The following is a 576,716-nucleotide window of genomic DNA, read 5'->3' on the forward strand; positions in this document are numbered from 1 at the left end:
TACGAAATAGAGCCTAAAACATAGTCATATGAAACTGTTCCTACAGAACTTTCCCAAATATCGAAAACGCTTTCGCAAAATAGTTATCCTTTGAACATAATCAACAAATTGCTCTATAAAAATAACCTCCAACAACATAGAATAGCTACTCAGTACGTTTTATCTGTTGTCATCCCCTATGATAGTTCAGTCTCCACCAAAATAGCTAGAATTTTAAAGCCTTACAACATCAGAGTTGTGATCAAACCTACTACAAACCATTAGACAATTTTTAAGATCACCTAAAGATAGCGTTCCATTTTTCAAATATGCAGGTGTTTTACCATCCACTTGTGGACTTTCCGACATTAGCCAAACTTCAAGAAGCCTGGAATTTAGACAGAAGGAACACGTTGGGGATGTTAATCACAACAGAGCGGATACCTCAAGCTTGGCACATCACTTCTCAACTTCTAACCACGCGATAGATGGGGAAAACAGCTCAATGCCATATATAGAGGATGGTTACAGATCCATATTCAAAGAAGCAGCAGTGGTCCTACGAACAGGAAACAACCTCAACCGAAATCAAGGAGCAGTATTAAAAAATATATGGAAAAATCTGATTAATTCATTAAGTTTAGCGTAACTACGCGTTACATAGTTTTTAGCGGTACCCTAAAAACTATGTAACGCGTGTTCACAATAATAACTGAAGCATCTCGCTACATGAACATTGTCACGCGAGCTGTTAAATTTGGTGTACTAACTGTTGTAAATGGTTCTGTATTAGTTCGTTTTTTGCATTTATTATTTTTTGTTCACCTTTTTAGTCTTGACAAAGCTGGACAGCAGGCTAGCGAAACTAGTAAGCGTTCTTGTACATATTTTTATTAAACAGATGGTCTTATATAAGAATAAGTTTTGTGCTTATTAAAAGTAATATAAAATACAAGCATGATAATACATGAAATAAAGAAAAAGTTCCGAAATCAAAGCATTTAATCAAATGTTTATTGAAATATTTAGCTCAGAAAAGTAGTAAAGCAAGAAAGGATATAGAAACAAAGAATTTCCAAATGGAAAAAAGAAGTGTCCTATTCAAATTCCTGAAATGTGTCCTAAGAGATGTATGTACGGTATCCCAGTGGTGTAGCTAGGGTTTTTGTCGCTCGGGGCGATCCCTGATTTTTGCGGCCCCTCTCAATACACACCAAAAGTACTACAAAAAGTCAAAACGACGTATAGGAAAATAAAATTTGAAGTAAAACATTAATTTCAACATTCTAAAATGTTGTTTTTTTTGCTTTTCTCTTAGCAAAATCGTCGGTGACATTGGCAAAGTCTATTTCATAGTAATATAGGTAATTCTTAATCAATTTTATTTAGAAAAACTCCTCTCACAATTAGCAACATGTACAGAAATTGGGAGGAAAATTCGCAGTAGTATTACAATACTTGTAAATGTGTTCTCGAGACTGTATTTTAGAATTAACTGCAAAAGTTCAAAAAGGGTTCAACATGCTGCCCAGGCGGACCGCCACCCTTCTCCCTGGCTACGCCTCTTCGATATCCTAGCATCACATAAATAGTTAGACCAGCTAACTTACCATCAACTAGACAAATTATTCACTTTGAAATATGAAACCCTAAACTAAAATTAAACTAAATTGAAAAAAAAAAAAAAACCATAGAGAACACAGTTCCTTAGTTTGAATTTGATTTGCTTCAGATTACTGCAGAAGAAACTGTATTGTGTTTTGTGACTAAAAATTGTGTTTGCTCTTTCCAATTTGCCTGTTTTCATGGATGACAAACGTATGAAGACCTGTCTCCTTATGAAACCAGGTAATTTACCCTCAACAGTCGTCCAGACACACTGATCATATCGAATTTAAAATATTCAGTAATTTTTAATCTTAATGCGAAAGGAATAATATATGGGAAAAACGTGGATGGGAATAAACACCAAAATAGTCTTTGACTTAGGAAGTTATATACAAAATGCCCAGGTAGTACGTTGCAGAAATAGATGAAATCTGGAAATAAATCTAGGCCAGAGGATGATTTTAAACTATACCTAAATATCCTCCCCTTCAAAGAAACATACTGTTATAATCTTCTCTTCATCTTATTATTATTATTATTCGGTGACCTCTCCAGGAAGTCCAAAGATTCATCGAGGGAGGGCACCTACTCACACCTGTCTTCATCACTTAATCCACCAACTATAACGAATCGCAACTATCATCATGTACATAAATGCCATCTACCGCCCACCACCACCAGTATTTTCACAGACATCCATGCCCACGGTAGGATTCGAACCAATAGCATTTTGGCTGGAGAGCAGATATGCTAACCAATTAGCAATCAACCCTTCTGACCTGTAGGATGGGCAGATTCCCTCTATTAGGTATCATGGCCTATTATCCGCCTTATCGTCCACATGGATAAAATCAAAAATATAAATTTTGTATTGATTTGCAAAAACAAACAAAGAAAATGCACTAACATCTTTTATATCCCGCAGGAAGTAGGTGGGAAAATTTTATTTCTATTTAACTGTTGGAGACAGAGCAGAGTGGGGAATTTTTTGATCTCCACTATAGCCAAATAGCGATCGCTGACCTAAAACTACCACTAATTATATGCTGCACCTGGTAAAGAGAGAGAAGGTTGACAAGAGCTACCATCTCATGGTCCCTAATCCAAACAGTATATTATTTATTGGAAATACAGTAGTGGGGATTCTATGGTCGATTTTCTTGAGTCAGTGATTAGATTTGAAAGACCGGCTTTCTTCGGGCGGCCTAGTGCTAAGTATGCACACACTGCTTCCACTGAGCTATATAGGCTCCTCTTGTATTCATATTATTCCTATAGGTTATATTAACTTCAATGGCCTTTCGAATCTACATAATTATTGACTTGGAAATATGTCGAGGCCCATTCAACGGTTAATACCACGTTATGCGAACCCTCTGCTGCATCCCATAACGGCAAATTATTTATACCTGTGGATGTTTGTGGAGCTTTTGCCTGTTTTTAGAGATGAAAGACCCGAATTTTCAGATAAACGGCCTTCAGTCCCAGAGGAGGTTGGCAAACTCAATATTTGTTCAGAAAGATCTAATAAAGGTTCTTCATCTCATACACTCCTGAGATTTGAAAGCTAGGCTTTTCAACCACATATACGGTATACAAATCAATGTTTGGGTATCCCTGTGAAAACGGCGTTTGCATCCCCTAGGTCACTCAAAGTGACGGCAGCGTTGGATAAAAGAAATGGCTACACCATGATAGTGCCGCATTTTACAAAGGCATTTGTTAGCAGGATGGCTGACAGACATATATGTGGAGTGGAATCTAGCAGAATGATTAATGGTATAGCTGGATATTCTGTACTAGAGCCACCACTCTTTAATTTGTATACCAAATATATAGGGAAATATTTAAGGGAAGTATTCAATTGTTTGCCAATGATGCAAAACTGGTGAGAGCAATAGTTGATAAAGGTAGTGTAGATGTCCTGCATAGGGTTGCCATAAGTCCAAAGAGGGACAGACTTATTGAATATGAAAGTCTTCCTCTCCTCTAAATGTATAAAATGAAAAAGCTAAATTTGAATATGTAATTCAAACCTTACAAAAAATTAAAAGATTGAATACATTGGTACCAGTATTAGTGATTTAATAATATTTGTATTTTAAATATATAAGTTGTCCTGCTTAGGTGTAATTCGGGAAGATGAACATTTTCTTAAAATTAGGGATGTCCCACCTAATTCGGGACATGTGGCAACCCTAGTCCTGCAGTGTGATTTCAGTAAATTGACATCATGGACAAAGGATAATGTTACAAAATGTAAAGTTATGGAATTTGGGTAGAAAAGATTACATATGGCATATCATATTGATGGCACCAGATAGCAGGAAATTGATGAGGCTAGGAACTTGGGAATGGTGGACACAAAATTTAATTTCAGATGACACATTGCAAAATTTGAAAAATGGCTCAAATGATTATTTGCATATTGAAAAAGTAAAGATAAGGAAGTTATCATTTTCATAAGGATATGATTCGCCCATATCTTGACTACTGTGCACAGATTTGGTCACCTGAGTTTCTTGGGGACTGCGTGGTGGTTCAGAAGTTTCAGAGATGAGAGATTAAGCTTGAGACAGGTGTGTGAAATGCTCCCAATGAGAATAGGTTGAAGGTTTTTGGGTTACAAAGATTACTTGTTAGGTGGAAAAGAGGGCACATGGTAGATATTATTATAAAATAAAAAATGATACACTAACACCTTTTATTCCCTTACAGGGAGTAGGCAAGGCATTTAAACCATATCTAGCTTTTGGTCACTGAGTGTGCAGTTCAATCTCCACTGGTAGCTAATCAGAGATAGCTTCCTTGTGTATATCACTAATTATGGGCAGCCACCGATGAAGAGACTGGCAAACAAATGATGCCCATCTCTTGGTACCTAACCCTAATACGACATGCTATGGTGTGAAATGTCGGTTCTATGGTCAACTTTCTTGAGTTGAAAACAGATGAATAAACTCGCGTTTCCAAAAGAAAAAACCCTCTTGCCCATGCCCAAGATTGACTAACTCAGGAACTGGTCAAAGAAAGGCTTATAAAAAGTTCCTCCAGTTGCTGACTAGACTTGAACTATAAGTCTATCTTCTTGCAGCCTAGCACAGAGGATGCAAGCACCACTTTTGCTGACTATACATGCCTTAAGATATTAATATTATACAGGTATCTCCATGAAGTCTGAAGACTCATTGCAGGAACACAATCTATCATACCTCTCTTTGAATCCATTAACAGACAAAGCACTCACAAGTGACTCTGGCAACCCATTCCAATCATTCATAACTCTTCAAGCAAAAAAAATCTATTCCTCACACCTCTACTAACCACATCTTTATTCAACTTCCAGAGATGATCCCTTGTTCTGGTTCCTCTAGACAATTGCTGAAAAATTTCTCCTGCATCTGTCCTATAAATTCCTTTAAGCAACTTTAATGTTTCTATCATATATATCCTCTTTTTCTCTTATCAACCAACTTCTACTCATTCAATTCAAACCTCATAGGGAACATTCCACAGGTGACTCACCTCTGAATCCTCTCCACATCCCCAAGAAACTCAGGGGCCCGGACTTGAGCAGAGTAGTCCAAATGTGGGCATATCAAGATCTTATAAAGAGGAATAACAACTCTTCATCTCTACTTGTGTTCTTCAATAGCCAAATAATGTTATGGGATACTTTACAAAACTGAGCAATATGTCCTCTAAACTTTAACTCTGTCTACCACCACACCTAAATCTCTACTTTATCGATTTTCTGTAGTACAGTGCCATCAATGTGACACATGGCTTGTAATCTATTTATCCTAAAATGCAGAACTTTATATTTCTCAACAATAAGTTGACACCCATTTAACTTTAGCCCATAATGACAGCCTATTTAAATTCTCTACAAGCTCTCCACATCACCTGATTAGCTATTACTCTACCTAATTTCTCATCATCAGCAAACAGCAATGGTCCCAGCACTGAACCTTGAGGCACACACAAGTCAACTGCTTTTGCATCAATTCTTCCCCTCCATATACCACTTATTGATATCTGTCCAGCAGCCACCCTCTTATCCACATAGCCAGTGTCATATTATTATTATTCAGGCCTCCATGGATTCAAAGGATTCATCATGGGAGGTCCCTACTAGGAAACACAGTCTATCATACAACTCCATGAACTCATTGATCATTCATACTCTCACCACTATCAGATGCATTCCACAGTTCAACCACCCTCCATGCAAAGAAAGCACTCCTCACCTTCTTGGTCACAGCTTCCTTTCATTACTTCCAGGGATGGCCCCTTGTCATTGCTCCTTCCCACTATTCCACCAAACAAAAGAACTCCCCAGTGTCAAGACTGTAACTGCTTCTTGACAGTTTAAAAGTCTCAATTATATCACCTCATCTTCTATTTACCAAACTTTGCAGTCCATCCACATACCCTCAGCCGATCCTCAAAACTAACATTGTACAGTCCTGAAACAATCTTTGCTATCTGCCTCTGTACCCTTTACACAGTTAATTTATCCCCTTAAAATCCAGGGGACCAAATTTGAGAACAAGTCTAAGTGTGGTCTGATCAGGGTCTTATACAATGGAACGATAACTCTTTTATCTCTGTAAGTCAGAATCCATCTCAGTATTGCAGCAATCCTCTGGGTTACCTTCATCACCTTTGTAATATGTTCCTTGAATTTCAGTTTTCTATCAGTCACCACCCCCAGATCTCGTCTCCCCTACTTCCTCTAGCACAACTGCTCCAATCGGGTATGCAGCCTCCTATCAATGATTCCTGAACTTCAAGACTTCACTGCATTGAACTGAAACCCACATTCATTTGCCCATTTGTCTAGTTTATTCAAATCCTTTTCCAGGGCTGACACATCTGCAGTTACTAATAGCCCTTCCTAGCTTTACATCATCTGCACGCAACTGAATATCGCCTTGCAATTTATTGACAATGTCACTGATTATCCACATTACCATACAGGTCCCAGAACTGAGCCCTGTGGGATCCCACCTTCTGCCTCCTTGACATTGTCCCACCAATCCTGAATCCAGTTGACTAACCTGATATCTAAACTAATGTACTGCAACTTAAATATCAGCTTATCATGGTGCACCCTGTCAAATGCCTTTGCAAAATCCAGAAAATGGCTCATCCTGCTAAACCATCTTTGTAGACTTCAAAAGAAACATTCTTGCATTTCAAAGATAACCATTTTTAAGTGTGAAGTTAATATTCATTGTGTTATGATTTCCTTTGTGTTGTGTTATAATAGGATTTGTGAAGGGGCGCTCTTGTTTTAGCAATATGCTAGCCTTTTATAATAAAGTTATAAAGCATTAGATGAGGGAAAGGCACGTACTGCCATGTTCCTAGACTTAGCAAAGGCATTTGACAGGGTGCCACATGATAAGCTGATATTCAAGTTGCAGCACATTGGTCTGGATGTCAGATTGATCAACTGGATCCAGGATTGGCTGTCCAATGTTAGATCTTGAATGATGGCTCTATCAAGAATAGAACCACTCCATTCAAGATTTAACAAGAGAACAATAACAAGCAAAAGCGCACTTGTACTCTTGGCAAAACAGACATAATATGTGAAGATGCAGATATTAACTTTGTTTAAAAAGGAATTAAAATATAAAAGAAGAGGTTGAATCTTAAATTAAAATGAAATCGAAGGAGGAAATAAATATTAAATTGTACTATGTTTAAGGTTATTGTCTAAAATAGATGGAATCTTAATTTGTCAAAAACATCAATGTTAAAATATGCCATGTAAAAGTCCTGTATCATCGTGCGAAAGAAAGTTCAAAGGTTGCAGTTTGACCACCAAAGCGATGAGTATGCATTCGTGGAAGGCGCAAGAAATTCGCTTTCCCCGAAAAAAGCGATGCGCGTACAGCAAGGAGGTGACGTCACTGGGTGACAGCAAATGGGATTCGTAGACAAGTTTGGAGCGCGGAAAGAGGGCACTATAATGAGGTTTAAAACGGATTCACATCATTGAGAGGAATCTTTTTTTTTTTGCTTTCTTTTACGTTTTTCTCCTGGTTCCTGTGGTGTTCCCCGGTCGCGTGTGCCCTTCCTGTGGGTCTCCTGCTCTAAGTTCGAGAGTGGATCAGCATGCCTGATATCCGACAAGATGTGTGAAGACGGCAAAAGCGGCAGTGTGTTTCCCGTTGCTGAGCGACACGAATCAAAGAAAATATAACAAAGAATAGACGGAAGGATCGAGAAAACATCTAACAAGGTGGTAATGCACATATATCTTCCCTTTTTATGTGTTATCTATTGGTGACGAAGGTGTAAAATGGACAGAGTTTTAGAAAGGAAGTGAGAGATTTTTGAGACAGTTTCCTGTGTTATGAAAAAATCGAATTGGACTGGTAGTCTACGTTCATAAGTTGCCTAGACCAAGTTTAATGTGTATGGGTTGTTAGTAGCAGTAATCTAGTCTAATACCGACATCCATGTTTGTGATATAGATGAACATAAGATTCTCATGAGTGTATTTGAATAGTCTGTTCGATTATTATTACCCTGCTTCTTGTATTTTAGTATTAACCTTGATTTGCTTGATTATATGTGTTGTTTAAATTGTAATGTTCTTAGATAAATAATAAATATGTTTTCCCATGTATACCTGAGTTTGTCTGAGTAAGAGATTGAGTTTTACCACTCACGAAAATATCGAACCTATGTTTAGAAGAAAAAAGGGGAATTTAAGATTGTCAAGGCCATGACTGTATACTGAGAACTCAATCTACCTAACTACTTAATCTATATAAGGTATTACTTGAATTCTGGGAAAGCCTCTTCAGATAAGAATTTCTATCCTAGAGTTCTGACTGGCGCAGCATAAATAAATAAATTTCGTCTGAGCTCGAAGAGAGAAACGGCCCCAGAAAGTCAGTTTAGAAGCCAGATCTCAGTAGGCACAAGGAGAACAATAGTTGTAAAATATTTAAGAAAACAACGACGTAACACCAATAGGCATCAGAGAGTTGTGTATGGTGGAGCAATATCAAAGAGGCAGAAGGTTACAAGTGGGGTTCCACAGGGCTCAGTACTAGGACCTATATTGTTTAACCTTTATATCAATGACATTGCCAGTGGATTGCAAGGGGATATTCAGTTGTTTGCAGATGATGCGAAGCTGGGAAGGGTTATTAGTAATAGTGCAGATGTGGTAGTCCTGCAAGAGGATTTGAATAAGCTAGATAGATGGGCAAATGAATGGGGGTATCAGTTTAATGCAGCAAAATGTAAGGTCTTGAGGTTTGGGATACTGCATACTCTATGGGAGGAGTTAAGGAGGAAGTGGAGGAAGTAGAGGAGACAAGAGATCTGGGGTTGATAATTAAAAGAAACCTGAAATTTAGGGGACATATTACAAAGGTAGTGAAAGTAACACAGAGGATTGCTGCAATAATGAAAAGGACACTGACCTGCAGAGATAAAAAGGGTTATCATTCCATTTTATAAAACTCTGATCAGACCATACTTTGACTATTGTTCTCAGATCTGGTCCCCAGGATTTGAAGGGGATAAATTACCTGTGGAAAGGGTACCGAGGAGGATAACAAAGATTGTTTCAGGACTGTACAATGTTAGTTATGAGGATCGGCTGAGGGAGTGTGGACTGCAGAGTTTGGTGGATGGAAGAAGGAGAGGTGATATGATTGAGACTTTTAAACTGTTGAGAGGTGGTTACAGGGTTGACACTGGCGAGTTCTTTCATACAGTTGAACAGCAGGAAGGAGTGATGACAAGAGGCCATCTCTGGAAGTTACATAAGGAAACTGTGAGAAAGAGGGTGAGGAGTGGTTTGGAATGGAATGCACTGCCTAATGGAGTGGTGGGAGCGAGAACGGTCAATGCGTTTAAGGAGTGGTATGATAGACTTGTGTTTCTTAGAAAGGACCTCCTACGATGAGTCTTTTGACTCCATGGAGGCCTGAATAATAATAATAATAATAAAGGCAGTAAAACACATACAATTAACATTTACAGACTGGTACTCTACATTTTATACTATTCTACACAATTATTGACACTGTCTTGGGATACTACAAATGAAGTTATTTGGTACCATTTAATTTAATTTCAACTGAAGGCAAGTTAGTCAATCTCATATGGTGGTAGCAAGGTTCTTCATCCTGGAGACAGGCAAACTGGCCAGTGAATGCACACAATTAACAAAATATATTTGTGTGTAGCAGTGTGAACATGGAGGATTAAGTATTATAGATGGTGGATAGTGCCCCTGCCCATGATGAGTCCTTAGAGGTGTTGCATAATAAACTAGTTTCCGTTAAACATTAGAGTTTTTCATCATGATTATGCTTCTTTCTTTATGGAAAATCCACATATCTCACTACATACTAGGATTTCTCAAGTATAATATACTGTTCAGCAGAAATGACAACATTTTATGCAAACTACCCTCTGAATTTTATTTTAAGTAAAGAAAATAAATAAATCAGGCTACCTCTAAGACAAATTTTATTTCTGTAATTTCATAAATACATTGTATACAATCAATTTTTTTTTTTTTTTTTTTTTTGAATATTTGTTTTTCACCGAAGTAATTCTGGAAGATTTTTGCAGACCTTCTTCCACTATTTTCTTATTATATATATATATTGTACAAGTGAGAGAAAATTATCATACATTTCTTATATAAATAAATTACAACATCTAGTTTCATGTATGATAAATATTTCCTCTACTAAAGATCAGCTTAGAGGCAATTATTGCATATTTATCTGGTTGGCCAGAGAAGAGGAGAACAGCATTGAAATCCATTTCTTTAAAATACCTTTTTTTTTTTTTAAAATGATATTTAAAATAAAAAATAAACATCAAAAGTATGTATAACATATTTTTATTGTTGATGAGTGGGGATTATAACATCCAAATCTATAACAGAATACAAAACCACATAAAATTGTCACAACTTAATTCACTTTAGTTCATCTAGAACTGATAGTAACCTGATTCTATCACAAGAAGGAAAAAAAAAAAAGAAGAAATCTGGCAGCATAAGTTATTCTAGTAAAAAGAAGTATTTGGCACAAAATACTACACAGATTATCATATACACAATAATGCGAAATGCATACATACATGACAAATAGTGGACTCAATGTTTTTTAGGATCCCGATCCATAGTCTGTGGATCCTTACCTAGTAAGCATCAAGTTATTTGACAACTAAGATCTATAAATATCACAATATGTAGTGGACGCCAAGGAAAAAGGTTTCCAAAACTGAAGTTTGGAGCCTATACTTTAAAACTTGAACTTTCAACTTTTAGTGTAGTTATGACACTCAGCAAGTATAAAGGTATATTTATTATTAAGCCACATTTTTCCAGGCATTTCAGGTTAGAAAAATTAGAAAACAGTATTTTTAACATATTATATAGAAAAAATAACTATTAAGGGGTGGGAAACCAAAACAAGCACTATGTTCTGCTATAACTAAGGCATCAGCTATCAGTATACTGATCATTACCAAAGATAAAATGAAAATATCTTTTCATTTTGCTTCTCCAAGAAATGATACCCTATTTCTCTTCCCTGATGCTTTAGTTTTTCAGACAAAATATTGAAAGTTTTTTTTTTCCCTTTCATACTTATCATTATAGTGTAATACCATAAGCCTTGGGTTTACGATTTAATATTAGACAAAAATTATCTTAAATTTTTTAAGATAATTTTTGGGAATATTTTAAATTTCCTTAAGGTGGTCTGAAATGTGCTAAGGATTTGGCAAGAAAATGAAGGAAAACTATTAAAGCAACAATTTTGTAATTATAAATAATTTTATACATATATATTGAAATAATATCTTTAATCAAATTAGGCAAACACAGCAAATGTGAATAAACTAAAAATGTTATATTGTAGTTTTAGGAACATATGAGATATTAGGATGTGTTTTAAGAAATGTGTAAAGGAAAAACTGTTTAGTTGTGCAGAAGAATCTTGAAAACAGAATGGTTCCAAAAGAGAATATAGTTCCACTGAATAAAGGTATTGCAAAAACAGAGCTGTCAAATTATATAAATGGTTCATGTTTCAGGAGTGGAGGGGAAGAGAGAGATTAGAGTTGGGACTGGAATATGAGACCAAGTTGATAAGAAAATCTCTATGGAGGACATCCAAATTTGTTAAGGAGCGGTTGTTCTGCAGGTTGTTTCACAGTAAGGTGACAATTATGAATGAGAAGACTGTGTGTGTGTGTGTGTGTGCGTGCGTATTAATGTTTACAGAGAGATGCTACACGACAATATTTAGCATTTCTCTGTAAACTGTTACAAACATGAGCTCAAAGTTCTGGACAAGCATCCTTGCCTTTATTGCATTCCCTTTCTAACTGGACCTGAGTAATAGATCTTCATTATCTGATAAAGCACCACTGCCATTACTTGTAGGTCTTGTTTGGTCTCTGGAGATTTTCTGACTTACCTTTATGTTTTCTTCTTTCATGGCATGAATGATGCTTCAAAAACACCCTGGCACCCTCTTCATTTCAAGGGTACAGAAGAAGTAAAGCAGTTTTGCAGACTCGCTGTCAAATAGTAAAACGAGAGCTAATAAACTGAACCAGGTAAGGCATATTCTCTTTGCCAATTACTCTGTAAGACCAAGCCTAGGAGTATGAGTAGGGTATAGAAAGGGAGTACTGTAAATGTTATTGTGGTCAAGAAGATTGGGGTGCTCAAGTATGCTGCCTTCATGTCCCTTCCATCCAACCTTTTTCAGATATCACAGAAAATAATGTAAGCAATTATGACTGAAGATAGATTAGGAAAAAATCTTCTACAAACACCAAAAAGACAACCAAAAAATTCTTCAGATTTACACAAATTCTTCACAAATATAGCTTAAAAAAGAAATAACATAAATGACAATCTACCCATAAAAGGTTGTAAACCTACACACATTATAGCACTATATGTGTATGAGCTAAGGTAAGATAATCTAAACTCCTGCCCTACAGACTAAACAAAAAACAGTACTCTCATACCATTTCACAGCTGCTGTATGAAGGATGCTGGTCAAAATTATCTGCTACCTATGGATATTCACAGAAACAGTAGTTTTTTTGTTTTTTTTAGCAAAGAAATAGGAAAATTAAAGAAACTGCATTTCTAAAATTGAAGTTTTAACTTTCATTAAAAATTCTGCAAGCTTGTTATAATATCCTTAAAACCTAATTTACTCTAAAAAACACACAACCCAAATTTTTCATTATGGTAATGTTTTTGCGTGTGCACACACAAACACATTATTATTATTATAAATTAAAGATGCCAAGAAATTATATTCTCGGTTCAATCCTTTATCCAAGCATAAGCAAATAAAAATTTGCACATGAAGTAACATCTACTTGTGTATGGAAATATGACCTCTGCATTACTTCAACCTTGGCATCACTTTTGGTCTGGCTTTCACTGATGAGAAATAGGCTTCAATAAAGGTTGAAGCCAGTCTGGATAGTAGCCTTTCCCATAATGCATGGCATTAAACATGTCCGTAATAATATGTGCATTGCATTATAGGATATTAAGGCAATTAATGTGAAATTATTAGCCTCTATATACAAGTAGCCCAGTCGTGATGTTACTTCATGTGCAAATTTTTATTTGCTTACACTTGGATAAAGGATTAAACCAAGAATACAATTTCTTGGCATCTTTAATTTATAGTATAACCAAGCGGAAAAACCTTCAATAATATTTTTGTTATTATACAGGTATCTCCATGGGGTAAGAAGACTCATTTTGGGAGATCTGTTATTCACATGATACCTATCATACCTCTCCTTAAACTCATTCATTGATGAAGCAACCACAACCACTTTAATAACTTAAATGCTTCTATTATGCCTCCTCTTTTTTGAGGAGGCATAATAGAAGCTAATTTTTGAAGCCTACAAACCATCAGTCTATTCTCATAGGGAGTATTCTACAGACCTGCCACAATCTTGCCTGTGGATCTTATCCACAACTTCTTCATCTGAACACAGATTTGTACTCATGGAATCCAGAATATGTAGAATGTTTTGTACACAGTAATCCAGATGTGGCCTTATTAAAGCCATATATAGGGAAACCTCTCTATCCCTGTTTGTTACTGTGTTCTTCAAAACATCAAAACAAGTAATCTGATGTGCTGTTTTGGTTACCTTCATAATATGTCCTCTAAATTTCAACTCCCTGTCCACAATTACACCGAACTCCCTGGCCTCATCATTTTTCTGCAGTTCAATACCATCAATATAGTACACAACTTCTGATCTCTTCCCAAAGTACATCACATTAAACTGGCAGCCATTTACCTTTGCCCATACTGCTAGTCTATTTAAGTCTTCCTGCAAGATTTCTGCATCAGCTTCATTCACCATTGCTCTTCCCAGTTTAGCATAATTTCTTACATCTTCATTGATCTCCTCATGCCTAAGGACTAGTGACCTTGGCAACAATGTTTTTCTATTTACTTCTATCTCTTGACATGACAGTTGCTTCTTCCAAGGAAAGTCTTGAGATCCTTTGGATTTGATCTATCCATCTTGCTCTTCCTTTCCTGCGTTTAACTCCTACTTTTCCTTGCATTATTTCCTTCTCGATGTTATCACCATCTCATCGTGATATATGACCAAAATACTGAAGTATCTTCTTGTTGACTATGTCATTCAATCTCTTTTTGATGTTTAACTGATTGAGAATACTGACATTGGTTCTTTTATCCATCCATGAGACATTCAATATGCTTCTCCAGCACCACATTTCAAAGCTGTCAAGTGTCTCTTTTTCTCTCTCTCTCTCTCTCTTATTAAGTGTCCACGATTCTGCACCACAGACAACAATTGAGAAACAGAGTATTCACTAGTTTATATTTGGTAGTGTTAGAAATATTTCTATCTTTCCATATCTTTTTTAGTTGTATCATGGCATTCCTTCCCATTGCAATTCTTTTTATTTCCATATGACAACTACCTTTATTATCTATCAGGGCTCCAAGATATATGAACTGTTCAACTTTTTCTAAGTTGATGTTACGAGTAGATGTTTCTTCTTTTCCTATCATCATATATGTAGTCTTATTTCTGTTAATTTTCCGGCTTGGTTGGCCAAGTGGTTAGTGTATCTGCTCTCCAGCCAAAAGGCTGCGGGTGAATCCTGCCGTGGGCATGGATGTTTGTGACTGTCTGTCACAAACATCCATGTGTTTGTGACAGACACATGGATGTCACAAACACATGGTACCTAGACTACCACCACTAGTGGTAGTCTACCGCCGACTACCACTAGTAGTGGTAGTCGGCGGTAGATGGCATTGGTGTTAGATGACGAAGGTCGGTGGAGTAGTGAGACGAAGAGCTGTAGAGTTGATGCCCTCCCTCAATGAGTCTTTGGGCTCCCTGGAGGTGTGATATAATAATAATAATAATGCACTCCCAATAAGTGACATCAGTTCTCTTTCATTACTGGCTATAAGCACCATATCATCTGCATATCTAAGGTTGTTTATCCTTGTATCTGCAATTGAGATACCACCTTTCCATCCATCAAGAGCTTTTCTCATTTTGAATTCACTATAGAAGTTGAACAGGTTGGGAGATAGGATACATTCCTGCCTAACCCCCTTTTTCTATCTTAAACCATTCTGAGTTCTTGTCATATAGTTGTTTTATTAGGTATATTGGAATTCCCATTTTGTTCAGACATTTCCAGAGTATTCCCCAATTGACACAGTCAAATGCCTTGGTATAGTCCACAAAGAGTGATACATTGGGATATTGAACTCATGGGTTTTTTTCTATTAGCTGCCTTATGTTTGCAATTTGGTCTCTGGCACCTCTACCAGACCTGAAACCAACCTGTTCATTTGGGATTTGTAGTTCAATGTAATTTTTCAGTGTTTCTTTAATCACATATAGCAGAATTCTGCTTGCATATGAAATCAATGCAATGGTCCTATAGTTGTTGCAATTATTAATATTTCTTTTCTTGTGTAATGGTATGAATATAGATCTCATCCAATCTTCTGGTTAGATGCCTGCTTCCCAAATTTTGTTCTATAGTCTAAAGATAATTTCAGTTCCATTAGGCCCCTGGGTTGTAAGTAGTTCACTTGGTATTTGATCGAACCCAATAAAATAAACAGTCTATGGATCTCAAATGAAACACTAGTTCAAATTGAAAAAAGAAGAAAAATCAAGGCAACTGGACTTTCTTGAGTTTTTTTCAAAGCCCATCAAATTTTGTCCTTTAAAATATTTGGCTCTTTTAGTATGAGTTTCTCTTGTCTTTCTTCAAATGAGATAGTAGTAGTATCTTTATAAAGATTTTCACAGTAGCTTTTCCATCTCTTGAGTACTTGAGTTTTAACTGATACATCATTCGTATCAGTTAAAATTCAGTTGTTTGAATCAGTATGCTAGAAGTATTTGGTTTAAAGTTTCTAGTGATGAGTTTGATTTTCTTGAATAGATCTTTGGTTTGATTTTTATTAGAATGTTCAATTTCTTCACACTGTTTTTGTAAAAACTTGTCTTTCTTGCAGAGTTTTTTGATACATTTTCATAATTCAGAATACTTTTGTCTGTTTCATTAGAAAGTCCAGTTGCCTTGATTTTTCTTCTTTTTTCAATTTGAAACCAGTGTTTCATTTGAGATCCAGGGATTGTTTATTTTTGTTCTTTTGGGAATTGTATATTCTTTGCTTTTGTTTTTCACCAAGTTCTTCTGGTATCGTTTCCTCTATACAGTTTCTTAATTCTGAAAGTCCATTTTCCACTGCAATATTATAATTACTATTAACTCTTGAGACCTCTATTCCTGAAGGATAGGTTAATTTATTCATAATGGACTTCCATCATTCATTGATTAGAATAAAGTCGATTTGGTTTCTGGTTCCATCACCAGGTGATCTCCAGGTATATAGTCTATGATTATGGTGTTTGAAGCATGTATTTGTTATATTCATCTCTCTTTCTAAACAGAAATTAATCAGCCTTTCTCACCTGCTATTTTGGTTGCCCAAGCCAAATCTCCAAGTACTTTTCTGTTATGATTGTCTATCCTCTTGTCAACTTTTGCATCGAAATCCCATTATGATTATATGTCTTTTTTAGGTATTGTTTCAATGCTTGCATTCAGTTCTCTGTAGAAGTTCTTCATCTGTATCAGCAGTTGGTGCATAAATTTGAAAAAATGTGATTGCTAATGGTTTACAGTCAATTCTTATTGAGATTATTCTGTCACTAATGGGGTTGTATTTAGTTATAGATCTGTGTAATGCCTTGCTAATAATTATTGCAACCTCATTCTTGCTGACTGAATCAGGGGCCCGGGAAGCAGATATGATTACCTATCTGTGAGTTAAAGTGACCTTTGCCTCTCCAAGGTTTCTGTGATACCCAGTAAATCAATGTTCCTTTCTTTCATTTCTTATATCATTGATATACAAATTAAACAACAGAGGACCAACTTCTGAGTCCTGTTGTGCACCACTGGTTACTTGCCTTCTCTTGGATCAATTCCTCTATAAACTACTCTATGATAACTGTCCATCAGCCACCTTCAAATCCAAATCATCATTTGGATTAGAGGGTAGCTATTTCCCTTATCCAATTCCATTCTCATTTGATTATAAAAAGTAAACAAATTACTAGGCAAGACCCACTCTTCACAAAACCATGTTGTCCCTTACAGAGTATCATAATCCAATCCAGCAGTCCTAAATTCTGTCCTTCATCAATTTCTCTAATACTTTAACCACCACTCCTGAGATGCTGATTGACTTAAAATTTGCTACATCTGTCTTGGCGCCTCCTTTATGCAATGGGACTATTTTGCTTCCTTTCCGCTTCTGAGGTTTAAATTAAACAGCTCGGTCAGAGGAGCTGATAATTCCCTTGCACATTCTCATAATATGAGATTAGATGGGCCGATATGCCATCTAATCTCATGGCTGTGTTTGTATTGAGGTTCTGCAATATTTTAAGTACCACTTCTTAAACCTCTATTCTCCTATCAGTCAATGTCACATTTGGCATTGCAATGTCACCATCCAGATGATACATCCCTGCAAAATGTGCACTCAGTAATTCAACTATTTGATTTTGTTCTGTTACTTCCCCACCATCAGTACTTTTTGAAGTCATCCTTCCATAGGCATTCCTCCTTTTACTTGCCACATAGCAAAATAACTCTGTAGGGTTTCTTTTTAGCCTCATCAGCTAGCTTTCTCTCATAATTATCCTTGGCCATTCTTATAATACCAGTCACCCTTCTTGCCTGTGCCTTATACTGCTCATGAGCATGTTGATCAACTTTTTCTGTATAATCCTGCCACAACCTTTTCTTTGTGTGGAATTCCTGCTTAATGAAGCTATTCATTCATCTAACTTCTACCTGATTTATCCTTCTGCCTCTAGATTATACAATCAGCTACTGCTTTCTTCAAACACCCCCCCCCCTGACCACCTCCCATGCACTATCAACATGTCTTCCCTCCAAATTCTTAAGCTATGGCTCTGCTGAAAACTGATTTCTCAGCTAGTCATAATCAACTGCTTTGTAATTCCACATATATCCCTTCTTAATAGAAAATTCTGCATGGCTGGCAATCGCTCAGGTCAAGACTACATGATCACCTTCTCCAAGAATAGGCAGTGTAGTTAGATTGGTTAGTGTTAAGTTCTCCAATGCAGTGATCAGTCCAGTACTCTTGAACCATGTTTATCTTCCATTACATGTTGCCTCAAGGAATTATCTCTCAGCAGCTGTATAAATTCCATTTCCTTCCCTGCCAGTGACCATTCCTCCTCTCAATCTATGTCCCCATAGTTGAAATCTTACATAATAATTAGTCAACCTGTACTCATCATGCTAATTTGCAAATGCATGTCATCTACATTCTCCCTTATACCCCCTGTATTATAGCAACAACCAATTACATATTTAGTTCTGTTGGCCTCCTGTTAGCTTCAAATGAACCACACTCTGAAACCCTGTCCTTGTGATGTTCTACTACTCTTTTTGGCTGTAATTCCTCTGCTATCATTAGCAAAACCCTTGCGACTATCCTGCTCCTTCTGTCCACTCTGAAGACACTATATCCCTTGTATTCTATTCATATGACCATATCATCCTCAGTCAACCAGGTTTCGCTAATGCCTATAACTTTTGGTCAAGTTGTGTTAACAAATGCATGCACCAAACTCCTCCAACTTATTTCGAATATATCTGACATTAGTATGCATAAACTGCGCTACCCCTTAATCCCCCCCCCACCCTTACACCTTGTGTTACTTAGCCCACTAAAGTTAACCTTAGGTTCTACATTTTGCATCATGTGATCACTCTCCACTTACTAACCTCTAGGATGCTTGGACCTACATCCTCCCCCTAAGCATTCTAGTTTTCTTGACTTTGTACTTCTGAAATTTCACTGAACATTGCATACTTAATTGGCATATTGGCAAACTTTCACTGAAGCCATGGCATATAGGCTTTGTGAAGGGTCAGTCATGCTTTAGTAATTTACTAACTTTTTATAATAGAGTAATAGATAAGTTGAATAAAGGAAATGGCTAAACAGTGACTCTGCTGGATTTTACAAAGGGATTTTAGAGTCTCTGTTACACAGATTAGGACAAATGGGGATGGATAAGAGAGTGGCTGCTGGACCGATATCACAAAGTGGTATATGCAGGGGCAGAATCAAGACAAAAACAGGTGACTAGTGGTGTATCACAGGTTAAGTGCTGGGACAACTACTATTTAATTTGTACATAAATGATATAGGAAATAACATGAAAGGAAATATTCAATTGCTTACTGATGATGCAAAATTAGATAGTTTTTAAATTATGTAGGTAGAAATAGCCTAGTTAATCAAGGTGATGTCAAAAGCTTCCAAGACAATTTAAATAGGGCTGTCAGTATGGGCAAAAGGTGGAGAAATGTAAAGTATGCACTTTGGGATAAATAGATTACAAACTGTGTACCACATTGATGGAACTGTACTCCAGGAAAAAGATGAAGCTAGAGATTAAGGGGGTGATAATAGATAGACAGTTAAAGTTTAGAGGACATATTGCTAAGGTTGCTAAAGTAACTCAAAAGATTACTTGAACACACCAAGCAGAGGCAGAAAGTTGTTATTCCACTTTATAAGGTTTCGATACATCCACATTGGATTGCTGTGTTCAGATCTGGGTTTCTTGGGGATGAGGAAGTGGTGAAGAAGATTCAGAGGCAAGTGACTAAGATGGTGAGTGGCCCATGGAATGTTAGTAACTTCAGTTATTCACGTCTAATGTGGGCTGCAGAAGTTGTTGATAGGAGAAAAAGAGGAGAGATATGATAGAAACATTTAAGTTGCTTAAAGGTTTTGTAGGATTGTTGTAGGGAAAATGTTTCAGCACTTTGCTAGGGGAGACAGATGTCATCCTTGGAAGTTGAATAAAGGTGTGGTTAATAGGAGAGTGAGGACAATATTTTTTGTTTGGCGAGATCTGAATGAGTGGAATAGGTTGAGAATGCTTTGTCTGTTAAGAAGTTCAAGGAGAGGTAAGATGGATTGTGTGGATAGTTTGGGTCTCCTGCAATGAGTCTTTCAGATTCTATCGAGGTACCCAAATAATAATAATAATAATAATAATAATAAAATAATACCACACTTGTGATTTGCTAAATCATTTGCACCAGCCATAATACACATCTCTTTCACCATAACTCTCTGCATCCTTAAAGCATAACTGACATGGAAGGAGTTAATAGCTTTTTCTTCCATCTTAAACCAAAATTCTGGTATCACTATATTGATGATATTTTCCCCATCTGGGAAGATGGTGTCAACAACCTCAATTTATTTTTAGGCCACCTAAACAAGTGCCATGAAAAAATCTCTCTTACCTTCGAACTGGAATCAGATGACTGCCTCCCTTTTTAGACCTGAAACTTACCAGATGAGCTGAGAGTATTAAAATCTCAATTTTTAGAAAGCCTACTCATACTGATATGATATCTTCTTGCTTCCTCCCATCACTATCCCCACAAAAATTTGGTATTATTTCCACCTTAGCTTACCGAGCCAAATTGTTACTTACAGAAGAAACAGAAATTGAAAATGAACTCCTTTTCTTAAAAAAACTTTTATTAATAATGGTTTCTCTCCTAAGAAAATTGACAAATCTCCCACCCCAGTCACTCAACTACTTCTGAAGATCCCTCTTCCCCAAGTGCCTTCATCTCTTTGCCTTACATCAGCTCTATTTCACCAAAACTGGCAAAGTTTCTCAAGAAGTTTAACTTCAAAACTTGCTTCACTACGCTTCCAAAACTTCATTCAATACTTAGCAAACCTAAAGAGAAACATCTTCCAACTCAGTTTACAGGAGTGTACAAGATTTTATGTGATTGTGGAAAGCCATACTATGGCCAGACTGCTCAATCCATCCTTCTACGTTTGGAAGAACACTGTAGAGATATCTCCTATAACAGGACTAGAGCCAGCGCTCTCTCTAGCCACGTTCTCTTTTCAGCTAACTCAGACGAAGGCTGCCAAAACATTGTGAACCGGACTCAAACTTCTAACATCCATGTGTGCTATGATGAACTCGAGAGAAAGATTGTCGAATCCAGGGAAATTTCTCTAAATTCCTCTCATATCAACAACAACCTGAGTTTCAATCTCTCTGATGCACACGTTGCCTCTGTTCAGTACTGGCGCACTCGTGACAGCGCGTAGTATACGTTTGTTTGGAACTCAAGCTCGCATTTTGTTTTCAAACACGCTACTGTCTTTTTGTACTTGTTCTGTTATTACAATTTTAAGTCTCTGTAATTCTTTATATACATCTTTGATTGTGATACCTGAAGATGTTGATCAATTCAACGAAACTAGTGTACTGGTAGTATCTTTTCAAATATATCATGTCATCTTTTTATCTCTCGGTATCAGTCATTAAAGCTTTTTCATATATATATATATATATATAAATATATAAACACATGCACACACAGATACATTCCCACTAAATATACACATGCGGGCACACACACACACATACATTCCTATTAAAAAAAACAACAACTAAGCATGTCATAATAGTAAAAGAATAAAAAGTTCTTTAAGGTACATAATTTAATATTATATAAAAATTTTAATAGTCACATCCACCAAAAAACTCATTACTTGCATATGTTAGATCATATTTTTTTATAAAAAATTGCACTGTAGAATTTCTTAATTATCATGTTTCTGTATCACAAATTCCAAAATTATTCAGGTACTTGTCGTTTATTTCATGATAATGAGAATGCAGTTCAGTAAATAACATTAAAAAAAAATATGCACTTGTTCAACATGGCAATTAACCTAATATTATTATTAGATCAGGTCATGCATCCGTGTTTTTTATTTTTTTTAAAGATAACCTTTCCGAACTCAAGGAGCTGCATCAACTCAATTGGAGTATATTTTATTATTCACCCCCCCCCTTCTTTCGTGGATTTTGGACCAAGTGGCCTCTTCCGGCTTCATGCCATTGTTTTCTTGGTCTTTCAATTTTTCTTCTTCTTTTTCCATTTATTTTATATTTGTATAGTATTTTTGGCAGTCTGCTATTGTCCACTCGAGTTAGATGTTCTAACCATTTTTGTTTATATTTATTTATATAGTAGCTAATTGGTTTAATATTCAGGGATTGTAAAATTACAACAAATGCATAATCTAGAATCCTCTCTCCCACTCTCACTTAAATAATTTTGTCAATTCTATGATTTATTTGCTATCTCTGTCACTCTACTGTGATTTTTCTGCCCATCTCTGAATTAAATTTTTTGCAACTAAACAACTCAAAAATAATGAGACTATTTGGTGTCTTCATAGTTTCAAGTAACCAGTTCTACCAACTATGATGAAGGATATATACATGTATTTAAGCAATTAATTAATCCATATTTCCATTTATCAACAAAAATATCAGAAATCCTTCCCAGATTCCCAAATTCTTGACCTTTTCTTCATTAAGTTCTAGAGGGTCATGCTATGATCCTACAAATGCCAGCTCCTCTAGAAATAACTTATCAAGTCCTTGGCACAAAAATGATATACACACAGCAATATGATCTTCATAATTGCCAGCCTGGTTGGCCGAGTGGTTAGCGTAACTGCTCTCCAGCCAAAAGGTTGCGGGTTTGAATCCTGCCGTGGGCATGGATGTTTGTGATTATATGTGAAAATGCTAGTGGTGGTGGGCTGTAGATGGCTTCGGTGTAGATGATGATGGCGGTGGTAGTTGCGGTTCGTTGTAGTTGGTTGATATGGAGAGTAGGTGCTCTCCCTCGATGAGTCTTTGGACTCCCTGGAGATGTCATGTAATAATAATAATAATAATTTCTACTCACTGTTTCCATTCTCTGGATATTTTTGTGTGTGTGTGTGTGTCTCTCTCTCTCTCACACCCAAAAGGTTGTAAACCTATACTGATCATGAGCAGGCTAAAATTTTTTAAATTTATTATAATTTTTTATATAAATATAAATAAAAAAAATAAAATAATTCCTCTCGGAGCATGTGAGGCCATTTAACCCTAACTTTTTGGAAACTAGTAGGGAAGCAATTTCCACCTTTAGCCAATCACAGACAACTGGCTAAAAACTAACAGTGATTTTAAATGGCATCATTCTATGGTTAAGTATTGAGTTGTAGGATTAAAAACTATATGTGCCTGTACGTGTGTAGAGGCTTAAGTGCTGTGAGGACATCATGTTGGAGGCTTAATGGATTTTTTACAACACTCAAAAAGAATTAAATTAGAATTTAATACTTCCTATATTTCGTCCTAGTCACTAGGACATCTACGGGGATTACAAAAACAATTAATGTAACATATACACAAATAACAAACAATACTAAGCCCAACCACGTGGGTGACACTAAAGTCCTATCTAAGTAGAGCGCCCTCTAAGGCAGTAGTAGGTGGCCTGGAATGTAAGGTGGGAACTCTGGTGATGAGTGTTTCCCAAATCTTCGGAAGCTTAATGCAACCGTATTTATTGAGATTTGGTTGGTTTTTGAGAGCTGCTGCTGCTTCTAAGAAAAGTCTCTCTTTCTTGAATTTGCTGTGGTGGAGCATGGTGGTTTTCTTCCATGATACCCTGTGGGTGGTGTCCAAAACATGGTCAGCCAAGCCTGAATGGCCATAGTTGTGTTTGAAGATGTAAGACTTGTGTTCCTCTAGACGGATGGATGCTGATCTGCCTGCCTGTCCAAAGTACGCCAGCTTACAGGAACAGGGTACTTTGTAAACTCCAGGCAGAGAGAGAGGAGGGAGCTGATCTTTCGTAGAACGGATAAGGGTAGCAAGTTTGTGGTGGGGCTTATATGCTGTGTGTAGGTTGTACTGTTTTAGTATCTTGGCTATTTTTTCGGATGTGCCACGGATGTAGGGTATGGTGATGGCATTTTTAAAATCTTGTTGACGAGAAGGACAGGGAATGGGGGAGGAGTTGATTATTTTTTTGATACTGTGATCGCTGTAGCCATTGGAGAGGAAAGTGCTGTGTATGTGGTTAAGCTCAGTAGTGAGGGCGGTTCCACCGGAACAAAGATCGTGGGCTCTCTTGGTAAGAGTTTTAATAATGCCATATTGTTGAGAGGGGTGGTGGTGGGAGAGTTTGTGAATGTATCTGCCTGTGTGTGTGGGTTTTCTGTATACGGTGAAGGTAAGTGTATCATTAGGCAGGCGTGTGACTAAGGTGTCTAGGAAGGGTAAATAATTGTTCTTTTCCTTTTCCATAGTGAACTGGATTCTTGGATGTAGACTATTGAGATGATGAGGAAGGAGTCTAACGTGTCTGGGCCATGAGGCCAAATAGAGAACACATCATCTACATATCTTAGCCAGATAGAAGGTTTGAGTGGGGCTGAGTCCATGGCTCGTTTTTCGAAATCTTCCATATAGAAATTGGCAAGGGAGGAACCCATGGCAGTTCCCTCTATCTGCTTGTAGATTTTGTTGTTCCAAGAGAAATACCCAGAGTTAATGGCAAAGGAAAAGAGATCTAAGATGTCAGAGGGAAAAACGTTTTCTAAGAGAGATAAGGTGTCAATTAAGGGAATATTGGTAAACAAAGAGGAGATATCAAAGCTTACCAATATGTCTGTCTTATTCAAGGTTAAATTTTCTGTGAGGGCTTTAAAGTGGGTCGAGTTTTTTATATAGGAAGGGGACCTTCCGGTGAGGGGAATCAGAGAGTTGGCCAGCTGTTTAGATAGTCTATAGCAAGGTGCATTGGTGGCATCTACTATAGGCCTGAGTGGGGAATTGAGTAAAAAAAAAAAATAGAGAACACATCATCTACATATCTTAGCCAGATATATGTGCCTGTGTCAGAAACTAACTTGGGAAGTGGTTGAAGAATGGCTTAGAAAATAGTTCTAGTCAGCAACTATAATTGAACTTAAAATGATCTTTCTTCAGGTGGTTATTGTTATGGATGCAAATGGGATTTCTGCAGGGCTATTTAGTCCTACTATTTTATATTTTTTACATCATTCAGAAACCCTTCTCTAGAGACAAAACATGGAATAGCGAGTCATTTCAGGCTTCCAATAAGCAGGGCACATTACCACCTGGCAAACAGTTTCTCTAATGTAGTTTACCTAAATAATTTTTGCTGGATGTTTTTGCATCCCTTATTCCACTCAAAATTCTGCACAGATTGCAAAGAATTTTTCTGTTGTCATACACTACTTCTGATATGTGCATAAACTTTAATACATTTCCTTTTTGACTGCTCGTATTTCTTTGGAATTTTGAGAATTTCTTCGATAAGCCTGTTCTTATTATATAATTGTCATACTATGATAATGACAAGGATGAAAGAAGCAGCACTGGGAACTAAGCTGTTTGCAAACATGAAGCCCTCTGCTGGGGGGGGGGGAGAAGAAAAGAAGTAAACTAGAAAATTCGAGGAAAAGCACTAAAAGATAAAGTTAAAATCTCCTGATCTTGACCTCTGGCTCAAAGTCTCTTTGATTCATTCTATCAAATTTATCTGCCATTTCTATCACTTTCCCAATGCCAACAACCATTCTCATCATCATCATCATTTTTTTTTTTTTTTATGATTTCTTTTCTGATTGTCTTCAATCCAACTTTTTTTAACAGCAAGTTCACCTCTTCTTTGTGCATATAGATTTTAATGTGCACAAACTTATGGATTTTTCTCTCCCAAATGCACAGATTGAGCAAGTAAAGATGCTGAGACATTTACTATCAATGTTAGTTTCTCTGTAGCTCAGTTGGTATAGATGAAGCCCTTTGGTTGGAAAGATCTGGGTTTAATTCCTGTCCATGATGCAAGGAAAGACCTCTGTTTAGTTGGAAAGACTTTTATCAGGTCTTTCCGACTAAAGGTGATTTAGCCAGTCTCATATGGAGGTAGAAGGTTTTTGGTCCAGAAACTTGGGTTTTTTCATTATTCAAAAACAGGCAAACCGGCCCCCATGAACACACACATATCTACAGTCACAAAATACTTAGTGGGCAAGGAAGGCAATGGGAAGCCACCTTGTTCCATAATCACTTTTCTGGTCAAGTAGCATACTGCTACCCTACCAACCAATAGGTTGAAAAGGACTACACACCACCAATATAAGTTTATTTTAACAGTATCGATTACAACACAGAATGATAAGAAAATAATTAATATTTATTAACTTATAATCCCCACAGGATAGAAGAAATAACTAAATGCTCCCCAAAAATCCCTCCATTGCTTATCACACAAAACTGTTACCATCCCATATATTCAAGGCACATCTGAAAAGATATCTGGAGTGCTTAATAAATATCAGCTATGCAGTTTGTGTTCCTAGGGAATTTAAAAGGACAAAAATCATTGCTGTGTTAAAACCTGGTAAGCCAGCAGACAGAAGTGAAAGCTATTGCCCCATAGCCCTTTTAAGTGCACCTACAAACTACTGGAAAGACTGATTTTGAATAGGATCAGTGGGAAATGGAATGCGTTCCAATAGAACAAGCGGGTTCAGAAGAGATCATAGCTGCACAGATCAGGTCTTTAGCTTAACAACTTACATTGAAGCAGGGTTTAAAAGGTGTCTGAAGACTACTGCAGTCTTTGTTGACTTGACAGTGGCCTACGATACTGTCTGGAGGGAGGCACTCATATACAAATTCCTTAAGGTCATCCCATGTAAAACACTGGGGCACTTCATAAACAAATTATTATAAGATCGATATTTCAGGGTAGCAAATGGGGGAAGTATCAGTAAACAGAAAGTGCTTAAAAATGGGCTACCACAGGGCTCAGTACTAACACCACTGCTTTTTAGTCTTTGCATCGCAGACATCACTGAAACAGTTAGCAGAAAGTTTGCTTATGCAGATGATTTAGCTTTGGTGATCAGTGACAAATCCATAGAAAGAACTGAAGAAATACTGATGAATGATATGTTGGCTTTATGGCAGTTCTATAAAAAATGGAGATTAACTCCAAATCCTGGTAAAACTGAATGTTCTTGTTTTCACCTTAATAATAGACTTGCAAATCAAAAACCAGAGATATATGTTGATGGGACATTAATCTCGTTTAATACTTGGGGATAACCTTGAATAGAATTCTGTCATATAAACAACATATGATTAATATCACTGCTAAAGTATGTACTAGAAATAATATAGTCCAGAAGCTCTGCGGTACTACATGGGGCTCAAGCTCCACAATCCTACGCTGCACCGTTTTGGGAATGGTTTACAGTGCAGCAGAGTATGGTGACCCTGTTTGGCTTAATAACCACCATGTCAACAAATTAGATGTTCAACTTAATTTCACTATGCGTTTAATAACAGGTTGTATCAGAAGCATACACTTACAATGGCTCCCCATTCTGAGCCATATTTCTTCTCCAGAATTGCAACAACAGGAAGCTTTGCATCATGAATATAAAAAAATCTTAAATAACCAAAACCTCCCAATGCATGAATTTATTCCAGATGCTTTATCTGATAGATTAAAATCCAGAAGACCTGCCATTGAGACCGCCTGTAATCTTCTCAGTCAGAATGTCAGCTTGATGAATATGTGTGATGCACTGCAGACTCAAGCAGTATCACCTGAAGTCTGTAGCTACATAAATATTCTTCAAAAACTATCTGGATTTGACCTGCCCAGGAATATATAGCAAACTGCTAATAGGATCAACAGGTCACGGTGTATGCGGAAACTTACTATCAAAGTGAGAAAAGATACCGAATCCCCACTATCTTTGTGGAGCCGAGACCCAAACCATCTGTCATATAGTTCAGGAATGTGAATTAACGGCATATCCAGGTGAACTAAAGGACATTTTTGACCTATCCCCAAAGGCAATCAATTGGATTAAAAATCTAAATGTAAAAATATGACTAAATTTTTGTTTGATGCTTGTCATATATTTAATGCCTGTATTTTATCTGTTTGTCTATGTTTTACTTTATATTTATAATTTTATATATTTGTATCTTATCCATATTCATATGTATTTCATGTTATTCCCTTTTAACCATGTGTATATGCCATACAATAAATAAATAAATCAGCTATGCGCTATATTTAAACCATATGTTTAAATCGACAACTCTCATCCATTCACCTAAGGATAAACTTTCTTCTTTATCACATCCAGGAGTTTATGAAGTGCCCTGTTCTTGTGACCTGACTTACTATGGACAGACAGGAAGAAGTGTTGAAGTCTGCCTTGGTGAACATAAAAAATACATTTGGCACTATTGTTATGATAAGTCAAGGTCTAACAGATCATGACTTGGATACCCCTTCACACAGGATCAAATGGAAAAAAACTAACATCATCAATCAGCTCAAACAATTTGCTCACATGCTAATCAAATACCTGATAACAATAACTACTCTCCAAACACCCTGGATCTCTTCCTTACTAGTGACCTTTCTAAGTACACTATGAATGTTATTTGTCCTCTATGTAATTCTAAATATAACCTAGTGATGTCTCTTCTCCCATGGAGCAATATACAAACAGCCACTCCTACCCACATGTTGTATGGCATAATAAAAATGGCTAGTGGCATTGGTATGGAAATATTTATTCTCCATCTCACTCTACATTCCCAGTCCCTATCTAAGCTTGATTCTCCAAAAGGTGAACAAACTGGTTCTCATCCAGAATGCCATCTTCCTTTTTTGCTCATACTAAAGTGTAGAACAGCTCAATAAAATGCATTAACTCATCTAAAACAGATTTTGAAAGAGCAAAATGCAAGAAACTTGCATCCTGTCCAAATGGCAGTAATGCCTTTTGGTTTCTTGCAAAAGATAGCTGAAACTTCTGGCCAACAGCACACTCTCACCCCTGTTACACTTGCCTAGTTCAATTGCATCATCAACAACAAAAAATGTCAACATACTGGCTTCTTATTTATCTTCTAATTTCTGTATAGCTGGCCTTGGCAAATATGCCCCCAACCACTTCATCCACTCAACACACTTTTCACCAGAAAGAGATTAAAAGAATCTTGTTCAAATTGAATACCAAAAAAGTCTCCTGCACTTTATTTCCTCTATTGTTTTAAAGGTGTGTGTGTGCATGCATTCAAGAGTTAAGTCCCTTTCTATGTCAACTTTTTATGCTTTCATATTTTACTGGTATCTATCCTGCAGACTGAAAACTACAACCTATTTCTAAGATTGATAAATCCATACCGATGCTAATAAAACATGGTTCTGGTCTGTGTTTCCAGAATAAGACTGGAAGACAAACATTTTCTTCCAGTCTTATTCTCCCCAATTTCTCTTACCTCAGGTACAGTAAGAGAAGAACCATTAATACTCAACTCCTATGCTACCTTAAAGGCACTCAACTAATAAATGACCAATATGGATTTCACCACTGTCAACCAACAGAGGATCTGATTACTTCCATCTCTGGACAAATATCATAGAAAAGTTGGGTGAGTCTTATGTGGTTGCTCCTAATATTTCCCAGATTTTTAACCAGGTCTGGCACATGGATCTTGTAAGCTCCCATCATGGCCTGTCAGATGACTTCTACAACTGGGTTGTCAGCATCATGAACAAACACATGATATGAGTGATGGTGGAGGGCTATTTATCATCTTACTATGCAACTAATGCTGTGGTTCCACAGAGCTCTATTCTCTTATCTGCTCTTCTTTCTGTATATCAACAAGCTAATCCAGCTGAATGCCACTGTCACCATCATCTGGAATGTGTTTGTGATGTTGCAGAAAGCATAACTGATGATAAAATACTTATAATTATCACAACAAAGCCTAAAGATTGAATTTGGCAGGCTGAATTCTAATGACCTTCTCTGTTTTCTTCTTCACATTTCCTTTACTTCTTTCTTCTTGGTAAGATATTTCTTCTCAAATATCTATTATATAGGAGTTACTGCACATGCAAGTCTGGTTGGACAAGTATATAGTATTTCTACTCTCCAACAACAGGCTGTGAATTCAATCTCACTATAGTCATGAATGTTTGTGAATGTCTTTAGGTAGACAATGATTTTCACCTTCTGATGTGAGACCATCACCTTTCTTAGTAGAGGCCTAAAGTGACATGAAAAAGTTCCATGTTTGGTCTCTAGAGCAAGATTTCTGAATTATGTAGTCCATTTATGATACTAAAGTAGAGGTTTACAACTTTTCATGAGTAGAATACCTTTAAAAAAACTGTTTTAATCTGTTATTTTCTTTTGTTTTTGTGTGTCAGGACAATAAGAAATTCGCTTATGTATTCAACAGAATATCTCTTAAAACAATTATTACTGATAGATTCCTCAGAAGGTAAATTTTTCCTGCATTTGTCTTTTGGTAATTTGTAATACTTCTTTCTAAATTTTCATCATAATCAACGTTTTATTCTGGTGTTGTGTAAATATCTCATTTACTTCTATCAGAAGTGGGATGATTGCATTTTGCATTATACCATTTGTAGTTTTTCAGTATTCATCATGATCTTTATTTTTTTAAAAATATAAGATGTGTGGAATGTGAATAATTTCTAATTAAAATACTCATTTTCATGAGAATGCCTCATGTTCATCTGAATTTCTCAACTTTCTCACTGATATGAAGAAATGTGAAATAACTTGGTACCATCCATCTCAGTTTTCTGTTACTATTTCCAGTATTTCATTAAGAAGACATGTCTAGTTATTCTGCAAAATCAAAAGCATCAGGAATGAGTGGATGAAGTCCACATACTTTAAACTACTTAACTAATGTTTCTAGTTTAGAGGTAAACTTGATTATTTCTTTCAAAAGAGAATGAAAATTATTCAAAACTTCTGAATGCTTTTGTGTACCAATTCCTTACAATTTCTCAAGATGCATTTTAATTGGTTAAAAGACTGACATAACTGTAAGATAGAACATTTTTGTGGCATTTGGACAGACTTCAGTTTTTAAGTAATTTATTGCATAAAGTACTTTGTATGTAAGATACCCATCAACAAACAGAATAAGAAATTTTCACACCCTCATTACAAAGATGCAGGTTGAAAAACCTAAGTGATGCTATTAGAAAAACAAAACAAAAAAACCTTTAGCTATTACTCATCTAGTATCATGTCCAAGTCGTTTCTTGCCAGCACATTTTCCCTTGGGGTCATTTTGTAAATATTGTCGGAAACATGATTTTCTGTCTGCTAAAAACAAAACCATTAACAATGATGGTCTCATTAGATCTCTGTTTTACAGAGCAGTGTCTGTTAGAACTGCTGGGCACATCTGAAATCCATTTCAGATGTGCCCAGCACATTTCCTTCTACATAGGTCATTCACTATTTCTTCTAGTATTTTATTCCTTAATATTCTCTTGCAGTTCATCAAACTCTTCCCAGTAACTAGCTTGATGAGTTCATTGACCTTTTTTACTATTGCAGAGTGATCCCCTCCTCCCAAAATAACATTTGCATAATTTATACACTGTTTCTACACCAAATATGATTATAATGTTGTAAAAGGGTCTTCTCCAATTACTTTTAAACATATTCTCCAGGATGGCTGTCTTTTATTTTTTGTAATAATACTTATGAAAAGTTGGTAACTAGCATTTGCCTGCTTGGTAAATTTACATGGTACTTTTTAACCTAGCTTTAGGCTTCCAATAAATGGGGTAGAGCTTTCATACTGAGTGATGAAACTGTCTGAATTGGATGAGCCTTGGTTTTGCTAATGAAAATTCTTCTCATCTCATATTTCCATTTAATGCATTGGGCTCAATGTCCTGTCAGGGTCAAGTAACTTTCTTGTATATAAACTTAACTGATGTCATGATAAGGAGATTGATCCTATCTACAGGCTGCAGTATTTCACAAAGTGTGTATACTCTGGCCAGTTTGACATGAGACCAGTTAACTTAACTTTAGTTGAATAGATCAGAAATATTCTTATATTTCTGATCTATTCAATCACAGATGGGATCTGAACCGAAGTCTTTCTAACGAAAGGACATTTGTCAATACTGAATGGTTCTATAGATGCTGTCACAGATACTGGAAATATTTTTTTTCTTCACTTTTTCTTTCAGGAAGCACTTTTCCTCGCAAGCTATCCATGCTAAAATGAAAATAATAAACATAATTTGGAAATGCCTTAAAATACATTAAAACTGAAAGTAATAAGTACTTTTTTTTTGTCATTTGAGAGAACCGTAATGGATCAAAAGTTTCCATATATTCCAGGTTTTTTAGTTTAATCTTTAGGTATGACTGTGATATACCAATATAACTTAGCTATGGCTCAAAGCAAAATCTCACCAGTTTGCATTTCTTGTAATTATAATTTCATTACCTTCGAGTGATAATTAGCAAGTTATGGAATCCTAAGTGGATCTAGGAAAAACTCCAAAAGTAACTGGTCACTCATATTACAGTTTAGTCATGTGACCTTTAAATGCACAGTTGGTTCAGAAAAATAAATTTAGGAAAAGTATATAAAAAACCCTAGTGATAAATATTTCAAACCTAACACATTCAATTTTAGACAATGCTCAAAATGCAATAACTGGTAATGGTGGACAATTACTGAATTTAGAGTTTAATTTACTGACCACCCTTTGTGTGGAACTGATGCAATAAAAGATGTAAATTACAATTAAATCATTAATCAGGTATTTTACCAATCTATCAAACATTCAGTGATGTTGGACTGCAAGAAAATAGCAGCTATAATGCCTTCAGGCAAGTTTCAAACTAAAAAAAAATTAACAAATGCCACTGCAAGGAAACACTCACAAGAAAGCAGAAACAAAAATTCTTGGTAGCAACTGTTAGTAACTTGAAGTACAGAACTGCAAATAGGAAATATATTATTATTATTATTTGACACCTCCAGGGAGTCCATAGACTCATCGAGGGAGGGCACTTGCTCTACAACTCTGTCTCGACCAACCTACTGCAACTACATCAACGCTATCTGCCGCCGATCACCACCACTAGTATTTCCACAGACAATCACAAATATCCATGCCCACGGCGGGATTCGAACCTGCAGCCTTTTGGCGGGCGAGCAGATACGCTAACCACTCAGCCATCCATGCTGGCTAAATACTTTCCACCTTTGTAATAGGTGAAGCGGGCTCTAAAAATAAGACGATCCCGAAAGATCGCCCAACTCAGCGTTGTTCCGCTCAGTGACAGGCTCACCCCATCACCGAGACGAATTTCTCAGCATTGGCTCTACCCAGTGACAGGCTCACCCCATCACCGAGACGAATTTCTCAGCATTGGCTCTACCCAGTGACAGGCTCACCCCACCACCAAGCAGACCCATAATCTCAGCTGGTAATTGCAATTTAAATACGCTAACCGATCCAACTAAATGTATAGTGCTTATAAGGACTGGCTTAAAGGGTCGAAGCGAGAATGCTTTTCATCTTTCCCATTATCTGTAGAGGACAGTGCAGGGATAAGGTGTTATTGAGCTATTAAAGCTCTGATCATGGCAGGAGGGTAACAGCAATAGCCGAGCCTCAGTTAGAACTTCATTGGCTACAGCATTGCTATCCATTACCCTCCCTGGGAACCCATTTTAGTCCACTGATATAGTTGTTATTCTTGCATTTACTTTATTATATAATAAGAGATTATATATTTATTATATAATAAGAGATAACCGCTTAATTAGCGATAGCCTTGGGCCATCTATCTCTGATTGGTACCAGTGGAGATTGAACTGCCCACTCAGTCTCCAAAAGTTAGACAGGGCTAAATGGCCTCGCCTACTCCCCGTATACGGGAATAAAAAGGCTTCAGCTGGGTTTTTTTTTTTTTTATAATAAGAGAATAAGAAATTAAATGCAAACAGGGGCCTTAGCATACTATTTGTATTCTCCATTGGCTAATCACCATAAGATAGTTAATTATTATATGGTTTATCCTTAAACATCAAGAGAAATTGCACAAGTTTCTTCAGACTTTCCATGGTGCATATTAAGGAGTTGGTGATACAGGAGTTTTGTTGTGGATCAAGAGCAGGAAAGTGTATAATGGTGATCGCTGGTTATTTGATGGGCTTGTAGCTTTGTGATACAAATATTTTATAGTGAGCACAGTATATAATTCAAAAAGGCTTGATAAAAAAATCAAGTTCTGATGAATGGAGTAAAGATCTTAATTTACTGAATGAGAAATAAAAGTAAATGCAGGAATTTCTCTGCTGAGTGTTCCAGGAAAGATTTATGCATTAATACTTGAGAAGAGCCTTAGTAAAAATTATTAAAGGTAAAATCTGGAAGAACAAGTGGCAGCCAAATGGGATTTGTCAGGCCCATATTTTTACTTTCGAACAAACAGTCCTGTATCCAAGTCCAGTCCTCTCAAAAATGCCTGAAATCCAGCATAAAAACTCGGCATATATTCAACAGCTCAACTTAAATCTCCAGCTTCTAATTCAGACTATACTACAGCCCTAAACAAGCGCAAAAAATTATCAACAAATCCAAAGCAGACTTCATAAGACCAAATGCAATAACTCTGTCTCCTACTTAACTGGCAGTCAAGCCTCCTAGTCCCTTGATAAGAATGCTGGGTGTAACTTTTGTTATTCCTTGTTTCCACTTCTCACACATTCTGATTGTACTATGGTGATTCATCCAAACATAAGGTATACCTCTTGGCATCAGTCTTTTTCTTCAACTCTTGTAGATATAAACAACTAAAGCAAATCAATGCTTAATATACCATGAACTGTGTTCAAAGCATATGTCTCCTGTATTTTCACCAGAAGACATCAGAAAAATTCCCTTTAGTCATGGTACTAATAATCTGGTCCAGATGGTATCCCTCCAATTATGTTAAAAACTTGTGTTCGAAATTTAACATCCATCCAGTATCACCTATACAAGCTGTCACATTCTTCTCACAATCTACCTAAAGAATGGAAGCAAGTCTTTATTCAGCCTGTCCCTAAATAGGGAAATAAAAGTCAGCTATCAAGCTCTTGTCCCAATGCCCTCACCTTCATACTCTCAAAAGTGATGAAGGTAATTGACAACCAGCTTCTTTACTACCTGGATGCTCATCAGTTAAATAGTGTTCACCAAGAAAGCTCTTCTTGCTAATCTTAACCAACTTTGAACACAGGCCATGGAAAGATTCTGAGATTCTCATGTGGTTGCACTTGATATTTCAAAGGCAATAGTATCTGTATCAAGATCTTCTTACCAAGCTACGGTCTTGTGGTTCCTCCCTCCTGCTCTTTGTAAGGGAACCGCTAGCATCTTCTCATTAGATTTCTTTATTCATGCTGGAATACCCCAGGGTTCTGTGCTCTCATCCACACTCCTACACATTAATGATCCTCTCTCTCTCTCTCTCTCTCACACACCACAAATCCTATCCACTGTTATGATGATTACAATACTTTTCATTCTTCTCCTCATTTAAGAAATCATGCAGTACTCACATGATTTGTGGTTTCAGATCTTTCATAACCAATATCTTAAACACTTATCTCTTCACCATTCTCTCTCTCTCTCTCTTTCTTATCTCTCTCTCCCAATAAGTTGATGTCCTTCAATCCAACTTTACTAGCAGTGAGGTTATCTTCCTCTACAATTTCAATGATCTTCTCTCTCTCTCTCTCTCTCTTCACAATACTAACTGGCTTTCCTTTTCCAACTGTACAGACCAAGCAGGTGCAAATTATTCATATGCCCACCAGAGTACCAGATAATCCCAATCTCTCCAAACACCCTGAACCTCTTCTTTAGCAGTGATCCCTCTAAATATACTTTGAAGGTTGTAACACCCTTAAGTAATTCAGACCACAATCTTGTGCCTATCTCTTCCCCCACCAAGCAACACCCACACAGCCATTCTCATCCAAGAGATATCTGGCAGTATAAGACTGCCAAGTAGGATGACCACTGAGATTTCTATGTCTCATTCTCCTGGTTGGATTATTGCTTTTGACCTTCCAACCCAAGCATATGCAATGAAGGCATCACTGAAGTAATCCTTCCCAGAATGGAAGAAAATATTCCCCAGTCAGCAAAGGTTGGTCGATTGGTAAAGCCTCTGCTACTAATAGCTCATGCAAAAAAGTTAAGCAAGTTTGAGCAAGGTTAGTATTTGGAAGGGGTCGTTCAATGCTGTTGGCACACTCTCCCTCGCTGAGTCTTTGGACTCCCTGGAGGTGTCACATAATAATAATAATAATAATAATAATAATAATAATAATAATAAATGGCCATCCCCTAAATAAGCCCTGGTTCTCCACTATATGTGTGCTTCTTCATTGATTCTTCATTTGTGCAGCCTTGGCTGCACAAATGAAGAACCAAGCATACTGTAACTGGTTGTCATCAAGAACTTTGCCTACTCTCACTGATTACACCAAAGCCTGAAATAGCTGCAAGAAAAATCAACAGCCAACTCCTATGCTATCTTGAAAGTATTTAACTAATAAACAATCACCAATATAGATTCTGCTGATGCTGTTTGATAGAAGATCTGCCCACCTATGTCACAACAGCTACAAATAAGCATCATGGAAAAGTTTGCAAATCCCAAATGGTTGCACTAGATATCTCCAAGGCTTGACCAAGTCTGGCACAAGGGTCTATTAAGCAAGCTTCCATCATCACTTGGTCTGTCAAGTGATTTCTATAACTGAGTCACAAGTTTTCTCACTGGACGCACAATGCATGTGATGGTTGATGGTTCTCTATCTTCTAACTATGCAGCTAATGATGGGGTCCCAGAAGGTTCTGGGATCTCACCCACCATTTCTGCTATTCATCAATGACCTGCTCCAGTTGACCACCATTCCAATACACAGTTTTTGCTAACAACAGTACACTGCATTCCTTCTCACTTGACAAACCTTGCATCAAACAAACCACCATAATTCACAGAGCAACAACCTCTGCAAGCCTAAATTCTGATCTCCAAACCATTCTTCTATGAGGATCGGATAACCTTGTCAATTTCAATGCCTGCAAAATACAGTTCTGCCTTTTTTCTATAAAAAAGAATCATATTATTCCACCCTTAACTTTGACAACAGCCAAATTTCTAAGCAAGATGAGATCTTTATTTGTGGGATTACCTTGACATCAAGACTCAGCATCCAAAAAAAAATTAGGATTCCTCTTTCATTCAAAGCATTACTTTATCCTTGAACAGCTATTAACCCTGTATAAATCACAAATCTGCCCATCTCCCTCTTCCTTCATTCCTACTGCTGCTGTATTTTGGAACAGTCATCTGTCTCGTGTGTTTCCTAAAGAATACAGTGCACAGGCCTTCACATCCAATGTGAACAAGTTCTTCATTTCCTAATTCTCTTCCCATACATGGTACTAACATACTACAGGTTGAACAGCTAATCTCTTGTGCATGAGTCGAACATAAAAAGTGGAGTGAAGATAAGCTGCTAGTGAATTTCAGTGATACCAAAACATGATTCTATCTTATTACTCAGGAACAAGATCTCATGCTTTGCAGAAGTCCAATCCCACATCCAAGGCATTTGTGCCCATGTGCAAGGCGGAAGTGGCAAGAAGTAGGGGTTTGAAGCGCCAATGCGTTAGCATGAATATATATATATATATATATATATATATGTATATTATATATATATATGTAAATGTATACTACATACATTTTTTTTTTTTTTTTTTTTTAAAGAGTTGGATGGTTACATCAAGCCCAGAAAACTTTCTAGTATCTTACCAAAGTTTTCTTTTGTCTAATCCTGCTACCACTTTTTTTTTTTTTTTTTTGCTTGGATTGTTACATCAAACCCTGCAGAGAGCCCTGAATATTGCTGGCTAACAGGTCTCTGGCAAACCCATTTCCATGAAGAGCGCCTGCTCTGATCACAAACTTACTATCGTGTCCAGGGTAGCTGATGTGTCGAGAACTGCAGTCCAGGATCTCAACAAGAAATATGCTACGAGGACTCTCAACATACTTCAGCTAAACATCGATGGCACTCAAAAAAAGATGGAAGAACTTAAGAACATTTTATACAAAAATAACATCCACATTGCATGCTTACAAGAAACGAAACTAAATGAAACCAAAATCTGAAGCTTCAAATCAAAGGCTATTCAACATTAAGGAAAGACAGACCGGATCGTTCTGACAGAGATCTAGCTATACTCCTATGGATCAAACACATCAAATATAAAGAAATTGTATCAACTACATACAGCAGTATATATAGTAAACACAGAGGCTCAAGCAGTCAAGATATTTCTACCAAATGCATTATTACAATAGTCAATGCATATCACCTAGATAACACAGATGTAAATACAGAATTACTTCAACAACTAAGTCAAACAACATCAGACACAAAGTTCCTTTTAGGAGATCTAAATGCCAAAAGCCTAACTTGGGGATCCCAAAAACTAGATCACAAAGGAGCACAAATAGAAGACATAATTGATGATCTAAACCTTGAGATCATAAACAACAGGCAAAATACATATCTGTCAAAAACAACAGGCACAGAATCAGCATTAGACATCACAGCAGTAGATTATGAAACTGCAAGTCTTACCCAGTGAAAAATACTAAAGTGCCATCAGTGATCACAAACTTATTATCACAACCATTAATTTGCAGCTAGACCAAAAACCATAGATAAAGAGAATCTTGGAACTTCAGAAAAGCAAATTGGCCTAAACACACACAACTATTAGGAACATACTGCACTGGCACACCCACTAATAAAGAACTTGAGAACTTGATCAGCAACTACTAGAACTAACAACATACAGAAAGCTGCAAAAAATTCAATTCCCAGAGGTTGCAGGAAAAACAACTGGGTTCCATTTTGAAAAGATTACAATATCAGTGCTATGATTACTGAAAGAGATATTATCAATGAACAGTTAAAAAAAAATAATACAGAACACAACAGAAAGAAGTTAATAGAATTAACTCAAAACATAGAAGATGAAATTTCTAACTGCAAACAAAAAAAAAGTGGGAAGAATTCTGCAATAGACTAGATGCAAGAAAAGACTCACAACACTGGAACATCATCAGATTATTAAACAACGCAACACTTCTGGATACTGATCACTCTTCAAACACAGTCTCCTCAGGAACCAATACAGCAACAACAAACAAACAGATGGCAAATTTATTAGCCAAACATTACTCTAATGCAAGCAAGCTGCAATACAACAAAGAAAACAAAAAGAGCAGGAAAATTGCAAAACAGCTGCTAATACAATCCAGAACCTATCCTTCTGAAGACATCTTTACTCAGGACCTCACAATCACAGAATTAGAAACAGCAATTAGTCAAATTGACCTTGACAAATCACCTGGAATTGATCTTATCTTTGGACATATGATTAAAACATGAGAAAAATAGCCAAAAACAGCCTTCTGAAGATATTTAACACCTCTTGGAATGGGGGTAAACCACCAAAAATCTGGAAAACATTAGTCATTATACCCTTACTAAAAACCCTAGTGACTGTAACAGTTACAGACCAATAGCTTTGACTAGCACTCTCTGTAAACTAAACGAAAATACATACCAGACTTATGAATTGGCTCTTAGAAAATAACAAGATCAACTTCTACCAAACTGCATACAGATCTCAACACAGCACAGAAGATCCATTATTTTATCTTTGCCAATCAGTCATAGATGGCTTTCAAGAAAAACCATCAAAGAAGACAACAGCAATATTCTTGGATCTCACAGCTGCCCATGATTGCATCTGGAGACAAAAGTTAATAAAAATTGCATACGATACTGGAATAAGGGGAAATGCATTAATTTGGATTTCAGATTTCATGAAAGGAAAAAAAATGAAAGTAAAAGTTAATGGAATATATTCCAACATGCATCGAACTTGGGGTGGAGTCCCACAAAGTTCTGTTTTAAGCCCACTCCTATTTCTCATCTATATGAACAATATCCATCCTCACATAATAAATGACACAAAAATAGCATGCTATGCAGATGATATAACAATCTGGCACACACAAGCAGTAATCCTGAACAATCTGAAAAAAATCCTAAATAATTCAATAAAAGGCTTAGAAAGATGGGCAAAGGAACTTCAACTACAGATAAACCCAGAAAAAACAAAACTGAGCATCTTCTCCACTGATAGAAAAAATAGACACAATTACAACTCTCAAATCAAAATATATAATACCAAAATAGAAAAAACAGTCTCCAAAACACTTAGGTCTAACCCTAGACACTAAACTGAGATTTACAACTCATATTACAAATATATCTAATAAGCTCTTAAAAAGCTTAACATCATCAAAAGGCTTTGTGGAACAAAACCGAAGACACTCAAAACTACATATACGGCACTCATACAACCCACTATGGAATATTCCTCATCAATCTGGGCTCCAACTTCTACTAGCTCAAAAGAAAAACTTGACAGAGTACAATCAAGAGCAGCAAAAATTATCATAGGTGCAGTCTCATCCACAAATAATTTAAAAGCTCAACAAGAGTATGGGCTTCACATACTAGAAGACAGAAGAAAACTCTCCACAGTTAAATTCACTAACAGAATCAGGAACCACCAACAGGATCACATCTCAACTCAGAATTTTCAATGCCTGGACAAGAAAATCTAGACTAAAGAGATCATCTATGTTACAATATGATCAAGAAATTAGAAAACAGATTAACTTAGAGCATCTATCCATTGAAATAAGCAAAGAGCCATTCTTTTCCACTATTCTACCAAAAAACACAATGATAAACTTAAATCTCCTCGAACCTTGTTTAAAAAAGGAATCACATCAAGAAAATAAAAGAAAAGGACTTGACACTATATATCACTTAAATAATCCAAACCATGTCATTGCCTACACTGATGGATCATCTGATAAAGCACCCAACCAAGGAGGTTCAGTTTTTTTTTTTTTTTTTTTTTAACTCTACCTGGAGGCGATGAAGTGCAAATCAAAACCACAACTGGAAAAATAGCTTCAAACTTCACTTGTGAATTAATAGCCATACAAATAGCTCTCAAATCCAGTAATAAACATTACAGAAGGAATAACCATCTACAGCAACTCAAAATCTGCACTTGAGGCATTAAAAAATGGAAAAATAAAACTCATACAGGAAATTCATGAACTATTAACCTTAAATTTGAAAAATAAGAACTGCACACTGTTACATCCTGAATGAAGCACTTTATTAAAGAAACAATTCATTCAGGATTTAACAAGTCAGAAAAATCAGCTGAGAGAAAAAACTTGTACTCGAACAGAAGAAATAAAGTACTAACTGTAAATAGAAATAGAATTACCTCCTTTTAGTAGAATTGTAATACCATGTAAAGAACTTCGTGTAATAAATTAGTATTATATGAAATGCATCATGTATACAATGAATGGGTAAATTAGATGTAAACATTAGTCCAAAGGTCACGGGCGGGCCTGAGGCATTAGCAATCTCAGAAAGCGATGCACATTCGTTTCCCGGAAGACGCTGCTATGATCTCGTGATGTGCTGAAGTTGCCACAGACAAAGAAAGTAGCGGGCGGGAAAAGATCGCAGAAAGTAGTAAGAGGACACTATCGCAGCTAGTAAAAGGGTGCTAAAAAGGGGAAAGTGAAGAGAGAATAAAAAGGGTTTGCACCCCTTTCTCAAGGCTTTTTTCGCCTGTTTTGCTGTATGATGATTTGATTTCCCTCAGTGGACCGGTGGTTCCTGATGGTGTTCCTTGGTGATAGTTCGATATCGGAGGGTGCGCCTTTCCCTTCGATGTCTGAATTTCTGCCGGTACTGAAGCGTGAGATGTTGGCACATGCTGCCTTCGCTAAAAATTCCGACAGAATACTATCGCGGACGTATATTATGAACCGGCAGCTAGAAACGAGGATGGCCCGAAACAGATCGAGAATAGACGAGGAAAAAAAACGCCAGGTGTAGAGCATAGCTTAATCTGATGACCATAGTGATCCACCACATGGGCACAGGCTTATGGAAGTACCGAAAGAGAATTCAAACAAAGAAGGACAGTTCAGACGGACCTGGAGATCCTGCCCCAAGAAATGGTAAAGTACAGATTTTGTTGAATAATTACCCAGTTGGAAAAAGGGAAAGATCATTGTAGTGTATTAATCGAGTATGGACAGTATTTGAGAACTTTAAGTGATTATTTAGCAGTGGCTGATATCCATAAGACAAATTGTTAGGAATGATTATAGATGAGTGTGACTAGCTTAATATGCAAGACTAAAATAGTAGGTAGAAAACTGAGTAGAAGTGTATAATGTGTATATTATGTGTGTTAAGTTTCTAACTCAAAAGATGGATTTATTGTTCATGTATTAGAGTATTAATCAGTTTGAAAAGGTTTGATTTAGCATGTCCTTCAGCTGATTGAAAGTGAGATTGGTCTAAGAGTATATTATGTCTTTAGATTCCAATAAATATGTTTTTCTTTTATACCTGAGTATTGCCTGTGATATGAACCAAAACTACCACTCATTAATCTGAACCATAGCAGGGGGGGGGGGGGTTTGAAAGAAAGGCATAACATGTTATAGAGGTTACGACTGCAAACCAGAATTTACTTAGCCACAGTAAAGCGTTTGATTTATGAATTTAAACACTAAATTTATTCACCTATGTGCACCAAAGGTCTGGAAAAGTCTCCCTGAATAAGAGTCCCCTCTATTCTAAGATATTGGCTGGCACAGCTTTAAAAAATAAATTTGTTAATATCTGAAGAGGAGACTGCCCCAGAAAGAAATTAGAGGATTCATTTCTTTTAGCAAGGAATAACCTTTAACAGTCAGGGTAAGCACATGAGTAAAATTAGGAATCGACTAGAGATAAAGAATTTGCTTTCCTTATAGAATGAACACGTAAGAAGTGATACAGATATTAGAGTCAGGGAAATTTTATGTCTTGTAGTTATAGAGAGGAATCAAAATTCATAAAAATAAAGGAAGAAATTAATTTAAGGAAGAGCAAATATTTAACAACACTGCATTGGAAACCAGCCCATGTAAATATTGAAGGCAACGAAAGAGCAGACAGACTAGCCAAAGAAGCAAGATACTTACCTCAAAAATTACGCCCACTATCACTAATTGATGCTAACTGTTGCAAAAATAAGATTGGTAAAACAAACTATCAAGAAGAAGAATGAAACCAGCAAAATTAATGAAAATAGAGAAATAACCACAATCATCACCAGACTAAGGACGGAACATTTTAAAGGCATGAAAATTGCCCATATTCATTCTTGTCCAGCAATTGCAGCTGCTCTACATAAAATTGACAATAACCCTAGAGAAAAGCTCTACCCCATCAAAGTTCAACAGATTGCCAAAGCAGTTCTACAGATCCACGGCCATATCTAGAAGCTCTTCAGTGGACTTGACAACAACAAGAAGATCTCATTTCATTCCCTGTTACTTCTGAAAACGTTCCAATTCCCAATAAAGATCAGTTTTCTCTTCTAAAACTGATATGACTTCCACATCTAGCTTATCTTGGCATAAACATATCATATGGACAGATTTTTGCCTTCAAAAAACTTGGCATTCTTTTTCATTCAAAATGCTACTTCTCTCCTGCTCAACTCCTAACTCTTTATAAATCTCAAATCTAAGCAACCTTAAGATATTGTTCCCACATTTGGAGTGATGGACCAAAACCATCATAAGAATTCTTGATTGTATACAGAAGAGAGCAATTTTCCTAACAAGTAACTCCTCTCTCAGAGATTCCCCTCTGCATTATGCCATTTATATATATAGTCACTTTCATGGGTGCTGCTCTATCAAATTGACCACTATCATTCTTCTGCTTTCTTCTAATCATCTAAGAATATGAGCAACCACTGGTCAGCATCTACACACAGTTCAACTCAAAACATATCAAACCAAGTTCTCATTATCTTTGTTCATCTCATCTATCCCTGTTCTTTGAAACAGCAACAACCTTCTGTCTACTGTTTTTCCCAATGAATACAATCTTCTAGCCTTTCAAGAAACTTTTTTTTTGACCTCTTGATGTTAAATTGGTAAAAGACTGGGTTGTATACTGTTATATAAATAATAATTATATGAATAAAATGATCTACATGGATTATATTATAAAGGAGCATGATATCAAACTCAATATCAAAATAGGTAATTAAGCTCAATTTTTGTGCTCTATGCAGATGATGATATCCTCTTAAATCTTCTAGAAGCCTTTAAAACTTCTCAAAGATTTTACCCAGGTTAGGAGCTAGAAAACATTAACTGCATTCACAATAGGAACCTAAAGAATGTGTAAAATATTGCCACTGAAACACAATTTCTAGTGAATACAGGAAATTCAACATGGAACTAGATAAGTTGGAAGTTTATTTTCCACTTAGTTAGACTATAATAAATTGAGTTTAATCCTTTATCCAAGTGTAAGCAAACAAAGTTTGCACCTGAAAATATCTTCAGGACTGAGGTAAGGTGGTGCAACACCAGGAAACTCCAAGCAAAGGTGGACCAAGCTCTTGTATGAATAGTGGCCCCCTCCCTTAATGCATAGCAGTATACCAGTCCGCAAGGAGATGTGCTTTGCATTATGGGAGATACTGAGACTAGGAGTGATGAGAGCTTGGTCCACCTTTGCTTGGTCCACCTCTGCCAAAAGCAAGGCAGAGTATGGGCAGTGTTAATGAGAAAATTAATACAGAACAGAAGAAATCAGTTGATGCATCATGTTAGAAATATATACAACAATATTTAAATCAATTTTAACTTATGGTTTAAGTTATTTTTTTTTTAAGTTTAAGCATATTAAAAATGAAGATAATTAGTAAAGTGCTTTACATTATTAATATTCAAGAACACATAAGCAGAACTACTCCAAGATAATATAGTCTCTTAAACTGAATAAATTATAAACAGGTTTTGAAGCAAAATATGGCTAAGAGAGCAAGAGGAAAAGCAAAATGGATGAATGAAGCTGGGACTTCAGTAGAGAATTAAAAAAAGTGAGGACTTATCAACTTAGATACCCAAGAATAAGAGACCAGTTTAAGTCTGAGATTTCTGTAGTTTTGAAAATGTGCATCTAACTTCTGTTAGATGCACATTAAGGATCACAATATGTGAGGAGTTAAAAACTACACTTTATTTAATGGAAATTCTACTAGTTTCATGAGTTGACTGGCTCATATGATCAGAAGATTATTAATCCATTATATTACTTTGGTTTCCAATGTTTTGTGTTTACATTCTCTAGTTTTTTTAAACTTCTAGTGTAGCATCTTTAATCTCTTGATGATGTGAGCCTATTGATTCACAAAACTAGTAGCTTTCATTAAATATAGTTTTTTATTTCTCACATAATGTGGTCCTTATGCTGCAAGTTAGATGTAAATAAGAGATGAATTTGGAAGACAACTGACACTAGGTTGTATACAAGATCACAGTATATTGTATATATCTTACAGGTACATGCCAGAAAAAAAACAGGCAATTTTTTTAAGCCATGACAAAAGTTGAACTAATCAAAGTACAAGATAAAGTTACCTACTTTGGCCAGTCTGGATGACTGAGTGAATAGCATCTCCATTCACCAACCAAATCCAATTGTGGGCATGGATGTTTGTGAATGTTTTTAGGTTGTAGATAAGTTTCATTACCTGGTAGAGACAGCTAGCCTGCTCCTTGAACAAGTTCAATATTTAGTCCTCTAGAATAAGTTTTCCAGATTATCTAAAACCCTTCCTGAGTAAGATTTACATAAAAAAATAGGAAACACTGCCTTATTTCTCTCTATATCATCAATGCTACAAGTCTAGAAAAAATTCTCCATAATTGGTTATGCCTTTTGGCATACCAGTTATAGAGAAGATGTATCCAGGGAGGCTACTAAAGAATTACCACTCATTCACAATTCTGCTTTTCAAAGATGCTTTACATGTAGTTTGATGCAGATCACAAAAAAAGAACACACACACACACACACACACACACACACACACACACACACACACACACACACACACACACACACACACACACACACACACACACACACACAGGAAAGACGTTTACTAATAATAAATCATCTCATATTTCAAACAGAAACTAACTCTCTACCATCACTGATACAATAAGCAAATTCAAAGCATACAATGTCTTTCATATTCATAGCAAGAACTAAGAGCTAGAAGGATTACATCCAACGACTATAAACATGAATAATGGAATATCATTATTTAAAAAAAAAAAAATACAGCTACTAAAATTAAAATATTAGAATTAAAATCTCCCACATTTTTTGGGTAAGGAGTGACATGGCAGTCATACCTTAATGCATCTTCTCAATTTAAATCAGGAATTAAATCTGCAAATGTAACTTGTAATAAGAATTTTGTAAAATTGAATTCATTCTGAAATTAAATGAGTTTAATCCACAGAAGTTAATTAGAGAGACAGGATTGTAGGTATATATGAAAATATGCTAAATCTTCTTGAGGATTAAAATCCCTATATTTTTGGTATATCCAAACTAATCACCAGAATTTAGAAAAAAGTATTATTTTAAACTTATGTTTATTTGTCAACAACTCTCTAATTTCTTACCAACCACTAAAGATAACTTGCACTGTGGCCTATCACTGGCCAGTAAAGTTAACTCAGTAAAGTTTACTGAGTTAACTAATTACTACAATTCAAAGGAAGTATAATCTTATGCTAGCATTCCCCCCATATCAACAAATGGTGTAAATCAGTAACGATAAAATCTCACTGTTATCTCCAAAGGTGTGTGTGTGTGTGTGTGTTTATCAAGTTCCTTGTAAATATCATTTTGGACAACCTAGATGTTCAATAGAGAAGAGACTTTAAGAACATTAATACCATATCTGCTGCAGAAAATATGATGTCTAGTTTCACTCAACATGGAAAAACAGGATAATTATGGTCTAACAAATGCAATACGCAGAAACCATTATAAATATGAATATTTATTTGAAAAAAAGCTCTGAGGCATTATTGAATTAATGAAGTTTAAATTGGATAAAGTTTTTATGTGATTCCCACCCACAAAAGTTTTAAATTAAAGCAACATTCAAGTACATTAGTACTTTAATGTTGTTTAGTACTTTCATGAACTATTTAATGTCTTTTTTTTATATTACTATTATTATTTTAAAAAATCCAGAAACCTTGTTATAGAGAACAAACATGGAACATTTTCAAGCCACTTCAAACCTCCAATAAGCATAGTGGTGGTAGTAATCTCATACTGGGTAATGAAATTCAATTTAAACAAAATTGGGAGAGATTTTATTTTTATTTTAAAGCATTATATCATCTTTCTAGCTTGTAATTCTTGCTGCGAATGTAAAATCCATTATTGTATGCAAATTCTAACCTTTGAATTTGCCTGTTGTATTAATCATAATGGACTGTTTCTGCCCCAAAAGTTTGATGAAACATGTGATGATTTGATATCATAAACTTCTTTCTTGTGTATACATGTTCTATTTCATTTCAAAGGTAAAAAATAACAAAAGATATATGTTCTTTCTAGATAATAGTGTTTTTCTAGAAGCAGAAAATCTACAGTGGAAAAAACATCAAATTAAGTCACTTGATTGTTAAGATATAGAAGTAATGAAAGTATGCTGCAGCCAGGGTTGTCCTTGCACTTTTTCTAAGGTAATAGAGTGTTTTGGGGGACCTTAAATTGGCCCTAATTTTTCAGGGCCCCCAGCTAGAGCTTTGTGCACCTGTGCATAAGTAAGACCCTGGCTGCAGCTGCATTTTAATTAAATACCTGTAAATTATGCATTTTGAAATGGAAGCGTGAAGAGATAATAATCATTAGGCTTTGAAGCCAATTTGATGAGTAGTTGAATCAAATAGCAGAAAAAAAAGAAAGCATAATCAACCGAGTGACTAAATTTTACTAAATGAGAAAACATGAAAACCAGCTTGTGAACACTCTCTTGAAATAGATGACTACAGCAGACTACAAACACAGAATTAAGCAGCCCACAAATCTCAGATAGGTCCTGAAGAAGACAACCATTGAAATGGAAATGCTTTGGAACCATGCTAATTATTGTGGATTAAAAGGAATTTTAGAGCAATAGTGAGAACAAAGCTCCAGAATCAGTTGCTGGTATCAACTCTATTCCCCCACCTCTCCCATTTTGCATAGCTAATAATTTGTGCAACTCTTTGCCATAAAATGAATCATCTGCTCTTTCTGCCACTATTTTAAATTCAGCTTTGCATCATCAAGGGAGAAGGGATTTATGCATCCTGCATAACAACATTGTTTTTACTAATGTAGAAATTTATGTGAATATAATAAATGCAAGTTATAGGATCTTTGCTTTTTACAGTTTATTTCAATTTCAACACAGCTTTACATGGAAACTGCCATCTGTTGAATTCAAAGGCAGAGCTATAGATAGGTCAACTAGTGTTTCTTTCCATGTATACAATACAAAATCAGATAAAAAGAATATCTCAAGTTCACATGATATGATCCTGAGATATAAAAAAAGTATTCTTATTTGTACTCTTATCTTGTGATAAGCCTTTGAAACTTCTTAAGTCAAATGAATACTCATATGATTGCTTTATAAGAACATATACAAAAATGTAAAGACGTTATAGGCTGTAACAGTTACAGCTTATCATTAAGATTATAACATTATTATCTTTAAACTTATAACGTGTAACAAGCTTACAGATAATAATCATTGATTAAAAATAGATTAAGTAAAAATGAACAACATGCAACATGTAATTCCACTACTTGATATGGCTGTACATCTCCTTCTTGTGTAACTGGGGGGGGGGGGGGGTCCGAAATGACTAGAAAAAAGCAACATTCTTGGACTGTCCAACCCTTATAGTATTAATGTACTAGGTGGATTCACATAAAGAAAAATGTGTATAATAAGAATCTCAACATTATTGGTAACATACCTGAATAGTTATGAATACTGAACCCTTTCATTCAGAAAACCCAAAACAAAATCTACTCAGCATTTGCTGACAGCAACAATCACACAAAATGCAATTACTAATAAATATATTGTTCACAGTTATTGTTACACATCCAGTAATTCACAGAGATAAAATTCTTCTTGCATGTACAAGGCCTAGATAAATGACAACCTCTTGTACCACATAATTGAATACATTATAGAGATTGCTACAGGTATAAAAGAATTCACACAGAAACAACTCTTGAACGCGTTACAAACAGCATGGGATATTCATGTTATATTAGTGCTTGAATCTCTTGGACTCTCATAATGATTTACATAGGTGTGAGCAAACACTGTCTAAGTATCATTTCTTGGAAATGACAAGGATAAACTTAATGTAAAAATTCTTGAATGAGGGACCATCCACATCTTAAGTGAATCATCCTCTGCAAATGGATAACTTAAAGGGCGAATGAAAGATTTGAAGATAGATTTTATATATCAATTTCAACAAGAGAGTGCAATGAGAACTTCAAGATATTTGCTGCATATATGTGCCTGTTCAGAATCTCTAGTCTTCATTTTTGTATTAACATCATACAGAGTCTACTGTAGTCAGAAAGAAGATTTTGCAATACTGACCAATAGCAGAATGATGGGTGATGATTCAGGAGAGCCTTATGATCATATGAGAATGTATATGAAACATACAGTATATGGTACAAATTGGTGGAATATTTGTCATGATGTGGTGTGTGTATGGGGAGTACTGGAGAGAACATCCTGAAGTGGCACTTGATGACTTACTCATGCACGCCTGTACCTCCATGTGATCACAAGTAGTCTATGATGGTAGTGACACTATCTCACAGGTGATGGAGTATTTGAGGAGAAGACCACAGAACTATCTCTCAAGGAAAAAAGATCCAGAATGGTTTACAGAGATGGTGAGTATACCAACACATATCATGACAAGTGCAATCCACTGCATGAATTATACTCTAGAGGTGTATAACACAACAGGAGTAATTGTCTACTATTTATCACTGGTCTGGGTGACCATGTGGTTAGTATACCTGCTCTCCACCCAAAAGGCTGCGAGTGTAAATTATGATAAGTACACAGAAGTTTGTGATTGTCTTTAGGAGAAGGATGAATTTCATCACCTGGTGTCAGACCATTTCTCTACTTACTGGGGTCTGAAGTGGTTTGAAAAAGTTTCATGTTTTGTTACTAAATCAGTATTTCTGGATTATGTAAAAAAATATACGTATAAAAATAAATAAAATCTCCCCCCCCCCACACACCTTAGCCTACTTATGTTCTACAGTACTAAGATTACGACTTTTATAGGCAGGAGTCACATAAAAAAACTCTTGCTTGAGAGATATATTGTGGGAAGCATAGTCCAGAATCAATTTGAATGAACTGTGATCTACTCTTTATCTATGGTATGCAGTGTAGAGGCTATTTTAAAGGCAGAGGTAGATCCAACTTGTTACTGACTACCATTATACATTTACACATGCATTTATATTTTTGGTGTCTAATAGCTGCAGCAGCAGTTCTACATGTGTGTCCTGAATTATACTAGACAAGAAATTATATTCTTGCTTTATACCTTTACACAAGTTTGTGCATTAAGTATCCTCATGACTAGGCTACTTGTAGAAGCTGTTTGACTTACCATCATATTGTCTTCATATCACATTCAAACAGCATGTCAATTTAGCAACTCTGATCTGCTCTTCTGTGAACAAACTATATTCTCCAGCCCATCCTGGAGTGTATGAAGTTCCCCATGACTGTGATTTGGCCTAGTGTGGACAGACAGGAGTATCTGTTAGCATCTGCCTTGGAGAACATAAGAAATACATTCACTATCATTATTATTGCAAGTCAGTTCTGACAGATCATGCGTTGGACACCACTTCATAAAGGAGTAGATGGAAGAAAACCAATATGCTATACAGAAGTTGTTTCTGATCAGATAGACTAAAGTCAGCAATGGTTACAAGGCATTTTCCTAACCTTAACAACTATGGCTGCATCAGGAGACAGTCATCTTAAGATCAACTTCTACACAATTGAAATAACTTCTTTTATACAACAATAGTAACCAAATTAGGACTTTAGATCTTTTGTCCATTACAATTTGAATTACTTCACTTGCTCATTGTTGCATGTAAACAAACAAAATACAAACCAGTTAATAACATTATTTTATAATTTAGTATTTTGTTTGGTATTGTAATATCGGAGATATTGAAAGCTAAATCAATGCAAAAGCTATATTTTCCATATGAGTATCAAAATGGTATATACACACCATATGATTCAAATACTCTGAAGTAGCAATAGTTCTAGAAAGGTTTTTCACTTGATTATGAAGTAAATGATAATAGACTAAAAATTATATTCTTGTTTCAATTCTTTACCCTAGTGTAAGCAAACAAAGTTTGCACATGAAGTAACTTCATGACTGTTTCATGAAAAATATGACTTGCATTAATTTATTAGCTCTCAGTATCTTAAAGGTCTAGCTCCCACTGATGTGACTTCTGTAGTGGTTGAAATCGGTCTGTGTAGTGACCTTCCCATAATGCACAGTAGTATACTCATTTAAAAAGGAAGTGTGCTGTGTAATATGGGTTACTAGAACAATTAGATGTGAAGTCATCTGCTTCTATATAGTAGTTTAGCTGTTAAAATACTTCATGCACAATGTTTGTTTGCTAACACTTGAGTAAAGAATTAAAACAAGAATATAATTTGTCAACTATTTACTTTGTCAGCAAGTGAAAAAAAAAACTTTCTATAACTATCTCTAATCTACAGTATTTCATTTTGCCATTTCTAAAATAGTAAAATGCAAAATTGATAGTGTTAATCTTTCCCTTCTCTCCCCCCAATTCATGGGGATATAATCCTTCATGAGAGAAGAGATTCGTTTTTCTCATGAGATATGATTCAATTTTATTGGCATTGACGTTAAAAAGTTATCAAATCTCCACTTGTAGTTTTGGAGAGCAGTTTTAACATTGTAGAGGTAGATATACTACAATTTTTTTTTCAAAGGTGCAGTGCAAAGTTTGTCAAATAAAAAAGAAGAGACCACAGTGCTACCATCAGAAGATGATCAATAAAGGTGATTTAATTACCATACCATGTACCCCAGCAATCTGAGAACTCAGACTTCAAGATGTATCTACTAAAAGTGGTAATGATTATTATTATTATTATCCAAGACCCCATGGAGTCAAAGACTCATCTGAGAAGTCCTTTTATCATACACACAGCTCATCATACCATGCTTTAAACACACTCAAATTCTCTGCAGACACCACACTCTCAGGCAAGGCATTCCAATCATTCACAACTCTGCATAAAAAAAAAACTGCTTCTCACTTCCCTACTCACATCCTCTTTATACAGTTTCCAGGAATGACCTCTGATTCTACCATTATCTCCACAATTTTTTGTAGAACCTCTCCAGCATTGATCCTATAACAACCCCTTACCAACTTGTAGGTCTCTATCATATCTCCCCTCTTCCTCCTGTCCATCAGACTCTGCAAGTTGCATCTTCTTAATCTTTCTTCATACTCTACATTCCAGAGGTTAGAAACTACCTCAGTTGCCTCTGGATCTTTTCCAACATCTCTTTGTCCTTCTGAAAACCAGGTGAGCAAATCTGGGCACAATAGTCCATGTGTGGCCTAATCAAAGCCTTATAAGATGGAACAAAAATCTCCCAACTTCTACAAGTCAGTGTCCTCTGCATCATTCCCAAAAGCCTTTGTGTTTTCTTCACAATTTTGGCTATGTGTCCCCTAAATTTCAGATCCTTACCACTATCACCCCAGATTGCTTATTTCCTCCACCTCCAACAATATATCCTCACCAAGCATAAATTCTGTATCCTATCTTTGTTTTCTAAAGTTTAAAACCTTACATTCTGCAACATTGAACTCACATCCAGATTCCGGTGCCCAATTACTCAATTTATTCAAGTCTTCTTGTAAGGCCACAACATCTTCTCTACTCTTCATGGTTCATCCCAACTTTGCATCATCTGCAAACAATTGAATATCTCCATCCAAATCTTCACCAATATCATTAATATACAAGTTAAACAGTAATGGCCCTAAAACAGACCCCCTGAGGCACACCACTAGTAACTTTCCTTTCCTGGATATCGCCCACCCCATACACAACTTGTTGATACCCATCAGATAGCCAGTCTCCAATCCAATGCGCCAATCTAATATCCAACCCCATCTGCTCTAGTTTGACTATCAACTTATCATGTGGTAATCTATCAAAAGCCTTTGTGAAATCTAAGTATATTACTGTGTACCTTCTCTTCTGTCCAAGGAAGCAGTCACCTTATTGTAATAAGTAAATAGATTACTAAAACATGACCTCCCTCTAGCAAATCCATGCTGTCCATTAAAGATAATACAATTGTTGTCAACCCAATTTTGGATCCTAGTTCTCACAAGCTTCTCCAACAACTTAACTACAACACCTGACACACAGATAGGCCTATAGTTTGATGCTCGAGTTCTATCACTTCCTTTATGAAGTGGCACAATCTTTCCCTCCTTAGAAACTTGACCCAGTGCAAGACTCATTAAAAAAAAAATGTCAAGGCCCAAGGAGCTTTTATCCATGAAAACCATGATACAAGGCCAATATGACAAATGACAAAACATAGGAAATGTACTCATCACAGATGGATTTTTTTTTTTATTATATTCAAATTTTCATAAAATAGAAAATTCAATAAAGTGAAAATTCTGAAATTTGGAACCATAAAAGTGTGTTGCAGTTTTACTACTCAGAGCTGATGCACTGTTTTGCATGTGGGTCCATGTGATGTAATGTTTAAGTGATCTTTGTCTGGATGCATCTTCCTAAAAACAACGATTCAATTGCATTTTACTGTGGACTTGTTGTAAGAGTACATGATTCCTTCAAATAATTTTAATGCAGGTGTATGATTTATGAAGAATGAACCAACTGAGGCCAAATTGGTTGCCAAAGGCAAATTTTTCTGGAAATGATACCTATTTAATTGCATTTTGCTGTGAACTTGTTGTATGTGATTCCTTCAAATAATTGTAATGCAATTATTTAATTTATGAAGAATGAACCAACTTAGGCCAAACTGGTTGCCAAAGGTAAATTTTTACTTTATGACAACCAGCTGAGAAGTCATGGGAATATGATACTGGTCTATGAAAATAAATATCCTTAAAATGCAAATTAGCAGTTAGAATGGAAGGATGTATAGGACAATTATTTTATGTTAAATCAGATGTAAGGCAGGATTGTATGTTATCTCCACTCTCATTTATAATATATATGGATCACATTATTAAGAAAAGCAATATTAAACATAATATTCAAACAGGAAATAGTAAACTTAATTCTTTGCAGATGAAATCATCTTGTATAATAAATTAAATTAAGATAAAAAATTAAATATGAAATTAGATAACAGAATAACTAAGAATGGTGGGATGCCAGATGAATAAATTTACAGAGAAATTTAAAGGACAAAAAAAAAAAAAAAATCACAAAAAGACCAAGCAGTATACAATGTTCAAACCAAATTTAACATATGAATCTGAGAGCTAGGTTAGAAATAACATAATTAATCAAATACTATGATTAATGACCAGAGATATAAAGTTCTGAAGGAAATCAGAGGAGTGAACAAATGGTGTTAACTACAGGTTATTATTAAAACTGAAGTCATCAGAAAAGAACTTGACATTATTAATGTGAAGTAAGAGAAGACTAATTTGGAAGAAAGTTGATTTCATTTTTATGAATAATGAAAATCTAATAATAAAATATTTAAAATGATTAATAATGAAAAATTAACTGAATACAATTTTCATAATATTTGGTACATCCCTTGAGGATATAAAATGGAAAATGATATTTTTTTGTTTGACTTATTTGAACAGATTATCATCATAATCTCTTATAAAAGAGGTATATCACTTTTATATTATTTTATAAATAAAACTATTATTAAATTTTAGGACCAGTCCTTATGTGCATACTAAAAGAAAAAAGCAAAAACAGTAAGTAGTACCACCATAGCATTCTACAATCACTGTAAAAATTACATAAATAAGACACCTACAACAGCAGCAGAACCAAGAAACAGTTGAATCATGGTCCCAGAATGCCTAGAACAGTTTTGCTCTTATATTAATAGCAGCATATCAATCATACAGTTTCTGGATAAATGCTATCAAGCTAATTAAGTTATTTCAGCTTTTCATCAGGAAACATCAGTCCATCTAATGGCAATGGTATGAATTCTATAAATTACCCAATTCCTGTTATGTCATAAGGAAAATGCAATGCTACAGAAGTGTTTAGGCAGATTATTATATATTTTAAGAAAGGGGGGAGGGGGGGAGACCAAGTACTTACTCAGAGAAAAACCAATCTGCAAACTACAGCCCAAGTACTTCGGTGCTGGAGATATTTACAAAAGCAAGCCATACTAATACATAATATGAAATTACTATCTCTACTTTGTATAGGTTGGCTTGTGTAATAATTGCATTCTCTATTAATTAATTCAATTTTATTATTTTTTTTTTAAAGAAGGGATGCATTTTATAGTTGCTAATTAAAATGCACTTGCTTTCCTCTCATTCTCAAAATAGACATGTCCAGAACACATTAAAAGAAAGGAATCACAGCCTGCATTATTGCTCCTATCATATATATCATTTTCTTTTTTGAAAATATGCTAATGATTTGTAATATTTTATGATTTAAAAAATCTGAATGAAAGTGAATGGTTAAGATAAAATAATTATAATAAAATTGACTGATAATGATTTCCTACACCAATGCTCAACTACTGCACATTACTAATATGTAAGCATCACAATAAGTCCACTAAAAAGTCTTCAAGACCTTTTAACTAAATTAAATAACCGTTAAAAAAAATGGAAACATCAGTTCATCTAATATTATATATATATATATATATATATAAAATAAGAGAGAAATTAGTCAAAACACTAACCTGCCAATAGATTTGTCAGTTAAATGTTTTGGCAATGTTCAAACCATATTATATTTTAATATGAAGCTATCATAAAATAACCTGAGATTATTATTATTATTATTCAAGAATGTGTGCAGTGAAGCTTGCACCTTCAATCAAAACAAAATATATAATGAAATCAATATAACAAAGCATGCTTATTTTGCTAATGAGCATCCCCGTGTTTGAATGCACTGGTTTTGACCTGTGATTTAACAAACAAAGTACTATTATGGCATAGATAATACATTTTAAAACACATACTGGGGGTGGACCTGGAATACTTCATGTTTCTATCTTCACAAACTTGAAACGTAACTGAGATAATACTATTACTGATAAATTGTTTAAAAGCATAAAAACTGAATGACCATAAAAGAATTAAAATATGAAGGTTAAAAATATATGGGCAGTGATTAAAACACCAGAAAAAGATAAATAATGTGGGGAGATGATTAAACCTCAAAAAGGATGAATGAAATAAAATGATGTTGCATAGAGGTCACTGAACCAGTCGATATAGTGGAGTTACTGAGCGTGCACTTTGCAAAAGTATATCATCCAGGTGGTGACATTGAAAAAATGAAGGAACCATTAGTTTATACAGGAATTGTGATGAATGAAGTGGAGGTGAATAGTCTATTACAGAACCTTAATGTGAATACATCTGTGGGATTGGATGGTATACTGGCACGGGTCTTGCGTGAAGCGGCTAAGGAATTATCAGTGCCCTTAACCATATTGTTTAATCTGAGTCTCGGGTCTGGTTTAGTCCCGAAGGCGTGGAAAGAGGGAAAAATAGTTTCACTGCATAAAGGAGGATCCAAGACTATGGCAAATTACCGACCGATCAGCATATCAGGAGTCGTTGTCAAGGTCTTGGAGAAAGTAGTCAAGGGAAAAATACAGGAATGGACAGATGAAAATGAGATACTGTACAGGGGACAGCATGGCTTTGTGAAGGGTAGATTATGCCTCAGTAACTTGCTCAAGTTTTATAACAAGGTGACGGCAGAACTGGATAAGGGAAATGGGTTTACAGTGATACTGCTGGACCTGGCAAAAGCGTTTGACAGGATACCACATGGAATTCTAATCCATAAACTACAACATGTGGGAATGGATATAGGTTTGGCGAGATGGATAGGTGGGTGGTTGACGGAGAGATATCAAAGAGTAGTTTATTCAGGAGTAGAGTCCAAAAGACGGCCTGTGACTAGTGGTGTGCTGCAGGGTTCTGTTCTTGGACCACTGCTGTTTAATTTGTTCATTAACGATATAGGGAAGGATCTAAGTGGAACAGTTCATTTGTTCGCTGATGATGCAAAGTTGGGGGGGGGCGATAGTGAATGCAGAAGATGTCAAAGTCTTGCAGGATGACTTAAGATTGGAGTTCTGGGCTAAGGAGAATGGATGTCAATTTAATGTGACAAAATGTAAGGTTATGCATTTTGGGGTGAAAAGATTAGCAGCAGTATACCACATTGGTGGAACTGTACTCCAAGAGATTGATGAGGCCAGGGACTTGGGAGTGTTGGTGGATATGGAGATGAAGTTTAGGGGGCACATTGCAAAATAGCTAAATCAGCTCATCAACTCACTTGGTTGTTGAAAAATACCTTGACGAGCAGAGGCAAGCAAGTTATTGTACCTCTGTACCGAGCCCTGATAAGACCTCATCTCGACTACTGTGCCCAGATTTGGTCACTTCGGTTCCTTCTTGATGGGGAGTAGGTGGAGAGGATCCAGAGGCGAGTGACTAAGATGATAGCAGGTCTATGGAATAAACCATATGAGAACAGGTTGAAAATTTGTGGGTTGCAGAAACTAGTTGATAGGCAGAAAAGGGGAGATATGATTGAGACATTCAAATTGCTAAAAGGATTCTACAGGATTAATTCAGAGGATATTTTTGAGATCAGGACTGGTGGTGGTGGGAGAACTAGGGGACACCTATGGAAGCTGGGCAAGAGTGTGGTTAGCAGGAGTATTAGAGCTGGGTTCTTTACTTTTAGAGTGGTAAATGAGTGGAATAAGCTGCCAGAGTCTGTTGTGGGTGAGAATGTCGAATAGTTGTGTGGGCATGATGTTTAGGGCCTCCCTCGATGAGTCTAAGGACTCCCTGGAGTAGCCCGAAAAAAAAAAAAAAATAATAATAATAATAATTATGGTGTATGAGCCATTTTGACATGGCATGATCTTCAGAAGTGCAAAGATGGGCAGTTGATGGAAAGAATGATAGATAAACAATTTTTTATTCCATCTATCATCCCTCATTCTTTCCTTTGGTTAGAGTGCTCTTCACCTTCTGAAGATGATGCTATGTTGAAATGGTTCATACACTGTAATTATGCAACATCATTTTATTTCATTCATCCTTTTTGAGATTTTATCATCTGTCCACATTATTCATCATTTTCTGGTATTTTAATCATTGCCCATGCATTTTTAATCTTCAGATTTTAATTCTTTACAGTCATCATGTTTAATTCTTTTGTAACCTATCCTTTTATGGTTGTTCAGTTTTTATGCTTTTAAACGATTTATTAATAATAGTATTATCTCAGTTAAGTAAGTTTATAAAGATGGAAACATAAAGAACTTAAAGTCCACCCCAAGGTATGTGTTTCAAAATGCATTATCTATGTCATAAAAGTTTTAATCACTAAACCAAAGGTCAAAGCCAGTATGTTCAAATGGGGGGGGGTACTTCTTAGCAAAATAAGGATGATATATTATACTGATTTGAAATTAGAGGAGCTACATGAAAAAATTTCAGAAATAATATAGTATATAATGAAAGATTAGTAAAGCAGATGTTCAAAACAATAATAGCTGGTAAAAGACCTAGAGGAAACTAGTAGTTGGACTGATATAGTTTAGGAATGCCTCAGAAGATAGAAATAATAGCTGATCACAATGAAGACTAACTCAGGAAGGAAACTGCTGATACAAAACTAATAAAGAAATGTTCACTGTGTTAACTATGGTATCCTTTATACTTGGTTAAGGGAATATGCTAGGAAATGATAATCATATTTCATTTTAGTGAATGATCAGTAAAACAAATGAAGTAATTCCATAATACCATATTAATCTAGTAAAATGTAAAATTATTATTTTAATGAAATAGTGAAACCTACTCTTAAACAAAATAAAATTATTATTATTATATTATTTTAATAATCATATATATGCTCTTTACTTAGCTAGGAAAATTTACCTCTGAAAGATAAGAAAGCTATAACTATCAATGTCTGTTTTGGCATTGATACCCTCTCAAATTCCTAAAGTTCTTTAAAAGAACTTTAGAAATTTTAGAGTGTTGTTTAAGTGAATCTAATATTAAAACTGCTTAAAAAATATAACAAATGTCTATCATAAGCCATAATAAATCAATGTTTGAAACATGATGATTTGAAAGGATATTTATTATCTTTAACAGTTTTCAGCCAAGATGACATGTTTTCATTAACATATATATATATATATATATATACCTCTTATGTAACTTGCAAATTTTTGGGATAAAATTTTTGTTGCTGAAATTTTGAGGAAAAATTTCAGCAATATAAATCATTAATAATCATACTGATAAATTAACTAATTTTGCCACATGTGATGGCAAAACAGAAAGCCAAATTATTAAGGTAATACATATATGTATGTAAGTATTACCATAATCTCTCTTGTTCTTTCTATCTATCTATATATATATATATATATATATATATATATATTGAATAATAAAAATCACCACAAACAGAGATAAAATATTGTACAGAATCAACATATTATGTTATGCAGTATTACTTTAAGATTAGAGAAGCATGATTGTCTTCATACTTAGATATGAGCAAAAAACTAAAAACTATTATGGAGTTTGAAATTTCCTGTACCTTTACATATTACAGTTGACTCTCGCTATAGCAAACTTGTAGGAACTACTGAAATAGTTTGTTATAGCAGATGGTTTGCTATAGCAAATTTTCTTTAGGATAGCATTTTGCCTAGCTTCAAGGTCTATGGGACTTTTTCCATAATTTGTTATAGTGAGTGAGTTTATTTTAATAGTATTTGATATAAATGAAAGCTGACCATATTTAAATTACATAATAAATAAACACTGGATTTACCATGAGAAGAAAAACACTGATCAACTTGAAGGCGTGTTATTATGTGAGAGTGATGTGAATGAAGGAATGTGACCAAAAGTATCCATTCAATTTCAGAGAAGATATTTTTAATCAAGCATAAAAACCAAGCCTGCTAACATTAATAGTATTCATATAAGTGGTCTTCTATTCTTTATGAGGTACCTGTTGATTATTGTGGACTGCTGATATTTTATCCATATTACAATATTCAAGAATAAGACTACTTTAGTATAAGAATGCCAACAGAAAAGTAGAGTTCTGATATTATTATGGTTTCTATTTTGAAGCAATTACAGAACAGAGATAGTTCATTTAGAATACTTGTAGAACAAAGACTGCACATTAATTAGGAATTCAGAAGCCTATACTGCAAAGGACAGCATAATTTACATTAAGGAAATTTACCACATTCTAGTTTCTGTAAAAAAAAAAAATTTTTAACACATTCTTATAATTTTTTTTAAATTTATAAGTACAGTCAAGTTAACTCTCGCTAAATCAAACACCAATCTAGAGAATACACTCACCATAACAAATTACCGAAAATTCTCAGCCAAAACCTTATAACAACAATGCTATTTTAACAGAATTTCACTATTCCTCTAGAACAAACTGTTCCTTTTGGTCTCTATATGTATGCTATGAAGAAAGTTCAACAAAATTCAAATGAATTAAATTACATAGCAAGAGGATTCATTGGTTCTGTTTTTATGAAATTAGATCGTTTTAAAAGAATATCTAAGGATCAAAGAAACCATACTTTGCTATGTAACATGCTAATAAATCCAAAGTAATAAGAGATAAGATTTTTTATATATTATAAATATACAATATAATACAGAAATAAAATATTAATATATTCTTCATAAAACAGAAAATGTAAGCTGCTCCAGACAAAAAATGAAAATGTCATCTGTGGGTACCGATGCCTTATATTCCTCAAAGTCTACAACACGGTGTTGGTGCAAGTTAAAAAAAAAATTAACTTAAAGTTGTTCCTTTGAAAGTCGGATAGGATAAATGGTAGATTATTGTGTGTGTGTATTAGAATGCCCATTTGTCCTGTGTTTAACAGGACAGTCTTATATTCACAAAATTTGTTCCAGCATCCTCACATGTTTCAGAACCTCGGTATGTCCCATTTTTCAATATTTAATTGAAAATCAACATATCAAGAACAACAAATCGACATTTTCATATTTTAACATGAAATGTTTTCATGTAACATTCATAAAACAAACAACTAGTAAGTCATATATGGATTTATTTCTGTTATCAAATTGTTAAGCTTTTTCTTTTTTTCTGATAGTTTTCCAACATCTTGGTAATGAAAGTATTCCTTTTGAGAAAACCATTGTTGAATTTATTTGAGACTGGTTCCATTGCTTCAGTAGAAAGAGTTTTTTTTCTTTAGTAAATTTACTATGGAGCAAAGAAAAAATTCGGCATATTGACATAGCAAAATTAACGATAATTATAAAAACACATTTCAAAGGAATAAAGTGACGATTTTCATGAATATAGGCATAAGGAAACACAATATTAAAAAAAAAAATCTAATACTGGTTTGAGTATTTTTTGGATTTTTTTGGGGTTATAGCCATTGGCTAAGAAAGTGTTGTGGATGTGGTTTAGTTCAGTAGTTAGGGCCTTGTCACCTGAGGAGACTAAACCACATCCACAACACTTTCTTAGCCAATGGCTATAACCCCCAAAAAATCCAAAAAATACTCAAACCAGTAAACCACAACCCCCCCCCCTCCACAATAAAGATTACACCAAATCTATCACCATCCCCTACATCCAGGGCACCTCTGAGAAAATAACCAATATCCTCAGAAAATATGACCTTATTTCCTGTTACAGACCATATAAAAAGTTGGCCTCCCTTAACCGCTCTACCAAAGACCAACCACTTCCCCTAGACCTACCTGGTGTATACCAGGTCCCTTGCAGCTGCAAAGTGTCCTATTTTGGCCAAACAGGCAGAACAACAAATATCAGGATTTCAGAACATAAAGACTACATCCGGTTTCACCAGTACAGCCGCTCTGGGCTGGCAGACCATGCCTTAGATACCCACCATAGAATTCGTTGGAAGAAAACAAAAATAATACACCGCAGCAAGTTTAAATACGAGAGATTATTCAAGGAATCTTCAGCAGCTCTAAAAAACGTTCCTAACCTCAACAAATTTGGGTGCATGAAACTACCCCAAATTTATGAGACTTACATTTTGTGAACTTCAGACCAACTGCCAAGCCAACCAAATTAGCCCACCAGAGGGCACCATTAGGACTTTAGGAACAATATTAGTTTCTTGCTTTCTTCCTCATTTGCTTTTGTTAGTGCCTGCATGCACATATCATATCTTTATGTTCCTGAAGATGGCATAATATAGAAGTTATTTATTAAAGTTATCTTTAATTACTATACTTTATATGCGTTGTTAATTCCGTAAACTAATTACCAGTTATGTATGACCAACGTATAAGCCTTGCTACTAGAATATACATACATAGGAAGTACTATCAAAAGAAACTGCCGGATACTCAGTGACAGATCGAACAATAGAGATCTGAATGTAAACTTTGGAGTAAAAATATGCGATTGAAATTTGGAGCAGCATGTTAACATCAAATTTGGTGTGAAAATCGGCAAAACTGCTACTGAAACATTGGAGCTGTTGAAAGTGGCATATGGTGTGGATGCTCTGAAAAAGGCAAGTGTCTTTGAGTGACATAAGAGATTCAAAGGTGGGCAAGATGTGAACAACAACTCCAAGTGGGCAGCCAAAAATGAAGGACGTAAATGTGAACAGAGTGCAAGATTTGGTACATTAAATGCACACTTAATCATCTGACAGATGATTAAGTGTGCATTTAATGGCTGATGAATTGGGTATGTGAAAGATTTCAGCGAAGTTTGTGCCTCGGATCTTGTCAGACAAACAGAAGCAGCAATGGTTTCAAGTTGCGACTGATATTTCTGCAAATGAGCATGTAATTATGGGTGATGAAACCTGGTGTTTCCGGTACGATCCCGAAACGAAACATCAGAGCATGCAGTGGAAAACCCCAAGTTCGCTACATCTGAAAAATTCAAGCATGTTACATTTGCTGTTCAAGACCATGCTAGTGTGTTTCTTTGATCACAAGGGGGGATAGTCCATTATAAATTCATTGAACAGGGTCAAACGGTCAACCAACAATGCTATTTAAAGCTGCTGAAAAGATTATGAGATTCTGTTCGGAGAAAAAGACTCAGAGACAGTGTTGAGTCAGCCTGCCATGTAGTGTTCAGTAGTGTGCACAAGAACTCACGTAACGCATGTTGTTCTTATCATGTGTTTGTGCCTTTTTGCATAAAACTGGAGAAATCTGCCACAGAGACCCTTGAATTACTTCGTAAGGCATATAAAAATGAAGCCATGAGCTGAACTCAGTGTTTTGAGGGGCACTTGCATTTTAAGAAGGGCAGAACTACCTTGGAGGACGAACATCCACCAGCACAACCCATGAAAATGTCAAAAATTCGACAGATCAACACATCACCATCAAGGAAGTTGCTGGCAGTTGGGATTTTGTATGGCACAGCTCAAGTGATCATCACAAAAGATTTGAACATGGATCACATCACTGCTAAGTTCATTCCCCATCTGTTGACTTCTGACCAGAAGGAGCACTGTGTGAACATCTGTCAAGACTTTTTGATAAAAGGCCACTGATGACCCAACATTCATCTTAAGGGTCATCACAGGGAACAAACTTGGGTTTACAGCTAAGACCCAGAGATAAAATAGCAATCATCACAGTGGAAGAGTCCACATTTCCCAAGACCAAAGAAGACAAGGCAAGTCAGGAGTGTGACAAAGAGCATATTGATCATCTTTTTCGACATTAAGGGGATTGTGCACCGAGAATTTGTCCCACCAAGTCAGATGGTCAATGAGAATTTTACTGCAATGGTATAAGGTGGTTGAGAGAAAGATGTTTGTTGCAAAAGATCAGAATTATGGAGAAACCATAACTGGTTCCTCCACCATGATAATGCTCCCTCCCACAATGCCCTTAATAACATAAGAGATTTTGGCAGCCAACAGCATGGTGGTCATCTCACATCCTCCTTACTCACCAGATTTAGCCCTTCGTGACTTCTTTTTGTTTCCAAAAGTGAAACTGAAGCTGAATGGGCAGTGGTTCTAAACTGTTAAGGAGATCCAAGACAAATCACAAGCAGTGCTTGTTGTGCTTCAACAAAAAAATTTCCAGGAAGTATTTGGAGTATGGCAAAAGCAGCAGGGTCGCTACATGAATTCGGAAGGGGACTACTTTGAAGGGTATTGAGTCCAAATTTAAATCGGGTAATTTGTAAAGATTTTATAAGTCTAGTCCAGTTTCTTTTTGATAGCATCTTGTGTGTGTGTGTGTGTGTGTGTAAGTTCCACTAGTGCATCAATTTCAACCATTTTTATTAATTAGTGGTTATTATAAAGTAGAAATGCACTCATTTGGCACAACAAAGTAAAGACAAATCAGATACTGCAAACTGAAATGCAACCAACTGTTATTTGAAACAGCTATTGTATCACTGTGTATTATTTATTATTATTCATATTAATAATTTTCCCCCATTATTTTTGCAACTAGATTTGTGGACAGGAGTAAAAAATCAGAACGATATCGCAATGAATAAATCAAAATAAATTTTAAACATGAAATTTCTTTAATAAGTTAACATTATTTGGCCAACTTCAATTCTGAAATTCTATCATATAAATGATGTAATGAGATTGATAAGCAAGTTGATTTTAACTTGTTTGGATAATAAAATGTGAAGCTTATTTAGATGGTTTGTAACACATGATTCAAATCACATTTATTTTAGTTATCAGACATTTTGCAGTCAGGTGGTTATTATTATTATTATTATGTGACACTTCCAGGGAGTCCAAAGACTCATCCAGGTAGAGTGTGCCAACAGCATCGAACAATTTACCCCTTCCAACTACTAACCACGCTCAAATTTTTCTGCGAGCCATTAGTAGTAGAGGCTCTACCAATCGACCAACCTTTGCTGGCTATTATGGTTTATATGGACTAAGAAAATTAACCATGCTTCTTAACATTTTGTCTCCTATTGCAAATCTCAATTATTTTTGGAAAGCAGCATGGAAATAATTACTTTTATCACTATAACGAATAAATTAAGAACATAAATCTCAAACTGAATGATTTTCAAAAATTTTACCCAATTTTCAACAATTTTCCTGATAAATTGAATCAATTTCTGTACATACCAAATATAGAGATGAAAAACGTGTTGACAGAAATGGCATTTTTATTATTATGCACCAGGTGGTTTGCACAATAATGACATGCAGTGTACATATTTAAAAGTAGTACAGAATTGACAATTATAGTTAATTGATAATTATAGTTCCAAGGTTACAACTCTTTTTCATATGTGGACAGCATTTTTAAAAACTTTGTCTAATTAAAACAAGTAAAAAATTAATACTTTACTAATAACAAGAAAAGCCTTACAGCAGTTCACGAAGTGGAAGGGGGTTGGAAAGTTTCAAAAGGTTGCAAATGTTTATTAATATGTGCAATAAATTTTAAAGAACACAATCTATTTATGCACATATGCTAGTTAGCTGGATATACTCCAATCATCATCTATATAGCCTGGAATGTATCTGTTCCAGAATATTTAGGCCAGGTAGATCTGTAGGTTATAGATACATAAGGATTGTGTGCATGCATACAATTCAACATGAAATGAGCCAACAGTGATTGACAGCCCATTATCATGTTGGCAACAGGATATACATTAAGAAATCCAGTTGACTTTCACTGCAGTAAACTCTTAGGAATCACCTGAATAATTGGTATAGTGGATAATGATCGTTTGCAATAATAATTTTTCGAATTTTACCACAGCATTCTACATATAGTGCCTTGGTTGGGACTCTCTGGTAGTTTGATATAGTGAGCAAGTTTATTACAATGGGGGTTTGCTACAATGAGATTCAGCTAAACTAAAGAAAATTTACTATAGCAAATGATTTCTTTCATTAATCTCTCTCTCTCTGAGTTTTTTTGAGAGTTAACTCTAAAGAGATCTTTTACTATTTTACACATGTTCGCTATGTCCCCTCATAAGTTCAGAGCAGCAAGTGAAGAGAATTATGACTCATTGCCCTTTTCAGCTAGTAATGTATAAAAAAAAAAGGGCTGGAGTCACTTTCTAGAGAAAGTGAATCCTGTGTCATGTGTACATTCAAACACATTCCTCATACACTGTAAATGCTGTTTTCATTGGCTTTGATTTTGATTTATTATTAATAATTCTTATTAAGAAATCAATAGAAGTAATTGCTGAATATTCATCTCTCAATCTGGTATGTATACAGAAATTTATCATCTCGTTTCATCAGTTTTTCTGAAATGTTCTGCTTCAGATATAAAAATAAATAAATACATAAAATTCGCATGCACACACACATTCTAATGATTCAATGCAGAAAGAACCTGCAAGCTTTCTGTTCTGATGTTAACTTTGCCTTTACCATTTAATTCATTCTTCGGGATTTCTGTCATATTTTGAAAAGGTGCTACATTTACAATACCTATTAGAAGTGATAACTCAGCTATTCACAAATGAACAGAATCAATGAAAGCAATTTTTTTGCATGCTTTGAGGCACTCCACATATTTTGAGGATACAATTTAACATGTAACTATTTTGTTACATACTGTGATGATGATGATGCAGATTTACTTAAGTGATTCTGCTGTTCCTTTCTAATTGTATCAAGTTCTTTCAGTGGCTTACATACAGTGGTAGTTGCATGAAGAGATGATGAAAAATAACCCAATCTATTAATCTCGCAATAACATGCATGGTCAATACAATCTGCTTCGTCACATTTCATTTCACTTTCATAATTTCTTTTAACAGAAGTGCCTACTTCTGTAAATGAGTCATCAGAACATGATTCTGTAGAACTACTACTGGAGTCAACAGGAGATAAATGCAAGATTGCATCATTTCCCTCATCTTCTAGTTCATCTTCTTTTCTAATATCACTAAAGCTCATCCTAACCTGGTCTTTGTTAACAGTTGTAGAGCATAACTTTTGCTGCACTGAAACTGAAGGAGGTATATCCAGTTCACTCTTTGATGGATGTGCAGCAACTCTCCTGGCACTATTTTCTCTTCCAGTTAAAGAGAATGTTATGGCAGATGCATTTTTGTTTTTTCTAACAAGTGGTCTTTTACCAGCCAAGAGATGATTCATTACTAAAGGAGACTGGTTTTTGCTTCCCAGATGGCTGGTAAATGCTCCTGAAAATAAAACATTCTAAAATTAAATGATGATAATAACATTAAAATAAATATCTACATAGAAAAGAAATAAAGTATAAAATAATTTGATTGAAACAGTAAGGTTTGTTAAAAAAAAAAAACTTGGTTTCATTATCTAATGATTATTGGGCCAAATTCTTGCAGCTTAAAAAAAAAAAAACTTAATTATAAATTATTATTATTATTATTATGGGCAACTCCAAGGAGTCCATAGACTCATCGAGGGAGGCCCTAACATCATGTCAAGAACAACTATTCGACATTCACACAGTATGTATCATACTTTTCCTTGAACTCATTCACAGTCATGGCACCCACAACAGACTCTGGCAACTTATTCCACTCATTCACCACTCTCCAAGTAAAAAACCTAGCTCTAACACCCTTGCTAACCACACTCTTGCCCAGCTTCCATGTATGGCCCCTGGTCCTCCCACCGCCAGTCCTGTTCTCAAAAATATCTTCTGAATTAATTTTATAGAAACCCTTCAGTAATTTGAATGTCTCAATCATATCACCCCTTTTCTGCCTGTCAACCAATTTCTGCAACCCACAAATCTGCAACCTGTTCATTCCATAGACCTGCTATCATCTTGGTCACTCATCTCTGGATCCTCTCCACCTCCTCTCCATCAAGAAGAAACCCTGGCACCCATATCTAGGCACAGTAGTCTAGATGGGGTCTCATCAAGGCTCTATACAGAGGAACAATAACCTGTTTGTCTTTGTTGTTAAAGTATTTTTCAGCAACCAAGTGATTTGATGAGCTGATTTAGCCACTTTTGAGATATGCCCCTTAAACTTCATCTCCCTATCCACCAACACTCCCAAGTCCCTGGCCTCATCAATCTTTTGGAGTACAGTTCCACCAATGTGGTATATTGCTGCTAATCTTTTCACCCCAAACTGCATAACCTTACATTTTGTCACATTAAATTGACATCCAAGTTACTGAGGCATGGTCTACCCTTCACAAAACTACACTGTTCCCCCCCCACCACACACACACACTATCCCATTTTCATTTATCCAATCCTGTATTTTCCTCTTGACTATTTTCTCCAAGACCTTGACAACAATTCCTGATATGCTGATCGGTCGGTAATTTACAACAGCAGTCTTGGAGCCTCCTTTATGCAGTGGAACTATTTTCCCCTCTTTCCATCCCGTTGGGACTAACCCAGACCTGAGACTCAAATTAAACAAAATGTTCAAAAAATGCTATATCTGGCTAATTCTATTCCTATCAGTACATTATTGTCTGTCAACCATGTCGAATTAAAGCAAACTTTAATAACAATTTATAGATTATAGATGAATTAATTATTTTTATTATTATTGACCATCATCCATTTAATAAAAAAAAAAACCATCATGTAAGGCCTATTTCATCCAAAATACTGCAGTACTGAACATTAAATTTATTAACTGTTTGGGAACTTCCTGCTCTTACTAAATGGATTTCATGAATCACAAATCTGTCACTCTCCATGCAGAACATCCAATCCTTACTCTTTTATTTATTTATAATGGTTTTATACACTTTTCAGCGACAGCCTCTTGTTCTTGTACTCTTCCTTCTCCACCCTAACATGCACCCCAGTCATTTGAAAAATCTTTCTGATATATGGAAAGCATATCTCAATATCTTATGTCACAATCATATCGTTCCTTTCCACCTATTCTCTAGGCTCTGCATAAATCGTCAATGTATCTTAATCTATTTGCATAGCTGATATTTCAGAGTTCTGTGGAATGTCAGGTATAGGACAGATATCATGATCAATTTCTTTCGGTCTATTCAGATTCTCTTGAAGGGCCAGTGCATCAGCATTTTGCCTTTCAGTCTTCCTAACTTAACTTTACAAGTGCTCTGATCAAAACTTAACTTTATTGTCCCTACTCATCAATGCCTTTCTTGCCAGTGCAGTCATCTTTGGCATCTTCACCAAAATATGTCTGCTGAATTTCAACTGTCCCAGGATCCTTTGCCACCTACAGGATCAATCAACCAATATAGCACACAGCCTCTCATTTCTGAATTTCAAAGTGCAAAACTTTGCAATTAGCTATACTGAGTTGGCACCCCCCATTCATCTGCATATTTCATCAGTCTAATCAGGTTCTCCTGAAGTATACTTGGGCATCTTTTATGAAAAATCTGCTAACTAAATCACCTCTTCTCACCGCCCATTAACTATTCATGATATCATTAACATATAAAGAGGAAACATTTCCAATGAAAGAATTGCATAGCTTTGTTGCTGAACCACTTTTCTTTCATATACAACTGTTTGATATCTATTAGATAGTCAATATCCTTTGCATTCCACTAACTAGTTATTCAAATTCATCTGATGCAAATTAAATACTCTTTATATGCAACAATCTGTTAATTGCCATTTCAAAATTCAGAAATACTGCTATACAAATATACTGTGATATACAAAATATACTGTCTACCCTAACCACAGCAATTTCTCTTATATCACACTGCAGAAATGCAAGTATTTGTTCTGGCAAACACTTTTATATGGCATGATCTTACTCTCTTTCCATTTCTTCACAACATTTCTGGGTGCAAGACCCTTCCATAAAACAACCATATCAGAGTGACCATTAATTCCTCAGTATAGTCTCTTATAATAAATTTTATTAAACTCATTGCTATACTAACATATAAATTATTCAATAAACAGTTCTATTATACCTTCTGCACTAGCCACTTTATCACCTCCACCTACCAGTCATTTTGTCATGATCATCATAACTGGTTTGATTTGATTATATTATGGCCAAAGCAATAAGACTATGAGACTGTTTTGGCTTGTATAGTTAGTTTCTTATCCTATTTGACTCCCCTCCCAAGCTATTTTTGTTGATATCTATTTCCTAATCTATATATCATTCATTTGTTCCATATTTTCCTATTTATACTTTGCTAATAATCTCTTCTTTTTTCACAGTTCTTACTTATTTTCCCTGGTCAATATTCCCTTTCAACCTGCTTATTCTTCCTTACTCCATGTAGAAAAATGTGCCACTGTTTTCTTCAGAATTTTCTTCATATCTCCCAAACACTACCGACCTCTTTCTACCTCCAAGTTTCCTTTTCAGAGTATTTCTCCAAGTTGGTCCCTAAGTTTAGCATAATCTCTTTTTCTGTAATGCAACACATCCCTTTTTGAAACATTTTATAACATTGATATAGTTTTAAGCTATATGAGTGTTATGAAAGGATATTCAGTAGCTATAACCTTAAAATAGTTATAAGGAGCAGGCCACATAAATTTCTTTATTATAATAAATCAGGAATAGTTGATCATGCGATGCAAATATTCCATGCTGTTGACTAGAAAAGTATACCATGACTCATAAATCCATATATTGACATTAAATAAGATTTAAGGAAGTTATACCTAATAAAACTAAATATCAATAGGGCTGTCTCAGGAATACAGGTGCCCCCATAGCTTGGTAGGCAAAGTTTTCACCTTTTGAAACTTTTTAATTTGTTTAATTAACTTTAGCAGAGATCCTGTAAATTCACCTTTTATGTGATTTTCATTAAAGGTTCTAATGGAAGTTGTTTTGAACTGTTGATTCACATCAGAGACCAGGAAGAAGCACCGGTAAAAACTGTTTCATTATCAGAGAACCTGAGGTTTAAAAATATGTGCTTTTCAAGTGAAACCTCAACTGGTATATAAATCATAACTATGAAGAAATAAAACTGAAAGGCTTCATGGTGGCATTAAAAACAATTAAAATATGGATTAATAAATAATACATTTTTGCTTATTATTCCTTTTAATACAATTCTGCCCAGAAAAAGAAGTCGGTAACTTACAGCACATTAAGTACTAAGAATAATGGGTTAAATAATCTGGGAATCTAACTCCAGATACCAAACAATTAAGCTATTATAAGCTTTCAATAAGTAGGAGAGTATTCATACATATTCAGTTACTTATGAAACACTTAAGTGTCTCATAAGTAACTGAAAGCTTACAAGAATACAACCTTCAGCATGGGTTGTCTTGATACTGCATTAATTAGAAGACAGGACAAAACCTTCACATCCATACAACAACAACAACAACAAAAAAAAAAAATATCCATCAATATCCAACTGGTCTCAACAAGCACATATAGTTAACTAATGAAAAGTAGCCTATTATTTTTGTAAATTGAATAATGCATTATTAAAGTCTGTCAAATAAAGAAATCAACATAATTCATTTTGGTAACATATAATGCTGATTTTTGGAGCCTGACTGTTGATGTGTAGATTCTTATTTGAATTGTCTCTGATTTGTTTAATAATATTTCTATACCTACACAATTCACAAGTATGTGTAAAAATTAATCAAACTATATTAAGAAAATTTCCTACAGAAAAATAATATTCCAACCTGTTAAGATGAGATGAGCTTGTTTTTGTCTTTCTTTTAGTTTGGCATACTGCTTCTTCAGGGCTGAAATATCTAGTGCCATCCGATCCATGTTAAAGTTAGAAGAGCAGGGAGAGGGCAGGTTCTTAGTTCCATTAGTACCAAATGAGCTAAATAAGAATCCAGGTGATGTAGGAGAAACAGCTGCACTGCTACCTAGAAAAAAATGTAGAAAGAAAAAAATAGTAAAATAGTTAATATTCACCAAAAGCAATACTAACAAAATTGATGAGCCTCTACATAGTCTTGCCATAAATACTGTTACAACTTTTGCACTGGTTCAGTTAGTGGCATTGTACACAGCCATCATTCGTGTGTTTATCAGTAGAGAGAGAGACATCTAGCTGTACAGGTTAACATGTAGCTGTAATAGCACTTCACAAGGTTGGAACACAGCCACCTGATATTTTCAACATGCTATGTGACTGCCAAACAACAGATCGACCATGCAGTGTTAGGATGCAACAGCTTGTGAGGGCTATGAAAGCATGCCTCTGTCATAATCCTGTGAGAACACAGAAAGTCATGTTGCAAGAGATGAATGTTTCAAAGAGAACAAGGTCACGTGTGCTAACTGATGACATAGGGGTGAAGACTATCATCGTTCTACTGGACATTTCCTAATACCATAAATTATGTGACAGAGGGTATAAAATCAAAGTCACTTCTCTGGCGATAGGTAAACACCAGAGAGATATCATCTTCACAGATGAGAAGATTTTCACCTTTGAAGAGTTGTTTAATTGCCAAAACAATTAGTTATATGCCTTGAAAGGTCACACAGCATGTGCCATAGTACCACCAAGGATTCAGAGGAGTCATCATTCCCATGTCAGTGAATGGCTTGGTGTGTGTGTGGGGGGGGGGTGTATACAGAGTCCCTATACAGTATACACTACACTTCTTTTCATCTTTCCTTTGCAATCATTTATTTTTGATTCATCTGCCACTGGAACCTTCCTTCTTACAAGTTCCTCGGGAGGGGGTATCCAAGTGGCATTTATGTGAGAAAGGGGACAAAACCTGTGACAAAGTGTCTCAAGACACTGTGCTGGAACCTGCGGTACAGCCCTTGAACTTGAACAACATCTTGTTTCACAGTAGAGTGTGGGCCTTCCAACAGGACTTAACTCCTGCATACAAAGCGAGAACCACACAACAGTGGTTAGGGTGAATGCACCCAACCACATATCACCATCTGATTGGCCTTTTGGGAGTCACGATCTGAATCTGTTGGACTTCGAATTGTGATGATCGGAGCTTGAGAGAGAGACAGAGTGCCTACAAGAAATGACACCTCAGCATTGCCAGCCTGAAGGTGGATTTGGAGTGAGCAGTGGCAGAGTTTCACACATATACACACATTATATGTGTGTATGAGGGTTTGAAAAGTTTGGTAAAAAAAATAAACACATTTTTTTTTTAAAAAAATTACCTTTATTTCTCAACATAGTCTCCATTGAGATCTACACATTTGGTCCAGCGAGGTTCCAATTTTTTCATTCCATCTAAAAAGTAGGATTTGTCAAATTGTGCAAAATAGTCATTGATGGCCTTGATGACATCCTCATTCAAAGAAAATTTTTTCCCACCGAGTCAAGTCTGGAGAATATGACGGATGTGGAACCAATTTAAACCTCAATTCATGCAATTTTGCCAATTGTGATGTCCGATGTGTGGGAGACGGTGCATTGTTTTGATGAAAGAGCACTTTTTTTTTGGTCAATCTTGGCTGTTTTTTCTTCAGTTCTTCTTTTAAACGGTCCAACAATGACGCATAATAGACTCCTGTTATTGACTTACCCTTTTACAAATAGTCTATCATGATAATTCCTTGAGAATCCCAAAAAACAATGGCCATCGTTTTGTCAGCTGGAAAAATGGTCTTCGCTTTTTTCGGTGCTCTCTCACCAAGCATTGTCCACTGTTTTGACTCTGCTTGGACTCAGGTGTGTAGTGGTGGACCTAAGTTTTGTCTACAGTCACGAATTGATGCAAAAAATCCTGCGAAATGCAACTAAACATCACCAAACACTGCGTTGAAATGTCTTTTCACATGCGGTTTTAAACGACAGTCAACAAATGCGGCACCCATCGCGCACACATCTTTTTCATGCAGGATATTATACGCCCATTCAGTTGAGATGCCTACAATCTCACGCACTTTCACTCAGTGGTCTTCCATAATGATACCATGGATTTTGTCAATCATTTCCTTCATAGTGATCTCTGTCGAACGTCCAGAATGCACTTCATCTTCGATGGACTTAAAAACACATTTAAACTCATTTATCCAAAAATAAATAGCCTTTAATGCTGGTGCAGAGTCCCCCATGTACTGCATCTAACTCAGCTTTGATCTGCATGGCTGTCCACTTTTTCAAATAAAAGTGTTTTATCACTGCATGAAACTTGTTTTTCTCCATTTTTATGAAAAATGCGAACACGGACATTTTAAATGTTTGCCAAATGAAAACTATGCGTCGCACATGGCTAAAATTTTGCCAGGGGTCATGAAAAAGATGATACGTGCTGACAGTGGTATGAACTGTGTATTGGAAATTTACCAAACGTTTCAAACAACCCTCATATGTGTGAATGTTTATGTGATGTTTAAGTTGTAATAGTATTTATGGCTAGAATAGGTATATAAGCAATATAAAATAGCTAACTTATATTTTTCAGTTGCTGATGTTATTTAAAATTCATGTAGAAGCAGCTAAGGCTATAAGGGGGAGAGAAAGGGTAAGTATATAGACACCCTGTCCCCTCTGTTAGCAGATGATCAGCTAATCCATCTTCAGCTGAAAATTCTTCCTCATAGTTTCTCATATCATAGTAAAGAAACTTGTCCTTATAATTATATGGAATACTTTTTCTTCTGACCACACTAAAGAGGTGCTAAAATGAACAAACCTTTGTGAGAACTAGAGACAGATATCTGCTCAGTTACTGATGTCAATATTGCTTAATTGCATTTAATCAAACTAAACTGAGTCCTCTTATTTAAAGTTATTTGTCCACTCCTGTTCACAAAATCATCATAAAATATGGTAACCTTACTTTCTCTCCCATTTCACCACTTTCTTCTTACTCTTCTATGACATACCACTTGATAGATACTTTTTAAATGTTGATTTTACATCAATTACCTTACTATCCCACACCGTTTCCAATTCAAGCTTCATTCACAATCCCAATTCAAAAGTTTCAATTCAAGCTCCATATACATGTTGCTATTCTAAAGGAAATTCACCACAGCAAACTATTCCTGCAGTCCACATGAGTTTGCAATAGTAAGAGTCTGCTGTATGTGGAACCACAGAGCAAATAATTATGAAAAACTTAGGAGACAGCTAGGGAAGCACCATAGTATAAGAAACTGCAAGGGAAGGATATTAGCAGTTAATGAGAATTGGACAAGGGGTATTTTAGTGAAGCATTATCAGACTGCACATCTACAGGCAGGAGGAATTAAATGGATGCAAAGACCATTAAGCAGGAGCAAAAAATGTTGTGGAGAGAATATGCAGGAAAAGATTATCACAATTCATGAGCAGTACAAAGCATATGCAAGATGGGTTACTAGCATGATAAGGAAGATAAACAATAAGATTATGAGACGAAATCAGCCAAGCAGGTGAAATAAAATCCCCCCCCCCCCAAAAAAAAGAATTCTTTACCATATAGGTGCATAAAAGAAGAATGAAGATGGTAGGATAACTTTAATAAAGCTGATAGTAAGGGAAATGACAGAAGCAGAAGGAACAGATGAATTACTGAGTGATCACTTTAGTGTGTGTGTTGTGTGTGTGGGCGGATAGATCATCCAAGTGGAGACACTGCAGTAACTACTGATGAGAACAAAGGGTGAGGAACTGAAGATATATAGGATATTACAAAATCTCAATGTGAATACTTTCGCGAGAATTGATGAGATATTGGCCTGTATTATGAGGCAGCACAAGAAAAATAGCAGTCTCTCTGATGAGGCTGTTTAAGTCTCAGCTCAGGCAGGTTCCCATGGGAGTGGAAGGAGGATAAAACATTCAATAATAAAGGAAGCTCCAAGATACATAGAAACTTATTAATACATATAAACATATATAGAACTCATACGTCTCAATCAAATCATCCCTCCCATCTCCTTCACCTCCTATCCATCAAGCTCCAGAGACCACATTCTCTCAACCTATCCTCATACTCAATATTCCAGAGTCCTGAGACAGTCTTATTTATTCATCTCTGCACTCCTTCCAATGTTTTCTTATCACCAATATGGCTGGGAGACCAGATCTGTACACAGAAATCCAAATGCACTAATTATAGGTCCAATTAGTGCCTTATACAGTAGAACTATTGTCTTCCTATCATTATATGCCAGCATTCTTCACATTACAGAAGCAGTTTTCTGGGTAACCCTTACTAGGTAATCCAGAAGCAAAGAGTCTCCATTAAGGAAACCTCATAATGATATTATTTATGGAAGTTACGGCATATACCATCTATTAACTAGAATAACTTTAGAATTTAGAAGCAGGCACCACATAAAGGTAGGTATGAATAAAGTTGAATGACAAAGGCAAATCTAAAGTCCTAAACAGTGCCCCTAGTGGTCTGGGATGGGTGTTCTTGGCTGTTGGGCTGAAGTTCTAAGGGCAAGCACTTCCCAGATTTGGGACAGTTTCTTAATACCAAGGCAGATTTTAGGAAGTCTTCCATATTTAAATTTGTTCTTGTGGAGTAAGGTGGCCTTTTTCCATGGTATCTTATGTTGGGTTTCCAAGGCATGACAGCAAACCCTGAGTGGCTGGCTGTAGCGGTGGAATCAGATGAAATGGTAAACCTCATCCATCTTCTTTGGCCAAACCACATAACTTTACAATTAGCAACATTGAAACGACATCCCTATTCTTCAGCCCAAAGCACCAAACTATTCAAATTTTCCTGTAACAATAACATCAGAATTCCTGACACTGCTCTTCCTAATTTATAATCATCAGTAAACAACTGAATATCTCCTTTGACATCCTTTGACTTCAGGACACTGCACATCATACACATTGTTGGCTCCTATCAGTCAACTGTCCTTATAAGCAAGGTACCAAATGACTATCCATCCCTATGCTGCTTTATTTCAACAGTAGTTTATCATGAAGTACTTGATCAAATGCTTTAGCAAATTCCAGATAAAAATCATAGTATAAGCATCTTCCTCTGTCCAATGCACTAGTCACTCTATTATAAAATGCAACCAAGTTACTAAAGATTTCCATTCTCATCAATCCAGGTTTGTATTATGTCTCTAACCAGTCTCTCTCTCTCTAACACTTTCACCACTACACTTGATATACACACTGGCCTATAGTTTGACACTATATTGACCCAGATTTTCCCTGTTGCCAAACTTCTGATGAACAACCAAGTCAAGGCACTGTCATCTCTTTCTCACATTCTTCTTCTTTTCTTCAAGGATTATGCATTTGCCTGTTCTGGCTTCACTGGTTTTATGGCATAAAATACATAAACTAAAGGAAATGCTAAATTGATGAAGTAAGATTATTAGATAATGATAATATTATTAATACTAAGTAAAGTGATGATAAGGCAATGTAATCCCACTGACTTCAAGTTCTGGAGTTAGCTTTTTGAATAAGGTAGTATTAACATAACCTATTTGTTTTTTGTGTGTAGTCAAAATGTTGGCGTTTGTTATTGTGGTTTTTATGCTTTATATGGTATGGATGTCATGCTCTGATGTACAAATTGTGTTGATACAACTTCAACAGTTCATGTTTTAGTGTTCTATAACTGCATGGAATGTTTTAGATTGTTTGGAAGTTTCTGTTAAGTAGTGTGGGTATGAGATGCTCTCTCATAACTGCACCATACGAGTTGTAGAGGGTTGTTATCTGTCATGTTATGAGATACATGTTTCTGTTGTTGTGCTATTGAAATGATTTCTTTAATATAGTGATTTAAATTTTTTTAGTCTCATGAGTGTGTGTTTTGCCATAAGGAATTCAGTTACTGACACGTGGATTAAGCCTCCAAAGCACCGTTGAACCAATTCTCCAGTGTATATTTTTGAAATTTGATAGGCGACTCTTTGCTGTATTTTGTCACTGGTCTGTCTTCTTCTGTCTCTCTTTCCCTTTGGTCTATATCTATCCACCTCTTTTGATAGCCAATAATCTTTCCATCCTAGATATCATTGAAATTTGATATTCTTTCCATTTTCCAAAGATGTTCTTTCCATTTCTCTCTATATTCCTTGATCTTTTCATTTATGTTAGAAATATCTAGTTTGAAATTCGGCCTGAAATGCTAAAAGCCTTAAATCGACATGGTGTTCTCTGGCTGACTCAAGTGTGTCAGGCTGCTTGGATATCTGGACAAGCACCAAAGCAGTGGCAGACAGGCATAATAACACCAGTCTTCAAGAAGGGAGACCAAAGAGATTGCAGCAACTATCATGGCATCTCTCTGCTAAGCCTGCTGGAGAAAGTATATGCTAGGTGCTTAGAAAGAAGGTGCAGGAGCATAGTTGAGTCAAAGTTCCAAGAAGAACAATGTGGCTTTCATCCTGGTAGAAGCACAACTGACTAAATCTTCACTTTAAGGCAAGTCTTTGAGAAATCTTGGGAATATGCCAAAAATGTCTACACATGTTTTGTGGACTTGGAGAAGGCATATAACTGGGTTCCTCAGGATAAGCTTTGGAAAGTAGTGTATGGAGTAGATGGCCAACTATTAGCTGCCATCAAGTCCCTGTATGAATGCCTGGAGTTTTCTGTCGGCGTAAACAGCACAAAGCCTGAACTTTTCACAGTCTCTGTTGGTCTCTGCCAAGGGTGTGTTCTGTCACCCCCTCCTTTTCATAATGTTTATAGACTGAATTGATAGGCACAGCCCAAGCAGTGAGTGTGTCAGAATTGGAAGATATAGCATTGGACGCCTACTTTTTGCAGATGACTTAGTTCTGCTTAGCTCTTCCACAGATGACTTCCAGAGGACTCTGAATAGGTTTGTAGCTGTTTGTGCAGAAGCCAGGATGAAAATCAGTGTGGCCAAAATGAAAACATTTGTGGTCTCGAGACAACCATTCCAGTGCACTCTACATGTGAGTAGAGTCCCACTGAGGCAAGTGGAGAAGTTTAAATACCTTGGCGCCATATTCACGAGTGATGGAAAGTGGGATGTAGAGCTAGATACTCAAATAGGCTCAGCAAGCAAAATATTGCGGGAGCTTGGCCGTTCAGTGGTATTGAAGCAGGAGTTAAACCAGAAGGCAAAGCTGGATGTCTTCAATAGTTTGTCCCCATCCTCACTTATGGTCATAAGAGCTGGGTAATGACCGAAAGAATGCAGACATGAATCCAAGCGGCTGAAATGAGGTTCCTTTAAGGGGTTGCAGGGCTGACAAGACTCGGCAGAGTCAGAAACTCTGCAATTTGGAAACCCTCAACCACTGCTTCTCCGTGTTGAGAGATCGCAGTTATGTTGGTACAGGCACCTGGTCAGAATGCCACAAGAGAGGCTCCCAAGCAGGCCCACTTTGCCCAGCCAGAGGGTGGGAGGCCAAGGACTCGCTGGATAGATTATATCCAAAATCTTGGGCGGACATGTCTGGGAGTCCCACAGAACACCTGAGCTTGGTGGTGGAGGATCGTGACCATTGGAAGTCCCTCTTGCAGTTACTACCCCCCACAACCCAATTAGGAAAGGTGGGCCTTGACGATGGATGGATGGATATCTAGTTTTTTTCTGATGTCTTCATTCTTATATGGTCCAATTTTGTGCATCCTTTAATTGTTCTTAAAAATATCATCTCTGCACAGCTTGTATTTTACTTTCATCCTTCTCTTTAGCTGTCTATGTTTCTGAACAATATAACAGTGATCATTACTTTATAAAATTTTAGCTGAGTTTCTCGTCTTGATTTTTTATTCAGTATAAAAATTAATTGTTCCACAGATTTTCTGAAATTTCTTTATTTTTTAATCTATATCTTTATCTTTTAGATATATTATTATACAGCCTAAATTATTATTTCTTTCTTCGTTGTTTAATTACCTTAATATTTTGTAGGTATTCTTAATATTCATACATAGAAGATAAGAATATTAAGAATACCTATATATATTGTCTTCCATGTATGTCGTGATCTAGATTCCTCTACTTTGAAATCCAAAGTCTGGCTTAGATACGTCGACAATGTTTTTGCAATCTGGTCCCATAGTTGCCAGACATTAGATACTTTCTTTGGCCATCCACCTAAACAAACAACACAAACAAAGTCTAGATACACTTGTCACATGTCTTCCTTCTGGCAGTCTTTCATTCACTGTTTACCAAAAGCTACACATATTGGCCAATACATACACATGAACACCTACCACCAGCCAACACAAAAACTAGGTGTCATTAACATACTAAACAACAGGACTTTGAAGATTTGCTTCAATAAACAAGCACTTAAAGATGAATTAAAAGTTATGAGCAATACCTTCCTGAAAAATGGCTACAGGCAAAAAATTCTTCACAAGACCTCAATTAAAAACAAAAATAAACGAGATTACAATAAAACTGTAACCATTCCATACATTAAAGGGATATTGAATAAAAATAAACAGAATACTACAGAAACACAACCTTAATATCACCTTTAAACCTCCTGCAAAATTAAAGAACTTACTCAACTTATCCAAGGATTCACTTCCTCTGCTGGCCCACCCTGGAGTATACCGTATTCATCGCACCTGTAATTTGCCCTATATAGGTGAAACAGTATGCACAATTCTGATCCAAAAAAAGGAACATAAATGGCACATTAAATTTAATAACTATTGTAAATCCGGTCTTTCTGATCATGCCCTGAACACTCTACATAGAATTGATTGAAAAAGCATCTGTTGTTTACATCACACCAAAACATGGTATGAACTTAAAATTAAGGAGGCCTGTGAAATTTTTATCAACAACCTTAATTTTAACAATAATCATGGTCTAAAAATCCCAAGAATATGGAAGGCACATATTCTACCCACATAACCTTTTTTTGTCTGAGTTAATTATAAATAGGACTGAAAGCACAAATAAATAATTAAACATACATTTAATCAATCCTGTATTTTGTCATCATCAGGGAAACAATATTAAAACTGTAAACACACAAACATGCACAAAACAATAAGTGGAAAAGATTAGACTGAAAGCCTATGGGGGTGAGAGGCTCTATGAGCACTGTTTGCTAGCCAAACATCTCTTCCTCCTTTTGAAAATCAGGTGACCAAATCATTACACAGCAATCTATATGTGGTCTGATCAAAGCCTTAGGATGCAATGGAATGATAACATCCTTACTACTATGTCACTGTTGTCCAAATCATTTGCCATATTCTGTTCTGCTACCATCACAATTTTAGCAAAATATCCCCAAAATTTCAGCTCCCTATCCACCACCATCCCTAAAATCTTTCATCTCCTACACATCCTCTTTAATGGTAGCTCTTGTTAGGAATTCCTTCTTTTACTGTTGTTTTTCATATTTTAATCATTTTAACTATATATATATATATACACAAACATACAGAGATACATATACAGCTGTTGCTGATAATAAAAAAATTATAAATACTGTGAAATAATAAAAAAATATACAAACTACATCCCTGTCTTATATCATCATCATCATTATTATTATTTAGGCCTCCTAGGAGTCAAACTCATCATGGGAGGTTCCTTCCTAGGAAAGACTCATCGAGGGACCTCCCACGATGAGTCTATCAAGACTCATCGTGGGAGGTCCCTCCTAGGAAACACAAAGCTTATCATACCACTCCTTAAACTCATTGCCCATTCTCGCTCTCACCACTCTATCAGGTAATGTATTCCGCAGTTCAACCACCCTCCATGCAAAGAAACCACTCCTCACCCTCTTGCTCACAGTTTCCTTTTGTAACTTCCAGGGATGGCCCCTTGTCATCACTCCTTCCCCGCTGTTCAAGCGAAAGAACCCCCAGTGTCAATCCTGTAACCACCTCTCAACAGTTTAAAAGTCTCAATCATATCGCCTGTCCTTCTTCTATCCACCAAACTCTGCAGTCCACATTCCCTCAGCTGCTCCTAATAACTGATATTGTACAGTCCTGAAACCATCTTTGTTATCCACCTTTGTACCCTTTCCACAGTTAATTTATCCCCTTCCAATCCTGGGGACTGAATCTGAGAACAATAGTCTAAGTGTGGTCTGATCAGGGTCTTATACAACGGAATGATAACTCTTTTATCACTGCAGGTTAGTGTCCTTCTCATTATTGCAGTAATCCTCTGTGTTAACTTCACCACTTTTGCAATATGTCTCCTGAATTTCAGGTTTCTATCAATCAACAACCCCAGATCTCTTGTCTCCCTTACTTCATCCAGTATAGCTCCTCCAATAAAGTATGCAGCATCCCATCGATGTGTCCCAAACCTCAAGACCTTACACTTTGCTGCATTAAACTGACACCCCCATTCATTTGCCCATCTGTCTAGCTTACTCAAATCCTCTTGCAGGACTACCACATCTGCACCATTACTAATAACCCTTCCCAGCTTCACATCATCCGCAAACAACTGAATATCCCCCTGCAATCCACTGACAATGTCATTGATATAAAGGTTAAACAATATAGGTCGCAGTACTGAGCCCTGTGGGACCCCACTTGTAACCCTCTGCCTCCTTGAAACTGCCCCACCATACACAACTTTCTGATACTTATCAGACAGCCAATCCTGAATCCCGTTGACCAACCTGACATCCAAACCTATGTGCTGCAACTTAAATATCAGCTTATCATGTGGCACCCTGTCATATGCCTTTGCTAAATCCAAGAAAATGACTGTATATGTCTTTCCCTCATCTACTGCTCTTGTAACTTTATTAAAAAGGCTAGCAAATTACTAAAACAAGAGTGCCCCTTCACAAATCCAAGTTGACTCTCGCAGATAACATTATCCTCATCTGTCCAATATTGTATACAGTCCCTAACTAATTTCTCCAAGATCTTAACAACTACTGATGACACACAAACTGGCCTATAATTAGACACTTCCAATCTGCTACCACCCTTATTCAATGGCAGTATCTTACCTTCCTTCCATTCCCTAGGCACCTTTCATTGAAAAGCCAGGTCAAACAAGCTGTCAGTTCTTTAGTACATTCTCACAAAACTTGTGGTGAAATACCACCTAATGCCACAGCTTTACTGACATCCAGAGTACTCAGTATTTGGAACATGCTCTCCTACTGCACCTCTAAACCTCGAACCTGTCCTATTCCTCTAGTATTCAAATTTACTCCTCTAGGATGAAATACACCAATAAAGTGTTCATTGAACAATTCCACTATGTCCTCTGCATCAGTCACTCTATTCCCATTTTTATTCCATAATCATTTCTCCTCCTACTGGCCACATAGCTAAAAAATTCCCTAGGATTTTCTTTGGATCTTAGGACCAATCTCTTCTGATATTCCAGTTTCGCCTTCCTCACCATACTAGTCACTCTACTGGCCTGTGTCTTATATTCTTCATGCATCTGCTCTTCACCTGTCTCTTTATATCTCCTCCATAGCCTCTTTTTCACATGCAGTTTCTGTTTAATATTATTTGTCATCCACTTTACACCAAATTGTGTCCTCTTCTTCACTCGTAGATACAGCTTACTATTGCTGCTAGCAAATATTCCTTCACAATTTCCCAAGCACTAATGATATCCCATCCTTCCAATTCCTCCCTCCATAAAACTTCCCCAAGTTGACGTCTTTGATATTATAATCACCTGCCTTATAATTCCCCGTACATTCCCTTTTCTTTGATACTCCTGCATGTCTATTCATCTTCCAAGTCAAAACCATATGGTCACTCTCTCCAACTGGTGGGAGAGATGTCATCTCAGTTATTATCAACTCTTTTGATGCTATGACCAAATCCAAAAAATCTTGAACCTCTTGTTCCCTCTATTACGTGTTGCCCAATATATTTGTCCCTCAAGAATTCTAGAAATTCCATTTCCTTATTGCTACATGCATCTTCCTCTCCCCAATTTATACTGCTGTAGTTAAAATCTCCCATAACAATAATTCTTCTTGCACTTGCCAAGCTCAGCTGTCTACACATCTCCTGGTCCCCACCCTCTATGCTCCTTGGTTTGTAGCAACCCCCAAAATCAGTTTCTGTTTCTTCTGTTAAATTAAATTATTTATAACTTTATATCTTTATGTAAACTTTTAACTAAATGTATACGTATCACTTGCACTAAATTTGATATTCTGGTTGTTTCATATATGCTATAATTTTTCTTTGTATATTATATATTAAGAAAAGCTTTTCATAATCTACAAATGTCAAATGTGCCTCCAAATTAAATTTTCTTCTTTTTTCAGTAATTTGTTTTAACACAAATATTATCTATACATGATCATGCTTATCTGAAAACCTCTGTTGTTCTGATAGTAAAATGTTTGCTCTATTTCTAACTTTTATTCAGAATTTTCCTACATATATTTTGTAACTTGTATTTAAAAAACCCTATTCCTCAATGGTTCCCACAGTCATTCCTATCTCTTTTCTTAAATATAAGAAATTTAAGAAAAGAGAGAGATCTCTTCTTTGTAATCTTTTGATGGAAATATTATCATTATACAGAAACCTCCATGGAGTCTTCTGATGCTGCATTAGGAGATCTGAACAATTATTGTAGGGGTCCGAAGCACAGTACGAACAATTATTCAGGTATTCATTATAAGGTTGAATGTAATAAAAACAGCACAAATAAATAATTAAATACACATTTAATCAACCCTATATTTCATCTCAGTCACTGAGACATCATCAGGGAAACAATATTAACATTTGAAAAACACACAAAAATACACAAAACAATAAGTAAAAAAGATTAGATAAAGCCTCAAGTCCTATGAGGAACATCCTTTATGGGCCTGAGAATTAAAGTTTTCCAAATCTTGGGAAGTTTAATACAACCATATTTATTAAGATTATGTTCGATTTTTTTAAATCTACTGCTGATTCTAAAAAAAAGTATTTGTATTTGTTGTGGTGAAGCACTTTTCTTCCATTTGATTCTGTGCAAGGTATCCAAGGCACGGTTAGCTAAATCTGACTGAATACTTATGGGGTGGCAGAGATGTTTACAAATCTTCCAGTTTGACCATCATATGATAAGTTGCAAGAACAAGGAACCTTATAAACACCTGGAATAGAGAGAGGAAGTAGAGGATCCTTGGTAGAGCAAATGAGGGCAGCATCAGATGAGGTTGGAATGAAGTGCAGAGATTGTACTTTTTTTAAAGTTCTAGCTATTTTTTCGGAAGTGTCCCAAATATATGGAACAATGATGACATTACTATATATATCCTTTATCTGAAGGGCACCTTGAAAAAATAGCTAGAACACTAAAAATGCACAATCTCTGTACTGCATTCAAATGTCATCTGAAGCTGGTTGCACTCATCTGCTCACCCAAGGATCTTCTACCTCTTCTCTCTGTTCACTGTGTTTATATGGTTCCTCATTCTTGCAACTTAACATATTATTTTATTATTATTATATGGGCACTTCCATGGAGTCCAAAGACTCATCACAGGGGTCCCAAACTATCCATATAATCTATCATACCTCTCCTTGAACCCATTAACAGGCAAAGGGCTCACAACTGACTCTTGCAACCCATTCCATTCATTCACAACTTTCCAAGCAAAAAAATCTAGTCCTCACACCCCTACTAACCACACCTTTACTCAACTTCCAGGAATGAGCTCTTATTCAGCTAAGTGCTGAAACATTTCCCTTGCATCAATCCCATAAAACCCTTTAAGTAACTTAAAAGTTTCTATCATATCCCATCTTTTATTTTTTTTTGCCTGAATTAACACCCATCCTGTATCACCATGTAAGTTGTCCTACTTCTCTGACATCCACCCAAAAAGATGGAAGCTAGCTTTTATCCAGCTAGTCCCTAAAATGGAAGATAAAAGTCAGCCATCAAACTATAGTCCCACTGCCCTCACTTCAGTACTCTGAAAGTGATGAAGACATCCACAACCAGTTTCTTCACTATTTGGAGACTCACCAATTAATTAGTAAATGCCTATACAGATTCCGTCATTCTACAGTAGACATCCTAGCCAACTTTACCCACCTCGGAACACAAGCCATGGAAACGTTTGGAGAAACTTATGATTGCTCTACACATTTCCAAGACATCTGACTGGGTCTGGTATAGAGATCTTCTTACCAAGCTACCATCTTATGGTTTCCATCCTACACTTTGTGACTGGAATTGTTTTTTTCCTCTCTAATAGTTTACTGTGCATCAAAATAAATGGTTTTCTCATCACATTTTTCTGTCAATGCTAGGGTATCCCAACGTTCTGTATTCTTGACATATTCTTCCTACTATATATATCAATGACCTTCTGTCTATAACTCCAAATCCTATCTACAGTTGTGCTAATGACATTACTCTCCTTCTTCATTTGATAAACATTGTAGTACTATGATTTTAAGAGTCGAGATCGTCCATAACCAATGTCTTAATACTGATCTCTCAGCATTCTGAAGTGGAACGAAATAGCATTGAAATTCTAGTGAATTTTGATACCATCAAAACACAGTTCTATCTTATTACACAACAAAGATTTTACTTTATTCCCTCATGCTTTTGATAGTGCGATCCTTTTGAATGCTGAGGTAAAAATAACTTACCTCATAAATCAGACAACTCAAATTTATTTAACTCAATGTTGACAATTTTCAGTCCTTTGAGTCTTCAATCTCTTTTCTGTGAGCACCTATTCTTATTCTAAAAATCAAATTTATTAAGTTACAAAATTAGTGGATTAACAAATTTAATGATGAAATATCAAGAACCCTCATCAGGGACAGTATGTTTTGGTAGGAAAAAAGTAGAAACAATGTATTAACCTGTTCTATATCAACCTGGATGCAAATTTTGCTTCTAACTAGGTCTTGGCCTTTAAATGCCATGACTTTGGTTTTGGAAGTGGATATTTTCATATTGTATATTTTTGCTATTGCATTTAATGAAAATTCTGCTCACTTACTTGAAGTAAATCTTTGTTATCTTCAATTAGGACCTAATCATTGGCAAATAAAATTGTGTCGATGTTAGTGCAATCATTTATTTGAATGTCAAAATTGGTTGTTTCCCTCCATACTCTTATATTATTCTTAAAATAGATAGAGGAGCAATGGTAGACTATATCCTTGTCAGACACCTGCATTTATGTTCTGCGATTCAGATTTTTATGAGGCTATCTTTATTTTAATTTGGTTGTTGTTATATATATATATATTGAAAATTGATTTAATTAACTGTTTAGGAATGTTGTAATCTCTTAAAATTTCCAGTAGTTTATTATGACTGACTTTATCAAAGGTCTTTTTATAATCAATGAATAACACATGGGTCTCTAAACTGAATTCTCTTCTTTTTTTTCTATCAAAAGCTTGAGAGTGAAAAAGGCATCAGTACAGGATCTGCCTTTATTGAAACCATTTTGTTCCTCTCCAAAAATATTTTCATAATATTTGTTTAATTTAGTCTTTATGAGGCTTGAGCATATTTTATATCCAGTATTTAAAAAGCTAATGCCTCTGTAGTTTTGACATTCATTAATATTGCCTTTTTTTCAAGATGGGGATGATCACAGCATTTTGCCAGTTTTCTGGTAATTGGCCATTTAGGATCTTATTCCTGAATTCTAAGTAGTTTGTATCTGAAGTTGTCTCCAGAACATTTGAAAAGTTTTAAAAAGTTAATACATTGAAATATCTAGGCTACCACTTATCGCATGAAAGACATGCAACATAAAATAACTGGTTGGCCGAGTGGTTAGCGTATCTGCTCTCCAGCCAAAAGGCTGCGGGGTTCAAATCCTGCCATTGGCATGGATGTTCGTGATTGTCTGTGAAAATATTAGTTGTGGTGGGTAGTAGATGGTGTTGGTGTAGTTGCGGTTTGTTATAGTTGGTGGATTGAGTGGCGGAGACAGAGATGTAGAGTGGGTGCCCTCCCTCGATGAGTCTTTGGACTCTCTAAAGGTGTCACGTAATAATAATTATATAGGAATAACAAAAACTATTAATCAGATATTCAATCCAAATTTAATAAACAAGAAAACAAGAATAATAATTCATAACTCAATAGCAAGATCTATCCTAACATATGTTCAGAAGCCAGGACTATAACTCAAGCAGATAGAAAAAGACTGATAAGCTCTGAAATGAGATTCATGCACAAAACAGCTGGATACAATAGACTTGACTTCAAAAGAAATAACGATATCTTAAAGAAACTTGAGCTGATACCTGTCTTAGCCTATAGAAAGAATGAGTAAAGGAAGACTCCCTAGAGAGAGACAGAGATATTGAAAAGATGGGAAGAGACCATAACAGGCCACTAGGCCTATTACTGGAAAGGAAGAAGTAGAAACAATAGTGAATCAATGTTTTCAAAGATAAAGTATTTTACTAATTTTAATACCACAGAAAATACAGCAAAAAAAACAAAACAACATCATGTTGACATTTTTTAGCAATACATAATCCTCGGTGGCGGAGGATTGTGACCATTGGAAGTTCCTCTTGCAGCTACTTCCCCCACAACCCAATTAGGAAAGGTGGACCTTGAAGATGAATGAATGATAATGCTAAAGAAGAGAATGTTCTACAGAAAAACTTGTAGTGTCAAAATATTAAAAGAATATTTGTTACAAATTAAAAGAATAGGAAGTAAGTTTAAATTACAATTCAATATTCTGCAGGTATTTTAACAGCTAAATTATTTATACAAAAATTAAGTGCATTTCCAAGTGCATGTTTCTGAAGGACAAAGAATTTGCAGTGGAGTTATGTAACATTTTTCTATTAATTTGGCAAAAAACTCTTAAAACTGTAGTAGTTTTATTTAAAAGGATGAGGTCATCTGCATAAAGAAAGCTTAATATCTCCTATCTGGACACCATTTCCATTAATAATCTGGTCCTAATAGATTATAAATAATAGCAATGACAGCATAAAACTTTTTCCAATAAAACTTCAATTCTCAAATGACAATAACTTATGTATGAGCTCAAGTTGGCAACCCTATCCTTAATTTCACAATAAACTGTTTATGAACCCAAACAATACCTCTGAAAATTATGAAAGGTGAACTTTTATCTCAAACTTTAATCTTTTTATGCAGTATCATTTTAGATATAATATTAGGGCATACTACCATACGTATAGAAGTATGCTCTAATAGAGGTACACAATTAAACAAATGAATTTTACCTTTTGAATGAGGCCTTGCATTTGAAATACACCAAGCTGCAACAACCAAGTCATCTGTTTCATCTTCATTTCCTCCTGAAAATATACTGAAACCAGTTTTCTTGGATGTGAGGGATGATCTGAAAGGTTGTATATTATAGGTATATCGGTCACGGAGTTCAGTCAGCTGAGGGAAGGGAAAAGGTGCTAAAGTGTAAATTTTCTGGCAAAAAAGAAAACAGATAAACATGTATTAAAAAAAAAAAATATATATTCTAGTCTTCGATTTCTACCACCATATACTCTTATTGTTATTTAATTCTTACACAAGTATCAGTACTTATGACAAAATATATGATTACATACACATCTATCTGTTTAAAAACATGCAGAATATTATATCATTGCCGGCCTGGTTGGCCGAGTGGTTAGCATATCAGCTCTCCAGCAAAAAGGCCTGAAGGTTCGAATCCTGTCATGGATATGATTGTTTGTGATTGTGGAAATACCGGTGGTGGTCAGTGGTAGATGGTGTTGGTGCAGTTGCAGTCAGTTGGCGATTGAATGGCAGAGACAGAGTTGTAGAGCAGGTGCCCTCCCTCGATGAGTCCTTGGACTCCTTGGAGGTGTCAAATAATAATAATAATAAAAATGTGGCAAGTCACTTTGGTAATGAGAAGTTTCAGCATGTAAAAAAAAAAAAAAAGCAAGTTTTTTGGGGGCTCTTAGTAAAAATTCTCAGATGATGAATTTCGATATTAATAAACTCAATTTTTTTTTGTTATTATATTGTCAGACCTGATTATAACTATTATTTTCAGGAAATTACAAATGTGTACTGGAAATTAATTACAATAACTTTAATTAAAACTTCCGATATTTCATCAATGTTACATTGCTCATAGTGACGAATTCATGGAGACACAACATGTCTTAGAATAATTACTTTACTTATCATTAGGAAAGTAACATTTGACGTTTCAACCTCTGTACTGAGATCATCATCAGGAAAAATACATATGTATATGATACAAGCTATATGACACTGCACTATACAAAAGTAAAATGAATCTAAATGCTTGTTAATCTTTTAACCTAGCCTGACCTCTTGTGGGGAAAAAAAAAAAAAAGTAAAATAAAAAATTAAAATACAAATAAATTAAAAACGGAGCTGCATTAAAATTTCTAAATTCCTCTCGCATTGTGATTTTCTTCTGGGCTTGTTCTGGTTGCTATAAGAGTTGCAGATGGGTCCTCCACATTCTTGGAATGATTAATCTATAATTTTTTTTCAGGTTTAGATAATGTTTTAGTATTTCACAAGCTTCTTTGAATTTTTTCTTAAACGAGGTTTTGGTGCAGTGTAAGGACTTGGTGCTTCTCCAGTCAATTCTGTGGCAGGTTTGGAGTGCATGGTCTGATAGGCCTGTTTTACCATAGTGGAGGGATTTAATGTGTCATCTGTGTTCATCTTTTCTGATTGGGATAGTGCGTCCTGTTTCCCCCATGTAAGGTAGGTTACAGGTACATTGGATTTTGTATACCACTTGGTTGGCCAGGTATGGAAGAGGATCTTTGGAAGAGCTAAGTAAATTTCTTAATTCTGTCAGGGTTTGAAGGTAGTTTTAATGTTGTTTTTATGTAATGTTCTGTCTATTTTTCCTGAAATGCCTCTGATATAGAGAATGGCTATGACATTCTTGTAATTTTCTTTTCTTTCTTTTTTTTTTTTTTTTTTTTGTTTTTAGTGGGGTTTTTATGGAGGATTTTGTGAATGTTTTTTTTATTGTAGTCATTTTTTACAAATGTTTGGTTAATGATTTCGAATTCTTGGTTCAGAGCTTGTTCATTAGAGCAAACTGTTAGGGATCTGTGTTTGAGGGTGCTTATGACTCCTAGTTTTTGTGTTGGATGGTGGTATAAATTTTTTTATGTGTGTATTGGCCAGTGTGTGTGTGTGTGTATGTGTGTAGGTTTGTGGTAGACTGTGAAAGAGAGACAGCCGAGGGAAGAAGTGTGATGAGCTAGTCTAGAAAAGAAAGAGAGTTGTTGTTTTTGATTTCAATGGTGAATTGGATATGTTTTGGAACCAAACTGGAACCAACAATACAAGGAGCAGCCAATCACTTATGAGCAAAGTCAGGAGCACCAACCACCAATGGACCATGGCCAAGTTATTAACAAATCTGGCTACAACCTTAATGTAGGAGAACTCGCACTTCTGGAAAAAGTCTCGAACTACGCCATTGCACCAAGGTCAGTTAACAAATTAGATTTCATTTATCATATTGAAAGAGATCAAAGAACCCTCCCCTCCAATTTAGCATACAAAATACAAATAGAAACATCATACATATTAAACTGTAGTAAACAACTAAGTTGCAACCTAACCAAAACAGAAAAATTGGTCATTAAATCCTTAAAAAATAACAAAGACATCATGATTACAAAAGCACATAAAGGTAATGCTACCGTTGTCCTCGATTGGACAGCATACCTAGAAAAAATGAACCATTTAGTATCCAACCACAACACGTACCAAATGGTGAATTATAACCCTACAAAGTGCATCAAAAAGAAAACTACAGAATTAATCATATCGGTGATCACGTGGCAAAAAGAAACAACCAAAAAAGTAATACCACATTATGCCTGCACTCCCAGAATTTATGGCCTGCCAAAAATATGCAAAACAAACAGACCACTACAACCGATAGGGATCAACAGTTCTAATTATCACTTAGCCAAGAAATTAGTGGCCACACCTAAGGAGTTGGTAGGTCACTCCCTCTCCTACATAAAAATTACATAACACTTTATAAACAAAATTAGAAACATCACACTCAACGACAAAGATTTATTAGTCAGCATTGATATAACTGCCCTTTTCACCAATGTCCCGATCAATGATACTATTATGCTCTTACAAAACATATTTTTGCCTGACATCACGGCCCTCTCTGCCCATGTACTCTGCTCTGGGTATTTCGTGTGGCAAAATAATTTTTACCTACAAAAAGAAGGTATGGCCATGGGTTCACCACTCCCCCCCCCCCCTTGCTAACTTTTACATGGAGGACTTTGAGCACTGGGTTCAGCCAGCCTAAAGTTTGGCTCAGATATGTTGATGACATATTCGCCATTTGGCTCCATGGTCATGAAACTTTAAATACATTCCTAAGCCACCTGAACAAACAACACAAAAGCATCCAATTCACCATCAAAATCGAAAACAAACAACTCTCTTCCTTTTCTAGATACACTCGTCACACGTCTTCCATCAGGCTATCTCTCCTTCACAGTCTATCGCAAACCTATACACACGGGCCAATACATACATAAAAATTCATACCACCATCCAACACAAAAACTAGGAGGCATAAGCACCCTCAAACACAGAGCCCTAACAATTTTCTCTAATGAACAAGCTCTGAACCAAGAATTCGAGATCATTAACCAAACATTTGTAAAAAATAGCTGCAATAAAAAAAAGATTTACAAAATCCTCCATAAAAATGCCACTAAAACCAAAAAAGATTACAAGAATGCCATACCATACCCTATATCAGAGGCATTTCAGAAAAAATAAACAGAACACTACATAAATACAACATTAAGACTGCCTTCAAACTCCTGACAAACTTAAGAAATTTACTTAGCTCTTCCAAAGATCCTCTTCCATACCTGGCACACCCAAGGGTATACAAAATCCAATGTACCTGTAACCTACCTTACATAGGGGAAACAGGATGCACTATCCCAATCAGAAAAGATGAACACAAACGACACATTAAATATCTCCACTATGGTAAAACGGGGCCTATTAGATTACGCAGTCCAAACATGCTTGAGAATTGACTGGAAAAGCTCCAAGTCCCTACACCGCACCAAAACCTGGTGAGGTGTAGGCTTGGAGCTTTTCCAAGAGAAAATTCAAAGAAGCTTGTGAAATGCTAAAACATTATCCAAACCTGAACAAAAATGATGGATTAATCATTCCAAGAATGTGGAGGACTCATCTGCAACTTTGTATAGCAACTAGAACAAGCCCAGAAGAAAATCACATTACGAGAGGAATTTAGAAATGTTTAATGTAGCTCCGTTTTTAATTTTTTCTTATTTTATTTATTTATTTTAATTTAATTTATTATTATTTTTTTTAATTTAATTAATTTATTCCCCCCCCCACACACACACAAGAGGTTAGGCTATGTTAAAAGATTAACAAGCATTTAGATTCATTTTACTTTTGTATAGTGCAGTGTCATATAGCTTGTATCTTATACATATGCATTTTTCCTGATGATGACCTTAATACAGAGGTTGAAATGTCGAATGTTTCTTTCCTAATGTTAAGTAAAGTAATTATTCTAACATGTGTGTTGTGTCTCCATAAATTCATCACTATGAAAACATATCTGTGTACTCTCATGTGATGAACAGAACAAGTGATACATATTCAAGCAGGGGAAGATATTAATGACACTGAACACAAACATGTTTGTTTGTTTGTGCACATGCTATGCTTTAATGAAAGTTCAAGAAATAGATTGGAATAATTAAAAAAAATTTTTTTTGTTTTTGTTTTTATACCAACGCCACACAAGAGGACTCAAAATCTATAACATGACAATATGCAGGAAATGATGTGTGAGAGAGAGAGGAATCTATTAATGCATTTCTTGAAGAGTTAGAGGTTTTATTCTCTTTGGGGAAGACTATTCCAAAGGACAGAGATATATGAATAAAGAAAGAGGATGAGAAGTTGGTTCAGTGAGTCTGGAGCTGAATAATAGCAGATGGATACACCAGCAGCTGCCCATGTTTGCACATCATTAGAGAGAAGCAGAGGAATAGTGCCAGCCATGGAGAAGTATCCATGGAAAAGTGACTGTAGGAAGTCACCAAGAGAAAGATCATCTCTTAAGCAAATAGCTTCTGGATAAAATTTAGTACTCTGAGGGATGTTTTTGGAACACTATCTCAAATTAGAGCAATATTCTAAGGTTGGGTGGATTTGGGATTTATAAAGTGTTATAAGTTTGGTAGAAGGGACAATGTTTAGGCAAAAAAAAAAAAAATATATATATATATATATATATATATATATTTAGAGGGTGAAGAAGCTATGGATGTGATATGTTTATGCAAGGATAGATGTGAAAGTTACATCTATCCCAAGAAGAGGAAACCGATCTTGGTTGGTGAGTGGAGTGTTATCAAAAGTTAAAGAGAGCAAGTCAATTGTCAGCAGTTTTAGAAGAAATAAAGCAGGATTGTGTTTTCATAGTATTAAAATTTCTTCATCTTACTTGAGAATGGCTAAAAGATTGGTGATTAAGGCACTAGCCATAGAAGCTCTTGAAACTTGAGTACTACAAGGTTTTTGTAAACGAGAAAGAGGAAATAAGGAGAGGAGGAGAGCCTTGGGTTACCTCAGAATTGTAAAAATCAAATGAGAGGGAACTTTCTATCATGACATGCAACACATGACCAGAGAAGAAGCTGGCAATCTACTCACACAAAGGGTAGCAGGGAGACCATATGATGTTAGCTTGGTTAGGAAGCCACAATACCAGACTTGATCAGATGGCTTGGAATTATCAATAGCAACATGCAAGATTCTCCAAATCTCTCCATGGCTTGTGTCCAAAGATTGATAAGGTTAGCAAGGAGGTCTAGTATAAATTAAAGATGCCAATAAATTATATTGTTGGTTTAATCCTTTATCCAAACGTAAGCAAACAAAGTTTGCACGTGAAGTAACTTCACAACTGAGTAACCCGTATATAGAGGCTAAATTTAGCCTCTATCTATGAGTATATAGGTTATACTATATAGTATAACCAAGTAGAAAAACTTTCAACCTTGTTGTTCATCTAACAGATTAATTTCCTTTGTTATTTTATTCTTTAGGATTCTTGTTAGTACTTTTAATGAGATATTTAATAAATTTATCCCTCTATAATTTTCTGGGTTTTTTTTATCTCCTTTTTTAAATATTGGCATCGTTATACTTTTTTTCCATTCTACAGGAATCTTTTTTGTATTTATTATTTGGTTGTATAGTATATTTAAACTTTGAATTATAATTTCCTTACAATTTTTTAATAATTCATTATTGATATTATCTAGACCCGGTGATTTCCTATTTTTCAATTTTTTAATTGAATTTTCAATTTCTGTTATTTCAATTTTTGTTTCTGTTGTATTTATTTCTTCTTCTTGATTTGTTTATTTACCTTGTTCTACTTTTATTTCAACTGTTTGGTTACAAAGGTTTTTAAAATAATTTTCTAATTCCTCTAATTTCTAATTCTGCTTCTTCCTTCTTTTGAGTATTAATAAATCTCCACATTTGTTTCTGTATACCATAGAAATCATGTTCAGGTTCTTTTGTACATGATTCCCAAAATTGATTTTTCCTTTCTATTTTCTTTTGATTAACTTTATTTCTTTATATTCGTTCCAATTATCTGTTGTTTTCATTTGTAGATATTTTTGATATTTTTCTTTCTTTATTAAACAATGGAGTCCATCTTCTTGATTCTGTTATTCTTTTTTTCCCCCTAATATTTCTGTTGTTATTTCAGTTAAATTTGTTTCAAAAATCTTCCAATTATTTTCTACATGTTTTTCGCTGCTTAATGGGTTATCTTGAAACTTTTGTTTTAATCTATTTTAATCTATCTGAGAAGGGCATATAATAAAAATTATGGAAAAGTAACTTGGAGAAGAGAACAACAGAAAAGCTATTCAAAATGCTACATTTATGTGGTGTAAATGGGACATTATACAGAGCAATACACAGTCTACAGTAAAGTTGTATACTGGCAGTTTGAAGTGAAGGAGTTATAGGAAGATGGTTTGATGTAAATCAAGTGTAAGACAAGGGGTGCACCTTATCTCCAATGTTATTCATCATGAATATGGATCACATTATAAAAGAAAGTGCACTAAACTTGATATGAAAATTGGAGACACTGATCTCAACTTTTTACTTCACACAGATAATGTTATACTCTTAAATTCAGTACAAGTCTGCAGGATTTCTTAACTAAACTGGATAACTCCTGTAATTAATTTACCATGAAAATCAGCAATAAAATGATACAGTATAAAAATAGGCAGGACACTTCTGAAAACATCAGCTACATTCTGAGCCAAAAACCTATAAAACAAGTAAAATTTTTCAACAATTTAAGCACAATTTTTAGTGAAGATGGAAAAGTGAATATGAAAAAGACAACAGAATAAAAAAGCTGGCATGATAAGGAGAGCTATGTATCTGAGAGCTATGTTAGAAATAAAACAGTTAATGAAAATAGAGACCAGAGATATGAGAGTTTAGAGAAAAATTAAGGGGTGGGGGAGAATGAACAGATAGTATCAGTGGCAGAATCATTATGATATCAGGAAGGGATCTGACATTGTTAGCATTCATGAATGTGTAACAAGTGCTAATCTCAGGTAGCATGGTTACTTAACAGAGAGGAAACATCAGATGTTTCTGATGTCAGGATGGCAAGAAAAACCTAGAAGAAGACCAAGATCTAGGTATTGAGAACTATTTTAGAAGATCAAAATATAATATTTGGCAATATCGAGAGAAATTTATTGATAGAAGTTATTAATGCAATCTCTTCAACAAGTACTATCATAGTATCCGCACTCCAGTTGAAGGTACATATCAGAAATTCGATGATGATATTCTGATATATGGATTATGCAGTACAATTGAAATTTGCCTTTAAATAAAAGTAGGTGATTTTAACATTTCTATATGCAATAACTAAGAAAATGCCATTTGTTCAGTAGAATGCAATAGCTGCGTTAAATCATTTCTAGGGTTTGAGCTCTAGAGGGCATGAGTGAGTGTGTGTGTGTGTGAGAGAGAGAGACAATTACATCATTTAAATCAAAGTTGCATATCCATGTGGCACTGTCATTGTCCAGAGAGATAGCACTGTACTGTAAACGAACTACCATGGAATTAAGAGCATAAAAAGATGTATAGTTACTACTCTGAAGACATATCTGGTTTTGCACAACCTTGTGATTTAGCATATGTTTTCTCTTAATGGGTGGTGTGCATTTAAAGTGACTTTGTTGAGGGTATTTTGGTGTACCTGCTCATTTGTTGTTGCATAAAGTTACAGCATATGTATACAGTCATACAATTTTTTATAAGTGTAGACTTATAAGAAATTGTACTCTTATAGAATTATACTCAATTTGGATTGTATGTGTTTTGGGCAAAGTAACATGAAAATGTGCAAAACAATCATTCATACTACTCAATAAACACATGGGCTGTATTTGATATAAAGCAAAATCAGGAGCAGACCTGGATCCCTATATATGCTGCAATAAGTGTGTGTCTTATTAAGAGGCTATTTAATTAAAGAGTCAACATTCATTAGTGCTGTTCAAATAGTAAGGAGAGAGCCCAGAGACTAAACAAGTACCAGTTCTATTTAATAATCACCTCATCATTTTCAATGAAACTTTAGAACAATAATTATTAAAAACGACACTTTTTGTGGTTATGAGACCATAAGTACTTTATTAATATAATCCCACCTACAAGTTTCGCTAGCGACTGTCTAGCTTTGTCAAGGCTGAACAGTACACAGAAAAAATATGAGAGAATACAGAAACGTTGCTAACTGTATTCTGTATTCTCTCATATTTTTGGTGTGTACTGTTCAGCCTTGACAAAGCTAGACACTTGCTAGTGAAACTAGTAGGCGGGATTATATTAATAAAGTACCGATGGTCTCATAACCACAAAAAGTCTAATTTTTAAGTATTTTATGACCAAATATGTATAATTTAAATAAAAAATAATTATTATTAGAAAAACTGAGTTTTTAATGTTGTTAAGTACAAATATTGAAATAACTGACAAGTTATGATGCTTAATATCGGTAAATTTCTAAGGATTCACCTACTGGTTTACACATCATGTTCACTAACCACAACATGAGATGATATACATCCACAGTGTTACACATAAAGGAAAATTTCTCTCAACTTTTAAAGCGTTATTCATTCACAGGATTCCTTTAACAGAAACCAGGGACTGATCCTGAAAGAATTCACAGAAATTTCTGATCAATCTTTTAATATTTCTGACTTTTGTGGGTGCTTAAGGGTCAAAGCTGTATAACTGAGAGGAGACCTCCACATAGCCTTTAAAGGAATGCAGAGAACCAGGGCTTCTGACCTAATGTCTAATCCTCACATTCTTGTGGTGTACCCTGATGGGTATCTACCTGGATACTGACCTAACAAGGATGGGCTGGCAATTTGGGATTTAGCTGACCAAATTGTATTCTTATTGGTTTAAACCAATATACAAAATGATGGTACAACAAAAATTTCATGCAGGATGGGGCGTCGCCCGGTTAAACAAGGCCCCCGTTGTTTTCGCCAGGGAACCAGGGCGAACAGGCGAAAAGTCAGCTACTGGAGCAAATCTGAAAATACACCTCAACTCAACTTCACCAGATCGGTAATATCAACATAAGAAGCCTGTATGGCAAAGAAATGGAGCTAGCTAAGGAATTAGATAAACACCAGATCGACATAATAGGAGTGACTGAAACAAAAAAGACAAAAACTGGTGAGATCTTTCTGAGCAATAAATACAAAATGTTATATTCAGGCAATGACAATCAAGGAAAAGAAGGAGTAGCCATAATATTCAACACAAAATATGAGGCTAATCTTCTTGAATGGCAGGCAGTCTCGAGTAGAGTGATGTGGGCAAATATGAGAATGGGGAACTGGACAATGAGACTTATTTGTGCCTATGGTCCCACAGAAGGTTCTACTAAGGTAGAAGTGGAGGAATATTTTTAGACTTTAGAGAAAGCAACTGACACAATGAAAAATGAAAAGTTGGTCCTTGTTGAGGATCTGAATAGCAGAGTAGGAAATGATTGTCAGACATACAAAAATATTTTGGAAAAATTTGGAGAAATGAGCAAAGGTAATAATAATGTCAAATACCTTTTGGATTTCTGCTCAGGACATGGAGTGGTTATTACTAACACCATGGTCCAACATAAAAATGTGCACAAATTCACATGGAGAGAAGAGGCAAGGAATAAGACAAGTCTCATTGACTATGTTATTGTTGATAGTGATATTTTCTCCCTGGTGCAGGACACCAGAGTGTACAGAGGATTTGAAATTGGAAGTGATCACTATTTAGTCTTGAGCAGGATAAAATTATTTATTATTATTATTATTATTACTTCAGGCTACTCCAGGGAGTCCTTAGACTCATCGAGGGAGGCCCTAAACATCATGTTCACACAACTGTTCAACATTCTCACAGTATCTATCATACCTTGCCTTGAACTCGCTCACTGTTATAGCACCCACAACAGACTCTGGCAGCTTATTCCACTCATTTACCAGTATAAAAGTAAAGAACCCAGCTCTAACACCCCTGCTAACCACGCTCTTGCCCAGCTTCCATGGGTGTCCCCTAGTTCTCCCACCACCAGTCCTGATCTCAAAAATATCTTCTGAATTAATCCTATAGAATCCTTTTAGCAATTTGAATGTCTCAATCATATCTCCCCTTTTCCGCTTATCAACTAGTTTCTGCAACCCACAAATCTTCAACCTGTTCTCATATGGTTCATTCCATAGACCTGCTATCATCTTAGTCACTCACCTCTGGATCCTCTACACCTCCTCCCCATCAAGAAGGAACCGAGGTGACCAAATCTGGGCACAGTAGTCAAGATGAGGTCTTATCAGGGCTCGGTACAGAAGTACAATAATTTGCTTGTCTCTGCTCGTCAAGGTATTTTTCAACAACCAAGTGAGTTGATGAGCTGATTTAGCTACTTTCGCCATGTGCCCCCTAAACTTCATCTCCCTATCCACCAACACTCCCAAGTCCCTGGCCTCATCAATCTCTTGGAGTACAGTTCCACCAATGTGGTATACTGCTGCTAATCTTTGCACTCCGAAATGCATAACCTTACATTTTGTCACATTAAATTGACATCCATTCTCCTTAGTCCAGAACTCCAATCTATCTAAGACATCTTGCAAGACTTTGACATCTTCTGCGTTCACTATCGCCCTACCCAACTTTGCATCATCAGCGAACAAATGAACTGTCCCACTTAGACCCTTCCCTATATTGTTAATGAACAGATTAAACAGCAGTGGTCCAAGAACAGAACCCTGTGGCTCACCACTAGTCACAGGCCGTCTTTTGGACTCTACTCCTGAATAAACTACTCTTTGATATCTCTCCATCAACCACCCAGCTATCCATCTCACCAACCCTATATCCATTCCCATATGTTGTAGTTTACGGATTAGAATTCCATGTGGTATCCTGTCAAACGCTTTTGCCAGGTCCAGCAGTATCACTGTAAACCCATTTCCCTTATCCAGTTCAGCTGTCACCTTGTTATAAAACTTGAGCAAGTTACTGAGGCATGATCTACCCTTCACAAAGCCATGCTGTCCTCTGTACAGTATCTCATTTTCATCAATCCATTCCTGTATTTTTCCCTTGGCTACTTTCTCCAAGACCTTGACAACGACTCCTGATATGCTGATCGGTCGGTAATTTGCAACCACAGTCTTGGATCCTCCTTTATGCAGTGAAACTATTTTCCCCTCTTTCCACGCCTTCGGGACTAAGCCAGACCCGATGATTCAGATTAAACAACATCGTCAAGGGCACTGATAATTCCTTAGCTGCTTCATGCAAGACCCGTGCCGGTATACCATCCAATCCCACAGATGTATTCACATTAAGGTTCTGTAATAGACTATTCACCTCCACTTCATTCATCACAATTCCCGTATAAACTAATGGTTCCTTCATTTTTTCAACGTCACCACCTGGATGATATACTTTTGCAAAGTGAGCGCTCAGTAACTCAACTATATCGACTGGTTCAGTGAACTCTTTACCATCATCATTCCTTAAAATCATTTTGCCATGTACAGTTTTTTTCTTGCTTGCAGCATATTGAAAGAACTGTTTGGGATTCTCTTTTGCTTGCATAGCTAGTTTCCTTTCATAATCGGCTTTTGCTGTTTTTACCACACTCGTTACCCTTCTGGCCTGCACTTTATACCGTTCGTGTGCCTGAAATTCCCTCCATAGTTGTTTCTTTTTTGCAGCTCAAGCTTAATGGTGTTATTCATCCATTTAACCCCTACTTGTTTCACTATTCGGACCTTAAGTATACAATCAGCCATAACCTCCTGTAAATGCTCATTGACCACTTCCCATGCTCTATCGACGTCCAGCCCTTGCAGTTGTACATGCCATGGCACTGATCCAAGCAATCTCCTAAGCTTGTCATACTTGCCACCATGGTAATTCCACATATACCCTGTCTTAATCGAAAATTCCACATATTTAGCACTTCCCAGACCAAGACCTTATGATCACTCTCACCAATAGGTGGCAACATGGTCATATTCATTACAGTCAAATTTTGAGATGCAATTACCAGGTCAAGCACTCTCACACCCCTAGTATTTTCAATTACATGCTGTTTCAGATAGTTATCCCTTAATAGTTGAATAAAATCCATTTCCTTCCTCACATGTGTCCTCTCCTCCTTCCAATCAATGTTACCATAGTTGAAATCCCCCATAATAATTACCCTCCTTCCACTCATTTCATCAATTTGTTTATGCATACCATCTCCACCATCTATTCTATCACCTGGTCTATAGCAGCACCCAACTGTATATTTTATTCTGCCAGTGTCAATCTCACACCAAATAGCCTCAAATGAGCTCCTTTCACTATCCTGCAATACTTCAATTCTCCTTGGCTGCAGTTCATCAGCTATCATCAATAACACCCCTCCCCCCATTTTATTCTCTCTGTCCCTCCTAAACATACTATAACCTACACATTCTATCCCACTAACTATATCATCTTCCGTCAGCCATGTTTCACTAATGCCAATAACCTGTGGCCAGGAAGAGCCAATCAAGGCCAAAAATTCTTCCTTCTTGTTCCTAATACTCCTGGCATTAGTATACATGAATTGCAGTGATCCCTTTGTCCCACCCCTATCTTGATGCGTTATTCTAAATGTCCCATTCCCATTTTTTGTCCTTAGTGCTGGCTCAGGTACATTATATACATTTTTAAACTCAACTGTATCACTGATGTCTGGATATCCACTCCCCTACCCCCTCCTTGGTAGTTCTAGTTTCCCTGGTTCTGCACATCCATTTTCACTTCATTCAGCAACACTTTTTCCAGTCTCCGCACACCAAGTCCATTCAAATGTAGCCATCCATCTTGTATAAGTCCTTTCGCCCATCAAACTCATTCCACACGTCCACGAATTCCACACCACACTGTCCGCATAACCTGCGCATAATGTCATTTGCGATTATGGCCCTCCTTCTAAACTCCTCTCTGTCATACCGCGGTAACAGACTCACCATTCTAACTCTGTCACTCTTTTCTTTCGCTACCTTTAACAATACTTTCAAGTCCTCTCTCATAAAAAATTTATCACCTTTCAATTCATTCGTACCCGCCACAATTATTAATTCTTTAACCCTCTGTTTTTGCACTCTAATACTCTTACTTACATCCTTAAATTTCGCACCCAGTAAGTACGATTTAGTTACACTCCCATCAAATTGAATTTCATTTTGAAAAGAATGACATGTAAGAAAGTTTTAAAGTGAATAAAAGTTGAGCAGCTCTCAGATGTGAACTGTAGACTAAAATACACAAAGATTATTGAAGAAAAAATAAAAGAGTTTGAGAATAGAAACAAAACTTTGGAGATTCAGTGGCAAGCCTTTAAGAAAACACTGATTAATTCAGGCAGAGTGGCAAGTGGTGAGGTTGTCTGCAAGGATAGAAAAACCAGAACTTTATGGTGGACACAGGAAGTTAAAGAGGCAGTGAAAGAAAAGAAGAAAGCATATCAAAAGTTCCTGGCAAATAGGTCAGCTCACAAACTGACTTATTTGGAGTTTGGTAACAACATAGAAAATAAATATCAAAAAGGTGGCAAAATATTATGGAGGTTGTTGAAGAAGCTTAAAAATGGAGGAAAGAGTGCTGTAAAAGGAATTAAAGATGATAAAGGTGACACGAAAACAGAAGAAAAGATATCCTTGTGATGACAGCACAGTGGTAAAAAACACTGACCAGGCATGCAGTCAGGAATACATATCCATACTTGAAGTAGAAAAAGCCATCAAAGGCTTGAAATGTGGAAAGGCAGCAGGAGTAGATGATATTCAACCAGAAATGCTGAAGTATGGTGGTATAAAAGTCTTACAGTGGCTGCACTACATAGTTCAGAAGGCCTGGACAGAGGGACAAATTCCCGATGATTGGAGTAGAGATTTATAGTATCCATATATAAAAAGAGAAATAAAATGAATGTGAGATTTATAGAGGTATTTCCCTGCTGAGTGTTCCTGGTAAGATTTTTGCAAGTATACTCGAGAAACGTTTGAGAAGGATTGTGAAAGAAAAGCTTGTTGAAGAACAAGCTGGATTCAGGCCAAATAGAGGCTCTCAGGATCAGATCTTCACTTTACGACAAATAGTTGAGAAAGCATGGGAATATAACAAAGATCTGTATTTAAGTTTTGTTGCCCTGGAAAAGGCATATGACAAGGTGCTAAGAGAGCTATTCAATATGTTACAGTTATATGGTGTCGATGGGGCATTATATCCAGCAATACTTAGTCTTTATTTGAGTTGTAAGTCAGCAGTTAGAATTGAAGGAAGTACAGGAAGGTGGTTTAATGTTAAATCTGGTGTGAGACAGGGATGTGCATTATCCACTCTGTTATTCATTATCTATATGGACCACATTATGAAGGAAAGTGATATTAAACCTGATATCAAAATTGGAGATGTTAATGTCAGCTCTTTGCTTTATGTGGACGATGTTATACTTCTAAATATATCCACTACAAGTCTGCAAGATTCCCTGACTAAATTGAATAACTGTTGTAATAGATATGGCATGAAGGTTAGCAATAAAAAGACAAAGACAATGAAAATAGGCAGAATCGTTGAAAATGTCAACTGCATTGTGAACGGAGAACCTGTGGAACAACTAAAACATTTCAGCTACTTAGGCATAATTTTTAGTGAAGATGGGAAATTAAATATGGAAATAGACAACAGAATCAACAAATCTGGTATGGTAGGAAGTCAATTGAATAAATTCATATGGAATAAGAGAGAAATTAGTCGGAACACTAAATTAGCTCTATACAAGATGGTGTTCAAACCAGTTTTAACTTATGGATCTGAGAGCTGGGTCAGAAGTGAAACACTTGTCCAAAGACTAGTGCCCGCAGATATGAAGTCTCGAGAAAGATTAGAGGCGTTAACAGATGGCATCAATCGCAATATCATATTAAAAATGAGGATGTTAGGAAAGAACTTGACATTGTCAGTATCCCGGAATGCATTAGCAGAGCTAATCTCAGGTGGTCACTTAAACAGAATGGGTGAGAAAAGATTAGCAAAACAAGTGTTCTCTGCCAGGTTGGCAGGAAAATGACCCAGAGGAAGACCAAGATATAGGTGGATTGATACGGTACAAAGTGCTTTAGACAATAGAAATATAAGATCTGATAATGTTGGAGTCTTGACAAGTAACAGACTGATTTGGAGGAAAATTGTAGATAGGAAGTTAGTAATGATGTAATTTTTTCATGTAGTACTACATATCCTGTACACCCCTTGAGGGTACATGTCAGGAATTTGATGATGATGATGATAGAAGATAAATCTAATAATCACTCGAAATCATTATGAGAGAACTAATAGCAAATGAAAAATTTGTAACAAAAAATTTGTTTTTCTATAATTATTGTTAATTTTTTTTTGTTGTTATTATTTTTTTGATATCTTTCTTACATTATGTAAACAATTATTTTAATATTTGTATTTTATTTAATGACATGAAAACCAAGTTTTCCCAATAAACACCTTTTCTGCAAAGCAATTTTTTTTTTTTTTTTTTTTTTTTTTTTTGGATATGGAAGACTGTAATACAAGAGTACATTATTATTAGTACTGTAGGCAGGGTAAGGGTTAGATAACTTGGAAACCCTGCTCTAGAGAATAAATAGTGAATTTTTCAAGCTCATTTAGACTTTGAATAAGCAGGGTTGGTGGTTTCACACCAGGAAATGAAAATCATTTACCATCTAAAGATGTCCAAACAAACATCTATGCTAATTATGGGATTCAAACCTGCAGTCCATTTGCTGGAAAGAGGATGCTATTCACTTGGCAAACCTGGTTTCCTGTGTAACAAAATACCCAAACTTGCCATCAGTCATGAAACCAATAGAACTAATACCTCATACTAGTATCCTATCAATTCTTAAATCAACAGTTCCTAAACCACCTGAAACATGAATTCAAATATAGTCTACGGTCTTCCACTATTCTATTCCCTCAACCATACAGCTGGTGGGGGTAGCTATATGCAACCATACTATACTATGGAGACGATTATGAGAAAGGTGGTTTCCCATTGCCTTCCTTGCCGTAGCATATTTTATGATAAAATATACTAAAATATACCAGGATAAAAAACCCTCCACCTCTGGATGAGAACAGTTAACCCACCTTTAGTCAAAAGAGACCAGATAAAGGTTCCTCACGTCACTGACGAGAATTGAACCCAGGTCTTTCTGACCAAAGGGATTCTTCTATACTGACTGAGCTATGGAGGCTCCATAGTCTTCCACTAGTCAGGTCATGCAAAATTTGGTGGTAATACACACAGTGATAGAGATCTGCAGGGGACAAACAAACACTGACACATAAACACACACATTATTATTAAATTGCAGATAAATCACATTTTTTAATAACAAGATTAGTTAATTATTCACATTTCACATCACTTGATGCTCTAAGATCACTCCTGAACCTCATGGGGTTTTGAGAGTGAAAGCCTTCTGCTAGAAGAAGTGGCAGGGGTGAAATTTCCCTCTCCACATAGAGTTAGTAGGACAATCATAAACATCAATGCCCACAGTGGGATTCAAACCTGCAATCTCTTAGCTGGAGAGCAGATATGCTAACCACTCAACCAACCAGGCCAGCAGTAACAACAATTAGGAAGGATTAATATTATTTATGGCATCTCCATGGAGTCCAGAGACTAATCTCAGGAGACACAAATCAACCATCATACCGCTCTTAGAATCAATTCACTGTCAGGGAACTAGCAACCAATTCTGGCAATCCATTTCACTCACCACTCTTGACGCAAAAATCTGGTCTGCATACCCCTACTAACCCTCTTACACAATTCCACAAATGATCCCTAGTTCTCTATTTGTCATATGTTGAAAAATTTCACTTCGATCAATTTTATAAAACCCTTTTAATACTTAAAAGTTTCTATCATTTCCCCTCTTTTCTGCCTACCAACTAAATTTTGTAACCCACAAACATTCAACCTATCCTCGTAGGAAGTATTCCAGACCTGTCACCATCTTGGTCACTTGTCTCTGAATCTTTTTGATCACCTCCTGGTCCCCAAGAAATCCAGGTGACCAAATTTGTGCGCAGTAGTCAAGATGTGGCCCAATCATAATCTTATAAAGAGGGATAATAACTTCCTTATCTTCACTCATTAAGTGTGTTTTTTTAACATTTAAGTAATTCACTGAGCTATTTTACCAACTTTTGCAATATGCCTTCTGAACTCTGTCCATCATTATCCGCTAGCCTCATTAATGTCCTGCAAACCAATACCATCAATATGATACATCATATGCAACCTTTTCAACCCAAATTGCATGACTTTACATTTTGCAACATTAAATTGACAATCATTATTCTTTGCTCACCATGCCAATTTATTTAAATCATCCTGCAGGATAGCTACATCACCTTAATCAACTATTGCTCTCCCCAGTTTTACATCATCAGCAAACAACCGAATATCCACTCTTAAAACTTTCCCTATGTCATTGATATACACATTAAGAGTAGTGTTCTTAGGCCACTAGTACTGAACCTTAGGGTTCAGTACTAGTGGCCCTAGTACTGAACTCTAAGGTATTCCACTAGTCACATTCTTTCTCCTAGACTCTACTCCACCATATACTACTCTTTGGTGTCTGTCCATCAGCCATCCCCCTATCTATACCTATCCACTCCAGTTTTTGTAATAGTTTTCCATGTGGTATTCTGTCAAATGCCTTGGCAAAGTCGAGCGGTATCATGGTATAGCTATTACCTTTATCCAATTCTACTGTCACTTTATTACAAAATGTGAATAAGTTACTAAGACAAGACCTACCCTTTACAAAAGCCATGATGCTCAGTTTAGAATATCACATCCCTATCCACCAACTGTTGTATTTTACCTTTCACCAACTTTTTCAATACTTTAACAATCACTCCTGATATATTATTATTGTTACGGGCAACTCCAGGGAGTCCTTAGACTCATCAAGGGAGGCCCCAAATCATCATCACAACTATTCGACATTCATACAGTATCTATCATACCTCGCCTTAAATTCATTCACTGTTACAGCATCCACCACAGACTCTGTCAGCCCATTCCACTCATTCACCACTCTAAAAGTAAAGAATCCAGCTCTAACACCCTTACTAACCACACTTTTGCCCAGTTCCCGTGGATGTCCCCTAGTCTTCCCACAACCAGCCCTGTTCTCAAAAATATCTTCTGAATTAATTTTATAGAAACCCTTCAGTAATTTGAATATCTCAATCATATCTCCCCTCCTTTGCCTATCAACCAATTTTTGCAACCCACAAATCCTCAACCTGTTCTCATAAGGTTCATTCCACAGACCTGCTATCATCTTGGTCACTCGCCTCTGGATCCTCTCAACCTCCTACCCATCAAGAAGAAACCTAGGTGACCAAATCTGGACACAGTAATCGAGATGGGGTATTATCAAGGATCGATACAGAGGAACAATAACCTGCTTGTCAACATATTCTTCAGCAACCAAGTGAATTGATGAGCTGATTTGGCCACTTTTGCAATGTGCCCCCTAAACTTCAACTCCTTATCCACCAACACTCCTAAATCTCGTGCCTCATCAATTTCCTGGAGTACAGTTCCACCAATGTAGTAAACTGCTGCTAATCTTTTCACCCCAAAATGTATAACTTTACATTTTGCCACATTAAATTGACATCCATTCTCCTTAGCCCAAACCTCCAATCTATCCAAATCATCCTGCAAAATTTTGACATCATCTGCATTCACTATTGCCCTACCCAACTTTGCATCATCCGCAAACAAATGAACTGTTCCTCTCAGATCCTTTCCTATATCATTAATGAAAAAATTAAACAGCAGTGGTCCAAGAACAGATCCTTGTGGCACTCCACTAGTCACAGGCCGTCTTGTGGACTCTACTCCTGAATAAACCACTCTCTGATATCTCTCCGTCAACCAACCTCCTATCCATCTCACCAACCCTATATCCATCCCCATATGCTGCAATTTACTGATTAGAATTCCATGTGGTATCCTGTCAAAGGCCTTAGCAAGGTCCAGTAGAATCACTGTAAACCCATTACCCTTATCCAGTTCAGCCGTCACTGTGTTATAATATGTGAGCAAGTTACTGAGGCATGACCTACCCTTCACAAAACCATGCTGTCCCCAATACAGTATCCCATTTTCATCTATCCAATCTTGTATTTTCCTCTTGACTATTTTCTCCAAGACCTTGATAACGATTCCTGTTATGCTGATTGGCCGGTAATTTTCAACAGCAGCCTTGGAACCAGGTTTATGCAGCGGAACTATTTTCTCCTCTTTCCACCCCCTTGGGACTGATCCAGACCCAAGGCTCAAATTAAACAAAATGGTCAGGGCATTGACAATTCTTTAGCCGCTTCACGTATGATATGAGCTGGTATACCATCCAATCCCACAGATGTATTGACTTTGAGGTTCTGTAATAGACTATTTACCTCTACTTCATTCATCTCAATTCCAGTATATGCTGTTGGTTCTTTCATTCCTGCAATGTCACCACCTGGATGATACACTCTTGCAAAGTGCTCGCTCAGTAATTCCACTATATCGACTGATTCGGTTACCTTCCTACCCTCAGCATTTTTTAAAATCATTCTGCCATGAATATTTTCCTTTTACTTGCAACATATTGAAAAAATTGTTTGGGATTCTCTTTAGCCTGCATAGCCAATTTTCTTTCGCAGTCTGCTTTTGCTTTTCTTACCACCCTTGTTACCATCCTGGCCTGAGCTTTATACTGTTCCTGCACCTGCTGGTGACCTTTCTCCTTAAATTCCCTCCACAATTGTTTCTTTCTTTGCAGCTCAAGCTTAATAGTGTTATTCATCCATTTAACCCCTACTTGATTTATTATTCAGACTTTTGGTATACAGTCAACCACTGCCTCCTGCAAACACTTCTTAACCACCTCCCATACACTATCAACATCCAGCCCTTGCAGTTTTACATGCCATGGCTCTGAGCCAAGCACACTCCTAAGCTTGTCATACTTAACAGCCCGGTAATTCCACATGTACCCTGTTTTAATTGTAAATTCCACTCCTTTAGCCACCTCCCAAGTCATGACCTTATGATCACTCTCACCAATTGGTGGCAACATGGTCATGTTCGTTACAGCCACATTCTCAGATGCAATTACTAGGTCACGCACTCTCTTCCCCCTAGTATTTTCCACTACATGCTGTCGCAGATAGATGTCCCTTAATAACCGCATAAAATCCAATTCCTTCCTCCCATGTGCCCTCTCCTCTTTCCAGTCAAATGTTACCATAATTGAAATCACCCATAATAATTACTCTCCTTCCACTCATTTCTTCTATTTGCCAATGCATACTATCCCCACCATCTATTCCATCACCTGGTCTATAGCAGCACCCAATTGTATATTTTGTTCTGCTAGACTCTATCTCACACCAAATAGCCTCAAATGTGCTCTTTTCTCTATCCTGCAGTTCAACTTCTATACTCCTTGGCTGCAACTCATCAGCTATCATCAATAACACTCCTCCCCCCTTTTTATTCTCCCTGTCACTCCTGAACACGCTATACCCGTCGTATTCAATCCCACTAGCTTTATCATCTTCTGTCAGCCATGTTTCACTAATACCAACAACCTGTGGCCTGGAAGTACCAACCAAGGCCAAACACTCTTCCTTCTTGTTCCTAATACTCCTGGCATTAGTGTACATGAATTGCAGAAGCCCATTAGTCCCATCCCTACTATATATATACTAGGGAGGATGAGCCCCCCCCCCCCCCCAGTATGTATGTATATATATATATATATATGATTTTTCTTATTATGCTCATTATAATCATTTCTGAGTAGCTCATTATATTAGTATAACCACAATTATTCACTGGAAAAGATTTATGGAATCCAGAAGTCTTTTACATTGATTGCTTTACACTTTCCATCATTTCAGAAGATTATTTTGTTATTTTTTCCATTATTATAGAAAAATGCTGTTTATGAATGTATGCTTGAAAGTGAAAGGGTGGGGGAAAATAGAAGTGAGATGAATTATCTCTTCAGTGAAGCTAAATCATTCCTCCTCCTCAATCATCACCTAAGAAGTGAGCTACCATCCAATTCATTTCAAGCCTTAATAAAGAAAACAGAAAATGCAATTTGAGAAAGCGGTAATGAAAGTAAGATTATCTGAACAGATAAAGAGAAAGTCTGAATGGCTGAAAAATTCATGTTACTCAGTCAATAAATAGTGCTGAAAACATCATATGATATGATTAAGAAAACAGAGCCAAGTGCAATAAAATGGATTGCAAGAATGGACCTCCTATGTTAAGTTTTAGATCTGCATATGGGTCCTAATTAATGACGATAAAAAGTATTCAAAATCAGTATTACTCACGAATGTGATTACAGAGATGTTAATAAATAATATATATATATATACCTTCAAAAGTTCATTAGCATCCATAAGCCCAAATTCAAGCATTTCTCTTGTTAGGACACCCATAATGCTGTAAAATTCATCTGCACTTTCCACTGTCATTACGCGGCTAAAAGTAAAGGCAAACATATAACTATAATTATGTACACAAACAAATTACTATAATAAATTAGGCTATCAAATAAGTTAGGTGAATTATTCATGTTCCATAAAAATGCAAAATTTAAATGTAATATGAGGAGTTTCCAAGAAAGTAAGGTAACATGTTTTTCCTTTGATAATTGTGAAAGGGAATGAGATAAAACACGGTGGACAGATAGACCTGTTAATAACATTCAAAAAAGACTGCTATTGTAGTGTGATGCTATTGTTGCCTCACAGCTAATTCCATTTGCAAGATGGTGACTACCATAATTCACTGTAAAAGTCACCATGCAAGTGTGGTCCAAACTGATGTCTGTGAAGCTATTCATTTTTCGCAAGCAAAACTAAGTGACATTCACCATGAACTGGTTGCTGTGTATGGCGAAAAGATGATGTCAAAGAAGCATTTTTTTTTTTTTTTTGTGCAATGAATTTAAAGCAGGCCATGGTGACAATGAAGATTGACATTGAGCGGGCAGGCTTTCCTCGAGCAAGACAGAAGCTAACATTTTGCACATTAAGGATATTGTTCTTGAAGACTGACGAGTGAAACTGCATAAAATTGCACAAGTGGTGAACATGAGTTCAATGTTTATGAAATTGTTCAGAATGTCTTTCTGAACAATTGACTTTCAAAAAGGTATGCTCCCACTAGGTGCATAAAATTGTCAGAGGAGCACAAGGCAACAAGCACAGGGATGTGTCTGGAGAATTTGTTGCAATACAGTGACAACTGCAAGGATTTTCTCGCTCTCCTAGTCACAGAGAGCAAACAAGACTCCATGATCTGGAAACATCCACAATTTCCTGTGTGCAAAAAATTCAAAACTGTTCCCAGTGTCTGAAAAGTAATGGCCACAGTGTTCTGGGATCACCAAGGCATTATGTTGGTGGACTTCTTGCCAAAGGGAGGAACATTCAATGCAGGTCTTTACTGTGCAACATTGGACAATTTGAAAGCCAACATTTGATGCAAAAAGACTATTCCACATACCACTCAGTGGTTGTGATGAAATCATGAATCATGAACACCCATTCCCCCCATCCAAGAAAAACCTTTCTAGAAAGCATTTCATTACGGATGAGGTGCGATGTTGGTTACTGGATGTGGATATGGACTTCTTTAGTAATGGTATTGATAAACTGATCAATCATTGGGACAAGTGCATCAATAAATTTGGAGACTGTGAAGAAGTAGTGTATGTTCACTTATTTCAAAATGTATAATTTCAATTTATTATTATTAAACATCCTCGATTAAAAAAAAAGGTGTTACCTTACTTTTCAGAAATTATTCATAATTCAAATGATAATAGAAATGAAGAATTTTCATTATTAATCACTGTCATTCTTTTTAATTTTTCCCAAAATTTAATGAAGAAACGCATAATGCAACATAACATATTCCAAATTTTACAAAGAACATAGTTAAAAAAAAATTATCCTTATCATCCATTCTATTGATGCAAATTTTATGAGTATATGACTACAATGACAAAAATATTGCCTTATATACATGTTGAACTTATTATATGATTAAAAAAAAAGACAATGTTAGATGTTTCTTTTATTTTATAACAGAAAGAAAAAAAATTATTAAAATATTAAAATCTAAAATTCTGGAAAACAGTGTCTGGATGCCTGAAGGATGGACCTTTGAATGTTGCTCTTTTTAGATAATTCTGTGCAGTTCTGAATGAAAAAATTGGACAAATCTAGTATTGACTGATACCTTGTTTAGTATTCTTTTCAGTAGTGAGTAATTCACTCTCCATTTTCAGAATTATAAAATCGTATGTGATATTTATGCTACTCTCTTTCCTGAAATGCAACTTTGCAAGATTGTATTTATTGTTTAGCTCTCCATAAGCATCTTTATCAGTAGTGGATTAGCAACAATAGCAATGGTTAAGTAATCAAGCCCCCCCCCCCCTTACTCTCCAGTTGTTGCTGCTGAGAGTGGACAAAAATCACAAGCAACCCTTAGCCTGAATGTCAAGGTCAATGGAAGTGTCACTCTCAGAGGGAGCAGCAAAACTGTTAACATACACAAAATGTCTTAAACTTTGCTCTTTAAAGACACTTTCTAGCAAACTTTCTCGGCTCATATACAACTTTCAGAACACAAACAATATAGGCAAAAATCGGAAAGAGTTTTGGGCTTCCAATTCTCTACACATATTAAATGAAAATGCTAATAATCCACACTTTGCAAACATCAGAGGAAGCAGTTTCATTGACTTAACAATAGCAAATAATGGTATTTTATTCCAGATCTCTGAGATAGGCCAGGAAACATGAAGTGTGGTGATGATTACGTGTATAGGCAACTTGGGTTAGTGAACAAGGGATAGGTGACATTATGTGTGATTTTAATTACATCACTACACATGCTTCTTTGGTGATAGGACACTTTAGGAATATGTTTTCTGGTATTTATCCACAAAAAAGATATCAAATAGAAACTATTTTTTATTTTCTTGCCTAGTTTCGTGAAAATTCTTTTATTTCACTTCATTGGGATAATTACATGAATAAACTAGGACACAAATAATAACAGTTAACAACTCTAGTGATATCTAAAAATATTTGAACATGATTAAACAATGGAAAGCATGCATTTGCAATTACACTGGCTGTTGGTTCATGGTTGATGTATATTACTGGCAGATACGAGTGTTGCGATGAATTAATGAAGACCAAATTTGATTTAAAATCATCCCTTGTGTTTTCTTGCACTGTAGAGGATATTTCATCATTTCAGCTGATTCTTTGAACTGTCTTGAGAAAAAACAACAATCCATGTGGAGCATTTGTTTGTTGCCATGCTAGCAAAGGTTGGTCGATTGGTAGAGTCTCTGCTACTAATGGCTCACACAAAAAGTTAAGCAAGTTTGAGCATGGTGAGTAGTTGGAAGGAAATCGATCATTCGATGCTGTTGGCACACTCTCCCTCGATGAGTCTTTGGACTTCCTGGAGGTCAAATAAAAATAATTACTTGATGTTTTGTTTCTGTTGTATGTACTGCCAGCACTGATTTATGTTTTCTTTCATTCTCAACATCTCTGAAGTGTTCTGATTGGCATACTTCTCCAGATCTGCCTGTCTGTCTTGTGTAATGTAAATCACAACTGCAACTGATCTTGTAGACACCTGGTTTTTTTTTGAGTGGTACATGTGGAGGTTGAGGTTTCGGGTGATTAGAAATCTTTTGTCATTTAATTTCTGATGAAAAAGGACAGTTGCCAGCTCTGGAACACAATGTCTGAGTAGAACTGGAAAGATGTCATTAGGACCAGAAGAATATTTTTAGTGACCAAGTTGTTTAGTACTTTTCTGATGTCTTTTTGCTGAAAAACCATAGCAGGTATATGGTGTTCAGCTTCTGGTATGGTAGGAGATAATTTGCCTTGGTCATTTATGCAGGAGTTAGAGGAGGAGAAGAGTAATGACATCCGGATGAGATTTCTCTTATCCAGATGGCACCACTGTTATTATTTCACCTTTTGGTAGAGGTACAGAAGAGCAGAAGTTGCATCTGATGGCCTTTGGAAGGAACCAAAAGGCACGGCTTCCATTTAGAAAGGAAGTGAGTTTTCTGCTATTGGCCTTTTATAAAGTCAGATTTGAATTGATGAATGGGCATTTTGCATCTAATGTGTGCTTCAGCATAGGCTAAGTATGAAGATGGGATTATTGTTGCAAGTTACCTGCTGTAAAACAGTTTTTTTTTTTTTTTTTTGTTGTTGTTTTTTCTTCTTCAAATGCTTTGATATGCTTTCTACTGAACTTGGGCTTGGAAAGGGATGAGAATCTTGGGTAGAATGAGAAATGAAGGTCTTCATACCAGCAAGGATAATTTTTGTGACATGCTCTGATTAGCTGTTTGGATCAGAAGAGCAGAAACAATAGTCAGGATAGTAGGAGTACTAGAGGTCATCCCATTTGGTACTTGTGTAGTACCTTACTGCCAGTCTAACACCAATCTGCTGGAAAATTCTGCATCATATATGAAGTTACTTCTGGAAAATACAATGGTAAAGGCAACACTGAAGATCCAAACCTGTATGAACTTTTACTTTGTTACAGTAAATGGTCTCACCCACTAAGAAAATATACATTAAGGAGAAGAAAAGAAACTAAGAATATAGCATATACACTGGTTGTTCTTTTATAGTCTATTACAACCTATTTTAATGAATGTTGTTTCAAATTACATTCCCTCTCTTCAAATAATTGAGAACGCCTTGACATAACCTATTCACTGTCATATTTTCAGGAATTACAACTCAACACCTCTCATCAAAAGACTACAGCAATTTATAGTGGTGGAAGGATAATCATAGATGACATAAAAAAATCAAAATGACCAACTAGCATTAAGAGAACAAACAAGAAATCTTATTCTAGATGGATGAGAAATTTGTTCGCTAAGAAAGCTCTATGAACGAACAGTCAGAAATAAGTATTTTTAAAGTCAACTATAAAAGCACTTAGAGAAGAACTAAACTTAACTTTGTGAGAAGAAGAATTGAGAAATGTCTTAAAAAAAAAAAAAAAAAAAAAAAAAAAAAAAAAAAAAAAAAAACCATCAACAACAAAGTTCTTACCAACTGTCAAAAGTAGATTCCAGGTGAAAGATGTTGTTTAATTTTGATGGTATATATCAGAAAACAGAATTATAAGAATAATTATTTATCGACTTATTGCTGATATTTCACTGGTGTTATAACCAGCATCTTCAGAGCACAGGAACACAGTTTGTCGCAGTACACGAGACTACAACAACATGGTATAACAAAGGGACTAGTTTAACAAAATTGTAGCAATAACACAAAGACTAAAGTCCTAATTAGGCGTATCTAAAAAAAAAAAAAAATTGTAGCAACAACACAAAGACTAAAGTCGTAAAAAAACAGTCAGAGAAAGCAGGTACTAATTATGTCTTAAGATGACTGTCTCCCAAATCTTATTCAAATTTATACAGCCTCGGAGCTGTATAAATTGTTGAGATTCGGAGTATGTTTTAAGGCTTCTTTTGCTTCTAAGAACAATCTTTCTGACTTGTAAAAGCTTCTGTGCAGTACTTTTGTTTTCTTCCAGTTGAATCATTGATCCTGAGATAACCATGCACACAGGATCAAATGGAAAAAAACAAAATCTCCCGAAGAGGGGAGACATCATCGAGAAGTATAAGTTGATAAAGAGTAATTACCAGATTAGCATGGATGAAATTTTTTCATAGAATATCTGGAAATGGGGAGAACGAGAGGCAATCCCTGGAAGCTGTATAAGGTGGGTGCGAGCAAGGGGGTGAGGAGTAGATTTTTTGCATGGAGAGTAGTGGGCGATTGGAATGCACTGCCTGAGAATGTGGTGAGTGCAGAGACAACGAATGCATTTAAGTCGAGGTACGATGAGCTGTGCATATGAGAGTGGGACCTCCCACGATGAGTCTTTTGACTTCATGGAGGTCTGTTGATAATAATAATAAAATACACACACCTTACAGATACTACACTTCATTTCATACACTTCATTGATTTAGTATGTTCTAAAACATGAACTTAACTAATGATACTTGTGACAAAAGGGCAGCATATGAAAATATCATGGCTTCTATTATTTTGAAATAATGTAAATCCAGAGTAAGATTCATTTAGCATATACATACATATATACACAGTGTATAGAGAACTTGTAGGGATTACAGGAATAGTTTAAACAGTGAATTTTTTAAAAGTACTAACTAGCTTCAGTAAGTACTTTCTGGTAGTTTGTTATAGTGAGTGAATATTTTTTATAATAGTGTTTGCTATATATAGATAGATAGAGAGAGACTGAATGAAATCAGGCATCAGTTGTGTATATACAGTTAAGTTTTCCTCTTTTTTATAGCTAAGCTATCATTTTTTTTTTTTAAATTTTTTAATCACAGTTATTACACATTTATCTGACTAAAGTTAATTATAATACAGATATTTTGGTAGATGTATTGTGAACCTTCTTTAGCCCGTGCGGTTAGCCTAGTGGCTTTGCGCTTTGCAACCATATGCCTGGGGAAGGAGTGTCCAGGTTTGATTCCTGTCAAAAATGTGAGGAACTTGAGGATCTTCCTCAGGCATAGCCAAGTTAGCTGGTCTTGGGCACAGGCAATAGGTTTTTTTCCGCAAGTTTATTTGGCATTTTTCATCCCGCAACCAGGTAAACTGGCCCCGTGAACATAAGCTTCTACAGCCAAAAATATACCCCCCCCCCACACACACATACAGCAGCAGACTAGGCGACAGGTCGGTTGGGAGTGGTACTAACAAGTAGTCACATCTAAGTAACATGCGGACCCTGCAAGGAAGTGGGAATAACACATAGTGAAAGAAGAATTGTGAACCTTCTTTAGTGTAGAATATTATATGAAAATTAATTAACATTCTACAAGAATATCTGAAGATCAAACACAATAATACATATCAAGGGAGCTTGATCCCTTTGTACAGGAATAGCCTTGAAGTTATTTCCATACAGCAGATGAATAACATTTTGTTTTGTGAATTTGAACTGTGAATAAGTTGCATATGGTCAGAAGACATTTTAACAAATTTAAAGAGAGCGACTGCACACGTGTGTGTGTGGGGGGGGGGAGAATTATGAAGAATAGGGTCCATGGTAATATCTCTAGAAAATTAGATGTTAAACAATAACAGGCTTTCAAAGTGGCTTTAGCACAATGGACTATACTGAAGTTGGTTGTACCACAGATCACAAACATCCATGCCCACGGTGGGATTCGAACACGCAGCCTTTTTTATTTTTGGTTACAAAAAAAAAAAAAAAGTGGAAGAGTCATATGTCAGGACCATCAAATCAGCATACACCAATACAACAGCAGTGATTCATTTCAACAGAAACTTTTTTTTTCTTCTTTTTTTTTTATACCATATTATTATTCGTGACACCTCCAAGGAGTCCGAAGACTCATCGCAGGAGGATACCTACAACTGTCTCAACCAGTACACCGAACCTCTACTACGAATCATCTCCATCAATGCCATCTACCGCCCGCCACAACTAGTATTTTTTGTCTGTAAATTGTGTGTGTTCTGAAGGGCCAATTTGTCCGTATGCGGGATGAAAAACCCGAGTTTCCGGGAGAAAAAACCCTACTACCCCCATATGAGATCAGCTAACTCACCTTCGATTGAAATTGTCCAGATAAAGATTTCTCCCGTTGCGACGAGAATCGAACTTAGGCCTATTCCAATCAAAGGGCGCAATGTACCATTGTTCTTCCAATTGTGCTATGGAGGCATATATAATGATATAATGGCCATCAAGCCCCTTTAATGGGGGAGTATGGCACCATCTCAATCCCCCCAAAAGTTATCCGAGCTCGGGACCGGCATAGCTGACAAATCAGGCCTATGGCTGGGACTCAAGTATTCCTGAATGTAATCCATGTGTGTTCACAGGGCTGGTTTGCCTGCTTGCAGGGGAAAAACCCCAGATAAACTGGGGAGAAAAACCCTGCTGTCCACACCCAAGACTTGGCTATGTCTGAGAAAGATCCTTAAGCTCCTCACGTCGGCAACGAGAATCAAATCCAGGACACTTCTTTCCCAGGCATATGTTCAAGAAGTGCATAGCCACTCGGCTAACTGCACGGACAGAAACATCTCTACTGTGGAAATACAAGACAATAGTGACACAATATCTCCAAAACTATTCACAGAGTGCCTAGAAGAAATATTCAAACTTCTTGATTGGGAAGAAAAAGGGCTGAAGATAAATAGAAGATATTTAAGTCATATATGTTTTGCAGATGAGATAGTTATCTTTAATTCAACTGCATATGAATTACAGACTTGTATCGATGAACTCCAAACAGCTAGCAAAACAGTAGGCCTAAAGATAATCCTAAAGAAAACTCAAGTTATATTCAATAGCTATGTTCAACCAGAAATAATAAAAATTGATAATGATGAAATTGAACAAGTAGATCATTACACATACTTAGGACATCAAGGATATCAATGGAACAAAATATCACGGATGAAATTAAAATATATATACAATGATTGGGTGGAAAGCATTTGGAAAATTACAGTCAATATTTAAAAGCCAATTACCATTATGCCTGAAAATAAAAGGTTTTTAACCAATGTATTCTTCCTATATTGATATATGACTGTGAAACATAGACACTAAATGCACAGGAAATTCAAAAATTAAGAACAACACAATTCAGCATGGAAGTATACTTGGTATCACAAGAGTAATACGTCAATAAGAAATCAAACCAAAGTCTCCAACATCATAGGAAGAGTGAAACATCTGAAGTACCAATGAGCTGGGCACATTTCTTGAAGATAAGATCAATGATGGACAAAAGAAATACTGGATTGAATTCCATGACAGGAAAAATGACTACGATGCTGACCCAAATTTATATTAAACTAAAGTTTTACTCTAACACGGTAGTTGTTTCCATAATTTTTCATAATGCAGTCAAATCACAGTGGATTGATGATATCATCAGAATTGCAGGAGAACATGGGGAAGGAAAGCCAATGAAGACAGTTTTGGAGTAATCTTGGAAAGGCCTTCGACCAGCAGTGGACTGACAATGGCTGCTGCAGATGATGATAGTCTATACATTAGTTGTAAGTCAGCAGTTAGAACTGAACAATGCACAAAAAGATAAAAAGATGGCTTGATGCAAAATCAGGTATATGGCAAGGATATATGCCATTCTCATTCATCATCCATATAGATATATCATGAAGGAAAGCAACATTAAACATGATATCAAAACTGGAGATATAAACTCAACAATTTATGCAGAAGCTATACCTTAAAATACATCTGTTCAAATCTTCAGTCCTGTTTCATAACTTTCTTGCCTGTTTTTACCTTTGTCTATTATTGCATTTTCTTGGAAAATATGTTACAGTAACTATTGCTTTGGTTAAGAGTTTTTATATAAAGGGAATACACAGGTGGTGTTAGATTGTGTCCATAATTCTCAGTCATTAGGAATTATGAACACAGTGAAGGATATAAGGCCAGTGCAATATGTCTGTTAATTACATATAGGTTTCTAGTCAGCTTGCCTGTTTTGTGGGATGCAAAATCAGAGTTTTTGTGAGGGAAAGAACCTTGCTCTTAAAAGCTCTTGTAAAGGTTTAATGCATTGAATATTTAGGCTTAGGTATTGGTTAAGTTCATCTTTAGGTTTAATGGACTTCTTTTTGGAATCAGCAGCAGCAGATTTAAAAAAGAAACCAAATCTGAATACATATAGTTGCATGTGAAACTTTTCAAGATACAGGAAACAAATTCTTTGAAACTACTTTTTCCTTTTAATTTGCTCTAAGTAGACCATAGTCAAGTCATAGCTTACAGGAATGATGTAGTTGTGAGAAGGTTGGATTGACATACATGTCAATTTCCCAAGTGACACTCTTTACAGCTGCCTTCTTGGTGTACAAGGGTTTAGCAGATGCTAGTACTATTGTGGTATATAGCCTCTTTGCCTCCTGATAAGTGACACATTGATCTCTTTTTCTTATTTATTTTATTAAAAAAAAAAATTTTCCCCTTCCACATTTGGCATGCTTGGAAGTATATTGAATTGGTTCACTCACATTTAGAGAATTTCAGTATTTTGCTCTTTAACAGCCTTTATTTTCATGATCTTTACTGCCACATCAGGTACACATGGCAGAGCCACAAAAGGTAGTTTGAGAATATCCATATTTCTGAATATTTGAGAACAACAATATAACCAAATTTCAAAGATGGCAGGTTCTTCTACTATACTGACATGCATAAAATTACACTGAAGTGAAAAATAGGCAAAATAGCCATAAAAATCGACATTTATGCAGCACAAAGGGTTCAGGATATAGAGCATTACTGGACAGATGAGATATCCTGCTTTGATGGATGTCCTTCTTAGGACTTTAGACATCTAGTCTAACATCTTTCACTTGTTTGTGCATTTTTGTGTGCATTAGTACAATTTTTATATTGTATCCTAAATGATGTCTCCATGACTGACAAAATATTGGAACTAGTAAAGTTGTGTTTAATTATTTCATTATGCATGCTATTTTCATTCCATTATGCCTAAAGATGAAGCTCCTTGAATCCTAAACAGGATTCTAATATAAACCTTTTTTGACTGAAGGCCAAATCTCATGACATCAATGGCAGAATCATATTAAAAATGAAAAATTAGAAACTTGGAATTATCAACATTCAAGAATATGTGTGCAGGTAATATGGTAACTTGAAACATCGCCATACTTGACCAAGAGGGCAAGAAAAGGGCCAGAAGAAGACAACAATCTAGGTGGAGTTATGCAATCGGGAGACTGAACTGTGCAACTCCTTGAGAGTTCATTATCAGGAAATGATGATAAGAAACACCTAATTTCAAACATGGCAGGTGCTTCTACTATACTGATATACATAAAATTACACTGAAGTTTAATTCTTTCACATCTTATTTACAAGCAGGCAAATATGTGTGAGCAATGTGTGAGTAAGTGCTTAAGGAGAAAGAAGTAATCTATTGATGTTTCTTAAAGTTTGGAGAGTTTGAGAGTCAGTGAATGTTTGGAAGTGCAAAACCAGTGAAACTAGAGATATTAGGGATAAAGCAATCAAGAATGTCTGGCAACTCCTGGGATGGAGTTACTAGACATTACTGCACACTAAGTATGAGTGCAGTAATAATGATCATGAAGACAACGAGTGCAGTTTCCCAGGTTTTGAATCTGAATGGGCAGGTATGACATTATGTAAGGGTAAGTGTGGGCTCAAGAGGATGTTGAAATGCATGTACACGAATGCTCAAAGTATCAGAAACAAAGGAAACGAGTTTTTAGTGCTGGTCAGCTCAACTTGGCAAAAAATTATTGGAATCAGCAAGCCTGGTTTTCAGAGAATGATGTAGTTACAGGGATAGAATGTAATGGATACTGAATTTTCAGAGAAGATAGAAGATATAGAAAAAACAGGAAGACCATAGATCTAATGGAAATGGTCGTCTGAGACTGTCTAGAGTGAAATAGAGGCCGATAGGACAAAATACATTGTTATAGACCTGAGCGGTCCAGAAGAAAATGGGAACAACATGCATCAGCAGATCAGCACAATGCATGAAGGCCAAGCAATTATCATGGGAGACTTCAACTATGGTGATATAGATTGGAAGGATGAAGGGACACATGGCAAGAAATGGAATTTATACAGTTACTAAGGGATAATTAGCTGAAACATCATGTGATGGAAGGGACCATCGGTTTGGGTGCTGGATCTGGTAATAGCATCAGAAAATCTATCTATAACTGCAGAAGTAACTCTACCTCCAATCAGGGAAACTGACTATGCAGTCCTGTCCTGGGAGATTGCTCAACATGTGGAAATTTCAGTCAAGAAAGGGTTTATGGCAATTATGATACACTTAGGAGGCAACATGGAGCAGTGCCATGGCATAAGAAACTATATGGAATGAATGTCATTAGTGCATGGGAAGTGGTCAAGGATTGTTTGAACAAGGTAGTATCAGAGCGCATACCCAGAGTCAGGAGGATAGACTGAGTAGGGAATAAGTGGATGACTAACAATATAAATCAGGAGCTGCAAAAAAAGAAGCAATATGGAAGGAATATAAACAATGAGGTGATCAGCATGCTCATGATCAGTATATAAAGCACAAGCAAGAAGGGTAACTTGTATGGTAAGGAAGGCTAAATCAGATTTCACAAGAAAATCAACTAAGCAGGCCAAAATAAATCCAAAAGTTTTTTCATTACGTAGCAAGTAAGAGAAAGAAAGATTATGGAAAGATAACTTTACTCGTTGTTGATGGTAGGAAAGTGACAGAAACGGAAGAAATAGTTCAGTTACTAAGTGATCACTTTGCAAGGATATATCATCAGGTGGTGACTTTGCAGTTACTGAGGATAGAGAATGATGTGAGAATTGAGGTAGATGAATTGGAGGTACTCAGTATATTGAAAAATATCAATGTGAATACAGCAATGGAACTGGGTGGTATGTCTGCTCATGTGCTACAAGAATGTGCAAGTGAACTGGTAGTGTCCCTGATGAAGTTATTTAATCTAAGTCTCAGCTCTGGCAAGGTCCCAAGGGAGTGGAAAGAGGTTAAGATAGTTCCATTACATAAAGGTGGCTCCAAGAGAAAAGTAGCAAATTACAGACCAATAAATTAAATAATAAAGAAACACGTAAAAACCACAGTGATACTTTCAATTAGTAAAAGAACAAATATTTCGTACTAAAATTAATAGTACATCTTCGGTGTCTGTTACAGTAACAGAAATGGAATACAAGCAAAATGTTTGGTGGATCACCTATTAAAATACAATTGTTACCACGTGCTAGGAAATAATAGAAAATAACAAATTTAATCTATTAAGATAAATGTTTTTTTACATAAGATAAAAGTCTCCCAGATCTGTGAGAGAGAAAGACAGTTAGTGTAAGATAGTTTCACAACTTTCTTTGAATAAGCGTTCATATTTGAATCTGCATCTATGGAGGAGAACTGCTTTATCCCAATGGACACTATAAGCAGAGTCAATACTGTGCTGCGCCAGACCAGACTTCAGAGGTTTGTTATAATCAATATAATATTGATGTTCTCTTATTCTTTTTTCCAAAGAACGGCCAGTTTGTCCAAAATAAGAGACATCGCATTCGCAAGGTATTTGGTAAACGCCAGCCAAAGATAGAGAAGACAGTTTATCCTTTGTAGAAGGTAATAAAGAAGAAATTTTGTTGATAGGAATATATGTTGGAATCAATTGATACTTTTTCAGAATTCTACCTATAGGTTCTGAGATTCCTGGAATGTACGGAATAGGAACTCTGCAGACTGCTGAAGAAACTGTGGATATTGGAACATAAGAGTCAAGTATCTGTTGGATTTGATTGAAGTTGTAATCATTTGATTCCATTAACTTTTTAACGATGGAAAGTTCTTGTTGTAAGATTATTGGGGAAGAGCAAACTTTATGTGCTTTATGAATTAGAGATTTAAGAATGCCAAATTTTTGAGACGTGTGGTGCACAGACTTTTTGTGAATGTATCTGCCAGTAAATGTGGGTTTTTGAAAGACGATAAGTACAGATCAATAAGTATCTCTAAAGTGGTGGGTAAAGTATTGGAAGAGATGATTAAAATCAAAATTGTGCTAGAATGGGTGCATAGGAATATGATACTCTACGGGGGGGGGAGCATGGCTTTGTCAAAGAGTGGTCCTGCATCAGTAATTTATTCATATTTTATAATAAGGTGACAGCAGAACTGGATAAAGGAAATGGCTACAATATAATATTATGATATGATGCTGTAGCCTGCCAAATGCAAAGGCATTTGACAGAATACAGCATGGAAAACTATTACATAAGTTAGAGGAATTGGAATGGATAGGGGTGGCTGATAGACAGAGGTTGGTATATGGTGGAGTGGAATCTAGGCAAATGAGGGTGACTAGTGGAGTGCCCCAGGGCTCTGTACTAGGACCACTACTCTTTAATTTGTATATTAATGATATAGCAGAAGATTTGAAGGGGACATTCAGTTGTTTGCCGATGATGCAAAACTAAGGAGAGCAATAATTGATACCTTACAAGATAATTTAAATAAATGGCAGTGTGGGCAAAGGAAAATAGTTGTCAATTCAATGTTGTAAAATGTAAAGTAATGTACTTTGGGATGAAAACATTACACACATCATATCACATTGATGGTACCAGTTTACAGGAAATTGATGACACTAGAAATCTGGATATTATGGTGAACAGAGATTTGAAATTCACAGGATATATTCCAAGAGTTAGCAAAATAGCTCAGAGGATCACTTGGATGCTGAAGAGCATGTTGACAATAAGGCTATAATTCGGCCACACGTTGACTACTGTGTACAGATTTGGTCACCTGCATTTCTTAGGGATTGGGAGGTTGTGGAGAGGATTCAGAGACGACTGTCCAAGCTGGTCTGTGGAATGTTCCCTATGAGGATAGACTGAGGATGTGTATGTATGTGGGTGGGTGGCAGAGTTTAGCTAATAGGCAGAGGAGAGGGGGATATGATAGAAAGTTACTAAAGGGATAATATAAGATTGACACAGAAGAAATTTTTCAATATATGGGGAAAACAAGGAGTCACACTTGGAAGTTGTCTGAAAATATGATCAGTAAAAGTGTTTGGACTAGTTTCGTTTCTTGGAGAACGGTTAATGAGTGGAATGGGTTGCCAGAGGTGATTGTTAGTGCTCCAACAATGAATAAGTTTGAGATGTATGATAGATATTCTGTTAATGAATAGTAGTCTCCTGTGATGACTCGTGTGACTCTATGGGGTGCCTATATGAATAATAATAACAATAAAAAATTGGAGATTGTAATCAGTGGGAAAAACAGCATAGCGATGACTCTTTCAAAGAACAAGGATGCAATGAAGGAAGATGACGAGAATATGCCTTGAATTGGACAGGGTGTAAGTATTAGACAGCGACTGCTCTATTTCTTAGATGATCAGAGGAAAGTAGGAGGAATAACAGCAGCCAGTTCAGCAGAGCAGTGCCCATGAAAGTACATATACAAAGGTGGTCTGAAATGTTCTCGGCCTAGACAATAGATGGCAACACTATCGGCACGATTTATTTTTTCTATGTTGGTACATCTGTCATATGCATGTGTGAAATTGCAAGTCATTCTATCAAGTAGTTTGCTTTATATAGCTGTCTAAAGCAAAAAGTGTTGTCTGTATCCCTTAAAATGGATAAAATTGAGTATTGTGTAGTTATAAAATTCTTTGCAAAAAGAAGATTTAACACCAAAAGAAATTCATTCAAAGTTCATAAAAGTTTATGGGCACTCTTCTTCTTCATTTTCAACAATTAAGAAATGGGCTGCCAAGTTGAAACATGGCCGTACCACCCTTGAAGATGATCCACGTGTAGGACGTCCAAAAAGTGTAACAACACCAGAAATCGTTGATCAAGTGCACAACATGGTATTGGATGACTGGTGAGTCAAAGTGCATGAAATTGCTGATACTATAGGCATTTCAAAAGAACATGTAAGATATATTTTGCATGAAGAATTGCATATGAAAAAGCTTTGCACTAAATGGGTAGTGTGCTTGCTCACAGCAGATCAAAAATGCACTCTCATGAAAACCTCTGAACAGTACTTGGAGCATTTTAACAAAAATAAAACTGATTTTGTGTATTGATTTATTGCTACGGATGAGACTTGGATTCACCATTACACACCAGAATCCAAACAGCAGTCAAAACAGTGGACAGAAGTCGATTGTTCAGCACCAAAGAAGACAAAGTCAGTTCCATCAGCAGGAAAGGTCATGGCATTAGTGTTTTGGGATGTTAAAGGCATTTTGTTTATTAATTATCTTGAAAAGGGTAAAACAATAACCGGGGAATATTATTCCGATCTCTGACTTCTATCTCTTCCTTGCTGGTCAGCGTTTTTCTTTGAATAAGGAGGTGATTGCAGCTGTAGAGGGGTATTTTGCAGATCTTACTGAGAACCACTACAGGGAGATGGGTTAATGGTGCTGGAGCATCACTAGAATAAATGTATTAGTCTTAAGGGAGATTATGTTGAAAAATAAAAATAATTTTGAAATTATAAATTCGTTTTTTCATTGTTAGGCCGAGAACTTTTGTAGATAGGTGCTTTCATTGGGAGGTGGGGCATTTTGAGTAGAGAAATTAGTGTGCATTCAATATATAACAGAAATGAAACAGAGATTACTAGGAAACAGCAACGTGTATATTCAACCATACAGCTTACACACCAAAAATACTCAACTTTCAGATAGTGACTCACATAATAAACAGAAGTCCCAACATACACAAACTTGAGCCTTACTATTCATTTCCTCACCACCATCCCCCAATCCTTGAGATGCATAATTTTAACATTCTCAGTGATACTAAACTGTGATAACTGTGATACCAAAATGATGGCATTGACTGAATAACTTATAAATGGAAAAGAACTTTTGCTCATTAGTGGCAGCACATCACAAATCAAAAAATTCCTACCACTTCAAAACTATCATATAATTATTATTATTATTATTATGTGACACCTTCAGGGAGTCCAAAGACTCATCGAGGGAGTGTGCCAACAGCATCGAACGATTGAACCCCTAACCATGCTCAAACATGCTTAACTTTTTGCGTGAGCCATTAGTAGCAGAGGCTCTACCAATCGACCAACCTTTGCTAGCTAATACGTAATTTCTACGTAATAATACGTAGAAATTTTTCTACTTGGTTATTTACTTCTTAACAGAAGTAAATTATGCAGCACAAGAAGTTCTATATTGTTTGACTTTGGTATCGTTCTGGGTCTGATGCTCATTGATGAGATCTCAATAAAGATCAAACTGATCTTAGTAGGGCCATTCCCAAAAATGCATAGTAATATACATAACTAAATGATGTGAGTTGTGCATTATAGGATTTACACATGGGTAAAGCACTAAAACAAGGATATAGTTTCTTGTGCAGTATACAAGGGGGGGGGGGGGTGTCTGAAAAGTTCTCGGCCTAACAATGAAAAAACAAATTCATAATTTCAAAATTATTTTTATTTTTCAACATAATCTCCCTTAAGACTAATATTTATTCCAGCAGTGCTCCAGCACCATTTTCCTGTCCCTGTAGTGGTTCTCAGTAAGATCTGCAAAATACCTCTCTACAACTGCAATCACTTGATTTGAAGAAAAACACTGACCAGTGAGGAAGAGTTTTAGCTTTGGGAAGAGATAGAAGTCAGAGGGAGCCAAAACTGGGGAATAGGGTGGATGTTCCAACAATTCATAGTGTAGATTCCTTAATTTTCCCATTGCCAAAACACTTTTGTGGGCAGGTGCATTGTCCTGATGAAAGATGATTTTTTTCTTTTGCAAACCAGGTCTTTATTATTTTTATTATATAACACCTCCAGGAGTCCAAAGACTCATCGAGGGAGGGCACCTGCTCTAGAACTCTCCATCACTTCACTACCTTCATAATCTACACCAGCACCATCTACCGCCGACCACCACCACTATTTTCACGGACAATCACAAACATCCATGCCCACGGTGGGATTCGAACCTGCAGCCTTTTGGCTAGAGAGCAAATATGCTAACCACTCGGCCAATCAGGCCGGCTAATTGATGCACAAAATTTTTACTCTTGTTAAAATGCTCCAAGCACTGTTCAGAGATTTTCATCTGAGCGTGTTGTTGATCTACTGTGAGCAAGCGCGGCACCTATCTTGAGAAAAGCTTTTTAATATGCAATTCTTTTCTCACGAATTTTTTCGTCTAGTCTGGTTAAAAGATCGGAATAATATTCCCCGGTTATTGTTTTACCCTTTTCAAGATAATTAATAAACAAAATGCCTTTAGCATCCCAAAACACCGATGCCATGACCTTTCCTACTGATGAAATCGACTTTGTCTACTTTTGACACTGAACAACCGGCTTCTGTCCACTGTTTTGACTGCGGTTTGGATTCTGGTCTGTAATAGTGAATCCAAGTCTCATCCATAGTAATAAATTGATGCAAAAAATCGGTTTTACTCTTGTTAAAATGCTCCAAGCACTGTTCAGAGATTTTCATCCGAGTGTGTTTTTGAACTGCTGTGAGCAAGCACGGCACCCATCTTGCACAAAGCTTTTTCATATGGAATTCTTCATGCAAAATATATCCTACAGATTCTTTTGAAATGCCTATATCAGTGGTGGGGAACGTCTGGCCCGTGGGCCGTATAAGGCCCGCGAAATCATTTGGCCTGGCCCTGCCAAGGCAACAACAGGTGAGACTTGAAATTCAATAAATCTAGGAGCTTTTTTCATAGCAACATAAATTTATATCAAGTGAATCATAATAATGACGTAAATTTTGAGGAAGAAGCAAGGAACATCCATTACGGAATAGGCAGGACACATATGAGTACATGACGGGACAGACACGTGAACGTTGGATATGTTCCAAATCCAAGATGCAGGATTAGAACAGCGATCAAAGCAAAATAATCACATTGCTTGCAACACACACACACTGGATAGTTATTAAAACTTAAGTGGTGTGACATCCTATAAATGGCGACTACAAAGAAAAGAAAAGTTAATGCAGAGTGTCGATCTTTCCAAGAGGGATAAATGATTATTTTTTTGTTGAAGTCAAAGGCAAACCTGTGTGCCTAGTTTGTGGCGATGTGTTAGCAGTAATAAAAAAAGCCAATCTGGAGCATCATTACAGCTCAAAACATGCTAAACGCAATGAATTGGGAGGCCAAATGCATCTGGATAAAATCAATGCTCTTCAGCAGAGTTTGAAATCACAACAAGCTGCTTTCACTAGGTCTCGTTGTGACAGAGACAACATTATTCAGACAAGTTATGTAGTGAGCGAGCTAATCGCAAAGAAGGTGAGGCCTTATGTAGAGGGATAGTTTGTGAAAGGGTGGATGGTGGCTGGTGCAGAGTTGTTAGCACCAGACAAAGTAAAATTGTTTCAGAGATTTAGTTTGTCTTGGAGAACCATCTCAGATCAGATTACTGACTTAGCACAAGATATTGAAAAAACATTGAAGGATTCTGCAAGAGATTTCCAATTTTTCTCTGTGGCTTGTGACGAGACAATGGACACAACAAATACTGCTCAAACTGGCTCATTCGTGGGATAACTGCAGAGTTTGACATGCGAGAGGAACTGCTGTCACTGGAAGCCATGCATGAAACTACAAGAGGTGAGGACTTGTTTTATCAATGAGAAAACTTGAGCTAACCTTTGAATATTTAAGTGGCGTTACTACACATGGAACTCCAGCCATGGTTGGTTCGCAAAAAGGATTAATTGCATTTGTCAAAAAAGAACTGAATCGTCTCAGTCTTGATTCAAGTGATTTAATTATATGCCAAGAAAGTCTCTGTGCACAGTCGTTGTGGCTCAACAATGTGATGTCAACAGTAGTGTCATCCATAAATTTTGTCAAAAGCAGAGGGTTTAACAGCTGCCAGTTTAAGGAGTTACTGAATGATCTTTAGTCTGAGTACGGTGAGCTTGTTTATCACTGTGAAGTGCAGTGGCTGAATTGCGTGAACATGCTCATGAGGTTTTACGAACTGCGGAATGAAGTCAAGCAGTTCATGGAGATGAAGGGGAAAACCTGTCAGGGAACTCAATGATAGCAAGTAGCTGTGTGAGCTAGCATTCATGGTGCACATTACCAAGTACCTCTCAGAGCTGAACGTCAAGCTGCAGGGGGGCCCTAACCAGCTTCTCCGCTCCCTGTTTTTAAACATGAAATCATTTGAAGCTAAATTAAGGCTGTAGAAAGTGCAACTCGAAAGGAATAACACGATGCATTTCCCCAATCTGGAAGGACAAAAGCCTTCTACAACACTTGAATATGCTGGTGAATGTGTGAAACTAATTGAGGCATTTAATGAAAGATTCAAGGACGTGAAAAGTAAACAAATGGAATTGAACATCTTTGCTACACTGATGTGAAATCGACTGATGTGCCTGATAACCTACAACACGAAATCATTCAGCTGCAAAGCGATGATGAGCTGAAAGCTAGGTACAGAAACCTCCCATTGCTTGAGTTCTATAAACGTTACATAAGCAATGATGAATTTCCCCTTTGCATGCATTGAAATATGCATCTGTGTTCAGAACAACTTACTGCTGCGAGCAGTTCTTTTCAAAACTTACCATTGCAAAGAGTCGACTGCACTCCAGACTGACTGATGCAAACCTGGAAAAGCAGTTGCGAGTAACAACATCATCAATACCAGCTAACAATACATGGCTCACCAAAGAGAAGCAGTTACAGCTATCACATTAGAGGTGAGTTAATTAACTGTTTGACCAAATATAGCAGGATAATTTTTAAGTTGATAATTTTGTATGGCATGTGAATGATGTTATAAATATCCAAATGGCCCTTGGCAGAAAAAAGGTTTACACCCCTGGGCTATGGTCTCAGCAATTTCATGCACTTTGACTCGCCAGTCATCCAATACCATATCGTGCACTTGATCAACAATTTCTGGTCTTGTTACACTTTTTGGACATCCTTCACGTGGATCATCTTAAAGGCTGGTACGGCCACGTTTAAACTCGGCAGCCCATTTCTTGGTTGTCGAAAATGGAGAAGAGTGCCCATAAACTTTTATGAACTTTAAATGAATTTCTTTTGGTGTTAAACTTTCTTTTACAACTGCATGATACTCCATTTTATCCATTTCAAGGGATACAGACAACACTTTTGCTTCAGATAGCTGTATAAAAGAAACTGCTTGATAGAATGACTTGCAATTTCACATGGATGCTTATGACAGATGTACCAACTTAGAAAAAAAAAATCTCTTGCTGATAGTGTTGCCATCTATGGTCGAGGCTGAGAACTTTCCAGACCACACAGCAAATTAATCTACTTCAACACAGTAACTTAATCTACTTTCTATTTCTAAATGAAAGATCTAGAAACCAAACATGTAAAGACATGCTTAAGTGTTAGCAGTTATTCATCTTAGTTTTGTCAGTATTAAATGCAATAATACAAAAAATAAATTAAATAACACATTTATTTTATTTTTTGCAGTCTATTATTTTGCTGGATTTGAAAATCAAGAAGTATGCTGTGCATCATGGGACCGGCTGGTTTAATGGTGCAAGGACAGCATAAGTCATACTGCACCACAGCAAAGAATACAGCAGTATATAGGACATATTTCTGTATGTATATATATATATATATATATATATATATATATATATATATATATATATATATATATATTATTTACTAAACAGTGAAAGATAAATTAGTAAATAATATGTACGTACAAAAAATTAAGTTAAACAGTGCAGTATCTACATATAAATAAAACTTATAATCAAATGTGTTTGTATAAATTAATTCTTTGTAAAATGTTAAAAATGTCATGAAATTTGTATGAGTCTGATAATATCTGCCTGAATGTATATGGACCGGCTAGATAGGTAAAAATTTCACTCCTCTCTCTCTCTCTCTCTCTCCCTTGTGTGAAGTGCTGGCACTCCACCAGAATATGATGAATGGTAAAATGTGTTGCATTTTTCACACATAGGAGAGTCATCAGGATCAGGACTTATATGGAACCTAGAAAGAACAATTACCTCTCTTCTGTTTCTACATGGACTAGACTGCCAATGCTTAATTTCAGGATTAATTTAATATCATGTAATTTGTTTTTAGTACTTCCTGCCATGATGATTGCCACTGGTCAATTAGCATTGATCTTATAAATTGTGTGTAGTCTATAATGGTACTGTCAAGCAGTACGTCAAAAATGTATAAGCAGATCTAGCAGCTGCAGCTGCAGTCTTATTTCCATATTTATTTGTACAACAGGTGTAACACCTCACAGAGCACAAGATGCAGATTATACACAGAGGAGGAGATAGTCTGTAAAGAATTCAATGAGCTGTATAAATTACACGCATTTTTTAGCAGTTTTCTTTTATATGCACAAGTGCAAGATGAATGGCATGTAATTCTGCTGCATAATTATTACAACAGAGATTTCTAATCTTGAACCATCAGTATAAATGGGCAAGAAATTAGAGTGTACTGTACATTAAACAATTGCATGTAGACAGATGGAGTATGAAACTTCTGTAGCTGATAAAGTGAGAAGTTGCAGGATGGAGTGCCATAAGGGGATGCTGTTATGCTTGGTGTAGACAATGTTGTCAATATTCATAACAAAACTTGCATAGCCTCTTTAACATGCATACGAAAAAGGACATATTGCAGTCTAACATATGATATTGAGCTTCTCAATGCAGAGAAAAGAGACTAGTCCATGTAGGATGCGCTGGAAGAGACTTTATTTTTAAGACATAATCAAGAGACAACTCTTTCTATCTAAGTGATAGAGCTGGTTCATTTGATTCCACATAAAGACTTAGGATAAGTAATGTGTGAAAAGTACCAGTAGCTATCCGTATACTCTTATGATGGACAAAATCCAACTATCGCATTATTCTGTCTTACAGAACCATACACTTTAGACCCATAATCCAACTTTGAACCTATAAGCACACGATAAAGACAAAGATAAAAATCAATTTGCATCCCATTCAGTAGAGCAGTGGTCTCCAAACTGTTTTGATCGCGAATCCCCAAGACAGAAAAAATAAATAGCGCATACCTCCAATTAATTGAGCAAAAAATCTATTGTAATAAGTATTATAAAGAGGAAATATGCCTTGTATCATCATATAATAATTAAAAACGCTAGATATTTTTACACATAATTTTTATTATTAACAGCTTACAAACATATTTATTACAATATTTAATGAACAATGGCCTTGCATTTCTTTCATAATTTCTTGAACTTCTGGTTTGATGGCTTCTGATACTGTGATACGAAGGTCTGGTTCCAAGTTTAATTTATTTCGATATTTGGTTTTAATACCTGTCATTGCAGAAAATGATACCTCACATAAATAAGTAGAACCAAACGGTAGGTGTGCATCATTTGCTGTGTTTACTAAATTGCTATACTCAGACTTCAGTCCTATCCACCAATTATGAAGAGATTTCTGTTGAAATTCATTTTTCAAAGTTGTGTTGTATCTAATGTCAATTAATTGCTCTTGAAAAATAATCGGAAGGTGGTCAATTTTTACATTTTCTGCAATTGAGTATAAAATCAATTGAAATTCTTTGGCAGGAAGATCTGTGAATAAGTTATTATTATTATTTTCGGGCTACTCCAGGGAGTCCTTAGACTCATCGGGGGAGGCCCTAAACATCATGTCCACACAACTATACGACATTCTCACAGTATCTATCATACCTTGCCTTGAACTCGCTCACTGTCATAGTAAAGTAAAGTTACAAAAATATGTCTCTAAACTTTTTAAATGTGCAGATATTAGACTTTTTGTGTGTTTTACATTTACATTATTTACTGTAACGAAATCAGATAAAGATGGAAACATTTCTAAACATCCCTTTTCAAATTTCTCTCTCTACAGCACCATTTTCTTTCGAAATGCAGTTATTTTCTCATTCATTGTTAAAATGTTACCTTTTCCTTGAAGAGACAAATTAAGCATGTTTACTTTTTCAAAAATATCAGCTACATACCATCATCATCATCAAATTCCTGCCATGTACCCTCAAGGGGTGTACAGGATATGACAGTACTACATGAAAAATTTACATCATTACTAACTTCCTATCTACAATTTTCCTCCAAATCAGTCTGTTACTTGTCAAGACTCCAACATTATCAGATCTTATATTTCTATCGTCTAAGGCACTTTGTACCGTATCAATCCACCTATATCTTGGTCTTCCTCTGGGTCGTTTTCCTGCCAACCTGGCAGAGAACACTTGTTTTGCTAATCTTTCCTCTCCCATTCTATTTAAGTGACCATACCACCTGAGATTAGCTCTGCTAATGCATTCCTGGATGCTGACAATGACAAGTTCTTTCCTAATATCCTCATTTTTAATATGATATTGCCATTGATGCCATCTCTTCACGCCTCTAATCTTTCTCAGGACTCTCATATCTGCGGTCTCTAGTCTTTGGTCAAGTGTTTTACTTCTGACCCACCTCTCGGATCCATAAGTTAAAACGGGTTTGAACACTGTCTTGTATACAGCTAATTTAGTGTTCCGACTAATTTCTCTCTTATTCCATATGAATTTATTCAATTGACTTCCCACCATACCAGCTTTGCTGATTCTGTTGTCGATTTCTATATTTAATTTACCATCTTCAGTAAAAATCATGCCTAAGTAACTGAAATGTTTTACTTGTTCCACAGGTTCTCCATTCACAACACAGTTGACATTTTCAATGATTCTGCCTATTTTCATTGTCTTTGTCTTTTTATTGCTGACCTTCATACCATATCTATTACAACAGCTATTCAATTTAGTCACAGAATTTTGCAGACTTGTAGCGGATTTATATAGAAGTATAACATCATCCGCATAAAGCAAAGGGCTGACATTAAAATCTCCAATTTTGATATCAGGTTTAATGCCACTTTCCTTCATAATGTGATCCATATAGATAATGAATAACAGAGGGGATAATGTACATCCTTGTCTCACACCAGATTTAACATTAAACCATCTTCCTGTACTTCCTTCAATTCTAACTGCTGACTTACAACTCAAATAAAGACTAAGTATTGCTTGATATAATGCCCCATCGACACCATATAACTGCAGCGTATTGAATAGCTTCTCTCTTGGCACCTTGTCATATGCCTTTTCCAAATCGACAAAACTTAAATACAGATCTTTGTTATATTCCCATGCTTTCTCGACTATTTGTCGTAAAGTGAAGATCTGATCCTGAGAGCCTCTATTTGGCCTGAATCCAGCTTGTTCTTCAAACTTTTCTTCCACAATTCTTCTCAACCGTTTCTCAAGTATACTTGCATAGATCTTGCTAGGAACACTCAATAGGGAAATACCTCTGTAATTCTCACATGCAGTTTTATTTCCGTTTTTATATATGGGTACTATGAGAGCTCAACTCCAATCATCGGGAATTCATCCCTCAGTCCAGGCTTTCTGAACTATGCAGTGCAGCCACTGTAAGACTTTTATACCACCATACTTCAGCATTTCTGGTCGAATATCATCTACTCCTGCTGCCTTTCCACATTTCAAGCCTTTGATGGCTTTTTCTACTTCAAGTATGGATATGTATTCCTGACTGCATGCCTGGTCAGTGTTTTTTATCACTGTGCTGTCATCACTGCTTGTTTCATTTAGCAGTTTTTCAAAGTAATTACTCCATACTTCAAGGATATCTTTTTCTCCTGTTTTCATGTCACCTTTATCATCTCTAACTCCTTTTACAGCACTCTTTCCTCCATTCCTAAGCTTCTTCAACAACCTCAAGAATATTTTGCCACCTTCTTGATATTTATTTTCTATATTCTTGCCAAAGTCCTCCCATGACTTTTGTTTAGCTAGTTTTACACATTGTTTAGCTTTCTTACATTTGTCTCTGTATTCTGTAAGAGTAAAAGCTGACTTATTTGCCAGGAACTTTTGATATGCTTTCTTCTTTTCCTTCACTGCCTCTTTAACTTCCTGTGTCCACCAGGGAGTTCTGATTTTTTTATCTTTGCACACAACCTCACCACATGCTTCTCTGGTAGAATCAATCAATGTTTTCTTCAGAGTTTGCCACTGAATCTCCAAGGTTTGATTCCTGTTCTCAAACTCTTTCATTTTCTTTTCAATAATCTTTCTGTATTTTAGTCTACAGTTCACATCTGAGAGCTGCTCAACTTTTATTCGCTTTAAAACTTTCTTACATGTTATTCTTTTCAATATGAAATTCAATTTTATCCTGCTTAAGACTAAATAGTGATCACTTCCAATTTCAAATCCTCTGTACACTCTGGTGTCCTGTACCAGGGAGAAAACATCACTATCAACAATAACATAGTCAATGAGACTTTTCTTATTCCTAGCCTCTTCTCTCCATGTGAATTTGTGCACATTTTTATGTTGGAACATGGTGTTAGTAATAACCAGTCCATGTCCTGAGCAGAAATCCAACAGGTATTTGCCATTATTATTAGCTTTGCTCTTTTCTCGAAATTTTCCCAAAATATTTTTATATGTCTAACAATCATTTCCTACTCTGCTATTTAGATCCCCAACAAGGACCAACTTTTCCTTTTTCATTGTGTCAGTTGCTTTTTCTAAAGCATCAAAAAATTCCTCCACTTCTACCTTAGTAGAACCTTCTGTGGGACCATAGGCACAAATAAGTCTCATTGTCCAGTTCCCCATTCTCATATTTGCCCACATTACTCTACTTGAGACTGACTGCCATTCAAGAAGATTAGCCTCATATTTTGTGTTGAATACTATGGCTACTCCTTCTTTTCCTTGATTGTCATTGCCTGAATATAACATTTTGTATTTATTGCTCAGAAAGATCTCACCAGTTTTGGTCTTTTTTGTTTCAGTCACCCCTATTATGTCGATCTGGTACTTATCTAATTCCTCAGCTAGCTCCATTTCTTTGCCATTCAGGCTTCTTACATTGATAGTACCGATCTTTAACACTGGTGATGTTGAGTTGGGGTTTGTTTTCAGATTTGTTCCAGTAGCTGACTTTTTGCTGTTCGCCCTGGTTCCCTGGCGAAAACAACGGGGGCCTTGTTTAACCGGGCGATGCCCCAGCCAGCATGAAATTTTGTCATGTTGTACCATCATTTTTTATTTTGGTTTAACCAATAAGAATACAATTTGGCCGGCTAAATCCCAAATTGCCAGCCCATCCTCGTTCGTTCAGTATCAAAGTAGATACCCAACAGGGTGCACCACGAGAAGGTGAGGATTGGACATTAGGTCAGAAGCCCTGGTCGGTTCTCCGCATTCCTTTAAAGGTTATGTGGAGGTCTCCTCTCAGTTATACAGCTTTGACCCTTAAGCACCCCAGCTACATACCATAGTATTAATAACCACTTATCGTCATTGAAAAGATCTGCAAATTTCTTATCTTTATCCAGTAGGAAAATGCGTAACTCATCTTTTAGTTCTATACCTCTCTTAAGCACTTTTCCTCGAGATAACCAACGAACCTCCGTGTGGTATAGAAGATTTTCGTGGATACTGCCCATCTCTTGACACACCGTAAATATTTTACTATTCAAAGGCCTCGTTTTTATAAAATTAACTATATTGATAACATCTTGCAGTATTCTGTGTATATCAGGCTGCATTTTTTTTGCCGCAATAGCTTGCCTGTGGATAATACAATGAATGAATTTGACATGTGGTGCTATTTCGGTTACTTTTCCTTTGAATCCTTTCTTTGTACCAATTAAAGCAGCTGTTCCATCGCTAGTTATGCTTAAACAGTTTTTTCACAAAATATTGTTTTTAACAAAGAAGTTATTTACTGTTGAGAAGATATCTTCCCCTGTACATCTTTCCTGAAGTGCCTCACAAAAAAGTAGTTCTTTGTGTAATTCATTATTAAATTAATATCTAGTAAATACCAATAACTGAGACATGTTGGCAACATCTGTGCTTTCATCAAGCTGTATAGTAAATTTCCCACATTGAGTCATTTGTTTTAATAGTTGCTTCTTTAAATTATCTGCAATGATTTCTATACATCTACCAATAGCATTTGCTGATAAGGGAATACATTTTAGTTTATCTGCATATTCTTTTCCATGGATTATTTCTACCATTTTTATGGCAGTTGATAGTACAAGTGTTTCCCCAATGGTGTGTGGCTTTTGGTCTTTTGCAATTAAGAATGCAACCTCAAGGGATGCCTCCAAATATTTATCGTTAATTTCAGTGAATTTTTTTAAGTTGTTGGATTGAGAATTACATGCCTTCAAACATCGTTCAAAGAATTGTAAAGATTTATGTTCATGTTCAGGATGTTCAGTTTTTAAGTGTCTTACTAATAATGATGGTTTCATACTTTCATTTCATAGCGTCTCATGACACAATACACAAGTAGGACGAGGTTCATTGTTGACTATCGTCGATGTAAATCCCCATTTCAAGTAGTCTTCTTGATAATTTCGCACTTTTTTGGGCAAGGTTTTGTTAAGTTTCAGATTAATGTTTTTATCACTTAATTTGACTGATAACGAACTTGTTTGAATAGAAGAATCAATCCTATCTTTTCCTTGTTGTTCGTCTGATGTAGAAGTACTATCATAGTTATCTTCAATTCGCGGTTTCTTTGGAGGAAATTTTTTTTAACCATTTATCCATTTCATGAGGGTTAATTTGTAAAATTTAAATAAAATTCATTTACTATTGATAATATCAAACACTTTTAAAAAATATAAGCAATTTTGATAATATTAATTCACTATTTCTAGTGTAAACATAAAATAAGCACAAAAAGACGTTGGAATTGCACAGAAACAATATATACTAAAAAATCGCTAAACTTACTACTAATAGTCAAATAATTAATACAACTGTGATGTCATCTGTAGATAGCAGGATAACTAAGCAATTTTCCTTCTCTAGTTGGGCTTGTCAACAGTAGGATGCTCTACAAACAATGGCAATGATAAGAAGTAAGAGATTTACTCCCTAGTTTTTAAAAACATGACAGATTTGCCATGGACGATTATGTGTGCCAAGTCGCCCAATGTGCGCTACTCGCAAATATAAGTTTACAGGATCTTTATAACCTCTTTGTCTATATTAGATATATGTTTAATTGATGAAAGAAAGTAATATTCTTTATCTTTAATTAATTACTTCATTTTTTCCTATCAATATAAAACTTTTTTTTGACGTACCCCCACATATCGACTCCCCCCCCGGGGATACGCATACCACACTTTGGAGACCACTGCAGTAAAGGACAGAGTGCAAAAGAGATTCAACGCTCTCTTGCACTTTTCTCCTAGTTGATAAATGTGCAAGGAATGCAAGTTTTCTGTAATAGATGAGATCCAATAATTTGGCTTCTGTTGCTACTGGAATAACAGTGGGTCCATTCTTAATTCAGGATCTTGGAAAAGAATGCATTTTCGACAGAAGTGTACTTAGACACTTTTACTGACTGAAAACCTAAACCCATCACTAAGAGCCAATCGAGAGACACGATCAATCGCTTGCTGAAGCTGCCTTTCAATTATCCTCATGTTACGAAAGTGACAGTAAACCATAAGTCATCAACATATAGAACAGTTTCCTCCCACTAAACAGTGGGAGGAAACTGTTCAGTGATTGAGAGCAAAAGTTTCACACTTAAAACAGTGCGCCTTGGGGGAAAATCCTTTTCTTGATGATGTGGACAAGACCGCGTATTTCCCACTTTGACTTGGAAAGCTTGACTGGAAAGGAAGCTTTTAATAAATGTGGGAAGGTGTCCTCTGAGATATAGGTTGTAGAGGTCTTTCAATATGCTGTAACTTCAGGCTATGTCATAAGCTTTTTCCATGTCAAAGAACACTGAATCCAGATGTTCTTGATTCAGGAATATGCAAGTTTCTCTTATAAAAGTTTCTAAACAGACGAAATGGTCTAAAGTTAAAAGTTAAAATGTCTAAGAACGTCACATTAGGTATTGGAGAGAAGATCATTGCTTTCTAAATACGAGAAGTCTGATATTAACCATTTTCTCTAACATCTTACAAAATGTACAAATGCAGCTTGCCTGTGTTGGATCCTTTCCTGATTTTGGGATAGCAATGACAACTGACTTATGTAAAGAATCTGGAAACTTTTCATCTGCAAGTATTCTCTTGTATATTAAGAGAAGGAGATCCATAGAAGATGCTGGAAGATATTTTATCATTTCATAATGGATTTCATCAGACCCTAATGCAATAGGGTGAGACAGTAAAAAGAGCTCTTTTTAGTTCCTTCTTGCCAAATGGTAGGTTGTATGGCTGAAGCCAATTAGTAAAAATTTAGCTGCTGTTTCTCTTGTTGCTCTTTCCAGTGGTGCACTCAGGATTTGATCTTGGAGGGGGGGCCAAGTACTCAAGATTTAATCCTTTTTTTGGGGGGGGGGGGGAGTTGAGTAGACGCTTTTGAGAATACACACTACGCATTGCATACGACCTATGACTGAGCATCTGCAGTGATCGCCAATACATGATACCCACGATCACTGGCCGGCTCGGTCAAACAAAACATATTGCCCAAGCAATACTTTGTTCACCTTGCGTTCACAACGGCCGTGATTCCTGAGAGTATCTCTCCTTATGTGACCGCTAATTCATAAGTAGTATAGAAATAGAAGACACGACACAACATAAATAAAAAAAATGTAAAAAAATAATTTTATTTTTTTATTTTTTCCTTTTTCTTTTTTTTTTTTGGGGGGGGGGGGGGGGGGGGGGCAGGGCCCCTTGGCCCCCTCCATATTAAAAATTCAGGAGGATATAAAGCTGTTGCTGAGATTCTGGCAAAATTTCCTCTCAAAACATCTGTAATAGCTTTGTGATTAGCAACAACCCATCCATTATGGTGTAAGGTACACAAACAGCGTATTCTGCATCCCTTTAATTTTCCAGATTTTATCCCATACAATTTTTGCACTGGTTGTTTGATTAATTTATAAGGTAAGTCAGATCCAAGATTGTTTAGGATTATGACGAGTCACATAACATGCTTGGCCCAAATACATTAAATAGCTATTAGGTTCGATGTGATAGAGTATCTACGAAATATATTCCATGTGTTGATCTTTTTTTTTGGTTGCTTGGCACTTAGGGTTCCACTAAGGATGGAGTGGAAATTGAGATGATGTTTTTGAATTGAGGCTGTTACTGCCGGGACAAAGCAGTCTGTTACATACTTTACTGCTTCACTGATAGGTGTTTTCACTGACTAAATCAGCATTAAATTTTGGAAGATGGGAAAAAGTATTCCAGTCAGCCTAGTGACATTTCCATATGAGCATCCAAGTAGGAGAACATGGTTCGTATGAAGACATTGTGTAAATAACGGGAAAATGATCACTTCTGTAGATGTGTTCTTCGACATCCCTTGTGAGTATTGGAAAAATGGAAGGGGAGCAGATCATAAGATCAATTGCAATGGGTAGGCATACGGAAGAAAGTAGTGAGTCCATTATTCAAAAGGGAAAGGTCATTATTATCACAGATTCATTCAATGGTACAACCTTGTCCATTTGTGTTGGCATTACTCCACAGAGTATTGTGCCCATTAAAGTCACCCATAAGAAGCATGGGCTCAGGCAGTTACAACATAAGGTTATCAAGATCGATTTCATTTAACTTAGCACCAGTGGTAAATAAACTGAACAGACTGTAATACGAAATCCCATGGATAGGCAAGTCACTACTGCTTCCAGAGCAGTATTAAGATAGACATGATGGAAAGGGGTATGACTGCCTACTAGGATAGCTACACCACCATGAGCAGGACCATGTCCAGTTTTCCTTAAAAATAACAATGAAATTCCTTAAGACTCACTTCATTTTAAATGTTTCCTGCAGAAACAGAAGGGCTTGTGTTTCTGCAGCAAAATCTTGATACCACTGATATTCTTGAAAAACCTATAACAGTTCCATCGCAAAAATTTTCCTATTGTTTTGGCTTTGTAGAATTATTATTTATTATTATTATTATTATTATTATTCAACACCTCCAGGGAGTCCAAGGACTCATCGAGAGGAGGGCACCTGCTCTACAACTCTGTCGCCACCATTCAACCACCAACTGACCACAACTACACCGATGCCATCTATCACCGACCACCACTGGTATTTCCACAGACAATCACAAACATCCATGCTCACAGTAGGATTCAAACCTGCAGCCTTTTGGCTGGAGAGCAGATACGTTATCCACTCGGACAACCAGGCCAGCACTTGCCAGTTTTTGAGAGGTTGATGGCTTACCTTTGGCAAGTTTATATTTATCAATTCATTTTGGGAGGTATGGATGGCCAGTGTCCATCTCTTCCTCTAGAAAAATATTCAATACTTCATTGGGTGTGTGAGGATCATTTTGTTTAATTTACTTTCAGTGGATACTGAAGTATCCATTTTTTCTGTGGGTGTCTGGTTTTTTTTTATCTTTAAGAGATATCCTTGGCATAATTTTATTGACAAGTGGATTCATATTGAATGGAACCATTTTTGGAGTTGTTTCTGGAATGAGACAATAGGTCATGCAATCAATGTGCTCAACAGAGAAGCATTTACGATCATAAAGTTCGAGTAGGTGAAATGATCAGGTGGTGGAATAAATATACGTGTTTGAGATGCTGTTGACATTTTCTTGGCTGCCACCTTCTCAGCATAAGAGAATCTCAGAACAAGTGTAGTGGTGGCTAACTTCCTTTTTGCATCCTGATATGAGATATTTTGTTCTGTTTTAATTTTTTGTATTTCTTTTTTTATTTTTCCACTTCTGACATGCACAAGAGTAAGCTGGGTGATCTTCCTGACACTTGACACATTTATCTTTCTTTGCAGACCAAGATTTGTTATCATGCTCTTTACTACCACATTGGACACAGGTGGTAGAGCTATAGCAGGCAGTTTGGGCATGCCCATATTTCTGACATTTAAAGCATCTTAGTGGATTAGGGATGTACAGTCTAATAGGACAGATGACATACTCTGCTCTTACAGAATGATGGAGGCTTAGGTGTATCAAAAGTAAGGATGTTCCTGGTCAGAACCGGTATGTTTACATAAGGTAGGGCAGAATTACTACTGGTAAGGAGGAAAAAGTGAGAGCACTGCATAAGATCTCTTCAGTGGCACTCAGGATTTAATCTTGGAGGAGGGCCGAGCACTCAAGATTTAATCTGGGGGGGGGGGGGGGAGCGAGTTGAGTAGACGATTTGAGAATACACACTACGCATTGCATACGAGCTATGACTGAGCATCTACAGTGATCGCCAATACATGATACCCGTGATTTCCTCTGGCTCGGCTCGGGCAAGGGAAGTAGCGCCCGAGCACTATTTCGTTCGCCTTGCATTCACAGCGGCCAGGATTCCCGACAGCTATAGGGTATTAGGGTATTCTCACCTTATGTGACAGCTAATTCATAAGTAGCATAGAAATGGAAGACATGACACAACATAAATTAAAAAAATAAATAAAAGAATTTTAATTAGGAAAAGATTTTTGGAAATTTTTCTAGTGTTTTTTTTTTCCCCTTTTTCTTTTTTTTTGGGGGGGGGGCAGGGCTCCTTTCCCCCCTCGCTGGGTGCACCAATGCATCTCTTAGTAACATAAGCCACAGTAACATAGAGAACAAGCTGTTGGGGATCAGAGACTCAGTGTCTTCAGCATTATTTGAGAAGTAGGGAAACAAGGTTGAATGGAAATGAAATGAGGCGAATGTTACCAGCAATGGAATCCTGATTTTTGCAGCAAGTCATCTGCAAAATCAGGATTCCATTTCTCAGTCAAGTGAGCATCATATTATAACTCGAAATAGTTCCATATATGTAGAATATGGTGACAGCTAATGGAATACTATTGTGTGAAAATGCTGAATTTAAGATGTTGCTACCTCCAGTAACAGACATACTACTTCCCGTATTTCATGAAGGCTGAGGTCATTGTCCTATGTTGGCTCCAGTCACCAGTTGCTTAACTTTTCCTACTAATGTTGGATTATTCAACACTCAGTCTTTCCTCAGAGTATCAGGATCTAGTGAAGATACACAAGCATTAGTTCCTTGTTCTATGTCATCTAAGTCATCTGCATTATTGTCATATTACACAGGACATAACCAACATCAAACTTGGTGACCTGTCATTTGGAGAGCCTCCCATATCATCTGTTGCTTGTTCTTCATATGATAATTGTAGTTCCATGATAAAGGATGAGAATACATTAGGAGTGCTTGCTGTACCTGGTTCAGGAAATCATCAGTTAGATACATGAGACCCTCAGTCACAGGTGCCACTAAAGGGCATCTGAAAGGAGCTTGATGTTGGCACAGAAAAGAAAGAATCACTGGCACTTGATTGCAAGTCAATTCTCATGTCTGCTATCTAAGTTGAGGAGGAACAATGCATCAGTTAACTGTCCATCAAATACTGATAATGATGCTTCTGATGCTCATAGTGGTGCTCAGAAAGGAGGTAGAGGGAATGCAGACTGAGCTCAGTGCATTGGACAGTAACCTTGAGATTACTTTAGCTGATGTAACCAGAACAGAATTAGGTGGGAGAATTTAGTGAATGAGAGAGAGCAATTGAGAGCACAAAAGTGACAAGAAATTGAGAGAATAAAAGAACAAGGGAGCAAGAGGAAATGAGAAGATACTGTGAGAGTGAGGGAGTAAGGAAAAGAGAGATGATGGAAATATGAAACTGGGAGCGTGACATAGAATAGTATAGAAAGGAATGACTGAGACATGCTAGTGTGGCTGGGAATGAAGCTATGAATGGTATAATATGTGGCAAGCCAATGATTAAGGGTATGGCAAACAGAATGCCTGAAGAGTGCTTGCCTGGTGAAACAACATAGAGGATGACTTTGGCAATAAAGAGAGCATAATGTGAAGGAGATGACAGTGATTTGGAACAAATGACTCAAGAAGTAGTGTTAATCGGGTGGCAAAGGATTTAAGAACAATGTCAGAGATCGTGAAGCAGAAAAATTTCAAAGAAAAAACGGTAGTGTACTTTCTTGTCTTTTGACAACTATGAGTTGAGAAGAAGAGCAGTAATAATGAGTGATATGACTGAATCTGAATCTGAGAAAAAGATATGATTATCTTTTTCTGTCAGCTTACAAGTATGGTTATGTTCTCCATGTCAGGGGACTAGCCTGACGATGGAATAGTTCAGTGGTAGGGCTGCTACCTTAAGGCTTCTGAACTCGCCTTCTTCCGAATTTAAACCCATAGGAGGAATAGGGTATATTGAAGGGGAAAGGGTAGTTTATAGAGAGGGAATAGTTGTAAGGCCAGAAATGAATAGACCCCATGGCCCTCGAGTACTCTAGCACAAGGGTCATAAAGTAAGAAGAGTTGGCTGATAAGGCCTTTTAGGAAAGATTAAAGTAAGTGGGTCTTCCTCAAAGTAGAAGAAGGAGAGGATATATCCAGCTAGGGGTTCATGGGAGTGCCGCTTCCCTTACAATCAAGATGATTGCCCCTTATGGCCCTGTTGGTCCACGAGTCCTTATTCAGTATATTCGGACCACCCCACCATATATATATATACACACACACGCACGCGCATGTACACACACACACACACACTTGGTGGGCTCCCCCATCCGCCACCCAGGGGACGCGCTCTCTAGGGGTTACAGGGTCCCCTGAGAGGAAAATTAATAGTATATTCCAAAAAAGGAATCGTGGAACTATTAAGTTTTAATGTGGAATAAGTATTGATAAATAAAAGGGATATATATTGCTATAAATCGTTTTAAAAGGAATATTGAAGGAAACACTAATTGAAAGATTTATAGTAGATTCCAAAAAAGGAATCATAGAACTGTAAGTTTTTTTTTTATTTGAATAGTTAAGACTGTCAATAAGCATTTTACGAATAAAAGAAGAATTTGCTATTTAAGTTCTAAAGGAATGTTCGAGAAATCTCTGATTAGGAAGTTTCATCTGTATTAAGAATGCCGGATCCGACTATTATTCTACTGAAGAAAAGAGACAGAATTAAGTTTGGAACAATTAATGTGTGCTACATGAGTGATGAAAAAGGATCCTGTGAAAATGAAGAATAGAGTCATATATCTTCGGAAAAGGGCCTTGATTGACAGAGAAAGAAACTGGCTATGAACATTTTGTAATTGTGCAAACAAAGTGTTTAGTCTAGTCTTAAGTGTAAGTTTATTTTTAAAAGGCCTTGGATCCAATTAATTTTGTAATTAGTTATGTAATATTTGTTTGAAGTGTATATATATTGTTTATATTAAATGTGTTTATTTTGTATTTTGGTCTTGAGTCAGTGATTATTTGGATTCTGAAAGAGTTAAGGTCATTGCACCAATTGGAGTGAACCCTTGTGCATATAATAATATATAGGTACACTCGGTAATAAATTAAAAATAATTGTTAGAAACAGAGATCATCTCTATGGTAGGATTAAATATTAAGATATAATATCTATGAATAATCTCCTCAATATAAAAATCCACCAATCATTAACAATGGCACAGTCGATGACAGGATTGGTTATGACTTAACTTTAATTTAGAATCCAGAAAGTAAATCTTGACTCAAGTAAATTGGCTACAGGAGATAGCAATATTAGTAGTGAAGTTTCTTCAGTTAAAGATGAGGAATTTTTTAGGTTAATTAATCCAACTTTAGTAATACCTTCTTTCTCAGGAGATAGTAGTGAAAGCGTAGAAACATTTTTTGGATATGCAGAAAAAATTAGAGATTTAGGAAAATGGTCAGATTTTCATTTGTTGATTATACTTCGGAATAAATTGTTGGGCAAAGCCAAAACATTCTTAAACACATCTCTTTTATTAAGAGACACTGACAGTTATGCAACTTTTAAAAGAGTGCCAATATCAGAATTTTCAAGTGTAAGAGAATTAGGGCCTAACATTTGGAAAATTCATCAGTGCATCCAAGGTAGTAGGGAGTCTGTTTCAGAATACTATCATAGACTTTGGAACATTGCTCATGAATTTAATGTTTCATCTGAAGAGAAATCCTCTTCGGAATGGTTGCTGTTTAATCAATTTAGACATGGCCTTAGAGATAATTTAAAAGAAACAGCATACAAGAAAAAGGTTAAAAATCTTGAACAGTGTTTTGAACTTGTTAAAGAAAAGGAAGAGAGATTTAGAGATATATTTCATTCCTCAAACAATAATCAGGTGAACTTTTCTCAGTATAATGAAACTCATTCTCTTAACACAAAAGTTATTCAAAAATTTAAAGGTACTAATAAAAAGAAACAGTCTAAGGAAACTTCTGTGAATTTCACTAAAGATATTCCAGAATCTGAGTCCAAGGTACAATTATATGATTTGGGAAAATTAGAGGAACTGAAAACATTTCATAGTGAAGAAATAGAAGGACAACAGAGACCAATAGTGCAAGGACAGGAACTTCTGTTTAAAATGATATCTGATTTAACAATATCCAAGAGTCTTACAGATAATCAATCTTTATCTTGTAAATCTAATGCTATTGACAGGAATAAAGCATCTCATAGGAGATATGTTCCAAAATGCTTTAGATGCAATAACCCCGGGTCATTTTGCTAAAGACTGTTATGTTAGAGATAAATCTTGTTTTCAAAATAAGAAATCAGAAAATAAAGAAAAATCTGGAAATAGTTATTACTCCAATATCATACTGGCAAGGACAGAAATGTCAAACTATTCACTAGACATGGGTAATGCTAAAGACAGCTCCAACCCTAAAAAAGAGTTTGATGTATCATTAGCTCCTTATGCTAATGGAGGTAATCCTTTGACAATTTTACAAGGATTTATTGAAGATGTGCCTTGTGAAATCTTACTTGACACAGGTGCACATATCTCACTCATTTCTTATAGCTTGTTTAACAAAACTAAATCTCTAATTCCAAATGATATTTCAGTTTTAAGTTATCCAATTAAATTAAAGGGAATATTTGAATCAGAAATTTCAGCTGATAAGCAAATAAATATTTTTATTTCAATTCCTTGTTTTCCATTGAAAGTTTATCATCCATTAATAGTTCTTCCAGAATCCTCAAATCCAAATGTACAAGTAATATTTCGAATTGATTTTCTGAAATGTCACGGTTTTGCATGTAATTTTGTTGATAATAAAGTGTCATTGTGTGGACTAGAATGCCCATTGTCACCTGATTTCCGTTTAGACAGGAAATTAGGTGACAATGGAAAATTAGAGCAGTCTCCTGAAGTTTTCCAAGATACTAATGATAATGATCAAGTGTTCAATATTGAGACTCTAAAGAATAAGGAACCTAGTTCACAAATTTGGGAAAAGGATAAGATTGTCCAAGCTCAGAAAGATGATCCCATACTCAAAACTATCTATAAAGCAGTATTGAAGGGTGAAACTCAGCTAGATACATTTTTGAACCTGGAAAACTTATATTTTGATAAAGATGGGTTACTCTTATCTAGACAAATGGAAGACTGAAAGTGAAAATATTGGCACCAACTCAAATGATTCCTTGGATCATGTACACTTTCCATGATTCAGACTTGGCAGGACACCAAGGATTTTCTAGAACTTGGGAAAGAATAAAGGATCGTTACATCTGGAAAGGTATGAAGAGTGATAGACACACATATGTCAAATCATGCCATAAGTGCCAAATAAGATCCCCTTTCAGAGGAAAAGCTCCATTACAACCATTTCCAATTCCAACTAGACCTTTTCAGGCTGTTGCTATTGATGTAGTAGGTCCACTACCAATTACTAAAAAAGGCAATAGGTATATTCTAGTAGTCATAGACATGCTAACTAGATTTCCTGAAGCAGTGTCAATGAAGGATCAAACTGCAAAGACTATTGCAAGAAAGTTTTTGAATATGATAATTTGTAGATATGGAACTCCTCAGACCTTACTTTCAGATCAAGGAGCAAATTTCACATTTGAACTGTTGTTATTATGTAAATTACTCAACGTTAGGAAGATTTTTACAACACCTTACCACCTACAGTGTAATGGTATGTGTGAAAGGATGAATAGAAATATAAAGCAAATACTTTCCAATCTGGCAAACACTAAAATGAATGATTGGGACACATATATTTCTCAAGCATTATTTGCATGTAGATCTGCTTTTCATTCTGCTATCAAAGAAAAACCATCTTTTGCTTTATATGGCTTTGATCCAATTTTTCCTAATGAACTTGTTTCAGTCATTCCTAATACAGGATATAATGACATAAATAAGTATCTGGAAACAGTAGTAGATAAATTTTCCACTACTCACAGATTAGTAGGTGAAATAAGTAGATTAAGTTCTCAGAAAACTAGGCAGTATATAAATCGTTTTAGAAAGTATAAGTCATTTGCACCAGGTGATTTAGTATTGTTAGATGATAAATCTAGTTTAATAAAATCTAGATGATAAATCTAGATAAATAAAAAAAAGAGTTGGGAAATTAGGAAGGAAAGCTTTAGGTCCATATAGAATTTTAGACAAATTTTCTCCTGTGAATTTTAGGATTCAAGATGTCAAAAATCCTAGTAAAATTTTAAATGTACACTCTGATAGGTTAAAAAGGTACTTTTTAGAGAGTAGAAATTTAGTTACATTAGGAGACAATATGAATAAAATATTGAAAAATGAGCATAGTTTTCCTAGTACTAATTGTAAAAAAGTAAAAAAGGGAATAGTTTTAAAGCTCATAATTCAAATATGCAGCAAAGGAGCAAATTTAATTTGGGTAAAACAAAATCTAATGCAGGAAATTTTCGAAATATCAGGGTACATAATTCAGATAATGTACAATGTAAGAGTGATGATGATCAATCTGACTCTAACATTGATGAAATAGTAGCAGAATATCATAGGTTAGTTAATATAGAGTTAAATAAGCCAGAGGAATATGAAAATATCTCTAATTTAGTTAATAAGGATAAAGAATCTCAACTTGTAGAATCTCAGACACCTGTAGAATTTGATTCTGATAGTGATGATTCTGTAGATTTAGGGCATAATTCAAATAATTTAAATGAAATATTTGAAAGGTATAGAAATGAAATTTGTAAGTATAGTAAATTAGAAGATGTAAATTCTGAATCATCTCTAGCATCAGATGATTCTGAAACTAGTGATTCCAAAAGTGTAAATAATGAAGAGCAAGAATCATGTTATTTTTTAAGATCTAGGAATAAGCATTAAAAGTTTTGTTTAGATATAGGTTAAATATTTAAAAAAAATTTTTTTTACAAAAAAAAAAAATTTTTTTTCAGTGAAAGATGAAACTGATGTAAAAATAATCAAAATTAAAATTCTGAATATTTTTACGTATTGTTTATGTTAGTATGTTTATTAGTTTTGTTTTCATAACACGCATTGTCGGCACTTGCGATGTGCCTGTTATGGAAATTGTTTTGTTAAAAGTGATATGTAAAGCAGTTAAAAATTTATGTACTTACCAGATTTGAATAATTGTGTTACTTCAAACAAATTTTATTGTAATTTAAAATTATCAAAAGTTGTGTTTTATGAGGACATTCTCTTATCGCTAACGGAGACAAAATGTCAGCCATTACACAGTACTTAGTTTCTCACTTGCCACGGAGTGCGCATGCTCGCCGAGAAGTTTGATGAGTGATTGACAGCTGACAAGAAAGCGTTCGGTATCTGAGTAACGGCTGTAAACAAGAGAGCGTTCGGAAGGAATTTAGAACACTGGCCGGCAGATATGTAGATTCTGAGGAACTTGAATTTTTTTTTTATGTGACAGTCGGGGGAAAATTAATAGTATATTCCGAAAAAGGAATCGTGGAACTATTAAGTTTTAATGTGGAATAAGTATTGATAAATGAAAGGGATATATTGCTATAAATCGTTTTAAAAGGAATATTGAAGGAAACACTAATTGAAAGATTTATAGTAGATTCCAAAAAAGGAATCGTAGAACTGTAAGTTTTTTTTTTTTTATTTGAATAGTTAAGACTGTCAATAAGCATTTAGCGAATAAAAGAAGAATTTGCTATTTACGTTCTAAAGGAATGTTCGAGAAAACTCTGATCAGGAAGTTTCACCTGTATTAAGGACGCCGGAACCGACTATTATTTCTACTGAAGAAAAGAGACAGAATTAAGTTTGGAACAATTAATGTGTGCTACATGAGTGATGAAAAAGGATCCTGTGAAAATGAAGAATAGAGTCATATATCTTCGGAAAAGGGCCTTGATTGACAGAGAAAGAAACTGGCTATGAACATTTTGTGATTGTGCAAACAAAGTGTTTAGTCTAGTCTTAAGCGTAAGTTTATTTTTAAAAGGCCGTGGATTATTTTTAAAAGGCCTTGGATTCAATTAATTTTGTAATTAGTTATGTAATATTTGTTTGAAGTGTATACATATTGTTTTTGTTATATTAAATGTATTTATTTTGTATTTTGGTCTTGAGTCAGTGATTATTTGGATTCTGAAAGAGTTAAGGTCATTGCCAATTGAAGCGAACCCTTGTGCATATAATAATATATAGGTACACTCGGTAATATATTAAAAATAATTGTTAGAAACAGAGATCATCTCATTGGTAGGATTAAATATTAAGATATAATATCTATGAATAATCTCCTCAATATAAAAATCCACCAATTATTAACACTACCAAACACTCCTATCTCAGTATCTCCCATAATGCAAAACACATCTCCTTGCGGATATGTATGTTATGCATTAAGGGAAGGGCCACTACCCAGACTAGTTTTGATCTTTACTGAGGTTTCTTCAGTGGGAGCCAGGCCCAAGTGGAGATACCAAGGCAGAAGCATTAGCAAGGTCATCTCCTCCTATAGGAGCTGCCAAACGGTGTGCCACCTTTTTATTAAATTACTCTGGATTTAGAGAAAGATGTTGAAAGTTTATTTTTCACTTGGTCAGACTAAAAGGTGGCACACCGTTTGGCAGCTCCTATAGGAGGAGATGACCTTGTTAATGCTTCTGCCTTGGTAGCTCCACTTGGGCCTGGCTCCCACTGAAGAGACCTCAATAAAAGTCTAAACTAGTCTGGGTAGTGGTCCTTCCCTTATTGCATAACATTATACATATCTGCAAGGAGATGTGTTTTGCTTTATGGGAGTTACCGAGATAGGAGTGTTGGTATCTTGCTCCACCTTTGCAAGGAGTTGCCTGGTGTTGTACCACTTTACCCCAGTCCTGAAGATACTTTCAGGCGCAAACTTTGTTTGCACACGCTTGGATAAAGGATTAAACTAAATTTATTATAGTCTGACCAAGTGAAAAATAAACTTCCAACATCTTTCTCTAAATCCAGAGTAATTTAATAAAAAGGTGGCACACCGTTTGGCAGCTCCTATAGGAGGAGATGACCTTGCTAATGCTTCTGCCTTGGTATCTCCACTTGGGCCCGGCTCCCACTGAAGAGACCTCAATAAAGGTCGAAACTAGTCTGGGTAGTGGCCCTTCCCTTAATGCATACCATTATACATATCTGCAAGGAGATGTGTTTTGTATTATGGGAGATTCTGAGATAGGAGTGTTGATAGCTTGCTCCACCTTTGCAAGGAGTTGCCCGGTGTTGTACCACTTTACTCCAGTCCTGAAGATACTTTCAGACGCAAACTTTGTTTGCACACACTTGGATAAAGGAATAAACTAAATTTATTATACGATAATTGAGGTTAATGAATCAGAGGTACTCAGGATATTGCAGAATCTCAATGCACATCATGGATATGGATGGGATATCAGCTAGTGTATTACGAGAATGTGCAAAAGGAATTGTCACTGCATCTTACTAAGTTGTTTAACTCAAATCTCAGCAATGGTAAGGTCCGAAGGGAGTGGAAGGACAGCAAAACAGTTCCTTTGAATAATGGTGGTTCTAAGACTGCGACAGAAAATTACACGGCAATGACTGTCTTAGGAGTCATGGTAAAAGTAAGCCAGAATTCAGGAATGGGTGGATAAGGTGGATAAGATAATGATATTAGTGGGGCAGCGTGGAATAAATTACTAAGGCATGACTAACCTTTAACAAGGATTTCTCATCTTAGTAATTTAACATTTTTATAACAGTGACAGCTGAGTTGCATAAAGGGAAAATGGATATGCAATGCTGCTGCTGTATTTTGCAAAGGAATTTGACAGGATACCTCGTGGAATATTGTTAATAGAACAAATGGGGATGGATAGGAAACTGTTAATATGGATACGAGAGTGGCTGATGTACAAATACCAAAAAAAAAAAACAGTACAGTATATGACAGAGAAGCAGAATTCATTAGAAATCAGGTGACTAGCGGTGTACTGCAAGGCCCTATGCTTGGATCACTGCTGTTTATTTTATACATGATGTAGAAAATAATTTGAAGGGAAATATTCAGTTGTTTTCTGATGATGCAAAATTGAATAGGGCAATAGTCAATGATGTAGAGAGGATCATTACAGGATGATTTAAATAAGCTGGCAGTATGGGCAAAAGATAATGGATATCAATTTAATGTGGAAATGTGTAAAGTTATGCATTTTAGGATTAAAAGATTACAAGCCGTGTACTACATTGATGGAAGTGTACTCCAGGAAACTGATGAAACCAGGGACTTGGAGGTTCTAGTAGATACAGAACTGAAGTTCAAAAGGCATACCCCTAAGGTATCCAAGGTGGTCTATATGATAACTTAGTTACTGAAAAACATGCTAACATGCAGAGATAAAGAAGTTATCATTCCTCTTTATACGGCTACATTGGATTACTCTGCTCAACTAGTGACCTGAATTTCTTGGGGATGAAAAATGGTGGAGAGGATTCAGGTGGAGTGACTCAGATGGTGAGTGGTCTGTAGAATGTCTCCTATGATGATACATTGAGTTTGTGGGTTACAAATGCTGGTTTATAAGCATATAAGAGGGGATATGATAAAAACATTTAAGTTATTTAAAGGATTTTATAGGATTAATGCAGGAGAAATAGTTCAGAAAATTGACTAACGATGGCAGAACACAAGGTCAGACATTATTGGAAATTGAATAAGAATGCGATTACAGGGTTGCGAGGGCTAGATTTTTTGGTTGGGATGTGGTGAGTGAGTTGAATGCATTGCAAGACTCAGTTGTGAGTGCTTCATCTCTCAATGAGTTCAAGGAGAGATGCGATAGGTATTGTGTGAATAGTTTGGACCTCCCAAGATGAGTCATTGGACTCCATGGAGGTACCTGTATAATAGTAATACATAAACATTGCTTGAAAAATTCACTCATCTGCATGTCTATGAAGAGTGAGAATTCTTAGTTGACAAGTAAAAAAAAATCAGAAGAGGATTTGATTGTCTGTTTTATTTACTTAATGTTGATTCTACTTGTTTCCTTGATTATCACTGATTATGTCATAATGGAATACAATCAGTGAAAAGATAGGATGGTGAATGCATTTAAGACATGGTATGATGAGCTATATATGGGTAACATGAGTGAGTTACATATATGTAACAGTCTTTTGACTCCATGTATGTCTGATAATGATGTAATGTTATATAATTTCCACAGTCTTACATTACATACATACAAGCAGCCTTAATCAGTTAAAATTTAACATTGTTCATAAGGACAACTGGCCAGCATCTAGCAAGAAGTTGAATTTCATGGATGGTGGAAAACTGGGAAACATTTAACCAAAGATTTACTGTCTGTCTCTCTCTCTCTTTGTGTGTGTGCGTGCGTGCATGTAAGAGGTCAGGCTGAGAATAAAGACAGAATTAAACCCAGCAGAAAGTCATAATTTATGAAGATAAACTTTTTGAAGCCAGTCTGGTTGGCGATGTGATTAGTGTATTCACTCTCTGGCCCAAAGGCTGTTTGAATCATGCCTAGGGCACTGATGTTTGTGACTGTCGTTCACCTTCATACATTCATTTCTATAAATATATATATCAGTGGCGTCACGTGTCCATTTCGGTCGGGTGTGATGTCATGTGGGGCACTACAAAATTCATGTGAATTTGACCGTGTTATTGCATTTTTATTGATATACGAAAGTTTTAAGAGTGCATTGCGCATCAGCGCTCATCCTAATTGGTTCAATGCAATTAATTGCAGGATAACTTTGAATACTTTAATTTATCAATTAATTGTAACCAAATCTGACTAGAGTGGAGGAACAATCTGTTTGTTTTAGGATTTATTAGAAAACAACAATGAAGGAGAAAGCTCCATTTGATTGTTATATTTGAATTACTCAAAGGCGAAAATATGTGAACCATCATTTATAAGACATGTGAGTATGGGAAATGAAAGAAAAGAATAGGTGAAAGAATAGAAATACTTTCATTAATGACAAACGAATTATTAACAATTAACATTTGTGATATGTGTGTCCTATAACTGTGCTTATCAAACTGTGGGCTGTGGACCCCGTGGGGGGCATTAGTTTTGTTGAGGGAGCCAGGAAATAATGAAAACAAATTTAAAATGTTTTAACACTAAATAGATTTTTTTTTATCTTAAAAGAAGCATATTTAATATTTATTATTGTATTTTTGTTGATTTTTATAATTTAACGGAATAGATCACACATTCGTGTTGGTTCACAAATTTTACTTTTTGCGTATTTTGGTGCTTAAGGGTCAAAGCTGTATAACTGAGAGGAGACCATCACATAGCCTTTAAAGGAATGCGGAGAACCGACCAGGGCATCTGACTTAATGTCCAATCCTCACCTTCTCATGGTGCACCCTGTTGGGTATCTACCTAGATACTGAACAAATGAGGATGGGCTGACAATTTGGGATTTAGCCGACCAAATTGTATTCATATTGGTTAAAACAAAATAAAAAATGATGGTACAACATGACAAAATTTCATGCAGGATGGGGCGTCGCCTGGTTAAACAAGGCCCCCGTTGTTTTCGCCAGGGAACCACGGCGAACAGCGAAAAGTCAGCTACTGGAACAAATCAGAAAACACACCCCAACTCAATATCACCAGAGTTAAAGATCGGTACTATCAACATAAGAAGCCTGAATGGCAAAGAAATGGAGCTAGCTGAGAAATTAGATAAATATCAGATCAACATAATAGGGGTGACTGAAACAAAAAAGACAAAAACTGCTGAAATCTTTCTGAGCAATAAATACAAAATGTTATATTCAGGCAATGACAATCAAGGAAAAGAAGGAGTAGCCATAGTATTCAACACAAAATACAAAGATAATCTTCTTGAATGGCAGTCAGTCTCAAGTAGAGTGATGTGGGCAAATATGAGAATGGGGAACTGGACAATGAGACTTATTTGTGCCCATGGTCCCACAGAAGGTTCTGCTAAGGTAGAAGTGGAGGAATTTTTTGAGGCTTTAGAAAAAGCAACTGACACAATGAAAAAGGAAAAGTTGGTCCTTGTTGAGGATCTGAATAGCAGAGTAGGAAATGATTGTCAGACATACAAAAATATTTTGGGAAAATTTGGAGAAAATAGCAAAGCTAATAATAATGGCAAATACCTGTTGGATTTCTGCTCAGGACATGGACTGGTTATTACTAACACCATGTTCCAACATAAACATGTGCACAAATTCTCATGGAGAGAAGAGGCAAGGAATAAGACAAGTCTCATTGACTATGTTATTGTTGATAGTCATGTTTTCCCCCTGGTGCAGGACACCAGAGTGTACAGAGGATTTGAAATTGGAAGCGATCACTATTTAGTCGTGAGCAGGATAAAATTGAATTTCATATTGAAAAGAATAACATGTAAGAAAGTTTTAAAGCGAATAAAAGATGAGCAGCTCTCAGATGTGAACTGTAGACTAACATATACAAAGATTATTGAAGAAAAAATGAAAGCATTTGAGAACAGGAACCAAACCTTGGAGATTCAGTGGCAAGCCTTGAAGAAAACCCTGATTGATTCAACCAGAGAGGCATGTGGTGAGGTTGTCTGCAAGGATAAAAAAATCAGGAATCCATGGTGGACCCAGGAAGTTAAAGAGGCAGTGAAGGAAAAGAAGAAATCATATCAAAAGTTCTTGGCAAATAAGTCAACTTTTGCTCTTAGAGAATACAAAGACAAATGTAAGAAAGCTAAACAGTGTGTAAAACTAGCTAAACAAAAGTCATGGGAGGACTTTGGCAAGAATATAGAAAATAAATATCAAGAAGGTGGCAAAATATTCTTGAGGTTGTTGAAGAAGCTTAGGAATGGAGGAAAGAGTGCTGTAAAAGGAGTTAGAGATGATAAAGGTGACATGAAAACAGGAGAAAAAGATATCCTTGAAGTATGGAGTAATTACTTCGAAAAATTGCTAAATTAAACAAGCAGTGATAGCACAATGGTAAAAAACATTCAACAGGCATAGTCAGGAATACATATCCATACTTGAAGTAGAAAAAGCCATCAAAGGTTTGAAATGTGGAAAGGCAGCAGGAGTAGATGATAGTCGACCAGAAATGCTGAAGTATGTTGGTATAAAAGTCTTATAGTGGCTGCACTGCATAGTTCAGAAAGCCTGAACAGAGAGACAAATTCCTGATGATTGGAGTAGAGCTCTAATAGTGCCCATGTATAAAAAGGGAAATAAAACTGAATGTGACAATTACAGAGGTGTTTCCCTGCTGAGTGTTCCTGGCAAGATCTATGCAAGTATACTTGAGAAACGGTTGAGAAGAATTGTGGAAGAAAAGCTTGGTGAAGAACAAGCTGGATTCAGGCCAAACAGAGGCTGTCAGGATCAGATCTTCACTTTACGACAAATAGTCGAGAAAGCATGGGAATATAACAAAGATCTGTATTTAAGTTTTATTGCCCTGGAAAGGGCATATGACAAGGTGCCAAGAGAGCTATTCAAAATGTTACAGTTATATGGTGTCAATGGGGCATTATATCAAACAATACTTAGTCTTTATTTGAGTTGCAAGTTAGCAGTTAGAATTGAAGGAAGTACAGGAAGATGGTTTAATGTTAAATCTGGTGTGAGACAAGGATGTACATTATCCCCTCTGTTATTCATTATCTATATGATCACATTATGAAGGAAAGTGGTATTAAACATGATATTAGAATTGGAGATGTTAATGTATGCTCTTTGCTTTATGCGGATGATGTTATACTTCTAAATAAATTCGCTACAAGTTTGCAAGATTCCCTGACTAAATTGAATAACTGTTGTAATAGATATGGTATGAAGGTCAGCAATAAAAAGACAAAGACAATGAAAATAGGTAGAATTGAAATCGTTGAAAATATCAACTGTGTTGTGAATGGAGAACCTGTGGAACAAGTAAAACATTTCAGCTATTTAGGCATGATTTTTAGTGAAGATGGTAAATTAAATATGGAAATAGACAACAGAATCAACAAAGCTGGTATGGTAGGAAGTCAATTGAATAAATTCATATGGAATAAGAGAGAGATTAGTCAGAACACTAAATTAGCTGTATACAAGACAGTGTTCAAACCAGTTTTAACTTATACAAATGGATTTGAGAGCTAGGTCAGAAGTAAAACACTTGACCAAAGACTCAAGACCGCAGATATGAGCGTCCTGAGAAAGATTAGAGGCATGAACAGATGGCATCAATGGCAAGATCATATTAAAAACAAGGATATTAGGAAAAAACTAGACATTGTCAGCATCCAGGAAAATGCGTTTGCAGAGCCAATCTCAGGTGGTATGGTCACTTAAACAGAATGGCGAGGAAAGATTAGCAAAACAAGTGTGTCTGCCAGGTTGGCAGGAAAACGACCCAGAGGAAGACCAAGATACAGGTAGATTGATATGGTACAAAGTGGCTTAGATGACAGAAATATAAGATCTGATAATGTTGGAGTCTTGACAAGTAACAGACTGATTTGGAGGAAAATTTTAGATAGGGAGTTGGTAATGATGTAAATTTTTCATGTAGTACTATCATATCCTGTACACCTCTTGAAGGATACATGTCAGGAATTTGATGATGATGATGATGATGATGAGTGTCATTTCAAAGGTATTGATAAGAAGCACAAAAAAGCTTACAAGTGCAAAATCTTGGGCTCATTTAAAATGGCCAAGTTTTTCGCAGTTTAAATTAATGTTTCATTGCTAGTGTACACAGGTGCGGGGATGCTCGGGTGATGGGGGCCGTGAAATATTTTAATTTTTTTAAAGGGACCTTTACATCCCTAAGTTTGGGAAGCACTGTCCTATAATTTGCTGAGTAGAATGAATAGGATGTGATTCTATGAAGTCTAAACATGATTAAGTGAAAAATGAATTAAAATAATTTTAAAAAGTTACGAGGAGAGGGAAAGAGATTTGCTTGCAAAGTATAAATACCTAATCAATAATAAACAGCTGCTAAATACATTTAGTAGTTTAGTTAAAAACTGTAGGGAGAAGCTAATCCAATGAAGTAATAATGTTGATCAGGTGATTCATTTAGGCTTGGCAGGAATACATGTGGTTTGATGGAGCAGTAAATCATCTAGTAAAATTTGTTGTGCATGTTACGTGTATTTCTCTGGTTTATGTATATTTCACTCCGTTTTCTAAGAATTTTCTTTTGTTTACTGAGACACAGTATAAATTTTATGCAATAATAGGATACATAATATCTGATCATTATCCACACTTTCGGGAATCCTACATTCATTAGGTATTTTTTTTAGTGTCAGCGGTTCTTCAGTCTTATCAAACTCACATATGCTGGTATTTTGTTATAGATCAACAACCTCTATAATACACAGAAGTGTATTCTTTCTCTTTTTTTTTTTCCATTTTTATTCAGGAACAGATAAATTTTTACTGTCTGCTTTCAAAGACTAGAATAAAAATATCCCTATATCATTAAAAAACTTTACAACCTCAACAAGTGCTATACTGCACAAGCAAGAAAAACATTAGCTTCGTTTATTACTAAATACAGTAAAACAGATATTTAACATCTGTGTATTATATTTAAGAACAATTAGTGTAAGACAACTCCAAGGACCCTTTAATGGAAAGCCACTCAGCTCCAGCAAGCTATGTTGCGTGCATGCGAACAGTACAGATATATTGTAGCCCTAAACATAACACCTAACTTGTCCTAACATCTGCTTTCAAATTTTCAGTTCCAGAAATATGTGTAGCAGCTGTTTGTAATACAGCCATTGAATAGAGAAAGCACTAGATTTATGAAAAGCAAAATGAATATATATATATATATATATATATATATATAAAACTTGAAATCAGCATGAATTGCATTTGAGATATTCGATATCATCCAGACACTTAACAAATGTTAATTTTAGAAATAAAACCACGGAAGTTGGACTAACATGTTATATAAACTTTGTGAAAGTGACCGCTAGATGCAGAAACGGCATACATAAGCTAAAAGCTAGTACCTCCCTGGGAATAAAGGAACGACAGACACCTAGGTGCAAACATGACAACCTGTTAATATAATTTTAAATATGGAAAGCATAAAGGTCAAATGAACAATATGCTTCACGCACGCCGTTTTCTGTGACAAAAATTCATTGGCAAATACTAGAGTGAGACATGGATAATTTGAATTTTGATACATTTTTTAAATACAGCCATATATAATGCACATAGAAATCGGAAAAAGTAATCACTGGGGAAATTATTATTTTTCCGGACTAAATCAAAGAAAGGTGAAATAACTCTTTTACTTACTTTATTTATACACAAGTTCCAATCTTCTGTTTTTCTTTAGGAATTGCGTTAGCACATCATAATAAAATGAAAGTTTTTCCTTCAGTTCCATCATCAATGTCTTTTCAATAGCGATTAAGCTTAGACCACACAGCCTTTCCTGTGTTTGTGTTCCTCTATAACACATATGTACTCTCTTCATAGCCGAAAAAGAACGCTCGACTGTAGCAGTAGAGATCGGAATTGACATGATAAGTTCTGCTAACTTATAAATTTCCTTGAATGCAACCTGAAGATGATTTTCTTGCATGAATTTTAACAGGTGATGCACTGGTTTCCTGGCAAATTCTTCAGAAGAAAATAGTACTTCCAGTTCATTTTTCAAGCGAATATAGTCAAAAACTGGGCCATAGAAATCCTTTAAGTTTTCTAAAATACTATCAGGAAATGTCTTCGCACACTGACCATATCTTTCACTACAAAGGAGTTGAAAAAATTCAAGTTTCGAAAGAGAAGAGTATCTTTTTTCCATCTCCAGGTACATGCTCTTCTCCGTCTCTTCCGGTCCTTTTCGTCTCTTAGGTCTCAACTCATCAACTGCATGCTTCTCCTTTGATACAGAAACCCAAATATCATCAAATGCATGTTTCCTGTCATTCCTAAGCTGCTTCATAGTGTCATGCACTTTTTTACAACAGTACAATATATCATAGGATGAAGTTTGCGGTATATTATTCAAGACATCAGTGTAGCCAAATAAAACAGAAAAAATTTCTAGCAACAAAATTGTTTGAAAATCTTGCAAGAAATCAAAAAAATCATGAGCTTTGATTACAGCATCCACGTCCCATTCTTCAAAAAATTCAATAAGTTGATTTCTGTGACATTTTACTGTGCTCATTAAACAGGAAGTAATGATCCATTTGGTTCGATGATTTAGAAAAATATGCCGCCAATGCACTGATAGTATGGAAAAACAATCTACATTCCTTGATCTTCGAGAGGCTTTGCTTCAGAACTAAATTTAAAACGTGAGCATAGCAATGTATAAATATTGCTAAAGGATATGCCTCAATAACTTTCCTCTGTAACCCATCAATATGGCCACTCATTACACCTGTGTAATGAGTGGCCATAAGTTTGCCCAACTAACTTGCCCTTGATATTAAATTCTTCAACTATATTTACATGTTTAAAAAGACCACTAGACATTCTATCATCACTTACGTCTGTAAATCCGATGAACCTTTCATGTATTTGCTCATTATGGACAAAATGGAAAACAATTGATAGTTGCGATTTTGACATGACATCAGATGTTTCATCCAAAATAATGGCCACAAACGTAGCAGTAGCAATTTCTTTTTTTATAGCATCTTTAATCACATCAGATATAGTGCTAATAATATCATTTTGTACTGTGGAAGAAGTTTCTTGAAATACAGTCGAATCCTTTAAATGACTGTCCACAAAAGGATCATATTCACGGAGCACATTTAAAAATTCTATATAATTTCCTCAATTAGATGAATCTTCAGATTCATCATGACCTCTGAAAGGAAGCCCTTGCTTAGCCATATAGCATACAGTATCAATTAATCTTTTTAAAATGTCTCTATTTTTTTTACCTGTTCATTATGACGGGTAACTTCAATCTTTCTTTGTTTGTTGATGACAGTGTCAATTCTTTGTTTTCCAAACATCTTGAGATTTAGACATGATTGAACATGTGATTGGGAGTGCTCATGTTTTTGCACTACTACTGTTAAATGGTTAAGGTCAGAATATCCATGCTTATTCCAAATGCCTCTCTCTCTGGAAAATAATAAACATGGCCAACAAAAAAAAAGAAGTCTTGACTGCACTTCACATCCAGTTAACCATTCTACTGTACTATATTATGAAACAGAGAAGTGCCTCATATACTCAGTTTTTGCATTTTGCATCATGTAAATTTGGAAGAGGAGGACGAGGTTTACCTCCTTCAACTACAGTCATACAATCCGCAAACGTTCTGGCAGAAAACAGGACATTCAATAGATTGTCAACACTGTTTTCCATTGCAAATATGGAGAAAAATTATAAATTAAAAACTTGTCTATACTATTATATATAAAAACTTACCTACCGTGTCAATTCACAATTCACACATGCCAAACAGAATGAAACTCAGTAAATAAAAACAGAAACTCATGACAAATGACAACGTTGAATTAGATTGGTTGACACAATAACCAATCACAGCCAGTGCTGAGTGAGCTAAAAATTTTAGCTCACCCAGTCCTGCCTTCTTAGCGGTTTTAAAATACTAGAACTCTAAGAATTTGACCTGCTGTGCCCTCTTTACATCTTTTCAAAGGGCTCAAAGGTGTATGTGTTTTGAAAGCGCGCGCGCACGCACACACGCACACACACACACACACACACACACACACAAACACGCAGGCTATTAACGCGAATGTGACACAGTGTTTACATTATGAAGCATTAATGCTTTATTACCCTCCTGAAGAGGGAAATAAAGCATTAGTATATTGTGTTTAATTTTAGGAATCACACGAAGTCTGCAAATAGGGGAATCTTTAACAGGAATAAATGCAAAAATATAATATCGGTGATACTGATATTTCATGGATGAGCACCACACACCTAGCACACCCGGAATATTCTCCCTGATATGTATGTATGTATTTTAAACAGATTAAATGACCATAAGCCGAGAGATAAAAAATAGAAACACTATTTTAATTTAAATAAACTGAACAACTGGTTTAATCATCTTAGAAGACTTCTTTGGGTATATAACATGAGGAAACTACCAACAAACATTGCAAGAGGAAAAAATCTATACATTAAAGCATTAACATATTAATGTTTGAAACTGTTCTGTGTATCTCTTCATTGTTGGTTGTGTGCACGCATTCAAGGTTTCGTGAACGGCAGTGTTGGATAGCAGTGCAATGACAGTCTGAGAGATTATAACTGAGGTTGGTGTTGAGATGTACTGGATGGAGGACAATTTCTTTAGATTCTACAATTCTTCTTTCCAGTTAATCATAGCATTGAAGGATATTTTCTTTCATGTTATGCACCAATCTTCTAAGATGAAACTGATGTGCAGTTTATCTAAATTAAAATAGTGTTTCTATTTTTTATCTCTCGGCTTATAGTCATTTAATCCGTTTCAAAAATATGTCTCTCAGCTGAGTAAATAAATTATCTGACACACACACTCTCTCCCCCCACCTCCCCCAATATGAAGTAAGTCGCCATTTGAGAAGTAGACCCAACTCTCCTGCAATGGCCTTCACCCAGCAGTAAGGTGAAGTTTCATCATCATTAAATTTCTTGAATGGCAGACAATTTCAAATGGAGTAAAGTGGGGAAATTTTAAAAGGGACCATATGCACAAATTGGAAAATTTACCTATGGCCACACAGAAGGTTCTAGAAGAGATAGAGCAGAGGGAATTTTGGAGTCATCAGAGAGATCACATAACTAAAAAGGCTAGATGAGGGGCTCATAATTAAAAGAAAAGGCTGGATCTTGTTAGAGATCTACACAGCAGAGTAGGAATAGAATACCAGATATGCAGAAATGTTTTATGAAAATTTTAAAAAAAAAAGAGCCAAGCTAATAATAATGACAACATTTACTGATTCTGTTCAGAACATGGGCTAGTAATTAGTAATAGCATGTTTCAGCATGAAGATGAATATAAATTCATGTCAAGAGAACACACAAGAAATAAGTATGCAATAGTTCAACAAAGATATGCAGGGAATTTGAAACATGTAATAATCACTATACAGTTTGGAACAAAATATTTTATATCCTGTTGAAAAAACAAACAGGTACAAAAATTTTAGAAAAGTAAATCAGTTTCAAAGGTAAACTGTAGCTTAAATATGCAAACATTATTAGAAATGAGTACATAAATAAAAGTTTGAACTTGTGTTTCTGTCAAATCAGACACTCGTTGCCAAAGACTATCAAATCAGGAATTTTGACTTACTCCAGCTCATGATTTCCATACCTCACTTTATAGCTTTCATTTGTTGACTTTATTGCTCTCCTAGTTAGGTCAAACCATGCTTTTTTTCTGCTGATTATCTCTCCAAAAGTTGATTTCATTCAATTTAACTACCCAAACTGGTTTCCCTTTTGTAACGTCACAGATCAAGCTGGAAGGGAAGCTACATCATTTCCAATCAGTCATGAACTAACAAACAGTTAAGCTACCAACAGAATAAAAGACAATTCTCATTATTCTACTAAATTCTGGACCTCATCTTATCCAGCTTTTCTTTCAAATATGGAATGCAAACATCTTACTCTGTTCTTGGCAACTCTGACCATAATCTTACTTGGATCTCCCTTTTAACTGTTGACAAGCAGGATGACCTCTATGCCTCTTTTCCATGGTCAGATCACTGTTTGCTCTCCAATCAATCTGCTATAAACTAATAACTAAAATAATCATTACTGAAATGAGGATCTTCAACTGCCACTCCAATGCAAACCCACAACTCTATCATAACCCTGGTTTTCTAAAAATTGTACTTCTGTGTTTCAGTGGTTCAATTCAAAATTACAACTTCTCAAGCTTACTATATAGTCAAAACAAGCATATATATAAAAAATAAAAATAATAATTTAAAAAAAATCCAAAACAGACTTCAACTGGCAGATGAGCATTCCAGTCCCTTCCTATGGTTGTTAAGAACTTCTGTCCTCCCTTGTTTCCATCTCTCTTACATCCTGGTGGTACCATGATAATATCACCCAAAGATAAGGCAGACCTCTTGCTATCAGATTTTCTCTCTAACTTTTGTACACACAATCAAGGCAAATCAACTCTTACAAACACCATGAGCTGTTCACAACATGCCCCCTCTATTCCTTCACCAGAAGGATATCAGAAAAATCCTGACTAGTGAAGGCATTAATAAATTTCTTGGTCCAGATGATATCTCTCCAGTTGTGCTCTAAGATTAACATCTATCTTGTACCTATATAAGGTGTCATATTGTTCATTTGGAATCTATCCAACAGCATGGAAGCAAGCCTTTATCCAGCCTGCACCTAAAAGAAGGGAGATAAAAGTCAGCCATCAAGCATCTGTCCCATTGCTCTTATCTCAATACTCTCAAAAGTAATGGAGAGGGTCATCAACATCTAACTTCTTCGCTATCTGGATACCAATCAGTTAATCACTATTTATCAATATGGATTCTACTATTCTTGTTCTATGGCAAACTTCCTCACTAACCTTACCCATCTTTGGACACTGGTCATGGAAAGATATGGAGAAACACATGTAATTACTCTTGATATCTCAAAGGCATTTGATTGTGTCTAGCACTGAGGCTTCTCAACAAGTCATTATCTTAAGGTCTGCCTCCTGCTCTTTGTGAATGGATTGCAAAATTCCTCTCTTTGCATCATGATGGAACACTTCCTCTCATGAGAATTCTTTATTATTATTATGTGACACCTCCAGGGAGTCCAAAGACTCATCAAGGGAAAGTGTGCCAACAGAATTGAATGATTGGACCCTTCTAACTACTAACTTAACTTTTTGCATGTGCCATTAGTAGCAGAGACTCTACCAATCGACCATAATTTCCTGATCAATAATTTCTCCAGAAATCTGGAGAAATTATTACAGAGTTGGTTTAAAACTTGGCCAAAGCATATTGAATTAAACTATAAATGTATATTTTTTTCTTCAGAACATTTTTTTATAAAATTTAATTCAGAACTGTTAAACTTTGATTCAGCATGCTTTTGTCGAATTTCAGAATGAAGAAATATTGAAAAATATGTGTAATGATACTGCACAATATCAGAATGTGTCCCAATGTGTTCCTATTCAGAGAATAAACAGGGTAGGGATGAAATGGATATGCAAGATATTAAGCAAGATATTCTTATGGAAAAAACCGATGTGGAAGGAATACAATGCACATAAGGATGGTTTCAAGATGATTATGAAAATTATAAGGTGCAGGTCTGAAGAGTTACATATAATGCACAGAAAGCAATGTCTCACTATGAAAAGAAACCGGATGCAAGCAGACAACCAAAAAATTCTATTGTTATGCAACAAGCAAAGAAAAAAAAATGCACAAGGAGGAATAATGCTGATGAATATGGATGGTATGCAGGGCTGCCACTCACATTTTTCGAAATTCCCCAGATTAGACCTCAAAAATTCCCCAGGAAGTAATAACTATGGCTCGGATTTTTAGGTCGTAAAAAAGTGCAAAATATGCATCCAAGTATACACTAAAAACATTTAAAACATCCGAAATATGCTCTTAAATATGCACTTAAATATGTTTATTAATTTATAATTCTACATGGTTTAATTAAAACATTACACAAATTAAAAACATAATATAAAATACAAAAAATTGACATTTAAATAGTTACCTACTAACTGACCAGAAATATGGCTTAAAAATTTGCTCATTTTTTTTTATTAATTCCCTCTTTCTCTTTTCCTGTAACAAAGTATACTTTCATTTTAAAAAAAAAAAAACGTATAAGTTTATATTATAATTGTATAATTTAATAATTAGACTTAATTCATTTTACCTTTTACCTCTTTAAATTTTACAATTTCTCCTCTTTTTTTTTATTAATTCTCTCTCTCTTTCTCTTTCCCTGTAACAAAGTATACTTTCATTTAAAAAAAATTATAAGTTCATATTAAGAATACATGCTTAACTTACTTTAATTGAGATTTCCTCCCTATTCTTTGCCAATATCTTATAGTAATTGATCACATTCCCTTTGCTGCTTTGCGGTATTAAGTCGAATTTTATATCTATTATGAACTGAGTGACTTTCCAACTCCTTGATTAATGTTTTCGGTGGCTCCCAAGAAGTACACGTTGCAATTTGTCTCGCTAAGCACTGCTTTGCTAGGATTCTGTCTCTCACAGTTTCTGTTTTTAATGAATTAGCTAATTTTGTTTTTATACAATTCACTTGTGAGAAAATTCGCTCAACGCATGCAGATGAATGCAGCAGAATAGTCAGATTTGTCATAAAATATGACAGTAAACCATATTTATTATTATTCATGCCATCTTTTATGTCAGTCAATGAATGCCAATATCTTTAGGAATTGGTAGATCTGATGCTATGAGACGATAACTTCTCCACTCATCATCTATTTGATTTAACCTAATATCATCAACAAGTGAGGCTAATTGAGCAACAAGAGGAATAATGGTAGATGGTGACTGGCTAGGGTCACTAGAAACTTTTGGGTCCAAGATTCGTAATTTTGCAACAATGCTGTCTTCTTCGAAGACAAATCTTTTCTTTATTAGCAAACTAAGTTAAGAACCTTTAAACAATCATTTTTAAATCTCAACAAAATAGAGTTATCTTCGAAAGGGTTTCTAATTAAGTGCGCCATTGCTTTACCACCGAAGTAAATATCATTGACATTTTTATAGTTGTTTTGGTTTCTTGGATCAATTTCCGATAATTTAGCTGTTCTTAAAATCTCATCTTTAATGAAGCAACTAAGTAAATTGAGATATTCTTTTGATACATTTAGGAATAGTTGGTGTAACTTAAAACGCTCTGATTGAAAATCTATATTAAGTGTATTGACTTTCTCAAGAATATACTGAAGGAAAAAAAGCATTGGTCTGGTTCCAAGGTCAGTAAGTGTATCATAATTTTTTTTCGGCATTGTCAATTTTATCTGTCTTTGATTCATTTTGAAAGTATAGAACTAATGCATCATACTGCTCTAAAATAGTTAATACCACTTTTTCCCTCGACAGCCACCTGGTTTGAGAAAGTTTGGGAATTTTATGTATAGCTATATCAGCAGCTTCTTGAATGAGTACAAAATCTCTTTGCCGCTTAGCACTGCAGGAGAAGTAGGAGGTTAAATCCTCTAGAAAAGCTTCTAAGTATGAGGGTAAAACACTGACTGCATGACTAGCACATAGAGCAAATGAATGACAAATGCAACCCATCACAAAAACAGATGGGACGTCATCTTTCAACAGTTTCTGAAATCCACTGTTAACATCCATAATGGAGGAACAGTTATTACCACCAAACCCAATGATATTGCTAAGGGGAATGCCATGATCCAGCAGAAGAGTTTTGACAGTACTGTAAAGACTTTTAGCACTTCCGTTCTCGACACATACTATGTCTAGTAACGCATCAGCTACATCTTTTTTATCTGTATCAAAATACCGTACAACAACAGCCAAGATTTGAGTGATGGAGATATCTGTACTCTCATCTATTATAATTGAAAATTTTTGATTCTTGCATATTTCGGTAAATAGAGACTTTTCATGGAATGATATTCCATCCTGAATACCATAAGAAAGTTTAGTTTTCTACATTGCCAACTTTCCAGCAATTTGGCTATCTGGAAATACGCGTTTAGACATCGTTACAAAATGATCAATATGAGAAAATGGGACGTTATGCTCAGAAAAGAAGCTAGCAATTATTAACTCACTCCTAGCTAATTGTTTATCCTCTGTTGACGCTTTCTTATTAAGAAATTAAGTAATAACAGCTGTCGACTTAGCAGACTGATAATTACTTTTATGTTTGACTGAATCTTTATGCTTCATTAGTACAGATTTGTTTGCGTTTTTAAGTGTAATATTACAACACTTACAGTACTGGTATCTTTGCTGTTCACTTCTTGCTGCAGCCAATCTTTTAATTCAGGATATTTTAAACCAATCTTCTTTAAATGCTTGATAATACCACTTCTGTTTTTTCTTTGATGGCTCCATATGGTTGGATTGGAAGTACCATAAATATGAAAATAAGTAAAAACATTGATAATTTAAACAATTTGTCAAACACTGTACAAGCACAAGGATCTATACGATAACACTGCAAAAGGTTGCGCTATATGTACACTAGATGTAAATGATGTAAATGATGTAAAACCTGTGTGATAAGAAAAGGAAAACAAAACCAGAACAGAGCAAACACAGTTTATTTATCAGATTTATCAAAAAAAATAAATTCGTGAATATAATAGTAAAATATGACAAAAATATTAAAATTCAAACTTTTCTTCAAATTTCCCAATATTTTAAGAGTTTTTTATTAAAAATTCCTAGATCCCTCGGTAGCGGCTAAATTCCCTAGATCTTGGGAAAAATCCCAAGGAGTGGCAGCCCTGATGGTATGTTGGTGAGAGATTAAGAGAATTTTTCAATCAATGAGTACCCGTTTTGCTAAGAGTTATCAAGCTGGTGTATGCAACATGGAGCTCAATACTATCCCTACACCAAATAGACACTCAGGTGTATGAGTGTCTATTATCTAGTATCTCCTTCTCATACACTCAGGTGTATGAGAAGGAGATACTAGAGCTGTTTCCTAGTTCTGATAGGATATCAGTATAGATGATAAAAGATTATTCAGCTGAAATGGCTATGCTTTTCACCTGGCTGTATGAGTTGCAGTGAAGGGAAGATTCCACAGGAGTAGAAAGAATGTATGATAATTCCATTGCACAAGGGTAGTGTAAAGACTGATGTGTCTAACTACTGACCTATCAGTATCTTTGGAGTAGTACTGGTATGAGATTTTGGAAATATTAAGAGCTCATGTACGAGGTGATACCCAGAAGTTAGGGGTATTTGAGAATAAAAAAAAAAAAAAAACTTATCCTAACTCCTATTGTTTTCACTGTCTCCTTCAAATAGTCATGTATACAGCATTAGGCACGTATACAGCAATATATACAGCATTAGGCACGTATACAGCAATTTTTCCATAATTTCATGCATCCTTGGAAGTCCTCAAGTGTGACTGTGTTGAGCAACTCATGTGATTCTGCCTGGATCACCTCAAACATCAAATGATGCCCTTTCCAGCTGGAATTTCATCTTGGGGAAGAGGAAAAAGTCGCAAGGGTGAGGTCAAGCAATTGGGGATGGGAGGAATGGCTGACGTGTTTTTGAACCCAGAAACTATCGGACAATGAGTGCTGTGTGGGTGGGCATGGTGAAGAACCCAGATGTTGCTTTTCCACTTATCTGGATGTTTGAGCTGAATGATTTCCCCTAGCCACTTCAAAACCTCACAGTAAAACTGGTCATTGATAGTTTGACCAGGAGAAAAGAATTCCTTGTGGACAATGTACCTTGGATGAAAAAAAAAAAAAACACTGACCTTGACATGCTTTCTTTTGGGGTACGATGAATTTGGCAACTTCCATTGTAACAATTGCTGCTTTGTCTGAAACAAAATTTGATGCCACTTTCTCATCACCCTTATTTAGCACACAGTGCTAAATAAGGGTGCTGAGAAAGAATTCTATGGAAAAAGAAGACAAGAATCTTATATCTTCGGAAAGAGGCCTTAACAAAGAAACTAACTATTTTTTTTGCCTTAACAAAGAAACTAACTATGAACATTTTGTCATTGTGTAAACAAGGTGTTTAGTCTAGTAAATGTGATTAAGTATGTGTTAAACAAACCAGTAATAGAATGAGTCAGAGAATTAATTTTGTAGTTAGTTGTGTAATTTTATTTGAAGTGTATATATTGTTTTTGTTTCATTAAATGTGTGTATTTTGTATTTGGTCTTGAATCAGTGATTTTTTGGATTCTGAAAGAAACAGTTAAAAGTCATTGCACCAATCAGAATTGAACCCTTGTGCATATAAATAAAAACACTCGGAAATTAGAAATAATCATTATAGAGAAAATCTCATAACAAATGAAGATTGATAATAAATAAATTAATAAATAATCCCCCTCTTTATAACAATTGGTAACAGAGATCAAAAATCTCTTTATAACAAAATGTAAAAACAGTCATAATTTAAAATTATGAATATTTTTACAAATTCTTTATGTTAGTACACTATTAGTTTTGGTTTCATAATATGTATTGTCGGCACTTGTGATGCCTATTTTTGTCTAACTCTTTAAAACGTTCCATTGGGTTTTACAATGGCTGTTTATTATCCCTTGAATAGATTAGTAGCTCATCCTGAAAATAGATGACTCCATTTGTCAACATATCTGATGAGACAGAATTCATTAAAGACTGGAATGACATGGCAAAATTTCTTGCACCTTGTGGTAATCTACATAGCTGATATTTTTGCCATCTAGTAGTAAATGCAAAGTATTTTCTATCTTCTTTCTTCAAAGGGATCTGAACGTATCCAGAATTTAAATCCCGTTTTGTAGAATATTGTGCTCCTTCCAAACATATCAATAATTCCTCAATTTTACACAGAGGGGGGGGGGGGGGAATCAATAGGCTTTGTAACTTTATTGATGGCTCTCAAGTCTAAAACAAACCTCAGGCTTCCATTTGGGTTTCCAGTTAAGATGAATGGACTATTCCACTGAGAATTTGAGTTCTCAATTATTCCTGCAATAGTTTCTGAAAATGTTCCATATATTTCAGTGGAGTCTGATATTGCCTAATGTAAATAGGAGATTGAGTACAAATCTGCACTGAGTGTTCTACTGCATTAGTGCAAGACATTGAAACAATATCCTCTGTGAAAACACCAGAGAAAAATTCAAATGCAGATTTAAAGAATTTCAGAATTCTATTCCTTTCTTCACTAGTTTTCATTAAATTCTGTACTAAGTTCTCTTTTATTTCCTCAATGTTTTCCCTCTCATCTTTCTTTAGAGTCTCAATATTAAACACGTGATCATTATCATCAGCATGTTTAAAAACTTCAGGAGACTGCTCTAATTTTCCTTTGTCATCTGATGTCCTGTCCAAACAGTATTCTAGTCCACACAAAGACACTGTACCATCAACAAAATTACATGCAAAAGCATGAAGTTTCAGAAAATCAATTCCAAATATTATTTGTACATTTGGATTAGAGGATTCTGGAAGAACTATTAATGGATGACAAACTTTCAAAGGAAAACAAGGAATTGAGATAAAAACATTTATTTGCTTATCAGCTGAAATTTCTGATTCAAAATTTTGATTCCCTTCAGTTTAACTGGAGGACTTAAAATTAAAATATCATTTGGAATTAGAGTTTTAATCTTATTAAACTATAAGAAATGAGTGAAATATGTGCACCAGTGTCAAGTAAGATTTCACATCTTCAATAAATCCTTGTAAACTGTCAAACGATTATCTCCATTAGCATAAGGAGCTAATGATACATCAAACCCTCTTTTAGGGTTGGAGCTGTCTTTAGCTTTACCCATGTCTAATGAGTAATTTGAAATTTCTGTCCTTGCCAGTATGATATTGGAATAATAATTATTTCCAGATTTTCTTTATTCTCAAATTTCTTATGTTGAAAACAAGATTTATCCCTAACATAACAGTCTTTAGCAAAATAACCAGGTTTATTACACCTAAAACATTTTGGAACATATCTCCGTTGAGATGTTTTATTCCTGTCAATACCATTAGATTTACAAAAGAAAGATCGATTATCTACAGGATTCTTGGATATTATTTAAATTAAGGAAATATTAAATCCCACATTATTTCAAAGTCGAATAAGAAACTCAAAGATAGGAATCAAAGAGTTTCATGCCGAATATAGTAAACTATAAAAGTTTCGGCAGATTGTAGCGTAAGCTAAAGCACGTAGTTTAACACTAGCGCAACTCGTTGCAAAGGTGGGTAAAGTTCTGATCACTATTCTTAGTATTACTCATAATGTAAAATATCTCCTAGGAGATGTATGATGTTATAAATTATGGTGGAAGGTCACTATGCAGACCGGTTTCAACCTTTATTGAGGTCTCATCAGTGAGTAGGTAGACCAGGTAATACTGATGTTATAGCGAAAAGAACTTATGTACTTGGCTACACGAGTTGTCAAAAAGGTGCACCCATAAATTACTTAAATAAAAGAGCCAATAGGATAGGCTCTTTTATTTAAGTAATTATTGTTTAATAATTATTTAAGTAATTACAGAAGTTCCTGTCCTTTTACTATTGGTCTCTGTTGTCTTTCTATTTCTTAACTAAGAAATGTTTTCAGTTCCTCTAATTTTCCCAAATCATGTGATTGTACCTCGGACTCAGATTCTGGAACATCATCAGTGAAATTCACAGAAATTTCTTTAGACTGTTTCTTTTTCTTAGCATCTTTTAATTTTTGAAACTTTCCTTCTCTCTCTTTATCTGTAGCCACAATGTTAGGAGAATGAGTTTCATTATACTGAAAAGAGTTCACCTGTTTATTATTTGTGGAATGAAATATGTCTCTAAGTCTCTCTTCCTTTTCCCTAATGAGTTGAAAACACTATTCAAGATTTTTAACCTTTTTCTTGTATATTGAAACTCATTCTCCTAACATTGTGGCTACAGATAAAGTGAGAGAAAGAAAGTTTCAAAAATTAAAAGGTGCTTAGGAAAAGAAACAGTCTAAAGAAATTTCTGTGAATTTCACTGATGATGTTCCAGAATCTGAGTTCAAGGTATAATCACATGATTTGGGAAAATTAGAGGAACTGAAAATATTTCTTAGTGAAGAAATAGAAAGACAACAAAGACCAATAGTAAAAGGACAGGAACTTCTGTTTAAGATTATAACTGATTTAACAATATCCAAGAATCCTACAGATAATCAATTCCAAAATGTTCATAGTCAGTTTCTTTGTAAAGGCCTCTTTCCGAAGATATAAGATTCTCTTCTTTTTTTTTCATAGAATCCTTTCTCATCACCCTTATTTAGCACACATTATTGCTCCTGACTCTGGAGTAAGATATTTTGAATTTACCGAAGTATAATAACTCTTACCTCATGCAGTTCAATTTTTGTTAATTTTTGTACCAGCAAAAAAAAAGTTTCTTCTACAGCTTTATCTAAGTTGCTAAATTCTGTCTCCTTTTCCAGTAGAAATGACAGATAGATACGGCGCCCATAAAACAGATGAAATTTTCAATCAGCGTTTCCTTGAACATTCCTATAGAATGTCAATCACAATATTTTCTAATATTTACCAATACTTATTTAGAGTCATAACTCCTCCACTTTAAAGGTTCACAATTCTACGATTCCTTTTTCGGAATCTTCTATTAATATTCCTCCCACTGTTATTACATGCAACTAAATAAACTTCATAGAAACAAAATTCCTCTGTCTGCGTTCTTAAACTTTCATTAGCTCTCTCTTGTTTATTCTCCATTACTTCAATACTGAACGCTCTCCTCTCTCTGTCAGCTGTCAATCCCCATCAAACTCCTCGGTGAGCATGCGCACTCCATTAAACTGGCAAGCAAGAAGTTATGTATAATGGCTGAAGTGTCATCTCCATTAGTGTTACGAGAATATCTTTACAAAACACAGCACTTAATAATTTTAAACCGCAATAAAATTTTTGAAAGTAACACAACTATCCAAATCCAGTAAGTACATAAATTTTTTTAAATGCTTCACATTTCATTTTGACAAAATAACATCAATAATGTGCACATCGCAAGTACTAACAATACGTATTATGAAGCCAAAACTAATAATGTACTAACATAAACAATTTGTAAAAATATTCGTAATTTTAAATTATGACTGTTTTTACAAAGCAATCTTATCATTGGTTGCCACCAAACGATCCAGTACTGCATGCTACAAAGCCACCGCTCCATCCCCAGAAGACTAAACTTTGTGTGTGTGTGTGTGTGTGTGTGTTGGACTGGAGCTGGTATTGTCCACTATGAGTTTCTCATTGCAGGCCAAACAATTATGGCTTAAATGTACTCGGTGTAACTCGACAATGTGCAGAATGCATTACTTCAGAAATAGCCAGGACTAGTTAATTGATAGAAAGTGCTACTCTTACAGCACAATGAAAAACCTCATACTGCAAAACTTACCTGTGAAAAGATTTGTGCTTTAGGATGGGATATACTCCCTCATCCTTCATATTCTACTGACATTTCTCCAAGTGATTATCATCTTTTTTTTAGCACTAGACAATCACATGCAAAATAGACAGTTCCAGAATAAAACAGAGATTGAAGCAGAGGATGCTAGGTTTATTACTTCTAAAGGCAAAATGTTTTATAAAAGTGAAACTTACAAACTTGTATCTTGTTGGGAAGGAGTTGTAAATTGTGAAGGTGCTTATTTTAATGAATAAAACATTTTATGAAAATTTCAGGAGTTGTTTTTTTTTTATTATGAAAAACTGTCCAAACTTTTTTTGATTACCTGATACAACCAGTTCATGTATACTATTCAAATTCCCTAAACTTTAGGAGAACACCTTGTGCGGAAATGGGTTGACAGAGAATCTATACTTTGCAATGAACAACATGGGTTTACTAAGGGAAGGTCATGCTTGAGTAACTTGCTAATATAAATGCTTATAATATTATGGGTGAATTAGACAAAGAGGAATGCATATGACATGATACATTTGGGCTTTACTAAGGCATTTGATATGATATCACATGAAATGGTATTGCATACATTGCAGGATATGGACTGAATTATAAACTATTAGCTGGGATAAGAGAATGGCTAGCTGACAGAAATAAAAGTGGTATACAGGGATCGACAAGATTTAAGTTCTAGTAGGCAGAACATGCCTAAGTGTCTCCTGGTTCGCAAAAAATTAGAAATTTTTTGTGGACTAGAACATGGTGAAAAAATATTGAAGTGTGTAAAACGTTTTCTTTGTCCTATTCAGTTTATTGACATTGTGAAAGAATAAAGATGTTTCATGTTAGCATGGGGAAACAACATAACTGAAACAAAAAAATTTAAAAAGCTTACAAACATCAGTGAAGGTTCACTACACAAAGTGCTGGATTCCCAATAGAAGATATGGTCTTGAAGGCTCAAGCAGAAAAATTTGCTGAACAATTTGGACATGATGATTTTGTATTTAACAATGGTTGGCTGGATAATTTGAATCATGTTTATTATTAATTAGAATTGTTTTTAATTATGTAAGAAGAAACTATGCTTAGTATTAAGTGTACAGTTTTACAATTATGGGCAAATAAATTGTGTTTATTATTAAGTGTATTGTAGTTTATACAAGCATATTCACAGAAATAATATCTAGGTAAGTAGCCGGCCTGGTTGGCTGAGTGGTTAGCGTATTAGCTCTCAATCCAAGAGGCTGCAGGTTCGAATCCTACCAAGGCATGGATGTTTGTGAATGTCCTACTAACCAATTACCATATGTAATTCTGTGTCTTGGTATAGTATGACCTTTGATGTCTTTATGCCACAAAAAATAAATAAATAAAAAATCTAGGTATGTAATCATATTTTTTTCTTTCTAATACTTGTTTTGTTTTTTTTAATCCGATTTTTTTTATCAAGTTATTGAGAATTTAAAAAAAATAGGAGGTTATTTTAACTCATCACTGATATAGTGAGAAACTTTTGTTGGACCCCTGATGCTCATTATAATCAAGTTCAACTGTAATTCAGCTTATGCACAAGTTTTAGCGAAGAAAGCAAATTTGGAAATAGACAAAATTAATAAACAAGGGTATTCATTATTTATTTATTTATATCAAACTACTTACTCTGCTAATCTGTCCCAAATAGCTAAAGCTGTTCTTAAGAGAATCTCATTACCTTCCAAAAATATAAGATCCCAGACTCTTAGCACAGTAGATTTAGGTAAGCAGTTGGAGAATAAAGTGAGGAACCACTGCATTGTGAATACATTAACAACTGGAGGCTCATAACTTGCACCTACCAAAAAGGAAACAAACTAATTATATTTAAGATATTTATATCTATTTTTGAATGAAAAATCACACAAGGAAGAAAAAAAAAAATGCTATTATCATGGTTTGCTTTATTTGGGGGAGAAGAGGGGTATTCTCATACAAAGGCTTTCATTTAAAAGATAACATATATCTGAAAATCACATCACGAAGTAAATAAGACAAAAAAAAAATAAATAAAATAAAATATTAAGAACTATAGTTGAATGGGTTATGTAAAGGAGATAGTGAGTTGTAGTGTAGAAGTGTGCCCTCTCAAGATGAGTTTTTAGACTCTCTGGAAGTGTCATGTAATAATAATAATAACTATAACCTCCAGCAGTTCAAGAAGAATATCAACAGATTACTCTGCTGCTAACCTCTGCTCACACACTGCATTTATTTGCTAATAAGCACTTCTGCCTTTTGTGTGTTAGTAAAAAAACAAACAAACATATATATCTATATATATCATCAGATAACGCCTTTCTGTTCCCGTATAGGGAGTAGGCGAGGCTGTTTTAGCCCTATCTAGCTTTTGGAGACTGAGTGGGCAGTTCAATCTCCACTGGTAGCCAATCAGAGATAGCTGGCCCAAGGCTATCACTAATTAATCAGAGAGCAGTGAGGAAGGCAGCTAGCAAGTGCCGCCATCTCGTGGTCCCTAACACAATATTTTTAATGTCTGAAAATAGTGTGGGTTTGATGGCCGATTTTCTGGAGTTTTTCAGGATAAAAAACCCGAGTTTCCAGGAGAAAAAACCCACTAGCCTGTGCCAGAGATCGACTAACTCAGAATCGGTCGAGAAAAGGCTTAGAAAAAGTTCCTCTAGTCGGCGACTAGATTCAAACGCCTTACGTCGTGTGGTCAAGTGTCATCAAGTGCAAACACCACTTCTACTGAGCTACACAGGCTCGTGTATGTATATACAGGGTGTTCGGGATAAATTTGACATATTTATAATTAATTATATTTTTCCGTAAGTTACATGTATTAACACACACTTCTCTTCATTTAAAAGTTTGGACCCTTCTTCATTCATATACAAGATGTCAGAAAGGATGGATAGCTGGAACCCACCTGAATCATGGAAGAGAATAACTTGTATCATGATGATTCGTGCCCGCCATCAAAATAAGGATATTACGACTGCTGCCCAATGCTCCCTGAATACAGTAAAAACAATCAGGCATGAACTAGAGACTTGCAATGGTGACTAAGAGGATGTAGCAAGAAGAAAGATCCCTAGCAGACGATCTGATTGCGTTCGTACAGCAGAATTCCTCGCAAATCTGCAGGAACAGGTGTTGAAGAACCCTGGCATTGGAATTCGGGCTTTGTTCGTGGAGTTGCTAACTGTAGTCAAGCCCTGGATAACAAGGGTAGCCAATGGTAGGCCGTATGTATGGCAGCAGGATTCGGCCCCTTGCCACACCTCTGGGAAAAGTCAAAAATGGTTGTCTGAAAATTTCTACGACTTCACCAGTCCAAATGTTTGGCCTCCAAACTCCCCAGACCTTAACCCCATGGATTATTTTGTATGGGGCGCAGTTGAAAAAGACACCAATCGCACTTCCAGTAATACAAAAGCCCAGTTAATGGATAAAATTAAAACAGTTTTTGCGGCCCTTCCCAGGGAGACTGTAGCATCAGCTTGTTCGAGGTTCCGAAGCAGAATTGAAGCTGTGATCGATGCTAATGGTGGTTATTTTGAGTAAATCTTGTTGATAGTATTGTAATTAACTCTGCCTGTAATGTTTTTTTTGTCAATTCATTAAATTTAATAGATACAAAGAAGATTTTCTTTTTCCTTACGAAACTGTCAAATTTATCCCGAACACCCTGTATATATATATATAAATATATATATATATATTTTTTTTTTTTTGAAGCAGATTAAATGACCAGAAGCTGAGAGAGAAAAATTGAAACTGTTTTATTTTAAATAAACCACACAACTAGTTTCATCTTTTTTAGAAGACTTCATCAGGTGCATAACATGAGCGAAATACCAACAAACATTGCGAGAGAATATACATCAAAACACTAACATATTAACATTTGTAGGCGTTCTCTGTGTCTCTTTATTGTTGGGCATGTGCATTATTTCAAGATCTTGTGATTGCCAAAGTTGGATAGCAGTGCAATGACAAGTCGAGCAATTATAACTGAAGTTAGTGTTCAGATGTATTGGATTCAAAAATTTGTCAGAAATTCTTGAAGTTCTGACAAATTCTTGAAAATTCAGCATTCAGGAATGTGTCAGAAAGCTAATCTAAGATGATATGGCCACTTAAATAGAATGGGTCAAGAAAGATTAATAAAACAGGCATTTGATGTGCCAAGATGGCAGGAAAGAGACTTAGAGGAAAACCGAGGTGTAAGTGAGTCGATTTAGTCAGAAGTGCCTTAGAAGCATGAAGTGTTAGATATGACAATATTAATAATAATACTGTAAACTTAATCGTGTAGTGCTGTCATAAGGAACCTGAAAGCTCCTTAGGGATACATATCAGGAAATTGATGATGATGATGATGGACCGATCTGGTTGGCCGAGTGGTTTGCATATCCGCTCTCTAGCCAAAAGGCTTCGGGTTTGAATTCCACCGTGGGCATGGATGTTTGTAATTGTCTCTGAAAATACTAGTGGTTGTGATGGGCAATAGATGGTGTTCGTGTAGTTGCGGTTCATTAATTGATGGATTGAGTGGCAGAGATAGAGTTGTAGAGTAGGTGCCCTCCACGAATGAGTCTTTGGACTCCTTAGAGGTGTCACATAATAATAATAATAAATGATGACCTCCCTTGAAAATTCCATAAAAAACTTCAAAAAATCATTTCAAAAATTACAGAAAAAAAGTAGGTATATGTAGGCAAAGATCTGTGAAATTTATACTGTAGGTGAAGAACTGTGTCTTTTATTGGGACATTAGTGAAACAGGGCCTTCAGAATACATCAAACATGACTAATAAATCTTCGTTGTTAAGTATGATGTTTTTTATTTTGTTTATGAAGTGTTGTGTATTTTTATTGAGGCTGGGGGAAGGATGACCCTTTAAGTCCTTGTGTTACTGCTACTTTCTTGGCTAAATGATGATTCCATCACTACGATCAATAGTTGAAGGAATCAACAGCCCTAATTATCATATACCTGGTTATAAGGACTACCTGTATTATATATATATATGTATTCGTTTTTTTTTTAAACTGACTAAAAATCTGAGAATTATAACAAATTGAGATTTATTTGATACGCAACATGTTTAGTTGGGATCGACTTCATCAGGCGTTAAGAACATAGAAAGCTATTAAAAGACACTGAAAAAAACATTGAGACACTCTAAAGCTATAAAATTATAAATCTATTAATTCAACTGTAAATTACAGTTATTATGAACTTGAGCTATAGTCCGTGTTAAAGTTCTATTGTTGTACACCAGTGCGTGTGTGGTTCTGCGAGATCTCCATTATCTGATAGTAGAGCTGAAAGAGTCAGGCAAATTATAGCTGAGACTATTGTTCATATGAAGAGGGTCCAAGGTAATTTCTTTTCACTCGACAATGCAGCATTCTCCTCATCGTGGCAAATGTGCAGGTTTGAAGTTGTTATCCAATTTACTTCATGTTGGCGGCTTTTGTTATTTGTGTTTATTGAAAACAGGACATGGCCTGATAGGGCAGTAGCCCTGGTTCTCTTGTAAGCAATGTCTCTCTAGTGTTCCTCGAGATGTAGGAGGAGAGATTTCTCCGTTTGGCTATAGTAAGGTTTTCCGCACTCACATGTGATTTTGTATACACCTGGGAATTGTAGAAGGTTGTGAGTCTGTTTGTAATTGCTGAAACTTGTCGAGTCAAAAGAAATTACCTTGGACCCTCTTCATATGAACAATAATCTCAGATATAATTTGCCTGACTCTTTCAGCTGTACTATCAGATAATGGAGATCTTGCGGAACCACACACGGACAGGTGTACAACAATAGAACTTTAACACAGACTATAGCTCAAGTTCATAATAACTGTAATTTACAGTCAAATTTATAGCTTTAGAGTGTCTCAATGTTTTTTTCAGTGTCTTTTAATAGCTTTCTATGTTCTTAACGCCTGATGAAGTCGATCCCGACGAAACATGTTGCGTATCAAATAAATCTCAATTTGTTATAATTCTCGGATTTTTAGTCAGTTTATATAAAAAATGAACATATCCCAACTCCGAGTTAATATTAGTAGTCATATATATATAAATATATATATATATATATGATATAACTGATTGACTCGGCTGAGAGATATATTTTTGAAACAGATTAAATGACCAAAAGCCAAGAGATAAAAATAGAAACACTATTTTATTTTAAATAAACTGCACGATTAGTTTTGTCTTCTTAGAAGACTTCATCGGGTGCACAACATGAGAGAAATACGAACAAACAATGCAAGAGCAAATTTATATCTATACATCAAAACATTAACGTATTAACATTTGAAAGTGTTCTGTGCATTCTTTTTATTGTTGGGTGTGTGAACGTATTTGAGATCTTGTGAATGCCAAAGTTGGATAGTTGCACAATGACCGTCTGAGAGATTATAACTGAGGTTAGTTTTGAGATGTACTGGATTGAGGATGATTTCTTTAGATTCTACAATTTTTCTTTCCAGTTTGTCATAGCATCGACAGATGTTTTCCAATTTGTTTCACATCACTCGGTGAGTGATAGAGTTTTTGTCATTAGTGGCAGCAGAACTGAGGATGTGGTTAGAGAACCATCTCTAGTTCAGCCATATGTGATGCCTCTTTTATGGGCTCAACAGTACCCTCTGCACACTAATACAAAAGCTCCCTCTAAGCACAACCTGGCAGTGTAGATGGCAGCGAGATTATGTGCCAGCTGATCAGAAGCCATTTAAAATGCATTATCATCCAGTTTGGTCCTATACACTAACTGGCAGCCAGCCTGCAGAACTGCTCTATTGCTATATTCACAAAGATGGAGGAGGTTCTGGATCTCTGTGGTATTTGGCATGCCCTTGATAGTATCACTTACACTGCTGCATGTTGACAGATTGGAGGGAGAGAAACTGGAATCCTTGCTCCAACAGCCACTTTAAATGCCCAATAAGTAAGGTAGTGACATTTCACGGGATGATGAAAGTCATCTACTGTCTGCCTAGCAATATTTAACTAGAACAATAAATTACAGATCATTTTGATAAATTGCACTCTAGGATCATATTTACTCTAGAAAAATGGAGAAAAATAACAAGCACCCTTCCTTCTCCCATCTTAATAATCTTAAACTAGGTGGCGAACTAATTTTCCTGTGCACAAGGAACTAAATTATACTGAATTTGAGTTTAGATAATTTTCAAACTGAGAATGATCTAAACTCAAATTCACAATGAGCTATCTGTTCTTTAGATATTCTCCTAGAAGGACTATCAACCATTATAAGTTCTGCAGAAAATGGGTACAACATGTTATTCCCCCACCCCGTACGTGAATTACAGCGATAATCTAAAAACCATGTTCTATAGAGCAAACATGGAACTTTTTCAAGACATTCCAGCAGGATGGAAGTCTCATTTTAGGAAATGAAATTCATCTACCACCTTACCTACATAATGTTGTTGCTTTCTTGATCCACAGAATCCTAATACCTAATATTAAGGGAACTAATGAATTATTGGCAATATTCTCAAAAAAATAAAATAAAATAATAACAATACAATTTTCATAAACTGAATACAGAACTGGCAAAAAAAATCTACAAAAAGAGAATAAAGTTTTCCATATTACTCATGCTTCATGCAGCAAACAATGTAAGCTACCATATAGAAATGCATAATCCTTTTCTTAAGCTACTGCTACTATGGTATCACACTACTTAAGAGTAATAAATGTGCCTCTTTAAGGAAAGGACAAGACAATCAGTCAAGACAACCGGTCATCAGATAACTAGACAAAGGATCATATGGAGAACCAGGGGGGGGGGGAAGCCAAAATTTTGCACAAAACAAAGTATTGTTGAAAGATCATTAATGAACTGATTCGAATGGGTGATGATGCGCAGAAGAAACTCGTCATGTCTCCATACAAGGATAGGACATAACTTGGTTATTAAATAGTGATACTGTGTTGATTTATTATTATTATTATTCAGGCCTCCATGGAGTCAAAAGACTCATCGTGGGAGGACGTTCTTAGGAAACACAAAGTCTATCATACCACTCCTTGACCATTCTTGCTCTTGCCACTCTCTCAGGCAATGCATTCCAAGGTTCAACCACTCCTCACAGCTTCCAGGGATGGTCTCTTGTCATCACTCCTTCTCGCTGTTCCGCCAAGTGAAAGAACTCCCCAATGTTCACCCTGTAATTGTCTCTCAACAGTTTAAAAGTCTCAATCATATCACCTCTCCTTCTTCTATCCACCAAACTCTGCAGTCCACATTCCCTCAGCTGATCCTCATTGTACAGTCCTGAAGCCATCTTTGTTATCTGCCTTTGTATCCTTTCCACAGTTAATTTATCCCCTTCAAATACTGGGGACCAAATCTGAGAACAATAGTCCAAGTGTGGTCTGATCAAGGTATTAAACAACGGAATGATAACTCTTTTATCTCTGCAGGTCAGCATCCTTCTCAGTATTGCAGCAATCCTCTGGGTTACCTTCACCACCTTTGCAATATGCTCCCTGAATTTCAGTTTTCTATCAATCATCACTCCCAGATCTCGTCTCCCCTACTTCCTCCAGTGCAGCTCCTCCAATGGAGTATGCAGCCTCCCATCGATGGATCCCAAACTTTAAGACTTTACATTTTGCTGCATTAAACCGACACCCCTATTCATTTGTCCATCTGTCTAGTTTTTTCAAATCCTTTTGCAGAGCTGCCACCACATATGCACTATTACTGATAACCTTTCCCAGTTTCACATCATCAGCAAACAATTGAATATCCCCTTGCAATCCCATTGACAATGTCATTAATATAAAAGTTGAACAATACAGGTCTCAGTACTGAGCCCTGTGGAACCCATCTTGTAACCTTCTGCTTACTTGATATTGCCCCATCATACACAACTCTCTGATACCTATCAGACAGCAAATCCTGAATCCAGTTGACTAACCCAACATTTAAACCCATGTACTGCAACTTAAATATCAACTTATCATGTGGCACCTTGTCAAATGCCTTTGCAAAATCTAAAAAAATAGCAGTATATGCCTTTCCCTCATCAACTGCTCTTGTCACTTTTTATAAAAGGTAATCACATTACTAAAGCAAGAGCACTCCTTAACAAACCCATGTTGATTCTCACAGATAACATTACCCTCATCTGCCCAACGCTGTATATAGTCCCTCACTAACTTTTCCAAGACCTTAACAACTGCTGATGACACACACAGACACTTCCAGCCTGCTACTGCCCTTATGCAATGCCACTATCTTATCTTCCTTCCATTCCTTGGGTACCTTTCCCACAGCCAGACTTTTATGAAGAGCTAGGTCAAACGGAGCTGTCAGTTCTTTAGCACATACTCTCAAAACCCCATGGTGAAATACCATCCAGTCCCACAGCTTTACTGACATCCAGAGTACTTCCAGAGTACTCAGTTCCAAATACTGAGTACTCTGGATGTCAGTAATCTGGGTGTCTCCTCTTGCACCTCTAAACCTGCCCAATCCCTCGTGTATTAAAACCTTCTTCTCCAGGATGGCATACTCCAATAAAGTGCTCATTGAACAACTCCACTATGTCCTCTGCATCATTCATCTATTACCATTTTTATCCCACAATGTTATTCTTCCACAATCATTTCTCCTCCTAGTGGCCACATAGCTAAAAAATTCCCTAGGATTTTCTTTGGATCTTAGTACCAATCTCTTCTCATATTCCAGTTTTGCCTTCCTCATCATACTAGTGACTCTCCTAGCCCGTCTTATATTCTTTGTGCATTTGCTCTCCACCCCTCTCCTTATATCTCTTCCATAATCTCTTTTTCACCTGCAGTTCCTGTTTGATATTGTTTGTCATCCACTTTACACCAAATTGTGTCCTCTTCTTCACTTGTGGAATTACAGCTTATTATTGCTAACAAATATTCCTTTACAATTTCCCAAGCACTAATGATATTCTAGCCTTCTAATTCCACCCCCCATGGAACTGCACCAAGTTGATATATAAGACTATTATAATCACCTGCCTTATGATTCCACATATGTTCCCTTTTCTTTGATGCTCCTGCATGTCTATTCATCTTCCAAGTCAAAATCACATGGCCACTCTCTCTAACTGGTGGGAGAGATGTCATCTCAGTTATTATCAGCTCTTCTGATGCTATTTATTAATTTATAATACAGTTTGAATTCCATGTGGAGTATTTGTTTGAGGTATGTGTGTTGCTATGACACCATTATCTGCATAATAACTATTATTATTATTCTTATTAAACAAGTCCATCAAAAAAGGTTTTGCAAACAGAATTCTCTCAATCTGTATTCATATCCCACATTCCAAACACAAGTTATCAACTTAGTCAGTCTTCTCTGCCTTCACCACAATGTCAGGCAATGCATTCCCTCACCAACCACTCTCCATGCAAAGAAGCTATTCCTTATGCACTCACTCACACCCTCCTTATACAGCTTCCTTGGATGTCCCCTTGCTCTACCTCTTTCTCCCATTCTGTGAAAAATTTCTTCGACATTAACTCTTTACCAACTTAAATGTCTCGATTGTATTCCCTCTCCTCCTCCTCCTCCTCCTATTCACAAGCATTTGCAAACTATATTCCCTCAATCTACCTTATTATCCCACATCATAAACACAAGTCCGTCTTCTCTGGATCCCGTTATTATCACAGAAACTAGGGAGACCAAATCTGTGCACAGAAATTCATATGAAGCCCAATCAAAGCCTTATATAATGGAACCAGAACGTCTTTATTTATGCATTTAAAGGACCTCTGCATTACTAACATAATCTGATGTGATGTCTTCACAACTTGTGCAATGCAACCTCTGAACTGCAGATCCTTGTCTACCACCACAACAAGGTCTCTTGTCTCCCCAACTTACTCCAAAATTTACCCACAAAGTATATATTTATACTTTGCATCCTATTGTTGCCTATCAAATTTCAGAACCTTTCATCTTGCAACACTGAACTGACAGTTCCATAATGTTGCCCACTTATACAATCTATTTAAGTTGTAAGGCCACAATATCGGCTTGATTCCTCATCTCCCCCCCCCCAGGTTGGCATAATCTGTATATATTAATTATATCTTCAAGATCATAAATATACAAATTAAATAAGAATGGTCCCAAAACAGACCCTGTGGTACACCACCAGTGACTTTACTCTTTCGAAATAGTGCTGCTCCTATTCATACACAACTTGCTGATACCTATTTGATAGCAATCACCTATCCAACCCACTAGTCTCCTATCCAATCCCATCTACTTTAAATGACCAACATGTGGTGTGGCAATCTAATTCAAAAGCCTTTGCAAAATCTAAGTATACCACTGTATATGTATCACCCTTGTTCAATACGTTCGTTACCTTGTTATAATACATGAGCAAGTTGGTAAAGCATGATCTTCCTTTAGCAAACCCATTCTGTCCATTAAAGAGAATTCTGCTGCTCTCAACTCCATCCTTCTGTATCCTATCTCACACCAACCTCTATAGCTCCAGATATACAGATCGGCCTATAATTGGTTGCCTTAGTCTTATCACCTTTGTGAAGTGGGACAATTTTACCTTCATTCCACTCCTTTGGGACTTGGATGTTGCAGGCTCCTGGAACATTCTCTTAAAACACATAGTGATATGTTATCAAATCCTATTATTACTTTATTGATATTTAACTTAACTAACTCCTCGCATACATGTTGCTTGCTTAACATTGTCTTCTTTCATTTCATTCTCTACACTTGAGCTTCTGATAAAATTGATGAATTCTGCTCACTGAATACCTTGACAATGTTCTCTGCAGCAGTTATCAATTTCCCACTTTCATTCATTAACATCATCTTACCATAATTATTTTTCATTCTACTTGCTGCATAACAGAAAAACTCACGAGGGTTTTTCTTAGCCTGATTTGCTAATTTCTGCTCTTTACCAACTGAGTCACTCTTCTCACCTGATTTTATAAAACTCTTTGTGCAACTGATTATTACCATTAATCATCTTGTGCTGCCTCCAAAGTGCCTTCTTCTTCTTCCCCATTTCATACTTAATCCACTCATTCATCCATCTTACACATTATTCAGCCTTTTGACCTTCAGAAAGATTCACACATTGCATTGATGCATTTCTATCAGTTCCTAAGCAACATTTATTTCCTTGCTTCTCAAATCCTCATTCTATGCTATAGCTTCCAAGCTGTCTTCTAAGCTTGTTATAATCACCAGCCTCATATTTCCACATATATCTTTTCCTTAAAGAAGTCATCATATGGCTAGCCACAATCCAGGTGATCACTTCATGATTACTCTCACCAACTGGAAGAAAGTGCAAAACCCCACTCATAATTACATCCTCTTATGAAATGATAAGATCTAAAACTCTCAATCCTCGCGTGCCCTCCTTTAAATACTGCCTGAGATAGTTGTCTCTCAAGAATTTGAAAAATTAATTTTCCTTATTCCAATCTATACCACCATATTTAAAACCATCCATAGTAATCACCCTTCCCTGGTACACTAAACCAAGTTGCTTATACATTTCTTTATCACCTCACTCCACATTCCCTGGCCTATAGCAATATCCAACTAAATATCTCTTACTGTCAACCTCTATCTCACACCACACTACCTCAAAACCACTGCCACCATTTCCATCTCTATCTTAAGTGGTCATAATTCCCCTGCTATCATCAGCAGCACTTCCCCTCCCTTGCACCGTACAATTCTGTACCATTCCATTTCTATACACATTAGGGCAGTATTTCTCAACCTACTTTCATGTGTGCCCATTTTTTAATATTAGTTTTTGTGCTCCCCCTCCCCATGCCTGCAATTCTTGTGTTGAGAGACTGACAAACCCATAAAAGTTATCAAAACAAAATAAAACAAAAAAAAACTAGGAATTAATTAAAATGTTTAAATACGTCATCAAATCTTTCGAAAAGTTGCATAGATCTGCCATCACTGCACACACTGTTAAATCGTATTGGTCTTTCGGAAACATTCGCAATTTCATAATGGGAAGTCTCAAATGCTCTGGAAATGTTTCTGCGAGTATAAGGCTTCAAATGGCAAAGCGGCAGTAACACTGCAAAGTGAGAATCGATGGTCAGCATGATTTTACTCTTATTCGCAATAACTGTGATACACGGTATTCAAAACAATCTTTTCTAGTGTAGAAAAATGCCTGCTTATGTCCAATTAAATTTTTAATTGGAAGCAAGCAGGCATCTGACGACTGTGGAGTGTCAACATCAACAAATTCGGGTTCACAGAATATCATCACTCAAAAAGTAAAATCAAGAAAGTATGCAACAGAATATTTAGATTTTGGTTTTACAAAAACTGAAGTAAATGAAGAAAGACCACTATGTATTACTTGTTTGAAAATTTTGGTGGCTGATAGCATGAAACCAAATAAACTTAAAAGACATTTGGAAACACTTCATAAGGATTATGCTAACAAACCTCGAGAGATCTTTGCTGCCAAACTGAAATGTTTCGTAGAGCAAAAATCTAGCATTAAAAAACTTTGTAAATGAAAAAGCTTTACTAGCTTCTTACAAAAGTTGCATATAAAATAGCTAGGCACAAAAAAGTTCCACACCAACAGAGAAGGCCTAATTCTACCAGCTGTGATTGATATTGTGGAAATATGCTTGGAGAAAGTGTTACTAAACAACTACAGTGCATACCTCTGTTTCTCGGCGAAGTGGTGATACATGTGAAGATATGCAGCAACAATTTTGTCAAAGCTTTGTGACCAATTATTCTCAATTCAGCTTGACGAGGCAACAGATACCAACAAGGATTGTCATTTAATTGCTTATATTCGATTTTGCAGTGGATTATCAGCAGTTGAAGAGTTATTGTTTTGTAAACCAATAGAAAAAAGAGCCAGCCACAGCACCTGAATTGTTCAAAATATTGGATGATTTTATATGCAAAGCAAACATACAGTGGAAAAATTGTGAAATTTGCACTGATGGTGCTCGAGTTATGTCTGGAAGATTTAAAAGTTTATAAACCCACATGAGGGAAATATCCCCGCAATGTATTTGAACACACTGCATTATTCATAGAGAAGCTCTTACAGCAAGGAAATGAGTCCAGGTCTAAACATTGTGTTAACAACAGTTATAACCGTGGTGACTTATATAAAAATGAGACCTTTAAAATCAAGACTGTTTTCTGTACTTCGCAAAGACGTGGCTGGAGTAGAACATTCGCGTTACAAGATGGTTATCACAGGGAAAATGTTTATGAATTAAAGAGACAAAATAGCAATCTTCTTGGAAAAGGAAAATCACGAAGAAGTAGAGAAGTTTACAGACCACTTATTTGTGATGAAATTGAGCTACTTGGTGCAGGTTTTTAAATATATTAAAAACCTGCAACTCCAAAGAAAAAATACACATATCTTAGAGATGATAAAGTCAAGAGCTTTTTTGTGCACTTTTGCCATTTACAACATCTTATCTTTGTGAAATCGGGTTTTCTGCGGTGGCTGCCTTAAAAACAAAATATAGATCTCAGCTAATATAGAAAGAGAACTAAGAGTGTATTACCATCATATGAAAAGCTTTATTCTGCAACACAGGCCCAAGGAAGCCATTAATTTTTAGATTCATTCTTACGAGGGTGGTCTGAAAAGTTCTCAGCCTAACAATGAAAATTTATAATTTCAAAATTATTTTTATTTTTCAACATAATTTCAACAAAAGCCGGCCTGGTTGGCCGAGTGGTTAGCATATCCGCTCTCTAGCCAAAAGGCTGTGGGTTCGAATCCCACCGTGGGCATGGATGTTCGTGATTGTCTGTGAAAGCACTAGTGGTGGTAGTAGTTAGCATTAGATGGCGTTGGTGTTAGATGGTGAAGTAGTGAGACGAAGAGTTGTAGAGTTGATGCCCTCCCTTAATGAGTCTTTGGACTCCCTGGAGGTGTGATATATTTTTTTTTTTTAACATTTTATTATTTCTCAGATACATTACATACATTATATGAAAACAATTATGCATAACAAATACTTTCTCGTACATAAAGTTTTTTTAAATAATAATAATAACTGTTTACAACATATATTATTATAATATTCATAATGATGATTATTACAGGTGTTTCTTTGCAATTTTACTCTCTACAATATCAATGGATATAATCACTCTATATTGCATACTTTTGTTACAGTTATTACATACATTTGATTACATATGATACTTACATTACATACATTTGTTTACATATAATACATACATACACTGGTTTACATGTGATACGTACATTACATGCATTTGGTTACATATGATACATCTTGGATGAGAACTAATTTCTCTGCTTTCATCCTCAAAGCTTATATGTGCACTTATCTGAGGATGAGACCAGTTGGTTATTATTTATTGTTTTTTTTTACCGTGTTGGGAAGCTACAAAATCTATGATTGAGAAATTTGTGTGCACGCGCACACACACAATAATTTGGAATGTATTGATGTGTCACTGAACTGGAGGCCTGAACGAACATGTTGTGTTTCATTAAAGTTTGTATGGTATTTTGGGTGCGTGTTTCTTGTTCATAGTATGTCCTTAGAGCTCTTTTCAGGCTATTGTAGTTTGTAAGGTTTCTGTATTCAAAAGGTAATTTATCATGTCTGGGATGTAGAAGTTTCGCGTTGTCTGAGGTCTTGTTATACGGTATGTATTTCTGATTGTCCTGTAGTTGGCATCGAAATAATGTTTTAGCAAAGCTGCGTAGTGAAATAAATGTTTTGCTGTCAGTATTTTGTTCTGACATTGCAATGTATATAAGGTCATTATTTTCTCTTTGTTCCCAAAAGATCAGTTTTATCATTTTGTACTGTAGCGACATTAATCTATTTAATTTGTAGGGGTGCACAGAAAGCATATGTTGTTATAGCGTATCTTAGTATATTTTGGCATAGTGCTTTGTATATTAGTGTTTTTAGGCATGTGGGAACTATATCTTTTAACCTGTAGAGTTTGCCACTTGTTGTTCGGAGTTTGTTGTATAGATGGTTTATGTGGCTATTCCAGTTCATATCTGCATCGAAGTAAATTTCGTATTGTTTCAACCTTAGTGATTGTAGTGGTTTTGCTGTTCTGTGTGTTTTTATGTTGGAAAGTGGATGTTGGATGGTTATATATTTGTTATCAACTGGTCAAGTCAGTGGATTTCTGAATATCGTTAATTTTGTCTTTTCTGAGTTTAGGTGTATGGAGTTTTTCGTGAGCCAGTCTATGATCAGATTTATGTCATGTTGCATATTTGTTTGGGCTATGCTTGCGTCATTATGGATGGATATTATTGCTGTATCGTCCGTGTATTGGAATATCTTACCTTTGAGTGGTAGCTGATTAATATCGTGCGTGTAAATGTTAAACAGAGTTGGGGAGAGTACAGCTCCCTGTGGTACTCCACAGGTTACTGGTAGCTCTCTGCTTCGGTTTGACCCGATACGAGTGATATGCTTTCTATTTTGAAGGTAGTTTGTAAACCACCTGTGAAGAGGCTCGTCTATTCCAACATGCCTCAGCTTTTCTAACAAGGTTTGATGTTAGAAATTTACGTCTGTAAAGTCTTCCAAGAGCAATGTTGTTCCCTTATTTTTCTGAAAACCATATTGTGTTTTGGGGATAATATGAAAGGTCTCTGTGTATGCTGTGAGTTTCTTCAGTATGATCCGCTCCATAATTTGATTGATAATTGGTAATGTTGCTATGGGTCTGTAATTGCTGATTAAATTTCTTTTTCCATCTTTGTATATGGGTGTGATTATGGCGATCTTTAGCATACTTGGTATCTGTCCTGTTTAAAATATTTTATTTATTCATTTTAGTAGGATAGGACTTAACCTAGTTGCATGTTGCTTTATATCTTTAGGTCTTATACCATCAATTCCTGAGCCTTTGTTTGGTTTGATTTGATGTATTGCAGAGAGAAGTTCTGCTTCTTTCATGGTTGGGAACTATAATGTCTGTTTTGATTGTGGTCCAAGTGAAGGGTCACGTTTTGTGATTGGGGGAATATTTCTGTGCACTACTTGGATGGAGTTTGCAAAGTATTGGTTAAAGTCATTTGCTAGTTGTTGGATAGGTTTTGCATCTTTCATGAAGCTGTGTTTTATGGTTTCGGAGGCAGTGGTGTTGAGAACACAATCTAGCTTCTCATTGATCAGATGCCAGGTTTGTTTCATGTTGTTTTGTGCAGAGGTTAATTTGTCTCTGTAGTAGCTTCTTTTTGCATTTCTGATTTATGTTGTAAGGTGATTCCTTGTTATCTTATATTCAGTTCTTAAAGCTGTGTTATTTGGATATCGCTTTAATTCTTTCCATAAAGTGTCCATTCTGTGTATTTCTAGGATTAAGTTTTGTGTTATCCATATAATAATAATAATCTCCCTTAAGACTAATATATTTATTCCAGCGATGCTCCAGCAGTATTATCCAGTCCCTGTAGTGATTTTCAGTAAGATCTGCAAAATACCCCTCTACAGCTGCAAATCACCTCTTGATTCAAAGAAAAACACTGACCAGCAAAGAAGAGTTTTAGTTTTGAGAGGAGACAGAAGTCAGAGAGAGCCAAATCTGGTGGATGTTCCAACAATTCATAGTGCAGATCCCTTAATTTTCCCATTGCCAAAACACTTTTGTGGGCAGGTGCTTTGTCCTGATGAAAGATGATTTTCTTCTTCTGCAGACTGGGTCTTTTCTCACAAATTTTTTCGTCTAGTCTGGTTAAAAAATCAGAATAATATTCCCTGGTTACTGTTTTACCCTTTTCAAGATAATTAATAAACAAAATGCCTTTAGCATCCCAAAACACTGATGCCATGACCTTTCCTGCTGATGGAACTGGCTTTTGTCTTCTTTGGCACAGAACAACCAGCTTCTGTCCACTGTTTTGACTTCTGTTTGGATTCTGGTATGTAATGGTGAATCCAAGTCCCATCCATAGTAATAAATCGACACACAAAATCAGTTTTATTATTGTTAAAAAGCTCTGAACACTGCTCAGGGATTTTCATGCAAGTGCATTTTGGATCTGCTGTGAGCAAGCCTGGCACCTATCTTGTGGAAAGCTTTTTCATGTGCAATTCTTCATGCAAAAGATATCCTACACGCTCTTGTGAAATGCCTATAGTCTCAGAAATTTCATGCACTTTGACTCGCCAATCATCCAATAATATATCGTGCACTTCATCAATGATTTCTGGTGTTGTTACACTTTTTGGATGTTCTTCACATGGATCATCTTCAAGGCTGGTACGGCCACGTTTAAACTCGGCAGTCCATTTCTTAATTGTCGAAAATGAAGGAGAAGAGTGCCCATAAACTTTTATGAACTTCAAATGAATTTCTTTTCAAAGAATTTTATAACCGCATGATACTCAATTTTATCCATTTCAAGGGATACAGGCAATACTTTTGCTTCAGACTGCTGCATAAAACACACTACTTGATAGAATGACTTGTAATTTCACATAGCTGCTGTTCAGATGTACCAACTTAAAAAAAAAAAAATAAAAAATAAAAATCTTGTCGATAGTGTCACCATGTATGGTGTCAAGCACAAGAACTTTTCAGACCAATCTCGTATTATTTAGTTTTAATTAGTTGCTCGGTATATTTTGCAATATTGATATGTTCCCGTAAGCGTAACTAGTTTATTCAATACAGTATTTTATACATTTTATTTTATTTTCAGAGTGTATTTTATGTTTTTGTCTCAATAAATAATTTCATTAAATGCTTTTGTTTCAATAAAGTAGTTTTTCTGTTTTTCCTTTGATTTCCACTTTCTTTGCACCACATTAGGTATTTTGTGCCCCCAAAAGGTGGGTCCCATAGGTTGAGAATCACTGCATCAGGGTATAGAAATGGAATGTACCATTCCTGTACACTGTACCATTCCATTTCTATACCCATTAAGATATCATTTTCATTCAGTCATGTATCACTTATTCCACCGATTTTGAGGCAAATCGGTGAAACAATTTCAAATCCCTTATTTCTGATACGCCTGTCAATGTAAATAAACACAGGAGTTCACTTTTAGGTCTATACCCAATCCTACTTAAGCCACTTGTTGGTTGTGATTTCCCCACTGCACCTTCCCTTGCTCAATCACCTGTATTAATGTTTAGTGATAATTAATCCATTCACATCCCAATCCATTCCATTTCTATACTGATCATCTCCATATACACATTCACTACTACTTCCAACGTCCACTCTCCCTGTGCCATGTTTCACTGTTCACCCAGGCTCCTCCTGTTCCTCTTGCATTCCCATTTTCTCTATATCTTTCACTTCTGATCTCTTGCTTGCATCACTCTCACACACACACACACACACACACACTGCACTTCCAACTAGCAGAAGTTTCTTCAGTCGACTCACTCAAAAACTAGTCAAATGCAATCCATCATGTCTGTATAATTCCATTCTTTTCTCAAATACATGCCATACATCCACAAACAGTACTTTCTTCGCTTCACACAGCTCTGCCAGCATACCATTAATCATTCTGGCTCTCCAATTCATCACACTGACAACTTTTCCCACTATACTAGTATCTTTCACTCTCCTCAATAACCTCCCGATATCTGCCATTACATTCTTCTTATGTCTACTTAAATCATTTGTTCCCACAACCACCACTAATTCTCTTGCTTGTTTCCTCTTTATATCCAAAGAATGAATTATTTTGTTCTTTCTCCATCCTGGATAGCAGACCTTATGAAATCTCTCATTAACCCATCCTCTAACAATGGAATTTCCATACATTGCTATTCTCAAATCATTCATCACCTCTGTTTTCTTTCATTCTATTCTTTTACACTTTTGCAATTGTTTCCACTAAATGCCTAAAATCACTCCGCATATTCCTCGTTTCATTTTGAATAACTCTTCAAATCTTACATTCTGGCAATTTCACGCTCTGACCTTCTTCCCATAGCCTTGCTAACTCGTTTTTTTTCTTTCTTCTTTCTTCCATTTCCTCATTCCTGCTTCTTTTGTATTCCATATCGCTTACTTTTGTTTCCTCACTCTAATGCTCTTATTATAAAATTATATTATTCTATTATACAAACAGAAAGTTTGCAAAAATACTACAGGGAAATTTTTGCCAATACACCACTGCTGTAATCAATTTTGAAATTTTTAAGATCCAAAACATTTGACTATGAAAGAATGATAGATTTTTGATATTCTTCCATTCTTTTTTTTTTAACCTTGTCTATCTCCTTGTAATATGACAAGGGTTAACTACACAGAAGTAAATTGACACTGAATTTTGACGTAAGCATTTTATTCTAATAAAATTATGTATGCAGTGTAGACACTTCTTATTCCATTCAAGGACAGCTAATTTACTAATAATTTATTAGTTGCAGTATGTTTAAGATTTATTCTTTTTTCTGATAAAGATAACAAGTTACTCACTTTATTAATAGAGAAGTAAGACTAGCTTCAAATGCTGATATTTTTCTTAAAATGGCATTTCTGAAGTTATAAATTTTCTTGTTGTATTCTCTTGAATTTAAATTGCTTTATCTGGGCTATCTTTTGAAGCCTATGGGAAGCATATATCAGAACAGATCTAATTATGGAAATATTCTGCTATTTTCAAGATCTTTGCCCGAAATCTTCTTCAATACTTTAACTTTTCTCTTCAAGAGTGATATTTTCATGGAGCAGGTTCTTTGCATGGAGAGTATTTGTGAGTGGAATGCATTGCCTGAGAGTGTTGTGAATGTAGACACACACTGACTGAGTTTGATGAGCTTAGTGTCTACGTGTGATCGTATGGATCTCCAGTGATGAGTCTTCTGACTCCATGGAGATACTCGCATAATAATATAATTATTATTATTATACAATATATTATTATATTATCCAAGCAAAAAATCTAGTTTGCACACCCTTATACAACTTCCAGGGGTGATTGACTCCTAGTTCTCTCTCTACTCCATTCCACATGCAATGAAAAATTTCTTTTGTGTCAATCTTATAGAACACTTTAATAACTTATAAGTTTCTATGATGCCCCTCCCCCCCCCTTCAACTAAACTTTGCAGTCTGCATCCACACCGCTTCAATCTATCCTCAAAGGGAGCATTCTACATATCTGTCAAAAGCTTGGTCACTAGTCTCTGGATCCTCTCCGCCACCTGATCCTCAAGAAACCTAGGTGACCAAATCTGCGAAAAGTAATCAACTTGTGCTTCTTGTGTAGAGGCTTAAGTGCTGTGAGGACATTATGTTGGACGTTTAATGGATTTTTTACAACACCCAAAAAGAATTAAAATAGAATTTAATACTTCCTATATTTCGTCCTAGTCACTAGGACATCTACGGGGATTACAAAAACAATTAATGTAACATGCACACAAAAACTTACAATACTAAGCCCAACCACGTGGGTGACACTAAAGTCCTATCTAGGTGGAGCGCCCTCTAAGGGCGGTAGTAGGTGGCCTGGAATGTAAGGTGGGACCACTGGTGATGAGTGTTTTCCAAATCTTCGGAAGCTTAATGCAACCGTATTTATTAAGATTTGGTTGGTTTCTGAGAGCTGCTGCTGCTGCTGCTGCTTCTAAGAAAAGTCTCTCTTTCTTGAATTTGCTGTGGTGGAGCATGGTGGTTTTCTTCCATGATACTCTGTGGGTGGTGTCCAAAACATGGTCAGCCAAGCTTGAATGGCCATAGTTGTGTTTAACGATGTACGACTTGTGTTCCTCCAGGCGGATGGATGCTGATCTGCCTGTCTGTCCAAAGTACGCAAGCTTACAAGAACAGGGTACTTTGTAAACTCCAGGCAGAGAGAGAGGAGGGAGCTGATCTTTCGTAGAACGGATAAGGGAAGCAAGTTTGCGGTAGGGCTTATATGCTGTGTGTAGGTTATACTTTTTTAGTATCTTGGCTATTTTTTCCGAAGTACCACGGATGTAGGGTATGGTGATGGCATTTTTAAAATCTTGTTGACGAGAGGGACGGGGAATGGAGGAGGAATTGATTATTTTTTTGATACTGTGTTTGCTGCAGCCATTGGAGAGGAAAGTTCTGTGTATGTGGTTAAGCTCAGTAATGAGGGCGATTCCACTGGAACAAAGATTGTGGGCTCTCTTGGTAAGAGTTTTAATGATGCCATATTGTTGCGAGGGGTGGCGATGGGAGAGTTTGTGAATGTATCTGCCTGTGCATGTGGGTTTTCTGTATACAGTGAAAGCAAGTGTATCATTAGGCAGGCGTGTGACTAAGGTGTCTAGGAAGGGTAAACAATTGTTCTTTTCCTTTTTCCATAGTAAACTGGATTCTTGGATGTAGGCTATTGAGATGACTGAGGAAGGAGTCTAACGTGTCTGGGCCATGAGGCCAAATAGAGAGCACATCATCTACATATCTTAGCCAGATAGAAGGTTTGAGTGGGGCTGAGTCTATGGCTCGTTTTTTGAAATCTTCCATATAGAAATTGGCAAGGGGGGGGGGGGGGGAACCCATGGCAGTTTCCTCTATCTGTTTGTAGATTTTGTTCTTCCAAGAGAAATACCCAGAGTTCATGGCAAAGGAAAAGAGATCTAAGATGTCAGAGGGAAAAACGTTTTCTAAGAGAGATAAAGTGTCAGTTAAGGGAATATTGGTAAACAAAGAGGCTGGCACGTTTATATATACGGAGTGCTTTTTTGGAATGGAAATTGATATTCATTTTTCACACCACCCACAGAGTATCATGGAAGAAAACCATCATGCTCCACCACAGCAAATTCAAGAAAGAGAGACTTTTCTTAGAAGCAGCAGCAGCTCTCAGAAACCAACCAAATCTTAATAAATACGGTTGCATTAAGCTTCCGAAGATTTGGGAAACACTCATCACCAGAGGTCCCACCTTACATTCCAGGCCACCTACTACCGCCCTTAGAGGGCGCTCCACCTAGATAGGACTTTAGTGTCACCCATGTGGTTGGGCTTAGTATTGTAAGTTTTTGTGTGCATGTTACATTAATTGTTTTTGTAATCCCCGTAGATGTCCTAGTGACTAGGACGAAATATAGGAAGTATTAAATTCTATTTTAATTCTTTTTGAGTGTTGTAAAAAATCCATTAAACCTCCAACATAATAATCAACTTGTGGCCAAATCACAGCCTTATAAAGAGGGATAATAAATTTTATTATCTTTACTTGTCAGTGTTTTTCAACATTCAAAATAATCCTTATGCCTTTTGAACATCAACTCAGTCCATCATTACCACCAAATCCTTACACTGCAATCCTACAATCCAGTACCATCAATGTGATACATGGTATGTAATCTTTTTAACCCAGAGTGCAAAAGTGCATAACCATATATTTTGCTACATTAAATTGACGACCTTTATTTTTGTCCATATCCCAATTTATTTAAATCATCCTGCAGGACATCAACATCACTTTTATCAACTTTGCCCTTCCCAGTTTTCCATCATCAGCAAACAACTGAGTAACCGCACCCCCTACATCATTAATATACAAATTAAAGAGGCCCTGGTACAGAGCCTTGCAGTGCTCCACTAGTAACCCTCATTCCTCTAAATTCCACCTACATCATATACTACTTTTTGGTGCTTGTCAGTACCCCCCCCTCCATCCATGCCACCAGCTTCATATCTGTTCCCATTAGCTCCAATGTGTGCAGAAGTCTTCTGTGTGGCATTTTGTCAAATGCCTTTGCAAAGTCCAGCAGTATCACAGTATACAGCTTTCTCTTATCTAATTTGGCTGTTACTATTATAAAATGTGAGATTATTACAAAGGCAGGATCCACATTTCACAAAGCTGAGCTGTCCACTGCAAAGTATCATATTCCTGGATTTTATCTTAACGAGCTTTTACAAATCTTTAATCAACACTCCTGAGATACTAACTGGTCTGTAATTAGACATTCTTTCTTGGGGACACCTTTATGTAACGGAATTATTTTATCCTTCTTCCACTCTCTTGGAACCTTGCCAGATTAAACAACTTCACAGAGGCACTGTCAATTTTCCTGCACATTCTCGTAGCACACGGGCCAACATATCATCCAGTCCTACTGCAATATTCCCATTGACAGTTTTAAATATGCTGAGCACCTCCAGTTCGTCTATCTCAATTCTCACATCGGCAACTGCAAAATCTTGAATTTGATGATACAATCTTGTAAAGTGATTGATCACTTAGTAACTCGACTATTTTTTCTGTTTCTGTTACCTTCCTATCATCATCAATCATTCAAGTTATCCTTCCATAATCATTCTTTCTCTTACTTGTTACATAGCAAAAAATCTCTTTTGGATTTATTTTGGCCTGCTTAACTAATTATTGCTTGTAATCTGATTTAGCCTTTCTAACCATACTAGTCACCACTCTTTGCCTGCAGTCTGTACTCATAATCAGCATACTCGTGAGCATGTTGATTATCTTTTTCTTTATATTCATTCCACAATGTTTTCTTTAAACATATATATACTCATCCTCTTAACCCAACTTAGTTTATCCTCCTGACCATGGGTATGCAGTGTGATACTGCTTCTTTTAAACAATCCCTGACTAACTTCCCACGCAATACTAACACTCTTTCTATATCTTAAGCTATGCCACTGATCCAAGCTGCCTCCTAAATCTATCATAATTACTAGCTTTGTCATTCAACATAAACTCTTTCCTGCCAGAGAATTCCACATGTTTTAGCAATCTCCAAGAACAAGACTGCATGGCCACTTCTGATCAGAGGTTAGAGTGTCTACCGAGGTTATGGATACATTTTCTGATTCTATTACCAGATCCAGCACTCTAAAACCCTTCTCTCTTCCATGATATGCTGTTTCGGGTAATTATCTCTTAGTAACTGTATAAATTCCATTTCAATCTTGCTATGCACTCTTTCCTCCATTCAATCAATGTCCTTATTATTGAAATATTCCCACAATAATTGTTTGGCACTCATTGGCATAATTTGCCAATGTATGGGATCCACATCTTTCTGTGGATTCTTGGTCTATAACAGCAACCAACACAATAGCCTCAAATGAACCATTTCCCCTCAGACCTAAAATCCTATTTAACTTATATTTTTGTTTGTTTATTTAGTTCTTCAGCTGTCACCCACAATATTCCACCTCCTGTCTCATTCCCTCTATCCTCCCTGAAGTTACAATCCTTCTTACATTCTATCCCTGTAACATTTTCTATCAATCAACTAAGTTTTGCCATTGTTGATAATTTTGGCCAAGTCAAGCTGACAAATGTCAAAAACTCTTCTCCTTTATTTCTGACACTTGTAACATTCATATACATGCATTTCAACAGTACTCCCCCCCCCCAACTGATCCTACAGTTACCCCGGCATAATGTCATTACAACCTATTCAATATTTGAATTCTGTGAAACTGCATTTAATATTGCATAACTGTTTCCAAATATGCACACTCATTTGTCCCAGCAGTGGATAAACCAACCACACTTAACTTCCCCCACCCCTTAATAATTCTACTTTCCTTGATTTTGCACTTCTAACTTTTCAATGAACAACGTACTCTCCAAACATCTAACTGCAACACCATTCAAATACATCCCACCAGGCATAAACATGTCCTTTCATCCATTAAATTCACTCTACACATCTATAAACTGTACACTGTTTCTCCTGAACAACCTTCTCAGCAATCATGGCCCTTCTTCTCAATTCATTTCTGTCATAACAAGGAAGCAGATTCACAATCTTTACTTTCCCACTCTTCTTTTGCACTTCTATCAACTACTCTCTCATATCTTCTCTGACTGCAGATTTCTCACCTTTCAAATCATCTGTGCCTGCCAAAACAATCACTTCTTTTCCTTCTCCACTCTGCAAATTAACAGTTTCACTCACATTCTCGATCTCTGCACCTGGAAAACATGCTTACATCATATTCTCATTAAATACACCTCTTATCATCAAATCTTCATACAATACTTTCTCCTTCCAGTTTTTCTTGTTCTTTCATACTCCTCCAATTTCCTTTTTCTTTCATTCTCCCACTTCCTGTGCTACATACTAATAATTTCTCAAGTCACTTGAACTCATGTTTTATTCTGTGAAGAACTCAAGAATGCACTGTTTCTTTCCCCAATGTCACCTCATCATCCTTTTTCATACTTTCATGGCTTCTTTCATACTCTCATTCATATTTCATCACTATCGTTCATTCCTTTGATTACATTCTCTACAACACTTTCACTATCCCATCCTACATCGTTCATATTAATATAAATATTATTTTCAGAAAATATTCCATGAACTCACTTGAAAAATAGGCAAAATAGCTATAAAAATTAATGTTAACATTAATTTTTATAGCTCACTTTTGACACAACTCACATTTTATGCACTCACTGACAAAACATGTGTGTTCGTTAGAGATCAGTGATAGGTCCAGTATGATTCCTAGTACTCAGGCTACTAGTTAAATTTCAATGCATAAACTGTAAACAAAAGATTTTTAAGTTTGAACTCCAAGATCTCTTGAGATGATTACTAATAGCAAATATATAAGTTTTTGATTTTTATGGGTTAATTTTGGCATTACTTGAATATGTTATTAATTTCTTCAATATCTCCTCATGCTGTGGTAAAATTATTGTGCAATGTCTATAAGCACCAAATCACTTACAATCCTTGGATGCTTTTTAGGATTTTTTATAAATCATCCAGATTAGTCACAAAAAGGTATAACTTGAAGTTCTTGATTAGTCTTCAGTTTTTTTTAAATGAATAGGAAAATGCATATGTAGATAATACTTTTCCATTTATTATAATTCTATATATCTTTTTGAAAAGTTCTTATCTCCAGATATTATCAAAGGTATTAATCAGGTCATTAAATGTAGATATGGAAGATTTTGTAAGCTTGGCTTGAAATACCACTTAAACATTTTAATTTAAGTATAATAATTGGTCAAACTGTTGAGTAATTTTTGCCTGAGAACAGATTAATAATTTGGCAAAATATTTTCTTTATTCAAACAGAACTTTTTTTTTGCGGTATTATTGTTTCTAGTACCTTTGCTGGAAATTATGTTAATGAGATCAGTCAACAAAATCCAAAAGAGTTGAACTTTATTAAGCTTTAGAACTGATATGATAGCAGTAGTTTTCTAGTTTTCAGGTAATCTACTTTATTAAAACTAGTATTCCTTATGTCATCATCATGTTTTGCAATGATTTAGGCATAGAGTGGCCTGTTCCAGCCTTAGAAGTCATCATTAAATCTCTTTAGAGGACATCCTGGTTTTCTTTTTCTTAATAGTTGGTAATTTAAGGCTTGTTTAGGTAATATTTCTGTTTTCATTCTTCCAACATGTTCCATCCATTTAGGTTTTCTTCCTTTCTTCATGGAGTTTCCTCAGTGAGAGGGTGCAGCACCATGTCCTTTCAGTTTTCTCTGTTAGTGGTTTTCCTTTTTTGTTTCTGCATAGCCATGTGATCCTGATCCTGTCCATGATCTTATATCTTCAAACCATGGCCTTTGTTTTTTACCTCTTGATCCTTTTCCCATAATTTTTCCTTCTAAAACTGTTGGTATCCTCTGTCCTGCTGAACCTCTCAGTACATGTCCTGCCAATTTCATCTTTCTCTGGATCATTTCCTGTCATAAAGATCTCTGTGTTCTCATTCTTTGTAGGACATCTGTATTTGTTGTGTAATCTGTCCATGAGATTTTCAGAGCTCTCCTATAGCACACATTTCAAAGGCCATTATCTGTTGTCTTACTCTCTTCTTGAATACCCAGGTCTCACTTCCATATGTGAAAACTGGCCACACTAATGTTGTTATCATTCTTTTGTCTCAAAACCTACAGAACTTCTGAGTAGATTTTTATTTTTCCAGAAGACATTTTTAGTTATGGCTGTTCTTATTTTTATTACTTTATTTTGCTTTCCATCTGCAGTAAAGTAGGTGCCTAAATATTTGTATTCTGTTGTATGTTCAATTTTCACATTGTTTATGAATATTTCTGGCTAGGATCTGTTTTCTTTTGAGATTTTCATAAATTTGTTCTTTTTCACATTTATATCTAATCAAAACTCTTTACCTTCTTCAATTAGCAGCTAGAGTAATTTGATTAATTTGTTTCTGTTTTCTGCTATTAGAATGGTATCATCAGCATATCTAAAATTGTTGCCTTTTATACCATTGATACTAATTCCTATTTTTTGTTTTTCAATCTTTTTCATCACTGTCTAACTATAGATATTAAATAAATTAAGTGAAAGGATACAACCTTGTCTGACTCCTCTTTTTATTTTCACTGCAAAAGACTCAGAGTTAAACAGCTGCATTTTCTTTGGCATAAATCATTTTTATAATCTTAAGTACATGATCTTCTATGTCTAATTTATCTAATACATTAAAATTCTATTATGTTTTTTTAGGTTGAAGGCCTTCTGAAAGTCTATGAAGCATATGTATATGTTCCTATTTCTTTCAAGCGATCTTTCTATTAGTATTTTTAGTTACAGGATAGCATTAATGGTTCTCATTTCTTCTTCTTTCTGAAGCCCTTCTGTTGTTCACTCAATTCACCGATTAAGGCTCTTTCAATTTTTTTGTTAACAATAGTTAAAATAATTTTAGATGCATGGGATATTAGGCTCATAGTTCTGTAATCCTCAAACTTTTGTGCATTATTTTTCTTTGAAATTGGTATGCAGATAGATGTTGTAAAAACTTCAGGTAATTGTACTGTTTTATAGATGTCCTGAATGGATTCCATCCACTAAATAGTTATTATATTATTATTATTATGTGACACCTCCAGGGAGTCCAAAGACTCATCGAGGGAGAGTATGCCAACACATTCAAACCCCTTCCAACTACTAACCGTGCTCAAACTTGCTTAACTTTTTGAATGAGCATTAGTAGTAGAGGCTCTACCAACTGACCAACCTTTGCTGGCCAGTCAAAGCTTTCAGCAGCTCAGCTGGGAAATTATCACGCCCAGGGGATTTATTACTAGGAAGATTCTTAATTATGTGTTGTATTTCCTTTCTTATCAGTAGAGTGGTATCTGTTACTACGTTTAACTTACAAGGATGGTCTGAAAAGTTCTCGGCCTACCATAAATGGCAACACTATCGGCAGGATGTTTTTTTTTCTTCTAAGTTGGTACATCTGTCACATAAACATCCATGTGAAAATGCGAGTCATTCTATCAAGTAGTTTGTTTTATACAGCTGTCTGAAGCAAAAGTGTTGCCCGTATCCCATGAAATGGTTAAAATTGAGTATCGTGCGGTTATAAAATTCTTTGTAAAAGAAGGTTTAATGCCAAAAGAAATTCATTCGAAGTTCATAAAAGTTTATGGACACTCTTCTCCTTCATTTTCGACAATTAAGAAATGAGCTACCGAGTATAAACATGGGCGTATGAGCCCTGAAGATGATCCACATGAAGGACGTCCAAAAAGTGTAACACCACCAGAAATCATTGATCAAGTGCACGATATGGTATTGGATGACTGACATGTCAAAGTGCTTGAAATTACTGAGACTATATGCATTTCAAAAGAACGAATAGGATATATTTAGCATGAAGAATTGCATATGAAAAAGCTTTGCACAAGATGGGTGCCATGCTTGCTCATAGCAGATCAAAAACGCACTTGCATGAAAATCTCTGAGCAATGCTCGGAGCATTTTAACAAGAATAAAACTGATTTTGTGCGTAGATTTATTACTATGGATGAGACTTTGATTCACCATTACACATCAGAATCCAAAGCAGTCAAAACAGTGGACAGAAGCTGGTTGTTCAGCACCAAAGAAGATAAAGTCAGTTCCATCAACAGGAAAGGTCATGGCATCAGTGTTTTGGGATGCTAAAGGCATTTTGTTTGTTTATTATTTTGTTAAAACAATAACCGGGGAATATTATCTCATGAGAAAAGACCAGGTTTGCAGAAGAAAAAAAAATCATCTTTCATCAGGACAATGCACCTGCTGACAAAAGTGTTTTGGCAATGGGAAAATTAGGGGATCTGCACTATGAATTGTTGGAACATCCACCATATTCCCCAGATTTGGCTCTCTCTGACTTCTATCTCTTCCCAAAACTAAAACTCTTTCTCGCTGGTCAGCATTTTTATTTGAATCAAGAGGTGATTGCAGCTGTAGAGGGGTATTTTGCAGATCTTACTGAGAACCACTACAGGGACTAGATAATAGTGCTGTTGCATTGCTGGAATAAGTGTATTAGTCTTAAGGGAGATCATGTTGAAAAATAAAATTAATTTCAAAATTATAAATTCATTTTTTCATCGTTAGACTGAGAACTTTTCAGACCACCCTCGTAAGGCACCATGAATCATCTATCATGTTACCATTATCATTATCATAGAGATCTGATAAGTATTCCACCCATCTTCCATTTATCTTTTCGTTATCAATGATTTTCAACGTGTCAACATTTCAAAGGCGTGTTTTGTTTCAACGTTTTCCTACACAGAATGAGAACACAGAGATGTTTATTACAGGAAATGATCCAGAGAAAGATGAGATTGGCAGGACATGTACTACGAGGTATAGCAGGCAAGAGAATACTAACAGTTTTAGAAGGAAAATTATGTGAAAAGGATCAAGAGGTAAAAAACAACGGACATGGTTTCAAGATCATGGACAGGATCACATGGCTATGCAGAAACAAAAAGGAAAACCACTAACAGAGAGAAATGCAAGGACATGGTGCTGTACCCTCTCACTGAGGAAGCTACATGAAGAAAGAAAGAAAACATAAATGGATGGAACATGTTGAAAATCCAAAACGATTTTCCTTATCAATGATTATTATGAAATGATTATTTATGTTTATATTTTTTTAATTTTTTCTATTACTGATTTCTGGTTTAATTATTTCATAATTTCTTTTGTGATCAAATATAGTATATTTTGCTGTTTTTCTCATAAACTTCATTTCAGCTGTTATTAATCTTCATTTGTCATTTTGTTTTATTGTCCAGATTTCATATCCGGTATTCCTTATGGGAAGTTGTTAATCTAGCCAGAAGATTTTTAATGAGATATCAGTGCAGTGTGTGGAAAAGTAGGAAGGTAAGGAGGTAAAAAAAAATGAAACCTGCAGATATGTTTCTTAAAAAGTTTGTAGTCTTTGAGGGAAAACCATGTGAGGAAGAATGTTCCAAAGAACAGAAGAAAACAGAATGAATGGAAGAGGATGACCAGAAGTTGGTTTGGTAGGACTGTAATGAGATGCTGACCAGCAACTGCTCAAATTCTTATAGACTTAAAGGAAAGTAAAGGAATGATGGCAGGCAGTTTACTGAAACAATGAAATGAAAAATATCTAGAAGCATAAGACAGTAACAAAAACATTATGGAAAGCTGAGTGAAGTTGGGGGAGAATCATTAATTAATCAGACTACCCTCTGCTGAATAATATCAAACATGTTTATGATGGTTTTTGTATGAGCCATAACCATATTTCTTGAAGGGTCAAGAAGCTAAAGATGTTATGCGTTTATGACAGAAAGGCACAAAAGTACAAGTGAGTCCAAGAAACATCCGCTTTTGCCTGGAGATCTGGATATTATTAGAGGTAAAGGGGAAAAGTGAAATAAAATGTTTCTTGGGAAAAAAAGGTTGTGGTAGCATTACAGCTCACAGAGTTGTCCTGGCCACACTGAAGTAAGGAGGATAGCCACAGCAAGGATATCCGTGCTTAAGACACTGGTTATGAAAGATGTCAAAAGCTTGGAATGTTCAGCATGACTAGATTCGTTAAATGATAAAAATAAGGAATGATGACATCAACAAAAATAAGGATAGGATTTGTTGGTTAGAGTAGGTCAATTATGTATAGGAGGAAGAGTGTGAAAAGTACACAGTCCCAGGATACTCTATTTGTTGGAAAACCTGTGGCAAAAGATATCATTTATGACAAAGCGAAAGCTGACAGAGAAAACTGCTGAACCATCTGCAAAGGGTGAAAGTTTGATTGTACTCTGATAAGTACAAGGAGTATCTTCTTCTTCTTCTTCTTGCTTTAAGCTGAAGCTTGAAGTTGTATCTACAATACTTCGATGCAGGCAGTCTGTCCATTGCTTTCTCTGTCTATCAACTGGTCTTTTTGTATTTGGTTTCCAGTCTCTTGAAAGTTTAATGATTCTTTTTGGGTACATCCTATTAACATGTTGGGCCGCGTGGTTAGCCTAGTGGCTTTATGCTTCGCAACCATATGCCTGGGGAAGGAGTGTCCTAGGTTCGATTCCCGTCGGAGACACGAGGAGCTGAAGGATCTTCCTCAGCCATAGCCAAGTTAGCCGGTCTTGGGCATGGACAGCAGGGTTTTTTCCGCCAGTTTATCTGGAGTTTTTCATCCCACAAGCAGGCAAACCGGCCCCGTGAACACACAGGGATACAGCCAAGAATGCTTCGAGGCATAGGAGTGACCACTGTATCCTCGTATTTCGGTTACGAAATCCAAGCATGCTTGGAAGGTTGTGGGCCTTCAAGGCCTGTTAAAGCCATTGGGATAGACAGATATTAACATGTTGTGTCCATTCTAATCTTCTCTTTTTTATCCATGCATTTATGGGTTGCAGTTAACATTCTTCATAAATCGTTTCATTTTTACTCTATCAAATTTTGTTTTTTTAACTATTTTTCTTAATATTTCCATTTCATGTGTTGTTTTTATCTGATATATTTTTGATGTTTCTATTGTTGTTTCACATGCATATGTCAATTACTGATTGGACTACTAATTTATATATTCTTACTTTTGCTTCTTTTGTTAATTTTTATTTTTCCATATAGATGAATTTAGACATCCTGATATTTTATTAGACTTTAGGGATTGTTCTTTTACTTCATCGTGTGTTATATTTTCACTGTTCACAGTTATTCCTAGGTATTTAAATTTCATTACTTGTTCCAGTATTTCTCCATTTAGTTCTAATTTACATCTGATTGGTACTTTTGCAATTATCATTTATTTCTCTGTTGATATTTGCATGTTAAAACTGCTGCAGAACTTTTGGGGTTTGAATAATTGCTTTTAAAGCTCATCTTCATTTTCTGCAAAGTAATGCTATGTCATTCACATATCCAACCAAATTTAAATTTTCTTTTTAAATTTTTTTTCCATTTAATTTCTGTTTCTTAAATCTGTTATTAGTTTGATAGGTAAGAGTATGCACTGGATGCAATTAAATGTCCTGGAAATTCAAGTACAATCATACAATTGTCAGCTTGGTTGGATGAGTAGATAGTGTATTTAGTCTCCAAACAACAAACTGTGACTTTGAATTCCACCCACAGTGATGAAATTCATCTTCTGCCTTTGTGAATGCCTTTTCAGCTAAAGACAGTCACAAAACATTGATGACCAGTGCATATCTTTAGGTGGTAGATGAATTTCATCACTGTGAGAGACCACTCTCTTGTTTAATGGAGGCCTGAAATGTTTGAATAAGTTCCATGTCTGGCACTGCAAGGTTTCTGGAGTATATAACACTTAGCCCACTGATGTTATTGCTATGTTATTACAGGCTAAGTCTTTCATGGGAGGGATTCATATAAAAATAAAAATACAAGTTTCTCCAAATCCTTCCATCGCTTGTGTCCAAAGGTGATTGATAATAGTTAGATCAGCTGTGTATCAAGGGCAATCTTCACATTTGCAGCAAAAAAGTATTCATAGAAATATGGAAAATTATAAACACAATATAAGATGAATGTTAATTGTGGATGTCATCCAGCCATACCACAGGATTTATTTATATAAGTTCTATCCAAAACCACTACATAATGAAATAACAGCAAACTAATATGAAACCATGATACTAAATTTTTAAAATTAAAGTTTCCTATGTAGTTCCGAAGTCCTGTCTATGTCAAGTGTCATCTCCATCCAGGAGGTTGGCTATTATGGATCTCAAATAAAGATCCATAATGTGGGGTAGAAAAATAAGATGATGAGGCTCTAATCTCTTCCATCTCACAGTTAGTATCCTATGTCTTAGATATGTGTGTTTACAGGGTCAGTTTACCTGTTTTAAGGGGTGAAAAACCCTCCATCTCTGTATGACACCAGCTAACTCACCATTTGATCGAAAACATCTGATAAAGGTTCCTCAAGTCATAGACAGGATTGAAACCACAGTGTTTTCAATCAAAGGGTTTGTTTTAAAGTAACTGAGCTACAGAGGCTCTATGAAGTGAGTAGAGATGTTTAATGAAGGGTGGACTCTAGTTGTATGGTAATTTATACATTCACATGCTCATGACAGGCACTAGAAAAACTGCATCATTGCCTACTTGCCCATGAGGTATGAGGAAACAAAATCATTACATATGATTTTGTTTCCTCATTCTTCACAGAGAACCAAAACTAGAATGGAAAATACCTTTTTTTGCTTACAGGTTATATAAGTAACTGATAATTAAGAGAAATTCTATTTTTGTTTGTATTTTTAAAAGGTACAAGTAATTATATTCCAATACACATTAATCAGATATGAACCATTTGCAAATGATTGGCATGTCTAAGAGAAAGAATAGACATGTTATAGTGACAAATAAGCATCCAATAATTTAAAGTTGTGATAGATGGTGCAATAAATCACTATCGTAATGAATGAACTGCATGTAATCCTATAAACTCTAGTTATGAATGTGTACATTTATGAAGGATTCGTTTGAGGGAAAAAAGGGGGGGAATTCACTTTTTAAAAAAAAATCTAACCAATAATAAATAGTTTTTGTAAATATCATTAGCTTAGTAATGACAGTAATAACTATAGAGACAAGCATATCCAACAAATTATAAAGTAGAATCATATAATTTGTCTGGGAATAGCATCAATGACATGAATGCTGATTGAGTATTTAAGGAGCAAATCAACACACATAATATGCTATTTTTGTTATGTGTGTATTTCATTTCTTATTTCTATTATTTCCCCTCCCCCTCAGATTAACATTCTTTTATTCAGTAACAGTGTTGTAATCAGCATACACTTTTCCACTGCAATATATACATAATGAATAATAAAAGAATATTACATATCTATAATTTTACAAGCTAGAAATATGCAGAAGGGGAATTTCTTTTATATTCACAATTATTACTTTTCAGAACACCAGTACATTATACGTTATTTTACAATGTTATTACTGCTTAGGAATAACTTAAGAATAGCATGTGAATAGATCCCCAATCTCAAAATGCACACAATACCACTACTTCACTGTACAGGTTGAAGCAAAACAAAGTAAGTTTTACTGTAGCAGGATATATAGTAAAATATCTTAAAAACTTATTTCAAAATGACAAACAAGTGGAATCTTTTTTAAGAATTTTTGCTGATCTCATGTTCATTCCTTCTACTCTTTAACTACAAGAAAGAAAAGACTTCAGTTTTAGGAGTTTATTTCAAGAAATCCAAGAAATAGCCTGGCCAGAGACTATTTGAAACTGAAATATACGAGAAATGCAATTTTACAAGAATCTGATTTTTTTTTTTAAATGATATTAAAAAAAAGTATCTGATTATTTTATGACAAGAACAATGACTACGGTTTTCTATACATTTATTTTGGATGCCTGTGCTACTCAAGTGAAACAAGAATGGAAATTGTATTTAATTAAACAGTAATATTCAGCACAGTATATAAAATAATTACAAGTTTGATGAACTGATTGACAATTCAGATATACCTGAAACCCCCCCCCCCCCAAAAAAAATAAAATCTGTATACATCCTTCTTTCCCTTTATGTAAGTAATGTTTCATTAATTAAAAAAAAAAAAATTGTAGAAAATATAAATCAAGCAGGTCACCATATTATAATAATGTTATTGTTAATTTCAAGCTAAGAAGCGGTTCTACATCTATAATGCAGTTCTCTTCTTTGTCTTAATATCTACAAGGTCCGAAAATTCATCTTCGCACAGATATGAACTTGTAAATGGAAAATTGAACATTAGAGCTTTATCTGTTAATTCAGGAAATTCATTTTGTATTTTGTAGCCAAAATGATGATAATGTATTCTGGTTGTATTTATTTTTTAGGAACTCCATCAGAAGCTAGTTTTAAAAGTTGTTGTTCTTCTATTGGCGACAGACCCTTTGGCATAGATTTGTTGATATTGTCCAATTCAGGGAAATACTTTTCTAGATTCATTTGTAAGCTTTGTAAATGCTCCATGTACATGCTTTTGCCATAAATTCCTACTATACTTGACTTCCTACCATAGCTTTGTTGATTCTGTTGTCCATTTCCATATTTATTTTACCATCTTCACTAAAAATCGTGCCTAAGAAGCCGAAATGTTTTGCTTGTTCTATAGGTTCTCCATTCACAATGCAGTTGACATTTTCAATGTTTCTGCCTATTTTCATTATCTTTGTCTTGTTATTGCTTGATCTGCATACCATATCTATTACAACAGCTATTCAATTTAGTCAGGGAATCTTGAAGACTTATAGCCAATTTATTTAGAAGTATAACATCGTCTGCATAAAGCAAAGAGCTGACATTAACATCTCCAATTTTGATATCACGCTTAATACCACTTTCCTTCATAATGTGATCCAGATAGATAATGAATAACAGAGGGGATAATGTACATCCTTGTCTCACACCAGATTTAACATTAAACCATCTTCGAGTACTTCCTTCAATTCTAACTGCTGACTTACAACTCAAATAAAGACTAAGAATTGCTTGATATAATGCCCCATTGACAACATATAACTGTAGCGTATTGCATAGCTTCTCTCTTGGTACCTTGTCATATGCCTTTTCCAGATCTACAAAACTTAAATACAGATCTTTGTTATATTCCCATGATTTCTCATCTATTTGTCGTAAAATGAAGATCTGATCCTGACAGTCCCTATTTGGCCTGAATCCAGCTTGTTCTTCACCAATCTTTTCTTCCACAATTTTTCTCAACTGTTTCTCAAGTATACTTGCATAAATCTTACTAGGAAACACTCAGCCAGGAAATACCTCTGTAATTCTCGCATTTAGTTTTATTTCCCATTTTTATATATGGGTACTATGAAAGCTCCACTCCAATCATCTGGAATTCGTCCGTCTGTCCAGGCCTTCTGAACTATGCAGTGCAGCCACTGTAAGACTTTTATACCTCCATACTTCAGCATTTCTGGTTTAATATCATCTATTCCTGCTGCCTTTCCACATTTCAAGCCATTGACGGCTACTTCAAGTATGGATATGTATTCTGGAATGTATGCCTGTTTATACATTCCAGAATACATATCCTGTGGATATGTATTCTGGAATGTATGCCTCTGGAATGTATGAGTGTTTTTTTTACCACAGTGTTATCACTGCTTGTTTCATTTAGCAATTTTTTGAAGTAATTAGTCCATATTTCAAGGATATCTTTTTCTCCAGTTTTCATTTCACCTTTATCATCTCTAATTCCTTGTACAACACTCTTTCCTTCATTTCTGAGCTTCTTCAACAACTTCCAGAATATCTTGCCACCCTCTTGATATTTATTTTCTATGTTCTTACCAAAGTCTTCCCATGACTTTTATTTAGCTAGTTTTACACAGTGTTTAGCTTTCTGACATTTGTCTCTGTATTCTCTAAGAGCACAAGCTGACTTATTTGCAGGAACTTTTGATATGCTTTCTTCTTTTTCTTCACTGCCTCTTTAACTTCCTATGTCCACCATGAACTTCTGATTTTTCTATCCTTGCAGACAACCTCACCACATGCCTCTATGGCTTAATCAATCAGGGTTTTCTTCAAGGCTTGCCACTGAATCTCCAAGGTTTGGTTCCTGTTCTCAAACGCTTTCATTTTTTCTTCAATAATCTTTGTGTATTTTAGTCTACAGTTCACATCTGAGAGCTGCTCAACTTTTATTCACTTTAAAACTTTCTTAAATGTTCTGCTTTTCAAAATGAAATTCAATTTTATCCTATTTGAAATTGGAAGTGATCACTATAAATAGTGATCACTTCCAATTTTAAATCCTCTGTACACTCTAGAGTCCTGCACCAGGGACCGACAATAACATAGTCAATGAGGCTTTTCTTATTCCTTGCCTCTTCTCTCCATGTGAATTTGTGCACATTTTTATGTTGGAACATTGTGTTAGTAATAACCAGTCCATGTCCTGAGCAGAAATCCAACAGGTATTTGCCATTATTATTAGCTTTGCTCTTTTCCCAAAATATTTTTGTATGGCTGACAATCATTTCCTACTCTGCTATTTAGATCCCCAACAAGGGCCAACTTTTCCTTTTTCATTGTGTCAGTTGCTTTGTCTAAAGTCTCAAAAAATTCCTTCACTTCTACCTTAGTGGAACCTTCTGTGATACCACAGGCACAATCAAGTCTCATTGTCCAGTTCCCCATTCTGATATCTGTCGACATCACTCTATTTGAGATTGCCTGCTATTCAAGAAGATTAGCCTCGTATACTATAGCTACTCCATTTCCTTGATTGTCATTGCCTGAATATAACATTTTGTATTTATTGCTCAGAAAGATCTCACCAGTTTTTCTTTTTTTGTTTCAGTCACCCCTATTATGTCAATCTGATACTTATCTAATTCCTCAGCTAGCTCCATTTCTTTGCCATTCAGGCTTCTTATGTTGATGGTACCGATCTTTAACTTTGGTGATGTTGAGTTAGGGTGTGTTTTCAGATTTGTTCCAGTAGCTGACTTTGCTGTTCGCACTGGTTCCCTGGCAAAAACAACGGGTGCCTTGTTTAATCGGGCAATGCCCCAGCCGGCAAGGAATTCTGTCATGTTGTACCATCATTTTGTATTTTGGTTTCAGCCAATAAGAATATAATTTGATCGGATAAATCCCAAATTGCCAGCCCATCCTCATTCGTTCAGTATCCAAGTAGATACCTAACAGGGTGCACCATGAGAAGGTGAGGAATGGATATTAGGTCAGAAGCCCTGGTCGGTTCTCTGCATTCCTTTAAAGGCTATGTAGAGGTCTCCTCTCAGTTATACAGCTTTGACCCTTAAGCATCCCCAAATTATTATTATTATTATATACTAAGTATATCTTCCAGGTATGCTAATTGACTGAACCATTTCTAATTATGTAAACATTTTTTATAATTCAAAAGTTTCATCAAGAAAAACTTGTAGTTCATTCCAAAGTTCAAATAAATGAGCAAGGACATTTACATGAGAAAACCAGTGAACATCGGTATGCAAAAGAAGTAATGTATGATTACTTCCCATTTCTTCGGAAAGTTGAGAGAAAAGTCTGGCATTTAGCGGATGGCCTTTAATATAATTTATGATTTTTTACAGCTTCATCCAGAACTTTTCTTAGGTCTGTAGACATCCTATGTGTGGCCAAAGCCTCCCTGTGTATGCAGCAGTGTGTCGACTTTGCATCTGGTGCAAGAGCTTGAATCCTCGAAACAAGCTCTTTTTTTTTTTAAGATCTGACCATGGATTTTGCTCCATTGGTGCTTATTTCAACACAATTTTCCCCATCAGCTTGTTTTGATGCATAAATGTATTTATATTGTTGAATATTTCTTCTCCTGTTATATGTTCTGGCAAGGGTTGGCAAAATAAAAGGCCATCATGGAGTTTTTGATTTTTTTCGTACCTAACGAATACTAGAAGATTTGCAAAATTTGTAATGTCGGTGTATTCATTGACCTGCAAGACATAATAATGACTCTTGCATATTGGATAACAATGTTTATTTTATATTTTCAGCCATTTCAGTGATTTTTCGATGAACAGTACTATTTGAAAGCAAATCCGATCAAAAGACCTTATTGCATTATTTCTAATCATAATTTCTGCTATTATTTTTGCTGCAGGCTTGACCGAAGTTTCACCAATAGTGTAACTTGGTGAAACTACTGACACGATTGACATCATTTTTTGAGATTCTTCTAAATTTTTCAGTTTATTTTGAAAAAATTCTACAGATTTGTCCTTGTATTCATCATGTTTCAATTCAAAATGGCAATTTAAATTAGATGGTTTCATGCTTTCATTTTTTTAGTTTCCCCACAAATGACACATAATAGAATAGGTTCCACTTCATTTCCCATCCATGAAAATCCACATTTCAAGTAATTCATATCGTACTGATGAAGTTTTTTCATCTTCTTCCTAGTTGGTTCTTTAGAGATGTCAGATGACACACCCTTATCAATTTCATTTGATCCAGATACAATATCTTGTTGCTTACAACTACTTGTACCTGCTATATTGCACTCTTTTGTGCATTTCATAAATCCAGTCTTTAACAAATGATCCATACTTAATAATTTGAAAGCTAAAAAAATTATATTTATTAAAGCATCATAACTTCCGTACATTATTAAAATAATTATATCACTGTAAAAGTAGTTACAAACCTATTAATCATTATTTTAACTAACAACAAATTTGTAATATGATCAAATAATGAAGCACATTGATTAATATCTGCTTAATTGTCTTAATTACATCTAATGATTCATATAATTACTTTTTTTATGTCACTATCATACACTCTTTGCGTTCTTGCAGGCTTGCATTGTACGTTCATATACGAAGCTGAACGAAGATTCAAGAGTGATTGCCAGTGAATTTGCAAACTATTCAAATGAAGCAGTTATCACAATTTGAGTAGGAGAATTCATACATAATATATAATTTACTAAGAAATATATATGTTTAAAAGAATTCTGTTTTCTTAATAATGATTCCATGCGTTAATGATGCATAGCCGAAAATTGCCATGTACTCGCTGAAGACCTTTCATGTACCCCCGGGGTACGTGCACCACACTTTCAGAAACACTGCTCTAAACCATTAAGAGATTTCATAAATATTAATTTCGCATGAAAATTCTACTGAAAAAACTTGAAACTGACATGCCATATATGTTCATTAATATTTAAAAATATGCCTGTTCAATGTATAAACATAAAACACAATAAAATTCCAAACAAAAAAACAAACAAAATTCCAACTATGCCATCCATGATTTCTGGATGGTGTAGTTGGCCAAGTGATTAGCATATCCACTCTCCAACTAATAGGCTGTGGGATCAAATCACTGTGGGCAGGGTTGTTTGTAATTATCTTTAGGTGGGAAATGAAATTCATCATCCAGCATGAGGCCAACACCCACTTATTGGAGACGTGAGTTGGTTTGAAAAAAATTCCATGTTGTCTCTAGAGTGGGAGTAGGATTTATGAACTATGTAAATAAATAAATAAATATATATATATATATATAAGTAAATACAGCTGATAATCATATATATATATATATATATATATATATATATATGATTATCAGCTGTATTTACTCAGTATGTAGATATGTTCATATTATTTACTGAATGAATTCCGAGAATTAGAAAAATAAATTAATTTAACACACAACATGTTTCGTCAGAATGCCGACTTCTTCAGGCATGAGAGCATTAAAGTAAATATAAAAAACACTGTAAAGAAACATTGTACCACTACAAAAACAGATCACCGTAACAAAATCTTAGCGTTATTAGAGTCAGATACATACTCAGAGTTAGAGAGAGACCCAACGAGAGAGAGAGAGAGAGAGAGAGAGATACATAACAGAACCAACAACCTTCTAAAAAAAAACCATGGAATTTCCAAGAAACATACACCTTTCTCTTCATTCTCTACATCCATTCATCCTCAGATTATACAGCCTTCCAAAGGTACATAAAGAAAATTGTCCACTAAGGCCAACTGTTGATAGTATTGACTCACCTACATGGTTATCAAAATATCTAGCATCCTCCTTAAAAGGTTTAGCAGGAAAATCTCCTTCTTACATTAAAAATTCAAAGGACTTCATCTCTAAAATTAAAAATATAAAGCTCAAGAATTCAGATATTATGGCAAGCTTTGATGTGGTGGCACTCTTTACAAATGTTCAAACTGAAGAGGTTCTCAATATTTTAAGTAACAAGATCTCAAAAAAGATGTTTGCTCTGCTGTCACATTATGTTAATTCAGGCTTAAGTGAAGAAAAAATTTATAAACAAAATAAGTGATTAGCAATGGGCAGTCCCCTGTCTCCAATACTAGCCAACATTTTTTTTGAGGATGTCAAAGAAAAAAGTCATCTCTACTGCTACACTTAAACCTAAAATCTGGCTTCCTTATTCCAAATAAGGAATGACATATTCCTTATTTGGGTATATGGTATAAATAACCTTCACATATTTTTAAATCACTTCAACAACTTCCACCAAGACATCAAGTTTACCATCGAAATTGAAGAAAATGGAACTCTGCCGTTTTTAGATATCAAACTTACCAAGATATCTGACTCCTTAAAAATCTCGATCTTCAGAAAACAACACATATGGATAGATACCTGCATGCACCCTCACACCACTATCCGCACAGAAGTTAGATATCATCTGCACTCTGGCTCATCGTACCAGGTCTGTATTGTCAGATGAGGAGGAGCTGAAAAATGAACTACAACATCTCAAAAGAACCATCACAAATAATGGCTACTCTTCAAAAACTATCAATAAACAACTATACCACAGTCCTTAAAACAACACAGAGACACAGGACAACCCCAAGGGTTATATTTCTTTTCTGTACATCAGCTCACTCTCCCAGAAACTAAGAAGAATTTTAAAAAATTTAATATAAAAACGTGCTTTTCCGCTCTTCCTAAACTCAGATCAATTCTAAGCCAACCAAAACATCTCACAACCATTTTCAGTTTCTAGGAGTATATAAAATCATGTGACTGTGGAAAGCCATATTATGGCCAAACTCAGAAGTCCATTCTCCTGCATCTCGAAGAACATCAGAGAGACATCGCTTATAGTAGAACCACAGCAAGCGCCCTCTCAAGCCATGTCCTGTTCTCGGTGAACACAAATAATGAAGGCCACCAACACAAAATAGACTGGAATACAACATCAAACATTCATATATGACACGATGAAGTAGAACGCCACATAGCTGAATCCAAAGAAATTATCCTAGACTCTTCTCACATAAACAGTAACCTTAGTTATAGTTTGCCAGACTTACATAGCTCTGCTATCAGATACTGGTGTACTCTTGAAGTCACATGCTTACAGATGCCTAACAATAGAACTTTAGTCCAGACTGTAGCTTCAATTCAAACTTAATTCCAGTTTATAGTCTGTGTTTGTAGTGGTACAATGTTTTTTTACAGTGTTTTTTATGTTTGCTTTTAATGTTCACATGCCTGAAGAAGTCGGCATTCTGACGAAACATGTTGTGTGTTAAATTAAATTAATTTGTTTTTCTAATTCTCAGAATTCAGTCAGTAAATAATATGAACGTGTATATATATATATATATATATATATATATACTGAAAAAAGAGAGCCAAAAGGCTTCACTTCGGTGATGCAAAATTATTCAAATTAAGTGGTGGATATTGAATCCAACATTATTTCAAAGCTGAATAGAGAAACTATAAAAGTTTCGGTGGATCCAAGCGTAAGCAAATCTTTCACGACAGGGGCAACTCGTAGTAAAGGCGGAGTAAGCTCTGATCAGTATCCTTAGTATTTCCCATAATGTAAAACATCTCCTGGCAGACAGGCATAATGTTATATATTATGGGGGGAGGGGGTCACTACCCAGACCGGTTTCGACCTTTGTTGAATGTTCAAGTACAGGTCAAATTCCAAAAACTCAGAATTGTTCCCCTCAGTAACAGGTTCACCCCGCCAGTGAGAAGAACTCTCAGAACCGGTTGGCTCTACACCGTGCCAGGCTCATCCTACCACTGAGCAGAGCTGCTCATTTGCTCATATCTCATCCGAGGGGTAACAGCAACAGCCGTGCCTCAGTTAACTTCATGGGCTAAAGCATTGCCATTCATTACCCCCCCCCCCACACACACACACATCCAGGACCTGGGTGACAGCAACAGGCCAAGCCTCGGCTCAAATGGGCTACAGCATTGCCATTCATCACCCAAGCTTACAACCGGTTTCGACCTTTGTTGAGGTCTCGTCAGTGGGAGCCAGACCCAGATGTAAATACTCAGGTTGAAGTGATGCAGAACTTATACCAAAAAAGGTGTCACACTACAAAAGGCACCTAAAAGGCTTCAATTCGGCGATGCAAAATTATTCAAATTAAGTGGATACTGAATCCAACATTATTTCAAAGCCGAATAGAGAAACTACAAGAATTTCGTGCCGAATATAGAAACTATAAAAGTTTGGAGGATCCAAGCATAAGCAAACCTTTCAGGACAGGGGCAACTCGTAGTATAGGTGGAGTAATCTGGGTCTGGCTCCCACTGACGAGACCTCAACAAGGGTCAAAGTGACCCCCCTCCCTCCCCATAATGTATAACATTATACATGTCTGCTAGGAGATGTGTTTTACATTATGGGAAATACTAAGGATAGTGATCAGAGCTTACTCTACCTTTACTATGAATTGTCCCTGTCATGAAAGGTTTGCTTACGCTTGGATCCACCGAAACGTTTATAGTTTCTATATTCAGCACGAAACACTTGTAGTTTCTCTATTCAGCTTTGAAATGATAGGAAAAAATCACTAGCACACCCATGGTACAAATGTAACATAGGTTTACAAAAACCTTTTATGGGTGGATGCCATATTAATTTTTTTTTTTTTTAAATAATCTAAATCATTCTAAATAATGACTTTGAGAATCATGATTTCTAAATTAGGGCATAGCCTCAAGGGGCTTACATAAAAAACATTTAAGGATAAGGTCCATCTTTTGTGTTTTATTTGTTTATTTTTTGATGACTCCCATCCAGCAAAGGTTTGTAAACCTATAGTACATTCATATCATGGGTAGGCTAAGGATTAATATTTATTAATTTTATGTTTTTTTTCACCATCAAATTCCTGATATATATATATATATATATATACCCTCTGGGGGTGGGGGGGGGGTGTACAGGATAATTAAAATAGCACTACATGAAAAAGTTACATCTTTACTAACTTCTAATCAACAATTTTCCTCCAAATTAATCTGTTAAATGTGAAGACTCCAACATTATCAGATCCATCTATATCTTGGTCTTCCTCTTTGGTTCTTTTTCCTGCCAACCTGGGAAAGAACTTGTTTTGTTAATCTTTCCTCTTCAATTCTGTAGTAACCACTAGTAACAAATAAATTCAGTATTCTGAGGGGGGAGGAATAATTAGGATAATTACCAGAACTAGTTCATTTTCTTCAGGTACCAGATAAATGTTTTCACTGCTTATCTGGTTGTGATGTTTACATGTGGAAAGCAATTGAATATGTGATTTAAAGTTGCTAGATTTAAATCAAACAAAATATGGATGCATCAGCAGACTTAATAAATTAAGTCATTTTATTTAAAATAAAGAGCCAATAGGCTTCATTTCGGCAATGTAAAACATTATTTAAATTAAAGGGATATCAAATCCCACATTTTTTAAAACCGAATAAGAAACTCAAAGATCGGAATCAAAGAGTTTCATGCTGAATATAGTGACTATAAATGTATCGGCGACTACTAGCGTAAGCTAAAGCACGTAGCACAAACTAGGGCAACTCATTGCAAAGGTGGAGAAAGTTCTGATTGCTATTCTTAGTATTTTCCATAATGTAAAACCCATCTCCTAGGAGATGGGTGATGTTATACATTAGGGTGGGAGGTTACTACCCAGACCGGTTTCGATCTTTATTGAGATCTCATCAGTGAGTAGCTAAATAAGTATTTTATTATTTTAAAATTTTAATTATTACCTGTAGTATTGTTAATAATATCCTGAAACTTTCTCTCCATTTTGTTATAATATCACCACAACTGTTATGCACTGCATAATTTTAGACATGAATTTTAACTTCATTGTGTTTCGTTATACTTTTTTTTTTCATAACTATTCTTAAACATAAAAGACCTTTTGCTTAACTGATATCATTTAAGAAATATCACCAAGGTGCAAAAGTAGTTTGTTTGCATGTACATACTGTGAAATCAATCACTGTTGCTGAATAATTCCAACCTTAACGGAAAAGTATTAAAAAGCCACGAACTACTATTTTTCTTTTTAGATACATTTTGCTAACTTCCTTTTTTTACTACTTATGATTCACTTGGTTGGTAAAAAGAAGGCTGCTAATATTGCTAGATCAATAACTGCTAACTCTGAGGTTCTTATGGTGTTTGTAGTAAGATAAGAGCAAATATTGTGAGTTGCTTTCTTCACCTTATGTCTCAGTCAAATAATAGGATGTTCCATTTTTAGTAAATCATCATTATGAAATTTCTGATATATATATATATATATATATACACACACCCTTGGTGGGGGGTAAAGGATATTATGATAGTACTACATGAACAGTTACACCATTACTAATTTCTAATTGACAATTTTCCTCCAAATTAATCTGTTATCTGTCAAGACTCCAACTTTATCAGATCTTATATCTCTTTCTGTGGGTACTTAAGGGTCAAGGCTGTATAAATGAGAGGACACTTCCACAATGCATTTACAGGAATGCAGAAAACCAACCAGGGCTTCTGACCCAATGTCCAATCCTCACCTTCTCGTGGTGCACCCTGTTAAGCAATTTGGGATTTAGCTGAACAAATTGTATTCTTTATTGAATGTATTTATGTATGTAGTGAAAAGGTAGGTTGTAAAATTTCCTATTAATTCAAAGACATTTACAAGGTTTTTTTAAATTGTATATTATTACTTAAATCAACATGATTTCTTCTTGTTAATTTAATTTAATTTTATTTTTACTGTCAGCAAAGCTGTCTACATAAATTACTGTATACCAAATATCTTTATTAATAAATTAAGAACAGCTGAATGATAAGAGAAACTGTGATGGGAGAACTTCTTGTTGGTGATGGTAGTAGTAGTGTTGTGGTTGGAGAATTGAGTAGTGGTGGAGAGGATGAGTTTAGAGAAGTAGAGTGGTGTGCCTTCCAAAGATGAGTCCTTGGACTCGTCCTTAATACTCCCTGGAGGTATCACGTAATAGTCATAATCCATAATTGAAAATTTCATTAGGAGTGGAAAACCAATAATTTTCCACTCCTAATTAATACTATTAATTATTTTATATAATAGAAGTATTAAAAAGACAACTATAAGATTATTAACAAATGATATTAATTTCTTAAAACAATTAATTTTGCAACTATTATAAGTTTTATAGATGATATTATGCGTCCTATAATTCTAAAATCAATAATGAACACAGTAGTCTAATTTTTTTTTTCATACAAATGGCTTTATCTCCATAGTGCTAAGAAATTGAAACGAATCTTGTTTATTTATTTTCATTTTTGCTTATAATCACTAAATGAATGAGCCCCTAAATACTGATAGATGTTTCTAGGGTTATATATTAATTAACAAAAGAAATTAATGATTCATTTATAAACATTTATAACATACTGATATCTTTAGAATCTGCCTGCAGACTATCCAAGTGACGAGACAAATTTCCAAGTCTCATTCTAAGCAGGTCTCGAAATACAGCCATATCAACTGATAAACCATGAAGATGATTAGCAAAATAGCTTTCTGGAAGGATGCCTTCTATAAGCAAAATCATCACCTAAAAAAAGTATCAACCATTAATGGAAAAAGAAAGGCATTTTTTCCAAATAACATCATGAATCCAAAAATTTTCATAAGATTTGTTTTAATCTACCAATTTATTAACAAAAACATATAAGAAGCATAATGTTTACATTTCTGATATATAAACTTACATTACTCATATTCAACAATTATCAGTGTAAAAACTTTTCTTACCAACGCATTTTGAAAATTATGGAGACAACTACCGTGTTTGAATAAAAACTTTAGTTTAATATAACTAAAATCTACAATTTGACGTTTCGACCTTTATGTCAAGGTCATCTTCTGGAGCATACAAATATACACAGGAACAAGCTATACTACAATCAAACTGGTTCGTTAAAGACATTGACCAACCGTTACGACAATTGTTGGCCTGACCTCTGGTGAAAAAAAAAAAAAATTGTACATCAACGCTAGAGTCCTATTATTTGTGTTGTCTACTATATACATATATTAACATCATTCCAGCCAGTTGGAGTGGAATGGTTTCTAATACTAGCGGATTGGCTAGAGTCCTGACTTATGTTGAATCTTTCATATTAGGTAGGCTGAATGTGTGCCATCCAGATCCTTGGAATTTTCATGCCATCTTTGTTATCGATATTTGGGTGGTTTATCAGGATTTCGCAGGATTCCTTAAATTTTCTTTCGTACCAGGTTTTTGTGCGGTGTAAGGAGGGTGCTTTTTCCAGTTGATTTGGTGTAAGGTGTTAAGTGCGTGGTCTGAGAGGCCTGCTTCACCATAATAGTTATATTTAATGTGTCTAATGTGTTCTTTCTTGCATATAGGGATTGTCCGTCTTGTTTCACCAATGTACGGTAAGTTACAGGTGCAGCAGATGCAATAGACTCCAGGATGTGCTAATGGGAGGAGAGGATCCTTAGAGGAGCTGAATATGGTTTTAAGTTTAGTGGGTGGTTTAAAGGTGGCATTGAGGTTATAATGTTGTAGGATTCTGTTGATTTTTTCATCCCATACATTAAAGGGTATGGGATGGCTATGGTTTTACTGTAATCTAGATTCGTTTTTGTTGTAGTTTTATAGAGTATTTTATTGACAGTATTTTTGTTATAGCCATTATTTATGAATGTGTCATTAATGATTTTTAGTTCTTGTTTCAGGGCTTGCTGAAACAAGAACTAAAAATCAGGTAAACAAATTGGATTTTATCTACCACATTGAAAGAGGCATCAGATCCCTACCTAACAATATAGCAGATAAAATACGACTAGAAACCAGTAATGTCCTAAATACCAAGAAAACCATACAGAACAACCTAACAAAAACAGAATTAGCAGCAATCAAATCATTAAAAGCCAAACAAAACATAATAATAACGAAAGCGGATAAAGGCAGTGCCACTGTTGTCCTTGACAGGTCAACATACATACTTCAAATGAACCAAATAGTAGCCGATAACAACACATATACAATGGTAAATTATAACCCAACAAAAAGTATAAAGGATAAAACAGAAAAACTACTAAAGTCCGTCACTTCTTGGCCACCAGACACCGTTAAAAAACTCAAACCCCACTACGCCTGTCCCCCCAGATTATATGGGGTTCCGAAAATACACAAACAAAATGTGCCCCTTCGACCAATCGTGGAAAGAATAGAAAGTCCCAATTACCACCTAGCCAAGAAATTAGCGGCAACACTCAAGGAGTTGGTAGGTCATTCCCCCTCCTACATAAAAAACACACAACACTTTATAAACAAAATCAAAAACATAACACTCGACAAAGACGACTTATTAGTCAGTTTTGAAGTTTCTGCCCTTTTCACTAATGTCCCCATCAATGACACAATTCTCCTACTACAGAACAAATTTCCGCACGACATTACGACCCTCTTTGCCCACGTACTAAAGTCCGGTTACTTCGTGTGGCAAAACAAATTCTACCTACAAAAAAAAAGTACAGCCATGGGCTCACCACTATCCCCCCCAATCGCTAACTTCTACATGGAAACCTTTGAACAAAGGGCTCTTGATTCCACCACGCTACGACCGACAGTCTGGCTCAGATACGTTGACGACGTGTTCGCGATCTGGCTGCACGGGCGACAAACGCTAAACACATTCCTCAGCCACCTAAACAAACAACACGGACGCATACAATTTACCATCGAAATCGAAAACCAAAATTCGCTCCCGTTCCTAGACACACTAGTTACACGTCTTCCTTCAGGCAGTCTATCCTTCACGGTCTACCGAAAACCGACACACACTAGCCAATACATACATGCGAATTCATACCACCACCACCCATCACAAAAATATGGAGTCATTAACACCCTTAAAAACAGAGCCACAACTATTTGCTCTAACCAGCAAGCCCTGAAACAAGAACTAAAAATCATTAGTGACACATTCATAAATAATGGCTATAACAAAAATACTGTCAATAAAATACTCTATAAAACTACAACAAAAATGAATCTAGATTACAGTAAAACCATAGCCATCCCATACATTAAAGGGTTATCAGAAAAAATCAACAGAATCCTACAAATTATAACCTCAATGCCACCTTTAAAACACCCACTAAACTTAAAACCATATTCAGCTCCTCTAAGGATCCTCTCCTCCCATTAGCACATCCTAGAGTCTATTGCATCTGCTGCACCTGTAACTTACTGTACATTGGTGAAACAGGACGGACAATCCCTATACGCAAGAAAGAACACATTAGACACATTAAATATAACCATTATGGTGAAGCAGGCCTCTCAGACCACGCACTTAACACCTTACACCAAATCAACTGGAAAAGCACCTGCTCCTTACACCACACAAAAACCTGGTACGAAAGAAAATTTAAGGAATCCTGCGAAATCCTGATAAACCACCCAAATATCGATAACAAAGATGGCATGAAAATTCCAAGGATCTGGATGGCACACATTCAGCCTACCTAATATGAAAGATTCAACATAAGTCAGGACTCTAGCCAATCCGCTAGTATTAGAAACCATTCCACTCCAACTGGCTGGAATGATGTTAATATATGTATATAGTAGACAACACAAATAATAGGACTCTAGCGTTGATGTACAATTTTTTTTTTTTTTTCACCAGAGGTCAAGCCAACAATTGTCGTAGCGGTTGGTCAATGTCTTTAACGAACCAGTTTGATTGTAGTATAGCTTGTTCCTGTGTATATTTGTATGCTCCAGAAGATGACCTTGACATAAAGGTCGAAACGTCTAATTGTAGATTTAAGTTATATTAAACTAAAGGTTTTATTCAAACACGGTAGTTGTCTCTATAATTTTCAAAATGCATTCGGATCACCGTGCAAGCCTAAAAGAAAGGAAAAGTTTTCTTACCAACAACTGGAAGTCATGTTGGAGGCTTAATGGATTTTTTACAACACTCAAAAAGAATTAAAATAGAATTTAATACTTCCTATATTTCGTCCTAGTCACTAGGACATCTACAGGGATTACAAAAACAATTAATGTAACATGCACACAAATATCATACAATACTAAGCCCAACCACATGGGTGACACTAAAGTCCTATCTAGGTCGAGCGCCCTCTAAGGGCGGTAGTAGGAGGCCTGGAATGTAAGGTGGGACCTCTAGTGATGAGTGTTTCTCAAATCTTCGGAAGCTTAATGCAACCGTATTTATTAAGATTTGGTTGGTTTCTGAGAGCTGCTGCTGCTTCTAAGAAAAGTCTCTCTTTCTTGAATTTGCTGTGGTGGAGCATGGTGGTTTTCTTCCATGATACCCTGTGGGTGGTGTCCAAAACATGGTCAGCCAAGCCTGAATGGCCATAGTTGTGTTTACAGATGTAAGGCTTGTGTTCCTCCAGGCAGATGGATGCTGATCTGCCTGTCTGTCCAAAGTATGCCAGCTTACAGGAATAGGGTACTTTGTAAACTCCAGGCAGAGAGAAAGAGGAGAGAGCTGATCTTTCGTAGAATGGATAAGGGTAGCAAGTTTGCGGAGGGGCTTATATGCTGTGTGTAGGTTGTACTTTTTTAGTATCTTCGCTATTTTTTCGGATGTGCCACGGATGTAGGGTATGGTGATGGCATTTTTAAAATCTTGTTGACGAGAAGGATGGGGAATGGGGGGAGGAACTGATTATTTTTTTGATACTGTGTTCGCTGTAGCCATTGGAGAGGAAAGTGCTGTGTATGTGGTTAAGCTCAGTAGTGAGGGTGGTTCCACTGGAACAAAGATTATTATCAGCATCCATATCAGAATATCAGCATCCATCAGAATATATCAGCATCCATCCACCTGGAGGAACACAAGTCTTACATCTGTAAACACAACTATGGCCATTCAGGCTTGGCTGACCATGTTTTGGACACCACCCACAGGGTATCATGGAAGAAAACCACCATGCTCCACCACAGCAAATTCAAGAAAGAGAGACTTTTCTTAGAAGCAGCAGCACCAGCTCTCAGAAACCAACCAAATCTTAATAAATACGGTTGCATTAAGCTTCCGAAAATTTGGGAAACACTCATCACCAGAGGTCCCACCTTACATTCCAGGCCACCTACTACCAACCTTAGAGGGCGCTCCCTCTAAGGGCGGTATAGAACTTTAGTCTTAGATAGGACTTTAGTGTCACCCATGTTGGGCTTAGTATTGTATGATATTTGTGTGCATGTTACATTAATTGTTTTTGTAATCCCCGTAGATGTCCTAGTGACTAGGACGAAATATAGGAAGTATTAAAGTCTATTTTAATTCTTTTTGAGTATTGTAAAAAATCCATTAAGCCTCGAACATGATGTCCTCACAGCACTTAAGCTTCTACACACGAACAACAACTGGAAGACTGCCATACATGCAGAATTTTCGGTTAAAAAAAAGGATATATGTGGAATTACAAAGCAGGTGCATAGAATTCAGTCAAGGGGGTGCTTGAAGAAAGCAGTATCAGAAGGTTAAATCAGGTAGAAATTACATGGACAAACAGCATCATTAAGCAGGAGTTGCAGAAAGAGAAAAGGCTGTTGATGGAGTATAAAGAAAAAAGTGATCAGCATACTCATGAGTAGAACAAGGTTCAGGCAAGAACAGTGAAATGTATGCTAACAAAGACAAAATTTAATTATGAGAGAAAGCTAGCTGATGAATCCAAAAGAATTCCTAAAGTGGTCTTTTGCTGTGGCAAGTAAAAGATGGAATAACTATGGAAAGATGACTTTAAGAAGTACTGATAGTAGGAGGGTAACAGAAGCAAACCAAATAGATGAGATACTGAGTAATCATTTTGCACGGTGTATTATCATCTACACTGTGATGCTACAATACCAGATGTGACATTAACTGATGGTTGAACAATTAGAGGTGCTTAGGATATTCCAGAACCTTAATGCAAACATGGTTATGGGATTAGAGGATCAGTTGGCCCATGTATTATGAGAATGTGCAAGGCAATTATTAGCTCCTCTGATCTAGCTGTTTAATTTAAGCCTCAGTACTTGGAAAGTGAAAATGGAGTGAAGAGCACAAAATAGTCCCACTGTGTAAAGGAGATAACAAATTATAGGCTAATAAGCAGCTCAGGAATGGTGGCTAAAGTATTTGAGAAAATGGAAAGAGACAGAATTCAGAACTAAGTGGAGAGGAATATGATACTTTATGAGCTACAACATGATTTTGTGAAGGGCATTAGTAATCTGCTTACTTTTTTTACAACAAAGTGATAATGCAGTTGGATAAAGGAAATAGCCACTCAGTGATACTGCTAGACTTTGTAAAGGCATCTAACAGGATTCCACATAAATCTGTTTCATAAATTGAAGAAAATGCGAATGCATGTGAATCTGGTGATTTGGATTAGAGGGTGGCTGATATACAGATATCAAAGAGTGGTTTATGGAGGAGTTGAGTACATGAGAAGACAGGTGACTAGTGGTGTACCACAGGGCTCAATACTTGGTCCTCTTGTTTACTTGGTACATCAGTGATATAGGAAATGATCTGATGGGAAATATTCAGTTGTTCGCTGATGATGCAAAACTGGGAAATAAATAAAGGTGATGTAGAGACAGGATGTCATAAATAGACTGGCAGTATGGGGAAAAGTAAATCTTTGCCAGTTTAAAGTGATGAAATGTAAGGTGATGCATTTTGGGAAGAAAAGATCACATGCTGTGTTCTATACTGATGGAAATGAACTGAAAGAAATCTGATGCTAGGGACTTGGGGATATGGACAGAAAGTTGAGAGGGCAAATGTGGTTGAAACAGCATATTAGAGTATGTGGTTGTTGAAAAAACAACCACATACTCACACATTGACAAGCAGGGATAGGGAAGTTATTATTCCCTTTTATAAGGCTTTAATAAGGACCACATCTCTGGTCACCTGGATTTCGTGGGGATGAAGGAATGGTGGAGAGGATCTAGAGGTGAGTGACAAAGATTGTGGCAGGTCTATGGAATGTTCCTTATGAGAAGAGATTGAGAGTCAGTGAGCATCAAAAACTAGCTGGTAGGCAAAAAAGAGAAGACCTGATAGTCACATATAAGTTATTAAAGGAGTAAAGGACTGACTGAAGACCTTTTTCTGTACATGGCAGGAAGGGAAAGAACAAAGGGTCACACACATGGTAACTGTGTAAAAGTGCAGTCAGCAAAGGTGTGTGTGTGTGTGTATTAGGACTAGATTTTTTGCTTGGAAGGTGGCAAATGAGTTGAATGGGTTGCCAGAGGTGGTTGCAAGTACTCTGTCAGTGAATGAGCTTAAGGTGAGGTATGACAGCATTGTGGGAATAGTGGGTATCCTGCAATGAGTCTTCTGCCTCCGTGCAGATATCTGTATAATGATAATAATAGTCTACTAATAAGTTTATTTATACATACAATATAAACAGATGTTGTTTTTGTTAAAAATTTTGGCCGAAGCAACTTTCCACAATTAACACATTGCACTAGCCACGATGACAGTGTGTTGTGTTAATTTGTGTGCATCTTGACTTTGTATGTTTTGTGGGATGAACAATGGGACAGAAAGAAAGAAAGAAGCTGGCCTGATTGGCCAAGTGATTAGCATATCCACTCTCCAGCCAAGAGGCTGCAGGTTCTAATCCTGCTTAGGGCATGAATGTTTGTGATTGCTCTACTAATCAATTACCATATGTACTGCTGTGATCTTTGTCCTGGTATAGTATGACCTTTGATGTCTTTGCACCATAAAAAATCAAATAAAAAAAACAGAAAGAAAGAAACTAAAAGATTTATTTTCACATTTAATAAAATTAAAAAAAAAATGAAATAAAGAATAATAAACACCTAATATTGTGTTTTATAACCAGGTAACAATTATTGATCTGCCTTTGAAACTTTAAAAGTTTCCATTTATGTTAATATAACCTTTAGCATGAGAGTTGCCTCATGATTGCACTACTTAAAAGAAAACAAATTTTGTGCAGAGTACCATATATTTGCTTTTTTATTAGCCCTTTTAAGTTTCAAACTCTTGGTTATTCACACAGAAATGTTATGAAGACAAAAGAACTTCTCAGTACCATGGAATTCATGTATGAATGTTGAATTTTTCCATAAGTAAACTTTCTGCTGATGCATAAACTATAATAAATATTAAAAGAAAAGATAAATAAATGTCCATTATTGCTTTATATCCAAATGGTGTTTGACTTTGAAATAATATATATAAATACAATATTTTTAATCAATTCATAATCATAATAGATTCCATTTTTATGTAAAGATATATAAAAATGTAAAAATATATGTAAAATTAATAAGATATAGAAAAAAAAAATTCCCTAGCCCAACCATGGTATTAATGTTTAGAACCTATAGTGAAAAAAAAAATATCATGTGAAAATAATAAAAAAAAAGGAACAATTTATGATGATGATGAACAGCCTACTTTTCTACCCACCACAGGGTGAAGGCCTCTCCCATTGCAGGAGGTTTGGGTCTACTACTCCCATGGTGACCCAGTCCACATTGGGAGAGTGTATTTATACTTGAGTGAATGAATGTATGAAGGTGGAAGACAATCACAAACATCCAACCTACGCAGAATTCGAACACGTAGCCTCTTTGGCTGGAGAGTAGATACTGTTAGAGAAGTGTTACTGTCATTTGATTTTTACCAATATCACATGCCACATGACAGTCTGTTTGTGTGTGTGTGGGTTCACGTGTGTGCTTACAGCAATGAACTACTTTTTTTTTGAGATACAAAGATGACATGAATAAGTGATTACTTTAACATAATTTTCTTTGATGCCTAGTTTGCATGAAATATTTGAAGCAAATTTCTTTGATGCCGATGGCATGAAATAAATCCCACAATGGTCTAAAGGTGGCACAAAATTATTCTCGCAATTTGTTCCATTGCCACGTCACCACCACTAAGGCAAAAGAAGACATTATTAACGTACTCATTACTCACCATACCTTCTTTTTAAATGCTGCGAACCAAATTCCTGAAATCAGTCTTCTTATGCATCTTTAGCTAGTTGAATCTTAGAGGTTCAAAAATATCAAAAAGATGTTATTCAATAACTAATGATTGGTCTTCGCAATGCAGAACAATTTATGCCTATAAGTAAATACTTCTTGATGAATGAACAGGCATAAAAATTAAATTTGCTAGTATACTAAAATATATGGTCTAAAACAGAATGAATTTTATTTATATGTTTAAAGGGTGGTGTTTTTTTTGCAAACAAAAATAAATTATGAAGTAAATTACACATCAAGTAATTCATGTTACTCTTTGACAGTATAATTGCAAACATCATATTAGGATTTCATAATCATTCATAAATTATGAATTTTAAATATTTTCATATTTAAAATTATGAAATTATAAATTTGTTAAGCCTATTGAAATTTTGCTGATTTAAACCACCATTCCTTGAAACCCAAAATGACTTTTTAGAAAGGTAGCCAACAATCAATGAGCTGAAGGTGGTCTTAAAATTATAGCTAACCATATCAGAGGAGTTTTCATTGCTGCTGCTGCTGTGTAAATTGAATTTCAGATTTGTAATGCCTTCATGTAGTATCACTATTTTCTTCCTTTGATCCTGTGTGAAGGGGTGGGAGAGGAGTGCCCAAAAATGGTCTACTGATTCAACTTGATATACCAATGGAAGAGTGTGTGTGTGTGTGTGGGCATACACGTGCGTGTGCACACACACACACTTATGTTCTGGTGGTTGACAGTTTTTCCTGTCTGTCCAATGGATGCTGGCTGTTTAAATGTGCTAACCTTTAGCCCACTCATAGCACTAAGATATTATACAACCTTTCAAGGATGGAATTCACACAAAAACATAACATTTTACGCACTTCTGAATGAACCAAATGACAGTTTTGTCCTTAGGTAATTTGATGTGTGGTGTGAAGATTATATTTATGCAGTACTTTGGCCAACTTTCCAGAAGTACTCAGGATATGCACTGCTTGGAAAGAAATCACCAGATGCAAGTGTCAGGAATAAACAGTCATGGTGCCCATCTTAATAAGATGCAAGACCTCCTTTTGCTGCAAGGACTGCAGCAACTCTACAAGGCATATTTTTCATGCATATGACAGTGAACAATGGAAATTTTGGACCATACATCCTGTAGGCAGGTAATATCCTGGACTGTTGCAGGACAGATGTCCCTTGAAATCACCAGACGCTGTCCAGTACAGAACAGATGTTCAATAGGATTGAGATCAGGACTCTGTGGAGGCCGGTCAAATGTAGTGATGTTCATGTTAACAAACCACGCAGTTACAGCAGCAGCCTTATGACGTGGTGCATTGTCTTGAAGAACAATGAAAGAGATGATAGTCAGTTCTGTAGAAATGCCACAAAGTAGAAAGAATTACATTGTCCAGAAGGTTCAGATACCATTTTAACTTCAGTATGCATGGGACCACAAACAGAGGTCCGAGGCTAAACCAAAAAGAAACAGGACTATACCATCACACCACCACATCCGAATTTCTCAGTTGGTGTTACACACACAGACACACTGGTAAGATATGTTCACTGGGCATCTGCCACACCCACCCATTTAGTGATGCATTTGTAAAATTCAAAGTAATGGCAAAACAACTTATGGTGTCTGAATTTTAAAGGATTAGACTTTCTAAATTAGTTTTGATATCAATTATGATTAATGCAGAAATTGTTGCATCTGTCAGGAGGATGAGGAGGCAATATAACTAACTACATGAAAAGTTCATAAGTGATGCTCTACTGAACTTACAGATGTAATGTGCATCTTAATTTTGGACATTCCAATACATCCAAGACAGTTTTGCATTGTAAGATTTTGGTATGCTAGTGATCTCTTTGGCCAAGAGGTAATCAATTCCTCCTCTTCTGAGATTTTTTGATGATAACTAATTTTTCTGGTATATTCTGATTTGTCCCCTTAGTAAATTTGTAAAACTATACATAAAAGGATGAAACATGAACTTAGATCATATAATACTAGGAAAATTAAAGAAACAATATAAAACAATAGTAATATGAAGGTCCTAAAATGAACATTATCAGTTGGAACAAAGGAAATAGCTGCTGTAAGAGGAAAAAATGGTGAACTTATAAAAAATAGAGATGCAATAATCAAAAGAATTCAGGAATTTTATACTGAACTCTATGAAGACAAAGACCGTGACATCCAAGAATCATCTATGGATAACTCGAGTGAGGAAGAACATGATGTCCTTGAGATCTTACAAGGCGAAGTGGAAATGGCACTGCGAGAAATGAAGAATGGAAAGGCCCCAGGAGAAGATGGAATTATGGCAGACTTCTTAAAACTGGGAGGAAGCCCTGTCATCAAATAGCTGACTAAACTCTTTAATAAATGCCTAAAACAGAGAAAAATTCCAAAAAATTGGAACAATTCACTTCTAATATTAATTTTTAAAAAGGACAATAAGGAAGAAATTAAAAACTACAGACCTATAAGCCTACTCCCCACCATATATAAAGTTTTCACAAAAATTATAAATAATAGAATAAAATCTAAACTAGAGGGAATGCAATCCTGTGAACAAGCTGGATTTAGAAAGAATTACAATACTTTGGACCATATTCACACATTAAGACAGCTCATTGAAAAATCAATTGAATACAATAAACCCTTATGTCTGGCTTATATAGACTATGAAAAAGCACTTGATTCAATTAAAACATCTGCAACACTAAAAGTACTTGAAACCCAGGGAACTGAGAAACCACATATTGAAACACTAAAACATATTTACAATAATGCAACTTCTGTAATTAAATTATATAAAAATAGTGAAAAGTTCCCAATACAAAAAGGCATCCGTCAAGGCGACACCATATCTCCCAAATTATTTACAGCTGCACTAAAAAGTCTTTAGAAGCCTTGATTGGGAAACAAAAGGAATAAACATAAATGGAGAAAGGCTGCATCATCTGAAATTTGCAGATGATATTGTCCTAATAGCAGATAATCTTGAAGATCTGGAAGAAAGGCTAAATCAGCTAAATGAAGCCTCCAGAGTAATTGAATTAAAAATAAATAGAGAAAAAACAAAAATAATGAATAAATATATTAACCATAGAACTGTTAAAGTTGAAAACCATGAAATAGAACAAGTTACTTCATATGTATATTTGGGACAATTGTTATCCATTGAGGAGTGCCAAAGAAAAGAGATTGAACGAAGAATTCACCTTGGATGGATGGCATATGGGAAAATGAGAGACATATTCAGAAGTGACATCCCTATGAGTCTAAAAAGGAAAGCTTTTGACCAATGCATACTTCCTGTCCTAACATATGGAGGAGAAACATGGACTTTAACAGAAGCCCTAACAAAAAGCTGAGAACAACAACATCGCATGGAAAGAAGTATGCTAAAAATAACATTAAGAGATAGGAAGACAAATACCTGGATAAGATCTCAAACAGGAGTGATGGATATTGTAAAATACATTAAACAGGCTAAGTGGAGATGTGTTGGCCATATTGCCAGATGCAGTGACAGGAGATGGACTAGAAAAACAACAGAGTAGAGACCAATGGATGGAGCAAGACAAAGAGGAAGACCGAGAAGAAGTTAGAGGGGTGAGATGGATGGGAGAGGCAGAAAACCGAGTGATCTAGAAAATCATGGGGTAGACCTTCGTCCAGCCGTGGACAGAACCAAAAGGTTGAAGAAGAAGAAGTAAATTTGTATGGTTGTATATGCATGGATGTTTTTGATGATCTAAACTTTTGTTTTATTTTCATAAATATGAGAATAAGACAAGAGTGTTGGCAACTTTAGAGGAAAAGACTTGGTCAACTTAATGTGAAGCCAATTCCTTCTATAAGTAGCTTAGTCATGAAGATATTATAAGTGCAAACTTTTGTTTGCTCATGCTGGAGTACAAAGAAGGATAACAACAAGAATATAATTTTTTTTTCAAGTATAATTTATGCACAAGGCTTAACTGTTGATTATCATTCCTGTTACTTTTTGATGATATTAACCACCATATTTATTTGTCTTAATAAACTGAATTTATTAAGTCTGCTGATATTTTGCTGGATTCAAAAAAACATCTAATTTATTTGAATCTAGTGGATTTGTGTCTCCATTCTCCAACGGACACATAGTGAAGTCAACTTCACTATGTGTCCTTGCCTGAAGTAGTTTGAAGAAAAAATAAATAAACCACATTTGCCCTCAAAATCATGGTTACTGAATTGGCTAATCTCAGATCACCCTTGGTCAACTTTTGTTACATATATATGCATAATTGTAACTCACTAAGCATCTAAGGCAATGCCAGGAGCAGCAAAAACCAGCAAAATTGTTCTCAACCATAAAAACACTTTTTTAAAGCATATTTTCTTGAATTTATGGGTGGCAAAATAGTGCTTGCCTAGGAGCAGCATATATAACCTAACAATAGTCCTGTGGATGGATTCACAATAAAAAAATATATCCCCAGATACACAAAAGCAGCTGTTAGAAAGAGAAACACAAAACACTATAACCAAGTACACAGTGGAAAGAATTCAGAACAGTAATGAAAACAAAAGAAAAAAAAAGTGAGAACTAAAGTTTTATTGAATGCCTTCCATCTGGGTTTGATAAATGAATGCAGCCACCATACATTGAGATTAAGGGAGCAGTTCATTAATTCCAAAAATAACCTTTCAGATTTGTAATTACTTTTATGTATAGTTCGCCCACCATTTATAGATCCCTTCTTGGCTTGGTGCCAAGAAGTCGATTCATGCTGAAGGGAAGAAAGAAATGAAGGATGTACGAATTGGTCGCCAACATGCGAAATCACATGCTTTCTTGTCTGTCGCTGTACTAGTATTAGCTTGATTTTTGTTGTTCCTTTTTTGCATTTTTTTTTTATTATTAATTTGTATGATGGATCCAGTACAGTCAACAAGTTCTATTGTTACACGTTTCAGTAGCTCTTGCAAAAGAATATTGAATAACGTGCTGACATTCTGCGAAAAAGAATCGTCAGAAGGCCGTCTTCTTGTTCCCCTTTCTCAAGTCATAAAATGTGCAAGTGCAATTGCGGGCGTATCGGGGTCAACTGTTAAAAGAATTCGTAGGGAATCAAAGGTGAAGGTAAGCCAAAATTTAAATCTCCTAAAAAAAGCGCCAGAGAAAGAAAACCATCGAAACCGTAGCTTTGAATGATTTTGATGTAGACGTTATAAGAACTATTTGCGATTTTTACGTGGTCGAGAAAAGAGTGCCAACTGTTCCGAAATTGATTCCTGTGCTTAAAGAAAAAATTAATTTTCTTTGGAAAAGAGAAACTTTAAGGAAAATACTTCATAAAATCGGATTTTGTTTTAAAAAGTCCCAGAATAAAAGGAAACTTATCATGGAAACTTATCAAGTGACATTGTTTTATGTAGAACGTAGTATTTGAGAGCAATAAGACATTTCAGGGAGGAGAAAAGACCGATTGTGTATCTAGATGAAACTTGGATTGATAGTAATTTAACTTATGGAAAATGTTGGCAGTCTAAAGAAGAATGTGGAGTGCTACAAACCGGAAATGCCTCGCGGCGCATAATAATTTTGTGTGCGGGTGGAGAAATGGGTTTTTTAGCGAATTCAAACTTACTATACAAAGCCAATTCAACTATTGGAGATTACCACGGGCAAATGAATTCTACGATCTTCGAAAAGTGGGCAGAAGAAAAACTGATTCCAAACCTTCCTAAAAATGCTGTTGTTATAATTGATAACGTTTCATATCACTCTATTCGATTAAACAAAGTTCCAAATTGGCCTAATAAGAAGCAAGTTCTTATGGATTGGCTCTCTGCGAATAACATTTCTCATTCCCCAGATATGCAAAAAATCGAATTGCTTAATTTGGTCAAAAGAAACTTGCCCACAACTAAACTATTTAAATTCGACACAATGCTCAAAGAGCATGGATTTCTAACTTTGAGGCTACCACCATATCATTGCGATATTAATGCTATTGAGTATGTTTGGGAAGAAGTGAAAAGTTTCATTCGCCATCGCAATGTAACTGGGGATATTGACATGTCGAAACTTTTTAAGCTTTCAGAACAGGCGATTAAAAGTATTACAGTTCAAAAGTGGAGAAAATATTGCTCTCATGTCACCTCATTGGAAAATATATATTGGGATAGAGACGGAATTATCGAAGAATTGTGCGAACCTTTGGTGATCAGTTTAAGTGAAAGTGATGGCGATTCGGACACCAATTCAGATGACTCTGAAGATTAAAAGAATTTGACAATGGTATTTTTTCCAACATTTTTTTTGCATGCTATTGAGAGTCACAACAAGTCATAAATAATTAATCAGTTTAGGACATTCAAGTGTCTCAGTTCTCTCGACTGTAAATTTAGAATATCTAAGTTCATTTGAAATAATTTCTGTTTTTCTGTATAATTATTTTTATTTTATAGAAAACTTTCTTAAAAATAAACTTAGTTACATTTTTGTTTTATGCTATACCTTTTTTAATTTTATTAACGCTCTACGTACATTTTTCCAACTGTTATACAAGCAAATTAGTTACACTTTAAAAACAGCAATGTTCATAAAAGAAAAGCTAAATTTTCCGACCTGTAATAATAAACAAACTCAGTTTGTTTATTATTACATCCCAGAAGACAGACTGATTACCCTATTATCAGAATGGATTCTCCTTTTTCTGACATGCGCAGAAGTGTCGAGGGACCTCTAATCAGTGGGCGAACTATAGTGTTGTTTTCTTCCATCCAACTCTGTACAATGTGTCTAATGCACAATGACAGTGCAGGTACTTCTAACCTTACTCTAGGCAGATGTTAATAGTTCTTTGTAACTCACCAAAACAGGCTAACTAACTGTATGCACTCTAGGATATGTAAAAGGAGAGAGCATTTATCCTTAGGAGAATGGATTATAATTAATTTTGACAATTATAGCTGCATTAATTTATCCAAAATTTGGGAGACTATAAGGACATTTTCAGTCAAAGGCTGCCTTTATCATTGCTTTTGGGGGGGGGGGGCTACCAGTCTAAACTATTTCTTCCACAATATACATTGTAGTTCATATTCTCATGAGTGATTTTGTGTTATGAGGGTGCTGATATGAATCTGTTGAAATAATAGCAGACAATAAATTTTTATTTGATACTCATATGCTGTTTTGAGAGTTAATACCATCAAAAAGTAACACGAATAAAAACCAACAATGAAAGTCTCATTAAGCATGTCTACAGATCAAGTGAATGTTAGTCCTCAGAGTCTAAAGTATGGCTATGATAACTGATTTATCATAGCTCTAAAGGAAAACACTGCAGCACAGGCTTCTAATCACATATTGACTGTGAAGCAATATTTATCTTGTTCCAAAAGTCTACTTTCAACTGTCACTTTTCAAAAGCTTATTTTTTCTTTCATAATAGTATTTTGAAATACCATTACGAAATTGTATGAAATACTATTATAATGATACAATATGAACTGTTGACAAATAACACAATTATCATGCCCAATCCTCACCTTGTTGTGGTGCACCCTATTAGGGATCTAACTGGATACTGAATGAACAAGAATGGGCTCGCAATTTGGGATTTAAACAACCAAATTGTATTCTTATTGGCTTAAACCACAATGTCAAATGATGGTACAACATGACAGAATTTCATGTCAGCTGGGGCTGTCACCCAGTTAAACAAGGTCCCATTGTTTTCATCAGGGAACCAGGGCGAACAGCAAAAAGTCAGCAACTGGAATAAATCCCAGAACATGTCCCAACACAACATCAATCTTATGTTGATAGTACCAATCTTGATTGGTACTATCAACATAAGAAGAATCAATGGAAAGGAAATGAAGTAGAAGAATTGGATAAATACCAGATCAATATAACAGGCACAACTGAAAGGGGTATGTTGAAGGAATAGGTATTACACCATGACCTGCCTGCAAACCTTGATGAACTAAGGGATAAAATTACACAATATGTCCCAGCCTTTGTCTCCAAGATGACAGAAAACCTTAGCATGTGCTAAGAAACATGTCTTGAAAAACAGAGTGCTCATTTTGAGCACGTAATCTACTGTTGTTAATCGACTAAGATTCCACCAATAGCTGTGGATATACATATCGGGTGTAAACATATATTTCTGTGCTAATAATCCATTTACTCCATTTATTTATCGTATGGGTTGTACACATGGTTAAAAGACAATAAGATATAATACACAAGTATAGATAAGATACACATATATGATTAAAAAAAAAGTCTACATTCAGGCAAATACAAATATGAAATTTATGACAAGCATCAGATAGAAGATTAGTCATATTTTAACATTTAGGTTTCTGATCCAGATGACTGCCTCTGGGGATAGGTCAAAGATATCCTTAAAGACACCTGGATATGCTGTCAGCTCGCATTCCTGTACTATATGGTAAATGGTTTAGGTCTCAGCTCCACAGGGACAGTGGGGATTTGGTATCTTACCCCACTTTGAAAGTAAGTCTCCACATACACCATGGCCTGTATGAATCCTGTTATGAATCCATATATTCCTGGGCAGGACAAATCCAGATGGTTTTTGGAAGATGTTTATGTGATTGCAAACTTCAGGTGATACTGCTTGGGACCACAGTACATCCCACCTACTCACCATACTGTCATTCTGGCTAAGAAGATTACGGACGATTTTTATGGCAGGTCTTCTGGATTTTAGTCTATTGGATAAAGCATCTGGAATAAATTCATGTATTGGGAGATTTTGGTTATTTAAAATTCTTTTATATTCACGAAGCAAGGCTTCCTGTCGTCGCAGTTCCGGAGGAGCAATATGGCTCAAAGTGGGCAGCCATTGTAAAGGTGTACTCCTAATGCAACCTGTTATTAAATGCAAAGTGGAGTTAAGTTGAGTATCTAGTTTATTGACATGGTAACTATTGAGCCAGACAGGAGCACCATACTCTGCTGCACTGTTAACTAGACCATAGCAGTGCACTGCAGAGTTGTGGCACTTGAGCCCCATATAGTACCACAAAGCTTCTGAACTATGTTATTTCTGGTGCGGACTTTAGCAGCAATATTAATCATATGCTGTTTATATGTCAGAGTTCTATCCAGAGTTATTCCCAGATATTTAGTTGTCGGATTAAACAAAATTAATGTTCCATCAGCATATATCTCTGGTTTTTGATTTACAAGACTATTGGTTCAGGTGAAAGCAAGAACATTCAGATTTACCAGAATTTGGTGTTAATCTCCATTTTTTATAGAACTGCCATAAAGCTGACAGATCATTTGTCCATATTTCTTCAGTTCTTTTGATAGACTCGTCGCTGATCGCCAAAGCTAGATCATCTGCATAAGCAAACTTCCTGCTGGCTGTTTCAGGAATATCTGCGATGTAAAGGCTAAAATGCAGTGGTGCGAGCACTGAGCCCTGAGGTAATCCATTCTTAAGCACTCTCTGTTTACTGATGCTTCCTCTGGTGACTACACTGAAATATCAATCACACAGTAAGTTGTTTAGGAGATGACCCAATATTTAACATGGGATGACCTTAAGAAATTTATATATGAGTCCCTCCCTCCAAACAAAATTTACTCCATAATATATATCGTTGTTGTTATTCAGTCCTGTTTTTTTTTTCTTTTTTGTGTCATACCATATTATATTAATACACACATTGAGTTTGAGACTGGAAACTTGCACAAAATGCTTTTCATGTGCACATGGTCCAGAAAAAGTGAAAGTGAGCAACTGATGGTAATCTAAAAATCCCAAGAATATGGATGGTACACACATTTGGCCAACATAGCTTGTTTCAAGTTCTCCAGCAAACCCTCACTTTAGGACTAAGTAATAATTTCAGCTCTTATTTCATATATATAGGCCACCATTACACTTTTTTTGGTCTAATTTATCTGTGGGTAATATCTAGCCTAACTTCTGTTAATTTATCTATTAGCAAATTCTAGTCAAACAGATAACTGGACTCTATCTTGGATGCAGTAGATTTATTTTATTCTTCTTTCACCTAAGGTCAGGCCAGTAGTGTTAATGGTTGACCAAATTAGTGTGACAAGCTAACCTAGCAAACTATGCATATCATAGTATAGCATGTTTTTTTGTATATATGTGAATACTCCAGATGATGACCTTGATGTGATGGTAAAAAAGTCAAGTGATTATTTTGGTTTGGATTAAACTGAAATTATCACTATAACATGGTAATTGTCTCTATAATTTATTAAAATGAATGCTGATCACCGTGTAACTACAAAAGAAAGCATTTGGTTAATTGCTTTGGTTGTATGTGGTAATGGGATAGTGTTTCTTGTTTAAAAAATTCCATGTACAGGTAGAATTTTACCTCCTAAAATGAGGTAAAATGAGTGGAAATTACAGTCATGCCTTTCTTCTGTTTATAGTTTATATATAAGATATAACTAATATTGCATGATGAAAAAACAGAATATTTGCTCTGGAACCCAAACATGATTTTTCTACTTCAAAATTTCAAGTTTTACATTATATAAGTGTTAGTCCACAATTCTGCATCAAGGAGAAATGCATGTTCATTCTGTTAACCGTATTTTTTCTTATTTTATTAAGTTCTATCTGTATACATGTGTAGAGGCTTAAGTGCTGTGAGGACATCATGTTGGAGGCTTAATGGATTTTTTACAACACTCAAAAAGAATTAAAATAGACTTTAATACTTCCTATATTTCGTCCTAATCACTAGGACATCTACGGGGATTACAAAAACAATTAATGTAACATATACACAAATAACAAACAATACTAAGCCCGACCACGTGGGTGACACTAAAGTCCTATCTAGGTAGAGCGCCCTCTAAGGGCAGTAGTAGGTGGCCTGGAATGTAAGGTGGGAACTCTGGTGATGAGTATTCCAGGCCACCTACTACTGCCCTTAGAGGGTGCTCTACCTAGATAGGACTTTAGTGTCACCCACGTGGTTGGGCTTAGTATTGTTTGTTATTTGTGTATATGTTACATTAATTGTTTTTGTAATCCCCGTAGATGTCCTAGTGACTAGGACGAAATATAGGAAGTATTAAAGTCTATTTTAATTCTTTTTGAGTGTTGTAAAAAATCCATTAAGCCTCCAACATGAAGATCTATCTGTATATCTCCTATCAATAAACAGAATATGGCTTGGTAAGTTCTTTAATCTATTCTGCCACCAATGATTCTGCTGAATGAGATTTCGCAGAAATTATATTTCAGGAAAGCAAGTCTGTTTTCAAAAATTGCAGAAAAATAGTTTTTTTCACTTACAGAATTCAAGGCAGTAATCAAAGTGAAGGTACTGGTCATGTTAGTGCTTTCTCAATGGAATATACTGAATTTAAATAGAAAATAATTCAAACATTTTGATGTATTTGTTTGTCTGTATGTCTGCAATTTTGTCAAAGCAACTATGACTTCTAGGATAGTGTACTATACCTACAACTGTGTTCTTTTGATCAGTTTTCTTATCTTGTGGAATGAAAACTTGAGTGTCTATTAGTAAAATTCCTGCTACCTATTCATGAAACTAGCAATGTAGCTTGAACTTCAATTAAAAAGTGTTTATATTGTTTTTTTGTTTTACTGGTGCAAGGACGTCTATGGTCAGTCTGTGTCAGAATACATGTAATAAATAAGCAGCATATATAGGTCGAAAATCTATATATAAAAACAAATGAAACATTTCTTAGAAGCATACAAGGTAATAAATAAGTAAAATAGCATAAACAGATAAACAATGTAAAAAACCAGATGTAAAAAATATAAAAATGTCTTAAAATTTATAAAACATTCATAAAAATGAGGTTTTCAAAAGCACATACACAAATTAAACTAACAAAAACTAATACATATAAAATTTATATGAGGTGGTAAACAATGATACTCTGTAAAAATTTAAAAAGGGGTGACACTTGAGTCTGATAAAATTTGCCTGAGTATTAGGGCTCAGACAGGATTATGAAAAAGACTAAAATAATCACTGTGCTCAGCAAAACAAGGGAAGTTGATTAAATGTGAATAATGAATAGTCTGGTACCACAGAACTCCTATGTACGCATGTCATCACCCCTCAATAGGAAGGAGTGTGAAAGATGATTATGATCTATGCAGAGTCAAGCAAGAACAACTTCCTCTTTTGGTCCCTACACAGACTAGACTGTCATAATTTAATTTCAGCTTAATTCAATGGCAGTTATCATGGTCTCTCTATTCCATGATAACTGCCATTGAGATAACATTTGTGTCTGATAATCTGCTAGTAGTTGGCATAGAATATGCTGGAATAGTGAAAGCTCAAGGAACAAGCTAACCTAGCTGCAGCATCTGCAGCCTTGTTTCCCTTAATCCCAATATAAGAATTGGCATCAAACAGAAGCATACATCCAAGTGTAGCTTCCCTAACTGAAAAAGAACAAGTTGGATTCAAGAGAGTACTAGATGTTTCTGTAGCTCGAACTTTCTTATTGCTTGTAAAGAATTCCGTGAATCTATACATATTATACATCTTTAGTAATGATGAAATCTTATGTATTTTAAAGAAAGCTCTATAAGCATATAGCTCAGCTGTGAAGTTGTTGTATTCAGTCAGACTGAGCAGATATTATGCTATCTAGGAAGACAGCAGAAGATCCAAGATCCATGTAGACAGGTACAAAATAAGAGTATTCAATTCTATGAGCTTTGAAGAGTTGCTGGTAGACAAAAGGGGAGTGTGGAAAATTTTGGTAGCCTGCAGAAAAAAAAAGCTACATCGTAGCATGTATGAATTGTTTGTGGAAGTGTGTTTAGTGGCTGATGATGTTCTTATTACTGTAAACAATATGAAAGATTTAAAAGAAATGATAGAAGATCTAACAACTAAATCACTAAAAAGTGGATTAGATATTAATTCTAAGAAAACCAAAATAATAACAAACCGAAAAGGATAGATGGAAGACACAACATTATTAAGATAAACAACAAAGAAATTGAAATAGTAGATGAGTATGTATACCTGGGAAAATTGTTAACAATGAAGAAACAAAGAGTCATGGAAGAAGTGAAAAGAGGAATAGGAATGGGATGGGCAGCTTTTGGAAAAATGAAGAGATTTTTAAACAGCAAAATAAAACTTGAGAACAGAGCAAGACTGGTCAACCAATGTGTATTACCTGTTATGACATACGGAGCAGAAATCTGGCCAATCAAAAAGGAAATAACAGATAAAATGCAAAAAAACAAAAAAGAAGAATGAAAAAATGTCTGCTAAATATAAGACTTGGAGATAAAATCAGAAATGAAGAAATAAGAGAAAAAACAAAATTTTTAGATATTGGAGAAAAAATATCTTTGAAAGAAACGGAAATGGGTGCGACACAACACAAGACTCAAGGACAATAGATGGACAAAAGTTTTACTGGAGTACTGGCCATATGAAGGTAAAAGATCAGCTGCAAGAGCTGAAAGATTGTCAGATGATATCAGAAAAACAATTGGAACTCTTTGGCATCAACAAGCTCAGGATAGAAACAGATGGAGAGAATTGGGAAAAACCTATATATATATATATATATATATATATATATATATATATATATATATATATATCTTTTAACCCTTTTTATAGCCACTTCTGGCTATAAAAAGGGTTAAAAGAAGAAGTGTTTAGTGGTATCTGGGCTATGTTGTCAAAACCCAATTATCTAGAGCCTTTATTTATAAACCAAAGGGTTGTATGGCAGTCTGATAAGTGCTGCAAAAATTCGTCCACCATGAGAAGAAAAAAAATAGTTGCCCACATGAGATGGTATAACAAGGATTTAATTTTTGTAGCATATAATACAGACAACTGTTGACATTGAAGCAACAAAGATGTTCTGTTCACCCAAAAATTGTTGGAATAAGTGAGACATGGTTAGATGAGGACGACATCCTGACAGAAATAGAGATGAAAGGGTACAAGGTGTTTCGTGAGGATAGAAGGGGTAAAAAGGGAGGGGAGAGTGCTATTGATGATAGAGAAAGAGTTATGTCCATACACAGTAGAGATGCAAGACGGAAATAGTTCTAGTGGTTTTGAGGCAGCACGGTGTGAGATAGAGGTGAATGGAATGAAATACTTGGTTGGATGTTGTTATAGACCAGGTAATGTGGATGGTAATGACTATGAAATGTATAATCAAATTAGCCAAGCAAATAAGAAAAGAGTGATCATTATGGGTGGTTTTAATTATGGCAACATAGACTGGAATGATGAGATAACAACTGGAAGTAAAGAAAATGAGTTTCTTGAATTTTTTTTGAAGGAATTATAAATGAGGTGTCAAATCACCCACCAATTGGTGAGAGTGACCATAAGGTGATTAACTGGGTGGTTGCCAGCAGTGTGAGGACCTCTGTAAGAAAAGGGTATATGTGGAACTACAAGGGGGGGGGGGTGACTATGAAGAGCTCAGGAGACAGCTTGCGGGTGTAGCATGGAATGAGGAGTAAGCTGGAAAAGAGATCAATGCAGCTTGGGGAATTTTCAAAAACTATCTAGTAGATGTAATGTCTAAATGTATTCCAAGGGTGAGAAGTTAAATAAGGTAGGTGTGAAATGGATGAATAAAGAGAAAAAGGGCATTATGGAGGCAGCATAAGAGAAGTGGAAATAACCAATCCCATGAGGACTACAAATACTAGGCAAGGTGGGCGACTTGGTTGGTGAGGGTAGTTAAAGTGAGGTATGAACAGTAGTTAACTAATGAAGCCAAAAAGAATCCTAAGGAGTTCTTTTAATATGTAGCCAGCAAAAGAAAGAAAGAAAGAATGATTATGGAAGGATGACAGTGACTGGAGAAAATGGTATAAAGACAGCAGTTGCAGAAGGTGTGGCGGAGATACTGAATGAGCAGTTCATAAAGGTCTTTCAATCTTGTTAATGTGACTTCATGAAGAGATTGAGAGCAGTTGATGATTGAGAGGAGAGACTGACTGTAAGTGAGCAAGTGGTGCATGGGAGTTGAGCAAACTAGATGTAAATCAGGCTGTGGGACTTGATTATCACCACATATTCTGAAGGAATGTGCCAGGGAGATGACACCAGCCTTGACATAGTTTTTTAATATGAGTCTTGCACTGGGTCAAGTTCCTAAGGAATGGAAGGAGGGCAAGATTGTGCCACTTCATAAAGGAAGTGATAGAACTCAAGAATCAAACTACAGGTCTATCTGTGTGTCATGTGTTGTAGTTAAATTGTTGGAGAAGCTTGTGAGAACTAGGATCCAGAATTGGGTTGACAACAATGGTATTATCTTTGATGGACAACATGGATTTGCTAGAGGGAGGTCATGTTTTAGTAATCTACTTACTTATTACGATAAGGTGACTGTTTCCTTGGACAGATAAGAAAGATACACAGTAATATACTTAGATTTCGCAAAGGCTTTTAATAGATTGCTGCATGATAAGTTAATAGTCAAACTAGAGCAGATGGGGGTTGGATATTACATTGGAGACTGGCTATCTGATAGGTATCAACAAGTTGTGTATGGGGGAAGCGATATCCAGGAAAAGGAAAGTCACTAGTGGTGTGCCTCATGGGTCTGTTTTAGGGACATTACTGTTTAACTTGTATATTAATAATATTGGTGAAGATTTGGATGGAGATATTCAGTTGTTTGCAGATGACGCAAAGTTGGGACGAACTGTGAAGAGTAGAGAAGATGTTGTGGCCTTACAAGAAGACTTGAATAAATTGAGTGATTGGGCAGGGGAATGGGGATGCGAGGTCAATGTTTCAAAATGTAAGGTGATAAAATTTGGAAAATAAAGATGGGATGCAGAATTTATGCTTGGTGAGGATATATTGTCGGAGGTAGAGGAAATAAGAGATGTGTGGGTGATGGTGGATAAGGATCTGAAATTTAGGGGACACATAGCCAAAATTGTGAAGACAACACAAAGGCTTCTGGGAATGATGCGGAGGACACTGACTTGTAGAAGTAGGGAGATTCTTGTTCCACTGTATAAGGCTTCGATTAGGCCACACATGAACTATTGTGCCCAGATTTGGTCACTGGCTTTCAGAAGAAAGGATAGATGTTGGAAAGGATCCAGAGGCAACTGACTAAGGTAGTTTCTAACTTCTGGAATGTCGAGTATGGGGAAAGATTGAGAAGATGCAACTTGCAGAGTCTGGTGGACAGGAGGAAGAGGGGAGATATGATAGAGACCTATAAGTTAGTAAGGGGTTGTTATAGGATCAATGCTGGAGAGGTTCTACAGAAAATAGTGGCAGATCAGGGGAGAACTAGAGGTCATCCCTGGAAATTGTATAAAGGTGTGAGTAGGGGAGTAAGAAGCAGGTTTTTTTCATGCAGAGTTATGAATGATTGGAATGCCTTGCCTGAGAGTTTGGTGTCTGCAGAGAATTTGAGTGCGTTTAAAGAATGGTATGATGAGCTGTGTATGATAAAAGGACCTCCCAGGTGAGTCTTTGACTCCATGGAGTCTTAGGTAACAATAATATGGTTCATTTGCCTTGACAGACAGACAAAGAATTGGTGAAGGACGAAACACACTGGTTGCAATTTTTATGGTTTGATAATGAACAGATTCTAGCCATCATAAAGTACTTTATGATAGCTAGAATCTCTGGGATGCACTTAAAACTGAATCGTGTGGTCGGGGGAGGGGACATATCAGTTCCCATTCAGACTTGGGAGATTCAGTAGAACAGAAAGTTCTTGATAAAAAGAGGGAGATTCCCTCTGAGACCAAAACTGTGTAGGTCTTTCAATATTCTAAATCTTCAAGCAGTAGCGTATGCTTTTCCATTATATCAAAGAAAACAAAACTAGATGCTTACATTTTAGGAATGCATGTGTGATGCATTCCTAAAATGTAAGCATAAACTAGTTAGCTTCAGATAAACTTGTTGATCAGTAGTTGAATATTTTCAGAAGACAGAGAATGTTCTGGAAAAAGGTTGTTTCTCTCCAGAAACCATAAAAGATAACAGTCAAACATTTTTTCCAGAATCTTGCTCAAGCAGCTATAATCACAGAAAAGAATGGAGCTATTTGAGGACTTTGGATCCTTCGTGGCTTAGGAAAGGCAATAATAATTGATTTTGCCTTTTATAATTTTTGATTAAAAGGTATCTGAAAATATATTCTCATAGAAAATTCTGTTCTAAAGGTGCAACAGTTGATCGATGTGACAGATGTTTTATCATAATAACGGATATTATCTAGCCCAAAAAGCAGTTGGATGGCACTTAAGAATCATAATGCAAAATGACGGTAGAACATGACAGAATTTCATGCCGGCTGGGGAATGCCTGGTTAAACAAGGCCCCATTGTTTTCTTCAGGGAACCAGGATGAAAAGAGGAAAGTCAGCTAATGGAACAAATCCTGAAACACATCCCAACTCATCATTAGCAGAGTTCAAGATTGGTACTATCAACATAAAAAGCATCAATGGAAAAGAAATAAAAAGCCAGCAGAAGAATTGAATAACTACCAGAACAACATAATTCATGTGATCAAAACAAAGAAGACAAAAACAGGTGAGACCTTTCTAAGAAAGAAATACAAAAATATAAAATTTTTGCTCAAGACATACTGAATTTCATATTCTTTTCAGAAGGGTGTGTAAGAAGTTTTGAAACAAATTAAAGTTGAGCAACTATTAGAGGCAAACTCAAATATACAACTGTTATTCAAGAAAAAATGAAAGAGTTTGAAAACAAGAACAAACCTTGGAGATTCAGCAAACCCTGAAGAAAACATGGACTGATTTAGCCAGAGAGGCATGTGGTGAGGTAATATGCAAGGACAGAAAAATCAGAGCTATTGAAAGTTCATGGCAAGTAAGCATGCTTGTGCTCTTAGAGAATATAGAGAAAAAAGTAAGAAAGTTAAAGATTGAATAAAACTGGCTAAACAAGTCTCATGAAGACTTTGGTAAGAACACTGAAGATAGATATTAGGAAGGTGACAAAATATTTTGGAGACTATTAAAAAAGCTTAGAAATAGAGGAAAGAGTACTCTAAAAGGAATTAGAGATGATAAATGTGACATGAAAACTGAAGATAAAGATATTTGGGAAGGATATGACATGCAACATACAGCTGTCTGCTGATGATATAAAGATAGGCAGGGTAATCAGGAATGTAGTTCATGTACATTACGTGCAAAATGATTTAAATAGGCTGAAATTGTCGTATGTGAAAATGGCTGTTAGTTCAGTTTTAGTCAAAACTCTGATGTAATTACCCATACTAATGTACTATAGGTTGATCAACCAACCTTTCGTGTATAGGATCAACATAAATAAAAAAAAAAAAATTTTAATAAAATTAAAAAAATTAGATATCCAATGTCATATTATATTGATGGATTATGCTTGAAGAAACTGATTGGGTTAGGAATATTGGAGTTTTAATAGACAGTAGAAACTGAAGCACAAGGACCATATAGCAAAGATTGCAAATACAACTAAGAGAATAATTGCATTGATATAATGAACCTTGACATGTCAAGGTTCATTTCATCTTTGATAAGACCTCACTCTTGAACTACTGTATGTTGGTCTGGTCTCCTGGGTTGGGATTATGGAATACTGATTATGACAGATTGAGAATTTGAGAACTGCAGACACTAGCAAACAGGGGAAAATGGTGACTGAAAGGTTCATACATTACTTCAGAAGATAGAATTTTCCATTTTATGGAAGGTGAGGAAAGAAAGTGAAGGCATCCTTGGAAGTTGAGAATGAATGCCATCAAGAAAGGAATAAGGACTAGATTTTTTCTCTAAGAGCAGTGCGTGATTGATTGCCATTGGATAGATTGCCATTGGATGTGATGTGTGCATGTAGGCATGATTGAATTCAAGAATAGGTATGACAGCTAGTGTGGATGGTATGGCCTCCCTTGATGAGTTTCTGACTCCATGGAGGTCTCCCTTAATAATAATAATTCTCAAGTTACCAAAATACCTGATGTTTTTCATTAGTGGCATGAAATGCTAAAGTTATTACAGACAATCTGACATTTGGAACATAAGCAAACAACAAAGACAGCCCAACATAACTTTATTTCTCTTTTTGTGTAACCATTTTATCTGGTCGCCAGCGTCCCTTGGCAATAATGAAGTGATGGAGAGGATTCAGAGGTGAGTGACAAAGATGTAACAGGTATGCAGAATGCTTCCTATGAGAACAGACTGAAGGTCTGTGGGTTCCAAATACTAGCTCATAGTGTAAGAGAGGAGATATGATAGAAGCATATAAGTTATTAAAGGGATTTTGTAGGCTTGTCACTTATGCTTTTTTTTTTTTGGTAGCGCAGGATGGGAGAGAATGAGGAGTCACCCCTAGAAACTGTGGAAGAATGTGGTTAACAAGGATGTTAGGAGAAAGTTTTTTGCTTGGACGGTAGTGAAAGAGTGGAATATATTGCCATAAGTAGTTGTAAGTGCTTTGTCTATATATGAGTTCACGGAGAGGTATGACAGGTATTGTGTGAATAATAGCCAGTGTATCAATATATGGTATCTCGTAATGAGTCTTCTGACACATGCATATATAATAATAATAATAATATGTCTGGAGCGATTACTTTGAAAGATTGCTAAATTAAACAACCAGTATCAGCATGGTGGTAGAAATCACTCAAACAGGAAAGCAGTTAGGAATACATATCCATACTTGAAGTAGAAAAAGCTATCAAAAACCTGAAATGTGGAAAGGCAGCTGGAGTAGATTGTCAATATTCAATCAAAAATGCTCAAATACAGAGATATTACACTTTTACGGTGGCCTTCTGAATTATGCAGTGCACTGCATAATTCAGAAGGCCTTCTCGATGATTGGAGTACAGCTCTGTATCCATCTATAAAAATGTAAATAAAACTGAATGTAAAAATTTGAGAAGAATTTCCCTCTTGAGTGTTCTTGGTAAGATTTATGCAAGCATAATTGAGAAGCAGCTAAGAAAAACTGTAGAAGTACTGCTATGGTATATGACAGACACAAGCTGAGATGAAAAGTTACAATTATGAATGATTCAATGCACAGGCTGTGCAGGAAGAATAGTGCAGAACTTGTGGATGTGTGGAGCAAGTTTTATAGACAGGAGCACTCATACTGGATAATAGGTTTATCATTATATATGCAAAAGAAAGACAATGTGGAAGAATAACTTTACTGAATGCAGATGGTACTCTAGTGTCAGAAGATAATCACATTATTCAATTAATGAGTGCTCACTCTCCTAAGATATATCAACCAAGTGTATGTAACATGGTGCACAGTGCTACTGCTACATTGGATGACGAGTTAGAAGAGGATGAAAATGAGGTTGAAGAGCTGTTGCATTACCTGAATAGGAATTTGTCAATAAGGACATATGTAATAGCAGCATGTTTACTAAAGGAACATTCAGTCAAATAGGCTAAGCCTTTCACATGTTTCACACTGTATAACTTGCGTCTCAACTCAGGAATTATGCCATGGAAGGAATGTATGATAGTTCCATTGTACAAGGGTGGTACAAAAAGTGATGTCTAACTACTGACCTATCAGTATCTGTGGTAGGGAAGATTTTAGAGAAGTTGGTAAGAACCTGCATAAAGAAATGGGTAGATAAACAAGTTATACTCTGCAATGAGCAGCATGGGTTTACTAAAGGAAGAACATATTTCATAACAATGTTATGGCCGAGTTAGATAAAGGGAATGGATACACTATGATAATGTTGGATTTTGCTAAGTCATTTCATAGGATATTACATGAAAGGCTGTTACATAAAATGGAGAATATGGGATTGGAATATAAACCCTTGACTTAATCTAGATTGGTGGATGGTTGACAGATAGACAGATATCAAAAAGTGTTATACAGTGGGTGTGAATCTGCCAGATTTAAAGTGCCGGTGGTGTACCTCAGGATTCATTCCTTGGGCCAATGCTGTTCAATCTATACGTTAATGACATTAGGAAGAGTCTAACAGGAGATGTGCAATTGTTTGCTGATGATGCAAAGATAGGCATGACAATCAGGGATGCTATTGATATCCAGCACTTACAAAATGATTTGAATAGGCTGGAAATTTGGGCAAATGAAAATGGCTCTCAGTTTAACGTTAGTAAGTGTAAAGTTATGCATTTTGGAGTGATGAAGTTTCCAGTGGCATATTATACTAGTGGGGTTATGCTACAAGAAACCGATGAGGCTGGGGATCTTAGCGGATAGGAATTTGAAGTTCAAAGGTCACACAGCAAAAGTTGCAAATACAACTCAGAGGATAACTGCAATGTTGAAAAGAACTTTGACATGTAAGGATAAGGAAGGCATTATGCCTCTTTATAAGGCCACACCTGGATTATTGTGTGCAGTTTTGATTTCCTGGGTTCCAAAGGGATAAAGAAGCTGTGGAAAGGGTGCAAAGAAGAGTTACAAAGATTAAACCTGGATTATGAGGACAGATTGTATGTTGATTACAGATTCTGGTTAACAGGAGAAAGAGGGGTGATATGATAGAGGTCTACCAACTTCTGAATGGGTATTATAGGATATCGTCTGATGAAATTTTTTGTTATATGGCAGGTGGGGAAGAGAACACAGAGCATCCATGGAAGTTAAGTTTGTTCGCAGCCAAGAAATGGATAAGAGTTAGGTTCTTCCTCTCACAGAGAAGTGAGCGAGTGGAATAGTTTGCCTTTAGGGATAGTGAGTAAATCTAATGTGAATGAATTTAAGAGAAGGTATGACAGTTGGTATGGGTGATTTACAACCTCCCTCAATGAGTCATTGACTCCCTGGAGGTCTCATATAATAATAGTAATAATAATAATAATAATAATAATAATAATATAAGATAGATGGTTTCCATTTAAATGGATTCCGAGGTAGGCATCTGGAGAAAGAATTGTTCAGTGAGAGTTCAGAAGTACACAATCAGGGAAATGAGAATGTTTGTGTGTGGGGGGGAGGGGTAAGTGTGGATCCAGGCAACCTAAATATGAATAAGTGGGAGAGGGATCATATGATGCTAAAGTATCCTCACCCAGATTCTTTATGCCAGTGGGATAATGAACACAAGATGTTAGGAAGGTTGTGGGATGAAGGGAGTACTGTGGTTTATATATACCAGGCCTGTACAACTTGACTGTCTTTGAGGGCCAAACCCAACTTGAACCACCTGACCAAGGGCCAGATCACTTTGGAAATCTTAGACTAGTCCACTGCAGCTAAACTTAAGTAAATTTGTTAGTAGGTCTAAGGTAAATACTAATTAATATGATTTTTAGTGGAACCTGTGGCATAGTAATTAAATAATAAAGTAACATGTAAAAACCACAGTGATATCTTTAATTAGTAAAAGGACAGATATTTCGTACAAAAATTAATAGTACATCTTCAGTGTCTGTAACAGTAATAGGAATGGAATACAAGCAAAACGTTCGGTGGATCACCTATTAAAATACAATTGTTACCGCGTGCTAGGAAATAATAGAAATAACAAATTTAATCTATTAAGATAAATTGTTTTTTACATAAGATAAGAGTCTCCCAGATCTTTGAGAGAGACATACAGTCATTTCTATTTAAATTCGGTCGGTGTAAGATAGTTTCACAACTTTCTTTGAATAAGTGTTCATATTTGAATCTGCATCTATGGAGGAGAACTGCTTTATCCCACTGGACACTATAAGCAGAGCAATACTGTGCTGCGCCAGACCAGACTTCAGAGGTTTGTCATAATCAATATAATATTGATGTTCTTTTATTCTTTTTTCCAAAGAACGGCCAGTTTGTCCAAAATAAGAGACATTGGATTCGCAAGGTATTTCGTAAACGCCAGACAAAGATAGAGAAGACAGTTTATCCTTTGTAGAAGGTAATAAAGAAGAAGTTTTGTTGATAGGAATATATGTTGGAATCAATTGATACTTTTTCAGAATTCTACCTATAGGTTCTGAGATTCCTGGAATGTACGGAATAGGAACTCTGAGGACTGTTGAAGAAACTGTAGGTGTTGGAACATAAGAGTCAAGTATCTGTTGGATTTGATTGGAGTTGCACTCATTTGATTCCATTAACTTTTTAATGATGGAAAGTTCTTGTAAGATTATTGGGGAAGAGCAACCTTTATGTGCTCTATGAATTAGAGATTTAAGAATGCCAAATTTTTGAGACGTGGTGCGCACACTTTTTGTTAATGTACCTGCCAGTAAATGTGGGTTTTCGAAAGACGCCTGGATAAGGTGCCAGAAGACGTTCTAGTAAGAAGGATGTCCAAAAATGGTAAAGCACCAGAGTTTTCTTTTTCCATAGTGAATTCGATGCGTGTGTAAAGGTTATTTATCCGTTGTAGAAAAGTGGAAAGTTCATCTTCAGTGTGTGGCCAAGCAGCAAAAACATCATCGACGTAATGGTACCAAAGAGATGGTTGAGGATGAATGGATGAGAACATAGTATCTTCGAATTGTTTCAAACAGTAGTTTGCCAAAGGTGGAGACAGAGGACTACCCATGGCAGTACCTTCAATTTGTTTTTCCTAAAATAACTTGAGTGGATGACATATTCGAATATCCTTACGATATCTGGAGGGTGATCTTCACATAAAGAATTGACTGTATCAGTTAATGGGATATTGGTGAACAGAGAAATGATGTCAAAACTGACTAATATTTCAGAATCTGTAACTTTTATATCCTTCATTTTTTCAAGAAAATCTGTTGAGTTTTTTATATAGGATCTGGAATGACCAGTGAGAGCATTGGTCAATTCTTTATATGAAGATTACCCTCCAGATATTGCAAGAATATTCGAATATGTCATTCACTCAGGTTATTTCAGTTGGAAAAACAAAATCTACAAACAAATTGAAGGTACTGCCATGGGTAGCCCTCTGTCTCCATCTTTGGCAAACTACTATTTGAAACAATTTGAAGATATTATGTTCTCATCCATTCATCCACAACCATCTCTTTGGTACCATTACATCGATGATGTTTTTGCTGTTTGGCCACACACCGAAGATGAACTTTCCACTTTTCTACAATGGATAAATAACCTTCACCCACACATCCAATTCACTATGGAAAAAGAAAACTCTGGTACTTTACCATTTTTGGACATCCTCCTTACCAGAACGTCTTCTGGTACCTTATCTAAAGGTGTCTTTCGAAAACCCACATTTAATGGTAGATAAATTCACAAAAAGTGTACGCACCACATGTCTCAAAAATCTGGCATTCTTAAATCTCTAATTCATAGAGCACATAAAGTTTAATCTTTCCCAATAATATTACAACAAGAACTTTCCATCATTAAAAAGTCATGGAATCAAATGAGTACAACTCCAATCAAATCCAACAGATACTTGACTCTTATGTTCCAACACCTGCAGTTTCTTCAACAGTCCGCTGTTGGATCGTGAATGAAGCCTGCCGTTACTAGACAGACTTTCATTCAGGATCCAACAAAAACAGTGACTAAATCAAAAGATACCTGTACTGCTGGTGCAAACTGTACTATAAATAAAAAGAAGGGGGGGGGGGGGGTAAAGTGTATCATGTAAATATTAAATGAGTGCATATCTGTTTATCCAAAGAGGGAAAAATACTGTAGGTTATGTTGTATGTCATATGTCAAGGAAAAAGGATATATGAATTTGTAGTGAGGCGACATATTTGACGACCAACCCAAGAATAGGCTGTGTGAAACAGTGCACTTCAGGGTGACTAAGGGCCCTGAGGTCATGACCTTGGCAAACTCATTAGTAATCCTTAAAGATGGTTCACGAAAAGAGACAAATGTGGACAATTCTCTGGGAGGAGCTTTCTCACGCATTCAAGTGCAACGTCATCAAAACGACCGTGATTGAAAGCTGCAGTATAATAGGAGTTGGTGGTTGGAAAAAAAAAAGGAAGAGAATAGAGGGAAGAATGTGAAGCAAGAAGGAGGAAAAAATAAAGGGGATGTGATTGAAGCACAGAGGGCAGGAAGCATCACCCATAGAACAAAGGGGGTGCCAGTGCGGACGGTCGGATGAAGTCCGAAGAAAACCTCTAAGTGCAGACCGACGAACCTCAACCATGATGTCCTTCTCGAAGGGTTCATAAGTCCTGGAGATGGATGGCGAAAAATTTCCACCGACAGCAAAGTTCCAGTGTGCCTTGATCCAAAAGGGAGAGTGCTCCACAAAGCGAGTAAAGTCCAACCAGGGTTTGCACGTGACTCACACGTGGTGAAGAAGTGTGACTATATGCTGAATCTGTATATCTGCAATGCTAATGTAAAACTTTGCTATATCTGAAATATGTTAAATGTTGAAGGGGGAAGCAGCTAGGACCTTTCATTAGCAAAGGAAGCTGAGACTATTTGTGGGTATTGGAACTTATAGAGACCTTGGACTGGTAGTCCGAAGATCCATGTCATGTGATCTTCACATTGTGCATATATGTGTCACTTTAGCGATCTATCCAGAGATCCATGTTCAGATAATTAATAGTATATGCTTATATCTATAACATTCTAAGAAAACAGCAATCTTGTCCTGTTTGAAATTGTTATGTATTAGCATGTAGAGCATTTAAAGTTTGAAATAACAATTAACTGATTGAATGATTTATGTTCTATGTGTCCTAATCTTGCTAAAATTAAACTTTGTGTTTCTTGTTAAATCCTGGTCAATGAATTGTGCTTGAGAACGACATTGCCACTCACCAACACACGAACTGTGATAAAAGGGGAAGAGTATCTAAATAAATTTAGTAAGGCTAGGAGAGGGTACGACTGCAAAATCCCTGAATCTGTATACCGTCCTACCTGACTTGGGTAAAGTAAGATAAACGTCGGATTCAGGAAGGGCCTGCGACATTCAAAGGGTGACGCTAACTGGCGCAGAACAAACAAATTTGTTAGAGTCCGTGATCCGAGGGAGCTTTAGATCCCAGGTCACAGGAAAGCACGGTAACAGGCCATATACAAGGCTCATAACAAATATTCCACGAAGTGGCGATGTAACACTACAGAGTTCCTATTCCGTACATTCCAGGAATCTCAGAACCTATAGGTAGAATTCTGAAAAAGTATCAATTGATTCCAACATATATTCCTATCAACAAAATTTCTTCTTTATTACCTTCTACAAAGGATAAACTGTCTTCTCTATCTTTGGCTGGCGTTTACAAATACCTTGTGACTGTGATGTCTGTTATTTTGGACAAACTGGCAGTTCTTTGGAATAAAGAATAAAAGAACATCAATATTATATTGATTATGACAAACCTCTGAAGTCTGGTCTGGCGCAGCACAGTATTGCTCTGCTTATAGTGTCCAGTGGGATAAAGCAGTTCTCCTCCATAGATGCAGATTCAAATATGAACACTTATTCAAAGAAAGTTGTGAAACTATCTTACACCGACCGAATTTAAATAGAAATGACTGTATGTCTCTCTCAAAGATCTGGGAGACTTTTATCTTATGTAAACAACCATTTATTTTAATAGATTAAATTTGTTATTTCTATTATTTCCTAGCACGCGGGTAACAATTGTATTTTAATAGGTGATCCACCGAACGTTTTGCTTGTATTCCATTCCTATTACTGTTACAGACACTGAAGATGTACTATTAATTTTAGTACGAAATATCTGTCCTTTTACTAATTAAAGATATCACTGGTTTTAACATGTTACTTTATTATTTACTAATTAATATGCATATTTAAATTTTTTAGACAGTTACAATTAAAATTATAATCAAAATTATTTACAAACATATATAGCTGCAAAATTTCTCAATAAAACCACTTAAACATAAACACAAAGTTTACTAATAATTTCACTGAGAATATCACACTTATCTCAGTGAAATATCAGTGACTGAATGTCACATCGTGACATTCAGAAATTCACAATATGACAAATTCACAATGACACATTGCATTGCTTTTTTGCCACTATTTTATTAAAGTTTGGTGTCATGTTTGAAGTGGCCGTTCTTAATATGGCCTCTAAATTGATATCACTTAAAAATGAACCCTGTTTGGTTTTGTTCACATTCATGATCGAAAATGTTTGTTCACAAGTATACGTGCTCTCAAATTATCCATCAAACTTAAATTTATCCTGATCCAGAATAGAATAAAACTCTTGTAAAGTACTCTCCCTATGCTTGACCCGATAGTTTTCAGAACACTGGAGATCAATAACTTCCATCTGGAGTTCAACAGGTAGATTTCCTGCTTTAACAGAAAATGGATCTCTTTTATGCGAACTTTGTCTTTATTACTCAATGGCATTCTTTTCTGAAACTCCTCACTTTTATCCTCACAATGATATGTGCTTATATTTTCCACCCACCTTTGAATGATATTCTCATGGAATATTCTGTGGACAAGTTAAAAAATGTGACATTTGCAAGTTGATTTTCAAACAAACTTAATTTCATTTTGAATGCCTTTATAAGAGACATTAACTGAAAAACAAACTTATTTTTTCCTTGAAGCTGTAAATTAAGGTATTCAAGTGATCCAAAATGTCACACAAAAAAAATAAATCTTGATTCTATTCTTCATTCATTATTTCTGGGAATTTTTCGTATCTTCTTGAGATTCCAAAAATTCAACTAATTCATTTTTTAGAGCGACAAAGCATGACAAAACTTTCCGTGGTTCAACCAACGTACATCGGTGTGGTATGGTAGATCCCCGTACTCGGCATCATTTCTTCTAGAAACGCCCGAAACATTCTTTGTTTCAAACCCCGAGTTCAAATATAGTTGACCAGAGCAAATACTGCTTTAATCAACTGCAAAACCTTTGAACATAACACCTGCTGATGAATTAGGCAGTGAAATGTTGTCAATGGTTTACCTGCATACTGTGCAATAAATGTTACAGCACCAACATTTTTTCCACAAAGAGATGGGCCCCATTAGTGCAAACTGCTACTAAGTTCTTGAAATTTAAGAATAATTTTTGGCTTACACACATCTTTACATTTTCTGCAATCTCCTTTCCTGTTGTTCTTCCTTTCATTGAACACAAATCAGCAAGCTCCTCTGTCACCTCAAAATTCTTATTAACGCCTCTTACATATATTAAAAGCGGTGCAGTATCTTTAACGTCAGTACTTTCATCCATAGCAAGCGAATAATAGACAAATTCACTAGCCGATTTTTTGCAAGTTATCTTTAAGATCCTCGGTAATATCAGCCACCCTGCGCTGAACAGTCATATGGGACAAACTGATATTTTCAAAATTATTTTCCTTATCAGGACACAATTCGGAAACGGCAATCATCAGACACTTTTTTTTATCAACTCTCCCTCAGTAAATGATTTGCCAGCACAAACTATTTCTTGTGATTTTTTAAGCTTAACTTTATGGCAACTTCATTTGCAGATATCACTTTGATAAAGGCTTGTTGCTCATTGCTAAGGACTTTCAATAACCTTGCTGCTTTTATTTGCTTTTCAGTTGCATCCAAACTTGCCAAGGTTAGGATGTTTCGATTCAAAATGACGTCTCAGATTGTACTCTTTTGGCACAGCGATAGATTTCCGGCAAACAATGCACAATATTTTGTCCTTAAACAACATAAAAAAATATTTATCTGCTCAGGGTTAAATGCTCGATGTTCCAAATCTATTTTATGCTTTTTACTTAAGCTCATTATGTTGAGATTGATAATATTAATTACAAAAAAACTAATGATGAAAAACTTGCAATAATGCAGGTTATGAATAACAGTTATGTAATGTATTGCTCCAGCTACAAACAACCACTACACTGCCAAAGCCAGTCAAGGTACGGCCAACTTTGTGTAATACGATTCGTTCTCATTCGTAGACATCAAGTAGTTATCACTGAGATGTAACTTTGAATTTCCCCACAGCGACACTAGTGCTAACAAAACTTCGAAGCAATTGTAATAATTTGTTGTTAAATATGACAGTAGGAATAACTCCAAATGCAATTTATTGTCGAGTTGAAAGAAACACAATTGTGATATTAATCACATGAAGTAAACATGCAGTCTTTGTAAAAATGAAAAAATTTAATTCAACGCTAGGAAAAAAAATTCTAATTTCATATTCCCCCATATGATTAAATAATTCAATCAGGCAGACGGGCCAAAATAAATAGCATTGTGGGCCGCATGTTGTGCAGGCCTGATATATACTAATGTCAGAAGTATTCGAAATAAGGGTGTAGAGTTTTTTGGCATTAGTGAGACTTGGTTGAGAGTGGATGATATAGTCATAGATGACATAGCATACAAGGTATAGTACTTTCAGAGAGAGAGAGAAGAGAGAGAACAGAATGGGAGGAGAGATTTTGCTAATGATAGCAGAATTGAAACAAAAAAAAAAAAGAGTAGAAGTACATCAGGAGGACAGGAAGAGGCTACCTGGTGTGAGATAAGCCAAAGGGATGAAATATACAGTTGATTGCTAGTATAGACCAAATGTATAAGGGAAAATGTTGATAAACAAGCACTGACAAATTATCATGAGTGAGGTCAAGAAATAAGTATAAGGACAACAATAAGAAGGAGAAATGTTCACAGGGAGGGAAGGAAACTGAATTAATATAACTACTAAGAGACAACATGTACTGAAGAGGACACAAATTTTGGGAGCACTAGATCTGGTTACAGCCTTGGAGAACTCAGCAGTTACCATTGTAGCAATTGCATCTGCATGAGGAGAGTGGTCTTGACCTGGTAGATTGACAGACATTAAGGATTTTCTGTTAAGTCATACATGTGGAATTACTAAACAGGTGATTATGACAAACTGAGGAGTCAGCTAAGAGCACTGTCAAGGCAGAAGAAATTGGAAAGGAGAGATATCAGCTGCACACAGGAGATGGTTAAGGGGTGTTTGAAGAAAGCAGTATGATCCAGGAGGATAAATTAGGAAGGAGTTATTAATAATACAGTTAATAACATTTCATAACAACATATATTAAGGTTTATTAACATATATTAACAATAATAACAATTCAGTTTTATGGTATAAACAACACGTTGGAGGTTTAATGGAATATTTTACAACACTAGGAAAGGATTTAAAACTAATTTTGAATGCTTCCAATATTTCATCTCAGTCACTGAGACACCTTCAGGGATTACAAATAACTCTTGTAACACACACAAAAAGACAACACAATACTAAATGAAACACATGGGTGACTCTGAAGTCCTATCTAGGTGGTGCGCCCTCTATGGGCATTTGTAAGTGGCCTAGGATGTAAAGTGGGAACTCTGACAATTATCGTTTCCCAAATTTTGGGAAGTTTTACGCATAAAATTTCCCAAATCCAGAGCATGGTCTGCCATACAGAGGAACGCGAATGTAATTTTTTGTGTTCTTTAAGGCATATGTTAACTAATCTACCAGTCTGTTCAAACTAGACTAAACTGCAAGCACAAGGAACTTTATACACTTCAGGAACTTAAATAAATTTCACCACAGAAAAAGAAAGTAACAATTGTCTCCTCTTTCCAGATACACTAGTGATGCAACTTTCTAATGGCTAATTATGCTTTTCCATTTGCAGAAACCCCGCTCACACAGGAAGGTATTTACACAAGTACACAAGCAATCATACCACCACTCTTCTCAACAGTAAGGCATCTTCAAAACATTTCAGGTCAGGGCTATTTCTTCAGATGACACAGCCCTTGAAACTGAGCTCAGGGACCTTTGCAACACCTTTTCAGACAATAGTTATTACCATCCATATAAAATAGATAAAATACTGCATACACTCTGTCCCATCCCTCCTGCAACCAATACACAGGATCACAACAAAACCATTCCCATCCCACATATTAAAGGTACATCAGAAAAAATAGTCAAAGTTCTCTGCAAATATTATCTCCATGCCACTTTCATTCTGCAAGCTACCTTCATCCATTTTCCTAAAAGGCAACTTCTTCTTGCATATACTAGTGTATAAAGTTCCTTGTGCTTGCAGTTTGGTCTACTTTGGACAGACTGAGAGATCTGTTGACATCTGCCTTGAAGAACACAAAAATTACATGTGCAATCATATGTATGGCAAGTCTGGATTAGCTGACCATACTCTGGATTCTCTCCTTCACATAGGATTAGATGGAGGAAAACATCAATACTACATAGAAGTCATTATACGTCTGCGAGACCATTCTCCCAACAACAACAAGTATGGTTCCATTAATCTGTCAAAGATAAGGAAAGCTGTCATATTGAGACCTGATAGCATGACTTCTCCAAATTAACTTATGGTTATCCAGTCCATAGAGCAGGGTGCTATGTAAGGACATTAGTTCAGCTTCAATTACAGCAATTTGAATTGTTTTCTACATTTATTTAGTTCAGTACTGTGTGCTTGTCACAGTTATAAATGTGCTCTGAAGATGCTGGGTAGAAAACCAGAGAATTACTAGTATTTTGAATAAATGTATTTTTTCCTCTTTTGGTGTTGTTTATACCATGAAACTCTATAATGAATAATCCATGGCACCTAAGCCTTTCCAAATGTACGAAGGAGTTAAATTAACAGCATCTTCAAGTGGGAGATGAAGAAAAAGGGTGATCAGCAAGTTCATGAGCAGTGCAAGGCACATACAAGAAGGATGACCAGTATGGTAAGGAATGCCAAAGCTAATGAGAGGAAGCTAGCTGATGAGACAAAAAAAAAAAAAAAAAAAATATATATATATATATATATATCCTAAAGAATTCTTTTGTTATAGCAGTAAAAGAAAGAGTAACTACAGAAGGGTTTCTTTAACAAGCATTGAGTTACTAACTGCTCATTTTGTAGGTGTGTGTACCATCAAGGTGGTGATATTCCAATACCACATGTAACATGTGATATTGATTGATGGGAGAACAGAGGTACTTAGTCAAGCTTACATGTTGGTTATGCACATTACTAAATCACTTAAGGAATTGACAATGTAGATAAGAATATAAATTAAATTACACTTTAATAAATATTTCCGATATTTCGGCAACGTCACGTTGCCATCTTCAAAAGGAACTTACAAAAAAGCACGTGCACGTACTTGACCTCCTGTTACACACCATACAGAAAATTAGCATACCTTATCTGCTCCACTAAAGACCAACCACTTCCCCTAGACCTACCTGGTGTATAACAGGTCCCTTGCAGCTGTAAACTGTCTTACTTTGGCCAAACAAGAAGGACAGCGAATATCAGAATTTCGGAACACAAGGACTACATCCGGTTTCACAAGTACAGCCACTCTGGTCTTGCAGACCATGCTCTGGATACATGCCACAGAATACGGTGGAAGAAAGCTACAGTAATACACCTTAGCAAATACAAATTCGAAAGACTCTTCATGGAATCAGCCTCAGCCCTAAGAAACTCTCCAAACCTCAACAAATTTGGTTGTATGAGACTTCCCCAAATTTGGGAGGCTTACATCAGCAGACCTTCAGCTCAATGGCCAAGAATACCTACTTAGCCTGCTAGGGGGCACCATCAGGACTTTTAGGAGAACAATAACTTCATTCTCAGTTACTGTGTTGTAGCACCTACGTGCATGTGCCTTTTTTTGTAAGTTCCTTTTGAAGATGGCAACGTGACAATGCCGAAATATCAGAAATATTTATTAAAGTGTAATTTAATTTATATTCTTATCTACGTTGTCAATTCCTTAAGTGACTTAGTAGAGTTACTTAGGATATTGCAGAACATTAATGCAAACACAGCCAGGGGATTAGGTGACGTATCAGTCCATATATTAGAAGAATATGAAAGGGAATCAGCACCTGCTGTGACTCAAAAGTTACAAATTACAGGCTTATCAGTATCTCAGAAATGGTGGTTAAGGTATTGGAGAAGTTGGTAAAAGAGAGAATTCAGGACTGTGCTCTGAAGCACAGGACAGGATTGGAAAGGAATATGACAATTTATAGGAAGAGAAAAACATGGTTTTGTGAAAGACAGGTCTTGCCTAAGCAATAAATAACCAGGTTTTAACTCATAGACATTTTCTTATTTATGCCAGATGTATTTCATTGACATGTTTTGCTGTCATATGTTTATATGTCTAACAGCATTTTCAGAAGGATGCTTAACATAAGTCAAAAAAGGCAATAAAATAAACATTTTCCAACAGCTGCTACATCAATAAAATGAAAATACTGGAATGATTGTTTAATCACGTGTATCATTAGGCATGTTACGTGCAGTTTCTATATTGTTGTGTAAGCTATGTTGGTTGGTTGGTTTGTAGTTTATTTGGCACAAAAACTACAAAGGTCATACTGTGCCATACTAAAGGTCACAACATTAGCATTTACAGAAAATTGTAAACAATATGTCTGTACAAGAATCTAGTTCCACAAAGCAGCATCTATAGATAAACAGAACTGCTGCAGAGGGCACAGCAACACACAAGGTCAGAGGTTATTACAGTAGTGCAAAAATAGTTAACAATATAAGTTAATACACAAAATACGAAACAATAAGCCAAGGAATGCAGTATCTACATATATGTAAAATTATAATAGATCCTTTATAGCAGTACAAAAATAAGCAAAATAGGATTATTATATAATATGCATGGATGAAAATTAAATTTAGCAATGTAGTATAAACTGAATTTAGCAATACATATAAACAGAATTACTAGAAGGTACACAAATAGACAAGGTGTCCTCCTACAGCACTACATGATTATTTGAAAAATATAGTAGTAAATAAGATGCATACACAAAATTTATGTTAAGCAATGCAGTATCTACATATAAACAAAATTACTGCAAAGATTTCAGCAGTACATAAATAGATAACTATAGGTTAACATATGTATATACAAAACAAGTCAAGGAAAGCGGTATGTACATCTAGTAAGATTACAACAAACATTATTATACTAATACTTAAAGAGTCAGAAAGGAATTATTATTATTATTATTATTATTATTATTATTATTAATACCTCCAAGGAGTCCGAAGACTCATCGCGGGAGGATACCTACAACTGTCTCAACCACTACACCGAACCTCTACTACGAATCATCTCCATCAACCGCCCACCACAACTAGTATTTTTTGTCTGTAAATTGCGTGTGTTCTGAAGGGCCGATTTGTCTGTATGCAGGATGAAAAACCCGAGTTTCCGGGAGAAAAAACCCTGCTACCTCCGTATGAGATCGGCTAACTCACCTTCGATTGAAATCGTCCAGATAAAGATCCCTCCCGTCGCGACGAGAATCGAACTTAGGCCTATTCCAATCAAAGGGCGCAATGTACCATCGTTCTTCCAATATTATACAGCATATATGCATAAAATTTAAGTTTGGCATTATTGTATTTACATATTAACAAAATTACAGCAGGGTGATACAAATATACAAGATCAAGGCCTACAGTAATACATAATTGGTCAGATTTAACCTAATGAATAATATGTATGTATAAAAATTAAGTTAAGCAAAAGAGTATTTACATATACACAAATTTATAGTCAAATGTGTTTGTACAAATTAATTCTTTCTAAAATTAAAAGCATCATGCAATTTGCCTGAATCTGCTAGCATTTCCCTGAGTGTATATGGCTTGGTTAGATAGGTGAAATTTTCATTCCTCTCTCGTGTAAATTTTTGACAATCTACCAGAATATGATGAATAGTGAGATGTGTGTTGCATTTTTCGCATATGGGAGGGTCATCAGCTCTCAGTAAATGAGAATGTGTAAGGTGACTGTGACCTATGTAGAGCCTAGCAAGAACAATCTCCTCCCTTCTCTTTGTACGTTGACTAGAATGCCAGTGTTTAATTTCAGGTTTAATGTTATATAATTTGTTTGTTGATGCTTCTTGCCATGTTAACTCCCACTGAGCAATTAGTTTTGATCTTATTAGCTGTCTGTAGCCTGTATATGGAACTGTCAAACAGTATGTGGAGAAGGTACGAGCTGATTTAGCAGCTGCATCTGCAGCTGCTAAATCAGCTCGTTTTTTGAGCTGTTTTAGTTTGAGCCTGAAGATATTTTCAGGCTCAAACTTTGTTTGCTCACAATTGGATAAAGGATTAAATTAAATTCATTATGGTTCCTGTGAAGACATTGTACAAGAACAGGAAAGTGATTACTTCCATATATGTTCTCTTCAACGTCCCACATGAGCAGTAGAAGAATGGAAGGGGAACAGATTGTAAGATCAATTGCCAAATATGAGCAGGTAGGCATAACTGAAGAAAGTATTGAGTTTATTATTTAGCAGGGAAAGGTTATTATTATCAAGAATTTTTTCAATGATTCGACCTCGTCTATTAGTGTTGGCACTACCCCATAGAGTATTGTAACCGTTAAAGTCACCCATCAAAAGTATGGGTTCAGGCAGTTGCGAGATAAGGTCATCAAGATCAATTTCATTTAACTCAGCATTTGGTGGTAAATAAATTAAATATATTGTAGTAAGAAATCCCACAGAGAAGCAAATCGCTACTGCTTCCAGAGAAGTATTAAGTTGGACCTGATGGAAAGGAATATGACTACCCACTAGGATAGCTACTCCTCCATGATCAGGACCATCTCCAGTTCTATGCTTATGTACAACAGTGAAATTCCTAAAGGTATGGGTCTTAAGTAAGTTTCCTGTAGACAGAAACAGAAAGGTTTGTGTTTCTGCAACAACATCTTGATATCATCAATATTCTGGCAGATCCCACGACAGTTCCATTGTCAAAATTTTTCTATTGTCTTGATTTTATTGACTTGTCTGGTTTTCGAGAGGTTGAGGGCTTACCTTTGTCAGATTTATATTTATTCATTGTTTTAGGGAAGAACGAATGGCCAGCGTCCCATCACTTCGTCTGGTAGAGTGTTCAAAACATCGAATGTGTTAGGGTCAGTTGGTATGCTTAGTTTGCTTTCAGTGGGTATCGAGGTATCCATTTTTTCTGTGCGAGTGTCTGGTGGTTTATCTTTGGGTGAGGTCTCCACCTTAATATTCTTGACAGGTGAGTTTTCATCGAAAATGATTTGTTGTCACTGGAGTAAAGCCATAGGTCTTGTGATTAATGCGATCAACAGAGAAGCACTTGCGATCGCAAAATTCAGGTATGGTGAAATTATCAAATGGTGGAATAGACATACATGTTTGAGTTGCTGTTGGCACTTTTTTATTTGTTACTTTTTTCAGTATAAGAGGATCGTAGAACAAGTGTAATGGTGGCCAGCTTTCTTTTTGCATCCTGATATGTTATGTTTTGTACTGTTTTAATTTTTCTATCTCTTTTTCATCTTTCCATTTCTGACATGCATGAGAGTATGCTGGATGATCTCCCTGACAGTTGACACATTTAGCTTTTTTTTTCACAGCAAGATTTATTATTATGTTCTTTACTACCACATCGGGCACACGTAGTAGAACCACAACAGGCAGTTTGGGCATGTCCGTATCTTTGACATATAAAGCATCTCGGTGGGTTAGGGATGAACATTCTAACAGGACAACTGAGATACCCTGCTTTTACAGATGTCGGAGGCTTAGGTGTATTAAAAGTAAGGATGATGTTCTTGGTTGAGACCAGGCGACCATCCCTGCGTATCAGGATGCGCCTCACACCCGTCACTCTTTGATCTTTAAGCCCTAAACATGTCTCCTCATCAGAAACATCAAGGAGATCCCATTCTGATATCACTCCTCTACTGCAATTGAGTGTTCTGTGAGGTGTTACTGCAATTTGTATTCCACCCATTGTCGTTGTTCTCAGTAATTTCTCAGAATGTTGTTTGCACATTGTTTCCACTAGGATCTCGCCACCAGAATGCAATTTCTTGACAGTTTTGGGAGTTCCTGCCAGTCCTTCTAAACCTTTTTGGATAAAGAAGGGTGACATTTTCCCAATTGGTTTTTCACCTGTTGCATGAATGATTAAAAAGGTTGGTATATTGATGTTAGTATCCAATATCTTTTGTTTCTTACTTCTGTTTCCATATGCTGTGTCTATATTATCCGTACTTGGTTGGGACTTTGTTAGGGTCCCTGAAACATTTGAGGATGAATAATTCATATTTAAGGAATTTTTAAGTCAGCACCAAAGCTCCCCACCATGGAGCCACACATGGACACTCACTACCTGGCAAGCAAAGACAGCGCTCAGTAGTGGAACGCCAGGGCTAACCTGGACGCTATACCGGCACTGCAGCAGGTCTAGGATCCCGTCCCCAGACCATGGGGTGAGAGACTTACTGCAACACCGTTGACCCTTGCAGGCAAGCCCACTAGCCGATTGATCCTGGTTGGGCCATCCAGGACCACCCATCTTGTCGAAGCAGGGGCCAAAGTAGTGCAAGACTACCAGGATCCCCCTTTCTGGATGTCCATGGGTTGCACCGCACGGCAAACATGGCAGCAGGGCATTGGATCCCAGTGATGGTGGTCTGGAAAAAGAATAGTGAAAAAGACTCAGGAGAAGTAGAGCAAAGAATACGGGAAGAAAAGCAAAGAAAAAGAGCAAGAATGAAAAGGGCCAGTACCATCACTGGGAGGTCCCCTCCACCATGAACAGGTGTCCCACATCAAGGGGTTTAAGCTATGTGATTGCCAGCATAGGAGGTCTTGAATGTTACATGTATTAATTAATGACTTCCAAATTTCACAAAGGATCATTCTTTAGTTTGTATTTAGTGTACTTTTTGAGCAAATGATATTGGAGGACTCCTTGAACAACCTGGTGAAGTAATTCTCTTCTAATTTACTGTGTACTGTTCTCTAAGGATGTCTCAAAGAACATTACATGCTTTTTTCTTCCCTTTTCTTTTCAATATCACTTATATTTTCTTTGTTGTAGATTTCAAAGCTTCTCTCAGTTTGACATATGTATATCTTTCCACAAGAACACAGAATCTGGAATACATCTCGATGTTTATAAAATTTAACCTTATCTTTAGGGGAACATAGAAAGCTTGATAAGGTGTTGAGTGGTCTGAAGGATGTTCTGATGTTGACTGTCTTTAATATTTGGGCTATTTTTCTTGATGAATTTTCAACGTATGGTATGGATACCATGCTTTATAATTAATTTCTGAGTTATCATGGGATGTTTCATCAGAAAAAGTTTCTTTAGTACCTTTTTTTTTTTTAGTAGTCATTTTGGAGGAACTGATTAAATAGGATTTGTAGTTCTTGTTTTCTCTTGATTTCGTATTTTCATCAAGCAGACTTGCAGAGCCCAACCTCAAAGAATATCACATGGTAAACCGGCAAGCATCCTCCATGCCCTACTTAGAAGAGAATTACTTCAACAGGTTGTTCAAGGAGTCCTCTGAGGTGATTCACTCAAAAAGCACACTAAATAGAAACTAAGAAATGATCTTTCATGGCATTTGTAAGTCATTAATTAATATGTGTAACATTCAAGACCTCTCCTATGGCAGCAATCACATACAGAGTTTACACAACAATGTAGAGACTGCATGTAACATGCCTAAAGATACTCATGATTAAACAATCATTCCAGTATTTTCAATTTACAGATATAGTGACTGTTGGAAAACTTTTTTTTTTACTTTCATTAAGCAAGCTCTAAAAGATACTGCTAGCCATATAGACAGTGAAACATGTCTATATGGCTAACAGCATGAGGAAATACATCTAGTATAAATAAAAAACATCTATGAGTTGAAACCTGGTTATTTATTATTCAAGCAAATCTATTCACAGTAATTCACATACAAACCTGCCTTAGTAATTTGCTTACTTTTTAATAATAAAGTGCCAACTAAGTTGGATAAAGGTAATGACAAATCACTGAAACCATTGGACTTTGTGAAGGCATCTGACAGGATTCCACATAGAAGTACACTGCATAAATTGAAGCAAATAAAGATGGATATGAAGGTAGTGATTTGATTAAGATGATAGTTAATGACAGATATGGGGAGGGGGGTAAGTTGAGTCAAAAAGAGATAGCAGGTGACTAGTAACTACTAAAGGGATCAGTGGTCCTCTGAGGTTTAATTTATACATCCATGATATAGGAAATGAGTTAAAGGGAAATACTGAGTTATTTCCTGATAATGCAAAAGCTCATCAATGAAGATGACAGAAAGATGATCCTACAGGATGACTTAAACAGACCTACAGTGTAGGCAATGGCTGCCAGTTTAGCATATCCAAGTGCAAGTTCATGCACTTTGAGAAGAGATCACAAGCTAGGTAATAAATTGACAGAAAAGCTGAACTGTAGGAAATCAATGAGGTCAGGGACTTGGGAGTTATTGTGAATAGGGATATGCATAACAGCTTGTTTTTGAATCTCAAAAACTAGCTGATATGCAAATAAGAAGGGACATGATAGAAACTTAAGTTATTAAAGGGGTATTATAGAGCTGGCACTGAAGACGTTTTTCAGTATGTGGCAGGAAAGGAGAGAAGAAGAGATTATCTCTCTCTGGAAATTGTATAAGAGTGCAATTAGCAAGGATGTCAGTAATATATTTTTGGTTTGGAAGACGATGAATGAGTGGGTTGCCAGAGAAAGCTTAAATTGATTAATTTCATCAGTTAATGAGTTCAAGGAGTGGTGTTGGATTCTGAATAAGGAGAATTGGAAATTATTAATACTTCATTCAGAGTCCAACATAATCTGCATTCCCTAAGCCAAATTTGCTCATCAGACTAATAATCTCTTATTAATAGTATGCTATTTATATGATTTCTTTCAAATTATGTTTATTAATATTAATTTGTTCAATTATTATTTTTATATGGAGTACAGTTGCAAAAATCATGTATTAAATGTCGCTTATTATTATGAGATTTATGTTACTGATACAGAGATAAAATTGGTAAAATGTGTAATCTTTTTATGTTATTAGTAAAATGTAATGTATCCAAGAAATTCTTCAAAATAAGACTTGATTGGTTGTTGTGAGAAATTATGTTATTTTTAGCGCGTGCCTTAACGTGAGTTACTGTACAGTATGCAAGAAACCAGTTCAGTATCAATAAAACCAGTTAGAACCAGATTTTGGTGGGAAAGGAGAGTAGAATGTCATAAGTAGTACATGAAAAAGAAGAAGAGAGTGGAAAGAAGAAAAAGAGAAATAACCTGGGGTTGAACGGAGTAGGAGGGACTGGGAACTGCTCTGTATTTTGACTTATCTTTCTTCGAGCTCTTATTCTTTTATGAATTCCTATCGCCTCGCAGAAGGATAGCATTGTATGAAAGGATAATAAGAATGAGTAAGAAATATTGAAAGTTAGGCAATTACAAGCAAGAAGATAAATTCTCCCGAGTTAATTAATCAGTTACTGAAACCCAGGATTCTATAATATTTGTGTGCTCTCAAAGTGAATGTATTTCAGAACCAAAGATTGTTTCTAGGATTCTCGATAATGAGGAAGCTATACTGTTTATACTGGTAAGGATATCTTTTCTATGCCTCATGTGAAGTAGCGAAGCTTGTTTCTGGAGAACATGATATAATTCAGTGAATAATTTTCACTATATTACACATTCAAGAATGAATGTGTAATATAGTGAAACATTTCCTCATAAACATAATATACGAAGTATCTCTGGATTAATAGTTCACATTTGAATGTGTGATATGGTGAAGCCTGTTACGTGAGAATGCTATGTAAAATTGAGAATGAACTTTCTGAGAACTATTGTGTTAGATTGATAAACTTTAAAGTTGCTGAAAGAATGTCTGATGACTTGTGCTTTATGGTTCTGAATAGTTAAACTGAGTCAATATTTAAAGTACATTGAATGATGGCTTTGTTTAGAATGAAATTGTGTTTGGAATCCTGATAATAAGAAGAGTGGAATTTATATGCATAAATTCTAATTGTAAATGATATACTCAACTGAGTAAATTACTAATGTCTTAATGAGAACTTGTTCATTTGTAATTGTATTATCCCTACTAGGAATCCTTGTTTTAATGTAAATTTATGTGTTAAAGCATTAAATATTTTTATTTGAGTTGAATCTTATGTTTGCCTGATTTCTTTCATTGCACCGCTCATTAAAATAGTTCGAATCTTAGCGGGAATCCTATATATAATAAAGAGAATTTCGGCCTGAATTAAGTTGATAACTATATGGTGCTAACTGATGGTTGATTTCACAACGTTGCTTATGCAAATTAGAACATAGAGTGGCACAGTTAAAAATAAATTTTCTCTGTGTTTGAATGTGAAATCAATCAACAGCTAGAATATACAATGAAGTAGAAAGTAGGATCTAACAGTGGTATGGCAGGTATAGTGTGAAGGTACAATGGTTAAAATTCACGATTAGTTTTTGACTCCATGGAGAAATAATATGTTTCAGTAAAGAAATACCGTGAGTAGACATATTACTTAAAAGTTTAATAACAGAATTAACTCATGTAAAATATTATTTATTAGTAGAATTTTCACCTGAGTATCACAGGCATCTTCAGTACATGTAAAAAAGCTAATTAAACAATAACTGACAATTCCAAAAGGCACCACCTAAGTAGCTAGTGTAAGATAACTAAAAAAGGTTATTAAATTTCCTAACTTATTAAAAAAAAAAATTTGTAGATAAATAAATAAATAATATATATATATATATATTTATTTATTTATTTATGTTGTGCCCATATACGAGAGGTTTGCTGGTCAACCTATAGTACGTTTGTACTGTATATGGGTAGTGGGTTGGGAAAGGAGAAACTTGTTTACATTTGATTTAAAAGCCTGTATGTTGTATTCCTTGGGAAATACATCAGGGGAAAGACTATTCATAGTACCGCAGTAGCAGGGATGAAGGAGGAAAAGAAACTTGTTCTGTGGGTTTAAAGGTGTACTGTGAAAGGATGTTGGGCGGCAGCTGGACATGTTCCAATATCTTTCAAGTTCCAGAGTGAATTTAATAGAACAATGGAAGGAGTTGATCTTTTTGAGATAATCATATAGGTCATCTTTGTTATTGTTCCATACGATTGTTCCACAACTCAGAGAGTTACATTAAAAACTCTGGACATTTTGTGGAAAAGCTAAAAAACATCAATATATCGGATAATGATCTTCTAGCCAGCTTAGATGTCACCTCTCTCTTTACAAACGTTCCTGTAGTGGAGGTCATTGACATCTTAAGTACCTTGTTCCCACAAGATATAACCTCATTGTTTGCTCACTGCCTAAACTCTAACTACTTTTCTTGAAAAAATAAGATCTATCAACAATTAGCCCACTCTCACCTTCATGTGCTGACCTCTTTATGGAAGACTCAGAAAACAAAATCCTATCCCAAATTATTCCAAAACCTAAAATTTGGTTCAGATATGTGGACGATATCTTCATCGTATGGAACAATAACAAAGATGACCTATATGATTATCTCAAAAAGATCAACTCCTTCCATCGTTCTATTAAATTCACTCTGGAACTTGAAAGAAAAAACCAATTACCATTTTTAGACATCTTAATCAAAAAACAAATTGATGGCAGTATAAATCTATCGGTGTACAGAAAACCAACCAATACAGGTCGCTACCTACATTTCATCTCCTCTCACCACATCTCGCATAAACTCAGCATTGTACACATGTTAAAGAAAAGAGCGATTCACATCACAACGGACAACGAGACCCTTCAAGATGAGTTAAAATTTACTTCCAACAATCTGTATTTAAACGGCTATCCAAGAAGACTAGTCAATAAAGTCCTTTTCTCTGAACCACCACAAAGAGAACAAGAAGATATTCAATATATAAAAACGATTGCAATTCCGTTTGTAAGTGGCATCTCCAACAAGCTCGCCAGCCTCCTCAAACAACACAAAATAAGAGTAACATTTAACCAATAGAATCTATTTGTAAACTACTAAGATCTCCAAAAGACAACCATCCTTTCTATAAATATGCTGGAGTTTATAATATTCCATGCGCTTGTTGCTCTAGTTACATCGGACAGACTTTGAGAAGCCTCGAAATCAGGCAAAAGGAACACACTGGTTATGTCAAAAACAACAGACAGGATATTTCTGGCCTATCGTCTCATTTATCTACAACTAACCATGTCATCGACAAAAGCTGTTCTCTTTACATAGAGGAAGATTACCAATCAAGAATTTTCAAAGAAGCAGCCATAGTCACCCTTTCTACTATCGACCTTAACAGAAATCAAGGCCTAATACTCCCAGAGATATGGAAAACCCAAATCAGAACTTTAAAAACAGAAGAAATGAACTTTAATACAAACTACAGAAAGTTCCTTAGCAACAGCTAACTAACCTTGCACACGCGATACGTGTTTCACTCACGTTCAATACTATTCTATTTGTAATTATTCTAGTCAGTTTTTACAGTTATTTTTGTCAGTTTTGCAGTTACGCATAATTGTGAGATTGTTTAAACTTATAAGTACCCTGAAGATGCCAACAGTTAAAGTGTGGCAAAACTAGTTGGTTCAGTTTAATAATAAAATTGATCAACACTTGATCTGTAACCAAATATTATTATTATACTAATTTATGATCAAGAAAATACCTTCATGATGAAGAGGAAATAATATATTGCAATTCTTTCTGTAATAGTTCCTCTGAAGAACAAAAGGAGTGGACCCAATGAACCAGTGTTTTAATAGTTCACGCCTTTTGAATGGGATGGTGATGAGATTCAGTATGGATAATGGCCTGTATGAGTCTCCTTCCTATAGACTGAGAAATGTAGATTACCATCTGGTTGGCAAAGAATTAAAAGATCTAAAAAGGCTAACTGCTTATTTACTTCTACTGCTAGGGTGAACTGGATCCTTGGATGAAGTGCATTTAATTTAGAGAGAAACTGTTATATGATTAGATGACAACACAGTGGTAAAAAACACTCAACAGGCATGCAGTCAGGAATACATATCCATACTTGAAGTAGAAAAAGCCATCAAAGGCTTAAAATGTGGAAAGGCAGCAGGAGTAGACGATATTCGACCAGAAATGCTGAAGTATGGTGGAATAAGAGTCTTACAGTGGCTGCACTGCATAGTTCAGAAAGCCTGGACAGAGGGACGAATTCCCGATGATTGGAGTAGAGCTCTCATAGTACCCATATATAAAAAGGGAAATAAAACTGAATGTGAGAATTACAGAGGTATTTCCCTACTGAGTGTTCCTGGCAAGATCTATGCAAGTATACTTGAGAAACGGTTGAGAAGAATTGTGAAAGAAAAGCTTGGTGAAGAACAAGCTGGATTCAGGCCAAACAGAGGCTGCCAGGATCAGATCTTCACTTTACGACAAATAGTCGAGAAAGCATGGGAATATAACAAAGATCTATATTTAAGTTTTGTCGATTTGGAAAAGGCATATGATAAGGTGCCAAGAGAGAAGCTATTCAATACACTGCAGTTATATTGTGTCAATGGGACATTATATCAAGCAATACTTAGTCTTTATTTGAGTTGTAAGTCAGCAGTTAAAATTGAAGGAAGTACAGGAAGATGATTTAATGTTAAATCTGGTGTGAGACAAGGATGTACGTTATCCCCTCTGTTATTCATTATCTATATGGATCACATTATGAAGGAAAGTGATATTAAACATGATATCAAAATTGGAGATGTTAATGTCAGCTCTAATGTTGCTTTATGTGGACTATGTTATATTTCTAAATAAATCTGCTACAAGTCTTCAAGATTCTCTGACTAAATTGAATAGTTGTTGTAATAGATATGGTATGAAGGTCAGCAATAAAAAGACAAAGACAATGAAAATTGGCAGAATCATTAAAAATGTCAACTGTGTTGTGAATGGAGAACCTGTGGAACAAGTAAAACATTTCAGCTACTTAGGCACGATTTTTACTGAAGATGGTAAATTAAATACAGAAATAGACAACAGAATCAGCAAAGCTGGTATGGTGGGAAGTCAATTGAATAAATTCATATGGAATAAGAGAGAAATTAGTCGGAACACTAAATTAGCTGTATACAAGACAGTGTTCAAACCAGTTTTAACTTATGGATCTGAGAGCTGGGTCAGAAGTAAAACACTTGACCAAAGACTAGAGACCGCAGATATGAGAGTCCTGAGAAAGATTATAGGTGTGAACAGATGGCATAAATGGCAATATCATATTAAAAATGGGGATATTTGGAAAGAACTTGATATTGTCAGCATTCAGGAATGCATTAGCAGAGCTAATCTCAGGTGGTATGGTCACCTAAACAGAATGGGCGAGGAAAGATTAGCAAAACAAGTGTTCTCTGCCAGGTTGGCAGCAAAACGACCCAGAGGAAGACCAAGATATAGGTGGATTGATACGGTCGGTACAAAGTGCCTTAGACGATAGAAATATAAGATCTGATGATGTTGGAGTCTTGACAAGTAACAGACTGATTTGGAGGAAAATTGTAGATAGGAAGTTAGTAATGATATAATTTTTTCATGTACTACTATCATATCCTGTACACCCCTTGTGGGTACATGGCAGGAATTTGATGATGATGATGATGATGATGAGAAATTGTTATAATTCATCAGAAGAGCCATTCCAGATAGCAAAAATGTCATCTACATAGCCATTCCAGAAAGCAAAAATGTCATCTACATATCTGAACCAGGTCTAGGAGAAATGTTGTCAAAAATACATTGTTCAAAGTGCTCCATAAAGAACTTGGCAATAGCAGGAGAAATAGGATTGCCCATTGCTGTTCTTTCAATTTGTTAATATAACTTGTTTTTAAAGGAAAAATAACCGGAATGTATTACAAAATCAAATATTTTAACAATGTCTGAAGGAAATTCTTGTTGCAGTAATTCAATGGCATCAAATAAAGGAACATTAGTAAATAATGAAGCAACATCTAGACTAATCATCATATCCGAAGCGTCCAAATGAAGATCCGAAATTTTATTTTTGAAATCCAAAGAATTTTTTATATAAATAGCAGTTCTTCTAGTTGAAGAAGTGGTAAATTTGATAAAAATTTTGACATTTTATAAGTGGGACAACCTATATAGTCTACAACTGATCTTAATGGAATGCCTGGTTTATGAACTTTTGGAAGACCATACAATCTAGGTGGACGACCGAAGGAGGTTTTAAGTTTATTCTTTTGATCTTCATCCCATATAGATACATTATCTATAAGATAATTAAGTCTATTTAATTGACTACTGGTAGGATCTGATGTGAGGAGCCTGTAAGTTGAATAGTTGCAAAGCAATAGAGACATTTTTCTCTCATAGTCTCTTCTATCTTGAATAACTACAGCCTTCCCTTTGTCAGCTTTCATAATAATTAAATTTTGAATGTGCAAAAATTCTTTTTAATGCCAAGCCTCCTCGTTCCTAATCTATCTTACTCTGAATTAAAAGCACTGAAATCACTGAAGAATAATAATAATTTAATTTTTATTATCATCATCATCATCATCAAATTCCTGCCATGTACCCTCAAGGGGTGTACAGGATATGACAGTACTACATGAAAAAATTACATCATTACCAACTTCCTATCTACAATTTTCCTCCAAATCAGTCTGTTACTTGTCAAGACTCCAACATTATCAGATCTTATGTTTCTATCGTCTAAGGCACTTTGTACCGTATCAATCCACCTATATCTTGGTCTTCCTCTGGGTCGTTTTCCTGCCAACCTGGCAGAGAACACTTGTTTTGCTAATCTTTCCTCTCCCATTCTATTTAAGTGACCATACCATCTGAGATTAGCTCTGCTAACGCATTCCTGGATGCTGACAATGTCAAGTTCTTTCCTAATATCCTCATTTTTAATATGATATTGCCATTGATGCCATCTGTTCACGCCTCTAATCTTTCTCAGGACTCTCATATCTGCGGTCTCTAGTCTTTGGTCAAGTGTTTTACTTCTGACCCAGCTCTCAGATCCATAAGTTAAAATTGGTTTGAACACAGTCTTGTATACAGCTAATTTAGTGTTCCGACTAATTTCTTTCTTATTCCATATGAATTTATTCAACTGACTTCCCACGATACCAGCTTTGCTGATTCTGTTGTCTATTTCTATATTTAGTTTACCATCTTCAGTAAAAATTGTGCCTAAGTAGCTGAAATGTTTTACTTGTTCCACAGGTTCTCCATTCACAACACAGTTGACATTTTCAATGATTCTGCCTATTTTCATTGTCTTTGTCTTTTTATTGCTGACCTTCATACCATATCTATTACAACAGCTATTCAATTTAGTCAGAGAATCTTGCAGACTTGTAGCGGATTTATTTAGAAGTATAACATCATCCGCATAAAGCAAAGAGCTGACATTAACATCTCCAATTTTGATATCAGGTTTAATACCACATTCCTTCATAATGTGATCCATATAGATAATGAATAACAGAGGGGATAATGTACATCCTTGTCTCACACCAGATTTAACATTAAACCATCTTCCTGTACTTCCTTCAATTCTAACTGCTGACTCACAACTCAAATAAAGACTAAGTATTGCTTGATATAATGCCCCATTGACACCATATAACTGCAGCGTATTGAATAGCTTCTGTCTTGGCACCTTGTCATATGCCTTTTCAAGGTCTACAAAACTTAAATACAGATCTTTGTTATATTCCCATGCTTTCTCGACTATTTGTCGTAAAGTGAAGATCTGATCCTGACAGCCTCTATTTGGCCTGAATCCAGCTTGTTCTTCACCAAGCTTTTCTTCCACAATTCTTCTCAACCGTTTCTCAAGTATACTTGCATAGATCTTGCCAGGAACACTCAGTAGGGAAATACCTCTGTAATTCTCACATTCAGTTTTATTTCCCTTTTTATATATGGGTACTATGAGAGCTCTACTCCAATCATCGGGAATTCGTCCCTCTGTCCAGGCTTTCTGAACTATGCAGTGCAGCCACTGTAAGACTCTTATACCACCATACTTCAGCATTTCTGGTCGAATATCATCTACTCCTGCTGCCTTTCCATATTTCAAGCCTTTGATGGCTTTTTCTACTTCAAGTATGGATATGTATTCCTGACTGCATGCCTGGTCAGTGTTTTTTATCACTGTGCTGTCATCACTGCTTGTTTCATTTAGCAGTTTTTCAAAGTAATTACTCCATACTTCAAGGATATCTTTTTCTCCTGTTTTCATTTCACCTTTATCATCTCTAATTCCTTTTACAGCACTCTTTCCTCCATTCCTAAGCTTCTTCAACAACCTCCAGAATATTTTGCCACCTTCTTGATATTTATTTTCTATATTCTTGCCAAAGTCCTCCCATGACTTTTGTTTAGCTAGTTTTACACACTGTTTAGCTTTCTTACATTTGTCTCTGTATTCTGTAAGAGTAAAAGCTGACTTATTTGCCAGGAACTTTTGATATGCTTTCTTCTTTTCCTTCACTGCCTCTTTAACTTCCTGTGTCCACCAGGGAGTTCTGATTTTTTTATCTTTGCACACAACCTCACCACATGCCTCTCTGGCAGAATCAATCAATGTTTCCTTCAGAGTTTGCCACTGAATCTCCAAGGTTTGATTCCTGTTCTCAAACTCTTTCATTTTCTTTTCAATAATATTTCTGTATTTTAGTCTACAGTTTACATCAGAGATCTGCTCAACTTTTATTCGCTTTAAAACTTTCTTACATGTTATTCTTTTCAATATGAAATTCAATTTTATCCTGCTCAAGACTAAATAGTGATCACTTCCAATTTCAAATCCTCTGTACACTCTGGTGTCCTGCACCAGGGAGAAAACATCACTATCAACAATAACATAGTCAATGAGACTTTTCTTATTCCTAGCCTCTTCTCTCCATGTGAATTTGTGCACATTTTTATGTTGGAACATGGTGTTAGTAATAACCAGTCCATGTCCTGAGCAGAAATCCAACAGATATTTGCCATTATTATTAGCTTTGCTCTTTTCTCCAAATTTTCCCAAAATATTTTTGTATGTCTCACAATCATTTCCTACTCTACTATTTAGATCCCCAACAAGGACCAACTTTTCCTTTTTCATTGTGTCAGTTGCTTTTTCTAAAGCCTCAAAAAATTCCTCCACTTCTACCTTAGTAGAACCTTCTGTGGGACCATAGGCACAAATAAGTCTCATTGTCCAGTTCCCCATTCTCATATTTGCCCACATTACTCTACTTGAGACTGACTGCCATTCAAGAAGATTAGCCTCGTATTTTGTGTTGAATACTATGGCTACTCCTTCTTTTCCTTGATTGTTATTGCCTGAATATAACATTTTGTATTTATTGCTCAGAAAGATCTCACCAGTTTTGGTCTTTTTTGTTTCAGTCACCCCTATTATGTCGATCTGGTACTTATCTAATTCCTCAGCTAGCTCCATTTCTTTGCCATTCAGGCTTCTTACGTTGATAGTACCGATCTTTAACTCTGGTGATGTTGAGTTGGGGTTTGTTTTCAGATTTGTTCCAGTAGCTGACTTTTCGCTGTTCGCCCTGGTTCCCTGGCGAAAACAACGGGGGCCTTGTTTAACCGGGCGACGCCCCAGCCGGCATGAAATTTTGTCATGTTGTACCATCATTTTTTATTTTGGTTTAACCAATAAGAATACAATTTGGTCGGCTAAATCCCAAATTGCCAGCCCATCCTCGTTCGTTCAGTATCAAAGTAGATACCCAACAGGGTGCACCACGAGAAGGTGAGGATTGGACATTAGGTCAGAAGCCCTGGTCGGTTCTCCGCATTCCTTTAAAGGCTATGTGGAGGTCTCCTCTCAGTTATACAGCTTTGACCCTTAAGCACCCCCAATAAAATAATTTTTATTATTATAATATTAAGTAAGAGAAATAATAATAATAAAATAACAATCAATTTTTGATATGCATCCACAGGAGATATAGTTACAGTGATATTACAGTGATATTACTATGAACAATTTTCTTCTAGACTAATATGTTATTTATTGGGTTTCCAACATTTCAGATCTTAGATAAATTGCCTTTTAAGGCACAGCTAATTATACTTTGGCCTTCTTCTGGTTCCTTTCCTGCCATCCTGGTGGTCAAACATTTGTTCTGCTAATATCTCCACTCTCATTCTGTTTAAACGGACATTCTGGAATGCTAATAATATCAAATTATTATCTAATATTTTCATCTTTAATATGATTCTGCTACTGATGCCATCAGTTCACTCTTCTAATTTTCCTCAAAAGTCTCATCTGTGGTCTCTAGTTTTCAAACAGATCTTTTATTTCTAACCCAACTCTGAGCTCTATAAGTTACAATTGGTTTAAACAATGTTCTCTATACTCATGCCTTGTTGTATTTTTCCAAATTTTCCCATATTCCACATAAATTTATTCGACTTTTTCTAATATCAATTTTCATATTTAATTTACTATCATCACTAAGCATTGAACGCCTAAAGAAAAAAAATTATTTTATTTGTTCTCTATGTTGACTGCTGAGAAAACAGTTAAATGTTCATGTTCCAGGCTATTTTTATAGTTTTTCTGCTTTTACTGCTGATTTTCATACCAAATTTGTTATAGCAGTTATTCAATTTAGGTGAATTCAAGAGTCTTGAAGATTCATAGTGGATTTATTTAGCAATATAGCATGATTTAATTAAAGTAAAGGAACAAGTTTAATATTACTAATTTTGGAATCACTTAATCATATGTGTTTCTTACTGTGATCCATAGATGATATCATTTACACTTGCCTGACAACCTGATTTTGCATCAGACCATATTCATTTATGTGCTATACTGTATAATGCTCTGTATAAGGTCCCATTTATACCATTTATTAGTGTTTTGAACAGATTTTCTATTGGCATCTTATGTGCTCTTTCCAAATTGACAAAATTTAAATACAGGTCATTGTTATATTCCCATTTCTCGACTACCTGTCTTGAAGTAAGAATCTGATCTTGATGGATGTACATTTGGCATGAATCTAGCTTGTTCTTCTCCAAGTTTCACTTCTACAATTTTGCCTCTTCTCCAGCATGCATGAATAAATTTTCCCTCAGTTCGTTAATGTATCCATAATTCTCATATTCAGTTTCATTTTTCCCTTTTTCTTATTAGGATTAGTACTATAAGAACTATTTTAATTATTCAAAATCTGAACTGAATTATGTGGCATAGTTACTCTGAAACCATCACATTTGTGGTTTGAATACCATGTATTCCAGACGACTATCTTTCCACATTCCAGACAACTTTTTCTACTTCCAATACGCAAATATATTCATAACAGTATTCTCCTTGATATTTTTTTCCAGTATTCTATCACTGTTTATCTTATTTAACGGTTTTGCAAATTACTCCTACCATACAGAATATCCTTCAACGTGTGGACAGACTTATGTGTTCGTCGAACATGTTGTTATTTATTTTAACGGTATAATAGAACACAGAAACTAAGTAAATAATTAATTTATTAACTTGATGCTGATATTTCGCTGGTATTATAACCAGCATCTTCGGAGCACAAAAACACTGTTTGTCACAATACGCGAGACTAAAACAACATGGTGTACTTAAACAAAATTGTAGCAGCAACACAAAGACTAGAGTCCTGATTTTGGCGCCCTCTATCTGAAAAAAAAAAAAAAAAAAAAACGCTATCATATATTACTAGAGTCCTAGAAAAGTGCTAGTTTTTTCTTAATATGACTGTCTCCCAGATCTTCGGCAAGTTAATACAGCCATATTTGTTGAGATTTGGGGTGTGTTTTAGGGCTTCTGTCGCCTCTAAGAACAATCTCTCTGATTTATATGGGTTTCTGTGTAGTACTTTTGTGTTTTTCCAGTTGATCCTGTGTGCAGGGGTATCCAGAGCATGGTCTGCTAGGCCCGACTTCCCATAATGATAATTCCGGACGTATCGTTTATGTTCGCTGATGTGGATATTCACAGTTCTTCCTGTTTGACCGTAGTAGGCTTGATTGCATGAGCAGGGTACTTGGTAGACTCCTGGATGTGATAAAGGAGGAATGCTGTCCTTGGGTGAGTGGATGAGGGTGGCTAATTTGCTACATGGTCTGAATGTAGTGCGTAGTTTATGTTTATTGAGAATTCTTGAGATCTTTTCGGATGTGCCTTTAATGTAAGGGATGGTGACTGTTTTGTTGTAGTTCTCTGTGGTGGATGGTGGGAGGGGTTTCTAAGGAGTGTTTAGTATTTTGTTTATTTTTTGTGGATTGTAGCCGTTGGCCAAGAAGGTGTGGCGTAAGTGAGTCAGTTCAGCAGTAAGCGCCTTGTCATTTGAACAGATTGCTCTCGCTCTATGGGTTAGCGTTTTTAATATGCCATATTGTTGAGAAGGATGATGGTGTGATTGTTTGTGTAAGTATCTGCCTGTATGTGTGGGTTTTCTGAAAACTGAAAATGATAAGGAACCATCTGGGAGAAGTGTGATGAGTGTATCCAGGAAGGGCAGACAGTTGTTGGCTTCCAGTTCCATAGTAAAGTGGATTTTTGGATGTTGGCTATTTAAATGTGCTAAGAATGTTTTCAATGTCTCAGGGCCATGTGGCAAAATAGCAAGCACATCATCAACATAGCGTAGCCAAAGTGTTGGTTTGAGAGTGGCTGTATTGATTGCTTGTTTTTCCAGGTGTTCTATGTAAAAGTTGGCTGGGGGGGGGGAGCCCATGGCTGTCCCATCAATTTGTTTGTATATTTTCCCTTTCCATGTGAAATATCCTGCATGTATTGTGAATTTGAATAGTTCAAATATATAAGCACAGTATAAATAGTCCCACATACAAACTGGCTAGACATTTAGCGAAGCTACTAGCCACTCTCACTAACAATTCTCTCTCCTTTGTCAAAAATTCAGCACACCTAAAAAGCATCTTACAACACCTCACCCTAAAAAGCTCAGACTTAATAGTAAGCTTTGACATCACTTCACTATTCACAAATGTACCACTAATAGAAACCCTCAATCTACTGAAGTCACACTTCCCCCCTGATATATTTGAACTATTCAAATTCACAATACATGCAGGATATTTCACATGGAAAGGGAAAATATACAAACAAATTGATGGGACAGCCATGGGCTCCCCCCCGCCCCAGCCAACTTTTACATAGAACACCTGGAAAAACAAGCAATCAATACAGCCACTCTCAAACCAACACTTTGGCTACGCTATGTTGATGATGTGCTTGCTATTTGGCCACATGGCCCTGAGACATTGAAAACATTTAAATAGCCAACATCCAAAAATCCACTTTACTATGGAACTGGAAGCCAACAACTGTCTGCCCTTCCTGGATATACTCATCACACTTCTCCCAGATGGTTCCTTATCATTTTCAGTTTTCAGAAAACCCACACATACAGGCAGATACTTACACAAACAATCACACCATCATCCTTCTCAACAATATGGCATATTAAAAACGCTAACCCATAGAGCGAGAGCAATCTGTTCAAATGACAAGGCTCTTACTGCTGAACTGACTCACTTATGCCACACCTTCTTGGCCAACGGCTACAATCCACAAAAAATAAACAAAATACTAAACACTCCTAAGAAACCCCTCCCACCATCCACCACAGAGAACTACAACAAAACAGTCACCATCCCATACATTAAAGGCACATCCAAAAAGATCTCAAGAATTCTCAATAAACATAAACTACGCACTACATTCAGACCATGTAGCAAATTAGCCACCCTCATCCGCTCACCCAAGGACAGCATTCCTCCTTTATCACATCCAGGAGTCTACCAAGTACCCTGCTCATGCAATCAAGCCTACTACGGTCAAACAGGAAGAACTGTGAATATCCGCATCAGCGAACATAAACGATACGTCCGGAATTATCATTATGGGAAGTCGGGCCTAGCAGACCATGCTCTGGATACCCCTGCACACAGGATCAACTGGAAAAACACAAAAGTACTACACAGAAACCCATATAAATCAGAGAGATTGTTCTTAGAGGCGACAGAAGCCCTAAAACACACCCAAATCTCAACAAATATGGCTGTATTAACTTGCCGAAGATCTGGGAGACAGTCATATTAAGAAAAAACTAGCACTTTTCTAGGACTCTAGTAATATATGATAGCGTTTTTTTTTTTTTTTTTTTTTTTTTTTTTCCAGATAGAGGGTGCCAAAATCAGGACTCTAGTCTTTGTGTTGCTGCTACAATTTTGTTTAAGTATGCCATGTTATTTTAGTCTCGCGTATTGTGACAAACAGTGTTTTTGTGCTCTGAAGATGCTGGTTATAATACCAGCGAAATATCAGCATCAAGTTAATAAATTAATTATTTACTTAGTTTCTGTGTTCTATTATACCGTTAAAATAAATAACAACAGAATATCCTTCAGTTTGTGTTTTTATCATCTGTGATTTCTTTTGTGCACTTCTAATTTTTTAAGGAGTCCCCAGAACTTTCTGCTAAATTCATGATATTTAATATTAAGTATATTAAGTATAACATGCAAGAAGAAAAAAAAGACAGTTTGCCATAGAGGATAGTTTTCTATCCTCTATGACAAACTGTCTTTTTTTTTACTTCAGGACAGTTTTACCATGATAAAACTATCCTTCATGATACTTAATATTAAGTATAATGTTTAAGGATAAGATAGTAGTTTCTTATAAGGGACAGTTTTCTACACAGAATTTACTTTAGAAAAACACTGTGACTATGAACTCTAGTTGGGACTTTATGGTACATTTATATATTAATTTACAAGTCAGTTATTTGTTCAAATGTTCTATGGTAATAACAGCACTTGCTATAGCAAGAGAAAACTACATTCTGAACTTCAATCAATCACAGAAGCTCCTTGACTAGTTGATTAGGAGTGTATTGGTACAATGACAGCAAAGGTCATATTGTGCTGAACCAAAGGTTAGAGCAGTGCTCATGGTAATAATATACAGTAATAAAGATACAAATTAGTAATTATCTACATATAAATAGAATTTACAATCAAATGTATTTATATCAATTAATTATTTTTAAAAAGTTAAATACTTCATGCAGTTTGTCTGAGTCTGATAAGATCTGCCTGAGAGTATAAGGCTCAGCTAGTGTAGTATAAAATTCATTTCTTTCTTTCTTGAGTGAAGTGGTGACACTCCACCAGAATTAACAAATGATGATACACATGTTGCATTGTTCACACACAGTAGGTCATCAGCCCTCGGTAAATACAAATGTGCAAGAGGACTGGCCTATGCAGAGCCTAGCAAGAACAATTTCCTCTCTTTTGTTTCTATGTTGGCTAGACTGCCATGATTAATTTCAGTTTAATCTCGTGCAATTTATTTGTCAGAGCTTCTTGCCATGATGACTGCCATTGATTAATTAACTTTGATCTTATAAATTGTTTGTATATAAGACTGACAAACAGTACCTGTAAAATTTATGATCTGATCTAGCAGCTCCATCTGCAGTCTCATTTGTCTTAATTCCAATGTAGCTGTGAATCCTGTACAGCTGAATATCAAAATTAAGGACCATCAATTTGCACAACAGTTGTAAAATCTCGTAAATCACTTGATGTGGATTATACAAAGGAGACTAGATAGTCTGAAAGAACTCAATGAACCTGTATAAATTATAACTTTTGGTAGCAATTTTCTTTTATTTTATATGCACAAGCAGGATCTGATTGGCTCTAATAAAGTCAGGAAATATAGTGGGACAGCCAACAGAGGTACCAGATCTTGAACCATCAGCACAGATGAAAAAACATCAAAATGGTCTGCTCTGTGTGCATTAAACAACTGCATATAGATGGATGAAGGATTGTGAGACTTTCTTAGTTGGCACAGTAGGAGGTTGTAGGATGGAGTGCAAATCTGCCATGGAGGTATCTTGTTATGTTCGGTGCAGGTAATGTTGTCAACATTCATCCCAATAACTTCCATAATTTCTTTAACACACATACCAAAAGAACGTATGGAATGTGATGTGTGTGATATTGAGCATATTGATGCACAGAAAATATACCAGTCCATGTAGGATGCTCCTGAAAGAGACTTTATTTTTTAGGGCATAGTTAGGAAACACCTGTTTCCATCTAAATGCCAGAGCCAGTTTATTTCCTTTTAAAAAAAAAAAAACTCTGAATTGCCGATGTATGAAAAATATCAGTATCTGTATACCCTGATGTTAGATAGGATTCAACAATCGCAGGCTACTCGGCATTGCAGAACCATAAGCTTCATACCCATAATCCAGCTTTGAACGAATAAGTGCAAGATAAAGATGAAGCAATGAAGATCGATCTGCACCCCATTTAGCAGTGGATAGAGTGCAAAGGAGATTCAATGCTCTCTTGCAATTTGCTCTTAACTGATAAATGTGTGCAAGGAATGTGAGCTTTCTGTCAAAGATGATTTTTAAGAACTTAGCTATTGGAATAATACTTTGTTCAAATCTTAACTCATGATCTGAATGAAGAGTGTGTTTTGGCTCAAGTGTACACACTTTTTTTTTTCTGCTGAAAATCTGAACCCATTACTAAGAGCCAATGAAGAGACACAACCAATTGAATGTTGAAGTTGTCTTTCAATTACCCTCATGTTACAAAAGTAAATAAACATGAAGTCACCAACTTTTAAAAGAGCATTGCCTGCAATGAGAGGAAGCTGTTCAGAGATTCAGTTAACTTTGACAGCAAAGAGTGTCACACTTAAGACAGAGCCTAGGGGAATTCTTGATTATATGGCCTAGATAGAGTAATTCCCACTCGGACTTGAAAGACTTGGTTAGACAGAAAGTTTGAGATAAATACAGGAAGGTGCCCTCCGAAATCTAAGGTTATACAGGGTCTTTTAATATGCCATATCTCCAAGCTGTGTCATAAGCTTTTTCCATGTCTAAGAACATTGAAAGATGTTCTCCTTTCAGGAATGCATTTCTTATGCATGTTTCTAAATACACCAAATGGTTCAAATTTGAATGATGTCTACAAAAGTCACATTGTACTGCAGAGAAGATTGCTACTTTCTAAATACTAGACAAGTTTGATGTTAACCATTTTCTCTAATATCTTATACAGATGGCTGATCATGGCAATAGGCCAGTAATTGTTTGCTTGTGTTGATCCTTTCCTGATCAAGTATTGTTGTGTAATAAGAGAAGCAGATCCACAGAAGATGACAGGAGATGTTTTATCATCTTATAATGAACTTTGGGACCAACTGCACTGGCATGAAACAGTAAAAGAGCTCTTCTTAGTTCCTCTTCAAGGAATACTTGACTATATGGCTCTAGAAAAGTTTAGCTTCTGTTTCTCTTGATGCTATTTCATATTAAAAATTCAAAACATTATAACACTGTTTCTAAGATTCTAGTAAAATTTTCTCCAAAAGTGTTGCTAATCCCAAACAGCTTTCAGATTGGCAACAACATATCCATTATGTTCCAAGGTAGACAAACAGTGTATTCTATATCTACCTTTCATTTTCCATATTTTATCCCACACAATTTTTGCACTTGTTGGCTTTAATAATTAATGACGTAAATTGGATCCAAGTTTGTTTCTGACTCTGACATCTCACATAACATGTTTTGGTATAAGCACATTTAAAGCTAACAGGTTTGCCCCCAGCTAACTTCTAGGAATATTTTGAAAACCAAGCATTTAATGCAGCTGCACTTAAACCAATAGTTTAGCTGGCAATGTTGAAGATATGTTTGCTATTTTGCCTCCAGACATACTGGATACATTTTTAGCACATCTTAATAGCTAACACACTAAAACACACTTCACCAAAGAAAAGAAAGTAACAATTGTCTCCACTTTCTAGATACACTATGGACACAACTTGGGCTGACTCATTCAAGTCAGCCCAAGAGAAATATGATCCTGAACATCTGGAGGATCAAGGAATGGAAACTATATTAGTAATTGTGAAAAATTTCAAAGCTTAGCCCCATTTGAATACTATATTGTTTATCAAATGAAGAGGAGAAGAGTAACATTATCAGCAAACTATGGATAGCAGGGTTTTGCTGATACTGTTGGGTAGATGCTAGTCATTAATGTATATGAAGAAATAAGGAAGGGTCATTCATCATCATTCATCATCAAATTCCTGACATGTACCCTCAAGGGGTGTACAGGATATGATAGTACTACATGAAAAATTTACATCATTACTAACTTCCTATCTACAATTTTCCTCCAAATCAGTCTGTTACTTGTCAAGACTCCAATATTATCATTATCAGATTTTATATTTCTATCGTCTAAGGCATATTGTACCATATAAATCCACCTATATCTTGGTCTTCCTCTGGGTTGTTTTCCTGCCAACCTGGCAGAGAACACTTGTTTTGCTAATCTTTCCTCGCCCATTCTGTTTAAGTGACATACCACCTGAGATTAGCTCTGCTAATGCATTCCTGGATGCTGACAATGTCAAGTTCTTTCCTAATATCCTCATTTTTAATAAGATATTGGCATTGAAGCCATCTGTTCACGCCTCTAATCTTTCTCAGGACTCTCATATCTGCGGTCTCTAGTCTTTGGTCAAGTTTTACTTCTGGCCCAGTTCTCAGATCCATAAGTTAAAACTGGTTTGAACACTGTATACCGCTAATTTAGTATTTTGACTAATTTCTCATTTATTCCATATAAATTTATTCAGTTGACTTCCTACCATACCAGCTTTGCTGATTTTGTTGTCTATTTCCATATTTAATTTACCATCTTCACTAAAAATTGTGCCTAAGTAGCTGAAATGTTTTACTTGTTCCACAGGTTCTCCGTTCACAATGCAGTTGACATTTTCAAAGATTCTAACTATTTACATTGTCTTTGTCTTTTAATTGCTGACCTTCATACTATATCTATTACAACAGTTATTCAATTTAGTCAGGGAATCTTGCAAACTTGTAGTGGATTTATTTAGAAATATAACATCGTCCGCATAAAGCAAAGAGCTGACATTAACATCTCCAATTCTGATATCATGTTTAATATCACTTTCTTTCTTTCATAATGTGATCCATATAGATAATGAATAACAGAGGGGATAATGGACATCCTTGTCTCACACCAGATTTAACATTAAACCATCCTCCTGTACTTCCTTCAATTCTAACTGCTGACTTACAACTCAAATAAAGACTAAGTATTGCTTGATATAATTTTCCATCGACACCATATAACCGTAGCATATTGAATAGCTTCTCTCTTGGCACCTTCTCATAAGCCTTTTCCAGATCGACAAAACTTAAATACAGATCATTTTGTATATTGGTTTAAGCCAATAAGAATACAATTTGTTCGGCTAAATCCCAAATTGCCAGCCCATCCTCGTTCGTTCAGTTTCCAAATAGATACCCAACAGGGTGCACCACGAGAAGGTGAGGATTGGACACTAGGTCAGAAGTCCTGGTCGGTTCTCCGCATTCCTTTAAAGGCTACGTGGAGGTTTCCTCTCAGTTATACAGCTTTGACCCTTAAGCACCCCCAGGAAGTTAGTAATGATGTAAATTTTTCATGTAGTAGTATCATATCCTGTACACCCTCTTGAGGGTATGTCAGGAATTTGATGATTAATACTTGTCTAGTGCATGACCTTCCTGGTCTAAATCCTGCCTATTCTTTTATCAGCACTACTTCTAGACTTAGTCTGTTCAAGATTAACCTCTCATATAGCTTCAGCATTGTGCATAGGAGAGCTATGGGCCTGTAGCTCTTTGGATCCTCAGCAGGTTTACCCAGTTTCAGGATAGGTATTACTTTCGTTTGCTTCGAAATGCTGGGTATTTTAGTAAATTTCCAACAAAAGTTGAAAAATTCTAACAACCACTCTGTTGCATTTTCTCCCAGATTCTTTAATATCTCATTTTTGATATCATCTATACTGGCAGCTTTTGCTGGTTTTAAGGCTTTTAGGGCATTTTCTAAGTTCTCTTTAGTAAATTATGCTTTGAAGAGATCATTTTCTGAATCCCTAACTTTTTTAATGTAATCTTTAGGTTCCTTCAGTACTCAGTTTACCATTCAGAGATAGCTGAATTACAAATTGCTTTTAATTTTTCTGCCCACAGTCGACTTCTCTTTTCAGACAGTGCTGCTATAAGTTCCTCACCTGCATCAATTGTTTCTGATGAAAATGGATCTTTATCATATAGGTCACAATATCTTTCAAATATTTCCATGTTGTGTTCTGTAAAACCTGGAATGTAACATGTTCTACAACCTCTTGGGATGTGCCTGGTAGCAGACTGTCTAATAGCTTTGATGAACTTTCCATAATTATCTGGTCTGGGTGAAATGTTGGACAAGTTTATGTCTAATTCTCTTGAGAACTGTTTCCAGTTAGCTTTTTTAAAATTAAAGTGTCTCTAAGTGAGATTTCCTTAGGTTGGACTGGTGGGAAAACTTCCAGCATTGTTGGCCTATGTTGTGAACTTGGGGTTGGTGCAAGTACCTGTTTAGTGCACAGATTAGCTATTCTATTACTAACCAATCCAAGGGCTGGGTTATATCCTCTTTTCCATCTTCCACTGTTAAATGATGATGGCTGTTTAGGATCATGTATAAGACTCATTTCATTACTTTTAGCCCACTGTTCAACCATCCTGATTTGTTTCACTATAATCCCACTGCATGCAATGACTATTAAAGTTGCTTATAATAATAGCAGATTTCCTTTGTGTCAAATACTGGGACATTTCAAAAGCAAAGGTTATACTAGGCAGTTTATATACTGAGAAAATACTGATGTTACCCAGAACTATTCCAAGGATTTCTATGCTATTTTGGTTTGTAGTTAGGCATCCTGTAACCTGGAGCTCCTGCCAAGTGAAAATAGCACTTCCATATTTTTCATGTGGTATTTCTTTTATAAGCTTCAATCCAGAAATTTTAGGTCTGGCTTGTTGAGGTGTCCTGCTGAGATCCACAATGGTTACTGGACATAAGAACTGCTTAATTTCTAGCCTGAGCTTCTGTAAACCATCTTATGCTGATTTCTGTCAATAACTCATTTTTACTAGTTCATGCAATGACAGTCAGGCAAACTATGTGTTGTGAATTCTCAGTGCAAATGCATATCCATCATCACTTGGTTAAATAGGTTGGAGATTTTATGTGATTTGACTAAATATACATATTTCATATAACTTAATTAAAATATGTAAGCAATACAGAAAAGTACATTACACAAAAAGTAAAACACATCCACCATTATCAACTATCAATAACTACAATAAATCTTACCTTGAGGGCACCATCTTGTTTCCATTCCATTACTTCTAGAATTATAGCTGCAAGCATATTGAAACCTTGACAATAGCCAACATTTTTGTTCCACCGAGCATATGCAAGCAGCACTTGCTTTAAGAGTGCTTGGTTTTTCTCTGCATTATCACCACTAAACATGCTGCATCCTGTTCTGTGAAGATCCTTAAAGAAAATTACATATTGTAAATTTCATTTTTTTCTGAATCAATTTATGAAAATATATGAAAATTTCAGTAATAACAGTAAACAGGTACAATCTTATAAGGATTATTCAAATCATTGCTATTAACTTCTTTTGTTAAACCGAAATTTACATGCAAGTCCATCAGGTTGTAAACCATTAGACAAAACTTAACAGTTTAGTAAGATTAAGAAATTACACTGAATGGCAAAAAGATCAAAACAAATATACAAAAACAAGTACATTTGGTAGATTTTTCAACCAGAGATTGCAAATGATCTTAATGCTGAATAAATCAAAAATAATATTTGGACTAATTTAAAGACTTCATAACTGTATCATAATAATATCAATTTACTGAACTAACTGAAAATTTTTCTTATCATGTCCACTTGTATTTTGCCTCTGAAACATAACTTACCAATATCCAGCAGGAGATAGCCAGTATGCAAATTCTGGTTTCCCTGGTAATGCTTCTTCAAGTACGGGCATTTCTTGATGAAAACATTCCTATACTCATCATAAGCAGTGTCAGAAAAAAGGTGAGAAGCAAGTGTCCATAAAATGAAGACCTGACATTTTCACTCTATGACCAGGAAAGTATTACTTAATTCTTAAAAACTGGAAAAGTATCAAGAAGAATGTAACATTTTCAGATTTTAAGCCACTAGACTCATTGCAGTAAGTCCTTGCTCATCTGGCTGCCAAGTAGTTAGCATTTGGGGGTAGTTTTAGAGAATGTTCTGCATGCCATAAAACTATCCTACCTTGAACATGTTCAATGTAACGCATTCATACACACTCTACAACACATTCTCCATGCAAAAATTCCTTCCATTCCTTTGCTTGCAACAACATTTAATTTCCAGGCATGACCTTGTATTCATCCACTAGTTCTTTATTATCTTATACAACATCTCACCCCCCCCTCACATTTACAGATAAGCTCCTCTCAACTGACTTGCACATCTAAATCACATCACTTCTGTTGCTCACCTCTAACCTCTGAAAACTGCATTCATCAAAACTATCCCCATATTCAACATCCTGCAGTCCTAATACAACCTTAGTTATTCATCCCCGGATAGACATACAAGAGACCAGATCTACACACAGTAGTGTAGACACAGTCTGATCAACATCCTATACGGTGACACACCTATATATTTTTATCTTAAGTTGTCAGCATTCCTTTTCAGTATGACAGGATACTTCTAGGCATTTTCATAACTGTTGCAATGTATCTCATAAACTTAGCCCTTTGTTCACTACCTCCATATTCTTTGCCCCCTCTATCTACTATAGGGTGGTTCTGGTAATATAGTATCTATTTCTATTTTCAAAATGCTAAACTTTACACTTGCAAACAATAAACTGATATCTCCCATCTGCCACAATAACAGCCAATTCAAATCTTTCTGAAACCATCAAATCTTCTTCCAGATTTGTATAATATCTTTCCTTACTTTGGACTATATTTTCAACATATAATTAAAACAATAACTCTAGAATACAACAATGTATTACACAACTTTTTACCTTCCTCTTTTCAGACACTGCTCAATCTATGCTCAACAATAAAAAGAACCTTCTATCGGTTAACTATTCTCACAGCTTTGATCTACTATCCAATCACCTTCCATTTTAATTCCATTTATCAGATGGTATTAAGTATCAAATGCCTTTGCATAAACCAAAACAATTGGTGCATAACGCATTGCCTTCATCTATACAGCTGTCACCTTATTATACAATATGACCAAATTATTAAAACAAGCCCATCTTTTAACAAACCCACACTGGTCTATGTAAAGAATTCTATTTTCATCAATCCAATCTGCTACACCACCCATAACTAATCTTTCTCCAACACCTTAAGCACTCTACCTCCTTAACACACACACACACACACACACACACACACACACACACACACACACACACACACACACACACACACACAAAAACTGATAGCTTAATACCAATATTCTGAATTCTCCTTTATGCAGTGATGCTATTTTCCCTTCCCCTATTACACTCTCACTGAACTCAAGTAAAGTACGCTATTTGTTCTTTCAAATATTGTACTTCAAGTGGCAACATCTCATCCAGTCCCATAACCATATTAACATGTAGTTAATTAAAATTTCCAATACTTCATATTCATCGACTTTCAGTTTCCTATGTTCTTCCACTGTCATTGTTAATACTATTCCAATTCATCCAACATAAAGCACATCAACAAAATATTTATAGACTATTTCTGCCATATCTTCTGCTATCATTCTAATACCATCTCCAGCAATCAAGTTCATTCTTCCAAAAATCACTTTTCTTGCTTGTGCTTCATATTCTCCAGGCAACTGCAGACTGTTTTTCTGTTTATATACCTCCTGCACAATAACTTCGTCTGCAGTTTGTACTTAATCTCATTATTTATCCACTTTGCAACTGCTTCTTTGGAAAAAAATTCCATGTTTGGTATCTAGAAAGTTTTCCAATTATCTAAACTTAGTCCACCCACAGTACTACTACTACTAATAGCAATGCACTATAGGCTAAAATACATGACAAGGCCATTCCTGGGAGTATATGCACAATATAGAGAAAGCCAGAAACTTATAATGTGATGATCAGTAAACTGATAGGAATTCTTTGTTAATTAATCATTGAAATAGTGGATCTAGGATATATATTAAACAATAAGAAAAGATCATTACTGGCCTGTTAAAAAGTACACAATCAAATTAAAGTCATTCTGAATGGGAAAATGTTTAGTAATTTAAATACAATTGCTAGCAGATGCAGAATTAGGCTTGAAGTATACCTAATTCTATTTCTAAAACTAAGTAACTTGAGTTCTCACCTTATTTACCAACAGGTAACATTATCTAGTGATGAATTTTTAACAGGTAACAGGATGAGAAAAAAAAAACTGGTCTGTTAAAAAAATAATAGAAAGTTAGATGTCTTTTTTTTTTTTTTAAATTACAATGTTCAATTCTACTAGTGCAATTCTTACTAGAGTGTAGAATGGCCTTGAAGTTGCCTAAAGTCCTATATTATTTTCAATGACACAATGGGAAAAAAAAATATACTCCAACTTACGGATATTTTTGTATTACCACTTATCCTGAAGATGTGTTGCTTGCTTCAGAGTTATGGCTCTTTAGCACCATGATGCTTTGTATAAGAGGTGAAAGGTTATTGTAAGGAGAAGAACATCCCTTTCAAAATTTTACTCCTAGTAGACAATGCTCCCTGTAACCCTCAAATATTAGATGATCTGCACCCTAAAGTTTAAGTGATATTCCTACCACCCATACTACTTAAGAAGAACCTTCAGCAAGTGTATTACAGCAACAGACATCAAAAAAGGCACTGGGCAAAAAGTCATCAGGAAATTCTGGAAGGGCTTTACAATCTGAGATGCATCAAGGCTATACAAGATGCATGGAATGATGTAAGATCTGTACACCAAAAGGGGACTGAAAAAAAATTATGTCCACAGTTGCTAGATGATTTCAAAAACTTAGAAAATCCTGAATCTGAAGTAATTAATAATACTATAGAGATGGCAAGGCAGTTAGAGCTAGAAGTGTGGCCACAATGTAGCTGAACTTATGGAGTTCCATTCTCAGCCTCTCAGCATTGAAGATCTTCTGGCACTTGAAGAGCAGAGACAAGAAGAAGATATGTCTGAGGAAGTATCCATCATTGAGCCTAAAGGCCTAACTTCAAAAATTCTTTGGAATTCTTATTTCTCTCATTTTGAAGCTGGCATGGCTCTTTTGGAAAAGCATGATCCAGATTCTGAAAGTAAATGCTAACATTGTAAGGGATTATGCCTATCATACAGAAATCGACAGAGCAAAGAAAAGATAATTTAGTTCACATACAACCTTAGACAAGTACTTCCATAAAAACACCAGCACCATCAACATCTACTGAAAATCAATCTCCACCATTAACCCAATCTCATCAAATATGTAAGATACATACACATGACACAATGTTATGCCCCGACCAACAACAGATGGCAATGCAGCATGCGAACTCATTCAATAAACCAGTTTTCATACCATTAGGGTTTTTATTTCAGTCATAACCATACTGTCCTCAAACTTCAACAATGCTTCGACTTACGGCACCCCTCTGGAACCAAAGGTAACATAACATAACTCCAGGGTATGACTGTATATATAGTCCTGAATTTTCTGCTATTACACTGTAGATAGAAAATGATTTGATAGAAGAAAAAAAATGGTATTATCATTGAATCATTATGAGAGGTAACCTTTATTTGCTAGGTGAAAACTTGTGAAGGCCACTAGTCATTTAAAAGTAATTTATCCTGGTGGTGGTGAGAATCCTGATAACCATTTTTAAGTAGAGAATTATTTATATTGTTATTTTGGAAGCTTGAATCTTGTTGCTATAGAAAGTGATAGCAGCAGTTCAGAACAAATGCTGACAGATGAGATATACAAGATCCAGAAGTAATCTGTTTAGGTTACAGTTGTCCAGTGTAGAAGTTGGATAACCTACTAATCACTTCTATGGCAGGGTTCAATGGAGTGGTCAGAAATGCCAGATCTGCCATGGTGTATGTGATATGTCTCTTGTGCTCTTCTTGCCTGATAAGGATTGTTCTTTCTGTGTTGCTGGTAGGGATTGTGACCAGCATAACTCATTTCACAAACATGTGGGCTAAGGGAAAAAGAGCTGAAAAATGTTTTAAATTTTAGGTGGTGGTTTGACCCTGGAGAAGCAATGTGATCTATGCACAACATTAATGGTAAAAGTTTGTCAAAATTAGTAATGAAAAGATTTATATCAATATTCTGAAAATTCTCCATTTATTATTATTTTTTATTTAAATATCAGTCCTATATATGAGGTGTGGCTATTAAATAACGAGACAAGGTGTGCTGTGAATCGTGTACTCATAGCAGTAGGATGCACTTGTACCATGAATGACCTTCAGGGTTCTAGAAGCAGTTGAGATAAGCATTGTTCGCTGTCGCTCGTAGTTAGTCTGTAGGCAGTTATAAAAGAAACACGTGTGAAGTTACTTTGCCGAAATAATGTCTAATGTTAAACTCAAGCAGAGTATTAATCTCAAATTCCTTGATTATCACATGTGAGGAGACATGGATTTTCCAGTACAATCTAGAAACAAAGAGATAATCGATGCACTGGAAAACTCCGTCACCAAGAATGAAAAAAGCAAGAAACGGCAAGTCAAAACTGAAGGCAATGCTGATCGGGTTTTTTTTTTTTTTTTTTTTTTTTTTTTTTTTTTTTTTTATATCAATGGCATGGTAATGGTTGAATGGGTACAGAGAGTCAGACAGTTAACCAACATTATTACCTTGAGGTTCTGGCCGAGCTGAGAGAACGAGTGAGGAAGAAGAGACCTGATCTGTGGAAGAACAATGCTTGGATTCTCCATCAGGACAGCGGTGCACTGTGGGCTGGAGCATTCACCTTACTCACCAGACTTAGCTCCATGTGACTTTTACCTTTTTTCAAAGTTGAAATCTGCATTGAAGGGAACTCATTTTCAGTCAGTGGATGAAGTACAGGAGAAAACGGCAGCGCTACTGAAGCGGATAACACCTGATGACTTGCAGACCTGTTTCCAACAATGGAAAATTCATATGCAATGGTGTATTTTGTAAGACATTAAGGTAGTCTCATAAGAAGGGAAGGGAAAAAAAAAACTGTCTAAAGGTCCTAGGTGTTTCAACTAACATAAGTATGCCAAAGAATGTGAGTCACATGGTTTACATTGATGCCATTTTAATGAAGTATTCTCTTTCTAGTTTAAAGTACATTAAGATTACAATTATGATTTAGGATTAAAAGAAATCATTGATGATGATGAACCAAGCAACAGCTATCTCACATAATTAGACTCAACTAATTTTTTTTCTAAAAGTCCTTTAGCATCTGGGATAGTTGTTGCTTGATTATAATCAATAATTTCTATTAGATGTTCTTTCACAAAAAATAGGCTGAACAGAAGTAATACCTGTTCTTTATAAAATCCTAAATATTGCACTTAAGTGGTAGATGAATTTTGTTGTCTAATATGCGACCACCATCATGTTTTATGGAAACTTGAAATTACTTGAAAAAAAGTATCATGTTTGTTCTCTGAAGAAAGTTTCTGGATTATCTAAACTTTAATGGATATTTAGGGGTTTAGCCTCTTCTGGTACTACATATGGGACCATAGCATAGATCATGTAGCAGTGTTTTCAGTATGAAGTTAAAAAAAATGAAACAAAATTTCAATCTTTTACTAGTGGATTTGCATAAACATAAGATAACTTTAAACATTTTGATGCTATCAGCTAACCTTTTATTTCCTTAAGGGAGTAGGTTAAGGCTGTTTTAGCACTATCTAACCTTTGGAGTTCATGTAGAAACTCAGATTTTGCTCAATTACAGAGTCCAGTAATGTCAAGAAATTGCTCACAGTTAAAATTTTGGCTGTTGATATATGATAATATAAAAAAAAGAAATGTCAGTGTGAATTTTTGTTGTCAGCATGCTTTGATGCACCAGTTACCAGTTCTCTTCTCTGGTGCATCAATCCAAAGATTGGTTAGTTATAGCAGCACATCATAACATCATGTCTTGTGACCTCCTTTTTATCTCTTCATAACTCTTAGAGCTGGTTAGCATCATTATGTTATTTACATGTGAAATTCTTGGTCTGCCCCATGACCTCTTTCCTTCTACAGCCCCCTCCATTATTTCTGTAATCAGTCCAGATGGTGTCCAATTAAGCCTCTTCTTCTCTTATCGATGTGATTCATTAGTGACTGCTCTTCATAAACTATATTTAGAACTTCATTACTTTTTCTTTCTGTCCAACTAATTTTCATCATCTTTCTCCAGCACCAATGTTCAAATGTCTCCATCTTTTTGATGTCTTGTTTTGTTAGCATCCAGGCCTCACAATCATATAATGCAATGCTCCATATGTGTTTTTATCAGCCTTTTTTTGAGCTGGATGCTAAGTCCTTTACTGGTAAAAACGTTTCTTCTATTGTAGAATGCCTTTTTTGGCCAAGATTTGTGCTTTAATATCTGATTAGTTTCTTCCATCTTCCATGATAAGACTTTCAAGATATTTAAAGGAGGATACCTGTTGTATTGAGTTATTTATTTATTTCCAGGTATTTTCATTGGATTTGTTTTACTTGTAATTAATTGTTTGGTTTCTTATAATTAATTTTTAGGCTATACTATGTGAAAATTTCCTCCATCTTTGTCAGGGTGGATTTTGGTTTATCTTTGTTATCAGTTATAACTGCTATGTCATCTGCAAACCATAGCAGCCATATTGAAATGGAATTAATTTCAATTCCATTTATATTAATTCCTGTTTCTATTAGTTCTTTCAATTTATTTATTACATATTCAATATAGAGATTAAACAGTATGGGTGAAATAGAGCAACCCTTTTACACCTCTACATATTCTTGCTATTGCGGTTTCTGGTTTATTGCTGGCTGTTTCTATTAGGGCTTCTTGGTGCTTGTAAAGATTAAATATGATCCTTTATCTCTCCAATCTACCTTTATTGTTTTTAGGAGGTGAAACATTTGGTTCCAGTCAATACTATTGAAGGCTTTCTCCAAGTCAAGAAAGACTATCAGAGTATTTTGATTTTTCTCAAATCTTCTTTTGATAACTGTTCTTAGAGCTAGGACTGCTTCTCTTGTTCCCTGAATCCAAACTGATCATTGCCAATATACTCTTCAGTCTTCTTTGTTAGTCTTTTTTTGTATAATTTTTAGTATTTTTGAAGCATGTGATATTAAGATTAGTGTTCGATGATTTTCACACTTGTTTGCATTATTTACTTTAGGAATGGGTATGATAGAAATTGTGAAGTTTTTGGGAATGATCCCCGTTTCATACATAATCCTTTACGATCTTGAAGAGGTATGACTTAGTTATGTTTCCTGAATATTTTATTAATTCTGAGGGGATGTTAAGAACGCCTGGCACTTTGTTAGTCGACAATTCATTTAGTGTCCATTCAAATTCATCTTTTAATATAGCTGGACCAATTTCTTCCACATCAAGTCTTGTTTCATCTTCTATAGCCTTGGCATCTAGGTCTTTTTCACTATATAGATCTTCTAAATACTCCTTCCATCTTTCCAAAATTTCTTCCTTATCTGTAAGTATGTTCCCCTGTTTATTTTTGATAATTATGCTTCTTGTTTTGTTTTGCTGGCTTATTCCTTTTATAATGTTATAAGCCTTATCGATTCTCCTGGTCTTTGTTATATCTTCTATTTCTTTAGATTTCTCTATATACCATTGTTCTTTTGCTTCTTTACACTTTCCATTTATCATATTTTTTATATGTTTACATTTGTCTTTGCTTTCTTCATTTACAGAGATTTTATGTTTTCTTCTTTCATCTATTAGGTCTAGAATGTCCTGGGTAATTCATGGCTTTTTTTATTTACTTGTTTCTTAATCCTATACAGTCATTGGCAGCCTTGATAATAGTATCCTTCAAGTGAGTCCATTTTTTCTCTGTGTTTTTCTTTTCGAAAAGCTCTTTCCAGCTTTAATACTTTCAACAGTTTGCTGTTTATAGTTTTCCTCTGTTTTCAGGTTATCTATGTTCCATTTGGGCCCTTTCCTTGGTTGTAAACAGCTTTTTAAATTTCAGACTGCATTTCAATAAAACCAAATTGTGGTCACTGTCAACATTAGCTCCCAGGTAATTTTTGCATGATTTTACTGCATTTTTAAATCTATTTCTCGTCATAACATAATCTATTTGGTACCTTCCTATATCCCATAGCATTTTCCAAGTATACCTTCTTTTTTTGGTACCTCATACTAGATATTAGTAATGATCAGATTGAATTGGTGGCAGAACTCCAAAAACTATCTCCTCTTTCATTTCGTTTGCACCAGTTACAGGCTGCTATATTTTTACTAACAATGTAGAATATGGGGGGGGGGAGAAGAACTGAATGGCTTGAATAGACAGAGCAGGCGAGTAATAATCACACTACATATGAACTTGCTCTCTTTGTTACAATGTATTCAGTCTAATCACTCAAACATGATGGCAGAGTCTCCTTCAAAGCATACATGTGGAATTCTGCAAATGCTGACTCCCAGTACAAGTTTATGCTAAACATTGCAATATGAAAGCATCGAACTTTGTATCAGTTTGATAGTCATCATAACAATGCAAACTGTTTCACTAAAAACAATCACTTGCACAAATCAGTCAGATGTCCTTGAACATATCAATCAGGCAATCATTAATGACATTCAGTGAGGTTAATAAATAGGTTAATAAATTAAGGAGATTCTTAAGAAAAAGATGATGTGGAAGGAATACCGTATAAAATAAGGATGATCTCAGCTATGAAAATTATAAGGTGCAAGCAAGAAAGGTAACAACACTATTGTACAGAAAGCTAAGTATGACTTATGAAAAGAGATTGGCTCTGCAAGCTAAAGACAACCCAAAAAAATTCCATCATTATGTTGCAAGTAAAAGAAAGAAAAAAATGAATGAGGAAGAATGCAGATGGTATGTGGGTGACAAATGTAGAAGAGATCATTCAACTAGTGAGTGTCCATTATGCTAAAAGATATCAACTTAATGTATGCAACACTGAACTTAATACTACCTCTACACTGGCAGAAGAAACTCGGGTGTATGAGGAGGAGGTACTAGATATTAGACAAACTGAATATGGCAATAGGAACTGATGGAATCTCAGCATGGATGCTAAAAGAATGTTCAGCTGAATTATACAACCAGGTCATCTATTTGACCTGGCTGTATAATTTGAGCTAGAGATCAGATCATGGTGTTTAGTAGATAGGCAATTGAAGTTCAGGGGGTCAAAAAGCAAAAACTGTAAATACAACTCAAAGGATAATTGCAATGCTGAAATGACTGACATGTAAGAATAAGGAAATCATTTTGTCTCTTTACAAGGCTTTGATATGACCTCATCTACACTACTGTGCACAGATCTGGTCTCCTGGTTTCCAAGGTGAAGCAGATACAGTGGACAGTGAGCAAAGGAGAGTGTTCTCAATCTCCTCATTATCTACATTGGAATGTAGATAATGAGGAGATGGAATGTAGATTGTGAGGAGACTGAGAATTTGTGAACTGCAGACAGGAGAAAGAGAAGTGATATGACAATGAACTACAAATTTCTGAAAGGATACCAGATAATTTTTTTTTATTTTATGGAGAGTGAGAAGAGGATGAGAGAGCATCCATGAAAGTTGAGAATCAATGCAGTCAAGAAAAGGGATGATAGCTAGATTTTTCTTACATAGAGCAGTACATGACTGGAATAGCAAGCCTTTGGAGGCTGTAAGTGAGGATTATTATCATCACTCTCAACTTCCAAGGACGCCCTCTCATCCATTCCCCACCTGCTATAAAATGAAAAATTCCACCTATTAATATTATGTATAAATCTTCCAAATGTTTGTAAATCTTAATCTCATAATCTACATTCCATACACACCTCTTTCTCCTGTTTGCTAGTGTCTGCAGTTTATAAATTTTCAATGTCTTCATAATCAGTATTCCATAATCCTGATATCATTTTTAACATACTCTCCACTGTGTCAAAATCATCATAAAAACCAGGAGATCAAACCTATGCACAATAGTCCAAGTGGGATCTTATCAAGGCCTTGTAAAGAAACAAAATGACTTCCTTATCTTTACATGCAAAGGTTTGTTTCAGCAAAATAATGATCCTCTGAGTTGTATTTTTTTTTTATGTTGAGCCCATACACGATAGGTTGGTTAGTCAATCTTCAGTACTGTGTATGAGTTAGTGGGTTGGGAAAGGAGAAACTTCTTTACATTTGATTTAAAAGCCTGTACATCACTGTATTCCTTGGGAAAACACATAAGAAGGAAGACTGTTCCACAATACAGCAGTAGAAGGGATGAAGGAGGAAGAGGAAAAAGAAACTTGTTCTGTGGGTTTGAGGGTGTACTTGTGAAGGGGCGTCGGGTAGCAGCTGCATGTGTTCCAATGAACTTAGTACTGAGTGGGGAAATTACTGATGCTATTTCAGATGTACATTTGCTATGGAAATATTTATAGAATACACATGCCACAGAAACCAAATGCACGTGTGAAAGTGGGAAAAGCGAATTCGTAAGAGATGGGGTATTAATCAATCTAATTGCCCTCTTCTGTAATAAGTCAATCATTTCAAGGAGAGCTCTTAGGGCTCCACTGAAATATGAGATCAGTATTCATACCTGGGTGGACGTAATAGCTGTTCAGAGATGAAGTAACATCTTGGGCAAAAGAGAAATCCTAGTTTTTCAGAAGCTGAGGAGGTAATGGTTGTAATGTGTTTATGCAATTCTAAGAAGAGAAATCTCCTCTTGTCTGGATATTTGAGTATTGCCAAATATATTACTGGGAGAATATGGTTCTTTTTTGTGAGAAATAAGGAGAACTGGGTTTTGCTAGCATTGATATTGATGAGGTTATCTGAACACCATTGGAGGATGGCTTGGAGATCAGAAGGCAGTGGTGTTGATGTTCTGTATGCTGAGGTGATTTGTGTAGAGCAGGGTTTCCCAAACTGTGTTTCACAAGAAGTTCTCCTGGAATTTGTCATTTTAGTTTTCTAAGCATTTTTCATGAATAAATATTTTATAGTGGAAATATTCTGAGGAGAATAATATTCGTGAATATGTCGAAAAGCTCAGCCCCAGAACACCTAATAATATCTGTGAATCGTTAATTTTCACACATCGAAACCTTTAACATTTGGGAAAGGGAATACCACTGTTTATGATGGATCATAAAAATTGCCTGCAAGTGGATTATAAGAATGGGCGGTGTATCCTCTGTTCTCAAAACTGAAGGAAATGACATCTGTGTAGCAAATGTCAGTGACCAAGTGGTATATTTTTAAATATGGAAATATTCATGAAGTATCGTTAATTTTCACACATCGAAATCTTTCAACAATTGGGAAAGAGAATACCGCTGTTTATGACCGATCATAAAAATTGCCTGCAAGCCAATTACAACACTGGGCTGCTTATCCTCTGTTCTCAAAACTGAACGAAATAACATCAGTGTTGCAAATGTTAGTGACCAATCAGCAAAGAAGTATAAAGAAAATTTTTCCACTAAAATTGAAGATCAAGCTAGTCTGTATCCGTTTCTCAAATCTAGTAATATTGAATACTTTCTTTGCAAGTTCGTATTGTAGGGTGAAAGTTTCGAAACCATAGTGCCATGATTTTTTAAAAGTAATAGGCTTGCAGATTTAAATTTTAATATGAAAGAGACAAGGGACTTTGTTTAATTTTGGTATTAAGAAATCTCTTATTGAAGGTGTTTGTGACGCAACACATAGTGAGTCATCCACCACCAGCCTACAAAGCGATCTCCAGGATGTACAAAAGGAGGGGAAAACTGGCACACTGGAGAAAAAGTCTGCATTCACTTGTAAGTACTTATAATAATATTATAAATTTTTGGCAATCAGAATGAGATATGCCAATGAAAATCAGCACAAATTAATTTAATGACGTTTATGTTTACTTGATGTTTAATTATTAATTAATGATCAATTATTAATTAATAATAAAAAATCAGCTAAATTAACAATTAATCATTAATTAATACATTACAAAATAACCAATATGTTCCATGAAAATTTCAGGATTTGTGAAGTGTTCCGTCATAGGAAAAGTTTGGGAAACGCTGGTGTAGAGTAAAAAGTTTATCAAGTGAAAGGGGATGTGTTGTCATCTGCAAAACTGTATTGGGTTGAAATTCAAACTGAAATAGGTCATTGATATATAACAGGAAGAGGATTGGTGAGAGAACAGAACCATGTGTAAACCCGGCATTAGGTGAATGGTGAGAGAATAAAGAACCATCTGCCATCACACTTAGTGTGTGTCCACACAGAAAGCTGGCAATTCAATTACAGAAGTCCTGGGACAGACCAAATGATGGGAGTTTGTTTAGTAAACCTTTGTACCAGGATGTACAAAAGGAGGGGAAAATTTGGAGATATCAAGTACAACTACTTGAGATTCACCAAACTTCTCCATGGCATTTGTTCAGAGATAGGTGACATATGCGAGTAGATCTCCCGTGGATTGGCTGTGATGGAATCCATACTGGTGGTTGTTTATTAGCTGGTTACCTTCGAGGAAGTGTAGGAGTTGGGAATTAATAGTTCACTCCATTGCCTCTGTGTTGAGGCCATCTTCAGAAGTATTTTTATGTTTATCCTGCTGTGTATGCACATGATTAAAACATTATGACCAGTATTTATAAGAATTCTGTTAATTGCAGACTCAGCAACTAACAGGCTCAACTAACTAACAGCAGATTGATCCTGTCTTCTTGTGAGAGTAAAAAACACAAGAAAAATTTTGAGCTGAATTGACACTTAAAAAATATCGTTAAATTAAACAATGAGGCCTAAATTAGTTTAAAGAACTATAGAACTATGCCTCCAGTGGTCACAGTCCTGATTAATGGTGAAATCTAGAGTTCTAACTCAGAGAATTTGTGAATAGTTTTGTGGATTGGTTTTTACAGTTTAAATAAACACATCATACTGCTGCCAGAAAACTCACAAAATCTGTTTCTATAAAAATTATATCACGCATGAAATACCTCTCAAAGAGACTGTGCATGATTTTCTTCAAGAAGTCATTACAATGCAATCCTCTAGTGAAATGGAGAGGTCAATCTTCAGGTTTATTATTATGTCTCAACTGTGATGGCAAACTGTTCCATCCCAACTCCCATTTTGATAAACTTATTATTATTATTACATGACACCTACAAGGAGTCCAAAGACTCATCAAGAGAAGGCACCTACTCTACAACTCTCCATTTCTTATGAAGACTAATAACATGTTAAGAGCGATAACTTAAATTCCAACATTTTAACCTTTGCATTCAGGTTATCATTTGGAGTACACACATACAGAGAGAGAGAAAACAAGTTGCATTACAATTCATCCAAGTAACACTAATTTGGTCAACCATTAACATACTGTTGAAAGTTTTTTCACTTGGTTATACTATAAATTAAAGATGCCAAGAAATTATATTCCTGGTTTCATCCATTATCCAAGTGTAAGCAAACAAAGTTTGCATGTGAAGTAATTTCATGACTGGGCAACTCGTATACAGAGGCTAAATGACCACATTCCTTGCTTAGTATTATCCCATAATGCAACAAACATATCCTTACAGACATGTATAATGTTATGCATTACAAGAAGGGCCACTACTCAGACCGGTTTTGACCTCAGTTGGAGCCAAACCCAGAAGTGATACCAAGGTTGAAGTAATGCAGAAGTCATATTTTGTTATACAAGTTGCCAAAAGGTACCATACTTTATTACTAAAATACTCTGGATTAGAGATAGGTGTTGAAAGTTTTTTCACTTGGTTATACTATAAATTAAGGATGCCAAGAAATTATATTCTAGATTTCACCTCTTATCCAAGTGTAAGCAAACAAAGTTTGAGCATGAAGTCACTTAATGACCTGGGTTACATGTATATAGAGGCTAATGACTTCACATCAACTGCCTTAGTACATAAAGTAACACACATATCTTTGCAGGCATGTATAATGCTATACATTATGGGAACAGCACATACTTTGGAAATGAAAACTATTTACTTTCATTCTCAACTTTGGGGACATGAAAGAGGTGTGATTTTCATTTGGAAAGCAATGCTGACCAAGGGTTTCAACGCATGGAGAAATCCATATTAATATAGTATAATAAATTGCCTTCCTGTGGAGGAGAGGGAAATCACAAACGATCCCATGTTTAAACAGAAGTGCAGAGCTGATATTTCAAAAATAGCAATTACATACAATAACTAGGTATATTTATACAAAAAGAATTAAGTTTAATAAGTTGAATAGCACCCAAGCAGCAGTGATCTGCTTTCCACCCAACTTCTTATTTTATGCTCATTCCAAAGCTAGTGATTATGAAAAGCTCAGAGACGGCTTGCAGCTGCCTCCTGGGCTTTTCATAATCACCAGTAGTACAACACAGGGTTCCAGAAATTCAACTGGAACAGAAATTCAAATTCAAGTGGATTTATCCACTAGCCACAAAAAATTTACTTGACCAAGATATTGGTCTACTTTGTATAAATTTTGTTATAGGTGATATTTTTTTAAAAAAACTAAATGTTATGATGACAAAACAAAGTAATATATTCTTTAATTTTCACCATACATAACTTAATTATACAGAAATGTGCTTTCCTTCAATGTGGGTTTAAAAATACCACAACACAGCTCATCACAACTCAGTTTGTGTTTCCTTTTGTTTATTATCCATAATGAAGGGTGAATGTATATTAATTATCCATAAACAATAATTTAATAGGAAAAAACAAATAATAAAATTCATGAAAACAAGAAAGTAGGTGGCACTCAATGGCCAGACTCAATTTCCATGATATGCTCAGTCACATGATCCAGTCTTTGCAAGATAATTGTATTTAATAAATAACAATATTAAAAAGGATTTTCATTATGTAACATTTTGAAACATTTAATTACAGTAAGCTAATTCATGCTGAGCTGTGAAAATGAGATTAAGACAATACTATATTACAACTGATCACTTACTTAAGGAGTAAAAGTATTGGAAAAATAAGATGCATAGATATACTACAGTATTTAATTAGGCTATGCCAATTTTAATTTTTGTGTTTATAATTATCAGTTTATTTTCTTAATGAGATTATATTGAAAAATGCACAATATTTTTTTTTTAAATAATAGATTATCTATTACATATGTTGTGATTACTGTATATACGTGTAAGGTTCATATTGATGAATACACTGATTTGATTAAAAAATTATTTCTTGGAAGTGATAAGTGTATTTTAATTTAAATGTATTCATGATATAAAACATTTACTTATTTTCTCTCACACTTTAAGTGTGTGAGATTTACTGTTTTCAAGTAAAATGGTGTAACTATAACATGAAGCGGTGGCTCATTTTTCTCGCTTCATGACTGAAATGAAAACTGCAAGTGAGAGAGAAAGTGAGAAAGTGTAGTAGAGCATGAGTGGAGTAAAAAAAAATACTATACTGCTATGAGAGAAATGGGGAGATTTTTGGAACTTTATAGTGAATATTTATGAAGTTTTTCTTTTTATATGAAAGAACATTTAAAAGTTATCAATTCTTGTGTCAACAATGGCAACAGGACAACTGCTGGAGGAAGAAGATAGGTTGGTTAAAAACTCAATGGAAGGTTGAGTTTTTAATGTTCATTCTTTCTATACAAATTAGACTTTCATATAGAAAGAAAAATAAAGTTCTAAACATTAAAAGGACAGAAGAAAGTGATGATGACAGGTTTACATTACAACTTTTAGAGAAACTGACAACTAAAATTGTAGGTGTTTTTGTGAGTCATTAAAAGAGAATTCTTTTAAAAAAAAAAAAAAAGAGATGTCAATGAATTCTTTAAATTCATTAGTATCCACCTGTGATCAAATAATTTGAGAGTGAATGAAATGATGGTTTGTAAAAAAAAGTGTAAATTATGCAAAGAAAATAATATATACTGAATGTATTTAGAACGAAGCTGAAAATTCACTGGCCACTTGTCTCTGATAACTTGCCTGTGGCAAGTGGGTGAACAAATTTCTGGAGCCTTGGTTAAGTCCTCACATGGCTAGTAACCACCCAGGTAATCAAATCACTTCATGGTCACTCTCACCAACCAGAGGAAGATTTGACTCCTTATTTATAATAACATCCTTTGATGATCTGATCAAATCCAAGGCATTAAATCCTTACATGCTGTCAGGACAACTACCTGATAGTTGTCTCCTCTCCACTCAACTATTTCCGTCTGTCTTGCACACTCATTCTCGCATTCTCTACACTCATGCTACCCACGTATTCATATCCACATATTCATTGTTTATTCATAAGCACCACTTTAATCATCCTTCCTTACTCTTCAGCTCTTCCACATTACTTCTTACATGCTCAGATCCATTCTCTGCACTCATTACTCTCCCTTCCAGCAGCAGTCTCTCCAGATAAATATTAGATCAATGATTCACACCAAAACCATTCAAATGAAGTACATCACTCATACAGTTCAATTAATTTTTCAAACTCATCCCACACATTCACAAACTGCATTCCTTTTTCTTCATACTACATTCCTTTTTCTACATTTGCACTACATTCCTTTTTCTACTAACATTCATAATCTCTGCTCTCCATCTCAATTTATCACTGTCATATCTGGGCAATACACTAACTACCTCTCCTACCACACTTATTTTTTTTATAAAATATGAAAAACAAATGAAAAGTTGAGAAAAAAGTGAAAGGCTGTCTCTAAGTATGTGTGTGTGTGTGTGTGTGTGTGTGTGTGTGTGTGTGTGTGTGTGTGTGAGATTGTCCTTCACATTCATACATTCATCCATACAAATATATATATATATACACACACACACTCTCCCCATATGGAGTGGGACACCATGGGAGAAATAGATGTAGCCCTCCACAATGGAAGAGGACTTCACCCAGCAGTGGGATAAGATACAGGCTGAATATCAACTTATAGTTACAATCAAAGTAGCATGAAGTTTAAAGTCATGAATGAAGTTGTGGATGAGTCTTGAGCCACACAAAAAGAATCAGGATGGCATTCCAGTCTCACTTTAGGCACATTAATAATTAAATAATTACTAAATTAAGCAATCAGATGCATGAAGTATTTCAGGTATCAGAGTGAAATATAAACAATTAGTTCAAGGAAGCAGTTAATTTAGATAGCAGTAATATTTATGCTTTTCCATGCACTACGTATCTTTGGTTCTGGACTATCTCATGTGATACCATGAAGACTGAATGTTCTATGAATTCATTGATATATAGAAGGTAAGTGAGTTGAATATAGTATGGTAATAGCAAGGGCTATACAAGAGTTACCCTCCTACAAAATATAGTAAGAAACAAACTGGGTAAAAAAAAATGGAAATAACACACAAAAAATTTTTAACAGCACACATTTATTCTGAAGTGTGCAAACCTCAATTAACAGTCAGAAGAGTGGAGCAAATAATAAATCATACAACTAATAAATAACCTGATGTGAATAATTAGATGAGTATCACTCATGCTTTTGTTTAATGGAAGAAACAGATGAAAAGGGATAACAACTAATTAAGTATTATTAAGCTAATATTTTAGCTTAAGCCACCAAGGTATCTTCTGAGGCATAAAGATAAGAATACACACATTCACATTGACACCTAGAAGAAGAAGAATAACAGAACGAGTACTATTCACAATCCTAAGTGGGTGTCCTCTATACGTCTGGTAAGGAGATCTAGAATGTTGAACCAAAGATTTCATAATAACAGTTCTCAAAATTTTTGGTTGTGTGAGGCAGCCATATTTATTTAAGGTGAAATGATAAATTCACAAAACAGTCTCTCCAATTTAAATCTACATCTATATAATAAAAAGTGTTTTTCCATTGAACATAATGGGCAGAGCTGACTGCTACTGAGCACCTCCCCAAGTGGCATACAGGGGAATGACTCCCCCAAATATGAAGGATAGCTGAGAAATAAGCAAAAGCAATTCTGACAAATAATCATTCATGGAGCAACAGAGGTAACTGCTAGTAGGGAGGGGGGAGGGGATAGCAACTCGGTCTCAACCAAAACCTCATATTATCCTATGACAGCAGCATGGCATGGGAAGTTCAGTGCTGCCATTTACTAGTTCCAGCAAAGCTAGAGAATGCTCTCTATAGGGGCAGCAACTGTTGAGCACCCTTCATCAGTCAGAAGAACAAATGTGTTGTCAATAACAGAAGGATCTGGCAGGCAGATGATTTGGCATATCCTAGTCAAGGATTGGTTATTGCTGCAACTGTAACAGAGGAGTGACAAGCTAGTTACAGTATCTGCATACTATATCCACTGTTATTCATCATCTCTTTGGATCACATTATGAAGGAAAGCAGCATTAGACATGATATCAAAATTGGAGATTCATCCCTAGTTATTTACTTTCCTTCATAATGTGATCCAAAGTTATACTTTTAAATAAATCCAGTACAGATTTGTAGTATTCCTTAACTAAAATGAATAACTGCTGTAAACCTATGGAAAATGTAAAGCATTTCAACTATATAGATACAATTTTTAGTGAAGCTGGTAAATTAAATATGGAAACAGACAACAGAATTAACAAAGTTACTATTACAGAGTCAAATGAATAAATTTATATGGAATAGGAGAGAAATTAGTCAGAACACTAAACTAGCAGTATACAAGACAGTGTTAAAGTCAAGTTAGAAGTAAAACAGTTGATCAAAGGCTGGATACCACACATAAGAGAGTTCTGAGAAAATTTATAAGCATAAACATCTGGAAAAATCATATTAAAAATGATCTTAGGAAGGAAGCTGATATTGTAAACATTCAGGAATGTGTGAACAGAGCTAGCTAATCTCAGATCACTTAAACAGAATGGGAGAGGAAAAATTAGCAAAGCGGGTGTTTGATGTCTGGAAAAAGACCCAGAGGAAGAACAAGATCTGGGTGAAATGATGCAGCTGGAAGTGCTAAAAGACCAAAATATAAGCTCTGAGAATATTGAAGTCCTGCTTTATTATGAGATTTTATATCAGATATAATAATAGAATCTGCAAGAATAATATCAGATCTTAGCTTTGCTCATGCATTCCTGAATGTGTGGGCAAAGCTAATCTCAGGTCACTTAAACAGAATGGGAGAGGAACGATTAGCAAAGCAGGAGTTCAATGCTAGAATGGCAGGAAAAAGACCCTGAAGCAGATCAAGATCTAGGTGTAATAAAAAAAAATAAGTGAAGTCCTGGCAGATAACTAATTTGGAAGAAAACTGTCAGGAAGTTAGTAATAATGTAAACTGTTCATCATTTGAGGATAACATGAGACATTTGATGATGATATCAATACTCAGACTCCCAATAGCACAAATGGCAGAAAAGTGGCAGTAAGATTATTCTATACATAACCTTGAAGAATTCTCAAGTGTTGTTAAGATGGCTGACTCACCCCACCTACACTGGGATTCACAAAAACAAAGTCATATACTGTGAAATGCTGAGTACATGACTGAGGTGTAGATGATGTAAAGGAGTAGTGTAGAAAGAGTTTGAAGGATTTCAGTCATATGGCAATAGAAAGAACAGTGACAACTACAGCAGACATCAATGGGCATGAAAAGGAATGCTCACTAAATGTTACCACTGAATTGTTTTTTTGTGCACTGTGTGGAAGTTCACCTGAGTGCACACTGCACACTTGAAAGAGTGCATAGCATAGCTAATTATTGCAAATTTATCAACATCTGTAGGATGCCAGTTTATTTTATTTATTATTACTATTTGTGTAGAATTCATGTAAGACGTGTTTTGGCATAGCACACTGCCAAAATAAGCAGCATTTTATATCAAATATTTCAAGTACTTTATGTATCATTCGAGTATATACCGAAAATGCACATATTAAAGGCATATTCTATAGCAGTTTATAGAATATCCCTTTTAAACCCATTTCTATAAATTGTACCCCCTTGTTTTTAAAATAGCTGTTTTTAAATAGTGACAGTTATTGTTCCATAACTAACGTTTTGCATTTTGTTTACTTTACTTGTTTTTCCACCATCACTGATTATTTTTCATGTACCTCTGAATGGCTCAGCACATACCCCCGGGGGTACATGCATCACCGGTTGGGAACCAATGTTCTATAGAATAAAAAAAAATGTTTAAATATAAAGAAAAAAAATGCAAAAATATTAAAATTACATTAAATTTCAAGTTAGCATTTTATAAAATATGATTAATCAGAAATACTGCTTTCAGCAACTTTATAAATTGGTAATGGCAAACTATCATATATGAAATAGACAAAAAAAAAACATATATACATATATACTTTCATAATCTGAGAGCCAAGATCATCACCATCTTCGTCAACCTCATCATCTTCATCATCTATCCATTCTACAAAACACTGCTGCTGTGTTTTTTTCCAATCAATATGTTTTGATTGAAGGTACCGATCAGCCAAGGTCAACCATAACTAGGAAAGCAGTAAATGAAAAAAATTTTTTTTAAAAAAAGAAGAAATACTAATGAAGATATCACATTAATCACATGAACAAAATTATTTCTTCTGAATTAAGTGGTCTAGTAACATAACCAGTTTTGCTTCAATTGTTCTGTTTGTTAAGATATGAATTGATTGGTGTTTCATTTCGTGGTTCATAATATCAACATATGATTACATACAGAAATAAGATCAAATACAACCATTGATGGTTCCAAATAATCACTGAAAGTTTACAGCTTGATTAATACCCTTTATGTCTGTAATTATATTTATTCAAAATAAGACAAAAAGTATTCCTGAATGGAAATTACATTTTATATAAGCGCTTCCAATACTCAGGAGGGTGACTTCACTATTCATTGCCAAATTGTATTTTGCTATAGTTGAAGGCTTTTATCAGGAGGTATATAGATGTATGTATGCATAGGCATGCATGCATGCACACACAATATTTAATAGACTAAAATTTACACAGGCCTACATGTCAAAATGTTTTTTTTTATTATAGTAAATTTTCTCACGTTGATCTAAAAAATTTGCTTCTTTCAGTCAAGATACTTAAAGAAGCACTCACCAATCTCGTCTAAAGTATGCATTCTTGTATATAACGGACTAATTCTGGCAAGTGGGGGGGGTCAGTTAAATCAAAGTTTATTATATAATAAAGTAGATTTTCTGAATGCATAAGCTGGCACGCGTTAAAACTGCCATATCAAGTCATGCTGCACGACAAAAAAAAAAAAACAATTACAGCGCGATTGGCATGATCACATGCTAATCATTTGCTGAACATTTTACGAGCAGTGACTCGTTTATGTCAGCTAAATTACTACGGTGCTTTTCCAACATATGATGGCCTATTTGCCAAAATTTGTTAAAAATAACAGGAAATTAATAACAAAAAATAACTTGTTAATTTAATTATAAGCAAATCTTGGTTAAAAGCATTTTAAAATTAACAGGGAATTAATTTTCAAATGTGACATACAGACCGGAAATTTTGTCTGTCAAATTAAGATTTGAATCTTAATTTGACGGACATCGAGGGTTTACTGTACTTTTATATGGTTACTAGCATCAGATCTCTATGGAGTCAGACTCATCACAGGAGGTACATATTATCACCCAAAAAGCTCATCAGACTATGCCTTATTCAATGTGTCTACATTCACAACACTCATTAATGCATTCCACTCAATAACCAAACACTCCCCCCACTTCTACAGTTTTGGGGGATGGCCTGTTGTTCTACCCATCTCTCTCTCATTCTATGAAAAATTTCTTCTGTTAAGAACCCCTGACCAACTTATATTTCTCAATCACATCCTCTCTCCTCCTCCTATTCATGAGGCTTTGCAAATTACATTCCCTAAATCTGTTTTCATATCTCACATTCCAAAGGTCATTTACCAACTTTGTGAATCTTCTCTGAACCATTCTAACATATCCTATTTACTAAGAAAACCAGGTGATCAAATCTGTGCACAATAATTCATATTAAACGTGATCAAGTCTTTGTTCACGCGGTTAGCCTAGTGGCTTTGCACTTCGCAACCATATGCCTGGGGAAGGAGTGTCCCAGGTTTGATTCCCGTCGAAGACATGAGGAACCTGATGATCTTCCTCAGGCATAGCCAAGTTAGTCTGTCTTGGGCACGGGCAGTAGGGTTTTTTCTGCCAGTTTATCTGCCATTTTTCATCCCACAAGCAGGCAAACCGGCCCTGTGAACATAAGCTTCTACAGCCAAAAATATATCTTTCCCCCCCCCCCCCAGTGGCAGACTAGGCGACAGGTCGGTTGGGAGTGGTACTAACAAGTAGTCGCATCTAAGTAACATGTGGACCCTGCATAGGAAGTGGGAATAACGCATAGATCAAGTCTTTATAAATGGAACTACAACTTCTTTATTTCTGCATGTCAAAGTCCTCTGCATCATTGCCATTATCCAATAACTTGTGCAATGCAGCCTCTAAACTTCAGGTCCTTGTCCACCACCACTCCCATATCTCTCATCTCTTCTACCTCCTTCAAAATTTCTTCACCAAGCAAAGTGTATACTTTGCATCCCATCACTGTTTACCAAATTTCAGAACCTTACACTTTGCAACACTGAACTGACAGTTCCACTCACCTGCCCACTCATAAAATCTATTCAAGTCCTCCTGTAAGTCCACAATATCTGTTCGATGTCCCTTTGTTCTTCCAATTTTGCATTATCTGCAAACAGCTGCATATCACCAGTTAAACTCAATCTCAATATCATTAATACACAAGTTGAACAACAATGATCCCAATACAGATCCCTGCAGCAGCACATCACTAGTGACTTTCCTCTTTCAGGATACTGCACCTTCACAACTTTCTAATACCTATCTGACAGCCAGTCACTAATTCAACTCACTAGTGTGTTATTCAATTCAATCCATTTCAATTTATTTGACAGATTGTCATGCATAACAGTCTATCAAAAGCTTTTACAAAATCTAAGTATACCATTATATATGCATCTCTCCTGTCCAATGCAAAAGATATACAAAAAAAAGTTTGTAAAACATGACTTCCCTTTAACAAACTCATGCTGATAATTACAGAAAACACTGCTGTTATCAACCCATTTCTGTATCCTAGTTCTCACTAATCTCTCCAATACCTCAACCACAACTCCAGATGTACAGATTGGCTTATAATTTGTAGCCACAGCCTTATCACTACATTTATGCAGTGGAACAATTTTATAACACCGGCGAAATATCAGCAATAAGTTAATAAATTAATTATTTACTTAGTTTCTGAGTTCTAATATATACTGTAAAAAAATAAACAACATGTTCGACGAACACATAAGTCTGTCCACACGTTTAAGGATTCTTCACGGAGATGATATCGTACTTAAGACACGATAATATGGTAAGTGGAAGTTAAAATTGATGCAGCAACTGAACAGGTTAGCCTTCTTAAAGAGGTGCCGAGACACCAATTTAATACCGAACTGTTTTAAAATCAAAAACAAGTTCCACTCGGCCAAAGCCCAACGTATCTATAAACGAGCGAGTGCAGCGTTATTACGTGAACAGATTAACGCCACTCGTCTGGAACTAGCAAAATCAAATTCAACCATCAACACGCTACGTGAATCACTTTATAATATTCTAAATACGGAACTTTGGGAGATCCTAGATAACATCACCGACGCAACGGCTAAAAAAGAATTCGACAGAGTCAAAAACTAGCACCAAAATAAGTTTGAAAATCTCCAACAACGGAACACCAGACAGCGACCGCAATTACAACAAGACCTCGTCGTCGTGAATCTATCGTCGCTCACTTTAAGCAAAGAAGCCACTAGTGCTTTAAGTCGAGGGCACAATTTTGCCGTGACTCCAAAACAAGTTCCAAAAGCCGAAATAATGGCGTCCATCGAACGAGGAATATACGACCTGCCTCCAACAATAGCTAACAACATACGTTTAGATGTGGCCAACATCTTAATCAAGTCCAAGCCTCCCAAAAATAACATCCCACATAAAGAATTCATTGCTATAAAAGAGCTACAGAACAACAACAAGATTATCATAACAAAAGCAGACAAAGGAAATGCAACCGTAGTGATGGACACAACAGAATATGATAACAAAATGCACACACTATTACAAGATCAGTCAACATACAAAATTATAGATCGCAATCCCACCAACACACAAAAGAATAAGGCACGAAAATTATTGAAAAAAGTCACCTCCTGGCCCAAAGACACAGTAAACAAACTCAAGCCCTTCCATGTTCAAACACCTAGGATCTATGGAGCACCAAAAATTTACAAACAAGGCACACCCTTATGCCCAATTGTGGACAGTATAAATAGTCCCACATACAAATTGGCTAGACATTTAGCGAAGCTACTAGCCACTCTCAGAAACAATTCTCCCTCCTTTGTCAAAAATTCGGCCCACCTAAAAAGCATCTTACAACACCTGACCCTAAAAAGCTCAGACTTAATAGTAAGCTTTGATATCACCTCACTATACACAAATGTACCATTTACAGAAATCCTCAATCTACTGAAGTCCCACTTCCCCCCTGATATATTTGAACTATTCAAATTCACAATACATGCAGGATATTTCACATGGAAAGGGAAAATATACAAACAAATAGATGGGACAGCCATGGGCTCCCCCCTTCCCCCCCTTAACCAACTTTTACATAGAACACCTGGAAAAACTAGCAATCAATACAGCCACTCTCAAACCAACACTTTGGCTACACTATGTTGACGATGTACTGGCTATTTGGCCACATGGCCCAGAGACACTGGAAACATTTTTAGCGCATTTAAATAGCCAACATCCAAAAATCCACTTTACTATGGAACTGGAAGCTAATAACTGTCTGCCCTTCCTGGATACACTTATCACACGTGTACTCTTCCAGAGGGTTCCTTATCATTTTCAGTTTTTAGAAAACCCACACATACAGGGAGATACTTACACAAACAATCACACCATCATCCTTCTCAACAATATGGCATTTTAAAAACACTTACCCATAGAGCGAGAGCAATCTGTTCCAATCTGGCTCACTTACGCCACACCTTCTTGGCCAATGGCTATAATCAACACAAGATAAACAAAATACTAAACGCTCCTAAGAAACCCCTCCCACCATCCACCACAGAGAACTACAACAAAACAATCACCATCCCATACATCAAAGGCACATCCGAAAAGATTTCAAGAATTCTCAATAAACATAAACTATGCACTACATTCAGACCATGTAGCAAATTAGCTACCCTTATCCACTCACCCAAGGACAGCATTCCCCCTTTATCACATCCAGGAGTCTACCAAGTACCCTGCTCATGTAATCAAGCCTACTACGGTCAAACAGGAAGAACTGTGAACATCCGCATCAACGAACACAAAAGATACGTCTGGAATTATCATTATGGCAAGTCGGGCCTAGCAGACCATGCTCTGGATACCCCTGCACACAGGATCAACTGGAAAAACACAAAAGTACTACACAGAAACCCATATAAATCAGAGTGATTGTTCTTAGAGGCAACAGAAGCCCTGAAACACACTCCAAATCTCAACAAATATGGCTGTATTAACTTGCCTAAGATCTGGGAGACAGTCATCCTAAGAAAAAACTAGTATGCTTTTTTTTTTTTTTTTCAGATAGAGGGCCCCAAAATATCAAGACTCTAGTCTTTGTGTTGCTGCTGCAATTTTGTTTAACCAGTCTGCTGATTACACCATGTTGTCATAGTCTCGCATATTGTAACAATACTGTGTTTTTGTGCTCTGAAGATGCTGGTTATAACACCAGCGAAATATCAGCAATAAGTTAATAAATTAATTATTTACTTAGTTTCTGTGTTCTAATATATACCGTAAAAAAAATAAACAACAAGAAAACACTGCTGTTATCAACCCATTTCTGTATCCTAGTTCTCACTAATCTCTCCAATACCTTAACCACAACTCCAGATATACAGATTGGCTTATAATTTGTAGCCACAGCCTTATCAACCCAATGCAGTGGAACAATTTTACTTTCTTTCCACTGACCAACCAGCATGTCAACTTGCTATGAGTTATCATTTTTTGTTGTTTATTTAATAAATCTGGTCACTCTACCTATCTTAAAGTTGAACTGAATTTATACAGTATTAATATACTACTCAACAAATAAACTTTCTAGAATTCCATGAACAATAAACGTCTTTCTATATACTTATATAGAAGATAAATAAACTTAAAGCATTGACTTTTCAGTTATAAAAACTACTACTACGTTCAATCACAGAAGAAGAAAAATTATGCTAAATATAAATATTTTTTTCTTAGCTTTTAAAGTTGATACAGGATTTCTTAATACATTTAATCCCTCACAAATAAGTTTGTAAAGTTAGAACAAGTCAAAATAAAAACCAGCAAACAATGAAAATCATAAATGATAATAGAGTTTTGTGAAATTTAAATTATTATATAATCTGGTATGGATATTTAGACATTGATCACCAATGTTGTTGTTTAGAGGAGAAAACAAGTCTAGAAATAATAATTAACTACCTTTATATTATTAGTCCAGTATTTTGCCTTTATCAGACCAATATCTTCATGAGCACAAAGATATGTACTCAATGTGTGCACAAAGGCACACCAAGTAGGCAAGCAAACAAAAATTACGTGTAAGACAGGAAAGATCCTACAGTCACAAAGTGCATTCTATGGCTGCAGTGATGGCATCTTGTACATCCTGTTGAAGGTCTCAAGGTTAATGTTATCACCAGATTTTGGTAAGGATGAGGTAATCTATTCTCCATCTATTTGATGGAGAATACTGTAGTGCTGCTTTTAATGATCTCATATTAGAAGAAATATAAAGGCAAAATATTTGATCTAATTCTTTCATAACTAATAGTAAATTAACATGTCTAAATTAAAATATTTAAATTAACATGTTCAATTAAAATTTAAATTAACACTGATCTGAACATCTGGAAAAGAAAACGAAATCATCCAACAGAGATTTACTGTAGTCATGAGGCTATAATAGGCCTAAATCACTGAAATGCATGATGATGATGAAATTAATGTTTCTTTAAGAGTCTGTAACTCAGCATTTAAGAATGATACTCTTTGGCTGGAAAAGTATAGATTGAAATACCCAGTGAGCAAAAAAAATGGCCTTTATAAGTTGGCCTGGTTGACTGAGTGGTTAGCATATCTATTCTCCAGCCAAAAGGCTGCAAGTTCAAATCCCACTGTGGGCGTGGATGTTTGTGATTGTCTGTGAAAATACTAGTGGTGATGACGGGCAGTAGATGGCATTGGTATAGATGATGATGGTAGTTGTGGTTCGTTATAGTTGGTGAATTGTGAGTGGAAGAGATGGAGAGTTGTAGAGTAGGTGCCTTCCCTCGATGAGTCTTTGGACTCCTTGGAGGTGTCACGTAACAATAATAATAATAGTTTTACAACTAAAGGCACATTTAAATGGCATCATACAAGAGGTGAAAGGGTTTTTATTTTTATTTATTTTTTTTTTTTTATTGCCCAGAAACTTGGGTTTCTCATCCTGGTTTGCAGGAGGAGAAACACCCAGCTTGTCACTCAGTTTGCACAAATCGGAGAACGTGCAAAATTGACAGAAGAGCAGATTAAGCAGACAGGATTAAATGCCCAGTCATAGCTTTAGTAAGAGTTTTTATGAAACTTTGCTAAAGACTATTGAGATTAACATACTGAGGAGAAGATGAGATTTTCCTTGTGAAATTTGTAAGTTTTTCAACTTCTTGATATGTAAAATAAATGCTAGATTTCAAGCAAATAAACTTAAATTCTTCCCAAAAATCAGCATGTTTGATGACACCAGCTGGAATTCTGAGCGAGTATCATGGTAGTTAACCTGACATACCCATCTCTCTTTACTGTAAAAATGTTATAACATTGCTGCTGTTGCATGTGCAAGATTATAATATATTAAGTCTATCTCTCTCTCTCTCTCTCTCTCTCTGTGGATTTATCATTATTATAACAGGGCAAGATTTCAATGATATAATATTAATGGACTTATCAATATAATAATAATTATTATTATATTAACATCTGACCTTCATGGAGCCAAAGGATTCATCATGGGATGTTCATACTCTCTCATGCAAAAATATCATCACTCCCATTCATAGTTTCTGCACTCATCACGCTCTCAGGCAATGCATTCCACTAACCAATCACTCTTCATGAAAAGAACCTGCTCCTTACTCCCCAGTTCACACCCACCTTATACAGCTTAAAAGGATGGCATCCTGTTCTACCCTTGTCTCCCCTCTACTCTATGAAAAATTTTGTCTACATTAATCTGGTAACAGCCCCTCATTTATGTTTATGTCTCAATCATATCCCCTTCTCCTTCTATTCACAAGGCTCTGCAACTTACATTTCCTCACTCTCTCCTCATATCTGACATTCCATCAACCTGACACTGACTTAGTAAACCTTCTCTGGATCCTCTACTACATACTCATCCCCCTGAAAACCAGGGACCAAATCTATTCACAGTAGTCTATGTGTGGTCTGATCAAAGCCTTATACAGAGTGCCCCATAAGTCATGAAGGGTTTAAACATTTAATAAATTTTTTTATTTATTAATTATTTTTATTCTTTTTTTGTTATAATGAAATAATGCAGAACCTGGAGATTTTTTTAATAATCAAAAGTCATTCACAATTTAAACCCCTTTGTGACTTATGGGTAGGCTGCCCATACATACAGTTTTGAATAGGACAGTACCATTTTTTTCATATTTCCCGGCCGTCCCGTAGTTTTAATAAAAAAGTCAATTTTATCCCATTTTAATAAAAACTAAATAAATATACTTTAATATTGGTCAATCATAAATTATTATTCATAACCTATAATCAGATTTTAATAAAACAAAAAAAAGCATTACAGTCAGTTTAGATCAAACAAAAAATACATGAAACTTTTTCCTATTGTTGTGTGGTACTTTTTCCCAAATTGTGGTGTTCAAGACAAAATTATACTTTGTTTCCTTACCTGGTGAAACATCCGACCTACAGTGTGCTATGTTGAAGGAAGTAAGTGACAAATTTGCCTTACAAAACAAAATTGTTGCTTTGGGTGTAGATAACACAAACACCAATTTTGGTGGTTGCAAAAGACTTGGCAGAAATAATGTGTGGCAAAAACTTGAAGTTGAACTGATGAGGCAGATTATCAGTATTGGTTACGGGGCACAGATTATACACAATTGTCTCCAGTGTGCTGTCAACTGTTTATCAATTGATATTAAATGTTTTGCAGTGAAAGTATACAAATACTTCAATATATATACACGCAGTCAGAACTGAAAAACTTTTGTGACTTTGCAGGAAACAATTACACTAAATTCTTAGAGCATGGAAATACAAAATTTCAGTCCTTGGGTCCATCAATTGATAGAATTTTAAGCATGTTTGATGGGCTTCATTCTTATTTTCTTTCTTAAAAAAAAATGTCCTGTTGTGTTTCGAAAATTGTTTGAAGATCCCTGTTTGAAATTGTGGTTGTCATTTGCAAGAGATCAAGTGTCTAAGTTCCAAACATACATTAGCTTATTTGAAAAAGATAATATTTTGCTACAGAAGTAGCCATGAACACTGAAAATCTTGTAAACAATTTAGACTCCAGAAAAAGTGAAGTGTTTGTAACTACTGATGTCAAAAAACAACTGAAAATGTTAGTAGATTCAGGAGAAATTAATGAGGCTATGTTTTTAGAGGTAGTTGAGAATTTTTATAAAACCAGCTTAAAATATGTCAACAAGTGGAAGTGCAGTTTAGGAAACACTGAGAAGTTCATGTGGGTACTTCTAAGGAAGACACCTGAATGGAAAGAAATACAGGACAACCTGAACAAGGAACTCATTGCACCCACAGGAACAGAAGAAACTCGTGTATTCGATCAGTGGACCCTAATAAAATCTATAATTGTGAGGCAGTTGGATAATGGAATAAAGAAAACATTCCTGTATCTGATGGGTACAGATTTTTCTGAAATGGGCGAAAAACGCCTAGACTTTCAAGACTTCTATAATATTGTAGTTTATTCTTTGTCTTCCAGGAAGCACAGCACCAGTTGAGAGAATATTTTCTGTTATGAACAGCATGTGGTCACAGGCGAAATCTAGATTAGGTGTTGAGACAATGAGGACTATGTTAGTTGTATGACAAAATTGTGTCATGGAGTGTGAGAAGTTTTATGATAAGGTATTGAAAGACCAAAATTTGCTGCATAAGATCACTTCATCGGAGAAATATTCATGATATGATGGTGTGAAATACAGTCCCCCTCTACGTCTACCTAAATTTTTGTATGGGTTCTGTCACTGAAGAATAATAGTAAGTTCAATATGTCATCATCATCATCATCATCAAATTCCTGCCATGTACCCTCAAGGGGTGTACAGGATATGACAGTACTACATGAAAAAATTACATCATTACTAACTTCCTATCTACAATTTTCCTCCAAATCAGTCTGTTACTTGTCAAGACTCCAACATTATCAGATCTTATATTTCTATCGTCTAAGGCACTTTGTACCGTATCAATCCACCTATATCTTGGTCTTCCTCTGGGTCGTTTTCCTGCCAACCTGGCAGAGAACACTTGTTTTGCTAATCTTTCCTCTCCCATTCTATTTAAGTGACCATACCATCTGAGATTAGCTCTGCTAACGCATTCCTGGATGCTGACAATGTCAAGTTCTTTCCTAATATCCTCATTTTTAATATGATATTGCCATTGATTCCATCTGTTCACGCCTCTAATCTTTCTCAGGACTCTCATATCTGCGGTCTCTAGTCTTTGGTCAAGTGTTTTACTTCTGACCCAGCTCTCAGATCCATAAGTTAAAATTGGTTTGAACACAGTCTTGTATACAGCTAATTTAGTGTTCCGACTAATTTCTTTCTTATTCCATATGAATTTATTCAATTGACTTCCCACGATACCAGCCCTGCTGATTCTGCCGTCCATTTCCATATTTAGTTTACCATCTTCAGTAAAAATTGTGCCTAAGTAGCTGAAATGTTTTACTTGTTCCACAGGTTCTCCATTCACAACACAGTTGACATTTTCAATGATTCTGCCTATTTTCATTGTCTTTGTCTTTTTATTGCTGACCTTCATACCATATCTATTACAACAGCTATTCAATTTAGTCAGAGAATCTTGCAGACTTGTAGCGGATTTATTTAGAAGTATAACATCATCCGCATAAAGCAAAGAGCTGACATTAACATCTCCAATTTTGATGTCAGGTTTAATACCACATTCCTTCATAATGTGATCCATATAGATAATGAATAACAGGGGGGATAATGTACATCCTTGTCTCACACCAGATTTAACATTAAACCATCTTTCTGTACTTCCTTCAATTCTAACTGCTGACTGACAACTCAAATAAAGACTAAGTATTGCTTGATATAATGCCCCATTGACACCATATAACTGCAGCGTATTGAATAGCTTCTCTCTTGGCACCTTGTCATATGCCTTTTCCAAATCGACAAAACTTAAATACAGATCTTTGTTCTATTCCCATGCTTTCTCGACTATTTGTCGTAAAGTGAAGATCTGATCCTGACAGCCTCTATTTGGCCTGAATCCAGCTTGTTCTTCACCAAGCTTTTCTTCCACAATTCTTCTCAACCGTTTCTCAAGTATACTTGCATAGATCTTGCCAGGAACACTCAGTAGGGAAATACCTCTGTAATTCTCACATTCAGTTTTATTTCCCTTTTTATATATGGGTACTATGAGAGCTCTACTCCAATCATTGGGAATTCGTCCCTCTGTCCAGGCTTTCTGAACTATGCAGTGCAGCCACTGTAAGATTCTTATACCACCATACTTCAGCATTTCTGGTCGAATATCATCTACTCCTGCTGCCTTTCCACATTTCAAGCCTTTGATGGCTTTTTCTACTTCAAGTATGGATATGTATTCCTGACTGCATGCCTGGTCAGTGTTTTTTATCACTGTGCTGTCATCACTGCTTGTTTCATTTAGCAGTTTTTCAAAGTAATTACTCCATATTTCAAGGATATCTTTTTCTCCTGTTTTCATTTCACCTTTATCATCTCTAATTCCTTTTACAGCACTCTTTCCTCCATTCCTAAGCTTCTTCAACAACCTCCAGAATATTTTGCCACCTTCTTGATATTTATTTTCTATATTCTTGCCAAAGTCCTCCCATGACTTTTGTTTAGCTAGTTTTACACACTGTTTAGCTTTCTTACATTTGTCTCTGTATTCTGTAAGAGTAACAGCTGCCTTATTTGCCAGGAACTTTTGATATGCTTTCTTCTTTTCCTTCACTGCCTCTTTAACTTCCTGTGTCCACCAGGGAGTTCTGATTTTTTTTATCCTTGCACACAACCTCACCACATGCCTCTCTGGCAGAATCAATCAATGTTTCCTTCAGAGTTTGCCACTGAATCTCCAAGGTTTGATTCCTGTTCTCAAACTCTTTCATTTTCTTTTCAATAATATTTCTGTATTTTAGTCTACAGTTCACATCTGAGAGCTGCTCAACTTTTATTCGCTTTAAAACTTTCTTACATGTTATTCTTTTCAATATGAAATTCAATTTTATCCTGCTCAAGACTAAATAGTGATCACTTCCAATTTCAAATCCTCTGTACACTCTGGTGTCCTGCACCAGGGAGAAAACATCACTATCAACAATAACATAGTCAATGAGACTTTTCTTATTCCTAGCCTCTTCTCTCCATGTGAATTTGTGCACATTTTTATGTTGGAACATGGTGTTAGTAATAACCAGTCCATGTCCTGAGCAGAAATCCAACAGATATTTGCCATTATTATTAGCTTTGCTCTTTTCTCCAAATTTTCCCAAAATATTTTTGTATGTCTCACAATCATTTCCTACTCTACTATTTAGATCCCCAACAAGGACCAACTTTTCCTTTTTCATTGTGTCAGTTGCTTTTTCTAAAGCCTCAAAAAATTCCTCCACTTCTACCTTAGTAGAACCTTCTGTGGGACCATAGGCACAAATAAGTCTCATTGTCCAGTTCCCCATTCTCATATTTGCCCACATTACTCTACTTGAGACTGACTGCCATTCAAGAAGATTAGCCTCGTATTTTGTGTTGAATACTATGGCTACTCCTTCTTTTCCTTGATTGTCATTGCCTGAATATAACATTTTGTATTTATTGCTCAGAAAGATCTCACCAGTTTTGGTCTTTTTTGTTTCAGTCACCCCTATTATGTCGATCTGGTACTTATCTAATTCCTCAGCTAGCTCCATTTCTTTGCCATTCAGGCTTCTTACATTGATAGTACCGATCTTTAACTCTGGTGATGTTGAGTTGGGGTTTGTTTTCAGATTTGTTCCAGTAGCTGACTTTTCGCTGTTCGCCCTGGTTCCCTGGCGAAAACAACGGGGGCCTTGTTTAACCGGGCGACGCCCCAGCCGGCATGAAATTTTGTCATGTTGTGCCATCATTTTTTATTTTGGTTTAACCAATAAGAATACAATTTGGTCGGCTAAATCCCAAATTGCCAGCCCATCCTCGTTCGTTCAGTATCAAAGTAGATACCCAACAGGGTGCACCACGAGAAGGTGAGGATTGGACATTAGGTCAGAAGCCCTGGTCGGTTCTCCGCATTCCTTTAAAGGCTATGTGGAGGTCTCCTCTCAGTTATACAGCTTTGACCCTTAAGCACCCCAGTTCAATATGTTTATGTAATAAAACTTTTTATTATCGTCTTACCTTTTCATGAATACAGAATGAATACATAACCCCCCCCCCCCGTCCCATTTTTCTCTCAAGGAAATATGGTCAGCGTACTTATGGGCCATCCCGAAGTTTGTGTTAATGGCAGTGTAAAATAGGTGATCCATAAGTCACAAAAGGGTTTAAAATGTGAATGACTTTTCTGATTATTAAAAAAATCTCCAGGTTGTGTATTTCATTATAACAAAAAAAAAAAAAAGAATAAAAATAATTAATAAATAAATAAACTTATTAAATGTTTAAAACCCTTCATGACTATGGGCCACCCTACAAGGAAACCATAACCTTTTTGCTTTGGCAAGTCAATATCCTCCTCATTATTGCAATAATCCATTGTGATGTTCTTACAATTTGAGCAATATGACCTCTAAACTTCAAATCTCTGTCATTCCCAGATCTCTCATCTTTTTCACCTTCAAAATGCTTTCATCTTGCCTATCAAATTTCAAGATCTTGCCATTCACAACATTAAACTGACAAGTTCACTCACTAGTCTATTGAGATCTGCTTGCAAGGCCACATCTACTCCACTTCTCATAGTTCTTCCCAACTTTGCATCACTGGCAAACAGCAGCATATCTCCAGATAAGTCATTCCCAATGTCATTAATATACAAGTTAAACAATAATAGTCACAAAACATATCCCTGCAAAACTCCACTAGTGACCTTCCTCTTTTGGAATATCACTCCTTCATACACAACCTGCTGATAATTGACAGCCAATTAGTTCTCTAACTTACTACTTTGTTATCTAATCCCATCTGTTTCAATTTAGCTACCAGCTTATAATGTGGTAGTCTATCAAAGGCCTTTGAAAAAGTCAAGTATACCACTGTATATGCATCTCCTTTATCCAGTGAATATGTCACCTTGTTTTACTATGTAAGCAGATTGCTAAAGCAGGACCTCTCCCTAAGAAACATTTCCTGATCATCATAAAGCATACTACTATTGCTGGCCTGGTTGGCTGAGTGGTTAGCGTGTCAACTCTCCAGGAAAAAAGCTGTGGGTTCAAATTCCGCCATGGGCATGGATGTTTGTGACTGCCTGTGAAAATATTAGTGGTGGTGCTGGTGGGTGGAGGTAGATGGCATTGGTGTAGTTGCGATTCGTTGTAATTAGTGGATCGGGTGGTGGAGACAGAGAGCTGTAGAGCAGGAGCCCTTCCTCAATGAGTCCTTGGACTCCCTGGAGGCCATCATCATCATCAAATTCCTGATATAACCCTAAAGGGGGTGTACAGGATAAGATACTACTACATGAAAAATTATATCATTATTAACTTCTTATCTACAATTTTCCTCCAAATCAGTCTGTTACTCCAACATTATCAGATCTTATATTCTTAACTTAAATAAAAGAGCCAATAGGCTTCACTTAATCTTATAATCTTATATTTCTATCGTCTAAGGCACTTTTTACTGTATCAATCCACCTATATCTTGGCCTTCCTCTGGGCCTTTTTCCTGCCAACTTGGAAGAGAACACTTGTTTTGATAATCTTTCCTCTCGCATTCTGTTTAAGTGACCATACTACCTGAGATTAGCTCTGCTAATGCATTCCTGGATGCTGAGAATGTCAAGCACTTTCCTAATATCCTCGTTTTTAATGTGATATTGCCATTGATGCCATTCATGCCCCTAATCCTTCTCAGGACTCTTATATCTGCAGTCTCTAGTCTTTGGTCAAGTGTTTTATTTCTAACCCAGCTCTCAGATCCATAAGTTAAAATTGACTTGAATACTGTCTTGTACAGCTAATTTAGTGTTCTGACTAATTTCTCTCTTATTCCATATAAATTTATTCACTTGACTTCCCACCATACCAGCTTTGTTGATTCTGTTGTCAATTTCCATATTTAATTTACCATCTTCATTAAAAATCATACCTAAGTTGCTGAAATGCTTTACTTGTTCTATAGGTTCTCCATTCACAATGCAGTTGATATTTACAATACTTCTACTTATTTTCAAAGTCTTTGTCTTTTTAATGCTGACCTTCATACTATATCTATTACAACAGTTATTCACTTTAGTCAGGGAATCTTGCAGACTTGTAGAGGATTTATTTAGAAGTATAACATCACCCACATAAAGCAAAGAGCTGAGATTAACATCCCCAATTTTGATATCAGGTTTAATACCACTTCCCTTCATAATGTGATCCATATAGATAAAGAATAACAGAGGGATAATGTACATCCTTGTCTGACACCAGATTTCACTCTAAACCACCTTCCTGTACTTCTTTCAATTCTAACTGTTGACTTACAATTCAAATAAAGACTAAGTATTGGTTGATATAATGCCCCATTGACACCATATAACTGTAGCATTTAGAATAGCTTTTCTCTTGGCACCTTGTCATATGCCTTTTGCAGATCTAGAAAAACTTAAATACAGATCTTTGTTATATTCTCATGATTTCTCAACTATCTGTCATAAAGTGAAGATCTGATCCTGACAGCCTCTATTTGGCCTGAATCCAGCTTGTTCTTCACCATGCTTCTCTTCCACAATCCTTCTCAACAGTTTCTCAATTATACTTGCATATATCTTACCAGGAACACTCAGTAGAGAAATACCTCTGTAAATATCACATTCAGTTTTATTTCCCTTTTTTATATATGGGTACTATGAGAGCTCTACTGCAATCATCTGGAATTTGTCACTCTGTCCAAGCCTTCTGAACTATGCAGTGAAGCCACTGTAAGACATTTAGACTTCCATACTTGAGCATTTCTGGTCGAATATTATCTACTCCTTTCTACATTTCAACTTTTGATGGCTTTTTCTACTTCAAGTATGGATACGTACTCCTGACTGCATGCTTGGTCATGTTTTTTACCACTGCGCTGTCAACACTGCTTGTTTCATTTAGCAATTTTTCGAAGTAATTACTCCATACTTCAAGGATATCTTTTTCTTCTGTTTTCATGTCACCCTTATCATGTCTAATTCCTTTTACAGCATTTATCTTTCCTCCATTTCTGAGTTTCTTTAACAAGCACCAGAATATCTTGCCGCCACCTTGATATTTATTTTCTATGTTCTTGAATATACCATGACTTTTGTTTCGCTAGTTTTACACAGTGTTTAGCTTTCTTACATTTGTTTCTGTATTCTCTAAGAGCACAAGCTGACTTCTTTGCCAGGAACTTTTCCTATGCCTTCTTCTTTTCTTTCACTGCCTCTTTAACTTCCTGTGTCCACCATGGAGTTCTCATTTTTTTATCCTCACACACAACCTAACCACATGCCTCTCTGACTGAATCAATCACTGTTTTCTTCAGGCCTTGCCACTGAATCTTCAAGGTTTGATTCCTGTTCTCAAACTCTTTCATTTTTTTCTTGAATAATGTTTGTGTATTTCAGTCTACAGTTCACACCTGAGAGCTGCTCAACTTTTAATCGCTTTAAAACTTTCTTATATGTTCTTCTTTTCAATATGAAATTCAATTTTATCCTGCTCAAGACTAAATGGTGATCACTTCCAATTTCAAATCCTCTGTACACTCATGTTCTGCACCAGGGAGAAAATATCACTATCAACAATAACATAGTCAATGAGACTTTCTTATTCCTTGCCTCTTCTCTCCATGTGAATTTGTGCACATTTTTATGCCGGAACATTGTGTTAGTAATAACCAGTCCATGGCCTGGGCAGAAATCCAACAGGTATTTGTCATTATTATTAGCTTTGCTCTTTTCTCCAAATTTTCCCAAAATATTTTTATATGTCTGACAATCATTTCCTACTCTGCTATTTAGATCTCCAACAAGGACCACACTTTTCCTTTTTCATTGTGTCAGTTGCTTTCTGTAAAGCCTCAAAAAATTCCTCAACTTCTACCTTAGTAGAGTTGGAGGAATTTGTGCCTATGGTCCCTTCTGTGGGACCATAGGCACAAATAACTAACTGTCCAGTTTTCCTTTCTCATTTTTACCCACATCACTACTTGAGACTGCCTGTCATTCAAGAAGATTAGCCTCATATTCGGTGTTGAATACTATGGCTACTCCTTCTTTTCCATGATTGTCATTGCCTTAATATAACCTTTTGTATTTATTGCTCAGAAAGATCTCACCAGTTTTTGCCTTTTTTTGTTTCAGTCAACCCTATCAGTCGATCTGGTACTTATCCAGTCCATCAGCTAGCTCCATTTCTTTGCCATTCAGGGTTCTTATGTTGATAGTACTGATCTTCGACTCTGGTGATGTTGAGTTGGGATGAGTTTTAGGATTTGTTCCAGTAGCTGACTTTTCAGTGTCACTGGCGAAAACAATGGGGGCCTTGTTTAACTGGGCGACGCCTCAGCTGGCATGAAATTCTGTCATGTTGTACCATCATTTTTTTTATTTTGGTTTAAGCCAATAAGAATACAATTATTTGGTCGGCTAAATCCCAAATTGCCAGCCCATCCTTGATCATTCAGTATCCGGCAGATACTTAACAGGGTGCACCAGGAGAAGGTGAGGATCGGACATTAGGTCAGAAGCCATGATCGGTTCTCCATGTTCCTTTAAAGGTTATGTGGAGGTCTCCTCTCAGTTATATAGCTTTAATCCTTAAGCATCCCCCCCTCCCCTCCCTGGAGGTGCCATGTAATAATGATAATTATTATTATCAACCCATTTCTGAATCCTAGTCCTCATCAACTTCTCTAACACCTTAACAATAACTCCAGGCACACAGATTAGCCTATAATTTGTAGCCTCAGCCTTATCCACCTGCTCTTATGAAGTGGAACAATTTTTCCAAACTTCCATTATTTTAGGATTCACCCTGTTGCAAAACTCATGTTAAGAAGGTGTGCCAAAGGTACCATTAATTCCCTAGTGCATAGATGGCAAACCTATGGCACGTTGGCAGAGGTGGCACGTCCGAGAATTTTGCTGGCATGTCAATGATTTACAGGTGATATCCTTTTATACGTTAAGGGGATAATAAATCCCTCATTATTTTCAAGCCGGATATGAAACTCGGAGATCGAAATCTAAGCATTTCGTGCCGAAGAATTATCGGCGAGTCCAAGCATAAGTCATCACTTGGGTAGTTCAACACTAGGGCAAACTCGTGTCAAAGGTGGAGCAAGCTTCGTCACTATCCTTAATATTTTTTAATATTTTAAAACGCAGCTCCTAAGAGATGTATTACTGTTTTACATTATGAGGAGAGGTCACTACCCAGACCAGTTTTGACCTTTATTGAGGTCTCATCAGTGAGTAGGTAGACCTGGAATACCAAGGTTTAAGTTAACTGAACTTACATATACCCCTACTAACGAATTGCCAGACCGGTGTACTCATATATTGTTATTACTACAATAAAGGGCCAAGAGGCTATTTTTCCGGCGGCGTAAATTAAGCTAAGAGGATAATAAATCCCTTGTTATTTTCAAGCCGGATACGAAACTCGGAGATCGAAATCTAAGAGTTTCATGCCGAAGAACTATCAGCGAGTCCAAGCGTAAGTCATCACTTGGGTAGTACAACACTAGGGCAACTCATGTCAAAGTACCATCTTTATCGTAATAATAGCAATATATGGGTACACCGGTCTGGTAATTCGTTAGTAGAGGTATACGTAAGTTTGGTTCACTTAAACCTTGGTATTCCAGGTCTACCTACTCACTGATGAGACCTCAATAAAGGTTGAAACCTGTCTGGGTAGTGAACTCTCCTCATAGTGTAAAACAGTAATACATCTCCTAGGAGCTGCGTTTTACATTATGAGAAAATATTAAGGATAGTGACGGAGCTTGCTCCACCTTTGACACGAGTTGCCCTAGTGTTGTACTACCCAAGTGATGACTTACGCTTGGACTCGCCGATAGTTCTTAGACATGAAACTCTTAGATTTCGATCTCCGAGTTTCGTATCCGGCTTGAAAATAATGAGGGATTTATTATCCCCTTAACTTAATTTATGCTGCCAGAAAAATAGTCTCTTGGCGCTTTATCATATCCTTTTATACGCTTATAAATTATTCATCCTTTTTTTAATTGTTACAATACGTACAAGTTAAATTTCGTTTTACACGAGACAGCAGCTATGAAGACAAGTGCATATGGTTGGTGAAATTGCAACCCAAAGACAAAGATCGTGCGAACCAAAGACGAAAGCAACTGACAATTCTTGAGTTGAAATGCTAATTCTCTTCAACTGAATTCCACAACATCTGAAACTGTCATAACAACATTCACTATATATTTCATAGTTTATTCACGAAGGGGTGTCGTTTATCGTTCCGATGGAACTTCTCATTACCAGCGGGCTCAACTTACACAAAGTTTCAACCCTTGGTTAAATTTTGTTGCTGGTTATTTGAGCTGGCAGACAAACTCACATGCATTATATGGCATGTTTCAATTCATGGTAGAATTTTATTTGAAGTCAGCCTTTATGATCTGTCATAATGACATTAAGAATTTTAAATGCAATAAAACAAACACTTATTTCATGTAATTGAAAAATTGGACAATAGTTTTTAGTTAGATACTGTGTTTCCGATGCAACATATGGTTTTTGCTTGAGTCTATATAGCATAGTTTCTGTGAGAGGGGACATGTGATTCATTAGTTAGCGCTGTTTTTATTCCAGCTGTCTGTAATTGCACTATTTGTGAGAAATATATTGCACAGACTGCAAAAGCCGCTGTACCTTATTCTGTACCAGGGATACAATAAAACTACTTGTTTTTCTTGCATCTGCAGTATAATGGCTGTTGGGGAGGGGTTGCTAACAGCGAGGAGTGAGTTACTATGGCTCGACATGACCATGTTCAAACATTAAATTATATATTTAGTTTAATCCTTTATCCAAGTGTAAGCAAACAAATTTTGCGCCTGACGTATCTTCATCACTGAGGCAACTCGTGGTAAAGGTGAACCAAGCTCTCATCACTCCTTGTCTTAGTATCTCCCATAATGCAAAGCACATCTCCTTGAGGAACTATATAATGCTATGCATTAAGGGAAGGGCCATTACCCAGACCGGTTTCGACATTTATTGAGATCTCTTCGATGGGAGCCAAACCCAGAGCTCATATCAAGGTTGAAGTAATGCAGAAGCCATATTTTCCTTTACTAGTTGCCAAAAGGTGTCACATTTCCAACATCTTTCTCTAATCCAGAGTTATTTAATAATAAGGCATGAAAATATGCCTTCTGCATTACTTCAACCTTGGTATCACCTCTGGGTCTAGCTCCCACTGAAGAGATCTCAATAAATGTCGAAACCGGTCTGGGTAGTGACCCCTAACATTATGCATAGCATTATACATGTCAGCAAGGAGATGTGCTTTGCATAATGGGATACTAAGGCAAGTGATGTGAAGTCAGTCTACCTTTGCCACGAGTTGTCTCAGTCCTGAAGATACTTCAGGCACAAACTTTGTTTGCTTACACTTGGATAAAGGATTAAATTAAATATGTGGGTGGTCTGAAAAGTTCTCGGCCTACCATAAATGGCAACACTATCGGCAGGATGTTTTTTTTTCTTCTAAGTTGGTACATCTGTCATATAAACATCCATGTGAAAATGAGAGTCATTCTATCAAGCAGTTTGTTTTATACAGCTGTCTGAAGCAAAAGTGTTGTCTGTATCCCTTGAAATGGATAAAATTGAGTATCGTACAGTTATAAAATTCTTTATAAAAGAAGGTTTAACGGCAAAAGAAATTCATTCGAAGTTCATAAAAGTTTATGGGCACTCTTCTTCTTCGTTTTCGACAATTAAGAAATGTGCTGCGGAGTTTAAACGTGGCCGTACTAGCCTTGAAGATAATCCACGTGAAGGACATCAAAAAGTGTAACAACACCAGAAATCATTGATCAAGTGCACAGTATGATATTAGATGACCCAGAGAGTCAAAGTGCATGAAATTACAGAGACTATAGGCATTTCAAAAGAACGCGTAGGATATATTTTGCATGAAGAATTGCAAATGAAAAAGCGTTGTGCAAGATGAGTGCCGTGTTTGCTCACAGCAGATCAAAAACGCAATCGCATTAAAATCTCTGAACAGTGCTTGGAGCGTTTTAACAAGAATAAAACTGATTTTGTGCTTCGATGTTTTATTATGGATGAGACTTGGATTCACCCTTACGCACCAGAATCCAAACAGCAGTCAAAACAGTGGACAGAAGCCGGTTGTTCAATGCCAAAGACAACAAAGTTGGTTCCATCAGCAGGAAAGGTCATGACATTGGTGTTTTGGGATGCTAAAGGCATTTTGTTTATTAATTATCTTGAAAAGGGTAACACAATAACAAAAACAAATTTCACATTTGACGTCCGTAGACGCCGTATGGTCAATGCCGTAACTCACATAGTTTTGACAATGATGTCTTCAGCAAGAATAAGTGGTAGGGTCGCAGATTCCCTTTCCATACAAAGTTTGTAAGACAATCACAAACATCTATGCCCACGGTGGGATTTGAACCCGCAGCCTCTTGGCTGAAGAGCGGACACACTAACCACTCAGCCAACGAGGCCAGCAAAATAACTGGAGAATATTAGTTCGATCTTTTAACCAGACTAGACGAAAAAAATTCGTGAGAAAAGACCGTGTTTGCAGAAGAAAAAAATCATCTTTCATCAGGACAAAACAAAGGTGTTTTGGCAATGGGAAAATTAAAGGATCTGCACTATGAATTGTTGGAGCATCCACCCTATTCCCCAGATCTGACTCCCTTTGATTTCTATCTCTTCTCAAAACTAAAACTCTTCCTCGCTAGTCAGTGGTTTTCTTTGATCAAGAGGTGATTGCAGCTGTAGAGGGGTATTTTGCAGATCTTACTGAGAACTACTACGGGATGGGATAATGGCGCTGGAGCATCGCTAGAATAAATGTATTAGTCTTCTGGAAGATTATGTTGAAAAATAAAAATAATTTCAAAATTATAAATTCGTTTTTTCATTGTTAGGCCGAGAGCTTTTCAGATGACATGTATATAATTTACAGTCTAACCAAGTGAATAAACTTCCAATATCTTTCTCTAATCCAGAGTAATTTAATAAAAAGTGTGACACCTTTTGGCAACTGGTATAGGAAAATATGACTTCTGCATTACTTCAATCTTAGTATCACCTCTGGCTCCCACTGAAGAGACCTGAAAAAACATCGAAACTGGTCTGGGTAGTGACCCTTCCCATTATGCATAGCATTATACATGTTCACAAGGAGATGTGTTTTGCATTATGGGATACTAAGGCAAGTGATGTGAAGTCAGTCCACCCTTGCAACGAGTTGCCACATTCCTAAAGATACTTCAGGCGCAAACTTTGTTTGCTTACACTCAGTGGCAACTCGTGGCTTGAAATCGTGGTGCTGCTGAAACTTTCGAAATATACATACACACTGTGAGTACAGTGTATACATGTTTGGATAAAATATCAAAATTATGGTAAAAATTTAAAAAAAAATTAAACATGAAACAATATTGTTTATTGTCGATAAAATTATACAGTTTGGTATAATTCAAAATTACTTAAAAATAAAATATATTCTTGTTTTGTTTCATGAAAAAATATTGTTTATTATCGATAAAATTATACAGTTTAGCATAATTCAAAATTAGTTAAAAATAGAATCCATTATCATAACTCCAATAATGTTCTAAAATAAAAACTATAACAAATGTTATGTCTTTAATTGTAATGTCCAAATATTTAAAGAGACAGAGTAAACACGATACGCACTCCGAACACTCAACTACTGGCGCAAACTGCATATAAACAACAGTGGAACTGCGCGACGGACAGTGCCGCATTACTCTAATAGCTCGCATCTCACTATGATGTGCATATGCTTGCGCGCATATCAATAACACTGTGGTAAATACAGTGCTGCTAGCGTCCTTCAACTTCCTAAGTGCTACAAGATGGATTTTTATTATTTTTTTATACAAAATAAGAGAATTGTATAGGATTGTTGATGATAAAATTAAATATTACAAGCAAATATAAATAAATTAATAAATATTATATATCGAAAAAAATTGAGGATGCTGCAGTTCTGCAGTGCCTATGCACGAGCCGCCCCTGCTTACACTTGAATAAAGAATTACACTAAATATAATTTATAGTTTAACCAAGTGAAAAAAGTTCCAATGTTCAAACATTTTTTGTGTGTGAGATATATGCAAAACATCATATTGGAGGCTTAATGGATTGTATACAGCACTCAGAAAGGATTAAAAAATTTTAGGAAGTTTAACGCTTCCTTAGATTTGGGAAACGCTTATCACCAGAGGTCCCGCTTTACATTCCAGGCCACCTACAACTGCCCTTAGAGGGCACTCCACCTAGATAGGACTTTGGTGTCACCCATGTGGTTGGGCTTAGTATTGTGTGTTATTTGTTTTTGATGTTACATTACATTAGTTTTTTTGTAATCCCTGAAGATGTCTCATTTACTGAGACGAAATATATCGGAAGTATTAAATTCTGTTTTAATCCTTTCTGAGTGCTGTATACAATCCATTAAGCCTCCAATATGATGTCCTCACAGCACTTAAGCCTCTACACACGGAACATATATGCAAAATGTTTTAATGTCTTTTTTCATGAAGTAAAATCAGGGGTGCGAGTTATATGCAAGGACAAGTTATATTCGAGTAAATACGGTAAGCATTTCGCCGGCAAGTTGACATCCTTCTGCTGCTTCCCCAGCTCAGCTGACTTCTACAGTGAGTTACAATGTATAAATAATTTTCTCAATACTTTTTTTTTTTCAAATCAACATCATTAAAATCAATTTAATAATAGAATAATCAATTATAAATAATTATTATAAAATATTATAAATAAATATGTATATTATAAATTTATAAATTAATTAAGTTAGATTAATTTTCTATTAATTTTCTCCTATTAAAAACTGCCTGGCATGTCAGTAACTCGATTTGTAAATATTTGGCACACACCGCCACGTCAGCAATTGGATTTGTAAAGTTTTAGCACATGCACATAAAAAGGTTTGCCACCACTGCCCTGGTGCATTCCTTCAAGACACACAGCAATATACTGTGAGTTCCTACTGCCTTATTAACATAAAGTTTACTTAATTCCTAATGTGCCTCCTGCTAATTCACCATCAGCCCTCCTCCACCATACCTTCTACACTTCCCACTTCTCATGTTGCCTTCAACAAGGATGAAATACACTGATAAACTGCTCACTAAATACTTCAACTATATCCACTGCATCAGTTACCAATCTGCCAGTGTCATCAACTAGCATCATTCTTCCATATTATTTTTTTTTCCCACTTGCCACATATTAAAAATAACTTGCTAGGATTTTTCTTAGGTTGACAGGCTAATTTCTTCCCATAGTGCAATTCTGCTGTCTTTACCAACACATTCCTGGCCTGCTCTTTGTAATCTTCATGTAACTGATTATTATCAACATTCATCTTGTGTTGCCTCTACAATGCTTTCTCCTTCTTCCTGATTTCAAGCTTCATTCATCCATTTTACTCCTATCTTATTTCACCTTTGGAATACACTCAGGTATTGCTGCTGTTAAATAGCTCTTGATGAATGCCCAAGCACCATCTGTCTCCTTTTCACTCAACTCATCTTTCATGCTATAGCTCCCAGCTGTCTCCTAAGCTTTTCATAATCATCAGCCTTGTAGTTCCACATATACCCTTTCTTCAAAGATCTCATATCACTGGCTACAACCCAGGTGATCACTTCGTTGTAACCCTCACCAAACAGGGGAAGATTAAACACTCCATTCACAATCACACCCTGTGATGATATAACCAGAAAACTCTTAACCATTGTGCATCCTCTGTTACATACTGCCTAAGACTATTGTCTCTTAAGAACTCAAGAAATTCATTCTCCTTATTCCATGAAGCTACTTCTCCATTCCACTCAATATTGCTGTAATTGAAATTACACATAATGATCACCCTTTGCTTGCTCACTAAGCCAAGTTATCTATACATTTCTTGGTCTCCATCCTCTACATTCCCTGGCCTGCAGCAGCACCTAACCAAATATCTCATTCTATCAATCTCCACCTTACACCCCACTGCTTCACAACCAATGCCACCCCCCCCCTCTTGTATGGACATAATTCCTCAGCTATCAACAGCAGCACTCCCCTTCCCTTCTTGCCATTACTATCCTCGTGTAAAACATCATATCTTTCCATTTCTATTCCTGTAGATATTCTTATCCAACCATGTTTCCCTTATTCCAACAATTTTCAGGCAAATAAACTCAATCAATGCAACAATTACATCTTCCTTATTTCTAATACTCCTGGCATTCACAAATAAGCCGTTAAATTGAATGATATAATCACGTAATCACAAGAAAGATATTTATTTAACCAAATATTTCGGTCTGGAAATAGCAGACCATCGTCGGTGGTATTACAAGAACAGTTTAAAAAATATACAAGCTAGAATACTAACAATAGATCGTTGAAATTAGAACATGCCGCGTGATGTTATATCACTAAGTATGAAACGAAATATTTTGAAGTAGAAACATGATTGAATTTGCTATTAAAAAAAAAAAAAAAAAAAAAAAAAAAAAAATTAATGAGTAATCTTGATTAGGCTTTCCCATATTTTTGATATAGATATGCAGTCATTACGATTCAGGTTGGGATGATGGAGCAAGGCCTCCACGCTTTCCTTGAACAAACGTTCGAACCTATAACGGGATCTATGTAAGAGGCGCGTTTTGGACCAAAGGATGCTGTGGTCAGTTTCAATCCTGTGTTGAGCCAAACCAGACTTTTCAGGTTTATTGTGAAGAATGGATGATTGATGTTCTTGGATTCTTTTTTCAAGAGAACGTCCAGTCTGTCCAAAGTAAGAGAGATCACAGTTGCAAGGAATTTGATAAACTCCAGGAAGAGATAAAGTTGAGCGTTTGTCTTTAGGAGAAGGAAAATGAGAAGACAATTTGTTAATTTCTCATTTTCCTTCTCCTAAAGACAAACGCTCAACTTTATCTCTTCCTGGAGTTTATCAAATTCCTTGCAACTGTGATCTCTCTTACTTTGGACAGACTGGACGTTCTCTTGAAAAAAGAATCCAAGAACATCAATCATCCATTCTTCACAATAAACCTGAAAAGTCTGGTTTGGCTCAACACGGGATTGAAACTGACCACAGCATCCTTTGGTCCAAAACGCGCCTCTTACATAGATCCCGTTATAGGTTCGAACGTTTGTTCAAGGAAAGCGTGGAGGCCTTGCTCCATCATCCCAACCTGAATCGTAATGACTGCATATCTATATCAAAAATCTGGGAAAGCCTAATCAAGATTACTCATTAATTTTTTTTTTTTTTTTTTTTTTTTTTTTTTTTTTTTTAATAGCAAATTCAATCATGTTTCTACTTCAAAATATTTCGTTTCATACTTAGTGATATAACATCACGCGGCATGTTCTAATTTCAACGATCTATTGTTAGTATTCTAGCTTGTATATTTTTTAAACTGTTCTTGTAATACCACCGACGATGGTCTGCTATTTCCAGACCGAAATATTTGATTAAATAAATATCTTTCTTGTGATTACGTGATTATATCATTCAGTCTTATGTCGCAAGTATCCTTAAAACAACAAGCCGTTAAATTGTGAATGAAGATATTTTATATATTATAATACTTCATTCATATTTAACTTATGACATGGTGGATTAAGCAAGACTTGTAAATATTATTTATTAGTCTCTTGCTTATAATATGTTATTCATATAATTGCTTTGAGTTTTGTTTGTTATTAATTAATTATATAATCTTAGGATATGTATTTGTAATAAAAAAGACTCTATATAAAAATTACATTCAATTTATTTATTTAATTCTGTAAAATTTGTTATAAGAAACTGTGTGTATATAAATTTAAATGTACCTTATGTGAACCGTGATATTTTTTTGTTATTTCTATAAGTAAAGGTAATTTTATGGAATTCTGCTGATGAGATTTGATTGGCTACTGACGGAGAAATGGAGTTTATTTTAGTTAGCTCGTGTGGAGAGCGTGAGCTACTGTGTATAAAGAGAAAAGCCAGTTGATATAAGCTGAACGGGTTATAACCGAATTTTGGCGGGAAAAGGAGAACGTAGTTGACTGGAAAGAAAAAGTAAAGAGAGAAGCCTTGGAGAGAGCATAGAGATCGGTAGCAAGTGGCAGAAGGGGAATTGATATATGCCGTAAATCGACTAGGAAAGGACCAGGAATTAATAGGCATTTTGAATTACTTCTATGGGAGTTCTGATACTGCGATAAATTCCAAATGTTTAGTGAAAGAATAGTGCAGAACTGAAGTTGATACATAGAAGAAAATAAGGCATTAGTAGATAACTTAAACCAAGTGCATTAAACAAGTGTGTATTTCTGTGTCTATAATTCAGTTATTATAATGGAAGATTTCTTTTGAATTGTGTTGCCATAAAGTAAAAGTCAACAAGAATTTCAAATAAATGTGCCTATGCGAATTCGATGTGTAGAAGCTGTAACCCGGTAAGAGTTGTCCTTTCTATAACCTGTGTGAAGCAATAACACTTAACTCCATTGGATATATTTTGACCTTAGCTGTGGTGTTATATTAATTAATGGTAGGATGTAAGATGTACTGAAGTACTTTTCCCTCGAAATGATAAGTGCTATGTTGTTCTATTAAGTGTTAGCTGACTGAGAGAGAATATAGAGAAGCCTGTCATAAGATTAGTTATTGTAACATTTGGAAAGTTAAACTTTTAAGAACTATTCTCAACTTGATTGACTGAGCATAAAGAACTGAAAAATGAATGATTGATAGTTAATGGATTGTAATTATTCTGAATACTTTAAATTGACCTAATATATTTATGATTTAATTCATCTAATTGGGTAGAGAGAACTATAAGAAAGAATTACTGATGCTTTAAGAATTAAGAAAATGTTGACACTTCTTAATTCTTAGGTTTGAGGATTATGGCTAATGTCAACATTAGCCATAATCCTCAAACCTAAATAAGAAGTTACTAATATCTGAATATGAATTTTTGTAATTATTCAATTTGATAACCTTTTGCAGATAGTTATACTTGAATGTATATGTTGTACTATTCCATATTAAATGTTTTCTTTTGTTGAGTTAAACTTGGTGTTTGCCCGATTTTCTTTCATTGTACCACTCATAAAATTAATCGGACCTTTGCAGAAGCCTTAAAAGCTATTAATAATCTCGGCCTGAAGATAAAGTGATAATATAAGTATAGTTGATGATTGATTCCTCTATATTATTTAGACTCTGAATATAGGGTGGCGCAGTATAATATAAATTTCTTTAATAAGTTTAATTTAATCCTTTATCCAAGTGTGAACAAACAAAGTTTGCGCCTGAAAGTATCTTCAGGACTGGGGTAAGGTAGTGCAACACCAGGCAACTCGTTGCAAAGGTGGAGGAAGCTCCCATCACTCCTATCTCAGTATCTCCCATAATGCAAGGCACATCTCCTTGCGGATATGTGTAATGCTATGCATTAAGGCAAGGACCACTACCCATACCGGTTTCGACCTTTATTGAGGTCTCGTCAGTGGGAGCCAGGCCCAGTAGTGGAGATACAAAGGCAGAAGCAATGAGAGGTCATCCTAACCTATAGAAGTTGCCAAAGGGTGTGCAATCTTATTATAAAATTACTCTGGATTCAGAGAAAGATGTTGAGAGTTTATTTTTCACTTGGTTAGACTATAATAAGTTTAGTTTAATCCTTTATCCAAGTGTGAGCAAACAAAGTTTGTGCCTGAAAGTATCTTCAGGACTGAGATAAGGTAGTGCAACACTAGGAAACTTGTTGCAAAGGTGGAGGAAGCTCCCATTACTCCTATCTCAGTATCTCCCATAATGCAAGGCACATCTCCTTGCGAATATGTGTAATGCCAGCCACCTTTGCAACGAGTTTCCTGGTGTTGCACTACCTTATCCCAGTCCTGAAGATACTTTCAGGTGCAAACTTTGTTTGCTCACACTTGGATAAAGGATTAAACTAAACTTATTATAGTCTAACCAAGTGAAAAATAAACTCTCAACATCTTTCTCTGAATCCGGAGTAATTTAATAATAAGATTGCACACCCTTTGGCAACTTCTATAGGTTAGGATGACCTCTCATTGCTTCTGCCTTTGTATCTCCACTACTGGGCCTGGCTCCCACTGACGAGACCTCAATAAAGGTCGAAACCGGTATGGGTAGTAGTCCTTGCCTTAATGCATAGCATTACACATATCCGCAAGGAGATGTGCCTTGCATTATGGGAGATACTGAGATAGGAGTGATGGGAGCTTCCTCCACCTTTGCAACGAGTTGCCTGGTGTTGCACTACCTTACCCCAGTCTTAAAGATACTTTCACGTGCAAACTTTGTTTGCTCACACTTGGATAAAGGATTAAACTAAACTTATTATAGTCTAACCAAGTGAAAAATAAACTCTCAACATAAATTTCTTTATATTCAGGTGAGCATCAATCAACAACTAACGAAGAAAAACAGAATTTAAAGAGGTAAAGATAAGACTAACAAACCAACAAAAATGGAACAGTCAGTTAGGTGGGATGTTCCAACAAAGCATAATAATTTATTTCTTGGTCTATAACCAGTCCTACCCATGCCGCCCCCTCACCTGTGACTTCTCCACACTTGTTATTTGCTCATCCTTACTCTTTTTCTCATGTGCCCCTCCCCAGACTCACTACCCCCCCCCCCGATGTATTCCAAGCTATTCCACTCTTATGCTGACCATCCCCATGAATGCATTCATTACTGCTTTCAGAATTCACTCTTCTTACACTGTCTTCCTGACCTCCCTGTTCAACTTGCATTTCTGTTCTCACAGTCTTGATTTCATTTACACTGGTCTCACCTAGTCCACTCTCCTGCTCATTTACATCATCTCTGACTTCCACTGATACCTTGTTTGCATCACTGATTGTATTTCCTTTTACCAGCGTCTTTCCCGTGACTTACTCCAAAACAATTAGATACTGTGCTCTTAAACAGTTTCATCTGTCCCTCAAATTCATCCCATACATTCACAACTGTACTCCTTTCTCTTCACACATTTCTGCTAACATTCCATTCAAGATCTGTACTCTCCACCACAACTCATCATTGTCATACCTGGGCAATATGCAAATTACTCTGCCAACTACACTGTTGTCTTTTATTCTCTTCAATAACCTCCTGATATCCATTCTTGCATTCTCGTTCCAACCACAATCACTAAATCCCTCACATGTTTACCTCTCATATCCAACACCTCAATCACCATTTCAGCAATCATTCCCAGTATTGTTCCATCAGACAGGCTCACTTCCACATTTATACTTTCTTTTCCTTCTTCAATCAGTCTGTATTCACAATCACATTTTCCACACTTATATTCTCAAGCTCACTCTTCTGGTCATCATTCTCACTCTTACACCCATCACTGCCTTTTGCTCTTCATCTGGTATTCTTCACTTCCTGTTCTAGACTTTCATTCAAATCACTGTAGTCCATTAATATATCACACTTTCTGCAGACCCTTATCCTTTCACTTCTTTTGCTATTTTCTCAACAAACATCTCATTGCACATACATACATATTACACTCCTAACAACAGTCCTGATAATAGGACAAGAATTGTAGTGAAATAATTAAGCTCTACATTTCATATAATGATATGTCATAAAAAATGTTTCAAAGAAAGTAACTAAAAAATTAAAACTGCTTTCAGTGCATATTAAAAAAACAAAAAAGGTAATTACCCGTTTTCGAAAATCAGAGGGAATTCCACCTTCAAGGCGTGCCACCATCTTCATAGCATCCTGCCATTGACTGAAAATAGCATCTCCACCAACAGGACCCATGCCAAATGAAAAGTCTGTTGAACTGCCTAAAAGAATTTACAAATTTTAACTTGATATAGTCTATTCAAATATTCTTTGAGAGTATAATAATAGACGGAGGCAAATTTTTTTACATGGGGCATATAAATTAACTTTTAAAGACTGTAAAGCAAAATCTGAATTACAGATAGTTGGGAATGCTAAGATTACATGTAATTGAAAAAACTATTACAGATATGTAAAATGCAGTAAGGATAATGGATATGAATTAAGAATAACCAACTCAGTTTTTAAATGATCCAACTATGGATGATGCATTCACACAGTACGGCATGTCTGTGTGAATGCTGGTTAGTTAGAAAAGAAACACTGCTTGAGAGGCAAGCTTTACCTAATGATGTAATACAAAAGAAGGAAACTGCTGATATCTTAAATCAGCTTGGAGGTAGGAATGATATCTCCTTTGGTGGCAAACAGGTGTATGTAAGGGTTAAACAATCCACTTGTGACCATCTTTAATGAAATACTGAAATTGGGAAATATATCTTCTAATTAGAAATTTAGAAGTTATTCTAATTCATAAGGGTGATTCATTACATAAAGTGAAGAATTAAACTTGTGTGTTATAGACAATGTACTTCAAAAATTAATTAGGAAGTGTATCTAGGACATTCTTGACAGGGATTATATATATTGATCAGGGCTGGTTTCATTTAGAGGAGATTAATTCGAATCTGTTTATTTTTATTTAGGCATGTGACCAAGGTAATGGCCATGATGTAATTTATTTGGATTATTATTATTATTATTATCATTATTATTACATGACAACTCCAAGGAGTCCAAAGATTCATCAAGGGTGGGCATCCACTCCACAACTCTCCATCTCCACCACTCAATCCACCAACTACAGCAAACAGCTGTAGTTGGTGGATTGCCCACCACCACTAGTATTTTCATACACAATCACAAACATCCATGCCCATGGCAGGATTCAAAACCTGTAGCCTTTTGGCTGGAGAGTGGATACGCTTGGCCAACCAGGCCGGCATCATCAAAGTCTTCAGATCATCCAAGTCTTTAATAGCATTCCATGTAAGAGCTACTGATTAAAATGTGACAAATACAACTATTGATAATTGCATAGTGATATGGGTAGGAAATTGATTATAAGATAAAAAGAAGTAATGAGAAGGGAGTCTTTTGCCTGGTGTTAGACCATTTCTCATTTAATAAATTCAGTAATGATTTTGTGCAAATATTAAGAGAAATTCTCTCTCTCTCTCTCTGCTGATAATGTGAAGCTGACAGGATAGGCAATTGTTCAGATGATCTAAGTTCTTTACAAGGTGAACTAAAAAGATGAGAAAAGCAGACAGGGAAGTAATGTTTAAATTTAATGCAAACAAATGCAAGTGTATGTGATTTGGTAAGAAAATCACATACACTGAATAGACAGGCTTTTTCTAAAATAATGTTAGATCTTTTAGAAAAAGCCTGTCTATTCAGTTCAAGATTTCATATTGGAAAGACAACTAGTAAAGGTCAGCAGATTTATGCTTAATTAAAAGAGCCTTCACTTGCATGAAAAAGGAAGTTATTATTGTCCCTTTATATAGGGTGTCTGGTCATGCCATTATTGGACTATGGCCCATATTAAAGTTTCTAAAGGATGTTACAAAAACAGAGTATTCAGAAAAGAATAATTAAGTGTGAAAGGATCGTATCAAGATAGTTATGAGAATTAGCTGGCCAGATGTAATTTGATTAATTTATATAACTGGAAATGGAGAGGAATCATAACTAAAGTTTATAAATTTATATATTAATTTATATTTAATTTTTAGAAAAATTTAGAAATATTAGAAATATTTCTAAACATTTCTAATTATCATTTCTAAATAATATTTAGAAATAAATTATACATAAAAGAAATACAGGTTTGTTGCATTTAGCTGAATCAGGCTTAAACTGGATGACATGATAAAAAGATAGTAAAGAGGATTAGAATAAATACACAAAGTTAATTTTTTACTGTCAGGGTAAAAAATTCATGAACTAGTCTTCTGCAATGGGTTATGGAAGCAGTGAATTTTAACTTTAAAAAAAAAAAAAAAATCAGTTATAGCTAAAGTATTAATTAAAATTTGTATATAAATATGATGAGAGAGAATAAAAGAGAGGGAGGATAAAAGTTAACGAGAGAATACAAAGCCAGTGTATATATATGTTAAAATACTAATAAATTTTATACCTGGTTTTAATCCTTTTCCCAAGTAAGCAAAACAAAGTTTTGCACATGAAATATATTCACATCAGAGCTACTTGTATATAGAGGCTAATACTAAGGCAAGTGATGTGAAGTCATTAGCTTCAATATATACAAGAAGCTCTGACATGAACATATTTCACACGCAAAACTTCATTTTGCTTACTTGGGAAAAGGATTAAAACCAAATATAAATTTCTTGGTATCTAACGTATATTACGTTAGATAGGGAGGATAAAAGTTAACGAGAGAATACAAAGCCAGTGTATATATATGTTAAAATACTAATAAATTTTATACCTGGTTTTAATCCTTTTCCCAAGTAAGCAAAACAAAGTTTTGCACATGAAATATATTCACATCAGAGCTACTTGTATATAGAGGCTAATACTAAGGCAAGTGATGTGAAGTCATTAGCTTCTATATACAAGAAGCTCTGACATGAACATATTTCACACGCAAAACTTCATTTTGCTTACTTGGGAAAAGGATTAAAACCAAATATAAATTTCTTGGTATCTAACGTATATTACGCCCAAGGTAAAAAACTTTCTACATATATATATATATATATATATATATATATATATATATATATAGGTGGTGAATTTCAAAGAACACGTTTGCTGTAATTAATCAACAGATGGTTTAATGCTGTTCTTTTCCCCAATCTCCACTTATCTCCTGGTGGAGAGCCAATGATGTTAATGAAGACAACAATAATTAAACTCATTGTTGAAAGTTTTTCCACTTGGTTATTCTATGAATTAAAGATACCAAGAAATTATATACTTGGTTTAATCCTTTATCCAAGTGTAAGCAAACAAAGTTTGTGCTTGAAGTATTTTCAGGACTGGGGCAACTCGTGGTAAAGGTGGTATGACTTCACATCACTTGCCTTAGTATCCCATAATGCAAAGCACATCTCCTTGCAGACAGGTATAATGCTATGCATTATGGGAAAGGTCACTACTCCAGGCCGGTTTCGACCTTTATTGAGGTCTCATCAGTGGGAGCCAGACCCAGAGGTGATACCAAGGTTGAAGTAATGCAGAAGACATATTTTCATATACGAGTTGCCAAAAGGTGTCACACCTTATTATTATAATATTCTGGATTAGAGATAGTTGCTGTTGAAAGTTTTTCCACTTCGTTATACTATGAGACCTCAATAAAGGTCGAAACTGGCCTGGAGTAATGACCTTTCCCATAATGCATAGCATTATACTTGTCTGCAAGGAGATGTGCTTTGCATTATGGGATACTAAGGCAAGTGATGTGAAGTCATACCACCTTTACCACGAGTTGCCTCAGTCCTGAAAATACTTCAGGCACAAACTTTGTTTGCTTACACTTTGATAAAGGATTAAACCAAGTATATAATTTCTTGGTATCTTTAATTTATAGTATAACCAAGTGAAAAAACTTTAAACAACTACTATCTCTAATCCAGAGTATTATAATAATAAGGTGTGACACCTTTTGGCAACTCATATATGAAAATATGACTTCTGCATTACTTCAACCTTGGTATCACCTCTGAGTCTAGCTCCCATAAGTTTTTGCCTTAGGGAGCTTTTGAGAAACTAGGGATTTGAATCTGTTGGGGTGGCCGGCATTAGGGCTCCCTTGGCTGATGCTTTTCCTGGAATATGAGCTATTCTACTTGGTGGTAGGGGAGCCTGTCACTGAATAGAGTCACCGCTGAGTTAAATGATCACTCAGGTTGCTCATTGTTGAGTGATCGCATGAGTTTTTGGAGAGGTAAACCGTTCTGGTAACAGGGAACTAGGTCTGGATAGTGACCCTTCCCATAATGCATAGTATTATATACATGTCTGCAAGAAGATGTGCTTTGCATTATGGGATACTAAGGCAAGTGATGTGAAGTCATATCACCTTTACCACGAGTTGTCCTAGTCCTAAAAATACTTCAGGGACAAACTTTGTTTACTTACACTTAGATAAAGGATTAAATCAAGTATATAATTTCTTGGTATCTTTAATTTATAATAATTAAACTCAATATAATTTTGTTTTAATAGATCAAAAGAATTTGAAACAAATGTAGGAGTGAGACAAGGCCTCAGCCCTCTTCTCTTCATCATAATAATGGATGAAATTTTAAAGCATGCCAAACAAAAAATTCCACTTAGGATACAGGAAACTGAAAGAAACCAGGATTTCACACATAGCTTATGCAGATGATGTAGTGATTCTAGCAAATACAGCCGAAGATCTGCAGTACAACATCAGCATTTGGTATGAAGAAACAAAGAAAAGGAATATGACCATAAATATAAATAAAACTAAAACAATGATCATATCTAGAAATCAACCAAAACACATAATAAAAATAGAGAACCATCAACTGGAACAAGTCCACACCTTCAAATACTTGGGATCATATATACAAGAAGATGGTAGAACTAGACACAGAAATTAACAGCAGGATAACTGGGGGAACAAAGCTATTCTATGCAATGAAAGGCCCACTCCTAGAAAGAAGTCACCCGAATACCAAAAATGGAAGTATACCGTTCAGTGTTTCTACCAACATTAACATACAGTTACGAGTCTTGGTGTTTAACAACAGGAAACATAAATAAACTACAAACAACTGAAATGAAATATCTTATGAAAGTGGCACAAAAAACAACACTAGAACGAATAAGAAATCAAACTATAAGAGACAGCCTTCAAGTTGCACCTCTGAACCAATTCATAACACAAACCCAAATGAGGTGGTTTGGGCATCTTAATCGAATGGAAGAAGGAAGAATAGCAAAAACTGTATACGAAAGTCAGAAAATAGGAAAAAGAAACATAGGCAGACCCAGGAAAGGTTGGCAAAAGGAAATTAAAAAAAAATTGGAAAAGAAGGGAATTAACTGGAAAGAAGCAAAACAACAAGCCTTGGACAAGACGACATGGAAATCTCTTTGGCAAAATCTCGACGCTTAAAAGCACAAGAGATCATAGACGAAGGGAAAAAAAACTGATTATAGTTATTTGGAAGTACATAATCCATGCCAACACATACATAAGAGTAAATAATGCCTTCTATTCTAGTTCAGTCCATAAGAGCATCACTTCCTAGTTTTGTTTTAACCCCCCTCCCAAAAAAAAGGTATCACAGTAGGCAACAGATCCTTGAAGATACCAAAAGTTATTATAATTAATTATTGCTATTATTTCAATTTCTCCACAACGCTGAGAACACGTCAAGGGAGATGTCTTGTAGGTCACACAATACCTAGCATATCTTTATTTAAAAACAAAGTCAGAAAATGCAAATAAGCCATTTTAATGATTAAAATGGCAGTTTAAAAAAAAAAAAAAAATCTGAAATTTGACAATCTGAAAATAAGCTATGATTGATGTTACAACCCTCCAACACTCAAAAATTCTGTACATCTACCAAATAAAAATGACTACCAAAATTAAAATAGGATGCCAGAAAAAAATCTTAATAAATATATTGTAGTTTTCCATTTAAAATAAAGAGTAACCAAATAACTCACTTTTCATCAACTGACATAATTGATGAAAGTGAGTTATTCGCAGAATACATAATTATCCAGCTAGAATTCAATTTGATGATTTCACATGGAATGATCCAATGGTCACATGCCATTCTTATTCCTGCAAAGTGATGGTGTTCTCTTCAACGATGCTATTATTCAATGTGACAAATTAACCAGCCACCTTAGTAATATGCACTTATAACTTTCTACTATTAATTAGCGATTCACATACTTCACTGATATTACAAATATAGTTAGTTAATTCGATAAATTACATACATACATACACATGCAGAGTGTTTCAAATTAATGTACCCATATTCAGAACAATCTTTAGAGAGAACCAGTAGATGAAATACCTTCAAACTTGGTAGAGATTTTTACAATAAAAAAAAAAAGTTGAAAGTGACTGATAGAGAAAATAAGGTGCTGTGAAAGAGTGAAAATTACATTAAGGTGAACCAGATTATTATTATTATTCCTGGCACCTCCAAGGAGTCCGAAGACATCGCGGGAGGACACCTACAACTGTCTCAACCACTACACCGAACCTCTACTACGAATCAACGCCACCTACCACCTACCTCCACCACAACTGGTATTCTATGTCTATAAATTGCGCGTGTTCTGATGATATGTGATTGCGAAATGATTCCAAGTCAATGACAAAAGAAGTCATATGATGATGTTTCGCTCATTTCATAAAATACTGTGATACAAAAAATATATCATACAGAGCTGACTCTACTGCAAGGAGATCAAGATGACTGATGGAGTTACGTTCAATGTGTTAGCTTTTATGCACTAGCAATAACTGATACTGCCACACAGCATCATCTACAGTGGAATGCAACTAATCTGTAGAAAGGTTTCACATGTCATATGAGATTTTGTCTTTCAAATCTGCCAGGCAAAGAACTTTGCCCCAATATATCATGCTCAAAAGCATAGTATATCAGGACAGCAATACTATTCTAATTGGTCTGCTCAACTGCAGTTGCAACATCTTCAGTCATTTGCAGAATTTCGGATTTATGCCCCCTTCCTGGTTGGAATTTCAAACCTGTCTCTTCAAATCAATGCATCGCACTCATCTGGTGTCAATGGACCTTTTTGTAAAGTCTTTAGGCGTCTGTACTCGCAAAGTACTGCTGCAGCATTTCACCCCCTCCGTTCCTATAGAAATAGGCAAAATGAGACCTATCACACAAAGTCAAATGACTATAGCGTCAGTCTCACTCCTTCTTTTATATCACCTTACACTCCCATGGTATACAAAATTCACTATATTTTCTCACTCACAGCAACATATTTGCCCTATTGGTCATTTTTTTTTCAAATTTTTATTTTTTAATGTCAAAATCTTCTTCCCCGTGATTTGGCTTTTGAAGGTATTTCATCTATTGGTTCTCTCTCTACAGATTGCTCTGATGGGTACTTTAATTTGAAATATTTTGTATGTGTGGTGGCCTGAAAAAACTGACACCAAGCTAGGTAAGGTACAAGTAATCAGTGAGACAACTGGGAGTAACCCCCCAGGTGTCCGGCTTCACTGATTACTTGCAGGCAATTAACCATTATTATAATCTCTCTGAGGAATATCAGTTCCAAGATGTACAACCTTGTACTTAACATTAAGCTGACAGTCACATTTATTTAACCAAAGAACCAGTTTGTTCAAAATGGAATGCAAAGATACTCACTTTCATCATCAGCAGCAAATAACTGTATATTACTATCAAGACCAACCCCCAACATTGTTAATATACATGTTAAACAATAATTGCCTAAGTACAGAACTCTGTGGTGCTTCACTCGTCATCTTCCTTCTTGGCACTGCCATACATTACTCTCTAATACCTGTCAGTCAGATACTCCACAGTACATGCCACAAGCCTATTCTTCTTAGTTTGTATTTTTCACTCATAAGTTTGTATAACCTGTCATGCGAAACACTGTCAAATTCCTTGGCAAAAGCCAAGAGTATTGTGATATAGCTATTCCCCTTATCCAACTCAGCAGCCTATCTAAAATGTGTGAACTGTTAAAGCAAGACCCATATTTCGCAAAGACAAGTAGTAGTTTAGAGCAACATTTCTCAAAATGTGAGCCTCGTGGTTTTCCTAGTAGCCAAGATAATTTTATTAATAAATACAGCATTTTCTTTTTATCTTAGTTTGTAAATTTTCAAAATACAGTTTAAAATATGTGTTAAAAATAATCTTAATTAAAAAAGTTCCATTACATAATGTTTTTTAACATCAATATAATAATCATAAAATTCCTAATATGTACCATCATAGCAGATGTATAGGATACTATATTGTTCTGTATTTCTATTATTTGCTTTGACTTTGTTTGCTCTTTACTTAAAACTTCTTGAACTATCATGAATGGTTGACTGCTTTAATTATCAACTGCTGCCATTTATTTATTACTACTATTCTTATGTTCTCAAGCTCTATAGTCTAAAAATTATTTTTGTTTTATGACTGCACCAGTTAGATTATGTATTGAGTGCGAGATTATAAGATTTTAAACTAAAGACAAAGCAGATATTGTTAGCATTCCCTGCTTATGTTAATCCTTACCATAAATTAGTCGTGGCTTAATTACTGATCACAAAAAATACTATCTTATGCAGGTTCGAAATTTTCAGGATAGTGCATTGACAAAATCAGTCCGATGTGTTGTTCACAAACCATTTAATTAAATTAAACAGGAATATTTACAGTTTGATTCACATTAACAAAAAGGCCAATGTAGCTCAGTGGAAGTGGCGCTTGCGTCCTCTGCGCTTGGTCACTCGAAATCAGACTTAAGTTCAAGTCTAGTAGCTGACTGGAGGAACTTTTTCTAAGCCTTTCTTCGACCGATTCCTGAGTTAGTCAATCTCTGGCACGGGCAAGCAGGTTTTTCCTCCCGGAAACTCAGTTTTTTATCCCGTAAACTCAAGAAAATCGACCGTAGTACCCACATTATTTCAGACAGTAACAGATCTTGTTAGGGTTAGGTACCAAGAGATGGCAGCACTTGTTTGCCAGCCTCTTCATCGGTGGCTGCTATAATTAGAGATAGACATGGGCCAGCTATCTCTGATTGGCTACCGGTGGAGATTGAACTGCCACTCAGTCTCCAAAAGCTAGACAGGATATAAAGACCTCGCCTACTTCCTATAAGGGGATAAAAGGCATTAGCTGATTTATTTTTATTTATTTTATTTCACATTAACATATATATACAATTGCATTACAATCTTTTGTTATTCTTCCTAATTCAAACTTAGTTCTAATTTTCTTCCTTTAAAACAAAATCACAATCTAGAATATCCTGCTAATCAAATATACATAAACTGACAATAAAGCATACCTTGAGTAAGCTTAATTCAATATCAATATACATTATCTTATTATACCCATAAACAGACACGCTGATATACATTCTTGTTCAGAATTATCACATATATAAGTACTTACAATTCTCATTCAGCATTGTCTTTTACATGAATCGTTTGTTCAGACGGAAGTGCTTCTTCTTGTCTTCATCTCCTTCTGCTGGCTTGTTCTTGATTTCCCACCAAATATTTTCTTTGTCCAAATCGTCGATTATTCTATGCCCTTCAGGACCATTAACATGGCAGCGATGTGCAGCTCTATCAATGATTGACAATACTTCTCATGGCAATGGACGCTTCTCTTTCGATTACCGACAATGGACTTCACGTGGTGGGAGACCCAGGTAAGAGAAGGTTTAGAACCCTAAGACAAAGTCCTTCCTCAACGTCTCGCCTTATATAGACCCAGACTTCCATTGCACGCATCTCTCGAAACTTCCATATATGGTCATCATGACATCATCATGCTTCGCACATCTTTTGAAAATGCTATATGACAATTCTTAGAATTCTTCACTATTCTTAGAATTAGACTTACTAATTAGACATGAGTTAACAGCGTTACATGATGAAGTCATGCACCACGTTATTTTAACAATGGCTCATGGTTAATTTATTACAAATATAAGATTATTACAGACAAAATTTGACATTTCTTTAAGTGCAATCTCTTTAGAAAAATATGTAAAAGTGAACATGATAAGTTACATATCATGAGAGATTTTACAATAGTATTATATGAAAAAGTTACATCATTACTACCTTCCCCTTCCTATCAACAATTTTCCTTCAAATTAATCTGTGATCTGTCAAGACTCCAATATTATCAGATCTTATATTTTTGCCTTCTAAGGCACTTTACTGTAGCAATCCACCTAGATCTTAGAAAAATGTAAAGAATTCAGACTCCATCTGGTAATGTGTTTCTTAGACTTCCCTAAAGTTTTTGATTGAGTTCAGCATGTGAAACTGTGGGAAGTAGTGAAAAGAATGTGTTTTTCTCAACACACTATCAGGTTGATAGCCAACTTCTACAGGGAGCAAGAAGCCATGGTAAGAACAGGTGTTGGATTAACTGATTGGCTTCAGGTTGGAGAGGAAGTTAGGTGAGGATGTTTGCTTATTCTTCACTTGTTTAGTATATATGCTGAAAACATCATGCATGAAGAATTGGATGAAAACTCAAGACAGGAATTAGGAGAGGTAGTAGATTGATCAGTAATCTGAGGTATGTGGATGATACCATACTCCTCTGTAATGACAAGGAAGAACTAGAACACTTGATAAAGTTAACAACATCAGTAATAACAGAGGACTTCAACTCAATCCTAGCAAGACAAAGATTATGGTTCTTTAAAGGAAATACAAACAGGGAAGCTACTGAGAAACAAGTGTACCTTAATGGAGAAAGAATTGAGGAAGTCCGAGTACCTGGCATCCATTATTACTGTGAAGAATTGCTGTTCAGAAGACGTCAGAAGAAGATCAGGAATGGCTAAAACAACAGTCAGGGATTTGTCTAAAATCTGGAAGGATGGATCTATCTCCATGGGAACAAAGTTGAGGATTTTGGATGCAGTTGTTTTTCCAATAGCGACTTATGGATGTGAGACTTGGAACCTAAAGAAGGCAGATAAGAAAAAGATAGCTACTTGTTACAGAAGGCTGCTAAGGATATCATATACAGTAGTTCCTTGACTTACGTTGGGGTTCCGTTCCATCTGGCAGGCCATAAGTTGGTTGGACGTAAGTTGATACATTAAATCAACAGAGTTATACGGGTTATGGACTTAACCGTAATAAGTATCCTGTCATTTTAATTTTTAAACCTTATTATAAAACTGTACTATGCATTACTATAAAACAGGAGAATAATCACCCAAATCTTTCTCCACAATCACATCCTCATTACCTTCCCTATGTGAAGGACCAGGCTGCGGCTCTTAGTGTAACCTTTGTTTTTTTTGATGAAAATGTCCAATGTGCTTTCTTATTCCTCTTCTTCTTTTCATCATAAATTTATTTATAGTAAGCAAATGTCATGTACTTTTGTTTCTACTAATAGGTAGCATTCAACATTAGGGTCAATGTCGTCAGCCATTTTGAGAACATCACTAACTTCAGAGAACATTTCTGCAAGACCCTTCACTGTAAATTGTTTAACTACCTCTTCTTGTTTCTCTCTTCTCTCTTCCTTTTCTTGTTCTTCCCCTTCTGCAACACATTGTTCCTCCAGTTCGACTAATTCTTCGTTGGTCAGCTCTTCAGGGGCACCTTCTACGAGTTGAACTATGTAGTCTTCATTCATTTCGAGATTCAGATTGTTTGCTAGGCCCACTATTTCTCACTCAATTTACAAAGCTCTTCATTTTTTTCAAATCATCCAAAATCATGCACAAACCTTTTTAATGTCTTTTTCCATATGCCACTCATACATTGAGAGGTCACTTCATCCCAAGCAACAGCAATATTTTTAATAGCATGAGAAATATTAATGCTTTCCAAAATTGTATGAGTCTGATCATATCCTTCAGTGGCAGACATGGCTTGTGAAAAAGTTCTCCATAGATAATAAGCCTTAAACACTGCAAGAACTCCCTGATCCATCGGTTGGATCAATGAAACAGTTTGGAATTTATCTAGAATTAATAAAATTTTAAATTCTACATTTTCTTTCACACAACAGTTTTCCATTTCACTCGCATAACAGTTGATTAAAGCATCCGTAAAAAAATGTTTGAGTCATCTACAACTTCTTATTGCTCCGATAATGAACTGGAAGTGTATACTTCCTAATGTTTTTGAAATTTCTGGATTCTCACTGTGCCATATCACAAATGGTTTCAGTTTATATCCAACCACATTACCCCCTAATAGAATTGTAATACGGTCTTTAAGAGCTTTGAATCCAGGCATAGATTTAAGCTTTTTGTGGATGAATGTCCACTCGGGCATTGTTTTTCCGAAACAAGGAAGTCTCATCCATATTAAATATTTGCTGTGGCAAATAATTTTTCTCCGTAATAATTTTATCCAATTTCTCCACAAAGTCCTTGACAGCATTCTCATCGGCACTTGCAGATTCACCATACATTTTCACATTACGCAGTGCAAAATGCTGCTTGAATCTCATGAACCAACCAGAAGAAGCGTTGAAGTGCTTCTTCCGGTTGTCAGTTATGGTCATAGTGCTACGGGATATGCACTTTTGGTTCAGGTCCTCTATCCATGATGCAAGTAGCTTTTCCATATCATTGATAGGACCTTGTCATTGCTTTGTCACTATCGTCGATTTAATGAAAGCAGATCTTTTCACAGTCTCTACGATTTTATCCTTATTTTTCAAAATGGTCCTCACTGTAGAATGAGACCATCCAAGGTCATGTGCAATCATACTGACAGGCTTACTTCATGTTTCTTCTTCATAACCCGCAACTTCGTTTCAAGATCAATTCCTTGCCTCTTTTTCTGTGATTCTTCATTAGGTTTTTTGATTGGGCATGTAGGGGCCATGTTGCACAAAATATCACGAAATATTTAATGATAAATACACAAATAACCTATTTCTCAAACACAAAATCAACAGAGGAACTGTTGAAGACATGTGCCAACTGCCAAGGAATGTTGCTACTGAATGCACTGTTGCCACTGGCAAAGAACACTTTGCCAGTGGCAACAGCATCTGAGGTCTTGCTAACCTTCCCTTCCCACCTGAGATTAGCTCTGCTAATACATTCTTGAATGCTAACAAATGTCAAGTTGTTTTCTAATATCTTCATTTTTAATGTGATTAATTATTGCCATCTGTTCACTTCCTAATCCATTTTGGAACTATCATATCTGTAGTCTCCAGTGTTTGATTAAGTGTTTTATTTCTAAACCTAGCTCTCAGATCCATAAGTTAAGATTACTCTGAACAATGACTTGTATACAACTAGCTCAGTGTTTTGATTCTTATTCCATATAAATTTATTCAGTTGACTTTTCCTACCACACCAGCTTTGCTAATTCTCATGTCTATTTCCACATTTAATTTGCCATCTTCACTACAAATTGTGCGTAAATAGCTGAAATGGCTTTACTTGTTCTATAGGTTCTCCCTTCATGATGCAGTTGGCATTTTCAATGTTTCTGTCTCTTTTTATTGTCTTTGTTGCAGCAGTTATTTGGTTTAGTCAGGGAATATGCAGACTTGTACTGGAGTTACTTAGTAATATAACATCATCGGCATAAAGTAAAGAGCTGAGATTGGACCACTAGAGGGTGGTTCTTTTTTTGAATTGTTGATTATTTGAGTAATAATCAGCAATATTTCTTGAATTTTAACATTGTACTACTTATTTTTTGAGAGCAAAGTGCGTCTGTGTGATTTATTATTTATTAAACAGAACACAATGGTGGTACTCATGAGGGCAACCATGTGGGCATTGACTGATGCAACTAGGGGAGCGTGAAAATTAAGTGATTAACGAAATATGCCTTTTGAAATTGATTTGATGTCGTGAGTGTAATATGAATGCATGGCAGAGTGTAAGAGATGTGTTTGTGGAGAGAATGGATTGGAGACAAGGTAAGGTATGGATTTGTAGGAATGCAATATAATATTAGATCACGAGGCAATGAATGTGAAACACTGAAAAGATAACAGATGACATAAATGAAACAAAAGCTATGAAACTGAGGGAATGAAAGAATGCAAGAATGTAGAAGCAAAAGTTAGCAAAAACAAGAATGTACGAGTATGGTCTGAAAAGTTCTCAGCCTAACAATGAAAAAATAAATTTATAATTTCAAAATTATTTTTATTTTTTCACCATAATTTCCTTTAAGACTAATACATTTATTCTAGCAATGCTCCAGCGCCATTATCCCGTCCCTGTAGTGGTTCTCAGTAAGATCTGCAAAATACCCCTCACAGCTGCAATCACCTCTTGATTCAAAGAAAAATGCTGACCAGGGAGGAATATTTTTAGTTTTGGGAAGAGATAGAAGTCAGAGGGAGCCAAATCTGGGGAATAGGGTGGGTGTTCCAACAATTCATAGTCAATTTTTCCATTGCCACAGCACTTTTGTGGACAGGTGCTTTGTCCTGATGAAAGATGACTTTTTTTTTCTACAAACTGGGTCTTCTCTCATGAATTTTTTCATCTAGTCTCGTTAAAAGATAGGAATAATATTTTCCAGTTATTGGTTTACCCTTTTCAAGATAATTAATAAACGAAATGCCTTTAGCATCCCAAAACACCGATATCATGACCTTTCCTGCTGATGGAACCGACTTTGACTTGTTTGGTGCTGAACAACCGGCTTCTGTCCACTGTCTTGACTGCTGTTTGGATTCTGGTGTGTAATGGTGAATCCAAGTCTCATCCATAGTAATAAATCGATGCACAAAATCAGTTTTATTCTTGTTAAAATGCTCCAAGCACTGTTCAGAGATTTTCATGTGAATGCATTTTTGATCTCCTGTGAGCAAGCACGGCATCCATCTTGCACAAAGCTTTTTCAAATGCAATTCTTCATGCAAAATATTTGTACACGTTCTTTTGAAATGCCTATAATCTCAGCAATTTCACGCACTTTGACTCGCCGGTCATCCAGTACCATATTGTGCACTTGATCAATGATTTCTGGTGTTACACTTTTTGGACATCCTTCACGTGGATCATCTTCAAGGCTGTTTCGGCCACGTTTAAACTCGGCAGCCCATTTCAATTGTCGAAAATGAAGGAGAACAGTACCCATAAATTTTTGTGAACTTCAAATGAATTTCTTTTGGTGTTAAACCTTCTTTCACAAAGAATTTTATAACTGCACAATACTCAATTTATCCATTTCAAGGGATACAGACAACGCTTTTGCTTCAGACAGCTGTATAAAACAAACCACTTAACAGAATGACTTGCAATTTCACATGAATGCTTATGACAGATGTAGCAACTTAGAAAAAAAAAAAAATCTCTTGCCGATAATGTTGTTATCTATGGTCGAGGCTGAGAACTTTTCAGACCAACCTCGCAGAAGCTAAAGTTACTGAAAGCAAGAATGAAGAAGCAAAAGTTAGTGATAAGAATTCGAAAGAAAGTATGAATGATGAATCGGAAGTACGGTGTGGGCAGAATGAGAGGTTGTGAGGCTAAGGGAGTGACAGAGAGTGACTTTGTCAGACAGCAAGATTTGATGAAACAGTTGTTGAAAATGACAAATGAAAGAGGAATATACTGAGTGATATGAGACATTTAGTTGAAACTTGTGAAATTGTGCAAAAGAACAGTATAAAAGAAAACAGAGTAAAAGAGATGACAGGTAACTCCAAGATAGCAGTGTATGTAGATTCCATAATTAGAGAATTAGATAATGAGAAAATTCATAAAGTCTGCTCTTCAGCAGGGAGAATGAACAGGATAATTCTGGCATTGGACATGAGGAAGAGAATTAGTGGTGGTAATGGGGACAAATGAATTGATTGAACATAAGTAATATATAAGGGCGAATACAGGAGATGGTTGAGAAGAGTGAAAGAAAACGGTGTAGTGGGAAAAGTTGTCAGTGTGTTGATGAGGTATGACAATGATGAGTTGAGATGGAAAACTGGAATCGTGAATGGTATGCGAGCGGAACTGTGTGAGGAGAAAGGAGTAGAGTTTGTGGATGTATGGCGGGTGTTTTAGAGAAGAATGGAATTATACAGGCATGATGGATTGCATTTAAATAGCTTTGGAGTGAGTGTACTGAAGAAAGTGTTGCTAGATGGAAATACAGTGTGTGCTGCATGCTAGAGAACAAAAGTAAGAGATGTAGTGAAAAAGCAGGAGAGTGGTATTGAAGAGACAGGGGTGTTTGGCAGTGGAAACAATGGTAGTGTGAGAGAACAGAAATGCAAGAGAAACAGGGGGGGGAGCCTGGGTGGAAAAGGAGACATGGAATAGAAACAGTGGATGTTGAAAGTAGCAGTGAATGTGAATGGGGATGGAGTATATTGCGATGTGGGTGCAAATGTTGAGACAGAGCAGATATGTATGGTAAGTGGTGAATGATAAAGGTGAATGAGCAAAGGCAAGTGTGGTGGGCAAATCACAACCAACAAGGGATGGGGGAGTGTTGTTGATGATAGCAGGGGATTTATAAGTCCACAGAAAGTAGACATAAAAAGTGGCATTGGTTATGAGGTAGTGTGTAATGTGGAAGTTGACAGGAAGACATATTAAGTTGGATGTTGCTATAAGCCCGGGAATGTGGAGGGTGGTGATGAAGAAATGTATAAATAACTTGGATTAGTGAACAAAGGAAGGGTAATTATTATGGGTAATTTTAATTATGGCAGTATAGATTGGAATAAAGAAATTGCATTTGGGAATAAAGAAAATTAATTTCTTAAGTTCTTGAGAGATAACTATCTCAGGCAGCATGTAAAGAAGGGCATGCGAGGATCGAGAGTTTACAGATCTGATCATATCATCAGAGAATGTAATGATGAGTGGTATTTCACACTTTACTCCAGTCGGAAAGTGATCACATGGGTTGTAGCTAGCCATATGCAGACATCTGTGAGAAAAGAATATATATGAAATTATAAGGCTGGTGATTATGACAAGCTTAGGAGAAAGCTTGGAGCTAGCATGGAATGTGAATGTATTCTGAAGGCTAAAAGGCTGAATAAGGTACATGAAAAATGATGAATGCAGGGACAAAGCATGAAATCTGCAAGAAGAAGAAGGTACTTTGGAGGTAGTACAGGATAAATAATGGTAATAATCAGTTACATGAAGAGTATAAAGAACAAGCCAGGAGAGTGACTCAGTTAGTAAGTAAAAAAGGAAAACAAAAGTATGAGTAGAAATTGGAAAAACAGGTGAAGGAAAACCCTAGAGAGTTTTTTTAGATATATGACAAGTAGAAGGAAGAATGATCGTAGTAAGATGATGTTAATGGCTGAAAATGGTAGAATGGCAACTGATGCCGAAGACATTATTGAGGTATTCAGTGATCCATTTATAAGGTTGTTTCATCCTGATCAGGGTGGAATCATGAGGAACTTAAGTGTAGAGGAGAGGGTGGCTTAATTGTGAGTGAGCAAGAGGTATTTGAGGAAATAAATAACCTTGATGTCAATGAGATTTGATGACATATCACAATGCATCTTAAGGGAATGAAATAAGGGAACTGGCAGTAGCATTAGCATGCTTGTTTAATAAGTCTTACAACAGCACAGGTTTAAAGGGAGTGCAAAGAGGGTAAATTGTTCCATTGCATAAGGGTAGTGGTAAGACTGTGGATTCAAATTATAGACCAATCTACATATCTGGAGTTGTGGTAAAGGTACTATAGAGATTGAGAAGTAGGATACAGAAATGGGTTGATAACAGCAGTATTCTCAGTGGTTGTCAGCATGGGTGGGTTTAAGGGGGATATCAAGTTTTGCTAACTTACTTATGTACTATAACAAGGTGACAAATATTTTTGACAGAGCAAATGCATACACAGTGGTATATTTGGATAAATTAAATATACCAAGAAATTATATACTTTGTTTAATCCTTTATCCAAGTGTAAGCAAACTAAACTTTTCTATTAATGATACTGGGATGGGTGATATGCAGCTGTTTACAGATGATGCAAAATTGGGGAGAGCAATATTATGGTCTTGCAGGAGGACTTAAATAGATTGCATGAATGGGCAGGTAAGTGGAACTATCAGTTCAATGTTGCAAATGCTAGTATAACAAGTGAAAAAAAAACTTCTAACATTTATACTTGGATTTTGCAAAAGCTTTTGACAGGCTCTCACACAGGGCCATCGCCAGATTAGATCGTGTCCTGAGGCAAACAATTAAATATCGCCCCTGGTGGATTATAAGACAAAAATATAAGAAAATCTCCAAATGCTATTTTGTTTTTATTACAAGAGAAACATTAATGCAAAACAATTACATAATAATATTAATTAAATGTTTGCTGTAAGGAGATATTGCACAATAAAATTTTTTTTAAGCTCTTCTAAATTTAAATTATAAGCTATGTCTGCCTCTGTTGATATAGTTGCTAGACCAACCAATCTTTCTTGGGTCATTGCTGTTCGCAAATAATTTTTAGTCAGTTTAAGCTTGGAAAAAAAGTTTTCCGCACTTGTTATGCTAACAAGAATTGTTAACACTGTCCTTAGCACAGTGGTTACGTTTATATATCTACAAGATTTTGGTTATATATGATAAAATTTGCTGAGGACCACTTTTCTCTTGTATTATTGTTGAGAGAATTTTTAATTCTTCAATAAATCTATTGCATCTACATCAGGTGTAAAATATCTTGTTGTTGTAATACGGTGCCTACCACAACATGGCTGAACGAGCACACTTATTAAGCAGCGCATTGAGGCAGGCTGTCTCTATGACACACCTTGTCGACGGTACTGCTCTCACATGAGAAACTAATAAAGAAATTGAAATAGATGGGATTAGATATAATATGTCAGTAGGGTGACCAACTTTTGAACATGAAAATAAGGGAGATTGGGTCACGACAAATTTTAGCGAAATTTTTGGGACGTGAAGCCTACATTAATTGATAGGATGGTTTATATTTAAAATATACAAATAGAAATTTAAATTATAGCACATCAAAATATTTAATATAATTTTAAACATTTATACTTACTTACAATTAAAATATCCATACTTCTTAGATTAAACTTATTTATATTTATCAACAGATGCTGCCGCAGCTTTGATTTTCTTGTCTCCTTGTGCAAACTGCAAAAACTCTTTACAATCATAATCAAAATTTATCACTACCATTAGTTCTAATTTAATTAATTCCTAGCTACTGCACACTTCTTGAAGCCAGAACATTTTTCACAATTGCTTCTGCCTTTGTTCGACCGCATGAAATCTTCTTGGCCAAATTCGAGTCATAGAAAATGTCCCTTGATAGCTATTCGTGCAGTCCATGCTATAACTGATGTTGTGTTTTACAGTGTGAAAAACAAATGCTAGCTCACCTGCCATGTTCTTTAAGTTCTTACTTGTGTTACCGAAAAAGAGGTTCAAATTCGAAGAAGTCTTCACATCTTTCTCTCTCCATTTATGTCCTTCAGTGCTAGAATGTTGCTTGCAGTCATTATTACCTCCATTATATCCATTGGCGATACTGAAGTCACGTTTACATAATATACAATTAGCTTTGTGAACGTTGGATGGCAACGGGTTTTAGCCATGAGTACTATTCTTCCCATTTCTTCAGATAAGCACACAAATATTTACATTTCTTTTTTGGTTGCCTTTTTACATTATTACTTTCCGTTTCACCATCACTATCCATTCACGAAAATATACTATGGCACTCGATGTTCAAGAATACTGAAAATACTTTGAGAATGAATGCAGACACAACGGCTGGTAAGAACGCAAGATAGGAAATAGATAAACAAAATCCGGAAGTGTATATCGAAAATCACTACCAACAATTTGATTATTCAGAATGGGTATCGATTATTAAATTGGCGCCAAAGGTTACAAGATCAACGCAATGATATAACATCTTTGCCGGAACACCCATGTATATTCGTTGGCCAGAACAGAATTGTATCAATTAGAATTTTCCAAATTATTGATATTAGTGTCAAATTGTATTTGGCGGTTATAATATACATTGAAAAATTAACGACAATGATTGATTATGAAAAATACGGGAGTATTTGCAGATTATTACGGGAGCCGGGATGATCCATAAATAAGTCTTACATCCAGATCAAAAAAAATTAGCTAAAATATGGGAGAGTTGGTCACCCTATATGTCAGATATCACTGATATGTTTTATCTGTGATATTTCTGATACCTATGTCAGATAGGTATCAGAAAGTTGTATATGGAGTGCAGTATCCTAAGAGGAAGGTCACTAGTGGTGTACCACAGAAGTCAGTTTTGGGACCATTGTTGTTTAATTTGTATATTAATGATACTGGGATGGATTTAACTAGTGATATGTAGCTGTTTGCAGATGATGCAAAATTGGGGAGAGCAATGTTATGGCCTTGCAGGAGGACTTGAATAGATTGAGAGAATGGGCAGGTAAGTGGAACTGTCAGTTCAACGTTGCAAAATATATATGTATGGTGGGGAAACTTTAAAGGAGGTAGGGGAGATGAGAGATCTGGAAGTGGTGGTGGTGGACAAGGACCTGAAATTCAGGGACCACGTTGCACAAGTTGTGAAGACATTGCATCGGATAACAGCAATGATGCAGAGGACCCTGACATGCAGAAATAAAGAGGTTATGATGTCATTATATAAGGCCTTGATCAAGCCTCATACGGATTATTGTACACAGATCTGGTTGCTGGATTTTTGACGAGGATATGCTGGAAAGGGTCCAGAGAAGATTCATAAAGGTTGTCAGTGGTCTTTGTGGAATTTGGAGTATGAGGACAGATTAAGAGAATGTACATTGCAAAGCCTCGTGAATAGTAGGAAGAATGGGGAAGGGGGGTATGATTGAGACACATAAGCTAGTCAGGGGTTGTTATGAGGTTGAAATGGAAGAGATTTTTCATAGAATGAGAGAGGGAGTAGAACAAGTTGCCATTGCTGAAAACTGCATAAAGAGGATGTCAGCAGAGGAGTGAGGAGAATTTGGTGAGTGAGCAGTGGTTGGTGAGTGGAATGCATTGCTTGAGTGTGTTGTGAATGTAGACACATTGAATCATTTTAAAGCAGGGCTGGATGAGCAATGTGTGCAATAGCATGTACCTCCCATGATGAGTTTCTGATTCCATGGAGGTCAGATGTTAATAATAATAATTAACATCTATTGATACAATTTTGCTATCAGGTTTAATACCACTTTTCTTCATAATGCACCTGATTTGACATCAATACATCTTTCTGTACCGTCTTCAAGTCTAACTGCTGACTTAAATCTCATACAAAGACTGTATTGCTCAATATAATATCTCATTTTCACCACATAACTATAGTGTTTTGAACAGCTTTTCTTTTGTCATATGCCTTTTCCTTATCCACAAAACTTATAGACCTGGTTTAATTCCCATGATTTCTCACCTATTTGACTTAAAGTGAAAATCTGATCCTGACTCTGAACCTAGCTTGTACATCTCCAAGCTTCCCTTCCACAATTTTTCTTAGCTTTTTCTCAAGTATACTTGCTTGGACCTTCCCAAGAACACTCAAGTTGGGAAATTGCTCTGTGATTCTCATATTCAGTTTTGTTTTACTTTTAGAGATAGGTACTATCTCTAAAATGAGAACTTTAATCCAATCATCTGGAATTTGACTCTCTGACCAGGCCTTCTGAATTATGTAGTGTAGGCACTGTTAAACTTTTTTATCTCAGTATTTCAGCATTCATTTCTGGTTGAATATCATCTACTCCAGTTGCATTTCCATGTTTCAAGTTTTTGATGGCTTTTTCAACTTCAAGTATTGATATGTATTTCCTGATTGCATTCCTGTGGAGTGTTTCTTACTACTGTCCTGTCATGCCACTGCTTGTTTCAATTAGCAACTTTTCAAACTTGACACATCTAGAATACATCTAGAGTACAGGTGTACAGTGGTACAAAAAATCAGCCACTTGTCACTATGGTATTCTGAGAAATGTACCACAAAATCCTGTCCTAAATTTCCACTGAAATATACTAAGGATGTGTATGTTATGACATGAGATGGTGCTGGATGGTTCCAGCACCATGATATGATGCTGGAACCAAAAAAAAGACTAGATGGAGAAATTGAAAGAGCACAAGAAAGGGACTTCCCCTGACATGTTGGATGCCTTAAGACCCCCGGGCCTGAAGGCATCCAACATGCAACTGGGGAAGAACAGATGACTTCCACAAGTAGAATCAGTTGTTATGATGTGTCCAGGTCAAACCTGGAAGGGAGCTTGGTCGTGGGTGTTGCTGGTTGGAAAAGGGAGGCTCCCTGTTTCACAAGAACACACAACATTGGAACCTGGAATGTTAGAAGTATGAACCAGGTAAGCTGGAAATAATAAAGATGGAAATGGAGCACAAGAAGCTGGAATATTGGGAATAAGTGAACTTAGATGGACAGATACAGAACTTAGATATGGCCATTTTCAGTCAGGGGACTATGGTGTATTACTCAGGACATGAGACGAGTCGTAAAAATGGAGTATCTTTCTTACTCAGGAAAAAGATGGCCAGATATGTATTAGGCTATAATCCAGTGAGTGACACAATCATTTCTCTCAGAGTCGGTGGACATCCAATGAATATGACCATCATACAGGTTTATGCACCCACTAGAGGCACCAAAAGAAGACACAGAAGAATTTTATGGCGAGTTACAAGAAGGTTTAGGTTTTCGTAACACCGTAGGGAAGAGACTAGTTGAGTTTTGTGCAGAGAATTCTTTGTTTGTTACTAGCATCTGCTTTAAACAACACAAACAGAGATTGTACACATCGATATCACCTGATGGACAATACAGAAATCAAATCAACTATATACTTGGACAAAGAAGATGGAGAAGTGCAATTCAGTCTGCCAAGACTTTTCCAGGTGCAGACTGTGGAACAGACCATGAGTTATTAGTGACTATGATACGTGAAATTACGGAAACTGAAAACAACACAAATGTCAATCAGATATGATCTTGGAAACATACTGGTTGAATATAATATTAGTATATAGAACAGATTCAACATGCTCAATTTGTGTGAAAGAGAACCAGATGAACTATGGGAAGAAATTAAAGATATAATTAAAACAGAAGCAAAGAAGAATATTCCAACAATTTGTAAGAAGAAGTCCAAATGGCTGTGAGAAGATGCCATCAAAACTGCTCAGGAAAGGAGGAAAATGAAGGTCACAGGAAATCTGCAGGAAGTACAGCATTTGAATGCAGAGTTTCAACAACAAGCCAGAAGAAACAAGGAAAATACTTTAACCAGGAATACCAACAAATAGAAGACCAAAACAAGAAAGGAAAAACAAGAGATCTTTTCAAAAAGATCAGGGAACTGACAGGGAAGTTCAGTGCAAAGGTGACAATATTGAAAAGTAATCACAAAGGATATCTTACAAAAGCAGCAGACATCAAAGAAAGGTGGAAAGAACATACAGAAGTCCTTTACAGAAAAGACTCCAAAATTACTGAAAAATTTGAAGAGCAGGTTATACACAGGAGCCATTACCACTGGAGAGTGAAGTGAGATGGGCACTGCAACAGCTAATCAGTAAGAAAGCACCAGGAAGGGATGGAATACCTATTGAGCTGCCCAAAGCCCTAGGAGAAGAGGCAGTTAAAATTTTAACAGCTCTATGTCAATGAATTTGGATCACAACTACATGGTCTAGGGCAGGGGTGGGCAACCTTTTTAAGTGTGCATGCCAAAATCGCCAAACCGTTGATGCAAAAATTTTCTCACATGCTAACCAAAATTGGGGAACATATTATTATTTGGTGTCTTAAGTATTGGGAGAACCTTTTCAAACAATCAAACATCATACTAAAGCAGTAAAATCAACGAATATTGTAAGAGTGATTATTGTCTCTAAGTGTCTAAGAGTGATTATATATCTAATAAATTAAACATTAATTGACAAATACTCCCAATACATATTTTAATGACTTACAATTTAATTAATTAAATTTAATTTTTAATTAATGTTAATTAAAAATCCTGCTAAACCCTGTCCACTTAAACAACAATTTGAGTTATAACATCCCAGATAGCCATGCTGCAGTTATTCAATATTGGTGTTCACGTGAGCCTGCACGAACACTTGCAATAAACAATGGCACGCCTGTTAGAACAACTTGAAAAAATACGTTTTTTATGTATCAATTATGTGTATCAATTTTTACCTGCAATTTCCAGTTTTTTTAGATACTTCAATGTTTATTATTATTCTCATTAAAATCTTTAAGTTACCTCGGTTTTTTAAGTCATTAAATCTATGTTTTAAAATGTATCACAACCACAGAGTAAAAGCCTATGATCACTCTCACTCACTCACTCACTCACACACACACACACACACACACACTTTAGAAAGTCGATAAATTCTTTACGAAACATGAAAAAATACATAAAATGATGGTAAAGGAATCAGGCCACATCTGACTGCCAAGGTGTATGATGCAACAACTGAGCGGGACAAAACTTGTCAGTATATCGCAGAGATAGATGGCTTGGAAATAGGACGTTTGTTTCATTTTCTTGTTACTTATTATTACTAAAGCAGTTGATAGTGTTTGTTTCTTTATTGCATTTTATTTAGTATCACTCTACTTAATAAAATTGTATTCTATTAAGTTAAAATATACAACTCAGTGAAGATGATGGATATCTATTTATTTATTTAATTATTTTTTAAGGTGAGCCTGGGTTGCATGCCAGAAAAAAGTCATTGGCATGCCATGTTTGGCATGTGTGCCAAGAGTTCCCACCCTTGGCTTAAGGAATGAAAAAAAAAAATCAGTTTATACGCCTTTATTGAAGAAAGGCGATGCAAGAGAGAGTGCGAAAATTACAGAACTATAGCACTGATTTCTCAAAGAAGTAAAGTCTTACTTCAGCTCATTCAGAAAAGACTGGAACCATTCATGAAGGGAGAAATGCCAGACGAACAGGCAGGATTTCGAAAAGGCAGAGGAACAAGAGATCAAATCGCCAATGTGAGATGGATAATTTGAAAGAGCACAGGAATATCAAAAGAATGTCTACCTTTGTTTCCTTGACTATAGTAAGGCTTTTGCCTTAAGAATAATGGGAGTACCAGAGCATTTCATTATCTTTCTGAGGAATCTTTATTGTGAACAAGAAGCTACTTTCTAAACAGATCTTGGAAAAACTGAGTATTTCACGATAGGTAAAAGGGTGCAACAAGGATGTATCTTATCTCCGTACCTGTTTAACTTGTACAGCGAATACATTTTAAGAATGGCAGGGCTGGAGGACTCTTGAGTTGGAATTATTATTGGTGGAAGAAATATTAATAATTTGAGGTATGAAGATGATACTACCTTGCTAGCAGAATGCAAATAAGATTTGGAGGAACTTATTATGAAAGTTAAAGAAGAAAGTGCTAAATATGGCCTGAAACTTAACCTCAAAAAGACAAAAGTTATGGCAACATGTGAACTTAATGATTTTGAAGTAGATGGGGAGAAAATGGAAGTAGTAACAATTTTTTGCTCCTGGGATCATGAATTGATAAAGATGGGTATTGTACTGAAGAAGTTAGAAGATTATTACTCAGGAGAAAAGCAATGACAAATTTAAGCAAAATCTTTAAAGATATCAGCCTCGCAACAAAAATCAGAATCGTGAAAGCTATGATAGTATTCCCTGTGGTACTGTATGGATCTGAAAGTTGGACCCTGAGAAAGAGTGAAAGAAGGAAGATAGATGCATTTGAATTATGGGTTTGGAGATGCTCACTAAGAATAAATATCATGGACTGCAAAGCAAACCAATATATCAGTGATAGACAGAATAAAGCCAGATTGCTCCCTCTAAGCTATGATCATCAAGCAAAAATTATCATACTTTGGACATATTATGCGAGCAAATGACAGTCTGGAGAAGATGATGATGCTTGCTAAAGTTGATGAAAGCAGGAGAAAAGGAAGACCAAGTATTAGATGGGTGGATGGAGTTAAAAAAAGCAACTGGAATGCGACTGGAAATTCTGAAAGATATGGCCAGGGACAGATCTCAATGGAGAATGTATGTTCTTAGAATCACCAGGAGTGGAAAACGACTCAATGGAACATAACAACAACAAAATGTTATGACAACTACTCCACAATTTTGCTCTTAAGGATAGCATATAAAGGCTCACCTCTGGTGGTAAAATATGATCTGCTGATAAAGGGTGGAGTATGGGGCTAGTACATCACTGATATATATGACAAGTGGATCACAGACAGAAAAGTTTGAGGAACACTGCACTAGAGCAGATTTCCAAAACTTAAGCTTGGTACCAGTTTTTTGCAGTCCACCAAACATATGTACATGGGTGTGATTTACTGAATTCAATAACCAGATTTCTAACAGTAAAAAGTATATTTTTTCCATGGTATTTGTTAAGCAACAAGCCAAGATTAAATGTTCTCTCTCCCTTTTCTGCTGGTAGTCTCCTCTGAAGAAAAAGTATGCAAGATGAAGGAAATTCCCTTTCCTTCATCTTGCATAATTTCTCTTTTCAGTCTATATTCCCATAATTGAAATCACCTATAATGATATTCCTACTGCTCTATGCAGTTCACAGTCCTTTTCAGATGAGCCTATCCAGTAGCAATATCCAACTATGTATTTTGTTCTGTTAGCCTCACACCAAATAGCCTCGAGCACATTGCCTATGTTACTCATACTACTATCACTGCCATTAAAGATCTGTATTCTGGGTGGATTTATTCCCTCTGCAACTATTAGACAACCTCTTCATCCACCCTTTCCTGACTGATCACATTTTATTCCTGTAAAGAATATAATGTGATAGGTTAGTCAGCTCTTCTTTTAGCCAGATCTCACTAACGGCAATATTATTGGCATTAATTAGTGAGACTAGACTAACAGAAGAGCTTCTGGCATTAGTGGAATATGCTAACTTTTCAGTATCTTTTACTGCTTAAGAGCATCTCCAGAGAAATAAGGGAGAAGAGCATGCCTGCATGAGTTATTCATCAAATAACTCATGAAGAATTATGAAAATTACATGAAAATGTACATGTGAGGAAAAGGTAAACAGGACGAGATATTTAGCAGGGTGATGCTATAGATCTGGGAATGTAGAGACAGAGGAGGATTAGAATTGTGTTGTTTTCTGGCAAAAACAATTAAGGCTATGAGGCCAGTGTATTATGTCTGTTAGTTTGCTTATTCTCTGGAAAGAATGCGGTGCAAACTTGACTTGTTTGTCTGTTTGCTTACTTGGGAAATGGAGTAAAACCAGGTTTAAAATAGCTTGGTATCTTTTAACGTTTATTATACCCAAGGTAAAATACTTTCTATATTTATATCTCCTCCTGAGATTTTTATTTAATAAGGTTAAAACACCTTCTGAATTTCCTGGTGGGAAAAAACCTTGCCACCTTCATAAGAGATTAGTTAACTTGCATTCAGCTGAAAAGTCCTTATATACCTCTTTGCATTCTAGATGGGATTTGAGTCCATATCTTCCCAATCAAATAGCATTGTCATTACTGGCTGCACTACAGAAGCTTGCAGAAATGGAGAGTTGAAAACATTAAGGTCAACTGACTTAATGAATCGGAAGAGGATGAATTATTGCAACAGAGCCAGGAAAGAAGAATCAACCAACAGAAATAAAGATAGTAAAACTTGGGGAATTTGAAGGATAAAAGAGTTTAAAGATAACAAAGCAAAGGATGTGATTGTGAACAAGTTTATCAATTTACCCAGGTCAGTGAAAAGTGATCAGGTAGCTTAACAGCAAAATGAATAGAAAGAGAGGTCTTATGTAGTAAAAAATATATATATGGAATTATAAGATAGGAGTTGAGGATCATGAGAAACTTAGAGAACAATCTTTTTGGTAATACTGTAGAATCCGCTTATTGTGATCACAGATAATATTATCAATCGATTATTGTTATCAAAATCAGTCTGTCCTAAACACACCATTTAAAATTAATTAAAAATAATCAGTCTATTATAATCAAAGTTTCAATTATTGTTATCAAAATCCTCGAATGTTTAGTCGTTTGCTTCTCAGAATTCTAAGAAATAAGGGTTAATTAGGAGAAAATTTGACAAAGAACATTTGTCGAAATCTGACTTTTTTGTTAATCTTTCTTTAATCTTATTCTTCCATAAATCTTATATCTTCCAGGCAAATGCAGGTGGGTAATCTCAATCTTTTTTTAATCTTCTGTAAATCTTAAATCTTCCAGGCAAATGCAGGAGGGGTATAAATACAGTAATTGTGATTTTTTGAGTTTATATTTTCATGCTCTTTTTTCAGTAAGTGAATTACACTTTAAGTGTGCATTAAAACAGCCTTTATTGCAGAAGCAAGTAAAAAACGTAAAGATTTATCTTTTCAAGAAATGCAAAGAATATTGAGTGCTATGATAAGTTGCTCAAAATGAGTGAGAGTAGTGCGACTGTATATTTAAAAATTTCACAACCACTCTTGTGTAAGATCTTAAAAAAACAGATCAAACATTGAAACTTCAGCTCTTACTAATGAGAACATGGATCAGAAGAGAGCCCGATCTGGTAAGGATATTCAGGCTGAATCAGCATTAAAAATTTGGTTTAGTAATGTTCGGGAAAAGAATGCTTCGATTAATGGACCTTTGATGCATCAAAAAGCAGAACTTGCAAAAACGATGGGCAAAGAAAATTTCACTGCAACTGATTGAGGGTTTAACAAGTAGAAAAAGTGAGAGAATATTGTGTACAAGCGTATTCATGGTGAAGAAAAAAGTGCTGATTTTTTATTGGCTGATGCGTGGATCAAGACTGATTCGCCAAAACTAATTGCTGATTATTCTCCCGAGGATATTTACAATCAGAAGAAACAGGATTCTATTTTCGAGCAATGCCTGAGCATACTTATTTGTTTAAAAATGAAAGTACTAAAGGATTTAAATCTTCAAAAGAGCAAGTGATAGTTCTTTGTTGTGCTAACATGAAAGGTGAGAAACGAGAGCTCCTAGTGATCAAAAAAAGTAAAAATCCTCGGTGTTTTCTTCTTCTTCTTTCACTCTGCCTTATCCCATGTTAAACGAGGTCGGCGCACCAATCTTTAACCTTCCTCTTCCAAGTTCTCCGGTCCAGAGCATCCTTCGGACTCCATCCTTTCTCCCTAAGATCCTCTGTCATCTTATCCCTCCACCTGAGCTTGGGCCTGCCTCTTTTCCTCCTTCCCTCCAACTCCATATACTCCACTCGTTTACCAACATACTCCTCACCCTTCCTCTCAACATGTCCAAACCACCTCAGCTTACTTTCTTGTATCTTCTTGCCAATTGGTCCCACCTTAACCATCCCTCTGATGTAGTCATTCCTTATCCTGTCCTTCTTTGTCACACTGCTCATCCATCTCAACATCCGCATCTCCGCTACTTCCATCTTCCTCTCCTGTGCCTTGGTAATAGGCCACATCTCCGCACCATGGAGCATCGCCGGCCTCACCACCATCTTATAGAGCTTTACTTTCCTCTTACAACTCACTCTCTTGTCGCACAGGACCCCACTCATCTTCCTCCAATTCATCAACCGCATGTTATTCGGTGCTGTATTTCCTCATCCAGGTCACCATTCCTCTTGACAACTGACCCAAGGTACTTGAATTTCTTCCCTGAAATTAGCCTTTCACCCTGGAGTCGTATGACGGTATCGTCGTCACTCCCCGTTGACATATATTCAGTCTTCACCCGGTTAATTCTCATGCCGCTCTCCTCCAATGCCTTTCTCCACTCTTCCAGGGTATTTTCAAGCTTCTCTCGGGATGATTCGCATAGAACAATGTCATCGGCAAACAGCATGCTCCATGGTGCCTCCTTCTTGACATCCTCCACTAGTACATCCATGACCAGGTCAAAGAGGTAGGGGCTCAGAGCTGACCCTTGGTGTAGCCCTACGACAATAGGGAACCCTTCTGTCATGCCGACACTAGACCTGACCTGAGTTTCTGTTCCCTCATACATCTCCTTCACCAACCTCACGTACTTCTCCGACACCCCCTTCTTCCTCATACACCTCCATACCTCCTGCCTGGCCACTCTGTCGTATGCCTTTTCCAGGTCTATAAACACCATGTGCAGATCCACTTGCATCTCTCTATATTTCTCCATCAATCGCCTTAGCACAAATATTGCATCCGTTGTCCCTCTTCCTGGCATAAATCCAAACTGCTCCTCACCAATTTTCGTTTCCTGCCGTAACCTTGCTTCAATTACTCTTTCCCATATTTTTAATGTGTGTGACATCAGCTTGATTCCTCTATGTTGCCACAGTCTTGAACATCTCCTCTTCCTTTGTAGATTGGGACGAGAATACTTTTCCTCCATTCCTCTGGTATCTTTTCCTGTTGGGCTATTTTACACATCAGATCCCATAACATATCCATGCCCTCACTGCCCAAACTTTTCCACACTTCCCCAGGTATCTGGTCTGCTCCCACAGCCTTTCCATTCTTCATTTTTCTCAGTACCCAAACCACTTCCTCTCTACTTATGTCTTGCACCGGTCTCTCATTTACCTCTCCATCCTCGCACCTCTCTCTTGGATTCTCCTCATTTAGTAGTTTTCGGAAATATTCTTTCCATCTTCCTCTGATTTTGTCCTCATCTTGTAATACTACTCCTGAGGCATCCTTTATCTGCTTGACTGGTGTTATGTCTTTCGAGGCCTTATCTCTAGCTTTCGCTATTCTCAACAACTGAGCTTCGCCACCATTTCTCTCCAGTTCTTCATAAACCTCATCAACTGCCCTCACTTTCACCCTTGCCACAGCTCTCTTTGCATTTTTCTTTGCTAATCTATATGCCTCCTTGTCGGCTCTAGTTCCAGTCATGTCCCATTTTTTCTTTGCCTCTTTCTTTTCCTTGATCTCCAACTGCACCTCCTCATTCCACCACCATGCCTCCTTATCCTCAGGTGGTCCCTTTCCTGATGTTATACCAAGCACCTCTTCTCCAATTTTTCTAATATTCCGACTATTAACGTCCCACCATTCTTCCACATCCTCGGGTAACTTCATTTCTTTCAATACCTCTTCTTTAAACTTATTCCTTGGTCCTTCCTCTTCCAATTTCCACCACTTTATTCTCCTCTGTACCCACCACTTCCGTCTATTCTTCTTTTTCCCTTTTATATCACAGTCTACCACAACCAACCTGTGCTGTGCTGCTACACTTTCTCCATTAATCACTTTACAGTTTTTCACCTCCTTCAGATGTTTCCTCCAGCACATAATATAGTCAATCTGACTATATTATATTATATTATATTTTAAAGGTGTCGAAAGTTTGCCTGGTGACTACTGTTCTAGTGCAAATGCTCGAATGACTAATGACATTTTCAACAATTGGTTAGTTAAGTGGGATCTTAAATTAAAGCAAAAAATTGTATTGTTAGTAGACAACTGCACTGTACACACAAACAATTTATCTTTAAAGAACAAAGTAATTTTCTTGCTTTCGAACACTACATCATTAATTCAACCATGTGACCAAGGCATCATACGAGCTTTTAAAGCTTATTATCGCAGGGAAGTTCATGCGCGAATTATAGCTGAACTTGATTATATAAAAGACCAATCTGATGCAATTGCAAAAATGATTTCCCTTCTTGGTGCATTGCATTTGGTAGTAATGTCATTTTTCAAATTCAAATGAAATTTTTGATAAAACCCCAGACGGTATGTCAAAAGAAGAATTTGAAAACTGGTTGGATACTAATAACAACATTGAAGTGGTGGTTACAATGACAGTGTCGGAAATATGTCAAGCTGCTTCCGATGAGAAATTTAACTAATAGAAGAAAGTGAACCTAATACAAGTATAGAAGAACAAATTTTAGAAGTTTCTCCAACCAATATCCAGATGCAAGAAGCACTACAAATACTTCATCGTGGTGTGCAACATAGAACAACATACTTCGAAAGGCATGAGTATGAACAATTTATGCATGAACTACTATATTCAAAGACACAACAGACAACATAAGTTTTTCAAATAAATTTTATGTTGTTGCTTATTGAAAAGTTGTTTATAACAATAAATTGAAATAAATTATGCAATTTTTTTATATCCTTTGCTTAATGTTATCAGCCGGTTATTGTTATCGAAAAACGACTCTCCTAAAGTACTCACAATAAGCGGCATCTACTGTATATCAAATGGAAGAATAAGAGGGAGAACGAAAATTAAAAAATAAATAGTAGTGAAGAAATGTATTTCCAGAGTTTGATGGATAAATAGAATAAAAACATAATGGATGAATAAGGAAATTAGCAGGTGCTAAAGAGAAAGAAACAGCTACGGAAAAAAAGTATAAAAGGTACTGTACAAAGAATATAAAATGCAGTCAGAAAGTGATAGGCCTATTAAGGAAAATGAAATATGATTTGAGAAGAAATTAACAAGGACTGAAGGTAGTCTTAATGGAATTTTTACTTATGACTAGTAGGGGAAGGGATGGTTATACATTTCTTAGGATGAGCTGATTGTCAAGTAACTTGCAAAGAAAATTATCATCATCACACTTCCACTGAGTCAAAAGACTCATAGCAGGGGGTCACAAAGTATAACAGAAGCTAGTCTTTTACAATATGCAATAAAAATTATTTTGAAGAGAAGATATGAATTGGAAGTCAGTAAAGTGGAGGCATTTGGGATATTCTGTAATCTAGTGTTAATAAGGTTGGATAGAATTTCATCATGTTTATTAAGAGAATGTTTTAGAAATGCAGTTAGCAACCTGCAGCTCATCTCGAGTTATCTAACTTGATTGGAAAATGTTTTTGCAACCGATTTTAGTGTGTTAGAAAATAACATGTAATTACATCAAAATTACTCGTGGCTGTCTGACCTGTTGATAAACTATAAAAGCCAACATACTTTTTTATATGCCTATCATACATATATAAAACAGGTAGGGTAAGCATTAAATACATCAGAAATCTTGCTCTAAAGACCAAATATAGAACTTTTTTCAAGGCATTTTAGGCTTCCATTAAGCTGGGGATGGTCATATGACCATGTCATGTGCATGGTCATTACAAATGACCATGCACATAGTAGGATTTGAACCTACAAAATACTGATGGAAAAGGAGATGATATTCACTCAACCAACCAGTTTGGCATTTACCAGTGTATTTAATTATTTTTAAAGGATTTCTTTTTTTTTTCACTGAACAAACAAAGTTATTTGTTAGGAAACTGACTGACATTAAACTTGTAACTCATATTTTTTACTTACTTTTAATAGTAATACAAAGTTGGAGAGGAAAGCAGAGTTATTAAAGATGAATGGGTCTGATTTGAATTGTAGCTAAAACAACTAAGGAGGCAATTGGAGGCAGATGTAAATGTCTGTGCACTGCTGTGCTTTCTTTTGGACAACAAAATTTGAGTTTCTGGGATGAAAAAACTCTGCCATCTTCATATGAGGATATGAAGATGATTAACTCACCTTCAAAGAAAACAGTTTTTATGAAGATTCCTCGAATAATAGATCAGTGTTTTTTTTTGTTTGTTTTTTAATTGAGAGTAAAGGTAAAGCAGTTTGCTTTAGCTGTCAAAAAGACATAATAAGGAGTCAGCATATAAGGTTTTACATTCACTCTCCTATTTATGTTTGCCTGAACTTGGTAAAAAATAAAACTGGCACTTTACAAACCTCTTCAGTCAATTCATTAAAAATACATTTATAATAAATGTAATGCAGTGATAGAAATAATTGCAAAAACACAGAACGCCCATTGTCAATTTAGAATTTGTAAAGTGATGTTTGTTAGTTACAGTTGAACAGATGCCTAAATGAGGGAAAAAAAAAAAAAAATTAAAGGCATCAGCCTCTGAACTCAAAACTGTGCAAGCATAATGTGATGATGTGAGAACAATATAAGGTTGATGAATTTGGGATTTACAGTATTAGACATTGAGCAGAAGACAAGTAATATTTAGAGAAAAAAAAAGAATACCAATTTTGGGGGGCTGAAGAGAATTGTGTTTTGGTAGCATTAAAATTTACTAAATTATCTTCATCCCACTTGAGAATGGCCAAAAGTTCAAATTAAAGTGCCAAGAAATTATATTCTTGTTTAATCCTTTCTCCAAGTGTAAGCAAACAAAGTTTGCGAGTGAAGTATTTTCACGACTAGGATACTTGTATAGAGAGGCTAATGACTTCACATTAATTGCCTTAGTATCCCATAAAGCAAAGCAAACATCTTATCGGGTGTGTATAATACTAAGCATTAGTGGAAGAACTACTACACAGATTAGTTTCAACCTTTATTGAAATTTCCCTTCATTTTAGAAATTATGGACTTTACAACCGTGTTATAAATAACTCTTTTAATTTCCTGATGTTTTGATCTTGATATTAAGATCATCATCTGGAGCATATATAAATATATAGGTTGGTTTATAGTTTATTTGTCACAAAAACTACAAAGGTCATACTGTGCCATACTAAAGGTCACAACATTAGCATTTACAGAAAATTGTAAACAATATGTCTGTACAAGAATCTAGTTCCACAAAGCAGCATCTATAGATAAACAGAACTGCTGCAGAGGGCACAGCAACACACAAGGTCAGAGGTTATTACAGTAGTGCAAAAATAGTTAACAATATAAGTTAATACACAAAATACGAAACAATAAGCCAAGGAATGCAGTATCTACATATATGTAAAATTATAATAGATCCTTTATAGCAGTACAAAAATAAGCAAAATAGGATTATTATATAATATGCATGGATGAAAATTAAATTTAGCAATGTAGTATAAACTGAATTTAGCAATACATATAAACAGAATTACTAGAAGGTACACAAATAGACAAGGTGTCCTCCTACAGCACTACATGATTATTTGAAAAATATAGTAGTAAATAAGATGCATACACAAAATTTATGTTAAGCAATGCAGTATCTACATAAAAACAAAATTACTGCAAAGATTTCAGCAGTACATAAATAGATAACTATAGGTTAACATATATGTATATACAAAACAAGTCAAGGAAAGCGGTATCTACATCTAGTAAGATTACAACAAACATTATTATACTAATACTTAAAGAGTCAGAAAGGAATTATTATACAGCATATATGCATAAAATTTAAGTTTGGCATTATTGTATTTACATATTAACAAAATTACAGCAGGGTGATACAAATATACAAGATCAAGGCCTACAGTAATACATAATTGGTCAGATTTAACCTAATGAATAATATGTATGTATAAAAATTAAGTTAAGCAAAAGAGTATTTACATATAAACAAATTTATAGTCAAATGTGTTTGTACAAATTAATTCTTTCTAAAATTAAAAGCATCATGCAATTTGCCTGAATCTGCTAGCATTTCCCTGAGTGTATATGGCTTGGTTAGATAGGTGAAATTTTCATTCCTCTCTCGTGTAAATTTTTGACAATCTACCAGAATATGATGAATAGTGAGATGTGTGTTGCATTTTTCGCATATGGGAGGGTCATCAGCTCTCAGTAAATGAGAATGTGTAAGGTGACTGTGACCTATGTGGAGCCTAGCAAGAACAATCTCCTCCCTTCTCTTTGTACGTTGACTAGAATGCCAGTGTTTAATTTCAGGTTTAATGTTATATAATTTGTTTGTTGATGCTTCTTGCCATGTTAACTCCCACTGAGCAATTAGTTTTGATCTTATTAGCTGTCTGTAGCCTGTATATGGAACTGTCAAACAGTATGTGGAGAAGGTACGAGCTGATTTAGCAGCTGCATCTGCAGCCTCATTTCCTTTAATTCCAATGTGGCTGGGAATCCAGTAGAACTGAACATCAAAATTAAGGATTTTCATTTTGTGAAACAGGTGTAGCACCTCATAAAGTACTGGATGTGGATTATACGTAGGAGAGGGATAGCCTGTAAAAAGCTCAATGAGTCTGTATAAATTATACACATTTGATAGCAGTTTTCTTTTATATGAACAAGTGCAAGCTGAATAGCACGTAACTCTGCTGTATAATTACTGCAGTCTGGTGGGATCTGATTTGAGATAATGTCAGGAAACACAGCAGCACAGCCAACAGAGGTGTTAGTTCTTGAACCATTAGTATAGATGGTTAAGAAATCAGTGTGTGCTGCTCTGTGTGCATTAAATAATTGCAGGTAAATGGATGATGCTGCATAGGATTTCTGTAGCTGACAAAGTGAGAGGTTGCGGGATGGTGTGCAAACCTGCCATGGAGGAATGCTGTTATGTTTAGTGTAGCTAATGTTATCAACATTTATACTAAGAGCTTGCACAGTTTCTTTAATACGCATACCAAAAGGATGTATAGCAGTTTGATGTGTGTGATATTGAGTTTCCCAATGCAGAGAGAAGATACTATTCCATGTAGGGTGATCTGGGAGAGATTTTATTTTTAGGGCGAAATAAAGAGACAACTGTTTCCGTCAAAATGATAGAGCCAGTTCATTTGCTTCAACACAGAGACTTTGAGTGGGTGAGGTGCGAAAGGCACCAGTAACTATCCGTATACCCTGATGATGGATGGAATCCAACCATCGTAGGTTACTCTGTCTTGCCGAACCATAGACTTGGGACCCATAATCCAGCTTTGAACGTATAAGTGCACGATAAAGATGGAGCAATGAAGCTCAATCAGCACCTGACTCGGTAGAGGATAGAGTGCGAAGGAGGTTCAAAGTTCTTTTGCACTTTTCTCTTAGTTGACGAATGTGTGCTAGAAATGTGAGTTTTCTGTCAAAGATGAGTCCTAAAAACTTGGTTTCTGTAGCTACTGGAATAACAATATGTCCCATTCTTAGTTCAGGATCTGAGTGATGGGTGCATTTTCAACAGAAGTGTACAAAGACACTTTTTTCTGTTGAAAACCTAAACCCATTATTACGAGCCCACAGAGAGAGAGACATGATCAATTGCTTGCTGAAGTTGTCTTTCAATTACCCTCATGTTACGTGAGTGACAGTAAATTGTGAAGTCATCAACATATAGAGCATTGTCTGAGGAAGCTGTTCAATGATTGAGTTAATTTTAATAGCAAAAAGAGTTACACTTAAGACAGAGCCTTGGGGAACACCTTGTTCTTGATGATATGGTTGAGACAGCGTACTTCCCACTCTGACTTGGAAAGTTCGCCGGGACAGAAAGTTTTTAATAAATACAGGGAGGTGTCCTTTGAGACCTAGGTTATAGAGGTCTTTTAATATGCCATATCTCCAGGCTGTGTCATAGGCTTTTTCCATGTCAAAAAAAACTGAGACAAGATGTTCTCGCTTCAGAAATGCATCTCTTATACAAGTTTCTAAATGAACCAAATGGTCTAAAGTTGATTGATGTCTACGGAAACCACATTGTGTACCGGAGATATGATTGTTGCTTTCTAAATACCAGAGAAGTCTGGCATTAACCATTTTCTCTAAGTATCTTACAACGACAGCTGGTCAGAGCAATGGGACGATATTTATTTGCTTGTGTTGGATCTTTTCCTGGTTTTGGGATAGCAATGACAATTGACTTATGCCAAGAATTTGGAAACTCTTCCTCTGCAAGTATTCTATTGTATAATAAGAGAAGAAAATCCATAGAAGATGATGGTAAATGTTTTATCATTTCATAATGGATGTCATCAGGTCCTACTGCACTAGGGTGAGATTGTAGGAGAGCTCTTTTTTAGTTCCTCCTTGACAAATGACTGAAGAATGTTGGAAGAAAAATTAAGCCTTTGTTTCTCTTGCTACTCTTTCAGTATTAAAAATTCCGGAGAATATGAAGCTGTTGCCGAGATTTTAGCAAACGTTTCTCCCAAAGTATTTGCAACAGCTTTGGGATCAGCAAGAACACTTCCATTATAGTCTAAGGTGGACAAACAGTGTGTACTATATCTGTCTTTCATTTTCAGGAATTTATCCCATACAATTTTTAGACTGGTCATTTGATTAATTGATGTAGTAAATTGGATCCATGATCATTTCTGACTCTGACGTCTTACATAACGTGCTTTGGCTCGAACACGCTTGAAAGTTATTAAATTTGATGTGGTGGGGTATCTACGAAATATGCTCCATACTCTGTGTTGATCTTTTTTTGGCTGCCTGACATTCTGGGTTCCACCAAGGCTTTGGATAGACTGGAAATCGAGATGATGTTTTTGGAATGGAGGTTGTTGCTGCCTGGACAATGCATTCTGTTATATATTTTACAGCTTCACTGATAGGTGTTTGACTGATGGCATCAACATTAAATTTTGCAAAATGAGAGAAAGTGTTCCAGTCAGCCTGGTCCATTTTCCATATAGGTATCCATGTGGATGAATATAGTTCCTGTGAAACTTTCAACATCTTTCTCTAAATCCAGAGTAATTTAATAATAAGGTAGCATACCTTTTGGCAACTCCTATAGGTAAAGATGACCTCTCCATTGCTTCTGCCTTGGTATCTCCACCTCTGGGCCTGGCTCCCACTGATGAGACCACGATAAAGGTCAAAACTGGTCTGGGTAGTGGCCCTTTCCTTAATGAACAACATTATACATATCCGGAATGAGATGTGTTTTGCATTATGGGAGATACTGAGATAGGAGTGATGATAGTTTGATTCACCTTTGCTCTGAGTTGCCAGTTGTTGCACAACCTTTCCTCAGTCCTGAAGATATTTTCAGGCTCAAACTTTGTTTGCTCACAATTGGATAAAGGATTAAATTAAATTCATTATGGTTCCTGTGAAGACATTGTACAAGAACAGGAAAGTGATTACTTCCATATATGTTCTCTTCAACGTCCCACATGAGCAGTAGAAGAATGGAAGGGGAACAGATTGTAAGATCAATTGCCAAATATGAGCAGGTAGGCATAACTGAAGAAAGTATTGAGTTTATTATTTAGCAGGGAAAGGTTATTATTATCAAGAATTTTTTCAATGATTCGACCTCGTCTATTAGTGTTGGCACTACCCCATAGAGTATTGTAATCGTTAAAGTCACCCATCAAAAGTATGGGTTCAGGCAGTTGCGAGATAAGGTCATCAAGATCGATTTCATTTAACTCAGCATTTGGTGGTAAATAAATTAAATATACTGTAGTAAGAAATCCCACAGAGAAGCAAATCGCTTCTGCTTCCAGAGAAGTATTAAGTTGGACCTGATGGAAAGGAATATGACTACCCACTAGGATAGCTACTCCTCCATGATCAGGACCATCTCCAGTTCTATGCTTATGTACAACAGTGAAATTCCTAAAGGTATGGGTCTTAAGTAAGTTTCCTGTAGACAGAAACAGAAAGGTTTGTGTTTCTGCAACAACATCTTGATATCATCAATATTCTGGCAGATCCCACGACAGTTCCATTGTCAAAATTTTTCTATTGTCTTGATTTTATTGACTTGTCTGGTTTTCGAGAGGTTGAGGGCTTACCTTTGTCAGATTTATATTTATTCATTGTTTTAGGGAAGAACGAATGGCCAGCGTCCCATCACTTCGTCTGGTAGAGTGTTCAAAACATCGAATGTGTTAGGGTCAGTTGGTATGCTTAGTTTGCTTTCAGTGGGTATCGAGGTATCCATTTTTTCTGTGCGAGTGTCTGGTGGTTTATCTTTGGGTGAGGTCTCCACCTTAATATTCTTGACAGGTGAGTTTTCATCGAAAATGATTTGTTGTCACTGGAGTAAAGCCATAGGTCTTGTGATTAATGCGATCAACAGAGAAGCACTTGCGATCGCAAAGTTCAGGTATGGTGAAATTATCAAATGGTGGAATAGACATACATGTTTGAGTTGCTGTTGGCACTTTTTTATTTGTTACTTTTTTCAGTATAAGAGGATCGTAGAACAAGTGTAATGGTGGCCAGCTTTCTTTTTGCATCCTGATATGTTATGTTTTGTACTGTTTTAATTTTTCTATCTCTTTTTCATCTTTCCATTTCTGACATGCATGAGAGTATGCTGGATGATCTCCCTGACAGTTGACACATTTAGCTTTTTTTTTCACAGCAAGATTTATTATTATGTTCTTTACTACCACATCGGGCACACGTAGTAGAACCACAACAGGCAGTTTGGGCATGTCCGTATCTTTGACATATAAAGCATCTCGGTGGGTTAGGGATGAACATTCTAACAGGACAACTGAGATACCCTGCTTTTACAGATGTCGGAGGCTTAGGTGTATTAAAAGTAAGGATGATGTTCTTGGTTGAGACCAGGCGACCATCCCTGCGTATCAGGATGCGCCTCACACCCGTCACTCTTTGATCTTTAAGCTCTAAACATGTCTCCTCATCAGAAACATCAAGGAGATCCCATTCTGATATCACTCCTCTACTGCAATTGAGTGTTCTGTGAGGTGTTACTGCAATTTGTATTCCACCCATTGTCGTTGTTCTCAGTAATTTCTCAGAATGTTGTTTGCACATTGTTTCCACTAGGATCTCGCCACCAGAATGCAATTTCTTGACAGTTTTGGGAGTTCCTGCCAGTCCTTCTAAACCTTTTTGGATAAAGAAGGGTGACATTTTCCCAATTGGTTTTTCACCTGTTGCATGAATGATTAAAAAGGTTGGTATATTGATGTTAGTATCCAATATCTTTTGTTTCTTACTTCTGTTTCCATATGCTGTGTCTATATTATCCGTACTTGGTTGGGACTTTGTTAGGGTCCCTGAAACATTTGAGGATGAATAATTCATATTTAAGGAATTTTTAAGTCAGCACCAAAGCTCCCCACCATGGAGCCACACATGGACACTCACTACCTGGCAAGCAAAGACAGCGCTCAGGAGTGGAACGCCAGGGCTAACCTGGACGCTATACCGGCACTGCAGCAGGTCTAGGATCCCGTCCCCAGACCATGGGGTGAGAGACTTACTGCAACACCGTTGACCCTTGCAGGCAAGCCCACTAGCCGATTGATCCTGGTTGGGCCATCCAGGACCACCCATCTTGTCGAAGCAGGGGCCAAAGTAGTGCAAGACTACCAGGATCCCCCTTTCTGGATGTCCACGGGTTGCACCGCACGGCAAACATGGCGGCAGGGCATTGGATCCCAGTGATGGTGGTCTGGAAAAAGAATAGTGAAAAAGATTCAGGAGAAGTAGAGCAAAGAATATGGGAAGAAAAACAAAGAAAAAGAGGAAGAATGAAAAGGGCCAGTACCATCACTGGGAGGTCCCCTCCACTACGTACAGGTGCCCCACATGGATGGGAATATACAAGACAAGCTGAGTTACATTACATACAGTAAGCTAGAGAAACAATGATTAGATCACAGGTTATTCTACTGGTATGACCTCTAGTGAAAGAAAAAAAAAATACAGATAAAATTAAAAATTAATTAATTATATAGAAACTACATCAAAGCTAAAAGTGGGATAAAAATAGGAATAGTGACTGATGCAGCAGACATAGTAGAATTGCTCAATGAACACTTTATTGAAGTATTTCATCCTGGAGGAGTCAGTTTTAATGCTAGAGGGATAGGGCAGGTTCAAGGATTAGAGGCAGGAGGAGAGTGTGTTTCAAATATTGAGCACTCTGGATGTCAGTAAAGCTGTGCGACTGAATGGCATTTCACCAAGAGTTTCGAGAGAATGTGCTAGGGAACTGACAGTGCCTTTGACCTGGCTTTTCAATGAAAGTCTGGCTGCTGGAAAGGTGCCCATGGAATGGAAGGAAGGTAAGATAGTGCCATTGCATAAGGGCGGTAACAGACTGGAAGTGTCTAATTATAGACCGGTTTGTGTGTCATCAAGAGTTAGTAAGATCTTGGAGAAAGTGGTGAAGGACCATATACAGCATTGGGCAGATGAGGGTAATGTTATCTGTGAGAGTCAACATGGATTTGTGAAGGGGTGCTCTTGTTTTAGCAATATGCTAGCCTTTTATGATAAAGTTACAAGAGCATTAGATGAGGGGAAAGGCATATATTGCCATTTTCTTAGACTTAGCGAAGGCATTCGACAGGGTGCCACATGATAAGCTGATATTTAAGTTGCAGCACATAGGTCTGGATGTCAGATTGGTCAACTGGATTCAGGATTGGCTGTCCGATAGGTATCAGAGAGTTGTGAATGGTGGGGCAGTTTCAAGGAGGCAGAGGGTTACAAGTGGGTCCCACAGGGCTCAGTACTGGGACACCTATATTGTTTAACCTTTATATCAGTGACATCGTCAGTGGATTGTAAGGGGATATTCAGTTGTTTATGGATGATGCGAAGCTGGAAAAGATTATTAGTAATAGTACAGATGTGGTAGCCCTGCAAAAGGATTTGAATAAGCTAGATAGATAGGCAAATGAATGGGGGTGTCGGTTTAATGCACCAAAATGTAAGGTCTTGAGGTTTGGGAAACATCGATGGGATGCTGCATACTCTGTGGGAGTAGTTATACTGGAGGAAGTAGGGGAGACAAGAGATCTGGGGTTGATGATTGATAGAAACCTGAAATTTAGGGGACATATTGCAAAGGTGGTGAAGGTAACACAGAGGATTGCTGCAATAATGAGAAGGACACTGACTTGCAGAGATAAAAGGGTTATCATTCCGTTGTATAAGACTCTGATCAGACCACACTTAGACTATTGTTCTCAGATTTGGTCCTCAGGATTTGAAGGGGATAAATTAACTGTGGAAAGGGTACAAAGGCAGATAACAAAGATGGTTTCAGGACTGCACAATGATAGTTATGAGGATCGGCTGAGGGAATGTGGACTGCAGAGTTTGGTGGATAGAAGAAGGAGAGGTGATATAATTGAGACTTTTAAACTGTTGAGAGGTGGTTACATGGTTGACACTGGGGAGTTCTTTCGCTTGGTTGAACAGCGGGAAGGAGTGATGACAAGAGGCCATCCCTAGAAGTTACAAAAGGAAACTGTGAGCAAGAGGATGAGGAGTTGATCAGGCAATGCATTCCAGGTTGAACATGGAATGCATTGCCTGATGGAGTGATGAGAGTGAGAACGGTCAATGAGTTCAAGGAGTGGTATGATAGACTTTGAAACTCGACCGGGTGCAAGACTCATATTAAAAAAATATGTGAAGGCAGATGCCCTCCCTGGCACATTCCTTATATGTGGTGATATATTATCAAGTCCAACAGCCTTATTAACATGAAGTTTGCTAAATTCCCCATATACCTCTTGCTCTTACAGTCAGTCTCTCCTCCCCATCATCAACTGCTCTTAAACTCTCTATAATGTTACATTCACAAGAATGAAAGACCTTTATGAACTGCTCATTAAGTATCTCCACTATATCTCCCATAGTCAGTTGTCCTTATACCATTTTCTCGAATCAATGCCATCCTTCCATAATCATTCTTCATTAGCTAGCATACTTCACTTTTGCTATCCTTACCAAACAAGTCACCCTCCTCGCATGGTCATTGTAATCCTCATGGAATTGGCTATTACCACTTCTCTTATGCTACCTCCATAATGCCTTTTTTCCTCTGTATCACATGCTTAATCTCTTCATTCATCCATTTCACACCTACCTTATTTAGCCTTCTGACCCTAGGAATATATTTAGACATTGCTTCTACTAGATAGTTCTTAAATATCCTCAAAGCTGCATTGATATCTTTTCCAGCTAACTCCTCATTCTATGCTGCAAGCTGTCTCCTGAGCTCCTCATAGTTGTATGGCAGGAAGGAAATGGAATTTACACACCTAAAGAGATAATTACTTCAGGCAACATATGATGGAGGGAACTTGGGATATTAGGGTATTAGACCTGGTCATAGGATCAGTAGAGCTCATCATAACCAAGGTGACCACATTGCCTTCAATTGACAAAAATGACCATAGAGTCGTGAATTGGGAGATTGTAAAACATGAGGAATGTTCTATCAAGAAGGGATATATGTGGAACTATGAGGAAGGCGATTATGACAAGCTTAGGAGGAAGCTTGGACCTCTGCCATGGCATAAAACCCTGCAAGGGAAGGATGCTAGTGGTGTATGGGAGATAGTTAAGGGACATCTAGAGGATGAAATATTAAATTGTATACCTAAGGTAAAGAGAGTTAATCAGGTAGGAGTTAGATGGATGAGTAATATCATAAACTATAGGCTGCAGAAGAAGAAAATGCTGTGTAGGGTACATGGCCCTCACAAGGATGGGGCTGACAGGCATCTAGCCTGGGGGGCCCAGAATTAAGGGGCTCGTTTTGTCGGGTCGGCCAGTTAAGTGAGACTAACAAAAGATAAAAAGAAACTTTATAAAATAAGAATGAATATGTGCAGAGAGGGACTACTAGCTTTTGCAATCGTTTCCAGCACATTATCCATTTTTTCAGACTTATAGTTACTCTTCTGAACTTCCCATTTGAAAGGATTTACTTTAGTTTTTGGTTTTCGTTTGCCTGTCTCGCTTTCTATGTATGCCGTCATTTCAATGCCGATACTGTGCTGACGTTACCGGCACGCTACTCTGCCATGCCTACAGTGCGTATGCTACGGATGCTGAGAGAATTATTATTTTATTCGTAAAAGAGAAAGCTTTATTTGATAGTTTTAGTTGGTTAAGTTGATCTCAAGAAACTGAAAATTTTCTGCAAAATTCTTTATTTGAGAAGAATTTGTCTTATTTGATTAAAATTTTGCTAGTTAGTAAGTAAAAGAAAATATAAAGCTTTTTTAGTTATGATTTTTTTTGTATGAAACAAACTTAATTATTAATAGTAATACTGCTATTTTTGACCACACGAACTATAGGAGAGAATAAATGACTACTATTTGGGTTTTTTTGGTCAAATTTATTTTAAAACTGATTTATTTTATAACTAGTTGATATAACTTTGTTTTAAAATAAATTTGACCAAAAACAAAACTCAAATAGTAGTCATTTATTCTTTCCTATAACTTAATTATTATTTCTTTTCAGATCATACAAATTTGAAATATTAAAAATATTTAAATAAATTGCTCTCGAGCAAGCAAAGACGTTCTGTTAAAATAAATAAAATCCCAATGTCTGATTTAAAGTACAAACATAAGTCTGGAGCTCAGAAGAGGAAACTTAAATCCGAGAGAGAATCGAAAGCATTGCGAGGTCGTCAATTCATAACCAATTTTTTCAAATCTGAAAATGAAAAGGACATATTTCCCAGTGCTGATCATAGTGAAGGTGGTGATAATGTCTGTGACATTGAAATCCAAACAGAATATTAATGTCAAATTGAAACTCATAAGGCAGTCAAAAGTCAAGCGACTGTTACATGTGAACCTCTTGCAACTGAAGAAAAGGCCGCAAGTGAAAAATCTGCAGGAGTGACTATGGAAGAATATGATACAGTTGATGCTTCAGTTGCAGGCCCTGTCGAAAAATCTGATATAAAATATGAATGACCCTAGTACTTGGCCCAGAGTAATCTCAAACAACATGTGTCAAGAGATAGTACGAACTATCAGCTTCAAGAATTCCAGAAGATTTATAAGGAATTGCCAAGAGATCTTAATGGTAGGAAATTTCAAGATTCTTTGCTCTATATGAAAACGAAAGAACAAGAGAACATTTTCCAAGAGAATGGTTATGTTATGAATGGATTTGAATCATCAAATGGACAAAACAAGTCAATCAGGATAAGAGGAACACTGCATACCTGGTTTAGGAACTATCTCTTAAACAGAACACAAGTAACAAAAATAGGCTCATGTTATAGACAGGGAATACAATTAAAACATGGTGTCTCTCAAGGAGCCATATCATCACCTACTCTATTCAACATATACATTAACGATGTTCATAACCTGGCCACACAAAGTCAAATATTTCAGTATGCAGATGACACCGAGCTACTAGCAATTCACACAGACATCAACACGACTCTCACAAAAGCACAACAAGACCTAAATGAAAAATCACAACATACTTCTACCAAAACTCAATTGTAATCAACGGCACCAAGACACAGATGTTAATACATAATCCAAGAATCACACGCCCTGCATCACTATCGCTACACTTTCACAAGTACCACTGCATTAACAATAAAAATACCTGCTAATGTCCCGAAATCAAACCCATAACAAATGCAAAATTCCTTGGCCTCTACATAGATTGCCATCTTAAATGGACAAAAAATATAGATTACCTACACAATAAACTCTGCATCATCGCAGCAAAACTCTTCCAAGTAAAAGACATGATTCCATCTAACATACTCCTATATCACGGTATCTGTGAATCTCTACTCAGGTATGGTATAACAGTCTATGCACACACATCAAACAGCCATCTAACAAAATTAGAAATATTACAAAGGAAAATCGTGTCAACAGTGATTTGGAGACCTTATACACAACAGCCAAATATCCGAAAAGCTTATAGCAACACAATCCTGAGCATTAAAAATCTGAAACGTTACATAATGTTACTAAGAAATTACTTCAACACCACCTATCGTGTGTTGAACATATAACACAACCACAACAACAAGTTAATATACCATTAACATTAATATACATATCACAAATCCCCAGCATCCAAAGCCTACATTCCATCCATATACAGTACCAAATTATTGTAATGTATATGTCAATAATGTGTATAATAATAAATGATGATACTGATATGAAAAAAAATTTTTTGTATTTATATTTAAAGAAAAAAAATATTAAAAAGAAATAAGGTACTTTAAACTGCATGCGGAATTTTGTACAGAGCAGAAAATGTAATACAGTATGTCTTAATTGTACATATGTAAATACTCTGTATGATGATAATAGAAAAAAAATTATCAAAAAAATATTATTATATAGAGTAATTATATCCTTTGTTATTATATATAGAGAGCATAAAAAAATGCAAAAAAATACCTGTAATAATCATCATTGTTAATATTATAATAATATATGTTGTATACAATTATTATTAAGTATTATTTAAAAAACATTATGTATATGCAAGTATCTGTTGTACACAATTGTGTTCATGTAATGTATGCAATTTATCTGAGAAATAATAAAAAAATAAAGAAATTAAAAAAAAAAAATTTATCATTCGAAGCTAACCCTAGCTTCATAGTAGGGGGATCAGACTGCCTCATTCAACTAATCCTCATAATCATAGACTGTAAATTATTGTAATATACCATATATAATAATAAATGATGATACTGATATGAAAAAAAAAAAAATGTGTATATTTAAAGAAATAATATTAAAAAGAAATAAGGTACTTTTAAACTGGGTGCAGAATTTTGTACAGAGCAGAAAATGTAATGTCTTAATTGTATATACGTAAATACTCTGTATGATGATAATAGAAAAAAAGTATTAAATAGAGAAATAATATCTATTGTTATTGCATATATAGAGTAAAACATGCAAAAAAAAAAAAAAAACCTGTCATAATCATCATTGTTAATATTATATAACATAAGTTGTGTAAACAATTATTATTATTATTATTATTTTAAAAAAATATTACATACGTGCAAGTATCTGTTATGCACAATTGTGTTCATGTAATGTATTATAAATATTATATATATATATAAAATTATTATTGTATGTATGTATGTAATTTATCTGAGAAATAATAAAATGTTAAAAAAAAAAAACAAGACACCGCCAGGGAGTCCATAAGACTCCCTGGAGGTGTCACACATCCATTACCACCATGCTTATATGGTGTACCAAAAGTTCATAAAGTCAGAGTTCTGCTCTGCCCGATCGTGGAAGGTAGAAACTCTCCAACATACCAACTAGCCAAACACCTAGCGGGTCTGTTGAAACAGAAGATAAAGAAATCGGTCTCATTTATAAAGAATTCTAAGCATTTCGCTGAAAGATTAAAAAAGTTTCAACATATCAAATACAGATATACTTGCAAGTCTAGACGTAGTGTCTTTATTCACGAACGTACCAGTTGAAGAAATGATTAAGATCATAGATCTTTTTCCAAATGACACTGCTCAGCTTTTCTGCCATTGTCTAAAATCAAACTATTTTAAAGTAAATAACATAGAGTTGGAAAATAACAATCAATTACCTTTTTTGGACGTACTAATAAAAAACAAGAGAATGGACAAATCAAGCTCACAATCTACTGCAAACCTACAGACACTGGATGTTATCTTCACTTTAAATCTACTCACCATTATGCACAAAACTTAGCATTATACATATGCTTAAAAACAGATCAACAAATATCATCATAGAAGAAAAAGATCTGCTTGATGAGCTCTCACTTATATCTAAAACTCTAGTCAAAAATGGTTACCCAAAAAATATTATCCAAAAGATTCTCAATAGAAACAGCCCACAGCGACAACCTCAAGTGACGCAGTATACATCGTCCATCATCATACCTTATGCCGGCTCAGTTTCAACAAAAATAGCAAAAATCATGAAGTCTTTCAACATCAGGGTTGCCTTCAAATCTATTTTAACTACATGACACATGTTAAGATCTCCTAAGGATAGCATCGCCTTCTACAAGTATGCAGGTGTGTATAACATCCCATGTTCCTGTGGACTGAATTATATAGGCCAAACATCACGAAGCCTAGAAATCCAAAAAAAAGAACATATAAGAGATGTCAACAACAGAGCAGACACCTCAGGATTGGCCCATCATTTCTCGATTTCGAACCACTCCATCGATTGGGACAACAGCTTCATGCCGTACATTGAAGAAGATTTCAGGTGTAGAACCTTTAAAGAAGCTGCAGTGGTACTCCGGACAGGAGACAATCTCAACAGAAATCAAGGTATGATATTAAAAGACATTTGGAAAAGCTTAATAAATTCACTATGTATAGCAGAACTCAATTTTGCAAAAAACTATAAAGTGCAATCTACAAACAATGACTAATTCTCCATGCACTTAATGTCAAGCGTCATTTCAATTTTAATTAATTTTACTGTCGTTACTGCATTCCTTTTTAGCATTTAATGTTAGTGTACCCATTTCTTGTCCTGAAGAAGCCAGACAGACTTAAGCTGGTGAAACGTGTAGACGATTGTATACATATTTATAAAGAATCATGATCCAATAAAATTCAAAGAAAATGTCTCTTACTTGGTATAAAAGGACCAGAATATTAACAGTTAAAAAGTCCATAGACTCATTTAGGGAGGGCACCTACTCTACAACTCTCTGTCACCACCACTCAATTCACCAACTACAACAAACTGCAACTACACCAACGCTATCTGCAGCCCACCACCACTAGTAATTTCACAGATAATCACAAACATCTATGCCCACAGCCTTTTGGCTGGAGAGCGAATACGTTAACCACTCGATCAACCAGGCCAGCATTTTAGCTGTTACCTTGATCCAATGCAGTTGTCACTTTATTATTATGAAAAGTAGTTACTGAGGCATGATGGCTTATCCTTAATAACACCATGCTGCAATCCCATCCATATAGGATCCTACTACTGTTGATGTTATTGTTGATAGTGACATCTGTGTGCTTATTCAGGATACAAGAATATACAAGAGATATGAAATAGGTGGTAATCACCATGTAGTTTTGAACAGTATGAAAATGAATCTTCTTCAGCTTCATTCCCACTCATCAGTTGATCTGCTGTAGTAGGTCACTGCAGCAGATCAACTTCCTCCACTCAGTTCTGCCCAAGGACATTTTCTCTTCTAGTCTGAGGTCTTAGAGGCCCCTGCCCTCAAGTTGTCCAGCCATTGTTGTTTAGGTCTCCCCTTACTTCTTTTGCCTGGTGGCTTCACCAGCACTCTTCTTCCCACATAGCTTTTATCTCACTGCATAACTTAACCAAACCATCTCAGCCTTAATTCCCTCATCTTTCCAGATACTTGGGTTACCTTCATTGCTCCCCTGATCAGTGCGTTTTTGATCTTGTCTAATCTTGTTACACCACATGCATGCAGAAGTCTCGACATTCTCAGCAAGTCTCAGCATTCTCATTTCAGCTATGTCCATTCTCTTCTCTCATTTCTTGGTCATTTGCTAGTTCTCACTGCTGTTTCAACTTGCTAGACACTTTTGTATCACACAAAGTACCTGAAACCTTTTTTCTGGTTTATCCATCCTGATTGGATCCACCTATTGAGTTCTGAATCCATCACTTTGGACTCATGATCCTAGATATGTATACCTAGACACTTGTGGCATGCTTATGCCCTTCAATATTACACTTCCTGCTGCTTCACTACACTACACTACATGTGCTCTGTCTTATTTCTACTGATCCTAAAACCACCGTCTTCCAAAGCTTTCCTCCATCGTTCAAGTCTTTCTTCTTTCTTAGATCTTCCTGCTCAGACTTCGTGCAAATCACCACATCACATGCAAACATAATTGTCCAGGGTGATACAGTTCTTACTGTCTCTGTCAACACATCCAAGAGCATAACAAATAAGAAGGGACTCAAAGCTGACCCCCGATGAAACCCAATTTTTACTAGGAATGTCTCGGCGGTGCCTGCTCCACATTTCACCTTGTTTTTTATTTGTACAAGATGTATATGCTTCTCTTCCTCATGCTTCTCCATATCTTTTTTCTTGGGACTTTATCAAAGTACCTTTCTCTGAACTGTCTTTAGAGCAAAGGTGGCATCAACTGTTCCCCAACCAGGCACAAACCCAAAGCGCTCTTTGCTAATTGACATGGTCTCACAATCTCTTTTCAATTACTCTTTCCCATACTTTCATAGTGTGACTCATGAGTTTAATTCCTCTGTAGCTGATATTAGACTGGATATCACCTTTGTTCTTATATACTAGAAACAATATACTCTCCATTCCTTCGTCATTTTCTCATTTTCAATGATTCTGTTAAAGGCATCCATTAACAGAGTTATGCCCAATTCACTTATATATTTTCATACTTCTACGGGGATGTTATCAGGTCCAACTGCCTTCCTGTTTTTCACAGTGCTTCTTCCACTTCCATTCCTGTTATATTAGGAATTGGCCCCATGACCAGATCTCCATCCTTTTGTATATCTATTTCATTCATTAATTCCTCAAAATACTCTTTCCATCTATCTAACATATCTATTTCTTCAAACAGAAGGTTACCATTCTCTCTCTTAATCTTCTGGCTTGGTATATATCTTTACTTTTTTCACTCCTTTTGTCTGGCTATCCTGAGGACCTTTTTTCCATTCCCCAAACAGTTTAACATAGGCTTCAGCTTTAGATCTTGCTACAGACCAATTAATATATCAGGAGTGGTTGCTAAAGTATTGGAAAAGTTGGTGAAAGGTAAAATACAACAGTGGGTGGATAGGGATGCGATACTCCAGTGGCGCACCCAGAGGGAGGGGAGTGGGAAAGGGGCCCGGGCACCCCCCAAAGAAAAGGAAAAAACACTAGAAAATTTTCCAAAAATCTTTTCCTAATTAAAATTCATTTTTTTTATTTATGTTGTGTGCTACTTATGAATTAGCGATCATTGCAGATGCTCAGTTATAGGTCATATGCAATGTGTAGCATGTATTTGCAAAACGTCTACTCAACTCGCCCCCCCCCCCCCCCCCAAAGGTTAAATCCTGAGCACTCGGCCCCTCCAAGATTAAATCCTGAGTGCGCCACTGCGATACTCTATAGTGGGCAGCATGGCTTTGTAAAGGATAGGTCCTGTATTAGTAACTTATTCACATTTTATAATAAAGTGACAGCAGAATTGGATCAAGGTAATGGCTACACCATGATACTACTCAATCTTTGCCAAGGCATCTGACAGAATACCACATGGAAAAGAATTACAAAAACTGGAGAGGATGGGAATGGATATGAGGCTAGTAGTATGGATAGGGGTATGACTGATGGACAGACACCAGAGAATAGTATATAGCAGAGTGGCATCTAGGTGGTCCTAGTGAAGTACCTCAGGGTTCAGTACTAGGACCACTACTCTTGAATTTGTATATCAATGACACAGGGAAAGATTCAAGAGGGCATATTCAGTTATTTGCTGATGATGCAAAACTGGGGAGGGCAATAGCTGATAAAGCTGATGTAGATATCCTGCAGGATGATTTAAATAAATTGGCATTGTGGACAAAGAATAATGATTGTCAATTGAATGTTGCAAAATGCACTTTATGCACTTCAGGTTGAACATGGTGTATCATCATATTGATGGTATTGGCTTGCAGGAAATTGCAATATTGCAAAAGTTGGTAAAATAGCTCAACAAATTACTTGGATGTTGAAAAACATGCTGGCAAGTAAAGATAAGGAAGTTATTATCCCTCTTTATAAGGCTATCATTTGGACACATCTTGACTACTGCACACAGATTTGGTCACCTGGGTTTCTTGGGGACCAGAAGGTGGTCAAAAAGATTCAGAAACGAGTGACAAAGATTTTGGTCTGTGGAATGCTCCCTATGAGGATAGGTTGAAAGTTTTGGGTTACAAAGTTTAGTTGATAAGCAGAAATAGAAGGAACATAATAGAAACTTTAAATATTAAAGGGTTTTTTTTAAAATTGATGCAAGTGAAATTTTTCAAGATATGTCAGAAAACTAGGGATGGACCATTCGTGGAAGTGGTGTAAGAGTATAGTTAGTAGGGGTGTATGGACCAGATTTTTTGCATGGATAGTGTTGACTGAGTGGAATGGATTGCCAGAATTGGTTGCGAGTTCCCTGACAGCAAATGGCTTCAAGGAGAGGTATGATAGGATATGTGTGTATGATGGTGATTTGGGTCTCTTAAAATGAGTCTTCGGACTCCATGGAAATGCTGCAAATAATAATAATAATATTCTATTCTCATCACCTACTCTATCCCACTTCTGCTTGGCCCTTTTCTTTTTCCTAACAGACTTTTTTACCTCATCATTCCACCATTTCCTTGTCTAGCTTAACATTTCCTGTTGTGTGGTCCAACAACCCTTTCCCAATATTACGGATGTGTTCCAGTTTGTTTTCCCATTTTCCACTCCCAATGGTTCATTTTCCAAAATTATTGCTTGTACCTTCTTGATGAAGTCTTCTCTAAGATCATTTTCTCCCAACTTCCACCATCTTGTTTGGATGATTCCTTTTGTTTGTTTCTGTTTTATCCCTTTTATTTCCACTTGGCAGAGTAGAAGTCTGTGCTGCTCTGCCACTGTAAGGCAGTGGTAGAAGTCTGTGCTGCTCTGCCACTGCTTTACAATCATTTACTTCCTTTATATATTCTCTTCTACAGGGTATATAGTCCACCTGAGATTCCCTCCACACTGCTGCATGTGTAACTGTGGTTTGGTGGTTTGCTGCAGAAGGTGTTCATTGCTATATTTAGCAAGATTCCCTGCCACTGCAAAATGAGCAATCCTATTACCTTCATTGTTCCTTTCACTGACTCCATGTCTCCCCACCTTCATCACTTTTTCCAACATGACCATTAAGGTCAACACATGCAAAGATCCATTCCTTACTTTGTAATCTGCTTATTATAGATTCTAGGTCTCTCCAAAGATAATCCTTTTCATCTTCTTCACAGCCAGCATGAAGTGCATATATGCTCACTAAAGTCAGAATTTCACCACCAAGGTTTATATGCACCACAATTATTCTGTCTGATATTCTATTCACTTCTAACACATTTTCTTTAAGTTCCTGAATGAGCATGAAAAACAGTATGAAAATGAATATCATACTGAATAGAAAAATATGTAAGAAAATTTTTAAAAAGAAAAGCAGTTTTCAGAGGTACACATATACAAATACTATTGGGAAAAAATGAGAGTTTCCAAACAACCATGGAGATCCATTGGTAAACTTTTAAAATACTAACTGATTCAGTCAGTCAAATAAGTAGTGAAAATGTTTGCAAGAATAGAAAAATCCAACTTCATGGCAGTCTCAAGAAATCAAAAAGACAAACAAAAAAAGAAAAGCATATTGAAATTTCTTAGCAAAGTAAGTTAGCAGATGAGAAAATAAAGAAAATTAACCTTATATGGAAAAGTAGTTTAATAGAAGTCAAAAGAAAACTTAGGCATGAATACAGGAAATAAATATTACAAAGGAGGCAAAACATTCCAGAGACTGATGAAAATACTTCAAAATAGTGGCTAGAGTATGCTAAGAGGAATGAGAGATGATAAAAATACTGAAGATATTCTTGATGCTCAGAGCAATTACTTTTGAAAGCCTGTTAAATGACAGAACTGTAGCAGAATATATTCAAGAGGAATACAAAGAAGAAGAGTACATATCAATAATTGAGGAAGATAAGGCCATCAGATATCTGCAATGTGGAAAAAGCAGCTTGAGTTTATGTGACTTCTGCTCATGAAAGGTTTTAAACCAACAGCACATTGGTATCATGTGTGGGATAAGAATTTCTTTTCTATTTTTTTATTAATTTTATATATTTTCAATTTTATATATTATCAATTTTTTTATATAATCCAGAAACTGTGCTCTAGAGACTAAACAGAATTTTCAAGCCACTTCAGGCCTCCAATAAGCAGGGAAATAGTCTCACATCAGGGCATGAAATTCATCTCCCTCCTATACCTACACTGTGATCTGAACCCATAGCCTGTTGGTTGGATAGCAGCTATACTAACTCCTCAGCCAACCAGGCTGGAATGTCCATCATACAACTCCTTTAACTCATCCACCATTTGTCCTTTCATCACCCTTTCAAGCAATGTATTCCATACTCCTACCACTCTCCATGCAAAAAACTTACTTCTTCTTATCCTTTTACTCATTGCTTCCATTTGCAACTTCCAAGGATGGTCCCTTGTCCTCTTTCATCCTATTACATGAAAAATCTCCCCTGTGTTAATCAGATGGTAACCCATCAAATTAAATGTGTTTTGAAGCTTAAGAGCTTCAAGGTATGTGAATGTCAGCTGAAAGCAGAATATGTTTGGAGAGAGAGAAAGAAAACTGCAGAGCAAGGAGGTGGAAAACATGAATTTTGATTTGAGGAGTGTGAATGAATAGATTAATAGGCTGGAGATGTTGGCTAGTGTGAGGAGATGTGAGAGAAGGGCATAAGAAAACAGGGGAGGGAGAGAGGGAGGTCAGGGAGAGAGAGGAAGATAAGAGAATGGGAGAAACAGGGGATGAGAGGAAGCAAGGAATAGAGAGATGAGAGGAAGGAGGGAAAGTAGGAAAGAGAATGAAAGCAGAAAGAGTCAAGGATGCCAGTGAGAGAAAAATGAATGAATCTGTTCGGAGTATCATGTATGGAGATTCAATGAGTTGGGATGTGCAGAGAAGAGTGCCAGAGGAGTACTTGTCAGTTGGAACAATAAAGTGTGGCAATAAAGAGAAGTGAAAATATAGAGGAGATGAAAGTAATGGTTGGTACAAATGACTCGAGAGATAACATTAATCATGTAATGAGAGATCTGGGATTGATGTCAGGGATAGTGAGATAGAAATGTGTCAGGGAAGATAGTGTGTTGCTCCAGTACAATGAGGAGTGGAGGAGAAGGGCAGTGATAACAATGAGATAGAAAGAATACGTAGGAAGAGAGGTCCAGAATATGTGGATGCATGGCATACATTTCAGGATAGAAGACAGCTGTCTTCTATCCTGAAAGAAACGGATTACATTTCAATGCAGAAGGATACAGGCACTGAGAGAGACTGTTCACTGAACAAGTGAGTATGCCAGGGGGAGGGAAACTAAAACTGCAAGAGTGGAATGTAGCAGGGATGCCTGAAGTGAGGAGACAGGAGAGTATAATGGAGAATAATAATAGCTGAAAGAATGCTGGCAATACACTGGTTTTTCTGTATACAAATGATAGGTGCATTAGGAATAAAGGGAATAAGTTTGTGGCATTGACTGACTCAGTCTCCCAGAAATGACATTAAAGACAAACAAAATACAAAATACAGATAGACAAAATACTATCAGCAATGGTTTAACTAAAGCTTTACATAAAGATTATTGGGAAGCAGATTCAAATGTGAGGAACTTTCCTAAGAAACTTCAGGGATCAGATATTAGATCTAAATGCTATTAAAGTAGAAATTAAAGGAGATAACTCTGCAATAAGAAGGGAATTGGAAAAATTATTTTTGAAGTCATCGCTGGAGTACAGCTTTGCATGCATTCAGGATTTAAAAAATAAAGCTGAATGCAATGAAAAACTAATCAAGGAGTTGTCTAATAAAAACACAGAACTAACAAATGAAAATAAATGACTGAAAGTACAAATAAATGAATTGAAATGGGAAGTCAGTGAAATTCAGCAGTACTCCAGGTTGAACAATACTGAAATAAACAGTTTACCAAACGCTCGTAACGAAAATATGCATGCTATAACTGAAAAATTAGTGAATCTACTTAGAGCTGAAAAGGAAGACATCGTGCACACCCACAGAATACCCACCAACAAGAAAACAGACATCAACCCAATTGTTATCCATATAGTGAACAAAAATGTTAAAAGTAAATGGATTGTGGAGGCAAGAAAACTCGACAAGATTTACAGCCCAACAGTTTGATGAACAGTTTAAGCCCATCTATATAAACAAACACTTGACCAAACTTAAGCAACTGCTTTACAAGCAAAACAAAAGATAGCAAGTGGTGCAGTAAAGTATGTGTGGGATGAGATGTAAATTGTTCATGAGAAAGGATGAGAACACAAAAGTGATATGGATAACAACACCCAATGACATCGATGAACACAATCAAAGAAGGCAGTAAATTCTAAATGCTACCGGTGAATAACGGAAAGATGCCGACTCAAATGGACTAAACAGAGCACATGAATAACCTAGATCTTAGTTCGACTCAACTATAAAAAAAACTGTATAATCTAGCCTCTGTAAAAAGGTTTTTTTATGATACTATTTCAAATCCGCTTAAGAATGTCAACTTAACACTTAGATGTATGCTAAGTGAAGTATAGATTAAACAACTTGAAATTGATATTCTCTCATTAATTACAATGCTTATTATGACTACTATGATTATATCATTCAGGTGGATTAATTCTGTATGCTAGGAAAAATATTTTTCATTTTCATAAACTGTAAAAACATATGTCCAGTGTTGAAACTGTGAATGATTTATGACACAGTAATGAATATACTCATATGAAAGAAAAAGCTAAGCTATTTTTGACAATGGAGTGGACCCTTTTTTAAACAACTTGGCTTAAACAGTTGAATTTAATATGGATTAAAAAGAAGAATATTAATTAATATACATGTATCTTGAAGGTAAGGATTGTTAAAACTTGACTAAAGACTTCATTGGAGCTGAGATGGTATGAAATTTAAAGTGGTGGGTACAGAATAGTGACAAGTGCAAAAAAATACATGAAGATAGATAGAAGAAGATAGAAAATACATGAAGAATTTTAAAAAATAATGACGAAAAAGTCTGTGTAGCTCAGTGGCTGTGCCGTTTGCACACCACGGTGCTTGACCGCACTTAAAAAATACAACATCAGGACGTTTTTCACTACATTACCTAAAATTCATTCTCTTATAAGCCATCCGAAGCCTATTCATCACAACCTAAAATATTCAGGTGTATACAAATTATGGTGCGATTGTAATATTCCTTACTTTGGAAAGACTAACAAATCTATTGAACTACGTATAAAAGAACATAAGAGAGACATCTCCTATAAAAGATCACATGCATTGGCGCTATCCAGTCATGTTCTTTTCTCAAACAATCCTCATGATGATCTACAAAGTCACTCAGTTTGCTGGGATAAATCCGAAAACATTTTTCACTGCAGTGATGAGTTTGAAAGGAAAATCGTGGAATCCAGGGAAATCCTCCTTAATCCTGAACATTTGAATAACAATTTAAGTTACAACATCCCTGATATCCATACTGTAGTTGTTCAATACTAAAGTTCTCGAGAACTTATAAGCACGCACGCAACTGACAATGGCGCGTTGGATAGAACAACTTGAAAAATACAACTTTTTTTATGTCAATTACGTATTGCATTTTTGCCTGTAATTCTCGGTTTTTTGTAACTTCAATTTTTATTATTGTGTTCTACTTTTAGTGGATACCTGATGAAAGCTGCAAAAGGCTGAAACTAGTTGTATCATGCTCATTAAAACTTAATATTTTATCTCGGTTTAAAGTCATTAAATATCTATTTTTAAAATGTACCATAACAACCGAGTAGAAGCTCAGGAATACACACACATCGGAGTTCATATTTACTCGGTTAATAATTAATGTTATGAATATTAATATGGCTTATGGTTTAATCTCATGATTAAACCTTATTCTTTTTTAATCTCGGTGTTATAGCCATTTAAACCATATTAATATTCATACACACACACACACATATATAGACATTCGTATTTACTATATACTGTGCATACGATGGGCTAGCTGATATATTTCTAACAGAGCTAAATAATGTCTGAAAGACCTTAAAACAGGAGAATATTATACTAGTGGGAGATATAAATTTGGATTTATACAAGAATAATAGCCAAATTGAAGAATATAAAAATTTATTATCTTCACATGGGTTTCTTGCATACATACAATAGATGGCAATATGACAGAAGCGAACAACTCAAAATGGCATATGAGGTGTCCTCTGCAATGTATTTCAGCAAAATAACAAATCATCACTCTTTATTATTATTAACATGTGATCTCTAAGGAGTCAGAGACTCATCGTAGGAGATACACACTATCTCACACAAAGTTCATTCAACCCTATCTTAAACTGATTCAATGTGTCCACATTCACAACACACTCAGGCAATGCATTCCATTTACCAACCACTCTCCATGTAATGAACCTTCTCTTCACTCCTCCACTCACACCCTCCTTATACAGTTTCCAGGAATGACCTCTTGTTCTGCCCCCCCCCCTCCCATTTTATGAAAAATCTCTTCCATGTTAACCTAACAACAACCCCAGATTAACTTCTGTCTCAATCAGATTCCACCCCCCCTTCCTCCTATTCACGAGGCTTTGCAATTTACATTCTCTCAATCATCCTCGTACTCCACATTCCAAATACCACTGATCACCTTTGTGAATCTTCTCTGGGCCCTTTCTAACATATTCTTGTCACCATGAAAACCCAGTGATCATATCTGTGCACAATAATCCATATGAGATCTGACCAAAGCCTTATACAATACCATCATAACTTCTTTATTTCTGCATGTCAGGATCCTCCACATCACTGCCATTATCCAATGTGACATCTTCACAACTTGTGCAAGGTGGCCCCTGAATTTCAGGTCCTTGTCCACCACCATTCCCAGATCTCTCATCTCCTCTTCCTCTACCTCCAAAGTATACACCAAGTGTATACTTTGCATCCCATTGTTGCTTACAAAATTTCAAAACCATACACTTTGCAACAATGAACTGATAGTTACACTTACCTGCCCATTCATAAATCTATTCAAGTCCTTCTGTAAGGCCATAACATCTGCTTGACTCTGCACTACTCTCCTCAATTTTGCATCATCTGCAAACAGCTGCATATCACCAGTCAAACCCATCCCAATATCAATAATATATAAACTGAACAACAATGGTCTCAAAACTGACCCTTGTGGCACACCACTAGTGACCTTCCTCTTTCAGAATACTGCACTTCCATATACAATTTCTGATACCTATCTGATAGCCAGTCACCGATCCAACTCAGAAGTCTGTTATACAATCCCATTCATAATTTCAGTTTATTTAACAGCTTGTCGTGTGGTAGTCTATCAAAAGGTTTAGCAAAATCTAAGTATACCGTATATGCATCTCCCTTGTCCAAGACATTTGTCAGCTTGTTATTGTATTTAAGTAACTTGGAAAAACATTATCTCCCTTTAACAAACTCATGCTGACAACCACAGAGAATACTTTGTTATGAACCCATTTCTGTATCCTACTTCTCGCCAATCTCTCTAGTACCTTCACAACTCCAGATATATAGATTGGCCTAGAATTTCTAGCTACAGCATTATCAAAATCTTTAAGCAGTGGAATAATTTCGCCTTCTTTCCACTCCTTTGGAACTTGTACTGTTGTAAGACTCTTATTAAACAGGTAAGCTAACTGCCGATTCCCTGGAACATTCATTTAAGACATGTGGTGATATGTCATCAAATTCTATCCTTATTGATATCAAGTTTATTTATTTCCTCATATACCTCCTGCTCACCCACAATTAAGCATTCTCTCCTATGTCCTCTACACTTAAGTTTCTCATGATCCTTATAAGGAAGAAACACCCTTATCAATTGATCACAGAATACCCCAACAATGTCTTTTACCATTCAACCATTAACATCATCTTACCATAATCATTCTTCCTTCTACTTGCCACATATCTAAAAAAAAAAAAAAAAAAACTCTGTAGGGTGTTTCTTCATCTGATTTGCTAATTTCTGCTCATGGTGCACTTTTATTGTCCTTCCTTCCTGAGTCACTCTCCTCGCTTGCTCTTTATACTCTTCATGTAACTGATTATTACCATTATTCATCTTGCATTGCCTCCAAAGTATCTTCTTCTTCCAGATTGAATGCTTAATCCCCTCATTCATCCATTTTACATCTATCTTATTCAGCCTTTTGACCTCTGGAATAAATTCAAACATTAATGCTGTTATGTATTTCTTTGTCCGTTCCCAACCAGCATTTATTTCCTTGCTGCTCAACTCCTCATTCCATGCTACAGCTCCAAGCTGTCTCCTAAACTTGTCATAATCACCAGCCTTGTACTTCCACATATATCCTTTCCTCAGAAGTCTGCATATGACTAGCCACAATCCAGATAATCACATTTCATGATACTGGAGGGAAGTGGAAAACCCGACTCATAATTACATCCTCTGATGAAATGATAAGATCTAAAACTCTTGATCTTTGCATGCCCTCCTTTACATACTACCTGAGATAGTTGTCTCTCAAGAACTTGAGAAATTAATTTTCCTTATTCCTAAATGATATCTCTTCATTCGAATCTATACCATCACAATTAAAATCATCCATAACAATCACCCTTCCTTTGTTCACTAACCGAAGTTGTTTATACGTTTCTTCATCACCACCTTACACATTCCCTGGCCTATAGCAACATCCAACTAAATGTCTTCCTGTCAACCTCCACCTCACAACCTCATAATCGTTGCACTATTTCCACTATACTGTTGAATCTATCATTACCCAATAGTGTTGATATAAACTGTGCAGTTAGTCATGAAAAATTCAAAATTGGCAATAAGAATTACATAAAAAATTATAAACTGCCCCAAAATGATCAATGTGAATCAGGTATATCAAGAATTTATCAAATGATTAAATATGCAGAGACAGAAAATCACAAAAGAATTACTGTTAAATATCATAAAAGAATTACTGTTAAAAATTATCTTCACATACTTGATAACAGATGAACTATAAAGACCAAAGAAACACTATATTATAAGAAGAAAGAATCCTTACATGACTATAAAAATTTTGCTAAATGCTTAAAGGAAAAAATAAAGTATGCAAAAGAACATTTTCTCTTAATGAAATCTCTTTCTTGTATGAACGATAAAAGTAAAGACTAGATAGGTTGGTTAACATGATAATTGGTAACACAAAGCAGAAAACATGTGAATTCTTAGAGGGCTATGATGTCAGCACTGTACTTAATGAAATGAATAACCACTTTACAAACTATATAGCAGTTGTGATTTTGACCCTATAGACAGGATGAAGTACATGAGTCACCTTCCATGGATTAAGAATTCAATGTATCTATATGCAAATGAGGATGATGTAAAGAGTGTAGTAATCAGATCAAAAAAGGTGATATGATCATATAATGTCAAAAACCTAAATATTGTAATTAAACATAAGTTAAAGTTCTTGACACATTATTAATAAATCTTTTGAACATGGGAAATTTATAGAACATTATAAATTTATTGAATAAAAATTACTTTGGTTCTTCTGTGATTTAAAGGAGGTAACAGAAATGAAATAAAAAATTACAGACCAATATCTATATTATCTACAGTCTCAAAGGTTGTTGAAATCCCAGTAAAAAAAACAATTAAATAGCTACCTAAATCCCATATCCTTTTACACACAGGTTCAAATCCAGATTCAATAGGAAAAAGCAGTACTGAAGTTCCATAAAACAGTTCACAGTGGGATATATAAAGGAATCATCACAGAAGCCATTTTTCTTGATATATCTAAAGCATTAGACTGTGTGCATCATGACTTACTACTTCTGAAAAGTCTAAACACAGCATCAGAGGAGTTACTAATGATTGGCTCAAATCCTATTTGAATAATATACCAGCTATGGCACCTTCAATAGCACAACAAAAATAATAAAATATGGAGTCTTACAAGGTTCGGTATAGGACTCACCCTATTTTCATCCTAGGTCTCTACATTACTGTTTAAGTACAACTTTTTTGGCAAAATGATATTGTTTGCTAATGACACAGCATTAATATACATTGAAACTACCCTTGAAGATAGAGAAAACTGTTTCAATAATGAAATACTGTGAGTTGGCATACTGAAAAGAATTATAACACCAGAGGAAAACTCATGTAAAAAACTTTATTTGCACAGCAATTTCACCTAAGTATCATAGGAATCGTCACTACAAGATCACAAAATGGCAATTAAAAATCAGCAGGCAGACAATCCTAAAAAGTGCCACGAGTAGAAAATGTAAGATAACTATAAAAGGTCAGTAATTTCCTAACTTATTAAAAAAAATATATATATATTTAGATAAAATAAAGTTAGGAACGATTAGCTGATTTAAAAAGTACTATCTTTCACAAAGGGGATAGACACAGACCATCGGATCTGTTTTTCAAGTTAGGACAGTGTAGTAAAGTATCACATGAAACATGTGAAACTTTACTTTTGGAAGATAGTACTTTTTAAATCAGCTAATCTTTCCTAACTTTATTTTGTCTATATATAGTATGCCCACACTTTGTAGAGCTTTGCTTGGCTTGGTGCCAAGAATAGTCGATTCATGCTGAAGGGGGAGAAAGAAATGAAGGACGTACGAATTGGTCACCAACACTAAGTAAGCAGATTACTACAACAATCTGCTTACTTTCATACAAATACAAAACAGAATAATCAGAGTTATAGCTATTACTGACTTCACATATTCAACCAATGACCTGTTTGCCATTCACAATATTTTGTTGCTTTATAGATAAAATTTTCCAACTATTATACAAGCAAAATAGTTACCATTTTAAAAACTATAATGATCATAAAAGAGAAGTTAATTTCCCGACATGTAATAATAAACAACTCATCCCAGAAGACGGATTGATTATGCTATTATCAGAATGGATTCTTCTTTTTGTGACATGCACAGAAGTGTCAAAGGGTCTCGAATCTGTGGGCATACTATATATATATATACTGTATATATTAATAAGTTAGGAAATTATTGACCTTTTATAGCTACTTAGACTGTGCTTTTTTAGAATTATCTGTTAATGTTTAATTACTATTCTGTGATGACGGTGCTTTTTAGAATTATCTGTTAATGTTTAATTACTATTCTGTGATGACGGTGCTTTTTAGAATTATGTGTTAATGTTTAATTACTATTCTGTGATGACGATGCCTATGATACTTAGGCAAAAATTCTACACTAATAAAGTTTTTTAAGTGAGTTTTCCTTCGATCTAGAAAATCGGATCTACCATGATGTGTTGAAACTAAACAAATGGTTTAGCAATAATGGCCTTAATATTAATACCAATAAAATACCATAAAATGTCATGAAATGAAATGTAGTGATAACCAAAATTGTAACGGTAGCTTAGTCAAAAAAAACAAAATAAGTCAAGTATTTAAGCTTCCATATCGATGGCAATCTGAAATGGAATTCCCATATCTCATTTTTAACAAAAAAGTTGAGGTTCATAATTAACAGAATATATTATGTTAAAAAAAAAAAATGCATGCAGCATTTTTGGGTAAATTCTTCACTGCAATATGGTATCACCAGTTGGGGTGGAGATTACTACAACAATCTGCTTACTTTCATACAAATACAAAACAGAATAATCAGAGTTATAGCTATTACTGACTTCACATATTCAACCAATGACCTGTTTGCCATTCACAATATTTTGCCATTACAGAAACTATCTTTATTATTGTATATTATATATAAAAAATAACATATTGTAAATTTTTCTGTATATGCTTTGGCAGGAACTTGTTGGTAGTTCTCAAGACAAACCAAGAAACAATTTTCATAAATCCTATGAATACCTAGCAACAAGCAGCTACAATAAACTGCTGCTAAATGAAATGAAATAGTAACCTCAGAATATGCTTTTAGAAAAAAACTGAGAGACTACCTCATGGGATTAAAAAATGTAGACTTTTATATTACAAGAGATCACTGTAACTTTATTGTCATTAAGAGAGATCTCCAGGGATTCAGGGACTCATTGAGGGAAGCCACATAATACATGCACCACCTATCATACTTGTTCTTGAATTGATTCACACTGCTTGCACACACACAACATTCAATGGCAATCTATTCCAATTACGCACTACTCTATGAAGGAAAAATTACCCCTTTAGTGGAATTTGTTCTCAGCTTCCAAGGATGCCCTCTTGTCCTCCCCCCCCCTCCATAAAATGAAAACTTCCATCATCTGAAATCCTGTGTGACCCTTCCAGAATGTAAGTCTTAATTATATCATCCCCTTTTCTCCTGTTTGCTAGTGTCTGCAGTCTACACTTATATATTATGTCTAATTATGATTGCAATATATTATGATTAAGTATATACTACATTACATTTTGTAGTGGCTGTATCCTAAATTTAATTTTCCTAGTAACCAATATGGCTATGGCCTTATTTACACAAACTGTCAAGTTCCTTATATTTCCTTTTCCTGCTTATTGTCATCGACATCAGTCTCTAAATTACTGTCAAGCAGTAATATTATATTTATAATATATATAGTATTACTTGTATCCATGCTAATTTATCCCTTGTATTGCTGTAACAAGCATCACTATTGTATTATGTTATCATTTGTACCACTTCTTAAATTAATCTTAATAAATTTCAATTTCAAAAAAAAAAAAAAAAAAAAAAAAAATATATATATATATATATATATATATATGTGTGTGTGTGTGTGTGTGTGTGTGTGTGTGTGTGTAGAAAGTTTTTTACCTTGGGTGTACTATATGTTAAAGATACCAAGCAATTTTATAAACTTGGTTTTAATCCTTTTTCCCAAGTAAGCAAACAGACAAGTAAGTCAAGTTTGTGCCTAAACAATAAAATACCATAAAACGTTTTCTCAACATTTAACATATATATATATTAAATTTCAATTTAGCATAGTGGTGGAGTTTGATGGAAAATCGCTAATGGCTTTGAAATTATATAGCATGAGCAGATTATTATATGGCAGACTAAGGAATGTATATGGTGATGAGCAGGAAATGTTTAGGCAAAATTAGTTTGGCAAGTGCAAAGCAAGTGATTATTATGGTAGCAATATGAACTGTGCAGAGAAGGCAGCATGTGGTAAGGGAACATGAGGATCAAGAGTTGTGGATTTGGTCATGGTATCAGAGAATCTGATTGTGAATGATATGTCATATTTGCTCCCAGATGGTGAGACTGACCACATAGTCCTGACTTAGAGGATTAAGAGACATGTACAAGTATCAAAGAAGGAATTTATGTGGCAACTATTACAGACTTCGAAACCAACTTGCAGCAGAACAATGGATGAAAGAATTTGAAGGAAGAGAGGAAAATAGTGCATGGGAGATATTTAAGAAACAATTGTTGACAGCAATGGCAGATTGTATACCTCAAATGAAGATGATAAAATGATTTAGAGTCAAATGAATGAATTTGAGAAATTAAACAGAAGTTGCAGACATATAACGAGAGAGGTGGAGAACAGCTGCTTGAGGAATACAAGGCTCAAGTTAGGAACATAACTAGTATTGTATGGAAAGAAAAATTAGAATACAAGAGGAGATAAGTGCTGCAATCCAAGAATAATCCCAAGAGAAATTTTCATTATATGGCAAGCAGGAGGATAAACGACTGTGGATGGGATTACCTTTCTGGTAATCCCATCCACAATAAGGTGATCACCTTATCGGAGTGTTCCCCCCTGGTACAGCAGGTTTTATTCCTAGAGGAGTGGTGAAGTGCTAAAAAGGACTAAACAGGATGTATTCTGAATACTGAGTATACACTTGGAGTGCTCTTTTTCTAGTAATCTGGTTACCTTTTACAACAGAGTAACAAGAGCAGAAGATGGAATAAGGCATACACTGTCATTTTTCAGATTTTGCAAAGCATTTGACAGGGTTCCTCATGATAAGTTGTTGTTTTTTTAAGTGCTAACATGCAGATTTGGATATCAGGTTAATAGACTGGATTAGCTAACCTGGATTTTTGATAAATATCAGAATTAAATATGGGGGAGGGGAGTACTACCAAGGAGTAGAAAGATTATAAGTGGAGTTCCACAGAGCTCAGTACTGGGACCATTACTGTTCAATCTTTATGTCAATGATATTGTCACAGGACTACAGGGAGATATTGTTGTTTGCAGATGATGTGAAGCTGGGAGGGTTATTAGTAACAGTGCTGATATTTTGTTTTTTCAAGAGGATTTGAATAAGCTGGAAAGGTAGAAAAATGAGTGCAGATGTCAGTTAAAGTAACTGAATTTGGGATCCACAGATGAAATGCTTCATACCCACTGGGTGATGCACACAGAAATTTGAAGTTCAGAGGACATATCACAAAGGTTATGAATACATCTCAGAGAACTGCTGCAATATCGAGGAAGGACCCTGACCACGAGAAATAAAAGGGTACTTCTGTTCTCAGATCTGGTGACAACCATTGCAATATCCTCTGAACTTCAAATGTCTATCTACAATTCCATAAGATCCCCTGCATAAGAGCTCTACTTCCACATAACTCCATCAAGAGAGTATGAAGCATCCCATCTGCAGATCACAAATTTCAAAACCTTACATTTAGTTCCATTAATTTAAATGTTCTTGAAGAAGCAAAACATTGGCACAATAATCCTCCCAAATCATCATTTGCAAAACCAGTGAATATTTCCCTGCAGCTTGTGACATAAAGATTGGGCAGAAATTGTCTCAATAGTGTACTCTGTGAAACTCCACTTGCAACCTTCCTACTTCCTGATACTATACCCCCCCATAAAACTTTATGATATCTATCATAAAGCCAGTTACTAATCCAATCCACTAACCTGGCATCTAAACCTATGTATTACAACTAAAAAAATCAACTTGTCATATGGCACCTTGTCAAATGCCTTTGCAAAATCCAAAAACATGATAGGTGTATGCCTTACCCTCATCCACTACTTATTAATCTATTGTTAAAGGTAACTGGATTACTTACTAGAAAAAGAGCATCGCTTAAAAAATCTATGCAAGCTTGCATAAATAATATTGTCCTCCCTCATCCACCCAATTCTGAATAAGAGTTCATACCAACTTCTCCAAAATTTTAACTTATTTATTTCATATCCAAACACAAGTGGCATACTAAGTAAGTAGTACAACATTATTTACAACAAATTAGGATAGATTCAGTGGCGGCCGGTGAAAATTTTAAGCGGGGGTGCTGCATATAAAAAAAAAAACGAATTTACCTTACCCCAGTCCTGAAAGTATCTTCAGGACTGGGGTAAGGTAGTACAACACCGGAAAACTCGCTGCAAAGGTGGAACAAGCTTACATCACTCCTATCTCAGTATCTCCCATAATGCAAAACACATCTTGTGTGAGCAAACAATTTTCTCACACTTGGATAAAGGATTAAACTAAATTTATTATAGTCTAATCAAGTGAAAAATAAACTTTCAACATCTTTCTCTAAATCCAGAGTAATTTAATAAAAAAAGATGGCACACCTTTTGGCAACTCCTATAGGTAGAGATGACCTTGCTATTTCTTCTGTCCCACTGAAGAGACCTCAATAGAGGTCGAAAATAGTGGTAGTGGCCCTTCCCTTAATGCATAACATTATACATATCCACAAGGAGATGTGTTTTGCATTATGGGAGATACTGAGATAGGAGTAATGTAAACTTGCTCCACCTTTGCTACAAGTTTCCCGGTGTTGTACTACCTTACCGCAGTTCTGAAGATACTTTCAGGTGCAAACTTTATTTGCTCACACTTGGATAAAGGATTAAACTAAATTTATTATGGTCTAACCAAGTGAAAAATAAACTTTCTATACTAACTGAGTTACAGAGGCTAGTGATCATTAAACACCTCAACTAAGTTATCTGCTTTGGTCACCCAATGACCATCTCCATCCAGTTAGACAATCAGTCTACAATCATTTTCCTCCTATCACTTTGCGAAAACACTTACTGGGATTCTCCTTAAATTGCAGCATGAGTCTCCTTTAGTATTCTAGTTTTTCTATCCTTACTATATACTAATAACCTCCCTGACTGGGACCCTGAGCCTTATACTCCTCATGCAACTGTTCTTCATCTCTCTCTATATGACTTCCTGTTTAATTTCTGTGGTCATCCAAGTACTTGATATAGACCAGAAATATTCAAATATGGAAATTCAAATTCATAAAAGTTTTACAAGTGCATAATTCAGAAGACTTGGTTAAAGGTCAATTTCAGATGACCAGAGTAGATCTCTCATAGGACCCATCTATAGAAAGAAACAATGTGAAAATTACAAAGTAATATTCCTACTGAGTTTTTCAGGTAAAATGTATGAAAGCATAAGGAGAAAAACTAAGAAAATTTGAGGAAAAGACACCTGAGGAAGAGCAGGCTCAGTTCGAGCCAAAGAGTAGTTATCAGGATCAAATTTTCACTGTAAAATCAACAGCTGAGAAATCAAGGGAATATAAACAAGCATCAGTATTTAAGTATTTCATATGTCGAAAAGTGGTTCAAAACACTATAATTATATGGAGTAAATGGAACATTACACAGGCCAACTACTATGTTTAAGCTGTAATCAACAGTTAAAACTGAAGGAGGTGCAGGAAGATGATCTGATCTTGAATCAGGTGCAAAACAAGAGTACACACTCTTCCATTCTTACTTACCTATACATATCACATTATGAAGGAAACTAACATTAAACTTGATATCAAAGGAGATATTCAACTCATCTGTTTACTACATGAAGTAAATATTGTATACTCCTAAATTAAACAGTACAAGTCTTCACCCTATGAAATAAATGTTGTAATAAATTTGGTAGGAAAATCAACAATAAAAAAAATTAAAAAACTATGAAAACAGACAGCAACATGGAAAACAACTACTTTCTCAATGGAGAGGCTACAGAACATATAAAATATTTCAATCATATGGGCAAAGGCACAATTTTTAGTGAAGATAGCAAATTAAATATGGAAATACACAACAGATTAATCAAAGCTACTATGGTGTGAAACAAAGTGAATACATTTATGTGGGATAAGAGAAAAATGAGCCAAACACTATGAGACAATGTTTGCATCAATTTTAATTTATGAATCTGAGAGCCAGATTAAAAGTAAAACGACTGATCAAAGATGAGAGACCATGCACAAGTTTTGAGAAAAATTAAGAGCATGAATAGATGTCACCAATGCAGAATTATACCAAAACTTGAAGATATAAGGAAGAAAGGAACTGGACATTATCACCATTCAACAATATATAAGCAGAGCTAATCTCAGGTGGTATGGTCATTTAAACAGTGGGAAAGGAATGGTTGGCAAAACAGGTGTTTGATGCCAAGATGACAGAAAAACGACTTAGAGGAAGACAAATTTCTAGGTGAACTGATGCAGTTAAATGTCCCAGAAGAATCAAAACATAAGATCTAACAATACTGAAGTGATGATAAATAACAGATTAATTTGAAGGAAACCGCTGAGGAGTTTATAATAACATCAACTCAATCATATGGCATTATCATGGTATCTTGTACAATCCTTGGAAGTAGATATCAGGAATTGGATGATCCTTTACTTTTTTCTATTGGATAATACCCATTTAATTATAAAACATTTAAAATAAATAATATTGAAGGAGACTGACCTCTACAGATTTCCATATTTAATGAGTTCAGATCTCAATAGAGGCCAAGTAATCATCCTCATTTTTGTATATAGTCTAATGGGATATAAAAGAAGTTTGAAAGATAATTAAGATTTCAAGACTAGTTATCAACAGCTTTTTTTTTCAAAATTGGTTATTATTTTTGATAATCATTGTGCCTTTTCTTGTCAATTTTCCTCACATATTTATTTTACTAATCTTTCATCTCCCATTTAAGTAACCAAAGCATCCTAGATTAGCTCTGCTTATCTAGGATGTCAGTTTCTTTTCCATTATCTTCATTTTTAATATGATTTTACCATTTGTTAACTTTATTTTCTTTAACTGTTTTATATCCAAACTGATATTAACATATGGACTGGAGAGTTAGGTTAGAAATAACACAATTAATCCAAGTCATAAGGGAGAAAGTACAATTGTGACTCTATTCAACTGGCTATCATCATATCAGCCTTAGTTACTCTATTTATCTATTTTGAACTTTGCTAAAAACTGTGCCTGAACAGTTAAAACATGTAATCTTTTCTTATAAGTTCACTGTTAAGAATGATGTTTTCTGCTCTTTGCCTCTTTTCATAGTTTTAGTCCTTTTATCACTTATTTTCCTATCAAGTTCATGTCACCAAAACTCTTGAAGAAGACTTTTAGCAGATTTATTTAAGAGAAGAAACAATGAAATGGCTAGAACTGGTTAAAGACCTAATAACGAGTTAATGTTTATGAATGCCAGGAATTCAGAAATAAAGGAAGCATTTACCTCATTTCTGGCAGATCAACTCTTCAATGGTACAGACTGAGTTGCTCTGCCAGAAAAATGTTTGCACAAGTGAAACATGATTGGATGAGAATAACATAATAATAGGAATAGAGAAAAAGGATTATGATATTTTTTTTGTGATGACAGGAAGGACAAAAAGGAAGGATGGTAAACTATTAATGAAATCAGGAAAAATGCAATGCAAAGAAGTGGCATGGCTTTGAGGCAGTATGGTGTCAAGTGATATTTAGCTAATAGGAGATTTAATGTTAGCTATGGGCCAGCTATTCAACAAGAAGATGAAGGAGCTATGGAAAACATGGAAACAGAACCAGAGATCCTCAAAAGTGAAGTTGAACAAAGCAATCAAAAAATTAAGGAAAAACAAAGCCCCAGGTCATGATTCAATACCAGCTAAAATGTTGAAAAACCTTGGAGAGAATGCAGTCAACTGGATACATGATTTATGCAACAAAATCTGGAAGACTAGAAGATGGCCAAATGACTGGACCAATTCCACCATTATCCCAATCTACAAAAAAGGCAATCACAACAACTGTGAAAACTACCGCACCATTGCCCTTATCTCAGGAAGATTTTACTACACATTATTAAGGAGAGATTACAAAGTTTTATAGACCATCAGATCTCAGAAGAACAAACAGGATTCAGAAAAGGTCAAGGGATTCGAGATCATATATCTAAAATCAGACAAATAATTGAAAAAACAAGGGAATTCAACTTAAGCCTTTATCTATGCTTTATAGATTACTCCAAGGCCTTTGACTGCATGAGGTGGGATATCATGCAAGAATCAGGAATACCAAACCATCTAATAACCCTCATAAAGAACTTATATCAAGGAAATTAAGCAACAGTAAGAATTGAAAACTCACTTTCCCCTGCATTCCAATTTGAAAAAGGATCAAGACAAGGATGCATACTCTCACCATTACTATTCAACCTTTATAGCAAAACTATAACGAAAAGATCTCTAGAAAAGTGGAATGGAGGCATCAAATTAGGTGGCTGAGCAATCACTAACCTACGATATGCAGATGACACAGTGAACAGGAATTAAAATCCATTCCTAAATCAATTAGAATGGGAAAGCCTAAGCCATGGTTTACGAATAAATCAAGATAAAACCAAAATAATGATTTTAAACAAAGCAGAAGAGATAGATATAGAAGGAATTGAAATTGTCGACCATTTCAACTACCTTGGAGTGATGATAACAAAAAAAGATGGATGTAAAAAAGAGATAAGAAGAAGAATAATAGCACTAGCTAAAAATGTGATGGCTGATTTAACCAAGATCTGGAAAGACAAGCACATCTCCAAAAAGACGAAAATTAAGCTTGTAGAAACTTTAGTTTTTTTGGTCTTTCTCTATGCTTCTGAGTCTTGGACTATGACAAAAGAAGAATTGAGACATTCGAGCTCCAGTGCTGGAGAAGATTGTTAAGAATGTCTTGGACAGAAAAGCGAAGAAACAAAAGTATCCTAGAAGAAATGAATATCCACACAAGACTGATACACATAATTGAAAAAAGAATACTGCAATATTTTGGACACATATGTATAAGGGAAGGCAACTGCCTGGAAAAAGTAATCATCCAGGGTAAACCGCGTGGGAAAAGAAAAAGAGGAAAACCCCCCAAGAGGTGGATTGACCAAATATCAAGAATCACTGGACTTAAACTAGAACAAACAATAAGAGAAGCACAGGAGAGAAAGAAATGGAGAGCATCATCAGGAAGGTCACGAGTCCTCAGACATGAGGAGATCCGAGAGAGAGAGAGATGGGCCTGAAAATGTTGAGGGTGGTGAAAATGCAATACATAAGAAAAGTGACAGCCAACAAAAAGAAGGGCAGTAATGGGTGATAAAGTATTTGAACATAGATTGGAAAGAAGAGATAGCATCTAAGAGCAAGAAGAAACAAAGGAGAAACAAATTTGGAGAAACTCATGTTGGTGCCCTCAACATTTCAAAGGTATTTGATTGGGTTTGGTACAGTGGCCTACTTAATAAACTGCCATCCTATGATCTGCCTTCCACACACTGCAACTGGATCACCAACTTTCTCATTGGTCACTCACTACGTGTCATGGCAGACAGTTTCCTCTCCGATTTCCTCACCAATGCAGGAGTACCCCAGGGTTCTGTTCTTTCACCCACTCACTACATGTCATGGAAGATGGTTTCCTCTCTTCAGATTTCTCCATCAATGCAGGAGTACCCCAGGGTTCTGTTCTTTCACCTACTCTATTCCTCTTGTATAAATGACCTGCTCTCACAGCTCTCACTCAGTCCTGTCTGATCTCTCACAAGAAAGAGCTTGCATCACACCCCCCCCATTACCTTCAATAATACTGAGATATCCGAACGCAATCAGATTTTTCTTCTTAAACTGACCTATACCTCTGACTTTTCCTGGTACAAACACATTTCAACTACAGCTTCTGCAGCTGCTGAAAAAACTTAAGTGTACTTTTTGCACAAGACACCACTTCACATCTTCACAGCTGGTAATTCTACATAAAGCCTAGTTCAACTCTGCCATAAAATATTGCTCCTATGTTTGGGGGAGGGCATGAAAATCCTCTCTCTCTCTCTAAGATTGCTCGATTCTGTCCAAAAGAGGGCAATCCAGCTGATTAAGGATCTCACTCTCATAGATGTTGTTCCTGCATGTGTCTCTTCTACAGATACTTTCATGGATAGTGCTCTGCTGAATTGGCCACTATTATTCTTGCAAAATTATTAAAACAAGAGCCACTGCTAATCAACATCCTTTTATAGTCTATCTTGAAACTCACCAAACTTACTTCACTGCCTCATCTTTCATTCCATTTACTTCTGTCCATTGGAACGGTCTTCCTCATTCTGCCTTCCCCAAAGATTACGATCCTCAGTTGATCAAGCAAAATGTGAACAGATTCCTCCTTTCGTCTATTCCTCTTGCCCACATATGGCACCAATGTGCTATAGGTCTCGTGGCCTTCATGTGTGCGGATCAGATACAAGGTTGGTCTGAAAAGTTCTCAGCCTCAATCATAGATGGCAACACTATCGGCAAGATTTTTTTTTTCTAAGTCGGTACATCTGTCATAAGAACCATGTGAATTGCAAGTCATTCTATCAAATAGTTTGTTTTATACAGCTGTCTGAAGAGTTTTGTCTGTATCCCTTGAAAGGAATAAAAGTGAGTATCGTGCGGTTATAAAATTCTTTGTAAAAGAAGGTTTAACGCCAAAAGAAATTCATTTGAAGTTCATAAAAGTTTATGGGCACTCTTCTCCTTCGTTTTCAACAATTAAGAAATGTCAAGTTTAAATGTGGCCGTACCAGCCTTGAAGATGATCCACATGAAGGACGTCCAAAAAGTGTGACAACGCCAGAAATCACTGATCAAGTGTATGGTATTGGATGACCGGCGAGTCAAAGTGCATGAAATTGTTGAGACTATAGGTATTTCAAAAGAACGTGTAAGAATATTTTGCATGAAGAATTGCATATGAAAAAGCTTTCGCAAGATGGGTGCCGTGCTTGCTCACAACAGATCAAAAACTCACTCGCAAAAAATGGGAAAATTAAGGGATCTGCACTACGAAACAACCTATTCCCCAGATTTGGCTCCTTCTGACTTGTATCTCTTCTAAAACTAAAACTCTTCTTCCTTGGTCAGCATTTTTCTTTGAATCAAGAGGTGATTGCAGCTGTAGAGGGGTATTTTACAGATCTTACTGAGAACCACTACAGGGACGGAATAATGGAGCTGGAGCATCGCTGAAATAAACGTATTAGTCTTAAGAGAGATTATGTTGAAAAATAAAAATAATTTTGAAATACAAATTCGTTTTTTCATTATTAGTCCGAGAACATTTCAGACCACCCTTGTATATAAAGGTGGCCATAATTAAAGAGGTGGTGTTCAGAGCCCTATAGCAAAAAATGTATTTTACGAAATTCAACCAAACTTGGTGTAAGTAACCTCTGGAACATGGGGTTTTTATTTACAGAAGATAAAAAAATAGTACAAAAATTCTGCTGCCAGGGGATTTGGCATTATAAGTGCATGGTTTGGGATTAATTAAACAGTGATGGCCAGAAGAAGAGACACAACAAATCAATTTTTGTGTTCATATAACCAGATGTGGTTCAACATGCCCTCCTTTCAGATGTTCTAAGAAGTGTATTCTGTGAATGACATTTTCTACAGTGGAATGCAACAGATCTGCATTGATTTGCCTCACATGCTGAGTTATTCTGTCTTTCAAGGTTGCTAAATCAGGAACATGTCCTTCATGCCAGCCTGGTTGGCTGAGTAGTTAGAGTATCCACTCTCCAGCCAAAAGGCTGTGGGTTCGAATCCCACTGTGGGCAAGGATGTTTGGGATTTTCTGTAAAAATACTAGTGGATGTTTGTAATTGTCAGTGAAAATACCAGTGATGGTTGTGGTGTAATAATATTAGTTGTTGTTCTATACTTATATTGTAATATCTTTATTCTCTTACATCTCTATTCTTTAGCTTTATCTTTATAATTAGCAGTGTGCACTTTTCCTCTCGTGACCTTTCTCACTTGCTCTACTGTGTACTATGTTTTTCCACCTTCCGCATTTACTACTCGTATGCCTAAGAACACTGAAAATTTATTTATTGAGACTGCGCCATCAGTATATCGGCATAAGACTAAATAAAACGTCTGGTAGATCTCTCTCTCTTACGAGTGAAATTTCCGTAAACAAAGTTTATATTAACAGTCATGGTTCTTAAGTAATAAAACTGCGCTTTTAATGCCTTAGTTGTTTCCCTGCTCACACGTCCAATTTAGTTAGGAACAGTGCAGTTGTAAAATAAAGGATCAGGTAGCACTCTTTTAACAAATAATTAAAACACATTTATTTACATATATACATGAATTAAACAATAGGGAGATTGCTTTCTCTATCCATTTATAAAATCTTTAGCATGAAATTAGAATTCTTTTACTTCAACATTAAATAATCTCTTTAACTCAAAAACTTATGTACTCTCTGCTTACAATTCCAACATATTAAAATTCTAGTATACTCGCAAAGAGGTTAGCTAACTCTCTGTTAAGTTAATTATACAAATTTTTATATCAACTTCCAACAAGCCAATTGATTCTCTTAAAGACACTTCTTATTACTATTGAACAATCTATTAAAAGTCTATCTACAACCTACTATGAGAGGGAAAATACAAAAAGTTTGAACTTACAAAAGACTCTGCATCACACATTCAGTCAAAAGTCTTTCAATACAGTCTTATGGCATTTCTTTCGTCTCAGATCTCAAGTTTCCTTCAGGAATGTCAGCATTCAGCAGTATCTCATCGGGAAAATAGTGGGCTGCGACCGACAAAAGGTTGTTCTCCCACGATGAAAAAGAAAATCTTCCGAGCGAAGTTGCTTTGGGTAATTTACATTGCCTTATTTCCTCTGCTTGGGCTTGCCGTAAGGCCTGGACGACTGGCTTTTCTATCTGCCATTTCCAATAGCTCTAACTACCGCCTCCAATGACCGTAATTGCCGCCAACCGATTCTCTTATGGATGACTGGAAGCCCTCCCTGCTCAGCTCTGTCCCTTTTTATTATGCCTACTCTCAGACCTTGCACAAAGGGTTGTAACCCCCCCTAAGAATTTGGCATGACTCTTTTCATTTTCTTTTAAGTTCAACCACTCTTTGTTCTCGTCCGTGCATCCTTTTGATTGTCGGTTGCCGGCCAGCGGAAAGTTGTTTGAACCTTTTAGACTGACTATGGAGGTGTTTATGCATAGAGCTTGTAAGCACTTTCTCATACATAAAAGTCATAAACAACCTTTCTTATGCCCTCATAGAGAGCTATTACACAACGTGCCGGCGGCAAAACATTGCCTCTGTTTTTAACACTCTAAACTATTCTTGTTAAAGGAATATATACAGTTAATTTCCAAAGGGTTATTTACAATAATATCTAGTAAAATATACAGAGACAAGATTATTTTTACAATATTCTCATGGGATTTGACCTCTGTAAAAAATTGATGTAAAGCACTTTGGCATTTTTAAGCTACATCGAGTTTTTTACAAATCCCTTCATGAAAAATTTTTTCTTTAATCTGTCTCTGTATCGCATCTCATTCTTTCTCTGGGTCGGACAATACTCAGATTTGTCTTTTAATTTTGAGCAGGGAACATCATCAGCCTAACCTGTGGGCTCTTCTTCGCGCGACTGGTGCTGTGACTCATGTTTGTCACTATCCCTCAGGTATTTTACCCCCTTATGATACCTTGCTCTCCTAATTCTCCTGTTGTCTGGGCGGTGATTTTTAATACTGCTTCTCTCTACAATGTTTACTTCTACTAACTTTTGATTACCCTCCCTTAATTCTTTTTTCGTTACACTTTGATCATTAACTAATTTTACGCTTGAGATTTGGTAAGTCTCAGATTGACTGTTACTTTCAGATGTTAAAGCTACTGAAGGATCAGTATGATTATTTCAAGACATTTCATCACCTCTTTCAGTCAGCCCTGCATTTCTTTCATTCTGCTTTCTTATTTCACGAGATTTCTCGACTCTACTTTTAAATTTACGGTTCCCTTTACAAGACAGTTTAATACCCATTAGGAATAATTCATTTCTAGAGAAGTCGCATGAGAACTTGTATCTCTCTAGAAAGTTAGTTCCTAGGATAATCTGTGCTCTTGTGTGAGGCATCCTGGGAAGGACCAACAACTCTTGCCAAACACACAAATTAAATTCTCACAAGTATATTTTTACCCTAACCTTCTTGGTTACATAAAACACAGAAGATGAAAGTCTCGATAAACCGATTAGGCTCTTTAGCTAAGTAATGCCTCTCCATATCTTGGATTTTATTCCTTAAAAAAAAATCTTCAGTTATAATAGAGACGTGGGAAGCAGTATCAAATAATACGTCACAATACGATCCTTGTACCTTCTCCTCTATGATCATTTTAGATTTCCATGGGTGTTCTCGATTTCTGTTCTCTCCTCTCCATGGTTTGTTTGCATAATTATGATGAGGGTGCCCAAAATTTGACTCATATCTCATATTTCTGTTGGAGGGTCTTTTATTTTTAAAGCATTTGCAAGCTATGTGCCCAATCTTATTGCAACTAAAACATCCGGGAGGTTTCCTCCTGTCTTTTCTTTCATTATTCCTTTCAGTGCACTCTTGTTCAGAGCCCAGCCGTTCCTTGGAGGTTTTGGCTTTGAACTCCCCTAACTGTTTTAGAATGGAGTCAAGTTTATCTAACAAGGGCTGCTGTAGTCTTTCTACTAAATAATAAAATAGACCACAATCTGTTGTGGTCTATTTTATTATTTTCTCTGGCCTTATTTTCCTCTTTTTCTTCGTTCTGTTGGTCTTTACTTTTTTCTTTAGGATTCCCTATATTTTTTTCTTTCTTAATCTCACTCTTTGGATATGACACCTCTTCAATGTTGTGTATCTGGCTGGCACTAGATGTGGGATGCAGATTGCCTAACCTTTCTTCTTTTTCTTTTATGGCCTGATAGCATTCTTCTATGGTATTTATTTTCGTTTTGTATGCTGTCTCTTTATATTCTTCTCTAACTCCTAATCTGAATTGGTTGAAGACAGCCCAATCAAAGTGACTCTTTTCCTCACTGGACACGCTCAAGCTATTAGCTAAGGTGAGCAGCCTATTATAATAGTCTGTGACAGATTCTTTCTTTTCTTGTCTGCATTTTTGCAGCCTCCACAGGTTCGGACCCACGCTTTTGACTTTGGAAAACTGGGATATCAGGGTATCCTTGAATTTATTGTATTCCAAAGTGTCTCTCGGTATCGGAGAGGAATACAAGAAATTCTTGGCCCTGCCAATCAGTTTATTCCTTAGTATTATTAGAAGCTGGAGGTCTGACCGGTTTCCAACGTTCCTAATGACATTCCGATGCTCTTCTACAAACTTGAAGAAAAACAACACATCATTGTGGTCTTCTCCAGAGAATTGAGGGATAATGAGGTGAGGATTTACAGTTCTTAAAAATTCTATATCCCCCATCTTGTTAGTACTAGTGGCTTCTGAATTACCGCTGTTCACATTCATGGTGCTTAAAAAAAATTTCTTACACTATATATATGAGCTGGTATCAAAAAGTTTCGAGACTAGCTCTGTTTATGAGAAATTACTTTATTTATCTAAGTTTACACACTATCACCTTCAAAACAGTCCTCTTGCATATCAATACAGCGCTCCCAGCATTCTTGCCACTTCTGGAATGTGTCCTGGAAGTCTTATTTTCAAAGCATGTCAAACACCTTCTGTGATTCAGGCTGGATCTCCGCAATGGTGTCAAAACGGTGACCTTTGAGCTGGATCTTCATCTTCGGGAAGAGGGCAAAGTCTGCAGGAGCCAAATCTGGCGAGTAGGGTGGGTGCGGAAGTGAGATCATGTTGTTTCTGGTGAGAAACTCATGTGTGAGAAGAGCTCGGTGACAGGGTGCATTGTCATTGTGGAGCATCCAGTTTTTCACCGCCACAGACCTGGTTGCTTTAACTGAATGTCCTCCCTCGGATGTCTTAAAACCTGGCAGTAGAACTCGCTATTGATGGTCTGGCCCCTGAGTACGAATTCTCAATGCACGATGCCGTGAATGAAAAAGACCATGAGCATGCAGTTGGTTGAGCTGCTGACCTCCCTCGCCTTTTTCGGTCATGGAGATGATGGGCTCTTCCACTGTGAAGACTGCTGCTTCGTCTCAGGGTCGTACCCGTACGCCCAAGTTTCATCACCGGTAATGATCCTTGAATTTCACGTTTTCTCAAACGTGAATTTCATGTTCACACTTTGTTCTAACTTGCTGTCCATGATGAAATCGCAGATGTGGTAACGCAGGTGGTCAGAATAGCATCAGTTGCACAGCTCTCGATGTACACAGGATGATGTCTTTTGGCACACTGACTTATGAAGGTAGGTGCTACCTGTGACTGTGCGTGCAGCCTTGTGCTGCCATCTGTTGGCGTGTTATAAACCTGGTCTCGAAACATTTTGATACCACCTCGTATTACACTTTTTGTTTAATTGCCTGTTCTTTATTTGCAAAACTGTTCCAATCCACTATTTCTTATTTTAAATACTGTGGATTTATCCTGTCAACTGTGCCATTGTAAATGGAGGCTATTTATTGCTACCGTTATTATTATTTTTATATATAATTTCCTTTCTTACTCTACTTCCTCTATCTTACTAGCAGTACATGGCATTAGTGCACACTGCATTAGTGCAGATGATGTGGTTCTTTGTAGTTGGTGGATTGAATGGTGGAGATGGAGAGTTGTAGAGTAGGTGCCCTCCTTCGATGAGCCTTTGGACTCCTTAAAGGTGTCACGTAATAATAATAATAATAATCCATGCATCTCAGATGGCCCCACAACCAAAAGTTACAGGGATTGAAATCAGGTGAACGAGCTGGCCATGCTATGGGAAATGCACGACTAATCACTTTGTGTTCTATGAGGTGTCTTCATAACATTCACTGTACCAGAAATCCAATTTGAGGTAGTGCTCCATTCTGCATGAATAAGGTAGAGTCAAAGCATCTTCGCTGCTGCAGTTGTGTAACAAAAAAGTTGTGTAGCATCTCTTGATATCTAAGAGCAGAGAGAGTACAAGTCACTGGTTCTATCAGGTGAAGTTGTTCAGAAAAGTATGGACCAATAATAAATGATGCAATGAAACCACGCCACACTGTGACTTTCAATGAGTGTAAAGGGGTCTGATGGAACACGACGGTTATTCATAGTCCAAATGTGGCAACTGTGTGAGTTAATACCGTTCAGATAAAAATGTGCCTCATCACTACAAAAGAGCTAACACAGCCATGCATCATTCACCTTCATTCAAGCTAAGAACGTCAGGGCAAACTGCAGTCAAGTTTCTGCATCACCATGAAACAAAGCTCAAGTATGGGAGATCTTATAAGGGAAAAACCTCAGCATTTGACACAGGATTTTCCACACAGTTGAGTACGGCACGTCCAGTTGCCTCGATATTGCCCAAGCACTGCTAGACCCATGTGCATTATTCACTTCCACGACAGCAGTTGCAACTTCATCACCTTATTAAGAAATAATCCATCTGCACCCTCATCCTGGCCTCACTGCTAAAGATTTGCTATTGTCAAATCATAAAACCATTTCCTAGATTTATTATTGTCATTGAAGTTTTACTCCTATCCTTCAAATGCTGGTATTCTCGAAGCATGGCATTAGCATTACCACATTGTTGATAATAAAGCTTGGCTAGCGATGCACATTCCAGTAAGGTGTTCCAGTAAGCATGTGATATTTGCATTATCTCACTGTTTATACTGACAAATGTTGCCTGGTGGCAGATTTTGTAGTATTTTTTATCTTCTGTAAATCAAAACCCCATGTTCCAGAGTGTAGTTTGGTTGAATTTTGCCCAATACTATTTTCGCTACAGGGCTCTGAACACCTTCTCTTCAATTATAGCCACCCTCTCTCTCTCTCTCTCTCTGTGTGTGTGTGTGTGTGTGTGCATGCGTGTGTGTGCATGCGTGCGCGCGTATACACAGGGTGGCCATATATATATATATACATATAAGGAAAATGAATTTCAAGGTTCTGAGAGACTTTAGACAATGTTATAGTGAATAAGATATCAAAGCTGCCTTAAGTTGGCAAGAGTGACAGTGAGGTGACTGCCTTGATGGTAGCTGACCAGATTTCTGTGATCAAAGGATACATGTGGAATAAGGCCAGTGATTATGTAAAACTAATGGAAAAGCTGGATCAACAGCATAGAATGAGAAATTAGGTGGAAAAGGAGATCAAGAACTATTTAACCAACCAACTGGCCACATGGATCAAAACTATCAAAAATATATGCTTCGTATTCATATCATTTATCATATAATAACCAATGGTTATATTGACTTCAATGGACACTTCACATTCATGTAATTATGGATGTATATGCATGACTAGGTCAGTACAGTGGTTAAATTACAACATATGAATGTGTTCGAAATTTAGGAAATTAAATAATGTAGATTTTATAAAGTGCATAAATAGAAAGATTAGGTATGCACTCTAGAAGAAGAAAGGATGGAGGCAGTATAAAGTGGGAAGTAATATGGAGATTCATCTCATGAAATGGATAGCAAGGCATGAAAATCAATATTCACATGATTTTCATTACTTTTTTTTAGTATACTAAGAGCAACTGAACTTGACCATTAGATGTCCCCCGAGAAACTTGTAACAACCCAATTTCTTAGAGTGTTACAAGAGTGTAAAGAACCAGGCTTGGAAATTTAAATCATCTCACTGTCACTCAGGTAGTTTCCTTAAAAAGGTGGACAAATCTCAAGGACTGTTTCTTTATAAGGTTACATGTTATAATAGCATAATGCATTTAACCAACCAAAGAAAATTTTCTAATTTGTGTTAAGTCAAATTTGTGTTAATCAAAATATAAGTAGATTACTCTTACATTATGATTGGTGAGTGGAATGCCCTGAAAGAATGTACTGTGATCTGAAAAGTGTGAATGAACTTAAAGTATGACAGATACATTGTTGATTAATCTCAAACATTTATGGAGCCAATTGGTCCAATAAAAGTCTATTAATAAATAAATAAGTCTGTTAAGAATAATAAGTGAAAGAAGTTTAGAAGTAAATAAAGAAGTTAATATCTGTTATATAGATTTTGAAAAGCTTTTGACTTTGTAAAATGGGATAAGATGATGGAAGTAATGGAAAAGATTGATATAGATTGGAAAGATAGAAGAATAATTATTTCACTATATATGGGACAAACTGCTATGGTAAGAGATATATATGGTACAACAGAACCAGTACCATTGGACAAGGCTGTTCTTTGTCACCAATTTTGTTCAATATGTATTCTGAAGCAATGTTAAAAGAAACGTTGGAGAATGCAGAAGGAACAAAAACAGGAAGTAGACAGATATTCGCAATAAGATATGCATATGACAAGGCATTATTATCAAACACTGAGGAAGGATTACAATATCTGCTGAACAGATTACTGGAATCCTGTATCAATTATGGAATGAAAATTAACATAAGCAAAACAAAAGTAATGAAAATAATAAGAAAAGAGACGACTATGGATGTAAGAATAAATGGAGAAAAACTGAATCAAGGACATTTAAATATCTAGGAAGTGTGATTAGCAGTGATGGAAGATGTACAAGTGACATAAAAGCAAGAATAGCAATGGGAAGAGATGCCTTTAATAGAAAATGGAATTTATTCAGAAGTAAAATGGATAAAAATTTAAAGAAAAGACTAATAAAATGTTATGTGTGGAGTGTTGTCTTATGTGCAGCTGAAACCTGGACATCGAGGAAAAAAGAAATTAAAATTTTGGAAAGCTTCGAGATGCGGATTTGGAAAAGAATGGAAAAAATAAAATGGACAGATAAAATAAATAATGAAGAGGTCTTAAAAAGAGTAGAGGAAGAAAGGAATCTGTTTAAAAGGATAAAAAGAAAAAAGGGAAATTGGATTAGACATATCCTGAGAGGAAATGGAATAATCAGAAATGCCACTGAAGGAAAAAGACCTGGAAAGAGTGAGAAAAACAATGCTAGATAACATGCTGAATGGAGACAGATAAACAACCTTGAAAGAGAAGGCTCAGAACAGAAGAAAGTGGAAGGAAAGTTTTTGCTACTTAAAGAAGAACCTGCTTAATTGCAGAATACTTAAGAAGAATAAATCTGGGTTAGTTGAATAGTTAGTGTATTCATGCTCCAGGCAAAAGGATGTGGGTTTGAATCCTGCCATAAGAACAGATGTTTTGATTGTCCCTACCACTTCTTCTAGTAAAAGAATTCACTCCTAAAACTGTATGAGGGATGGAGGTGACCATACAGCATCCAGTGACATTAAATGTGAATAACAAACGAATAAATCTAGCATCTCCAGTTGGTCAAATTAATATGCATCATCTGCTATTTGAGTAAAAATGGCAAACTCCAAGCTTATCCTTAACCCATCTACAGCATTAATAAATGTTATAGATCCATGATCTTTCCATGACGAGATTTTGACAAAGTCAAAGATTTATTATCCCATGATGAGTCTCTGACTCCATGGAAGCTGGATGTTAATAATGATAATCATAAAAAGTATATACAGTTAAACAACATTATCAAATTGGTTAAAATTCAGAATAGAATGCAGAGACTTTTTATGGTTACAAATAGGAAGGTAATTAATCTAAAGATGCATACAGTTACATGCATCTTTAGGGTCAGTCTGTCCTATATGATGTTCGTCAAGATGATAATAATAATAATAATAATACAAAAAGAGGAAAGAAATCCCATTTGTTGAATATGATATTGCATGGGAAGGGGCTCCTCATACCTCCAAAAATTAAAGTATGGAAAGACAGGATTAGACATTTCTCAGTTACCGAGAAAACTGCCAGGAAAGTGGTTCTTGAATTTTGAGAATGACATCAGAATGTGATTCTGTAAATGATGGTTAACAAAAGTTTTGAATTCTTTCAGGTTGAGACTTTAAAACCATAAACTAAACTTCCAAGATGAGGTCATGAATGCCTTGGAAAAATGTACAGAATAATAATTTGTCAAATTATTGCAATTTTTAATAATAATTTTTAATAATAATAATAATACAAAAAGAGGAAAGAAATCCCATTTGTTGAATATGATATTGCATGGGAAGGGGCTCCTCATACCTCCAAAAATTAAAGTATGGAAAGACAGGATTAGACATTTCTCAGTTACCGAGAAAACTGCCAGGAAAGTGGTTCTTGAATTTTGAGAATGACATCAGAATGTGATTCTGTAAATGATGGTTAACAAAAGTTTTGAATTCTTTCAGGTTGAGACTTTAAAACCATAAACTAAACTTCCAAGATGAGGTCATGGATGCCTTGGAAAAATGTACAGAATAATAATTTGTCAAATTATTGCAATTTTTATTTCAACACAATTTAAATCACACTTAAAATAATATGGCCTTGTGTGTATGTGGGTGAGAGCGTTTCACTTTCTTAACTGTGTATTATTTTGCTGATTTGAAACTACTGCAATTGAGGTTAGATTCTTGGTAACAACTATTTGCCTTGGAAGAAATGCATCTGAATATATATTATTTCCAGAGAAATACTTTATCCTGTCTTCTTCCTTTAAAAAAATAAAAATAAACAAAGAAAGAAAGCAATTTAAAATTTTAAAACAGATAATGTTACTTGTGGTTAGACACAACTTAATGTAACGAATCCTGAAATGAGGTCCTGTGATGATCTTTTAACATTCATGAGAAGAAAAACGTTATCTTTAAGCCAGGTTACTTAGAAAGAATACAACACTGATCAAATGCTATGAAATATATTAATACGGATTATAATAATTACCTCTGCTGGAATTACCGGCGCTGACATTATTCGAAGACCTAATTCCTAAATTTTTCAGTGCCGAATTTAAAAACTTACTCATACTTCATGATGTATCATGCAATTAATATATTTCGCCTAACATCCATCTGTCAGATTTCAACACTTTATTTTTATCTTGTGGGTTGTTTCGACATATTTCGAGCTACTTCGTTTGCAACAACGAATGCGATACAGCTGCTACAAACATATCATGGTTTACTTCACATCAAACAAACTTGCAGACGATGGTTTGTACCTCGATACCGTATAAGAACGATTACTAGTAAAATTATATATATATATATATATATATATATATATATATATATATATATATATATATATATATATATATATATATATATATATATATATATATATATATATTTATTTATTTATTTATTTATTTATTTATCAAAAAGTTTAAAAAGTTTAGGTACGTCGAATTCTCAGCTGCAAAATCTTATTAATTAAATGAAACAGCATAAAAGAGTTGGTTGTTGTTGTCGAGTCCGTTGAAGAGCTTCTAGATATGACCGTGGATCTGTACAACTGCTTTGGTAATGTGTTGAACTTTGATGGAGTAGAGGTTTTCTCTAGGATTATTATCAATTTTCTGTAGAACACCAGCTGGACAGAAAAAATATGAACAAGTGTTAGTTCAACTCCTGGACAGTTTTTACATGTTTCATAGCTCCTACTATCCAGGAGTTGAACTAACACTTGTCCATATTTATTCTTCTGAATTTTCATGCTTTTAAAATGTTCTGTCCTTAGTCTGGTGATGACTGTGGTTATTTTTCTATTTTCATTCATTTCACTGATTTCATTCTTCTTCTTGATAGTTTGTTTTACCAATCTTATTTTGGCTACAGCATTAGCATCAGTTATTGATAGTTGGTGTAGTTTTTGTGGTAAGTATCTAGCTTCTTTGGCTAGTCTGTCTGCTCTTTCATTGCCTTCAATATTTACATGGGCTGGTATCCATTGCAGTGTGCAGTTTTTATTTTTCAAATTTAAGGTAGTTAGTAGTTCATGAATTTCCTGTGTGAGATTTGTTTTTCCAATTTTTAATGCCTCAAGTGCAGATTTTGAGTCACTGTAGATGGTTATTCCTTCTGTAATGTTTAGCACTGGATTTGAGAGATAGAATTTGAGAGCTGTTTGTATGGCTGTTAGTTCACAAGTGAAGTTTGGAGCTATTTTTCAAGCTGTGGTTTTGATTTGCATTTCCTCGCCTCCAGGTAGAGTTAGAAAAACCCCTGACCCTCCTTGGTTGAGTGCTTCATCAGATGATCCATCAGTGTAGGCAATGACATGGTTTGGATTGTTTAGTGGTGTATAGTGTCAAGTTCTTTTCTTTTATTTTCTTGCTGTAAATCCTTTTTTGAACAAGGTTCGAGGAGATTTAAGTTTATCATTGAGTTTTTTGGTAGAATAGTGGAAAAAGAATGGCTCTTTGCTTATTTCAATGGATAGGTGCTTTAAGTCAATCTGTTTTCTAATTTCGTGATCATATTGTAATGTAGATGATCTCTTTAATCTAGATTTTCTTGTCCAGGCATCGGAAGTCCTGCAAGAGATGTGATCCTGTTGGTGGTTCCTGATTCTATTAGTGAATTTAACTGCGGAGAGTTTGCTTCTGTCGTCTAGTATGTGAAGTCCACACTCTTGTTGAGCTTTTAAATTATTTGTAGATGAGACTGCACCTATGATAATTTTTGCTGCTCTTGATTGTACTCTGTCATGAGTGTTGTATATGTAGTTTTGAGTGTCTTCGGTTTTCCACCCCACTTTGTTCCACAAAGTCTTTTGATGATATTTAACTTTTTAAGAGCTTTATTCGATATATTTGTAATATGAGTTGTAAATCTCAGTTCAGTATCTAGGGTTAGGCCTATATATTTTGGAGACTGTTTTTTTTTCCCTATTTTGTTATTATATATTTTGATTTGGGGATTGTAATTGTGTCTATTTTTTCTATCAGTGGAGAAGATGCTCAGTTTTGTTTTTCTGGGTTTATCTGTAGTTTAAGTTCCTTTGCCCATCTTCCTAAGCCTTTTATTGAATTGTTTAGGACTTTTTCAGATTGTTCAGGATTACTGCTTGTATTCCAGATTGCTATATCATCTGCATAGCATGCTATTTTTGTGTCATTTATTATCTGAGGATGGATATTGTTCATATAGATAAGAAAAGTAGGAGTGGGTTTAAAATAGAACCTTGTGGGACTCCAGCCCAAGTTCTATGTATGTTGGAATAAATTCCATTAACTCTTACTTTCATTTTTCTTCCTTTCATGAAATCTGAAATCCAAAATAATGCATTTCCCCTTTATTCCTTATGCAATTTTTATTAATTTTTGTCTCCAGACACGATCGTAGGTAGCTGTGAGATCCAAAAATATTGCTGTTGTCTTCTTTGGTGGTTTTTCTTGAAAGCTATCTATGACTGATTGGCAAAGATAGAATAATTGATCTTCTGTACTGTGTTGAGACCTGTATACAGTTTGGTAAAAGTTGATCTTGTTTTTTTCGAAGAGCCAATTCATAAGTCTAGCATGTATTATTCTTTCGTTTAGTTTATAGAGAGTGCTAGACTAAGACTAGAGAGTGTAAAGCTATTGGTCTGCAGCTTTTACAGCAGGGGTCGCAAACTGGCGGTCCCGCGTGCCGGATACGGCCGGCGAACTTAATGAATTCTTTTATAAAAATGAATGCTTCTAACATCCTGCGGGGATTAAAACAGAAAAAAATTCAAACTTCTAAATGTTTTATGACAGCTTTAAACAAAAGTAAAACTTATTACTACAATGCTTTGTACTATGTTTCTATCATCAAATGTTGGCAACAGTAAATGGAAGCTATTTATCATGCAGCCATTTTAAGCCACGTGATACCATGTCAATAAGTTACAGGTTATCATTTAATATGATAGTGTGTTAATAAAAAGTTACCTCAATAACTTCTATTTTTTTGCCCATAACAATATCTGAATTTATAGATAAAAAAATAAAAATTGATCAAGGCAGAACTTTTCAAGGAAAAATGGGAGAAGGCATATTTCTTTGTGGAAGTAAAAAATATTCCAACATGTTTGATTTGTAGACAAAGTGTCACCTTGGTGAAAGAATATAACCTAAAACGCCATTATGAAACAAACCATAAGAACAGTGATAAATATACAAAAAAGATGCGTGATGACAAACTTAAAGGTTTAAAAAATGAACTGAAGTTTCAACAGAGGATATTTTCGAATGTTATCACAAAAAGTGATGCTGCAGCCAAATGTAGTTACGTCATAAGTGAAAAATTGCTCGGGGGTTCGAAACCTTTTACTGATGGAGAATTTATTAAAAATTGTATTATAAGTGCAGTCGAAATCATATGTCCGGGAAAAAAGCAAGCTTTTCAAAGTATAAGCCTATCAGGAAATACAGTTGCGGAGCGTAATGAAGATATAACAGAGAACTTCCAAGATATATTGCGTGAAAAAATGAAGAGTTTTTGTAGGGTTTCCCATTGCAGTTGGCGAATGTACAGACATTATTAATACTTCCCAGTTAGCAATATTTATTCGTGGCGTTGATGACAATATGAATGTGACTGTAGAACTATTGGATATAGTGCCTATATCAGGAGCAATGACAGAAAATGACTTTTAAATGACTGAAAACTTATATTTGTGTATTGTAAAAAGTCATGAAATGCTCACGCGGACTGGCCAAAATTAGAAAGTGTGACTACAGATGCTATGGTTGGTGTTAACGTCGGACTTGTTACAAAACTTCAAATGAAAAAGGAAATGTTGTGCAAGAACAAACTTAAATGGTTTCATTGCATAATACACCAGGAGTCACTTTGTGCTAAAAAAACTAAAGATGGAATATGTCATGAGTGTAGTAATTAAAACAGTAAACTGGATACGCTCTCACTCCTAGAATCATCCACAATTCAATGCTTTGTTGGATGAAATGGATTCACAATACATCAGTTTGTTATATTATACAGAAGTTAGGTGGCTTAGTGGTGGCGTCGTTGTAAATAGATTTTCTTAAAAGAAATTGACATGTTTATTTGATCCAAAGGAAAATTGATTCCTCAGCTTACCGATGAAGAGGTGCAAAGATTTGGCCTGTTTAGTTGACATAACAAGCCACTTAAACACTTTGAATACTGCTCTGTAAGGACGTGAACAGTTGATATGTCATATGTATGATTCGATTAAGTAATTTCTAGCAAAACTCTATCTTTGGCAAACCCAGTTGGAAAAGAATAATTTAGCCCACTTTCCTAGACTTAAATCGATTTATAGAAATAATAATGATGCTGAAAAGTACATTCCTCAAATTGAAAAACTGAAAATTGAATTTGAAAAAAAGATTTTCTGATATCAACCAGTTTAAAAATGAATTATTATTATTCAGTTCACTCTTTTTAATTAATATTGAAAAAACGTTGACGAAGAATTACAAATGAAAGTAATTGAACTCCACTGCAATACTGAACTAAAAAATAAATACGGCGAAGTTGGCATACCAATTTTTATAAATACCTCGGTAGTAAATATCCCAAATACTCGTATAACATTTATTGCGCAAAAATGTTGCCAATCTTTAGAAGCACCTATGTATATGAACAATTATTTTTAATTATGAAACTTAATAAGTCAAAGTTCCGCTCACGGATAAAAGGATTAAAGATCCGCTCACGGATCAGTATCAAAATCAAATTAAAAAAAAGGACTCGTAGATAAAAAAATCTTTATTTTTGTAAGTCAAAATTATGTATTTAAATAATTTTCTTAAAGTATGAATAAAATGTAATTGAACTCATGTTTTCTAAACTTGTTATATTTTTAAAATTTAAATGGTGCAATTGTTAAGTCGTAGAGGCCCGGCAACAAAAGGGCCTTTCTTTTTTTAGTTTATATTTTGGTTCACAGAATAATATTGAATAAGGCCCGCGTCAGTTATACATATTATTGACTGAACTTTTGTTGCGTTTGAGTTTGAGACCACTGTTTTAGAGTCACTAGGGTTTTTGTTAGGTTTCAGTAAGGGTATAATGACTGATGTTTTCCAGATTTTTGGTAGTTGACCTGCATTCCAGGAAGTGTTAAATATCTTCAGAAGGCTATTTTCCGCATGTTTTTAATCATATGTCCAAAGATAAGATCAATTCTGGCCGGGCGGACGGAGTAATTAGCGTATCCGCTCTCCAGTCAAAATGCTGCGGGTTTGAACCCTGCAGTGTGCATTGATGTTTGTGATTATCTGTTGTGAAAAACAGTAGTGCTGGTGGTGGAGAGTAGATGGCGTTGGCAGAGATGATAAGGTTGAGTGGTGGAGATGGAGAGCTGTAGAGTAGGAGCCCTCCCTCGATGAGTCTTGCATTCCCTGTAGGTGTCAAATAATATATAATAATAATAATAATAATAATAATAATAATATTCCGGGTGATTTGTAAGGGTCAATTTTACTAATTGCTGTTTTATACGGGAATAAAAAGGCGTTAGCTGATTTTTTTTTTTTTTTTTTTTTTTTAATTCTGTTATTGCGAGATCCTGATTAAAGATGTCTTCAGAAGGATAGCTTCTGGATTGTATTGTACAGGGTGGCCATAAATTAACTTTCCCTCTTTGGAGGTATCTGTAGTAAAACTAATACACGGAATGAGTCCACATTTTATATTGAGACTTACTTAGGCATGGGGAGATGAATTCCGCGAAAAAAATATTTAGTACCAAAAGTCGCCGATAGGGGATTTTGGCGTTGGCAAGGCCGAAAGCAGTCAAATATTTGCAGTACACGCAAGTAAAAAAGATTATGCAAATTTTACTGTACGTAAATTACAGTAGCGCCACCAATTCCACTTAAAAAGGGATTGGGAACGTTCAGGTGGTTATTCGAATGACTGACGACTTGTGTTCAATATGCGTCCTACCGTGCCTTAGCGTGCTTTACTTCTTAAGTTGTTTAACCTTAAACAGTACAATGCCGTAGTGGCCCTTCGGGAATTTAGAAGCCTTTATAATCTGCATACTGGTCCTATGTCAGCTGTAGCACTGAGAGCTATGATTAAGAAGTTTGAAGAAACTGAATCACTAGAAGTTAGACTTGACAAAGGACGGAAAGCAGTGCAAGAAGAGACAGTAACAGTGCAAGAAGAGACGTTGCTACTGCGGTGTTCGACGACATAGGGACCAGTACTAGTCCAAGCACTCGTGCCATAGCTCGCAAACATGATATGGCTTATGGTACAGTCTGGAAAATCTTACAGAAAATGCTTCACTTCTATCGGTATAAGTTCAGTCGTCTGCAAGCACTAACTATCGCAGATTATGATAAGCGCATCACCTTCGCGCTGACGTTTCTGTCCTGCATGGAGATCGACAATGATTGGCCTTGGAGAATATTGTTGGGGTGATGATGCTAATTTTTATCTGAATGGGTTGGTCACAATAGCAGAATTTGGGCATCTAAACATCCCCAAGCGATCCAGCAAGTACCACTGCATTCTCCAAAAGTAACCGTGTGGTGTGGCTTCACAGCAGATTTCATAATAGGACCATACGTTTTTGAGAGTATTATCCCTACAGGTCCTGTAACCTGCTTCATTACTGAAGAGATTTATCGACGAATGCTGGAAATTTTTGTCATTCCTGCATTGCAGCAAAGACAATGTTTGGACTCCATAATTTTTATGCAGGATGGAGCACTGCCACACATTGAACGTTCAGTACAGCACCTATTACGCCAGGATTTCAGTAATGAGAGGGTTATCAGTCAGTGCTTTACGAAGGCATGGCCGCCTCGATCCACGGACATCACTCCACGTGAATTTTGGCTGTGGGGGCATTTGAAATCCATTGTATATGTTGGTGGCGTTCCCAACTTGCATGACTTGAAAGAGAACATAAAACGGGCATGAACATCTAATCCGACTCCTTACGATCAGCTGTAGAGCAGTCGCACACCGGATGCAATTTGTTGTACACAAGAAAGGTCAGCACATTGAAAATCGTGTATGTTGACCACGGAACCCTGATTCTGATGAATAAAACATTATTTCCTGTGAGTTCAATCACTACATTAATTTCTGTGTCTCTCGCAAGTTGTTGTTTAGTTTAATTATTATTATTATTATTGTAACGCGCCACATATCGAGCTGGAATGAGTGATGCGGCTGTCGCTTACACTGTCGAAATGTTATTATTCCATTTTATCTGCCTTTAATGTAATTATCTGCTTGTTTTTGTCTCCGCCAGCGCCAAAATTTCCCCTGTCGGCGACTTTTGGTACTAAATCTTTTTTTGCAGAAATCATCTCCCATGCCTACAAAAGTCTCGATGTAAAATTTGGTCTCATTCCGTTTATTGGTTTTAGCTACAGATGCCTCCAAATAGGGAAAGTTATTTATGGCCACCCTGTATATTAATATAAAATCATGCCATGATTATTATTACTATTGAACTGTGTTGTATTACTGCATTTTATAGTGAATTGTATGCATCCTCAAGGACTCACTTTAGTGAGTATGGGCATGGCAAACCCAAGGTACCTGATGCCTTACTTCATGTAATATACATCTGTTATATTATCTGTAAACTGGTCCCTTCCCATCTTTTTTGCTTTTTTCTTATCTTCTTGCTCCTCCCTTGCCCAATGTTATTAGAGTATTCGAGTGCTAGGGATGAATCTTTCCTATTTTGCTATGTCATTTCGTCTTATGCAGCCACCGAAGAGGGTAAGCTAGCCTCAATAGGTGCCAGTCCCAACCCCGGATAAATGGCAAGGGTTGACGTCACGAAGGGTATCCGGTTGTAAAACTTCACTGCCAGCTCTAGCTGTGATCTAATGAGTCGAAAAGAAAGTGATACATGGGCTAGGCCGCTAGGGCATACCCCATAGGCGACACGACGCACAACAACATCGCCCTATAGCTGCGAGAAGTGGAGGAGGGCTACCGCATCAAGGGCTGATGCGGTTAAAGGAGTAAGCCCAGCAGGTAGAGAGAATGTTGCGAGTGGGAACATTGAATGTTGGAAGGAAAGAGAGATAGCAAATATGACGAGGAAGAGGGACATTTTATGTGTGCAGGAGAGTAGGTGGAAGGGGGGGAAAGGCAAAGGAAATGAGTTCTGGAATGTGCTAGATGAAGAAATGAGAGGAACTGAAAGAAAACAAGATGGTGAATTGTCGGAGGAGACTTCAACGGATACATTAGGAAGGCAGAATAGGAACTGTGAAAAGGTGCACAGCGGCCATGGTGTAGGAATGATGAACCAGGGAAGGAGAGAGAATTGTGGACTTTGCAGTAGCGTTTGATCTGGCAATTGTGAACTCGTGTTCTACAAGAGGGAACAACATTTGATAACATTTAAAAGTGGTAACAACAGTTAATTTATTATCCCCTTAAATTAATATACGCCGACGGAAAAAAATAGCCTCTTGGCTCTTTATTATAGTGGTAACAACAGTTTACAAATTGACTGCATATTGACTAGAAGAAAACCTCTTAAGTAAGAGACAAATTGTAAGGTAATCCCAACAGAACAAGTGGCGCAGCAACACTGGCTGCTGTGCGCAGACTTTAAAATAAGATCAAAGATAAGAACCTTTGGAAGCCATGAGATGAAGACAATTAAGTGGTTTCGCTTATGAGATGAGTGTGAGGAATCGTTTTAGAGAGAGGGTGTTAGAGAGGATTTCGGATGGACAATAAAGTGTACTAGATTGGTGGAGACATAATTTAAAAGCAATTCTGAGCTATGCAATCGAGGTACTTGGCAAAACATCTGGAAAGATTACAAAGCAGAAGGAGGGTTGGTGGTGGAATAATAATGTACAGGAAGCAGTGATGGTTAAGAGGAAGGCAAAGCAGAAGTGGAATGAGTGAAGAGTGGAAGAGGACAGAGATGCGTACGGAGAGAGAAAGCAAGAAGCCAAGACAGCTGTGGCACAGGCGAAGGCCATGGCATATCAAGATCTTTATGATTAATTAGAAACAAAAGAAGGAAAGAGAAAAATTTACCGACTAGCAAAATATAGAAGTAAGGCATAAAAGGACATCTTACATGTGAGGCAGATCAAATACTCTGCAGGAAGAGTATTACGGAGGGATGTGGATATAAGAAACAGATGGAGAATATACTTTGAACGACTTGTAAATGAGGAAAATGCAAGGATTCATGCAGAATATGGGCGGCCTTCTGAGGGTATGCTGCAGAACATCTGTAGAGTGGTAGTGAAGGAGCAAAGAAGAGGATGAAGAATGGAAAATCGGTGGGCCCTGACAGGATCCCAGTGGAGGCATGGAAGGCACTGGGGGAAGAGGGAATTGACCTGCTGTGGCGCCTGTTCATGAAAGTTTGCCAACAGGAAAATATACCCGAGGAATAGAGGGAAAGTACACTTATCCACATCTACAAGGGTAAAGGGGATGCACAAGATAGTAAGAATTAGATAAGAATAAAGTTCATGTTCCACACAATGAAAATCCTAGAAAGTGTTGTGGATGAAAGATTGAGGAAGGAGGTGGGGATTTCAAAGGAGCAATTTGGCTTCATGCCTGGTCGATCAATGACAGATGCTGTCTTTGATTTTATGGCAGATGATGGAAAGGTTTCGAGAAAAACAACGGGTATTAAGGGGAGCTGCATCTGGTGTTTATTGATCTGGAGAAAGGGTACGATACAGTGCCAAGATAATAAGTATGGAGGTGTCTGAGGGAGAATAAAGTACTGGACAAATATGTCAGGTTGATGCAGAAGATGTACAGAAATGTGAAGACAAGAGTTCGCACCTGCCTGGGAGAGGCAGAAAGTTTTCAAGTGATAGTTGGTTTGCATCAAGGGTCAGGATTAAGTCCATTCCTGTTTAATATTGGGATGGAGTTGGTGATGGAGGAGGTGACAGAAGACGTGTCTTAGACAATGTTGTATGCAGACGACATCTTGCTGTGTGCAGAGTCAAGAGAAGAAGTGGAAGTTAAACTGGAAAGATGGAGGAAAGTACTGGAAGAGAGAGGTATGAGACTGAGCAGACGTAGGACAAAGTATATGTGTTGCAAAGTGGACAGCGGCCAGGAGACAGATCTGGAGTTGCAAGGAAATGTCATCAGGAAGGTTAGGGACTTTAGATACTTAGGATGAACAGTGGAAGAGGCTGAGAAGGAAGTGGGATGCAGGATACAAGCGGGATGGAGGAACTGAAGAGAGATGGCTGGAGTGCTATGAGATAAGAAGATGCTGATCAATCTGAAAAGCAAAATGGATAGGACAGTTGTCAGACCAGCTATGACATAAGCTATGGAAACTATGGCCCTGAGGAAAAATAACATCAGCATGATGGAGGTAGGAGAGATGAGAATGCTTAGGTGGATGTGATGTGACTAGAAAGGTCGTCTGAGAAATGACTATGTTAGAGGGATGGTGAAAGTTACGAACTTAGGAGCGAAGATGCAGGAGGCAAGGTTGAGATAGTTTGGTCATGTGATGAGGAAAGAGGACGAATATGTGTTAAGAAAGGTCATGCAGATGGATGTGCAGGGGAGGGTGAAGTGTGGACCGACAAAGAAGAGATGGAGGGAGCTGGTGTGAAGAGGACTTGAAGATGAAGAACTTGGTTATGGCTACAGCCCAAGACAGGAGGATGTGGAGGAGACTCACCAACAGCGACCCCACTTAAGTGGTGAAGGCTGCAGAAGAAGAAGATAGTGAATTGTATGCACATTCATGCCAATCCATATGTAAATACGATGGGTAAATATTTAGTTATTTAAAAAAGTTATAAAAGACCTGTGTAGCTCAGTGGAAGTGGCGCTTGCATCCTCTGCGCTTGGCCGCTCGAAGTTAGACCTAAGTTCTAGTCTAGTCGCTGACTGGAGGAACTTTTTTCTAAGCCTATCTTTAATCGGTTCCCGAGTTAGTCGATTTCTGAATGGGCAAGCGGGTTTTTTGTCCCATAAGCACAAGAAAATCGACCGTAGTACCCACATTATTTCAGACAGTGACATATCTTGTTAGGGTTAGGTCCAAGCGATGGCAGCACTTGTTCGCCAGCCTCTTCATCGGGGGATGCTATAATTTGTGATAGACATGGGCCAGCTATCTCTGATTGGCTACCGGTGGAGATTGAACTGCCCACTCAGTCTCCAAAAGCTAGATAGGGTATAAAGGCCTATATACTTCCTATTAGGGAATAAAACGCATTAGCTGATTTTCTTTTTAAAGTTATAATTATATTTATAAAGAATTAAGTACTCTACATTTGGTACTGAGTCTTTGTACTGTACAGAAAATATGTCTCAGTGTACATATATGAATGTAAAATGCAGTTGAATAAAATGGAATTTACAGAACTGTAACTGTAAATTACAGTTACAGTGACATATTAGTTTTTATTACATAAAAACGCTATAAATTTCATTGTTAAATATATGAAATATGAGTAAAAAATATTATTAAAAGATTTTAATGAAATGTAAAGTACAAATCGAACCATATATGCAGCACTAAATGCTGAACTCAGTAAAAGAATATGTTGGAATGTCACTCAAAATGATTACAGTATATATATGTAAATATTTTAGAGATCAATAAAATTATTATTATTATTATTATTATTATTATTATTATTATTATTATTATTATTACACAACACATAGGATCTTCGACAATGCAATAGGAGATATTAATATATATACCCTTGACCACGCTTCTTCAATCACTAACACATACCTTGATATACTAAGTCAGTACAACATAAACCCTACTATTAACTCCCCAACAAGAGAAGTAACTCTATTCACGTTTTTATACATTTAAAGTGGTTGATGGTGCGTGGGAGATTCTCAAGGAGTATTTGAAGAAAGCTGTATCAGACTGTATTCCCAGAGTCAGAAGGAGAAATCAAGTAGGAGTAAAATGGATGACTAATACTATTAAACAAGAGTTGCAGATAAAGAAAAGGTTGTGGAAGACATATAAAGAAAAAGGTGATGAGCGTTCCAATGAGCAATATAAGGTACAGGCAAAGAGAGTAACCTGTATGGTAAGGAAAGCCAAAGCTAATTATGAGAGGAAGCTAGCTGATGAATCCAAAAGAAACCCTAAAGAGTTCTTTCGCTATGTGGCTAGTAAAAGGAAGAATATCCATGGAAAGATTACTTTAAAAAGTGTTGATGGTAAGGAAATTACTGAAGCTAATCAAATAGTTGAGTTGCTTAGTGATCATTTCGCAAAAGTGTACCATCTTCGTAGTGATAGTGCAGTGTCAGATGTGCCATTGACTGATGAGAGTATAGAGATAGATGAAATTGAGGTGCTTAATATATTAAAGAACCTTAATGCTAACATTGCCATTGGGTTAGATGGCATATAAGCCCATGTGTTACGAGAATGTGCAAGAGAATTAGCAACTCCTCTAACCAGGATGTTTAATTTAAGCCTCAGTTCTGGTAAAGTGCCAATAGAGTGGAAAGAGGGGAAAATAGTTCCATTGCACAAGGGAGGCTCTAAGACTGATGTTGCAATTTATAGACCAATCAATATATCTGGAGTGGTGGTTAAGATTTTGGAGAAATTAGTTAAAATTAGAATTCAGGACTGGGTGGACAGCAATATGATACTTTATAAGGGGCAACATGGTTTTGTGAAAGGTAGGTCTTGCCTAAGTAATTTGCTTACGTTCTATAATAAAGTAACAAGTGGAGTTGGATAAAGGAAATCCTTACTCGGTGATACTGCTTGACTTTGCAAAGGCTTTTGACAGGATTTCACATGGAACTCTGTTACATAAATTAGAGCAAATGGGTTTGGATCCGAAGATGGTGATTTGGATTAAAGGGTGGCTGGTGGACAGATATCAAAGAGTGGTTTACGGAGGAGCTGAGTCCAGGAAAAGGCAAGTGACTAGTGGTGTACCTCAGGGCTCAGATCTTGGTCCTCTATTGTTTAATTTGTACATCAATGATATTGGAAATACCTTGAATGGAAATATCCACTTGTTTGCTGATGATGCAAAATTGGGAAGAGCGATAATCAATTCAAATGATGTGGAAATTTTACAGGATGACTTAAATAGGCTGACGCTATGGACTGAGGTAAATGGCTGTCAGTTCAACGTGGCTAAGTGTAAGGTGATGCACTTTGGGAGGATGACATCGCATGTTGTTTACTATATTAACGGAACTGAACTGCAGGAAGTTGATGAGACAAAAGACTTGGGAGTTATTGTGGACAGAGAACTTAAGTTTAAAGGGCATATTGCTAAGATTTCCAAAACATCACATCAAATTACATGGTTGTTGAGGAACACACTAACAAGCAGGGATCGGGAAGTTATTATTCCACTCTATAAGGCATTAATAAGGCCGCATTTGGACTATTGTGCACAGATCTGGTCGCCAGGATTTCTTGGTGATGCGGAAGTGGTAGAGAGGATTCAGAGGCGGGTTACAAAGATTGTTGCAGGTCTGTGGGATGTTCCCTATGAGGATAGATTGATGATCTGTGGGCTCCAAAAACTAGCTGATAGACGTAGGAGAGGAGATATGATAGAGGTATTTAAATTGTTAAAGGGATTTTACAGGATTGATACTGATGATATTCTTAAGACCAATGGGATGTGAGAGAACGAGGGGGCCATCCCTGGAGATTGTGTAAGAGTGTGGTTATCAAGGGTGTTAGGACTAGATTTTTTACTTGGAGGGTTGTGAATGGGTGGAATGCTTTGCCAGAACTGGTTGTGAATGCTTCAACTGTGAATGAATTTAAGGAGAGGTATGACAGGTATTGTGTAAATAATGGTTAGTGTGTCAATGTCGGGTCTCCCGCGATGAGTCTTTTGACTCCATGGAGACACCGTTAAAATAATAATAATAATAATAATAATAATAATAATAATAATAATAATAATAATAATAATAATAATAACTCATGTTTTTAATTTGAAAGTGATGCTATTTAATTTTACTAGTCACAGTGAAGATAGGGACGTTTAAATCATCAAAAGCGGTTAAGTAATATCCAAATTTTGTGTGCTGAAAATCATAGAGTGAACTGCTGTTACCAACAAACAAAGATCAAAGCCCGTTGCCATTTTAAATCTCGGTGACCTTCGACTTCCCTTTAGCGTCTGTAGTGCGACTTTTAAAATGGCAAAGGCCTTTGATCTTTGTTCTTTGATCGTTTAATGCAATAAGCTATTAAAAGACGAAGGGGACGGGCCGCATTGTTCTGGATGTGGGAGAAGACAACACTATCAAAACTGTGGGGTCTCAGAAAGCACAAGAAAGCAAAAGGAGCCGCGAAACAGACCGAATGGCGCTGTCTACGCCTTGAGAAAATGAAAAACAAAGAACATACACCAAAGAAAAGCAACGACGTAAGTCCCTTCAAATCAAAGTAAGTCCCTTCCTGATCCTAAAATTACACACACTTTAGATTCATTCAAATTTATGGTAAAAGATTTGCTGAACACACACATGGAACAAATTTGTTCTGGAACTAGCAGACGCATTCAACCATGCCTTCGCAAACAATATTTGAGGAGTATGAACACTATATACAGAACAATAACATGACAGTTGAAGAAATGTTAGGTATCGTGCGAGAAATAAAGACAAAATTAACGGTAAGGATAGAAACGCAAGAAACACTCGACCGCGAAAATGAAGAATTGCGGAAAGAGATAAACACACTCGAGTGTTAATTGGAGCACATGCTAAAAAAAAGAAAGAATAAAAAGAACTTCATATTGGGGGAATACCAAAAGAAAAGACAGGAGATTTGAGCAACATAGTGCAACTGATCGGCAGCAAAATCGGATTTCAAGTTGCATCCACAGACATCGCCTCTGTTAACCGAGGCCTACAAAAAACAAAGAGACCTCCACCAATCATCGCTCGGTTTACCAGCAGAGGTCTGAGAGACCGAATTCTTGCAGTAAGCAAGAAAACAAGGCTGACAACATCGAGCGTAACTGACAAGAAACTCCCAACACCAATCTGTATAACCGAACACTGGACTCCATACTTTAAAAATCTTTTATACCAAACAAATAAGACAAATACAGAGGAAAAACTACAAGTTACTGTGGACTAAGGACTAAGGACTAAGGACTCACAGTAATTTATGAAAAAGAATGAAAACACTCAATTTTATATAATTGCAAGAGTATCCGACCTGCACAGCCTACCAATATAAAACACTAACTCTCCACATCCTTAAGAACAAGATTTAAAATCACCTTAAAAATTATATAATGGAGATCTCAAATATAGGCGAACAAATCCAATCAGACGACATAAACTTCAAGGTCTTTGACTCATTGCAGAAATGGTTAGACAATATGTCCACCAATACTGACATCACTATCATACACACAAACAATAGAAGTATAAAGAAACACTGGCTTACATTGATAACACTGCTCAACTACACCTTGACAAACACAGATGCACAGTGTTTGTCTCAACTACTGTCACTACTCATCAACTACCGAGAGAATTTCCAATAAAATACAGAAATTTCCAATAAAATTTATGCATACAACATTAATAATTACGAAACCTACAACTTAAGTAGCCAAAACACAAGAGGAGGTGGCATTGTGGCATTTATCAAAGAAAAATACAATGCGACTGAAAAACAAACTCATTTCGAACATGCGGAAACACTAATTTTCGAAATCGCAGATAGCGACAAACACAAATACAAAATAAACATAATATACAGTCCCCCATTCAATAATCCACTCAGCTTTCTGCGTGAGTTAAAGAATGGCTAAGCGACATCGAACCCCCGTACAACACATAGGCTCATCCTAATAGTAGGCATTAATATAAATTCTCCTGACCACGCTTCTTCAACCACTAACACACATCTTGATATACAAAGTTAGTACAACATAAACCCTACCATAAACTCCCCATCGAGAGAAGCAATACTCAACATTTCACTTTTATACCAAGCAAATAAGACAAATACAGAGAAAAACTACAAGTTACTGTGGACTAAGGAGTCACAGAAATTTATGAAAAAGAATGAAAACACTCAATTTTATATATACATCATCTGTAATCGTCAAAATGGCCGATCACCACTTTGTTGCAACTTCGTTTTATTACGTTATCTACCCCCCCCTCCCACCACCACAAAAGTCGACAAAACTTTAAAAGAGCATTGTCGACAACCTTGCAAAAATTACAGACTGGAATTGCCTATTTAAAATAAAAGATCCTGTAACATTATATGTGAATTTCCAACTAAAGTTCACAGAAATATGCAAAAAAGCAACAAAGCCTATACAAAAGGAGGTGACAAACAGACAGTAATCCATGGATAAATGGCGACGTACTAAATATATTACAGTAAAATAAAATCTATTGAAAAAACTAAAAAAGTCATCCAGTAACAAACATTTGAAACCCAGTCACACATTTAGAAACATTATTCAAAAACACAAGAAATCAACTAACAACAAAAATTCGTAAAGCAGAAAGACACTACTACTTCCAAAAATTAATGGAATATAACGAAAACATAAAGCAAACATGGGCTGCAGAAAACTTCAGCACAAGATTTTATTGCAAAATTTTGGTTCAGGATACAAATCAAGAGGAACTAGCAGACTCATTCAACCATGCCTTCGCAAACAATATCACACAACTCAAAAATCACAATCTACCAACGATCAACAAAAAATTACCGGGACAAAGTCAACAACAAACTATGTATTTTCTACCAGTAACAAAACAGGAACTGAAAGAAGCACTTTTACAGCTAAAACCAAAGAGCACTCCTGAAATAGACAAAATAAGACTCACAGACCTTTTATCACATTTTGAACAAATAAATCCAATACTTTTGAGACTCGTGAACATAAAATTTGACACTGGCATTATTCCACAACAACTAAAAACTGCAATAATCATGCCAATTTACAAACATGGTATAAGATACTCAGAACTACAGACCAATAGCTACCCTACCAGTCATTTCAAAAATTCTAGAAAAAATAACACACACCAGACGACAGAACTATTTACAGAAGTACAGCATCGTCTCACAAAACCAATACGGCTTTCAGAAAAGAAAACAAAAATCACCATCACTTCATTAGAAGACATTGCCGACGCAATAAACAAAGCTTTCGATAAATACAAGTACCCTCTCCTTATACTGCTTGACTTAACCAAAGCATTTGATACACTTGAACATGACATACTACGCACCAAACTATACTCATCATCATCCTGTGTAGTTCATTGGATATGGCGTTTGCAGCGCTTGACCGCACGAAGGAAGGCTTTGTTTCGAATCTAGTCAGCGACTATATTCTAAATTATTGTGTTAGGGTTATGGACCAGGAGATGGCAGAACTTGTCAAGCCATCTCTCTTCACTGTGCGTTGCTTAATTAGTGATAGCCTTGGGCCAACTATCTCTGATTGGGTACCAGTGGAGATTGAACTGCCCACTCAGTCTCCAAAAGTTAGTTAGGGCTAAAAAGGCCTCGCCTATTCCCTATAAGGGAATAAAAAGGCGTTAGCTGTTTTTATTATTATTATTATTGAGAAGCTGGGCAAGTTAATGTAAGTGACGTTTGCACTCCACTGCGATTCACTGCACGAAGGAAGACTTGGGTTCAAATCTAGTCGCCGACTAGAAGAACATTTTCCAAGCTTTTTTTCGACAAGTTCAGCAATATTTCGATCTCTGGCACAGTCAAGGGAGGTTTTTTTCCCAGAAACTCGGGGTTTTAAGTAAACTGAAGAAAATTACACTCTCCATCGAAACCAACGCTATTTCCAGACATTCAGAAATTTTGTTAGGGTTAGTGTCGATAATATAAAATAAATACAATAAAAATCAGGCTTTCACTGATTTTTTTTTATAAATCAGCTGATGCTTTTTTGTTCCCACATAGGGAGTAGACGAGGACGTTTTATCCCTATCTAACTTTTGACTTAGTGGACAGTTCAATCTCCACTCGTAGCCAATCAGAGATAGCTGGCCCAAGGCTATCACTTATTAATTGGTACGCTTATTATTATTATTTTATTCACATAATTGACACACAGTCAAAACAAGATATCATATAAATAAAAATTTGACTGGTGATTCAGAACAATTCAGATTCTACCCAAGAATCTAAGAATAGTCTCTCAGGTATCGTCGTAAAATATGGACTGTTCCAAGTAATGCTGTTTTTTGTAGGTCATATGGGGGTCATTTCTTTGATTTTTAATTGCTGTAAATAGTTGAACAGCTTCTTCGAAGTTGCACCAAATGCACCGATAATTATTGGAATGACTTTGGTGTGTTTAAGCCACAGTCGGCCAACTTCGATTGACAGATCTCGATATTTAGTAATTTTTTCCAGTTCTTTGTTGTTGATGTTGTTATCACTGGGTACTGCAATATCGATAATCCAAACCTATCGATGTTCGATAATTGTGATGTCAGGTCTATTGTGTTCCAAATGCCAATCAGTTTGTATTCTAAAGTCCCAGAGAATTTTTGCTGTTTCGTTTTCCAATACAGTCTCAATTTTATGCTGCCACCAGTTATCAGAAGTAGGAAAGCCATAATTTTTGCATACATGCCAATGAACTACTTCGGCCACTTGATGATGGCGGTATTTATAGTCAGTTTGTGCTATTTTGCTGCAGGCACTGATTAGATGTTCTACAATCTCAACTTTCTGATCGCATAATCTGCATTTGCTGTTATTATTCATGTTGAAAATTTTTGCTTTGATTGTATTAGTTTGTAATGTCTGCTCTTGAGCTGCTAGAATAAATCCTTCTGTTTCTTTTTTAATGTATGCGTGTTGTAGTCATTACCATGTCTTGTTCACGTCAATTTTGTTCTCAGTATCTCGAAGAAATTGGCCACGCAAGGGTTATTTTTCCAGCGCACATATCGGTTATTTTGTTGTTTCTTTTTGTAATCGGATTTGTTTCCTGTTGCTTTTAGAAGGCCCTCTTGTGTAATTGCTTGAAGCATTGGCTGGGAGCTATTGTCGGTGTAATTTCTTGAATCAATTTCTTCTTCTTCCACAGTGTGTCTCATTTTCAGCAGATCCGGTCCACCTATTCTCCTCGGTAGGTACAACCGGTCAACATCACTTCGTGGATGTAATGCATGATGCATAGGCATTAGTTTTCTAGTTTTGCGTCCAGGTCTTGTTTTGTCCAATTTATTATGCCAGCTGTGTATCGGATCACTGGTATAACCCATTGATCCGATACCAAGAATTGATTGTTCTAACTATGTTTAATCCATTTAGTTTTGTTTTCATAATATTTCTAACTCTTTTGATGTATTCTGATGCTACCTGTTGTTTAACTTTCGAGTGGAGAATATCATTGGCTTCTAATATTCCTAGGTATTTATAGTGTTCGTCAGCTGAAATTGCATTTATATATTTCTCTTGATCAAAATTAAAATTGCTAGTGTCATTAATTTTTCCTCTTTTAATAGATAAAATTGTGCATTTATTGTGCATTTAATAGATAAAATTGTGCTAAACCCAATTCCATTTTGATGTCTGACTGAAAATACGAACTATGTTCAAAAGAGTCTATTTGCTGGGCCGATTTTCCATATAGCTTCAGGTCATCCATATACAACAGATGGGAAATTTTAATATTACATTTAGGAATTTCATATCCAAGTTTTGTTTTCTTCAGAAACATAGATAAAGGTATCAAAGAAATGTTTAAGAGCAATGGTGACAAGGAATCACTTTGGAAAATTCCACGTTTAACGCTGATATCTCCAAATCGTTCATTATTCACTATTAATATTGTTTTCCATGATTTCATAGCAGTAGCCAGAAACGAACATATGTTTTTGCTAATTCCAAATATTCTTAGTGATTTTACCATCATCCAAGAGTGTGGGAGGGAATCGAATGCTTTCTTGTAATCCATCCATGCCATGTTTAAGTTAGTTTTTCGTCTTTTTGAGTTTCTGAGAATCATTCTATTAATAAGGATCTGGTCCTTTGTTCCTCTAGATTTTTGAAAATTGCCTTTTTGTTCAATCGGATAAATCTGATTATCCGATAAGTAACGGTATGTAGAATTTGCTATGATTGCAGTGAACAGCTTAAGCATAGTTGGTAGGCATGTTATTAGACGATAGTTACTTGGGTCTACATCCTTATCCTTATCTTTCATGAAGAGAAAAGTGCGTCCAGATATCATCCAGTCTTCCACTGAGCCAGACTGTAAAAAATAATTAAATTGTTCTGCCATTCGATCATGTAGACTGGTTAGATGTTTTAACCAAAATCCATGTAGTTCGTCTTTGTCAGGTGCACTCCAGTTTTTTAATTTTCTAGCTTGAGAACTGCCAATTTCTTTAGTAATAATGACATTTTGCATTTGTGTTTGCTTCATTTCTGATTCTATTTCCTTAATCCATGAAGCATCTTTATTGTGTTCATTAGGATTATCCCAGATTGACTTCCAAAATTTGAGTTTTTCTTCTTTTCCTGGTGAATGATGGTTTGCATTTCTATTTCTCTGGAGAGACTGGATGAACTGACCTTGGTTCTGTTGAAATTTCATATTTTGTACATATTGGTTTAATATTGCTTCATATCTTAAAATTTTCTGTGAAGTCGTTGTAATTCTTTGTTTTAGCTCTTCGGTAACTTCAGCAATTGTTTTGTTGGCCAAATTATTTGTTTTAATTAGTTTGTTTTTGATGTTATTATTTTTCAACCGTCCTTCTTTAAAACTCTTTAAGTTGCTTAGATCAGCTCGAAGCCTGTTGACCTTTCGTTCTATCCGGATTTTCCATAGTGCAGATTATTTCATCCTCGGCTTTTGCTCTTTCGGTTTGCAACCAAGCTTCACTGAAATGATATAGGCTGTGCTGTACAGAAGCTGATTTGTTTCCTTTATACTATTGGTTTTGATGGTTTCAATTACAGCATTTGCGTCTAAGAGGAGCTGTTTTAGCTTAGATTGTTGTAAAGCTTTTAATGGTGGTAGTCTTATACGGTCATTTATGGAGTTCATATGTTCCAATATCCCTGACTTCATTTTACACTGCCCTTCTGTCAAAACGTTCTGAGGTATGTCGTCAGCTTGATGTTTACTGAGTTGAATTCCAAAGTTTGATATAGCTACTTCCTGATGATTTTCTGTTACTGCAGTTGTTGGTTTATTACGTAACTCTTGCAGCTCAAGTTCAGGAAATTGGTCCATAAGTCTTTGTTCTGTTGTTGCAGATTTGGGAATTTTTGTTTCCAAATTAAATGCGTACGATTCCAGAAACGTCGTTTTTCTGGTGTTGATCTGTAAAAACATTTCATAATGTCTCTGTTTTCTTCTACTTTCCATTTTTTACATTTGGTTTCTTCAGTCGCTTTTCAGCTTCCTGCCCTGATTGCCCAGCAAGGAGAGCTGGGTCTTGTAGCCCACTTGTCGCCTGATGCCCAGGATCCCCAACATCTGATGCAGTCCTTGATGATCTGGGCGTCGACTGATCCGGTATGGATCTCTTCTTCCTTTTCACCTTTAAGATGGGGGTTATTATTATTATTATTATTATTATTATTATTATTATTATTATTATTATTATTATTATTATTATTATTATTATTATATGTGCACATTCATGGAATCCGAAGACAAACTGCGGGAAACCTAACCTATGCACACAATCTATCATACCTCTTATTGAACCCATTAACAGACGAAGCACTCAAAACTGATTCTGGCAACCTATTTACTCATTCACCACTCTCCAAGCAAAAAATCTAGTCTTCACGCCCAGTGGTGAGCTATAAGACGCTCGCGCTAGCCCTTTGTTAAATTTTTGTCATATTTGCGAGCCCCTTGTTCTTCTTGTTTACTCTTTTATTTTTTCAAAAACAAACAAAAAAAAAAAAAAAATTTTCGAAATATATTAAGCGACAAACTGATATGGAAACCTAACAAAAATTGGTCCATTCAGCAGTGTATAGATTTTTTGGAATTATTGTTTCAACTCCTCTACAACGAATGCGACCAAGTTTTGAAAATAAAATGACGAATAACATTTCTGGCTAGATGGGTGAAGCAAAATTGCTTTTCGTATTCCCCTTTGTCTACAATGAAACAACTTTGAATGGAGTGTTTATTAGCTATATGCTCGCCCAATGAGAGCAGTGAAATTAGTTGTGTTCAGCTAAACTGAAAATTAAATTGGGCGTTTTATATTTGTAGCTTTCCGCTTCATTATATTCCGAATCTTCCTTGATCAACGGGTTTGGGTGGTTCTAAGCTAGATCTAGCAGAAGGGAAGAGATGTAAGGGATGTTGACTTCTCTATGGATCTGGAAGTTTCTAATAAACCAAGGGGCATCTGGAATCATCCCCAAGCACTTGTTCTGTAATCTCTGTATTTTAAAAATATTTGTATTCGCGGTGTGGCTCCATGCAGGGGATGTGTAAGTGATGGCCGGTCGTTTTGTTTGTGTATCCAGTTTGCTTTTTCTCTTGATCACAGGATAGAGCTGTGCTATGACTTTAAATGTCTTCGAGGTAATGTGTCTTATACGATTGCTGAATAGGGGTTTTCTATCAAGAATCACTCCGAGATATTTGACTTCAGTTTGCCATGGAATTTTAACTCCCAAAAAACGAATGTCCTCCATACTATGGATTTTCTTTCTTGTAAACATTACGGCTGAGCTCTTCTATGGGTTGTCTTGGATCCTCCAGTCTGTCAGCCACATCTGTAGTATATGTATACTGGTTTGAAGGCTTCTAGTTGCAAGTTTGAAAATAAAATACGCACATGCACTATCTTTATTATATCTCCCTTCTCCCTTCTGGTAGCCAATCAAATGTTCGTAAAACTGTTATCATTTGGTTGTTCCACTGGACATTATTCGGCGTTCGTCAGTACACTGATATATAACCAAATGTTTGTGTTTAAAAATTAAAAAAATAATAAATTTAGCAACTGTATATTTAGCAAATTTTATTTTTATAATTGTAAAATTATTTTTACCTGTGAAACATGAAAAGAGTCAAATTTATTAATTTTTTGGGGAAAGAAAAAACTAATGAAAAGTGATTCTGCTGATTCTACTGCAGTTGAAAATGAAGTCAAAAATATAGTTGAAGAAAATACACACATTGATTCAATGAATATGCAAAAAGCTGGAGGAGAAAAAGAAAATCATTTACCTGATTGCTGGAATGAGAAGCAATGAAATTGGTTGAAAAACAGCAAACTCTTCAAACGCTTAAACCAATCCATGTTCAGATGCTACCCATATCTTGAATACATGCTCTCTTTTGCCTTCAAGCACACTGCAGACATCAACATATTCCAGACCTCTTTTTTTGATTATCCTTGCAATCAAAGCATTCATTATTATCGCTCTTCTACTTAACGCATAATTATCAAAAGGATCAGCACACATACTATCTTCCCTTTGACACTTTTCTTTTTCATAACCCGATTAATACTACCGCTCTGCTCATTTGTGTCCACCATCACTATCATCTTCTCTGCATCTTGTCCTCTCTTTATCGCTAAAGTTACTCTCTCTCTCTCTCTCCCTGTTGTTCAACCAGAGAAGCACGCCTCAAGCATTCTACTCTCCATACGCTTTATCATTGAATCACCATATATTATACCACTTATGACTTCATTTATGCCCAAACAAGCATCTATCACACCCGCCTTTTCTACACTCTGCTGCGTAATTTTCCCAGGTTCATGACTTTTCTTCATAACTAATTTTTCTTACTCCCACATTCTCACAACATTTCATTCCCCTCGACCTCTTGTACTTCCATTCTCTTCATTACTCCCTCATTCACCAAACTATTTATCTTACCCAATCACGTTCTAGTTACATCAGCTAAAGTAATCTCAATGGTCCTAATTACCTCCCAATTTACTGAGCATTTACAATCTTGCAGGAGATGAAGTTCAGACATTTTAGGACTGGAAAAGAACAGTAAGCGCTTCTTGCAGAAATCTCGATCTTTAATAAAAGTTAGAGCATCAGCAAAATCAGTACTTGTTGAACAGTTTAATGGTACAGCATTTCTCTGCAACCTAGAAAGCAGAACAGACACCAAAACGGAATTGCGATCAAGTATCAATGAGTCCTCTTCTCTGTGCCAAAATCGAAATCGTTCAAGATGCCCTTCAATTGCTGCTTATTGAGTATATTAGTGCTGCTTATTGAAGTGACGCTAACTGGAAAAAGGTACAGCAGGCAATCCATATATATTATCATTTATCTTAGAACCAGCACCATGTGAAAAACAAGCAACAGGTGATGCTGAAGAATTTCTACCAAATGATAAGGCACCAAGCTTGATGTCAGTTATATCCTGTATAATATTACATAATGCAGATGCTCTGGATGGCATAGAACAATGAACCAAAGATTGTACATCTGCACTAGAACCTGGTGCTCCGAAAGACTGTCTTGAATAATCCAACTTTGGTAGAAAAGGATAAGCGACTGGTGATTATTAGTAGTAAGTTATCTTACCCAATCGTGTTCTAGTAGTAACTAGATTACGATTGGGTAAGATAAATAATTTGGTGATTTGATTAGAGCTAACATAGAAACATGACAAGAGCTCTCATGGGATATCAAAATTGTGTCTGTTACTACGTATTGCGTCGTCGTAAATTTCGTATTACCACACAGTAGTGGTATATCACTTTTTTGAAATATAAATTTCAAAGTCGTTGACTTTTTGACGAAATGGACAAACATCTCTTCCACCAATACCAACTTCACCATCATGCACACAAACATAAGAAGTATAAACACTGGCTTACATTGATACCACTGCTGAACTCACCTTGACAAACATATAAGTACTAATCCTGACAGAATATGCAATAAATGACAGAAACTTTTGCATACAACATCAATAACTACCGGTCCTTCAACTTATGTAGACCAACAAAAGAGGAGGCGGCATCACGGAATTTATCAAAGGAAAATACAGTGTGACTGAAACACAAACTCGTTTCGAACATGCAGAAACACTAATTTTGAAAATGACAAATAACCACAAACCTAGCGATAAATACACGATACTGTCATATGGTGGTGGTAGTTTTATCTCTCAGTCGTTTCCAACCGTAGGTAACTTTGTAGGCATTGCCCACAAAGTGTTTTCTTGGTGAGATTTTTTACAGGGTAGTTCACAGCTTTTTCCGACCACCGAATTTAATCCGGGCTTGGGACAGGCATATGGCTGGGACGTATTCATGACTGTAATGCATGTGGGTTCACGGGGCCGGTTTATCTGTTCTGGTGGACGAAAAATCCGAGTTTCCTGTTGAAATACCCCAACCTCCGTATGAGAACGACGAACTCACCTTTAGTCGAAAGAGTCCAAATAAAGGTTCCTCACGTCACTGACGGGAATCGAACCCGGGTCTTTGTGACCAAAGGGCTTCGCCTATACCAACTAAGCTACGGAGGCCCAACGTTATATATAGACCTACAAATAATAATCTACTGATCTTTAGCAGCATGGCGAAATGGCATTGAATTCCGTACATACAACTGATCGGCGCATTCTAATAGGAGATATTAACATAAATACTCTTGACCATGCCTCTTAAACCACTAACTGATACCTTTATATATTAAGACAATACAACATAAACTCTGCCATAAACTCAACAATTCGCTAACACCATCATGCATTCACCACATCAATTACGGGCTCCCATTCACATATATTCCTCATCAGTAATTAACGTCAAAATCGCCGATCACTACTTTGTCTCAGCTACGTTTCATTAAGCCACCTCCTTTCCCTCCCAACATCGCAAATCTCGTCAAAACTCGATCATAATATTGAGCATTATCGTCAGCCTTCTAAAAATACAGATTGGAATTGCCTACACAAAATAATCGACCCTGTAACTTTATATGAGCAATTCCAGCTAATGTTGACATAAATGTACAAAAAGCAATGACGCCTAGACAAATGAGGCCACAAACTGACAATAACCCATGAATGAATGAATGGCAACATTCTAAATAGTAATACTGTAAAAAAAATCTATGGAAAATACCAAAAAAAAGTCACCCAGTAACACTCATAAACAAACATATAAAAACACAAAACACAAATTCGTAGGGCAAAAAGACACTACTACTTTCAAAAAATTTGGGGAATATAATGAAAATATGAAGCAAGCCTAGGCTACACTTAGCAAATTACTAACTTGAAAAAATAAAACTTCACCGCAAGGCTTTTTCTTAAAAAGCTTCGGTTAGGATATGAACTAAGAGAAATTAGCAGACTTATTCAACTACTCCTTCACAAACTATATCACTTAACCCAAAAAAAGATTATTTACCAGCGATCAACAAAAAATTACCAACACAAAAGCCAACAGCAAACCATTTTCCACCCGTAACAAAACAGGAACTGGAGGAATCGCCCTTACAGCTAAAACCAAAGACCACTCCAGGAATAGACAAAATAAGATTCACAGATCTTTTATCAAACTTGGAACAAATAAATCCTATACGTCTCAGACTCGTGAACATAATATTCGACATTGGTATTATTCCGCAACAAATAAAACCTCCAATAATCACGCCAATTTACAAACATGGCAAAAGAAATGATACACAGAATTACAGAGCAAGAGCTAACATACCAGTCGTTAAAAAAATAACACACAACGTATCTAACATAATTTGCTTTGAACCTCATTTACAGACATTGCAGTCACAACAAATTCTGGCAGCTTATTCCGCTTCTTCACCACCCTTCAATTAAAAGACCTTGCTCTAACACCCTTGCTCAGTTTCCATGGATGGCCCCTAGTTCTCCTACCACCAGAACTGTTCTGAAAAATTTCCTCGGAATTAGTCTTGTAAAAACCATTCAATAATTTGAATGACTCAATCATATCACCCCTTCCTTACTTATTAACCAGTTTCTCTAACTCAAATCTTCAGCCTGTTCTCATAATCTTCATTCCATAGACCAGCTATCATCTTGGTCACTTGCCTCTGGATCCTCTCAAACATTTCCTCATCAAGAAGAAATCCTGGAGCCCAGATCTGGGCACAGTAGTCAAGCTGGGTGTCTTATCAACGCTTGATAAAGAGGAACAATAACTTGCTTGTCTCTGCTTGTCAAAGTATTCTTTAGTAACCAAGTGATCTGATCAGCTGATTTATCCAGTTTTGCTATGTTCCCATAAACTTCAACTCAGTATCCACCAACACTTCCAAATCTATGACTTCGTCAATCTCGTGGATTACAGTTCTTCCACAAATGTGGTATACTTCTGCTAATGTTTTCAACCCAGGCTGCAAAACCTTACACTTTGCCACATTATATTGACATCCATTCTCCTTAGCCCAGTCTTGCAAATCTATCCTAATTATCTTTCAAAATTTTGACATCATATGTATTCCTATTGTCTAACCAACTTTTAGACAATCATCAGAAAATAAATGAACAGCTCTTCTCACATCCTTTCCTATATCCTTAATGAAAAAATTAAATAGCAGCAGTCCAAGAACAGAACCGTGAGACACACACCACTAGTCACATGCCTTCTTTTGGACTCTACTCCTGAACAGTGGTGGCTCGTGGCTTGAAATCATGGGAGAGCTGCAACTTTCGAAATATACATACACACTGTAAGTACAGTATATACATATTTGGATAAAATATCAAAATTATGGTAAAAATTACAAAAAAAAATTAAACATGAAAAAATATTGTTTATTATCGATTAAATTATACACTTTGGTATAATTCAAAAATAAAATAAAATTCTTGTTTTGTTTCTGAATAAATATTGTTTATTATCGATAAAATTATACAGTTTAGTATAATTCAAAATTACTTGAAAATAAAATCCATTCCATTAATTGTAATTAAAGGAATTGATTTACAATTTTTGGAGGTTACAATTAAATCCTTTAATTTTAAAAAAAAAAATCAACTAATGCCTTTTTTATTCCCGTATACGGGGAGTAGGCGAGGCCATTTAGCCCTATCTAACTTTTGGAGACTGAGTGGGCAGTTCAATCTCCACTGGTACCAATCAGAGATAGATGGCCCAAGGCTATCACTAATTATGTGGTACACAGTGAAGAGAGACGGCTCGAATGTGCCGCCATCTCGTGGTCCCTAACCGTAACACAATATATTTAATGTCTGAAATTTAATGTGGGTTCTACGGTCGATTTTCTTGAGTTTACGGGACGAAAAACCCGAGTTTCCGGGAGGAAAAACCCGCATGCCCATGCCAGACATCGACTAACTCGGGAACCGGGCGAAAAAAGGCTTAGAAAAATTTCCTCTAGTCGCCGACTAGACTCGAAACCAAGTCTTCCTTCGTGCGGCCAAGTGCGGTGGTGTGTAAACGCCACAACCACTGAGCTACACAGGCTCCAATCCTTTAATTGTAATGTCCAAATATTTAAAGAGACGGAGTAAACACGATAAGCACTACGAACACTCTACTACTGCCACATACCTTTAGTTTGTGTTGCTAATTTCCTTTCATAATCCGCTTTTGCTTTTCTTACCACACTAGTTACTCTGGCCTGTGTTTTGTACTGTTCCTCTGCCTGCAGGTCACCTTTCTCCTTAAATTCCCTCCACAATTGTTTCTTTTCTTTTCTTTTCTTTTCTTTTCTTTTTTTTTTTTTCAGTTCAAGCTTAATGGTGTTATTCATCCATTTTATTCCCACTTGATTTACACTCCGGATTCTAGGTATGCAGTCAGCCATTACCATATTCAAAAGCTTCTTTACCACTTCCCATGCACTATCGTCATCCAGCCCTTGCAGTTTTACATGCCATGGCACCGAAGCAATCTCCAAAGCTTGTCATGCTTACCAGCACGGTAATTCCACATGTGCCCTGTTTTAATTGAAAATTCCACACATTTACCTACCTCCCAGTTCAAGACCTTATAATCACTCTCACCACTTGGTGGCACCATGGTCATATTCATTACAGTCAAATTCTCAGATGCAATTACTAGGTCGTGCACTCTGGAACCCCTAGTATATTCTATTACATGATGTACCAGGTAGTTATCCCTCAGTAACTGCACAAAATCCATTTCCTTCTTACTATGTGTCCTCTCCTCCTTCCAATCATGTTACCATAGTTGAGATCCCCTATAATAATTACCTGTCTCCACTCATTGAGCCTATTTGCCTATGCATACTATCTCCATCATCTATCCCATTGCCTGCTCTATAGCAGCATCCAACTGTATATTTTGTTGTGTTTTCTTCAATCTCACACCAGATAGCCTTAAATGTGCTATTTTCACTGTCCTGCAGTTTTACTTCTATTTTCTTTGACTGCAGTTCATCAGCTATCATCAATAACACTCCTCCCCATTCTTTTCTCTCTGTCTTTCCTGAACACACTATACCCTTCACATTCTATCCCACTAACTATATGATTTTCTGTTAGCCATGTCTCACTAATGCCAATAACCTGGGGTCAGGAAGAGCCAAACATGGCCAAAAATTCCTCCTTCTTGTTCCTAATACTCCTGGCATTAGTACATATAAAGTGCAAAAAAACCCTAGTCCTCCCACCCCTATCTTGACACCTTATACTAACTATCCCATTCTGGTTTGTAGGCCTTTGCACTAACTCAGACATATTATACACATTCTCAAGCTCAGCTGCCTCACTGATGTCTGCACATCCAGTCAACAGCTCCCCCCTCTAAAAGCCCTAGTTTCCCTGATTCTGCACATCCATTTTCACTTCATTCAGTATCACTTTTTTCAGTCTCCGCACACCAAATCCATTCAGATGCAAACCCATCCTCCTTGTATAAGTCCTTTCGCTCGTAAAACTCACTCTACACATCCACAAACTCCACACTACTCCTCCTGCCTAACTTGCGCATAGAGTCATTCGCAATTATGGTCCTCCGTCTCAACTGTACTCTACTCTGTCATATCGCAGCAATAGACACACTATCTTAACTCTCTCACTCTTTTCTTTTGCTACCTCTAGTAATTCTTTCAAGTCCTCTTGCATAGCAAATTTTTCACCTTTTACATTATTCCTTCCTGCCACCACTATCATTTCTTTCGCCCTATGCTTTTGTGCTCTAATAACCTCACTTAGATCATTAATTTTCTCATCCGGAAAGCACCATTTTGTCAAACTCTCATCTATTGCACCTTTTACTACTGAATTACCGTACAACACTTGCTTCTTAATTTTTCATTCACTCCCGATTATGTTCTCATTTGTTTTTCTTATCACGTACTTGCCTATTTTTGTTAGCTGATCCACTCGGTAGACATTTTTTCTAATCTCTCCAGCACCCGCTTCACCCTATGTATCACTCAGCGCTACTTATCTGAAAAAACCATTAGTATTATTATTACTAATAATACAGTAATATTATTATTACCAACAACAATACTACAAATAAGATATATTGCAGTGTTATTATTACTACTACTACTAATAATAATACAATAATAATTTACTATGGTAGTTCGCAGTTAGGTGTGAAAATGTAGTATTAGTATTATTGCTTAAATTATTCATTATATGTATATAGTTTCTATGAGACATAAAGTCTAAAAACATAATTATTGCATGCGTAGTTCAGTGGAGGTGGTGGTGCATCCACAGCATTAGGTCGTTCGAAGAAAACCAAAGTACATTTCTAGTCACCAAGTAGAGGAACTTTTTTTAATCCTTTCTTCTGTTGGTTCCCGAGTTAATACGTTCATTGCCAATCACGCGATATCGCGCGATGCGAGTTCTCACCAAACGGTCGATCACGGGTTATCGCGTGGACGTCGCTAACTAAATAAAAAAAATAAAAAAAATTTGGCCACCACACGAAATTCCAATTTAAAGCTTGCCAATGAAAGTGTTAAACAAATATTGCTCGGGCAAGTGGATTCTTGCTCCCCAAGAACTTAGATATTTCCTCCCATAAACTCAAGAAAACAGACCGTAGAATCCACATTATTTTGGACACTAAATATGTTTTATTAAATGTGTTAGGATTAGGAACTATGAAATGCATGACTTGTTTGCCATCTCTTCATTGGATGCTATGAAAATCATTGATTTTCATTTACCAGCTATCTCTCATTAGCTACTGGGGAGACTCAAACCTCCACTCAGTCACGAAAAGTTAGATGGGAACAAAGCGTTAACGCTTTGTTATTATTGTTATATAAGCAACTCCATAAAGTCCACAGACTCATCGATGGAGACCGTAAATGTTAGGACACACACTGTCCAACATTCCTGCAAATGTAATAGTTGTGGGAATCTATCTTTGGACTGCCTAACAAATCATTAAAAAAATCAGCAAACGCCTATTTGTTCCTGTATAGGGAGTAGGAAGGGCCTTTACCCTATCTAACTTTTGGAAACTGAGTGGGCAGTTCAATCTCCACTGGTAGCCAAACAGAGATAGCTGGCCCAAGGCTATCACTGATTCATCTACATTTGTACGCAGTGAAGGTGGGGACAAGCTAGTGCCGTCATCTCGTGGTCCCTATCCCTATCACAATATTTTTAATGTCTGAAAATTGTGTGGGTTCAACGTCGATTTTATTGAGTTTACGGGACGAAAAACCTGAGTTTCCAGGAGAAGAAACCTGCTAGCCCGTGCCCGAGATCGACTAACTCGGAAACCGGTCAAAAAAAGGCTTAGAAAAATTTCCTATAGTCGGCGAATAGATTTGAACTACCAAACCCTTTCTTCGTGCGGTTAATCGTCATAGAGCGCAAACGCCACTTCTACTGAGCTACACAGACTGTCTAACAAGACGCTGCAATTTAATCCATTTCCACTGAGCTATTGTGGGAAGGTGATTTCATCTGCTGCACTATAATGTCTGAAGACAGACTTAAGTTCAAATCTAGACGCCAATGGCAGGAACTTTTTCTAACTCTTTCTTCGACTTATTGCCGAGTAAGTAGATCTCTGGAAGTGGAAAGTGCATTTTTTCCGCTGAAACCTCTGGTTTTCATCCCGTGAAGAAAATCGACTGTAGAACCACACAATTTCAGACAATAACATATCGTGATAGGGATTGATATAGAGAGATGTCAACACTTGTTTGCCAGTCTCTTTATCGGTTGCTGCTTATGATTATTGATAGTCTTGAGTCAGCTATCCCTAATTGACTAATGGTGGATATTAAACTGTCCAATGAGTCTCCAAAATCTAGATATAGTTAAAAGTCTTCTTCTATTTCCTAGACGGAAACAATAGGCGTTAAGCCGAAGCGGATATTTTGAAGTTATTCACAGTCATGGTACTCAAAAGAGACTCTGGCAACTTATTCCAGTCGTTCACCACACTCCAAGCAAAATATACAATACATCTTTGCTCAATTTTTAATGATATCCACTAATTCTCCGACAAAACCCATTCTGAAATATTTTCTCTGTGTAAATGCTACAAAAATACCTTCAGTAATTTTTTGTTTCTATCATATTACTCCTTTTCCTCCAACCTCCATTTCAATCAATTTTTCTAATTCACAAATCTTCCAGCTATACTCAAGGTGTACTACACAGACTTGCCACCATTCTAATCTCTTGCCTCTGGATCCTCTTAACCTCTATCTGATCATCCTCAAGATATCCATTTGGCCAAATATATGAACAGTAATCAAGATAGAGTTTTACAATGACCCTAAAAAGATATATAAAAACCTGCTTATTTGTGCTCATCAGAGGATTCTTCAGAAACCAAGTAATCCAATGAGCTATTTTAGCCAATCATACAATGTATCCTCTAAACAATTCATCTACTTATCCATTAACATCCCCAAATCCCTGGCTTCATCAATTTCCTGGAGTATACCTTCAACAATATGCTACACAGCTCATAATCTTTTAACCCCTAAATACATAATCTTATATTTTGTCACCTTAAACTGACATATGTTTTAAAATAAAGAGCCAAAGGATTCATTTCGGAGATGCAAAATTAAGAAAATAGACCGTAGTACATACATTATTTCAGACAGTAACATATCTTGTTAGGATTAGGTACCAAGAGATGGCAGCACTTGTTTGCCAGCCTCTTCATTGGTGGCTGCTATAATTAGTGATAGACATGGGCCAGCTATCTCTGAATTGCTACCGGTGGAGATTGAACTGCCCACTCAGACTCCAAAAGCTAGGTAGGGTTAAAAGGCCTCGCCTTCTCCCTATAAGGGAATTAAAGGCGTTAGCTGATTTATTTATTTAAGTGGATATTAAATCCAACATAATTTCAAAGCCGAATACAGAAACTATAAAAATTTCGCGCAGAAACTCTAAATGTTTCGTGCTTGCTACGAGTTGCCGTAGCACATACTACGAGTTGCACCACACTACGAATTGCCCTAGCCGAACTTAATAGGAAAAGCACGAACGCTAAAAGCGTTCATATATTGCCTTCTATTGGTCCATTTTGAGAGGTTTCACTAGTCTGACAGCTGTTTTAAACTCATTGGTTTTCGTCAGAGACTAGGCAGAAACCTAAGAGAGCAAAAACTCTCAGTACTAGGGATCTTGAAGCGCCAGAGAGGTGTATTTTCCATAAGGAACTCTCGTTCGGCGTAAAGTATCTGATCATTCTCAAGATATCCATTTAGCCAAATATATTAACAGTAATCAAGATAGAGTTTTACAATGACCCTAAAAAATAAAGAGCCAACTAAAATAAAGAGCCAACGGCTTCATTTCGGCGATGCCAATTTCGGTGATGATATATGTTCTCCTCTGCCAATACAACCAGTCAAATTAAAGCATGCTGCAAAATTTTAACATATTCTTTATTGAACATTGTTCTATCTAATTTTGCATAAGCAACAAACAATGGAGTAGCTCCTTTGAAATCATTTTCTCTATCGTTAATGCACAAATTATATAAGAGTAGCCTAAGAACAAAATTCAGATTCAGACCCCTGCAGCACGCACACCACAGGCTTCCTACCAAATTCTACTCCTGAATAATCTACTGTATATGTATCTCTCTATCATCACCCACTTAACCGCTTCACAAACTTTATATATCCAACCCTATGTACTGCAATTTATTGATTAAGACTTCCCTGTGGTATTCTGTCAAAAGCCTTTGTAGTCCAGCAGTACCACAGTAAATCCATTACCTTTATCCAGCTCAACTCTCATGGTTACTAAGATATGACCTAACATTGACAAAATCATGTTTTCCCTCACCCCATTTTGTATCCCGTTCCTGTCTACCCATTCCTGTACTCTGCTCTTAACCAACTTCTCCTATACATTGAGCACTACACCTGGGATGATGATGATGATGATGATGATTATAGGTCGGTAATTTGCTTCTTCAGTCTTGGAGCCTCCTTAATGCAATGGAACTTTTTTTCAACTTTTGATCCCCTTGGCACTCAGTCTCCAAAGTTAGATAGGTCTAAAACGGCCTAGCCCTCTCCCTATACAGGAATAAAAGGCGTTAGCTGATTTTTTAAAAAAGAGCCTGTGTAGCTCAGGGATACTGCGTTTGCACACCACGGCGGTTGACTGCATGAAGGAATACTTGCTTTCGAATCTAATCGGCGACTAGAGGAAATTTTTCTAATCCTTTTTTCGACCGGTTCCCAAGTTATTCGATCTCTGGCAAGGGAAAGCTGGTTTCTTCTCTCAGAAACTGGGGTTTTTCATCCGACGGTAGAACCCACATTATGGCACTGACCCTGAGCTGCGTCTCAGATTAAACAAGGTGGTCAAAGGTCACAACATATTAGCCTTGAGGCCAAAGTTGAGGAGAGATGCATAAACAAGCAGCTTTTACAAAAGATATGGGTACAATAGATCAGATCCTTTGCCTTAGACCAGTGTTTCTCAAAGTGTGGTACGCGGACCCCCGGGGGTCCGCGAAAGGTCTTCAGGGGGTCCGTGGCAATTTTCGGCTGTGCATCATTAACGCATGGAATAAAATTTAAGTTTGAGATCGTAAAACGTTCCGATTGTGTCACTGAATAAGTTACAGAGACATCTGCATGCTGTGTAATATGTTTCTCGACAAATAATGCAATTAGAGACAACTGGGTAAAAACGGAACTAATGAATCGCTTGATCCCCCCCCCACATAAAATGCTGTATAGTAGACAATCAAAACCATATGGTGCACCGGCAACACATGGTTTTGTTTGAGTGAACGTGTTAAAACTAAGCAATATATAGCGAATGTGTTTCAGATATTATATAAGGAATTCGGTTGAACAGAATTAGCATTTCAACTGAACTGTCGGCTTGCCTTTGTCATTTAGTAGCGCGATCTTTTGTTAATACCGCAGCAATCATATGAACGTCTTCATAGTTGCTTTATCTCTACTAGCCTTCGCTGTCTGGTTCGAGTTCTGCTTTCACTAGCCATTTGTTGAAGGACTGTTCGTTAAATACAGTAATTTTTTTTTAGCTTTCAAATTCTTAAGTACGGATCACTGGTTAAAGTCTGGATTTTTAAAATGCGCAAAAGAGAGGAACATAGTAGATACAAGTAGCTGTCAGCAACAAGAAAATGTTGATATTGTATCTGGATCAAGTGAAATTGATAAGTGTGTGTCGTCTGGCATCTCTAAAGAACCAACTAGGAAGAAGATGAGAAAACTTCGTAAGTACGATATAAATTACTTGAAATATGGATTTTCATGGATGGGAAATGAAGAGGAACCAATTTCATTATGTGTAATTTGCGGTGAAATTTTAAAAAATGAAAGCATGAAACCATGTAATTTAAATCGCCATTTTGAATAGAAACATAATGAATGCAAGGACAAACCTGTCGAAATTTTACAAAATAAACTAAAAAATTTAAAAGAATCTCAAAAAGTGATGTCGATCGTGTCAGGAGGTAAAAACATGAAGGCTTTAGAAGCTTCATATCGTGTGTTGCTATTAATAGCAAAAAGTGGTGCAGCAGAAACAACTGGTGAAACTTTGGTCAAGCCTGCAGCAAAAATAATAGCGGAAATTATGATTGGAGATAATGCAAAAAGATCTTTTGATAGGATTTGTCTTTCAAATAGTACCGTTCATCGAAGAATCGCTGAAATGGCTGAAAATATAAAACAAACATTGTTATCCGATATACGTAAGAGTCGTTATTATGCGTTGCAGGTAGATGAATCCACCGACATTACAAATTTCGCAAATCTTCTAGTGTTCGTTAGGTACGAAAAAAAATGAAAAAATTCATGACGACCTTTTATATTGCCAACCCTTGCTAGAACATACAACAGGAGAAGAAATATTTAACAGCATAAATACCTTTATGCATCAAAACAAGCTTGATTGGAAAAGTTGTGTTGGAATAAGCACGGACGGGGCGAAATCCATGGTCGGATCTAAAAAAGGGCTTGTTTCAAGGATTCAAGCTGTTACACCAAATGCAAAGTTGACACACTGCTGCATACACAGGGAGGCTTTGGCTACACATATGATGTCTACAGACCTAAGAGAAGTTCTTGATGTAGCTGTAAAAATCATAAATTATATTAAACGCCGTCCTCTAAATGCCAAACTTTTCTCTCAACTTTGCAAAGAAATGGGATGCAACTATACGCAACTTCTTTTCCATACCGATGTTGGTTGGCTTTTTTGTGGAAAAGTTCTTACTCATTTATTTGAACTTCGGAATGAACTACAAGTTTTTCTTGATGAAAAGTTTGAATTGAAAAAGTATTTACATAATTGGAACTGGCTCAATCAATTAGCATACCTGGCAGATATATTTACTGTATTAAATAGTCTTAATTTATCTTTACAAGGCAAGGAAATTTCTATATTTCATGTCCAAGATAAAGTGAACGCCACGTTGGCAAAAATGAAGTTATGGAAAAAGCGGGTTGGTAATGGAGAATTTGACGCGTTTCCATCGCGTCATGAATTGCGCGCAAGTTCAGTTGAACAAATTGATGATGATGTGAAAATTACATGTAGCATTTAAAAAGCTTACAAATGAATCTAGAAAAGTATTTCCCTGAATTGGACATTAATATTGAGTGGATAAGATACCCTTTCAATAAAAACAAATTAATGGCAATGGGTCTATCGTCAATAGAAGAAGAAAAACTTTTAGAACTAGCTTCTGATGGTTTCTTAAAAAATAAATACAGGGAGAATACATTATCATCATTTTGGCTACAAATACAGAATGAATTTCCTGAATTAACAGATAAAGCTCTAAGGTTCATTTTTCTATTTCCAAGTTCATATCTGTGCGAAGTTGGATTTTCAGCCCTTGTAGATATTAATACGAAGAAGAGGAATTGCATTATAGATGTCAAACCGCATCTGAGATTGAAATTAACAACTATAGAGCCAAATTTTGCTGAAATTTTATCTCACCATAAGCAATTTCACTCCTCTCATTGATGATAAATTATTTCAAGTAAGTAAAACTTTATAGTAACTTTATAAAGTTTGTTCTATAAAAATAAAAAAAAAATCAGCTAACGCCTTTTTATTCCCGTATTTACGGGAGTAGGCGAGGCCATTTAGCCCTATCTAACTTTTGGAGACTGAGTGGGCAGTTCAATCTCCACTGGTACCCAATCAGAGACAGATGGCCCAAGGCTATCACTAATTAAGCGGTACGCAGTGAAGAGAGACGGCTCAAATGTGCCGCCATCTCGTGGTCTCTAACCCTAACACAATATATTTAATGTCTGAAATAATGTGGGTTCTACGGTCGATTTTCTTGAGTTTACAGGACGAAAAACCGAGTTTCCGGGAGGAAAAACCTGCTTGCCCGTGCCAGAGATCGACTAACTCGGGAACCGGTCGAAAAAAGGCTTAGAAAAATTTCCTCTAGTCGCCTACTAGACTCGAAACCAAGACTTCCTTCGTGCGGCTTAGCGCGGTGGTGTGCAAACGCCACATCCACTGAGCTACACAGGCAAGTTTGTTCTATTAAAAATAAATCATATTTTTTGTTTACATGAACATATAAATTCAAATAAAATAGATATTTAATTTTTTAATAATTTAAATTAATTTATTAATTTTAATTAATTTATTCGTTTTAATTATTTTTTTAATTTATTTATTTAATTTTGAGTTAATTAATTAGGGGTACTTGGTAATAATGAAAATTTAAGAAGGGATCCGCGGATATCTGAAGTTTGAGAAACACTGCCTTAGACAGATCATCGAACAGTATGAAGAATTTAGGCTTCCTATGGTAATAGGTTTCACAGACTTCTCTAAAGCTGTTGACTGTGATCAAAAAGTGCAACTGTGAGAAGTAATGAAAATAATGGGTTTTCCTGAACACACTATCAGGCTCATAGATAACTTGTATAAGGTGCAAGAAGCCACGGTAAGCACTGGTGTTGGTTTAACTAATTGTTTAACTAATCTAAAAAGTAAAACTGTGAGAAGTAATGAAAATAATGGGTTTTCCTGAACACACTCTCAGGCTGATAGCTAACTTGTACAAGCTGCAAGAAGCCACGGTAAGGACTGGTGTTGGTTTAACTAATTGGTTTCAGGTTGGAAAGGGAAGCAGACAAGGATGCCTACTTTCTGCTCATTTGCTTAGTACCTACGCTGAGGAAATCATGCTCGTAGCATTGGATGAGCTTCAGACAATATTGATCAGTAACCTGAGGTACACTGCTGTTGCATTACTCTTTTGTGATGACAAGCATGAAACAGGAGAAATTCTTGACTAATTTAACAATATCAATAAGAACAGAGGAAGTTGGCGCAATCAAAGATTATGGTTCTCAAAGGAAATAAAAACAGGGAAGCTTTGAGAAACAATCGTACCTTAATAGGGAAAGAATTGAGAAAGTCAGCAAGTTCGATTAACTGCAATCCATTATTAATATGAAAATTTGCTGTTCAAAAGATGTCAGAAGAAGATTAGGAATAGCTAAAACAATAGTCAAACACGTGTCTAAAATCTGGAAGGAAGATCAATATCCATAAGAACAAAGTTTGGGATTTTGGAAGCAGTTATTTTTCCAACAGTGACTTATTTATGTGAGACTTGGAACCTAACGAAGACTGATAGGAAAAGGATGGCTCTTTTGAGATGTTGTTACAGAAGGCTGAGGATATCATATACTGAAAGGCAGACAAATAGATGGGTGCTAGAAAATATTTGCAGAACCTTAAGGCACCTTAAAGATATTGACTGGTGAAATACTTAGGGCACATTGAAAGGATGGTAGGAGAACTTCTAAAACAGTAATATAAGGTAAAGTTCCTGGGAAAAAAGAGATGGGGTGGACCGTCAATTAGTTGGAATGGATGGTGTGTCTGGAGCGATTGTTCTTCATAGAGCTGAAGACCCCAGAAAGGCATGCACCACGACCAAATAGTGAGGGCTGGTGTGTCACCAAGCATATGCGTCACTATACAATATCTGCTGATGTCCATTAAATGGATGTATGGACGGTCAGAAATACTGCCAATTTCCAAGCACATTTTTCTAAAACTCGAGATGGTATGCCATCAAATCCCATAGCAGTATTCACATCAAGTTTCTGTACTATGCTATTCACCTCCATTTTATCTACTTCTATTTTTCATATAATTCCTTGTCTCTTTGTTGCTGCAATGTATCTACATGGATGATATTCTCTTACGAAGTATTCATTTACTAAATTAACTATTCGTCTGCTTCATTTACTCCATCAAATCGGTATTCATTGAAATTATTCTTCTACGACTTGCAGCATATTGAATGAACTCTTTGGAATGATTTTGTCCCATACTGCTAATATTTTCTCATACTCTGATTTTTCGTTTCTTACCATACTACCATGTCCAATACTTTTCATTGTTCATATGCCTGCTGGTCACCATTCTCCTTAAATCTCTGATATTTTGTAGTAATTCTTTATTATGCTATTCATGAATCTAACTCCCACTTGTTTCTTCTTCCAACTTCTATAGTCTACTATTACTTCTCTCAAGCACTCTTTTACCACACCTCCATGCACTATCAATATTCAGCTATTGTAGTTTCTCATGCCATGGTATTGTTTCAAGCCATCTCCTAATTTTGTTTAACTTATCGGCCTTTTATTTCCATATAACCCCCCTCTTAACTGATAATTCCACATTTCACCTTCTCCATGTTCAAGACAACATGACCACTCTCTTCAGTTGATGGCACTGTGGTCATGTTGGTTACAGTCAAATTCTCTGATGCAGTTACTAAATGTAGCACCCTCAAACTGTTTCTGCCTCAGCTAATTATACTTTAGTAATTGCATAAATTCTATTTCTTTCCTCCTATGTGTTTATTCTTCCTTCCAATCTATATTCCCATAAATGAAGTCCTCATAATAATTACCCACCCTCCATTCATTAAGCTAATTTGCCGATGCATACTTTCTACATTATATTTCACATTCGCCGGTATATATCAGCAATCAACTTTATATTTTGTCCTCCTGCCCTCTATATTACACCAGATGCCCTGAAATTAACTATTTTCTCTGACCATCCGTTAAATTCCTACTCTCTTTGGTTGCAATTCATCAGTCATCCTCAACAATACCCCTCATCCCATTATTTTCTCTCTATCCTTCCTGAATATGCAATATCCTTCACATACTAATGCCAATGGCCAAGATAATCTAACCAATGCCAAACACTCCTTTTTCCTTGTTCTGAATGCTCCTGGCATTAGTGTACATAAAGTGCAATCATCCCTTAGGCCCGACTCTAAACTTATGTTTTATACCAACAATTCCATTCCGGTTTGTTACCAGCAATAATAATAACTTAGGCATTTTTGTTGAGTATAAAAATATACAAAACTGCTCTAATGTTATCGGTGTACTCTCTAAACAGCTTCCCCGCTAAAAGCTCCAGTTTTCCTAATTTTGCACATCCAATCGCATTTCATTCAACATCACTTTTTTCCATATTCTGAACACTAAATCCAACCAAATGCAAACCATCTATCTTGTATAATTCCTTTCATCTGTCAAACTCACTCCAAATATATCTCCAAACTCAACATCATTCCTCTTAAATAACCTACGCATTTACTCATTCGCTGTCATTGTTCTCCATCTCAACTCAACTCTATCATACAGTAGCAACAGACTCAACTATCTTAACTCTCTAACTCTTTTCTTTTGGTACTTTCAGTAACACTATCTTGTCCCGCTTCATATCTCGCTTGTCGCCTTTCAAATCATTCTTTCCAGCCAAAATAATTGCTTTCATTTTAGCATTTTGCATCCTAAAATCCTCGTTAACATAGTTTACTTTGCTCCCGAGAAGCACGATATCGTCACTCTCTCGAAATGCATTCCTAGCTCGCCTCCAAGTGGTTCACCCTGGATAATGCTAAATGACTAGAGCGACTGTTGGCAGCTAGAATTATCTTAACGATCTCCTGACTATAGACATGAAATCACAATCGATACAATCACCAAACGGTTCTTTTCATGACCACAAGAAAAGAAATCTGGGTGCTAATTTCCGGACTTGCCAACTCAACATTGAAGGAATCAGCTTTGCTAAAAGTCTTATATCTCTCCAAAATCCTTCGAGAAAATGATATAAACATAGCTGTCATTCAAGAGACACAAATAAACAATGAACAACAATTGAAATCTAGAGGAAGAAGTCAGACTTAAGTTCAAGTCAAGTCGCTGACTGGAGGAACTTTTTCTAAGCGTTTCTTCGACCGATTCCCGAGTTAGTCGATCTCTGGCACGAGCAAGCGGGTTTTATCCTCCGTGAAACTCGCGTTTTTATCTGATAAACTCAAGAAAATCGACCGCAGTACCCACATTATTTCAGACAGTAACATATCTTGTTAGGGTTAAGTACCAAGAGATGGCAGCACTTGTTTGCCAGATGGAACCCCCAGTGAAATTCCAAGGATTCCATACTCGATCCATATTCTCTCTAACCATGACCCGAAATTCCATACTAAAACCATTATCCATAAGCCACCACTGAAAACGAACAAAAACAAGACACTCACGCAAATCTGCCACCTATGAAACACAGGAAGTCACACCTCCCCACTACTATAACTTCCTTTCCCACTTCAACTCAATGATGTCACTTATTTACACCTAACAAAGGACTTACTCATTTAACCTAACAAAGGACTTACTTATTAACACTTATTTAGAAATGACATCACTACAGCTGATAACGACACACACCGATAGGAATTGACGTCTTTTCCCCCCATTTACCCTACCCCTATTTGGTTTAAAGTGTCCGACCAATCATGGCACGAATCCTTATCTTGATCTGCTTCATACTGTCCAACCAATAATGGCACTGTTTCTGCGTCACCCACCCCAACATTTACCCTACCCCTATTTGGTTCAGAATGTCCCAACAGTGACGTCACGTTTCCACTGTCATTTTCCCCACAATTTACCCTACCCCTATTTGGTTCATGACCCCACTACTATTGACCAAGGTATTTTGTATGTGTTACAGGTTTGATTTCGGGACATTGGCAGATTTTTTTGTTGTTAATGCAGCGGTATGTGTGACAGCGTATTATTAACATCTGTGTTTTAGTGCCGTTGATTATAATTGCATTTTGGTAGAAGTATGTTATGATTTCATTTATGTCTTGTTGTGCTTTGAAGAGAGCCGTGTTGATGTCTGTGTGGATTGCTAGTACTGCAGTGCCATCTGCGTACTGAAATATTTGACTTCTTATGATCAGGGTATGAACATCGTTAATGTATAGTATATGTTGAACAGAGTGGGTGATAAAATAATAATAAAAAAAAATCAGCTAACGCCTTTTATAATAATAAATAAATAAAAGAGTGATATTAGGAAACAAAGAATCTATGTGTAGAATTAAAATTTACACGCAAATTATAATTCTAAAATTAAAATTTTAAAATTATAATCTAAATCAACACCACGCTTTGATAATTTTAACTGTGACAGACAGTTATCAAGCAATTAAGCAAGAAGTTTGACTATATCTGAAATACGTTTCATTGGATTTTATTTATGAGTCTTATATTGGAAAACTGAAGAGTAAATAACATTACTGGAACAAGAAGTGCTTTAAGAGAACGAAATACCATAGTACGTGTCCATGTAGTATTAGAAATATTTTGACTCTTGATATAAATGAAATTTATGATTAGAATGAAAGGTTTAATGGGTAGGGGGGAAAAAAATACGAGCCAGCCAGGATTCGAACCTGGAATCTTCTGATCCGTAGTCAGACGCGTTATCCGTTGCGCCACTGGCCCACGTTGTAGCATTTCTTATAATGCTTTAAAGAGAGTATTGGTTAATAATGGTATTTTTTTTAAGTATATATTTTTTCTTTGTGTTCGAATATTGGTCATTGTAATAAATAAAAATCCTTCAATTTTATCTCTATGAAAATAACTTACAAAAAAATGGAAAAGGAAAGGTCGATAATCACATGGTAATTTCGAAGAGTTCTGATAAATGATAGAGGATTATTCAAATTAGAGTACCCAGAAAATCTTATTGAAATACCATTTTTTTTAAAATGAGAATCACGGAAATAATATCTAGGAACAAATTCATTTAATGGGAATTCATTTTAGGGGTTAAATAACGATAAGAATAATATGATCACTATTATTAATCCATATTTTTCGGAATAAAGTTTAGTAGGCTTACTATCTGTATAGTATTAGAATAATTTTACCTTACAAGGAAAGTACTTAAACCAACACGACGCTTTTATAATTTCAACTGTAACAGACTGTTATCAAGCAATTAAGCAGGAAGTTTGACTGTATCTGAAACACGTTTTGTTGGATACTTGAACAAACTGTTAGAAATATGGATGTCTTACAGCTCCTTCCGTGCATTATATTATAGTAAAATGGTTACATTGATCGAGTTCATTCGCCTCGAAATTGGCCAAATAAGTTGTTGTTGTTATTATTATTATTATTCCTGACACCTCCAAGGAGTCTGAAGACTCATCTCGTTGGAAGACAAACTGGGATTGAACAGCATACTGACAGTTATAGAAATTGTTTTGGGATGGGGGAGGGGTTTCGGGAAAATAGACTGCTTAATCAATTGACAGAACTGGCCAATATTATTGATGTAGGCCAGCCTGGATTTGTGAAAGGGCGCTCTTGTTTTAATAATATGGTTACCTTTTACAATGGAGTAACAAGAGCAATGAATGAGAGTAAGGCATATATTGTCATTTATTTAGATTTTGCAAAAGCATTTGACAAATTGGTTTTAAAGTTGCAACATATAGGTTAGTAGATTGGTAACTGGCTTTCTGATAATATCAGAGAGTTGTATATAAGGGAACAGTATCAGAGAGTAAGAAAATTGCAAGTGGAGTTCCACAGGGCACAATCTTTATGTCAATGAAATTGTCATGGAATTAGAGTGAGATATTCAATTGTTTGCAGATAATATGAAGCTTGGGAGGATTATTAGTAACACTGCTGATGTTTTGGCTCATCAGGAGGATTTAAATAAGCTGGAAGGGTGGTCAAATGAATGGGAATATCAGTTTGATGCAACTAAATATAAGGTGTTTGGAAATTTGAGATCTGTGGATGGGATGCTTCATACTCACTTGGTCGAGTTATATTGGAAGAAGTGGAGGAAGCAAGGGTTTTTTTTTTTTTTTTTTGCATGATTGTAGATAGAAATTTGAAGTTTAGAGGAAATATTGCAAAGGTTGTGAATACATCTTCAAGAATTGCTGCAGTATTGAGAAGAACATTGACCATGAGAGATATTGGGTGGTGGTCCCATTATATTATTATTACATGGCACCTACATGGAATCCAAAGACTCATTGAGGGAGGACACCTACTCTACAGCAGTGGTTCCCAAACTTATGGATGTAAAGGCTTGGAAGATTTGGAAAAATTTAATTTGGAAAACCCTTGGAAAAATTTAAATATTTCATGGCCCCCATCGGGAAAAAAAATTGTAATACAAACATATATTATTATAATATTTATTGTATTTATATTCAATACAAAACATACACAGCGAATATTGCAAAAATCAAGTGCAAATATTGCATTTTTAGCATCTTATATACACATTTGACATGCCACATTTAGTCTTAAAACATTTTAAATTTGTTTTCATTATTTCACGGCCCCCTCAACAAAACTAAAGGCCCCAAGGGGGCCGCAGCCCACAGTTTGGGAAGAGCTGCTCTACAGCTCTCCTTCTCCACCACTTAATCCACCAACTACAGCAAACCACAAATATAGAACTTTGATCAGACCATATCTGTATTTCTATACTTAAATCTGGTCATTAGGATTTGAATGAATTAACCTTGAAGCGGGTGAAAAGACTAACAAAAATGATATCAGGACTGTGTAATGTTGATTATGAGGAAAGACTGAGGGCATGCAGACTGCAGAGTTGGGTGGATAGAAGACAAAGGGGAGGGGATATGATTGAGACATTTAAGCTGTTGAAGGGTTATGACCGGATTAACACTGAAGAAATTTTTCATATAGTAGAATGAGAGAAAGGGACATTCCTGATAATTACAAAAGGAAGTAGTGAGCAAAAGGGTAAGAAGTAAGTTTTTTTTGCATGGAGTGTGATAGTAGCATGGAATGCATTGCCTGAAAGAATAGTGAAAGTACAAATTGTGTATGGTTTAAGGCATAGTGCAATAGACTTTGTATTGACTAGTGTTGACCTCCCACAATGAGTCATGTGATGTCATGGAGCTCAAGAAAATAATAATAATAGATAGGGAAGAAAGAGTGCTATGGTGATGGCAGCAGAGGAGTTATTCTCATTGAAAGTACAGATACAAGAAGAAAACTGTTTTGAGGCAGTATAGTGTGATGTCGAGATAGAAAGGATGAAATATTTAATTTGCTGTTGTATAAACCCATTAATGTGGGGATAATGAGAAGGAAATGTGTAGGCAAATTAGCATATAAGAAAAAAAGGGTGATCAGCATTTGTGGTTTAAATTATGGTAGTGTAGATCAGGATAAAGAGTTGGATAAAAGAATGAATTTCCAAGTTTTTGAGATGTAGCTACCTTAGGCCAGTGGCACACTCAGGATTTAATCTTGGAAGGGGCCGAGCACTCAAGATTTAATCTTGGGGGGGGGGGGGGTTGAGTAGACGATTTGAGAATATACACTACGAATTGCATACGGGCTATGACTGAGCATCTGCAGTGATCGCCAATACATGATACCCATGATCTCCTCTGGCCCGGCTCAGGCAAACGAAGTAGCTCCCAAGCACCATTTTGTTCGCCTTGCATTCACAGTGGCCAGGATTCCTGAGCGCTATAGGGTATTCCCACCTTATTTGACCACTAATTCATAAGTAGCATAGAAATAGAAGACACCACACAACATAAATTTTTTAAAAAAAATTGAATTTTAATTAGGAAAAGATTTTTGGAAATTTTTCTAGTGTTCTTTTCCTTTTTCTTTTTTCAGGGGGGCCGGGGCCCCTTGGCTCCCTCCCTGGGTACACCAATACCTTAGGCTGTACTGAGAGGTGACATTCAAGGATCAATGGTCTTGGATTTGATTACCTCAATAGAAGATGTTATTATTGTTTTAATTCTTCCCAAGCATAAGTTATTTTCCAAGGAGCCATACCTGTAGTCTCTCTCATTAGCATCTTCAACACTTAACAGAATTAACTGTTTATTTTTAGTCATTGTGTCTGCGCAGTTAGCCTAGTGGCTGTGCGCTTCACAACCATATGCCTGGGGAAGGAATGTCCTGGGTTCGATTCCTGTCGCCGACATGAGGAGCTTAAGGATCTTCCTCAGCCATATGCAAGTTAGCTGGGGCATAGACAGCAGGGTTTTTTTCCCCCAGTTTATCTGGGGTTTTTCATCCTGCAAGCAGACAAACCGGCCCTGTGAACATGCACAGATCTACAGCCATAAATACTTAATCCCCCATGAGGGGGGGGCTCAACTCGCCCCAATAGGGACACGGAAGAAAAAAGGGAGAAAACTTCATATAAATAAATAAATAAATAAATTTTTGTTATTGCATCAGAGGATGTTATTGTGCAATTGGTACAGACAAACAGAAAAGTGACCATCAGCACAGGAGTTTTACCTGTTCAAGGTGGTTTGTTGCCATAGGAGCATAATAAATCTAAAAATGAGTTATTTCTAACTTTCCTTAATTTCTGAATACTACTGGAATTCATGTTGTATGCAAATTCCATTCATATAGAAATAATGGGATGGGCAAAGAATTTGTTGCACAAATTGAATTGATTTTCTCTAAAGTCATTCTATAAATGAAACATGGCTAGCTGAGAATGATGCTAATGGGAATTGAAAGAGGGTATGTTTTCTATGAGCATAGGATTGAGAAAGGCAACAAGGGTTAAAAATTAACTGCTGTGTTTGTTTACAAATGCCATAAGTATCAGAAATAAGGGGGATGAAGCAGTTTCAGTGATTGAGTTTATTTGCCCCAGATTCATTGGAATAAGTGAAACATGGTTGAATGAAGATGATATCATAATGGGAATAGAAATGGAAGGATACAGCATTTTTCGCAAGGATAGAAAGGGCAAGAAGGGATGGGAAGTGCTGCTGATGATAGCAGGGGAATTAAGTCCACATAATTATTATTATTATTATTATTATTATTATTATTATTATTATTATTACCCAAGACCTCATGGAGTCAAATAAAGGTAGATAAGAAAGGAGGAAATAGTTGCAATGGTTATGAGGCAGTGTGGTGTAATGTGGAAGTTGAGCGGAAGACGTTTAGTTGGATGTTGCTATAGGCCTGGGAGTGTGGAGGGTGGTGATGAAGAAATGTATAAAAAACTTTGATTAGTGAACAAAGGAAGGATAATTATTATGGGTGATTTTAATTATGGCAGTATAGATTGGAATGAAGAGATAGCATTTGGGAATAAGGAAAATGAATTTCTCGAGTTCTTGAGAGATAACTATCTCAGGTAGCACGTAAAGAAGGGCACGTGATGATTGAGAGTTCTAGATCTGATCATTTCATCAGAGGATGTAATTGCGAGAGGGATTTCGCACTTTCCTCCAGTTGGTGAAAGTGATCATGAAGTAATCACCTGTGGCTAGTCATAATCAGACTTTTGTGATGAAAGGATATATGTGGAATTATAAGATTATGACAAGCTGAGGGGACAGCTATAACGTGGAATGAGGAGTTGAGCAGTATAGAAATAAATGCTGCAAGGAACTAACAAAGAAATACATAACAGCATCAGTGTGTGAATGTATTCTGAAGGTTAAAAGGATGAATATGTAAAATGAATGAATGCAGAGCTTAAGGAAGAAATCTGAAAAAAGAAAGTACTTTGGAGGAAGTACAAGATGAATAATTATAATAATCAGTCACATGAAGAGTATAAAGAACAAGCCAGGAGAGTGACTCAGTTAGTAAGGAAAACAAAAGGAGAGTATGAGCAGAAATTGGAAAATCAGGCAAAGAAAACCCCTAGAGTTTTTTAAATATATGCCCATCCCTCGATGAGTCCTTGGACTCCCTGGAGGTGTTATGTAATAATAATAATATATGAGGTGTGCCAATTTAATTCCCAGAATGCATCTGTAAAAAACCTACATTCGGAACATCAGTGTTTACTGTCACCTTCAAAGTAGTCCCTTTGCGCATTTTTACACTGGTTGAGATGGTATTCCCATTTTTGGAAACAGGCCTGGAACTCTTTCCAGAATACTCTTGAGTTCCTTTCTGATATCAGTGATGTCAGAAAATCTTCGATCTTTTAGTGCAGTCTTTAATTTTGGAAACAGCCAGAAATCACAAGGAGCTAAGTTGGGTGAATGAGCAGGATGACCTAATTCGGTAATTGATTTTTTGGCCAGAAACTCTCTCTCACAATGAGCTCACTATGGCTTGGCGGATTGTTGTGATGGGTGATTCACTCGTCGGGCCACAATTCAGGACTTTTTCTCTGAACAGAATCTCGTAATCTTTTCAGTAACTCTAAATAGCATTATTGGTGGACCATTTGCCCTGTTCAATGAATTCATAATGGATTATCCCATTGTGGTCAAAGAAACACACCAGCATGGTCTTGAACTGCAAACGTCACACGCATGCTTTTTTCGGAAGTGGTGAACTCGGGATTTTCCACTACATGCGTTGGTGTTTTGTTTCAGGATCGTACTGGAAGCAGGTTTCATCACCCATAATCACTCTTGGAAACGTGCTTATTTGCAGAAATATCAGTTGCAACTTGAAGCTGCTGCTGCTTCTGTTCGTCTATCAAGATCCGAGGCACAAACTCCACAGAAATCTTTTGCATACCCAATTCTTCTGTTAAAATTACCCTGACTGTTTCTCAATTCATTTGCAATTCATCAGCCATTAATTGCACACTTAATCGTCTGTCAGGTCATACCAGATCTTGCACTCTGTTCACTTTTGCGTCCATCATTTTTGTTTTTGGCTGCCCACTTCTGGGGTTGTTGATCACATCGTCTCACCCACCTTCAAATCCCTTATGCTACTCAAAGACACTTGAACATTTTCAGAGCATTCACATCATATACTACTTTCAACAGCTCCAACGTTTCAGTAACAGTTTTGCCAATTTTCAAACAAAATTTGATATTAAAACACTGCTCCATTTCAATCACACATTTTTATGCCAAAGTTTACATGCAGACCTCTATTGTTTTTGCAACAGCTAACTATCAACTTGAGGTTTATGCATGCATTAATTAAAACATGCACAAAGATGATTACTCATGTGACTCCAACCAAATCACTACATGGGCGACGCTATGCGGCCATTCCAGGAATTAAATTGTCACATCTTGTATGGCAAGTAGAAGGAAGAACGATCATGGTAAGATGAAGTTAATGGATGAAAATGGTAGAATGGTAAATGCTGCAGAAGACATTGTTGAGGTATTCAGTGATCAATTTATAAGGATGTTTCTTCCTGATCAGGGTGGAATCATGAGGAAATTAAGTGTAGAGGACAGGAGAGGATGACTTAATTGTCAGTGAGCAGGAGGTATTCAAGGAAATAAATAAACTTGATGTCAATAATGCAATAGGATTTGATGACATATCACCATGCATTTTAAGGGAATGTTCCAGGGAATTGGCAGTAGCATTGACATGCCTGTTTAATAAAAGTCTTGCAACAGCACAGGTTCCAAGGGAGTGGGAGGAGGGTAAAATTGTTCCACTGTAAAGGTTGTGATAAGACTGTAGCTTCAAATTATAGGCCAATATATATATCTGGAGTTGTGGTGAAGGTATACTGGAGAGATTGGTGAGACGTAGGATACAGAATTGGGTTGATAACGGCATCATTCTCTGTGGTTATCAGCATTAAGGGACGATCATGTTTCACTAACTTACTTATGTACTATAACAAGGTGACAAATACCTTGGACAGGGGAAATGCATATACAGTGGTGTACTTAGATTTTGCAAAGGCTTTTGATAGATTGCCACACAACAAGCTCTTAAATAAATTGAAACAGATGGGATTGGATAACAGACTTCTGAGTTGGATCAGTGACTGCCTGTCAGATAGGTAGCAGAAAGTTGTATATGAGAGTGCAGTGTCCCAAAAGAGGAGGGTCACCAGGGTCTGTATTGGGGCCATTGTTTTTCAGTTTGATATTGGGATGGGTTTAACGGGTGATATACAGCTGTTTGCAGATGATGAAAAATTGGGGAGAGCAATGCAGAGTCATTCAGGTGTTATGGCCTTGCAGGAGGACTTGAATAGATTGCATGAATGGGTAAGTAAGTGGAGAACTGTCAGTTAGGTGTTGCAAAGTTGAAGCTTTTGGTAAAATTTGGTAAGCAAAGATGGGATACAAAATTTAAAAGGAGGTAGAGGAGATGAAAGATCTGGGAGTGATGGTGGATAAGGACCTGAAATTCAGGGGTCACGTAGGATAATGACAGTGATGCAGAGGACACACAGAAATAAAGAGGTTAGGATTCCTATATATATGGCATCATATATGAAGACAGATTGAAAGAATGTAAATTGCAAAATCTTGTGAATAGGATGGGATATGATTGAGACATATATGTCAGGGGTTGACATGGAAGAAATTTTTTATAGAATGGGAGAGGCAGTGAGGGGGGGGAGTGGAACAGGAGGCCATTGGAATCTGTATAAGGAAAGTGTGTGTAGAGGAGTGAAGAGAAGGTTCTTTGCATGGAGATCATATGTTAGTTAGGGATTGTTATTAGGAGACATATATGTTAGTCAGAGGTTGTTATCAGGGTTGACATGGAAGAAATTTTTCATAGAATGGGAGAGGCATTGGGGGGGGGAGGTGGAACAGGAGGCGATTGGAAACTGTATAAGGAGAATGTGCACAGAAGAGAAGGTTCTTTGCATGGAGAGTGGTTGGTGAGTGGAATGCATTGCCTGAGTGGGTTGTGAATGTAGACACATTGAATCAGTTTAAGGCATGGTTGGATGAGCTTTGTAAGTGATAGTGTGCATCTCCCATGATGAGTCTGACTTCATGGACATCAGATGTTAATAATAATTATAATGATATCATCTTCATCTTCCTTGTACATCCTAGCAACCCCATCCTATCCTCTTGCTGATCTCCATTATTTTTTCGGCTATCATCAGCAGTACTCCATCTCCTATCCCCTCCGCACACATACACATTCTATTTTCTCTGTCCTCTTTAAAAATAATATACACCTTATATTCTATCCCTATAACTACATTATCTTGCATTAACTACGTCTCTTGTGCCTATAACTTTTAGCCAAATGAATAGAAAAGAAGAGAGAGAATGGATAAGTAAGATAGAAAAATGTATAAATATCAGAATAGATGGGAAAGGATATAGTGTAGGAGATTAGAAGCATTATTTTTTTGGCTATCATCAGCAGTACTCCATCTCCTATTCCCTCCGCACACACACACACATTCTATTTTCTCTGTCCTCTTTAAAAATAATATACACCTTATATTCTATCTCAATAACTACATTATCCTTTCCCATATATCAGAATAGATGGGAAAGGATATAGTGTAGGAGATTAGAAGCATGAGTGAATGTGAGCTCGGGGAAGATTTAATGGAAAAATGGGATAGCCTATGGAGGAATGGCAGTCAGTTAAGTCTGGAATAAACAGACTAAGTTGTAATGGGGAGAAAGGATGAGATATAGTGAGGTTGCTGCCAAGAAGTGGCATAGGTTGGCATATACAATATCCCATAAAATGTGATTTAATAACCAGGAATAAGAGCAAGGAATTGACAGTAGTGATCGATCCTTTCATTCATTGAAATGAAATTGTGATGTCACTCATTATATTCAAATTATGAAGTCAGCTATTGTTTGGGATAAAAACTTTGATAATAAAATTCTACATTTCAGCCTTTATATTAAGATAACATTCAGAAATGTATACATCTATATACACGCTACTACATTACAGCAACATACCATAGTATGTTGCTAGTTGCTACATCCAAACTTTTTAACATGTCTGTTCTGATCTCTTATGGTAATTAAAAATAAATAGATAAAAAAAGGAAAAAATTAGATAAAATTAAATTAATAAGAAAAATAGCTAACTTTTTTTTTTTTACAAAAGAAAATAAAGAAAAATTAGTAATATTAATAATTAATTACATCAGCCAAACAGAATTTTCTTATTTATGACATCTGGTTCTTGCATCCTACTTTCATACTTTATATTACTGTATTCATTCATTGATTTGACCTATGGTATTTAGCCTAGGATTATATATATATATGAGGGAGGGGACTAAAAAGTTCTGATAAACACCTAGAGCAAAAATGACTGGTTTGTGCAACAAGGAAAAAACTTTTTTTCTCAGAGCACTGCAAATGCTGCAGCAGTGTTGTAACAAGTGTATAACACTTCATGGGGAATATGTAGAATAATGTGTAAGTTACATGGTTCTACCTCAATTCTTTCATGGTGATTATCACAACTTCTCATCCTCCCCCCCATATATATTGTCTCTTTGAAGTTACTTTTCCTTTAAAGTTGCTATTATCTGATGTTAGTTCTTCTTTTTTCATTGTGGAGATCAGTGTCACCTGTAGCGAGATAGTGTAGGAAATCTTTGATGTGCATTGTTGTTAACATTGTATATATCATCGTGGGAGGTCATTATTAGTCACAACAAAGTCTATCATCCACTCATCTCATCCACCGTTTGCACTTTCACCACTGTCTGAGATAATGCATTCCATGCCCCTACCACTCTCCATGCACAAAACATCCTTATTACCTTTTTTACTACTACTTCCTTTTGCAACTTCCATATGTCCACACATATGGAAGTTGCACAATAGTCCACACATGGACTGTTGTGCCCAGATTTGGTCACCTGGTTTTCAGAAGGATGAAGAGATGTTGGAAAGGATCCAAGGTATGTCGAGTAGAGTATGAGGAAAGATTGAGAAGATGTAATTTGCAGAGTCTGGTGGACAGGAGGAAGAGGAGAAATATGATAGAGACCTACAAATTGGTAAGGGGTTGTTATAGGATCAGTGCTGGAGAAATTCTACAGAAAATAGTGGGAGATCGGGGGAGAACCAGAGGTCATCCCTGGAAACTGTATAAAGAGGGAGTGAGAGGCAGGTTTTTTTCATGCAGAGTTGTAAATGATTGGAATGCCTTGCCTGAGAGTGTGGTGTCTGCATTCAAGGCATGGTATGATGAGCTGTGTGTGTGATAAAAGGACCTCCAGATGAGTCTTTGACTCCATGAGGTCTTGGGGTAATAATAATAGTGTATTATCTCTCTAATAATTACATGAATATACTAAAATTTAGGCAACAATGCAACTTTTTCTTGCAAATGGTTCAGTAAAAATTATAATTACTCATAATATCATTATCATTTGCAGAATTTCTCATTGACATGAGTAAAAAGCATGTATTATTACCATTAATAATAATCATAGTAATACTTTACACTTAATAGCTCACAATTACACAAGTTAAACAATATTACTTATATTGCAGTTTACATAATAATTTATTTTTTAAATTTAAATATATAACTGAAGTATTACTATCACATTTTCTGTTTACTACAAGTATTCATTACAGAATGTTAAGTAAATAATGTTAGATAAATACTACTATTGGGATGTAATGTCTCAACTGCATCCTCGAAGCTTTGTAATTAGCTTATCTGAGGATGACACTGGTTATATATATATTATTGATTTGGTTGCTGTGTTGGAAGTAGGCAGGTGTTTGGGAGGTCAAATGAAAGACTGAAAGGTCTGATCAAAGTGAAATTGCCGATATATCCTGTGTTTTGCCTTAATGGTTCACATTCTTTTTTATTGTGGGCTTCTTTTTGAGCTAATTAGGAGGCTTTTTTTTTCTTTCACAGTGGCAGTCTTTCTATGTCTTCTGGGCTTTTAATTTGTATCGGCTTTGAAGTTTGTGACTTCCTTATGAATATCTTGGCATCTCTGGTCCACAAAAATTGGTAATTTTTTTCTATTTTTGCTTTTCTTGCTTGGTACAACAGATTCTGGTTGAATGGTGTTAAATATTCAGATAGAAAGATTGGTGTATTTTCTTGCTGTGCGTTCAAGTCCTTGGCAACTGATTTTTTCTGCCTGCTGGCTTTTATGAGACTGTCTCTTGTGGACTTGCTCGTAAGACGAATTATGACTGGTGCAGTTCGTGGCAAGCCTTGGTTTTGCTTTTCCTAGGAATCCGATTTATGATCTGAATGTCATTAAGCTGTAGGGGGATATCAATTGCATAGCCTAATTTTAAAACCACGTCTCTGAGGTTTTCTGTAGGTGCAGTTTCAGGAAGACCGTTTATGACAAGATCTTCTTTATGTTGTTGCTGATTTAAAAGTTTGTATTGTAGTTTTAGAGAATGAAGTTCTTGACAGAGTTTGGATGTCTCTTTCATCAAATTGTGTTGCCTGTCATTTAGTGCGTTAATGCTCATTTTAATGTCTTTTACTGTTTGCAATTTGCAACACTTCTATCACTGCTAAATTATTATGTTTTACCAAATCTTCATATTCGTTAGATGTTTTTGTTATTTGTTCGTTCTTATTAAAGCGTTCTTGCACAAGGTCTATTAAGCTGGCTTTTATGGTCTCTAGAACGTTTCCTATTAGTATATTTAAAGAGTTGAAATTATAGGACTCACCTGCATTTTTTTATCTGTTCAGGTCATCGTCTGATTTTGCCTCCGGTATAATCAGCTGCAACGTAGATGGTTGCTTTAGGTGCGTTTCTTTGTTCTTCCTACAGAGTACGCACTTCCATTCCTCTCGTGTTACATCGGATTTGTATTTATGTTGCCCAGTTGTTTCTGAAAAGCCGGCACATTTTAAGTGTAGAATCCTACTACATTTCGTACAAGTTATATTATTTCCGTCGGACGATAAATCCTCCCGCCATTTGATACACTTCATAACTCACCTTTCTTCCCTTAGGCAGCTATGGCATGATTGGAAAGATGGCAACATCCTTTGTTCTTCGCTCGTTGTTGACCACAGTCCTCTCTTTTCACTTTTCAACACTTCAAAATTTGGTTTCTTCTTAGCCGATCTCGTTGAATTTTATATCACTATCTTCGGCATGATAATAATAATAATAATAATGTCCTTGTTCCTCTTCTTCCATTTGTCTGCTATATGAGAAATCTCCCCAGTTGTTGAAAGTTTTCTGCCTTTAGATATAAATTAAATTAAAACTGCTAAATAATTATATTCTTGTTCAAACCTTTATCCTAGTATAAGCAAACAAACTTTGCATGTGAAGTATCTTCATGACCAGGCTACTTGTATATAGCAGCTAATGACTTCTCATTAACTGCTGTAGTATAACCATGTGAAAAAAAAAAAAAAAAAATTCAACAGTTAGCTCTCACTTTTTCACTACTTATACATGCTGTGCCCGTTAAGTAATGAGATTGATTTTTTACAGGACAGCCCTTTGAATAAAAGTAACAAACGTGCTTATAGTTTTGGCTGCTAAAGTGTGTTGTAATCGCAAATGCAACTTTCGAGTCGGGTGATGCAGCAGTTTTTGTGTGGCAAGCATTGAAGTAAAAGTGTGTGAGTGGAGCATGTCAGAAGTTGTGTCATGGAGCAGAGAGCTGTGATAAAATTTTACTGTAAATTATGAAAAAAATTGCTACAGAAGTGTACCAAGACCTAAAAAAAGTTTACAGCGAATGACTGTCTGAGCCATGCATAGGTGTTCCACTGGTTTTCAATGTATAAAGAGGGGAGGGAGTCCATGGAGTGTCAAGACAATGCCGCTTTTTTTTTTTTCATGGATAATTTTATTGCTGGAATTATCTGCCACGAATTTGTTCCTGAGGACACCACACTGAACAGTTAGTATTATTTAGGAATAACGAAACATCTATAAGCCCACTTGTGACGTGTCAGGAAAGAACTGTTCCACAACACCAGTTGTTTTTTGTTGCATGACAACGTGCCAGCGCACTGTGTACTGCCTGTGAAGGTTTCTGGCTTCGAAGTTGATCTGTGATCGAATACCCCCCCCCCCTTTCTCCTCATTTGCCATTTGGCTCCTGCAGACTTTTTTCTCTTCCCAAAGACGAAGTGTGCCTTGAAAGGGGAGCTTCAGAGACATTGAGGACATCCAATGCGGTGTGACCCAGACAATGAAGGAGGTTGCCATTCAGGATTTCCTGAATGGCAACCTCCTTCAAACGCCTGTATGACTGATGTAAACATTGTGTGGAGTTGGAGGGAGATTATTTTGAATATGTGTAATTGAAAATTCCAAATATAGTTCTTTGTTTTCATATAATAATTGTTGTCTCATTACTTAATGGGCATACTGTGTATATGGGAGATATATTACTTCTGCATTACTTCAACTTTGATATCTCTTCTGGGTCCTGCTCCTACTGATGAGATCTCTGTAAAGGTCAAAACTGAATATACAAGTAGTCTAGTTGTGAAGACTTTGTTTGCTTACACTTGGATAAAGGTTTAAACATGAATATACAAGGTGTCCCAAAAGTCGCCATACATAGGAAAAATTAACAAACTCATATTATATTTTATATTTTTAATATTTTTTATATTTATTTTTTTAAATATTTTTTATACTTTCAGATACCCTAAAAGAATGCCATTGTCAAAAGAATGCCGGCCTGGTTGGCCGAGAGGTTAGCGTATCCGCTCTCCAGCCAAAAGGCTGCGGCTTTGAATCCCACCGTAGGCATGGATGTTTGTGATTGTCTGTGAAAATAGCACTGGTGTTGGTTGGTGGAGGATGGTGTTGGTGTCGATGATGAAAGTAGTAGTGGAGCCATAGAGTTGTGGAATAGGTGCCCTCCCTTGATGAGTTTTTGGACTCCTTGGAAGTGTGATGTAATAATAATAATAATAAAATACTGGAGTATTACTGCACTAGTAACAAAAAAAAAAGTATTGAAATAATCCTCATGGTTGGTTTAGGGAGCTGTCGCAAGGTGGCAGTGGACTTTAACAGGAAACATAACAAGCACATCACACACAACGCTGATGCCAAACTTAATGAGAAGTTCAAAAAAACTGGACGTGTTGCAGATCAACAGAGAAGCAGACGTCCACGGACATACACTGGTGAAGGCACAACTGTCGAGGTATTGGCAGCATTTGCAGGGAGTCTGCAAAAAAGCATATGATGATTATCTGCAGAAACCGATATCAGCAGATCGAGTATCCAGTGCATTATGAAAAATGAAAAATGGCATCCATACAAAATGCAAATGTTACACCATCTTAGTGAAGACGACTCAGATAAGAGGCTTGTGATAAGTGAATGGGCTCTATCACTCTATCACTTGTGATAAGTGATAGCAACCGAAACTGGATGAGTCATTCAAAAATGCAAGGTGCTGGAAAAGTAATTTTGGGGCAACATCACTTTTCACATATCACTTGGTGCGGGATATGGAGCAACAGAATTGTTGGACCTTTTCTTTGACACAAATCTTACTGCAGACTTTATTTAAACATGCTACAGGATAACATAATGCCATCTCTCTTAAACAAAGACGGAGAGTTTCCATTTTATTTACAACATGATGGGGTACCACCTCATTATGGTATCAGCGTACGGTGATGGTTGGATCAACAGTTTCCACATTTGTGGATTGGTCACTGCAGCCCCATGAAATGGCCTGCAAGATCTCCTGATCTTTCTCCACTTGACTTTTACTAGTGGGGCCAGTTAAAAGACATGGTGTACAAGGAAAAGATTGGAAACATGGGGACGCATTTAAAGGAACGCATTTGAAATGCAATTACTTGCATAACAACAGATATCTTGCAACATGTTCACCATGAGTGGGAGAGAAGACTTTGTGTGTGTGCAGAAAGAGGTGACCAATACGTAGAGAATATTTTGTAAATAAAGGTACATTTAGCTACAATTTCCCATTTTCCCTATGTATGGCGACACAGTAATTTCACCCTGTAATGTTTTTTTTGGGACATCCTGTAATTTCTTGCCATCTTTAATTTAAATCTCCCAAGTGTTAATCCTATAATAACCCTTCAACAAGTATCTCAATATCATAAATGTCTAAATTTTTTTATAATTTTTTAAAATCTAATTTTATAGTTTTTAAAATCTATAATAACATTATTATTAATTTTTTCTTTACCATAAGAGGTCAGGCTAGGCAAGTTAAGTAGTGTTGGATTTAGCTTACTATGGTATGTCGTTGGTTGCTGTAATGTAGTAGTAGTAGTATGTGTATATTATTATTATTATTATTATTATTACAGGCGACTCCAAGGAGTCGACAGACTCATCGAGGCGCTAACATCATGTCAAGAACAACACACATTATTCGACAGTCACACAGTATCTATCAGACCTCGCCTTGAACTCATTCACAGTCATGGCACCCACAACAGACTCTGGCAGCTTATTCCACTCATTCACCACTCTCCAAGTAAAAAACCTAGCTCTAACACCCTTGCTAACCACACTCTTGCCCAGCTTCCATGTATGGCCCCTAGTCCTCCCACCACCAGTCCTATTCTCAAAAATACCTTCTGAATTAATCTTATAGAAACCCTTCAGTAATTTGAATGTCTCAATCCTATCACTCCTTTTCCACCTATCAACCAATTTCTGCAACCCACAAATCTTCAATCTGTTTTCATAAGGTTCATTCCATAGACCTGCTATCATCTTGGTCACTCGTCTCTGGATCCTCTCCACCTCCTCCCCATCAAGAAGAAACGCTGGTGCCCATATCTGGGCACAGTAGTCTAGATGGGGTCTTATCAAGGCTCGATACAGAGGAACAATAACCTGTTTGTCTCTGCTTGTTAAAGTATTTTTCAGCAACCAATTGATTTGATGAGCTGATTTAGCCACTTTTGTGATGTGCCCCCTAAACTTCAACTTCCTATCCACCAACACTCCCAAATCCCTGGTCTCGTCAATCTCCTGGAGTACGGTTCCACCAATGTGATATACTGCTGCTAATCTTTTCACCCCAAAATGCATAACCTTACACTTTGCCACATTAAATTGACATCCATTCTCCTTAGCCCAGTCCTCCAAATTATCCAAATCATCTTGCAAAATTTTGACATCCTGTGCGCTCACTATTGCTTTACCCAACTTTGCATCATCAGCAAACAAATGAACACTTCCTCTGAGATCCTTTCCTATATCATTAATGAACAAATTGATAAGTAGTGGTCCAAGAACAGAACCCTGCGGCATATCACTAGTTACAGGCCGTCTTTTGGACTCTACTCCTGAATAAACCACTCTCTGATATCTCTCCATCGACCACCCTCCTATCCATCTCACCATCCCCATATGCTGCAGTTTACTGATTAGAATTCCATGTGGTATCCTGTCAAAGGCCTTAGCAAAGTCCAGTAGAATCACTGTAAACCCATTACCCTTATCCAGTTCAGCCGTCACTGTGTTATAAAACGTGAGCAAGTTACTGAGGCATGATCTACCCTTCACAAAACCATGCTGTCCTCCATACAGTATCCCATTATCATCTATCCATTCCTGTATTTTCCTCTTGACTACTTTCTCCACGACCTTGACAACGATTCCTGATTAATCTGGGGAAGGAGTGTCCTAGGTTCGATTACCACTAGTCACTAAGCTAACTGTGCAGACTAGGATGCATTACAGTAGTATATTTATTAGATTTTGTAAAGGCTTTTGATAAATTATCACATGACAAACTACTAGTTAAATTGGAACAGACGGGTTGATTAATGCATTGGATTGGAGATTGGCTCTTTGCTAGGTATCAGCAGATTGTGTATTGAGGGTTGATTAATGCATTGGATTGGAGATTGGCTCTCTGCTAGGTATCAGCAGATTGTGTATTGAGGGTTGATTAATGCATTGGATTGGAGATTGGCTATCTGCTTGGTATCAGCAGATTGTGTATTGAGGGCGTGATATCCCAAAAGAGGAAAGTCACTTGTGGTGTGCACTAGGGGTCTGTTTTTGGGCCATTACTGTATAATTTGTATGAAAATTACATTGGAAGGGACTTAAATTGTGATATGCAGTTGTGCAGATGATGCAAAGTTGGGGAGAGTTATGAGAAGTAGAGCAGATATTATAGCTTTGCAAGAGGACTTGAATAGACTGTCGTAATGGGTGACTGTGTGGGGATGTCAGTTTATTGTAGCAAAGTGTAAGGTTTTAAATTTTGGGAAGCAAAAATGGGTTGCAGAGTATAGGATTGGTGGGGATATCTTATAGGAGGTGGAGGAGATGTAAGATCTCAGGGACGAGGGTGGATAGGGAATTTTAAGCAATACAAATTTCATGAAATTTTGCTAAAATTATGAGGACAACACAGTGGATTATGAGAATGATGCACAGAACTGACATATAGAAGTAAAGATGTTATGATTCCATTATAAAGAGCTTTGATCTGGCCACATATGTGCACAGATTTGTTCACCTGGCTTTCAAAAGGATGATGAGTTGTTGGAGAGGATTCAGAGATGATTGACTAAGTTGGTTTTTGGAATGTGGACTATGAGGACAGATTGAGAGAATGCAAATTGAGCCTAATGGATAGAAGCATGAGGGGGGGGGGAACATAATTGAGACATATAAGTTGGTTAGGAGTAATTACCAGATTAATGTGGATGAGATTTTTCATTGAATGTCTGGAGCCATCCCTGGAAGCTGAATAAGGAGGGTGTAAGCACGGGGGAGGGGAGGAGTAGATTTTTGTATGGAGAATGGTGGATGATTGGAATGCATTGCTTGAAAGTGTGGTGAGTGCAGAGACAGTGAATGCATTTAAGTCAAGATATGATGATCTGTATATGTGAGAGTGGAACCTCCTACGATGAGTCTCTGGATTCCATGGAGGTCTGATAATAATAATAATAAAGACACCAACACACAGTGCTAGAACTATCTGTTCCAATGAGACTGCTCTTATTACTAATCTCCAACAAATAGAAAATACCCTCTACCTTCTCTAACACACAGGAACCATAAGAACACTATTATTATTCCATAATTCAGGTAATATCTGAAAAGATATCCAGAGTGCTTAATAAATACCAGCTCTGGACCAGATTTAAACCATATATCAAACTGGCAGCTCCCATCTGTTCACCTAAAGACATGCTCTCTCCTTATTCACATCCAGGAACATATGAAGTGCCCTATATTTGTGATCTAGCTTACTATGGACAAACAGGAAGATCTGTTGATATCCACCTTGGAGAACATTAAAAAATATGTTCAATGCCATCAATATGGCAAGTTGAGACTAACAGACCATGTCTGCTGCTAGTCTCGACCAGCATACATGCAGCTAGACAGCTGACTAGCAGCACTAATCCAACTTCACTACTTGTATATGGAAATATGACTAATGCGTTATTTCAGCCTTGTATCACTTCTTGGTCTGGCTCCCATTGATGACACCTCAATAAAGGTCAAAACTGGTCTAGGTAGTGGCCCTTCTCATAATGCACAGCATTATACATGTCTGTAAGGATATATGTGCATTGCACTAAGGCAATTGATGCAAAGTCATTAGCCTCTCTGTATAAGTAGCCCAGTTGTGAATTTACTTCACGTGCAAACTTTATTTGCTTAAAACTTGGATAAAGGATGAAACCAAGAATATAATTTCTTGGCATCTTTAATTTATTATTATTATTACCCAAGACCTCGTGGAGTCAAAGACTTATCTGGGAGGTCCTTTTATCACACACACAGCTCATCATACTGTGCTTTGAACACATTCAGACTCCCTGCAGACACCACACTCTCAGGCAAGGCATTCCAATCATTTACAACTCTGCACAAAAAAAAACTTGCCTCTCACACCTTCTTTATACAGTTTCCAGGGATGACCTCTGGTTCTCTCCCGATCTCCCACTATTTTCTGTAGAACTTCTCCAGCATTGATCCTATAACAACCCCTTACCAACTTGTAGGTCTCTATCATATCTCCCCTCTTCCTCCTGTCCACCAGACTCTGCAAATTGCATCTCCTCATACTCGACATTCCAGAGGTCAGAAACTACCTTAGTCTTGCCTTTGGACTCTTTCCAACTTCTCTTCATCCTTCAGAAAACCAGGTGACCAAATCTGGGCACAATAGTCCATGTGTGGCCTAATCAAAGCCTTAGACAACGGAACAAGAATCTCCCTACTTCTACACGTCAGTGTCCTCCGCATCATTCCCAGAAGCCTTTGTGTTGTCTTCACAATTTTGGCTATGTGTCTCCTAAATTTCAGATCCTTATCCACTATCACCCTTTATTACCAATTTATCCTCACCAAGCATAAATTCTGCATCCAATCTTTGTTTTCCATTGAACTCACATCCCCATTTCTACTATAAATGTAGTTTAATTTATAGTAGAACCAAGTGGAAAAAAACTTTACACCTGTACATCCCTTACATATTAGGAATTTGATGATGATTTTATTTTATTTATTTGTATGAGGTTTCCCCTTCTTTCTCCCCCCATCCCTTTAGGGGGAAAAGGTTTGAGCCCCCCTCCTAATGAGGGATTAATATATGTATCTTATGACTGTAAGTCCATGTGTGTGTGTGTGTTCACAGGGCCAGTTTGCCTGTTCTGTGGGATGAAAAACCCAAGCTTCTGGGTTAAAAACCCTCTACCTCTGTATGAGATCAGCTAACTCACCTTTAGTCAAAAGAGACCAGATAAAGGTTCCTCACGTCGTGGACGGGGAATATCAAACCTAGATCTTTCCTAACAAAGGGCTTCATTTATACCAATTGAGCTATGGAGGCTCTAATGATGATGGTGATGACTTTCTTTATTCAATTATGTGTTCTAAGGGGAAAGGTAAAAATAAGTCTATGTGATATTAAATTTAAATGATACCTCTTTTCTAAAGCTGTTGGATGTAAAGCAATGTGTCTTATTTACTTATAGCACACAACTGTAAGAACTGATAGAATTCAGTTTTATTCAGGGAGTTTCTTGCTGTTATTTCTTTGTGGATCAAGCAGGATATAACACTTTGATTTATTTGCATTTCTCATTTTATTTCTGCATTATTTTAATAAACTGTTTTCAATATCTTTGATTCCTCTACATATGTGTCTGTATATGTACCTTTAACTGCTTGAGAAGTGTTACTGCTTTAGTTATTGTTCTATTGGAGAAAGTAAAAGAATAACTTCCTTATTAGAGATGGTATACATGTATCATATTATTATTATTATCCTGACCTCCATGGAAGTCACAATACTCATCATGTGAGGTCCACCTTAAACAAGACAAACTCTATCATACCACCTCTTAAACTCATCCACTGTTTTGCACTTTCACCATGCTCTTAGGCAACACATTCTACGATCTTACCACTCTCCATACAAAAACTTACTTCTTTTTGCAACTTCTGGGAATGGTGGACTTGTTCTTGCTTCTTGTTCTACTATATGAAAAATCTCCCCAGCATCAATCCTGTAAACTTCTTTTACCAGGCTTAAAAGACTATCATATCCCACCCTCTCTTTTTTTTCATCTTCTATAAATCAAATTCTGTAGTTTGCATGCCTTTAATCTGTCTTCATAACCAGCATTGTAGAGTCTATCATTTTCATTATCTGCCTCTGCACCCCCCCCCTCTGATGTTATTTCCATCCCCTTCAAATGCAGGCAACCAGATCTGAGCATATTAATCTAGATGTGGTGTGTTCACAGATTTATATAATGGAATCAACACCTTTTATCTGTGCTGGTTAATGTCCTTCTCAACATTGCAGCAATTCTCTGGGCTGTCTTCACACTCTTTGCAATATGTTAAGTCCTCTAAACTTCAAATGTCAAGATCCCTTGCTTCTTCCACTTCCATTATAACTCCACCAAGTGATCATGAATCACCCATCTGTAGATCCAAATTTCAAAACCATATGTTTAGTTGCAAACTAAATCTCCATTCATTCGCCCAGTTTTCCAGCTTATTCAAATCCTCTTGAAAGGCAAAAACACCAGTTCTATTACTAATAACCCTCACAAGCTTCACATCATCTGAAAACAACTGAATATCCCCCTGTAATCCAATAACAATATTATTAACATAAAGATTGATGAAATACTACCCCTCCATATACAACTCTCTGATGTCCATCAGAAAGCTAGTTACCAATCCATCCACTAACCTAACATTCAAATCCATTTTTAAAACTTAAATACCACTTGTCATGTGGCACCTTGCTAAATGCCTTTGCATAATCCTTATCCTCATCCACTGCTCTTGTTCCTCTTTTATAAAAGGCAACCTAATTACTAAAACAAGAGTGCCCTTAACAAATCCATGTTAGTCTGCAATGAATTATGGGGATGTTGCAGAGAATGCTGACATGTAAGGCATAAGGATGTTATAATTCCATTGTACAAGACTTTGTTCAGACTGCATATAGATTACTGTGCACAGATTTGGTTACCTGATTTTCAAAAGGATGATGAGTTCAGAGATGATTGATTAAGTTGGTTTCTGGTCTCTGGAATGTGTAAAGAAATTGTTCCACTTCCAAGGACAGAATGAGAGAATGCAAATTGTAAAACCTTGTGGACAGAAGGAAGGGGGGGGGGGACATGATCGAGACATAAGACTGCTGCAGAAGACATAGTTGAGGTATTCAGTGATCAATTGGTAAGGATGTATGTAAGGAATATAAGGAGAGTATGGCTTAATTGTGAGTGAGCAGGAGGTATTTGAGGAAATAAATAACCTTGATGTCAATAAGGTGATAGGATTTGATAACATGTCACCATGCATCTTAACGGAATGTTCCAGGGGATTGGCATGCTTGTTTAATAAGAGTCTTACAACAGCACAGATTCCAAGGGAGTGGAAAGAAGGTGAAATTGTTCCACTTCCTAAAGGTTTGATAATGTTGTAGCTAGAAATTATAGGCCAATCTATATATCTGGAGTTGTGGTGAAGGTACTAGAGAGATTGGTGAGAAGTAGGATAGAAATGGGTGGAGAACAGAAGTATTCTCTGTGGTTATCAGAATGGATTTGTTAAAGGGAGATCATGTTTAACTTACTTACTCATGTACTATAACAAGGTGACAAATACCTTCGACAGGAGAGATGCATATACAGTGGTATACTTGGATTTTGCAAAAGCTTTTGATAGGTTCCCACACGACAAGCTATTAAATAAATTGAAACTAATGGAATTAGATAATAGACTTCTGAGTTGGATCAGTGACTGGCTATCAGATAGGTATCAGAAAGTTGTATATGGGGGTGTGGTATCCCATAAGAGGAAGGTCACTAGTGGTGTAGCAAAGGGGTCAGTTTTGGGACCACTGTTGTTCAATTTGTATATTAATAATATTGGGATAATCCATATGAGGCCTTGATCAGCCTCATATGGATTACTGTGCAGAGATCTGGTCTCCAGGTTTTCATGGTGATTAGGATATGTTGGAAAGGGTCAAGAGAAGATTCACAAAGGTTGTCAGTGGTCTTTGGAATGTGGAGTACAAGGAGAGATTGAGAGAATGTAAATTGCAAATTCTCGTGAAGAGGGGGGGGGGGATATGGTTGAGACATATAAGCTAGTCAGGGGTTATCAGGGTGACATGAAAGAGATTTTTCATAGAAGGATAGAGGTAGAACAAGAGGTTTTCACTGGAAACTGTATAGTGGGTGTGAACAGAGAAGTGAGGAGCAGGTTCTTTGCATGGAGAGTGGTTGGTGAGTGGAATGCATTGCCTGAGTGTGTGTTGTAAATGGAGACACATTGAATCGTTTTAAGGCACGGCTGGATGAGCATTGTGTGCAATAGTGTGCACCTCCCATGATGAATTGCTAACTCCATGGAGGTCAGATGTTAATAATAATAATAACTTGGTGAGAGATAATTACCAGATTAATGTGGATGAGATTTTTTCATAAAATATCTGGAGACAGGAGAGAACAAAAGGCCATCCTTGGAATCTGTATAAGGAGGATGTGAGCACTAGGGGGTGAGGAGTAGATTTTTTGCATGGAAAGCGAAGGATGATTGGAATGCATTGCCTGAAAATGTAGTGAGTGCAGAGACAGTGAATGCATTTAAGTCAAGGTATGATGAGCCGTGCATATGAGAGTGGGACCTCCCACAATGAGTCTCTTGATGCCATGGAGATCTGATGATGATGATAATAAATGATATTGCCCTCATCTGCCCAATTATGTATACAAATTCTTAACTGATTTTTCCAAAATCTTAACAACCACAGAAAAAATAAAAACTGGTATATGGTCTGATATCTTCATTCTACCAGTAATTTTTATTTTTAATTCTTCATGTTACAGTACCCTATGCTAGGGCAATAACTAGCACCTATCAGTGGCATGTACTACATATAGTGTGCACATCATTGATGTATACTTTACAATTATATGTTGAAGCCTAACCAACCCCCAGGTATCCTGTGCATCATTTGCTGATACATCATGCAGCCAATGTTCCTTGAAGGGTTCAGAAGGAAAGTATTTTGATGTTTTAGGTACTCCTGACTTTATTTCAGAATAAACTGCAAAAGTTCAAAAAGGTTCAAAGTGCCACCCCTCCACCATTCAGTTTCCCTTCCCTATCCTGCTGAAATATGCTATACCTTTCAATTTCTATCCTTGTCAGAACATCCTCCTCAGTTAACCAAGTTTTGCTGATACCAACAATCTCCAGATTTCCCTATATATACCCACAGTGTCCTAGCTTTGTACTTTCAATCACCTTCTTCACCTATACAAAAGTGATTTTCTCTCACTAATTCCAAATTCCATCTACAGTTTTGTTGATGGAATGCACTTCATTATGTTCCACAAACAATGCCTTAAGATCTTGCCATTTTTCAGTAGGACAAGGATAACCTTGTAAACTTCAATACTACCAAAACAGTTCTTCTTTCCCAACAGTTCTTCTATCACACTCATTACCTTTCATTATACCTGATCCCTAGGTAAGATAAGATTTTCTTCTTGGGCTGATATACACTTCTGTCCTTTCCAAACAACATGATATTTGTATACTACTTAAAATAAAAAGTGTCCTTTTCTGCTAAAAAAACGAATTCTCTCCTGTATAGCTTCTTACCACACCAGAAATTCTTGAAATTATCCAGAAAAAAGCAAAATAAAGTTAAGTGATGATCTCTCTCTCTTTTGCACACATGTGCAGACTCCCCTCAACACTTCCTCACAGATATTCGTTTATTTGCATCATCATTTCTATGGGTATTTTTATGGACATTTTTTGTAAAACAGGATGCTTTCTTACTCCTTCACCTACTTTCTATTCCTGTTCAATCTACAGCAACAGATAGCCAGTATGTGTAGAAAGGCTTATGTGTTCGTCATACATGTTGATTAATTTTGACGGTATATATATTAGAACACAGAATGATAAGTAAATAATTATTTATTGACTCATTGCTGAAATATCAGTAATATTTCAGGTTGTTACGTCAATTTCAGGTTGTTACACCATGTAGTTGTAGTTTCACATACTGTGACCAACTGTATTTTATGCTCTGAAGATGCTGGTTATAACACCAGTGAAATATCAGCAATAAGTCAATAAATAATTATTTTATTATTATTATTATTATCCAGGCTTCCATGAAGTCAAAAGACTCGTCGTGGGAGGTACTTTCTAAGAAACACAAAGTCTATCAAGACTCATCGAGGGGAGGTCCCCCCCCCCCCCAAGAAACACAAAGTCTATCATACCACTCCTTAAACTCATTGACCGTTCTCGCTCTCACCACTCCATCAGGAAATGCATTCAATGGTTCAATCATCTTCCATGCAAAGAAACCACTCCTCACCCTCTTGCTCACGGTTTCCTTTCGTAACTTCCAGGGATGGCCTCTTGTCATCACTCCTTCCCGCTGTTCAACCAAGTGAAGGAATTCCCCAGTGTCAACTCTGTAACCACCTTTCAACAGTTTAAAAGTCTCAATCATATCACCTCTCCTTCTATCCACCAAACTCTGCAGTCCCTCTACATTCCCTCAGCCGATCCTCATAACTAACATTGTACAGTCCTGAAACCATCTTTGTTATCTGCCTCTGTACCCTTTCCACAGTTAATTTATCCCCTTCAAATCCTGGGGACCAATCTGAGAACAATAGTCTAAGTGTGGTCTGATCAGAGTCTTATACAACGGAATGATAACCCTTTTATCTCTGCAGGTCAGTGTCCTTCTCATTATTGCAGCAATCCTCTGTGTTGCCTTCACCACCTTTGCAATATGTCCCTTAAATTTCAGGTTTCTATCAATCATCAACCCCAGATCTCTTGTCTCCCCTACTTCCTCCAGTATAACTACTCCCACAGAGTATGCAGCATCCCATCGATGTTTCCCAAACCTCAAGACCTTACATTTTGGTGCATTAAACCGACACCCCCATTCATTTGCCTATCTATCTAGCTTATTCAAATCCTTTTGCAGGGCTACTACATCTGCACTATTACTAATAATCTTTCCCAGCTTTGCATCATCCACAAACAACTGAATATTCCCTTACAATGTCACTGATATAAAAGTTAAACAATATAGGTCCCAGTACTGAGCCCTGTGGGACCCCACTTGTAACTCTCTGCCTCCTTGAAACTGCCCCACCATACACAACTTTCTGATACCTATCGGACAGCCAATCCTGAATCCAGTTGACCAATCTTACATCCTGACCCATGTGCTGCAACTTAAATATCAGCTTATCATGTGACACCCTGTCAAATGCCTTCGCTAAGTCTAAGAAAATGGCAGTATATGCCTTTCCCCTCATCTAATGCTCTTGTAACTTTATTATAAAAGGCTAGCATATTGCTAAAACAAGAACACCCCTTCACAAATCCATGTTAATTCTCACAGATAACATTACCCTCATCTGCCCAATGTTGTATACGGTCCCTCACTACCTTCTCCAAGATTTTAACAACTACTGATGACACACAAACTGGCCTATAATTAGACACTTCCAGTCTGTTACCGCCCTTATGCAATGGCACTATCTTACCTTTCTTCCATTCCATGGGCACCTTTCCTGCAGCCAGACTTTCATTGAAAAGCCAGGTCAAAGGCACTGTCAGTTCCCTAGCACATTCTCTCAAAACTCGTGGTGAAATACCATCCAGTTCTACAGCTTTACTGACATCCAGAGTACTCAGTATTTGAAACACACTCTCCCCCTGTACCTCTAAACCTCGAACCTGCCCTATCCCTCTAGTATTAAAACTGACTGCTCTAGGATGAAATACTCCAATAAAGTGTTCATTGAACAATTCCACTATGTCCTCTGCATCAGTCACTCTATTCCCATTTTTATCCCACAATATCATTCTTCCACAGTCATTTCTCCTCTTACTGGCCACATAGCTAAAAACTTCCCTAGGATTTTCTTTGGATCTTAGGGCCAATCTCCTCTCATATTCCGGTTTTGCCTTCCTTACCATACTAGTCACTCTTCTAGCATGTGTCTTACTTCATGCATCTTCTCTTCACCTGTCTCCTTATATCTCTTCCCTAGACTCTTTTTCGCATGCAATTGCTGTTTAATATTGTTTGTCATCCACTTTACTCCAAATTGTGTCCTCTTCTTAACTCGTGGTATACAACTTACTATTGCTACTAACAAATATTCTTTCACAATTTATTTATTTACTTATCATTCTGTGTTCTAATATATACCATCAAAATTAATCAACAGATAGCCAGTATCTATTCACATTTCAACTTTAAACCTACTTAAATCACTTTTCATCTTCCACTTTCATTCTATATACCTGTCCTCTGGAATGGTCTTCATTTATCTTCATTTGTCGTCAGCTGTCTCTTAGGACTACAACCCACAACTATTCAAGAAAGACATCAATAGATTATTTTTTCTTAAATTACTTGCCCATACATAACAATTATGTTCTGCAGGTTTTCCAACCTCTCACATACAGAGTACATAAATAAATAATAATAAAAAAGAACATATATACACATAAGTTGGTGAGTTTATACAGAATAGGAGGCCATCCCTGGAATCCATATAAAGAGGGTATGAACAGATTAGGTTTCTTGCTTGGAGAGTGGCAAATTAGAGGAATGCATTTTCAATGAGTGTGGTATGTGTACAGATGGGAGTTTAAGGTGCAGTATGAAGAAATCTTGGGTTAGATACTAGGCATCTAACCCAATGTTCATCATACATTAACTCCTTGTAGGTTTAATAACAATATTGTATAATCACATTTGTTATCCTTATAATTATATTTAAAAATATGAGAGAATGTCTAACTTTCTATAAAGTAACATGGCGACTGCACTTTTTTATGTACTTTGGGCACTGACCTTACAACAAATCACCATTATTTACTACAGAGGAAAGCATAGCCCCCCTCCCCCAACACACACAGGGTGCACATATTGCCTCTCAGCAGTGCTTAAGTCACCATTTAGACATATTTCAATCTTATTAATTTCTACATGGGATCCCAAACTTATTGTGAGAGACTCATGCTAACCACCATTCACACAATGCCTGCCATACCTCTCCTTAAATTCAGTACCGTCGACAGGGTGTAGCATAGAGGCATCCTGCCTCATGGCGCTGCTTAATTAAGGGTGCTCATTCAGCCATATTGCGGAAGGCACCGTATTAGGGCAACAAGATATTTTACAACATCTGATGTAGATGCAATAGATTTATTTGAAGAATTAAAAATTCTCCCAAAAATAATATAATAAAAAAGTTATATATATATATATATATATATATATATATAACCAAAATCTTTTAGAAATTTATCCCAATGTAACCACTGCCCTAAAGATATTGTTAACAATTCTTGTTAGCATAACAAGTGCAGAAAGAAGTTTTTCCAATCTTGAACTAATTAAAAATTATTTGCGAACAGTAAGAGTTCATTAGAACTCTACCTGTGTAGCTCAGTAGAAGTGGCGTTTGCACTCTACGGCACTTGACCGCACAAAAAAAGACATAAGTTCAAGTCTAGTCGCCGACTGGAGGAACATTTTCTAAGCCTTTTTTGATTGGTTCCCGGGTTAGTCGATCTATGGCAGGGGCAAGCTGGTTTTTCGTCTCATAAACTCAAGAAAATCGGCTGTCAAATTCACACCATTTTCAGACATTAAATATTTTGTTAGGGACCATGGATGACGGTGCTTGTTAGCAGCATTCTTCACTGCATGCCGATTAATTAGTGAGAGCCTTGGGTCAGCTATCTCTTATTGGCTACCAGTGGAGATTGAACTGCCAACTCAGTCTCCAAAAGTTAGATAGGGCTAAATCAGCCTTGCCTACTCCCTATACGGGAACAAAAAGGCATTAGCTGATTTTTTTTTTTTTTTTTGCAAACAGCAATGACATAAGAAAGATTGGTTGGTCTACCAACTATACCGATAGCTTATAATTTAAATTAAGAAGAGCTTATAAACAGTTTTATTGTGCGATATCCCCATAGAGCAAACATTTACCTAATTATGTAATTGTTTTGCATTAATATTTCTCTTGTAATAAAAACAAAATAGCAATTGGAGATTTTCTTATATTTTTGTCTTATAATCCATCAGGAGTGATTGTTTACCTCAGGGCACGATCTAATCTGGCGACAGCTCTGCTTAAATTCATTCATTGAAGTGCACTCACAATCATCTCTGGCAATTCATTCCACTCACTCATCACTCTCTGAACAAAAAATCCAGTCCTCATCCTTGCTGACCACTTTTAATTAGCTTTTATGGATGACCCCTTGTTGTTTTTTTTCTCCTATCATGTATTGAAAAATTTCTTGTATACCCATTTAAAAATAAAAAATTAACTTTATGAAATCTATCATATCTCTTCTTTTTCACCTATCAACCAATTTTCTATTCCTAAATTTCAGTCTATCCTCATAGTGGGTAGCATTCCACAACTTGTCACCATCTTGATCATCTGACTCTTCTCCGCCACTTTCTCTAAGAAATACAGAGCGACTGAATCCGAGCACAGCAGCCTGCATGTGATCATATCAGAGCCCTTATAAAGAGGGATAATAATCTCCTTATTCCTACTGGTGTTTTTCAACATCCAAGTAATCCTTTTGCCCAACACTGAGCTCCCTGTTCACTGTCACCCCAAAATCCACAGCCTAATCAGTTTTTAGGTCCATGAATGTAATACATTGCTTGTATTTTTTTTTTTTTTTTCATTCCAATGTGCAGAACTTTATATTGACACATAGAGCTGGTAACCTTTATTCTTTACATACATTATCTGTTTATTTAAATCATCCTGCAGGATTTCTGCATTACCTTCATTAACTATTTAGTATCATAGGCAAATAACTGGATGTTCCCCTTCAAATCATCTACACATACCATTAGTAGACAAATTCAACAACAGAGAATAAAGTACAGAGCCCTAACAATCACTGATCACCTGACTTCTCCTTAAGCTGTAGAGTAAGTGCCTTCTCTCAATGAGTCTTTGGACTCCTTGGAGTGTCACGTAATAATAATAATAATAATTCTGCTCCATCATATACTACTCTTTGATGTCTATCTAGCAGCCATCCCTCTAATTCACATTACCAGCTTCGTATTTATCTATATGAAGCAAAATGAATATATTCATATTCATTTGCTTTCCTTTACATAATAATTTCCATGGTTACCCTGTTAAATACCTTTGCAAAGTCTAAATGGTATAAGTGTAATCATTTCCTCTGTCCACCTCAACTATCACTTTATTCTAGAAGATAAGTAAATTTCTAAGAAAAGACCTACCTCCTTCATGTAAAACTGTGTTTACCCCCCCCCCCTCATAGAGTACCATATTCTTATCCACCTATTACTGAACAGTGACCTTAAATAACTTTTCCTTAATGACCACTCCAGAGAGGTCTATAATTTGCAACCTATTTTGAGGCCTATGTTTTGTAATGTAGCCATCTTGTCTCCTCCCACTGCTCTTGAGCCTGTCTTAGTACTTGGAAACAGCCTAGTCAGTACTATTAATTTTCTTGCACCTCCCCACAGCTATATTTGCATCAGCATTTTATAATATTCTAAGTAGCTTCAGTTCATCTGCTTCTATTCATCTACCAGTCCCCATTACAGCACTCAATGCATTATCTCCACTCAAATGACATACATCCTTGTAAAGTGATCACTCAGTACTTCAGTTAGTACTGCTGCCAGCTTCTTTTTGTCTTCCTTACCACACTGGTACCCTTCTTGCTTGTGCTTTGCATGTTCATGAGTTCATATTCCTTTTCTGTAGCTCCTGCTTAATGATGCTACTCTTTCATTTAACTCTCCCCTGATTTATGCTCCCAATTATAGGATCTCCTCAGTAGGCCAGTCCCTATAACATATATTAAGTTAAATGGTAGAAATTGTCTCTTAGCACACCAAAAACAAATGACATATTTCCATATTCTAACTATATTCTGCATTTGAGATTATGAAAATGTTATATTTTGCACAGTACTATTATTCCTTATCAACCTCTGGCTCCATAGCTTGATTAGTATTTTATAAGTTCTTTTTTTTATCATCATCATCATCAAATTCCTACCATGTACCCTCAAGGGGTGTACAGGATATGATAGTACTACATGAAAAAAATTACATCATTACTAACTTCCTATCTACAATTTTCCTCCAAATCAGTCTGTTACTTGTCAAAACTCCAACATTATCAGATCTTATATTTCTATCATCTAAGGCACTTTATACCGTATTAATCCACCTATATCTTGGTCTTCCTCTGGGTCGTTTTGCTGCCAACCTGGCAGAGAACACTTGTTTTACTAATCTTTCCTCACCCATTCTGTTTAAGTGACCATACCACCTGAGATTAGCTCTGCTAACGCATTCCTGAATGCTGACAATGTCAAGGTCTTTCCTAATATCCTCATTTTTAATATGATGTTGCCATTGATGCCATCTGTTCATGCCTATAATCTTTCTCAGGACTCTCATATCTGTGGTCTCTAGTCTTTGGTCAAGTGTTTTACTTCTGACCCAGCTCTCAGATCCATAACTTAAAACTGGTTTGAACACTGTCTTGTATACAGCTAATTTAGTGTTCCGACTAATTTCTCTCTTTTCCATATGAATTTATTCAATTGACTTCCTACCATACCAGCTTTGCTGATTCTGTTGTCTATTTCTATATTTAATTTACCATCTTCAGTAAAAATCATGCCCAAGTAGCTGAAATGTTTTACTTGTTCCACAAGTTCTCCATTCACAACACAGTTGACATTTTCAATGATTCTGCCTATTTTCATTGTCTTTGTCTTTTTATTGCTGACCTTCATACCATATCTATTACAACAGCTATTCAATTTAGTCAGAGAATCTTGCAGACTTGTAGCGGATTTATTTAGAAGTATGACATCATCTGCATAAAGCAAAGAGCTGACATTAACATCTCCAATTTCGATATCATTTTTAATACCACTTTCCTTCGTAATGTGATCCATATAGATAATGAATAACAGAGGGGATAATGTACATCCTTGTCTCACACCAGATTTAACATTAAACCATCTTCCTGTACTTCCTTCAATTCTAGCTGCTGACTTACAACTCAAATAAAGACTAAGTATTGCTTGATATAATGCCCCATTGACACCATATAACTGCAGCATATTGAACAGCTTCTCTCTTGGCACCTTGTCATATGCCTTCTCCAAATCGACAAAACTTAAATACAGATCTTTGTTATATTTCCATGCTTTTGAGACTATTTGTCGTAAAGTGAAGATCTGATCCCGACAGCCTCTATTTGGCTTGAATCCAGCTTGTTCTTCACCAAGCTTTTCTTCCACAATTCTTCTCAACCGTTTTTCAAGTATACTTGCATAGATCTTGCCAGGAACACTTAGTAGGGAAATACCTCTGTAATTCTCACATTCAGTTTTATTTCCCTTTTTATATATGGGTACGATGAGAGCTCTACTCCAATCATCGGGAATTCGTCCCTCTGTCCAGGCTTTCTGAACTATGCAGTGCAACCACTGTAAGACTCTTATACCCACCATACTTCAGCATTTCTGGTCGAATATCATCTACTCCTGTTGCCTTTCCACATTTCAAGCCTTTGATGGCTTTTTCTACTACAAGTATGGATATGTATTCCTGACTGCATGCCTGGTCAGTGTTTTTTACCACTGTGCTGTCATCACTGCTTATTTCATTTAGCAGGTTTTCAAAGTAATTACTCCATACTTCAAGGATATCTTTTTCTCCTGTTTTCATGTCACCTTTATCATCTCTAACTCCTTTTACAGCACTCTTTCCTCAATTCCTAAGCTTCTTCAACAACCTCCAGAATATTTTGCCACCTTCTTATTTATTTTCTATATTCTTGCCAAAGTCCTCCCATGACTTTTGTTTAGCTAGTTTTACACACTGTTTAGCTTTCTTACATCTGTCTCTGTATTCTGTAAGAGTAAAAGCTGACTTATTTGCCAGGAACTTTTGATATGCTTTCTTCTTTTCCTTCACTGCCTCTTTAACTTCCTGTGTCCACCAGGGAGTTCTGATTTTTTTATCCTTGCACACAACCTCACCACACTCCTCTCTGGCAGAATCAATGTTTTCTTCAGAGTTTGCCACTGAATCTCCAAGGTTTGATTCCTGTTCTCAAACTCTTTCATTTTCTTTTCAATAATCTTTCTGTATTTTAGTCTACAGTTCACATCTGAGAGCTGCTCAACTTTTATTCACTTTAAAACTTTCTTACATGTTATTCTTTTCAATATGAAATTCAATTTTATCCTGCTCAAGACTAAATAGTGATCACTTCCAATTTCAAATCCTCTGTACACTCTGGTGTCCTGCACCAGGGAGAAAACATCACTATCAACGATAACATAGTCAATGAGAATTTTCTTATTCCTAGCCTCTTCTCTCCATGTGAATTTGTGCACATTTTTATGTTGGAACATGGTGTTAGTAATAACCAGTCCATGTCCTGAGCAGAAATCCAACAGATATTTGCCATTATTATTAGCTTTGCTATTTTCTCCAAATTTTCTCAAAATATTTTTGTATGTCTCACAATCATTTCCTACTCTGCTATTTAGATCCCCAACAAGGACGAACTTTTCCTTTTTCATTGTGTCAGTTGCTTTTTCTAAAGCGTCAAAAAATTCCTCTACTTCTACCTTAGTAGAACCTTCTGTGGGACCATAGGCACAAATAAGTCTCATTGTCCAGTTCCCCATTCTCATATTTGCCCACATTACTCTACTTGAGACTGACTGCCATTCAAGAAGATTAGCCTCGTATTTTGTGTTGAATACTATGTCTACTCCTTCTTTTCCTTGATTGTCATTGCCTGAATATAACATTTTGTATTTATTGCTCAGAAAGATCTCACCAGTTTTGGTCTGTTTTGTTTCAGTCACCCCTATTATGTCGATCTGGTACTTATCTAATTCCTCAGCTAGCTCCATTTCTTTGCCATTCAGGCTTCTTACGTTGATAGTACCGATCTTTAACTCTGGTGATGTTGAGTTGGGGTTTGTTTTCAGATTTGTTTCAGTAGCTGACTTTTCGCTGTTCGCCCTAGTTCCCTGGCGAAAACAACGGGGGCCTTGTTTAACCGGGTGACGCCCCAGCCGGCATGAAATTTTGTCATGTTGTACCATCATTTTTTATTTTGGTTTAACCAATAAGAATACAATTTGGTCAGCTAAATCCCAAATTGCCAGCCCATCCTCGTTCGTTCAGTATCAAAGTAGATACTCAACAGGGTGCACCACGAGAAGGTGAGGATTGGACATTAGGTCAGAAGCCCTGGTCGGTTCTCCGCATTCCTTTAAAGGCTAAAGTATTCATATTTGGTCATGAAGTGTTAAAATATAAGACTTATTGTTTATGTGACCATAGGTTTTTTTAATTACTATATATGTTCATATAATAACACCTACCAGTTTCGCTAGCAACTGTCTAGCTTTCTCAAGGCTTGAATGGTAAACACAAAAAAATGATAAATGCACAAAGTATAAAGAATACAAAACCGTTAGTAACTATAAGGTAGCTAAGTTGATACGTTCGCATGACAATATCAGCATGTATTGCGAATCTTTAGTCCGTGTCCTGAACACGCGTTGCATGAGCATGCGTTATATGATTGTTGGCATACTGTAGTTCGTTCAAACTGAGTGAATTGATTAAATTTTTCCAAGTCCCATTCAATATGGCACCTTGATTTCTGTTTAGGTTGCTGCCTGTTTGTAGGACTACTGTTGTTTCTTTGAATAATCGGTGTCTGAAATCATTATCTATGTAGGGCATAGAACTATTTTCCCAGTCTATAGAATGGTTAGAAATTGAAAAGTGATGTGCTAAACCGGAGGTGATCATCCTGTTATGATTGACATCTCCAACATGTTCTTTCTGTCTGATTTCGAGGTTTCTTGAAGTTTGTCTAATGTAGGAGAGACCACATACATGGAATATTATACACACCTGGATATTTGTAAAATGGAACACTATCCTTAGGAGATCTTAACACCTGTCTAATGCTAGTAGTTGGTTTAAATACAACTCTGATGTTATGAGCTTTTAACAATCTCGCTATATTGGTGGAAACCAAACCCATAAAGGCGATGACGATTGTTGAAACCTGCTGGGAGGCTGTTTCTTGTTGTCGGTGGTCATCTTTATACAGGAATTTGTTGATAATGTTTAGAGGATATCCATTTTGAGATAATGTTGTAACAATTTGAGACAGTTCTGTCTGAACCTTGTCTTCATCTGAGACAAATTTGCAGACTCTATTTCCCAACATGTGGATGATGCTATGTTTACGTGACCTATAATGGTTTGAAGAATAATATAGATATCATCCAGTATCTGTAGGCTTTTTGTAAATGGACAGTTTGAAATTGTTATTTTGTCTCTCTTTACCAGTATGTCTAAGAAGTGTAGTAGTTTGTTATTTTCCACTTCTAGGGTAAATTTGATTTTGTTGTTGAGTTCTATCAACAAACGTATATAGGTTTTCTATGCTTTCTTGCCATATGATGAAGATATCATCTACATATCTCCATCATATTGACAGTTTAGGAGTAATATTGGTGAAGATTTCATTTTCAAATTTCTCCATGAAAAGGTCTGCACATGGTGGTGAGAGAGGGCTGCCCATGGCTAGGCCTTAAAAAAAACCAATGGTCACATAAACTATAATAAGTCTTATATTTTAATAGAACTATATTTATGTGCTGGAACAGGATGTTATTTTGTAGAGGATAACATGAACATGTGGGATTTAGATGTTCCCTTGACTGCCTTTTCAAGATCCCTGAAAAGGTTCTTGAAAGTTGGAGAATATAATTGAGAATATTTAGAAAAAAAAAAAAAAAAAAAAGGGAATTTTTTTTTTTTTTCACATACAAAAAGATTTGTATGTGAAATACAAATTAACTGGCTATCAGCACACCATGTTTCCATGACCGTACTATCTGTACTATTAAAGACTGACTACTGACCTACAAGCCCAGATGTTGTCTTCTCCCCCCCCCCCCCTCACTCAAACACTGTCAAGACAAATTTATGAAAACTTGTCACCAAGCTTGAGGGTTTTAAAGACATTATTTGAAATTCATTTTCCTATTTCAACATACAAGCTCAATATTACAGAGATAACATTCAGTGAGGTATTAAACATTCCTTTGCAATTTCTGTTTCAAAAAAAGATGAGAGAATATGAAGGAAAAGGGAGAAGTTAAACTGTGAATGCCAATATGGACCAATCTATACATAAAAATTAAAGATGTCAAGAAAGTACATTCTTGGTTTAATCCTTTATTCAAAATAATAATAATATAAAACAAAATAATATATATATGAGGAGTGCTTAAGGGTCAAAACTATATAACTGAGAGGAGACCTCCACATAGCCTTCAAAGGAATGCAGAGAACCGACCAGGGCTTCTCACCTAATGTCTAATCCTCACCTTCCTGTGGTGCCCCCTGTTAGGTATCTATCTGGATACTGAACGGCCAAGGATGGGCTGGAAATTTGGGATTTAGGAGACCAAATTGTATTCTTATTCTTAAACCAAAATTTCAAATGATGGTACAACATAACTGAATATCATGCAGGCTGGGGCATCGCCCGGTTAAACAAGGTCCTGTCGTTTTTGCCAGGAAACCAGGGCAAACAGCGAAAAGTCAGCTAATGGAACAATTCCTAAAACTTACCCTAACTCAACATCACCAGATTTCAAGATTGGTACTATCAACATAAGAAGCCTGAATGGCAAAAAAATGGAGCCAGCTGAGGAATTGGATAAGTACCAGATCGACATAATAGGGGTGACTGAAACAAAAAAAAAGGCAAAAACTGGTGAGATCTTTCTGAGCAATAAATACAAAATGTTATATTCAGGCAATGACAATCAAGGAAAAGAAGGAGTAGCCATAGTATTCAACACTGAATACAAGGCTAATCTTCTTGAATGGCAGGCAGTCTCAAGTAGAGTGATGTGGGCAAATATGAGATTGGGGAATTGGACAATGAGTCTTATTTGTGCCTATGGTCCCACAGAAGGTTCTACTAGAAGTGGAGGAATTTTTTGAGGCTTTAGAGAACTGACACAATGAAAAAGGAAAAGTTCGTCCTTGTTGGGGATCTAAATAGAGAGCAGGAAATGATTGTCAGACATATAAAAATATTTTGAGAAAATTTGGAGAAAAGAGCAAAGCTAATAATAATGGTAAATACCTGTTGGATTTCTGCTCAGGCCATGGACTGGTTATTACTAACACAATGTTCCAACATAAAAATGTGCACAAATTCACAGGGAGAGAAGAGGCAAGGCATAAGAAAAGTCTCATTGACTATGTTATTGTTGATAGTGATGTTTTCCCACTGTACATTCTGGTGTCCTGCACCAGAGGATTTGAATTGGAAGTGATCACCATTTAGTCTTGAGCAGGATAAAATTGTATTTCATATTGAAAAGAAGAACATGTAAAGTTGAGCAGCTCTCAGATGTGAACTGTAGACTAAAATATACAAATATTATTCGAGAAAAAATGAAAGAATTTGAGAGCAGGAACCAAACCTTGGAGATTCATTGGCAAGACCCCCTGAAGAAAACACTGATTGATTCAGCCAGAGAGATATGTGGTGAGGTTGTGTGCAAGGATAAAAAAAAAAAATCAGAACTCCATGGTGGACACAGGAAGTTAAAGAGGCAGTGAAGGAAAAGAAGAAAGCATATCAAAAGTTCCTGGCAAATAAGTCAGCTTGTGCTCTTAGAGAATACAGAGACAAAAGTAAGAAAGCTAAACACTGTACAAGACAGGCTAAACAAAAGTCATGGGAGGATTTTGGCAAAGAACATAGAAAATAAATATCAAGGTGGGTGCAAGATATTCTGGAGGTTGTTGAAGAAACTCAGAAATGGAGGAAAGAGTGATGTAAAAGGAATTAGAGATGATAAAGGTGACATGAAAACAGGAGAAAAGATATCCTTGAAGTATGGAGTAATTACTTTGAAAACCTGCTAAATGAAACAAGCGGTGATGACAACACAGTGGTAAAAAACACCGACCAGGCATGCAATCAGGAATACATATCCATACATGAAGTAGAAAAAACTATCAAAAGTCTGAAATGTGGAAAGGCAGCTGGAGTAGATGATATTCAACTAGAAATGCTCAAGTATGGAGGTATAAAAGTCGTACAGTGGCTGCACTGCATAGTTCGGAAGGTCTGGACAAAGGGACGAATTCCAGATGATTGGAGTACAGCTCTCATAGTACCCATATATAAAAAGGGAAATAAAACTGAATGTGAGAATTAGAGGCATTTTAGTGAGTGTTCCTGGTAAGATATATGCATGTATACTTGAGAAACATTTGAGAAGGATTGTTGAAGAGAAGCTTGGTGAAGAACAAGCTGGATTCATGCCAAATAGAGGTTGTCAAGATCAGATTTTCACTTTACGACAGATAGTTGAGAAATCATGGGAATATAACATAACAAAGATCTGTATTTAAGTTTTGTAGATCTGGAAAAGGCATGACAAGGTGCCAAGCTGGGGCGAATGCTGGTCTTGAAATTCATGTTTGCTCTTATCATTCAGGGAGAGAGAGAGAGAGAGAGAGAGGTGCGATTGAAGTCTGATTAGCAGAATAATGAATTACTGACCATTTAAAACTATATATTTAAAAATTTATGTACATTTAATCATACAAATAGAATATCATTTGTAAAATAAATGTTGTATAGTTTTCAATTTAGTTACTCAAATACAAATTCTACCCTACGGTTCTTCTTTATGAACTGGTCAATAACATCGTCATAAGAAGTTGGTTGTAACTTAATTTTCTTACAAGCAACATGCACACTTGTAAAGGCCGGCTGAAGCTCACTAGCTAGAGCTATGTTGACTGTGTATGGCCTGCGTTTAAGCAACAGATTGAGACGACGTGAAATGGCTATACACAGTCATGAAAGCGCAGTGCTGCTGCGAGGACCTGGAAGCTCCTACAACCGTGCAACCAAGGTAACTTTGACTAGACGAGTAAGCATCAGCCTTCGATACACAATGCAAAGCTCAATTATTGCTGCACAAGCTTAAGTCTTCTGTCTACAAAAATAAAAGCCTAAATGGAATGCTTATAAATGCATGCATTTATTAACACATAAATATTACTTCTTTCTCAATTACTGAGCTTGCGTAGCAAGCATGGAGAATTCGCCCCTGATGCCAAGAGAGAAGCTATTCCAAACACTACAGTTATATGGTGTTAATGGAACATTATATCAAGCAATACTTAGTCTTTACTTGAGTTGTACGTCAACAGTTAGAACTGAAGGAAGTACAGGAAGGTGGTTTAATGTTAAATCTACTGTCAGACAAGAATGTACATTATCTGCTCTCTTATTCATTTTCTATATGGAGGAATATCCATATAGAAAACGGATATTCCTATATCCATTTTCTATATGGATATTCCATATAGAAAGGAAAGTGGTATTAAACCTGATATTAAAATTGGAGGTGTTAATCTCAGCTCTTTCCTTTATGCAGATGACGTTATACTTCTAAATAAATCTGCTACAAGTCTGCAAGATTCCCTGACTAAATTGAATAACTGTTGTATACATATGTTATGAAGGTCAGCATTAAAAAGACAAAGACAATGAAAATAGGCAGAAACATTGAAAATATTAACTGCATTGTGAATGGAAAACTTAGAGAACAGGTAAAACATTTCAGCTACTTAGGCATGATTTTTAGTGAAGATGGTAAGTTAAATATGGAAATAGACAACAGAATCAACAAAGCTGGTACGGTAGGAATTCAACTGAATAAATTTATATGGAATAAGAGAGAAATTAGCCAAAACACTAAATTAGCTGTATACAAGACAGTGTTTAAACCAATTTTAACTTATGGATCTGAGAGATGGGTTAGAAGTAAAACACTTGACCAAAGACTAGAGACTGCAGATATGAGAGTCCTGAGAAAGATTAGGGGCATGAACAGATGGCATCAATGGCAATATCAACTAAAAACGAGGATATTAAGAAAGAACATGATATTGTTAGCATCCAGGAATGCGTTAGCAGAGCTAATCTCAGATGGTATGGTCACTTAAGCAGAATGGGAGAAGAAACATTAGCAAAACAAGTGTTCTCTGCCAGGTTGGCAGGAAAAAGACCCAGAGGAAGACCAAGATATAGGTGGATTGATACAGTAAAAAGTGCCTTAGAAGACAGAAAAATAAGACCTGATAATATTGGAGTCTTGACATTTAACCGACTGATTTGGAGGAAAATTGTAGATAGGAAGTTAGTAATGATGTAAATTTTTCATGTAGTACTATCATATCCTGTACACCCCTTGATTTGATCATCGTCATCATGTGTATCAATGATTTAGGCCTAGCATGGCCTGTTCCAGCCTTAGAAGTCATCGTTGAATCGTTTAAGAGGACATCCTGGTTTTCTTTTTCCTGAAGACTTGTACTTTAAGGCTTGTTTTGGTAATCTTTCTGTTTTCATTCTTTGAACGTGTTCCATCCATTTATGTTTATATTTTTTAATTTTTTCTATTACTGGTTTTTGGTTTAATTCTTTCATAATTTCTTCATTTCTTTTGTGATCAAATAGGGTATACTTTGTAGTTTTTCTCATAAACTTCATTTCTGTTGTTAATTTTTGTTTGTCTTTTTGTTTTGTTGTCCAGATTTCGCTTCCATACATTAAGACTGGTAGGGCTAATGTATTGTATACTTTTAGTCTGGTTTGTTTTTGAACTAGGTTTGGTTTAAATATAGAGTTAATTACACCTGTTATTTTTAAATATTTTGCAATTTTTATGTTTATATCTTTTCATTTTCATATGTGATCATACATCCTAGGTAGTTAAATGAATTCACCTGTTCTAGGATCTTGTTATCTATTACTATTTTAGTTCTTGCTGGATCTTGTCCTTTAAAGGCCATAGTTTTTGATTTTTCTGTTGATATTATCATACCATAATCTTCAGATATCTCATTTAGATCTAAAATAGCTTACTGTAAGTTATCTTCAGAATTTTTAATTATTATTTGGTCATCGGCAAAGAGGAGTGCGTTTAAGTTTACTGTAGGAGAAAGTTTAATTCCTTGATGTAAATTTTTATTCCATTTTATTATTTCATTTAAGTAGATATTAAAAAGTTGCTGAGAGGGGCATCCCTGTCGGTCATATACGATAGCTCGTGATTTAATCTTATTTGTATTTGATTATTTTCATATATACTTGTGATAGCTTTTAGGATATTATTTGGTATTTGTCTTTCTTTTAATATGTTAAATAATATGTTTCTTTTAACTCTGTCAAATGCTTTTTCACAGTCAATAAATGCAATATGTGTTTCTAAATTGTATTCTCTTCTTTTCTCTATTATTAATTTTAGGCAGAAGGCCGGGTCTATACATGATCGTCCTTTTCTAAATCCATTCTGTACTTCGAAAATAAAGTTTTCGGAATATTTAATTAGTTTGCTATTTAAGATTCTGCTATATATTTTGTAACAGGAATTTAGTATACTGATACCTCTATAGTTTTTAGGGTCATCTCTATTACCTTTTTTTAAAGATAGGAATCACAATTGCTTTTTTTCCCATTCTATTGGGGGGATACCAGTTTAGTAAATTTTATTTAAAAATAAGTCTTTCTTTGAATCTTGTTCCTGCGTATTTATATAGTTCTGAACTTAGCTTATCTTCTCCAGGTGATTTTCCGTTTCTTGTTTCTTTCAGGCTGATTTCTAATTCTTCTTTAGTTATTTCCTTTTCATTAATTGTTTGGTAGTTGTCTTTTTTAAAATATTTGTCTGTCCACAGTTCTGTGTAGTAATTTAGATATTCTTCTAATTTCAATTCAGTGTTTAATTTTATGTTTTCTTTGGCATCTGCATTTAAGTGTTTTAAAATCTTATATACATTGGGTCTTATTTTATATAAATCATGTTCTAAATTAGAAACAAATTTGTTCCATGATTCTCTATGTCTTTTTCTGACTTCTCTTTTAGCTATGGCTCTTATTCTTTTATATTCTATTTCATCTTCTAATCTTTTACTGCTTAACCATTTGTGATAGGCTTCTTTTTTCTTTTTGATTGTATCATCCCAGATCTTCAGTTTTTTCCTTTTATTGAATTTTTTGGTCTTTCCTAAGCTTTCATTTGCTGCTGCATTTAGTATCATTTTTATATTAAGCCATTCTATTTCTATTTCTTCATTTTGTTTTATTTTATCTAGATATTGGTTAATTCTTTGTTCATATGGCCAGTGTACATTTGTGTCATTCAATAGTCTAGTTTTATAAAAAAAATGTTTCAATTTTTCTTTCTGTTCGTTACTTGTAGCTTTAGGTGGTAATCTTAATTTTATTTTAACAAGGAAGTGGTCACTGCTTATTTCATATCCTCTGTGAACTCTGACATCTAATGAAAATTTTGATGTCTTTTCATTTAATATGAAGTAATCTAATATTGATTTCCATCGTCTTGCTGCCCAAGTATATTTATGTATGTCTTTATGTTTATAGAAGGAATTCATTATTTTTAGGTTATTTTAAACTACAAAGTCAATCAATTTTTTATCATTCCTGTTTAGAGTATATTCTCCATGTATTCCTATATTATTATTAATTTTAGTGTTTCCAATTCTTGCATTTAAGTCTCCTGCTAAAATTACATAATCATTTTTATTTATTTTATTATATGTTTTATAGCTGATTAAAAAAAGCAGTATTATCCTTAAGTATAAAGAGCTAATAAGCTTCATTTCGGCAATGAAAACATTACTTAAATTAAGGGGATATTAAATCCCGCATAGTTTTAAAACCGAATAAGAAACTCAAGGATCGGAATCAGAGAGTTTCTTGCCGATTATAGTAAACTATAAAGTATCGGCGACACTAGCGTTAGCCAATGCAAGTGATCCTAGTACGTAGTATTATACCGGGCAACTCGTTGCAAAGGTGGAGGAAGAAGTTCAGATCGCTATTCTTAGGTATTTTCCATAATGTAAAAACACATTTCCTAGGAAATGTATGCTGTTATTACATTATGGAGGGAGGTCACTACCCAGACCGGTTTCAGCCTTTTTTGAGGCTTCATCAGTGAGTAGCTAGACCTAATACCAAAGTGTATAGCGAAAAGAACTTATGTACTCTGCGAACGAGTTTTCCAAACAGGTGCAACCATTAAGTTACTCAAGTATAAAGAGCTAATAACTTCATAGTTTACTATGAAGTAGATACTTTTTATAGTTTACTATAATCGGCAAGAAACTCTCTGATTCCGATCCTTGAGTTTCTTATTCGGTTTTAAAACTATGCGGGATTTAATATCCCCTTAATTTAAGCAGTATTATCCTGTTCTCTTCCTTCTTCTGGGGCATATAAACCAATTATTGTTAAATAGCCTCTATCTATTTTTATTCGCTTCTATTATTCTTTCATTCCATAATTTATAATTTTAACTGTTTTGAAAGGGAGTTATGAATCCAAATCATGACTCCTGCTTGTGCTCTTTGATCTCTGTTGACTCCACTGTATATCACATTAAAATTTTTGGTTCTCATAGCTCCTTTTAATTTCTTTTTTGTTTTGGTCTAATTCTAATTCTTTATATGCTATTCCTCTTACATTCCAGTTTGCTATTTGTATTATATTTTTTCGTTTCCATTTTTGTTTTACCTTTTCCATTCCAGGGTCGTTTCCCATAGATTCAATCCGATTATCTTTTTCTGTCAGCTTACAAGTAGGATTATGTTCTCCATGTCAGGGGACTAGCCTGACGATGGAATAGTTCAGTGCATTAGGAATGCATTGGCAGAGCTAATCTCAGATGGTATAGTAACTTAAGCAGAATGGGAGAAGAAAGATTAACAAAACAAGTGTTCTCTGCCAGGTTGGCAGGAAAAAGACCCAGAGGAAGACCAAGATGTAGGTGGATTGATACAGTAAAAAGTGCCTTAGAAGACAGAAAAATAAGACCTGATAATATTAGAGTCTTGACATTTAACAGACTGATTTGGAGGAAAATTATAGATACGAAGTTAGTAATGATGTAAATTTTTCATGTAGTACTATCATATCCTGTACACCCCTTGATTTGATGATGATGATATATATATGAGGAGGATTTTTGGGAGAATCTTGCATTGTGTATATGCTTGACTAGAGCAGTGAATAATGACTTACTGCTTGATAACTTTTCCTCTCTCATATAAAACCTCAAACACATGTTGATAATAGTGGTACACATTAGTTGGGCAAAGAAGAAAAAACTAAGGAATGTAGGATTCACCATTACTATCACAGATGGGCTTATAGATGAACTGCTTCCTGGATTTCTTCTGGCTTTCTACACTAATGGAATTAATTGGTTTTTTGGTTGCCATGATTATATCAGTATGCAAACTATCATGTTATGTTGTTTATTGAACAAAGATTTCAAGCATTTGTCTATGTGAGAGACAGAAAAAAGGAAAAAAAAGGGTCAAAAAATATTAACCGTAATTCCAATGTAATTATAGCTAGAACTTATTTATGAAGAAGAGCACTTTACTTTTATAACTTGATCTACCTTTAAACAAATCAGTTAAAGCATATAAACTGAATTGTAGTCATAAATGCTTGTAACCTTTGTTTGGAAGAAAATGATATGCAAACCAGCAAAATAACTTCACTCTGTATCATACTGTTTTCTGCACACTTGAAGAATGTGATTTCAAAATGTTGCATTAAATAGTATTCAATATCTGTTAATGGAGAATTAAAGCATGTTCATATAATGGAAATGAATGTAGATTTGATTTCAACAAGACAAACCAGACAAATTAAACATATCACTACAACACTTTTAATGTTTTTCTTTCTTTCTTTTTTTTTTTTTTTTTTAAATGGCAATACATGACCTACTACAAAACACATCTAATCTATATTCTAGTCACAGTCCAGGCCAGATGAAAGAGTTAGCATCCAGAAAAATGTTCTTGTGGGGCTTTGGCTCCACGAAAATAATTAAGCAAAAACTTCACCTGTAACATTCCTACAACTACAATATCAGAGAAAGGTATGAATTATAGTACACTTGAGAACATATAATTACATTACCACAGAATGAAGTGTTGGCTATCAAAGGAAAACTTTTAGCACACCAAAATGATACTAAAGCAGGTTATACTCTTCACCCTAAGTGTCACTGAGAATTTTAATTTTTAAAATACTTTAACAATACTTTGACATGTTTGACTAACATCACTGGCACTAAAACCTCAATTCAACTCTCCTCCTAAGTAAATTATTAAAATACAGATACACATCCTAAGAAGTTAAGAGGGAAAAAAAAATAAAACAATAAACAAAGTATACTTCTAAGATTCTTGATACAATCTGTCAATCACTAATTATTAAATGCAATTTATGTTACATTTTCATCACATAACCTATTTTCATGCGTTAAACACATTTATATTCAATATAACAAACTGAAAACAAGAGGGCATTTTAATAACAGATATAATAAATGGCTCAGTCCAAATTATTCTTGATTTACTCTTATATCTTTTAAGATTTTAAGTACTGTAATGTAAAGCTCAGTACATACTTCAATATTATAAAAAGATACATCATATCACAAATACTAGGCATGTAATATGAAATGCAAATAAACTACAAATAGAAAATCAGCAGGGAGTTTATAAATAATGTAGTATAAATGTGTGGGAAGCTGAAATGCTAGTAGAATATATCCATAAAACATAGGAAGCATATTAAGATTTCGAAATAATACTAAAGGCAATTTTATAATAAGCATATATTATTATTATATGCATTTTTGAGTTACCATTCAAGTAATTTCAAATACCATCTAATTGCTATCAGATAAATGTAATGAGATAGTCCTAGATATTATTATTTCCAAGTCTGTACAAAGTCATAGGACTCACCATATTAACAATAAACTTCTTAGAAAGTCTATGTATCTTCTCTTACCAGTTCTAAATTTATACTTAAGAATAAAGTTTGGAATATCTACAAAAAAAATGCCACAATTTCTAATCACAGGCTAAAAATCTTTAGGCTCAAAATTAAATTAAAATTAAAAGGGAGTTCTTAGCCACTGTGGAATTTGGTTGGCCATAAAACTATAAATATAGCTAAATATGCCAATCAGATTTAACTATTAATTCAGTGAAAATTAAGCATAAGATTATAGGTTATGTTAAAGCCAAAAAATATCAAGTAAGCAAAAAAATGCATCGAAAGTTCTCCATTGAAAAAATAAGCTCAAATATAATTCAATTAAATGTAATATTGCAAAGCTATTTTTGTAAAGTTTCTATATGCCAGAAGAAACGAAACTTTATTCATACTGTAAAGATCATATATGTGAATATTGTTTGGATTATTCATTATTGCTCCCTGCAAATCATTCCAAACACACGCACACCTATATACATAATAGGTTATGACAGAATGGAGCAACAGGTTGGAGAGATATCAGACCTCCATGGAGTGAAAGACTCATCATGATCATAAGTGGTCTGATAATATTATCATAATATATAATAATATAATTCCTTCAATATAAAAAATTTGCAACACAAAAATAATATTCAGCCATTGATATAAACAAATTATCTTGGTAAACTGGGAAATCGATATGTTAGTAGCTGGTAAATTTTCATTAAGTAATCAGAGGGTACCAGTTCATAGTATTTCACTTGAAAATGAGTAGCCACATATCATGTGAATTATTGTATTAAATATAATCTTTGGTAAGTCAGTGTGAACTAATTTTAAGTCTGAAGTATATCTAGTGGTGTGCTTTCAATACTAGTGAAGTTTATTTTCCCTATTCAACAAATACTTTTTATAATTAATATTCATAATTATCATTATTTTTATCTTATTTTTAATTCAAGTCAAATTAGTACCATTCTGAATCATAAAACAGTGTGCACTACTCAAATATGATACAAAATATAAGAAACTACTGTATGGTTCTAGATGGCAGTAACAAACATTCGATTATCGTGATATATTTAAGTAAACTGACAAACCAAAGTTTGGGTGTACTGTACAGAATAATAAATATATTGTTTCTGATTAAAATACTGACAAAATTCATAATTTGCTCTGCATAAAAGTCAGGGAAAGGTCATTATGAAATTTATAATTCAGGTTTTTACTAGTAACATATCTCACAAAAAAAAAAAATAATAAATAAAATAAAAAGGAAATAAAATTAAAAAAAAAAACTTTCTATAAGGAAATAACACTGCAAAGAGAGAATCCTTCAAACTGCTTTATCTGAAATGACAGAGAATAATATTCATTTTCTACAAATTTATTCATTACTAAGTCTAACGTATTTATCAACTTTGGACTTTTTTTTTTTTTCAGACTATGATTTACATTTGTAAGTGATTAAAAAAAAAAAAAAAGAAGGAAAGTTACTGGGAGAAGGGCCAGCAGCATCTAAGCATGGCTAACTTGCCTGGGGAAAAAAAAAAGTTAGAAAATTCCTTCCATCACAAGAAAAATTTAAATCGAATGATTTTTTTTCTCCCCATTTTCATAAGGGAGGTATAGCAAGTCACTCTATCATTGAAGCAACCAACAAAATGGGAAAAGTTAACATCAGCTAGCCAGTCAAAATTAACAGCGTGAGAACCAGAAATGAAACATTTATCTTTATTAATTTTACTATAAGAGAATCAAGGTTAACTCTATATGTGAAAGTTTCAAAATATACAGTGATTATATATAATTTTAATAGCATATTTGCTAATTAACACACTGCTATTATATGTTTTTGACATTTAAAATGATTTTATATTCACTGTAATTGAAAACTGACATGTTTTTCAAACACAGAAATCTGTTAAAGAAAATTAACTTACCATTTAAAAATAAACAACAAACTGTTCAATGGGAAAATGTGCTGAATATTCAATATGCAAATGAAGCAGAAAAGTAAATCAAAAGACATGCACCTCCACTGACTAAATGGCACAATATTAACTGTGATATATTTAATGCAATGAGTGTTTATTTGCATATGAGTTTTAGTTATATAGATATTTTTAATTCACATTACAAAAATAACTGCAATTATTTTTGTAATGTGGACTTTTAGCATGTTTTTTAATATAAGAATAACTACTAGAAAAGCTTATATAGAAATGTGATTCCAGGTTCACAAAACTACTCATGACTATTTGCTGAATAAATACCAACTAAAATATAGAGCAGTGATTTCTGAAATCCCTGCTCTACATTTTAGTTGGTATTTAAAAGTTATTAGTTAAATATATCAACCATAGAAAAATGGTTCATATATTTAACTTAACAATATTAGGTTATTCAGAGAAATATACTATCCCACAGAAAAAAAGGATGAAAAAACAATCATTTATCAACGTATCAGCAATCAGTGGCATATCACTTAATTTTCAGTTAAATGGATTAGGATATTTAGAATTACAGTAAGGCATAGAGAAGTGTATCAAGCCTGTCAATTATATTTGTTCAGATGTTGAATTATCTGTTTTGTGAAAAAGAAAAAACTCTACCACCTTATCCATGAGGACAGATGACTCGGCTTTGGTTGAAAGGATCCAGAAAAAAGGTTTGCTGCATTCTTGCTGAATCCAGCAAAATGCCAAAATTGAGAAATATTACATTTAACTAGAATTCTGGAAATATTAACCACAAGCTTTTTTTATCATGAAAATACCAATGTTAATGAAAAGAGACTGCAAACAAAATAGAATTTGGACACTAAATATTAAAATTGATTATAGTCCATAAATGACTTTCAGCTGAAAGTAATACATATAATTAAAGACGCCTATCAAAAGACAAAACATTCCTACAATTCACATACATAAATAGAAAAAGGAAAACAGATAAGCATAATTAACCTGAATAAGTAAAAAATGTAAGGCCTAGATAACTTCATTAAAAGTAAATTCATGTTCATATCTCTGAACCATATATCTAAATAAGGAGATTATAATAAAATATCATCAAAACTCAAATGCAAAGAGGGAGGCATTGGTTGTTGCAAAGCAACTAAAGTTGAGCCTAGTATGTCTGCTTTAACAGACATACTGGGTTCAACTTTAGTTTGCCAGTACTGGCCAGACAGCATATCTGGCCAATATGCAGGCTTGATAAATGTGAGTTTCCAGGTAGGGGAAAACCCTTCCACCTCTGTATGAGATGTGGCTTATCTTGAATCAAAAATTCCTTACAAAATGTTGATGTTCCAGACAGGGTATTCAAACCAGTCTTTCGAATTTGAAGAGTCATACCATTTTTGCAACCAAGCAACCAAACTTCAAGTAGGATGAAGTTTATCATCAGAAACCAGAATTTTCACTAACAGATAATAAAATTAACTAATGAACTCCAGTAGGCTAGCCACAAACAAAAAGTCAGATGACAAAAAAATATTAAATACCTACATTTATAACATGTTCTCTTTCCAACCATGAAGGTTTGAGAAGAGAAGAAGTGATGGACGGAGATATTATTACTACTACTAAGAAATCTAGATAGCCTGCAGATTCATTGCAGTAGGTGAATCTAGACTTCTCAAAATAAATACTGAAACTAGCTCTGAATGCATTTCAACTATCAGCTACAGGTACTCAATTTAGATGAATGTATACTTCTGACTACCCATCAGACGAAACTGAAAATTCTACATAAATTTCTAAATCTGTCTCTGGTAGTATATTCCAGTCTATACAAATCGATTAAATATTTCATGTGTCTGAATCACAGACATATGATAGTGTAGTAACACATTTATTTGAGGTGAAGGAAAACATGCTGCACGAGACCAGTGAGGTCAAAACTTTCTGGTATGTCAAAACTACAAAAATAGAAAATTATTTTCAGCTGGCAAGCCATTATAAATATCATTGGGGTAGAGCAGTTAGCAATCATACAAGATGGTGTAGACTCATCGTAAGGTCTAGACTCATTATATAAAAGCGTGTAAAAGCATGTATATGTTTTAAATGTAAAATAATGATCTATCCATTTTGCTAATTGAGTATCAAAATTAAAAATGATTGTTAGATTGGATACAAATTAAAAATGTAAATAAGAAAACTGATCAGTACAAAAAAGTCCTCTAGAGGAATATATTAACTGATTAATACAGCACACACACACACTCAGATTGTCATTTAAAATCAGATTCTGAGAATACAGCATTTTGTTGCCAAATCATTATATATGCTGAGAAATACTAACCATGACTACTAACCAGAAATACATCCATGACATATTATTGCACCCTCCATAGAATCAGCATGCCAATAAATATCTCTTGCATGCTATAGAGTCCATCATCATTATCATAATATTATCTTTGATTACAACATAAACAGCATGACAAGGGAACATAAAGGAAACTGTGCAGAGAATCAATAAGGAAAGAGGTATAAGTGGCTTCCTGGCTTGGCCGAGTGGTTAGCGTACCCGCTCTCCAGCCAAAAGGTTGCAGGTTCGAATCCCGCCGTGGGCATGGATGTTTGTGATTGTCTGTGAAAGTACTAGTGGTAGTAGGTGGCGTTAGATGATGAAGGTTGGTGGAGTAGTGAGATGAAGAGTTGTAGAGTAGATACTCTCCTTGATAAGTCTTTGGACTCCCTGGAGGTGTGATGTAATAATAATAATGCATTTAATACTCTCCTTGATAAGTCTTTGGACTCCCTGGAGGTGTGATGTAATAATAATAATGCATTTAACAGGTGCCTTTCCAAATGTTTTGTGTGCAAGGTATATTTTGAATTTGTATTATAGATGCAATGAATTGCATATGATGAATAAGAATCATGAAAGTGTCTTCCCAACCCACAAAATAAAAGGCATCACATTGTGAGTATATGTTTTTGGCCACTAACTTAATTTCAGAATAAGATTACACTTGATTTTTTTTGGACCAATAAATTTAATTAGATAATTAAACTGCAGAGCATGCACACACAACAATAACTAATGAAACACATGCTCCATGTGTATGATGTTACGCATCTTTTTAATTTTATTATATTTTATACGTTTGTTCTATGTACTAGTGACTTTAAGTTGTCGTTACCGTTTGCATGTCCTGAAGAAGCCAAACAGCCCAGTTGGTGAAACTTGTTGGCATAATTTATTGGTCAAAAAAAACCCCAGTGTAATCTTATTCTAAAATTAAAAGGCATCACAATTTAAAAGCATGTAAAACTTTTTTCTTTTTTTTTTGCTCCATATATCATATATTACCAAGGAGTTAAATAATGAATACCAGCCTGTTGTTTTAAATTTAAAAGTTAGAAATAGTGTCCAAACTTTATGGTGGTGAGAAATTGAAATTGTATACTGAGAGAATGGGCTGATACATCAAATTTGTAAAGCTTGAAAGGTTAAATGCACTTTTTTGAGATTGGATCTACTGAGATAAGTCTGAAGGACCCTTGATAATAATAATAAAATTCTTAGAAATAAATTTGTGAAATTAATTTATTTCACAAGCATTCAGCTCTGTAGCACAATCACAAAGATGACATGACATGTCCTCTAAATAGAAAAACCAAGATTCAATTCCAATCTGAGACATGAGAAACCTTTTTAAAGGCTTTTCAACTGAATGAGTTGGAACTGCTTCAATGCTGTTGCTGGAAACTGCTTTTCTCTCCTCAAAAGCAGAGAAGAGCTGGTCAGAGAACACAATTAACAAACAATGTACTAACCTCATAATTTTAGTTGCTTAGGCAGTAATTCCAACCAATATCAAAAAAAATTTAAAGTAAAATCAATACAACTCTCAATCTGATGATATTAGTTTTAAGATTCCACATATATATGGCGACTGAAGGTAAAAAGAATGTAACATAATGCAACATGGAAGGAATGCTATCAGAATTCCACTTCCCACTATTTCAGTGGGATTCTAAGTGCTGCTGTTGTTTGAATAAAATGAATAATAAAGAGAATTTCTGAAACTTTCATAAAATGTAGAAACAATTTTAACAAAAAGAAACCTGACTAAACTTAATGCTAAAAAAAAAAATAAATAAATAAAAGTATATCTCCATTAATTAAAGGAGTCTGATTTGTAACAATCATTTTACTAGTGCTAGGGAGAATGGATGTGAATACAAAATTAACAAACAATCTTTGATTTGTAAAATTTTGAATAATATGTTAAAAAAAAAAATTAAAACTTCTAAAAATGAAATGTGCATTACAAACAATGCATAATTAATTCATTTCAGATCAGTACTTTAAGTTACAATATTCTACAGCAGAAATGAACTACCTGTTATATTCACTTCCTCCATATTGATGCATAAGTGTACATGACAATATCTAGTTAAATTGTCATGTCATGACTGACAAACATTTGAAGCTAATTTTCATACTTTAAAAAAAAAATATATATATATATATATATGCTATATTACAATTTTTATGAACTAAAGCTTGTAAATATGCATTTATATTTTTAAATATAGAACAAAACAAAGAAATCTTTGTTTTTCTTCTATATTTAAAATATATGGGGTGAGGGGACTGAAAAGTTCTGATAAACACCTAAAACAAAAATGACTAGTTTGTGCAACAAGAGAGACTTTTCTCAGAGGATTGCAAATGATGATGCAACAGCACTGTAACATATGTATAACACTTTGCAGGAAATATATAGAATAATGTATAAGTTAAATGGTTCCACCTCAATTCCTTCATGATGATTATAAAAACTTTTCGGCACACCCTTGTATGATATATAAACTATAATACACTTTTTGAACAAAAAGTGATAAAGATATTCTTATCCTCTCTCTCTCTCTGTGTGTGTGTGTGATAAAAATGAATCTACAGGAATATATCAATGCAGCACTATTCACAACTTATTGAGATGCAATCTTCTGCATATTAGTTTATGTTAAGCAAAGCAAGAGGTCTGTAACAATAAATTATAAAAGAAATGGATGCATGTTGCAATAAATACTGTGCTCAATAAAGTCACCTATCTAGTTGTACCAAAAAAAAAGTCCCAGACAATTTCAAAATTTTTTTATATCTCACATGTTAAATTAATTTAAACATTTTGGTTACATACAATCTTAAACGACAGGAGTGGATGAAAATATCTTATTACAGCTTGAAATGTTTGAATTAAACATTGGCGAATGATGGGTCTAGTGATTCCATGGAGGTTACTGTAGTAATAATAATTACTCAAATTTTGATAAAACTCGGACAAAACACTAACAACTGAAGAGATGACTGGAATTATAATTAATAATACTTTTAATGATATTTGTAATACTTAATTTTTTAAAAACCAATTTTCAAAGAAATACATTTATGTAGTATTTTAAGCTCTTGAATAACTACACTGCTTCCAACAAAGCCATCATTCTTCATTGATATATGCAACAGGTGTTATGACTTTTTCATAAAATAGAAAAAAAAAAAAAAAAGAAGTGGTTTTTAATATTTCAGTGACAGCAGCAATTTTGAAATAAAACTTGTAAAATTCCATATTTAATTTGTATTTTTAATTCCATCTTCAAGTCCATACTATCTGTGCAACCTGTAATTTAAACGTAGTGAAACATTAAAAATGTTTCACTACGTTTAAATAAAAAGTCCGATTTAGGATGACCTGCAACGAGTTCACGAAACACCATTATAAGTATTCTTTACTGGAACACTTAAAAATATGCTTCATCCATTGATTAAACTTTTACCAAAGTAATATAATAAATTTAGTTTAATCCTTTATCCAAGTGTGACCAAACAAAGTTTGCACCTGAAAGTATCTTCAGGACTGGGGAAAATTGGTACAACACTGGGCAATTCGTTGCAAAGGTGGAGCAAGCTAACATCACTCCTATCTCAGTATCTCCCATAATGCAAAACACATCTCCTTGCAGATATGTATAATGTTATGCATTAAGGGAAGGGCCACTACCCAGACTAGTTCTGACCTTTATTCAGTGGGAGCCAGGCCCTAATGGAGATACCAGGCAGAAGCATTAGCAAGGTCATCTCTATCTATAGGATTTGCCAAACAGTGTGTCACCTTTTTATTAAATTACTCTGGATTTAGAAAAAGATGTTGAAAGTTTATTTTTCACTTGGTTAGACTATAATAAATTTAGTTTAATCCTTTATCCAAGTGTGAGCAAACAAAGTTTGCGCCTGAAAGTATCTTCAGCACTGGGGTAAGTTGGTACAACACCGGGCAACTCATTGCAAAGGTGGAGCAAGTTAACGAGTTTCCCGGTGTTGTACCACCTTACCCCAGTGCTGAAGATACTTTCAGGCACAAACTTTGTTTGCTCACACTTGGATAAAGGATTAAACTAAATTTATTATAGTCTAACCAAGTGAAAAATAAACTTTCAACAACTTTTTCTAAATACAGAGTAATTTAATAAAAAAGTGGCACACCGTTTGGCAACGCCTATAGGTAGAGATGACCTTGCTAATGCTTCTACCTGGTATCTCCACTTGCTGGCTCCCACTGAAGAGACCTCAATAAAGGTCGAAACTAGTCTGGGTAGTGGCGCTTCCCTTAATGCATAAAATATTATACATATCCACAAGGAGATGTGTTTTGCATTATGGGAGATACTGAGATAGGAGTGATGTTAACTTGCTCCACCTTTGCAATGAGTTGCCCGGTGTATTTATTATAGTCTAACCAAGTGAGAAATAAACTTTTACCAAAGTAAGTTATAACTAATTTCAAACAAAGTTTTATTTCCCTACCAACTACATGCACAATATAACGTATATAGCATATAACAATTTATAGAATAATGTTATTACTATCTAATGGAAGAGGTTATTACACTCTAAAATTTTTAAAGTATTTAAAAGGGTGAAATGGCACATTTTTTTGCCATAAAATTTTTAATGTAATTATCTTTCTCAGCAGCATGATTCAGAGTAAGTAACCAATCACAACATGGCATGTGAATATCAAAATATCTCAGCAAACTAATATCAACTAGTTTTTGAAGCAAACCAGTTTCAAAAAGGGATAAGAATAAAAGGGAAACAGAGGATAAAAACAAGCTGCTATTCCTAGAAACTGTATAAAGCCATCATGAGAGAAAGAATAATGATAAATGATTACATGAAGAGTGACAGAACATTTCCAGAGTACCTCCCATGAAGCTAGACTCCAAAGAAGTCTAATAAAATCAATGCCACTCTTATGTAAATAACTAAAAAAATGCCTTCCATTTCCATTCATACCCATTCGAATCCTGATAAAAAGAAATTTACAATACTATAACTGTGATCAGAATTTATGAAAGAAAAGCAAGGGATGGATGGATTAGCAATAGTTTCCTGACTATGAATTCAGGATAAGACTTCACAATTATTTTTGTACACAAGCCAAGGATGATCTTTGACAAGGGACAAAAGGAATAGTACTGAATCCACTGCAATCTTGTTAATCGAAGTTTGGAATCTTATGCTTTAAATGTTGCATTTCAATGTAACAATCTTCATTATTAATCTCTTACCTCATTAATTTATAACTGGAAAAAAAAAGAAAAAGTAAATAATACACAGCAAATTTCTATTTAACATGCAGTAAATACATATATGGTTATGCATTTTCCAGTTTGTACTATTAACACATCTCTTCCAGTCAGTCACTTGACAGTTAAGTAAATGCTGCATGAAAACTATCATGCAAGTTACTGAAACTAGGTACTTTATGCCACAATGTAAAGTATTTAATTCAAGTATTGCGAATTAATTTCTCTGTATTAATTCAGTTATTCTAGTAAAAATTTACTACTTTTCAAAATTATATAATCAACATTAGATATATAACAATATATTTTTGCGAGAGCTAATTCAATTTACAGATCTAAATTTATCCAATCTACCCAAACATAAAACATTTAATAGTGGTATTTTTGATGCAAACTAGATTCAAATTCCCACAAAACTGTCTGGCAGAAACTGCCTAATAAGTTCAGATCAATGAAAAGTAATTCCAGTTATTATTATTACTTTTATCTAAATTGTTCCAAAGATACAACAGGTCTACTCTGTAGAATGATGAACAATACATGCCACTCCTAAAATTATCAAAGAACCAGATGAAAACTTTATAAAAGCCACAAATTTTAATGGAAGGGAAAATTTTTAGATAAGCAATGGGATGCAACATTAAATTTTAAAAGGTATTCAATAAGTTTTTTTTTCACTATTTAATAGTAACACCACAGAATGGAGTATTAAATTAAAACATAAAAAATATGTTGATTTGCTATAAAATAGCCTCTCTGTTGATTTATAATAACATATATTAGTAGACCACTATGGAAGAATAAACGGCCTGGCTGTAGAAGGGCCAGAAAACAAAACTTCTATTCTCTATTCCCTTACTTTACACAGCCTTTTATGCAATTTTCAGAAATAAGTCTCACTTCTCCCCCAGCTAAGGTAAGTGAATATAAAATGAGATTTTTTTTTTTTTTTTTTTTTTTGAATAAATGAAATGCAAATGTCGATCAATGAAATGTATATATTACTCACATGATTATTCAACGCTGTAAATTATTTCATAGAATTGATACTGAAATTCTACTATCATTAACAAATTACATATGATATTCAGATCATCATAATTAGTAAAAACTGTTTATTCCAATTAATAGAATTGTTTTGACTTTGGAATACAAATTCCTATTTAATTTTGTACCAATACTAGCATCCAAAAAACTAACCGAAAGCATTAGTATATAAGATACTGATACCTGTGAACTGTTTCGTTTGAAATGAAAATTCGAATCAAAAATAAGGAAAAAATATACATTACTGAATTATGAAATCCAACATTACAACAAAGCACATCTTAAGGGGATAAAATAATAATATGTAAGTGAAATAGTGCTAACTGTTGATGACAGAGAAGAATTAGAAAGAAGGCTTCAGGCTTGTGTAATCAAAGTGTTGCTTACACAAGCCTGAAGTTTAAACATACTAATGAATAGAATTATGGATGCATAAGATTAGATGTATCATATACCTTGGTTCCATTATACGTAGCCACTTAAATTATTTTCAAAAGGAAGTGATTAAATGAATAAAAACAAAAATAGCACAAATAAAAGGAAGTTAAGTCAACAGAGTAATATTACATAACAATATAAAACTAAAAGAAAAGTTATACAAAATGGTAATTAGGCATACTTTTATGACGGATTAAATGGAATTGTTGAATTATAGGTAAAGCAACTAAATAAGACCAATATACTTTATTGACTGTTAATTTGCAAGTATCTTCTGGCAATCTGTTTGTTTTTCAGGATGAAAAACTGTTTACATGAGATCAGCTAATTCATTCATCAATTAAATAGCCCTTTATAAAAGGTCCCTAGCATCCTAGACAGGATTCAAATCCAAATTTTTTCCAACAAAGAAAGACCTTTCCTTAGGTAAACACTAAATAGTGAATCTAATGGAGATCATATTCTCATCTTGTGTGTATGATCTCCATTAGATCATACACACATTAGTGACAAAAAGAAAATGAATATGTTAGAAGAGATCTGGAAGTTGTATCTAAAGAGAAACTGAGAAAAAGTAAAATAAGAATAAACAGATATATCAGAAGCCCTCATTATGCTGAGAATGTAATACAGTGAGAAAAGGAAAAAGCCAAAGGATGAAATGCAGAGATGGAATGACAATGGAGAACATAACAGAATGCAGTGTTTCAGTGGATCTAATCAATGGTAAAGCAAGCTCCCAAAAATGAGAGAGAAACTGAAAAATGAAACCTAGTAATATGAAATATATATAGAGGAAAAAAATAAGATTTTGAAAGAAACTCATATTACCTTTGCGCAAGGAAGATCCAGTGATCATGATAATTTGGATTTATCCCACAGAGATGAATAACAAATAAGGCAGCCAATATTTTATGTGTACATCTGAATTATCTCTGCAATATTGTTTCTATTGCAGAGATAATTCAGATGTTTCTAAATGAAGTCATTTTTAGATATACCAGTTATTCTAGTGAATTCATTCACTCCTAATTACAGACCTTAACATCAGCTTTGGATATGGATTTAAAAAGGAGCTTTATATTTTTCAAGTAGTAACTGCTTTGTACCAGTTACTAGTATTTAATTACTAGAATGTGCAAGAAATGGCTATTAAGATAAAACATTTTGAGCTCACAACATTTCTTTGGATGAAAAACAGACACACCATTTCTGCTTTAAAATATAAAACAATGTTATGATTCAAAATCGATTATCTGATTCTACTAGTCTTCTAAATTATATGCTTTTGATTTATGATGTTAATTTAGAAGAGAACAAGCTATCAAATTAATTCAATTAAAACCAAAAATAACAGATTTGGTCACTGGAATTTTTATGAGGATGGAGAAATCCCATCTCTGAAAGTTGCATAAATATAGGGAAGGTGATGTAGTAGTTTTTTTTTTTTGCTGAAGAATAACTGCAGGGTGGAATGTGTTGCCAAAAGGTTGGGTGAAAACTATAAAGGAATTTAAGATGTTTTAAGGCACACTGTTACAAGTTAATTAGACCTCTCTCAATGAGTCATTTAACTTCATGAAGTGATGATAAAAATATTTTTCTATTTGAAAGAAATTAGTATATCAAAAATGGTCAATATCCAAAATTGCTCCAGTATGTAATTTTTGTGCTACTTATTAAACAAATATTATTTTCCCAAATTTTAACTACTTAAATCTAATGTGCGATACAGGAACGTTAACGATAAATGCTAACCTGTTTTTCTGTGCAAATGTTCAAACAAGCTACTGTAGAATGCTCACAAGACATCACTGTTAATAATTTATTATACAATTAAAATATATTATCAAAAGTATAATAAATTATGCATACTTAAATGGAGATATTGCCATACACAGACACACTCAGGACTAACAAAAATTAGAAATTATTTCATAAAAAAAATAAATAAATAAATAAATAAGGTGAATACCAAGTTGCTTCTAAATCTAATGACATTACTGCCTACTTGTATCTAGAGTTGTGACCCAGAATTCAATATTTTGTTCACTCCATGTGCAAAACATATGAAATGCTACCGTTCAATCATTCCTCCATGGCTGATTTTGCTGTGCATTACTTATCTGGGAAGGAGATCCAAGTTCAAATGATTCCTATGATTAGAGAAGTCCTGATCAGAATTTTTCAGGCAAGGATAAGTTAAGAGAAAGAATCACCTCCATTTCAAGTGTCTTAGAGATGGAAAAGTTTTTCCCTAAAGAAGTCTATGAGATATGTTATCTCAAGAGATAACAAACCTTATCTCTTGAAGATGATGTCAAATCAATAAATTTCTCAACATAAAGTTATCTAAGCGTTAACTTAGTCATAAATCTCTTAGCACTGTATAATACAAAATACCTTAAGATGAAAAAGATGATGCAATTCAAATCTGAAATAATTCCATATACTACTTTCTAGTTATACAAACAGGAAATTTATACAATGGCAATCAGAATTTCAAATGAAAAAAAAAAAAAAAAAATTTAAACCTCCAACAAGTGAGAAGTTTATAAAGGATGGCTAAAAAGCATGTACATGTGAGAGGGAAAGCTGATAAAAGAAAACAAACAAGTATGGTAAGAACCAAACAATTTAGCAGTATCCATAATAAAAATTTAGAATAATACCCAAGTATTAAAATTCCAAACATTGTATATCCAAAAACAATGACAAATAAAGCTAATTAAATATTTCACTATTCACAAATGTTTTTGTTGCATCACAAACTGCATCAAACACTGCTATATTCACCTTTAAAATCTTTCAGTCGTAATTGTGAAAAATTAACAATTTTAAAAGTACAAAAACAAAGTCAATCATCTTCTGGATCCTTCAGTGGCGCACAACTTTGATACTAAATGTATGGAAAAAAAGGAATGCAATCTTAATAAAAAGAAAGTTATGCTACAAGAGCATTATCAACATGAAATGAAGAAAAATATTTAAATTTACTGAAGTCTAAAGGAAAAAATGAGTAAAATGTTAAAACGAAAGGAACAGGCATATATTTGCCTATCTTTCTACTTATGCCAAATAAACTAGAGAGGAAAAAAATTAACAGACTAAGAAATGAGATAAAAATGTAGTGATTTATGGATTTTCATTAAAAATGAATTTTATTCCATTAAAGAATGTTGACTATTCCTGGCATTAAAAAAAATTTTGATGACAGGCCAAGTCAAATTAGCTTTACTACTCTTCTTGATGTAGCTAATTTGACTGCTAATTTGTAATAGCATTCAGAAAACTTTCGAAACATAAAATGTTAAAATTAATAAATGTGAAATATGGAATAAGTTTTTATTACTAAACATACAATATTTAGTCCAGCATGCTCAATATTAAGAACCTACTTTACACAAAATCACATTAATGAAATGCTTTTAAACATGCACACAACTTTTAACCTCATTTTAAATATAAAATTTAATATCTAAATCCAATACCACTTAAATTTAAGTGGTAGCTTAGATAGACTGCAAGAAATTAAAAAGTTTCCCTATTTTTTGTATTAAATTAGTCTCCAATGGATGATTAATTTGCAAATTATTACATGAATTATGTATGCAATAGTGTGTGATGAAGGGTGCAAGGAGTAGATGTTTTACATGGAGAACTATGGCGAATGCATTATGAGAATATGTTGTGAATGCTGGGAGTATTATGGATTTTACAGTTCAATATGAAAAATGTCGTTGGATGAGTGAACTGCCCATGATGAGTCTGCTGACTCCATGAAAATTGGTGTGATGATAATAAAACTTCTCGAGTCAGTATCAAATGAAAATAAAAAATATCATTTCTGCTGCTAAGGCAATATTCTTCACATATACTGTTAATTTTATGCATACATCCCCCCTCCATCTAATTTAGGTTAAGTATCAGTTCCATTCAATATATGACAATTTTCAGGGATATCTATATCTGAAAGTTAAAATACAATCTTATATGCATTATACATCCATGACAGAGGAACTGTTAATGATGAAAATTAAACCACAAAAGCCAAAAAGGTAACTTCAGTCAACTAATAGTAAAGTCTCAACCATTGCATCATATTTATTTAGAAATCCATTCATAAATATATACAGAAAGTATATTCTTTTTATATTTTTAAATATACCTATGCCTATGTAAACTAAGTGCTGTCAATGATAACATATTTCCAATTGCAGTTTCTGCTGCATATTTATGTTTATTATGGCTTTTATATGCTTTTTGACAGATGCTATATATAAAATAGAACAAAAATCTGTATCATGCAGAAAGTGTTAAAGCTTTGGCAATATTGTGAGTTTTCACCATTTGGCTGAGGCAAAAAATATATATATACTAATATATAATTGGATTTAACAGACTGAAAAATTAAAATACTTTTTATGGCTTATATGCAAGTTTATTACTTTTAAAATCTGGAATCATTTTAAATTCAAAAACTTCACTTTGTATTTTGTCATACACTTATTATATAAAGTATTTATTATTAAATAATACATGGTTGCTATGTGAGAATAAGCATAAAGTTAAGGTTTTTAAGGATTTTATGATCCATAAATAAGTTGCACCAAGAGCATTAATAATGCAAGTATCAGGAGATAGAATCGAGTTGCATTGTCCCCTCTTTAAAATGTTGTGTCTAGGTTTTATCAATATATTAATTTTGTCCCTATAATAAATATATCCATTATTCTTTAGTATCTACATTTATTTGCTAGCATTTTTTTTTTCTTTGAATAATAAACAATTACACACCTGGGTCATTTTCTGAAATGTTAATAATATTCTCTTGTATTTTTAGTAGGTAATTCACTTCAATTCTCAATATCAGTAAAAATTAGTCACAATGTTTTAATTGAAATATTCTCTCTTAGAGGGAAAGGGGGAAATAAATGTTGCCTGAAATGAAAGAACTTGGTTTATCACTTGTAAAACATTTATTGCATGTAATAATATATAAAAAAATTATGCGCAAAATCTATACAAAATTCTTGTTTTGCTTGTGTGGTCGCAACAGTGAGGTGGGGGGGGGAGGAGAAATGCTAACAACATTTTGTATGGATGGCATATAGTGTGATGATAGGAACAACGTACCACCAGCTCATAAAGGGGTACTCTTGCCAATTAGCTTCCCATGATACTGATAGAACCAATATTACTAAAACTGGAACAGAAACCATATTTAGATGATCTCCACTGCCTAATGCGAGACCAACATCTCACTTAATTAAGTCTGAAGTGGCTTAAACTATCATTCTTGGTCTCTATACAAGAATCCTACTATAAGTATAGTGTGTGTGTGTGTGTGTAGATATAGGTGAACAAATGATTAATCTAGAACTCTACTATAATGGGGTTAATCCTTAGTACTATAGGTTTATAATTTCATACAATTGACTGTCATAAATGTACAAAATGGACTGCGATTACTTTTGAAAATAGGAAAGTAGTATTTTAATATGAAATAAAAATTGAATTTTTAAAAAATACTGAAAAACAGACTGCATACAAATATACTGTAGATAATATTTATATATATAGATCAAATAATTTTGAATTAGTCTAAAATTAATATTTTAAAAACAGCTTTGTAGATCATATTTTCTTTTAGTTATGAAAAAAAAAAAAAATTCAACACTACAACTTTCTTAAATATGCGCAGAAAATTTTACTCCTAAAAATATCTGAAAGAAACTGAAATCAATGTGTTCAAATTATAATTAATGAAACTTCAAACTATAAATACAAGTTTATGACTTATAACTCAATGCTACTTTCCAGTGTGCGTGCTAATAAATTATTTTACACTTTAATTATTTGCAAACAATTCACATCAAACTTTCTATGAATGTTTTGAATGTGTTTCTTTTTTCGCCCTCCAACATAATAGAAAATGCTTTATTTAATATTAGCACACTTATTTAATATTGTTCTTCCCACAATGATCTACATGCCACTATAGAAAATTAAAAACCAGAAAATCAATTTTAAAAAGACTCAAAATAGGCAGAGATCAGATTTTAAGGCAACCAGAAACATTGAATTTCGCACTAATCTGCAAACAAATGAGGTTTGCTAATGGAAAAAAAAAGTAGTTATACTTTTTAACTACTATTTTGTAAGCTAAGCAATGTTTTTTGTACATAAACAAGTAGTACAGAAACACAGTTAAAATAAATAATTTTTAATTGATTTCTTTTCTAATAAATTATATCTGTACAAATGCCCTGTTGTTTACAGTATATACAAATAGATGTGTGTGTATATAAACTATACATGGTGTTTTATTTTCTGTTTTTACAATTTCAAAAAAAACTGCATCATACTACAGTGAGTGATATAAAAATCATATCTGAAAACACAAACATGAGGCAATTAGATATCTTATTAACAAATATTTCATTTGTCATTTCTTAATCTTCGTTCAGAATTACATATTTTTGAAAAAACTTAATTCGCAAATGACAGGATATCTTGTTCTTGATTATGACTCACACATCAGACAGGTGGCATACATTAAGTAAATATTTTTACAGAAATGTAAATATTTTGGTAAGATAGGGGAGGAAAAAACCCTCAGAGATAACAGAAAAATGTATATTAATGAAGATTTTTCTTTCCATAATAGTGGCATTAAATATTACACTACACCATGTTTTCAAAATGAAATCTTTCCATAAAATTAAATCCACTGTATCTAAAAATATCTCACTTTATACAGTCAATAAAACATTGAAATTTCCATGGTCTTAGAAAATGTAAAAAATTCTCATTTTAAACTTTTAGAGTCATTCATAATTATTTGTATTAGAAGCTTCAAATTTTTGGAATGTATTACACAAAAATAATAAATGGGTGAAGAGTATCAAACCAGCAAATAAAAATATAGTATAGTTCTGTGCCCAAGTAGGTGTGCTTTACACTGAAACTGACAAGACAGGATTACTCAGACTACCAAAAAAATAAAATAAAATAACAAAAAATTCAGGTAGTGCTCTTTTCTTTTTAGTTCAGTTTTCGTAGTGGGATATTTCCCCAATCAGAAATGCTGAATATGTAAATATATGATGCTTGTGTGTGTGTGTATGTGTATATATTTATATATATATATACACACCCACCCACACACACACATATATACACACAGACACACTATGATTTAAAAATGTGAGAAAGTGAATTCTGCAAAAAAAAAAAAAAAAAATGACATTAAAAACATGAGAGGTAGCCAAATATGATCTAGCACAAGCAACACGATGAGAATTCTAAGCACTAGGGTAATGTAAGTAGCCCAACAAGTGATTTTCTAAACAATTCTTTACAAGAAAGCACGCACGGAATCAAGTATGTGTGTATGTGGCATGGCATTTATCATGCATTGATCTAACTCTTTCCCTGTGTTACACCTGTCTGCAACACTTATAAACTTATGAACCTTTTACAACCACTACTACTAAGTGATCATCTTTAGACGATTCTCCAGTTAAATTTGGTGCAATGCGTCTCAATAATTCTAGAGCAAATGAACAAGGAGGGAAAGCATACAGAACACCTCCTTCCTTTCCGTCTTTTTTTGTGACACCAGGAGGCAATGACACAACACCTGCTGCCTCTTTCTGTTTGAGATAAGACACCAAGTTTCTCAGAGGCCGCTGCTGAACAGAGTTACACTGATCATCTGTTGTCTGAGCAGAACCAGGAAAGGTCAATAACATACAATAGCCATGAGTGCCAATTGCAGTGATTTTGCGAGAAACATCTTCTAATTTTGATGGATCAAGACGCAAACGCTGTGTTATACGTAGCATGGGAACTTCAGTACCAAGATCTTTCATTAAATTATCAACTAAAGAAGGATCACCACTACATACATGCATCCGTGTATGAAAAGCACTATTTTTCAATATCAAACCACCATGCCATGCCACAGGACAACATTTTGCTAAGTCTTGAAGATTGGTCACACTTTCTGCCACAGTAACACCACTTTCTTGCAACATGCTTTTCTTCTTGTCCTCACTTAATGCACCATCTGATTTTCTCGTCCTGCCTGAAATACCACTTTCATCATCTTTAACATCATCGTGATCAATATTTTTATTAGAATTCCTTGCATCATTTCTTAGTGAAGATTCACTATTTAAAGCACCACTTTCTTTGGATGATTTTCGGTTGGCACTATCTTCACCACGACTCCTTCGAGGAGAGGATGCCTCTTTGCCACCAGACGTCCTATCTAGGTCACTTCTATCAGGGGTGCGTGAGTGACGTGCATGTTTGTAAGACACACCACTATCATCACCACCACCACCACCACCACGTCCTGTCCTAACATCAGGCCCATCATCATCTGGAGTTCTTGGCCTTTTACGTCGTTCACTACCACTATCACTTCTGTTTCCACGTGTATGCTCATCCCACCAAGGCTGGTGGTTATGACTCCATCCACGATAATCACCAACACGATCATCATGTTCTAAGGATGGCCACTGATCACGGTTTTGATTCCTTGGTGGGCGGTCATAATGAGAGTCATATGGCTGATTGTTGTGGAAGCTGTTTCTTGGCCACTGGTTGTCAAGACCATAATAGTCTGCTTGTGCTGCAAGATCACTGTGAGCAACGCTTCTACGTGAAGGACCATATGGGTCCTCTTCTTGATATCCTAAGCCTCTTGATGGAGACTGATAATAGCTGTATGGCCCTGGATCAGCAAAATCTACCCTTAACCTTTTATCTTGTCCACCCAAAGGAAAGCCCCTCATCTCCTGGCATGCAGCTTGTGCTGCATCAATACTATCGTATTGAATATACGCATGATTTTCGCCTTTTACGAAGTCAATTTTACGGATAGCTCCAAAGCGATCAAATTCTCTCTCTAGATGAGAAAGGGAAGTCCAAGGACCTAATCCTCCCACCCATATACGCGTAGTAGGAGTGGCTTTACCATAGCCAATTTTGCACTGAAATTTGCCAATATACTGTCCTGACATTTCTACCTTTGCTCTGTGAGCCATATCAAGATTCAAAAATTTAATAAAGGCATATGCATTACCCTGACCAGGAGGAGGGCGTTTCACATCAATGTCCTCTACAACACCATAGCGTTCAAAGATTCTACGAAGTTCTGCTTCTGAAATTGTAACTTCGAGATTTCCCACAAAAAGGGTTCGTGTTGCTTTTTCATCTTCTTCTGGAGGCACATGGTGCAAATAATTGGGAAATTTTTCTTTCTTTGATTCTTCGCGACGATGTGGATGATGATGAAAGTCACAGTGCAGATCTCTACGTAATGGTTCACGATGTGGAGGAAATGGTGCAAGATTATTTCTTTCAAGACTATTTTGACGTCCACCCACTGGGCGTCTGCCCATACTACTTGTGCTTGCTGATGAATGAGCAGGTGACACACCTCGAACACCAGCATGTGGAATATAATCGGGACTCATGCTTTTGTTTCGACGACCAGACACACCCCTTTCAAACACAGGTTCAACTTGAGCTGGTTTATCAAATAAAACAAGTCGTGGTTTCGCACGACGGGCATCGCGAGCATCGTCAAAGTTTCGAAAGTAAACATATGCAAGTCGTTCATTTGAATCATGGCACACTTTCACACTCACATCACCAAACCTGCTAAATTCCCTTAACAGAGCATCACGAATTGCTGCATCAGACACTTTATGATTAAAATTTGTAACACATAAAATCTTGTATGAGTACGGAGTACCACGATCACATTTCACATTTCTAGAAAAATTATCGTACACATCACGACTCATAACACTACCACTGCGGCCAACTGTCATACCTCTTTCCGATGAGGGATCTCTTGTGCGCCCACGTCGTTGTTCGCTGGGAGATTTGTTTGACCCTCGCCTGTCCCTTCTATCTGGAGTACCTCTTTCGCGGGGACTGTCATCGTAACGAGACACAGAAGAATGAGAGCGTTTACCTTTCACCGGCGAATCTCTATCTTGCTGTCTTTTCATTCTTCAGCGGTGCTTAATTATAATAACCAACACTTAAACAACATTCGTAACTACCAGATTACTAGTAAATTAGTAAATACCTTAACTATACAGCACTCGAAGAAAACAAAAATTACAACAGCATTGTACTTCAGCTTCTCCCAGAGTGGGGAAGTTAAGCCACATTACATTGTTGTAAATGTATTCATGTGCCTATCTACAATATTAAAATAAAACTGGATAAAAATGTTCATCAAAATAAGAAATAATCACATAATTCACCGTGGATTAAATTTTTATTAAAAATCGATGATTTTGCGGAAATTGCTAGAATGTGCTTGAACTACTTTTTTTATCGCAAGCGAAAACTATTCAAAGAGTACGACGTACTAAAGCACACGATAAAGCAGGCATGGCCGCTGCAGCGATCTATGGTGTTTTCAGGTTTTTCATAGTAGCTTTAAATTTACTCGATATCCCGAATGTGTTGCATTGTATTTCTCGTCTGTAAGCGTACCTTTTTGTGATGATTATACGTCATTTTTTGCACATCTCTGTAAAGAAATTTACAAAATTGAAAGTATTTGTGTTCTTTCAAAAGAAGAAAAATATTTTTGCCGTGTAGAATTATATTTTTATCACGAAGTTCATAAACAAATACCATACTCTCAAATATAAACAGTGGCCATTGTGTGTTGTTATTCAAAAGTTACTTGTTTGTCATCAAACTTTCAAGTATAAAGTTAATTCCTGATTACCAGAATTCAAGTCACGTTTGTTTCCTAAATGTGATTTGAATTCTGGAATATATGTTGGCATAATCTGTATATCTGCTAATTATAAGATAATTCACTACTGAAATTAATTTTTAGGAGTTCTTTATTTGTATTTATCGCCTATACAAATGAATAAATAAATATCGCGGTTTGCAAATATTGTCTTCTTATATCTGAGGATCAGTATCAATATAATTTCCAAAATAAAACCGACCGGCTTAATAAAAATATAAATTATTATCTCTCTTCTGAAATAAAAAAAAAAATCGATTTAATATAATAAAAATGTGATTTATTGTATCAGTTCGGAATTTAAAATATAATCAAAACTATGTTTCCTATGGAAGATAAATTTCATTTCACAGCCTGAGGAGGAATTTCCAAAATAAGCATGAAGAAAATAAATAAAAAGCAAGAAATTCAAAAAAAAAAAAAAAAAAAAAAAATCACGAAACACGTGAAATATTATTATTATTATTATTTCGGGCAACTCCAAGGAGTCGACAGACTCATCGAGGGACGCCCTAACGTCATGTCAAGAACAACTATTCGACATTCACAGAGTATCTATCATACCTCGCCTTGAACTCATTCACAGCCATAGCACCCACAACAGATATATTATGTATCATAAAATTATTCAGCAAAAGAAGACTAAAGATAAATATATAATTTTGCACTCGCTGCAAAAATGGATCAATCTTATAAATATTGATTTATATACGAATTGAAACTCTGCACAAATTATCATATTTGAAGTTGTTTATTAAAAAAAAAATCAGCTAACGCCTTTTTTATTCCCGTATACGAGGAGTAGGCGAGGCCATTTAGCCCTATCTAACTTTTGGAGACTGAGTGGGCAGTTCAATCTCCACTGGTACCAATCAGAGATAGATGGCCCAAGGCTATCACTAATTTAGCGGTACTCAGTGAAGAGAGACGGCTCAAATGTGCCGCCATCTCGTGGTTCCTAACCCTAACACAATATATTTAATGTCTGAAATAATGTGGGTTCTACGGTCGATTTTCTTGAGTTTACAGGACGAAAAACCCGAGTTTTCGGGAGGAAAAACCTGCTTGCCCGTGCCAGAGATCGACTAACTCGGGAACCGATCGAAAAAAGGCTTAGAAAAATTTCCTCTAGTCGCCGACTAGACTCAAAACCAAGTCTTCCTTCGTGCAGCCAAGCGCCGTGGTTGGCAAACGCCACATCCACTGAGCTACACGGGCTATTCCTGACACCTCCAAGAAGTCCGAACACTCATTATGGGAGGACACCTACAACTGTCTCAACCACTACACCGAACCTCTACTACGAATCATCTCCATCTACCGCCCAACTTCTCCACAACTGGTATTTTTTTGTCTGTAAATTGCGTGTGTTCTGAAAGGCCGATTTCTCTGTATGCGGGATGAAAAACCCGAATTTCCGAGAGTAAAACCCTGCTATGATTTATGCTCATGTTTGGTATTGCTATTGGTATTTATGTTTGGTAATGCTTAAAATTCAGTTCTATGAACTCTCTCTCTCTCTCTCTTCTCTCTCTCTGATTATGTGATCGAATGCTAAACATGAAAATGTAGCTCGGTGCAGTATCTTTCAATACAGCATATTATCATAACTTCAGCATGGAACAATAACTGTGTAATTGTGTTTGATATTTCACCAGCTGTAATGATCAGAAAACTACTGACAGAGAATAACGCTGAGAAACTTGCAAGCAAAGAGTATTTTTAAATATCAAGCAAATCGTCACTACGGGATTCCACCAGATATAGGCATATGTCTGAAGAATGTTGATGACTTTTTATGTTAAATAATTCAATCAAGTGCCAGGTTGGCAGAGTGGTCAAATATTCGCTCTCCAGCCGATAGAGTACTGGTTTCATTTCTTCTGTTGGCATGGACAAATCCAGTATAAAACTACCTAAGAAATTCGGTGGTTCACGACAGAAAGAATTTCCAAAATAAGCGTGAAAGAAAATAAAAAGCAAGAACTTTCTGGAAATTACTGCAAGTCTGAAGTAGCTTGAAAAAAGTTCCATATTTGCTTTATAGTATGGTTTCTGGACTAGGTAAAAAATAAATAAGAATGTATAAAATTAATTTAAAAAATCCTCAGCTACACAAAGTACGAATATACTATAGGTTTACAATATTTCGTGTGTGAAACTTACATGCGAAAAATCGAAAACTGTTATTTACATTTCAAAATATAAATGCAAGGCCTGTGTAACTCAGTGGAAGTGGCGCTTGCGTCCTCTGCGCTTGGCTGCTCGAAGTTAGACCTAGGTTCTAGTCTGGTCGCCGACTGGAAGAACTTTTTCTAAGCCTATCTACGACCGGTTCCCGAGTTAGTCGATCTCTGGCACGGGCAAGCGGGTTTTTCCTCCCGGAAACTCGGGTTTTTCGTCCCGTAAACACAAGAAAATCGACTGTAGTACCCACATTATTTCAGACAGTGACATATCTTGTTAGGGTTAGGTCCAAGAGATGGCAGCACTTGTTTGCCAGCCTCTTCATCGGTGGTTGCTATAATTAGTGATAGACATGATCCAGCTATCTCTGATTGGCTACTGGTGGAGATTGAACTGCCCACTCAGTCTCCAAAAGCTAGATAGGGTATAAAGGCCTCGCCTATTCCCTATTAGGGAATAAAAGGCATTAGTTGATTTTTTTAATATAAATGCATTAAAGTTATGAAAATATTTCCATATTATATACAACTGATATAAAGAGAATTACGCGAAGGAGGTGACATGACATCATCATAGACACCTTGCTAAATTTATTCCAGGATGTATGGAATACAGAGACTTGGCCTTCTGATTGGCAGACTTCTGTCTTTCTACCTATTCCTAAAATTGGAAACAGCAATAAATGTAGCAACTACAGAACAATAAGCCTTATTAGTCATCCAAGCAAAACCCTGTTAAAAATACTATTGTCAAGAATTGAAAAAAAATAGAAAGCAGACTATCAGATGAACAAACGGATTTTCGGAAGTCCAATCGACCAAAAAAATACAATCAACCATATTTTTACAATACACATACTAGGCGAAAAATACATAGAACATAACAAAATAATCTGTCACAAGTTTTTAGACCTTCAAAAAGCTTTTGACTCAATATGGCATGAGACATTATGGAAAATTTTAGAACATTATGATATTGACAACAAAATCATTAGGATTATTAAATCTCTTTATTCCTCATCTGATATGAGAATTGAAATTAAAAATTACAGCAGTGAACTGTTCCGGGCAGAACGTGGGGTAAGACTGGTAAGATGTATCTTGTCCCTTCTTCATTTTAATTGTTTTCTGGAATATGCCATAGATGAAGCTTTTCATGAATATGACACTGGAATAGTAGTTGGTGGACTAACAATAAATAACTTACGTTTTGCAGACGATATCGATCTTCTTGCAGAAAGTGAACAAGAATTACAAGAGATAACCAGCAGCGTTTTCGGAACATTAAAAAATATGGATTATACATAAACCTACAAAAAACAAAAACAATTATAACCTCAAAATCACATACTGAATTCTTAAAGATACAAATTGGCAATAAACCAATTGAGAATGTAAACAAGGTCACTTATCTAGGAAGCACGTTGTGTCAAGATGGTCGTTCAAAAACCGACATTAAATACAGAATTGCTAAGGCAACCATGGCCCTACAGAAGTTAAAACCAATGTGAGGAGATAACAAAATAGATCCCAACCAGACTAAGACTATCCTATTGTATGGTTGTGAGGCCTGGACTTTATTGAGGGAAGATGAAAGGAGGCTCCTACCTGAAATGAAAACTTACAGAAGACTTTTAAGAATTTCCCATACCGCTCACGAAACCAACGAAAATGTCCGAAAACTGATTGAGTCAATAGACGGGAGCAGGGCCGGCTTTACCGACGGTGCAAGACGTGCATTTGCAAGGGGCGACAAGTTTTTTTGGGGGGGAAAAGTTGGCATAAACTATATGAAAAATAAGGGAGAAAAGGGACGGCAAAATATGCTACCGCACCGGGCGACTACAAAAAATAAGGGAGAAGGGGTGGCAAAATATGCTACTGCACAAAATTCCTAGGGACGGCCCTGGACGGGAGAAGAAGGGAAAATATTCTGACAGTCATCAGAAGAAGACAGATGAAATGGTTCGGGCATGTGGAGAGGGCTAATGGCATTCCAAACCAAATACTAGAAGGAATCGTTCCGGGACAAAGGGTTAGGGGCAGGCCTCGATTAAAATGGATTGATAACATCAAAAAATGGACAAATTCCTCCCTTTCTCAACTGACATCAAGAACAAGAGACCGAGATGATTGGAGGAGGCTAACAAAGAATATTACTTACAGCCATGAATGACTCAGCAGTCCATTTAGGACTACGGGAGAGAAGATATAAAGAGTGAGAGTACTAGTATTGTATAGTGTGTATTGCTTAGATATGATGAAGCATGGATGATAAATGAAATAATAATTATTATTAACATGTGACTTCCATGAAGTCAGAGACTTATCATGGGAGGCATACAGTCACATACAAAACTCATTCAACCGTACGTTAAACTGATTCAACGTATCTACATTCACAACACAATCAGGCATTGCATTCCACTCACCAACCACTCTCCATGCAAATATCCTTCTCCTCACTCCTCTGCTCACACCTTCCTTATACAGTTTCCAGGGATGGCCTCTGCTTCTACCCCCTTTCCCATTCAGGGACGTGCCGGCACAGTGTGCAATATCTGCAACGCACACAGGCGTCAGGATAGTAAAGGCGCCGAAGATTTCAGGCGAGAAGGAAATACTTTAAAAAAATATTATTCATTTATTATATCAAAATAAATTACATGTTTGTTTTAATTAAATTTTAATTATATTTTATAGATTTATCTTTAACAAATGATTTAATCACTTATTTTTTATTATTCCTTAAGATCTTATTTTATTTTGATCCTAGTTCTAACAAGTAGTTTAGCGTAAACAAGTAAAAACTTGAACTTGAGTGAGTTTACTGTTTACATGATGACGCGCGTTTGAATTTGTTTAATCTTGTTCAAACTCGCATTTGCTCTAAACATATATAAGAAAATCTGCCGAGTTTTTAACTTTATTCTATATTCTGCTGTTACAGTGTACGTACTGTATCGTATCACTACTCGAAAAAGGTATCAGTTGTAAGTTTTTGTAATTAGACATAGGATAGTAAAGTGCAGTGCATCAGTAATAACAAGAACAAGAAGTAAATTTGAATTTGAACTAAGATCTAAGGTAAGTTATTCATTCTTTTCTCGTACATTTAACGTAATATATTTGTATAAATCTCCAACTTGCTTTTCATGCATGAATGATCTAAATTAATTTTTAAATGATTATATGAAACTTTCAAAGAAATTGTAGAAAGCTCAAAATTAATTGCAGCAAAATTTTACGCAAAATATATATTTTGTCGTAGAAGACCGCTAAGGCGACGTAAAAAGACAACACAATTTGACTACGAACATGAAAATATAGTAGATCCTGAAATTTCATTTAAAGTAAATTTTTTTTCTCTGCATAATAGATCAAACATTAGAATCTTTGCAGGAAAGATTTACTTTATTAAAAGAACATATGAATTCATTTCAGTTTTTGTATTTGTTAAGTACTTCACAAAATAAAGCATGTTTATTATATTGTTGTAAAAAGTTATGACAAAAATTAACACATGAGAATCATTCAGACATTGACGCAAACGATTTTACCGAAGAAATTTTACACTGTCAACCATTTATTTATAATTTTAAAAACGATATATATTAGATAATTCAGTATGTTTATTTCAAACGACTTAATCACAGTTTATCCAAACTTTACAATTGCTCTTCGGATTCTTTTGTCATTACCGGTATCTGTAGCATCTGCAGAACGATCCACAATGGCACAAGACAGACTTTCAAATCTTGCCATTATATCAATAGAGTCAGATATTTTGGATCAACTTGATATTGTTCGAGAATTTTCATTAATGAAAACTAGGAAAGTTCAATTAACTAAGTGATTTTTCTTTCTGTTTAAATATTTCTTTACTCAATAATGTTTAATATGTTCCTATTTTATATACTTGTAAGTTTATCTGTTTCTTATTTATACCTAAACAAAATACATATGGCAAAATGTTTTCTTGCCAAATGAAATATAGTTAGTTTAATTTTGCACCAAAAAAATTTAATATTTTTGTTTTTATAAAACTGTAAGTTTATCTGTTAATTTAGGTAAAACTACATAAGGTGCAATTCGCAAATGATTTTCTTGCTAAGTAACATAAATTACTTCATTTTTTTCCAAATTATTCTTGTTGTTTTTGTTTTTGTACCCTCCATGTATGTTTATTGTTTTTTATACATTTTTTTTTTAATGTAATTTCTGCTTTTTGTTCAATAAACATCATCATCATCAAATTCCTGACATGTACCCTCAAGGGTTGTACAGAATATGATAGTACTACATGAAAAATTTACATCAATACTAACTTCCTATCTACAATTTTCCTCCAAATCAGTCTATTACTTGTCAAGACTCCAATATTATCATTACCAGCTCTTATATTTCTATCGTCTAAGCCACATTGTACCCTATCAATCCACCTATATCTTGGTCTTCCTCTGGGTCGTTTTGCTGTACCTGGCAGAGAACACTTGTTTTGCTAATCTTTCACGCCCATTAAGTGACCATACCACCTGAGATTAGCTCTGCTATCGCATTCCTAGATGCCGACAATGTCAAGTTCTTTCCTAATATCCTCGTTTTCAATATGATATTGCCATTGATGCCATACGTTCATGCCTCTAATCTTTCTCATGACTCTCATATCTGTAGTCTCTAGTCTTTGGTCAAGTGTTTTACTTCTGACCCAGCTCAGATCCATAAGTTAAATCTGGTTTGAACACTGTCTTGTATACAGCTAATTTAGTGTTCTGACTAATTTCTCTCTTATTCCATATGAATTTATTCAATTGACTTCTTACAATACCAGCTTTGTTGATTCTGTTGTCTATTTCTATATTTAATTTACCATCTTCACTAAAAATCGTGCCTAAGTAGCTGAAATGTTTTACTTGTTCCACAGGTTCCCCTTTCACAACACAGTTGAAAGGGTCAGCGTTAAAAGGACAACTTTGTCCTTTTAACGCTAACCTTCATACCATACCTATTACAACAAGTTTTAAAAGAGGTATACCGTGAGTAGACATATCGATACAAAATTAATAACGTAAAAAACTCACGTACAAAGATTTTTTAATAGTATAATTTTCGCCTGTGTGTCACAGATGCTTGTGACATATTCCGTACATATTAAGCTCAAATTAAACTATACGTGACAATTCCAAAAAGCGCAATCTAAGTAGCTGGAGAAAGATAAATAAAAAGGTCAATAAATTTCCTAAAAAAAAAAAAATCAATACAATAAAAAGTTAGGAAAGATTAGCTGATTTGAAAAGTACTATCTCCCATAAAGGGGATAGATGTAAGCCGTCGGATCTGTTTAAGTTAGGAGAATGAAGTAGAGTTTCACATGTTTCTTTATAAAGGCATTCCATGAGGAACTGACTTTTATGAAGAACTCGTCTTTCTCCAATGAACTCTATGTCTAGTGAAGATTGCATGTTCTGCAAGACCAGACATTTCAGTTTTAAAGTATTCAATATAAGATTGGTGTTCTTCTAGCCTAATAGAGGCAGATCTTCCCGTTTGTCCGAAATAAGATAATCCACAAGAGCACAGAATCTGGTAGACACCTGGATGATTAAGATGTGGAAGCTTGTCCTTAGGAGAAGTGAGAAAGGTGGAGATTTTTCTAAACGGTCGAAAGGCAACAAAAATATTCAGTGGTTTTAAAACTTTTGCTATACGTTCACTGATGCCTTGTACATAAGGGATAGTAATGCGCGTTATTTCCTCTGTGTTTGAAGAGGAACACATATTAAAACTACTTAAAGTTCTTTTAATGAAGCACTTCTTATAACCATTAGATAGCAAGGAAGGAGTAATATATTGTAGTTCTTTCTGCAAAAGATCGTCTGAAGAACAAAAGGAGTGTGCCCGATGAACCAGTGTTTTAATAGTTCCTACCTTTTGACTGGGATGGTGATGAGATTCCACATGGATATAATGGCCTGTATGAGCTTCTTTCTATAAACTGAGAAATGTAGGTTACCATCTGGTTGGCAAAGAATTAGAAGATCAAAAAAGGCTAACTGCTTATTTTATTCTACTTCTGTGGTAAACTTGATCCTAGGATGAAGTGCGTTTAACTTAGTGAGAAATTATTGAAGTTCATCTGAAGAGCCATTCCATACAGCAAAAATGTCATTGACATATCTGAACCAATGAGTAGGTCTGGGAGAAATGTTGTCAAAGATACGTTGTTCAAAATGTTCCATAAAGAAATTTGTATGAACAAATTGAAGGAACAGCATTGGGCAATTCCCTTTCTCCTGCTATCTCCAATTTCTTTATGGAACATTTTCTATCGGCTTGGATTCGGCGATAGTTCTTCGGCATGAAACTCTTAGATCGTAGTTTTCGATCTCAGAGTTTCGCATACTGGCTGTATAATAATAAGGGATTTTTACCCCCTTAATTTAATTAACTTCCCCAGAAAAAAAAAAAGCCGTTTGTCTTTTTATCTTAAAGTGAGAGTTTTTCAAAAATCACACCATTCAATTGCTTCAGTGGCCAGATAACACTCCTGACATTAACCCAACAGAAAATTTGTGAGTCATAGTGAAAAAGAGACTTGGAAAATAAAATTGTGATACAAAGGATAATTTAATATAATCTAAATTAAAAGTAGTTTTGAGAATGCAGAAATAAAAAAAATGTGTTCCAAGTTGGTATATCCATGACTAAGTGAATTCAAGAACTTATTGGGAACAGAGAAGCACATATAAATTATTAGGTAAAATTGCAGCTTAATTTTTGTACTTATTTTTTAACGAAATTAAAATTTATCTTTAAAATGTGAATGTTAGAATTAAAGTTACCTATGTAGCTCAGTGGATGTGGCATTTGCACACTACGGTGCTTGACCACACGAAGGAAGAATTAGATTCAAATGTAGTCGGTGACTAGAGGAAATTTTTCTAAGCCTTTTTTCAACTGGTACCCGAGTTAGTCGATCACAGGAAAGCGAGTTTTTTCTCCCGGAACCTCGGGTTTTTCGTCCCATAAAGATTATGCGATGGCAGTGAAAACCGACCGTAGAGCCCACCCTATTTCAGACATTAAAAATATTGTGTTAGGGTCAGGGACCACGTAATGGCATTTGTTGAACCGTCTCCTCACTGCGGGCTGCTTAAATTAGTGATAGCCTTGGGTTAGTTATCTTTGATTGGCAACCAGTAGAGACTGAACTACCCACTCAGTCTTTAATAGTTAGATATCTCTATAATGGCCTCGCCAACTCCCTATACGGGAACAAACGGCATTTGCAGAATAATAACGCTCCAGATTTTCCATCTGTCATAATTAAAATCCTTCCCGGAAAGTATAAATGACTTGAATTCTATTACGAATAAACATCTCAATAATTATGCCTGTTGCTGTTTGTTTCTAGAAACAGAAATCTTTGACAGATGTTGAGCATGGGAATGTCATTATCTCAAGAAGAAGAAGAAGTGGGTAAAATTAATGGGTTTTGTTGAAAAATAATATTTTGGTGAAACTGCCAAGATAATTCCTTATGCAGGCTGCTGCATGGGGAAGAAGGCCTGGGAAAAAAGCACAAATGATACTAAAATAAACGTCCCGGAGGATTTTCCGTATCACAATATCAGTTAAATTCCGCTAGCTATTGCGGATTGAAATGTCTGATGCTTGACAGTTTATGACCATTCTTGGCTTAACTGGCTCGCAAAGTTCACGAATCTTCAACAGTCGCTCGTACGAGCCAGCTCCTGCTCCAAGAATGGCCCAGGATGACTATTAGTGAAGGCTTGAAGGAAGGAGGAAAGCTGCTTCTTTATATGTCTTCATAAAATTTAGAGCTAATGGAGCTCTGCCTACTCCCTTTGTAAAATTAAAAGCGTTAGAATATGCACTTCATCAAAGGTGGAAACCTTAACTTTTATTATCCGAAATGCAGCTATCCTCTTCCCTTTATCTTTAATCACCAGTAGTTGAATTCATGGTTACCGGTGATTTGACTTTATGTGTGAAGAATGTATGTTAGTATCCCTTACGAGTTTATAACTTTAAATTTTATTAATATCTGTAATAAAGCGAGTTTTTTTTTGTTTTTGTTTTTTGAGATTATATGCTTGAATAATGGAGGAAGAGTTCTTCTTCAAATATCTACTAACTCTGGAACTGCTGAAAAGAAAGAGAAGAGCATAGGTGATCTGGTAAGAACAAAAAACAATTGAAGCTAAACGAACTTTCTTTCAGTCATCAAATGTTATAAATGTGTTACCAGGCGGTTACACAGGGGCTAGAATAGGTTTCGAATTGTTTCGAGTTGAAATGTTGAGTATTTTCTTGTATAATGAGACCCATGGAGTATCCATAACTAAAGAATAACATATACTACAGTAAAAATAAATTTATTATGTAAATTTTTCCTGAATGTTTCAGATCGTTATATCCATAATACATCAGCCAATTATCCATCTCATAAATATGGCATCATAAAATCCTTAGTCAAACAAACACAAGATTTGTTCTTCTGAAGAATCTCTAAAACTAGAACTGGAAATTGTCAAAGCGACAAAATTAGTAAACAAAATTACTAAATGGGTATAACCCTAGTCTAACCTATATAATAATTAACTACTTTTCTCTACAGAAATCCTGACAAGAAGCTTACAGGACTCATATACCTTATATCAATATTAACAGCATCTCTGAAATTGTGGCAAATAATAAATTATTTGTAGATAGTTTATATGTAGCAATGAGTTGATATTTTGAAAAAATATCAACTCATTGCTACATATAAACCCATCAACCAAATTCATAACCTGCTACTATCTTCAAAAGACATATGCTCACCACAGATGCCACCTGGCGTTTACCAAGTGCCATGTTCATGCAACTTCTCTTATTATGGACAAACAGGAAGATCTGTATCTCTAAACATCAGGACGACTTCCCGCTTATCAAATCGCACAAATGTCTCCCGGCAAACATGGAATTGAAAACACTAGCCAGAGGATACAATGGGAAAACACCAAGCCGTCCAATATATAAATAAACACGAATTTATACAAATATAGTGATGAAGCCCTCACTGTTCCAAAAGTGTGGGAAATTTTTACACTCAATTGTATTAACTAAATTTGGAATCTCTTGTATTTTATGTTTAACTAATTTTAATTATTTTAGCACTATAGTTTTAATCTATGAACACTGGACTGTATACACAGGGTTTTCAATTTAACGCATGCTCTGTACTCTTTCTTTGTTTAATTCCTTATTGTTGTTCGATGTTTGTACTCCTGATGGTGCCTTCCAATCAAGATGAACTATTTACATAGTAAATTTATTTTTACTGTGGTATATCATACTCAAGATACTACAGAATAATATCTTGAGTATGATATTACCAACAAGATACCCTGCAGTATTACATCGCTATATGCATCTGGATATAATTGATAAAATATAATGGAAAGAAATAAAGAATAAATTAATATCTAAATGTCGTAACTTTTTTTTTATTCCTGTATATTGATTATGAATAGCATAGTAGAACAAGGCCTGTGTAGCTCAGTGGAAGTGGCGCTTGCGTCCTCTGTGCTTGGTCGCTCAAAGTCAGACTTAAGTTCAAGTTTTGTCGCCAAGTGGAGAAACTTTTTTCTAAGCCTTTCGACCGATTCCCGAGTTAGTCGATCGCTGGCAAGGGCAAGCGGGTTTTTTAATCACGGAAACTCAAGTACTCACATTATTTCAGACAGTAACATATCTTGTTAGAGTTCGGTACCAAGAGATGGCAGCACTTGTTTGCCAGCCTCTTCATCGGTGGCTGCTATAATTAGTGATAGACATGGGCCAGCTATCTCTGATTGGCTACTGGGGGAGATTGAACTGCCCACTCAGTCTCCAAAAACTAGATAGGGTATAAAGGCCTCGCCTACTAAATGGCATTAGCTGATTTATTTTATTTATTTATAATACAGTGGACAACACAGAAAGATCACAGTGCACAACATTTTTGTCTGTTAATAGCATGTGTCCTTTGCTATTTTTCAGAGATAAACTCGTTTCTGGGAGGAACCTTTGCAATCTCCGCATGAGACAGGCTAATTTACTTTTAATACCGGAGGGCCTTTTTATACTGTACAACACTAGACGAGTGACCTAAAACAACTGCACAGTTTCTGTCATCTAACTATTTGATGGTTTAAGGGACTAAAAATCTTCCTACCTCTGTATGAGACCGTATATGTCACCTTAAGTTGAAAATCCTATATATATATATATATATATATATATATATATATATATATATATATATATATATATATATATATATATATATATATATATATATATATATATATATATATATATATATATATATGACAGAATGATCATTGACTCGGTTAACATACATAGTTTTATGAAAAAAATTGAATGACTAAAACCGAGATTTAATTAAAAAGGTTTTAATATAAACACACTACTAGTTTCGGCCTGTAACAGCCTTCTTCAGGTGACATTATAAAAGAAAAAACACTAAACATTGAGGGTTAAAAGACTATGAACAACATAGACAGTCTTTATACATAATTAGCATTAAAACGTTGTAGTTGTATTTGAAGCTGTTCTTTCATTTGTTGCATTGTTGGGAGAGTGCGTGCTTGCTGCATCACGTGAACGCCAATACATGATTACAGCTGAATGACTATCTGGGAGGTTGTAGCTTAAGTTGTTATTTAGATGAACAGGATTGAAGATGATTTCTCTCGATTCCACAATTTTTCTCTCTATTTCGTCACTGCAACGGAAGATGTTTGTAGATTTTTCCCAGCAGACTTTGTGACTTTGGTTATCATCATTAGGATTAGCTGAGAAAAGGATATGACTTGATAATGCACTTGCTCGCTGTCTCTTGTAAGTAATGTCTCTCATGTGTTCTTCCATACGCATTTCGACAGATTTGTCTGTCTGCCCGAAATAAGGAATATCGCAGTCACATAATATTTTATATACGCCAGGGTATTTGAGTTGATGATGACAAGGTTTTGGGTGGCTAATTAAGGAACGGATCTTTGGAAGTGGAGTGAACAAGGTTCTGATATTGTATTTTTTTAGAAATTTTGCTAATTTATGTGAAACAGTACTTATGTAAGGAATAGATATATTGCTTTTGAATCTATTTGTTTCTTCTGAGTGATGTCTGGGAGGATTAAGAAGGAATTTGTTAATGATTTTCTTGGAATATCCATTAACTTCGAAAGAAGTTTTCAGATGGTTTATTTCTGTAAGAATTTCATTTGGATCATCAAGAAGAGAACGGGCTCTATGTCCCAAGGTGGAAATTATTCCAAGCTTATGAGGAGGGAAATAATGGGATTGACTGTGCAGATATCTGTTGGTATGTGTGGGTTTTCTATATATCGATATTTTTAGTTTATCAGCAGAAGAGCGAGTCAGTTTGACATCAAGAAAAGGCAAGGAATTATCCGTTTCAAGCTCAGCAGTAAACTTAATACTTTGATGTCGGCTATTGAGATGTTCGAGGAAAACCATAAGGGATTCATGTCCATGGCTCCAAACAATGAAGACATCATCCACATAACGTTTCCAAACTTTAGGTGTTAAAATAAAGGAAGAGATAGCCTTGGTTTCAAAATCTTCTAAGTAAATATTTGCAAGAACAGGAGATAAAGGATTACCCATAGCCAATCCATGATTTTGTTTGTATATATTATCTTGAAATTTGAAGTAACCGGAGCTGATGCAATGCGTAAGCAAGGCTAACATTTTTTTGGATAACTTGTCCTTGAGTAATGTTAGGACTTCATCTGTTGGGACATTAGTGAACAAAGAAGTTATGTCCAAGCTAGCCATGATGTCATTTTCATCAACTGTAATATCCTTGATGTATGTAACAAATTCTGTAGTGTTCTTGATAAAGGAAGGTGATTTCCCTGAAAAACTTTTGAGGTATTTTGCAAGGTATTTTGAAAGATTGTATGTAGGAGAATCAATACCTTCTACAATTGGGCGTAATGGGGTGTTCTCTTTATGGATTTTAGGAACACCATATATGCGAGGAATTAACGGATGGAGAGAGCGTAGAGATAAACGGACGTTTCGGGATAATTCAGTTGTTGTTTTTAATAAGTTGTTTGTACGATTTTGAAGTTCACGAGTTGGATCTCTCTCAAGTATTGAGTAGGTATCATTATGTAGTAATTCGATCATTTTATTCTTGTAATCTTCGGAGTTCAGGATGACTGTTGCATTTCCTTTATCTGCAGGGAGGATGATTATATCTCTGTTGTTTTTTAAACTTTTAATAGCTTTGCGTTCAGTTGAAGTAATGTTGTCTGCAGGTGGTTTTGCGTTATTTATAATAAAGATTGATTCAATACGTAGAAGGTTTGCATCTTGTGGAGGGAGAGAAGAAGCAGCTTTTTCTATTTTTGTAAGTAGTGTCTCCTTTGGTATTAATTTTGGGGAAGGAATGAAGTTTAGACCTTTACTAAGGATGCTTTGTTCTACATCTGAAAGTATATAGGAGGATTTGTTGATAACGACTTTGTCAATATTGATGTGTGGTTTTGAGTTCCTATTATTTTGTAATCTCTTTAACGTTTCAAATTTTCTTGTAAGATTTACTTTGTTATTATATTGTATTCTGGCTGCTTGAGATTCACAGTATGTATTAAAGGTATGCCAACTTTCATTATCTAGAGATTCTTCCAGTATTTCAGCTATGGTTCTTTTTTTATTGAAAAGAAAAGCGAGAGTGCGTTTAGTATCCGATATTCTTTCAGACAGCAGGTCCAATTTAGCTTTATGATAGATTCTCTTCGCACGTTCAGTTGTTATGTTTTCCTTAAAGCATATAAATTTAGGAAAGATAGCATGGAATTTGCAACGTTTTAAGAAGACCAACCTGTTAATGTTTAGTCCAATCCTCTTTAGTGTCTTGTTGAAGTTTCTTTTATTATTGATAATAGAAGCCTCGTCATGAAGGTCATAGATGACAGAATGATCATTGACTCGGTTAACATACATAGTTTTATGAAAAAAATTGAATGACTAGAACCGAGATTTAATTAAAAAGGTTTTAATATAAACACACTACTAGTTTCGGCCTGTAACAGCCTTCTTCAGGTGACATTATAAAAGAAAAAACACTAAACATTGAGGGTTAAAAGACTATGAACAACATAGACAGTCTTTATACGTAATTAGCATTAAAACATTGTAGTTGTATTTGAAGCTGTTCTTTCATTTGTTGCATTGTTGGGAGAGTGCGTGCTTGCTGCATCACGTGAACGCCAATACATAATTACAGCTAAATGACTATATGGGAGGTTGTAGCTTAAGTTGTTATTTAGATGAACAGGATTGAAGATGATTTCTCTCGATTCCACAATTTTTCTCTCTATTTCGTCACTGCAACGGAAGATGTTTGTAGATTTTTCCCAGCAGACTTTGTGACTTTGGTTATCATCATTAGGATTAGCTGAGAAGAGGATATGACTTGACAATGCACTTGCTCGCTGTCTCTTGTAAGTAATGTCTCTCATGTGTTCTTCCATACGCATTTCGACAGATTTGTCTGTCTGCCCGAAATAAGGAATATCGCAGTCACATAATATTTTATATACGCCAGGGTATTTGAGTTGATGATGACAAGGTTTTGGGTGGCTAATTAAGGAACGGATCTTTGGAAGTGGAGTGAACAAGGTTCTGATATTGTATTTTTTTAGAACTTTTGCTAATTTATGTGAAACAGTACTTATGTAAGGAATAGATATATTGCTTTTGAATCTATTTGTTTCTTCTGAGTGATGTCTGGGAGGATTAAGAAGGAATTTGTTAATGATTTTCTTGGCATATCCATTAACTTCGAAAGAAGTTTTCAGATGGTTTATTTCTGTAAGAATTTCATTTGGATCATCAAGAAGAGAACGGGCTCTATGTCCCAAGGTGGAAATTATTCCAAGTTTATGAGGAAGGAAATGATGGGATTGACTGTGCAGATATCTGTTGGTATGTGTGGGTTTTCTATATATCGATATTTTTAGTTCATTTTTATTTTTATTTATTTTTAATTCACCTTTAATACATACTGTGAAGAAGGCTGTTACAGGCCGAAACTAGTAGTGTGTTTATATTAAAACCTTTTTAATTAAATCTCGGTTCTAGTCATTCAATTTTTTTCATAAAACTATGTATGTTAACCGAGTCAATGATCATTCTGTCATCTATGACCTTCATGACGAGGCTTCTATTATCAATAATAAAAGAAACTTCAACAAGACACTAAAGAGGATTGGACTAAACATTAACAGGTTGGTCTTCTTAAAACGTTGCAAATTCCATGCTATCTTTCCTAAATTTATATGCTTTAAGGAAAACATAACAACTGAACGTGCGAAGAGAATCTATCATAAAGCTAAATTGGACCTACTGTCTGAAAGAATATCGGATACTAAACGCACTCTCGCTTTTCTTTTCAATAAAAAAAGAACCATAGCTGAAATACTGGAATGAAACTCTAGATAATGAAAGTTGGCATACGTTTAATACATACTGTGAATCTCAAGCAGCCAGAATACAATATAATAACAAAGTAAATCTTATAAGAAAATTTGAAACGTTAAAGAGATTACAAAATAATAGGAACTCAAAACCACACATCAATATTGACAAAGTCGTTATCAACAAATCCTCCTATATACTTTCAGATGTAGAACAAAGCATCCTTAGTAAAGGTCTAAACTTCATTCCTTCCCCAAAATTAATACCAAAGGAGACACTACTTACAAAAATAGAAAAAGCTGCTTCTTCTCTCCCTCCACAAGATGCAAACCTTCTACATATTGAATCAATCTTTATTATCAATAACGCAAAACCACCTGCAGACAACATTACTTCAACTGAACGCAAAGCTATTAAAAGTTTAAAAAACAACAGAGATATAAAAACAACAAAACACCTTATGGCAACTTGTTCTGGTAAAATACTTATAAGCTCTGTATTACTAAATCTTGGTATTTCTAGCCTAGCTCCCACTGATGAGACCTCAATAAAGGTCGAAATCGGTCTGGGTAGTGGCCCCGTGCCTTTAATACAAAACATCATGCATCCCCTTCTTGGAGATGTGTTTTGGCATTAAGGGTAAATATTAAGATTAGTGATCAGAGCTTATGCCACCTTTAAGACGAGTTGCCTTGGTCTTGCACTACCTGTAGGATCAGCTAGACTTGCATCATTTGCAGGCGCAAACTTGACTTATTGTCTGTTTGCTTACTTGGGAAATGGAGTAAAACCAGGTTTAAAATTGCTTGGTACTTTTAACATATATATATATAAAGATTCCTCTTATGATAAGAAATGGAGTCGGGTCTTTTCCAACTGAATGGAAGTGAAAAAAAAAAAAAAAAATCAGCGAACGCCTTTTTATTCCCGTATACGGGAGTAGGCGAGGCCATTTAGCCCTGTCTAACTTATGGAAACTGAGTGGGCAGTTCAATCTCCACTGGTACCCAATCAGAGACAGATGGCCCAAGACTATCACTAATTAAGCGGTACGCAGTGAAGAGAGACGGCTCAAATGTGCCGCCATCTCGTGGTCCCTAACCATAACACAATATATTTAATGTCTGAAATTTAATGTGGGTTCTACGGTCGATTTTCTTGAATTTACAGGACGAAAAACCCGAGTTTCCGGGAGGAAAAACCTGCATGCCCATGCCAGAGATCGACTAACTCGGGAACCGGTCGAAAAAAGGCTTAGAAAAATTTCCTCTAGTCGCCGACTAGACTCGAAACCAAGTCTTCCTACGTGCGGCCAAGCGCGGTGGTGTGCAAACGCCACATCCACTGAGCTACACAGGCTCTAAGTGTCCTATCGTTATTCCAACTGTGCTATAAAGGCATTACATCTTATGAGCAATTCCTGTAAATATAACAATTATGAAGATACTTAAGTCTTAATAATAAGGAATAGTAGATACCATTCTATATATATATATATTATATGTATTTATATATACATTTATTTCTATATACTGTATATACTATTTACTATTCAAGGCCTGTGTAGCTCAGTGGAAGTAGCGCCTGCATCCTCTGCGCTAGGTCACACGAATTTAGACTTGTGGTTCAATTCTAGTCGCTGAATGGAGGACCTTTTTCTAAGCATTTCTTCAACCGGTTCCTGAGTTAGTTGATATCTGGCACGGGCAAGCGGGTTTATTCTCCCGGAAACGCGGGTTTTTCATCCCGTAAACTCAAGAAAATTGAACCAGAAGTAGAACCCACATTATTTCAGACAGTTACATATCATATTGGAGTTAGGTACCGAGAACAGTCCTTGTAAACATGTAGTCGTAAGAGAATACAGGCACTTTTCCACTTATGTAAATTATCCTTAATGGAAGATGAAAAAAAAAATTCGTGTTATAAAATTTTACTCACCGCGGGTTCGTTGCTCGCGCGCCACCTAATTCCGGTCGTCAGCATTGCCTATCTGCGTCCTGCTGTATATATTCGTGCACTGTCAACCCCCAGAAAAGCTCAGCCGTTCTTTTCTCAAAAAGGCCAATGTCTCCTGTAGGAGATTTGTTACTATTCAATATTAAAATTCCCTGGCAGTCAGAAACAAATTACCTGGGTGTAATTCTCGACAAAAAGCTATCTTTCAATCAACACACCAAGTCTGCATGCACAAAGGCATCTAAAGCCGTAGCACAGATCTATCCGCTAATTAATAGAAATAGCAAGCTCAGCAACAGAATCAAATTGCAGCTATACCAGTTGACGATTCGTCCTATAATCACCTATGCCTCTCCGGCCTGGAGCCACACCTCTAATGCTAACATCATCAAAATACAGCGAGTGCAGAACAAGTGCCTGAGAATGATTTTGAATGCCCCGTGGTATGTTAGAAACACTCAACTCCACAGAGACACAAATATTCCCTATATCTTCTCTTTTCTACGATCCTTAGCCACCAAGTTTTTCCTAAAGACGTCCACACATCCCAACGATTTGGTTCAACAAGCTACAGCATACGATCCAACGGACATATTCAAATACAGAAGACCAAAAGCTATATTGGCCTCCTTTAGTGATGCATAATCTCCATGCTCAATCAGGGCGAGCATTCTGCTCATAAAATTTTACCTTCACTGCAACCACAACAGATAGCGGGGAATATGAAAAGCATCTTGCTTCACCCCTAAAGACATAATTGTCAATTGTCAATTTTAGTGTGAGTGTATTCGTTGGAGCAAAGGAATATTTGTGTCAGGAGAGAGGGGAATAAACAGAAAAGGTGAACATGCGTAAAAGCACCAAAACGGATCTAGAGACGAAAATAAAAATTATAAATAAAATATAAATAACCTTTTCTACTTATCTGATAATTATCTTTAAAAAGAAATTCTGTACTAGTAACTAGTTAAATAATGTGTCCTGCGACATATTTAGAAATCTTAGAAGTCGATTTTTGTGTCGAGGCTGGTGTTAAAAACGTCTTGATCATAAGTTTTCTTGCTATCTGTGCATCTAATACTCTTGAACTTGACGCTTCCGTAACGTACGCTTTTTCATAACGAAAATTTTTGTAAAGACGTTTTTATCGTCAATACTAATGTGGACAGATACTGTGCGATGACAGATGCGAGACCCTTCGACCAGGGTGACCAGTCAGCAAAAAAAATTTGTAACTTATGCAGGAAAAAGTTACTAAATCTGAAAAAAAAAAAAAAAAAAAAAAACAAGATTTTTATGTTACATTTTATGTAAATAATGTAACATTAAATTTTCTTATTTAAGAAAATTAATTTATATATTCATTATTTAATATGCTATTTACATATATACAGGGGTTACAACTCACAAGAAAAACACTGGAAGTATTTATTCATTATTTTTAACAGATTTTGCTAAATTACTCTTCAGAAATGTTTCAATTTTTCTTTTGTCAAAAGGAGTCCATTGATTAAGGAAGTTTGTAGTTGATTTCTTATTTTATTTTTATTTATTATCACTGCTGAAAATATTCTTTCAGTTGCTGCTGATGAATGAGGGAGGCACAGAACAGCTTTAAGCAATGTTGTTAAATTAAGAAACATTTTTTCTCCTACCTCATTTTTCATTTCAAAAACTTTATTCCAAAAAACCATGAATTCTTGAGCTTTTTCCAATGCTACTACAGTCTTCAATAGTTGTCATTCTCTATTGAGCTTTTATAACTATTTTCCTCAATAACATTAGGAAAATTTACAGCAAGTGGCATTATACTGTAGAAACAGTCTGATTTGCACATTTCAGGAATCAGCATCGCTAAACTTTTTAATACAGGATCTTTGAAATTTATTCGTTTGAAAACTTGGGAATTCAACGTAGAAGGACAAACATTTCACCTTGAAGTGTCTTATGTCTCATTCTGGAACTTTACTCTTATCTAACCCCTAGATATACATTTTCTATGTCTAAAAACTGACCATTGTCAGCTGGATTTATCTTTTCAATTGGTGATTTGTAGTATATTGAGATTGCATGATTATTTTCATTTTATCTCCTACTGATGAAATTAGAAGATGAAGACGATATTCAGTGCCTTGGTAATCTAAATTTAGATTTACTACCGTTGGTAGGATAAATGCTAAGAAGAGAAAATATGCTTTAAATAGGGGATTTTGTAGTGCAGTTAAAATTGATTTGACTTGCTCAATTCCATCTTCTACTGAGCTCAAGATAAAGTATGAAACTAAAGCATTCCATTGTTCTTTGCACAACATCATGCATTGAGAGCCAACGAGTTTTACCCAACATAAGCAAATTATATGGTTTTCAGTTTGATAGTTCCTCAATTTGTTTAACTTTTGTTAATCTTTTCGGTTTCTTTCATATGAAATTGTAAATATCTGCAGACAGTTCTAACTAATGAATTTGGTAGTTTCTTACATGTTTCAGCTGCACATAAATTAAAGCTGTGACATATGCATCTGGCGACATACAAATGTTCATTTAATGATTTAAAGCAAGCCTGAACCATAATGTTGCATCATAACTGAAGCATTATCAGCAGCAAACAAAGCCTAATAAGTTTGCAAGAGGTTTAATAATTCTATTAGAGCTTCAAACAAAGCTGAACTTGTTTTGCCACTAACATCAATGATATTTAAAAATGAATCCTCTGCTGATTTTGTGGAATCGTCATAGTAACGAACCACAACTGCTAGAGATTTATTTGCTGTAATGTATGCATCTGGTGACATATAAATGTTCATTTAAGCAGAATTTAAATAATGAATGCCAGAATGTTGTCCCATCATAACTGAAGCATTATCAGCAGCAAAGCCTCATAAATTTGCAAGAGGCAACTTCAGCTTGGTTAATAATTCTACTAGAGCTTCAGACAAAGCTGAACTTGTTTCATCACTAATATCAAGATATTTAAAAATGAATCCTCTGCAGATTTTGTGGAATCATCATAGTAACGAACCACAACTGCTAGAGATTTATTTGCTGTAATGTCAGTTGACTCATCCATAATTAAAGAAAAATAAGTATTTTGAAGTTTTTTTGAGATTGCATTGATTGAATCTACAGCCAAAACATTTTTTATAAGACAGTTACATTTACTGCATCCACACTGTATTTTTTTAGCAATTTCACTATCAGGGGCAATTCTTTTCAATAGAGTTGGAAGAGTATCCATAAGCCTGAAAGGCAGATTGTGTTCTGCAACATATGCACATAATCTCAATTCTGCCTCATTAATTTGTTTTTCTGACTGGTATTTGGAACTGGATTTAAACAATGCCATTATACATTCTGCCTTGTGTTTGCATGACGAATCATTAGACTTTTGCTACCATTAATGCCTTTATCACAAAATTTACAATAAGCAGTTTGTCCTTTACTTTTATCTGAACTGATCCATGATTTAAGAATGGGATCCTCCAACCAGTCTTCTTTGAATTTTTGCTTATATGATTTTTTGATCTTTTTAGAAGAACCTTGTAAACCAGAATCTGAATCACCTGTGTCAGAAGTGGCTTCTTGTGAGCGGAAAGGGCCGGCATTGAGATCTTCACTTTCAATGGATCGTTTATGTACTTTCCGAACTGATGCACTGCACTTTTTTCCCTGAGATTTAGAATCAAATTTAAATTTAGAAAGTTTTTCTTGCCACTTGTCCATGTTTAAAGAGAAAATCTAAATAATAATATTTTTGACGAAGAACAGAACAAGTTTTTTGAATAAAATTAATGAAAACACTGGACTTTAAAACCCACTGTACTGAACAGACACCGACGAGTATTTCAAATCAAACTGCGATTGCGAGCAATGAATTGAGATTCGTTCAACATCGATTGTATCTCATTGGTGAAGTTTGAAATTTTTTAAACATCTGACAGTTTAAATATCCCAACAATTCCATTGTTGTGTGCTGAGGAAGGATTAGAGGTGATTAGCTCGATGCGGATAGACGTGTTTTATTTATTGTGTTTAAAAACCGCACTCTTTCAGGATGTGCTACACAATTTACATTGAGGTATTCAGGTATTCAGTGAATCTTGCATTACACTGTTGCTAACCCTGCCCGAATTCATACTATCTATCCCTATACATGAAATGTGTATGAGGTCAATGGCCGTGTAGGCCTCACCTGTAATTGATGACCAGTGGTGGATCTATGGTTTTAAGGCGGTAGGAAATCCGAGCTGAGCCAAGCAGTTTCACAGTCTCTTCCCACAACACCGCTTCTCGATCTTTGCTAGATGACTGTTCCAGTCAACATGATTGTGCTGGCAGGTCCTTAGGGAGGCGGGAATATAACTGTAGGCTCACCGTTCTACTTTATTACTAAGTCTTTCACAGCCCTCAAATAACTCCAGGAGGCGCCCCATTGGCATGGAGGGTATCAAGGAACAGATCCGGAATCTAAACAAGGAAGAGTCACTAGAAGTGCTAAAGTCATGACAAACATTGAGCCTGACTAGCTGGGTTATTTAAACATGTTCACCCAAACAAACGATCCAGAAGGAGAGGATGAGGAATCTCAAGGGAAATTCATTACCGTTCAGCCACCTAACCCGCCCCCCCCTCCATAACAATTCACAAGGAGAGCGTTTAAACAAACAGCGAAGAACAACAGATCTTATGGAGGAGGATTCACCCACACAGGACGTTCCGAAAAATTCGGAGAAGGTCTCCCAGTCATATTATGGGATAAGGAGAAATGGACTTCTGTCACATCAGCCCTCAGGAAGCACATCACATAATCCTGCAAAAAACTCAGATGAGGGAGTCAAATCCAGCCAGCTACTCTCACTGACTACAGGCAGATGATAAGGCTAATGGACAACAAAATCTTCCCTACCATACCTTTGCTTTACCAAGCAAAAAGACCCTAAAGGTGGTGATATGCAATGTCACAGAAGGAATCACCCCTGAAGAAATCTTCGCTGATCTAAGCAACCAGAGCCTAACCCTAATCAAAGTGAGCAGGATGCTCAGGACTGACAAAAGGCCGATGCCTTTAGTACTTGTAGAGATTGATAATACTCAGAAGAAGAAGATATATGAACTGACTGCCATTTGTGGCCTCAGAATTACCATGGGACCTCTAAGAAAGAGAGCATCAGCAGGACAGTGCCACAGATGTCAGCAGTTTGGGCACACCCAAAAACTATGCTAGGTCAACTTCAGGTGCTTAAAATGCGGCGAAGGCCACAGACTATCACATGCACCAAACCAAGATCTACACCACCTAAGTGCGCTAACTGCCGAATATCCAGCCAACTATAAAGGGTGCGTAGCACACCCAAAGAACCATGGATCAGCAAAAGCCATCCTTCCACCACCCAGCAGTGACACTCCGGGCAATGCATATCGCCATCCAGTTCAAACAACTTCCAGTTTGACAACTCAGGAATTAAATCAACCTGAAACCAGAACCAAAACATATGGCGAGGCTGCACGAGCCAAGAATACTTCCTCCAATGAACTCACAAGCTCCAACCTAACATCATAACTGCCTCACTAGCAACCATGCTTCAGGAATTCAGCAAAACAAATCCAATGCCATCCTCCATGAAGATATTCCTGTAAGGTACCCATTCAATTCTAGCAGCCCTCAATCATGAATAAAAGGAAATATACGCCTAACTCCCTTATCATAACTGCTTGGAATGCAAATTGACTGAGCAACAAAATCCTGGAACAGCAAGAGTTCACTCACGGATACAATCCTGATATAATCTCAGTAAATGAAACATATCTCAGGCCAGCTAATAATCCTAAATTACAGAGCTACATATTGTACAAAATAGACAGACTCACTACCAGTGGAGGAGGTACAGCCATATACATTAAAAACTATCTAAGCCGCAACGTCCTGACCAATCCGTAAACCAAGAAATAACAGGCATTGAATTTCATAAAAACAATGCTGGCAGTATCAAAATCTATGCTGTATACAATCCACCCAGCATTCCATTATGGTATCTGACTTAGACTCCATTCTCGGCTTCACAGACTCCATCATTGTGGCTGGGGACTTTAATGCCAAGCATACAGCTTGGTTCAGCTCCGCAATCAATGACAAAGGTCGTATTCTAAATCATTACTCAATGCAAAACTCTATTGTTATAGCCAGACCCACAGAGCCTACCTATCACAGCCCAGCTGGAAGCTCAGATGTACTCGACATCGCCATTCTCAGAAACATCGGATACCAGTATCGGCTGGAAACGTTAAATGAGTTATCTTCTGATCACAACCCCAATCTGTTTAGGCTCAGTACAGAAGAGAAATTCTCTCCTCTGCACTCCTTTATATCTTGGGACAAGCTCTCCAGAACTCTCTTAGATCACATCGGCCCAGTATCTATTATCCACAATAAAGAGGAAATAGACATAGCCGTAAACAACCTTACCAGCCAAATCAAAAAAAGTAATAGCATCAGTTACCCAAATCACAGTCTTTCACCCTAGTGGTCAGATCCCTGAGGAAATCATGGACCTAATCAGATTAAAAAAACAAAGCCAGAAAGAGGTACCATAGTACAAGATAAAACAACTCTGAATAATTTAAATAGACAAGTCCGTGAAGCTCTGCAAAACATCAAAACCAAGATTGAGAAACCCAACTGACTAATGTAAACCCAGAGGACAATTCCATCTGGAAATTCTTGAGAGCCTCTGAACTAAATGTCAACCTATATCCCCAATACAGACCAAGAAAGGAATTGCTCACACAGATAAAGAAAAAGTCGAAGCTCTAATTGACAGCTTGGAAACTCAACGTAACCCCTCTTACGAAAATCTGAACATTAATCTTATCTACAAGATTCACCGCTGAGTCAAGTAGGTCTTAAGACAACAAAAGGATAACTCAGAACCTATCACACCCACTTCTCCACCAGAAGTTACAAATATCATAACCCATCTGAACAACAAGATTCCAGGTCCAGATGGAATCACAAACAGAATAATCAAACTACTCCCCAGAAAAGCCATTGCACATCTAGTCAATATAATCAATGCCATCCTCAGATTCAAGCACATTCCCATAACTTGGAAGACGGCAGATATCACGCCAGTCAAAAAGATTGGAAAGAACTCTCAACTCCCGGAAAGCTACAGACCTATCAGTCTTCTATCCAGCCTTGGAAAGGTTCTGGAAAAAGTCGTCCTCACGAGGCTTCAATCAGCAACGGATAAATTAGGTATTATTCCAAATGAGCAGTTTGGATTCAGAAAAAAACCATAGCACTGTACAACAAATACACTGACTGGTTGAATATATCACAAAAGGTTTCAACTGGAATTTCCACATAGCTGCGGTCTTTATAGATGCTGCTAAGGCTTTTGATAAGGTGTGGCATCAGGGTCTTCTCTACAAACTCATCAAATTCAATATACCAATCAATTTAATAAAAATAGTTGACACATACCTCAAAGACAGATACATGCAGGTCAAAACAAATAAAACTGTATCAACCAGAGGCAAGATCGCAGGTGTGCTGCAGGGCTCACTTCTGGCTCCCCTGTTATTTTCAATCTACATAGCTGATATCCCTCAAAACCCAAGTTCAACAATCACAGCATTATATGCAGATGATACTGCTTTATTAGCAAGATCTCTCAGCCCCAAACTGGCAATCAGAAGACTCCAAAGCCTGAGAATGATTCTGGACGCCCCATGGTTCATTAGAAAGCAGTATTCATACACTGGAGAAGTGGCTGATGGACTGGAGGATCCAAGCAAACCCCCAGAAGAGTTCAGCCATACTGTTCTCCAAAATGAAGGTACAGATCAAGGAGGACATACACCTGCTAGGAGTCAAGATTCCATGGCAGACTGAAGTCAAATATCTCGGCGTGATGCTTGACAAAAAACTACAATTCACCAGTCATATAAGCTCGAAGACATCCAAAGTAATCGTGCAACTCTACTCCATGATCAACAGAAGAAGCAAACTGGATACTCGGAACAAACTACCCATATACAGGATGGTAATACGCCCAGTCATCACTTACGCATCTCCTGAATGGAACCATACCTCGGATACAAACATTCAAAAACTGCAGAGGATACAGAATAAATGCCTGAGAATGATTCTGGATGCCCCATGGTTCATTAGAAACTCCCAGATTCACAGAGAAGTCAACATTCCCTACATCACATCCCTCCTTCATGATCTAGCAAAAAAGTTCTTCACCAAGACAAGTAATCATCTAAACCCACTGATCAAGCAAGCTTCAGACTACAATGAAGCAGAATTCTACAAATACAAAAGACCCAAGTCAATTCTATGCTCAGCTGAACACAGCTGATCTCACTACCCTTCCAGGGCGAGCTTAAAGCTCAATAACTCTCCACTCAAAGAACTTCCCTCTTAGATAAAGGGGAATATGAAAAGCATATATGCTTCACCCATCAAACCGGTAACGTTCTGCGTTCTCGCAGACCTGTTACTGGTTTGAGAACACAGAACCGTTCTTGCAGTCCAGCTATAACAATAGAGTTTCGCATTTCGCGTTGAGCAATGGTTTAGAATACGACCTTTGTCATTGATTGTGGAGCTGTACCAAGCTGTATGCTTGGCATTAAAGTCTCCAGTCATGATGATGGAGTCTGTGGAGCCAAGAATGAAGTCCAAGCTAGATACCAGTAATGGAATGTTGGGTGGATTGTATACAGCATAGATTTTGATACTGCTAGCATTGTTTTTATGAACTTCAATACCTGTTATCTCTAGGTTCTTGGTTTGCGGATTGGTCAGGACGTTGTGGCTTAGATAGTTTTTAATGTATATGGCTGTAGTTCCTCCACTGGTAGTGAGTCGAAGACAGGGTGACTTCTAGTGGGAACTATTTTTGCTTGTATAACAGTTGGAAACTTTTACGTATAAAGCATGTGATTTTGAGTGTTGGTAATGAATTCGTACATTGCCTTATTCCTTTCTCCCCTTCAACATGAATTTACTCTTCTTGGCACATTGCTAGCCAAGGGTCTCGGATCTGTGGTCAGACAGTAGGAAGATTGATTCCTCATGGTCTTAGAAGTCTCAAGAGAAAGAGAAGTAACGGTTCAATCATCTCTTGATGATTTCATATGGCAGGCTGAATGGCCAAATGAAACTTTTTTTTTCTTTTTTCATACTATATCAAAAAAAAAAAAAAGGAGTAGGTGAAGCCATTTTAGCCCTATCTAACTTTCAGAAACTGAGTGGGCAGTTCAATCTCCACTAGTATCCAATCAGAGATAGCTGGCCCAAAGGCTATTACTAATTCAACGGCACGCAGTGAAGAGAGAGATGGCTCAACAAGTGCCACCATCTTGTGGTCCCTAACCGTAACACAATATATTTTATGTCTGAATAATGTCGGTTCTACGGTCAATTTTCTTGAGTTTACGGGACAAAAAACCTGAGTTTCTGGGAGAAAAAAACCCACTTGCCTGTGCCAGAGATCGACTAACTCAGGAACCGACTGAAAAAGGCTTAGAAAAATTTCCTCTAGTCACCGACTAGATTCGAAAGCAAGTCTTCCTTCGTGCAGTCAAACGCTGTGGGTGCAAACGGCACATCCACTGAGCAACACAGGCTCTACTTCATACTATATATATACTTGATTATATTATTATTATATGGCCATCTCCATGGAGCAGTACTGCACTCATGGTTTAATCTTGGAGGGGGAGCCGAATTGAGTAGACGTTTTGAGAATACACACTACGCATTGCATACGACCTATGACTGAGCATCTGCAATGATCGCTAATTCATAAGTAGTACAGAAATAGAAGACACGACACAACATAAATAAAAAAAAAAAAAAGAATTTTAATTAGGAAAAGATTTTTGCATCCAGAAGAGAGCTATTTGTTTAACAGATGACTCTCTCTCTCTCTCTCTCTTATTGACTCCTCCTAGTGTTTTTTTTACATTTTTCTTTGGGCCCCTTGTCCAAACCCCCCCCCCCTTGGTGTGCCACTGCCATGGAGTAAGTAGACTCATTATGGAAGACCCAAACTATCCACACAGTGTCTATCATACGTTTTTGAACTCAGTGATATATGAAGCACACAGCTGAGTGAGGCAATGCATTTCATTCATCCACCACTCTCCAAGCAAAAAATCTAGTTCTCACCCTTGTTAACCACACTCTTACTTAATTTCCAGGGATGACCTCTTGTTCTTCCACCAGTAGCCCACTGCTGAAATATTTCAACTGCATCAATCCTATAAAAACTTTTAGTAACTTAAATGTTTTCATTATATCTCCTCTTCTGCACCTATCAACCAACTTCTGTAACCCACAAGCTCTCAATCTATCATGTAGTTGGGGGGGGGGGGCGTACACCACTCACCAGTTTGGTCACTCGCCTTTGAATCTTTTCTGTTACTTCCACTTTTTCAAGGAATCCAAGTGACCAGACCTGAGCACAGTAATCTAGGTGTGGATGTATCAATGCCATACAAAAAGGAATAATAACTCCTTTATGGCTGAGTGGTTAGTGTATCCACTCTTCAGCAAAAAGGCTGCAAGTTCGAATCCCACTGTGGGCATGGATGTTTGTGATTGTCTGTGAAAATACTTGTGGTGGTTAGCGGTAGAGATGGCATCGGTGGAGAGTTGTAGAGTAGGTGCTCTCTCTCGATGACTCTTTGGACTCCCTGGAGGTGTCACGTAATAATAATAATAATAATCTCTGCATGCTAGTGTGTTCTTCAGTAACCAAATAATCTTATGAGCTATCTTGGACACCTTAGCAATATACCTTCCAAACTTCAACTGTCTTTCTGTCTCCCTCCAAACTTCAACAGTCATCTGGTCCATAGTCTGATTAATCTTCTGGAGTACAGTTCCATCAGTGTGATAAACAGCCTGTAATCGCTTAATCCCAAAATACATAACTGCACTTTTCCTCATTGAACTGGCATCCATTATCTTTTGCCCATACTGCCAGCTTATTTAAATAATCCTACAAGCTCTCTAGTAATCATCAGCTTAATTCATTATTACACTACCCAACTTGGAATACTCAGCAAACAACTGAATATCTCTCTTCAAGCCATTTCTTATATCGTTTACAGTTGTCTTCCACATTCTAATGTCACCTTTCATCTAAATTGTTTGGCCAGGAATGTCTTCAACTGTTAATATGATGAGAACTGGACAAATGATTTCCAAATGTTAAATGCTAACACAGTACCAGCTAGTCTTTTAGCCTTTAAAAGACTGAAAAGACATTAAAAGACCACCTTAAATTTCTAGTTTAGGCTATCACTAAACTACATATTAATAATAATAAAAATAAATAAAAGATTTATTTATTTTTATTATTATTAATATTATCATTATTAATTATTATTAATTTTATTATTATTAATGAGGGAACTGGAAGAAAACGAGATGGTGATTGTCGGAGGAGACTTGAACGGACACATAGGGAGACAGAATAGAGACTGTGAAAGGGTGCACGGTGGCCACGGAGTGGGAATGATGAACCAGTAAGGAAAGAGGGTTGTGGACTTTGCAGTAGCGTTTGATCTAGCAATTGTGAACTCGTTTTTCTACAAGAGGGAAGAACATTTGATAACATTTAGGAGTGGTAACAACAGTTCACAAATTGACGACATTTTGACTAGAAGAAAACATTTTAAGGTTGTGACAAATTGTAAAGTAATTCCAACAGATCAAGTGGCACAGCAACACCGACTGCTGTGCATAGACTTTAAAATAAGATCGAAGATAAGAACCTCTGGAAGCCATGGGATGAAGACAATTAAGTGGTTTCGCTTAAAAGAAGAGAGTGTGAGGAATCGTTTTAGGGAGAGGGTGTTAGAGAGGATTTCGGATGGACTGGAAAGTGTACAAGATTGGTGGAAACATAATTCAAAAGTAATCCTGAGCTGTGCAATCGAAGTGCTTGGTGAGACATCTGGAAAGATTAGAGAGCAGAAGAAGGGTTGTTGGTGGAATAATAATGTACAAGTAGCAGTGACAGCTAAGAGGAAGGCAAAGCAGAAGTGGGATGAGTCAAGAGTGGAAGAGGACAGAGAGGTATACAGAGAGAGAAAGCAAGAAGCCAAGAGAGTTGTGGCACAGGCGAAGGCCATGGTATATCAAGATCTGTATGATCAATTAGAAACAAAGGAAGGACAGAGAAAAATTTACCAACTAACGAAATGTAGAAATAAAGCAGCAAAGAACATCTTACATTTGAGGCAGATCAAAGACGCTGAAGAAAGAGTATTATGGAGGGATGTGCACATAAGAAACAGATGGAGAAAATACTTTGAGGGACTTTTGAATGAGGAAAATGCAAGGCCTCACAGAGAAGATGGGCAGCCTTCTGAGGGGATGGTGCAGAACATCAGTAGAGTGGAAGTGACGGAGGCCATGAAGAGGATGAAGAATGGAAAATCCGTGGGCCCTGACAGAATTCCAGTGGAGGCATGGAAGGCACTGGGGAAAGAGGGAATTGACCTGCTGTGGGACCTGTTCGTGAAAGTTTGCCAACAGGAAAATATACCCGAGGAATGGAGGGAGAGTACTCTTGTCCCCCCATCTACAAGGGTAAAGGGGATGCACAAGACTGTAAAAATTACAGAGGAATAAAGTTGATATCCCACACAATGAAAATTCTAGAAAGGGTTCTTGATGGAAGATTGAGGAAGGAGGTGGAGATTGCAAAGGAACAATTTGGCTTCATGCCTGGTAGATCAACAACAGATGCTATCTTTGGGTTACGGCAGATGATGGAAAAGTTTCAAGAGAAACAACAGGAGCTACAACTGGCATTTATTGATCTGGAGAAAGAATACGATAGAGTACCAAGGCAAGAAGTCTGGAGGTGTCTGAGGGAGAAGAAGGTTCCGGAGAAATATGTCAGGTTGGTGCGGGAGATGTACAGAAATGTGAAGACAAGTGTTCGGACATGTCTGGGACAGACAGAAAGTTTTCAAGTAACAGTTGGCTTACATCAAGGGTCAGCATTAAGTCCGTTTCTGTTTATCATTGTGATGGAGGAGGTGAGAGAAGATGCACCTTGGGCAATGTTGTATGCAGATGACATCTTGCTGTGTGCAGATTCAAGAGAAGAAGCAGGAACTAAACTGGAAAGATTGAGAAAAGTACTGGAAGAGAGAGATATGAGACTGAGCAGAAGTAAAACAGAGTATATGTGTTGCATAATGGGCGGCGACCAGAAGACAGATCTGGAGCTGGAAGGAAATGTCATCGGGAAGGTGAGGAACTTTAGATACTTAGGTTCAACAGTGGAAGAAGATGGAGGAGCTGAGAAGGAAGTGGGATGCAGGATACAAGCAAGTTGGAGGAACTGGAGAGAGATGGCTGGAGTGTTATGCGATAAGAGGGTGCCAATCAATCTGAAAGGCAAAATCTATAGGACAGTAGTGAGGCCATCTATGACGTATGTTATAGAAACTGTGGCCCTGAGGAAAAATAACATCAGCAGGTGGAAGTAGTAGAGATGAGAATGCTTAGGTGGATGTGCGGTGTGACCAGAAAGGATCGTCTGAGAAATTACTATGTGAGGGGAACAGTGAAAGTTACGAACTTAGGGGCGAAGATACAGGAGGCAAGGTTGAGATGGTTTGGTCATGTGATGAGGAGGGAGAACGAATATGTGGGAAGAAGGGTCATGCAGACGGATGTGCAAGGAAAGAGGAAGTGTGGGTGGCCAAAGAAGAGATGGAGGGAGCTGGTAGAAGAGGACTTAAGGATGAAGAACTTGGATGTGGTGACAGCCAAGACAGGAGGATGTAGAGGTGACTCATCATCAACAGTGACCCCACTTAAGTGGGAGAAGCTGCTGCAGAAGAAGAAGAAGAATTATTATTGACATGGCTACCTATACAATCTGTTACAAAGTCAGCAGTTCTTTTTCATTATCCAGCTGTCAGTCACTTGTAAAGTGTAATAAAAAACTACCATCAGGATGTTCACTTACTGTACATCCTTACTGTAACAACAACTTAGATTTTATAAGAGCTAGCAAACATCTTTGCAAGTCAAAATATGGTTCTGCTTCTTGTTCTATCACTATCAGTCTCCTTCAGTTTTATGAAAAAACTCTTCTACATTAATCTAACAATCTGCTATTAATTTGTCTCAATCACATCATCCCTCCTACCATGAGGTTCTGTGAAAAGCATTCCATCAGTTGCTTCATACTCACTGAAAACCAGGTGACCAAAACTGTAATCCATATGCAATGTGATTATCACCATGGAATTATAAACCTTTACTTCAATATATCAATCAATTGTGAGCTATCATCTGTTGTGATATGTTCGCAATTTTAGCATTGTGATCCCTAAATTCAAATTCCTTGCCCACCATTATTCTCTTATCTCTATCACCTTGTTGGAAGTTTATTTTCCATTTGGTTAGACTATAATAAGTTTAGTTTAATCCTTTATCCAAGTGTAAGCAAACAAAGTTTGTGCCTGAAGCATCTTCAGGACTGAGGCAACTCGTAGTAAAGGTGAACCAAGCTCTCATCACTCCTTGTCTCAGTATCTCCCATAATGCAAAGCTCATCTTCTTGCAGACATGTATAATGCTATGCATTAAGGGAAGGGCCACTATCCAGACCAATTTCGACCTTTATTGAGGTCTCATCAGTGGAAGCCAGACGAAGTAGTGATACTAAGGCAGAAGCAATGGAGAGGTCATATTTACCTATACGAGTTGCCAAAAGGTGTACCACCTTATTATTAAATTACTCTGGATTGAGCGAAAGGTGTGAAAGTTTATTTTCCACTTGGTTAGACTATAATAAATTTAGTTTAATCCTTTATCCAAGTGTAAGCAAACAAAGTTTGCGCCTGAAGTATCTTCAGGACTGAGGCAACTCGTAGCAAAGGTGGACCAAGCTCTCATCACTCCTTGTCTCAGTATCTCCCATAATGCAAAGCACATCTCCTTGCGGACATGTATAATGCTCTGCATTAAGGGAAGGGCTACTACCCAGACCGGTTTTGACCTTTATTGAGGTCTCGTCAGTGGGAGCCAGATCCAGAAGTTTGCTCTCATCTTACTGGGTAGTGGGGCAACTTGTATAAAGAAGCTAATGACTTCACATCACTTGCCTTAGTATCCCATAATGCAAAGCACATCTCCTTGTGGAGATGTATAATGTTATGCATTATGGGAAGGGTCACAACCCAGACTGGTTTCGACATTTGTTGAGGTCTCATCAGTGGGAGCCAGACCCAAAGGTGATAAAAGGTTGAAGTAATGTTGAAGTTGAAGTCATTAGCTTCTTTATACAAGTTGCCCCAGTCCTGAAAATAGTTCAGACACAAACTTGTTTGCTTACACTTGGATAAAGGACGATTTTTTGTTATCTTTAATTTATAGTATAATCAAGTGAAAAAACTTCCAATAGCTGAAGAGAGAGCAGGAGATGTTTCGAATAACAGAAGTAGTTGGAATGAAAGAAGAGAAGTTGATTCAGTGAGTTTGGAGATGGATGGTAAGTGGATATTGACTGGAGGCTGCTTTTGTTATTGCAGTCTTGGAAGAA

At 35.9% G+C, this 576,716-nt stretch overlaps 2 protein-coding genes and 1 non-coding gene across 3 annotated transcripts; all 3 read right to left on the reverse strand.

Moving 5' to 3' along the window:
* Positions 1-65,683: 65,683 nt before the first annotated feature.
* On the reverse strand, positions 65,684-431,740 carry LOC150095406 (TBC1 domain family member 30). Its single transcript, XM_090410388.1, has 10 exons — positions 431,513-431,740; positions 346,290-346,417; positions 314,990-315,136; positions 293,734-293,919; positions 223,887-224,049; positions 178,017-178,188; positions 111,508-111,613; positions 89,553-89,754; positions 72,151-72,345; positions 65,684-67,714 (listed from the first exon to the last, which is right to left on the reverse strand). Exons 1-10 carry the CDS (start codon positions 431,592-431,594, stop codon positions 67,107-67,109), a joined length of 1,989 nt encoding a protein of 662 aa, XP_090266514.1. The 5' UTR covers positions 431,595-431,740; the 3' UTR covers positions 65,684-67,106.
* Positions 431,741-474,717: 42,977 nt separating this feature from the next.
* On the reverse strand, positions 474,718-474,790 carry TRNAR-ACG (transfer RNA arginine (anticodon ACG)). The gene has a single exon. It is a non-coding gene; the product is annotated as a tRNA-Arg (tRNA).
* Positions 474,791-537,895: 63,105 nt separating this feature from the next.
* On the reverse strand, positions 537,896-541,813 carry nito (RNA-binding protein spenito). The gene has a single exon (XM_090410067.1). It carries the CDS (start codon positions 541,689-541,691, stop codon positions 539,127-539,129), a length of 2,565 nt encoding a protein of 854 aa, XP_090266193.1. The 5' UTR covers positions 541,692-541,813; the 3' UTR covers positions 537,896-539,126.
* Positions 541,814-576,716: the final 34,903 nt, after the last annotated feature.

The sequence above is a fragment of the Typopeltis vanoorti genome, chromosome 20 (genome assembly GCF_054136105.1).
Source record: "Typopeltis vanoorti isolate ZY-2024b chromosome 20, IOZ_Tvanoo_1.0, whole genome shotgun sequence".
Lineage (NCBI taxonomy): Eukaryota > Metazoa > Arthropoda > Arachnida > Uropygi > Thelyphonidae > Typopeltis > Typopeltis vanoorti.

Excerpts from the sequence above, each read along its gene's own strand:
- nito (XM_090410067.1), bottom strand. The coding sequence starts at position 541,691 with ATGAAAAGACAGCAAGATAGAGATTCGCCGGTGAAAGGTAAACGCTCT.
- LOC150095406 (XM_090410388.1), bottom strand. The coding sequence starts at position 431,594 with ATGAGTAAGTTTTTAAATTCGGCACTGAAAAATTTAGGAATTAGGTCT. Across the intron at positions 315,137-346,289 it reads CCTCTGATTTTCGAAAACGG|TTATGGTTGACCTTGGCTGA; the intron begins GTAATTACCTTT and ends CTGCTTTCCTAG. Across the intron at positions 72,346-89,552 it reads TGCAAGGCCTCATTCAAAAG|GTAGCAGTGCAGCTGTTTCT; the intron begins GTAAAATTCATT and ends ATTTTTTTCTAG.